This window comes from Scatophagus argus, chromosome 2, assembly GCF_020382885.2.
Source record: "Scatophagus argus isolate fScaArg1 chromosome 2, fScaArg1.pri, whole genome shotgun sequence".
Taxonomy (NCBI): Eukaryota; Metazoa; Chordata; class Actinopteri; family Scatophagidae; genus Scatophagus; species Scatophagus argus.
In genome coordinates this window covers 12730055-13278907 of record NC_058494.1, presented here as the reverse complement: position 1 = coordinate 13278907, position 548853 = coordinate 12730055, and the positions used below count along the sequence as shown (strand labels likewise).

The window sequence follows — 548853 nt, the reverse complement described above, 5'->3', positions numbered from 1 at the left end:
CCAGTACATATACAGCATATACATATATATCCAACTTTTACAAACAGTAATACATATAAAAAAAACCACACAAACAGAAAACATATTTGCAACCACTCCAGCCAAAATGATCCTAAATTGATAACATTAAAACCGGCTGCATTTCATTTAGGTGAGCCATCATTAAGGAAACCATTCTTTCGCTTGGCAAGGGTTTTGAGGTGGCTTGAGTGAAAAATACCAAACCAACTGTGAAGCCCATGATAGATGAAAAATAAATCTGTTGAAGTATCTTTAAGGGAACAATTTCACTGAAATCAAAGGTTTTCATTTGTAACTGGAAAAAAATGTTCAATTTGACCTCAGTTGTATATCATCAGTTTAATGGAGTACTTCTAATAGACTCAGATTGCCAGTAAGAGCTTAAATTGCCATCAACTATTAGGGCTGAGCTGTTATCATCATATCATTTGATCATGAGCACGCAAGACTGGGAGAGCACCTTAATGAACACAGTGCTAGGCTTACTCACATCAAACACAATGTAAATCTCTCTTTCCCTGTCTCATTCTTGAACACGTGCACACACACACACACACACACACACACCACACTCTCACCCTCCAAATACCAGCAAACAGCTGACACTGCTCTCTGTTGACCCACTTCCGATGGTATCATCTTCAAAGAGAAAGAGAGGAAAAGAAAGAAAGGAGAAAAGGGGGTAGAAAGGATTAAATTGAGTAAAAGGAAGTAATTGACCAGTGTTTCTTTATCTGAGAAAGTGTGAGGTGGTGCTGCTGTGTAGGTAGGTATAGGTTTAGTTGCCCTGAGGCAGAAATACTCCCCGTTCATTTACAATTTACAGACTGCTGCTGTTTGAAGCCAGCCACTCGTCTTCATTTGGGATTCACACACGCCTGCCTGTGGCAGATGGCTATTTCATCATCATCACACACATGCTCATGCATGCACATGCACACACACACACACACACACACACACACACACACACAGAGAAATACAGAGTATCTGGCAAGCTGATGAAGTAAGGTGGCATCTGTGCATATATGTGTGTGTGTGCTGGTGGTTGGGGGATTCCAAAGTATCATTATTTCAGCATAATTGGCTGACAGGAGCATTTGGAGTTAATTGGTTGGCTGACACTGTAAACCATAGGGCTTATGGGTATTGTAGTATGGATAATGCAGACATTCTGCTTGGTTACACTGCCTGACTGAGACGATTATCTGAATGCCTGAACAAATTCATCTTTTTTATTTTCTTTCATTGTGAAAAAGTGAATTGGAAGTTGTTTTTAGTCCTTCAGATTTTAGAGCCTTGGGCTGAATTAGCATTTAATATCCCTTTGGTTCCATATAGTTACAGTTTATAGCAAGAGACTTTTGTGTTACTCTGTTCTTCATTCTGTTAAATTCACTTGGAGATTGAACACTGATTGAATTGAAAACTGGATGTTTCCCCCTTTTTGATCTATAAAAATACTTTTAATTATATTCAATTAAGTTAGAAGATACATTTAGAAGTTAGAAGATACATTTGCTAAATTCAGACTTTGTTTTTGTAAAGATGAGGATTACAGGATTGGTTGTGGCAGCCAGTGTGACAAATTAAAGTGTCATACTGTGCTTTTTCTTTGTGCAATCCCTCGATGGAGGATGTTTTTTTCAAGATATTTGTGATTGTGAGCTCAGTGGGTCTGGCTCAACAGCAGAGCAAATGTGCTATCAGAAATCAAAGTAAAGAAAGTCCTGAATTGAAGTGCGCCCCTGAGGCAAACTTCAACTTTGGCAAAGCAGAATGAAAGATACTGCCACCTACAGCAGAAATTCACCAAGCCTGCACTTGGTAATGAATTCAACTCAGTGCAGAGCAGCAGAGAAAGAGCCTCCGGCAAATATGAACATTGGTTCCCAAATCTGCTGCAATAAACTTCAATCATGCGCTACTTAGGCTGACTGACACACAGTCAAAACAGAGGCGTGGGTCACCAGATTAAAAGTGGAAACAGAGTTGAAGAAGGTGAAATTGAAAGAGTCACTTATTTATTGGGCTGTTCCACATAAAATCCTAACAACTGTAAAAATTCCCATGACCTAACATTTGTCCTGCAGGGTTCTGGCAGAAGGGGCTGATCTTCCTTGGAGCCTAATACAGTGGAGAAATATAAATAGGATGAACCTGAGCCCATGTTGTTCTTTGACCGTAGTGAAGAGAAACACTTTTTTACGTTTTTACGACTGACCACATAGAGGTTTGTCATGTTCACATTCCTAGGAGTGTGTTTATGTATCCTTGAGACAAAGTCAATGAGAGAAGGACAGACAAGAAAGAAGCAAAATGTATTTGTGATGGGTATTTTTGTGTGTGTGTGTGTGTGTGTGTGTGTGTGTGTGTGTGTGTGTGTGGCAGTAAATAAATCACCCAGCCCAAATGTGAGATATTACCTCGGGGCGAAACAAAAGGACAAAGCAGACACGGCGACCAGTAAAAAGGTCAAGGGGAAGCAAGGAGGAAAGACACTGGGAAAAGGTCGACTGGCACCAGTAAAAATGAGCTGGATGTGAACAAAATAAAGTGGTGGAGTCAGGAACAGCATGTTCTCTAATCTCAGCGGAAGGATTGGGAAAGGACGTTCACTGATGAAAAGATTGAGCCAGTTGGTGAGAGGCTGTAATACAAGTGCAAAACCATCATTTGGTTTCCAAGTATGCGTGTGTGTGTGTGTGTGAGAGAGTACTTGAGCTTCTGCTGTGCATTTCTGTGTCAGAGTCTGAAAAATGTTGAGAGAAGGAGCCTATTTTTATATGAAAATGATTAATGATAAGCAATAGATTGATAGGCAGATGATTCCAGATAACACAACTCCCACAACAAAGCAGTGTTACATAAATGATAATCCAATGGATTCACACAAGGCTCTAATGACATTAAATCATAAACACACCCTCAAATTAATCTATCGCCTTCATGTTATTCCGAACACACACATACGCACACACACAACGATTAAAGTGCTAACTCGGAACATGATTTACATCATTATGATTATGACTGTCATAATTACGAGCGGCGTTATCACTCTCATTATTAATAGCAATGACACTATTATTAGCCTGTCTGCTGGTGTGCTACTTAGTCTGCAGGCTAATTACTGTGTCTGACTGTCCAGGCATGGTGCCGGTCCACAGCTCCAAGGTCAGAAACCTTCTCCTCCTCTCACACTTACTTAATTCTGCCACTCATAATCTCTTTTAATCTCGTAAATGATAGCGAAAGCGCTAATTCTCCCTCTTGCAATTTATTACTGTGTGTTTGTGCTTCCGAGACCTAGTAGTGCATTACTGTCATGGCTAATCCAATTAGTGTGCATGTATCTAGCCGGGCCTGAGGGGGAAGATGAGGGGAAGGATGGGGAGCAGGTAAGGGAGGCGTGCAGGAAGACTATGCATCCTGCTGTGGGGAGAGCGCATTAGGAAGACTCCCTTCCTACGCTTGGTGTCTTTTTTATCACTGCAGTGATGGCCTGAAAATTGGCGTATCTCTCAGAACAGAGAGATAGTGCAAATATGGAGCATCACTGTGTTTGTGTATGTGTGTATTCTTGTTAACACAGCTGAGGTGGTGTGATGGTGAGATCATTATGGGGCATTTTGTTTTGGGCTTCACCTTCACCCACCTTGATTGTTTCAGTAATGACAAAAAATGACCCAGAGGACTGATACCTGAGATGGGATGTGAAGAAGTTTTTCAATTGACCTGTTCTGGTTGAACATCATGCTGAAGGATAAAAGTGTAGAGACAGAAGAGACAAGCTGCTCCCATCCTGCACATTAGACATATAGACAAGATAAAAATCTTTATCTTTAACTCTCTTTACTAACCCATTCAGTGTAAGTCCCTGAAAACTTTGATTGTACTACAAATTTCTTTTCACAGGGATTTAATTTCAAAACATTTAAAAGGAGACACTGAAGTTGCCTTGCTGTGCTCACTCTTCAGAAAATACATACATACAGAAAAATTTATATACAAATGGCACTAAACAGTGAATGCACACACAAGACATGATGATTATGATCATCTGTTTTAAAATGGTATGATCTTAATCATTGGGAAAAAAAAGGCTCCCTTGTGCATTATGATATTTGCAGAATAATTCACTGCATCCTGCAGAGGTAGTATGAAACTGCTTACTGATTACTAACACAAACACAGAGTGTTTCCAGCACTTGTGATACCAATTATAACTGAGGCTTTAATTAAAGAAGGCAGGAATCATCCACAGGGGACAAAAACAACAGGCTGTCTGACATTAAATACCACAATCATACGTCTCTCATTTCAGCAATTATCATGTGATGGCACACTGACAAATTGGTGCAATATGCTGAGTCTTGTTTTAGTGAATACAGAATTGACAGGCGTTTGTGTTTATGTTGTTAAATAGTTTTTGCATGTTAGAAAGATGCTGTAAGGGTAGGTAAAAAAAATAAAAATAAAAAAAATCCAGCTTTACTGAGAGCAAAGCTGCAGTAATTTACCTCATTCACTTCAGTTTCCTTTTCTTTCCCCTCAGGTACATTTTACTCATAACAACACATCGGGGTTCACAGGGGGTTCACACAAACACACACAAAACTCTTTAAAAGACAGAATTGCTCACTTGCCAGCTACCTATTTGTCCTCGTTACTAGTATTCTTGTCTTCCATCTTCCATTTGTAAAGGAGGGTAAACACAGCTCTTGAGAATGTGACGAGGCCGACAGAGGGATAGAAGAAGAGAATTCATTTAGTCAAAGATGTGGAATCCTCGTGAGCTCTTCACTGTCAGCTTCCAATTTTATTAATCAGTGCTATTGTTCCGCTCTCTTCACAAATATCAGGACAGGACATGCCCTGTGTGCTGGTGTGTCTAAGAGACAGACAGAGACTGTGTCTGTGCATGCACGGGCTCATGTGCACGTGTGCATTCAGTAGTGCTCCACAAACTTGCACTTTTTTCATCTTATTTTTAAATAACAACTACTGCGCATCCATGAAAAGATGATGAGAGTGACGTTTCAATTTTATGACACTTAAAACTATAAATTACAAAGAAATTAACAGTGGTGGTTTTTGGTTCCTGAGGCAGTCTCTCATTTAGTGCCCCTTAGTTACTGTATACAAAGGATTTTCTTTAAATGATGTATTGGCCACATTGGGGCAGAAGGAACAAGTTGTGAACAAAAGCTGACATGTTATGACCTCTTAAGTTGTTGTGGTGAATTTATGTGAAAACCATTGTTTACTTTGACATTTACATTGAGCGGTTACAGAGCAGCATTATTGTTCAATTGGAGTTGTTTTTCTGTCAGCCCAACAAATCCAATTTAAATATTCATTCTCTTTTAGCTCAGTTTTTCATACAAACTGGAAAATCTGGATCTGGATCAACTGTGGTAGGGTACAGAAGATTTGTAGATCTTGCTGCAGCTGAAAATAACACTATATCAGTGAACCAAAACCGTAAAAGCCCTAAAAAAAAAAACAACAAAAAAACAAGAGCTGAAACTTGCATAAAACTCATTGTCAATTATAGCCACTCTAAGTTGTAAGATCCACATGTTTCTATGATTTCTAACTTCTTACAGAGGTTTATCTGTTAGGGACAAAACAGGTACTGTTGTCTCTGTGAAGTGTAAGTCATGCAGCTTTTAGGAGTATGTGCATCATGCTTGTGTGTTCAGATTTTAATGTGCTGTGACTCAGAGATGAAGAGGTACGAGAGAAGATCTGTGCATTTGTTTCCTCCATGGTAAGACTTTTGTTGTGTATGCCACAAACGCTCCTTAAAATCACAGATCAGCTGCCACCATCCTCAAAAGACTTTAACCTCAAAATACAACTTTTCAATATTTTCCAACTAAATGTAAAATTCAGACTTCTTTCTCTGAATTCTTGGTGTAATCATCCCATTGACAGAGACAGTGTAGTCCTACGAGGGAAATGTGAAAGAATGCACCATGCACTTATCCTGTTTCCTTCCACTGATGATAAAAAGTACAATGCAAGAGGGGTCAAGCTGCATCTTGGCAGACAAGAGCTATTTTGAAAATCCATTAGCGACTCAGTGCAGCGTCATTATCTCCAGCTGCTTAAGCATACAATATACCGGCTTTGATTTTTTTTTTCTGTCTTCTTGGCATTTTCCTCTGAGGTGAGTCTCAAAATACCACATGAAATAAGAAAAGTTGAGTTAGGAGGGGTTTCTTTGATGCAGAAAGCACGGATGTGGTATTTTAAAAGCCATTTTTATGCTTCGGCTGAAATGACATGAAGTCCTTCCATTAGCAATCATGTCCTCTTTGTGGCAGGACATATTTTGGACCTTGTAGAGTGTTATGCAGCACGGATACGTCTGTTTCTGGTATGCTGTAATCAGAACCCCACAGAGGAAAATCAGATTTGACAAGTCTGAAATAGAGGAATACCAGAGAGATTGAGCATTCAGTAACAGTGAGAATCAGACATTTAGGAAGGACACAGAATACAGAATGGTATGCATGCAGACACACAAAAACCACACACACACACACACACACAAACAGACACACCACACACAGACTTCTTGAGTTTTGTCTGTGTTTTGCTTTTGTAGTTTGTTCTTTCTCCAGGTCTTAGCAAAGAGGAGGCTGTGTGGTACAGGATGTTCTATTGTCTGGTGACAAGGGGGAACTTTCCTGATGTCTTCCTGGATTCATATTCCTTATGTTCAAAATCCTCCACAGAGTTATTTTACTATTGCTATGACTGTCTCTCTGATGTCATCTGATGATTTGTAGTGTTTTTGAGCTGTTTGAATACAATTCTTTAAAAAAAAGAACAAAAAACAAAACATTGATGAAGGGACCTTTTCAGTAAAGTTTAGCGTTCTCTGCATGGTGCTAGAAAAAGTTTTTGTGCAATAATTATTTTTAAAGAGACTGGAACTGTTGCACACACGCACACACACACAGAACCGCATAAAGTCATACATGACTGGTCCGAGAAAGCACAGAGCCAGGCTGTGGGGGTTTGAACTGGTGTTCCTGTATAATGGCTCATGCTGGAGCTATTTGTTCTATGTGAGTAGAGGCTTATTAAAGGTGCACCCGGTTCCCTCAGGATCAAGTGAGATTGGTGTTGCAGGGGCTATCACACAAACAGAAGGTACCAGCTTCTGATTTCACGTACAAAGGCACCATATCAAACACACACACACACACACACACACACAAACACACATTTGTAGCACCCTGTGGCACTGTCTAATCACACAACCAGTATGTATTTCTGTGTAGTTGTCTCAAAGGAGTCTCCATGCTGGGCTTACAGTTCCCCGGTGAATGCCAACCCAGTGTGTGCATGTGTCTTGATCATGTCTTGATCACAGCGGTGAGTTCTGTCACACAGAGGGATAGTTAGTGATCAAGAAACTATAGGACAGGTCAGGTGGGAAGAAATAACTGTAGAGAGAAGAGAAATGACAAAACGCGGGCGATGAAAGTGAAGAGAAAGAAGAGAAGGAGAGAATAAAGCTGAAATAAGCAGCTTTGTTCAATACAGAAACAGAAACAGAGAGAAACAATCCACCAGGTCAGCATCTTGTCGTGAAAACAAAAAAGTGGAGGTGGTCAGTCACTTACTTCAGGTGATAGAGGAAAAATAACACAAACTCTTTCAATAAAATATTGTGAAAGGATGAACAATAGGAGAGTCATACAAGAGTTTCACACAAGCAGACACACTTCTATCACACAACCCCAGACACACCAAAACACACACACACAGACACACACCGAGACACAACCTCATTTCACTGCCCCGTGACACAAAATGGGATTTCTGTGTTTGAGCAGAGGGGGTCCGATGGCTACAGAGGGACACATCAAGAGGTGACGGCTTTATAATCACTGATGCCAGATTGGATGTCAGCTGCAGCATAAGTGACCATCTATCACCAGCACGCTGCATGTGAAGAGGCCTCTTTATAGACAGCTAGACTTCAGACAGCACAAACAACCCTTCTCCCTCCAGCCCACTCCACTGCCCTGCAGGGGGGATTGCCACAAATGCACACAGAGGCCAGCACTCATGCATACATGCACGAGGCACATACACACAATATTCATCCGTGCAGCTGTAAACACACATATAGACATGCGCACACTCATTTGTTTTGCAATCCACATGGCTCCTTCAGAAAACACATACGAAGCCTTGGGCCTCCTCTTCACACTCACACACTTTTTCATTTTCTGCTGTTGCATAGCAGCTCGCTGTGTTGTTCTCATCCAGAGCAGCAGCAGGACTGCCAATGGCCATCAGTTTAGACTTCAGGATACGTGTTTAACATCTCAGTGAAAAGAAAAGTGAGTTTTACATCCAATGCAGAAACTGGGTATTCTGTATGTGTGTGTATTTTTGTCATTTCTTTGATCCACCATTTTAGATATAGTTGAAAATTTACCTTTACCTGAGATGAAGGGATGTTGTGGAGTCGATGGATGTGCTAAATGTGATAAGTTCCGGTGAAATGACAAAGAAACCAAGAAAAGAAAGGGGGAGAATGCTTCAACAGAAAGGCAGAGAGAAACCGTGCTTGTTTTCATCTCTGCGATCCTTTGCTAAATCATGCACGTAATTTGCTCTACAGCCTCCATTTGTGCATTTGTGTCACTCGTTCTGTGTAGGGGCCTATGTGTGATTATGTCCTAATGCATAGTCTCTGTCCACAAGGATCCACATGTACAGTCTACATGTGTGTATGTGTATTTTCTAGCAGTGGCAGATGCTCATCTGTACTGAGAGTCATTATCTGTGTTTCCTGGGCCATTAGACTAATGCTAAGGGATAACACAGAGAAGTGGATGAGACCTGACGCTAACAGGGGCTAATCATCGGGACCACCTCGCATTGTGAGTTTAGCTATGACACTAAATACCCCTCAGAGGCAGGAACCTCAGGCACTGGCAATCAGATAATTACTGGAGTCTGGAGCATTTTATTAAAACAATTTCAATAAACTGTCTCTCAAATATTTGAACTAGCTGAGGTGTGTGTGCGATTTGATTTGACACTTGAATGGCCTCAGAAATGCTAACATCCCTTTTGTCACTGTTATTAATTATTAATTTTCTCAAATACAGATAATTTCATTGTGGAATAGTTTTCTGCTCCAATATGCAGTCTGATACCAATTCCTGACAAGTGAGCGATGCACAAATCCTTATCGAAGAGATACAGGTGTGTTTCTTACAGGTCTTAGTTCCCCTTACCCCCAAATTTCCCCTAGCAACAATCATCTCAGAATATTCCCAGCATGTGGTGTGGAGCTTTCTCTTTGCCACGCATTGGCACAGCAAGGCAGCTCTAATCTGCATATCACCTGATCTGACCAATGAATCGCTTCCTGTTTAATCATCCCGTTTGACCTAGCAACCAAAAGCACCCGGCGAGCTTTTGACTGGCAAACAGTAAAATACAAAATATCTGCGGGACTTCACAAGATCAAATGTTGAAGAAAGCGCTAACGAGGCAGGTTTCTGAGTCTTTCTTACTTTTTAATGAGCCGCAACCCAATGAGGGTGACCCCGCTGCTTCACACTGCAGCTGGGCTATTGAAAATCACCCCCACGGATTCATCAAGGCTACAACTCAATATTAAACAGTCACAGGTATGTATTTACTCGGGGTTAATTCACAGTCTTGCCCCCATGAGAAATAAACTAGATTGCATTGTAAAATAAAAAATATGGGGAGGGAGAGGAGACAGGAGGGGTGAATGCGTATCATCTAACTTATGACTGATAAAGAGAGCGCTCATCTCTGTTTGCATTTGTGTGCGCCACCTCCTGCTTCAAACAAATCTTTAAAAGTCAAGAAAATGGCACATCCTTGTTTTCTGTCATGACTGTGTAGCTGAGCTCTGGCTGCATTTCAAAGCAGACCTGACTGACTGAGGCCTGGCCACAGAGAAGGCAAAGGGAGGGCATGTGATTGAAGAGATGCTGAACAACAACAACAAAAAAAATACAGAACACACAGGCAAAAACACACACATGCAGACGTAGAGGAAGCAATACTAGGCTCCAGCACAGGGGTCTGGCTACAAAGACACCCCACTGAGGCTGAGCAGGCGAAAAGAGGTGGCCCTGGGCCCAAGGAGATGATTGAACCAGCCGACGAGGAAGAGAAACTTCAAACAACCTACAGGATGAAAAGATAAAGGAAAAAAGGAAAGAGGGATGAGGGGGAAGAGAAGGAGGAGAGGGAGTCCGGAGCTCCACTTTAGCATATGACTCCATTCATTAGACCTTGCAGGACAAACTAGGACTTATGGATGAAATAAAGGAAGACTGAACAATGTTAGGAAGGGAAGGAAAAGGAAAGGAGAGGTAGGAGGAACGGAAGAAGGAAAGGAGAGACCCCCTATTAGGGAGGTCCATCACCTTTTGGCCTGCCTGGATCACCTCATCTCCATAATAGGCTGACCCCCTGTGTTTCAGGCTCATTAGAAAGGCAGACAGCAGAGCCAGGCAGACACATGCTTGTCACCTCTCAGCTCCCATCGGAGACCTCGATGAGACGGAGATAAAAGAAAGATGAATGGAGAGATGGTCAGAGAGAAAGAGAGGGATGGGATGGAAGGTTGGGCCCCAGGTTTGATCAGGAGAACAAAAGAAAAGGGAAAGAGCTGAACTGCGTCTTTGGTGAAAAGGTGGAGAGAACAAAAAGAGTGGACGTGTCAAATAAATCTGCCTAGAAACAGTAATTTGATAGGAGTAGGGAGCGTGCAGGAAAGACGGTGTGCTGTGATTTGCCACTGTAAGCCAGGGATGTAGTTTCAGTTAGTGCATCCCTAAACACAATTCAGTATAAACCAGGAATCACTGATGTGTCTGTCAGCTGTGCACAGGGGCACAGTTTACACCGTCATGCTCCCCCCCCATCTTTTTCCACTCTTGGTTTTATTTGCATGATTAAATCTGTCTAAAGGGTGACATCTTATTGTGTACCCACAAAAATCCAAAATAAAAGTCATACACATCTTCCAGTATCAATAAAAATAAGCTTTGGCAGTAAAAGTGAGTTATTTGCAGAGTGGTCTGAGGTTTGTTCCCTTTCAGGCAACAGACAGACTGCCCTAACCTCTTGGTCGATTGTAAGCAGCCTGTGAGTTAGACTACAGCAGTTCAAACTCCTCTGCATGGCTTCTGGGTTAAAAAAAAAAAAAAAAATGAAATGAGTGTTTTTATTCACAGTTAATATTTTCTTAAAGGAATATCAGGATATTAAAGACCAGTGTCAGGTCTCTATTAGTGAAGCAAAATATGATTTTGTGGATCTTTGAACTGCAGTTTTTTTTGGTTATACTACAATTATTATCAACAGCATGATATCCAATGCCAACATCTTATGTTTTGCTATACTGAGTGTCCTCCCTACTTCTGAAACAAACCTATGCTCTTGGCTTTACAATTAACATCAGTAGAACCCTGGACAAAGAGAAGGTCCTAATCTAAAGATTACAAAATGATTAAATTTCTATATTTAGATCAAGATCAGCTGATGTACCTTCTTGAGGATAAAATGGCAGAAAGAGAAGAACATCTGATCTCAGTGCTGAGATTTGTGCTGAATCGAATTGTTCCATTCAGTTCAAATGCTGCCACTGCTGTCACTACTCATGAAAACAAACAAGCCTTTAAAAAAGCATGACGCAGTACACGACCAAAAGCGGTTGACGAGAAGCCTGGCCATTCAGAACACTTTCCCTGGAGAGCCCTTGTTCTATTTACATGCTGTCCTTGTTATTGATTTAATCTAGCGTCCCTATGCCAGACTCCTGCCGGACCAGACCCATGGGTCAGAGGACCAAGGTCAAGGGTGACAAGGTCGTTAACCTCATCTGGCTTTTTAACTATTGGATGACGATCAGTTACCTCACAGCTGACTAACCAGTGGGTTAAGTCGATGCCGCGTCTTGCCCACAGGGAAATCACGGCTGATGAAATCACAACTGTCCCAGATGGGGGAAAATTGAAGCTGATTGATCTTACAAGAAACCTGTATTATGAGTGTGATAACATATATAGATATTGGAAATTAAAAATGGAGTAGAAATTTCACCTGTTTAAATGGCTACTGTGGAAGAGTGAAAAAAATTTCTTTGGACCAAACAGTTCAGATCTTCTTCCGCATGTGATCGTCAGTGCAATTCAGTGAATAAAACAACTTTTATAAGAGTTCAGTTTAGATTAGTTTTTTATTGCTGGAGCAACAAAACTGAGATAGCTTCCAGACAGCATCTGATTCAATATTAAAGAAATTTATACTTATGTTACCCTACAGACATCGTTTCTTTTCTTTCTCTCAACACACATAGCTGCTCCGATCACTCCACCTGTGTCACAACAGCATGTACAATCTCCTGTCCTTTTTCTGTGCATCCCTTCTCGGCAGCCCTCTCACATCCCTGTCTGCTCATGAAACTTTCGTCACTTTCTTTTATTGTCTTTCACTTAACCATACCAAAACCAATAATCAATACAACCAACAAACACATATGTTTGCCCTCCACCAGCAGCCACATACGCGGTGTATACATACATACACACACACACACAGACACACACACAGGAGACTTCTCCTCAACCACCAATGTGCTTTATTTTAAACCTACATTTTATGTGAACAGTAATTCACTGTAATTCAGTAATTCAACATTAATAATACATTAGAAAGTAACATTTTAATGGATTTTTGCATAGGCAGCCAGGGTTACAAGCTTTCTAAACAGACAGAATGAAAAGGCTGCACATTCAACAAATCGACCAAAGTTAATTATGTTGTTTGCTACACCAAAACAAGCTAAATTAACTTTTTCTGACCTGGTTCCCCCAATTGGCTGGAAGACACAATGATTTATGTGACTGTATATTTTGGATACTGCACTTCTATGTTTAAGGTTTAGACAAGCATAATTTACAAATTCTTAAAGAGGTTTGTGTCAGGCAAACTTTGACACAGTATTAAAGTATGCTGGAATGGCTTGTATTTGCAATATCAATTCAATGTTTAAAGTTCAACTCTTTACTGTGGATTTATTCTCACTAACCCAAGAACCTCAAAGCAAAGTTACCAAAGCAGTAACTCCCAAATTTTTCTTATTAAGGACCCCATTTGGGGTCCATTGGTTCCAGGTTCCAATTACATGTTCTCCCTGTGCCTGCATGGGGTACTACAGCTTCCTCTCACAATCCCAAAAACATGCACATTAACTCATTACTCTACATTGCCCCTAGGTGTGAGTGTGTGGTTGTCTGTCTTTGTGTGTTGGCCCTGTGATTGACTGGCGACCAGTCCGGGTTGTACCCCTCCTCTCACCCATAATCAGCTGGGAAAGGCTCCAGCTGACTACAACAGTCCTTGCAGTGACGGCTGGTATGTTTCATGCCCCATGATTTACTTTTTATTTGGGCTGGTTTGATGTCCTATGAAGAAAAAAATTGTCAAAACGGTGCATGTGTGTGTACATACAAGTCTGCGTAGTAAATTAAGTATATATATATATACAGTATATAAATATACGTATATAAATGTAATATAAATATATATACTGAGAGAGAGAGAATGAGAATGTTACTTTTACTTTAACTTGCAATTTTATGGCTATAATTTATTTGTTAGCCCACCCAATCAATTTCAGCACCAGCCGCCACTGAGTCCTTGTATTTGTAATTATGTAATTTTGTCCCATCATTTATGAGCCTCCAAAAATGGGGTTGGGTGTATAAACATGGCTGTAATTCCTAAATGGTTAATGCCATACTTTTGTCAAACCCACTGGATTAAAGCTGAAAGTCTTCATTTCACGTACATCTTGAGTGTTTCATTTCCTTTCAATGTGGTGATGTACAGAGGCCAAATGTCAAAAAACTTATTCTTGTCCCAGTAAGGACCTAACTGTACATTCTGTCATTGTTTTATTTATGGATGGAATTATAGGGACGGATTTCACTGTGAATAAAAACACTGATCTGATGCATGATAAACACCAACCAACCAACAAACAAAACAAAACAAAACACAACAAAACAAAATAGGTAAAGTAGGCACATTTACTTATGTACTGTACTTATACAAATTTGTATTTGTATAAGTCAATTCAATTGAAACTCTTGATTATATGTTGCTTTATACCTCTATTTGTCTACATTTTAAAAGCAACTACAACATTCAAGCACTGTTTACATATTAATTCAGCAATGCATGTGATGCATTAATGCAATAATCTTTGAATTTCATGTTTTCATTTTCTACACTTTTACTTAAGTACAATTTTGAATGCAAGAACTTAAACACTACTATCTGAAATGGAGCATTTTACAGTGTCGTATTTTTACTTTTACATCAGTAAATGACGAATACTTGTTCCTCCTCTGGTGACAATGTCTATCAGTGCTGTAGAAATATGTATTTCTGGCAGGGAATCAAAGCATAAGGATGCCACTGTAGTGGACACCATGCTTGGTGAACAAGGGATCAGAAACACCACAGCAATGAGTATTTACAAACAGAAAAACAAAATGTTGTAAACCACCACTACCACTTTAATCAATACACACAGGCATCCCTTTTTCCCATTGCCAAGTGCAAAGACATGTTGACAGGAGCTTCATGTGTAATCAAAGCCAAACATATATGGATACAGAAATTGCAGTAACCAAATACAATATAGCCTTTCGGATAGAAAAACAGGCAGTCTTTATTGCACACATCAATTAAAATCTTCTCTTTCTCTCTCTCTCTCTCTCTCTCTCTCACACACACACACACACACACGTTCCTCGGCAATGCACGCACAGAACTAATTGAGTGGATTTCAGATTTCACTTCCTCACAAATGATACACTGGAGATCCTAAAACAAATTTATCCAGCCTTAACAGAAAGCTCTCCCTGGTGTCTCAGACCAATGGCACCCCCACCCCCCGACCCAAAGTGTCTCTCTGTTGGCTGAAAAACCCTGACTCCTGGGGACCTCAGTCATTTACACTATGGCTGGCCTCACCTGTCACAGAGCCATTGATGGAGACAGAGAAAGCTGAAGAAAAGAAGAGGAAGAGAGACATATGTGAGTATGTGTCCCCCTCCATGACGACCCCCCCCCCCACCTTTGCTCCTCTCCTCTTCCCTCTTCGCCTCCTCCTCCTCCTCTCACTTGGTCTGTTGTTTGCTTTAATTTGCCCTGCTGGCCGCGATCGTGGGCTCATAGTTTATTTTGACAAATTGAAGGGGAAGCCCCGTTAATAAATCAGGGCCATGATGAAGAAAAGCCTTAAATAGGATATTAAGATTTATATCAGAGACTCTGGTTGTACACTGACAACTACACAATTGCTTCCTCTTCTCCCCGTCTCTCTTTCTCTCAGACACACTCATTCCATCTTTTCTGCTCTCTCTCAAGTCAAATTGTCCTTGCTGCTTTCATGGCACCAACAGGAAGATTCCTTATCGTGGCTCTGGAATGTGGTGGGAGTGAGGACAGAAAAAATGAGAAGTAAAAGAGGAAACGGTGGTGTGGGGCGGGAAAGGGGAGCTGAAGAGCAGAGGGGGCTCTCTGCTGCAGCTTTTGTGTTATTGGCTCAGTGGCTGAGCGTGAATGCAACACACAGAGCTTCATTACTAGAATGCTAGGGCTATCTATGTGACAGGATGCGTGATGGGATGTGTATGTGCATGTACGTGTAAGCATGAGTGTGTGTGATTTGCATTTGTAGCAAGATGCAAGATTGAATTTGTGTGCCTGTGCCTGCTCCTGGGAGTATGTTCATTAGTGTGTCTATGTCTGCATGCATACGTATGTGTGTGTGTGTGCGTGCGCACTTGTGTGCGTACATGTGTGTGCCATCTAGATCTGTAACGTGAGCCCACACTCTCACAGTGACTTATTTACTCCAGAGGCAAGGCTCTAACCCCAGGTACAGAGCCCTGCGAGGAATAATTGCTTTTTTTTTTCATCTTCACGAATCATGTCACCTCTTTGTTCCTAAGTGCTCACATGCAAGAAGTGACAGCTATTTGTGAGCAAGAGTGTGTGAGTGAGTGTGTCTGAGACCCAGAAAGACTTTGTGTTTAGAAGAAGACATCATTTTTAGTTACCCATCTAAGAATTAGATTAGAGGATAATAATATTAATTGCATTGAATGCAGTTATGTGACATGTTAAACTACATTTAGCTACAAGATTGAGAGAAGAACAGCTAGCCTTAATCGATACATGGCAAGGAAACTGATTTCAATCTCTGTCTCTGTGAAGCATAAGAAACTAATTTGTTAAAATATTGCAATGCTCCTTTAAACTGTATCAGTCAGGTCTGTGTTTTCAAATATGCTCGCATCCACTTTGAAATGATGCAGCTATGCAAATCAGCAGCCACAACTGTGAGTAATTACCAGTTCAGCATTCGACCATCATTTCATTCAGTTTCAGAGAAAATGGCTCCAGTATCTGGTCTATTAGACTGTTGAGTAATGCTTTTAACTCTGTTCCCATAATTAAACCCAGTGTACAATTGAACACTCAAAGGCGGGTTACTTGCGTTGCGTAATGATTGCAATTAAGGGTCGCACACAAAGCTGGGACTGCTTTCGGAGTCGCTACGCATGACGCTGGCAATTAATTGAAAATGCAAATACACAAACTGATGAATGAGAAGAGTGCTGGGTCTGCACTGCGTGAAAAGACTATCCGCCACACTTCAGAAGGTTGGGGGTAGGTGGGGGGCATGCGCCTTGTATTCCTTCAGAGAGGAAATCAAACCAATTGGATATGAAGCATAGCTGTGCCGCTGGGGAGAGCGTGCTGTTTGCAGAGACGGTGAGATACTGTAGACCCCAGGCACAGACACAATAAGACGCTGATTAGACAACAATAAGGTCATAGGGGAAAAATGCACTTTGAGTTAACATTTGCAACTCATATGTTCTGCTTATATAAACAAGAGCGTAAGCCTCCAAATTTACCAGTTTATCAGTCAGGCGCAGCCTTTCTGAGATCAGTCATGCTGATGGCTGCTGCCAAATATTGCTCTCACTCTGCAAAGTACTTGGGTATCTGAAAAGTACCAGACAAATATAAATAGGCAGACAGACAAATGGACAGGCAGAGCCACCGTGTGCGGTTGTCTTGACAACAGAACAAGAACGGCACCCTGGACTCCGAGTGTGGATGGTGAGAAGGGGTGAAAAGAAAAAAAATGCCCTGTAAACCCCATTAAATCCATCCAGGGCTCAAAAGAAACAGCGCTATACAACATCAAGCTTTGTGGTATATTCAGCTCTGTTCTTTCCTACAGGAAGGGACACACCAGTGACATGAAGCAATGGAGAGGAGCTATTTTGCCTGAAAACTGTTCATGCAACCCATTATGTTATCTACACTGATTTATCCCCAGCTGCCTTCCCCAGAATGCTAAATGAGTACTGAGCAACAAAACAAAAAATTGCCCATTATACTCCATTGCTGTAATATCTTGGTCATCAGACTGCCAGCATCTTATGTGGTTACACTGAGTTTTATTATGCAGCAGACTGATTGTTGGTATTAATCTGGTGTTTGTGTGCCTAACTGAACATATCTAGACATATTCATCTCTGTGTAGCTGTGTCTGTGCCAGCTACCAGTGTTCTACATTATCTACTGCTTGTTAACCTTGGCGAGCCGTGGAGTGACACTGCTGGCACAACCTGGCAGGAAGAGCTGGCTGCAATGGCTAGAAATAGAAATTCTTGGAATATCATGGTGAACATGCTAGATGGCTTTTATTTTTGTTGGGAAACATTCATTGTTTTAGTTTGAGAATTTAGCTTCTGCTGCTGCTGCTACTGAATGTTTCATGTTCACATTTTGAACTGCTAATTCCTCTCACAGAGTTTACAGGCACCGACTCTTACATGATATTTCTCTGGTCATGTGAAAAAATTCAGGACCTTAAACTTAAACACTTCTTCCACTTGTTCTGCATCAACAAAAGTTTACCAGCCAAATGACTGGTGATTTGTTCCGCGTATTCAGGGTCTGTGGTGACTGGCAGCATTAAACTGGTCAAACTTGTCAGTTATCTGTGTGTGCTTCCTTTACCAATTACAAAATAAGAGAAAGGGATCTACACAGTGAGGAAGCTTTGAGCTTTCTGCGTCCACTGCAATGTTCTACTTGTTATTGAAGAAACAGTATAACTGGTGAAGAAAGAATCTGAGTTTTTAGTTCATTTATAACTTTTTAGTTGAAGGCTTTGTGTGTGCATCATCCAGACTTGGGTGAACCAGGTGAAACTATACAGTAGTTTGAACCTTTTGAATTTGAAATATATATTAATAATAATCAAATAAAATCTAATCCCCCCCAACATACCACACACACACACGCACACAAATTGCGCTTTGATCAAACCGAGCCAGAGACACACACTTCCAAAAAAAAGATCTGCCTCTACTCCTGTCCTCGCCGTGGCATAGCGCAGCATGGCAGGGCCTGGCATGGTGAGCCAAACCACCTGGCTGTTGCCAAGCCTGATGTATGGAGCTGCCTTGGCACAACGGCGCAGAGGCATCAAGGGGGTACCGCCAGACCCACGAACAAAAGGCACTTAACTTTGCCTCTTTCCATCAACATCTCTATTCACCTCCTGCGTACAGAAAGGGGTGGTCGTACAATGGGAAGCACACATACATATGCACACACACTCACAGGTGCATGTCTGTATGAATGCCTGGTGACAGATGGGGAATGAAGTTGTCAGATTCTCGCTTGGCGGTGCTGTAGGCCCTTGTCAGCAGGCTGCTGCTTGTTAACGTGTTAATTAGCCTACTTGTTCCTCCTGTTTGGTAATTACACTCAGCCTGGGCCAGGACACTCATCAGGGGCCACTGATTGCAAGCAGGCAGAGCTGAGGTGGTATATGATGCATACATCAAAAGAGTACAGAGTATTTGTAAAATGTCCAAGTAGAAATCCAAGAAGAGACAAAACTCTGGCATGTTTACGTTTTTTTTAAATCACTACAAATAATGTATACTGAATATTTTTTTCTAACCTTTAAGCTTCACAGACAGCAATGCTCTCTTAAACAGGATGGCCCCATTCAGAATCACACAGTTACCGACACTCAAGCTGAACAGTGAAACCACAATCTGATCTATTGGCTACTAAGCAGCTCCATTTGCACAACTGAGGGTTTAGGGCTGTACTCAAGGGCTTCTCACTGGTGCTAATGAATCGGGGCCAAACGACACTCTGTCACTTCCCATGCACAGATTTATCCTGCCTCTCTGCAGGTCACACTTGTGACTTTCCAGTCAAATGCATTAGATTCGCTAATGTATTTTTCTTGCAGGTGAAAAAAAAGCCATTGACTTTCATCAGTGCGAACATCAAGTCTATGTTAATTTATTCATTTGTGTGTTACATTATTATTATTGAGTGGTAAAGTAGTTTAAGCACAGATTATTTTCAAAATTCTGCACTGCATGACACCATGCAGGACAGACAACAGTGTATGGCTCAAGTTTTTACTGTATAGTCTCACGTTCTGCAAAACATTTAGCTTTGATGTAAAGTAGATTTGCTGAAAAATTAAACATGCAAAACCACTGAGATGATTTTTCGATGGATATGTGATTGTTACACTTAGGACAGAAATTTGGAATGTAAAAAAAATTATATAAACATAATGAGAGGTATATAAACATAGAATTTCTACACTTTCAAAATAGAAAGAATTTGACATGAAAGTTGTCCTTGGAACTATGAGAGCATTACTAGAAGGGAAAAGAATATTGATGTTTGCACTCACTGTTTACATTGAAGGAGGAAGACATGAATAAATGAGGTGAAAAAAGATAAAAAATAATAAAATATGTTGAAAAAAATGAGCAATGTCTAGGAGAACATGTATAAATTGAACACGCTGGACAAAAACAAAAAAAAAAAAATACAAGTGGACGTCAGATAAGTGCAATAGAAAAGGTGGAGTGGTGGTGATGGGATGTCTCCATCTTGCAGTTATCTTTCTCCCTCCTCCCAGCAGGAAGTGACCAGTTCATTTGCCTGTAAGTGTCTGACAGAGCCGATTAAGAGCAGTTTGTTTTATAGACGTGAGCTAACTGAGTTGGCTAGATTGTTGTCACTCGCTCCCTCCATATTGAAGATTGCATATTTCCTTTTCATATCTTGGCACTGCAGCTGTCTGCCCATCCATCTCCATTCCTCGTTTCTTCCGTTCCCCCTCTACTGCTATGAAAAGTGAGACGGGGCTTTGGTCCTACGTCTAATTAGTGTTCCTCTCCATCATTCTCCCTCTGCCTTGTTCACTACCATATCCTTACCCCAGAGACCTTGCTTCGCCGCTCCTCTCTGTGTCTCTGACCCCTCCTTCTCATTATGTCCTCCTCTTCCTCCTCGTCTTCCTCTTTGCACTACTCCATCTTTTCACCCTCTCCATCACTCTGTCATTATTCACCCACCCTGCGTCTGTCCCTCTCTTCCTCCTCACCCCCACTTCTCCTCCTCCTCCCACACCTCTCCCTTGCTCTCTCCTCAATGAGTTAATTAGGCTCATCTCTGGCACCCTCTTGCCAAAGCTTGTGCCCACAGGGCCAGCTGCAGCACTCCATCGATGATTGTGGGGGGGGGGCTCTATTTTTAGAAGACAACAGAAAAAGGAGAAGCAGAGTGAGGGAAAGAAAGACAGCTGAAGGTCATTTGGTACTTTCACTTTGAGCATATCTATATCAGAATATGTGAAAGTGAAAGACTGTGAAAAAGAGGGAGAAACAATAAAAGCCTTACATGTGAATTCCATAATTTGAGAAAAAATTTCTGGTCATGATGGTAAAGGACATTTTACAGAGGAAGTATATCAAAAGATTATGATTTTAGAGTGTACTTAAGTCTCTTTATAGTAGACGCCACATGTTGAAGCAACAACCCATTCTGTGTCACCATAGATGCAACTCCCTAATGAGCCAAGTCCTGTGAGAGCTCTGTATGCATACTACAACTCTGCAGACAATGTGGCACTGACACCATGGCTCATTCCCAGCTGAGCCATCCACGCTAAAAATGCATATCGTTGTGTGAGGTGCTTTGTTAATCTGCCTGAGCAACCCAAAGAAGCTCCATTTTTGTAGATACTATGACTATGAGGACGACAGAAGCATTTCACTGGTGCAGTTTCTGAAGACGTCTGCAAGCATATGACTGGTTTTATTTGTCAAATGCCGTGAACATTCACAACAAGGAGAGTTTACTTTCTTTTTATCATTCTACTTTTGTGCTGTGTACTATGATCTCCCACAGCACAATGAGTAATTTCTGACATGAAGGCTATGGAGACTGGAAGTATAGAAGGTCTTGCTTTTCCGTAAAGGAAAAATTCTTCAGGTCTGTAAGATACTGCGGTGAAAAAATATGGACAAACTAACTAAGAAACTAACCATATGTTGCTGCAATATTGTACAGGTGTGCCAGATGTTCAGCAAACACATTTGCAGGTATGTAATGCTATTACTGTGAAATAACAGTAAGATTCATTTGGTATCGATTGCAGCTGCACGTGCAATTCACTGGATTAGTATATTTTGTTTACCTCAAGTGGAAACTGAGAGAGTGAAATCTGACTGAAGGCCTATTGTACAACTGTACTTCATTTGATTCCACTATTACTTTAATTTCCATAACATCTTCGTATAACTGGAAACATACCTGAATTGACTTATTATGAGGCAATGACAGCACACCACAGAGTTAGAAATGTCCTCTACTTCGCCATACTCTGTCAAGCTGATTGAAACTGCATTTTATTACCATTTCACTAATGTACCAACCGTCTACTGTACCTTAACACACAGGACCACAATGCCCACACGCTTAATAACAAATACAGACACTAGGAATAGCAGAGATGGTGTATGAGTCAAACCACCAGGAGTTCATTTACTCCTTTCCTTCTAATAAACAAAGCAATCACTGACAGTCAGAGATACAATTATGTGGTAATTACATAAAATAACAGATTTTCCCTCTCCACCTTCCACGCTTGTTTCACACGGGTACCCCCACAGATTACAACAACCCCCATCAGCCACCTCCCTCTCCTGTGCAACTGTTTACCCCCTGCGCTCCCTAAACACACTCACACGTACTTATATATGGGGGCACACACACAGATAGACAAGCACAAAACGTACACAGATTTATGCAAAAGGTTATTCATGCAAGCGTGCGCTCACTCACACACACAGGAGTCATTCCACCCTCCCCTCCCTCCCAGAGCTCGTCTTATTTAGCAGCCAAGTCGTCTCATGGCAACACACTCGTCAATCTCCCCCTGTGTAGCCTCGTACTAATTAACCGATTTAAATGGAAGTGTGTAGCGGGGTGACACAGGACGTGGGTTCTCTTCTCTGAATCTCTGCATCCTTTTTTGTAGAAACCATCCAACCCTCCAGTTACCTTATTAAAACCATCTCTCATCTCACACTTCCTAACTTTTTTTCCCATTCATTCCTCAGTCCATCTCTCCTGTCCTCTGTCCTTCAAAACAACAACCACTGACTTATTTGATTACAGCTATGGGCCCAGGCAGCCCCTTCGCATTGCCAACTGGCAAGTCACAGAGCCCCGCATGCCCACATGGCTTGTTGGCATGGGCAGTGCCGCTCATTTCGCAACATGGTCATTATCATGGGCAGCTCTACAGGGAAGGATTACACTAAACATGTAAATGAAAGGAATGTTGAAAGTGTCAGAGCAAGAGGGGAAAGGGATTGTTGCAGGGCGAATTGCTGTCCTGATGTCAAAGCATGCTGGTAAAAGTGCAAAATAACAAATTGAGACAAAAGAGTCTGGGGAACATCTCAGAATCAAACTGAGCCAACAGCCACAAGATAATGGGAAATAGCAAAAATAAAAACCTTATTTTCATAAAATGAAATGTAACAAAATCTGTCTGAGTGACAGTTTTTCTTTCATAGACGGTCATGCCTCCAGCAGTTTCAGCCCCGGCAATTTCTTTTGTCTTCTGCAGAAAATGAATGAATCCCTTTTGGTTGCCATCTAGTTAAGGAAAAGTAGAATTCAAAATTTTGGCTGTCCCAGTCAGAGTACCGTCTTTACGTAGACAGAGGAACAATCCAGACGTGATGCTTCAGTCTCAGCAGAGATGGAATTTGAAGGATAAATGATGTCTAATTAATACGAGATGGGAAAGTAGATTCCCTGCAATTCCCTGTTTCAGTCTGTGAGACATCGTGGGAGGTCCTTGGTTGGAGCAGGAGTGTAGCTGCTGGCTCTAGCAAGCTGCCCTGAGGGCCTCTCTCTCTCCTACTGCTCAATAACAGCCCAGAATGATAAAGCACCTCGTAGTAGCCAGGCTACATATCTGCAGGCTCCATGTCAGGCCCTCATCAATATTTCAGATCCCTTCCTTTATACTGTATTTACCCTTATCTGGAAAATGATAGGCCTCCCTTCCCTCAGGCAGTGTTTCGTGTTAGGAAACGAGCGGTTTCACCTGAATGAGATCAACAGCAAAACGGCACAGATGGGGTTTCACTAAAGAGTGCAAGTGTTTGTGGTTTATGTGTTTAGGGAGAGGCCTCGCTGCACCGTCTCATACCGAGCTGAATTTAGCCACAGGTTTCAGTGTGTCCAATAAGTGAGGATGAAGTCCATCTCTGGGGACTTTGCTGCTGAGCAACAAAAACGCCCCTCAGACTGTTGTCTTGGGATTCTAACAGTCTGGCTTGTTTTACAAAACATCATTTTCATCTTCTTGTTTTTTTCTTGTTATTCTTCCCAGGTAAATAACAATTCGGATTTATAACAACTTAAGGCTAATTTTTGGAGGTTTAGGCCATCAAACCTGTCTTTAATAACATAATTATACTTATCAAGTTAATTGCTGAGAAGTGAGAATACTTCACTGGTAACAGCAATTTGGATGATCGTTAGATCATTGTTAGATCTCAGGCTCCCTCCAACAGTTTTCTTACAGATGTGTTTAAAAAAAGATATGTGGGAGGAAAAAGAATCACAAGAATGCAACAAAATCTAGTTAGAGTCTGAGACATAGGCTGTGGACAGGTTTACATATAAATATACTGTGCATACTGTGATGATGAATAGCTTATTACCATGTAGCAATGTTTATACTACTAAATATATATACTGTATAAATGGATGGTGAAAAGTAAATAACCAGGAAGAAAACTTTGATCTGTGGCTTCCAAAATTACTGTAGAAAAATAAAATTCAGTCTATGGTCCAACAACACTAAGGTTTGGTTAGCTTGGCACAAAAACAACTTGGTTAGGTCATGGAAGCAAATAAGTACTTAAGTACAGGCCGGGGAAACATTGTGGTTTGAGTTAAAAGGACTTCTCTGTTAATGTTAGAGGACCGTCGGCACCATGGTTGACGTACATGGTTAAGGTTATGTAATGACCGTCATCGTGGTTAAAGGAAACCAGTGGCACCATTGGCAGGAAAACTGTTCATGATCAACAGTCTCCTGTGTTAAAATCCAATGCAGATAATATTGTCCATATGGCAAGGCAAACAGAGCTGGAGAGCTATACACAAAGGAGCCATAACTGAAAAATAACGGGACGATGAAAATCAGAGCGCAGCAGTGAGGGTCAGTATCTGAGAGCCTATAGGAGGATAGGATGAAGGGATCTTGTGAGGCCATTTTTCTCACAGTGATCCAATATTATCAGAATCACCACCCGAACCCAACACACACATCCTGTAAAGCCCTGTACCCCCCCTCCCCACCTCCTGAAACCCCCTGGCTCTCCATCACGGCTTGCAGTGCCCGTTTTTCACAGCAGGTAGCTAATTCCGCTTTTATCCCCAAGTAATATTGGCCTTATCGCTCGCGCCACTGCATCCATGCTGAGACTCAGTGAGCCACAGGGTGGGAGGCAGTGAGGGAGGTGGAGGGGGTGAAGTGAGGCGAGGCAGGTGCTGGTGGAATGTCAGCTTGGTGGAACTGATTGCACTTTGCTGCCATAGAGCTGTTGCTCCATTACACACACAAATACACACACACACACACACACATACATACATATAAAGAGAGAGAGAGAGAGAGAGAGAGAGAGAGAGAGAGAGAGAGAGAGAGAGAGAGAGAGAGAGAGTCCTCAAGGTCCTGCTCACTAAAGCCCCTTCTTAGACAAACAGTGTTGCCACTGATATTGCTGGTGTTGCTTCGAGATTCAAACATGTACACACACAGCTTTGCATTCCCCTTGATGCAGCCACTGCTATTGCCATCCAGCCATCTCAAGGCACCCAGAACCTCTTAAACTCTTCTCCTGCCACTAGGCAACTTTCTAACACACACACAGACACGCAGACACACACACACATACGCACACACACACACGCAGACACACAAAGTACATTTCACATTTCACCCACCCCTCTCCCTCTCTGACTGTTTTCACTGTTCTTGTCCACATTTTCTCATTCCAACCCTCAATTACAAGCGAGACCTGGGGCTCCCCTTGTGTGCCCTACCTGCTCCCAATCCACAGCACTCACCTCGCTCAGGCCCCCCACCCCCACCCAGACGATGGGGTTCTCTCTCGCAGTAAACAAAGTGCATATGTCTGAGAAGGGAGCAGACTGGTAATGTGCTTCACTACTACACTGCACCATACATCACCATGTTAAGCCTTAGAAACAATTGCAAGCACACAGACACACACACACACACACACACACACACACACACACTCACAGACAGGCTGCAGACACACAACACTGCTAAATGCAACTAATGGGTTGATTCTGCACACACAATGAATTCAAATTGCCTGCTGTTCTTAACACACTACACTTGGGCATTCCCATCAAACTGGGGGCATTTCCCCTGATGCCCATCTATGCTGTGTTAATGAAGATGTATAGCGCAGGTACAGTGATGACATTTTCATGGGCAGTAGACAGCTTCCATCTGTCCTGTGGCAGCGGTTCATACCACGGCTGTCTGCTCAATGATTTGGCAAGTCCACGCTTTCGGACACCATGAGAAAAAGGTAGTGAATAGGTTAGGGAAATGAGCTCTCTGTGCTGTCAGATGGAAAACTCTGAAAGTTGTTTCCAGACGATGGTGGCTAGATGATTTTATGTTATTGTTTTCTGGCAGTGAAGGATTGCATAGCCCTGAATGATTGCAAGGCAGCTTGACTCAAATAAGACCCCCGTCAATAAGTTATTGAAGAAGAAGTATGTTTGTTAAAGCTTATTTTTTTATTTTCATAGTTTTGACTATCATGTTATTAGAACATTGCACAGGACCAACCTACAGCAATAAACAGGAAGATCAGTGTAAAGCTGTATGTGACTTGTTTTTGTTAAGCCTTTTACAGAGACTGTATGTCGCCATAGTATAGCGAGTGAGTTGTTTGCTGCTTACTTTCTAATACTCTTTGCCTTTATAAATATCTGATTAACGGCCTTTGAATGACATGGAAGAGGATATGACTGTGTCGGGGGTGTCACAGACTAACGGGTCACTCAACAATTACATAAGTTCCAAGGACTGGTGGCATAGGAACCATGCAAAAGACTTTACTTTACAAGAAAAATATGTGGTAAAATGTTGTTAATAACAAATCATTGTACTGAAAAACTGAGCATGATGACAAACCTATTTTTGGCTAGTATCTTCAAAATTTGGACAAGAACCCCTTCACCCCCCTTTTTTTTCTTCCAGGTTTGCATAACCTGCAGATTTCTTTAAAATTTTCCTATACCAATCTTCTTTCCCACTGCAACCAAAGATTACCTGACAAGTAAGAAACGGGAATAACTGACAATAAGAATGTTGGTCATAATTACAAAATTAAGACCAAACTGTTTGGTTGCTACCAAAATCTGATGTCTGTTTTTAAATCCTTTGTTACTCCAATGCCTTCCTATTTCTTCTTTCTCTCTCTTTTCACTCATTTCTTCCTTTCACTTCATCCCTCACAAGTCTCTCTCCAAGCGCATCTCTCTCTGGGTGGCTGTAGCGGTGAGGGTTGGGGCGCTGGCTGGCTAATGGATGACCCTGAGCATGTTGCCATGGTGCTACCTGGTGGGGAATGTTCTGCAATGGGAGGCCAAAGCCAGAAGCCTGCCAATGGGAGTACAGAGGGGAAGAGGAGGGTAGTGTTGGCAACGTGTGTGTTTCTGTATGGAGGAGGGGTTCTCTAATTTCACAAATACATGCACACACAAGCTCAAACAAAACCTTGCAGGCATGCATGCATCTAAGCAAATGCACAAAAACACACGCGCAGACATTCACACGCACACACTTTCCATTCAGTAGAATTAAATCTCTGCGCTTCCAGAGACGCTGCGGTTGAATTATTTATGGCTGCCCGTCTGCGGGCCGGGCCGTAATAAAGTTACGGCCGAGACTAATTTGCAGTTTGATGAGGTGGGCTTTTAGCGGTGGATCCTGGGCCAACATTAAGTACATATTGTTTTTACAGATTTGATTACCTTTTTATTGTTATTGTTATTAATGCACTGGGTGTGTGCATAGGCTACAATGGAGCACATGCCTCTGCTCTAGACAATACAAAAACCTGACCAGAGGAGAGAGCGGAAACTGAATAAGCAGTGTGTGGGGAACCATTAAGACATATACTGAATGTAATCTCCTCACTTTAAAAATCCAATAAAAGTGGCAGCTCAACACCTTTTATAGCAACCTGGAGGCAATCTGCTTCTAAATACATAAGCCTCAGCTGTGAATCAGCTGTGAATTGGACCTGAGCCATCTGCCTGCGTGTACATATTCAAACACACTCATAAACATGAACACATGCACGCATCCACAAAGGCCTATAGAAAAGTATCAGGGCTGGAAAGCTGATGTTGGCACTCAGAGATAGTACATTAAGGCTAAAGTGGTGAGCTTTACAATAATGGGATGATGGTGTTGGGAATAACACATTTTGATTTGCGATATACCCAGGCTAAACAAAATTCAATTTTACACAATTTTAAAAGAACCCCACTTTGCCTGGCGAAGGCGGCACACTGTAAACCTTGTGGATAATTTGATGGAGTGTTGTTGTGCTATAAAATAAGGACTTTCACAAGCTATTAAATGCTTAAAGCCTGTAAAAAATGTTACAGCGATTAAAATATGTGGAGAAAAGTAGGTTTATACAACACCTTGCAGACACTCTCTAACATCTCACACTGCTAAACAAGAGCAAGACACAGTGCAGTGGCCCTCCCCTGGATACATGATAATCCTTTGATTAATGACACCCAGCATATTCAATGCTTAATACGTAGAACGGGAGCTGACAAGCCAAACAATTAGGTCAATTACCGGATGACAACTATGTTGTGTTGGGTTAATTACTGGAATCTTCTACGGCAGTAGACATCCATTTGAGGGCCAGTGGCATGTAACAGAGCACACATGCAAATGAGCTAAGCTACAGTACAGGACATGGCCACGCTGGAATATGTGATCTGTGTTATGGATGAGGATCAGTATGTAGGTATGTATGGGCATGCTTTTGCATTTTTTTGTTCATAGTGATCGATAAAGGGATAGTTTCTTTCACGGTAATTTATTGCTCTTTCATAAGGGTACAGGTTCAGGTTGAATGAGTATATCAGGTTCGTGCTGTCCAAGTCTGAATATATTGCCTTAAACTAAATATTTATAGAGGGGAAAAAGAGAGCCAGAGAGATAATTTATGAGTGTATGTAATTTCAGTATTAGTTATGTTAGTGTATGGTGTGTAGTGGTGGTAGCTCCAACAGGAGGGGAGATGAGAGGAGAGTTAAGGTCCTGGTCATGCTCTCAGTCTGTCACAGGCTGCTGTCATTGGAGGCGTATTAATTAATCAAAACTGGGACACTTGAGCTGCTCACAACCACTCCTCAGGGCCCATCATGCTCTTCTCTCTGCCCTCCTCCCTCTGCATCTCACACACACACACACCTCCCTTGTGTGCTATGTCTTAACTAGAAACACACAGACACCCTTCTTTCACACTTTGACTCAAACGCATAAACAGACACAGGACATAGTCATCACACCGCTCTCTGTGTTTGGAGAGGTTGGTGTGGGAGCAAAGGAGGATGGCGGGGGTCATTTCCATATTCACTTAGCAGAGCGTTGCCTCTCTCCTTTCTGCACTGTAGCGCTTTAATCAAAGCGGGCGGCACTGCCACTGCTCCTAAATGGCCCTGGAGCGCCTTTGAAACACACTGACACTGGTGTCGCGCTGAAAAGGACATGCTTTTTATCCTCTTAAATAGCTTGTAAAAGGGCCCCATTGACTACACAAGCAGCCGACACTTCCATGCCTCCTCGCTTTTGCCTATTGTACAACCAAGTGAATATGTCAACGATACTGGACGAACACAGGCTCCCTGTATAACAATATCCTGTGGGGTTTTTTTTTAATAGACTTGGAGCAATAGTATGCGGCAAATATTTATATTGACATCTGTGAGTTGGGCTTTTATGCCACTTGTGGGGAAAAATGAGGCTGCTTTGATGCAGAAGAAAAATAAAATAAAAAACAGGAAGGCAAAAACCTTATTATGGGGATGTGAAATTCAAGGACATCACTTTCACAGTTTTCTTCACGAATGTTGACACAGACGATAATGGCATGCAGACACACTAACATGCACATGTACACTGAATCCCCCCCCACCACACACACCACATAAGCACTGCAGTGCAGTATGAAGGCTGTCATCCATCAAGAGGTATTGCCTGTCCTCGTTAGAAAGTCCTAATCCACTTGTTTCTGCAGTATATCTCCTGGTAGTTGCCTTGCACTACCACTCTAATGGGCCCAGAGAGCTCACTGCATGCACACACACTACACTTACTCACTCTCTCTGTCTCTGTCTCTCTCTCTCTCTCTCACCCCCCCCCCCCCACCAAAAATAAATAAATAAATAAATAAAAAAAATTGGGCCACTGCATGCAAACTGTATGTGTGAGAAAAGAAACATTTTTACTTAATTTGTTCTCCATACCAAATGTATGCAGTATGCTTGATATACTTACTTTAATTTCCATTGTTTTGTAGTCTGTCTGCAAGAATCTGCATTTTTTTTTTGTTTTACACAAGCAGCATATATAATTTGTTGATCTTATATATCCACGTATATGAAAAATGTAAAAATATAGACATATATCTGAATCTATTTTCACAAATTAACCTTGCTTATGCCGGATTCATTATGAATTACTGCGCATTTTGATGCTCTGATGCAATTATGGTGCAACTACAGTTTGCACATGACACAGTGAATCCCAGGATCTTGTAATCATCCCTGCGATGTGTATGTGAGTGTAATAGTGTCTTCTGGCTGGAGACTTCAGAGACATTTCAACAGAACACTGTATCGACTATTTGGTTTACCCTTGTGCTGCGTTGAGAGACTTCTTAGTGCTGCTAGAAGTGCAGCTGTCTCTTCATCAGATGTGATTGCTGTATGTGGCACACAGTGTGTGTGTTGATATAGATGATAGGGCATATACAGTGGCTCTGCAGTGGCTCTATTATGAGTTTGTAATGCTTTATACTTCTTCATGCCTCTACGTGTGTGTGAGTGCTGTTGTTTACTTGTGAGAGCATGGAAAATGTGTTGGTGGATGTGTGTGTGTGTGTAATTGAGCTGGTGTAAACTCGGCCCTATCACTTCTCTCTCTCTCTCTCTCTCTCTCTGTAGTCTCTCAATTAGACGGAGAGTGGGCCCATGGGGAGCCATTGTTTGAGCAGCAGTGGAAGACAAACAAGACTGCCACCACACGCAGGAGCTCCCTGGGCAACACTTGAGACTGCTGCAGTCATTCACTCACCGGCTCTTGAATGCACACATATGCAGTCCTACCTCTGAAATCTGCATATAATTACTAATGCATATAGACAAAAATAAATTCACATAAACAGACACGTACATACACGCTAGCGCTCACCACCAAATAATGACACTTGCATGGATGCTCATGTTTGGGAGCTGAAAATAAGAAGAGACAAATCCACACAAACACACATATTGCTGTAAAATTCCCGCAAAAAAACACATGCACAAACACACACAAACATGCACAAAGGATTATGGTGCAACCCAGCTCTTCTTGGTAAATGGACCAAAACCACAGATCTGGAGGGGAAAAAATGAGGGCACACATGTTTACACACAAATTACACCCTGTGGGATAACTTAGCCCCATTTCTACAATGAAAGGCCACATAGCGTTAGATGATAATGTGCATACAGATATTCCCTAATACCAGTTTACTTGTGCAATAGTAACAGCTGTTGGGAGGGACAAGAGGCAGAAAAGACCAAAAAAGAGGTTTTGTCTACAAATATGTGTCCATTTATATGAGAACTGGAGCAAGAGAGATGCTCATTTTATTTCTTTCCATCTGTCTTCATTTCTGCCTCATCCCTTCATCCCTTAATCTCAGTGTTTCTCTCCAGAGAGCGAAATAGAGGATTTTCAAGTCATAAAAGTTTTATAGGAGCCATAAAGGGTAAGCATGTACAGCCGGCCCTTCTGAACTCTCACTCCCTGCTCTTTATATTCATCTGAGACGAGAGATGGGCAGTCAGGTACCGAATCGCTCTGGAAACCGTTTAATACCAAAGATCGGTCCTTTTATTCAGCTTGCAGGCTGTCATGGTGTTTGGCCAGGGCTGTTTGAAAGCTTCTGATTTTGTGATGAACTTCAAGTTGATTCAAGTGCCAGGCGTTTGACTGGTCACCCGAAAGCATTCACACTCACGCATTGCCAATGAAAGCTTTGCTAAGGAGGCGAAATGCTCACTGTAAGATAACCAAAAGTTGAGCTCAGCCTCGAGGCGCAGACAGCACAGGTATTAGTTCATATTACAGTCTGAGGTGCCAAAGATGATGCTGCAAGGCTTTCAGTGTCACATTAAAGCACAGGTATATTTATTGTTATGTACTATAGGGATACACAGCACCATTTCTACTGTGGGTATCTCTGTCTTTTCACAAAATAAGGAAATGACTTCCACGTACAACATGGGTTCGCAAATGGGAGATGACAGTTATTCAGCTGAATGGGGTGGCAGCCGGCTCTTTCCCTCTAACCTATGCGGCAAGCTGTAAAATAGCAAGCGAGCGAACAACAAGAGAAATAAATGACTTTCTGGACAAAGGCAGCAGCAAAGCAGAAAGCATTTCTCCTGAGGCTAAGAGGGAGAACGAGAGAGCGATGGCGAGATGGAGAAGCAGAGGGAGGAGTGGGGAGGGGATACATCACCTTGTGCAGCACTCCATATCATTTGCATGGTTTATACTCTCCAAGGCCCCCACCATGCAAATGACTCATAAAGTAGAAATAGAGAGACTTTGGAGCTGGTGTCAGGAGTGAATTTATATATGATTGCCAGGCGGGCCCGGTGTTCTAAATCATTTTCAATTAGATGACACTTTCAATATCGAGCCGCTGATTTAGAGATATTAAAACTTCTTCTCCCTTATCCTCCACAGAGTTGAAAGCAAGCAAGCTTATCTGCCACCCTCACAACCCCCTCCACTCTGCTTCCTCTTCGTCTTTTAATCCAAATTTCTCATCTTCCTCTTCTTAAAGGTATATGTCAGAAAGATCTTTTACAGGATCGAGCCAGCTCTTCAAGGGAGGAGAGGCCCCCTGCATATAAAATGAGGGTAATTTGCAATTCATTTTAAATTTACCATGTCATTGTCTGGGTAGGCATATGCAATGCTGAAACAAATAGGAAAATTTTGCCATTTGTGAGCAATTGTCCTCAGAATTGTCAATTAGACCGGGGGGATGTAAGTCAAGGTGGCATCCATTTACAGGAGATGGGGGAAAAGAATACATTTTGGATTTATGATGACATTGCACCGAATTGCCTTTGCATTATTAACAGGAAAAGAAATACGTCTTTAAAGTGCTACCACCGAAAAGTTACCTCGTCGTGTTTGTGAGCTAAAACAACCAGCACATTTCTTGTTAAGCATATGAAACTTTCAATGTCTCAGCCTCACAAACAACCTTTATGTGCCTCCCTCTTCGCCTGCACATCATCAAGACAAGCATCGATCCTGAATCTCTTTAAATAGTCCGCCCTCATTCGCATTCTGCTCATGTGGCCCTCTCGACCTTTCTCAAGGCTGCCTTTCAGCCGTTCATTGTACCACACTTAACAACTCTCGCTGCATCTGCCTGCACTATGTTGTAACCCTCAGTCTGAAAGGCACCTACATTTAAAAAAATGCATCAGTGCGCCCCTGCTTCATCCAACCTTTCTTCAGGGCAATAAAGCTGACTTAAATTGATAGATATGGGTCCATATCAAAAGCTTCACTCACTAGCGCCATTGCCATCATGTTATCTCATCAACACTGCACTGCGCACACAGCAACCCCAACCTATTCTGAGGCAATAAAATCTATATCTTAATGGACATACTGTAAGAGAACATCTCAAAGTAATGCAACCAAATGGCATCTCCATCCCCCATCATTACAGCCAACCTCTTGCATTTTGCCTAACTTATGTCCCCTCCACCCTGAACCACTTCCACCTCCACCCTCTCAGGAACAATAAAACCAAGGTTTAGATGGACATCTCCCATTTCTACACTTCCCTCAACATGCTGCCCTCCACCTCATCTTCCTTTTCCTTCTCTCATCCTATCGCTTCTATCTCTCTTTCCTTCCCCCTCCCATCTCTGCCTACCACTTCTCTATCTCCTGCTTCATCCCAGCACCCCCTCATCCCACCCACCCCCCTACGCCTCCTATCTGTTGTACCCCACCTCTTCGATCTCTCGCTCTGTCCTATCAGCCCCCCCCCCTCCCTCGCTGCTCCTGGTGTGATTGTGTGCGTGGAGCAGGACTTGCTGACAGGCCTGGGCAGGGCCGATAACGCCGAGAGCTGAACAATGGGGTGAATATTGTAAAGCCTAATGGAAAGAAGCTGAAGGTGGAGGGGTTCAGGCACATAAATCAGCGTGCCTGGCACTGATGGAGCTTTTCAACAGCAATAAGGAAGGCAATACCTCTCAGAGCACCATGGCAGAGGATTGGAGAGGGGACATGCATACTCCCCTTGTCTCAGATAGAGAAAAAACACATATGAAATGACCTGACATGGTTACAAAGATGCATTTTCATGCATACACAAACACTCATACATACACAAAAGTCTCTCTTGAAAACATATATCCATGGACATTCGGACTAAAATGAATTCATGTACATACAAACATCGACTGCACACACAAACAGACACAATCTAAAAGCACTCTCTGAAGAACTATGTAAAGTAAGTGCTGTGTCAATCTGTGTGGGGATGGATGGGAGTGGCAGTAAAGGGGTGGGGGGTGGGGTTGGGGGGTTCGGCAGCTCACATAAGCCATTGAGAGTGATAACCGGTGGGGATGGATGAGTCACATTTTACCTTTATGGTGTTCTGCTATTCACTGTGTAAAGATAATGGACAGAGGCACTTAGTAATCAGGAGCAGAATTAAAGAGCTCTCATCTCCATTCTGACTCACTACAAAGCTTTTCTTATTCCATCACTTCTTATTCTCTCTCCTTTTTTCACTTGCCATCATTTCTAATTATCTGGAAATAAATGAATTGCTTCTGCATTTGAAAAAGGTGCTGTGTGTGCTGTTTTATCCAGCCAAAATGTGAGCGAGGGCAACTACAGTATGAGGAGCGATTATTTGTGGAGGGGGAAGAGAGGCCCAGTGAGGTATTTTAAGACAAGGGACTGTGCTTACTGTCAGGGTGGAGATACAAAAATACTGTTTACAGTTTTGGATTTTTGTCTTGTTCAAAGCAAGTTTTAGCAATTAAATACTCCCAGAGCAGCTAAAGACTCATTTGGTCTGTTATGACCATTAGCTTATGTTGGCTGATATTTGTCAATTAATTCAGTTACTTTATCACAACAGTCAAACAACACCTTACTTTACCAGGACACATGCTACTAACTAACTTACATCTTTACAATAGATTACCAGTAATATTACCAGGAATTTTGACCCACATTAGGAAAATCAAAAAAAAACTTGTTCATTTTTTAATCTTGCTAAAATGTGGCCATTTGTACCAAAATCAAAATAACACAAGGAACAGAAGTAGCCAGATTAATAATGTGACTGCAGTTAGTGACACTGAAAGAGCAATTGGTCATTCCTGTATTAATTCAATATTAACAGATTAGAGTACTGTATGCAAGAAAAGCTCATGTAAAAGCTCATGGGGGGCAGCTGTGGCCTAGAGGTTGGAGAAGCGGCTTGTGATCAGAGGGTCACCGGTGCGATTGCCCCACTGGACGGGAAGGAAAAATTTGGGTGTGGTAGAGTGATTATTGCGAAAAATGCTCCCCCCCTCCATTAGCCGACTGATGTGCCCTTGAGCAAGGCACTTGACCCCCCAATATGCTCCCCGGGCGCTTGATGCTGCCCACTGCTCCTGTGTGTGTTTCACTGCATGTAATTTGCCTTGTGTTGCGTGTGTGTTCAACTAAGGATGGATCAAATGCAGAAGACGAATTCAGTGTGTGTATGTAAAAATATATATACTGTCAATAAAGCTGATTCTTCTTCTTCTTCTTCTTTATAACAAGTGAACAGCTATCAAGGCAGGGTAATAAACAATTATTAATAAGTGTGTGGAAATATGACACACACACACACACACACACACACACTTTCTCTTTCATCTCACCTCTCATCTTACATTGTAAAATAAGTGTCATGGGCCACCTTTGAGCATTCATCACTGTAACTGGCTCCATAACAGCAGCTGTCCAGCCTGAAACTCAGTCTGCAGCAGTCAGTTTTGTTTAAGGAGCGAGAAAGAGAAGGAGGGATAGAGATAGATAGATAGATAGATAGATAGAGAGAGAGAGAGAGAGAGAGAGAGAGAGAGAGAGAGAGAGAGTGATTAGACATCCTTCATAGGTCTTAAATCTCCATTAATCATTCCCCCTCTATTCACATTCCCGACTCTGACACAGATAAGAGCTCAGTATAAAAGGAGAACTGGGAAAAACAGAAAGAGGGAGAAAAAGAGCAGAAGGGAAAAGGGGGAGATCACGGACTTGTTAAAAATAATAAGCTACTACACAGCCATGTGGAGAGGCCCTGGTGAGATGGGAATTGCTGATTAAATTAGAGGCTCATTAATCAGCCCTTGACCATGACTCCCCCATTTCTCTTGTTCAGCTTGCGCCACTGACTTCCCCCATTTTTTCCCCCTCTTCCTTTTTGTACCTCCCTCTTGCCAAGAGAGGAATCTCCTGCTGAAGGGTCAGGGTTAAGAGTCAGCGGGGTGTGGTGTGTGTGTGTGTGTGTGTGTGTGTGTGTGTGTGTGTGGTGGAGAACCTGGCAACCCACTTTAGCCCAATTAGCCTGGAAAAATAGCAATCTGGCACAATGCCTCTGTGAAGGCACCCCCCTGGTGAAAGCGACTACAGCCAAGGGGGATAGTTTGGCAACGCCAAAAGTCCACCTCACACAAACACACCCAAACTCATCTAAACAAAACTTTGATGGTGGCCTGCTGTGATTTGGCTGTAGATCCGGTAACAGTGTTGCTTATCTGTTTGGCTGACTTTGCTGCAAGAGGAGTGAGGAGTGAATGAGCGATGGCTGTAGGCATGAGCAGGCAACGCTCTGATGATGAAGTGGTCTTGAGAGCTGCCTGTTTCATAATGGCGGTGATTATGCTGAGGTCATTAGAACCTAAGCATTACATCATCACTGCTAGCAAAGGGAATCCCCCTCGCTGGTTCACCTTAATGGAGAAAAATGTGTTTTCCTCTCATTACAAAACCAATCAATTAGTCAGTCTAATCAATCAATCAGTAAATCCATCAGTTTGTCTAGGAGGAAAATGATCCCTGCTCCCTGTTAATATGGCACATGTATTATGGATGCCGTGTGTCCTCTGATGCTCTTAGTGGAGAAAAACATTGTCCTCATTATGACTCAGTCAATTAGTCAGTCAGATCACAGAGCCAATCCATCAATCAGTATTTGGGTGTTTACAGTATGAAATACATCCTTCAGTCTGCTAACAGAACCACCTGACATGATGTCATTTGAGCATTTCTGCTTGTTCTCATAGTAAGTAGTAAGTAGTAGTAGTTTCTCATAGTGAAGTAGTTTTTCATAGTAAAGTAATTTGCTTCATAATAATCCCGTGTACGTGTCTGTAACATTCATATTGACAGTGTTGAAAGAAGTACTGAGATTTTTCAATCTTTCTTTTAATTCTCCATTTTAAATAATAGTCCTGCTTTTTTCTACTTAAAAGTAAACAAGTACTCATGAAAGACCAGGTGCTTGGGTTTTATGGTAATTTTACTGTATTATTTACTGTGTGTTGTTCCGTTTTGTAGAAATGTTCTTGAGTTTTGTGCATTTAGTTAAAGGTCCTTATAGGGATGACACTTCCAAATTAGCTTAGGAAACGTGGTATCCTGTATCTTTAGCATAATTTGGAGTTGTGTTGGAATGGAAGATCGGGTCTGGTTGTTCACCAGGTGCTAAAGGTGCTAAATGCTCCACTATGTTCACCAACTAATTGCTACCTTTATTTGTTTGCTGTACTTTGGGTTTTTCAAAGCCTGTTTTCCCCAGATCATTTGCTGAAAACAGCTGCTTGCTGGAAACGAGAGAGTGATTTATTCTCAGAGAGCTATTTATTCTTAGTTTTTGAGGAACAACACTAAGGACAAACGGCCCACTGGAGACACCTTTACAACAGATATCTCTTCCATATATAAATCTCTTCTCAATTATTGCCAGGCAGACAAGTGGTAAGAGGGATGTAGCCATCCAAAAAACACAAGTCTACCTGTACTATATGCGCCTCGCCCTGTGAGGTCCCCCTCAGGATCACCAGATAAATTGAACAGGAGTCCTTGACATATCTGACAGCATCCTTTTCACTCCTAGGCTGCCCTATTCGTTGCTCACCCCGCCATCCCCTGCTTACTCCATCGCTACAGAGCAGGGAGTAATAGGATCCCTGGGCTACCTGACCCCCACGTACGAAAAGGGCCGACACACAAAGCAATGAGGGAGCGGCCACTTAAAAAGGAAATGGAATGAAGGTGGAGGAAGAGAATGGGAAGGAGGGGGGGTGAGCGAGAGAAAAGCAAAGGAGGGTGATGAGGTAGGTGCAGAAAGAAAAAAAACAAGTGCCCAGCCATGTGTGAAAGACATAATTGAAAATGTCAAAAGATGTAAGGAATGACAGCAATGAACTGGCTGAGCACGGCAGTGCAGTCTGTCAGTGAGCTACTACCGCTGTCCTGAATAGATTCAGCCTCTCTCTCCCCTTCTACATAAATTCTCTCTCTCTGTGGCACACACACACACACACACACACACACACAAAACACAGGCATAAGCACACCCTTAAATAATTTGCGATATTCTCCTTTACTCATTTGACTTTATCCATCTGCTTTTTGTGTCTGCGTGACTTAACCTCTCTCTGGCGGGTTTCCCAGCAGAGCATGTGGGCGTGCAGCTACACACGTGTAGTCCCCTAATGTGTGTGTGCATGTGAGCATATGCATATAGATGGATATGAAAGGGAAATGTGATGCCATATCAGCACTTGACCCCAATGTCAGCTTTACTACTTATCCTCACTTCGGTCCTTCATTCTCTCTTTCATGAGTTGTTCCCCCCTCTACTCATCTTCTTTTTCATCTGTGAAGATGAAGACAAGATTCGTCGCCCACATTGGCCATAGATGATGAGTTGAACGCATGGCTTGTAATTCAGCAAATCGGCTCACTGTCAGGTATGTTTCATGTTATATTAATAGTGCAGGGTGGGGGGTCTTTGTAGGTTTTTAGTTGTAGCTCACTGAAAAACATCACTTAACCATATAAGCATCATCATATAAAAGAAGAAGCTTTCTCTCATTAATAACATTCTTAAACATGCACATTTAACATATTTTAGTATGTTAGTCACAACTATAATATCATAATAGAAATTACTATAATAATATACTAAAAATTTGATTATGACCCCAAATTCATGGGAAATGTGCAAAACATACATTTACTATGAATGCAATTGTCATACTGAGCAAGCACTTTCCATATATGAAATACGAGTATTGTTGCAGTAGTTCGTTCACATACTGTGAACATTTTGAAACTTGTCAAATCATACTAGTCAATCAAGTAAAAATGTTTAGATATTGCGCAGATAAAAACATAATTCAGGTGGTGTTGTAACATATTTGCTGTTGGAAATCACTAGTATGTAAATGTAATGTTTAAGCAACAGGGTTAATAGAGTCCAATTTTGTCCTGACTTTAGACTGTCAATAAACACAACATGAATGAATGGGTTTAAATGAAATGTAATACATCTCTAACAATAGCACTATAAATGGATGAAAGTCTATCCAATTAGATTTCAATTTTGAATTTCCATCCTTGCACAGATAGAGATGTGACCATCTTGATGGCCAACGTATTCCCTTACAAGTCATCAAGTTAAAAAACAAGTCCAGAATGATCACTTCCATTAATATCTGCACCAATTCTGTCTTGAAGGAGCTAATTTTCCTTGGAAGAGAAAACATTTTCTCTGTGTCATTAATTAAGGAGAAAGAGGGGGCTGCGTGGCTGTATGGAGATGTGAGGATGTAATTTGCATAGCTTGATGACATGGGTGGAAATCACTATGATACATATAGGCTTTCTGCACATTCATGAATATTCATTTAATTCAGTGAGCCACCAACACAGCACATCAAAAATAGATGTGCAGGGTGGAAAAAACGATTGTATCAGAAAATCAATGGGTGACATCCACCATTCAGCTGCAGTCCTCCACATGGCAAATGTGCTCAGTGATTTTTAAGTTCACTGAGTTCAGGGTCTTGGTGTAAGCCGGTTTACACAGCCCTTTGATAAAAGAGCTAAACAGAAATGTCATGTAAGCCCTGTGTGAAAGATACCAGGGCCCCCTGCTGTAAAAATATGAAACTCTGAAAGACTCACTGCAGACCAACATACTGTAGCGTTCCCTGTCAGTGAAAAGGCAAATACCACTGTGGCTCTGAGCTGGGAGCAGACTATAACCTGGAGCGATGTCGAAGGTGAACAGGTTAGCTCATCCTCGAACACTAATAGGTGTTTCTTCTTTGTTCCCGGTGGGAATCAGTTTTACTTGTACTCTGTCTCCTCAAAAGAGAGGGAATGAGAAGGAGAAAGAGGAAGGTAGGGAGGAGAGCAAGAAAGAGGGAAGGAGGAGAGAGAGAGGGATACGAGGAGAGGGAGGGGGAAATGGCTGCAGGGTCCTGGAAGTTTATTTAAGACTGAAATTAAACATAGAGAGCAAAGGCGCCAACAAAAATTAAACCTTAAATGACAAATTATTACCCCCATATTAGCAACACAGAATACACAGAGAAAGAGGGTCGCTTGGGAGATCTTCAGCATGTGTGTATATAGAGGAGATAATGTGGTCTAATCAGCTTTATTGCTCATATGGCTCACATTAAGCTGAAGAAAGAAGAATACTGTACTAGTGATTATTTTCTTAAGTGATGAGCCTTTTGTGTTGGAGCTAAAATGAACATCATTTATTTCAGGAGTATTTACTGAAACAGAAGGGACCTCATGAAATAGAAATTCTAGTAAAATCATACATCATGCAGCTGTGCAGTCAAACATTCAACTTTTGCTTGTGATGATGATAATCAGATTTATTATTTCACTTAAAGTTAAGTTTTCACTTAAGATGCTTGAGAGAGAGAAGACTCAAAAGGGATTTTTTTGATGAGTTTTGTGAATTTAACCTTGTGCCATCTCTACCCATTAGCTAACTTTTCAAATTGTTCTTTTTACTGAACATTTTTAACAGACTTCCTCTTTGGTCTTGCTTTCATCAACAGGTATACACTGGAATATACAGCAGAGAATATATGTACTATATGTGTGTATGTCTGTGTATTGTTTGTAACAATGTGTCCTGGCATGTGTCCTGTGCACATGTTGCCTGTGAGCACAGTTTTGTCAGGTTCAGCTGCATCCAAGCAACCTGTGAGTGCCTGAACACACAACACGGTGGGAAATGAGCTGGCCAGCCTGCAAGAAAGAGTGCCGACACAGCAAACAATGCCACAACGGGGGGACAGCCGGTAATGGGATAAGTGGCGGGTTGCAAATGTGTCAACTGGAGTGTGAACGCCATGTTAGGTATGCAAATGAAGAGGAGAACCTATTGGCTTGGCATGCATGGCCCATGTATTCCACAGCAGCCTGCCACAGTGATGCAGAGGTGGCCTGTGGTGGTTGCAGCAGTTTGTGCTATAAATTACAGTTTATGGGTTATTGATTCCAACCTAAGGAAATTAATTCGATATATCTCTCACTGTAAACTAAGTGGTGAAAAAATGCCCTGCTTTCTGCATGAAAGCTCTACTGTTGCTCCACCCCCCTGGCAGAAGTTTCCACAAATCTTTGCAGCAATATTGCCAAATGCATGCAAGACAATACAACTGACAAAATGTCAACATAAGGCCAAAATGTATGTTTCTGTTGAGCAATCCTGTTTACACCTCAACGCCACACCAGTCTGTTCATTAGCAGGGCAAATGACTATGCTATGACCAACTAGTCAAACACTTACAATGCAGAATATCCAGATGGTGTTGTGATCCTCCTGAGGGCTACTGTAGTCCACACCTGGTATCTAAAGGCAACCTTGCATGATATTGCATCTCTGCTCACCTTTGATGTTTTATCTACTGCATGTTAAACTGCTGATTTTGATAAACATTAACAAACATCAAACAGACATCAAAAACATTGCCAACTTTCTTAATAATAGAAAAATAATTTTAAGTTTGTTATGCCATATGCACACTGACTGTGCACTACATTTCGTATATTGATGTATGTGGTTCTGACTGCCTCTAAATGTGACAAATCAGTGCATCCTGAACCACTTAATAGCCTGAGAGAGAAGTGTAACTTCAGTCTGACCTGATTATAAGACCGAATCATCATTTTTAATTTTACTTAAAAATCAGTGGTGTGGACAACGATTCAGACATCAGGAACTGGGTTCTCTCTTGTTCCTGCACGTCACGGCTAATGCTGGCACAGTGCTCCATGTTTGCATATCGGCATGCCTTTTCCCAAATGACATTGCTGTTGTTGTGTGAAGCTGCTGGTTGGTATCACAGAACAGATTAGTCATTTGTTGTGCCAATTCAAACACAAACATACAGACAAAACCTCCCTCTGCACCACTGCTCCTCCTCTGCCTCCTCTTCCAGCACCCTTATTTATCTTTTTGATTTGGTGCCCTTACAGCCAGAGATTTTTTCCCTCCTTCTCTGTACATAAACAAATGAGAAAAGGCCGGTGGTGGTATTAAGTGTGCAGAGGAGGGGCAGAATTTACGGTGAATCAAAAGGCAAGAAACAGAAAGCAAAGGAAAGTGAAAATGACCAACAGCAGTGTCCAGGTGCTTTGAAGAAAAGTCAGGAGCCCTTAAGGTTCAAACAGGAGAAAAACCTGATTTCTGTTCCTCTGCATTTTTCTTTGTCCTTCCAGTCCTCCCTCCTCCCTCAATGCCCCCCCTTCTTTTTCTAATTTTCCTGGGGACGGAGGTGCCTGCCTGCCTGGCACATGACATTGATTTCCATCAGCGCTTGGAAATAACCTCTGAGCCGTTGCCAGGGCAACCTCCATCTACCTTTTTTGCATTTTTGCATATTGCCACTGAGTTTCTCCTTTTCCCCCTGTTTTTCTTTTTTCATCATGTTGGCTGCTGCTCACGGAGCGATGGGATGACAAATGCTCTCAGGTAGAGAGGCGATGGCAGGGGATGGAGGGGGGTGATGGAAGAGGAGGAGAAAGCAGCGGTTGGGTGGGTGGTGGTGGTGGGGTAACACAACGAGATGGATAGCTATGCCAGGCAAGAGCAGGCAGGGCCATGGAAACTGTGCTATGTAGAATGTGTGTGTGTGTGTACTGTGGGGGAGGGTTATTGATGTCTCCCCATTGGGGGCCGGTGAGGGCAATACAGGGGAACAATAAAACACTGAAACACTGACACCAATGGACTCCTGACTCCTAATTAACTACATAAGGAGATGCAGCAAGACTGAGAGAAAGAGCAAAGATGCATGCAGAGTGATAAAAAGCAAAAGAAAGAGTGGTCTAGAGTGAGGAGAGAGAGGACAAACCAAACCGAATTTTAGTTAGTGGGTCACTACCACAGGACTACCACAGGACCACCACACACACATCGTCTGCGCAGCAGGCCAAAGCAACTCACAGTGTAAGGCCATGGGGAACATCAAGTTCCCTCACTGACAGTGACAGCACGTGTGTTTGTGTTTAAGTGCAGCTGTTGTGGTGGTCTGTTGTGAGTCTCACAAGTGGTCTTCTTGCTTTGTTCATTTAGTGGTACAGAGAAGGAGGCATCCTTGTTGTTGTGTGGGTCTCTGCAAATTTGTATGTGCACAGGAGCATGGGGTGTGTGAGTGGCTGTGTGAGAGGGGTGGCTATCGAATCACCGGAGTGTGTCATGAGAAATGTTGATGCACAGAGAGAGAAAGACAGAGGGAGAGAGAGAGAGAGAGAGAGAGAGTGAGAGAGGCTACCTAAAAGACATTCCCTCACCAACATTCATGATTTCTCTTCCCCTGGCCAGTATCAACACCCCAGTCAAAGTGCAGCCAGGGAGAAAATTAATTTCTTATTACCTGATTATATTATTAGGTTTTGCTTGGAGTGTCAGTTAAATATTCCACATCAGCATTTCATCAAGCAGGATATAACATGGTATATAGGAGTGTATTTTAAAGCAGGGCTATGGGTTGAGCAGGGCAGGCTAGCAGTGTGAGCCTGAATTGGGGGCTGTAATTGTCTGAGACGTGCCTCCCCATCCTGAGGAATAAAGACTGGCGCTGGCAATATGCTGGCAGAAAGCAATTTGCTCGAGTGCTATTCCCTCTCCGGCGTCCGGCCTGACACACACACATACACGCACGTGCACACACACCAAAGCAATGCAGTGCTCGGCCATTCGATTCACAATGGCTTCAGGAGTGTCATTCGGGTAAAGCACTCAGCTACATGCACGTTTTCTGTCTCTCCCACACTCACACATACCCATACACACAAACAAGACAGGGCTCTTTCAAATAAATTCAAGCTGACTGCATTCATACAGCCAGCCCTCAGATTTGCTTTTCATTCCCCCTCTGCTCCAACACAGAGGATTTAAAACGTGACCGATGCCTGGTGCACCCTGCAGAACCACCTTCCAGCATCTCACAAACACACAAACTGATAGTGGAATTTACAGGCCATCAGATGAAGAAAATGAAAAATAATATTCTGAGCACTGCTGGGGCAGCAACCAAGGGTATATGCACAGAAAAAAAAGAAATAAAGATAGACATCCTGGGTGTAAATCAATCTCATGTTATATATCCTCAGCTCCAAATGTCCTGATAAGTCTTGGAGGAGTTATGGTAAATAAAATTGATCATTACAAAATTCATGAGGTCCAGAAATTCTAACTTGGGTCTCTCTCCTCCTGGAGGGCAATGTTATTATTTTTTTTCTTCCATCCCTTGCAACAAATCTACACACTCAATGGCTAAGACTCGAGAAAAGGGCAAATTTGCATACCATCCATAAGGAAGAAAATCTGATCATATAAATGTAAATAAGGTGAGCTTAACTTATATTTTCCTTGAGAAAACAGTGAATTGATAACATGAGTGAGCAGCGGGCGGAGGACGAGGTGGTGGATGGAGTGGAGAGGGCTCCAAGGGGCTCGTGGATCACAATATGCATTAATGTCAGGCACTGACAGTGGGAAATTAGCTTTTTTTTCCTTTTTTTTTTTTGCACATGCTGGCACAGGCTTGAGATGTTACTGCTGTGGACAAACAGCAGGAGGCAGTGGTGCAGCATGAGTGGCACAGATGCAAATACGTGTTTCTCTTTCATAGTGTCTCTACATGTCAGCTACCCACCTTTATTTTGTGGTTGGTTTAAAACATGGTTCATGTTGAAATTTTCTCATTGAGACTTGGAGTAATACAACAGAGTCAAAATCTCTTCTACAGCCAGCGGGATAGATTCATATCATGCAAACTCCAGCTTCAACGCCCTACTCTCACTGGCAGAGTTTTGTGTTTCTGGCAATTAAGAAGAAGAAAGTGACATATTTTGTCATTGGAGGGAACTCACTCCAACGAAATTCATGCTCTGCATTTAACCCACCCAAGTGACGTGGACACACACAACAAACCCGGGGCAGTGGGCGACTGTGTGCAGCATCCGGGGAGCAGTGGGGGTTAGGTACCTTGCTCAAGGGTACCTCAACCATGGACACCGGTGCGGGGAATCGAACCAGCGACCCACCGGTTATGGGTCCGATACCCTAACTGTTGATCCACGACAATCCAGTAAGTCAAACACTTTTTTTGTATCTGATATTTGACTGAACAACGTACAAAAAACTTTCACAGCGGAATCACCCTGACACGTGTCTTCTGTGATGTCCTCACGGGCAGGATGTTGTCACTTTCCATTTCCTGAGAGCAAACACTCTCATAAACTCTCACATCTTCCCCTCTGGTTGTTCCTTCTTGATATCTACCTGGTCCATGTCCAGTAATTGAAGCACCAAAATAAAACTCAGTTTCACCCCATATTTTTTGTATGGGGTGAAACAAATTACTGAAATCTGTTTGACAGTTGGCTCCAGTATTTTGAGAGAACAGTACAGTACAATAGAAAAGCAGTGTAATCCACTTTGACCACCAAGGCTAACTCAGTACATCTGGGTTTCTCTGTCAAACACAGAATCTGGAAATGCTGCTCTGTGGATTTGACAAATGCACACAGCGTTTGGAGAACCATGATCTTCATTTGAAGATTGTGCAAAAGCAATCAAAAACAAAAACAAAAACAAACAAACAAAAAAAATCATCTTGTGTTCTGACAACTTGTTACCGTTTTCGAGAAACTCACGACACACCGCAAATTTTGCAGAGGACAGGACAACCTTAGAAGAAGAAGAATGAATGTCCTTGTCGAGTTCAACATAAGCATTTGACTACTTTACTTTAGCTAATATACTGTATTTGGCTGCAGGGCACACAGGCTTCCAGACTGAATGTAATTGTGACAGATAAAAAGTTCATGGCTGAGAAGATACAAGACAAGCATTCTATTAGCCCGCTCTGGGACATGCTGCTCTACCTACAGAGAAAATGAAAGGACAATCTCTCTGGCTGTATGCGCACTGCGGGCTCAAATATGATTACTTTCCCCACCTATTGTGACTCAGAATCTGATCTTTTTATTTCTGTCCAAACAAACACTCAATCTGATTTTCTCCTTGTATTGACATATAATACATCAGATATATGCGACAACTCGGAAGAGAAACAGAAGGGAAAAACATCAGGCTTGAGTGTGCCTTTTAATTCTTCCTCAGAGCAGCACAACCCACTGAGGAACAAAATGTGATTCACATTATCGTGACCTCGAAGGGGGGTTTCATCGCATTGTGACTGTGAGGATGCCAACTTGGTCAATGGTGCATGAAACTGCTTCCTTTTATTGGCATGGCATTCAATCAGTTCCTCCTGGGTATATGTCCTTGGCTTTGCAGTGGGGGCCACCCATTACAGCAGTCTCTGCACCTGCCTATGTCTTACTACCCAATCCCATTTAATGTTTTTCCCCCCTGGCTTCCATCCCTGCATAAATACAATCACTCCTGTCAAGAAAGGGAGAACCACTTGCTCTCTTCCTCTATTGTTTCTGATGGATTATGCAGAGCAACCATCGCTCCATCCCTCCCCGTGTCTTTGAATTCCACTGGAGTTGGTTCAATGCCAGGAGATCCTCCCCATCCTTCCTATTCCCACCCGCTGACCCCACAGCGTGTCCACCCACCTATACATCACACTCGTCTACCTCGTCTACACTCGTCTGCCAAAGTAGCCCTCGAAAAATAAAAGAGGAAGGAAGACAAAGTGGAAAAAAAGGATAAAGTTTTCCCATTCACAAATTTACAAAAACAAAACAAAACAGAAGTGTGAGTAATAAAACTGTGCCATTGCTCAGTCAGCACTCAAACACTGAAAAGTCACAACACAACCTTGGTGAAAACTTTAAGACAAGCTACTTATTTCACTGAAGAGGTGAAAAGGTATTGGAATTTTTTCTTTTTCACCCAGCCTCACAACGGAACAGCCTATCTGCCATAGAGTAAAAGACGGCCACATGAGGAACCGTTTGTCATTTTATTATTCAGAAACACTTTTTTTCCCTCAACAGCCTGGAAGTGGTTGGTAGCAATACAACTGCTTTTGCATGCCAAAGCACCTTGAAGGAGGATGAGGGTCTATATTTCATCGTCAATTGCTCCTGTTATGATGCAATGCACATTCACTCATGCTCTGCATCAGTGTGAGCTTTAACTGATGTGCCAGTCAGTCAGCCCCATTAAACCCCAAAGCAGTCCCTGGGCAGCCCTTTTGTCTTCACTATTTGTTCCCCTCTGCAGCACTAAACAGCAGCTCCCACAACATTCACTCCAACTAAACAACCTTTGCCTCCCTGGAGAGGTATGCCTTCTCCTTTCCCACCTCCACTGGTGACTTTAATGAAATATGCAGCTGTCTTTTAATCAAAACAAGGCCAATTTGCATATGGACAAGAAGGGGCGGCGATCCCCCCCCACCACCACCATGACTGCACCAGAGATGGCAGCAGTCCAGGCAGACGAGCGCCCTGACGTCGCAGCGGCAGGAAGGAGATGGAAAGGAGGCAGGAGGAGGAAGAGGAACAGGAGATGCAGGACGTGTGGATGGGGGCAAGGGGAGAGAACAGTGGAGTAGGAGGGGCGGGAACATGGCTAGAAACAAGCAAATACCAAATTGAGCAAACGAACAGATGGATGTGGCACATTAGCATACATCAACAACAAACGGGGCGCCATGCTTCGTGGCCAGGAGAGTGTTGAGAGTTGGCATGGTTCAAGGGTAAATCGGGCAGAGGATTAGAGAACACCAGTGATCTGTGTGTGCACATATTTATATTTGCGCAATTTTGAAAGATGCTGATCGTCCCAGAGACAATGAGATGACACAAAATATAATCGTCAGCATGCATGTTTTTCATAAATGCAAAGCCATTAACGAACAGCGATTAATTGCCAACAAATTACCTTGCGTCGAACATTTTGGAGATGCTGTGCAGCGAGGCAGGGGGTGTGGGAGCTGGGCAACGGGCAGCAATCTTTTGTTTTGGGTTCTTCTAGCGGCTGAGGACTGAAGAATAGGCAGACATAACAGTGTTCTCTGCTGTTCTGTGTGAGTCTAACTAGCGCTAAAGGAGACAGAGGCTGATGAAAGGTAAGTGTATGTGTGTGTGTGTGTGTGTGTGCGTGCGTTTGGGACTGAGATAAGGAAGACAACTAGTCACTGGTGCCACACCACCACAAACAGGCGTTGGTATGTGCCACGATAGGCTTTCCAGCCAGATGGTGAACTAGCTGACTCGAAGACTATCTGGTTGGCTTGCTGGCTGTCTGTCTGTCTGGTTGGCCCAGAGGCTCATTGGCTGTCTGGGTAGAAGAACTCTGCCTGGTAACGACGGAGCCAGTGAAGGAACAAGGAAAGCTGTGTTCTTTTTCTTTACTCTCTTTTTCTTAAATCTGACCCCAATCTTTCCTTCATTAATTTGCCAGATAAATAGTACAGCAACATGCATTTTTCATGATGATGAATAATCATTTCAAGCTAAGGCAGTTAGATTACAATGGTGGAAGAGGCAGTACGGCTTGCTGGCATTATTCCTGAATGAATTCAATATGATTCACCATTTTCCTGCCAGAAGACACTGGTAACATTCTGCATGGAGCAATATGGTGGTGAATGAAGTGTAATGATATATAAGGCAATATGATCCAGCTGAGACACACAATGTACCTGCCGTTAAATTTGGCATTGATTTCTTAATTTCCAAAGCAGTAGTCTGGTGAAGGGAAGAGTCGGGGCACCCTTTCCTTACAGAGAACTAATCAGTACAGAGTTATAGTTAAGCCATTTACATTTTTTCCTCATACCACTAAAAACAGTTATAATCCCCTGTGAATTATTAGCAAGCCCCATTGAACACGCGCATACACACACACACTCATACATTGCAAATCTCAAATTGCCCCACAAAAGCTGTCAATCCAGCAGACACGTCATCATAGAGCCCAGAGCCCAGGCAGCCACCTGCACACAGACTACTCACCATCTTAGAGAAAGTGATGAAACACATTTCATTAGCTGTCAAACTTAAAAGCTCGTCAGATCTACCTTGCACAGAATGATTTAACTTAAAATCATGCCATGTAGCTGGGTGTTGTTGAATGGCTAATTCATTCAGACCTCCTGTTGTTTCACAGTGTGCTACTACGTGTTGCATACAGTCAAATCTGCTAGTACCAGAGAACACTGCAAAACATGTTTAAAGCCTCCCAGGGGACGTTTCCTCTGTTCTTGTGACTTCTGTCTATCTGTTAAAACTCCTGTTTCTGAACTACAGAGCAGATCATTGCAAGCTCAGCCATCCCATTAACTTGGGTTGTTCAGATGATTAGAATAGGGAACAACCGTCGAGCACATGCTGAGTTGGAGATGTGCTGAATGAAGGAATGGATGGATGACTGAACTACTGACACCATGTTTGAAGGAGCCATTTTGGGGTGACCAGAGAGCATGTATATAATTTGTAACACAGAGGACATTTTGAACTTTAAGCTGGAAATGTGGAACAGCAACAGCAGCCAAGTTATAAGTCCTTAGTTGGAAATTGCATAATCACAGTTATCACTTCAAATTTCCCCAAAAGAAAATGCAATGCAAACACTCAGAATTCTGTAAATGTGGTGGTCTCATGGAGAAAGACACAGTACCCTGTATTTAACTGCTTGCTCGGTATCCCAATGTAACTAGTTCTTAAAGCTTTTGCCAGACTTTCTCATCTCAAATGATCAAAATATCCACGCAGGTAATAAACTAAATTATGGACAACTGCAGGAATGACTCTGGTAATGTTTCACATTAAAAGCAAATTTGTTTTAGTGAGAAACATTGTACCAGAGTCTCTACATAACACATGTTCATGAAATCGTGCTGTTGCCACTTCACCAGTCAACTTGCTGCTCACATGACAAGAAAAACAGATGCGAGAAAGAACATGACAGCATGACTTACTGAGTCTGCTGATGAAAGCAACACCTTGGCACTCATGTAGGCACCTTCATCAGAGTGTTTACAGAACAACTAAATGCACAGCCTATGTGAACACCACAAATGGCCAAATCTTTATCAATTATCCAATGAGGACTGGCCACACACAAAGCCCGCCTTTAGGGGATGCTGCACAATAAACTTTCAAAATAAAAGTTTTCAGAACTGCAAACATTTGCCTCTGGAGGATTGGATGACACTTTTAACATTATTAGTAATGAAGAAGTTTAAAGATTTTTATAGTATTTTTTAACAGTTACTCAAATTTTAAACTTCATAAGTTTCTGTTGTCTATGCTGTGCTTGAGTTTTCAAGGTCAGTTTTCAACTGACAGTGACATATCTGGCCTTCATTGCATCTATTCCTCATTGGATAATTGATAGCACTGTGATGTGGCACATACATGCCTTCATTAAAGTTATATAATGTTCAGTTTTTGTTGAAACTGTTGTAGAGAGGCATTGATAGCATGAAGCTGTGTGTGTGTGAAGGTTGCATTTTTTTTTTATTTAGAAAACCCAGATGAAGGCTATGTACTAAAATGGATTAACTGAATAAAGTACAAACTCTTCCACCAAGTCAGTTAGCATAACCAAGTTATCTTTCACATGTATAAACCGAATAAGACTGCAGAAGAGTTCATATCTGTAACATGTCTGTAACACCACTGGGAATAGTATCCGTGCCTGTCAAAATATAGACCACATTTCTCATAAGTCAAACACAATCTTTGCATCTTTGATCAAATGTTTTCTATTTGTCTTTTCTGAGGAGGTTACACATGTTGGAAACACCTCCCCCCTCCCCCAGTTATTTCAGTTTTTCCACAGTCTGCCATTTTGAGAATAAGCTCCAAAAGCTGTTTGGCTCAGACAGTTTCTCTCTGTGCCATAAGGTAATCCATTTGGTTTCTGAACAAATCTGTGCTGGTGTCATACAGTGTAACATTCTTTGTAGAATTTGGCAAAAAAAGGGAAATTCTTGATTACACTCACACAGCTATACAGCTTACAGCCTTCAGACTTTAAACATCAAACTTTATTGTCAGTGTATTTGCATAGTCAAAAATTCTTCTTTAGTAAGGCTGCCTGGGAAACTGTTTCAGTGTCAATGGTAGACGAGTGTTCAATAGATACTGAATTTTTTTGTAACTTTCATTGTCTCATTGTCTCACCTACACATTTGCTGGCGATGTCATCCTTGACACAGAACAGTTTCAATGACTCCACAGAGATGTCAGGAAAAGCCACAGCAGGCACTCCAATGTGTGAAAGAGTGACAATGACCTTTGACGAATAACACTGTCAACACGGAACAATCAGCAACATTGTCGAGAAAGAGTGTGACAGGAGGTGTAAATGAGAAGCTCTATTAAACTAGTACTGTGTGAGCGTGGTGAGATGCCATCGCAAAGCTGTGAATTCACATCTCCTCTCAGCTGTGTTTGTATTGTTGACAGTGGTGCATAGTTTCACACACACACAAACACATATATGTATATATATATATATATATAGCAAATAAAATGCAAACTATGAACTGAGCTCAAGAAAAATGAGTCTTTTCTTCCTGTAGGTAGGGTGCAGGTCTCATTATGAATGCTCTAAAATAAGACATTGGCCAAACTTTTCACTTACATTGTTTCACTTCTGTTCCATAACTATACACTCTGCCAGTAATCATTCATTTATTGAAGAAACATGTCCTAAATTTGTACTTTATTTCTTATGACATTTGTTATGCTAGTGTTAGTCTTCAATTTTAAAATGGTCACACCTTCTAAATTTGTTGTAGCTTATTCCTCAGTTAGAGGGATGATACTGCATTAACACTCAAAACATGAGTTTAAATGATTAAATGTTGATGAAAAAGACTCCATCAATCAGATCTGAGGTGAAACATTAAGAATATCTGAAAACAGGATATGCTGAAAATGTTCTGAACCAATTAAATGACACTGTTATTTGAAAATTAGCTACCAACTGATAAAATGCTGAGATGTTTTCATTGGTTTTAACACTTTGAGAATTACTGTAATCAATTAAACTCTTTATTGCCCCTCACTTCACTTTCTACGTTTTTGACAATCAAGACACTCAACTTTAAACAATAAAAATATCAATCTTTATTCTTTGAGATAGCATATCAAAGATAAAACCTTGATCTATAATACCATAACAAATTACACAAGAACTATACAACAGCAAAGAAAGTGTAACCCAATAACTTTATCTGGATAAAAGACAACAGCTCTCTTGGTTTTTAAAATTACTGCCCCTTCTCTCTGCATTTATGTAAATTAAGAGGCTGAAACTGGACTTCTGACTACTTGTGTTAGGAAATTATAAGAATGTTGCCTCTATAAAATATTTCTTGAGTTTGTATGAATGCACACATTTTTCACAAATATTAACAACAATTTTCAGTTGCATCATCTTGTTTGATAGGTACTGTTTAATGTTTATCAGCATAAATTTCTCCTCTCGGTGGTAATAAAACACTCCCCTCTGAAAAAAATGCTTCAAACTTGAAATGCTTACATTCTAATGTTAATGTTCTAACTCTTATCTACTGGCAGGATCAGTTAAAATCATTGTGAAAATATAGACCACGTTTGGACTTTACCATTAGGAAAAGGCCGTTGTTGCTAGTTATAGTGCAGCCATAGCCAAATGGGTACAACATACGGCATGAATGCAGGCAACAAAAAGACAAGCACCGTCTAAAGCTACGTGATCATCACCACTAAAGTGGTGGATCCTCTGGAAGCCAACAGCTGGAATGAAAGTTGAGTTAAACTGATTACATTTAACATACACATAAATACCTATTCATAAACCAACTCTATATACTGTATGTGCTTCTCTTTAGAACAGAAAAATCAAACTTTATTTGGTTTACAGTCAGAAAAAAATGGACAAAAAGGCTGCATGGGACATCAGCTGCACATCCTCTCATCTTATACAATAATATTAGAACATGAACAACAGCAATAAAAATACAATAATAAATGAGCAATGTAAAATGCAAGGTAGGACTGTAGTACACAACATCGGCATTATATGAGAAAGACACAGGGTGGTTTGGCAAAAAAGGGGTTTTAAAAACATCATAATAACAGAAAAATGACAAGACGACTCATTTTTCTGAACTGCTCCTACTGCCTTTTTTTTTTTTGCTTTTTTTTTTAAATTGTTTTGCAGTGCGGAGGTGTCAACGATATCATTACTTCCTCCATAATACTATAAACCTAATCTAAATATCCCTACTTAACCCTGGTATCTATACAAAACCATACACCACAACACAAAGCAGAGCAGGCCAGTTGCACTAACAGTTATTCCTAGTTTATAGCTAATCTAGTATCATCTGGTGTGCTGTACTTCATTGTTAATTTAAGTCAGTTTAACCTCACTGCCTGCCAACTCAAGGTCCAAGGTATTCTGCAAAGGTATTCTGTACACAACAGGCTTTCTTTCCCCATCATACTGTTTGAGTCTAACTAAAATCTTGTACAACGTTTCACTGATGATTTACATGCATGGCTCCACTGCAGTCATGATAGTCAGCCAATACTCTTAAAATAAACCCAGTAGCCAAAGCTCAGCAATGAGACATGTGCTTTATAGATCTACTTCTATCCATGACATGACGGCTATCATGGTTTACTGCAAGAAAAAACAAACAAACAACAACAAAAAAAAAAACAAACGAAAAAAAAACCTGAGTGCAGATTGCATTGGGCAGCTTAGCAGATGGGGGGACAAAATACAACAAAGGTTCTGTACAGTGTGAGGATCTGTAGGGAAGACATGATTTGTTTATCAGAACTGTAATGATGGGGAAAAAATACAGATAGAGAACATCCCATGTAGGAAAATATTAGGATTTACTCTGTATCCTGTATCTTGTAACTTCTTGATAAATTAAAAGCTGTGGTCAGGTAGGTTTTTGGCAAAAGAAGTCCTTCTATCATGAAAAGCATGAATGTGGGTTTGTGGACATGTTCATGTAAACAGACTTCATGTGCGAGTGTATGTTTTGCGCCTGGCTGTGTCCCAATATCATAAATTGGCAATTTGGCTCCTCAGAGGACTCTACATCTCGTGGGACAGGGCTTCATGTTGCACAGCCACTCCGTTAGCCTGCAGGGTGCTGGGCTGCTCCTCAGACTGACCATTGGCCTTTGGCTGATCAGCAGGATGGTCAGATGGATGGGAGCTGAAATGGGCGTTGGATTCATTTAAGCGGCGGACACGATACGTCTCATAGTGGATGTTGCCTGTGATGTCTTTGATGTTCTGCATATGTGTCCTGAAAGAAATGAGACAATATTACAACACCAATAAGTATTGCCTATAGAAATACATGACACCTCACGCACATCTTTAATCTTTTATGGCTAAAAATGTGATTTGTGTGGTCACAGTGACTTTGACTAAAATAATTTAATTAGTATTGATTTCAGTAGCAAGTGAACAGTTGTAGAATCTTGCGCTGTTTCCAATTCATTTCAACACCTCATCAAAATGTCACAAGATCCATTAGATAAAAACTTTGAAGTGTGAAGGAAGCTCACCTGATGAGGAGGTCTCGCAGGTAAGCAAACTCACAGTGTGCAATATTCTCCACTGCAGAGAGAGCAAAGGGAAAACAGGAGTTGAATTACTTAACTTAAGAGAGACTCACACAAATAATCTTGACTGTTACTGTTGTATTTATGCAGATGTTGAGACAAATTAGGACTTTACATACACAGGGAAAGATCCTCAGCACATAAAATGTAATGAGATAACTAAATATGATCTCTTCTATTGCAGCTCACCTGTCATACCTTAAATCACCACAGAGGGGCAGTGCTGCTCACAAGCCAACTGAAGGGCAATTTTCTTAAACCAAGATAACACACTGCTCCACTTCGAAGTAATCTAATACATCTCGGCTCTCCTCTATATTGGAGAACTTTAAGTGAGATGTTTTAACAAACCCAGTGACAAGCTGCTGGTGCCTCAAGTAGGGCTAACGTCTTTGAATTATAGATTATGTCAAGTGTGTAAATGAAAAAAAGGAGGGTGCTATTTATGTAAAGCTTTGAAATCCAGGGGCAGGAAATTAAATTCTCTTTGAAAGGAGGAGAGGGGAATAAGCGCTGATTAGTGGTGTCAAGGGGACACGCTACTAACTTGAAACAAGCTGAACTGCTGCTATCTCCACTCAAAGAGAAGTCCTTATATACACCGCAATATATACATTTAAATCCACGTGTCTGCTACTGTTTCTCCTCCCTCTGTCTCTAATTGTTCCCTCAACCACTGGAAATAAAGTTTCTTCTCCACTTGCGATATATGGAGACTTGACTGGCTTCTCCTCTGTGGCGTAAATTATGATGTTGGTGCCGACAAGTCCAGCAGCCCAGCAGCTTCCTCTCTGCTCCTTTTCCTTGTTGCACTTTCTTTCCCACTGCTTGACTTTACAAGAATTAAGCCATTGTTCTTTCAGCCAGACAAGATGGCGTTTGTCCCACAGTCCATGTACTTCACCTCCCTCACCCTGCCGTTCTGTGGAGTTCATTTCATAAAGCTTGTTGAGACTAGTAGTCACCTTTAAACTACGGTAAGACTTTCAACAGTACCTGAGAAATGTCATCTTTTTTAGAGAGTACAACGGCCTTGTTTTAGCTTGAACTAAATGTATCCATGAAGTTCATCTAGGAACAGTGTGAATCCTTCATAATAAGGATTCACACTTACAATAAAAACCTCTCGAATGTCACATTTATAGCGCAGCCAATAAACCAGAGCTCAGTATGCACTGCACAAGAGTGTGCTGAAGTGCATCCTGGGAAGGAGACAGTGTTTGTTTAACAGTGATAGTCCCTTGTCCAGACCTCCTTCAGTTGTCTTATTGTTGTCCTCCAATTATACTTTCACTCCTAGACAGACGTCCTCTCTCTCTCTCTCTCACATACACGCATGCACACACACACACACACACACACACATGGGTGAGGTGAGGACATTGACTTGCTGAGAACCTCCTTGGCAGTGTGAGCATGCAGCACAAGCCAACAAACGTTAACTGTATCAAAGTTACTGCAGGCTAGTATGTGTGTGTGTGTGTGTGTGTGTGTGTGTGTCTCTGTGTGTTTTATCTTCCTGCCTGTTATCCCAGTGGACTCAGAAAGTCCTTGTAAATCTCTTCCTCCTGTCTCATACATCTCCCTAGCTACAGACTCACAGAGACATATGTAAACAAAAGTCTGGTAGTCAAACAACAGACGGTTAACCAGCTGGCCAGATTTTTAGTTGTAGTTTGTGACTTTCCAAATCTTGAAAATACATCAAAAAGGAGAATCTGCCGTCTTCTTTGTGAAGCTGTTTAACCTTGTTGTTGTTGGTACATTGCATAAATGCCATGAATTGACCAGGTAGCGGTGCATGTGAGTGTATTATCTATGAAAGTGATTAGGTTAGATTGCTTGGGCTCTGTCAGTTGAACAGATGTGACCCAGGTGTGAATGATTTTACAGTTACCGGTTTTCATGTTTGGCCAATCTTGACTGTGTAGATTGTACCGTGCAGTCATAATATATTATTGAGTCAATCTGTAATATTACACTGTATATATTTACAATGAAAAAAAAAATAATTGGATTTTAGCTTTAACTGATGCTGGCTGCATGTGAACATGGCTGATCTGTGTTCAGACCATCAGGGAAAGTACATTACTCTTACTGGTTACTCATTATCTATTGTCTGTTTGGCAGGAGAAGTAACCAGCTGTTCAATTTTATGTGTGTGGATGCCTTATCGGGACTTGCGCATTACCCTCGATGGTGCCCCATTTTGTTTTCCGTCCCAGAATCCTCTTGCCGTTCACCTGGTACTCTTGGTCACTGCCCACAACAGCAAAAGGGATCATCTCCTGTTGAGTGCACACATGTAAACACACGCACAAATGCACAAAGTCACTGAAGTGTTATCAGTGATTTGCTTTCAGATCATGCTTTGGTTGTTTCTCTATGCTTGAACAAGATGCTGTAATTGACAATCATGGCTTTTTCCCAAATAAAAACCTAAAAGACTGGGAGACCAAAAAGAAGACATCTAATAAAGGCTTAATTTAAACCAGAAAAATACACTTTCGTGACTGTTTTATCAAGTGTTGAAACCACAGATGAATACCCTCTACTGTGGCTGTTGAAAACTGAACCTCACACTGTGAACTTACCCTGATTTTTTCATTGATCATCCTGTCCTCTGCATCCTCGTCAAACTCTTTCTGAGGGTAAACATCAATTCCGTTGGCTCGCAGCTCTTCTCTGATCTGCACAAAGCCAAGCACAATGACACACAGACACATTACATCAAACTGGCCAAGTACACATAGTGACAGTGTATAAAGTTAGCTTATGTAACTGATGAATTCAGTTCGGAAATAAATAAGTGACCACTCAAAATCAGTCTTTCAACAATATCCTGCGGGATAAATAAAGTTCTTATCTTTTCACGTCTTGGTGATCAAATTTCAGGGTGTTTTTTTTCTCACAATTGCTAAATTATAAACATCATTACACACAGTCACATGTTTCTTAACAAGAGCTGAAACAAATGCTGAAGAAAAGGGAAGACTGACTGGCAAGCAAAATCTGTCAAGCAGGCCCGGACTCTTCATCCATCATCTCACCATCCTGGCCTTGGCAACGCAGCCAACAGTGAAGCCAATCAGTCACCGTGACACACAAGCCCACTTAATGCTTGGACTGAATCCTGTTTACATACGGGTATTCAAGTTTAGCCCTGACACACGAGAGGACTTAAATAAACTCATGTTATACTGGCTGGTGCTGACACTAAATGGGTCCTAATATCCTCAACATGGAGGAGTTAACATGGAGGTTAACCGCTCTTAGGAAAACAAAATACATCCAGACAGAGGTAAGGCTTATAAAATGGCCACCTCTACTTTCTCTATGTCTTTATAATGACTGAAACTGGGACACAGATGCAGAAAAATAGACAGACAAGCTTCTGGGAGAAATGTCCTTTTAATGAATGACTTTTCACTCCGACAATTACTACTCTGACAATTTCCACTTGGTCCTTGATCAAACATTTCATTGTTTATCCTTGCAGGCTTTCTCGGGCTTACATTATAGGATGCATACCAAGCAAAATCCTACAAAAAAGCCACATCAACTGTTGGTTAGCAGAATACACACAGACATTCACAGCTGGACATGCCGAGGCCAAACATTTAATAGAAAATTCCCTCTTATTCTGTCTCCACGTCAAGTTGCTGCATGGAAAGTAGGGGAAAAAACATTTGGCATGAGATGCCTTTAGTCAATAATCATCAGGGTCATAGAGAGCATGTGCAGCCAACCAAAACAATCCAGCTACAAGCCCCACAGCTTCCATTCTGTACCAGGGACTGGTCCAATTCCTGCTTTGTTCTTATTGGACAGTGTCACAGGCATCAGGGGGAAAATGGTAGCCAAGACACCCAATGTGCCTCTCTAAAAGGGATAAAGCTGTTAAGTCTGTAGTCTTGGAAGGAGGGATGGAGAGATAAAGAAAATGATGGAGGACGGCAGGTGGCTGACTGCCTCAATTAGATTGAGAATAATCCAACAGAGACACACCGAGGAAGGGATGCATGGGATGGAATGACCATTTAAGACTCAAGCCAGGTGGAGCAAGGATCTGTTGTAGCAGGGAAAGTTGTGATAAGGAGGTGACATGCAGTGTAAGCCTGATGATTCTCATTCTGTGTTCGCTAGCTATGGATGTGACTGCTGAAACATGCCAAGCAAAAGCAAAGTAACAGCTCAGAGGAACAACTAAAGTGACTAAAGTGACTAAAAACTTGCCTTTTACATGAAAGCCTGCATATGTTCCTGATGTTTAGTGCGTGTACATTTGCTGACTTTGGCCAAATAGGTTTGTTTGAAGGTATTATGTCAAAACTTAACTACTGAAGCAAATATGAAAAACCAGGGAATCACCAAAATCACTAGGATTCATCTTATGGCCATTATAAATATTCAAACCAGATTTCATGGCAATGTATCTATTATCTGTCGAGAGATTTCACCAAAAACCAAAAATGCAAACCTCATGGTGGTGCAAGAGGAAAAGCCATGGGATCAGAAAAAAAAAAAAAAAAAAAAAAAATGACACAGAACATGAAGGTTTTTAGAAAATGTTGTGTTAATTAATAGCTATTGAGATATTTTAGTCTGCACCTTGAGAGGTGGACTGTCAGCAAATGAGCAGCATTTACAGATGAGAACACTGTAAAATGTACTTTAACTTTCACCATCAAAAACTAGGAAACCAACATGTATTATCTGTAGAAACTGACATATATTCATTGTTTCATAAAATGCTACTTTCTAGCTCTTTCAATTCTGGGCATCTTTGAGAGAGGTCATGTTTTTTTGGAAGCACCACACAGTGCAGACCTTGGCGTGAACTTGGCTGACTTGAATGATCACCCAGTAATTCACTGGTAATGAAGGTCCTGCCTGCTCAGCAGGCAACTGGGCAGAGGCTCCCCATGTAAAAAAGGGCCAGATTTCAGTTGTGGAACGCCGCTCAGCAGATACATGCTGCAAATAAATAGTTCTTAAATGTTTCCGTCTGGACTGAGCATGACTTTTCAAGTGTTACAGTTATGGAGATGGTACAGTATTTCCCAGCATGGGTACTACAGTACATGGGTTTGCCCACATGGCTTCTGTTTGTGGTGCCTGGGAGCTCTTCATATCTTACCGACCTGTGGTTGTGAATATACACATGCGTGTGTTTGTGGGGGAAGAGCTGCCAACTGTTTAACCTACTGATGTGCTCATCCATTTATTTTAAGCTTACTTCAAAGACCTGTTACGGGAGTGTGATTGAAGGAAATGTTATCTTTATATACTGAAGTGAAAACCGACTCACCCACAAGATATTTTCATGACATTTGTAAAATCACACCTGCCATCCAAACACTGACACACATTCACAAATAAACTAAAACACTCGTCTCACCGTCTGCTTGAAGGAGTCCCTCTCTTCCAGGGTGAGCGTGTCGGCCTTGGCGATGACAGGGACAATGTTGACCACTTTACTGAGGCGCCTCATGAACTCCACATCCAGAGGCCTCAGACTGGAGAAGGAAAGAGATAACATCTTACAAAAAATGCATGAAATTAACTGTATGTGCCTGTTGTTTGGATGCACTCCAAGTCTTAAGCTGCAGGTGGAGTCAACAAGTGACAAAGAATGGAAAACATTTCAACTCAAAGCATTACAATGCATCATGCAGGACGTAAACTTTATCCCATTGTATTTCTCAGTGGCTGAACTGTGAGATGCTAAAAGAAGTTCAGCTTGAGGTTGTTTTTTTTTTTTTTAAAGATCACAATATAGAAATCTGAACCAGGTAGCCTCGGTAATGGAACAGAGTAACCACAAGAGGGCAATAATGGTCTATTCCATTACATTCCGTTCATCTTGGATTCATGTTGATGTTCATGTTGGTTTCTTGTCCTGCCTGTTAATGTAGTCATTAACAATTTTTCTTTCCTGTACTCACTGAAATTGTTTCCCTGTTACTCTCTGATTTCAGTGAACTGTGGAGGAGCGTGCACATTCATTCTGAGAGTTAATGCATAAAACAGTCTGCTCGGTGCAGCTCCTAACGGTCCCCATCTGTCCTTAATATTCTGCTAACTCAAAGCAAATTTAGACAAAAGTATATTCTCAGCATTTTTGCATGATACCAGTTAGTTGTGAAGCACTGATTAGTGCTGTGTTTAAATCGCTTTACAATGCCGCATGCTGCTGTACTACTGCCTCATGTTTCTTATTTCTCTCGGCCCCTTATGGTTTTTTTTCTCTGTCTCAACATTTCCTCCAGTTTCTCCTCCAGGCAAAACCCCCCTCGTGCTGACTGCTCTGCCCTCCAATTAGCCCCAGCCTAGCCAAGTCAGCCTGGTTCAAAGACCCAGGGGCAACTGGAGAAGAGGCCTGTCTGGCTCTTCACAATGACTGACAAGCATGTCACCACGAACGCAAGATGAATCACAGCAGCATGTGTTACACAGAGAGATGAAGAGGCGTGGAGAAACACACACTGCACAAAGATAAAGACAGATGACACATTAAGTGTTGCAATTTTCATACTGAGGGGGCAACTGGCATGTGTCATATGCATGCAAGATCTCCGTTAATATTTATCAAATATAAATCATACATATGAGTACATAAACTGTCACTGTGTAGATGCAAGAACACACCAATGGGCATGTGAGCCACATCATATGCATGACCGGGCATACATGCACACCCGTGTACACATGTGCATAAACATATGCTGTATGGATAAATATGCATGTATGCACGCATGCACACAGGTCCATTTAAATGCCTGCTTGCATGCACACATTTGCCTGTATATCCTGGCCTGTAAATCAAGAATGATAAGTTCTATGGTGGATATAGAAAATGGAGGGATGGATGGAAGTTCTATGGTCAAATGAGTGGAGAAATCAACCAACCAGAGTGCAGACAGCTCTCCCTAACTTCCTTGTTTTTGTGCACAGATCAGAAACCAGTTCAGAGTTCATAAAAGTCAAAGTGCTGCCTTCTTTTTCTCACGAAGACATGCTAAATGAGGTAACAACAAGATTGTCCAGAGGGAAAGCAATGTGGCTGACTCTACCATTATCGGAAATGGCTGCTGATGCTGTTCTGGTTCTCTGAACACAGTTCATCTATCTGAAACCACAGAAGCAGCTTAAAAGCAAATCGCTGACATGTAAATTACATTAGAGCCTCAATAAATACAAACTGCTGCTTAAAACACTTCAGACAAAAAGTCTCTTGGAACAAAAAGCTCAACATATCTCCAATGACAGAGTTCTATGAAAGATAGCACAGAGCTTCTGTCATCATTTTCCTGTCTGTCATTGTTGGCAGAGGTATCCAAAAGGATTTTGGCACTGTGTCTGTGTAATTGGTAACAGGCCCTAATTTAAAACTTCAAGGGCATTACCGAGTGAAATGAAAAAAAAAAGAAAAAAGAAATAAAGAGAATAATAGGGAATGATTTTAGATTTGTTTTCCCCCCCATAAACCAGGCTAAAATCTGTGGGATGAAACTTGTCCAACTCAAACTAAAATGTTACTTACATTTATTTAAGCTTGAACCTTGACTGAAAAAATATGTACTGGATGTTGCATCCATATATAAGCATATGCACACGCACCTCTCTGTACCAGGCCACAGCAGCTGGCCCAACAGATTTGTTCTTTGTTCTCCTGCCTACAACTCCTTGTTGGCTCTAAGGAAGACACTATTTCCTGACAGACGTTTGCATTTCCACTTTCAAAATGAGTATTTTCATGTATTCATGAACATGTTTCAGTAAAGTGTCTTGGACGTTAATTAATGAATGTAGCCCAATTAGAGACAGCATTTGATGATACAGGAACAGACAAAGACACACGGATTCACACACAGATTCACAAAAGAGAAAGAGAGAGAGGAGAGAGGAGAGAGGACTGGCTGTTGCTGAAATGAGCAGCTGGAAGCAAGATGATACACGGACATGATCAGGGCATTCACATAAGTGTAGTTATACAAGTGCTAGCATGCCTACTGCCCATTTGAGTCCACTACGGCGCTTTACATGTGCAGGGAAATGCACAAACATCCATTCTCTAAAGCAGCAGCTGTGGCGACAAGAGCAGATGATGAGGGGGTCTGTCAAACAGCCGGACACACGGAAACACACATGTCATCCCCCCTGCTTGTGGAGAGAGTGTTTAAGTGGACAACTGTTGAGTTACTGGTGCGCAAAACTAAGAAGCAGCAGTGGATGGAGCCGTCATGGAGGTATGTGGTCAGATGGTTAGTGAATGAGTTGTGTGTTTACAGTTGGTGAGCATAGATGTTTTGTGTGCTTTTATTTGCATGTGCACAACACAAAATTACTATCAGGATTCTGGTGTGTTAAGCTGCATGTGTGTGCATGTGTGGCTGTACATCCTCATACACCCTCAGTGCACATGAGGACGCTCCACTCCTTGCTCGAGAAAAAGACTGCGATCAGCAACAAAACAGCAGGAGAAATGTGGTTTGTATTACACCATTTAAGCAGAGCAAAACAAAACCACCATCTACTTAATTAAAAAAACACATTTGACAAATCAAAAAAAAACAAACAAACAAACACTGTAAGCAGCGTGGGATCATGGGAGTTGTCCGTGCTATTGCAGATGGAAATCTATCTAACATGACAGAAGCATAACGCTTTCAAATTTTGTTCAAATTCAGTTGCGTTCACTGACGTCCTTCTTTGCCCTCGGATGCTCTCCTGAAGTTTTAGCAACAGGTGACGAAATGAAATGCATTACTTTGAATAAAACGATGGACTGGGACTAAACTTGGCTACAAATATTTGGGATAATGTAACACAACGTAACACAACTCATCAAAATACATAATGATTTAAGGCATAATAATGCAAAAATGCTACATATGTATTATTGCTTTAATAAATAATCTAATCCAGACCTCTGATGTTGCACTATTTCCCATGAAATTCAGCAGAAAAACATTTCCAGGAGTAGTGATAAACCCGTAAGGCTATAATCAGCATGCTCAGGTAAAAGGTTATCACATTTTAGAAATATTTGCATATTATTGCCCCAACCACTTTGTCTTACTCAAGATGAGGCACACTCTACATCCTAACAACTATTTCCCTGGCTCTTAACCTCCCTCAACTATGAGAACTGTAGAGTCCAATTTCTTAGTGAAATCTGACACTTCAAGTGATACTTCAGAGTCCCAGAAGAGACAATGAGTTCCACATGTGGTCAGAGAGAGAGAGAGAGAGAGGAAAAAGACAAGTGAGAGAGGGATGTGCTTAAAGAGCTGTGGACAGACAGTGGGTCAAGGGGAGATTCCCAGAAGGCCTGATTCATCTCGACAGCTGTGTGAGAAACTGGTGGAATGAGGAACAAAAAGTGGGACACGTATTATCACAATAGTGTGCGGATAATACTGCATGTCATCTTACCAGTGGCCTGTGGGAGGTATGAAGTATATGCAGCAGTGCACCCTGGAGTCTGGGATCCTCTTCTTCCTGTTGATGTTGATTTCCTCCTGCAGGTAGGCTTCATACTGGTCATTGATGAACTTCATAATGGGCTGCCAGCTGAGAGAGGAAACAGATCAGGATTGTGAGGAATGTGAGTTGCCAACTCTGCCAAACCAGCATTTTGTTATTATATACAATAATTATATATAATATTCAAGTCTGAGACACTTTATTTCTTAATTTACTTATTAAATTATTTACTAATTCATTCTTTCTGCTTAATCACAATCATGTTACTGTCACAAAATCAGAGAAATTGATCACATTTTCTTAAAGAGCTGCCAAGTGTAAAATTAAACTTGAAGCCTCACAGAAAAACACAGGTCATTTTACCTTCATACAACTACCGAAAATAAAAACTGCAACGTTATTTTGAACCGACCTTTGGTTTTAATAAGCAAGCCAGAGTAAATAAGTAACCACACAAATGCAATGATGGAAATCACCTTCAGACAAAGCAACCTGTACTCACCAGTTCTCATTGTTGATCTGATCCCCAAATCCTGGAGTGTCAATTACTGTCAGTTTCATCCTCACTCCTTTCTCCTCAATATCTAGACAAAGAAATGCTTTAAAATTAGTACTCATTTTAGACACACACACACACACTGTGCATGTCACATGATAGAGCAGCAGGAAACATATGGTAATGATAATACTGATGATTAATTCAGCTGCAGGCTACTAAACACGAACATTGACCAACCGTGACTGATGGACTTGATCTCGATGGTCTTGGGGATCCTCTCCTCCGGGTTGGGCTGCACTGACTTCCGGCTCACCTTGGATTTGAACAGGGTGTTCACCAGAGTGGACTTTCCCAGGCCGCTTTGCCCTGATCAGAAAAATCACAGACACAGTTAGACAAACTGGAACACGCTCACTCGTGGTTTAGACGAGTTACAAGGGTAAACTCACTGAAAACAAAAGGCTCATTCAACTGAATCACAAAAATCTCTTTAAGACATTTTTTCCCCTCTAAAATCTGAAGAAGACTGAATATGTCCATGACATCAGTGCTAATGTAAAGGTTGTACAGTAAGTGTGTGTATACATTCATATGTGTGTGAGACACTTGCAGGGTCAGACGGGCAAGCTGCAGAGGCCAAGAGGAAAGATGCGTAGACCACACACAAACACACACACCCTCATTTACAATCATGAGCCAACATTCGAAAGTCATTTTTAACCACTCTTTCACCACACGTCCACACTATGTTCATCACTACTCTCAAAGCACCATGGGATGAATTCCCTTGAGTTCATCAGTTGAGTTCAACAGAATATTTGTACCGTCATTTTGACGTATTGTAAAATAAACATGAATTCAATACGATATTGAGACACCTCAGGAGTATCCGTTAAATCCATTGTTTTCCTTTTGTTCCCAGCGAAGCAGACAGTTAAAAAGAACCAACTTAACTGTTGTTAACTGCTGTAACATGATATTTGCATTTTTTTCCTTATTGCAAATACAATGACGTACGTACAAGAGTAATTACAATATATTATGAAAACTGGATCTATGTTTTCATTCAGCCACAAACATATTTTAACATTTAACAATAATGCAATTGTTCCTTATATAATATATAGTTACCATAATGGTCGTCATTGTACTTAGTGGCATTTAGTAGATAATACAAGAATCAGGCCAATTATGCAAGAGTGTATTAGTACCTCCATTAAAAAAATGTGCTTGTTCAAAATGTATTTAAAATTTTGCACACAGATCAAGCCAACAAGACAAGTCTGCAGTGTGACTATGAAATAACCGGAAAAATGTAACTTTAAACATTCACGTCTGTTATTTACCTTGGTAACACATACTGAAATTTTAAAAAACTTTCAAAAATGTTTGTGACTGAATAATTCTTGTATAAAAGGGATACACACGTGTGTATATGCTGACACACACACCCTATTTTTCTTTCTCAATCTGTTCACAGCCCCTGTGGGCACCCACTGTGGCGTGTGGAGCGTTGCCAAGCTGCCAGGCCCTCTGTGACACCCAGAGCGGCCTTTTCCACCTCTCTCTCTCAGTCTCTTACAAACACACACATGCTCTTTCACTCGCACCACTTTCAGTCTGTTAAGTCGCCTGCATTCACCCACACAATCACACACACACACACACACACACACACACACATACTGAGACAGTCTTGCTGCCCTCTCTGAGTGGTGGAAATCAAAAGGTCAGGGTCTAGCTGAGGGCAGAGATTAGGCAAATGCATCTCACAGAGGAGACCACAGTGGACAGGGCCAAGACCACAGCTGCTCTGACCTTTCACGTCTCCACTAACCATACAAGTGACATTTCTTACTTTTATCCTGTGAGCTATCCTATCTGAGCAACTAAGAGTTTCACAAAGTTCAGGTAAAGAAGGCAGCAACAAACCTCGAGCGGAAAAAACAGGTAGCACACTGCACGAATGCATCATTAGCACCTCTACCCAGTGTGTGTGTGTGTGTGTGTGTGAAGAGTGACAAAGGTGAATCAGACATCTAGGTATTGAGACATGTTTTTTCTCAGAATTTCATTCTCCAAGTACAGAAGGCACGTCCTTGCTGGTGAGAAATAGGAGAAATAGGACTCATTACCTAGATGAACTTGACACCTCATAGAGTACCTGTGGTACGTTATATCAAAGCTCCCTCTAGCAATCAAGAATATATTCACACAAGTTAAAACTTGTCATTGTTTTTGTCTCTTGTAGGCTTTTGCTGTATGTTACATCAGTGTGCATAGAGCAACAGTATTATTTACAGCACAAGTGTGCGATCATCTCAAGACACAAGTTTTATTCGTCCTCGAGGCGTCGGAGCACTACAAGTTGATACATGTCAGCAGTATAGAAAAGTGTGAAGTTAGAAGGTGGTGTTTTACTGAGGTGTTGTTTATTTCTACAAATAAACTGGGTCACACTGAAATGCTCTCAGTCAAACTCTGCCTCAAGCTTTCAGTTCACTCCCTGTTGTGTATAAATCATCAGGCCTCAGAACAGCATCAGTCCATATGCAGCAAATCTATGTTTGTCATTCTGTGGTACGTCTCCCTGGAGTTGTGCCGACATGTCTCCTGGCTGTGTGCACAAAACACTGCTCAGCACAGCCCGAAATCAGTCTGACTGCACTCTACAACTACCACCATGCCAACACGAATCAAATATAAACAGCAACAGTAAAAAATACAGTTGGGAAGTAGCTCAGGCTTTTCAACATATTCTTAGCACACTTTTTCGTCATACACTTTGACATCCCTCTCTCTGGTAGATATGGGGCTGCATGCATGTATGGATGCAGGTGCACTGAAGGATTAACTGTGCACGTGCATGTAAGTGTACTCAGCCTTGACGGTGGGACCAAACCGGTGGTGTGTGGCTGCTCTCTAAGGAAGTGTGAGCTGCATGTTGTTTGAACTAATTACCATCATTATGCCACTTTGTTAGCCTGACAGCCTCCTTTCATCCACTCAAGTGTGTGTTTGTTACATCGTGGGCACACAAAGAAAGAACTTGTCGAGAAAGGCACCATGCTGGCTGACTCTTAACAGGACAACTGCAGTAGAACCACAAATACAAATACAAACAGTAGAGATGCTGTATTTCTTTGCTTTTTCTGACTGCATCAAAGGTGATGACAAATGCAATAGTATTTTCCAGGTCAGAGAATCTGCAAATCCCCTTTTTCTGTGACAATGAGAATAAATGTACACTCAGTTTGCATTTTATTGCTACTAATCTTGGCTTGAGGCTTACTGTAGCTTTGGTGAAGAGAATGCAACTTGCTGAGCTTTGTTCTGCATTTTCCGAAATTGAAAATGGTTACCATCTGATCTTTTTTTTTTTTTTTTTTTTTTGCTAAATTGAGTCAAGACACTGAGTCAAGAACTGTTGCATACATTTGGAAGCAATTATAGCCTCAGCTCCTCTCAGATACATGTGTGTCAGTTTAGATTTCAGCAGTTTTATCCACATCTAATATGAAGGCATAATCAAGCTCAGTGTCAAGCTCAAGGTCAGGATGGCTGGGAACAGCTAAGCTAACCTTCACATCGTACATACCTAGACCAACCTTTTCTCACTAAAAAATATCTTTTTACATGCAATTATTCAGCACTGGCAGCTGTTTTCAACCTTTTTCCAGAGTCATTCTTGCCCCACAATGCCTTCTCATGACAACTAAAGTATGATTACTTGTGGTTAAGTTTAGACCTGTAAAACCACATGGTTAAAGCAAGGGGAAGATGGTTGTTATGGTTAAAGATCCCCTCCAGACATGTTTTAAGATGTATATAAAACACAGTGCTTGGACTAATAATGTGCTTCTGATATGGTTCTTCCACAAAAAGGCTATGATCTTGTTTAAATCCTTGCCCCTAAAAAAAAAAAAAAAAAAAAAAAACCCTATCTATTGTTAGTGCTTCACTTCATGTTTCAGCAACACTTGTGTAACTTGAACACTGGACCAAGATTGGCTTCCAAACTCTAAATCATGTCCACCTCTTTAAAATCAGATTTTCAGTGACGAGGGAGAAACTTTCCACCTCAGCAGCTGAATGTGAAAACAGCCTTCTAGTGCCAAACCTGCACATACATCACCCAGCACAATGGAACTTGGAGCAAAAAACATATTTTTGAGTGCAGGGGGACTTGTGCCTCCGTGTTGGCATCCATGTTGCATATGAACGTAATTTGTGGGAGACGTCTATATCAGACTCACCCACAACCATAATGTTGAGCTCGAAGCCCTGCTTCATGGCCTTCCTCCTCATCTGCTCCAAGATGGCATCAATTCCCACGTAGCTGAAGTCGCTATTGTGGGACTTCTCCCCTTTCCCTTGTGGGGTGGGTTGCTGGGGCTTGGCGGACTCAGACATGTTGCTGTGGCTCAGATTGACCTCTGACCCTGAGGAACCCAAATGAAAGAGAAAGGACAAAGAAATAACAGTAATTAATTTATGTCTTAGATCACGATGTTATGATTTGAAGTTTTGTGCAGTTCAATGTACAAAGTGTACAAACTGCTAACAAAAATGTAGGCAGAGAATTAAAAAAGCAACTGCATCATTCATGAAGCAAATGCAAGAGAAATCATATTAACTGCAGATTGCAGTTGAGTTCAGTTTGAAGACCTTAAAAGATACTGATATGAGCAATTCACTTCCTGTGTGAAACCGGATACACCAGACTTATTCATACTTATGAGCACCTGCCTTTGTACAAGACAACACCGAAAAGGGATAATCTATCATTTAAACTCTGTCAAAAACCCAACAGGGAGATACGTGTGCATACATGTGGCATATGTACACTGCACTCATAAAAACAAAAAAAAGAAATGCAAACTGTTCGATAAAGAAGTTGTCCCAGTGGTCCTTAGCAGAGTGAGCAACTGTAAAACAGGTCCTTACTGCTCCTTACTATTGCATAAACATTTACTAGCAACATTCTCATGTAAGTTGCACAGCCTGCAAAAGAAATTCAGAGTACAGCTAGAGATTAGAGGTGAATTTCAGAAACATAAAAGTCTTAGGGAGACAAAATGGACAGACACTGCTGGAAGAAAGTGCTGTTCACTACAAATCACAGCTTACCTCACTTTAAGGAGGATCAGTTGCTTGAAGACAAAGGCTGTGTACCAAGGCAACGATGCAATGAGCTAAATAAAACACAGCTCAGGTCTGCGAAACGTGCTAGTATGTGCTTGCAGAAGCAGAGGCTCGTACTCTCCTTAATGTAGGAGGAGACAGCGTTTCCTGTGCTGTGACAGAAACATGTGGTATTGTCTGTTTGAGGTTTGTAGTCATAGACACTACAAACCACTCACATATATACCTGCAGCTTAATGCCAACAGTCGACCTGACTACCCAGCCTGGCTGCAGACAGCTACACTGCTGCTGTAATAGTTTGGTCCCTTTCTATGATATATTATTTTATCAAGTGATTAAAAAGTGAGAGATCAAAGCAGCAGCAGAGTTTTGAAGGGAAGGCCACAGAAGCCTTTGTGTGTTTGACATTTCTGTTTGACATGACTTAGCGTCAGTCTGTCCGCAGCACGTGTTTGCAACATTGTGCCTGTTGGTGATGAAGCACAAATAACAGGGGAACATTTTATGATATCTAACTTTCCTGCTTCAAGACTTGCCTTCCTGTGTCTTTAGAGAAGATGGAAACTGTGAGAGGGGCGTCCAGGAGACAGTGGGAGGAAAAAAAACAAAAAACAAAAACAAAACAAACAAAAAAAGAAAAAAAAAAAACAAACCATGTGATCTTGCTAAGAGTATCAATTTCCCAGTTTTTACTTACTACAAAGCACAGAATTTCCCCAAGATGAAAAAATCCCTTCTATGGCTTTCTGTGACTTTGTCCTCGGAAAAGTGCTACTAAAAACCACTTTAAGCAGGCCTAGTAATATTGTGGGTGCTTTTAATTTAAAGGCACAACTGGGACCTGTCTCTCAGAAAACACAAACACAGACAGAGCTTGAAAGTTGACGTTGTGTCTCAAAAGATTCAGGGAACGACCACAGCCTTTTCTTCACACGAGCAATTAAATCACACACTCCTGCACACATGAACAACCTAAAAATCCAAAGTCATGGGGTTATTGATGAGTTGGCTGAACATCTCTGAATGCCTCTATGCGGAAGGCTAGCACACCTTCACAGTCTCCACGCTGTCCTTCAGACTTTCCAACTTTCAGTTCTCAGACAATCTAATGTTAACTGATTGACTGTGCTGTGATACATGTGGCTTGGCTAAAACTCAATAAATCCATTGCCAAAATCTTGGAAAAATAAGAAAAGTCCATCCCCCTGTGTCTGTGATCAGTCAGCAAATCAATCGTATACAAGACTTTGTTTTTGCAGCACAGTTCAATCCATGCTGTAATGTGAACCTTCTGTAAATGCCTCATCACATGGCCTGGAGGTGATTTAGAGTTGCACTGCTGTCCTCACGAAACCCGACACAGAAATGCATCGTCTTACAAAAGATGCAGTAATTCAGAGGCATTTTGATCGAGTTATCTTTAGCCTGTGAGATGTGTTTGCAAATGACTGTATAGTGTCACAGAGCATCATTTGACTAACCACACACTGAACTCTATTATAGTGGGTCTGATTGCATCAGTAGTATCCTGAAAGACAGAATGCAGATTAGGTATAATGACATAGTCCAGGTCTGGCTGCCTTTTGGCCACTATGACCATGCCAGCCCTGAGCCATCTGCTAGCTTACATGGCTGCTGTCTAAGAATAGACAAACAGTCACACTCTAGCAGAGACAAGCACACAAGCGTAGAAAGAAGAACTTGCAAATGCGAAATATGCATGAACACAAGCAACGGAAAAAGGAAGAACACAACGGCTGTGCCAGCAGAGCAAAACACGTTGCCCAGCCTCACAATCACGATTCACTTCTCTTTTTCATAAGGTCCAACTGTGCACTTTCATTTTCATAAGCACTGCTTCCTAAGGACACCGCTTTCATTCTCAGGTCAAAGAATGAGCCAGCCCTTGGCAATTATCTCTCACTGCTTTTTCACATCGTTATTTATGTGACAGAGTGACAGCTTTACACCTTTCATCCACAACAGCCTCCTTGCGTGTTCCTTCATGAGTCAGATCTTCATTCGATGTTCCAAACAAAAGCATTAATGACCATTTTGGATGAGTAACCTCATTACAAATGAGCAGAGATGTACAGCATGACTCAGATCACGACTCAGCGGTCTCAACGGTTAAATCCGAACGACACTGACCCAACAGTGGCATCAAAATAGAAAAATGTAGCAGACATGTGAGACAGAGCCATGTTTTCTTTAACTGAAGCCAAAAAAAAAAAAGACACAGGAAGCCAGTGGGTGCACAGTTCATTTGAATGAAAAATATGGGAACTGGACAAGTGCAGAGGGCTAAACAGGTGCATCTGTGATCCTACACTGACCCCTCAATGAGAAAACACATCAAAATATTTGGCCTGCTATAATTTTCCTTCATCAATACAAATTCTCCAAATGATAACAGCTTTGTTTAAGTGCAAACAGATGTTATATGTGATGACTGCCTCCAATGAATACACTAAGCAGAGCAATTTTTTGGCCCTGTGACATGCAAAAGAAGCACTTTGGGAGTTGCTGATCCGAGAGGTTTGTTTAAAGCATGGAGACGAGCTCAGGCTTTTTATTTGCATGACTGGAGAGATCCCATCAAAGAGATAACTCTGGTCCTTTATTTTCCAATGAGGGCACTTAAAATTGACTTTCATTGGTACTGATGTATGTATCTTTACATTTCTGAAGATGAAAACATTCTGTTTGTTCCAGTCTGCAGTGTATAAGATCATTTCTGCTGGTGAAAAGTTGCTGTATTTTCAAGTGCTTTCACTTCACTCCTTTATTACTCTATAAAAAGTTTCTATTGTGCGTTTTTATCTGCATTACTTTTGGTTTCCTTTTTGTCACTGAAGAGCGTTACAGCAGATAAAACCACAGCATTTATATCTGCAACAGAACAGTTTATAAGCAAAGGGGTACTTCACCAATTTTAAGCATAAATGTCTTGTTTCAAGGAGTACTACTCAACATGAGAAAACATTTGTATGATGATTTCTGTGGCTCTGAAGGGAACTTCGTCAAGTCTGAGAAATTAACCTTGATGATGTACCTTGAGCTTAAATCAACAAAGAGCCTACATCACAAAGTTAGGTCATGGAGTTTGTAAGACATGGACATTCACCAGGAAGGGACGATATACACCATAGGGGCAAAAGTATTGGAATGCAGCTGCTTTTCAGGTGTTGGGCTGGGCCACTTGCATCCACTGAAGGGAAATCTTAATACTTCAGCATACCAAGACATTTTGGACAATGCTACAAAAGCAAAAAAATGCACAAAGCAAAGTCCATAAAGACAAGGCTGGATGAGTTTGATGTGGAAGAACTCAACTGGCCAACGCAGAGTCCTGACCTCAACCTCATCCAACACCTTTGGGAAGAACTGTAACGGAGATTGCGAGTCACAGAGGCCTTTTCATATTTTTCAACCTTATGATGCCCTTTGTATTGCACAATACCAGTGCAATAAAGGGTAAAATAAATAATTAATAAGCATCAGTGCAATTATTGTGTCTGTGTATAAGCTTTTGAAAAACAGCACAAATCCAAGGACAATAAATCTCTCAGTTGTCACCATTACATTATTTTAAGTGGGACAAAAGCAATAAATTGTACATTCTTGAAGTTAGAAAGTTTTCTTGGAAAACATCTTCAGTGGAGACCAGAAAACTTGTTTCAGGTAGAATTCTTGGCTGGCCTCAACTTTGACAAGAAAGTAATGCATCATGCTTCTACTTTAAAAAGTATGTGACATTTAGCTGACATATCAACAACCATCATGAAGCTTTAAACCCACTTTGTTCCTTCCTTAAAACCAATGTTCTCCTTCCATCAGATACAATTCTATTTTGCTGTAGCAGAGAATCCCCTTCCCACTCTAGACGCAAGCATAACTCAACACTCCCCTCTCAAACCCTTCATTAAAATCCCATTAGACACATCACATCCAGCCCTACATTTAATATTCACTGAGTTAAACTTGAATGTGCCAGAAATGCCAGAAACAAAGCCGTCATTGTCTTCTTGAGGAGCCTCCTAAAAGCCAAAGATATTCAGTTTTCTGTGTTTAACAGTCCTGACAATATTGGTATGCTCTGCAGAAAGGGAAAGAAAACAGGTGGTGAAGGAGACAGAGAGTTAAAGAAATCAGTAAAATGGTATGCACAACATGTAATCAGTGCAGATGAGCCAGACTATTTAAACTGTGTGTGTGTGTGTGTTTGGGGGGGTTGGTTTAATACTGTACCATAGTTTATTTTCAGTTCTGGATTATACATTTACAATTCTTTTCGCAAATTTTGCATATTGTTTTAATGTGCATACTGATGTTTGTTTGGCTCCACTTCCATGATAAATGGGTTGGAAATTTGCACTGCCATCATGCAGGATAGAGTTGCGAGGAAATGCAACCTCGACATTAATTAACGGTTAACTAATGAAGAGATGTAACCTAATCTTTGAGGAAATCTACTAAACTGCAAATTATGTCCAAGTCTTCATCACATAGTGGGTCTGTACCAAAGACAAGAGTCTCCTGAATGTTATTTTGAGCTGAGTGGATAAAATGAAACCTTTTAACTTCTAGCAAACAATGCTAACTTTCAATGACAACGTTGATGGGGCACCCAACTTTTAACTATAGGAAACATTCTGTTTCATAATTGTATATTTCACCAAAATAACATCTTGCTCTTGCACAATATTTTCATGCTTGCAGGTGGACAAGGTACTTGCTTTTCTTCCCCTTGCTGCCACAGTTTGGAGTCAATTTTTAAGGGGTGTGCATCAGGAAAAGAAGGTAACATGTCTGTTGTTCCACTTATACACCATTACTGACAGCTCTTAAACACTGCCTGCAATTTGAAAGCTCGGCTAGTTTTTTTTTTTTTAAAAAAATGTGGTTCCCATGAGGCGAAACCCCTGAATCTCTGCCCTGGTGCCGTTCAGGTGCATACTTCCCCTTCCTGAGTGTGTCTGCATGAGTCTATGTGAGAATGTTTCTCAGTTACTGTCCTCTATTTTTCTTGTCTCAAATATTTTTTTAAACCGCTGATGACATTTCCACTGGTCCTTTGGTGGCTCCTTGAAAGAGGAAGAGATCATTAAGTTTTATGCCTGCTGCTGTCTAGATGAGAAGATGGATGGAAAATCGAGAAAGTAGAAGGAAGTACAAAAGTTTACAGGCAGTCGTAAGTGTGTCATATGAATACAGGATTAACATATGCATAATTTAATATGATCTAAAATGTTTATGGAGTAGTTTTACGAGCACTGTCAGGTAAAGAATGAGAGTCTCAAATGAGAAATATACCATCTCAACCTGGGACAAAAGCACATTAACACATGTCGCCTCTCATTTCAGTTTCAATTTAAACACATCACTGCTATTTCCAGTGCTAATCTAATTGCTTATTTTCCTGATAATGAGAAATGGCACTAACACATTTAGTGAGAGCAAAGTGCAACAGTGACTTACCCCAAACTGTGACACAAAGTCTGTTATGCAAAGCATGTACTGGAAATGGATGGCTTACCCACTCACAGTGCATTTGAGTGTAGGTGTGACCTGCTGTACTATAGAGAGACAAATGCTCTGATCATAGAAGCTTTAATGTGCTTAAAATACGGCTGGGCAAAAAAAAAACCTATGTCATGCCAGTACATAATTTGATAAAATGTTTTGTTTTTTTTTAAATACTTCAAATGGTTCCAGACAACAACAACTGCGCTGAACATAAACTTGGACGATCAGGGGAAGTGATAGTTACTGGTTAGCAGTGTTGGCTTGGAAGTAAAACAACAGCATTAGCTACAGAATACCGAGACTTGGAAATCGCCTTGAAGGAACCAAGACAAGACATTAAATCATTTGTGCTAACTTGCAGGGGCACTTGGTAAGTAAGTGTGAAAGTATTAACAATAAAAATAGTGGCAGCTTCAGCCGTCATCAGACACAGGAACAGCAGCCACAAGGTTAAACTGACAAGAAGGATATGAAACTATATTGTGGCAGTCCTCGCAGTCGTGATTTTCTGTGTCAGTTTAAAGGTTGGTTTTAGTTTAGTTTTTCCCTGGAGCGATGACTTCAGTATCAACCCAAGTGTCAGTGCATGTTTTTTTAAAGGAGCATGAGCAACTATCTTCGTGTTACGCTGCATTCTGTTTAAGGGAGATAACATGATGGTGTGTTTACAGTAGGTAGTGACAGAGTGAGGTCGACAGAAGGGAGCTGGGAGGACTGAGGAGATTCACACTGAGCAGTTATCTACATCCAAGAAGAAATCCCTCTCGGTCAATCCTTCATCCGTACTTTGATGCTGAAGGAACGTGGCAATTAAAAACCCTGATGCGTTTCTACACCATAACAACTATCTGTCATGTAAGACGATGAGGTTCTGTGAGGTTGGTGATGGCTACAGCTGACATGAACACACATCTTCACTTCAGAAAAGGTCTGAAGAATGCCACAGGCACACTTCATCTTTCCGCCTTGTCACTTGTTTCAGCCCACTGAGAATGCGACCCCTGGCCTTACACGGAGCAAAGCAGATGGTACCGATTGGTGTTGAAATACAGCTCTCCACAAGGAAACTTCTGGGAGAGCAGATAATGACCTGTGCCAGAACACCTCAAAAAGATTGTGGGGAAAGAGTGGAAGAGTGAGGAAAGAGGGAGAGAAAGAGCTGTAGATGCAAGGTCACTGAGGTAAAGTGCATGGCCAAGGAGAGATGACGTGAGATAAATGCTACAATAGCAGTGATGGGCTTAAAAAATGCCAAATGAGTGAACACAGTCTGGATCGATAGCTGTAAGCAGAGACTGAGAAACTGAGAAAGCAAAGCCCAGCAGGGCAGTCATTGTGGTGATTGTAAGAGCCTGCAGTTCTGTAAGCTAACTGACCACAACCCAAACATTTCTGAGAAATGTGGAAGGGGTACAAGGAAGGTCCAGCCACAGACCCTTCCACAGCTGCAACAGGGGAACTGGTATAGGCAAAAGGATAACAGAGCCCAAGCTGCAGACTACCAAGTATGAGGTGGGAAAGTGGCCAGCTGGTTTAAATATTTCAGTGCTGGATGCTGCAGAGCGCTTAATGAAAGGAGATGAGAAACACTGTGTAGTTTATCTTCTTAGTCACACCACTAATTTGTCCATAACATGTACCACTAATTGGTTCTCTTCTTCAGTTCACTGTTTTATTTCACTTTACAATAAAGTGTAAGAAACCAAGCAACTCAAGAGATACAAAAAAGAGGTGCATGACAACTGTGCTGCATGTCATCTAAAATGTTTACGTCTCTAAACTTCTGTGTAGAAACCAAATTATTTTTACAATTATTTGCACAAATAAATGTTGTGCACTAGTAGGAGCAATTTGGTTATTGGCAAAAGAGAGTCAATGATTATGGGGAATAATCATTAAAGCAAAATCAGTGTATCCTTTATACACATAAAAATCGGGGCACCACCCTGTCACAGCACGCACGGGGAAAAGGCTACAACTGAGGGTCGCAGTGAACTTTTATTACCTGAGTGACGTCACCTCGGACCCCCGTGGAGATGGCTGGACCACAGCCAATGTCTGTGCCGGTCCTGAGTTTGAATTCAGGATTTATGACTATGTGTGCGTCTCTAACGGTCAGTCACTCTAGTTCAGGTCTCTTGGGTTACATGTAGGCCTCTCTATTGTTCTCATGAGCACATGGCTAGAGATCCCAACATAAATATGTAGTGACAAGTATGACAATTATGTATTTAATAATTGCTTCTAAAGTTATAATAACCACACAGGGTTTGTGCGAGCCAGAGACCGAGTTCTGTACATTCTTATTATCATCCCAGAATCAGAAAACACTGTGATGGATGACCCATAATGCCTTGAGGCATAATACCGCCACAGCCTGTCAGCCCTAAGAAGATATGATATGTCTGACTTCCTCCCTTCTGTGGCGTACATGTAGAGCAGAAAACATCCTCCCACTGTGGGCAGCTAGAGTGATACAAAATGTGTTTGTAGGGCTGCACAGAATGTGTTTTTTGTTCCACATTCAAAGCTTCAGAGGAGGTTTTTGAATTAAGCTTTGAATGTCAGCTATCATATTTACAAGATCATCACCTTAAAAAAAAAATCCTCAAACGCAATCCCAGTTTGAATACAATAATTCTTAGATCAGTTAGACTTTTTTAAAAAATTAAATCAACTCTCTTTCATGAATGTAATTTGTCCAATACAGCCGCCTCTGTCTGTCTGTCTGTGGTTATCACTCTGTAGTGCCACTCAATGTCCTGCTCATCTGATTGGTTTAATGTACCAAATAATGGCCTATCAATAGGACTGAAGGATACTGTGCCACAGACAGGTAAAGAAGAAGGCATGCACAGACTGGAGCTGCACCAGTAAGCAAGTAGAGCTATGTTAAGGCAGTGGACGTTGTTGAAGTTGTAATAAACACCACAATCATATGAAATCTATGAAATATTCAGAATTAAAACGTCAGCATTCTGAATAAAGCTTCAAACTGTTTGTTACAGCCCTTTTGTGTTTGTTCCCCTCTGACTAACTAGCGTACTTGTGAAAGCCCGCTATAATTTTCTACTTCAGTGTGCTGATTAGGGAAACCAAAAAGCAACATAAGAACAACATTCTTCACTTGCTGATGGAAAAGGAATCGAAGGCCTTATGAGATTATACACACATGGATACAATTAGCTTGGAGACTATGAAGACATACTGTGATGAGGGACAAAATATTTTCAGACAAACAGTCTGCTTGTTTACTGTAAAACATGTTCATGCCTCTCCTACTCTCGGCTCTGCTGCCTTCAGGGCAAATTCTTTGGTCAAAGACATGAGCCAAAAGTGTACTAAAGTGTCCAACGTGATGGGAACAACAGGTTAATTCTGCACAGGGTTGGATTTCGCTTTGAAGAGTTAGATCTGAAACTTTTGTACCTGCAGCACAAAATATCTTCTGGCATTTAAGGTCTCTAGAAAATAAAAACTCTGAGAGGATAGGATTGCTAATGATATGTTATGACAACAAGACTGCAAAACAGTCTCAATGAAGTGTTGCTGATGTCTGTGGCTGATTGAGTTTTGTTGATTTGTCTTTGATTATCTGTGGTACTTATTATCAGCTAGCTAATGTGATTAGCAACAAGCAAACAATGGCTGAGTAGCTTCGACTGGTGCCTATTGTGAAGCATAATGGAATGATGCTTTATGTAAATCAGATATGAGGCAGCATTAGGGATTTGTTAAGCTCCAGCACACTGGCACCGCAGGCTGGCTACTGTGGGAAAATGCATCCAAATTAATTTCTTAATTCAATAATGCTCTTTAGTATTGAGATGCTGTTACAGTGACTTATTGGGAACCACCAAAGTGCATTTTATTTAGGCAGCAGTCTCAGTCTCTGGTATACTGTGGCTGGTATGCGCAAAGCAACGATATCTTACTTTACAAAAGACTTGACTGGGACCTCTGGGTGCAGCATCCAACAAAGCAACTATTCAGCCATCAGACTGCAAGTTGGGTAAAAGCAGACCATGCAATGCACTGAAAGCATGGAAGATAGTTGATGTTTCAAAGGTTTTGCAGGCCTCCAAGGCATACAATTACAGTTAAATAACTAACCACAACCTAATTTCTTCCCACCAGAAGCAACTGACAAGAGTTTGAGAAGAGAGGAGTTTTTACAATTCCCTGAGGAAGAGCAAAACTCAAAGCGAAAATCTGACCTGTTCCGACTCTTCAACTCTCCTTGAACTTGGCAACAAACTCTCTGGAGAGCGGACACAAGGGATTGTCAAAATTAAATCATGTCAAAACAGCTTGACTCCATCAGTGCCTGGCTAATCCACTGCACTGGATCAAAGTCAGGCTGCAAACTCTGCCTGATGTGACGAGAACTGAGGCTAAAGGAGAAAACATGACCAGAGAGAGCCTCAGACCCCTGAGACTTTAAGAGTAATAGAAGCTATCCCGATTGGCCAACACTTTGTCCCATTATGGCAGATTGATTATCCATGCATGCTCTGGAGCTGAAGACACAATGGGAAGGAAAGGGAGAAAGAAAAGGATAGGGGAGGAGGAGTGTGCATGAGAGGGAGGGGGGGAGTGGTGGTGCTCACCCTCCACACTCCCTGATGGCTGAACAATGGAGAAAAAAACAGAAAAAATATGAGAAATGTTAAAGTACAAGGGTACTTAAAGTTTTCCACAGATCTCCTGTCACAAAACACTGACCACATCTCAATCTTAAAAAAAAAAACATTTTCCATACAGCACACATGAGACACCTGGCCAACTAAGTTTGACACCAACTGCCTCAAAGCACCACCACATCTCCCCCCCCTTCTCTTTCTCTCCCCCCTCTCGTTTACCCCCCTTTTTCTCCTTTCTCCAAAATCATCAGCTCTCCTTGTAACACAGAAAAGCACACGGCAAACATAAAAAACAACAACTCACCCAACCCTTTCCTCTCCTTCTCTCCTCTCCCACTCTCTTCCTCTCTCAATCACCACTCCAGCTGGTGAGGCTTGACTACTGCTGTTGCTGCTCCTCTGGCCACGCCCACAGCTCAGTCATGTGACTGCCATCCCAAGTGGCTGGGAAGGCATTCGGGCAGTCACACCCCTCATTCAGAGAAAGTGAATGGAGAACATTGTGGATACAGCAGGCTATCTGAAACCACGTGTGGATCAAGTACACCGGAGGATCTCTGTGTGTTTGTGTGTGCAGTTTAATCAAAATGAAAGACAATGTTAACTGCAAAAAAATATTTATTTTCATTATAATGGCAGTGTGTCGTTTGTCTGAGTGTTGTGCACAAGACAAGAGGCAATAACCTTCTTAGTTCTCTGCCCCTGTGTGTGTCCATCTGCTCTCTCCCTCCCATGGCTTTGTTTCACCTAAGATGGTATTGGATGTGTGTGTGTGTGTGTGTGTGTGTGTGTCTCGTCTGATTAGACAAGAACAAACTTATTTAAAGGTAGAGGCCTAGGATGACATTTCTTGTTGAGAGTTAGATCAGAGGATTGAAACTATCCTCATATCTAAATATGAAGTTATGGCTAGGAGGTGATTAGCATAGTTAGCATAAAGACTGGGAATGTGGAGCATTTTTACAGAGGGTAGGTCCCGGACTAGTGTTTAGTTGGGTGTATAACTTCCTTGCTTGGTAACCTTATACAGATAAAAAGACTCCATGGATTTTACCTTTTTACGTTAAGCTAAGTAGCTTTGTAGCTTCATGTTTATGAGACAAACATGAGAGTGGTATCAATCTTTTACAGCAAATAATCACATAACAATATGAGCATATTTCCCAAGATGTCAAACTATTTGTGTTAAAGATAAAAGTTCCTGACTAAAATCCAAACATAGCCGATTGTCCACTATGATTTTAAATGCTATGTGCTGCAATTGTGATTTCACTGTCTTTGTTTTGCTGTGGCGACCTTCTTCCCCACAGTGTACAAAAATATAAGATATAAAATAAACCAACATCTTCAATGAATCAAGCTGCACTGAAGTCAGTATTGGCTGCAAAACAGATAAGAGTGGTTCCTAAATCTAAATGTTCTCTGGAAATATGTATGACTCTGGTGTGCTTCCTGTGTCCCAGTTGACCCACAACACAGCCAGCCCGCTGACTGCAAAAATAGTCAACATGATGTTTTCTGAGAATAGTCTTTAGGATTAAAGAAAGATTCTGCTCATAAAATGGATTTGATCTTGCCTGACTGGAAGGAGAGAGTGATTAATTTGTTCCTTTGTTGACATGGCTCAACTTTGTTTTTCCATCAGCATACAGGCTGAGCGAGGTTTTTTGTAACATTCAGCAGAATATGCTTCCTTCCTGCCGAAGCTGGAGCTGAACTCAACAGTTGGCTGTGGTTTCATTTCATTGTGAACGTAAATGTGTGTTCATATCACACTGTTGGAGCGTATTCAGTATTGTTATCAGTTTCCATTTTGAAGTGTTACACGTCTCATGTACTATTGGAAAATCATGTAGTTGATTTACCACTGAATAATTCTGCGTTTAGACAGGTTACTTAACTGACACGTAACATAACCTGCTCTGCTCAATATGCTTTAATATAATTTCTTTCTCTTTTTCTTCTTTCTTTCTTGTTGACTATGTATGAACAGCTATAGACATCTATAGCCTCTTGACTTGATGGCATTTTGATGGCTTTGATTCCACCATCACTGCTGTAGCAGTGGACTTTCCATCAGCAAAATCTTTTTTCCTCATATGAGGTTTCTAAATCTGTCATCTACAGTGTGGAAACAAAAAAAACTGTCCCTCAAGCCTATAGGAACAGCCATTTTTGGCAAAAAGTCTGACAATTCCTGCTGCAAATCCCTTTTCAGCAAAGAAAACATTTTCCATATATCTCTTACTAAACAATAAACAACGTTGCCAGTGTCTCAAGCTGCTATTTCCTCTTGTGGGAACCAAAGATCAAAGATCTCTGAGCAAAAAAATGAGGGCAAATAAATCAGAATCAAAGCTCAGTAACTGTGTAAGGCAGGGGTCTTATAGTATGTATGTTTATGTGTCTGCATGTCATATTGTAATCATAACAGAACAGGAACACGTTTCAGAAACCCTCGTAGCATTTACTTACAAAGGTTTGTCTGAGTCAGATTGTTTTGCTGTAAGTCATGTTCTTACTGCAGCTCTGCAAAGCTCAAATTAAGGGGATGTAGCTGTCTTTCATTATTTTTCTTCTGAAACACTGCAGCCATTTTGCCTCAAACATTTGACAGAGTCAAATCATGTGGACTGGCGGCACAATTTAAGACTAACGTGCAGTGATGATGACTGGCATGCTGTGAGGCCCATTTGGAGAGCTCTCTGATTGGCCCAGAAGTCAGGGCTCATTGCTGAAGGCCACCAAATCGGGACAGGGCACATATGAAGCTGATTTATAGAGTCACCTCCATGATTCAGCGGCCTGAGAGACTCAGTGACACAGTGTCCCCCAAGAGAAGGGGAAAGCTGAGGAAAGGGTAGAAAGGAAGAAGAAGTGGGGAAGTGAGTGAAAGAGGAGGCAAAAGAAAAACAGAAATGAGAGAGGAGGAGGGAGTGGGTCGCGGTGGTTGGAAGAGTAAGGAGCAAGAGCGAGAAGGGGAGAGAGAAGAACATCTGGCTTGGCCTGCATATCTACTGGGAAAGATGGGTCTGCTGGAGACTTCCTGTTGTGTTTTTCTGCTGTGGTCGCTCTGCTTCCCTCTGGTGCAAATGGAGACAGCATGTGTGGAGTGAGGATACTTTATCTCAACACCCCGAAGTGGCCTCCAAGGCTCAACCTCCCCCTTCTGGCTGAAATCACTGAACACACATTAACAGCACAGATGGATTAATCTGTGTATCTTGGGCTACTTCACACTTTGACAGTAAATACTTGACTCCTCCAGACCCTCAGCTTGCACATTTTATCTCAGGGTCACAATAACTCATGGTTGTGTTTGCCTTTCATCAGCTTTTTACTGCACTAAGAGAGGAAAAACTCTGTGCTGTTATTATAATGATGACCTCAAAGAACATAAACTGGCCAGATTTTTGTGGTCAGATCATTTGTTTATGGGCAAGTGTTTGCATTACACTGTCTTTTGGACTGTTTTAAACTGGCAAAGCTTTAACAGCTGGACTGCTTAACACTGCATCAAGGACTTAGAGAGACAGAAAGAACGAGTAGTATTTAAACTAACATACAAGCAATGTTTCTTTAAAATCTCGCAGTACAGAAATACTTAGGTGAAGACTTACGGTATTTATTCAGCTTGTAAGAAAGAAACAAGAGGAAGAGTGGAATAGCATCCAATAAGCAGATTTGTTTCAACTAAACACAAACAGAGGTTTGCAATAAAATTAAAAGAAAGAAATGGGGAAAATGTTCTGTGCATCAACGACAGGATACATCATGCCTCAGACTGATTAGCCTTAATGGAAACCAGTTGTCCCTCTTGCCTCTGCAGAGTCAACAGTCAAGCTCTCCCACAGACAGAAAAGACAACCAAACAAGTACTCACAAAGGGTTTCGATCTCGTGGTTGTTGTACATCTCACTGTGAGTAGAAGTTATCTCTCCTGCCATCCCTTTTCTGTCTCTCCCCTCTGTTGCTTCCAGGAGAATTTATCAGGAAAAAAAAAATATCTGATAAGGCAAGAAGGCCTCTGACTCTTTCCCAGCCTCTGTGTTTTGTCTATGTGGTAGCTACTATTCAAATTTTCACTATTCTGTAGTTGAGCTAAACTAACTTCCCAGTCCATGCACACCAAACATGCAGTCTCTATTTCTGATGTTCTGGAGTCAAAGCCGTCCCTGATGAACAATAAACACAGTGACTCCAGGGATCGGCCTTCTGGGGAATCCCTGGCCCTTTGCTAGATCTGCAGAGGCAAGGGACAGGGATGACTCAACTCCAAAAAAGAAGAGCGAGGATGGAGGGAGCTCTGTGATTAAACTCCTTGTGCGGTCACTGCATGTCTTCCAGAAACATCTAACCCAGTTATGAAGCTAATTATCTATAATACAAACCTTCCATGTGCAGATACGGAGAAGCAGATACAGAGACAGGGAGATTTTCTGTTTTTAGAGATGATAAACCATCATTTTAGAATTTCCTGGAGTGGAGAACACATTGGAAAAGTACTTCAGTCCTCCACCGAATAATGCATTATACTGTGCCAGTGTGTAAAACAGAACAGCTTATTCAAGGCAACTTGCCCTTTTCCCCAAATCTTCAGTTGTAAATAAGCTTCCTCGCTCTCCCTCCCGTGATGATGATGTGTGATGATGATGTCTGTAGTCTGCTGCGTAGCATCACAAAGCTCTTCATACCCGTCAAAACAGGAGGTGAAAGTTCACCTAAAGATCCTCCAGGCTCCATTGCCAAGGTTTTTTCTCAGCACATGAAGCAGCTAATTGCCCGTATACCCCAAAAGCTGCAGTCATATTCTCTAAATCCTTAAATTAACACTACGAATTTCAATTATGGCGTACGATCCTGTTTCAGATCAGCTCTGTTTCTAAGTGCTTTTAAAGGTCTGTGCCAATTATTGCAAAGCTAAGACCTGAGTAACATTATGATTCAATAAATCCGTATGGGTAAATTCCCAACTGAGGGACCAATCAGTCAGCTAAGCAGCACATCTGCACAAGCCTCACTTGGCTGATCTACAACATTTATCTACAAGGTGCGATAGGTGATGCTACTTACGTGCAAAAGAGGCAATGCGATTATTAACAGGAAAGGTACTTTACTTCCATTCTGCCTTGAACTGCTACACACTGCTATATTAAACAGTAAATGTTTTTTTTCTTTTCCTTTCGGTTTATCTTTACACTGTGCTGCTTATGTGCTGACAGGCTCCCTACTGGAATACAGAAGAGAGTTTGAATTTCACATCTACAGAGCTGACAGCCTGGAAACAGAGTAAATAGCACCAAAACTACACTTCAGCATCACCTCATCGCTGCCCAGTGGACCATGATGTTTACACAGTAACTTGGTAACACATCCTGCTGTTTTTGTGTCACTCATGTATCCGTAGACTCCGGACTGATTTTTTTTTATCTATGGAACAAAAATACTCGAACAGTGGATTTTTATATCCTTTATATCCTGCAGACAGCTTGCACTGTAGGTAACGCAGGTGCCAGGTTTTGACAAGGAAGAAGGAATGAAAAAAAGAATATATGGTTATGGTATATGGTTATATATATGGTTCTGTTGCATTGATATTGATTGTTTTTTAGTCCAACAGTGTGAGAGGAGTGGAGTGCAGGAGCTTTAATTCGATGTAAAATGGTCAAAAGCTACTATATCATCATTCAGTACAACACACAATTAAATGTGTTATCAGTTAAGTTACATAAAGAACATTATACATTACATTTATACACAACCTCACACAAGACTCCCTCTGCTCCCTCATCTACTCTCATCTACTTGTTTCAGCAGATGGCAGGACTGTGGCGCAAATGACCATCTGTCTGTCACACACACACACACACACACACACACACACACACACACACTCACAAAACAATTATTGTCCTTCCAGTATGCTCTCTATCAGCCAAGAAGTGGGTCAAACATCATTAGCAGAGAATGTGGAGAAAGAAACTGACCTCAAATGAACCTTTCTTTATTACAAACCAATATCAATGTAGATATAAGCAGTTAGCAGACTGGTCACTCAAATTCAGACATTTAACTGTGTGAATATGTTAAAGATAAAAAAGCATAAGCATAAGCCTATTTTTTTTATGATAGACATTTACATAGTAGTGCAGTTAGATAAAGCGTCATATAAAATATGCAGTTCCTCATTTTTTCAGTTCAACTATGCCTGATTGATGACACTAAGAAAAATGAAAAACACTCACTCGTGCTGGCATGGTGTTTTTTTTCCATTTCAAGACTCTACATCACTCTGGATTCATTTGCTCATTTCCATGGCCAAGATAAGGGACATGATTTTCTCATCAGTTTCTTGGACAAAGGAACCACAACCGAGGCTTATATCTGGGTAAAGAGGAGGGAGGATTCACCCAAAGATGACCAGTTAAATAAAGATAATGACAGCTGAGACTAAACGTTATCTGTGTTTGCTTCATCAAGCTCTGATGGCCCATATCCTCTATTTGTCTTTTATCTTACAGTGATGGAAGAGGTTGATAAAGGTTTTATGGGCGTGTACATGTGTGTGTGTGTGTGTGTCTGTGTGTAGAAGTCAAAGTTTGATAATTTTGTGAAATGTCACATCTCCAGTGTCATGACAGGAAGTGGGTTGGATCTCTCTCTCTCTCTCTCTCTTTGCGTGTGTGTGTGTGTGAATGTGTGTTTGTGTTTGAAACTGTATGTGCTTTTACATGTATGTAAAGAGAAACTTGTGAGTGTTTTAATAAAGACATTTGCCAAGATGACTGAAGAGGACAAAGGTCTTTGTGCAGTGGTGGGAAAGTTCTTTAACTCTTGACTTCCCCCAGCTGCTCAATGTAAACTTCAACTTCCGAAAGCCTTATCAGGGGAGAGGGGATATGTGTGTGTGTGTGTGTGTGTGTGTGTGGGGGGGGGGGGGGGTGTATTTTATCTGGGACAGAGGGGCTGATGCTTTCCCATTTCTGTCAGCTCCTCCCTTCTCCTGCAATGTATGACATTCATAAAAAGGAAAACCTTTCATGTCCAGTTCTCTTAGTGTCCACTCACTTCAAAGAGTTGCAAGACATTGTTTTGAATATGTGTCTGCCCATTGATTTACGGGAGTATTAAAAACCTTAATAAAATATAAACAGAAAAAGGATGACATCTGTGTGTTGGATGCATCTCTGCAGCAATACACCAGTGCGCTGCAAGCTTGTGAACCTGGAGATGTTAGAGACAGCTTTGTCAAATCCTGTCCTGTGAAAGAAAGTACTGAAGATAACATCTTTCATCTAAATAGTGCTATGTAAGTGAAAATGGCTTCATAAATCAGGAAATACAGTCAGGTTCTGTGTGTTAACAGATTCCACCTGTCACACACTGCCCCCTGGTGGATTGTTCAGAAAACACACACACGAAAAGTCACACAAGAACACACAAAAAAAAGTCATACTCAAGATAATAAGAGGTGACACTTGTCACTGTTTGCACTCTAGGGCATTTATCAGATAAAACAGTCAGACATACCGAAGGCTGAAAGACTTCTAGTGAGCAACATTATTTGGCAGCAAAGTCAAAGATGGTCAGGGACAATCTGTGCCTCAGTGTAAGAACACTATGCTGTGACCACCATACTGTGACTAAAAGGGCCTTCTATCTTTATATATTTTCACCTGCTACAGTGAACCATGAATTTTCAACATTTACATCTGGCTAAAAAAACAGGGTTGTGAATGAACGAATATATCACATCACATCATTAACGAGGATCCAAAGTAAGGACTTGTTTCACCGTTATGTGTAACAAAAGCTTCAGTAACAAACGTTCATTTAATTGCAACTTGCTCTGAATCATTAATTTGGAAAACCGAATTTGTAGACTCCACTGAGAACTCATAAAAGATAATGATGATTTACTTCCAAACCATGAGAGGAATGACTTTAGATTTGTTATCAGGCTTCCAACCTCACTTGCACATCCACTGATCCTCTGTTATTGCAGTCTTTTGCCTTTATTTGTTCACACAGTTACAGAGTGAGATACAGATAACACAGGAATACTAAAACCTTGAGATCATTTTGATCCCAAGGATCTTAACAGGTATGACCACTGCAGAGCCTCAGAGTTTTGCAGTCACCTATGCAGTACAGCAATGATGTTGCTCTCAGTCAGCAACAGTTCACAAGCACGTAGGCAAAAGCTCTCTTTCCTTTTCTTTGCCTCCCTTTTTTCTGGGCAATTAGCTGACAGGTCACATTGAGTAATGGTCTGGGATCAGTCCAGAGTAATTACACTGGGAGAGGATTGACCTCGGATATGCCTTCGCCTGAGGGTCCCTCTGTGTGTGTGTGTGTGTGTGTGTGTGTGTGTGTGTGTGCTCGTGTAGGTGTGTCAGCGAGAAACAACAAAAGTAAGACAAAAATATTTGAGATGAAGAAAGTGTGCTTGTGTGTGTGTGTGAGCCCTTTGTGACCTACGGACAGGCAGAGACAAATCACCTTTCGCCCGTCGCAGGCCCCTCCTCCCCGCTTTCAGAAAGTCAATCCAAATAAAAGACAAATGGCTTCACTTGCTCTTTATTCCATAATGACTCCATCTCAATTAGGAAAACAAATCATCCACAACATAATCTATTTATTTAGGCAATAGAAGGACAAATTCCAACTCCACCAGGTTGAAATCAGGAGATCTGTTTTGTTCCTCACCCTTAAACACACATTTCTTCCCTAAAGCAGAAAGCAGCACTGTCTATACCTCTTTTACACTCTCTTTAGTGCTGTGACTTGTGAAAAACAAATCTGTCTCTGGTGTTTGAGCATCCTCGTCCCGCCAATAACACAATAAAACACTAAAGGAGTTGTTAAATGAAGTTACTGGATGTGACCCCAATGATAACCTACCAGTCCCATCATCCCATTGATTAACCACACTGTTTATGGTCTCTAACACATGACCCTGCCGGCGCCCAGCTGCAGTAAGAGAGAAGATGTCCATTATAATGAGAGGGAATACTTATCTCAACAATGCACACAAGTCCAATTATTTTGTCAATTGTTTATATTAATTTGGAGTTGCAACAATTGATCAGTTAGTACAAAAAAAGTAGTAAAAAATATTGCTTTTTCATGCTTTTCTTGTCATATGTGTGGGTAAACTGAAAGTCATTGTGTTTTGAATTGTTCAAAACCACCATGGGCAGCATTTTCTGCCATTAAAGGTACATTAAACAATGCAGTGAACACAAATGTTAGATGCAGCCCTGCACTGACAAGCTTCCTGCATATGAGGAACAAAACAAATTTGGGCTACAAAAGGTCCAGCAGGTGAAACACAGTTCCTCCAATTCTGTCTAGAAGTCTTAGATAGAGGTCTTTCTTTCTGCAGTGTTTGGTGGACTGATGAACAGCAGTCCTGCCTGTCGAGATAAGGCTCCCTGTCTGCGGACCAGATACCAATCAGAACGAGTCTGGTGTCTTTAGCCTGAAGTGAACCTGATGGTCAGCTTTCTTGAAGTCACTTTCCTTGCATGTGCTGCAAACATCACTTATCACATATACTTGAAGGCATAACATATGGAGTCAGAACCTGCTTCTTCCAGCACTTGAAACTCTGTTGCTGTTAAACTGAGTGAAATATTAAATCTATTTTTACAGCTTCACATTTCAGCAAATGGAAAATGGAAATTGTACAAATACATTTCAAATTATTCTTTTCAATTGCACTGAACTTACAATTTATTATATTTATCAACCTTGTCACCTTGGCTAAAATTTAAATGATTTGGGAAATGCTTAAATAACATATGTCCATATAAGTTTACAATGATGGATCTACCCAACCATCTATTAAGTTAATGATGATAGCATACTATAGGAAAACTAACAATTGTATTAATTATTGATTAATCTGTCTGTTGTTCTCACTGATTAATCGATTACTTTTTTGGTCTACAAAATGTCTAAAAATAGCAAGGCCCAAGTTAACATCTTCAGATGTCGTTCTTTTATTTGACCAACAGTCCAAAAGGTTTAGCGTAAACTTTGAAAAGCAGCTACCGTAATCATCACACTGAAGGAGTGGGAACATTGTCCGCATGTTTGCTTGAAAAAATGACTTCATTAATCAATTATAAATGTGGTTTCTGATTCCTTTTTTTTCTCTGATCATCTCATCAGTTAGTCTGCTAATTGCTTCAGCTCTCGTTAAATGGTTAGTCTGTGTTTTTCTCTGACCTCCAGTGACTGAAGTTGTCAAAACACAACGCATTAACTTATCAGTGATTTTCCAACAACTGCAGTTCTTTCTATAGTGTGTATATGTGTGTGCATGTCCACAACCTTTCCCATGCTGACATTTTGCACAAACACCCCAGTGTATCTCACTCTCTGTGATGCTTAGATCAAAGTATGAAGGGATATTTGCAAGGAAGTTGCCTAACTTAGGTCACATGACCCCTTAGAGAGGAAACGCACAGCATCGAGGTCACACAGCATAGGAAACGATCACTCCGACAGAACACAGAGGGAAGCACAGGATACTCTACGAGCTTTTGTGTGTGTGGGTGCACACAAATGGTGTGTGATGTCATTTCCTCCAGGAAAAACTGAACTGGGCAGGAAGACAGCTTATCTAATAGACTCCAAAAACACAGCTGACAGTCATATGGAAAAATGAAAAAGGTAACGCCAAATAATCATTGCTTGTAGTGTTGCAAACAGCTTTTCCCATAGGACGCAGGGACAGTAAAATCTGTGACTGCTGTTGTGATGCGAAATGTGAGGTGTTGTGATTCTATTCTGTTTTATTCAGCTCTCTTGACAACAGAGGTATGGACTCGAATCACGACTTGGACTCAAGTCAAACTTGAGTTATACTTAAGTCTTTTACTTGTAGATACTTAATATCTTAAGAGAAGAATAAAGGTTAAAAAGTATCTTATTTAAAAAGTGTGCCACAAATCAGTTATTTTCCTTTATTTTTGGAATCAACTAACATTGATGTCATGGCTCCATAACATCTACCGAGCATCAAATTTCCCTTTTGGTGAGTAAATCTTAGAAGAAAGAAAATTTTTACCAAATAGTCAGAGAATAACAACTATGCTGAGTCTGAGTCCTGTGTTGTCAGAGTTTGTTACACACTTATGGACTTCATGGTGCACTGACGCACACCTCATTAACTCTGAAATCTACGACGTTTTGTTAAAATGGTGTTACAATTAGTGAAGAGACCTTTATGACTTCAGGGGTCGAGACTCAGTTTAGGGCTTGGGACTTGACTTCAGGCTTACTTGTGGCTTGCAAAACAATGATTTGATCCCAACTCTGCGTGCTAATGTGTTAAGAGCACAGCAAGGTGGGTGGGCCCAGTCACAGGCCCTGGTCCCTCCAGGCAGGTCACCCTTCATTTAGACCCCTATTAGGGCCTCTCTCTGTGGACACATAAATGGCTACCAACCCCATAGTGTAAAAGAGAACCGTGTAAAAACTTCAGCACAGACACAGACTAGAAATTTATAGTCATATGGAGCAGAAACTGTATGGATACAGCAGGATACAATGAAGCACAGACAGAGAGAGAGAGAGACTGTGACAGTAAATATACTGTGGGAAATCTGACTACAAAGCATCCGCCAAATATGCAGTGTTTCACCTTACAGGAAGTATAAATTACGAACCAAGAATATAACATAAACCGGCCTAAATCAAGAGGAAAGCAAACCCATCGTTATATTTCATAAAGAGCTAATTATAAAGTATCTGGCAAAGTGGTTAGTAGTGATATGTGGACAATGATTTATCCATCCCAATACAACACAGTTTTACCCTTATACCTTTAGCATTCGAATTTTGTGCATGTGACTAAGGGCACATAAATAACAGACAGAACAGCAATGGAAAAAGCAGCAATAATCACAATATTTTTTAGGATCAAATGATAATGTGATAATATGACAGCTTTAAGCTTTAAGCAAATTGAGACTCTACAATCAACTATGTTTCTTAATGGTGTCTATCTTGCTTAACGGTGTGTTTACAAACAGCAACCAACAAATTCTGAATTCCCCCATATTTACAGAACTCAAGTTGAGTAGTTGTGACGGAGCGTGATAGGCAGACCTACACAGAGTATATGGAAGACACATGTATCAGCACGTGTATGCAGTATCGTGAGGGCTGCTTTGTCCCTGATGTTTGTCTTATCACTTTAGCTCACAAAGTGAAAACTGATCAATTTGAATATTTCTTCATTCTGAATCAATTCTAATTCAGAATATAAAAACAATTACAAATTCTGGCGTATTGCTGTAACAAGCTGCATAAGAGAAACTAATGTAACTCCTGTTGCATACAGTTTTACTGCCACTGTGGCACTAATTACTTTATAACTGCCATACTACTGATGCTGTTCTGATGCTGCCACGGTTAGGCTTTCATCACGTACCAAAAACCACCGCGGCTCCAGTTCTGCATTAAGAACAGACATGGATTACCACAAATACAGATGTTCAGTCTGCTGTTTCTACTGACAGACAGACCTCCAAGGACATGGTCAGTTATAGTGTATAAGATAATCCTAAAATAAGATAAGATAATCCTTTATTAGTCCCATAACTGGGAAATTACAATCACTATCTGACGTGCACACGTCAGACTAATCAAACAAGCTGCTCCTCTTGCTGGCTTTGTTCTTAGTGAGACGTCTGACTCTTCTGTCTGTCACGAGTGGGGAAGTCACAAGAAGAAGTCCAAATGAATCAGAGTCCAGATGAAATGTTATCTGGAAAATGTGACATTTCTTAAGCAGTGGGATTTGAATGTAAACTAACTTGCAGCCAAAAGTGAAAAGCTGTCCTGTTGCCCTCACAGAAGGAAATGTAATTTGGTTTAATTTGAGTTTAAAACTTCTTATTACACTCACTTAAATATCTTTTCCACTGATGGAATCGTCACACCAAACTGGCACGTCTGTGCTAGAACAGTCAAACAGGCTGTACAACTAAATCATAACACCAAAGCACAGCGACTATATACCGAACAACAAAGGCATGTTAACATATTGGAGCAATGGGTCACATAGAAATTACAGAATCCTAATCCTAATCCTAATCCATTATCATCAGCTTCATGATCAGTGTTATACCTGTAGCACCTCTAACCATAAGTGATGTCATGGTGCACTAACTAAGATTAAGAGCCGGGTAGTAACAATGACCAACTATGAGTAACAAAGAGAAAACTCAAATTTCAAATTAGAGTTTTTTGGTAACTGTAATAATGCTATGGGCTGTTTTTTTCAAAGAGTGGGTTCCCATTTTGTCTATCTTAGTTATGAGGCACGAGGTATTAGAAAACGTGTATTAGAAAATGCCAAAGAGCACATTTAAGTTTCTCAATAAACAATTTCAGATTTCAGTATTTCAGCCATAGAGAGTGGAGGATGTGGGCTGGACTGACGGCAATGTTAAGAATAAAGAGACTTACTCTCAGGGTTGGGGGATTTTCGCCCACCATGACTGGGCGAGGAACAGCGGAAGGTGGTGACGATGGTGTTGTGGTGAGGGTTGGGGTGGTGTGGGTGGTGCACCGCTGAGTGGTGGCCGTTGTTTTCTGGCGGAGCTCTGGTGATGCTGATTTCAGGTTTACGGACATCTCCAGGACTCGGAGGCTCAAACTTACGAGCGTGGTTCTGCTCTGAGGTCCGGCTGGTGCCGTTGTTGTTATTGCTGCCCTCATTGCGACGTATCACTGGGGAATCAGTAGGTGTCTTGGCAAAAGTGACCTCCCTCTTGTGGCTCATCTCGGGGGTCTTGGAGTGGCCCAGGACTTCAGGGCGTTTCAGGGCGCTGTTGGTTGCAAAGCGCGTGGAAGCGGGGCTGGTGACATTATCAACCTGCTTGCTGGAGGAAGAGATATCAATGGAAAGTTCAGAACGCCGTGACACAGGCTCAGGTGTCTTGGAGCCTCCTCCACCCATGATGGAGCGAGGTTGGGTATAGTTGAGATTGTTGTTGTTGGTGGCCTGGGTGGCAGTGCCCAGGTCACGGTAGTAGATGCTGGTGGGAGACATGGCGTTTCGGTGAGGCGAGTTGGTTGTCCGACGAGAGCCGGGGGAAGAGTGAGATGAAGTGTCAACATCCTCCACCTCAAAGGACCTCTTCAGAGCTGCATGTAAGGGACAAAGAAAAATTGTCAATTTTAGGGTCATTTTACTGCTGAAATGATCAGTGTGAAAGCAAAATTACATCTGGCCCAAAGCAGACACTGCTTTTTTTCTTTTTATTGAAAATTGGGAACCACTTATCCAACTAATCCACATCAATATATTATATTTTATAAATATTTGAAAATGTTTTTTATGTAAAATATGAAGCTGACAAAGTAACTACTAAAGCTGTCAAATAAATGTAGTTACGGGTGCCCCCGAAGGTCAGAACACAACAACACTTCACAAAACAAAATAACATTTTAGAAAACTGAAAAGCATTTAAGAAAACACAACACATCTCAGATTTTAAAAAGGGATTGCTGCACTTTCTGAAATATTGTTTTGTACGACAATTTTTCCAAATAAGGAGATAAAAGGGTAGAAGCGCAAAGTGGCATAACAGAAACACTCATATAAACAAGTACAGCCCCTGAGCACACGTATTTAGTCACTTTCCACCAGTGCATAAAACAGAACAAAAAATATCGAAAGCACATTGACTCTGTTAAATGTTCTTAACCAAAACAAGTTCATCTTTCCCTTTTAAACAATTTATTAGTCAAGTTTGCTGTTTATTGGAAGTAGGAACAATATAATAAATATTCAAATAGGTCATACCAATTAACTGAGCAGTAAACAAAGTGATTTTTTTAAATCCAAGTTGTAAAGAGTCTGAGGTTTAAGTATGGGGTAGCTGGAGAAGCAATTGGTGGCAACACAAAGGAAACGGCATGCACAAGCAATTAAGCCTGACACATCTAATAACATTTCATCCCTCATCACCAGCACCAGATTTTTCACTATACTGTGTAACATATTCAAATCAATTCAAGAATTCTTTTGTTATGCTGCATTCTTTTGATGCAACACGCGTGGCACGCTATAAAATAAAATCCTAGGATTTTACACGGAGTCATTCGAAGCCTTTCACGACATGTTATAATGCATGCAATCAGCCAAGAACTGTTCGCTGCAAAGCATTTAGGCGAAAAAATCCCAAGTCTCCGTGTTTATTAGCAACATGGGCACAGAGATAGAGGCACATCCTTCCCCTTGGTTAGTTTGTGACGTGAGAAAATAACTGCACTGTCCAAGAAGAAGCGACTGAAGAGATGGAATCACCCCCTGGGAAGAGTGCCCTGGCCCAAAGTCAACTTGAATTTAACTTCCATCGTGGATTTGCTGTGCCAAGCCAAAGGCCAGGAGCTGGTATCATAATGACACACTAGTTAGACCAGCCCGCTCACGCACACCCTGAAGAACAACTCCTGTTTCCCACAATCCGAAAGGCAGTGCTGATTATTTGATCTGTTTGTGGCTTGTGGTGTGTCTGTCCATGCACGTGTCTTCATGTAATGTCATTTTGTTCAAAGTGCTCATAAAAACAAGCAAGTATGTGTTACGGGAATGTATATATGTTTATTTTTAAGCAACTACACCCACAGGGAGTGGACTGTGCCCCCGCCCCACTGCTGTGTATAGCCAAAATTCTGGATGGAGGATGGAGAGCTCAACATAATCACATCAAAGCTGTCTCCCCACACACATCAGCCAGCACCACTAATCTAATTTACTGCTATAAGTTGCTTCATTCCAACATGGTGGACACTTGATACAATACAATACCCCCTGACAAAAATCCAGACCAGAGCCAAAGTATTATTTTTTATTTCCTGTTAGTTGGACACAGCAAGAACGTTCTTGTACGCCACATGAATAAATGGATCCTCACTCATGGAGCTTATGATGATTTGTGTTACAGATCTCCTTTACCCCCACCCTCCCTTACCCACCATCACCCACCCTCACCCACCCTCACCACCAATACCACCACTTCCTGTAAACCTTTTATCTGTATAGACCCTAAAGCATGGTTACCTCTCCTCTTTGGTATTCTTGCACTATAGACACTGGTTTTATAAGTGTTCTTAAGGCTGCCTGTAGCCCATCCAGATAGCAGCGCAGTTAGTGTAGATCGTGCCTACATCATGTGCAGAAAGCATGAAATGCCCCTTAATAAGCACAAAAAAGGCCTCAGTGTTAGAAACACATTAAACAGCCATTCATGGTCATTTTCTCACACTCCTACTGCTTACTTTCTGTGTTAAAGTTCTGATGAGAACAGAGGTCATTATCCAGCACGGCACCATAAAACAGCTTTGAAATCCACCCTTTGATAGATGTACACATAAAAAAATTATACACAATTTGTTGGTGGTGTCCAAACCCGCACTGCCAGTGGACTGTGTCCTTCTTACCCCTGCTTTCCTCTGTCTTGTGTTTTATGATTACTGAGAGTGAGTCCAAGGTTGTGGCCACTTTCAACTCTGGCCAGAGAATAAACTGGTCTGCCAGAATTGGTCTGCAGAGTTCATAAGGAGCTGAAAGTCTACAATGCATGCTGTACTGTACTGAGTAGCGAGCGCAGCACTCATTTTAACCTCCTCCGAGAGCTCCAGCACTTTAGGCAACCGTGCACACTCTAACATGTCTTGACATTTGCTGTAGACTTAAGTTACATTTTGGAAAACATGTAAATGTGAGAACTAAAGCTGAACAAGAGAGGGAAATCAGAATCCATATTCACAAGTTTTGTCAAAATAAGAGAGCTGAACTAAGATGTTGTTTTGCCAGCGACCTGTTCAGTGACCTTAGATTAGTATTTCTGTTCTTGGCTGCTTTGTGATTACATCCCCTCAGGCACGAGACTACAGCAGAGGACTTGAGTGCTTTCCTCTCAAGCCATTTGTTTGTATTTAGAAACTGTGCAGTCAAGAGTACATGATTTAAGATTGAATTTGAATCTTTCTGTGCTTTAATGTTATCTGGGATTATAGAGAATGGAGGAAAGCATTCAAGGCTCAGATGATCACTTAACTCAATTTTTGCTTTGTCTCACTCCAGACTGCAGGGTCTTTCTTGTTCAGCTGAGGCAAATGGGGAAACAGGGTAGTCTCTGCATAATTACTCGTACAGGACCAGATCGTGGAGCATTGAGAAGATTATTTGTGCAAGAGTGTGGGACGGACAGATGGATACAGGAGTATCTTTCCCAGTGAAACAGCATTCCCAGACTATGAGCTAGAAACGAGAGGTCCAGTCTACCTCAGAGGAACCTCATTAACAGCCGCCAGGAGTCTTGTCTCCCTACGTCCCTGCACTACCTATCACCATCCAGTGTCCAGTATCCCACGGTGTCTCATGTGGAAAGATAATGCAGCACAGACAATATAGTACAGGATTACCGGAGCAACAAAAACAAAGATGGAGGCAGCTGTAGCCTCACTTTTGGGTCATGGTCAGTTGTCCTAATGCAGCCCAGGTGTTAGGCTAGGCTGCCTCTTTATCATCAGTGTCATCACCTTTCTCTCAAGGACATCCCAACCAATGAACACAAACATTTAGTATCATCTCAGCCCAGATGCACTATCAGGAGATAGTCGACAGTTAGAGAGAGCAAAACAACCAGAGAGACAGGAGGGAAAGGAGGAAAAGGAGACTAGCGATAGAGAGGTGGTAGGGTGAGAGGGGAAAGGTGGGGTTAAAACAGGCCAAGACAAAGCTGCCACTTATTGTGTTCACTATCACTGATATTAGGCGGGAATGACTGCAGTGAACATAGGTTAGCTGCACTAATGTCCCAATCCTGTTACAATTGGAGTTTACTCCATTACATTTGACAGACAGCCATAACTAATAGTTACTTTCAGATTACAATCTTACATCCTCTTCCTCTCCAGTGAAAACTATGTCCCTCCAAATGTAATTCTAACTTCTAACTCTTCTAATTCATTCTAACTCATTCTAACTCATATAACAGTAAAACACTGTACTTTTACTTTACAAACTTTAAGCGCATCTTGCTGATTATAATATTTACCATACTGCTTACAGTCAGACAAGCTCAGCTCAAAATCATTTCTAGAATGATATGTTTGTTATATTACATCTGTGATATCTAAAATAAAGGACAGAGGAAAGGAAACTCAGCTTTACCTACATTCACAGATAGTAACATGTGATACTCTGACATACTGTATATAACACAAAACACTGCTCATTGATTCATTCATTTTGATGAGTGATGTTAAGCTGCTGATAATGAATCACTTCCTAAAGAGGTATCACATTAGAAAGCTCCCAGGAAAGTTGAGTCCCTGAACTGTTGGAAGGCTTTAGATGTGAAAGAGATGTAAAAAGTGCTGATTTGATTTAACAGCATCAACATTAATTAACAAACAAACAAGAGCAGGTCAGAAATTATTACAATTTATCACTAGAACATTATAAAGCAGGGAAACTTAGTTCGAAATAAATCCCTGGTTGGACCACAATTTGTGAATTTTCTCAGCTCTACTTTGTATCTGTAAAGACAGATCATTTAATTGATTAGACAACTGAACCTCATATTTTTGTAACTGCTTGAAGGAGAACTCCACCCATAAAGAATCCAATTGTGCAGTAAAGTAACAACAGAGAACCCACTACACAATTATTTTAATTATCTAAATCATATATTGTACTCTACACAGCCTTGAACTTTTAATCTATCTCGTAATTGCAGCCTCAGGCAATAAATCAAGTGATCAAGACAGTTACTCTCTGTCAAACACTGGTTATACAAAACCATTTTGCATAGAGTGCAGTTCATCTGATGTCAGCAGCCGCAGAATACAAGTCAATGTGGTCAAACCAGGATAAACATCCTATTGGACAAGACAAGGCCAAATGATGATTGAATTTCACACTGTTACTTTGCTTGGTCAGACTAAACCTTAATGCTATACTGTCAAACACACACTCACTCTTACTGTCCACTGATGGTGTTGGGTTTACTAATGCTGACCAGCAGCAGCGCAGCTCACTGCGTCTGATTTAGTGTGTGGTTCTCTGCTAGACTGGCCGACACCTTGTGTCCAGCACAAAGGAATTCTGGGAGTATTAGAAGCACTTGGTTAAGAGGAGGGTAGAAGAGGAGGTAAGCTGGTGCAAATTTTGGGTCAAAATCTTTTATTTGTTTCAGTAAGGTTGAAGTGTTTAAAAGAAGGATCTGAATCCTAATCAGAACCGAAAACCAATTTCACCCCTGAATGGAGATTTTAGAGTGCAAACACACACACACCCACACAAACACACACACACACACACAGACACAGAGTCATTCAGGCAGCTGCTCAATAGCTGGCCTGGTGCTTAGCTTCAGGCTCTTTAAGGCTCAGCCTTTGACAGGTAAAGCCTTGTTCTACTCCTTTGATCAAGCACTGGTTAACCATCCACTTCATGAACAGATTGATTTACATCACTGACCAGTGACATTATAGAGGCAGTGGCAGCATTCCACTTAACACCTGTTAACACACAGGGTTTCAGTAAAGTTCTAATAAAAAGCGAGTGTGGGAGGAGAGAAAATGCTTGGCAACATGGACTGATGAGATTAAACAGGTGATTAATTAGAGAACAGTGACTTACCTCAAAACACAAATGAAAAGATTTGGATCGAGCAATTTGTGCTTCAGGTATCACAGAACTCAACAGGAAAAAACATGTTTCAGCCAAAAAAAAAAAAAAAAAAAAAACATTTTTCAAGGAGGCAGGACATTGAATCTGACAGCAAATTACTGGGTAGAGAACATGATGGCGCAGAGCTGAGCTCTCAGCTCTATCTTCAGCCTCTGGGTGCAGATAGAGTGTCTACATTTATGTGAGACTGACTGAACAAAAGAGTTGGTCTACTGGCTTGTATACATGAAAATTACACATAGTTCATAGAGAAATCCAGTTTTTATATAATTAAAAAGTCATATGCTTTACATTTACTCTTTGTGCCACCTGTGGTTTAACATACAAACAGGGCTGCTGAGAACCGTTAATAAAGTGTCATGTTTATGCACATGACCCATTTGAACCAATTTAATAACACACTGGCCTCTCTGCCAAGTTTGAAAATTTATACCCCACATATGTACTCTCTCTGTTTCAATGTTCATTTCCTCTCCATGTGCTGCCACACTGAAGCAACAACATGGCACCTTTAAGCAGATAATCAGTACAAAGCACCTTGGATTGGACTCAAAGCTCAGTTTAGGTTGGCAAACATGGCAGCTGTGCAACTACACAAAGTCTCTCAGTATACAAATATGGGCCTATTCTGGGCTTATTCTCTTGTGACTCATATGTTTAGATTTGGCAGACATTTTCTACCTTTTCTGAGGATCATAATATTGTTTGAGGGTGCAGTTGTTATGGTGGTTTCTATCATCCATTTTCCATAATAGTCCCACACAAGAGTCCACCCAGAAGGCATTATTACATCTTTAGTGTGGTCACCAATTACTTTCCCTCTTCGTGCTCATTTCCTCCTCAGTGTGAGATACAGCGCAGTGCAATGTACTGGAAAACATAATGATCTGGGATAAAATGGGGATTTACTCAGTCAAGTGTTTGCTGAGCACCTCTCTCTGCAGCTGTTTCTGTTCTGATGGAAACACTACAGAATGGTTGACCAGTATAACGTACTGGTGAGATAGATTATAATGAACACTATTATTAGTTACACACTAAAACTGATAATGTGTTACACACAGGGAAGAACCTCATATCGGGCTTAATTTAACTTTATAACTAACATGAACTTCCTGTCCAACTGTATATATTATAATATTTGTATGGAAAAACACAACTAAATCTGACTACTTTTATCTAATTAGCATGATTAAATGAAAGACAGCGGCACAGTGGTGCAGTGGTCAGCACTGTTGCCTCATAGCAAGAGGGTTCCAGGTTCGAATCCCGGTCTGGGCCCTTCTATGTGGAGTTTGCATGTTCTCCCTGTGCCTGCATGGGTTTTCTCCGGGTACTCCGGCTTCCTCCCACAATACTAAAAACATGCACATTAGGTTAATTGGCTACTCTAAATTGCCCCTAGGTGTGAGTGTGAAAGTGTGTGGTTGTCTGTCTTTGTGTGTTGGCCCTGCGATTGACTGGCGACCAGTCCAGGGTGAACCCTGCCTCTCGCCCGTAGTCAGCTGGGATAGGCTCCGGCCCCCGCGACCCTGACGGATAAGCGGTATAGAAAATGCATGGATGGATAGATGAAAGACTATAGTTGTGAAAAAAAATCTAGCACAAGTAAGTTGACATAGCTCAAATTCTTTTGGTTTTTCTTTCTACTAGCTAAACTTTACATGTTCATCAGACAGGGTACAGATGAATCCAATCAATAAACACGCAGTCTATTGACAATCAAATGAATGTATGCCATGTTTTTGGACAGAAGTTGCTCTATCCAAACTAGCTACCTGGAGTACTTCCAGTTATCTTGAAACTGTGGAGAATTTACACTTTTTCTGGCTTCTGCTGTCAGCATCTCACAGTGAGCATTAGGCCAAAGACCAGCTGGAGGGACCCAGTGTGTCTGGAGGAGGAACAGGAAAGAAGTGTGGAAGGAAGAAACACAGAATAGTAGAGGAAGAGGAGGACAAAAGGAATCAATGCCAGATCCACACTGGCTTAGCAAACAAAGGAGACACACAGTTGTGACTGTTATATGAGGGGTTGGACAGATGTTAGCTCTTAGTGCTGAGGATTTCACTGTCTCTCTCTTAGTGCTTTCAGCTGAAGGCTTTCCGGTGCTGGAATACTGTGGTGTCAGTGCTGCATTTGTTTCTATTATGGATGTAGCACAGGTATAATCAGTAACAGACTATAGGCTACAGGGACTAATATACCCACCGCCCTGTTTTTAACAAATAACAAACATACACTCACAAGCACAGCACACACATGTACATGTACTTTAAGGTAGTATACACGCACACAAAGAGCAATGATCAATATTAATACTATTCACACACAGCTGACAGATATCGCTGCTTGTCATGAACTTTCAACATGAACATTGTGAGTAAAAGAAAAGCACAAAGCAAAATTGACAAACCTTCAAAATCAGAAATAATTCCCTCCAAGTGTGGATTGACTCCAGAATCAGACATTTTTTCAGACGACCTCTTTTTCCTTTCAAATTTCAGCTGAGTCCCTGTTAATTCTAAGCAAGTTCCAAAATACAGTCAATAAGCAATAAGTCTACAGCACTCTTAAAGTGGCACCTTATTTTCTCTGACTTCCCACTAACTTCTCTGTATCGCTGCATTCAGACGTCAGAGCGACAAGGCAAGCCTCCTCCCTTCTCCTCCCTAGAAACACACTCCCCCCTCTCCCTCATGTCCTGTGTATGTGTCAGTGTGTATGACTGTGTGTGTGTGTGTGTTTCCCCTTCCCCCCAAACACTAATGCATGCATGCACAAGCATTCGCAAAATAGCAGACCCTGTCATTCCCTGAGACCCTTTTTTTCAGCCAAAGTGGCTCTCAGGTCTGATTTCCTCATTGAGCCTCTGAGCAGTGTTGACAGTGAAAGTGGGTAACATGTCACACAGTCACTTTAACCAAGCTAACCTGCAATCAGACAAGATCCTGTGTTACAGCTGTGGCTCTTCAAATGGCCCTCAGAAGGGCAGGCTAGTTTCACTCTGTCACAGCTGCAGAGAGAAACTACAGTTTAAGTGAGAGTTTGAGGCTTCAGTTTTCAATAAACAACCTCTAAAAAACTTGCCGGCATGTTAATTAAAGTGCAGTCACTTCTGCAGTTGCCGCTTTCCTGTGACAGCGAAAACCGAAAGGTTTCCTGGAGAAAGTTGATGTATAGGCACATAGAACAGTGCCTCTGGGGAATCAGAGGTTGATTCATGCACCAACCCGCCCTCTGTGACACAAGAACATGGGAATTTGAGCTTGGGAGACACATCTGACCAAGTAATCTAGAACTGCTGCATTTCTTTGGGGAGGGACACCGACGACAGGCCAGCTTTTGATGTGGTGTGTACAGTTACACTTCTTGTCCTTGAGGCTGCTGCAGGCAATTTGGAGACTGTTCTTTGGGGTAACAGAGAAACACTGTTGAAAATATGTTGACAAAATAATCCAAAGTGTTGAAATATTAAAGTTGTCCTTGCATTTACTTAACCGCATCCACTGTGTCCCTGTGGGATGTGTTGTATCAATCTCCCACAGAAACAAGCAACTAGTGATGCTATCGCTGTAAGTACTGATTGGTCATGAGTGAGTGGCTTTTCACAACTTCCTGTTCAGAGCCAGAAGTGACTGCAAATGAGATATGTTATAAACTGTCTCTGATTCTAGCTCAGTTCTACCACTTCCACACTAATTGTTAAGGTCATAACAGGGAATGTAGAAGCTGATCCGCAACCAGTGTTCAAAGGATACTAAAGTCACAGAATGCTGGCCACTTCCAGAGGAGACACTGTCGCACCTCAGATATTGCAGGCAGAAAGCTACAGCACCAGTGCCTGGTACGTTTATGACCTTGAAGTATTCAGGAAAACCCCATTTGAATGAAAAGCTCCATTCTAAGGGGCACTAATATGATGCCAAGCCCACCTAGTGGCCCCTAACCCTAACACCTGAAAGGTCGATGGTAACGCAGAATAACACTGTGTGTTTATGTGCAGTCTAGTTATTTCATACAACTCTTGCAAAGGTGTCTTAGGACATAAAACAGAGACCCTAAGACCCTTGTTTCATGTGTTGGACAATTAAGCTTTGAGTCCATCATATAAGAGTGCACATTATATGCATCACACATCCTGACAGCTGTGTATGAGCTGTTACATTTAATGTGCTCATTGGTTTGGGCATGTTTAAGGACATACTACACCTCAGGAAGCATGTGAAAATGTATCTGCATGAGCATGTGAACAAGTGTACTTTCACATGCTGTTTATATACATGGTAGACTTATATATACATGTATAGTGTACCATAGGCAACAAAGCGTGTGGCCTCTCAGTGCCCACACAGGCTTAAGTGGCCTGCACTATAAACCATATGTGTGTGTGTCTCTATCAATTAAACCAAAACACACGGTGTGTGACACCCCCCACCCAGGCAGTGTAGTGTGCATTTATCTAAACATGGATACACATTTTGGGCTGGCTGCAAGGCAAAGTTGAGCGACAGAATGAGGGAAAGCTCCAAAACAACATCTGGAGAAGTGTGCGTGTATGTGTGTGTTTGTGAGTGTTTGCACTTTGAATAGCATTACATGAATGTGTGTCTATGGATGCATGTGCTCATGTGGTTATGCCTGACTGTGACTGTGTTTGTGGGTGTGTTTGTGTGTCTCAGTGTGCCTGAAATAGCACTGTGAACACTGGGGCCTTAGCACAAACCTGCAAATCAAAGTAGTTGGGCCCCAATATCTCTGAGGTGTGTGTGTGTGTGTGTGTGTTGCACCCTGTTAATAACAACAATTATGGGTGCGAAAGTGTGTAATCCACATTGTGTTGTTTAAGTAATTGAATATTCTCATCAGTGAGGTTCAAATTTCATGATTCATGCAAAATCATCTTTGTAGGATTTGTTATTGACTTTGTAGCTTACTAAAACCTTCGCATTCAACTTATGTTTTTTTTTCTCTCTGCAACCACTCCTTTGCTAGTTACACATATTCCTAAGATACAGAAAATTATCCAAACCCTTGGAACAAAGTGATAAAGTGCAAAGTTTAGTTTTTGTTGCTTGGTCAGTTTAAGACAAACAGGAACCCAGCACAACCACAAAGATTTATTGGCAGGAAGTTGCACTGAACCAAACTCTCTATTTGAGTGTTACTTCTATTTGCCATACAAGCTAATGCATGCGGTTTCAGTGTTAGCTAAATGATGCCTTTTAAAGATGATCAGTTTGACCTACATGTCTGGCAAGTTTGACAAAATTACACATCTGACTGGTAGTGAAGTAAACTCATTTACTGTAGAAGAGTCTAAATAGCATGTTGTCACGATGCTGAAATATCATGCAATTAAACAGGGTAGTGAAACCGCCACGCAAATCCAAAGAAAGGATAAAGGGGAAATGGAAACAATAGATAGACATTGAGACTGAGGAAGGTATAGGGGTAGACAGAGTTCACTGAGAGTAGGCATCTGTAGCACACAAGGCCCTGCTTTCACCCAGTTAAAGCTCTGCCACTGTTCATATATTGTACACGTTTTTCATTAATATGACAGTTCTTCGGAAAAATTTTTTTATCCTTGACTCTTTCACAGTAAGATTTTTAAATTGTCCTAAAAGCTGTGTGGACAATTTATGCTGGCAGCAATATTGCGGCAGTGGTTTTTAAACTTGGATGTTGTTCCCTGAGCAGGGAAAAGTTATGCTGAGCCCAAATGTCATTTCATAACAAGGGATCTATGGAATGTGTGATATCCTGATGCAAGCAAACACACCAGTATTACTTCAAAGTTCAGCAGCATGCACCCCTGCAGTGGTGAAGACCGGAGCTTGCATATTTGGTTTCCTGTCTGTGTCTGATAGTGAGAATTAATAAAGGCATAGATGAAATTCTTCATATAGATGTATGTTTGTGTCAAGGGCTGCCATTTTGTTCCATGAAATGTTCATGAACATGCACAAGGCACATGCAGAAGAAAACAAATATGTGTATGAAATGTCTGTTGTAAATACTTACTTATGATGCCAAAGTCACAAATGTTTATTTGAAGTTGTTAATATATTGAAATTTTGAATAAAATATTATGACTATCATTATTAATATTATTATGTATTGTATTGTAAAGATCCATATATACGTGTCAAATACCCTGAGCTTGATTTTAGGCCAACAGTTTGGCCATTACCAACAGTTTGGCCATTAAAACATATAGAAAACTTAATGTGTGCCTAAAGTGCACGATATGAGTTAAATGTAGAAGTACTTTCATCATCAAAAAAGTGCATCTTTAACATGAAATTTTGTAAATGTGTTAAAATTGCAATTAATAAAAATGAAACAGATACTCTAACTATCAACAGAAATGTATCTTGTGGCATGAGACATAGACATATACATGAAATGCAAGTTCCCACGCTTTGCTTGTCTCAACATTAAATTTTTACACTGTGGTGGATTTCCTCTTTGCAGCTTGCTGACCACAAGTGCAGCTGCTTGTAAACAAAGTGAGTTTTCACTGAGGAGTTCATCCATCTCTGTAATATCACCCCTGGCTTGGCCTATGTTTCCATCATGTTGAAAAATTTCACCTGTCAGGGATCCTCCCCGAGGAGGACTGAAGGTGGGGCTTCCCAGTCAGTTTCCTGAACTCCCTGCGTTGGCTGTTTTCATTGCTCCCTCACTTATCATTGCTAAATAATAATCGGAGAAACAATATGAGGTGATGCTGGGAGGGTAGTGGGAGGAGACCCACGGGGCGTTCACTCATAGAGGATATCCTGTACACTTATTTTATGGAACATGGTGAGCTGGGAGATTTCCTTGAGTTCCTTTAACCCAGGTTCATGTGTGTTTGTGGAAGTGGGTGGAGATTTTGTGCACGTGCGTTTCAGGGTGAGGGCATGCAGGGATCTGGGAGGATAAATCGGTGCCTCTAAAACCATAGATTCACATACAAAAAAAAACCAAAACAAAAAAAAAAACCAGTAAGACACAAAAAGAGATAGACGTTACAGACTGTAAGCCTTCACGTGCCATTGAAGCTCACACACCATTTAATTAAAGGCCAATTTACGAATAACACTGAAGATTATGTGCTGCCCTTTTAAAAACAGCTTGTTTGCTCACATGTATGCTGGACAGGGAAACCAAGAGGAACCAAAATAAGTCAAATGTTAGCCCTTAGAATAAAGAGTAACACGTATTGATTAATAATATTATGTATATTAGAACGCAGACAAAAACATCTACTTGTACTCAACTCCAACTACCAAATCACTTTTATTGCTGTCAGTTTGTTGCTGAACAAGCTGCACAAATGTTGCAATTAGTGTCATCACAGACAACAGGACACTGATTTTTCTTCCTGTTTAACTGGCAGATCATCAAATAATATGACACAACTATTTCTCTCTTTTCCAGACTGAATCCTTCAACGGCAGCGTGTCACCAATTAGACTCTGAGTCAATGTGGTGACCATATGGGACAGGCAGGCAGATGTCATGTCATATTATGTTATTTTAATCCTGAACAGGCTCAGGAAAAGGAGAGTAGGGGACACTCCATGTTAAGATGGAGAAGTTGCAGATGTGCCCACAATCAAAAGGTTGAAAATGTCATCTATGCATCACAGCCTCAGCTCCTATCATTATCACAACAAAAAGTCTGAAGGGATCGGGGTGGATGGGATAGGGGCGACGGCTGTAGTCACGACAACAGGTCCAAACAGAACCACACAGTACAGGTTAAAAACCAGGAAGTAGCTCAGCCCATGTTGGACTTCCTCAGTTCAGAGGAGTGTGTGGAGGAGGATGCCAGCAGTGCTCTATTGGTAGAGAAATAAAGCTCCACCACCTCACCTCCCGGCTACACGGTCCTCACCTCCACTGAAGTCAGCCTTTACTAAATTCCTCCACCTCCCATGAAAAAAGTCCCTCCATCTGCAAAATATGAATCATCCACATGGAACATTTCACAGAACTTTGGGAAATGGTGGCTGCACTAAAGAGGACAAGACGACACTGCAACACTGCCACCAAGTGGTAATAAAAATGGGTGCACGGTGAGTCAGTTTGCATCATAACGGCTCGCTGAACTGAGCCACCTTATTAATGGTCGAATTAAAGACTAATTTGCAGTATGTGGCTCAGCTTGATGTCCAGCTTTAATCACTGTAAGATGCTAGATTAGCCTTATCATCCCTGTGCAGACATATGGGCCTTAATAGAAGTTTGAATGAAGCTCCATTAAACTCAGTAAAGAGGAAATGATTTAAGGAAATAGTAAGGGTCTCTGTTGAGATGCAGTCATGGTAGAAAATACTGAGGGGACAGAGTTGTAATGCCACAGACGCAGGTATATAGAGTACAGTATATAGACTATATATAGTCTATATAGATGAATGCTAAACTTTTCTCAAAATAGTCCTCTGTCTGTTGAAACCCGAATCATATTAGCTGACATATGAGCTCTGCCTCCACTCCCTGCTATCTTAAAATAAACCATCCGTGTCAGTCAGAATTAATCTGACAACTGAACTCCTCAGCTTAAAGTCCATTCATGCGATGATGGCATGGAGATGTAACTCTGTCCAGCTATTGTTGGATCCTAGTTGTGTATGTGGGTCAGCTGTAAGTGAGTATCCAACGCGAGGCTGCCAATTACAGCACAGCAGCCATTCGGTACTGGAAGATTATGTTTCCTGAATCTGGGAAGTCTTCTTTGACAGCACATCACACAAGGTTTACTCTCTGTATGCTCTGCATATGGTAGCTATTCAGAAATAGCGTGTGTGTGTGTGTGTGTTTGCGCTTCACAGTGAGCTTAGCTGCAAATATCCAGTCAATGAGAATAAGAGAAGAAATGTCTGAAAAGTCTGCTCAGACAGCATCCTTAAGTAATAAATCAGAGTTGACATACAGACACATAGTGGCACTCGGACAGACGGAGGTGTCTAAACGGCTGCTACAGCTGACAAACAGACGCAACCAGGGTGTCTTCTAGCTGCCTACTGCCACTGCCGAGAAGCTGCTTCCTCTGCTTTCTAACAAAGACAGTAAACAAAAGTCCCTCCCAAGGACAACCTTCTCATGGTTAAAGTTTGGAAATAAGTTTGGAAAAAGCCACGACTTACCGGCTATTCTGTCTCGCTCCATAACTGAAGGGCTACCTCAAATAGCCACATGTAACCTCTACTTTTTCTCTCCTCTCCCTCCTTCCCTTCCCTTTTTTCTTCATGAAGACTTCCCCTTTCTCCTGACTCAGTCACCCTGTCCCCCTCATTCAACCCTCCCTCTTCCCTCCCTCCTTTTCCTCCCTCCGTCTCCCTTGCTCTTACTGCCTCCAAGTTTTAATGTCTTCAGTCTGTCAGGATAACAAGTGAGCGGAGCAGACGTCCGCAGCCATGTGCTGGTCATATGGAGTCCTTCTCGCTCTCTCTCTCTGTCCCTTATAGCCCTGATACCCACAAGCTGACAGTATTTTTCTCCCTTCTCTTTCTCCAATGTTTTCTATTATTCCCTTGATACCAAAGCCAGTCTCCCTTTCTCTTCTCCACACTCCCCTGATATTGGAGCCTTATTGTGTCTTTGAAACAGATCCTTTGCGGTTTGACCAAAGGTCGTAATCTGAAAATAAACTCAGCCCATTTATTACATTAAACAACTCCAGCAGTACACCAGGACATCTTGCACTATGCCAACAACACACTGGCCTATCCTGCCATCAGCACCACTCTAGCACCACTATCAACTTATGACCAACTCTAAGTGGACTGGAGAGTGTTCTCAACAATCCTCAACTTCAGTCTATGGTCCTTGTGTATGACGTACTTCCCAATAAGGTTTGTTTACAACCAGCTAATAATGAGTGTTACATGATCTCAGCCAACAAGCTTGTTGACCTCCTGCATATCAGCTGGGTGTCTCTCATCCTCAGCTCTGTGCAGGAAATGACTGAACTTCTGATGGCTTCATCATCATGTTGCTCACAGTCTGAATGCATCATTATTCTGAAATTTATGTCTGCAGCAAAAAGCGCTGGTGTCACTGAAGCAGAGCAGACACACACACACGCCATGTTTGAACTTTGGCCTCTGACCACCAATTTGCAGCTCTACAATTCAGGGACCACTTAGCAAGTTGTCGTCTTGGTGAGAAACTCCCAAGAAAGTACAGCGCACACACTCAGTTGCACACACCCATCTCTGTTTTTGTGTCAGACAGAGAAGGAGAAGGCACAGCTCAACAGATCACTTCCTCTTCCCTTTTCTTAACAGGAACATTCCTCCTCAACCCCATGTCTTTCAGATTTACGCTTAGCAACAGCAAAAACTTCAGCGGGAAGCATGCATGCAAACATGGACAATGGAAAGAAACACATACAATTGGAAGCAATAAGAACATCTTTCCTGGCTGACGCGATTGCGATATGACACAAAGTTTCTCCAGGCTTGCAGTGATGATAAACATCTCTGTCTGACCTGCTCTGATACTGGGAACATTTGCTCTTTTAAGAGTTTGTTTGATTTCACTATATATTTATAATGAGGACAAGATTAGTGGAGCTCATCTAGAATTTGTGGATCCCAATCACACACACACACACAAATGCACAACTCCTACTCTCCTGCAGTCCTGGGGCTTTTTCTGACATCCGCAATACAGCAGTGAGGAGAAGCAGAGCAGAGCAGAGGAGGCAGATTAGGGATATTCAAGTGTAACTACACTGTGAGTAGATTTAGTCCCAGTAAGGCCTTCTGACTAATTCTACAGATCAGACTAAGAGCAGTGTTTGTATAAGCCTGTTCACTGTGGTTTAAACTATTTATTATGCAAAATATAATTGTATTCTATCTATATTCATATCTATCTATCTATCTATATATATACAGTATATATATGTAGAGAGAGAGAGAGAAAGAGAGAGAGAGAAAGAGAGAGAGAGAGAGAGAGAGAGAGAGAGAGATGGGACAGTTAGTGTCAGATTAGAGAGAGATTGCTACTACTAGTATTTTTCATTTGTCAAGTCAAGTCCTCTCTGTTCATATGATGGTCTGGTGCCTATACGCTGTATTTCTGAAAAATACAGTCAGATGCTTCCTTTTATATTAGTGCAAGAATGCAACTCAGCTGCAAACATGTGGACACAGAGGTCATAATCTTTGATTCTGATCAAGGTGATAAATCAGAAGAAAAGCAGAGTAGTTCTAAATGGGTCTTCTGGTGCTGAATTCACAAAAAAAGCAGGATGCTGGTGCTGTGACAAAAGTGTGGTTTCAAAAGAGACACGTCTCTTTTGGTCACGTTTTTCAGACTTAAAAAGCTGTAGTTAATCAAGGTCACAAAAACACATGAAACACACAAGATGTACTTTGCATGCATTTGTTAATTCACTTTCACATGCATGACACACAAACACATTACAACAGGCACACAAACATGTGCAAAATGTGTGCACGCATGTTGAGCTGCTACTGTTGCCTAAATAATTTATGTTGTTAAGTTGTTGGTTTCTAACTTTCTTCTCTCTCTCTCTCTGTTTTGGACAGAGCCACACAGAGAGGAAGTGGCGTGGGCCCAAATGAAGGCCTGCTCTCTTTCTCGCTCCATCTCACACACACACACACACACACACACACACACACACACACACACACACACACACGCTGTTGATAATTTGAATGAAGGACAGAGGACTTAAAGTTAAGGTGAAATAAAGTACTCAGTGAGTGAATCTGAAAAGCAAGAATGCGGGTATGTCTTGGTTTATTTCATCAAAACATTATAATGAATGCATTAATGAGTCATTATTTATTTTTTAAAAATGTTTCGGCCATTGTGCTAATATTTTAATTAATTTTCTTAATAATATCCCATAACCCTTTTTTGGGAAAATAAAAATCATCCGAGTAATCATCCCCAGCAGATTATTTGCTCCAGCGCTCTGAATCATTATCCAAAGTGACACTGACCTTTCGGTTTTATTTAAATATTTTTAATACACAACATATGTATAAATTAAAACCTAAAAAAAGACATCACGGACTCATGGGTGATTAGACTGCATATCGAACAGGAATTATTAGAATTTAGCCCTACAGCCTCCACAAGCCCTCGGCTTTCTTTGCTTTGTTTTGTTTTGCTTTTTATTTTATTTTATTTTTTTTTTTACAATTTAGTCATTCATTCATTTATTTGTTTTAGCCTAAAATGTCTATATATATACTACCATAGTTTTAATGACTACTTTTCACAGATTTTTCTTGTGCTCTCCTGGTGCAAGAAGAAAACGTTTTACAGTAACTGAAGTGGTTTGAGCTTGCAAAGGACATAATTCAGACAAACCCAATGTGGAGGGAGCAGACTGAGAGGGCCTCCCTCGCTCATACCTTTCACCACCTTGCCTCTCCATCATCTCAACCTGCTGGTGAGATACAGCCGGGCACTCCCACCACAAACACACTCACGCACACAAACATATACACACTCAAACTTACACAAGTGCATGAAAACTCAAACATCCACTTAAAACCAGGCGCACAGAAGCTCAGAGGGTTATCTGTGCAGATTCCTCTCGCATGACCGTACACCCTGTAAACACACCTAGAGAAAACACACACACACATGAGAAACTCAGCTTCTCTCTCTCTCTCTTTGATACACATATATCAAACATACAGCCTATATTTGCACTTGACAAAGCAGATGGTCATGAGGCACAGACGGGCACGTGTCCTTGTTCACTCATGCGAGACAAACTCACTCACATGCACACACACACACACACACACACCCAATAAAACTGTGTATCACACATTGACTAAGAGTGGATGGTGAGCCTTGGGGTGCGCATTAATGTAAGCCGTCACTTCAGAGCATGACCTATGGCCAAACGAGTGACTCAAACATGCTAAATTTAGTTATATAACAGTCGAGCAAAAAAACTCGCCAGCACGCCAGCCAGCACTAAAGGGATGCCTGCAGGGCAGCGATGCACAATGAAGGAGAAAGAACAGTGGGGAGAAGATAAAAGATGAAAGGAGAGGAGGAGGAGGAGGAAGAGGAGGTGGAGAAGGGGGAGAAGCGAACGGAGAAAGTGGTGAAAGAGGTAAATGGAGGGGAAGAAGAATGGAGAGAAGGTGAGCAGGGAGATGAGGAAGAGGAGCTGAAGCTACTGGTCATAAACAAATGTAAGAAGATCTGTATACAAACACACACACACACACACTCAAACTAGACTCTAAAGATGAAATAATTCACGTGTGCCATAAGTGCCATTGGTGTACTAACTCCAACACCAGATGAATGTGTTGCACATTATCAAGTACTGTGGCTTTAAAAGGTCTTTTCACAGAAAATACTTCAGTCTCAGGGTCCTGGTGCTGTGATGATGGCTCACTAGCCAGTCTTCAATCCAGTGTGTCAATGCAACTTTTAACAGAATTTTCAGAAAATCCGCACAAAAAAATGTGAATTTCTGTACATTTCTAACCAATACTGTTATGTGAATATTAGGAGTTGGCTCATTGAGTTAAGCAGTAGGTGGCGCTAATGTTTCAAAGGCCATTTAAGTCATTCGCGTTATGTACGTCAGTCAGCCTTTAGCTTGCTCTGTCCCTTTTAAAATTAACAGAAACACATACATGAAAACAAAAGCCGTCCAAGCTGGCCAATCACAGTCCTTGTCGCCTTGAGGAGGCGCATGCTGGCTACACCACAGCTGTAGCAGTTGTGAAGCCTATAGATGCAAAAACTCATCACTCTTTAAAAGACAAATGAAAATCTTGCTTCAGACTTGCACCCATCAAAACATACAAACAAACAAAAAACACTGTAACTCACATTGTAAGTTAGCATTACGAAGCAAACACTTTCCCATATATGATACATTTACAGGCATGCTTAACTACACACTCTCTTTACTTCCTCAAGCCCCGCCCCACCCAAAAAAAAAAACCCTTCTTTTTCCAATCATAAGAGCAGAAGTTTAAGAATCCTGTCTGCAAATAGGAGATGGTGGAGAATGAAAAAAGAAAACAGTGTGATGTGGTGCTGCAAGCCACAGTCTGACCTCACCAGAGCGCTACGCAGCACTCATCTTCCCCTTGCCTTGTTTCCATCATACCCACACACATGTACAGAGAGGGAGGGAGGGAGAGAGGAGAGGAGAGGAGAGGAGAGGAGAGGAGAGGAGAGGAGAGGAGAGGAGCTGTCCTCCTCATTTGTGTCCCCTGCTGCCGCTGCTGATCCAGCCTGCACATCCAACCTGGGGCATGTACAGGGACGACACAACTCTTCACATCACTCATCTTCACAAGCCAAATTTAAAACCAGACCCCCATGCTCTCATGCAAAAGTAAGGGAGGGCAATTTTTTTCCCTTCCAGAAAGATTTCATCTTCTAAGTGCTATCCTAGTAGGGAAATACCAACCCATTCTAAATAACACTGTTTTCCTACAATAACAGCTCTGAGGTGACATTTTGACAAGCAATCCTCTTAAACTCAATGTACCATCCACACATATTGAGACACTGTAAGTACACATCATTACAGCATTCTGGGAATAAGAGGGTCTGATTGTATCTCAATTTTCCAATTAGACTTCCCAGCCCGGCTTGATGGCAGCCACATGGTCAAACAAATGATTCCCACTGAATCTGACTGAGCATAGGAAAGAGAAATGGATGAAAGAGCTGTCCTGACGTTGTTCTTTAATATCAGCTCAAAGACTTCATGTGTCTTTTCTTTCTTTTGACATTGCATCAAATATGTCCATAACAACGCCTCTCAGGTAAAAATGAAAGCCACATCTGTCAGTCTGCTTCCCATTCACTCAAGTGGTATTTCCGTGCAGATGACTACTGACCTGCTGGGTTAAGTGAACAAACTGAGACTGGATACAATAAAAGGTATGACTGACTGTCTGAGAATTGTAAACATATCATGTATACATAATTTGGAAATCTTTGTCGGGGAAACTGCCTTATGAGATCCCCATGTACCCACTGGATATTTATGGTTTCTCCATAACTAGGGGAATTAAAAAAAAAAAAAGAACCTTGATAAGATTACGGAAAATCTGTGAAATCATCATTATAGACATATTAAAGATAATTGAGCTCTATCAGATTAAGGAATGATAGGAAACAAGACAAAGAGTCTCCATATGAAAAGTCAGGAGATTATCAAAATCAGAGGGATTCCTTTGGTGACCATGAATATTTGTAAAAAATAAATAAATAATTTCTGCTGTTTAAAGTGGTGAACTGACCAATGAATATTATCATCCCTTTAGGGCTAAAAATACAACAAAATCTGATTGAGGCAGAACCCAAATGTCCTCCAGCACTATGAATAACCCATGGAAAACTGAAAAATCCAAACAGAAACATTGACCTCTGTGACAAATTCTCAGCCGCTGAAGATGTTTCACAGCTTATAAAATCGGAAGGCAAAGCATAGCGCAAAACTCAAGGTCAAAGTCGTTACTGATGTCGAGTCAGCAACTGGCAAGACTTTCAGTCAGCACTGAGATGCATTCAACCAGTCGCCTGTGAGAACCAGCAAAAAATCGTGACCATAACCAATACATGACCCTGTTGCTCACGACACACAAAGTGCACACATGCACATATGCAAACTCACACAGTCCAGTCCAGTCAAATCCAGTTCACAGACCACCACCCCCTTTATTACATACACATATAACTCATATGGGCTGCTCTCTTCCAGTTGTCTGACAATTTAAATCCCACTTTCAGGTCATTTGGACTGTCAGAGGCTGTAAAAGTGCTAGTAGTGCAGTCTGTCCCTGCATGGCTGTGGTAACACTACTGGCTATTTCCTCCTCGCCATAAGGTAATCATTAGATGTGAGAGGGAGCTGGCAGCAGCTGCGTAAAAATGGGATATCCTCAAAAGTCCAGATCCCTTGCAGGAAAGAAGGGGTCTGTTGTAGCAATTGATAAGTTTGTGGACACCACGTGTCTCAGCACCTTTCATTCATTCTACAGGATTTTTGTAAAAACTAGGACGAATTCACGAATCCATATGAAATTAGTTAAGCCGGAACAATAACATTCTGTCATCAGTGTTTAATGTTTGCTACAGTGTGTGATATACCTCATTGTGCTTTGTGCCATGACACTCCACACTGCTTAACTGTGCATTAGGTAATTGAGTGAAGGTAAGTTGAGAAAAAGCATGGATGAGAGGAGTAAAGCATGTGATTTGGCTGATTATCATAAGGCACAGCACAGAACCCTGCAGCCACATCAGCCCGAAGCCTGCTGCGTTCACCTCCATCTCTGCAAATTAGCTTGAACTGAAGGAGGGATGATGCTGGAGAAGGAAAGAGAAGGAAGAACGAGAAGAGAGTTCCTGTGGTTCCCTGTGGCTTCAGACCTCTGTAATCAGCATGCCAAGCTTCTGATGTCTAAATCCGCAACTCGGGCCCAGACAGTCTACACATTCAATACACACACATACATGTACACACACACACACACACTGACACATGAGCTCAGCAGTGATCTCCACTCATGTGTAGCTCGGGGACGGCGCACGTTCCAAATAAATGCAAGACGACCGAGTGTGAATCTTCACACTGAGTCATTACACAATGCATTACCATCTGAATTTTATGATTTCCCATCTGGATTACTGAAAAAAAACACCTTGGTAGGGCTCGAAAGATTTTTTTTTTTGGTGAATGCCAATATTGATATTTGATCTGATATGAATATATTGCCAATACACATTTTTTTTTGACATAATCACATAACAGAGATGTTAATATGTTTGTGATGAACTTATATCAGCCACGTCTATCAGTGTAATTTACTGAAATTTTGTCTTACTGCAGGTTAGCAAGTTGAACATGACACTCCCTGACATGCGTTTAGATCCCCAGCTTTGGACCTGAACATTTTGTACAAGGGGAACTGAGCACAGCCAACGGAAGGTCTTGTCCACCAGTGTATTTGGGTTGATGGTCATTCAGTAAACTAAATAACTTGTCATTCATGTCTCACTTCTGCTTTCTCTCTCGTCTGTGTATCAGGAGCTTAATGTGTAAAAGGGGTCTTGTCCGATGGCCTGAAGAAAGCATTTGTAAGTGCAGAAATTTCAAATTAATTAATTGTTGGGTCTGTGGGGATCTTACAGTGAACTAATTTCTAATTTCTTTAGAAGTACAAGTGGTTTTTGTTAATCTGATTGAAATAAACAAATATTGCGCATATCGTCAGGTTTACCATCATAACAGAACGAGATTTCCTGTTTATTTTGTTCAAAGGCCACTTAATGTTTATGCACACGTACCTAAACCTCTCTCACCTCACAACAGAAAATGTTAACGTGAGATAATGTGATGCACTCACTATGATCAGCTCATGCTATATTGATGGCATCTGCTTGTAACATCAGGTGTTTCTTTAATGAACACGCGGCAGAATTATTCACGACTGACTGACTGCTCATTACGATAAGCAGCAGTGACATGGCCCCTTTTCATCCTTATGTTATTCGGGCGGGGGTGGGGGGCTTTGTTAAGCTGAAACGTCATCATCAACCATCTCTATTTATAGCCAAACTCTGACACAGAGGCAGATGATGTCATATTCACATTTGTGAGTGTATGTGCATGTGAATGCAAGGGCGCATTGGACTATTCAGCAGTGAGAGAGAGAGGTCGCCTTCATGTATGCATTCATTGTTGAAGCATGGCTCAGCATTTCAGAGCCCAAAGTTTAATCAGATAGGAATTACAGCTGTTAAAAAAATAAACTGAGTAAGAGAACCATGAGAGACAGAGCAAAAACCATGTGTCATTTCCTGCTGTGGGAGGCAGAGGATTAGGTTGATAGCTGAGGGAAAGTTTATCCAAGGGGAAACACGTTCAGTTCTTTTGATGAAAGAAACTTTTGTTGAATAGCTAGGAAAGTAGCCCTTAGGGGCTAAGACGGTGAGAATTTTGGCACTTATAAAAGAAGACTGATAATGATACTCATGGAAGCTTTCAAGAAGGGCTTTTAATGTGATAAGGATTAAATGAGCCAGAGAGCTTGGCAGCTTGACTCTCAGGTAGTGAATTAAATAGACTCTCACGGATGAAAAGCAAAGTCATGAAGATAGCTTTGTTATCACACCGAGTAGTGCTGAATGTATTGGCAGAGCAGGCCAATATATGACTCAGACTGAGGAGGATCTGGCTCAGCTGCCACTGAAGAGCTATTGTTGAAGTGAAAATAAAGAGACGTATTGACTCGCCTCATCTGCTAGTTCTCTCTGGGACTTACTGCTCTGGTTTAGTGGGAGGATGGATGACATGATGGATGCTGCAGTTTAAAGTGTCATGGCACTTTCAAGACACTTACAGTAGTGTAGCTGCTCCCCCAGAATCAGCTGGACATTATGTGACCAGAAGAGGACTGACCGCCCGACTGACCTGAGGCCAGTTTGACATCGGTCTTTGTATTGTTGTAAGTTTTGAATGATGGGCAGTGAACAGTGTCTGTAAATTAGCATTGCTGTTGTTATGACTTGCATGAGTTAAGTGTTTAAAGAATTAATCCACGTTAAAAAAAAACAATTTCAGCAAACAATTATTGGTTCTCATGTAGTTAATCAAGCAGACAGACCAAACATTCAGTTTCTCAAATGTTGGAAATTATATAAAATGTAGTTAGTTTTATTACAGTTAGCCTAAAATCGCTCATTTGGATAAAGAGTTCTGTAAAACACTGCCATAATATGACCATATCATAATGATAGAAATTTGAATTGAAATTTACTGAAATTCAGTTAATGATAATACTGAAACATCCTAACCAGAACACTGTGAGTGGCCTAATCTCATTAGAAGAACATTACCAGTCTAATGTTCCATAACAAAATCTAGCTACATCAAATATTGTGGGCCAAAGTCTGTACATGTCGCCCACTCCATCTAATCTGTCAGGCTAAATCCTGGCCATCACCCCCTCGAGTCTGCCGCACAGCGTTGGGATGTTGAGTCATTGCAATAATTAATCATTTCCCTGTCAAAAGAAGAGACGTCAATGTTTCCGCAAGACATTCGTCATTGTGGTAGTCACTGAAAGATATGATTCGAACATGACAACCTACAAATGCTTGAGTGAAGAGATTTGTTGATGGAAAAAAAAAAACAAAAAACAACTTATACAATAATATGTCTACAGCCAAATTCATCTTCACTGGCACACCAGCACTATCACCATCTGTTAGTTCCAGTCACACATGTCAACATCAAGAACACTTCCCTGAGTTTTTAATCAACCCTTCTGTCAAAAGATGAGAAGTCCAAAACTATGCATGTAACCAGCCTCCAGCAAATGTTCACCACAAAGGGACTCTATTCAAGCTGAGGACGAGCCATGAGAATACATAGTACAGCTGACTGGGATCTCTCATGCGTAGGAAGATAGAAAGCGTGGGGGGGGGGTGCATTTACTCCACTGGGTCTCCCTGTTCATTCAGGGTCACATTACTCGAGACTACAGAACAACATGGGTACATCCAGTTCATTAAGCCCAACTAGCTCCGGGTCTCGCCGGACCTTCCTAAATTAGAGCCAACATATTTTTGTGAGTGATCAAAGGGACAACACAATGCAGTGAGTAAAATAAAGCATGAGAAAACATAGATCTAATATACCTGTCCCAAAAGTTGTTATTGGGCTCTGTTATTCACGTATTGTACTGCTATGGTTTAAGACTATGAGCTGACAGGGACTCAGGACAAAAGAGTTCTTCCCAAAAAGATTTGTGGTCTGTCCTGACTACTTTAGCAGATAGCTGATCTCAATCACACATCTGCGTAACTTCAAACATCTGCTTTCTCTGGCATTGCCACACTCTTGAGGCAGCCAACTCAAATGAGAACTTTTGCTTGGGATAAGTTGACAGACACGTAAAAGAAGACAGGCTGAAAGTGTTGCCTATTAAAAACATCTTTTTCGTACCGCTAATTGGGTTCTCTCTCAGTTCAGCCATGAAATGCTCCAGTCTGACAGATGATTTGACACCTTAAGGTCAAGATGCTGCATGGAGAAACTGCTGGAGCTCTGAGATGAGGAGGAGAGAGTGTGCATTAATTAAATTAAATTGCATTAAAATATTCCCTGTTATTCAGTTAGCAGTGATAGACTCTCTCTTCCAATCCTCCTGCACAATACATCTCATCTGGACTTCTCTGGAAAAAGTGTGAACACGACTCTTAAAAACTGCTACCATCACGCACCTAAAGTTGACTGTCGATGTCCACTGCCAGCCCCCTCTGCAGTCTGACCACCTACCAAGCTACCAATCCACCCCATGACTAAAGACAACAGTAAATAATTGGAGGGTGTTTGTATGGCAGTGCTGTGTCAGTGCAGGTGCAGTGTTGAGGATCTCCAGAGATACAAACTGACAGTTAGTGATAAGACTCCTTAAACAGGACCATTCCTCACCTCTAAGTAAGACCTTTCCCACATTTCTATTCCATAAAAGGTCAAGCACTGATTCCTTGTGGCTCCACACTGCTGCTGCGTTTGTGATAGTTGCTATGCACATGGTCAATACTTCGACAATCTGGACTTCCTGAGAATGTAGAGTAACATTGCAGAAAACTAAATGTAGGCCATGTGTAATGTAATAGCACTGACAAAAAAATCCAAACAGAGACTTGAAATTTGGATGTGAGTAAGAAAAAATGCTGACTCGATGGCTGTGAAACTTAACATACTATAATATAGACTTGAAAGCAAAAGCATTAAAATCTTGACCTGGTAATAATCATTAAGGTATAGGTCAAATGTCATGCAGCTGCACTGGTCATCAGTCAGAGACCCACAAACTTACAGCTTCATTGCAATTTGCTCATCAAAGCTTGACTTGGACTCTTCTCTCAATGACTTAATCCAGTGTGGACATTAGCTTTGCCATTTATATGGCATGAATTAACAGGACAAGTTAAATATGTGTCTGGCTGTTCAACACAAGTCTCTGCAGCATCGGTTTGTGCCGCATTTTGGCGTCTGTTTAATCTAGAGTGCTTTATTTCTGCCCCCAGAGCCCATCCTGTGTTCCTAACTGTTGGGAAAGGGTGGAACGCACAGATGGGGTCTGAGCAAAAATGTGTTGCATAACGAACACACACTCAAGCACACGCTACATTGTGCCATGCAGGTCCAATGCAGAAGTATACACGCAAAACCATGTAAACTGACATCACGAGTAACGAAATGTCTGAAAAGTCTCAGAAGGCCGACATAAAGCCGCAGACGCACAAACACACGTGCAGCGCGCAGCCTGAAGGGTCCAGTGCATCCGTACAGAAGGTCAGGCTGGGAAGAACACATGATGATGCACATCAGACCTTAATGGCCAAGGGGACCCTGAGGGGCTCCCCTGGGTGCTGTACACTCAACTGCAAAGCAAACTGGCCCAAAACAACACGACTAAGTGAAAGAGTTTGGCAAGTGGGAAAGAGATAAAAAGAGAAACTGAGATAAACAGAGATAAATAATAAAGAACATTCAGGAGTGTTTTGTTTTTCTTTTGATGGATAATATAGGTGAACATTAGGAATTCAGATAAACTATACATTTATTCATAAACAGTAAAGTCATACACAGCCCGTGCACGATCACTTTGACATGCATTTATTTATATTTTATAGATTAAATAGAAGGTAGGTCCGAAAGTAGGTCACTTTTTTATCCATAATTCATACTTTTCTGCAGAGTTTAGATAATGTGATATCTGAGTGAATGAGTTGAAATGATAATACAGTCTGCTCCCACAATAAAAAGTGTATTCAAGCATCATTTTTTGAAATATCTGTACCTGAATTGGGAGTCTTCTTCATGCTCTGGGTTTGCTGCTCGTCCACTTCTCTCAGTTGTAAATCAAAGCAGCGCCTTTGTCCTCAGAGGACACCTGGGACTGTCCGTCTCACGCGGTCCCGTCGTTCGAAAACCGGACTTTGTCGAGTTTCGTTGCACTTGTCCTTGTGCAGCTCGCTCCCACTGCGTGATGACGCGGTGACTGCTGGCAACGCAGATGCGAAAAGTGCCGTGTGATCCACGATGCTTGATGATGTACACTTCAGTGGCAATCTCGAGACCGCACGACCATGGTAAAACAAATGTGACGTGAGCGCACGAGGAGGAGGGGGGGCAGGATGGAGGAGGATGATGGGGGTCCACTGACCGTCTTTACGCACGGACGCACGGCTCCCACTTGCAGATAGCACAGTAGTTACTCCTCACTTAGAGAAATGAAACACTCAGATCGATGAGATGGACTTACATCAGAGAAAGACACGAGCTGATCACAGCGTCAAACCGTCACCATTTCTCTTTAAAGCTCAGTTCTTCTGATGTTTTGCATTAAGTATACCCTGCGTTACCCAGCGCCTGTCTGATACGAACTTGTTGGAGGGAAATCAACAACTAACTTTCCTTGTCTGGCTGATGAGGGGAGTCTCCATTCTCTGTATGCTGTGGAAACGTTACACACACTGCACAAGAAACGTGCGGAGTGTTAATGACTATCATTTAATCAATAGCACGCTGAGTTTGCGGCTGTGACCTGTCATGGAGTGTTCAGCCTCTTGTTTTGGAGAGAAACAGCAGCAGATTTCACTAAACAGCTCTCAGAGTAGGTTGCTTAGTCCCCCTGTCAACCGAACTCATTTCATGAGTCCAGACCTGGTCAGTGATTCTTCTAGAAGCTGTCTGCTGTCCACAACTGACACGTTGTAGCACACGTTGCGGTAAAACTGTCTGTCCAATGCTGCCCTCATGTGGTCAATGACTTTGCCTCAGTAGCTTCAGGATTTGGGATTAAAACAATCTTCATTGAGCAAATAAGAGTGACGAGAGAGCAGTCACGTTGAGCACATTACATCATTGGACTGAATCAATCATTTGAAAGTTTTTCAGAAATAATCCAAAGAATGAGATAGCTACGAGGTTTTTCAACTCCTCATACCTGTGTACGCCATGTGGTCAGAGTCATTTTGACGTCTGCTGCCACCTGCTGGCATGCACAACTATCACAACTCTAATACTAAAAAATGAGTTGCTAAAGAAAGAAAACACACTGCTTAGGGTAATTTTAACACTCTCTCTATGTCAGCATGTCACACTTGCCAATAACAGAAAACCCTTAACAGTTATATGTGGGTGTTGCTCACATATAATGCTATTTAAAAGTACTTTTGACCTAATAAGGACAGATCTCTTGAAAAAAAATCCAATTATATTGTTTTGCTGCAAACAATATAATCTTCAGGCAAGTGCAACATCGACCACATCAGAGAGCAAACTGGTTAAAAAGACTGCTTTGCTGCCTGTTTAATAACACGAAGAGAGCTTGGAAAATGTCAGCCTTAGTATGTAAAAGTGTTTGTTTGCTGTTATTGTGCTGCTTTGTGCATGCAGATCTTTAAAATGAGAAAGTGAAAATGTAAAGTTTTTTGTGTGTTTTCATTCTTAACGGCAAGAGTGCAATCATCATTGTATTTTATGTAGTGTATTTTAAAGAAACTATGAATTAAGATTAAGGCTGAATGGTAGTGATAATAATAATAAAAACAAAAAACCAGGCTGCTTAAAGGCAAAAATGGTGGTACTGAAATGAGGTTAACAATTGGGAAATAGGCTTTGGTGAATTACCGGTAGGTGTTGTTGAGCTGTGAATGCCTTTCATCTTGTTAATACCACAGAATGAACAACCATGTCACGTGAACCACATTATGTTCAGAGCTGCCTTGTGGTTAAGCTGGTGCTTCCTGTCTTCTATTGACAGTAAGTCACAAATCTAGTGTAGACATGAAGTTAAAGTGATTGTGTGATGTTTTTATTGAATATTTTTTTGAAAACTGAAAATCGAGTTGAAGACTTTTGAAAGTTTGAAGTTTCACTCCATAGTACGAAAGTTGCATCACATACAGTAGGCATCATAGCCAGTAGAAATATGAAAACATGTTATGCATTAGCTTTCTGATAGTGATATACTATTAGACAGTGATAGTAGTGATACACAATTAGAACTGATATTATCGTTATCATCAAACATCAACACTTTCACAACAAAGGGCAATGTAGAGTGGCCAATTAACCCTCCTGTTGTGATCATTTGTCAGGAACAGCAATGATGTTCCCGGGTCAGTTTGACCCAGTGCATAGTTTATTATCCAAAAGAAGTCTGAAAATAAAATTAAAAAAATTCCAATAAGAATTGTTAATATTTAATTACTAACGCCACTATTAACTACTCTGTCAAATTAGTGCAATTGTGTTCCTTACCGCTCACAGATATTGGTTCAATTAGGATAACTCAGTCGTTTATCATAAAAAAAAAAAAAAAAAAAATCAAAAAATACATGTTCAATGTTTTTTTTTTTTTTAATGTTTCACCTCTTTCAGTTTCACTTTTCTGACACCCTTTTACCCCCAGTTTGACTGCTGGACCAAACAGTATCTATGTGATATAAACATGCAGGGGGTGGTTGCAAATATGTGAGATGAACCATTTTCATGTTGATTACTCTATTTAAGGCAAGCAGAAGAAGTTTCATACTGAAAAAATACTTTACTATTTTTTTTTTTTGATCTTCAAACTTTAACACGGGTCAATTTGACCAGTAACGTAACAGGAGGGTTAAGCTAAAAGGCATGTTTTTGAGACTGTGGGAGGAAGCCAGAGTCAAGCCTCATTGCTCAGATTTATCCTTGAGAAAAGAGCCTTTTAATCAAATAAACAAACATTGATCACACGGCACTTTTGAATATTTATAATCAGCATTAATACTACTGAGAATGATTTTAATAAGGCTACACTTTCACAAGAATGACACTTTTTTTAAAAATCATTTTTACATTTTATCTCATGTGCGTTGATTAACAATTTTGAAAAAGCAACAAAAAGCCAAGCCAATAATATTTATTCTGCAATGCTAAGCAAAGCCATTCGCGCTTGGCGTTGAGTCCTCTGGAGCTGCTTGAGGTTTGACCTTGGTCATAACTTCATATATAAAATCACTGGGGACTGCCGAGACCCTCGTTTTTCTGCCACTAGTCCATTTTCTCACCTATTGATAATAAATTGTAGAGACGGCTGAATAGTATGAAGGTGTCAGATATCAGATATCAGAACATTACATTCAACAGTAGAAGTAGATTTCACAGACTGTAATCAGTTAAAAAGGGGCAACAGGGACCTCCAACACTACTTTTCCTCAAGAAGAAAAGGCAAAGAAATTGAAGGTGATTGGCATATGTAGTGCAATAAATCTAAGCAAGACTTCTTCACAGCTACTTTATGAGGATTTTCCAAAGAGATAAAGAGAGTACAAGGACTGGTTCAGTTCTCTTTGTAGATAAGGCAAGTGTGTAAAGATAAGAGGGGCTGTGTGCAGTCACATCAAGGACATTTCAGGAAACTTTTTATTGGATTTAATGACAATCAGTGTGATAGACTGATAGCGGTGCACGTGTAGAACAAAGAATATCTGCAGACATGGGAGGCAACTATTACTGAAGCTGACATAGCTACTTAAGAATTTTTATTTATTTACTAAGGGAAGTCTGAACTCACCTTCGGGAGGATCAGCAGGGTGAAGATCGCTGTTACCAGCGTGCAGATGATGCCAGTCACAATGATGACTAACACCAGAGGTGGGCTTTGATGCGGTTGCGTTGTTTTATGTAGTTGGGGATTTTCCTCTGTTTTATTCTCATAAGCAGGAGCACAATTAACTCTGTCATTAACTATGTGAAATGACAAAAAGGCAAAAATGGGTCACATAAAATAAAATGTACCATCTTTATACACATATCCCAGTAGCGTTCCATCAAGTGATACCATCAGTGGCACAACTTTAACTATATTTTATGGTATAAATTTGCTAAATAACAATGAATTCCCTCTAAAATTTAAATAAGACAGATATGATAGACAAGCACATAGGAAAGTGGTTGATTACTGAAGGTTCTTCAGTGTTAAGATCCTTTGTGTGGCAATGTGGAAATATCACAATGTTAAATGCTATATTACAAGTAAGTTGTGTGATAGTTGTGCAAAGAGTCTGTAAGTCTGTTTAGAGTTCTTGAACTGGGATTTGCTAACAATAAGAATGATAAACGGGAGTGTAACTGTCTTCAAACAAGTCAAGTCACAATATGTAGGACATCATGGAGCCAAGTAGATTTACGTGTTTCATCATCTTCAAACATGCAAGTTAACTTACCAATACTTTCAGTACTTTTGTACAGATCGAGTTTATGTAAGCGCAAAGGGGGAATATTAAGGGATTTTGCAAAGATTACCCTTTACACTAAAGCAGTAGTGTAAAATGTTAAATATCACAAGTGATACAACCACTCATGATGTTGAAAATATAGATCCTGGATTTACTGACATGTAGACAGCATTTTGATGCAGTACATTTAATACTGATAATAGAATACCCATTTTATTTTATTTCTATCATACGTTCATGCATTCACCATAGATTTTGTGTGTAAAATCTTAATAAATACTAAAAATCTTAATAAAATAACATTAAATTTGTGACTGAGAACTTCGCACTTGGTGCACTCTCCACCTCTCTGCTGCTACCTTCGAGCGAACGCTTTGTGCAGTTTTTGAAGAGCAAAAGGTAAGACGCACCTGTTACAGCAAGTATGTAGACATTACATGTGATGTCCTTGCTGCGAAGTTTCGTATACACACACTTATAGAGACCGGTGTCATCCACGGTCAGGTTGCTGATGATGATGGAGTGGTTCTTCAGAAGTCCTTTTTCCTCAATCCTGCCATTGTATCCCTCTCGCAGTATGATTCTTTCTGACCAATAGTAAACCTCCTCCAGTTTCACTAAGTCTTTATACAGGTACATCCCAGGATACCCTTCAATGCTGCTGGGACACCCTGCGTAGGAACACTCCAAGGTGACATTTTCACCAGACCCTCTGAATAGTATGTTCTCTGTCATAAAGAGACAAACTTTCTGATTAAAGTCAAGGCTAAACTCACTGACAGGATAACAGTATTTATGGAAGCAGAGAGAGAAACTATTTTGCACAATATAAAAATATTCCTCTCAGCTGGTCCAAAGAACATTGTGGCAGTCTATCAAAAATGTCATTAAAATGTTCTGAGAAGCAAAGCACCATACCTGCATTGGCAGAAAGACAGAGAAACAGTATGGACCTGCACAGCAGCATCATTTTGCAGCACTGACTGCCTGCTGTCGTCGTTTTTTCACATGCAGACATACTTCCTGTACGCTGTGGTGCTGTGGGCTGATTATGTGCCCTGCCCCTGTGCACCTGTGAAACAAAATCACTTTGGGAATATGCCCTTACAAATATTGCTGTGATACGAGTTATATGTATAAATTTAGATAACTGTGTTCTCTGTATATGATTATACTTCATGTATTAGGAGAGTACACCCTCTGATGGAGCATATTAAATACAATAAATGTAAAAACAAAGGTGAATTTCCATGGGTATTGCATCTCACTAGCTAATTGAATATGTGAAAATGCATAGAACACATCATATAAACCTGTGGATATAAATATAGATTTTTAATAAAAAAAATTGTACTCTAAGAAGCTAGGTGGGTTCCTTTCACACCAGTTTAGATAAACCCTTGGATTTTCAACTAGATCTGGCAGCTCGGACCCTTTAAACGGAGAGCTGGTCCAGTGGGCTCCGTATGGCGATTACTGATGCAGTGTGTGTCTGTGCCATATATAAGAAATGACTGCATGAGATCAGGCCCTGATAAACATTGTTAGACACAAAAAACAATACAATGAATCTCTGATGCTGCTGCATGTCACAATAAGAAATTCAGACACTTTGATCTGTCCTCTTTTGTTTTCAAATAAACTCCAATTATTTCTAAAGACATGCCAAATGCATTTCATCGAGTGTTGTTCTGATCATTGCATTCATCCATTCGTTTTATGTAAACTATTTAGAGGATTATTTTGACTGTGGGCCATAGATACAAAACAGACGTGTGCTTGTGGACACAGTGAAAGCAAAAACAACCAGGAACGTATTTCTAAGACTATTTACATTACAAAATAAAAACAACAACACAAACAAAAGTATTAGGAGTCAACATAGAGGGAGTGGGAAAAATAACAGCAACACCTTACAATGAAACAGAAAAATATCATCCCTGGACTTTGAAAATGTCATCTTGAAAAGGCACCAAATGTTCAAACTTTTTCTGAGCATCCACAGAAGGCCAGGAAGGATCCTGACATGGACAATTATGTATGTGTATACACAGAGACAAGAAGACAAGTGCTTGCTCATGGGGAATGTCGGGTCTCTGTATATTAAAGGGTACGGTCTACACCTGCACACGTGGGCCTGGATGCACTGAGATGGAGTGGACATAATCTGAACATCCATGCAATGCTGAGTGTTTGCTGTCAAATATGGACTGATGTCAGATCTTTAAAACCCATCACTGCTTGACAAATTGAAGGTGAAACTCAGCTTCTTGAGTCTGGGCACCCAGGCAAACAAAAGTAAACTTTCTTCCAGTCCTGATGTTATTTATACACATGCATGTCTCTAAAATCTCTAGCTGTTGAATCTTGACTTTTCATCTTACAGCACAGAAACTTATCAAGCTCTGACAGAATATTGGCTTCAGGTGCAGGCCGTAACAAGCTGAACTTGGAATGTCTTGTTTTAGAAACATTCCTCCCACCTCCAGTAGTTATTTATAACAGATTTTGAAACTTTAGAGAATAATACATCTAGTCTGCAAATGTTTACGTGTGGGCGGTGTTGTTTTTAAACTCCTTATTGAATCGTATTCAGTCGCTCTGAGTGTAAAAATGGATAGGATGAAGATTGCTGTTGATTAGATACAATAAGCTTAAAACGAAAACAGCCTAGAATTTACATCAGGGCTGCTGATTTAGACTGCATTGGTTTTGGCCTGGTGACCTAATAAAATGGTATTGGAGTGTAGTGTGTTTGTGACAGATGCTCATTTTTTTGTTGAGACTCTCAGAGTTATTGATTAAGCTCTTTTATCAGCTCTGAGAACACTGTTTCGTTTCGTGTCGAAAAAATATTCTGTAAACGTTTACGTTGGATCGGTACACTTTGCATCGTCTCAGTCATGCAGTTCACCATGTTGTAACACTATTTTCTCACTGGGTGGCAGGATTGTGCAAGATCTTAATTCTGCAAAATCTATCTTAAATCTTTTTCAACGTGATCTGATGTCTTGAATGATTTTATTTACCGATATGAAAAGGTGACAAGATCAGCCTGATGATGAATGGCGGAAATAGCGAGCAGATATGATCTCAATTCAAAGGCTTAAAAAAGGCAGACTGGACTGGTTTGAAAGTATCCCATTGCTCACCATTTATCAGTTGCACAGAATTTGTTGCAGATTTTGCAATTTCCATCAGCAGAGAGAATAAAAACATGTGTGCAAGCACTTTGATTTTCCTGCATGGTGGTGCAGTGGTTAGAGGTGTCACCTCATAGCAAGAGGGTTCCAGGTTCGTATCCCGGTCTGGGCCCCTCTGTGCCGAGTCTGCATGTACTCCCTGTGCCTGCATGGGTTTCCTCTGAGTACTCTGGCTTCCTTCCACAGCCCCAAAAACATGCACATTAGGTTTATTGGCTACTCTCCATTACATCAGCAAGATAAGAGCCCTGCGACTGACTGGGAAACCAGTGCAGGATGTACCCCTCCTCTTGCAAGTAATCAGCTGGTATAAGCTGTGTAAAAAAAATGCATGGATGGAAGAATTTTCTTGAAAGCGAAAATGAAGAGAAAAAAAAATTCTAATAGACTGAAAAGATCTTGTGTGGTTGAAACACTGTTCTGTCAGAGTTTCAGAGTCTCAACACTGAGTCTAGATAAGTTAATATGTTGCAAACAAAACTTCACAAATGTCACATCTCAGTTTAGCCAATGAAGCAAAGTAAAGACAAAAGTGAAAGTTTTTATCATGTGCAGACATGTGACCTACCAACATCCACTAACAACAACTGCCATCGGTGACATAATATGCAAGAGTGCGTGAGGAAAATAAAATTATAAAAATAATTCACACAGTTCCATTTTTCAGTAAAATACTTTATTTTATTGACACACAGATAAAGTTTACACCCTGCATGTTAATCACAATATAACAAACACACAGAATCAAAATGTTCACAGATTTACAAAAACAGTGCATAGAACTCAACGCTCACATGTTATTTTACAGGGTTTTTTCCTTTATGGACACGGTTTTTAAATTTGCGCAACAAACATCAAAAACCCAAGTTTTATATGGATGTTGTTTTTCTCTATCCACTGAGTCAATGATTAACCACGTTGCCGCCTAGCAACAGCGTTCAGATTAATCATACACCTCTGTGGATGCTCAGAAGTTGTTTTTCTTGAGCACACCTGTCTTTGTTTTGCTGGGGTCAAGACAAAGCTTTTAAGAACGGGATATTTTCTTCTTGCCAGGCAGGTCTCAGATAAAAAAATCATGCTGAAAATATTTTCAGAGCCGATATCAGATCAAGAAGAGAATGAAGCCAAACCCTGTCTGAGATAGTGAAGATAAGAGCTGATTTGACAATGAAGTGGCACACTGCTGAAAAGGTTTACAGTAATAAGGAAGACAGTCAGAGGAACACAAGTGTGCTTAGCAATTTTGCAAGTGAGTATCATGTGACACATAAACTCAACTTTTAGTGAAGTTGCTTGGTTAGAAAAAAGGATATGACATTTGTGGGGATTGGACTGGGCTATCCTAAAAAGTGCTCCGAGTTCTAAACTGCGTTGTTCGTCCTATATCCTATATTTTGGAACAGCCTATGAATTTTTCCACTGTCATCATTAAAACACAACATTTCTTTAAAGGTAGCTCTTTTTTCACACAAGGCCATCTGCCTCCATTTTGCGGGCTACCACTAACATTGCATCGTAGAGTACATGTACAATTTCTTGTATATGCCCCACCTCCCTCCCACACACAAACACACACACACACACACACACACACACACACACCCACACACACACAGCCCCTAAGAATGTGACTGAACCTTTTCCTTATTTCCTTATAACGTGCTGACATAATATGAGAAAAGGGAGGAAAAAGGAAGTCTACTCCTGCTGCCAAGCTGCCAAAAAGCTACAGTTGCTACGTGGGCTGGACAGAAACAAGAGGTCACAGGACCCATGACTTAAGACTCTGGCTTTAAGTGTCCATCATCGATTTAAAATCAGGAACAATCTTCTTTCTTAGACTTGGACTAAATCAAAAGAGTGTTAGCTTAGAAGTAATCCATGATAAATCACAGTGATACAAGTTATTCCTGGTTACATATGCAGGTGCTTAGTAGGAGAAATGCATTGACTGACTGTGGAATTTGGCAAACAAGGAAGTGTGGCTGAGGTTGCCAGTAACTTTGGGTAGTCATGTGGCATGCTATACCTCCTGCAGAGACAGAGTGAGAGAGATAGATCAAAGAGTGCCAGTTCACACAGAATGATATAGATGTCAATCTAATATTGTCAAATGTTTGCTGGAGCATTATAATTACCTCAGACCTGGTTGTCTCTGCAAATTTTATACATGTCCTGATGATCACCTGCAGAAAGATTTCATATTAAAGCCTGAATTAAATCTGATCTTATTAAACCTTACACAACAAAGAGTTCTATTAGTCAGACATGGTGAGAGTCAAAATACTGTAATCTAGTCATACCTTCTTCAACTTCTGAGTCACATGTCCGGACCCCCTGATGGCCAGCTGAAACAAATGAAAGGTTTTACTGTGGGTTGCAATGAGTAGGTATGAAACCATCATCATATAAAGGAAGGTCATGATATGCAAGCATAGGCAGATGCCCTGTGATTTCGCAAGTGCCACAAACATTGTTCAACTTATATTATGATTAAACAGTGGTGATTAGTAAACAAGCCCAGTCTTGCACATGCCTTGGAAAAATTTAAAAACTATGTCCTATGTAGCACATATCACTGTACTTCTTTAAAGTCAGAAGAAATCTAGTAAGCAGTTTAGATGATGTGATACCCAGTTAGAGAAGGGACAGCAAAATTTTTTAGTCGACCACCAACGTGTGCTCAAACTGAATATCTACAGTTCAAAGCACAACAGTAGGAGTACATGCTCAAACAGGCTCGGAATGATGAAACTGTGAGCAAGTTTGCTGTCATGTAGTAACGTCTCAAAAATATGCAGTCCAGGAGGCAAGTTACTGATACGTTCAGCTACTCAACAGGAAAAACTTGTTAAAAAAGTTATGAAAAACAAAGCAAAAATGTGTGTACAGCAGATGTGGCATTTCAGCCAACAAAGCCAGCTGATAGACAGAAAAATCAGTAGATATAGAACCTTTAACACCACATTATACCCAATTAGACAAGATGAAAGACAGCAGCAATATTATGTCCAAGGATGGACGTACCCATAAGGGGTGCTGTAGAGAGCCTCCGGGCTTCTGTAAAGAAAACGAATGAATGAATGAATGAAACTGATGTGTACAAGTGCTTACTTTGCCAGTGTTTGTGAGACATTTTGTACAGCGTATCGGAAAGTGTTTTCACGCTTGGGTTTTAGACTAACAAGAGGCTTGTCAGTGGCTACGGAGGTAAGCGCAACCTAAAAATAAACGCGAGCATCAGGTTTTTCCACCAGCAACTATTAAGTAAACCAACGACTGCCTTCCTGTTAGGGCTCTATTGTTCACAGAAACACAATGATAAAATCCCACACAACATTTCATGTCAGTCTTCAAATGTGACTTTACAAACAGAAATTCATTTCATGATAGTAATAGTTTTATTGCTGTAATTGCATACTGAATGTAAGTATTACTGGAGGTAACTACTTAATAATACTTTTACATTTTTTACATTTCAAAGGATACGTTCAGTTCAACAGTTGTGTTCCTGCTCTTTCCACGTTCATACGGGCACCTGACTATTGTTTTAAGACATACTTTAAAAATAGTGAAGCTATCGTTTAAATGGAATATTTGAGTGATTTTTCCCTGATGTTACATTAATTAATATACATAAGTTGCATTTGTTCAAAGCAACTCTATAATAAGTTAATTTAAGTCCATAGGTACAACAGCTAAATGTCATTAAAATCTGTGGGAGCATCCCAGCCAAACAAATAACTACAAGTTCAGGAGCTACAGCTCAAGAACTCACAATTTGTTTAGGTCATGAGTTGTTAGTAAATGTGACCATGTGGCCGGTGTCTCGTTCTGGTTGATTCATTAGGAAGAAAAGTCAAAGGAGGGCCCGTGTAGGTACTTACGTTGTGATCGCTTTTTATATATCAGCAGCGCCAGCAGCAATCCAGCAATCAGTGATCCGATGACCACCAGAGGAGCGACTATTTTGGAGGCTGAATCCAGCCCTTTTCCAGATTCCGAACCTGAAAAAATTAAATAATAAATTTAATAAGATCAAATGCTCTAATACTTCTAAGACATGAACAAAAAGAGTGAAAAAGAAAGATGATGTAAGCTTGTTAAAATGAGTTATGCGTGCGCTGGAAGGAAAATCCCCTTGTAATACTGTGAGCAGCATACATTCACTTTCTCTTTTACTCCCAGAGGGACAAACACAATGGCAGCCCTGAACAAATACAGCAGGAGAGGCGGGTGAACCTGCTGAGCTTTTCCATCACTGAGAATGATCAGTGGGTCAAATACTGCAGTTCTATGACTCGAGAACCATCATCTGGTTTTAAGGCATGGATTGTTTTGAAGTTTGATGTGGGGTTAGATTTCGACGATGTTGGATGTTGTTGGTTGTTCAGTGACCGTGTGTTTTGAAACAGCACAGATAAAATCTGCCAAGAGACCCAACTGAGATAAAACCTCCATGTTTTCTGGAATAGATTTATATGGAGGTCATGAGTTTGGTGGTTCAGTGGCAGTAACCTGCCATAATGAGTTTTTCCATGACAAACAAGCTCTGACAAGAAACACTGTCAGGTACTCATTTCACAATTGTAATCGCAGCTATGTAAGACTGAACAATTCAATGTTTGTAGATTATAGTTGGCAGACTTTCCGTTAAGGGGTGTGACATAAAATGGACAAATATATATTAATTTTATTTCTGAAATTCCATGAGTTTAATCTCTCAGACACTGAATGTTCTATGTTCAAGTAGTATCTTTCAGGGGTCAGCCCAGGGCCTTTGGAATGGTCGCAGCTCATCCCCATGACCACGTATAGCAGCTCTGTCTATCTCCCTTCAAATTTTAAATAAAGCATAATTGTGGCAGAAATCACTGTATGACATTGACATTGAGTCAAAAAGTTTAAAACAACATATACCTGTAGATTGTGATGCATCCAGTATTTCAAACGTGGACTCGTTCTCTTTGCCTCCACTGGCGTTGAACACTGCGCAGGTATACTTGGAGAAAATGGATCGTGGTCGCAAAGTCAGCTTGCTGGAGAGGTGAAACAGACCAGTTTCTGTCTTTTCCACCTTCATCTCAGCACTCCTTGTCCACTCATGGTTGTCTGCGTCAAACCAGCGAAGTTGACCTTGTGGGTAGCCATCATGAGATTCACACACCAGGACGCCTTCTGTATTTTTAATTATTTTCTCAGGTTTGGACATTACAGTTGGCATGCTGTATTTGGCTGCAAAGAGAAGATGGATGGCACCATGAATATTGCACTATGATGCCAATCAAATGACATCAGTAAAGTATGACATATCTATTTATACACTTGGCAAGCACTATGAAATATTTTCTATGGTGATAAAGACAATGAAGAAAATGACTGATTTTGAATGTGATTATTTGTCACAATGAAACAGAAAGTAAACGCAACAATGATGGACATCTGACACTACAGGAAATACCAATACCATCGGATAATCCAGGAAAGTCCCATTATCTCAAAACAATATTCACTGCATGCAAGTCACAGTCTTTTATCTTCTGAGATGGTTAGCAGCATAGTTAGCAAATTCTTGACAAAACGCCTCAGTGTTTAACTATGGCTGAAGAATCTCACCTGTTACTGTAAGGTGGGTGGCACTGGATTCACTACCGACATTTGTCATCACCACACATGTATAAATCCCCTCATCCTGTGGAGTAGTATTCCTGATAAGAAGGGATACATTCATGTTCCTGTCATTCCAGAGAGGCTGCGCAAATGAAAAGCCCGGCAAGAGAGTAGTTTCCCCTCTGTAAAAAACCAGTAAGGGCTCCTCAACTCCCTCTTTCTTCCAAGTGACCACGCGGATTTGTGGGTCTGCTTGTGCGGTTTTGACAACACACTCCAGCAGTGTTTCCTGGCCATGCTCTCCCGTGCTTTCTTTCTTGCATTGCACATTTACAAACGATGCTGTAGAATAAAACATTTTTATAACCGTTATTTTTTTTAAAGAAGGTAAGAGAGCTTAGATCAGCAGCAGGGAGCATTTTACACTTCATGCACTCAAATTGGCAGAACTTACCTCCATTTGTGATACAGTGAAAAGCGAAAATGTAGAGGAAGATACAGATGGGGGCCATGTTCACTTATCTGAAATAACAGATAACAAAAATCTTAATGCGTGAATCAGCTGAAATGTAACAAATGCATAAACATGGTTTAATACATATTTATTTGTTGAAACATATGCAGTGAAACAAAGGGCTGCCAAGTTCCTTGTGCAAGTGCTCCATTTTTGGTCACAGGTGCACAGCACCACCTGGGACTGCCTTGGATATGTCGTGGGATTAGGACAAATCTATTATCATGGATAAGAGGTCAAGGTATTGGGAGCCAGTGCAACTAATGGCCAGCCAATTATCCTCTCAGAAAGCAGCGCTGTCTACTTTCATTGCAGTTTCATTGCAGACCTTTTGGTATATGGTATGTTAGCAGGGGATGTAGGGTATGTGGAGTTACTGTCTGTAGCAGAGGCTTCCATCTGCTGTGGATGACAGATGCTGGTAAGAATTTCTAATGTCTGCTTGTTGAAGAAACTATGATAGTGAAAAGCATGACAATCTTGGCAGCAAAGCAATTGCGCTAACAAACTCCCAGTGGCAATGCTGCCTGCCATGGACAGTCAGGTTCGAGTATGAAACTAGCACAATTGAGGAAAGAACCTTAGAAAAACGGCATTTCAATGGTGTAGAACAGTAGATTAGTAGTTAAGTTAACAGCTGCGTGTTCAGTGAGTCAACTCCACTAACGTCATATAAAACATTTCAGTAAAATAGAAATTTCAAGGAGCAAAGACCAGAGGAGCCATTTCACACAGCATTATTATTATTATTATTAATGTCATTTACCAAACTGATCATAAGTCATCTGAGTTGCAGACCACTGTGGTTAAATGATTTCCTGGGGGAAATCCTGCACTCTATATGTCTGCATGAAAATAGAGCCTGAGTTAGAGCTTTACAAGGACAGACTTTCAAAAAGTTTCCAATCTTTTTTGAGACATTAATTTCCGGCTGCTTTTGACGTTAAGGTTAACTTAATTTGTTGTTTTTCAAACTATAAATACCCACTGCTAGAGAGGTGATTACTTATAGAATGACGACAAACCAAAGGAGGAAGTAAATCACCTGCGTTGGACCAAGTGAACACTCTTATGCGTGTTTGTTTGGCTGGTTTGTTTGAAAGCATACAAGCTTACAACTGGTAGCTCATATGTTAAGTCTGCTGAACCTCCAAGAACCGGACTCAAACGACGAATAAGAGAGAAAGGCTGAATGTCTGGAAGTCTTCTGTGGGCCGAATAAAAAGGGTTCAGTCCACAGAAGGTCAATAAGAGGAGGCAAACAAATCCAAGGCAAAGGCAGAGGGAGGGTGAAAATGGCAAGCACAAATCCAAAAATACGCTTTGGACAAGATGAAACCAACTGGGGCACAACAAACAATCAAAACTGGTGAGAAAACAAACAAAAGTGAGGAAACGCACTCTAAACCAAGGGGAAATTGTTTCTTTCTTTTAAAATAACTGCACGCCAGAGCTTGCCTGATGGAGAACGAAATAAAAATAAATAAATAAATAAATCGTTCAGACCATTGTGTTCTTTTTCACTTCCTTATACGCTTTAGCAACCGACAAGAATGTCAGAATCTGATCCCTTTCTCTAGGTCTGTTTTCAGGAACATGACTTTATCATGTCTATCAGGTGAAAAACATGTTGATAGTTCCGTCGTCCAAAAGAGGGTGAGTTACTCTCAGACTCAAAGAACAGAAAAAACCGAATCCGTGAAGCTTCTCAGTAAAAGGAGTTTAGATGCCCATAATGTTATCTTCTTGGTTTGAAAACTTCAGTTTTGTTTTGTTTTGTGTCATGGTCCAGATTACATTTGGATAAACTTGAAACTGAAGCTTTAAAAAAAACCAAAAAAAAACAACCACGCAGTTCTCACAGCTGTTACATTTTTTCAAAGTGTTTCCAAAGGCATATCTCTGTTCCCAGGGATCTGAGTTGCTAACGCTACATTCCACTGAGTAAACAGAAAAGTACAATGAAAGTCACTATTTGTCCATGGGAATCCATTCCCAGTTGATCGATGATTGAGGTCTTAACAAACATGTGGTACAGTTGCTTGTGAAGTTCAGAGACTTGCCATACAAGCAGATGCACTGGGAGGCATTCAGACTGAAAGTCAGGAACATGGACTTGGAAGTGTTGACTTCAGACTTGCTATGGATTGCAGGATATGTTATGCGCACCAATATTCTGTTAACAAACATCAGTCATCCTCTCCTCTGCTCTGCCAGGTCAAAGACTCAGTGAGTAGTTTATGTTTCACTGGTTTGCACTTGGATATACTGTAGTTATTATCCTTTTTTGCATATCCCCTCCTCGTCTCCAGAGAATACAATGTTCTGTGTGTGTTTCTTTCAGTTGCGTTTATATCACTAAGAATAGATATCACTGATAAACAAATTCCACATACCGTAGCTACAAAAAAACACAAAGCAGAATGAAAGCAGATGAAAGCCTAAGTTACATTATTACACATGACTTCCTTCAAATCTTCTTTCAACTTGGATTTGCGGCTATGCGCCACATAGTGATCACTTGAACAAATAAAACCATATCTGTTTTCTGAAAAGCTATGCATAAGAAACTGTTTTGTTGTTTTTTTTTGTCTGCATCCTTGAATTTTCCTGGGGATCAATAAAGTATCTATCTATCTATCTATTTATCTATCTATTTATCCATGCATGCATGGCTGCACCATTTTATGTGTGCAGGCACCCTGCTACTGGTTGTAAAACTGCTGCGAGACAACACCAGGCAATCATTCTCAAAGTGAAAGAAGTCAAGCACAATACCATAATCTTCACTCAAAGAGCTAAAGCAAAGCGTCTGCAAGCCTGGATGACTGAGAATCTCCACAGATAATACCATAATTACACACGTGCAGTCCCAATACGACAACACAGTCGCTGCAGCTGTGTGGCCGTAGAAAATCAGAAAATCTTGGACACAGTGGTGAAACATCTGCACTCATTTTACTTCTGCACCAGGATCACACTCATAAACATCCTGGTCTGTCAGTGAACTTCCTCTCTAGATAACGTCAGACAGACATAAAGACATGTCCCAACACTCATGGACTCACACAGACATACACATACTGATTTGCTGAGAGACATACAGACTGTACTGTTTAAAGAATTTACACGATTTACTTTATTCAAACATTTGTCATTATCTAAAGCCTATGTGTGGTTGCCCTCTTCTGCCATATACTTCACAGGCCAAATATGCACTTTATCACAAGTAAACTATAAAACGGCATTTTTGATTATGCTGCATTTTTAATATACTTCTGTTGCACTGCTGTGTGTCTGCAAGCCAATTAAACTTTAAGTTAGCTTCAGCTAAATCGTTAGTCATGGAAAAACTAATATTTAACATAGATAACAAATATTTGTGCAGCAATCCTTACCAGCAGCCCTTTCAGCACTGCTGTTTGTGGTCGTTCTTTCAGGGCAAAACCTTCCAGGCGCTTATCAGGGGATCTCAAAATTTCACTTTCACTTGCATGTTGAATTCGTGGATGTTGTCCTACAGACAACTGACTGTTATACAAACACACATCCACATCCTTCATCACTTTTGGTGTCAGAGAATTTAACAAAATCAAAATTTGTTCACCGCGTTGTACGTGTGCTGACGAAGCTGCCGGGGAGCTGGTGGTGTGCGTGAGTCAAGGCTGAGCCAATGTCAACATTTTAACGTCTCAAGCCAACGTTTTTGTTTAGTCTGACTGTGCCCACAAGAAGAACCATAGTGAAAACTTCAGAACGTGGTCGCTTTAAGATTTCCTTAAGAACCTTAAGTGTGGAAAAACAAGTGGATTAGAGGCAATGGTCAATATGTAAGCGGGGCTGCCGTAAAAGACCGCGGACTGCCTCTAATCATTTCCTCTAAACACCACAGTGACAAACACACACAGTCTACCTCTGCTGTCATTTCAGTAACACGAAAACACAACAGAAAAACGGCACTATACGATATACATTAACGTAATTATAATCATGGGTTTAGCTGTAGTGGTTCGTAACAGTCGGCTACCTCACCACTTAAGTCAGTGAACACGTCATACATCGCAACATGTAGCCCAGCTATGTTATATGGCAGACCTGAATGCTAAAAACAAAACAGTAATGTGTTCATGTTACTTACCGTACAAGCTCCTCCACAAAGAAAATGTTCTCTTGGCAGAGAAGTTGTTAAAGTGAGCGCTCTATATCGAGGGCTGCCGACTTGTAATTTACTTTCACTTTCAGTATGACGAGGTTCAAGCTACTGCGGTCAAACCTACAATTTGAGACGCTATTGGCTGTTCATGCAGTTTATTGTAAGTTTAAACAACAAAGGCATGAGACGGAAAAACCCTGGCTATTTGTTGCAATAATTAATATGAAAATAAATGACAAAATTACATACAATTTGTGAAATTAGAAAGCTGAGATGAGAAGACTCTACGTATGATCCTCCCCTATAGAATAAGAGTTGTTTTTTTTTTTATTTCCCTGAAATACTTCATGGGGACCTTCAGAATTTTTCAAGTTTGCTTTAACGCAGTAACTACAGCGGTTCATAACGGCCATTATGCCTTCCCAGTGCTCCATGGGGTTCCAAACTTTATCTGAGTGAATCATCAGTGTAGGTTCTCTTCATCCAGGTCATGGTCGTTGAAGTGCTAGAAGCGAAGGCAACAGGATATCTTTAGGTTGTTGAAGATGTTTCGAAAGGCTTCTTCAGCTCTGAGATTGAAGGTGAGATCCAGCTATTTAACCTCGAGTGGGGTTGTCACCTTGGGGGTCGTAGTTCTCAACACAACTGACTACCACACTCCTCACTCCTCAGTGACTGCAATACCTTTTCCAAACCAACTTGGAATCCTCAGAAGGATAACATCTCGACACACTTCAAACCCAGCAATACCCTCATACAAAGACTGGTCCACCCTAAAGACAAAGCACTTACAGATAAACTAAACAAAGTGATACATGCGGTGAGGACCGTGAAGAATTCTCAGACCTTCACATAGGGGAAATCAAACAACCACTCCACAGATGCATGGCACAGCACAGGAGAGTCAGCTCATCTGGACAAGACTCGGCTGTACATCTGCAGTCTCAAAGATAAGGGATACAACTTCGAGGACTCAAATGTTCACATTCTGGACAAAGAAGACCAATGGTTTGAGAGAGGTGTGAAAGAGGTCATCTATGTCCAGAGAGATCCATCTTTAAACAGAGGTGGTGGATTACGACACCAACTTTAAGCCACCTATAATGAGATCACTCCCCAGACAGTTTAACCGCCATTTGCACCATCCATCATGTTACCCTAACAACTCACATGATGACATCAAGTGTCAGCAACCCTCAAGACCACCCCCAAGGTGACAAGCCCACTACAGGTTAAATAGCTGAATCTCCCCTTCAATCTCAGAACTGGAGAAGCCTAAACCCTAAACATATCGGGCAGCCTTCGCTTCTAGCACTTCATCTGAGTGAATCAAGTTAATAAATTCCAAGGTTACCATCGTTACCATCTAGTCTTTAGGTATAAATAAAATTTCCTCCCTCTTCAGCTGCAAATACTCATGACTGCTCAAACATAACCATGCTAAGTCAAATAATACACACAGCAAATAAAACCCATGGTCAAAATTGGTTTTTAATGTTCATTTCCACTTGTGCCATTTCTTGTTTTCACATTTCTGCAGTGACCTACATCCAGCAACAGGAATTGGTATGGGATGCAAACAGACATGTCTTGCACCATAACACACATTAAAATAACAACACAGAGATTACATGAGATTTCATGTACCTGAAATGCAGGTCTTCTCACATGACAGTTGGCTGGCACAACAGTAATGTGACTCAATGAGACAGAAGCAAGAGGGTGTTTGAATTTTGGTTTAAATAATGTGATGTGAATCTTAGAAAATCCTTCTGTAGTTTCGGTGAGATGGCTGATTAACAAAGGAGGGTAAAAAGGAAAGAAAAAAGGCGGAGCTGTCATAAGGTCACTTTTCAAATCTAGGATGGAGTTACGAGAAACACTTTAAGTGGCAGGACCAACAACATTCCATTCATTCATAATTGGAAAACTAGATACAGGAAGGATGCAGTTAAGGAAACAGGCACACTTTATTTTAGAGTAGATTTTACCTATAAAAACAAAGGGCTCAAAACTGGCACTGGGGTTTCAATAATCTATGGTTTGTGACTACAGTATAAAAAAGGCTTATTCCAATTCTGTTACCTGACATGGGACCTACAGTAACCATCTAAATACAAATGTCTGCATCCTTCAGAGTTTGATGAGAAGTAATTTATGTGGCTCCTATTTGCCTGTAGAGAATAATAATATAATCAGTAGAAAGTTTCCAGTTTCATGCAACAACAATACAATAATTATTCACAAGAAATAAGTAACAAACAGGTTAAGTTAAAAAAAAAAAAAAAAACTTCACAGTTGTGTTTCTTGTCACATTCACACGTTACAGACCATACGTGCATGCAAGATGGGTCGGCTGAACTGTCCAAAAAAGACAGACTGCTTTCTTTGTTTGTGTTCTGGAAACTGCTTGTGTAATCACCTACAGTTTGTGCTGCAATAAAGTAAGGGGATATCTATCATCAGCAGATATAAAATGTGATCTTTGTACAGCAAGGTCAAATGTATTCCAGGGGAAAAGGCAGACTTATTACCATGTAATTAGACATACATAAAGTGCTTCTGTCAAACCAAACAAACAATAAAAACAGTACAAAAGTTTCAAAAGAGGTACCAAAACAATGCACTTGGGGATGTGGAGGAGACTGCTGTCTGTTGGATCCACTGACACACACAAAGACGGACCACATGTCTCCACTTCCTCCGACTGTTCAAAAGTGAAGCCAAAATATCCCATAGTGCTTCAATCTTGTGCTGTTGACAACATTCGGAGCTCGTGACTTTGCAGCAGTAATTGGGAGGTGGGGCCACAGTATCGAGTTCCCGCCCACACACCCATCTGAATCAACTGCGAGAGGCACTCAGCTGTCAATCATGACATTTCACCTCTTTTTAGCATCAAATAACTAACTAAAACTAAACTTATCAGGAAAATGAACACTTGAACATACATTAGTGTGATAAAATGACAGAAACCATCCTTCAGAAAACTTTATTTGATTTGTAATTTGAGTTTTTAGTTTGGTCAAAGTCCTCACAGTTAAGATGGAGGGGGCGGGGTTTATGACCTGTACTGTAGCCACCAAGGGGCTGTTTTGGCTTCACTTTTGGGGAGCTCTCATGTCATCCATCTTTATATACAGTCAGTTTATATATGAATGTCATCAGATAGGATTTCTGCAGTACAGACAAATGAGCTGGGGTTCCTTGTTTGGGAAAAAAAAAAAGTTCAGAGATGAGTGGATGTAAGGAGGTTGGGATTCAACCCAGGATGAGACTGGACTTGCCCCCAGGGGGATTCCTGCGGCCAGACGGTAGACCTGCAGTGGACTCCTCAGCTGGAGGGGCCTCTTCCTGCTGTCCTGAACCTGCTTCAGGCTCAGCAACACCATCTTCTGAACACAGGCAGAGAGGTGACTGTCAGTTACATCTGGTAACATTAACAAGGGAACAGTCTCAAGTAATTTCCCAAAGTTCCCTATACATTGACTAATATCCACAATATCAACACTGACCACCACATATTGAGGTTCTATTTTTTTTCTTTTTAACACTAAAAATGCAGCTGCATTTCCATGCCATGCACGCTCTATCTCTCTCTCTCTTGTGCTAGTGCATGGACCCATGCACACATACAGAGATGTCGATGATTAGCTTGTGAACAGTTCCTTTTCGCGCATACCATCTGTGAAAGCGTGAATGGCTGGTTTCCCATGAAAACGCATACACAATCACACGTGTTCAAAATGAAAGTTACCCCAGACAGGTTATTCTGTGTTCTGAATGCAATACTGTTTAGTGTTAATATCAGAGACTCCTTAAATAGGCTCAGCAAATAAACAACTAGAAACGCACCTAGCATAAGGATAATTAGCCATATTTACATCAAAATGCAGTTGAGTTGTCCAAAGGCCTGCTTCATATACTGGGAGGTCAAACAAAAACCAATAATTAACTGCTTCTCATGTTCGATACAGATAAGATAACCGACAATATCAATTTTCTGTATTCAGAACAAAATAAACAAACAAAAATTTGCTAAAATGCCATAGTGTACTGTATGGCTCAAACTCTATGCAAAGCCTACAAAAAAAAAATGATTCTGAAATGCTCTACTGCTTGCACTGGTTAAACCAGGAGGGCCCAGCAGAAGTCCTGCAGTGTGTTTGGCTAACAGCTGACGGAGCCAAGAGCTTACAGAGGAGTTTCAACACAACAGGATGGAGAGTTTCTGTTCAGACAACCATAAAGCGAAACACTAGACAGTCCACTGATGTTGAACGTAACAACATTCAAAATTGACAGTAAATACGTGCACTGAAATGCTTCAGCTGAGTAGAGTTTGAGCGTAAAAGTATCATGGCTTTAGAGTTACCACATCAGTGTACAGTTTTACCAAACTTATGTCAGGCAGTGGATTAGTCGCCTCAGGACAAAGACCTCAGGACAAAGACTGAGACAACTGAGGATGAGACGGTTTTTAATAAATTATGTTACTAAATTTTCTCAACATTTCACTGGTGTTTTGTTTTTGCTGTACAACTAATAAATACAGATGATAAAGTAAAAAAGCAGCAACCAGTGATGGGCTCCAAAAATCCTTGGAGCAGCTATAGCTCCAAACTAACCAAATCCTGTGATGACAGCTTCTAAGGTGACTTATAAGGTTTGTTGTGTTAAAACTCATAGACTTTTCACCTCCCCTCACAATCCCTGAAAAACATGTATTGCAAATCACACTCTTGTTATCTTCCTCTTGATGAAGTAAGTGACAGCAGAGGTTACTCACAACAGTCTGTCAAATTGCTAATGCACCAAATTAGATGATGGTTATATTCATTAAGAAATTCTTACCAAAAAAAAAAAAAAATCAACTGAAATTTATAATCTTTGAAATCTATTTCTGACTTGAACATGTGTGGCTGAATTACTCCAATAACCACTTGCAATTGTGTAGTGTGCAGTAGCTCCTAAAACAGACATCCCTTCACTGCTCACCTTCAACTCGAGTGGTGGAGGGATGGACAGAGATAGAGGCGGTCACTATGGAAACGTGTTAATACTATATGAAGGCAAAGGCGTAGAGAGGCATCCAAACCATTTTAAAGGCATAAGGGATTAGTTTTATTGACTTCTTAAACTTTTAAATTTGTCATTTTTGTGAACAGAGAGGGGAGTTTAATCAATGCCAGGAAAGGAACTTAAAAAAAAAATGATGAAAAAAAAACCCAAAAACGGTAGGCTACAGAGATGTGGCTACAAAAAAACAGGTGCTTACCAATATTACGTACAGAATTTTCTCCATCCTAAAAAACAAAACAGAACAAAAGCAGTGTTACACAGTTCATTGAAATGCACTTGAACGTCATTTAGTTGTGCCTCGTTTCCTTTGTAATTGATACATATGCTATCATTGTGATACCTTAAGGGAAGATGAACAGAAACAAAACACTAAAAATCATCTGGACTTGCTTCCCTATAGGTTTGTCTACTCTCAGATTTCACTTCATTTCTTTGCACCACAGCTCACGATCCAACACATGATCTTACTGTGGCTGCAGCGTCTGCGGAGTGGTTGGTGGGGGGGTTCCCTCCTCTCCTCAGGGGGGCTGATGGCTCACCACACAACACACCCATAGGTTTCCCACCTGGAAGAGAGAGGAGACATAATGATACTTCCTTCTTCACAGATGTTACACACCGTGGAATGATACAGAAACAACACTGGACCTCATAAAGGTGATGACCTGAAAGTATTACAATGATCTAAGTGCAAATATTACAACAGCAAACGGATATGTAACATTGACATTCAAGCTAAATCTTGTCCATCAGATGGCCACAGGAAATATACTTTTTATAAGCTCCAGGTTTCACTCAGAAGAAATATGAAGAGCACTCAGATTTCCTCCACAGTCTGTGTGGAATTTCACAGAAATGTAAATTTTAAATATAAATGGGTCTCAGTTATAACACTGAAATTGAAAGGCAACAAGGGAAAGTAAAGACCCACAAGGGGAAAACCCTGAAAATTTAGTCCGATGCCATACTGGCCTGACCTAATGATCCACAGTATGCTGGACTTTTCTTTGTAGGCAAGCCTCCACACATTTCCTATTAGTTTTCTATGAAGTGCTTGGGAAATCTCAGATACTGGAAATGTCACTTTCTTCGTAAATGTCATTCTCATAATGACTCTCTTCTTACTAATGTTAAATTCAAATACAAATGCAATAATGTGCTGCTGTGACACATTTCTCCTTTGAACCACAGGCCTGCATTGTTTTTGTTTTCAATATCCTGATTGTTACTACGCATTTTAACAAGGACAACCACTGTTATTTACATAGTGAAAATACAGATGTACAGGAGAGAAGCGGATTACACTGCAGGAGTGACTTGAGAAGTTTCCATGAATGTCAACATTAAAATAAAAGTTGTGCTGCCAAGATCACATGAAGCCCTTATTTCAGAGAGTTCAAGCATGTCAACTGACTTGTGATATCATGTAGTGAAAGTTGCCCACACACCGGCAAAGTATGGGTGGACAGCTACTTTTGTAAGCTGCAGTATCATCACATTTTGATGAGGAAGCATAGTGCAACAAAGTTCACACCTGAACATGTTTTGACATTCTACCTATTGAATATAAAATATCTAGATAAACTGAGTTCATTAAATCACTATTCAAAATGTCTAAGAACTAAAGGTCCATTTTAAGTACTGAATGCAAGAAGTAAAAGGAGGAAGCGGGAAATGGCAGAGAAAGAAGAGGAAGCTTTCATGTGCATTCAACCCATTACCACATAAAATTTCCTCCTTAAAAACTGTAGGTGTTATTGTGCTTGAACTCTGATGAACTCCTAAAATAGAAAGGTAAAACGTATTAGCTCATAAGCTGACAAGTTTGCTCCAAGAAATATGTTCTCAACAATCAACAATTAATAAACACTCATAGTAAAGTAAACTTCATTCAGACACGGCGGAAACAAATTAAATTCACCAAAACCATCATGACTGGTATTTCCACAATCGCCAACTCTGGTTTGGGTCTACATACTGTTTCCCCCACTGCTGATGCCCGACTCTCTCTCAATCTTCTCCAGCTTCACTTCTTTCCCACTTCTGGCAAAGTACGAGAGATATCTCTTGTAACAAATCTTTTTAGGTAAAACTGATGCATTTTTTTGTCTTTGTGTCTGCGTGTGTTGTGAAAGAAACAGTTCACTAGATTAAACATGCACTACTTGTACTGCCTACTAAGTTAAATTCCACTTCAGATGACATTTTCTTGAGTGTCATTGTACATTTAGAGAGTAACTGCAAGACTCAGCATGAGCGAGTACACAAACTAGAGTACCGTATCTGATTTCTCAGTCACTTACTATTGGTCTGAGAAATATACTGCTTAAATTCCACAATAAACACTGTGATCCAACAAGAACCTGGTGGAGCTCATATTTTAAATATCTTTTTAAATATTTTAGTTCTCAAAAATACCCTGACTTGTGGAGAAACACCAGTGATTCACTATCTAAAAGAAACAGAAACCGAAAGAGAAATCAATTCATCATTTGGGCACCCAAACGCATTCTGTTTTTTCAGGGAGCACCACTGGAAAAACTGCAGTTTGATCCTTGTATCTCCAATGGTTATGAGAAATGAACCTCTGAACTTTCACACTAAAGCAAAAAATGTTTGAAGATGAGGTAGACTGTACCAGGTGGGTTGTTCCTTCGATTAGCATAGGGGTCCTCTGGCTCAGCAAAAACACTGGAGGCCATCTTGTTTTTCCGGACGGGAGGCTTCTCCTCATCTGTACCAAGTGAAATGTTGGAGCCACCACCAGGAGGGCGCAAAACCCTGCAAAGAGAGAGAGGGACAGCACTGTTAATGCTGCTAATGAAAGCTGGATCATATTTGCTGTTTTTCCTGAAGTGTCTTTTGTCCATTCTAAGACTTCCATCCATCTGTCCATTTTCTATACCGTTTATCTGTCAGGGTTGCGGAGAGCCTATCCCCCCAGCTGACTACGGGCGAGAGGTGGGGTACAGTCTGGACTGGTCGCCAGTCAATCGTAGGGCTGACACACAAACACCGACAACCACACACACACCCCCTAGATTAGTAATGTAGAGTAGCCAAATAACCTAATGTGCATGTTTTTGGGATTGTGGGAGGAAGTATCTCAAGGGCCCAGACCAGGCTTTGAACCTGGAACCCTCTTGCAACAGTGCTAACCACTGAACCACCGTGCCACCCTCCGTTCTAAAACTATTTATTAAAAAAAAACACCAAAAAAAACTTAGGCATGTTCTAAATTAATTAGTAGGTATTAGTAGTAGTAGGAAATCATTGTTCGTTCTCACTTGTGTCTGTAAATTTCAACAATCAATTTCAACTCATCAGAGCAGTTGCAGAGTTTCTTTTTTTCAGATTCAAGTGGCAATACCAGTTGGTTTGAGCTGTAATGGAAATTCTCCAAATAGCATAATTTCTTCATGTGACAGAAAGGACAGGACGAACACAGAGGATCCCAAACCACCCTACTACCTCTTAAGACACGGTCTGGCTCACATGGGAAGGACAAAATGTAACCATGACAGATAACAGAGACGGTATAGAAACACTTGCATGCCTTTGTTCATTGCTCATTTGCTCACCTCACTCTGGAGAGAGCTGTGGGTACATTAGCACATGTATAAATTAAACTTACAGAAAGACAAGCGTTGACTATGTGTTTCATTCAACAGAAAATTGCCACTACAGAGCCAAGAAAAAAAGTCATGTCAGAAGTGTCTTTAATGTTTCACACTGAAACTTAAATTACTGAAGGATTAAAAAAAAGCATGATACAGTGTGCCTCTGTGGACTCTATATACAGGCTACTGCTTAAGTTATAACCGGTATTACCTGCAACAATGACATGTTATCATTACATGCATTAATGATATTTTGTCAACCCATTATATCAACAAGGGCAGACTAAATACTAAGAAGACCTCTCAGTATTATGACATACTATTCAACAGCACCACCAACTAGAGCAGGTCTGTTGGGTTAAGACTACACTATTTTATTTATTTTTTTTATTAATCTAGACGTGCACAATAAAATAGTAACTGCGCATTTAATCTTCGGGATACTTACGGTAGTAACTTATTTACACTTCTATATATCGATATGTTTTACGTCTGTATCTCTAAAACTGAAAGGTAACACTCGATGGTGCTTTCAAATTATGATAAATACGCTGGTCTAATGTATTTTGTATCGGGCAGTACTTGTCGCTCGTGCCTTACTGGAAACTCAATCGTTCATTAAAACATTGTGATCTTAAAAACGCATCATTACAATCATAATATCACGGGAATTAGTAGATGAAGATGCCTTTCAATGCATTTCTGTGTTGAAAGACATCCATATAGCTTACATAGGTTATTGTCAGGTGCAGCCAGCTGTAATATGGCCCTCGCCTCAATGAGGCCATAAACTGGGCAGACTAGAGGATGTCTTTGTACATCTCTGATAATCTCGATAACTGATCTGATATCTAAGGAGACCCCACCCAGCTGGACTGACAAATTGTATGATTGTTTCGCTGTCAGAAAATGAACGCAAAAGAAGTAATTAGGAAACATATACGCCAAAGAAAGGCCTAACGTTTAACACTAAAGCCCTTTGCCGACCCTCTCAGTCAGTTCTTGATAGCTAAGCAGCTTCTCTAGCTACAAAAGGGAGGGTACATGTGCGCTGTGTTGCTAGCTAACGACAAAAAATGGAAATGGTCCATCCCAACAGACAAAACAGAGGTGTGGTACCGAGCTTTAGCCTAGCATCGTCGCCCAATGCTAAGTCGCTATCATTTCCAGTCGTTTAAGCAACAATTATGGGCAGGGGTCAGTTGAAAATAAATCTGCATTAACCTTTGTTGCGTTGAGGTTAACGTCAGAGGATGCTTGGCTTGTGGTTTAGCAGTGGCTAACGGGTTACAGAACGCTCTGTACGACGTTTTTACCTGGAACTGCTTTTAGAACCGGGCTCCATCCCTTGATATGTCGTGGTCGTCGTCATTTTTGCACAAGAGTTCGTAAAATACCAATAAATCGAATAGGATACAAGCAAATTACACTTTCATCAGCAACAATTCACCGCCTCATCATTGTCTGCCCTCGCTGGTGGCTCCCAATAATCGACCCGCTTCCAATCTGAGTGGATTGCAGTCAAACTAACCAGAAGGAGCAGCCGCGCTTCCGGTCAAATTGCCAAAATAAAATATGTCAATTTCAGAAGCAAAGGTTGTGGCGATTTTTAAGATCATGTTAAGTTAAATCAAATCACATCTGAATATTTGCTAATTCTCTCACATCTGAATATTTGCTATTCCCACTTACTTAGACAGAAGTGACATATTTGGAGTGTAATTTGCAGCGGGGCATAAATACTGTATTTCCGGTCTTTCTCTGCTTAATTCTGGTTGATTTGACACAGAGGTGCGGATACAACATGAATGTATCATTTAGATCTGGATACGATGGTCGGCTCAGCCTTGCTTCCAGTTTTACCAAATGACCACTTGCAGTATTGCAGCGTAAAATTAAATTCAATTGCACTTTCTCCTTAGAGCAGCGGTCTGCTTTTTTGTACCTCGGTTCGGTTTAATGTAAGACAATTTCCCATGGCCCTGCCACGGCCATTCTAAGGACATCCTGTCTACTCCCTATTAAAACCCATTGTACAGAAAGTTGGCTGCAGTTCACCTAGGGGGCACTCGCGGGATGTCCTCAATGAACGGGAGTGAAGGGAGCAAAAAGGCAACGAAATTTTAATCTAATAGAGCTGTATCTATTGTCTGTACCGCTCAAAATTAACAGAAAAAAATTGCACCATGAAAGCTACATTTTGGGGTTACAACAAGCCCCCATTCATTTTGGAGTATTTCGCGAGCGCCCCCTACATAACCGGAAGTGGAAGAGAGTGGAAGGTCTTTTTATGTTGGAGTTTGCACTGCAGATTGGCTTGACCGCAGTAGTTCTTTTGGGCGCGGCCAGTGCACACGGATGCATTATAAAGCACAATAAAGTTCTTTATTCAGTTTACCACAATGCAGAATAGGTGGGAGCCCTGATGTTGTTTTTTTAATTCAAAATTTGGCTTGTCTTTTAACGCAGAGTGTCAAGTCTCTATATGTCGCTGGATAACCGGTCGCCTCATATACAGAGCGGTCTTGTATGTATGTAAATCACCTGTCGCGTAATTTAAATTGGCAGTCTTGGTGTCTTCTGCTGTCTCATCAGTGGGTCTTTACCCCTTTTCAAAGAAGCTCTCCAGACACCTTTATTTTCAACTCATTTAAGCTAGGGTTAGGGTTTATTGGGCGTCAAAACTGTGACAGAGACAACTGTAAAAAAGAAATAACTTATTAATGGCAAGAGAACTCCCACTCTTAGAACTTCCGGTTATGTAGTGAGCGCTCGTGAGGTAGTTCAGAATGAATGGGGGCATAATTGGTCTACGATCAATTTTCATCATGTGATAAAATATTTATTTAATGTTGGCTTATTTTAATTTAATCAAGTATACATTATCTAGAACTGAATCCACAAAGAACGTTATAGTGAAGCATGAGGCCAGATTTATTTTGTGTGTTGGGCCGAACTGCACTTTAACTGGAGCTGTTTTCATCTTATGTGGATATAACAGATAAAACAATCCCATCATGCCATTTGCTGCCATATCTGAGACATAACAGCACCTGCATTCAAGATACAAACACAACTTAGTGTATTACAAGCAAAACAAAATACAAATGGCAAACCGCAGCCTTAGTGTGTAGAATTCCCCATATCCTTTCATTTAAGGTCGGTCACTTTTGTAAACTTCAAGCACATTTTGTCAACAGACTCAAACAAATTGCATGCGAGGGATTATCGCAACAGAACATGTAACATTCAATCATGAGAGCAGAAATACTGAGATGTGGTTACATTGTACCTATTGTGAGGATGGTGAATTGCACACAATTGACCACTTATCAAAAGAAAACTATGACAAAAGAAAACTATGACACGCCCTCTTGTAAGTAGGAATGCCTTCCTGTCTGGCTTGTGGTTATAAGCAGTTTCTTTCTTACAATAAGCCTGATTCTGAGCAGACCGTGAGATTGCAAAATGCTGTCTTGCATGGCTATCACTTCAAGATTAAAGAAAACCACACTGTTGCACAAATGTAGTTTGTGCTCCGTGTTATTAAAGTACAAGGCTCTAACTTTTACGAAGATATTTAAAGAAATACATAAATTAAAACTCAAGGAAAACTATCACAGATTCTGATACCTGTTGGTTTAGTTTCTGAAGATATGCATAAAACAACAAAACAGTGTTTAAAAAAGACTCAATTTATTCCAATAATACATTTTCATAACAACAAATGTGAATTTAAAATGCAGGCTTACTTGACAACAATAACAAAATTCTTTCTGAACCAAAACCTCAATAACATAAGTATAAAAAGAAAAAAGGACCATGGAGTTTTCTACTAAAACCTCCAAAAGAAAAAAAAAAAGAACAAAAAATGATGACAAGCTTTTCTTCAGAACTTTAGACTCCCTGCAGCTCACAGGTTGTCTACACTGCACAGTTCAGACATGGTAATACACGTATAAATACGTATGACAGCAGGATTAAATCTGGGTATACCAACTGTGCTGCTGCTTTTGAGCATTTTTGTAAAAGTATCCCACTGGATGATATCAACACTCGTCATGAGTATTTGAAGTCTGGGCATGTTGAGGGATGAAAAGGGGAGGTAGGGAATTCGTAGGAAACAGTCTTTAAAGGGAGGAGCCTCCAGTTTGCTGTTGGAACACATCGATTGTATCTTCATCCTCCATTTCTAGCTGTAAGAAAAAGTGTAAATTTCAGAGTTCGTTACAAGAGCAGCTGTGTGAAAACACAAGACATTTGCATTATACCAGTGCTCATTCAGATATGCCTGAATTTTAACTTGCTTGGTAATCCCCTCAACATAATGCCTTATTTATCACCACCCAAACACTGTAACTCAAACTGAAGGTCAACAGCTGGCGATGGTGGCGATGCTGCTGTCAGAACACTGCCGCTTCTTGTTCTAGGTTATTTTTATTTCGCCATTCATTATGACTGACTCAATACACCCTGCATATATTTCACCATAGTTGCATTTTCATGTGAAAGTAGTGGTAAGCATTTACTGTGAAACCATTGAGGAAATGACCGTTGACCATTCCAGTGAGGTCAGCCAATGTAATCAAAGGTTGGCTCAATAGTTATCTTTAAATCAATCAATCTACGTATTTTACTTCTACTTTTCATCTGGAAGTAACTCTGAAACATAGGCAGAGGCAAAATGTATTTTATTGGAGGTCTTACAAAGCACAATCAAGTAGTTCAATCAAGGGAGCGATAACAAGAATGATGGTGTGGGTTTAAGAGGGACTTTGACCCGAATATTTCAATCCCGCTGATTCACCACACTGCATCTGATAAAGAATAAAATCTCCATCACGCACAGTGCCCAAAGCAGCAGTACTGTGAGGTAAACATCCAATCTCATTCCTGATACTGAAAAGTGATTCAGCAGTGGTCATATGTAGGCCAAACTAGGGAGTGTAGCCTTACCTGCGAGGGTGTGTCTGTTTCATTGATGGGCTGACCATCAAATCGAAATCGTATTTGCCTCATTGTCAGCCCCTGTGACAGACAGACAAATATGTTTAAAATACCAGAAATTTTATCTTCAATGACAATTTTGGGTTTCAGTCATTATGAAAACAGGCTAGTCAAGACAAACAATTATTGTGCTGTTTTCTATTTCGCTGTGATGTCCTTGTTGTGTCTTGTGTTCCAAATCCAGTCACCCCTTTCCTTTACATCAACATGCTTTCCCTGCTCTCTAAAAGCTCAGCCTCACTCTTGGTCAGGCAGTGGCATGTTAAGTTCAACTTGAACCAAAATAATGAAAAGACCAAAATGAAAGGTAAAACCAACTCAGCTGTTGCATAGAAATAGATCACATGGAGTGCAGGAGTGCACAGTTAGTCCATGTACAAATACAACCATACAATGAACTATTGTTGGATGAGAAGCAGGGATGTTTGTTACACACCGAGGTTATAAATTCAATCTGACCATTTGATCTCAGACCAGAGCAGGCTTGACTGTGTGCCACAGATTTTGCTCAGAATGTAAGTAAAACATGCATTATCATTCATTAAACTACCCAGCATTATGTAACATTTAAAAGTTTAACCATGAACAGATGTGTAGGAAGTGCAAGTAACAACCAGCTGGCTAATGCTAACCAAACAGGCAAAAAGACTTGTTGCTGAGTCAGTATCAAGTCTGGTGAAGTGCAACCACACTTTTTACTGTTTCTGTTTCTTCACCATTGTTATATATATATATATATATGTATTTCATAACAGTATTTCAGGATAGCATGATCAGACTGAATGGCAATTTGCATCCCTGCAGGCTACCAGCACTGCAGTGAAATAGAAGATGACTCCTTTTGAGCAGTAGTAGTAATTGTGTTGCAGCATCACCTGCCGTTCACAATAAGCTTTCATCAGTTTGCTGAGAGGAGTGTGCCTTTTGATCTTGAATTGCACCACTGAGCCATCCTGCCCTGCCACCTTCAGGTTGATGTGCTCATTATTCTCCGTCTTCACTCCCTCCTGAAAGAGAGGAAAAATAAAAGTTTGCAGAAAGCCGCTTCAAAAACAGTGATGTAAAAAAAACAAGTTGTTTGTTAAAGTGCGACTTGTCTCATATGCACTGTGCCCCAACCACCAAAACCCTTACGCCAGGGTGAGAAAGTTTAGAGGCTGAGGTATCAGGTTAGGTATGTACCTCAATGACAAAAGTATACCGCTAACTAAAAACTGGACTAATCGTATTGCGTGAGTGAGTTGGGTTTCATCACAGCTCGATTTGTCTGACATCTTCAGGTCAGAACGGAGGACTGGTGTGGGTACTGAGCACTAAAAGGGCCAATATTAAAACATGAACATTAGCGTTAGCATTAGCACTGAGCACGGCAACTGACAATGGCCTACAACTTATAATAATGTCCAATGGCCTGGCATGGGTGGAAACTGCAACTTGCACGAATCAGAGTCCTCCCTCATCCCGAGACAGTTTGATGTAGGGGTAATGAGCGCAAATAAACAATCTGATCTGAGATCAGTTAACAGTGAACGGTTTCTTCTCAAACGATTCATTTGGGCCCCTTGCTGTTAACTCTGCTCTCTCTAAACGTTAACGTTATTTAGTTTTCTTCTGTTTAAGCTAACGAAACCTGACTATTCAACAGCTAAGCTATACCGCTACATGTTGTATGTGCATCGCAAATACTGACAATAGCATTTGAGAGGCGCCAATTAAGTGCATATAAAAGACAAAATATTTCTTTCATACCGCCCGGGTATCGGAACGTTAGCCTCCTTAGCTTATTATGCTAACTCCATTGGCTAGCTTGTTAGCTAACGTGGTAGCTCTAATTTGTGCAACTACCCTTCGTAATACAGCGACCGCTGATGAATTAGTCACCCGGGCAGTTTATACGGTGTGATCTGTACAGTGACCAAAAACAGATGTTATAAATACTGTAGTGAGACTCCGCTTACAAAATCCGCTACTCACCTTGGGTTTTTCGTCTGCCATGGCTGCTGCTATGTCTGTCCGCGCCTGTTCTGCTGCGGCTGCGCTGTCTGGCGCGCCACTTTGCGTCGGCTGCGGCGCACACAGCTGCGCCAGATCAACCAGATGTAATTCATGCACACATACACACACTTCCAGAGTCATCTATTTGCACATAAACGGTGGAAGTACTCTGTCGTATTTTACATGTACTTTACTAGAGTACGTCCATTTTATATTACTTTAAACTTCAGCTCCACAACATTTCAAGAAAAAAGGCTGCACTTCCACTTCATTTATGTGTCATCTGTTAATTACTTTGCAGATTCAGCTTTTCCACACAAAAAGGTCAGTACCTATTGAACAGTGATAGCTTCAACCAGCTAAATTACTAAGCTGCTTAAATTTTAATAAAACAGCAATAACAATTTGGTATTTCTAATTTTCCTCAAATAATCTTACTATCATGGAATAAAAATACACATCAAGAACACTGTGGTTAATATGCTACTGAATTGACATTAGTCTTCGGACACTGAAAAATTAGGCAAAAATATGCAAAAACTGTATTAAAAACAGATAAGTCTCACTCTTTATTTTTGCATGCACCGAAATAGCTTTTCAAAAAATATGCAATGACAAGTTCATTTAACAATCTAAGACAAATAAATACATTTTATAAGAAATATGTTGAGAACCTCCTATATAGCACAAATAGCCTAAAAAAAAAAAAACACACAAAAATAAAGCCCGTTTTTTATGTAACCACATGGTAAAACTAATGCTGTTTTTTTAACTACTTAAACTGAAGAAATCTTTTCCTAGTTTGGTATCATTTGTTCATTTGACAGTCCTTTTAGAATCAAAAATCAGAAACTGGAAAAATGACTTGTTTTTCATTTTTTTTGTTTTTGAAAGTGATGAAAAAAAAAGTAAGTACAAGGAAAATGAAGCATCAAATTCAAATTTTTCAAATATTCTATATTTGACCTGAGCATAAAATCAAAAGTGGAAAAAATCAAGTGTCATTTTTCCATTTTTTTGATTTTTGATTCTGATAGGAATGCCAAATGAACGAATTAGAATAAGAATTTCCCTTCAGGGATAAATAAAGGTATTCTGATTCTGATTCTGATTCTGAATGATACATGGATTACATGGGAAACGCCCCTCATGCTAAACATTTACAGTTCACCCAGAGTGGAAAACCTTTTGCTCAGTTTCCACAACATGATCTTACTTCTGGAGAAAGGACAAAGCTATACATGGAATTTAATTAACTTAAGTATGCCTTTCTGTCTCCTGTCTTCCTTAAGTACATCCACTTAATGTATACATTTGGTCCTTGTCCTTAATAGTTTATGTTGTACCTGCCAAAGAAAAGGGGTAACAAGGCTGTTGTTAAAATACCATCTAGAGTGCACAGCCTGAACATCTATTCATTCATTCTATTCATCAGAATCCACCCTCTTGCTACATAATGTAACATATTATAAACTGTTTGTGTCATTATTTTGTAACGTTGGTCTGTGACAGACCACTACTGATTTGTGCTTTTCTTACCCCAATGTGGAAGGAAAACAGCTGTCAACTGCAATACAATACAGGAAGGATCTGATACCGTTCTCCCCAAACCCAAATAAATAACACGTTCATGACAATAAATACTGAAAGACTAAAAAGCATCTGAGCTGTGAGCTAGTATAGAACCCACAAAACAAACAGAAGTATTCAGCAGTGGTAATGCATCATGGAGGAAGTCAACTGGAAGTAACCAATTCTTAATGAGCCGAGTGTCTGGTATTTAGCCACAGAGGGGATCTTGTCTGCTCTGGTCCAGTGTCTCAAGCATAAAACAGTGTTATCATACATTGTTATCAGCAAATCATGTGAAATGCAGGTTGTAGTCATATGTTCATACTGATGTTTTTGCTGTAATTAAGACAGTCTGGCATCCAAATGTGCAAATATTTTCTAATTTGTTCTGATACAACTCAGAGACAGGAGGAACAGGATATGGACATTAAACTGACGGCAAAAAAGTATAATAATATTAACAACTTAATAATAACTTAGTGCTATTTAACATTACCAATGAATTCCCCAGATAACCGTAATCCACATTCAGACACTTCACATTATTTGCTACTGTATCACACTGACTAGCTGGCACCGTAGTAAAATTTAATTTGGATGTAAGCTACAGGACTTTGGCTACTTCAATGGGAAATCTCAAGCAGAAAAACTCCTTTAAAGTCCTTTAAAGTTTACATAATATTCTTCAAAATTTCCCTAAACCCCATACAATACTGCTCTTTCTCTTGACCTCTGAGCTGCACTGCCCCACTCACTTGTTAAAGAAGTGTCTGGTCAGTTTAAAGGCTATAGAGCCTCCCATCTGTCAGCAGGCGGAAACTCATTCACCTCACCCACTTCAGCGTGTGACTGCTCTCCCAGCGTGAACGTGAGCTTGTACCTCATCCGAACCTTTTCCTGTAAAACAGATACACATGCACACACACACACTCAGACTGCCACCTTTTATTAGCTTGCTGGAAATCATTCGATCTTGCAACTTCGATGTTGGTGATCCTAATATCCTCATAGTACACTGGTTGGCATGACTGTAAGATGAGGTAACTGGTACGACCTTGAACAAAGGTAAAAATACTGCAGAACTAATGCATTAATTAATGGTTGAACTCCAAAAAAGCTCTACCTTAAGAGGATTGGCAAGCAGTATGACCTGAGTGATGGAAGCAGGGGGAAGGATTGGGTTAAAAGGAGCCAGCTCTGTCCCTGAGGGTGGTTGCAGTCTCACTTTCATCATCTGAAGAATTAACAGAAGCAGCAACCCACATCAAATTCATCTTCAGTTTAAGAAGTTGAACGACTTCCAAAATGAATATTTTGAAATATAAATTCACACTGTGTAGTTTCCAGGGCAATGACAGTGATATCACAGCAGCACAGACTCTTTTACCTTGGGTACAGCAGCCTGGAGAACAATGTCCTTGACAGGCAGCGGGGCTGTGCTAAGCATGGACGCCACCATCACCAGTATATCAGGTCTACCCGCTGGACAGTCGGTGGCGAAATGCAGGAGAACACGCACTCCATTTTTGTCATACGCTGTCACTGGGCACGCTTGACCTTAAAAACATCACACGAAGGTGAAAAGCAAAATGTGAGACATTAAGAGGGCACATCAGCAATGGCTAGTTTTCTTTTTAAAAGTGTTGAGTGATCAAAATCAACAGCCTCTTATTGCTCCCAGTTTAATCGGTCCTGAAGGCATGCCTGTCCTTCATTTTGCACATGTTGGGATAATTATTAATGGGGAAAACATCAACCAGTGTCTTCTTTAGTTCTATTAAGTCTGTTAATATCACCACTGAGTGGCAATATTGTCTATAGTTCAAATTTCCAACCACGAATAAGCTTCAAATAAAAATACTAGAAAATAGTTGGCATTTACTTAATTGCCTGCAGTTTATACACATGATCACTCTGTTCCTTTAATCTCTCTCTCTCTCTGATTATCCTCTCTACAGGTTATTCTGACAAGGTTGTCTGATCAGGCGTGATTTTCCTTTTAGACTGCTGATGTTGAAATGGTGACCAATTCCTAGACTCACTGTAGCTGACTGAGGTATACAAAAATTTTTGAGGATGAAAGCCTATTTGGTAATAGAACTGTTATGAACACTGTAAAATGTGCACAACATCATATCTATATTTATCCATATTACTAAATTAGATTAAATGTCCTCTTGTCTGCCTTGTTCCAGTGCTCACTTAGAACTTTTGCAAATTCAATTGAAATAGTCCAAAAACCTAAAACCAAAAAATAAAGAATATTTCATGTAACTCACTGGGCTTGATGACATCCAAAGGGACGAAGATGTTGGCCAGGGAGACCTCTTGTTCCCTTCCTGGACTGGCCTGACTCAGAGGGAGGGTGGGGGAAGGGGAGTGTAACAGAGTGCTGTCATCCGCCTGACTCTTTGCACTTGGAGTGGACACTGCTTGGAGCAGAGAGGTGGATGTGGTGGATGTGGTGGAGGTGACACCAAGACAAGAAGACAGGGTGGTAGGAGTGAGCAGATCATCACTCTTGACCAGAAGCCTGCCAGAGTCCATCCCACTGAGCGCACTGTGTGTATAATAATAATATTATTAGATATAATATATATAATGCTTAAGCTTGTAAAGACAAACATCGATAACAACAAAATAAATGGGGGTAAGATGAAAGAAATGCTGTTGTAATCATTCGTGGAAATCGAAGGCCCTTGGGTTCACCCTACAAACAAAATCTCAACCATGTGACACTTAACATGATCCCCTTAACATAATTAGTCACAATCTTCACATATTTGGTAAAACTGAGAAATACAAAGCGCTCTTCAGTTTTTAAAAATCTAATCTAGATATTGCTCTCAAAAACATTTCAAGGAACTCTGCGGCTCAATCTGCCATATGGAAATTAGTATTTGAGATGTACTTGAAAAGTCAAATGGCAGAACAGAAACATCACTCAGTGGACAGAAGTACCTTTAAATGTACACACTTGCACATCCACTCAGGCCATTCAGTGCATTTCTTTAAAACATACAATATTTACTGAGAGTGTTTTAAAATGTAATCCAGCATCTAAGATACTATGTGTGACACACAGACAGGGTTGGAGCTGATCCAAAGCCACCCCACCAGTTTTATCTTGCAGCACAAGTATCACTCACCTTCTAGGACTGCCCAGATCCAGCACAGCAAGGTCTGCAAGGTCTTGCAAATTGTGACTGAGAGAAGCTGAAGTGGAGATCGGCCGTGAAGAGACAGGGTTGGCAGGGGGAGCAGGCGAGGCTGTGCCAAATGACTGTCGAAGATCAGCTGGGAAAGTGGTGGTAAATACTGAATTGAGGGGCTGTGGGAATGCAACTGATGTTGTTGAGACAGATTGTGGAAAAGCAGTAGGTGTGGACACCACAGGTAGAGAGAAATTCAAGACAGGGGCAGTTGTAGATGGACTAACTGGGGCTATAGAGAGGGCATCTGGAAAAAGTGTAGATGTAGAGAACGCAGGAACTGGAGATGAAGTGGTGTCAAAAAGAGCCAAATCTTGACTGGAATCCTGGAATACATGGTGATGAAAGCATTGTCATTGCTAAAGAGTAATAAACAATACTTGACATTATCATGAATTACTGAAGGTAATTTAAATACCTGTAAAGATGGCAAATGATTGCTCGGGTTTACATGTGTTGATTTACTTGGAACAGAAACAGTTTCGTTGAGGCCTAAACACAAAACATGTCGAGACAAGAAAACTTGTTAAACGACGGTTAATGTCCAACATGTCCAAGAAATTCATATTAACTGCATTATATTGTATGCTACCTAAAGATAGCAGCTCTTCATCCAGCAGAGAGAGTGCTGCAGTGGGTGTGCTGGGGCTGGGAGACTGAGGGTCAGTGGCAGCAGTCCCACACAAAAGGTCAGCAGGAATAGACACAGTGGAAGTCAGGGGTCTCTGCTGTGGGGGAGAGACGCTCTGGATGCCCAGACCCACCAGGTCAATCAGAATCTCAGACTGGTTTGTGTGGCTAGTGCCTTTCAGATAACAAAAACAAGTACAAGTCAAGCACAAAAACAAAACAGAGGGGTGATATTTTCCTGTTAAGATCTCTGCCACATCCCAAAATATTTGGCAAGGCAGGAGTTCTGTTCATTTCCAAGAACAATTTCCCATTTACTTGAAACAATAACAGACTTGGCTGTGAACAGCTATTTTCCAAAATTACAACAACTTAATCTTTGCATGTTTCTTCCAAGAAACGCTTCTCTCTTTTCTAATCAGACAAACACAACAGTAATAATAATAATACAACGCTCTGCTTACACTAAAATGTACCTTGTCTGACTGATGTTTTTATTTGTTGTGCTTCTTCAAACTCTCCATTGATGGTCTGTCCTTCCACAATCTTCTTATAGGAATTAATGACATGAGAGAGGTCATCACTGGCCTGTAGAATGTCTCCTGATAAGTGCATTTTAAAAGGTAGGACTCTGGTAAGGTTTATAAAATTCATGAGATGGCTGCAGTAAAAAACAGTCACATTTTTCCACAATGTTTGCAAAATTTGGCAACTGTATGAGCATTCTGGTCCAACAGGATGCTGGTCTTACATGAGCACAAGGCCTCCCAGAATCATGACTCAAGCGTTTGATACTTAAATTTGGATTCCAGGAGCAAGTCATAAGCATCAGGGACGAATTGCAGGGTTTCTTACCCAAGCTGCTGTCATTATCCTCGGTCTCAGTGGCAAGTTGAAACACTGTTTGCCTGAGCTTGTCACAGTCACCATACAGCTCCTGGAGAAAAAGGTTCAACAAAAGAAAAAAAAATATCACCGAATATTCATACCTTGAATTTCATTCATGAGAAAAGTGATACGCTTACATGATAAACATCACTTAAATACACATACTGTTACACATCTGCAAAGAATCCTATCATTACATAAAGAGTCTGTGTCTTCATTTTGAAAATAACTTAATTTGAGCTGCTCACAGAGTGTATTTCTTTACTTCAAGAGAAAAACTGATAAAAATAGTATTCACAGCTTCTTGCAAGGTTAAATCGAATACCAATAAATTACTTCACACTGCTTTGGGGCCGTATGGGTAAGGTTCGCCATACTCTTTCCAAAAAGGTCAATTAATGCCGAAGATTTATGGAAAGCTGTCTCAAAAGGTCAACTGAGCCTTAACTTGTGAAGAACGAACCCTAATGAGATCCTTGTCTCCGTCTGTGGAGTCTTCCGGGCTGAAGTGAGCAAGCATCTCGTTAAGGAGTTTGACACTATTGTTGACCGCCTCCAGTGTGCTCTTTTGCTTTGTCACTTTTTGTGTTCTCATCTCATCCTGAATAAAACAAACAAACAAACAAAAAACTCTGTTAACCACTGACTGTATATAAAGACAGAAGACATGGCAGCTGCCAAAAAGTGAGGTCAAAACATCTTGATCTCCCCTGGTGGATGGCTCCATAAACTCCATAAAGTAACTCCATAAAGTCCTTGCTGTCCGTGTTAGCAGGGATATCAGGGTTTTCTTTTCATTTTGACAGCTCTAATCACACTAATGTATGTTCAATTGTTCATTTTTCTGATGAGTTTGATTTGAATTATTTGATGCTATAAAAAGGGGATCCACATCATGAGCCACAGCTTAGTGGGTGTATGGGAGGGAACTCGCTCCCTCAGCTCCACCACCCGACCACTACTCCAAATGACATCACCAGTGCAAGATGGCAGCGCTTGTACCCAGGAAAATTCTTTGGTACAGTGGGAGAAACTGAAGACGCACAGTCCATCTTATACAATCTGTGGCATAAACACAAGCTTTGAGATGAAAACTGAGCATGCAGTAAGTTATTTTTAATTTCTCTAGAAGAAAGTCACCAGAACTAAGAATGAATTAAAATACAAACAATTAAAACATTTTCATTTTGGCACTCACACACCTCCTTGACCATGCTCTTAATGAGCCGATTTGCCTCCTGCAGATCTTCAGACTTTTTGCTCTTAAGAAGTTCTGCTAATCTCTGGAAGGGGATGAGAAAACCATGAGTGAATAAACATTCAAGCTCGTTTCCCACAGATTACCCAGAAATAAGCAGCAAAGCCATTCCAGCTCCCAGACTCTTAAAAAAACAAACCTCATCCATAGATCAACTGCACTCCACAAAAAGCAAACATGCAGTCACAACCCCTTTTGGTGTGCTGTGACCAGTAAGGTACTGGAGTGTGGCATTCTGTGGAAGGTTACCATGCAAAGCCCTTAGCAACTGATGCAAGAACGAGAGAACAGACGAAAGAGAGGAAGAGGGAGAGCTTCTTTCTCCTTGGATCCTTTAAAACTTCCCACTCTACAATATGTAGACTGGTTTAACCAATTATTGATATCATTTCACTTCAGGTTTTAATTTCTACTGAAAATGGGATGTATATATATACAGAAAAAAATACAGGAATAATTCAACATTTAGGGCAATATGATTATTTGCTGCACGAGTATGCACGAGTTAGAAGAGAAGATTGAGACCTTGTCTGTAACATGTGATGCTACAGACAGGAAATAGTTTAGCTTAACTCAACAGAAAGACTGAAACTGAAAGTGTGTATCTGTAATAAAGATAAAACAAGCATAAAGAGTGTGCATTGTGTGCATAATCTTGCAATGTTCGCAAAAACATCCAAAAATAACTCTTCTCACCTTGCTCTTCTTCTCATCATCAAACACAGGATTCTTTGGTCGTGGAGAAGGTGATGGTATTAATGTGGCATCAAGAGAGATGTCTGGGTCAGCTAACACAATGCCTAAAATAGAAATCAGAAGAAACAGATAGTCTACTCTTGAAATGACAGTTTTGGCACATCAAGGTGACAAAATTATTTTAAAAGACTACAAACCAGACATCAACCGTTTTGGATGACACCTTTACACATTCACATTTTTATTTACTGTGTTATTATATGTTATTAGTGTAGTTTAACAGTTTAAAAGTGGCTGGTTTCTCACTTTGTGACTTCAGCATCTGATACGCTTCACAGATTTTTGCTTCATCTGGTAGAGACACGGTCCAACTGTACAGCATCTCAATCACTTTTGTCTTCACTCTCTCTGACACTTTGTCTCCCAGATACTAAAAAATAACAAATGTTCAGCTTAGATTGACACCAAACATCAAGTAAACATATCATAATTAGATTATTATGTTACTTACTTTGGGTGAAATCACTTTAATTAATTCATTTAAAAACCTAAATTTCCCAACTTCGTTGTGAAACCTTCGCCCACAGTTCTTCATACAAGCCTCGAGAACCTACACAAAGAAAACAAACCAAGATAAATATTTACTAACTGTAACACTTAAGGCTGAGGAAAGTCAAGGTGCAACGCACAGTGAAATGATAACACTACAGACCGTTAACGCTTGTATCGCCTCCCATTCCTGAGGGGACTGAATCTTGTGAGCCAACAGTCTAACAGATATCTGTGGGCTGAAAAAATATAATGGAAAGAAAAAAAAATCCAATACAAACTCATGAACAAAAGCAACCCAGAGTCCAGGCATCATAATAACCTCCACATGTTTATCACAATGAGGACACACATGAGCAACGTTAGCAAAATCGTGAGTGAAACTGAGTTTATTGAAAGAATGTGACCATACCCTTCAAGTTCCTTATTAATTTGGTCACAGAATCCCATTATATACTCCCAGTCTTCCTGTCTGTTGGAAGGGTTGGTGGCTTTGTCTGAAAAGAGAAAGATATAATCTGCCAGTAGATAAACCTAAAACAGTCTATCCTGTCAATGGAAAGCTAATGAAGGCTGGACATTTGTGACACATCTACCTTTAACAAGATTTAAGTCAACTCTCGAGCATCAAGCTCGATCCCTTCCAAGACCAGCTTACAAGGACCAGATCAGCAATAGTACACATCAATGGACAAGAATGCCACTGGTTAAGGGGTAAATAAATTAATCAAAAAGAAAACAAACAGAAAGGGCCAGCATTTAAAACAAATAAACAATTAACACATATTAGGGGTTTTTTTGAGGCTTTGAGATTTGCAAAATGCTGAATAATTTTTCTGTTGTTGCATTCCTTTTATTGAAAAAAATTAAATGAGGGTTTTCTATCACAAAATTTTGTTTCGTGAATGTGAAATTTTGCAAAGGTAATAAAAACATTAGCAATACAGCACTGTTTTTCCTATGAACTGCAGCCATCATAAAAGCCAAACACAAGGTCTTTGTACAGGAATTCCAGGCAGTTGATTCTCTCCTTGACAGCCCGCAGACACATCTCTGATCCCGTTTATTTTTTCTGTTGCATGTCCCTCATAAACTTGATCAAGTTAACCCATCAGGGTGTTTACAACAGCCGTCGTAAAACACAGGGAGCACATGCAAAAGCGTAGTGCTGGTCACCAGTGGAAGAGAATAATCACATTCTAGCGAGCATTTCAATATGCCAACTACAAGCTCAATTCAGGACACAAATAAACCAAAAATCAAAACTGATTTTGGCTAGCTACAACCATCAGTTGCCAGCAGCTGTCTGTAGACACTTCCTGACAACACAGACGAATTAGCGCGATAGTTTTCAGATTCGGCACTGTCATGTGTGTCCGAGTAACGTTTTGGACATCTACAATTATCCAGCACATTAGCTCATGCCTCTAATGTGAGAAAATACGCTAAAAAAGAGTTTAAATAAGAACTTACTAAGCCAGGATTCCAACGACTCTCCATCATCCGCCATATTTGCACTGAGAAGCAAACAACGCGTGACTCCTGCTGCATTCACGTGCTGTCAGACAAATGGGAGTTGTTGAATGCTAGTTCGCAACCCACTGACAGGTTTTGTATGAATTTTCATTGCAGAGATGCGACAATATGAACAACGTCATACTTTTTATGCTAATTTTATAGTTCTGTGTTGTTTCTTTGCTATCTATTCAATGTCCTTTTTTTCCCTTTTTAATTTCTGGGGGTTAGACACACAATTACAAGCATAATGTACATTCCTCCTTCTCTTTCTGCCGCTGTTGTACTTCAAAGCTAAGGACCAATATATTTTTCTTAAAAGTTGATTCAGAAGAACTCAGACAGTAAATACAACATGATGACATTATAAACAGTGAGTGGTACAAAGGATCACGGCCACACAGCCTTCTTCGAGCCAACCTTAATTTATTTTTTATGTTTATGTTTTGGGTTGTCCTTCCGTCCCATTCCCTTGAACGTGATACCTAAGGCAGATATACAGACTCTTAAGACAGTCTGTTTACATTTAGATAGTCAGAGGTCAAGGTCATTTAAAAAAATGGAAATCACTTAAGGTAAATGACACTCTCCCCAGCTGGACAATGTACCCCGTCACATTTCAAGAGTTCAGGAATGGCCTGAGGACCACAATAATGGCCTGCAGACCCCCCAGATCCCAACCTGATCGAGAATCTGTGTGATGTACCCCAAAGAAGCTGAGTCCACCCTCCACCACCGAGTGGGGCCAAAGAGAAGGACCCAAAAGACCCAACATAGCACAAATAGCACATAGCACAACACAAAATAGCCCCAGAGTTCCTGTTTCTCCTCCCCTGACAGTCAGGGCTGAGTCAGGATGCCAGCCAGCAGTCTGACTAACTGATACGACCCTGATGTTACAATTTCCAGCACTACTAGGAAAAAAACAAGGATCCTCACGATGAATGAAAACTGATGGAATTTCTGTTCAAATGTGAACATTTCCTCTTCAAAAGGTGAAAGCTTTGTGTTACACCCTCGACACTCGACTAAACGAAGTGTCATCAGAGAAACAAAACTACTCTGGCTCAGCGACTTTGCTGCCAGCCTGTCCGCACTTGATCTAAATGGTGATGTACTTATTTCAAACCTGTCTTACGCCTCCTTCTACTATACGGCCATGTGGTGGTGCTAACAGCTCAGAGAGGATCTACGGTTTCATTCAAATGTAATATTTGTTGTCACATTTAGCGGTGAAATAAAGCAGCACTGTGTGTGTGTGTGTGTGTGTGTGTTTCACAGCTTCCTCAGAGGTCATCAACACTCTTTATCTTTTGAATTGTATGGTTTGTGTAGTGAGTAGTGACACATGGATGGAGTTTATTAAATTCATTAATTGAGACAGATAAATGAGAAGCATAATCAGGCTGATAAGATTCTTATTTTCTTATTTTTTATGACAACCACAGATATTTTCTGTCTCTCTCATCACAGCTGAGAAACTGCTGATTCATACTATGAAACCAGCTACAGGTATACTAATTTTATGTGTCACCTAGAAATGATAAAGTTGAAAAAAGGGTTACCGGAAAAGGTCATAAAGTCTGGATTGGGAGTAATGCCATGGAAATCATAAGTCAGATTTATAGCATGGATTTACTTTCTCAGCCCCTTTTTTCATGTGAGGTAATTTCTAATTTGTTTTGTTTTGTTTTGTTCTTCACAGGGAATTTGGTTCCCAGTCAGTAAAAGCTATGAGGGAATCAGCAGTTCCAGCAAATATTTGTCATACTGTGAAAGATATGTTTGACCACTGTTTGTAAATGGACATGAGGGAAGACGTATGATGCAACAGTTCTTCATCCCTGTCACAAAAACACAGAACCTATTCAGTTTTTTTGCAGATAAAGCTCAAGATCACAGCAGTGAAAAGGGCCTTTCAAACACATTTTATTGTTTCTACTTTAGCACCCTTCCCACAATTAGACACATGTTGATTTTACATACAAACATGTACTATGGACTTTACATAAACATCCATACAAGGTCTATAAAGCTCAAGTTACCTATCTGGAAGTTCTCAATTTATTCACTGCAGTGAAATAAGATATTTGTACAAAAGACTGGCTCAAAATATCACCTATATGAGAATGAAAGACACTATTTCATGCTATTATTTGATTTGAAGAATTAATAGAAACAGTCACCTCTGACGGAGGCAAGACTTCAGCACCTCGTCTGTTCATTCAACTGTTCTCTCTTTCTTTCCCCCAGCCATTCTCCAACATGGCTTTATAAAATCACACCTCTGCATGCTTCAACAGATCCTTTCTTTGTTGAATGTTAAAGTGAGACACTTCATTATTAATTATTTTCCTGATCACTCTCTGAGTTTGTGTACTTTTTTACTACTTGATAAAAAAAAGTGCATTTTAGTAACACATAAAAAAACCCATTTGATCAAAAAAATATGCATGTATTTCTCAAGTATCTCTGAATCAATACACTTTCCACTGCACAAATAGTAATTTAAAATGGCATAAAATCTTACTATTTGCTGCATACAAGATGTAATTAAACCCTTCCATGATTTACTGAATGCAGTCTAATTCTCCCTGAATATTGCAACATTTCATAACTCAAAAAGGATTCATAAAGATGGATTTTCAAGGAAAGGCTTCAAGTTTGTTCTTTGAGGCAATAAAGAAACAAGATGCATTGGCACTGGTATCCTCAAGAGACATCTTGTCATTGCTTTGTTTTTAATAAATGTGCTCAGTGGAAGGTTTTTTCAAGATGATAAACACAAATTAATAGCGCATCTATACTATAAATGACTGCTACCAAATTCAGTCACCAATATGATTAATCCACACAAATGACCCTCATTTAACCCTCCTGACTTCATGTTCTATCTGCCAAATAATGTTCTGCTGTGCCCTGCTTGCCATGCAGTGGGGCAGCAGTCTTGAATCAACATTCAAGACATCTTCCTTTTGCTTTTCATTTCATCAGGTTTGGCTACTCTGCATAGTTGACCGGTGTCACATGATTCTGGGAGAAAATGCCGGTCTGTCCATTATACATTCCTTTCCACCAGTTATTATCAGACATATCCAGGACCTCAATGATCTCCACTCCACACTCCATCTCTTAAAATTCAGCTCACCTCCCTCCTGAGCCTCAAAGTCAAAGAGTGCCTTGAAATGGATACCCCAGAGAAAAAAAGATATAAGAGAAACAAGAGTTACAGTTTAATCTAATCAAATAAGAGTTATCTACATACATTAATGATTTTCTAAATGTCACATCACAAGGAATTAAACTGTGAAATAGCTGTCTGATATCTTCAAATGTAATGGAAAATGGTTGTCAAATCTCCTCAGGTCATAATAAAATCACTGTCATAATTAAAAAGAATTCATCTTTCCAAGAATTTACATTTGAATATGACATTTGTATATTGGGTGTCTCATTTCTGCTCAGCAAGAGACAGTTAAAAAGGATCACATCCACAAGATGACTTCTGATCAGGCATGGCATTGTTTTCTCCATCAACATGACAGTACCTAAATGCACCATCTCAGTAGCCATATCAACCAGTAAAAATTAATAAATACAAACAAATCTTTTAAGATGCGGATAAGAATCTTTTGGTGGGCTGACAAAAAAACCCCCAAAAAGCAAGTATTAATTAAACAAATGGACACAATAAATGAAAAAAAAAAATTCATTTTTAGGGAACAGAAGAGAGACTATGTACGTGATGTCAAAAGGTGGATGTTATTCGTTTTACACCTTTTCTTGCAGTTTTGCCTTCTAAATGCAGCGATGTTGACAGATGTTGGGGGAAAATTCTGTTTGGAACGTGATATCAGTGCATAACTTCCATTTATTACCATTTAAATCCAGGAGACAACTTTTCAAACTCTGGCTGCATGACAAGGAAGAGGGTGAAAATAAGGCCCTGGCAGCTGAGTGTTTGTGTTTCATCATGTTACATCATAACTGAGAGGGAGACCCAGACAGGTCGGAGCTCAAATGAAATGTCTTTTTCATATCTTTTCACGACATGCACGCCGGAGAAAGTGACAGCTACCTCTGTCAAAACAATGAAAGATCAATGATTAAGCTGTCATACTGACAATTGACATGTTTTCACAAAGAAGTCACCTTGGACAAGGCAGGCCTGATTTTTTGTTTTTTGACAACTGAATTTCTTCCATTGTTACTTGATTAATAAATTAATGGTATTGACTGTTTTTTAGGAAACCATTCCATACATAAATCTGACATGACAAAATATGTAAACTACATATAGCGTCAGCATACGTCTGTCTCACAAAAGACATTAAATTGACTAATTTGGGGACAGCAAATCTGCACATTTGTCTAATTTCTCTAATATCAGCTTGCATGTATAAAATGGAAACACACAGATAGTGGAAGATAATACTTTTGTTTAAGTGAAATCAAAATGTTGTTTAATTTAATTTTATCTAATTTAATAATGGTCTTGATGCCCTTGGCCTTTGCGTCCTCAAAACCTGCCCCGCTACAGGACAAGTAACTCCAGGCCTGCTGTATGGTCCTGATCAGATGCTTGCTGAACAGGTTCCTCACTCTTCTCAACCAGATTTCACGTGGTGAAATTTACTTTGAGGTCTGATGAAAAACAGCCAGGACAGGAAACATAGGTAGAACAGTAACCATTAACTGTGGGAGTTGTAAATTGTTTATTTACAATGACATAAACAATAATTTTAGCAGTCGGGTATTTCCCGAAAGAGAGGTCACTCCCACACATAATCTTATCATGAGTGGATAATGGAGAGCCTCACAATTTCAACTTACCAATGTTCAGACTTGTTGCACCCTGGTGCCATAAAGGCAATTGCGGTGTCTGCCAGTTCAGTCCCAGTATTATTACTTGTGACTGAAACCACCCGTGTTGGTTTGCGGACTGGAAATCCTCCCATGACATAGCAGCAGGTCGTTCCAAAAATCCCCAAGACCAAGGCTGAATGAGAGAAATGCTGTTCCCGGCAACAAAGAACTGAAAGCCTAAGCTGAACTTGCTATTCTGTTAAGCTCAGCATGATAGTCCATGTTGTTGTCCACGCTTTCTGAAAACCACTGCATGTGTGCCTATCTCCCTGTCTCCCTTGTTTCTCCTCCTCGTCCTTCATCCATTGGGACCACTTTGTCTCCCCTGGCTGTCGGTACTCCATTCCAGATGTTTTGAATTGGCATCTTCATCCTCCAGGCGATTCAGCCTCTCCTCTTGTCTTTCCTTTGTTGCTGTTCTCTCCCTCTGTGCTACTTGTACACCTGTGTAAATGGTAACCTTGGATCTCTGAGCCTTGTGAGTCTGAGAAACCTGTCCTCACTACAGGTCTTGCTGACAGCTGACAGTGTAATTCTTAACTTCATAGCTTCCACTTTTCTCCACAACGTGTTTCCTGAACAATACTTTAAAGGTAAATGCTATACAGAAGCTTACAATAATGCCTTTACTTCACTTCACAATAAACTCTTTTAACAACGTTACAATGAAGATTTCCTTACATGAGTGGTCACAAAATTATATCCCGCAGGAAGTGGCTGCCAATTAAATGTTCCACCCCAATGCACCATAGAAAAAATACCATGGAAAAACCCAAGATGAACAAATAAACCAAAAAATTGTATGTCCAATCTATTAAAGTAACTGATGACAGTTATATATCTAATGTTTCTGTTTGGACTGGGTAGAGATGCAGTGCTCCCTCAAACTCCCAAACTTAATCACATTTTTGACTGAAAGCTTAACTAGCAGCAGGCTGACTTGATGGCTTTGTTAAAGTGGGGCAGGCCTGATTTTTATGCATTTAAAAAGCCTCTTTTCTTCAAACTGGACTTGGAAATTAGATTGGATTTTAGAAAGTGATGTCTGTAGGGCTGAAGCTGCAGAACCAAAACAGATTAAAAGACTGTTTTGAAAAAAAAAATCTTTTCATTATTTTCTTTTTTGTCTGTCTCTCACTCAGCTTTGGGTGAGAGACAGAAAAAAAGCATTCAGGATCTCATCCACGAATGGACAGCATTCTCTCCTTTATCATTCTGAGGCGTAGATGTTATTTTCTTTTGAAGATAAGCTGAAAATGTATTCTTCACTTTGCTCATTGCGTTTGTCTAATTCTGCTTTTTTGTCTTACAGAACAGGGATAACAAGTGTTATCCCCTTATCCATTTAGAACACAATTAATCATGTTATTTTCAGAATACAATAACAGTTTAATCAGTATAAGTGATAACAGTATAGGGAGTACGGTATTGGCATCAATTGAATTGTTTTTCACGGGCACGTCCAAACCATTATACCTAATATATCCAAATTCAGGCCTCTATGGAATTAGTTTTGCGATGTGGCACTGGGGAAAAAAAAAGAAAAACATCAGCTAAGACAAGTGTGTGTGCTACAGCCAACAGAAAATGAAATTCAGACTTCAGGAAATGAAATGACTGCTGACTTGACAGAGAGGGTGAAGTCCCCTGGAGTGCTCTCACTGTCTCTGATGACGAAAGCTCCATCCACTCTCTGTTTGTTCAGCAATTCTTCAGCTTCGACTTGACGCATTTTCCCATGAAACCAGCCGAAAAACTCAGCAGCACAAAAAGCTCAGAGCCTTGACATGATGTGTATATATAATAAATCACAGGACAAGAAACTAGATATACAGAACTACATTTGAGAGTCTTACTGGTTAAAAGTCAACCACAAACAAACAGCAAAATAAACAAATAAAATGCAGCATCTATAGCCCTTGCTTGCAATTAATTATGTTAGCATGAAAATAATTGGTTTTCACACATCTATTTTTTTTGCTGCTGTCTTTGCTTAAGGTGACACACTATAAAATGACCACAGGTGACAGGAAATATATCCATCAAAGCTACCAGGATATAAACACTACAGGAGAGTTTTTAATTAATCCTACAGTAGACTTTAATTAATTGAGCAATGTGACAAGTCTGATGCGCATGTAATACTGACATGTGTGCTGCTTCTCAGGGAGTTTTTGGCTACATAAGTCCAGTGACATCATCAAGAACCGAATGAACTTAAAAACTTTTGGGCCACTGCAAAATAGACAGCCTTGGCAAAAGAAAACTCTCTTTTGAAGAACCACAGACACCATACCTGTGAAGATGCCACTCCATGGCCCCTGCTGCAGTTTGAATTATTGTTGGGACTCGAGGTGTTGTTCTGGTTAGCATGTCTGTGAGACAAAAAAGCAAAGTGAGGCAGACAGTCTGGGCTCTCTGCGGCCATCAGAAAGTCAGACAACCCGAACGGTTTCATCTGGAGTCTTCAAACACCCACCCACCCACCCACAGTGTTTATATGAGTGTCTGCAGCTATCATCATGCTCACACCAAGACACTCGAGGTTTTCTGTTGCAGGTAGTAATGAAATAGAGGACATTTTTCACTTCAAATCAATACAGAAATACAGGCACAGCTACATAAATTTCAGGACTCCTCCCCTAAGAAACAACACATATAGACAACCTAATATTTTTAGGATTTCTGAGACAGACTTTAATAAGTTTAGCTCTATTATACTATTACAGAACTGTAGAATTATAGTCTATGTTGTATATCAACACTCCATGTCAGATTTCTTTTCCCCCAGACATGCTAATTTTAGAACACCCATTTATCCAAATTAATACTTTTCAATGCATGCAGACTTGACAGAGAGTCTCTTACACCAGATGAGTGATCTGCCTCCACCCATGATGCAAATTAAAGCCATTAATTTGGCGGATCAATCTGGACAAGTTGCACTCCGCATAAAAATTCAACAGTGGCAGCAAAATGATCATGCATCATAATGCATTATGAATAGTTTATGAAGGCTATCTGACTTTTAATGGCTCTTACGGGAAAGATACAGCCTCACTCTCCTGCAGGATTATTCCCTTGAGTGGTTTCCAAACAACAACACTCAGAAAATCTTTGCCCCATGCTCACTGATGTGTGACTCAGTCATTAAGTCTTGCAGTCAAACAAGAGATATAAATTGTATTGACTGCAAGAAGCACTAAACTATACTGACCCCTGAATGTAGCTTTTACCGACTTAAGTAAATAAAACTTTTGCTCTACCATGTCACTGTCTCCAAGTGGTACAGCTTGGTAAATAGGCACAGCTGAAACATTTGGGTGAGGTGGATTATACACATCATCCAAGAAGAAGTAGAAGTAGTTCTATTTAGGCGAGTCTGAATATGGATTATGTGTATTATATAATGATAATACACATCCTCCCTGCCATTCGTTTTCCAAATCACGTGTTAACTTATTCCTGTATTTAAAAACAGAAATGCCTGGGGCTTAAATAAATAAATAAGTGCATATGCGGTGCACAGTGTCACCCAGTTTCTGTTTTCTTTCAACAACGCCCCTGAGAGAGAGACAGAGAGATTTTTTAAAAGGTGCTCCACATGAAAGAAAGAATCAGAATACGCATAAGTCACCTGGAAAATGTTTTACTTACTTACTGAAATTTATTTCTCAAAATTACACATACCTGCTAATTTTCCTAGTAATTGTTGCTTTCTGTGTGGTAGTGACTGATGGAGTTTATAGCCTGCCTACTATTGTCTAAGCGAGTTGTGTGGGTGTGCATTTAAATGTGTGATTTGTGCATGTTATTTGAATGAGTACATCTGTTCCTGCGAGCATGTGGGTACATCTGCTGCTACATCCTGTATGTGTATTCGTTACTCCCCAGCTTGGCCTCAGTCTGTCTTCTCGGAGTGTAAATAACAGAGCCTGAAAAATGACTGCCATCCACTTAGACAAATATTATTTATGACTGTGATCCCAAAAGGATGACTGGCCCTGGTTGGAAAGACTGGCTCCGTGAAATGATTAATAAATGTCTTAAAGTGGGTCAAGTCCTTTGGGTTTTTATAATGATGTGGGCTCGAATTAATGAATACTTAACTGTGTCCATGAGTGTTTGTGTGCCGCCAACTTCCTCTAAGTGACTGAGTAGAATGCTGAACGCACTTTGAAACATACAGCATTCCATTTAAATGTGAGTATACTCAAATGACTTATGAGGCAGGACACACACACACACACACACAAAACCATCACCCACACAGCCAAATTACCTATGAATGATACAACAACTGGCAAAGGAAGACATAAACATATGAACTACTGAAAAATGGAGATGGATAGTCACCCAGTCAGTTTCTCCAATGGGAGCTCTAATGAGCTGATTGTGATATTTGAAGAGGTGAGACCCCACATCAGAGACACCAGGGGTTTAAACTAGTGATGAAATACGAAGGTCCTTTGTCTGATACACACGTCTCAATCAGAGCCTGAGCACCAGAGTTGGATATGAGTTGGATATCATGCTGCAGGGCCATGACTGCTCAGATATTGCCATGAATTAATCTGTGCTTATATGTGTGTCTATGGCATTTTGACACGTTTGTGGTGGAGAGGAAATGAGAGAAAATAATGGCTGAGCTCAGACTCCAACTCCCAATGTTTTCAAGACAAGACAGAAATCTTAAAGAGTTGGATCCAGTTATGAATTTTTAAAAATCAGTAATTTATTCATGAAACATGATCTTTAATTCCTGGCAGCAATATCAAACTTGCTGTGCCTTTCTTTATATAGGACTGTAGGTAAAAACTGCAGGTAAGTGTTGCCAGTGATGACAGTGAGAAATCACTAAGCACCATCAGTCACTGTTTTTTGTTTTTGTTCATAATGATACAGACTGATAAAAAAACATTAATTTGTAAGAAAGAGAAAATATTAAACAATAATAAGCTTATCTAAATCAGTGCTAAATTATTGTTGTTATTATTATCAGTAATAATAGTAAAAATAGAAACAATGTTTAAAATGGAGGAACTATTAAGTAACCTGAAAAGAATCCACGGGTGGATTCAAAATGAAACACAAAACTACACTTTAAAATGGACACACATATAAATAAATAATAAATAAATTAAAGAAATACTGTGCACCCCTGTTACTACCTCTACAAAACTGTTGTTTTATAATTCAGAAAAATATTTTTCACTGAACAGTCCCCTCAAATTAAGAATCAAGTTCAAACTAAATTAATAAACCAACAATATTAGAATTAAAAAGAAAAGCTGTAAAAACAGACAGAAGTCCAGTAAAATAGACTATGAATACAAACACCAAATATCTGAGTAACATGCCTCTGCTCTGCTGAGACACAAAAGACATACAGTAATGTTGGCCTGTTATTCATGTTTGCATTAAATCAGTCAATACTGATCAAAGAAAATGAAGTGACAGGGTCGTCAGTCTGGAATATATTTTCAGACTTAACCTTACTTTTAAACAACCAAAGTGACTCTGTTAAAACTTTGTACAAGCCACATACCGCAGCCAAGAACAGCAGCAACAACATGGAGCAGCAGAGGAGAAGGCTCCATGATGTGGCAGAAGAAGAAGATCAATGATTTCGAGTACAGGTACTTATTTCCAGTGAAGCGTGTTGGAAAGTCATAGCCCTGATTATGTTGCAGAGGTCAAGCTAACTGGAGGACCAAAGGCAGATTTAAATTGCTGGTTACATGTGCATGAGATCTCGCTTAAATCAAAAACAAAAGACTCGACTAATATTCTTTTAAAATTGAAGCTTAAAGGGTCCAAATGGGAAAAACCAATAATAATAATGATAATAGTAATAATAATGCAGTTACAGGTTTTAAGGTTAAGAGGTGACAATAAATACTAGATTGACTTCAGTCAGTTCACAATATAAACACAAATCAGAGGTGCATGACCACTATGAACTGTCGCATTCACATTTGTAAAAATGCAGTAAACAGTCCTGATACCCAAATCAAGATATCATGTATGGTCATATTACCATACCCTAATTGCTGTGGACAGAGCTGTCTGAACTGATTTGCTCAGCCAGACTGCAACTTGACTCCACATAAGTGTTGAAAAATATATTGTTGGTATATGAATGGTGGTTGTAGCTAGAATGCCACAGAATGAGCCAAAACTACTATATCCAATTCAAGTAAGCAGGGTAAACAGTCACAATAGCAACCTTATGAGGCTGCATGCTATGCTAACATGCTCACAATGAAATGTTAACATGCCAATACTTTGCAGGTGTTATGTTTCACCATGTTCATCATGTTGGTTTAGCATCCTGATGTTAATTAGCACTGAACACAGAGCACAGATGAGGCTGGTATTTGATCATAAAACAAAGTATTGAACAAATTAAAGCTCTAACCCAATTATGGTACAAGATGAAAAGTCAGAACGTCACTAAAGTTATTAGACTTGATCCTGAGGGCAGTGTGGATGTATGAACCAATTTTTACAGTAATCAATAAGTTAGTGGTCAAGACATTTCACTCTGTAACATAAATGTCATCTCTTGGTGGCTCTAGGGAAAAGCCATAGGATTTCCATATTAGTTAGGACACATTGTTAGGACACATTGTCAGGTCCGCTGTCTATCTGAGAGACTTTGCATTGCAATCCACAGAGCCACACAGCTCGCATGGCTAAAATAGTGACAAGAATATCTCTTTATTTATGACAAAAAGACCTTTGATGCAAGCCTAAAAACTGCTGAATATAAAGGTGATTTTTACTTCAAACATTTTCGGGTTCCTTTCTTTTTTTACTCTTAATATGGCAAGAATTGGACCCAGAGCTCAGTAAGACCTACAATCAATAAGTGAAATTGGGATCAGAAGCTCCTGACTGCATACAACCTCCCAGGAAAACAGTGGAGATAGGAGTAAAAACTGCAGCACGGAGGGAATTGGGCTTTCTCAGACTGTGAGAAAATGAGGCTTATCATCAGAAACTAGCCTCACAGTTGTTTGCCTCTGCCAACCAATAAAGCTGTTTATATCCATGTCTGCCCACAATCATACAACATATTGAAGACTTTGAGTGAATTTAGTAAAAGGTATGAAGGTTATTTTTTGCCAGAATGACATATATGATTCCAAAGAATCATTTACAGTGAGACTACTTCAACAGAGGAGTACAGAGGACTGTAATGACTGTAATGGACTACAATTTTTCAAATACGTAAGTTGCTGCAAAGAAGCTACAAATTCTAAAACATGGAAGCTTCACACACATCTTCAACCCAGCAGCATAGAAGATCTACACAATCAGCACAGTTTCAAGGTAGACACCCATGATTCACCAATTCAGTATGCGACAATATGTGAAATATGCTCACAATCTCAACTTCTGTTCCTGAGTTATGGTGTTAAATAATGGCTGGAAATCAGTGCATTGTTGAGTCCAAGTGGACGCTTGTGACAAAATTGAGGAAATACCCTAAAGGTGTTCCTGTGATATCACACGAACAGGATGGACAGATGACGACAAGAAAACGTAATGCCTCTGGCCATAATGTGTCCGGCGCAGAGAAAAATGGCCATGAATTTTAAAGACAGGATTGGGGCTGCTTGGTCATTTAGTATGTATCGGAATCTGCCAACACAAACATTCACCTTTAAACAGCAGTTGTGGAGGTAATGCAGCAAAAAGAATGAGAAATCTTCATTCTATTATATATGAAAACACAATGCCTGTCAGAGGGCTCTAATGGAATGTGATCTTACACATTACATTCATGGTAAAAGATATTTCACCTAAATATAGGTCACACATAATTATTCATGCCTGTTCCCCTTTAATAAAACTACCTATTTTACCTGAACAAAGAGGGAGTGAAGATGAGTGGAGAGGCGGATGAAAATAGGTAGAGGAGAATCAGAGCAGCAAAAAACGGGATTTGATACGGGTCGAAAGGGTTGTTTAAAACCACTGAACATAAAAACGTTAAGGAATGGATTATAGACATGAATTACTGAGCAGAAAATACCAGACAGACAGTAAAAGACTCTGAGGTAGCATCCTTAATGCTGCTGCCTTATAATTTGGTTGGAAAGGTTGAGAAACTATTTTCACAGTCACACACTGTGTTACCTGAATGTTATAATAAGTCTACAAAAAGCACTTAATGACTGTCTGGCAAAAGTTCATTTGTACGGTACATTAGTTATGGGCTCCACTTGGGATTCACCAGAGCTCTTAAAAACTGACTCAGTTCATGGTCCTTACATTTATGGCTTATGAAAAAAGCAATTTTAAAAACAGGGGAGGCAAATAATGCATGCAATGAATATAAATGAATGCAATAAACTTGTATTTACTCACTGCTCCAGGTCACTATATTATTATTATTATTATTATTATTATTATTATTATTATGTCAGATCAGAAAACACTTACATGAGTCACTCAAGAGGGCCTCGTCAAATTTTTTTTTGTCTCCAATTCAACAAGTTTTGCGTAAATGTTTCAGAATCAGAATCAGAATTGTCTTTATTATAAAGACATATAAACGTAAGAGTGAGTAACAAATAATAATAGAACAAAATCAAATAAGATAAAATAGAATGAAATAAAACAAAATAAGCTAAAGTAAAATCTCCTCCTCCAAGTCCTCTTCCATTTTCCAGAACACATCAGAATAATCACTATCACAAACATAACCTTTCCTGTTTGAACTTTCATTGGCTCGACTTCCATTGTATAGAAAAGTATATTTACAATGTAAAAAGGAAAAAAAAATTATTGATTGGTACTTGGTACTGGCATAAAGTATCACTCTCAGTATAAGGAGAGAAAAAGTGTAATCGAGTATTATTATTATAATGCACATAAATTCTTTTGTGCCCTGGAGATTTGGTTAGTTCCATTTAAAGCTGTCTGGTGCCTAAAGTTACATGCATCAGCAAGTGAATATTTGAGTGGTGTCACCCGCATTGATTTAGATATAAAAACATTTAACTTTGTCAAAAAAAAAAAAAAAAAAAAAAAAAAGGGAGAATAGAGGCTTCCCTTTGAAATCCATGTTGGAAAATGGAACCAGTGAATATTAAGCCCTTCGCTTGGGAAGTTATTTCTGTGATACTCAACACAAAGCTTTACGTCAGTGTTTCAGAACTAATTGATTATTCAAGCTGCAAGGATAAACAATCACTGAACCGCAAATCAAATGGTCAGCAGCATGAGTATACAACAACAATGCCCTTCTTTGGGGTCCCTCACTGACGTCCAACTCACGACGACTCAGCAGTGCACAACAGTTTGTTTATATCTAAATTGGAATATAATAGAGATTTTACACAGAAATCTGTCTTTTACATGAACATCTATTTAGTATCTATGTAACTTAACACAGCACAGTTCTGAGTGAGGAAAAATGGTTATTTAAGGGTAATTTAATCTCTGATGGAAGAACTAATTGTTAAAGCTTGCATGCCACCAAATACACAAAGAAAGTAACAACTCAGTGATTACAGTGCTCAGAAGGATGAGTCACAACAGATGTGGGTGTATATAACTTGGGCAAATCCACACATAATTTGAGTTCTGGTAATAGAATGGAAGAGTAGAATGATCATGATTACAATCCCCATTAAGAAAGGTTTTGTTCTTGGAAATTTCTTGTCCTTTCATAACTTGAAAGCCAGCAATTGCAGAGCAGGGGGCTCGATTTCACACAAACACTGCCTTGATATCTCATTCAAAGTATTGTTTGTGAAGACAGCAAAGAAATCAAATGCTACACTAAGTGAAAGGATAATGCCCTGAAAGACCGAGGGCCACAAAAAGAGAACTGGCAGAAGAAAATGGTTCCAATTTTCCTTTGAACCAAACACTGTTTCTAAAACAATCACGCACTTTCTGATGCGAAAGGTTGACAAGTGTATTTTTTTCTTCTTTAAAGAGATACTGAGAAAAAAAAAATATTTTTCTCCCTTTTTTTTTACTTTTTATTGAAAAGATCATAATAAAACATTCTTTGTTTTGGAAAAGAACCTTGATTTGAACATGGTGTAACAAACAGAGTGGCAGTGTTGCACCATTTAGTAGTTTCTGTGGTTTGGTTTGCTTAACAGGGCACTTATGAAAGGACAAGTCAGTGGTTATTGTCACACCAGAAAGGAACTTGCAGACCAGCTTTCAACCCAGCATGATGTACTTTCAAAAGCATTACTCACAAAATAACAGTACTGGCTGTATTGGATTGTTATCTGTGTCCAATTTGTGTGCTCTTTCAAAACATTTCTTCTCAAAATGTTTTCAGGACAAAAGCCAACAGCCCTGAGCTGTGGTGAACATACTGTGGTCACATCACACACTGCCTCACCTCTTTCCAATTGTCAGATTCATAAAAGAAAATATACAATGCCAAAGAGATAACCACTCATTTTTTTTTACTTTTGTATTTTATTCTAAGAAGTTCATAATCTGTAGTTTATGCACACCTGAGTGCAGTGCTGTAGTCAAGTCACCAAACGAGTCCGAGTCCAGTTTCGAGTTCCCAGTGTTCCAGTCTGAGTCAAGTTCAATTCATTAAAGAGAAATCTGAGTTGAGTCAATAGTGCTCAAGCCTGAGTCAAGTCACAAGTCCTTAAAATTAGGGCTCAAGTCAGACTTGAGTCTGAGTTCTGGACTCGAGTACTACAAGCCTGTCTGAGAGTAGTTGTAAGAAAGACTAGGGTGGATGATTTAATATTCCACAGCACTAATAACATTTGTTGTGTTAAATCTTGTAGACTGTTTCTCTGCTCTTTAAGCATTGTGGAACACGTACTGCAAACTGCAATGATGATGTCTTTCTATGAAACTGTAAAAAACATCCACAATGTCATGTTTGACTCTCTAGTCTACACTCTGTTGCTATACCAGGTGTAGCAGTTTGGCATCATAAACAATGTGCTGCATTTGTTCTTCTTCTACTTCTTCCGTGCTTCATATCAGCTCTATTTATCAGATATAAAATCGGCTACTGTGCATGCCTCAAAACCAAACGAAACTATGAACTGTAGTTCCTACGGAGCACTACTTAGGATGTTCAATCAGTCCAGTGTTAAGACCCACTCTCCTTCAGAGCACTCTATCAACGATAATAACGATATTGATAATATAATGAAATCTACTTCACCAAACCTACAAAATGTAAATGCTTCAGCACACCAAGACATTTTGGACAACGTTATGCTTCCAACTTTGTGGCAACAGTTTGGAGAAGGCCCTTTGCTGTTTCTGCATGACTGTGCCCCAGTGCACAAAGCAAAATCCATAGAGACATGGCTGGATGAGTTTGGTGTGGAAGAACTTGAGTGGTCCACACAGAGTCCTGACATGAACCCCATCAAACACCTTTGGTATGAACTGGAACAGAGATTGCGAAACAGGCCTTTTTGTCCAGCATCAGTGTCTGACCTCACAAATGCTCTTCTGAATGACTGGGCAAAAATTCCCACAGAAGCACTCCAAAGTCTTGTGAAAAGCCCTCTGAAAATGCCCAATCTGATGTATATACGTTACCAAATAATTTGCATTTTTGCTTATACAGACCAATCATAAGATCACTTCCTGTACAGATTTAATAATAGTAATAATAATAATAATCAACTTTAATTGACAGTAAATATATTTTTACATACAATGAATTGCAACTCTGTATTTAACCCATCCTTGGTTGAACACGCAGGCAAAACCCAAATTACATGCAGTGAACTCAAGAGCACATCAGCTGGCTAATGGGGGCAGGGGGGTTGGGGAGCATTCTCTCATCAGCATCATTTTCCAAATTTTTCCTACCAGTCCGGTGGGGGGAATCAAACTGGTCACAAGCCGCTTCTCCAACTTTTAGGCTACAGCTGCTCTCATTTAATGAACATTTAATGACTTTGCCCAGTTATACTGCCAGAGCTGAAAAGTCACAACACAGCTGACGTGGATCAATTTTTTGTCAACATGTCAAACATGTTGACTTGATTGAAGTTTAATAAGAGCTACTGATTTTGCCAGCACTGTGAGAAGAATGATTAACTCAATTGGTATTAATGCTGTGACTGAACTGGACTGTCCAGCTCAATCAGCTCATCCAGCTCATTGCTTTGCTCATTTGTGCTGTGTAAAATATAGTGGACTCAAAATAGCGGAAGTCAGAGATAAGCAGTCAAGAGAATAACGAATTGTTTTCATCTCATCAACATCAATTAGTCCACTTATTTTTAAAATACCTTCACTGTTTTTCATTAGTTTTTGCATATTTGGTTGCATTGGTTTTCCATATTGGTGTACTTAATAATGATCACTGTTTGAGGGTACTTAAGGATACAAAAGCCACTTTCAAAAGGGTCTACAGCTCTGTAAAGGCAAAATCAACAACATGAGAAATTTCACATTCATGAAACAAAATGGAGGCGAATGTATCGTTCCAGAACTAAAGTGAGCATGTGTGGGTGTGTTCTGTGCATGCAGACAAAAAGGTGAACAGAATGTGAGTTAAATATTTTCAGGAAGAAAGTCACAGAGTCACATAATTTGACACAACTTGATCAACAAACTGGCAGATGAATGCAGATGCCTTTTTCACTTTGTCTGAGGGAAAGAAGGCGCAGGTGTGGCTGAGAGTGTGGATGTCAGAGAGAAAGAGCTAAATTGATTATTATCTCGTCACGTCTTCTGCTTATCCAGGTTTAGGTCACGGGGCAGCAGTCTCAGCAGGGAAGCCCAGATCATGCTCTCATCGGTCACTTCTACCAGCTTGACCAGGGGGGGGGGGGAAATCAAGGTGTTCCCAGGCCAGACGACAGATAATAAATTTGTCTATTGTGTCCTGGATCTGCCCCAAGGCCTCCTTCCAGATGGACCTGCATGAAACAACTCCCCAAGGAGACGTCCTGGAGCATCCTGGGCAGATGCACGAACCATCTCAACTGGTTCCCCTGCCGTTATATGGTTTCCTGTGCTGCGCTGATGGGAGGCGCCAGAGGTGACAGTATTTGTTCCCAGTTTGTTTCTGTGTTTGACTGGCTTGGAGTAAATTGGGACTGGAGACTAACTGAATCTGGTTGCTACTGCCATACTAGGTACTGTATATAATGAGGTTCTGTTCAGTTAAACTGTGCCAGTGATTGATTTTTTTTTCTTGGTAATCTCATCTAACCTACATCCAGACACAGCACAAAAATTGTAAGAAAATGGTGCAGAGTTTCTGTCTCTTCTATGGCTGAATTACATTAACAGTGATCACAATCACAGAGCAACAAAAAATTGTATGAAGCATTTTTTTCATTATTTCGCTGCATCTTTCTCCCTCTGTCTCTCTCAAGCTTGTGTTTATTGACATTTCGGAAGAAATTTAACTTAAGAGAGTCTCCTTCTCTAATAGTTTCAGAAACCTTGTCTAATGAGTTATAAAGAAATATTGATGTAGCAACGCAATTTATATTAACTTCCAGAGAGAATCGAGGAGGGACAACCAAACAACCCACTCCTGTGGATTACTGAATTTCCCTCGGGATCAATAAAGTGTCTTTCTATCTATCTGATGCTGCTCGAATAATTTCTTTATACTCTCTCATCGTCCGGCCTTCCTGGCGGCTTGAAACAAATTTGTACTAAGAAGCCAACAGACACAACTCAAGACTCTGAGTGGAGCTCTCAGATCTAGGCCACAGTCGGTAAACCTATTAAAAGCCAACTGTTGCCCCCACTCCACACAGTGATACATATTTTGAAGTTGTATTTATTCTTGCATATCTGCATTTGTGTGTTTTGACATCAACCGTGACAGAGACGACTTCACTGAGAGAAAAGCAGCGCGATGATGCTGTCTTGACATAACCGCTAAGCTAATAAAGTTTCAAGTTGAACCTGTTCTAATGGTGACGTCAAAACTGCAATACACAATTTTCTGCTGGATACTCTGACTAGAAAATGAATTATGAACACAATTACCACATAAGAACATACAATATACATTAATAGTCTTCTTACTTATTATTAGTGCAAAAAATAAGTGTTCTGTATGTTTGGAATTATCACCCAGGTCTACAGGCACACGTAACTAACACGGTTTACAGGGTTTAACACTGTACACCAATTTTGAAGGACATTTGTTTTGAAATACCAGCAGCACAGCACAAAGAACTGTTAGCTACTTTATTCGTGAACCACAGATAAAATATGCTGTCTTAAACAGAAATCTCATGCAATAGCAACAGCATATCCCATTACTGATATTTCAGCAGTCGTGGATCAGCGGTTAGGGTGTCGGACCCGTAACAGGTGGATCGCTGGTTGGATTCCCCGTACCGGTGTCCACGCCTGAGGTACCCTTGAGCAAGGTACCTAACCCCCACTGCTCCCCGGGCGCTGCACGCGGTCGCCCACTGCCCCAGGATTGCTGTGTGTGTGTGCACGTCACTTGGGTGGGTTAAATGCAGAGCACAAATTTCGTTGGAGTGAGTTCCCTCCAATGACAAAATATGTCACTTTCATCTATCTTTCATCATTTATTTCCAAGAAAGTCACAACATAAGATTTCTGGCTTTCAATTTTCTGTGATGTGGTTCTGTAGAATTTTTCTAACAGTTCTGAATTTGTAACTGCTTTTTTAACAATCACTGAAAGAAATATTAGCTTACATACCCAAAATGAAAAGTGCCCAGTAGCTTTCCGAGTCTTTCTGTTGTAACTCATGTGCGTTGAAAGAGTAGTTCTGACTCACAAACCCAGTACTTTTATTCAGTGAAACAATTAGAATAAAGCTGGAAGATAAAAGAGACTTTCAGTTCCTCTATCATTAAAAAACATTCTGCAGACTAGTGAAAGCTCAGCAGCACCACAGAGGAGTTTCAATGGACTTTCTCCTTTAAACAATGCCCAATGTAAATTCATGGATAGCTGGTCAACAAATGACAAATGACTTACCTTTAACATTGTCCCATGCTTAAAACTAATATCATCGTCAGTTGTCGCATTAAAGTCGACATTGGCTCGAACCTCCCTGGAGGAAAAACCAGAAAAAGAGTAACCGTGCAAGCCACTAATGTTACAAGGAGCTGGATGGTTGTTTAGCAATGGAGATGTTTAGATGACAACCATTCTTATCAACTCCAACATGAATTCAAACAAAATGAAAAATAATGATGCTGATCATTTTCTTTCTTTTTATTCATTTTCATGTTGAAATCTAACATCAGTACCGTATATGAAAGACAAAGACAGGGACGAACAAAGTGCAGAGACTTTTCATCCCTCCAAGGAAGCTACGCAGACATCTTGTGAATCCTGAGAAACATTTGCAGTTTCCTGTTATTTCTCCATTTGTGTCCAATTCAGTGATTATAGAAACAGATGATTTCCTAAACTGTAACTCTGACAGAAGACAAACTGCATACCTTATAAAGTGCACCTTGATGTCTGACTGCACAAGATACACCTCAGGTTTTCAGAATGTGAAAGGGTCACCTTTACCCCCCCAAATCCCAAAACATTTACTAGGGCACTAGACATTTTTAATAGCTGATTCAAGTAAAGGACAGGTTTTCACAGGCTTACACTAGATTCCAGGGACTGATGGCACAGATGAAAGGCAGACTAATGACCGATGTTGTTTACCTCCCCGGCGCTATAAAAACAAGTCTGCAATGGCAAACAAGAAGCAATGCTATGTTGTTTTGTCACATTTAATTAGTAATTTCAGTTCATAATGTTTTTGGTAACCATGTACAGTAATTTCACTGTGAGCTGGTAGAGTGACAGAAAACAAGCATGAATGCAGCCCAGTCAGGTCATAATCATTCCTGTAGTGTCACTGTTAGAGTTTATTCAGCGTTTCATAGCAACTGTACCATTTTTGTTATTGTCCTTTTACCACTGCAGAAGGCGTAGAAAGACATAAGTCCACTGTAAAAGAGTTAACATTTTACCACCAAAATGCAAAGTATTTTTTAACCAACCTCTGATGTTTGAAAGTTTTAAGCTTGTTGAATCTTTGAGTATACCCACAATCACTAGAAACTAGACTCACAAAAGTGGGAAAACTTTCTGTTGTGACATCATGATTCAAAGTAAGAAACAAAGTATATCACCAGAGAAAGAATAGCATTAAAAACTTAAAGTGTGTTTTTTGCAGTGATTTTTCTTTTCCGAGCAGCAACAAACAGAATTTAATTCTCCTCCATTATATTGGATCGCAGCAGATGTCTCAAACCTATCCAGAGCTATCTGGAAAACTGGATGCCACTGGGGGAACTTTAGTGTGATTTTAGTAAATCAGCCTTTTAAAAACTGGCAGTATTACTGTATCAAACTATATGTGCATTTTGATCTTGGTATTCAAGCTATGTATTCTCTGAGATCTCAAATTATCAGAAAATTTTATAAACACAATTTATGATTTTATCCCACTGAATGGTAATAAGATAGGACTTAGATACATTCAAGGATTCAACGATTCAAGGAACTTTTATTATCATACCAGCTCACATTTACATGTTTGTGGTATGATTTTAATAAAAATAGAAATATAAGCTAAATAAAAATAGAATATAAACTAAACATTTAAATAAAGAAACCAGTTTAGCATAGGCATGCATGTGCAAGTATGAGGTAGTCCAAGAAAGTAGTCTTTAATATTGCACTTGTATGGATACATACAGACACCTGTTGTTACATTTTTCCTTTTACATTATTTTTTTATTTATTTTTTAATGTCCCTAGCTCTCAAGAGTCAAAAGCTTCCACTATTTTTATCAAAAACAGCTTACTGAGAAATATGGCTGCTTTGTCACACGATGTTCAATCACAAAATTCTGTTTGCCAATGTAAAAGCAAAGCAGAACAAAAATGAAAACTAAATGCTGTCATGTCATGATTTTGTTTACAGTATAGTAAGACAGTTTTTTTAAAGATATAACAGAAGATATAACAGAAGATGAAATATTCTGTGGGAGTCTAGGCTATTATGAGTCACTGCAGCTGAAGAATCAATTAACACTGATACAACCTTTCATTATATACCGTAAAGGTTTACTACATCGATAAAACAGCTTGAGTGAGGGTAAGAATATTTAGTTCTAACAGCTTTCGAATGTGAAGCAAATTACAAACTGCACATTACAGGGTGCAGAGTGTTATTAGCTCTATGTTGTTTACGATTTCAGTTTCAGTGGCAGGAGGGTTCGGCGTCCTATTTGCTGATAGGGCCATATGTAAACAGAGCAGGAATATTTAATTTACCTTGAAGCAAATCCTAACAGTAACTGGTTAGTGGCAAATATGTGATTAATATGATATTCCAAATCAGCCAGGTTGGTGCGAGTATCTTTCCATTAAATCAGCATTTTCTGTTTTTTGGATGGATGCAGTGGTCTTATGGTGGGGTATAAGGAATAGGAACCAACAAAGATTCTGGGCCCTGCTACATTATTGCAGGAAGGCGTGCTAGCTGTGTCAGGCTCTGCCAGTACTCACCCTATATTTCTTTTTTTGCTCTTTTGTTCCCCCACTTTTGTGTTTTGGTTTGTGCCTGTTTGTTCGTCTGTCTTGTCTGTGTGTGTGTGTGTGAGAGAGAGAATGAGCTGGGTGTGATCAACTACTTTATTTTCTGCCTTCCAACCTCAACACCTGCTGTGCATTATGTTAATCAACTCCATCTCTTACCTGCTGCATAAAAAAGCCGGTTCATCCGCTCCATCTCCACCAGATCATTCTGTCGTTGTTTGTGGTAAAGACACTTCAGGCCAAGTGCACTTTGTGGTTTGTCATTTGCTGTTCTCCTACGACATACTGTGAAATTCTGTGTTTGAATCTCTTTCACCGTATCGGTTTTTGTGTTAGTTCTTTGTGACAGTTACAATAAGCAATCAGCAGATGGCCCTCTTACCCTTGTAAGTGCAGTTATGGCAAGACCCTGAGTGATCATTTCACTCATCATCAGTCATTTTCTGCAGATGCTTTAACACTCAACATGTTAGAAAAGACGTGACATGTCTCGTTTTAACTACATACCCACATTATACATCTCCATATTATCCAATAGTGGGACAGTCTTAAAACTGCAGTCACACTTTTTTTTCTGTCTGTCCGTAAGTGCTGCATTTTCAGCTTTGTTTTTACTGTTGGTTGTGAAAGCGGCTATTACAGCCCACTATACAACAGACATTGCTGATGGCTGTCACAGACATGCTAATAGTCTGGTGAGGGTGTACCACTGAGATAAACAAAAGTGGTCTTCATGCCTTTACTTTCTCTCAACCTACAACAGTGAAGCCAAAATATCCTGGATACGAGTGCTGCCATCTTGTGCTCATTTGGAGTCTGAGACTGTGCAGTAGTGATTCACGGTGGAGCAGCTCTCAGCGGTCAATCATGATCTCTTGTAACATCAAATTACTAATTAAACCAAACCTATCAGAAAAATGAAGACTTGTACATACACCAGCTTAATATGAACTACCTAAAATGACAGACACCACCTTTGGGACTCTTCTGCTAACACGGAGCTGGCGGGATTTATGACCTGTACTGGAGCCAGCCTCCAGAGGGCTACTGAGATATTTTGTCTGAGCTCTTATGTTGTCCATCTTCATATACAGTCAATGGCTGACACTGCCAAGCTAATTGGTAGTACAAGTGCTGGCTTGTAACCTGTTGGTGACGTCACACTCCCACAGCGTTTGGACGCACACGCACACAAACCTTGTTTCCTCCACCAAACAATGAATGCCGCGTCTTTTATTTAGACCTACGATTAACTCAGAATTATACTCACTCTGTCACTGTACTAACTGACCTGTGTTCTAATCACCAGGCTACCGAAGGTTTCTTCATAAGCCTTGTTATGACCCATGCACCATCCATGTCTTTGTTACATCCAATTATCATGACGGAAATGCGTGAGGACTCCAAATAAGGGGCGTTAAGGCCATCTAGTGGTTCAAAGCGGAAACCGTCTGTTTGGGGCTGCTGTAAACGGTTCAAACCCCATCAGTAGCAGAATATGCAAGTGATTCATTTGTCACTAAACAGAAACACCTGTTGCTCATTATCTTCTTATCTGTCTTTGAGGAAGCAAACCGCCGATGGCTACTGCCTGTCGAGATGGGAGCCGTAAACGCATTATGTCATGTCAAAAAAAGACAAACACTTCAAAATTTATTTGTGAAGTGCAAACAAATAAAAAAATATCTTCGTTTGGGCTTTTAATCTGTGTTCTTTACGTTGTATTGTATTGTACACTTTGTGTATATTAATTTTTGTGTATTTTTTCAGATTTAACCACATTTTAAAATTCGAGTGCTATAATTTTCTTCATTTTCTCTCTGTGTGTGTGTTTCATAACGTGTGTTTCAAGTCTTCCACCTTACAAATTCCCCTGTTTTGAGACAGCGCAGTTAAAAAAGAATGCATTTGGATCAAAAGTCTCAAAGGAAACACTTTTATGCAAACACACACAATGATGAGTCTATTGCCTGGAGATAATATCAGCCGTCACTTGTGTCTGATTTGATTCCAGCTTGACTGACACCTGCAGCGCCGTCGCAACTCCTCTAATCTGCACAGACTCCGAGAGAAGCAGAGCGGTTTTATTATGACTGGTGGCACAGAGCGCGCTGCTCACAGGCTGGGACCAAAATGCCCTTGCTGTAGAGGATTAAACTATCTGAAATAGGATATATGGGATCAATCAAACTGTGAGAAGAAATTTCGGTTTCCAGGCTGATTCAAATGCATTTTATTTGGGAAGCAGACACTTGGTGATACTTCCTAACTTGGATGTACTTTGGATTTTTCTAATGGATTATTTAAACGATTCAAATTTTTCTCTCGGAGACACTAATTCAACAATAACAACATCAGCAACAACAACAACAGGTAAATTAAGAATATAATCAACCGACCACCTTGCTTGCTAAACATCAATATTGCGTTGAAACGTGTTTTTAAACAGCAAACATGACATGCATACAGTTCTTTTCCTTTATGCTTTTCTATATTCTTCTATCTCCCTAAATTATCTTACATCCGTTTTAATCACGCAGTCATACACAGTTAATATCCAACAGCGCAAATGTGGGGTGCTGTGAATTCCCCTCACAGTAAGCTTTGATGAGAAACAATGAGATATGGCTACCTTCATCAGGTACAAACTTTACCATTGCTAAAAGCTATTCTATTTTTAATTATAATAATACACATAATTTATCTTAAAAATATACAAAGTCACTGACTGGGTGTGGTAAGATATTTTTAATTTCTGTTTTTAAAATGGACACATCTCCATAGCTACCTATGTTGAGGTTTATTCTTGTAGCATATGAATTATTGCGAAGGTCTTTTGCCTCCATTGTATATTATTGTCTTCATTTTGTTCTGCCCTGAAAGAGTCAGCACATCCACATGCACACACAAGAGCATGATGGGGGAAATATGTTGTCTGGTCTGGTAGCGGATTTGCTTTCCTAGTAATCCCCTGACAAAAAAAAAAATAAAAATAAATAAATATCATTGCTCTCTGTAGTCTATACTTGAAGTATCAGAAATAAAATAAGTCATTCTGTAGTAAAATGGACAGTTTTTTACTATTAGAGCTGATGTTTTTGAATTTATATTATGGCTGCATAAGTGTATATGTTGTATTTTATGGTTGTAAATTGTACAACTGTACTTATATATTGTTGGGCAGCTAACTCTACAACAATGCATCATAATCTATAAGATTGCCATATGTTTGGACTATTAATGTCCTATGAGAATCATGTAGCTCAGACAAACAGTCTGTTATCAGCTTTAAAACAATATAATTTCAGCTTATCCATGAGAATATTTAAAGAGTTTATGTATTTAATTGAAGAATCTTTCAAAACTACAGATGAACACTTAATCCTTCAATTTAGCAGAGGCGTTCAAATTCAGCAAATTTGGAGATACATGATTTTTGCTGGACTTTAAGAAAAACCTGTAATCTGAAAGTTAGTAAAGCAGTAAATGTAGTAGAGTAAAAAGTACAGTATTTGTCTCTGAGATGTAGTGGAGTAGTTTAAGTTTAAAGCTGCATAAAGAACGAATTTGTAGGTAAAGTACAAATACCTTGGATGTATACTTAAGTACAATACTCGAGTAAATGTGTTTAGTGCTTACATTTCACCAGTGTTCATATCTCACAACATGAATAATACATTAAATACAACATACAATACAGTACAGTTTCCCTAAATATTTTTGCTTCCTGTCCAGTTGCAGATGGGCCTCTTCACTGTAGTGCCATCCTCCGTGTCCTCTACGGCATCATCTGCTTTCTGGGTATCATTGGGAACTGTATTGTCATCTACACAATCATGAAGAAGACCAAGTGCCGTGCAAAGCAAACTGTTCCAGACATCTTCATCTTAAATTTGTCCATTGTTGATCTCCTGTTTCTCCTTGGGATGCCATTCCTAATCCACCAGTTGCTGGGCAACGGAACATGGCACTTTGGAGCTGCGATGTGTACAGTCATCACTGCTCTTGACTCCAACAGCCAGATTGTCAGTACTTACATCCTGACTGCCATGACACTCGACCGTTACTTGGCTACAGTCCATCCCATCCGCTTCAACTACATTCGCACACCTTGTGTGGCAGCACTAGTGATTGGCCTGGTGTGGGTTCTGTCCCTGCTCACCATCATCCCTGTGTGGATGTACACGGGCCTGATGCCTCTCCCAGATGGCTTGGTGGCCTGTGCAATCCTTCTGCCTGACCCAGTCACTGATACATACTGGTTTACACTTTACCAGTTCTTCTTGGCGTTTGCTATACCTCTGACCATCATCTGCCTTGTGTTTTTCAAGATCCTCCAGCACATGTCCACCAGTGTGGCACCACTGCCCCCACGGAGTTTAAGAGTGCGTACCAGGAAGGTGACCCGAATGGCTGTGGCTATCTGCCTGGCTTTCTTCATTTGCTGGGCCCCTTATTACATCCTTCAGCTGGCCCACCTCGGGGTCCAGAGGCCAAGCTTAGCTTTCTCCTATGCTTACAACGTGGCCATTAGCATGGGCTACGCTAACAGCTGTATCAACCCTTTCCTTTATATAATCCTAAGTGAGACCTTCAAGAGGCAGTTTATCAGGGCTGTACATCCAATCAATCTAAGGTTTCGTGTGAACCAGAGCACCACCGATGCTGCCAGTGTGAGTGTGAGAATGGTGCCTGAAGGGCCTCAGCAGGAGACAGCCTCTGGGGAGATGATACCAGCCAGCGTGGCCCCACAGTGAATAAGCATCAGTGAATAAAAATCAAAATGACTTTATCACTGTGTAACAGCTGAGAAACACTATGGATGGGACATGAGCACAAGAACACACAGCTACTGTTTCAGAACAGTAATGCGTGCACATCAACTCCAATCTGCCATTTTATTTAAGCAACACATTCACTGACTTGTAGATTAGAGTCATTAAAACCCTGTTTTGTTGAGTTGAAAATATTCACAAGTGTGACAGTCCTGGTAAACTTTAAGTTCACGATTGGACTGTGTTTGAGACCGATTAGAGGGTGAGGCAGATTGGGTATTTTCTCCCTGCAAGTGGGTTCAGCCTGAAAGCAAAGCAAGAGTCATCTTTTCGTCAACCTATGTGGACATGTCTTGACCTGAAGTCATGCCAGCTGGAGTGAATCCACTCACCTCTTTCCACTGACTTTTTAAAATCTGCTTTATGGTCAGACTGAGCACAATTTAACACTGATCCACCACTGTAAATTACTGTTCTAGATTGAAAAACGGTGAATCCTTTCACAATTCTAGTCTGGATCACAGCATCATAAAAATAAGAACAGCACCTAAACACCTAAAGGATCCCTGCTGATATGTTATTATCTGCTGCCAAGTGGACTAAGTGTCAGAATTATTTGAAAATGTAGCTATAGTAAATTCTATAATATGAATATAAACACATTGACACATACATAATGTTTAAAAAGACGATAATGAAAGACATAAAGTACTGTGCGCCAGGTGACGCATGTCACCACACACGTTTAAAATAACATCACTGAGTGGAACAAACATGGACAGAAATGTACAATGACTGTCATAATAATAATAATGGAAAGAGATGTATTCAATGAGTTAGGAGCTTTGGGAACATTTAGAGTTTGTGCATTAAGACCTGCAAAGACGCTATGAGGTTTTCACAAACACTCTTGTTTGTGTGTCCTGTGAATTTCTAATCTCTGAAGAGAATGGGAATGGAGATGTTGTCTAATTAATTATTGTCCAATATGTTAGATACGAGGATGCATCAGAGAGCACCCTCCTTATAAGAATGAATTTGAGTCTCTTATGTCTAATGCACCAACTTTCTACAGATGTGTTCTTGTCTGCTTATATGATTGCTTATTTATTCCTCAAAAACCACTGAGTAACAAGCAGTTCTGAGTCCAGTTCAGTCATGGACAAGTGGCTTAGTGTCATTTGGCAAATTACAAACCAGTCGCTCCAGGAATTTATGTTATGATGTCAATAATAAATAACAAATCCATCCATTTGATTTACTGCACTCAGCTTGTGTATATTAATGCAACTGAGAGCCATTTTTACAAGCCCAGAGAAGAAAGTAAATTAAATTGATTTTTACCTAGGATTTATATCCACAAACATCCAAAAGAGTTTCCTCCTGAGGAAATGTGAAATGTTTTTTGTCAGTCACTGAAAGTTGCTGCACCCTCAGTATTGATTCAATCTGAAATTAAAAGGCAAGAATATAACTGTAGTGGTGTATTCTGGATGAGCTCACATGTCAAATCTATAAAAGAGTGCCACGTTGTCAATGAGGTGTTGTTAATATTGTTGTACTGATGTTAAGTTCTGTTATATTTTAGTGTGTACAATAATGATGGTGAAACTATGTGCTCGGGATGCGTTATTCATGTAAATAATGAAATATCTTAATCCCTGGAAAATAAAACTCAGGGTTTCTCAACCTTTATTGGCCGGTGACCCAGTTTTTAGAGTCTCAAAATTGTCTGCCAGCAGGGTGAGGGTTGTCATCGCTGCTCTACCTTTATGTCTAGCCAGGAGTGAAGAGAACATTTTTGGATTTCCACGCTAAAAAATGAAACTGTTTTTTTTTTTAACCATTTTTGTTGTGAAAAATAAATCAGTCAATCTTAGAAGTCCTCAGTAACCCGACCTGTTTATCAAACCACATCTTACAGGGTCCTGAATCCAAGGATGAGAAACTCTGGTGTGTCTATTGTTCTTGTCCGTTATGAAGCCAAAAAAAAAACAAAAACAAAAAAAAAGCCCCATGTCAAATCATCACTTGCTGACAGAACAGTAAGTCATGGGCCACTCTGTATGATGCAAGCATTGACAGCTTAATAAACCAATGTGTTGTGACAGAAATATTTTAAAAATTGATATATGAATATTGTAATATGAAACTGTCCAACAACTACTTGTTTTTGTCAACCTTGTGATTTCACTCAAAGATCATTTCAACTTTCTCTGATATTTAAAAGGTGCAGTCAGCAATTCTAATGCAGTACATTTATTGTTCTTGTCAATTTCTGCGAATCTCACAATCACAATCACAAGCTGTCTGATATGTGTGTGCACTCTGGAGAAGAGAAAAATAAAAACAAACTCTAGTGTTCCACCACAGCTGTGTCTCTGTAAATGGGAAACAAAGTGACTCAAACTGAGCCACACAACACTATTCCAGTCAATCAGCAAGAGGAGAACCAGTTACGCTCTGACTTCTGCCTCTCCCTCTGCTTCTGCTGGCTATTCTCCTTCAAGCAAATCTTTGCCCACAAAGGACAGAGTTACGCCATAGTAGTCACAAATTTTAAGTAACATCGGAGATATCTGCATACCATATCTGCAGACAATCTCTCTCCAAAATTAGTTATTCCACCTTCAGAAAGAATTTTCAGTCCTCAAATACATATAGCTATAGTGTAAAGGAACTTTTCAGTGTAACAGGAAGATGAGGTTGGACCACTTTGCAGATACCAGAAGCAGAGCTGAAGTCATTCAGATTTATTCACAAAAAGTTAGAGTCACCAATTAACATATTGTCTTGGACTGTGGGAGGGAGGCAGAGCACCCAGTAGGACACCAGACACCAGTCTGTCGCTGCCACCTTTCTACACGGACACTGAGTAAGATATTGTTACAATCTGCATTTCTTGACAAAAGACCCCAAAATACTGAACTCTAAACTGAAGATAGTATAGACAACAGGGATGTCTATACTAGCTGGTGTGGTGGTGAAGCCAAGTGGTCAGAATAACCTTCCCAGAAAAACAAAGGAGAATCCAAGCAAAGACAGGATGCCAAAAACAGCAACAAACAGAGAGTGTCACCAGGTGAGGGAAATGGCTGAAGGAGGAAGATGCATCTTGGAGAGGGAGACAGAAAATGAGAAGAGCATCTCATCAACAAGAGCAAAAATTCACAAGGAGTTCAGTCCAAACAGCATTGTTACTACAAAGGGAGTCAAAAGATCCGGTGAAGGTAGAGCGGGAGAACTGCTCTTTTAAACTGCAGGCAGGAGGTGGAGTTGATTGGAGATGAATGAGATACAGGTGTACTGGTGGAGAGCTGGGAAAGAAAACCACTCCCAGTGCTGGACACAGACAAGCAAAGAGAAAGGACACAGGGAGAAACCAATACACCTGGGAGGGGAAAAACAGAAGAGCACAGGAGGGAGACAGGGAACAAACTAGCAGATCCTGACAGATGTATCAGAATGAGGGATTTGATCATCAACTGATGAGTGAGGAGTAGAGAGAAAAAGAGTGAGAGAGCCTCAGTAAGCCACTCCAGAACTCACTCATATTATTTGAATATATGTTCAAAATGGCCCAAAAGTCTTTTTGATTTGTCTATTTTGAGTCCAACAATGTCATGTCTAAGGATTTAATTAATGTAGTCACACCGTGTGAAGTGTAGTGCAGCACTCAAAACAATTGCAGTAAACCTCAGAATTACAGACTGAAATGAACAGATATAAACTGATATCCCCAAATCTAAAGAGAACTGTAATCTTTCTAGCTAGAGTCAACATGCCTTTCAGTTTATAAAGTTTTAAAAGTTAAACAAATAAAAGAAGGGAATGAATCTAAGAAGGAGATGAGGGAGTGAGATTAGATTATATGTGTGAGCCAGATAAACAATGTCAAGGAAATTGAAGTGAGTCCAGATAAGATGAGGCTGGATGTCAGCCATCACATTTAAATTGAGGCACAATATCAAAACCTAGAAGCCGCTACATTTTGGTAAGTGTGTCTTTATCACAAAGCAGACACAAGGTCATTTATCCAGATTACCTGTGAGGATAAAAGATCTGATTTCCAGTTTCCCAAGATATATTTGTTCTGCTGAGATCCATATCAAAAGCTAAATCAGAGACCCACAATATTCTCAAATATTTCTTATTCAGCATAACACGGTTATGGTGCTTATAAAGGCAATCCAATTACACCCTATGCATGTTGTACTCACTCAAACATCAGAGGCAGTTTTAGGGCATGAAAGTTTGACATAAACTTTTGGCAAATGAGATCATCATCACCAAGGTGGCCAATAACTCCTTTAACTAATCGGAGTATAATCAGTCAAGATTTTCTTACCCATAATTTTAATGCATTGAAACTTTAATTATGGCTTATCCTGTGACATTCAGAAATAAGCTCTACAATCTTGGATCTTTTATACTGTAAAGAGGGGTGTTCCAGAGAGGACGAGAATTGGACTAACTTGAGAGCATATATGGTGTTTGCAAATCTAGTGCAGCTTCAGGTCAACACTTAATTACTTACAATTACATTACAATTACACTTAATGTGAAAGTATCACCTCTGAGATGTACTTTTGGAATTGAAGAAGAAGGTTTCTCTTTGGGAGGTTTTTATTTTCTGGGAGTTTTCCTTATCTAAATCGTGGGACTAAAGAAAGAGAATCTTGTATACACAGAGCTTGGTTTATTAATTTGAAATGTACTCATTTACTGAAAACAAAATACATGTCTGTTTTTGTAGTAAGTAAAATAATCCATAGGACTACAAATGGATTATTTGGATTAATCTTGTACTCATCAGTACTGAGGACTGGCACTTCTAATTTTTGCCCCCACGAGTACCCGGACTTCTTATTGCAAACAGTGTTTTTTATGTTTGTTATTGTATGCTGCTGATGCAGCCAGTAGCTAACTGCAGGGTAAATAACTCAGATGTTTGTGGTACTAGTTGTGGCACCAACACCAACCTGCCAACAATCGTGGATGAATGAATGAATCTTGACAATATCACTGGACCCAAATACATGCAGTCTTGCCAATACATCACAGATTTTCTTTTGAAATTTCTTCTCATTACCCAGTTCAATGTATTATTTTTTATATATATATATATAATCCACTTTTACATCTCTAAAACATTTGCGATTCAAATGTGGAAAAACTTGTACTGCCATTCTGATTAAGACTGATGACTGAAGATCACATGGTTACTTATACTCTTTGGTTAAACTTTGAGTGAACAGCTCCTTGATGTGATTCAGAATGATTCAGTGATTCAGTAATTAATGTCTGAATTAATTCTGAATAGTGAGAAAACATTGCATTTAAGTCTAAAATCTGTACAGTGTTTAGTCACATGTAAATAAATAAATACACAAAACCTTCAGTTAAAAAGATAAATTTACCCAAATTACAGAGGATCACAAAGGATCTGACCATGCAGATAGCTGTTTTCACCTGCTGAGGTTCTGAGATACACTATATAGACAAAAGTATTGGGATGTGGCTGTTTTTCAGAGGTTGGACTTGGTCCCTTACTTCCAGTCATGGAAATCTTAATGCTTCAGCATGTCAAGATATTTTGGACAATGTTATGCTTCCAACTTTGTGGCAACAGTTTGGGGAAGGCCCTTTTCTATTCCAGCATGACTGTGTCCCAGTGCACAAAGCAAAGCCCATAAAGACATGGTTGGATGAGTTTGGTGTGGAAGAACTTGAGTGGTCCACACAGAGTCCTGACCTTAACCCCATCCAACACTTTTGGGATGAACTAGAACAGAGATCTTGAGCCAGCCCTTCAGTGCCAGACTTCACAAATGCTTTCTGCATGAATGGGCTAAAATCCCCACAGGAACACTCCAATATCTTGCGGAAAGCCTTCCCAGAAGAGTGGAAGCTGTTATAGCTGCTAAGTTGTCTATGTATTTATTATGAAATGTCATTAAGGTCCCCGTTGGGGTAATGGTTGGGTGTCCCAGTACTTTTGTCTATATGGTGTATGTCCCTTGTAATACCCCACAGTTTGGAAGCCTTATTTTGCAAACAACACTTCCAACAATGCTCCAAAATAACCACAGAAAAAGACACTTTTTAAATGGCCAAATCCATAGAATTTGTTAACATTAAGACAAAAACAACATAAAAGATACTAAATTGCTTGCTTGCTAGTTCCTTTTATAAACCCCTACCTCCCAGGCCAGGTGTGCCTCACCGAGCAATTAGGATGTAGAACACCTGGTCAGAGATAGAAAAGACAGAATGAGTGTTTTGCACTTAATATTGACTGCCACGCTCTGCCTAATTAGATAGCAGAGCACATTTGTGGGAGGGAGACCTTGTTAGTGTGTATACATACTGTTCATTTGATCAGCACGTTTCACTGAAACACTTTTGTAAGAAAGGAAATGTCTCACATCTGTGCATCTGGCAAGTATAGCTGCTGTTGTACTTTGACACTTGTCTGGTAACAGCGTAGCCTTTGAAGGTTGAACAGGATTGATCCAGTTGAGGTTTTAAAACTAACTGTATGTAATGAGAAAGTGTCCCCAGTCTTGAGGCAGAACATACAGTGTCAGGACTAGATGTTATTAGGTGGGAGGATGGTTTGATCAGTCAGATTCTGCAGAGATGTACCATGAAAATCCATTAGGTCTGTGGCGAATGCTCTGCTCCTCAAAGTCATCTGTGCAATTGTGATTAGCTCATCAGCCATAGCTATCACTAAAACTTCTACTAAATCTAGATGATTTGTGGAATGTTGTGCTTCAGTAGGATTTTGTATTTTTTAAACTGAGATTTGACAGAAGCTGTTTCATCACGTCAAAAACTGCATTTGTTTTAAAGTTGAACTACAATGATTAGTGTTTCCTGCAGTTCTTCTCATCAAAGTTTTACTCTCTGACAGTTGAAAACATACAGCAAACATAGACCATTAGGCTTGCTGAATTGTAATAAAGTGGTAGCAAATTCAAAAAGTACAGAGAGATAATGTTATGGTGTGCTTCATTCGGCCTTACCTGTTCATCCAAATGTACCAGAAAGGTAATAGAATGTGAGTGGTTTATCTTGTTGGTATTTACACATGTAGCCTTCAAAGATAGACCGAAGGCCATCTGAAAGGAGGCTAATCGAAGATCAGGATAAGGAGAAACAGCAGGTGAGACTCAACAGATGTTGCTGGTATCCCCCCTCCAAGACTACATCCCCAACATCATTACGTCCATCATCCCCAACAGCCACATCCTTTGTCATTGGCTTAATCTTCTGGTATTCCCAGCAGGAGAGAAAGAGGGTGTGATGCAACCGATTAGGTAATTTTCAAGCAATTCTGGGTTTAAAGGAGGAGAATGTTCCTTTTGCAGGTTGTTTTTTTTTCTTCTTTTAAAAAAAGCTGCTTAATGATTGTTCCTAAGCTATGTGCCTCATGAGTGAAGTCATTTAAGGCATCAGTGGTCTTCTTGGTCGAGAGGTTATAGTCAGGATGTTCATTAAATGGCAGAAATACAAATTTTGTATGATTTTGACAATAAAGTTGGACAGCAGCTGAGACAAGGTAGCTGGAGGAGGCAAGGCAGCTTTGCAATGCTGGGCTCAAAAGCAAGCTTCAAATTAACCTTCACAAAAACAAACCAACCAACCAACCAACAAACAACAAAACAACAAAAAAGCTACACACTCTCTTTTTGCTTTACTACTATTTGTCTCCAGCCCTAAATTGCTTCAGGGCTAAACTCTTATCAACCTTGCAAACCATAACACTAATTTTCACTTCTGTTGAATCAAACTGACAAACACCAGTTACAATAACAAACTGTTATGTGTGGGATCCCTGAGACCCTCTGAGTCCTAATTCTTTTAAGGCAACTAAAGACGGTAAATATTAAGAGATATTGAAGAAAGAACTTGTTTAATGGCTGCAGTCTCTTCTGGCAAAATCAAAGCCAAAGTAAACAGCTGCGTAGTTGCTGATAGCCTCCCCTTAAAGTTTGGCTTTCCTACGTTATGTAAATGCACCTTTCACCAGGAGTGAAAATGTATTAATTGTTACTGTTTGCAGCAAGTAATTATTTGAAGACATGGATTAATAATGGCTAACTAGTGTAAAAAGGGTCACTTAGTGATTATTCATTATAAAACTGAAACCCTAGATTTTGCAGCTGTGCACCTCATTGTTGAGGTGTTCGTTCTGTGCTGGTTCACTCTCATCATTTCCACAGTGTTGTTTTCAAATGCAGCACATAGCCATTTCACTGAAAACGCACTAAGGACAGTTGGCAACTAGCTAGAATATATAACCAACTGTTTACTACGAAGTTTACCATATCAACTTAACAGATGATAAGTCAGTGGTGTGTTCATGCTTTGTATCAGCTGCCCGCAAACCCCCACAGCCATAAAATGTTTGCATCACTTTGCAAAAAAAAATGTTGTGCTGATAATTCTCCATGAATTACATAAACATTTTTACTAACGCCTAAAGGCATTTTTAAAAATTGCTTGGCACAGACTATTTTACAGTCTAAACTCAAAGATATTCAGTTCATTTAAAAATGACTAAGAAAAACAGAAAACCCTCACATTTAAACAAGTTTGTAAAATGCTTGAAAAATGACCAGAATGATAATGACTTTTTCGTCCATCTAAAAAGTGATTCATCAACTATTTACTACTTTTTTTCTATGTAAGTACATATACTCAAATACAGTACTGCACTGCACACTGTACAATTTTGAGGTACTATATCTTTGTTGTATTCTCCTTAGATTCTTTTTGCTACATTTCAGAAACAAATGTACTTACTTCATTAAATTTAGTTATTAGTTACTTTGGAGATCGAAACTGTATTCAGCAAAACTCAGATAGTTTCCTTTTTTGTCTGTTTGTTTGCACAATGAACAAGCCCAAAATAAATGCCCTTTCACCCCTTTGATTTCCGTAAATGTATTTAAAATAGAAAGCAATAAATTGTTGCATTAATAACATTTTCATTTGCATATTATTTTAAAAAAATGCATAATCAAATAAGCAAGTGTTGACTGAAGGCCATAGTCATAAATAATTCATAAATATTACATTTTAATTTAGTGTATTAAAAAATAAAACATACCATCATGTACAGGAGACAATTTAGGCAGAAAATTGCTTTTACAGTGAAAGCAACTTGTTACACCCTTTTGCAAAACATAGAATACAATGCATGTGAGTTCAGTTGGACACCTTGGCATCTTATTCCCAAAACACTACACTCCAGAGGTCAAAGGTCAATGAAAATAAACTTGTTTATTTACTCTTTCTGCCTCTCTCACACACCCACACACAGTTCTGTGTGCATCCACAAATATATACAGACTGTTTTTTTAATAAAGTGTAGAAAATTGCATATAAAAACATTTCACAAAAATGTGATAACACTCAATAGCAGTGCTCTGTTTGGCACAGTAAACACTGTGTATAATCATGTGGCGCCTCAACTGTACGAGCCTTGCACAGAAAACCACAAAAGAAATTACAAATTTCTAATGCATACAGACCTTGTGTCCCTATTGAAAGCTTTTGTCCTATTGTAAAACAGCATTTATCTTTCAAATAAATTGTCCTTGTCTGGTTTTGTCCTCAGGAAAAAAAGAAAATACAATGGAATTTGTCAGTGATCACGTGCAACCTTTGAATGGCTGAGTGTGCTTTCACCTGGCAAGGAGAAAGTATCTCACTTTGTGGTTTAGTATCAATTTTGGAGAATAATATTTGGTGTGCTTGACTTCTTCAGTGTTCACCTTTTCATGTACCAGCTCAAAGAATGAGTTTCACAGCACTTCCCAATCAAAATTGAAAAAGGAAAAAGACCAACACCTATGAATTTTCATAAATTGTATACAGTAAAAGAAGTGCATGTAGTGATGGGATCTGAAAAGTTGTAATGGCCAGCAGTGGGCAACTCCACTGGCTGCAAAAAGAAGTCTGATGGTATGTAAGCTTATGAGAAATAAAACAGCTTCTTCTCAATTGATTTATTACCTTAGTTAACAGTTTCCTAATGAGTTTCCGGTCTTCTTCAGTACAGCATAACATCAATTTTGTAAATTATGGTCCCATTTAGAATAAAGCAGACTATAAAGAAAGTATGCTTTTATGCTGGCATGTCTCCCTTTGACTAACGATTCATTTGGACGCAGGTATAGATGGGTGTGTATTTGTCCTAGGGTCTTCAGAAAGTCAGACTCAGTCTCTCATCAAAATATGTCAAAAAGAAGAAGAAAGAAGAAAAAAAAAATGAATGCCAAAATGCCAAATGCAAGATTCAACTGGTTGCTTGTGGTTACATATGCCACTTTTATACAGTCCATGTGAGTAAGACATTCACGTATTATTGCTTAGACACTTGAAACAGACTCACACAATCACAGGTTACTGGAAGTGCTGCTAAAAATAGAGGAAATATGGAATGTGCTCTTGTATAGGTTGTGTGTTAGTCAACTTCCTTGACACTTCACTACTTTCAGTAGTTACATTTCCACTTGCACAAATTAGCCTAACTCATTCATTTGTAAATATAACAGATGTAAAGATTCTGAAAAAAAAAACCCAAAACACAACAAAATGCACCCTGAAAACACCTTTTCCAACAAAAGCTTACAAATCAGATTCATAGTGTACCAGTGTTCCATTAATAAAAGCATTACTAATGATCAATTATTTGTCAACATGACCTTTTTGGCTTTCAAAGAGTCATCATGGTCTACAAAGTGAGTCAAAGTGCACAGCCATTAAATGGTGAGGCTAGCTGTATGGACACAACTTTTGGGGAAATCTCAGGCATTTATGGTTATTGTTGATGGATTTTGTACAATTTTGAGGCTGAAACTTGTCAGAGGCAAGGGGGACCCAAACATTTAGAGAGTTATTTATAGGGAAAGTAGAAGCTATCCAAGACATCTCCTGATACATAAAAATTATGGTTGCACTATGTGATAGCAAAACCTCACCTCTAAAATAAAAAACTTCATGTGCCATAGGCTTGGAAGGAAAGTGTGCTACAATGACACTGTTGATAAGACATAGAAGCTTGTATCCTTGGCATAAATGTGTGAAAATGTTAATTTAAGTGTTCAAGATATAAATAATAATGAGCTACATAGTGATAATCCATTCATTCATTTTCTATATCCGCTTATCTGTGTAGGGTTGTGAAAGGCTGGAACCTATGGTAGCTGATAGTGGGTGACCAGTCCAGGCTGTACCCAGTCTTGTGGGGTACCCAAAAGGACAATCACAAAGGGGCACACAAAGACAGACAAACACACCTAGGGGCAATGTAGAGTAGCCAATTAACCGAAATACCTGGAGAAAGCCCAGGCACAGGGAGAACATGCAAACTACACAAAGAAGGGCCCAGACTGGGATTCAAACCCAGAACCCTCTTGCTGTGAGGTGACAGCGTTAACCACTGCACCACAATACTGATGATCTACATAGAAAACTGACTTCCATAATGCAGATGCTTCAATTTTAATCCTTACAGATTCCTTCCGAATAATAAAAAAAGACATGCTTGTTTATTGTATAACTGATATCTGAACTTATAACTCTATTATTGCAAATGTAATATTGAAGTGGGGCATTGTGAAAAGCTTTGAACAAAATGCTTTATTTGCAGCGAAATTCCATTTTTAATTCTGGTTTTGTGCAGTTAACATGAATAAACTTTTTTCCTATTCAAGTGGTTCTGAGTTTCTCTATTTATACAGCTGAAAGCTGCAAAACTCAGGAGGTGAATAAAAGATGCATATTCAGTGTGATTCCCCATACAAAGAAGAGAATATACAAAAGGTGTGGGCCATGCAATGTCTTGTATATTCATCAAGTTAAATAACAAACTGAATTAGCTGTCACACCATCTTGACAGTTATACACTGCTATTTCTGAGGGCGAAGTATTTTCATTTATATTTCATTTTGCACCTAACAGTGAGGCATGACTGACTGACTGTATAACCACATTGCCATTCAATCTTTTTAAGCAGTAATGTTATTTAATTAAAAGCATTCCCTTATTATGTGCAAATTAAATCTCAGCACTGTGCAAATATCAACGTAGGGCCATACATGTGTAGAGCCTGAGAAGGCATCACTGGAAATATCTGTGCACATATAACTTGTGGCTGCAAGTCATGAAAATGAAATTAACACTCTTTTGTCCTCCACCAGTTATCTAAAAAACTTTCAGAGCAGTGCTTGTCTCCCAGTTGCTCTGGCTGAAGCTGCACTAGGGCCAAAAGTATAAGGGTAATAATTTAAATGTGAGGCAAGTTATTCTGTGAAAAGATACCTAAATGTTGGTTATTTTAATAAAAGATAGTAAAATTAAGCAAGCATAACATATTAAAGTACATGAAATATTCTTGCATGTTTCCCATAGCAAAATAAATCTTCCAGAGTGTATAAAGTAAGCTCACAGAACATAAACCCCATCATAATTTATAAAAATACTCTAAGCTGTGAAAGTTTCCTTTTTATGTTTGCATTTACTCTATCATACTAATGAAAACATTCGTTGAAGGGAACAGAGTCCCCAGTGTCACTGACTCTAGCTGAAGGAAGCCATGATGGAGTCTTTCACAGTAAAAGTTTATTGCAAGCTGTACGACTGGAGGGACCGCACTATAGACTGTAATTATACAGTAAATTTACTGATTGACTAAATGCAGTTTTAAGTGATAAATTGTGGTGGAAGAATATGTACAAACTTAAGTGCGATCTGTTCTGCAGAATTCTTAGTGAGTGTTGACCGCTAATAATGTTAACTTACAACAAATACACAGTAAATGCACGGAATGCATTCAATATTGTTAAATGATGTCACAGAAAAAGTGTACACGTTCTCTAAGTGAGGAGACTGCAACAATATTGAATATTCTGTGATGCTCAGCTTTATAACACTACTGGTCATTTGTTTTTGTCAAATATTGATTAATAAACCCAGGTCTCTGATCCACCAGAATACCACTCCCAGCGAGTAATTAGTTAGGATTCTAATATTTTCTAAGCAATTTTAACTCAAAATAAACCATGATTGCAGTCTGGTTCACATGGGGATAAATCAATACTTCATCAAAACACTTCTTTTGGTTTAAAGTGATCCAAATGGATGCTTACGAGAAACTGCTACCTCAAAGCACCAACGTCAATCAAGTGGACACATTACATTCTTATAAATGAACACAATCATTGTGTCTTGAGTGTAAGCAAACGACAGTAAGAATTCAAAATGCAGTGATGAATTCCAACTCTACTCTAAACTCAAACTACAGCAATAAGACACAAATGTGGATATCATGCTTGTAGCTATGTGTGTGTGTGTGTGTGTGTGTGTGTCTAAGGGATTTCGTGCTTCCAGTGCTACCCAGACAAACTCATTGGTCTAAACTGCATATTTGTTGCTCAGGCACTTGTTTTAAGTAATATAAAAAACAATAAAAATCATCACATCATTTCATTCTGCTCTTTATAACACAACATTGAAGGACCCTTAATTTGCTCCATGTGTCTCAACTCCATGGTGCGAGCCAGTTCATTTTCTGGCAACAAAAAGGCGTACCACTGTGAATTGAGCCCTATTGCTTTGATCTCAGAGGCTGTTCACACCTGGCATTAACATTCATCAAATGGACAGCTTCATGTATGTCAGTTCACACGTCATTAGAATACATTTCCAGTGACCACTTTGGGTTGGATCTCATTTCCCCAGATGCAATAGCACAAAGAGACACAAAAAACAAATAACTAATGTTGGTCTGAGAAGCGTCACGTGATATAAATTACAACACATGCAAGTGGTCTGACTTTCTTGCGCTGAAGGTGAATAGCTGTTAAATGTAAACAGGTAAGAAACTCTTTAGACATGGAGTAGCTGACACACTGATGCAGCGATGCCGCAACAAACTGATAATGTTATTCACAAGGAAATAAGCAACTTAATGTATTGTGATTCATGCAGATTTTCCAGGAAGGCATGAATGATTTGTTAATGAAGTAAAGTCGCAAAGTTTTTTAACTTTCTCCTCACCCAACAAGTCTCAAAAGGTTTTTCAGTCTGGGTATACTGAAGTTACTGTTTAAATGGTGAAATCAGGAGAAACAGTGTATTCACAAACACCTGCTGCTTATCTTGACAGATACGAGAGCCCAAACACTTTATATGCATTACAGCAAACCAAAGGGAGGTGATAGCGTGTGCATGTGACACCATTTTGCCTGCAGTTGTGTCTTCTTATGTTTTGTGGAAGATATCATTTGAGTCTTTCACTGTGGTGTAGGACACATTTGCATACACACTGGTAAAAGAATGTGGTCATATGTGACCAAGACGACCTCTGAATGTGGTGTGAGTGACTGGACCTCAGTGTGTGTTCAAAGCGTTTGAGTGCATTCACACCTGTACTTACAGCTGTCCATTTGTGATTAAATCCCCAAAGATACATTTAGTGCAAGGTGTAAACAGAGCCTCAGAGACTGGACGCCATTCACTTGCTAACAGCTAAAAGGCTTTGTGAGAGTGGAAGTGTTAAACATCTCTGTGTCAGAAGCTGGACTCGGGGACTGTCCTTTTGCGCCCAAGTGAGGTTGTGCTGTAACGGGTCTTTTGCAGGGTACCATAAGATGATTTGTCTGTTGTCAGGCTGCGTGATGGTCCCAGGGCTGTAGACATCCCATTACGACGCAAAGATGCTGTCCTGCGCATGCTCTGCTCTGCTTTGGTGGGGATGTTGGAGGAGCTCTGGGAGCGTTTGATGTCAGCCTTTCGTCCCACCTTCCCATTTGCCAGCTCATCACCCAGATGGCCTGAGCCATTGGACTTGTCTCCCTCCATCCGAGTTCCTCCTCCTGCTGCCCCATTGGACAATGACAGCCTAGAGAGGGTCCTCCTGCTTCCTTCTTCACTTGATCCTTTCCCTGATTCACCCTCCCTGGACTTCCTTGTGTCCTTTTCCTTCTTTATAAAGTTACTTTTGAAGAAGGAGAGCAGTCCCTCATGGTTTTTGAGAACTTCTCCTTTCTTGGTCTTAGAATTTCCTTCACATGTACCCTCACGTTCCCGATCAATCCTGTCCCCTTTTTGTCTTCTTAGAGTTCCATCATGAAGACTTGGAGTGCTGTAGCTGGACTGAACTCCAGCACTGGAACTCTTTTTTACCTCAGTATCCTGGGAAGGTTTGGAGGAGCTCTGTTTCCTGGCATCCTTACTCCTATTGAGGGTGTTACTGCTAGAGCTACTGCTGAAATTCATGGTGCTCTCATCTCTTGTCTGGTTTCCTTTGCTGCGTCTCAAACTGGCTGTCTTTTCTGATGGCCTCCTCTGCCCCTCTGGTACCTGTGGAGACTCATCTCCTGTCTTACCCACACAACTTATGCCCCCAACACTGGAAGAGCGGACATTGGTTGCAGCAGTTTCCTTTGTGCTGCGTGGTTCACTCATGAGTGTTACTATTGGATCCTTAGTGCACCGGGGCCGCCGGCCAGATTCCAAGTACTGTACCAACTCTACAGGGGCAGGATCTTGGAGAGCTGAAGGAACTGGGTCAGGTTTCCGTCTGTCTTTTGAACCAAAGGACCAGCGCAGAGGAAGCATTTTGTTCAGGGTGTCCTTGGTCTTGCTGGGGGCTCTCATGCTCACGCTGCGTCCCTGAAGACCCCTGATAAATGGCCTGCTCTCAAAACCCCCTAACAATGAAATATTGAGGACAATGTTTTAATGTTTACATTTAAATTCAAGACCTTTACATAGAATATACTATTCAGGATTCAGGATAAATACTGGGTAAGGTCCTTTACCTCTTTCCTCTTTAGAGCCATTGTCAAGGAAGACTGGAGACTCTGGTGAGTCAGGTATGGAAGATGGGCAGGTGGTGGAGGATCGAGAGACCAGACTACCTCGCTTACTGTCCCCTGTCAATCTGATAAGCCAGTGGTCTGACACTGATGAACTTGTGGATCCTGTAAGACACACAAAGGGAAGAGTAGGATCAGAGCAGATATAAACCATCAAAGACTACTTCACCAATGTAGCATTTGCACTCTTATAACATTGTTGGACTCATGATGGAAGATTTAAAATTTCAAGTTGTTGAAGTTCAATGAAGGACAGCAAAATATATAGTTTTTTTTTCTTATGCTTTGTCAAAACTGCTGTCTACATTAGCCACGACACAATTCAAATGCCAATAGTTCTGTCATAGATGTGTGTTATGCTAGTAACGGATAATTTAACCTTCCCTGCTGGCCTCAGTCAGTTGTCTACAAAGGCATTGTTAGCTCACTTTTGTCTAACTTCACACCCCCATGTTTTTTTGTTTTCATTTTCAAATTTGTAGTCTTCAGACCAAACTGATGCTGACTCAGGAGATATAATTTTAATTATTGCAACCACAGTTCTATTACACTAGAAGCAGTGGTGAAAAATTACTCAAATCAAAGCTACGAGGTGTGAATATGTAACTGTGTGAATGTGATTACAGTTTTCTCACAAAAGAGAGCACTGCTCTCAGTGAAAACTTCCCGATGTAAATAAAGATAAAAAAAAACATCCCTATGGAAAATTTTTGAGAAAATATATTTATAAAAAAACTGAATGATCTTAATGAATAAACCATTTTAGAAAAATGAGAGACTATTAACCCAGCTACAGATTCAATCAACATGGAATAATTATTCAACTGATTCAGAGACCGTTTATTGTGCATGTTTCTTTTTTTGATTTTCATTTTAGATATATATCATTTTACAGAGAAATCCAACATTCAAATTTGCTTTTGCTAATTCTTTGAAACAAACTTGGTTTATTTATTTTGTATTTTTGTAGAACATTAAAGATACATTAACTACACAACTAAATAAGCATTAATTGAAGTAAAAAATAAATAAATAAATAATAGTTATTAGTTAGTCTAATTTTAACACTTAAAAATTTGGTTTGATTAGATCTGACTGACAGTGCTCGCAACACAAGCAAGCAACCACACAGCTGTCATCACAGTTTGACTAAATTGTGACTAAACACTGTTTGATAATTTGAACTAAATTTAGTAATCACACAGAATACAGCACTTCCTAATGTAAAATAACAAAAATTTTGATATAAAAATTGATGATCCCACTGTTTATAGTAAGCGGCGGATGGAAAACGGTAATGGTAAATATCAACCAAACAACTGGGAAAAAGTGAGTGACAAATCCACAGATGGATCTGAAATGTGTGTTTGAATATGTATTTATTTGTGAAAAAAGGCTTCATTGGCTAACATCTCCTCTACATCTTTAGGCGTATGTAAATGGAAGGAACTGTGAGGAGAGACAAATAAATTGTGAAGAACTCATTATTTCAGTTTGAAATTTTACCGTGTAAATAGCAAAACATTTTCTTCCCAAAGAAATCTTGTCTTTTGCTGAGGAAGTAACTGCGAAACTCTTCTCAGCCTCCTCTGTCGTCAGTATCGGTCTCTTAAGAGTTTCAGTTTATAGGAAACACGTGGTGGCTTTGCATTGTTCCATTAATATTTCACACTTGGAAGCCTGTCATTTTTTTGGATTTTACAGAGCTGCAGTATGTTGAAGTGGGACCAGATGACTAAAACAAATAGGTTGGCATGTTATTATTATGACAGCGGAGAAAACATATTCTACCATACTTGACATTTTGAATGTGGACAAGATAGACAAACTGTAATAGAAGAAGTGAACTATGTGGAGAAAAGGTGTACAATTCCTGACAACAGTTAAAAATAGTGCCCGTTCTGACATTTATCGTTCAGTCACACACATTACACTCAGTGAATTAGTAATTGGAGTGTAGGAAAGGAAAAGGTTGAAAACTTAATGAAGACGTTTTGACATTTGCAGTATCTGTACTGGCATGCTGTCCACTGAGCAACCATGGCAAAATGTTTCAGGATCATAGCACACATGCATCAATTGGCATGGTATATCCAAGTTTTCCCTCTTTGCATAGCCTTTATAGTGGCAGTTTGCACCCAACCTCAAAGCAAAATATCTCTATCTGTATGTCTTCCTTTCATTCATCTGATCTACTTCACACTCGGACAGTTTATTGCTGGGGACTAACTGACTGAAACGGAATAATTTCATTTACTTTACTTGCCCAGCACTGATGCAAAAATACCTTTGCCAGTGATTCTCTTAACTGCATATTATAAATGTGAATGAGTGAGTGATGAAGTTATTTTGCGTCATAATCATTTTAAGTCAAGTACTTAAGTAAAAATACTGATTTGGTAGTTCAGGGTCATTATGACACTATACAGTAATTAAATTACTGGATCTGCATCAGCAAACTTTGAATTTGAGGTCAAGTATTTTTATGTAGACGCATGAAGCAAAGGAAGATTTTATGGCGTTGAGTGTGTTAATTCAAGACCTTTAGAAAGTCAATAATATTTGTTGACTTTCATGTATTGACTGACTACTGAATCTCAAAAATTCCATATTCTTCACACTACACTGTCCTTAATAACCTTTCACAGCTTTGTGGTGTCCTCTGTTATTTCTAACTTCCTTTTCACCTGGTGATTGAGGTTATTTTTGAATGAATTTATTGACTTTAGTTATATGCAGAGCAGTCAGTACACAGTAACAGGATGAAGGCCAGATTGGAAGCTTCAGCTCCCACATGTGACCCTGCGCACAAGACCATGTATGTATGTTGGCAGTGCTCTGAAACATTTTTGTCATACTAACAAGCACTGCCACAATGACTGCCTCATCATTGGATAGCATACCTCTGACGGAGCTACTGGCCGACCATGGAGGAATGGTGTTACGTCTCTGGTAGAAAAGGATGTAGGCTCCTCTGGTACATACTTCTTCCTCTGGCACCAAGTCAACACTGCTGTCATCGTAGCTATACCACTGTCCATCCACCGAGTTCATACAGTAAGCTGAATTAGAAAAAGACAAGATGTATCATGACTGGAACCGAGAACAGACAGTTACATAAAGTCTTGCAAAGCTTAAAGGATAAGGTTGATGTTGTTTTAGCATTTGATAATTATCATTTTATGAAAAGACTGAAGTCAGTGAAAAATGTCTGTGTAGTCTTGTGTCGCTCATGACTCTATGCTATAGAAAGCTACTACTGCCAAGAAATTGTTAGGAAACACAGGGAAGAGCTAGACCTGTGAATTTTTTGTGACACTTTCCTCCATTAAAATGAGTGTGGCCAGTTTTTATCAGCTTGCTGAACTAGCAAAGCCATGTTAACAAGGAACAGCTGCCCAACTCATGGATTCACTCACTGAGTTCTTTCAGAATAAACAGTGACAGCGAGTAAAGAAATACGTGGCTCAAGTACAAAGATATGGCTCTGTATGGGATGTCTAAGTGGCTTTGGACAACTGCTCCAAGGCATGGAGGGTTAAGCTCAAGCGTAAGAAGCTTTGGTTATGTAGGGAATACTTAGTATGACATATATATTTTTGTTTTCCATTTGTGATGGTTTTTGTTGTAAATTCAATCTACTTTACAACAAAAAAACAACAAACAATAAAAAGAGCTTGTCCTAAAAGGGCTTAGATATACCATATGCCTTAAAAGCAATGCAGACATATAGTACATTCATATGACACACAGAGAAGTCTCTAACAATCACACACAACTTTCAGGAGAGATTTCAGTACGGAGAATTGCTGTTTCCCATTTGTTAATTTGTCCATCTGTCGGGTGATAACAGATTGACATTGTAATTGTTAACATTTATTTTAAGTTCATGATGCATCACCCCCGCTGTGTCCATGTTATATGAGGATGCAACTCCCACCTCCACACCCCAAAAGAATCAGAGACTGCAGGATGTACGGATTAGACTCAGTGCAGTGTTTCTTCAGCAGCTCTCCACTGAAAGCATCTCTGTGCGAAACTTGTCACCTAAGCATTAAACAGAGTCAAATTTTCAGCTTTCCTCTTTGATTGATAATTTTAAGAAAGACCTTCCTCACAGAGGAAGTAAATCAAGTTATTTGAATTGGTTTTATTTCTCTAGCCCTCTGAATATGTTACACTGAAATATTTATTTTATTTTATTACTGGTTGATTGTACTTGTACATGGCTGTCCTTAAACTTTATGTGAGGTTGAGGGTTTATGTAAGTCTTTAACTGTGGCCCATATCTGGTCTGAAAATCCTACACATGCTGTCAGTCTTAATGGCTGCTAGGCAACTGCCTGCAATTACTGGAAATACATCACATGGACTCGACTGCTTGCAGTTACTGCTGGTGTGGGTGAGTGAATTTTCTGAGCCAATAACTGGATGTCACTAGAGACCCAAATTGTGTTCAAAGAGTTGTATCCAAACGAACACTTTTAAACTCTTCAAGCCATTTGTTCAGCTTAAAATACAACATGAGAGTGTGTTAAGCTGTAGGGCAGAATGATGTTTGTAAAAGAATGAAAAAAGGATGTGTCAGAAGATTCACCGTGTGTATGTGTGTGAAGGAGGGTTGTAATGTGAGAAACTATTACAGTAGTTGATGGTTTGTTATAAAACAGCAAGCCATTGTTTTCAACCCATAGTGAAAATAAAGCTTGACAATATATTTAGTCTTTCTCTTATTTGAATTACGACATATAGGTTTTAGAAATTAAGCACTCATTTTGGCATCTTACATACTAATAACTTATATTGTAGCATATATTATTTTAAATGCATTACACTTACTTACCACCAACAATGACAAGTTATGATGAAGTATTTATTACTATAGATGTAATACATCAGGTATAAAAACAGAAATAAATCCAAAACAGAATACCAAACTTCTACCAAAACCAGAATCAGAATTTTGTACCTTGTACCAGGTACCTTTATGAAAATCATATCACTTTACATGAAAAAGTAATGGAATAAAAGGACAATAATTCACATATGTTGGTGTAATGTGCACTATCCAGACTCCCCATCTTTTCAAAAACTTGTCCTGTTGCAGTCTAATGGACTAATGGACTCTTTCCATCTTAATGATATCTTTGAAAATATCAATCGAGTCATCCATTCTAGGTATTTATTGTTTGAACCGCTCTCTAGTTATTGCCTTCCTGCCAGTGGCAGGACGAGGGTTTCCAGGCACAGGGTCTCCATTTCAAATGGAATGTGCACCTTGAATACTTTTTGCAAAACTTAATGAACCTTGCTTGCACAAATTATAACATTCCTGTTCTGTTATACCTACATTTCAGGTCATACTGAGTATATTCACATTTTGATTTTGACTCTTCATGGACCCTTCATGCAGAAATGTACAGTACAGTATACTGTTAATCCTTGAGCCACCCAACCCCAACTTTACTTTATCACCTTGTGGCTGGGAAAATAAACTATGATACGATTTAAAACAACTTTGTACTTCTTTTATTGTGTATGAAGTTAGTCAAAGGGTTTCTAATTTTATGAACTGCATTCTCAGCCTACTGTTTTTTTTCCACCTATAGGCTAAACATTTACTTGATTTTACCCCCCCTTCATATTTTTTTCTACTTTGTAAAGATTTAGTTTTTTTGTATAACTTTGGTGTAGATCTGATTTTATTCTTTATTCGTATTTTATTATTTTTCCTCAGTAAATGTTTTTCTTCAGTAAATTTTTGGACATCTGTGTCTTTGATCTATTGTTCTGTTTCTGTTCTTATTGTAGAAGTAGCTTATCATTTTACCTGGAAGAAATACTTTTCACAGAACCCTATGTAGGCCTGTGCCAGAGATACAAAAAAAGTCTCTCCTTAATTGATATAATTCTCTTCAGACATCTATGAAGCCAATATTATTCAATTCAAATTACATTTCTTGTATATCTATATTTAGGCTTATGCATTGAGGAATCAAAAGGGATGCATAACCCTAAACAGGATGTAAGATTTCTGCTATTAACAAGTCAAATAGTCATCTAAAAAATTTCCATTCAGAGCTAAGGGAACCATAAACATTTTGTAAGTTTCCCAATGATCAACCCGATTTTCCTATTAGAACATATCTTATATCTTTAATTTTAAGATGAATTCAAAACTAATGAACGGGGGATATCGCCATCGCCATATTTAAGGTTAAACACTTCAAATCAATCAAATGAGTCTATTCCATGATGGCATAGTAAGTCCAGCAAACCTCCATGTCTGAGGCAAAAAGGAATCACCAATTTCTGTCCTATGGTCAGGAAAAGGATCCCTTGAACTCATCCTAAGCAGCTGCTCAAAGGCCCTTGCAGGAGGCCGCTACCACTGGTAAAAATGCTGAAAGCAGTTGCAGATGCAGTTATCTTAGCCATTACCACCAATAAACATCACAGCCCAAAGAGGATCATCACCTTTGTCAAGATTGGAACGAAGAGCACCACGCAGCAGAGAGCAGCTACTGATCTAATTTCCACAGCAGCTGACTGACAACTGAGAGCTGATCTTGGCGAGCAGCTGTAGTTTCCAGAACACATCACCTCAACAACCCTTCCACGGGACATATTCATCTTTTCTGATTCCACCAAACAAGTGATCTTGGTAGAGCTGACTGCATCCTGGGAGTAATGCAAGGGTGAAGCCCGAGAATATGAATGTGCCAAGTATCAGGAGCTGACAAAGCCAGGGCTGGTACACCCTGGATGCTGTAGAGAGAGCCCAAGGTGGCTCTGGCTGAAGAGGGAGGCTCTGTGGTCACCTGCTGCAATGCAAGCCCGAGACAGATCACATCCGGCTGGGTCACATGGGAAAGAGCGTCTAATGTTCAAAAAGATCTGAAACACCCAATGACCCCGGGATACATCACTGACAATGCATCCCAGTGCATCCACAGGATGTATTCTACAGGTTGGTCTGGAGTGGCCCTCCAAGTCTGCCTGTGTCATGTCTACTTGAATCTAAAGTTTCACAGCTGTAGCTCAGTTATATATTCCCCTAGCTTGTCTTCAGGAATTTGTCCCTTCAGTCTCCCCAATTCTCTTGTTAGTTTTATTTATTTCATCATGAGTTACTTTTGGTTTCTGACCATTATATTTCCTAAACTCTCTTAGCTCTTTTATTATGAGGACCAGTTTTGTGTTGTTTGTTTACTCCCACAGATGGAGGTCTATTTGCAGGCCATTATTCTCCAAAGCTGGAATAACTCGTACTGTGTTGACTTTTTGTTCCTCCTTTTATGCATCTGCGATACCCACATTGTTGTATCAGATTGTTACACAAGTGTTTTCAGATTTGAGCCAAAGTGGGCCATTTTTAACAAAATGTCTGAAACACATTTTCCTACACTGCCATCTCCATACCTTGCCAAATCTGAAAGTCGGATCTAGTTTGTAGCTATAGTCTAGAGCATCCTCAAGACCCTTGACTTATAATTCAGTCTCATCTATCATGTTTTATGACTGCTGATATACTGCATTTGAAGCTGAATAAAAGACTTGACACATTTAAAGGTGTCCCTATGGACACAACTTGAGTCTCTAATGACCCAGTAAACTCCAGTACTCATGCCAGCAGTAATTCCAAGTGGTCAAGTGAATCCCTACTTATTTCTAGTAACTGCCAACAGCGGCCAAGCAGCCATTAAAATTGCCAACATGTGGAGGATTTTCAGATCAGACACGGAACACACTCACAGAAAGTTTGAGGAAAATGCATTCAATGCATGCAATATATTATTGTTGTAAATTATTATGAATGCTTTAGAATTCCTCTGTACACTTACCAACACTAGATACTACTCTGAGACAGTGAAATTCTGCATGATCAATCTTAATGAAATGTATTTCAAAAGATATATTTCCACAAATTCAACAGGTAGGTCTAATAAATGTTAAGCTGGTAAGTTACACCCAATCAACTTTACTAGCTGAGTACATGCTCTGCTGGAGGAATCAGCAGTGACAAATGAACAGGAGGAATGTTTTCCACGGCTTCACATTGGTTCTATTGTTGATTCACATCTTGCGAGAACATAAAAACTCTGAGCTCAGCCCATCCACAACTTTAACTTGCACACAAATGTTGTCGGTATTACTGACTGTAAATTAACACTTCTGGACAGGGATGGAACAACATGTTTTGGTACCTGAATGCCATATTTTCTGTGTTCTTTGTGGCAAGGTGTTTTGTTATCCTCAAATGTGCTATTAAATTCGAATCACAATTCACAAGAAACTGGAAATGTCATATAATCAAAACTGATATTGCATGCAGCATTAAAGTGCAGCAGACTGTATGCTGTAAATCACTCTGCAAATTAACTGACAATAGATTGAAAGTGAAATTATCCATAACAACTAAGATTGGCTAAAAATAACATTAATGTTCCTTCTGAAATTATTTCAGGATCTGTTAAAATGCTGGTCTAATCAACAGACAAAAATATAGTCAGTGGCAAAGAAAACAGTCATATTTGTAAAGCTGTATTCACCAGCTCAACTAATTTGTTTTCTGTCAACTTCTCAACTAACCGATTAACACGTTCATTTGATAACGCTGTGGAGGAAACCCTGAACAGACTTAGTTATCATGTTGTAAATAATGAACTGTACACCATTCCTTACCAGTATAATGTCCTCCGTGCATTCCTCCGTGATGGTTACACACAGCATAGAGGTCGTACAGATAGTCGTGGGGAAGGATCATGTCAGCAGGTTGATGGTGCTGACCTGAGTGCTGCTTCCAGGAAGGTGGCCAAGCTCCTGAGTTCAGGTTTCTCATGCTCTGACTCCTCTTCACAACATGGGGGGCCATGTCCAGACCAGTCATGGGGAAACGCACCAGGGTTGACAGCTTGTTCCTCCGCTCGCCTACCTGTTGCAACATTTGTTATTCATACATGCAGTACAAATATGTGCTGACATGAAAAATAACACACCGTGTGTCAAAATCTGTGAGTGAGAATGACAAGAATAATTTAAAACTGAACTGATAAAACAGCCATTAAACTAATGTTGCAACAAATAAATTGCAAACAAAGAAGACTCAGAATTGGCATGTCACAATGATGGAAGGGTCTGCACACACACCCCCAGTCTGGCTGGGTTTTGATCCACAGGGCCTGACTGGGCTCAGAGCTGAGCATGGTGCCATCTGATTGTGAAGCCATGATCTGATAGAAGAGGGGGGACTTTACCCTGGATGCAAAAATGGCTGAAGTTATGTGTACTGTCACGCCACAAGTTGTATGGGAGGTGGTGTGGCCAGCTAAAGCTGGAATACTTTTGTGAACAGTACCAGATGTAAAAGAAACACCTTGATAGAAACTGGACTGTATCCTTTTCTGGACTTGACTAAGGTGAGCAGCGCTAACAGGCAGGGACGTGCAGAGACATTCTGATGGGCAGTGATTGAAAGAAGAAAAAGAAACCCCCCCACATTTGCATAAACTTAAATGACACACTTGTACATGGATCAAACACTGATCAAAAAGTATGGTATTGTTGAAATAAAGAAGATAACGTTCTGTTTTATAATGCAATGCATACTATTAAGCAGACATGTCCTTTGTTTTTTACGTGTGTCATGAAATTTGGGGTATTCAAAAGACTGCTGCTTCAAGGAGGTGGTTATGTCAGAAGGAAGGACACATTCTCTAACCCAACATGAGAAAGTTAAGCAGATAAGCACTTGGATGCTACAGGCCAGGCGTAAAGCATTGGAAACACTGCCATTGGAAAATTGCTTGTCACGGCTGTCCGCCTGAGAATGAGCTGAACAGTGACAGAATGTAGCGGCATCAAGGACTAAAGCAGTACGTCAGAGAAGCTGAACTATTTTCTGTAGAGACTGAGGTAGAAGACACTGCCCTGCAAGTGATGCAGATGTGTATTTAAGGGTAAATGAGAAAGTACTAAAACTGGAAGTGCCAGATACTATGCAACTGGATATCTTTAGGTTGTTGAAGACATTTCACCTCTCATCTGAAAGGCTTCTTCAGTTCTGTGATTGATGGGGAGTTCCAGGTATTTAACCTCTCGTGACATTGCCACCTTGGGAGTGGTCTTGAGGGTCATTGACACTTGTAAGTCATATGTAGGTTGTTATGGTCACATGAGCCGATCGATCCCATCAATCCCCATCAACTACCATGACCCGGATGACTGAGAACCTACATTGACATACTAAAACTGAAAGTAGACATAGGGATGCAACTTGAATAAAAAAGACATATAAATCAGAAGGTGGATGGAAAGAAAGAATGTTGCTCCAGGACAGACTGTAACAAACATTGAAGGAGATTGGGATTGCCACATTGATGCAGGAGGACTCTAGCTAGCTCAGAGGAGGCTGACAAAGCTCAAAGGGAACTGTGCACACTCCTTAACGTTTGGACTTACAATGGACTGACAGAAAGAGACTATGGATCAAGGTCTCACATTATAGACACATAGATATTATTTGTACACAGCTTTGTTGAAGTGAAAACTTTGTGTATGCTTGTTTAGAGCTCGTTAATTTATTATGACACCATGAGCCAGAACTTGCACCACAAGCAACAGCAAAATAATTCCAATAATATAACTGTGATAATAACAAAATGTATTTATTTGGTATAAAGAGGCAGTAAAACCGAACAGGACACACAGCAGTAGCCTGAGTCACTGCGGCCGCTGTGTGTGGATGTTCCTGGTGTCAGGCATGTGTGGAGATACTAATGAGTCCCCTGTGAATGCTACTGTTTGTCCCAGAGAACAAGAGGTTGGCCAGAACGTGACTTTATGTGACTGTGCGCTACAAACGCCGAGGGCTGGTTGTGGGAGCTTATGACTCACTGACTCTTTCACAGCCGACATGTTGACTTGTCAAGTTAGGAAAAGCACAGGGGTTACTAATGACGTTAATGATGGCACTATTCCAGTCAAGTGTCCCAGCAAGCTACGGCAGGGTGACAGTGAGCCCGGAGAACAACACCAGGACCCTGAAACTGAAGCACCCAATTTCAGTGTCATTCATTTTTTTTATTTTCTCCTGCTCTTTTCCTACTGTGATATTACAAAATGCCTTCGCTGAAAAAGATATTCCTTGGGACTCTGGGTGTGTCCCAATTTCAAATGCTGTTAGTCTACAGTATGTATTATTAAAAAAGTATAGTTGAGGCTGATGAGAATGATGTTAGGTCACAAAAACAAAATACTGGACAAAATAAATATTTGGTCTGAAGATGGCAGAAAAGGAAAAATCTTCACTTATCACTGAAGGATGTGAAAGTCTGTACCAACTTTTATGGCAATCTATTCAATAGCTGTTGAGGTCACTCAACACCTTTACTGTGAAAATTGTCTAGAGGAAGTCACCAAGGTCATGAGGTTTCATCCCACGGGAACCATTAACATCAGTACAAATATTTGTGCCAAGCCATATCTAACCAGATATATTTCACAGACTAAGTCAAACTTTGACCTCAACCACTGGCACAAGAGCAGTGATCGTCAACAGGATAGGGCCACATCTACCCCACAGGTCGCATCCAACCTGCAGAATATTAATGAATTCAGTAAATAAGGGCATCTGTGGAAGAAGGTCAGTCTATCCTGAGTGTGATCATTAATTAGCTTGCCAACCTGGGGCAACTAGCCAAAAAGTCTGTAATTCATAATTCACCCATTATACCTAATCATATTATTTTTCACCTCCACCCTCTAGTCTGTGAATTCACCATCAAACTGCCCATCTCCCAGGCTGACCCTTCCCTGGAGCTGACAGCAGAATGCTGGTCGGAAAACTGAAGACAACTTCAGAGTTGTCGAAGAATGACTACTGGTATTAGACATATTACTGATCACAATTACTGATACTGATAATAGACACGTCATTTGTAATGAATCTCAATGTATTTTTATTTGCGTCCTGACATGCTGTTATTATGGATTTCCCATGAATTTTTCATACTGTATTTGTCAAATAAAAATAACAAATTTCTTAAAATATGAAAATATTACACAACAATAGGCTTAATAAGCCTAACTAAATACAGATTGTTATAATTAGAAAGTTTGAACTCCACCCTATCTGCATAGAAACCTTTCTAGGCATTGCATAAATATAGCAAATGTTCCCCGCACTTGAGCAAAAGTCAGGGAATCACTTAAGTCATTTGGAGACATTGGGATCCATGAACATCCATGCCAGTGTTCATAGCAATCTGCAATAGTTCTCAAGACACTTCATGAAGTTGGCCACAGACTGACACTACAATCCCTTGGGCCATGATTGTGACATGGAGTGTGGTGTTTTGGCATCTGGTAAGTCCAGAACAATTAGATAAACACTAAATGGTTCTAATGTTCTAATGTTAATTTATCTTCCTGCAGTGTGGAAGGAGCTCTTTCTCCCTAAAGATGTACACCTGCAAAATGAATAATGAAATGAATGGAAATGAATAGTTTGTGCAACGCCCTCTCATTCATCTCACTTGTACTCAGCCGAATTCATCTATGTCTTCAATTAATAGAATGTCAGAATGCAAATATGGATTGGTTTGCTTGAGCATATGTAAACACAGCAATCGCACTTGAATGCAGGACAAGACAAGAGGGCCAAGATCAGCAAGAAAGGGTGGTCATGGCCCGCTTCCAATCGAACTGAGGAGCAGGACATTTGGGGTGTGAAAGGAAACAAATCAACCACCGGATTTTATGACAGCAGATATGTATGTTAAGCATGATTTCAAAGCTAAACTACAAATAGTTAACCTGCTGACAGTCACTGCACAATAATAAGCCCTGAATCATTACTGATAAAAATGCTTGGTTTTCTTCCTGTCTCTACATTGTTCATAATACGTGGTTGCAGTTTATAATTAATAATGCTTAATAATGACTTATTTTGGACAACAAGGAACATGAAAAAGGAAGAATTAAAGCCAGTCCACTCAATACACTGTCAGTCACATGGGTCAAGATAATGCACAGATGATGACAATCACTGAAACTGTCCAATCAATGAGTTAACTGTCAGTCCGTACAACTTCATGTTTGCTGCCCTCCCTCCGTTTGTTTGCAAAAAGCCAGTGTGAAAACTAGAACTAAAATATACAATATATATATATATATATATATATTATTTCCCCTCTTCCAAAACCACTGAAAAAAATTCAGATGAAAAAAACCCTTAGTGTGTGTGTGTATGTGTGTATACTCCCACATAATGCTCTTTCCCCATAACACAGAGCCTGTTGTACAAAAACACAGTATGTTTAAAGAAACTTTGTCCTCACTCTTCAGGCTAAGAAAAAAAAAAAAAGTTTATGCTGATTTAAGGAAAATGAAAATGCCTATTACTTACTTCTGTATTTTTCATTGTGACACAGGAGTAATACAGCAAAAATAAAGTGGCACAGCATCACCACAAACTGTCTGGCTAGTTGCAAATGTGTGCTGACCTCAATTAAGCCACGATGATCCTACTAATAATTTTGAACAGGTCTTAAAATTTGCGAACATACTTGATTTACGTGAGTGCTGACGTGTTTGCTCATTTATTACATGTCCATCTTAATAAAAGCTAATCTAAACAACTGCATAGGCTAATAGCCTTGACCATATTTTTACTGAGATAAAATAGCAGGTCCACATGGTTCAGATGAAGACGGGAGTGCAGTCTGTTTAAAGTAAGTCCTGTCATGGTCAAGAAGCTGCGGGCGCACACAACTATGCCCTTACTAATTTTCCTGGTTGGCAATATTTGCTTTAATTTGCTTGTCATCAGTCCATGGGATTGATGTGGAGGGGTGGGCGCTTGGCGAGACTGATTTAGTTCAGTAGATGTGTTTCTTGTTTCTATTTTGCAACCCTTGCCAAAGAGGACTGTGATGACAGTCACAGCATCACTTTTCTTTGGCCAACAGCTCAGTTTGATCTGATTCAACTCCTTCTTCCACGCCCTTGGAACTACTCCAGGGGCAACCACACAGCAGCTTTAGCTTCATTAGTTGGAAACGTCAGATGTGCCTCGGGAGGATGCGAGGTACACAACTTTTCCAGGGCTTTTGACATCTGCAGGTGCTCCAGTGAAGCAGAAACAGTGTACTTGAATTGAGACACTTGGGCAGACTCTCCCCGAGTGTCTCTGAGGTGTTTTGACAGAAGAGTTGTTGCAACTGAATAAACCATGATACTGAATACTCCAGATTCTCCACACAATGCAGCAGTGGAACACTTTAGCACATGAAGCACAGGTATGAGGTTGAGGGTTAGTGCATCTGAGACTCTGACAATACTGTTGATATAAAGCAGTTGCTGGAACATATCATGAATAGAATTCCATTTTGTGTGGCGGAACTGCACTAATTTGCTCTCATGCCAGCTCTATTAGTTGTTGCTTTTGTCTCAGTGCTTCTGTTGCAGTCGTACTGCGATGTGAATAATAGAGCAGATGACTGGCAAACGTAACCACACTGGGGAAACTTGAATTGTTTGTTTATTGCAAGTTGGAGTGAATAAACTCAACAAAGCTGAATCCCATTACAGGTGTTCAGTAGTATTGGAAATCACATTTGCCAGGTTTTAGAAATATGACGCACTAGCATTTCTTTCTCCAGCTTTGGGGGTAATGTTTTTTCTTTATGAGACCGTAAACTCTGGCTCAACAAATGCTATGAAATTTTGAAAAAAACTCACCTTTAACAAAGCTGGCAGGAAGTTCGACTTTAGCTGTCTTTGTGATGAGAGCAGTTGTTTTCTCTGCACGTCATCATGAAACCTACTTTGACTGGTGACACAGCTAGCCAATGATTACTGATCAGTTGAATCCTCATCCTCTACAGAATATTTGATGCAACAAATAATATGACATGCGTGTTTATTTGGACTTTTCTCTATGAAGACCATAAACCCTTGAATATAAAAAATACCAAAATCTAATCAGTTAATCCTTCAGTCCGAGAGGATGTTTGTGTCAAATTGGAAGAATTTCCCTCAAAGCTTTCCTGAGATATCGCATTTACAAGAATGTAACGAACAGATGGATGGAAAAATGGACGGATGGATGGATGGACAGACACATCTTAGTATGGAAGGACAGTCAATCCAGAATCATTATGCCTCTGGACACAGCTACCCCCAGTATAAAGAGCTCTGTAGAGAACTATATTTAGTTTTATTTTAGGACTAGATTTTTTATTGGGGCGGGGGTCATTATGGGTGAACTATTTCAAATTCGCAAAAAAATCTCAACCAGAGGCAACTTTGCAGTTCACCTACCTGTCGGAAGCGCTTGAGATGGAGGATCAGTATGTCAGGAAGAGTCCACAGGCTCATCTTCACCATGCCCTGCTGAAGCTGCTTGCAGTGGGGACACTTCCAGGCATCGTCTGGGGCAAGCTGCAATCAGTCAGTGAATCAATCAATTAAATGATTATACAAATCAACTAGAACTGTTATTATACATGCTATTTGCTATTTACTCATATTTATATTATATGGTATAATATCTACATTATATACTAAAAATACAGTAATATATTTATTACGTCACAAAAGAAAAAAAATAACCTGGTGAAGAACTACTGTTTTTCACCAGATGCATGAACCTATAGCTGTTGGTGTTGCTGTAGCTCAAACACGGAAAATGTCAGTGAGTTTGGTTTGCAGACATCAAAGTCACAGGTTGCAACAAAAGTAGGGTTTGATTATGATGCCATATCATGTAATAAAATGAAATCACTCTACGTGAGACCAGGCTTAATGCACACAATAGAAATCAGTTTTACCAGTTGAAATCGTTTGCTGTTCTATATTTCAATATGCATTTATGGATATTTTTAGCACTGATTTTTACAACTTGTTAATCTGAAACTGTTAGACAGTTTCATGTCAAAGCAAAAGCTTAACCACAGTAGATTCAAGGCTTTTTTGCAGAAATACCCAACTCCACAGTTAAGAGACATACAGGAAAGTACTGTATTCTGTCATTGCAAGATAATTAAAAAACTAGGTTGTTATAGTTTGGATCAGAATGTAATGTAAAGGCCTAGTTCACACATATTCACACCTTTACGCACAAAAGGTCACTGAAAATGGATCTTTTGGATAACTGCCAGACTGAAGGTAGTCAGGATTAAAGTCTGGACAGGCAGATATTGAAATTTTGAACAATGACCAAAGCACCTACAGTCGCTACATTTCCTTTCCTGATCCATCACACCCCTATGATGTGAAACTGATGATTTTGAGAAACAAAGACAGGAACTTCAACTGTTTGATTCACATGGATAACGAATGACTTGTGGTGCTGATCTCGTCTATGCTAGCACTGTGTTTCACATATTCTGCAGTTTATAATGCTACAACTACCTATGCACAGGAGGCAATCTATCCTCTGTCCCGCACTAACCTTAAGTGAAAAAATTGGCAAGAATCGGTTCTGATAAGTTTATCAATTAAGTTGTAGTTGCTGAGGAATGATGAGAAAACTTCCAAATGTCCAGGTCTGCCCTGATCAACTTAAATGAAAAACTACGTGTGCATATGAGACAGCACTTAATATTGCCAATGTGTAAACAGGTTTAAAGCCAACATAAAAAAGGAGACCTTTCACGACTTCCTCTGTTGCACATAACACCCACTGGAGTGAAGTCTATACAAAGGACTCAGGATGGAATGCAACATAAGCTAACATTAGTTCAGAATTGTCTATTTCATCAGCAAACATGATAAGTTTTTAAATTGTTGAATTTAATGGAAGTCTTTCTGGAAAATGACACACAAACATGTGGTCAGGGCCACTAATTTTCATCCTGCATATCTCAAGCCTGGAGGATGGTTTAAAAACTCTAAGGATTAATGTAAAATATTTTTCTGAAAGAACTGTAAGTGCCCCAATCCAGCTAAAGCTTAGGCCAAGTCTCGGTCCGGGTACAGACAAAATCTTTTGAGCTAAACCTTTGGACAGCATTCTTATGCATGAGATTTCTTGTGTGTGAAAAGAAGCATGAGGGACAAAAAGAGATAAAAGGCTAACACTTTTGTCCTCAGTGATCAAGGTCTGTTTGTATTATTGAAGGTACTTAATCGTTTTGCAGATATTTTTACTCTTACTGGTAACAATGTGGGAGGTACTGAAGCTAAGGAAGAAAAAAATCTGACACATTTACTGGACATTTTTCCTCAGCTCTCAACTATGATTGTAAATTCAAGGTTTTGTGGAGACTGGCTTATTCTTTTACAACAGAGGGCAGTGGACCCCAAGAAGATACAGAATTTAGATACAGCAGTATTCACCTGGCTTTCCTCATGCTTTTCTTTGAATTGAATTGTCATAAGCCTTTGCAGGTGTACAAATCTGTGTGGTCACAAGCTGTTGGGTGCTTTCAGAAACCTTCCTAACATTTGTCAAATGTCTGTCATATCCTACTAATCTAGTAAACAATCTAATCTAAATCATCCTATTGTGCTGGAATATCAAGAGACACTCATTATTATCCCTTTCTTCTCTAAGATTTTTTCCTTTCAAATACCAATAGCTGAGTAGGTGCATCTTCAGTGCGATAAACAGTGCCCCTGTCACCCTTCACTATTTCAGCATTCACATCATGTCATACTTTGTTTTTGAGAATAGCACAATACCAATCAATGACACCAAGCCTATATCTAACTTAAAGAAAGCTTATTATGCAAAATATGTTTATCTTAATTTTATTATTTAATCTTTGAGAGAAATTTTCCATCCAAGATTTTTAAAGAAGGACGGGGTGTCAAAGATCTAATATTTGGACAGCCATTTTTTTTTTTGGAATATTTTGTATGTTAAAAGAAGCAGGAGAACCAAGAAGAGATTAGAGATTCAAGGCTGACACTTTCGTCCTCAATGAATGAGGTCGGTTGGTGTCATCATAGGTACTTGACTGTCTTGTAGAGATTTTTACTCTAAATAAATTGTCTGCACTGGTGGCAGTGACCCAGTTCACTATTTTAACGTTTATATCATGTCATACTTTATTTGGGTGAAATTTTCCTTCTCTTTTTTTGTTTTCAGCAAATTCAATGACAAGTCCAAAACTAGCTAACTATGTTAACTAAGCTAACTAACTTTATATTACCAAAGAAACATTCAGATAATGTGATGTTTCACATTGTGAACTTAGGTTATATATTATGTCCTTTCATTCCAATTCACAATAAAGGTTATAGCGTGTATTTTATCAAAAGCAACATCAAATCCATAACTTCATCGACTTTTTATCATCTAAAAGACACTGCCAGAGTCAGAGGAATAATCTCAGCACAAGGCCTAAAAAGACCCCATGTATTCATTTCCAGCAGAATAGATTACTCTAACAGTCTGCCCACAGAGTTTTCAAAACAAGCTGTATGACAGCTTCAGCATATTCAGAATGCTGCTGCTCATGTCATGACTAAAACCAGAAGGTACGACCACATTACTCCAGTTCTAAAATATCTACTCACTCAGAGAACTGACTATAAAACACTCAAATGCATCTCAGAAGTGCTTGTGCCATGTGAAGAGGACATCTGTGATGGGCCTCCTGGTTTTTCCAAGAGTTAGAACTAAATATGGTGAAACGATATTTCATTTTCAGGAAGCAAAAAACTGGAATAACCTCCCAGATGATGTCAGACAATGCCAGAAGCTAACAAAGTTTAAGTGTAAGTTAAAAAATTTTCCATTTTCACATTGCCCACACACTACTGTAATTTTTGTTTGTAAAATGTTTGTATCATGTATCAATCTTTTATCCTTGTTTTGAAATTGTAAATCTCTGTAATTATGTCCCCTTTAATTCTGTAAAGCATGTTGAATTGCTCTGTCTGAATTGTTCTATACAAAAAATGCTGTCTTGTCTTAAAGGGTGATTCAATAAAACTGCAAAAATCTGCAGTCAATGTAATGACTGCAGAAATCATTACATTTTCTGCATTCACTGTTTCAGTCAGGTTTTCTTTTCATCAAATACATTTTAAATATGCCAAAAATAGTATTTGATAAGAGGAATACATGTTGAGTGATGAGCAGCTGCTTCTTAGATCTGACCAGCAGTCTGTTTACACTTTAGCTGATAAACTCATGCAGGACTTGAAGCAGCTGACGCATGGCACTTGAGCACTTGCTGCTGTGCAGCTGTTATTTATTTTACTGCAACTTCATCTCCTGCTGGCTCATTTCAGTCAGTAACTGAGGCGATAGAAGTGATGTTTTTACAGTCAATAAACTCGCTGTGAACAGGGCTGTATGCAGTCACTAAAACTCTGAATATTCATCACATTTTTGAGGGGTGCAAGAAAAATCTGTAGTCATACCAAAACATATCACACAGCTGCAGCTTCCTTCCCAGAACATCTTCAAGATAGCTGCTTATCTCCTACCCTCCAAGGTAATATCATCTTCTCTTGTTCTTATTGGTTTCCAGAATTAATTTTTTCTGTTATTTCCTGACACACTGTGTTACAAGTTATGGCCATGTTTGTGTTTTCTTTTCTCATAAAGTTGAGTTTTCTTTTTCTTATATAGCTCACAGCCTTTGGCCTGTTTTCCCCTTTTTTGCTTTTTTTTTTTTTTTTTTAGGTATGATTAATCACTGTTCTCTATGTTCTTTGAGTGTTGGCCAAGCTCTGTGTATTAACTTGGAGCTCTCCAAATTCCCAGGTCCCATCCTAACCAGTGCAGTTGGTTCTGTGCCTGCAAACATGGTAAACATCCATCCAGCATTTCATAGGCAGAGGATCAGTGACTTTCATAAACTACATCACTCATCACTTTGTACTTTTGGGCAGTTAAGTAACCTCCTATGCGGTGTACTTTGCCCTTGACCACACGTATACAGGTGTTTCTTAACGTCTCAATTCCACATAGTTCTATGTACACACGTGAGGTTCATCACTTTGTGAAAACACATGATTGTGTAAAGGACATTACTCCATAGGCTTGGGAGCACTTCATAAAACTGTTGTGGGTCCAAATACTTTGTACTGTAGTTCTGTAAAACTTGCAAAAATACAAAAAGACTGTGGTGTCACGTATCAATTTCTGTGAGAAGGAGGAGCAGTGTACACAGTCATGACAATGACAGAGCCTGGTTTACACCTACACACAGACTGCTAACATTTGAAAAGGAAGAAGCATTCAGGAGCAGAGACAGGTGTACAGAGGCAAAATAAAGGTTTAGCAAGGCAGCAAGAGAGGATAAACCACCGTACTTCAACAGATAGATCCCAGCTACCTGCTCCTGTCTGGAGGGGTCTCAGACTGATCATCAACAACAACAAAGCGAAATCCAGTTGATGACTCTCACCGGCTGTTGAACTGAATGAGTTCTGTTGCTCTGAAACTGTCAGTGCAGGCTACTTTGCTTTCAATAGCCTGACACCCATTAACTGGTAACTGACCAGTCATTTTCTCTGAAATCCATCAACTGATAAAGGAGTTTAGAGTACACTGAAACAGTGTTTCAGACTCTTTTAAATGGTGTGCAGGGTATATGTGCATGTGTTATTTGTGGTGGGAAACAGGTTCTGCTTTTTTTGTCAGTGTATTATCAAATGTATTAGTCCATGATTGGTAATGATTATTAATGCATGACTTAAGATGATTTCATGCATAAATAAATGCTGGATGTATCATGAATCCCTGTTACTCACCATTAACAAATGCGCGCGCGTTGCTATGATTAGTCCACAATGAATAGATCATTGGTGATGGAAAGTTACTTTCGTTACTGCATTTACTCCATTGGCTTGATTTCAGGCAGGTCTACATCAAAGTTTATTTATGTAATTTAAGCAGTATTTTCAGGTATTATCCACAGCTCTTGACATTAAGAACTAAATAAATAAACAAAGTGGCTCCAAGCTGAGTCATACAATGCAGAAAAAAGGTGGTATTTGACTCCAAGAGTGACTGCAGTTTGCCACTTTACAACCTTTATAAACACAACACACAACACAAGAAAGATCTCATTATCTCATCAGCGGGTGTATCTAGAATACTTCAGCTTGAACTCAGTTTGAAAGAAACACAAACCCCTAAAATGAAGGTAAAAGTAAATGTCAGTTTTGTAATTTAGAATACAAAGTGATTTTTGGACAAGAAACACGATTGCTTGGATGTACTAGTTCATAATAATGATTTATGTTCTTTACTTTGTTGCCATGTTGTCTCACCTGTTCCTCTTTGGTATACAGCTGGAAGCATTCATCCAAGGTACAGCTGTGCTGCTGCAGGTGCTGCTGCTGCTGATTCCTCACACTCTCCGCATCCTTCACGACCTCTTCCTGGATGTTGCCAAACAAACTGAAACACGGATGCACACACACACGCACACACACAGGTTTTATTGCTCCCATTCAGCTGCTGAAATGTGTTTACTTTATATGAATAGTGTGTTTTTTTTGTTCTCTTTTTCTTTTTCTTTTGACAGACATAAATCACTGCTCTGGGTCTCGAGTGTGTATAGAAGTTAAAACGTCTGTGCACACTGCGTACCATTCTTTAGTCTTGTGATCCCACTCAATGATAAGCTTCACATGGGGCGGCCCCCCAGGGCCACAGAACTTCAGAACTCTAAAAGACAAGAGAAAAACTGTGACATTCCATTTTAAATCTAAATGCACATCCTATGGTCTTAGTTTAGTCAATGTTAGTAAAAAGTAATGACTAAATTTGAAACCATCAAACCAGAAAACCAAGGGAGGCTCTGTGCTGCTGTCATGCAGAGAATAAATGAACCTGCTGAGGAGGCAGTGAACCTGAGACTTTATGTTTGTCTGAGACCAATGTTTATTAGTGCTTTTTTTCATTATTTCTCTGTATTTCACTCACACACTGGCAACAGGATTACTCAGAGTGGCACTGGGTACAGGTGGGATGCAAGTTAATATGCAAGTGCCTGATTTTGGGTCATAACGTAGTGAGGGCTGTTGTGCTTGTATTACAAGGCTTAGCTTCATGGCTTTGATCTCAGGAGGGAAGACAAAACAGCTTTAGTATTCAACAGCCAAACAGCACTGATACAAGGCTGAATGCTATGGGCACAAGTTATTGTCTTCTTCCGAGAACATGACAAATTACCAGAGGTAGATGTTTTGGAGTCATGTCAAAAAATCATTCTTTGATTTTGCAAAGTATCTGTATTATGGATGGAGACAGTTGGAGATTTCTAGCAGAGACAAATATTTGCTAATTCTGATTACGTAGTAGTTTCATTCTATCTTCACAGTAGAACTCAGGTTAGGTCATGTAATTGTTCTCTGTGAACATGGTTAATTCATGAACTTGAACCTATTGAGCATTAGTACAAGACTTCAGGCTTACAGATCATGTAAACACAGTCCAGGCAGGTTGAAGAAATCAATAAAGCAATATTACAAAAAGATGGTTACGAAATATAAACCAAATTTGGATATATTATTGGCTGATTTTCCAACTACTGTATTTCATGCTCTTCTCTCTTTCCACATGTGAATCTACTTATATTTTACATGGGAGCTGCAAATATAATTACATCTGGATGAATGAGAAACTTCATCTCTGGTGGTGTCACCACCACACTTTCCAGAGAGCCATCCCATGGAATAACTCACCCATTTTCAATTCACTCTTTTGCCTACTTTAAGATTCATTGAGTTGTTGAAGTGGATGTTTCCTGAGTCCTAAACTACAATAAATACTAGGGCAAGTGACAGAGACCTGGGTCTCCTGACCATTACACCAACAGGGACTTTGTTGACGACACATTCTAAATACACAGACAGCCTTGCAGTTATGACACCTATAAGCTCTATGAAGGCTTGCCACAAGGTTTTGCAGTGTTAATGTGGGAATTTTTTCCCATTCATACAGAACAGTATTTGTGAGGTTAGGCACTGATGCTGGGCAAAAAGTCCTGGCTCGCAATCTCCGTTTCAGTTCATCCCAAAGGTGTTTGATGAGGTCAGGACTCTGTGCGGGCCAGTCAAGTTCTTCTACACCAAACTCATCATTGCGTTCTGCATTGAGTCACAGTCATGCTGGAATAGAAAAGGACCTTCCACAAAGTGTTGCTACAAAGGTGGAAGTATAAGATTTTTAAAATATTTTAAGATTTCCTTTCACTAGAAGTAAGGGGCCAAGCCCAAACCCTGAATGAAGGCCCCATACTACACCTAAATTCAATAATAAAGAGGTGTGTCCCAATACCTTTGTCCATATATATTTTGTCCGCTTTTCCTTGCAGAGTTAAATTCAAAATATTGAGAGCGTTGAAAATATTAGACATGCATGGAAATCATGCACTGTGCCTTATAGTTTATCATTTTAATGCAGAAATAACTTGACCTCATCACACAGTTCAAGCAGGCAGGGATTTGCCAACTAGTTTGTACCTTGCACAGTGACAGCAGCAGAAATAAGAAATATAGTTGTATAGTTGATAGTATGTATAGAATAAAATCATTAAAATAGAAATGCAAAATGCTAAAATGCATAAAAAGGCTTCAGCCAAACTGCAGCAGCAAGCCCACACACAACTAGAAATAAAGTCCAAAGGCTAACAGGCCAACAAGCATCCATTCAGTATTATTGCTTTGGAGGTTCCATGATTGCCTTCGTTTTAATGACATATACATACAAATTATATGTTGTTACTTTTGTTTATTTCTTTTTACATATAGCTATTTTTTTAATGTTTTAACAGTAAGTCTATGTTTACTTTTACTTGTCTACTTTATCTTTCAGCTGTATGTCTATTTCTATCTTATGTGAGCTGGTTTCTATAGTTTCTGAATATTCGGCCACAAATCTCCCTGCTTGTGTGAGACTGATTAGCTAATCTCTTTTCTCATGATTGCTTTTTGTGTGATACCATCTATGACAATTTGATAAAATCTGGCACAGGAAACTACCAGCATGGCTATAGGATGCTACAGATATATGGGACAACATCTTTTTGTAATTTGAAAGAACTAATCCTTTAACAAACTGAAACCTTTTTTTTTAAAGTTGGCATACAAAAGCAAGAATAGAAAAGGCAGTACAAACACTATCATCCAAGGAAAAATCTCAATAAAACTGTGCCTTAACTAAAATAGGAGTGTGAACATGTATTCAGCATAAAGCAGCTTTACACATGCTGAGCTGACAAACCACCCACAAGTCATAATGATTGACAAAAGGCTAATGAATTATTAAGTCTCTGTCAAATAAAAGTGTGTTAACAAGTATGGAACCTCATAAGCTTTCATGATAGCTTGCTGAGTGAAGCTGAAAAAGTTTTTCACACAGTCGTGAATCATTTGGTGCTTGTCTTTAAGTTTTAATGTAATCTTATTGTATTGCTGTTTCTGTATCATTACATTTTCCTGCTGGGTTTTGCGCATGTTAAATGTCTATCCAGGGACGGGCTGTAAATAATTCAGTGCTACATACTTTATGCTGTACAAATAAACACTGAATAAAATAAAGCATTGACTGACAAGCATGTGGTTGCAGAAAAGGCAGGCACAGACATATGTTCACACAAAAGGCCCAACGCAAATGCCTGAAAGGAGACACACACACACACACACACCTACTGAGTATCTAATACAACCTAGAAGATCATCTAATTTCCTAGCTCCTTTGTGGAAGGTCTGACCTTCAATGCGGCTCAGCAGAACAACACCTGAGATTTATACTAAGCTCCTTGGCTGTATGGCCACACCTTGTTTCTCTTTACCACATACTGGTAAGTAATAAAGGCCGTATCATCACGCTATTAAACTGATATCATTATACTCACATCCCTGTAATCCTCTTAGAGCTCATTGTAGCTTTTTGTCTAATGAATTAGAAAACCTGTCTGCCATGGGCCTGAATGTGAGCTCAGGTAGACATTTCAATTTCAGCCTTAATAGTCTGATTTGTATGTGTGTTTACTGCTGTAGATGACTGTTCTTTCATTGGCAATGATTCATCAATATGGCATGGCCATTGAAATGGATTGTATGGGTTGTTATATCATTTATTGTTTTCTTCTTGGTGTTTTTACTAACCGCAAGACTGCAAGGCCATGTGGGCCATGTGGGACATGTAGAGATCAGTGTTTCAGCACATGTATGTATGTATGTACTGTATTATAGGGTAGGCATGCCATTATTAAAGACTGCAGCTGAAGACAAACACAACAAATTGTTGCACCATGTCAAGCAAAAGCACCCAGTTGAGTATGAACTATCTCACCAGGAGAGCTCAATACTGTGGTACTATTTGAGGACGAAATCGCCCACCCCTACTGCAATAAATATGTTACTGACCACACAGTATTAGCATGTTGACATGACTGTGTGACTGTGTAGGTGTACAGTACAACACACCATGTTGTTTTCTTTGAGTGAGTATACACATCAGTGTCTACTTACCTCTCAACTGCAGGGTGGTACAGTGGCCTGCTGTCCTGCGGGGACAGGTAACTGTACGCTGCCGATCCCCCCACAACTCTGATCTTAAACAGCAGCCCAGCATTCTGCAGGGACAAAGATACACATACACATAAGTACAGCTAAGTCCTGAGAAAGCTGCTACTCCAAAAACAAAGCCAACAGTCTCCTGAACAAGCTTATTTAGCTTTCCTTATTATGAAACTCAGTGGAGACGCTTGCGGTTTAGAACACTGATTTTTAACCAACATCCTCAAGCACCAAGCTAATGAGCAGCAGTGCGCAGTCAGGTGTGACTCATCCATCCAGCCATCCATTTTCTATACCCGCTTACCCATCAGGGTTGCGGGGGGCTACAGTCACTACAGCCGAGAAGCGGGGTACACCCTGGACTGGTCGCCAGTCAATCACAGGGCTGACAGACAATCACACACACAAACACACAGGGGAAATGCAGAGTAGCCGGTTAACCTAATGTGCATGTTTTGGGGAATTGTCTGGAACCCTCATGCTGTGAGGTGACAGCATGGGCGGTTGATCAATGTAGAAATGTCTTTACTGTAGCACGTTTAAATCACAATAAACCAGACTATAGTGCTCCCTCATAGTTATGCCCAACAGAAAATCTACTTTTGCTCTTTGTGTGTGTGCGTGTGTGTGTGTGAAGCTGTTCATAGTCTCTGCTGTAACAATTTAAAAAAACATTTCTTCCTTCAGCAAACAGCACACTGTAAGGGGCATGCATTTGAATCAAGGAAGCTACCCATTACTGTCAATACCACAGCAGTGTCTCTGAGGGCACAACAAGGTGAATGCAATCTTGCATAAATAACACTCCAGGATTCTGTCGGATAGTATCTTCACGTTTGAGAGTGAGACAGAGATGTAAGAAGTGTGATTACAGTGTCCTGATGGGAGATATAATACAGCTGGTATCTTCACAAAGCAACTGTGTGCTTTAGCCAGTTAACAGAATTACAATAATGGCAAAACTCAGGGTTTAAGATGAATTGACTTAATTATTAATAAATATTTTATTTAATTATTCACAATTAACACCAAAAAAACACCCCTATAAGTTTCAGAATTTGGACAACTCTTGAAATGAAGTGCTGTGAAAAGAGAACAGTTCTCGAACATGAGGCTGAATCTTGCAGGACTGATCCACATCATTACAGCAGCATAAAGCGCACAGCACCCCTCACTGGTCAAGTTGTCTTGCCGACTCCTCACTTAGATTGAAAAATTAAATTTACAGGTAGATAATAAGCCCTCTACTGATGCAGCAACAAGGACAAGAGGACAAGAGGACTGAGTTATTAGGGAGCGCAGAGCAGAATCAGGTTGCTAATGTGCTCATTCTGAGTGGGATGCCATTGGACTATAGGAACTGCAGCAGAGCATAAAGAGGAATAAATTAGTCAAAAAGTCAGAATCAAAAACAGAAAAAGACACCGTCTTTTTAGCAAGTTCAGGGGCCTGAGCAACCATACTTTCAGACGGCCTTATCTATCTACAGTATAATGAAGAAAAGCTGTGAAAACACTGTGGGGATGCTGGATGTTGGCATACCGTCCAAAACTCTGGGCATATGAAAATAAATCCAGAAGAAAGAGGTGAAGATACACCGTACTAATTCACACACACAGCTTGTTGTCATCTTTATCGTCTGTCAATCACTCTGGAATTTGGGGAGATTTTTCGGATCCAAAATTAAACCCAGGAGTCTTTTGGGTGAACTCTCACAGCTGATCAACAACAAAATCTTACAGAACTCAGATTGATTTGATATTGAACAGAATTCCTTCATTCTTTTGTTTACACCCGGGAGGTAAATTCTTCAAAGTTAAGTATCTGAGAAAATTTTAAATTTCACTTCTGGTTTGTTTAGCAAAATATCAATAATAACAAAATCAAAAACAAGCACAATCTTAAAATTCAAATATTTTCAACGGTGATATCAGAGAATGTAAAAGCTGAAGTGATAAAACACAAACATTCGTGCATATATAAATCCTGATGCACTGAATGGCCGATAATACAATGTTGTGCAACAACAGACAAGGTATATTACGTTAAGGATTAAGGTAGAAAATTAAAAAAAAGAGAATTAAATTATGAGGCTTGCAGTAGCTCATTCCATGGGGGTCGAGTCAGAGTGTGAACTGGTGGGTGGAGAAGTGCTGTTCACCTCCTGGGAACTGCTGAGGTGCACTTGAGCAACCCTTAACTGCTTATAATTCCTGCCTGAGTGTCCCCTCGCTCTGACCTCTACACAATTGTGTAATAGTCTTGTTTGTGCATGAGTGTTCAGGCCTGCGTATGTAAAATAAAAACAAAGACAAAAAAATGTAATTTATCCCCATAGATTAATTATTATTTCTTCCTCAAAGGCATTTGTTTTCATCATTGATTCAATATTTACTATGAAGAGCAAAAGGTACTTCTGACAAAATTCTGAAAAAGGAAAAAGCCACTGTAACTTCAGCATTAAACATTTGGTCCTTTACTTGAAAATCTAATTTCACCTAATCTGATATAAATTTTTCAACATTAGCCTCTGAAGCAGGAACGCTTTGGTTAAGGTAAAGCATTTCACCTCTTTGAGCTATTATAGCCATTGACTGGCCATGGCTTGGTGACAACGAGCACATATGGAAGTTGTCTAGCACATTAACAAAAAACTCTACCTTCCATCCAATTTACAAACCTTTCCTCTCACTCTCAAATCACCTCATCAGCTGGCCATCTGGCACAGACCATACACAGTACTCGGAACACAATCTAATGCATTAACGCTCATATTCCAATTTGAATATTCATCAGGGTTTTTGACACCAAAGTTAAGTCTTCTTTTTCCATACCCAGAGCTGAAAGTTGCATCGTGCTAAACAAACCTCTGGGTGGCGCCAAAACACCTCATAATGAAGAACCAAGGACAAGAAATTATTGGCTGCAAAGTACTCACACTCTTGCCGCCACTCAAAGGAATGAAGACTATAAACAGCATGGTTATGTTATTGTGTATTATTTGTTTCCTTACACACCAATAACAGCAAGCTCTTGCCCTTTTATTATTACAGTAGATCAAATTTCTCCTTTCAAAATTGCAACAACAAACTGCACTCTTTGGATATTAATGACCTTTTCAGCTACAAGTATCTGTACAATCTAAGACCAAAAGAGCATGTGGATTGTTTTAATTAAGAACAAAGAGTAAAGGGCAAGGGGAGGTTAAGTGAGTTTGCATCTGGCCAGATACGCTTTGAGGAGGCAACTAAGAAACTGAGACAGTGATCACTAAATAACAGACTGATATTTCTCCTTCTCCTCCTCTTCATTTTTTTGTCTCATAAAGCTGAAAGCTGAGAGCTCTGGACGAGGCTACCGCAAATATTGCCTGTCACCATGGCGTTGCCTATGGCAACTCAAAGACCAGCCACAGGGACAGTGTTTGTGTGTGTGTGTGCATGACTGTGTGTATATGTGTGTGTGTTTATTTGAGAGTGGAGCCTTGGTTTAGGGCTTAGGGTGTACAGATCACTTATGCATTTTCTGCCTGTGCATTTTAACATGCAACACTTCAGAAGCACAGGATGAATCACGTAACTCTTAATTCAGGAATGAAGCTGTGACGTCTACACTACAGCACCATTAGTACAGATTGCAAATGAAGACAATTTAAATATTCTTATTATTATTCAGTAGTAAATGGGGATTTGTGTTATTCATATTCTGGCAGAACTTTTGTCTCTATTTTTACAATAGGCTCAACTGCAAACAGACAAAGGATACTATTTAATTTAAATACAGAGAACCCAACTTCAATGATAACTGATCAGTTGAACTTGCAACTGATAATTCTCTGCTCCACACTGCTATTTTAATTTGCTCCACTGGAGTCAAGATGTCCAGGAACCCCTGAGTCAAAGGCTGCAGGACACAGAATGGAGTGGGTGACATGTTATTGGTTTGTTGGGGGTGTGGGGCTTTACCTGGGCCTGAGATCCATTCAGCATCAGATAATAGAGCTTGCTGAGGATGCTCTGCTGCAACTGGTCCCAGGAGATGCCCCTGTCCTCATGCATGAGAAATGGAGGTCCAAACCTGAGTGAGGAGAGAGGAGAGGAGAGGAGAGGGAAGGAGAGGAGAAGTATATGAAAGGGAAAGAATGACAAAGCGCAAGAAAAAAAATGCTATAGCTATAAAGTTTGTTTCTTTGCAAAGGAACCTTATTTGTATAAAAGTTCATTATTACATATTTCAGCTACATGAATCAGATCTTTGGCATTTTCTTCTGAGACTGATTAACTTGGCAAGTCTTCAAGACTACTAAAACACATCATAAATTAATTTCCAAGAAGGTCGGACTTAGTCAAAGTAGGGAAAGTGCTGCTTTCTTGAATTTCCCTCGGGATCAATAAAGTATCTATAAAGGTCTCTACAACTTATTGTGTCATCAACACAACTGTCAAGCTGTCAGGTGTGAAATGCATCAAGGCTTCACTGTCAGTGCCTGGCGTTGTGCGCTGACAGTTTGAAGTGGCATCATGTGGGATGAGGGGCCGTCTGTATATCATCGGTGCATCAGTGCCTCATAATGTGTTCTCTGTCTCTAGGTTAACTCAAGGCTTGTGCCTCACTGACCTCAGAGCAGTGACTGAATCAGAGGCTATTATACTGTGTGTGAAGTTCATGATGGAGGTTTTTGTCAAGTATGCAAGGATGTTTCACAGAATTTTTAAATATAAGCACATAAACATAAAAGTTCTAAAGGTTTTTTGTTATTAACATGAATGGGTGACTTACATAACACACACACACACACACTTCAGTGCAAGTTTATGAAGTACACCGAAGTCATTTATAGAAATCAATCCAATAACTTCATGACTGTTATGATGGTTCTGACTCAGTTTTATGGTCATTTTGGCAGTAGTTTGTGATGATGCTGTTTGTGGTCTCTGAGTACAATAATTACAATGTTTGGCTATCCACATGAGTTTCACTTAATGCAGAATGCACACTGGCTAAACTGAACTAAAAACACACAATAAAAGCTCACACTTAAAAACACAAATACTTGCAGCAAAACATGAACAGATGAGTGTTGATGTGTGAATCTACAGTATGTTACTAAACTATACCATTTAAATTCACCCACCGAAGGACACTTTTACAATTCTGATTCAATTATTCAGCTGTTTGCTAGACAAAAGGTTTTCTATGTAGCTGTAAAATGCAATCAAATATAATCCTGCTTCTAATAATCAAATGTTGTTCAAAGATGTGCCACCAATGTTTTCATTAATGTAAAGCTTTTCACTGGAATAACTGGAAGCTCATCTGGACTATCAGACATCTGCCCTGCTTTAGCTGCGATCCTTTGTAATCTAGTGATTAATCTTTAAAGTAGCTGTGAAATTAAAATGCATTAACTTGGACTGGGTGCTGAAGTCCTTTCTCACTTCTAAACAGACTCTACAATGTGTTATCGTATAAAAATCTGGATCCTTTTACAGTGTTGTAATATTGCGATGTTGCCTACAGTAACAATGTCATTACTGAGGAGGTAGACCTGATCTTAGTATTTTCTTTCCTGATATGCAAATTTATTCAGCTCTCGTGAGGCATTTCTTGTCAAACAGAACAAAGAGCCTTCATCCAGCTGAAGCAGAATTACTGTAACTTCCACTATTTGATTCGACTACTGTTGTTGTACATTAGATGCATTTAAGGTGTTAAGCAACTTAATGATGCTGCCTACCCTTGTTAGAATAACATATTGGGAATCACTAAAAAAAATCACAGGTTAGGTGCTTCATTTAGAGCACACTGTATGACTCAGGATTCCACACTGTCAGCTTCAGGTTGAATTGGATCTTAAGCTGCACAAGTTCAATAAAGCCGGTGTGGCATTCGTGTAACAAATACACAGGTCAAAGTCAAACAGAAATTGGATGCTGACATTGAGACAGCATTGGAGGACTAAAGGAGAAAAGAATAAAGGAGGTATGCTGTTTAAGGTGTCTCACAGCTGTACGTGATACAGTAAGATGTAAGACTGCATCTCAAATGCAATCTCATAAAAGAAATCTTAGATAACTGCTGCTGTGTACTGAACAGGACCTGTTCACAAGATGAAGTTTTAACTCTACAGCTGAGTAAAGTAAGCATACGAAATAAGCTCAACGAAAACAACAACAACAACAACCTGAAAATCAGTCAGCTTAGGGCTCACCTGACAGCCTGCTGGCCAGACCCTGCGGTGTTACAGATCAGGAGGAGGACCTTTGTGGAGCCGCCCTGGTTCAGGTATTCAGAGGAGAGGGTGCCAGATGGAGGTAACCTCTGACCATCAGGTCCAGCTGTAGAGTTGTAGGGGGAGGATGGGAGGCTGTGGTGATACCCTGAGCAGAACAAAGGAGTGGATCAATAAAGACTTTTGTACAATCAACAACCTTCAATCTGCTAGAGTCCAATCATTTTCAACGACAGCTATTATAAAGCAATCTGTTCTTGTCAACCTCGTGTTTACAGTTCTCATCTTTTTACCTAAGTAATAACAAGCCAAAAAAGCTACAACTCTTTAATACAATGTAATATGTATGCATACACTATAGAGACAAAAGTATTGGGACATATGGCCATTACACCTACAGGGATATTAATGACATTGCATTCTAAATACATACACAGCTTTGCAGCTACAACAGCTTCCACTCTTCTGGGAAGGCTTTCCCCGAAGTGTTGGAGTGTTTCTGTGGGAATTTTTTCTCATTCATACAGAAGAACATTTGTGAGGTCAGGCACTGAGCCACGAAAAGGCCTGGCTTGCAACTCATCCCACCATGTCTTTATGGACTTTGTTTTGTGCACTGGGGCACAGTCATGCTGGATTAGAAAAGGGCCTTCCCCAAACTGTTGCCACAGAGTTGGCCATAATTTTCTGTAGCTTGTTCACATTTCTCACACGGAATCATCTTGAAGAAAGTTAATGTGCAGGCATCCTGGTGCTGTGCTGATGTACTCGACAAATCCATCAGCTTTGTAAGAAGAATCTGTGTGTCTAACTTGAAAAGAGTGGTATTGGATGACATGAGCAAAAGTTGCTGCATGTTTTCAGTTTCTGGATAATTTTTTAATGCTAAAGTTCAAGTAAGGCTGTGTTATATACTTAAACAGACATTCACACAAATAAAACAAACAAATTTGCAGGCAGAGAGGCAGTAATGTCACACCTGATCGAGCACTTTTTCTATTAAAGTGTTACTCATATCAAAAGCTTTTTCTATCAAGCTGGGAGGCAGGACTGAAATGAACCAGGGTTACACAACAGCTCTGGGTGCCACAAAGAAAAAAATGCTTTGCAAGGAGCAACATCTGATGTGAAGTGAAACCATTTGAAGAATATTTCCATTATACGAAACTCGCCCTTTGATTCTTATTTAGCCTGAGGAGCTTTAAGAAGAATCAGACACAGACACTCTCACACCGACCCACACACACACACACACACACACACACACACTCACACTGTGATTAATAGGGGGTAATAGCTGAGGGGATAGAGAAGGCCCAACCTCTTGTCTCCCAGGGAACATAAACTGACATCATCAGAGGATTTAATTAAACAATGCTTGTTCGAACCCTGCTGTGCGATTAATCATTGCCTCCTTCTAAAATCACACACACATGCAAAATAAACCTAAACACACACATACAGTATACACACACACACACACACACACACACACACACACACACACACACAGGAAAGCAAGTTTGGCTGGATGTAAAGTTTAGATGCAACGCCTTCAAAAAAGCAAGCAGACAGATTAACACACACACAGGCAGTAAGCTTAGTTCAAGACACACCTCAGGATTTGTCGTGTGAAAGCAAAAGTGTGGACTACTGACTTTGGCTTTGACTAATGTTTGTCCAAACTGCAACTGAGTCACATGCTTTTTTATCATAGACAGGAGCCTCTCGATGTGACATTTTATGCATATCGTCTGCCCTTTAGATGGCCAATTCATCTCCTGTGTCTTTGTCTCAGTCACTCCCTCACTCTGTTTTCTCTGTCACCTTTAGCTCTGAAAACTTTTTCTCTTGGGAGGCTGAAAAGTAAAAGATCAGACATTTTGTAAACAGCACAGCAACTCCTGATGTTATCTTGCACGATTAACTCGTTCATTACTCAGTATTTCATATGCAAATTGTGACTACAGAACTTTCATTTCAGACACCAGATGAAACCTCTCATAAACACTGGAAGGAACAGAGAGGTCACGACATTAGGTAAAAAAATACACAAACACAGAATAGAGAATGAAAGGATTGAGGGTTGAACAACATTAAAACACGTCAGCCCTGTTTTAACAGCACAAGTATTTTAGTGGGTAGTTTCAGAACCAGAAAGTAATATTTCGTGCAAGGCGGATAGCGTGATCTCGCCCACATGTCCCGGGCGCACTGGGAGAACCTCCTGCCAGACTCTCATTCTCACCTCCTCTTCCTGAGATGGACAGAGCAGAGCCACAGACGGAGGGAGGTGTTAGTGGGGTGGAAAAAGACGGAGGGAGGAGAGAAAAAGAAAGGACACCAGAGTAGAGAGAAAAGTAGAGTGAGAAGAGATGAAAAAGGAAAGAGCAGCGGTTGCTAATTTGAAAAAATGTACAGAGACAACACGACTTCAACGAGGAGGAGGAGCGTTCGACATAAATGCATTGGTTTGATGATCAGTTAGCTTGGTATTCAACAGTTTGTTGTTCTTATGACAATGTCATGGCTGTGGAGGGAATCTGTTTGTAATCTCTTGTTTTTTAATTAAAAGATAAACATTGAGACTGAAGTGAATGCAAGTGAACTGAGGGGAGAAGGAGGCAGAGGTACAGAAAGGGTGTAGCAAGAGAGAGAGACAAGACGATAAACAGAAGCTGCTCTTGAGATTGGAGGTGGTGAGCGTGGCAGCGTTAATTAAACAGCTTAGCCCTGAAGAAGATACGCCGACAGCCTCACGGAAGCAGCGAGGAACTGACGGTGGAGCCAAGACTGCAATAACTGCCACAAAGGAAGATTGTGGGTGTGTTTCAAATTTGTGAGATGAGGGATTTAAAGTGCTTGAGAGGACAGACGGTGCTCTTATGTATATTCCAAAAACTTGTTCTTATATCTCAAAGCAGTTAGGAGTATAGTACCTTTTCACACAGACATAGAGTATATCTATCTCAGGGACTTTTATCACCTAAATGTGAGACGAAAACATCATTCTTGTGAGAAATATGAGGAAAGTATATGTGTTTCAGAATGACTTAGCGTTACTGATTAAGAACATTTTTAGGATGACAGAGTTTCAATAAATTCCTGCAGGGTCTCTGTTATATAATATCTCTGTTTCTCTGCATTGCTTACAACTGTTCTCTTGATGGGTCCATTACTCTGCAGAAATCCAATCACCAGAGGCAAAAGTCTCCTGACACTGATGTCTTATTTATTCCCCAAACATTTCTGTTTGTTCATTACTGATGCGTAAAAATAGAAAACGAGAAAAACAAAAAATAGAGGATTCTGGCATGCTGACTGGAAATGACACTCCTCCCAAGTGATTCAAGACCAAATGAGTGACTCCTGTCAGTACAAACCACACGCCTGACTAAAAATACCCAGGGGGCTGAGGGCTTGGACAAACCAGAGGTACTGGCAGTTAACAGCCATCTGACCACAAATGCCCCTGGTGACAGTAAAGCAGCTGAGCTTTCGGCCGACAGCGAAATGACAGATTAGGGAGGCAGCAGGGGAGGAACTAAAAACACCTGACGCCGTCCTCTTCTTCTCTTTCCTTTTACCTTTTTCTTCTGCCATCCGGCTCATCTTCCCACCGCTCTTTTGTTTTTGTCATTCTGTGCTGTTATCAGAAAGCACAATATTGTCTCAAGCCCTGGTGTCTGCTCATATGAAGGGAAAACAACACATGAGAGAAACAAAGTTGCAATTATAGGAATCGCTCTTGGCATTTTGCATTTACTTACATCATGTCTCAAACATTAGCTCAGCGACATGCCACGCTCAGTCCAAAACACCACGCTGAACATTTTAGTTGTTTATATCTGTGAATAACTAAGCTAAAAATGGTAAATATCGAGTCAAGAGTCAAGAGGCTTTTTTATAGTTATTTCAGCTGTTTACAGTAACAGTGAAACTAGACAGTGTTCCTCCAGGGACCAGGTGCTACACTAAAATTTAAATACACCTGTACATAGTGCAAACCAACTGAAGACTATATATAATGCATAATGCATACTGCACAGGACTATACATAGTGCAAAAAAAGAAAAAGAAAAAAGAAACAAGGAGCAGCACCGACCAGAACATGGTCCTGTTATGGAATGTTTGAGACAGCCATAAAGTGCAGACAGGGACAGTATTGTTAACATGCCTGTATCATGAGCAGAACCCCTCCTCATGAACTAATTTTGTTCCACTTATTCCACTTACTGAAAGAGAGGCTGAGGACAAAATGATCGATAACAAAGCGTGACTCTGAGGTCAGGGCAGTCATTAAGCGCAGTGTTCCTAACAAACTTCATCCTGTGCCTTCTGCCCTGCCAACTGGTTCATTTAAACACAATTAAGGTGTGTTGTGAGTTATACTGTAGGTTTCATCCTAACAGGCTTGTTGAAGCCCTCAAGCTGGCACTCAGATGGGCATCTGTAAACCAATTGTGTTGCTCTACAGAAGGCAGCGGAGTTGTGAGTAACTGTTATTTCCCAGATGATTTGAAAATTTGACTTCCAGAGGCAGTCGTGACGATCAGAGCACCATGTGTAGACACACCAAATTTCTTTCTGTCTTCATTCTCTTTGGGTTGTTTTAAATGATGAAATCTACTGGAGGGGCAAGAGTTCCCCTGTGAATGTTCCTGGAATATTTTTTGCTTTTCTGCACTGCACTTTGCTTTAGGCGACCTGTAATTGCCTTAATGTAACTGAACAGGAAGTGTACTTTGCAAGGTTGAATTAGCATGTGAGATGTCTCTGTCTCAGTATGAGTCAATTTATGTGCATGGCAGTATGTTTACATGTGTTAGTTGTTCCTTAGTTCGTTATATTACATTCCAAATTTTTTTTCTTTTCCAAAATTTAAAGGCCCAATTTTCACCCAGGGCTTCCTTGATATTTTTAATCTCAGAACATAGATGCTGTTGGTGTTAGTTGACTTGTGATAGATCTCCACTTAGAAATTCCTTTCTCTAACATCTTCCATTGCAAATTCTTTTTTAACATACAAACAACACATACACACACACACGCACACACATCTCCACACTTTTCTTTTGGTAAAGTTGGTCTCTCTCTGTGCAGGCAACCCTCAAATTCTACTCAAATCTTGACTGACATCTCCATTATTCTGAGACAGGTGGCTGAGCCTGGCCTTCACTTTTTAATTTCAAGGGCACCAAGTGAACATAGGACAAAGTTAGCACACTAAGCTTCCCTGCGCTCCTATTCAGTGGGAAGTACTTTTCTTCGTGCGGCATTACAGAGCTTTATCACTCTATTTATGTGCAAATTGCCTGGATTGTTGAGGGTGAAATAGGGTGCAATTGTGGCGCTTTGGACATAATTGATTTTTTAGCGTTTTCCATCATGAGACCTATTGCTGCCATTTCCTCTAAATGCAAAACCTCATTATTGTACCTGGGAGCAGTGCTGATTCAATATCCCCAAGAACGTTTGCTGATAAAGTCAGGGAAGTCCAGTTCTCAGGATCTAAAATATACAGTGGGTTATAACAACGTGCAGCAAACTGCCTCTAAAACATGGCAAACATACTTTACTCCATGTTTTAAGCCTTTTGTCAAGCTATTAAATGAGCCACTACTCATTATTCATACTGTAGGTCCACATCAATCCTCACCATGCACCCACGCAGAACACCCTGGGATCCCTAAGCATTACCCTCTTCCTACTCACCTTCCTAGTATCACATTTCCTCTACCAAGGGATGTGGAGGAGACACAAAAGGAAAGAAAAGGACAAACCAAGAATCAGGGTGCTAAGAAGAGATGATTTGGACGATTTATTTCACAAGAGCTAAATACGAATATCATGTTATTGCTACTTCCACAGCTAGAATGTTTAGTTACACAGTATCTTAGTTACACAGTTACAGTATCTTCAGTCCGGCAGCACTGAAGATCTAAAGATTCTAAAGTTTTCAGCAAAGTTTCAAGGTGGACACCCCAGATTAATGTCAGTAGAAAGAAGACATGACCATCGACTGACTACCAGCATGGCAAGGCAAGATGGCTAGATTTGCTCCTTCAATTTTTCAGCTAACAACACCCAAAAGCAATGCTGGGCTACAATCACACCAGGAGTAGATTGAAAATGACTTCAAGAAATGTGAGAATCCAGTCGCTCACTGAGAGTGTGTTTCTACCTCGTAGCCACCAATTTCTTGGCTAAAGTAAGGAATCAGCTGGGAGAACCAATAATTGCAGCCTTCTGGGAGTGCAATAAGTTCTATGAACAGGCGAATCAGTTGCTGGTCAAGTTTGGAGGGGCCAGCAGAGCATTAACCCAGACAGACCCAGTCAAAATAAAATCTAAAGCCACATAAAAATGTATATAACTCAAATCTCAAAACAAAGACATTGACTATGACTATGTCTGAAGAAAATAGGTTTTTAAAAGAAAAAGAAATCTACCTAACATTAGCTCTAATAAACCACTAGCATGGCTGTAGTCCTGTTTCCATTATGTTCTGACTGAAAATAGCACAGTAAATGCAAGGGAATGCGTTGGTGTGGGAATGGTACTTCCGGGTAGAACAACATGTGAAATGCAACCCAGAAGGTGCAGTTTGAGTAAAACATCCATGAGTTTGATGGCTTATTAGACAACAACACGCTGCACAGAGCTCTGCGATACATGAGACAGGATTTTCCAGCTCTGGTGTTGGTGGCTATTATTCAGGCTTTGCAATCAGGTCAGGCTTCTACACGTGTGTTTCAGCGGCAGCGTCTTCCGCAGCCTTCACTTCCGGAGCTGCAATATCATGGTGGCAAAAACATCATTTTCAGGATCACAGAGGATCAGGAGGCGGTAGGGCGAGCAAGGAAGTGTAATGATATCATATCACAGTGGAAAATCATCATCGGCACATGCTACTGCATGTCTGAGCTCTATTGTGTGGTAATTTGCCTTATTTCTGTTTCATCCTCACTACCATCTCCTGCTGTTGGAGCACATGTTCAGCCCGTACACCCTCGTCTCTCTCCCAGCCTGCAGAGGACAGTACATAAAGTGCATTTCTGAGCAGAGTTGAGCCAAGTAACTCCGTTAAACCTTTTTAAAGTCAATGTACAGCTGTCAAGTGACCTCAAATGGGAAGGCTGTGCTGGCTTTGAGATAAAAACAACCCTGGAGGACAGAGACGCTAGCATGTGGCTACTTTCAGACTGATGCTTTGCTACGTGCTGATCTAAACTCTCTGAGAACACATTAAGGCTAAATTCTCTGTTACGGTTGCCAGTTTATTACACATTGTCCACCAGACTACGGTTGAATCTGTGTGAATGTGTAAAGTGTATGTGGCTTGCGTAGAAGAATATGCCACTGCACTCCTGTGTTTTCTTTTATGATAAATGTATTTATTTATAGTTGATATTCATTTTATAATATATATTTTTAATATGTTCCCCTCTTCTGTCTTGGCTAATTAATTAGTCACTGCAGACTTTCTTTATTATGAGTTATGATTGATTATGAATTGATAAAAAAATTCTCTTGGGGTGTTGAAAACGAACAAACAAACGCAACACAAACATAAATGATCAGCCAACAGAATGAGACATGTGAAGGGTTGTTGAGCCAGCACACTGTTGGTTTCATGTTACATGTTTAATCATCTTGAGAAAAGTGTAATTCTCTGTGACAATTACAGCTGCCACACAAATCCAATTTTCTGAATATAATTTAATTTCCATAGGATTTTTGAAAAACACATCATTACCTGAGACAAATTAGCTATCTTTACATGTCATTCCACTTCATTCCAGTTACCATGTAAGGAAATTTAACTTCCTCTATAAGAGTGACATATTTATGTGGTGTATATTTCGCCATGTATGATTAACAGGTTAATATTGAGAGTTGATGATAGTAATAAGAGAAGTTAACATGATAAAAGATAACATATTCCCATATGATGCACACCTAATGCTGATAATCAATGAAAACTTGGGGTCTCCAGTGAGGACAAAGAAAAGAACATCATTGATTTTCTGGCTGGTTGCCTCCTGATGATATTTTCAACTGCGGCTACAGCTCAGTGAGAACAGATCACAGATTAACGGTGGTCAGATAATCACATCACTGCTCAATATATTCCCTACACACAAGTCTCTGATTGTAAATACTGAGAAATGAAAGCTGAAACTGTAGGTGCAAAACTGGAAACAAGTATACACATAGACATACACACAAAGACAAAATGAATCAAAAGTAATCAAACTTTAGTTCATAAATGTCTGCGTCTTCTGCAAACAAACGAACATCTCCTCTTAGGAACAACAAACTCTGGAGGTTGTCTTGTGAATTGTGTTTTTTTTTTATTCATTACATTTGGTCCATGCAGTCATCTGTCAAGGCGACAGTGGGCTTTATTTTTTTCACAGATGCTGCAAAAACAAAATACGTGATGGAGAGTAGCAGTACTGTAGCTGAAGGGCTGCTTAGTCTGAGGAAGAGACCTCTGCACTGCCTGACACAATATGAGGACAAAATCAAAAAGACTTTCCCTCAATACACAAAACAGTGTACACTGATCAGGCTTTTTTGAAAACACACTGGCTGTGTACACAATCACTCTATACTTCCAAATGAGCACACTATATTCAACATCTGCCACTCTGAATGTCCATGCCCAAATGTAAAACTTGTGGTATATATTACCCCTTAAAATTCCCACAACAAGGCACGCTCACACATAGCAAATGAAAAATCAAGTGAAGGTATAACAGCTATAACACTTCAAACCATGAAATGTAATTATGCTCAGTGTAGACCTGCCCTGTATTACACTGTCTACACACCAATACCAACACCCTCCCTCCTGAGGGGAAATTATGCAGAAAATACTACCATACATCATCTTTTATCTCCATAGTGACACACTGAGGCCTCATCACTAATGCTTGTATAAATTCATGCGCTACACAAATCCCATTGAATGGAGTTATGACATCCTGGAGTCTGGTCTGCTGCGATCTTATGAATTATTTCTGAGGTAAGGACTATTCATCATCATCATCATCCTCATCAGATTGCTCACAAGAATGGAAGTCACCTATACCAGTAAGCACTAAAGTGTGATTCATTACACGCGTGTATCTGTATGTATGGTGTGTCTCTGTGTGTGTGTGTGTGTGTGTGCGTACGTGCTTGCTTGTGTGTGTGTGTGTGCATGCTCAGCGAAAGGTTTCCTCTTGAGGGTCATGTATTTACGAGACTCTCCAGAGTAATTCTAATGGATTCATTACCTACTTCACTTGTGTGTGTATTGTGTGTGTGTGTTTGCTCATGCATGCATGTGTTAGCATGAATGTTTGTGAGCGAAAGCACACTGTGTGTGTCAGCTCACCCTCTCTGTACTGTGACACTGATTTTACTGTGTGAAGAGACAATAGAGACGCCTCCCATTGAGAAAGTGAAGAGTCTTCATTTTTCATGAGCACTTTGAGCTCTGTGTGTGAATTATTGATGTCAGTCTTCTTCGGGGGTAACAAAACCCCCATAAAGGTTTCATTCAGCAGTAGGTTGGTGGACGAAAGGCTAACCGCAACTTGCCTAACTGGCAACCCACAAAGATCGTTTTAATGACCTCACACCCACAGTGGTAATATGACTCAGTAAAGGCCCTTTCACACTTTGATACTGATATGTTAAAGTAATTGCTGTGTGGCTTTTAAACATCGCTCTCAGTTCAGGAGAAGTGACAGGACTGTTACAGATTGAAGGCTGTTGCTCACATGGTAAGACAGGTCTGCGGCCCTGTTTTCCTGCAGAAGCCCAGGAGCGGGAGGAGAGTAACACCATTAAGACAAAAGAGCGTTCACACATGCTGCCACAGTGAAGAAAAATAAAACAAATAAAACAACGACTGAATTTTTAACACCAAAGCTTGTCTGTCATCCATCTACTGTGAGATGAGGATGCTCATGCATGCTTCATTAATTTGAATAGAAGCTGTCTAAACATCTGTAGTTTTTCTCATAAACTCATTAGGAATGACAGGCATTTTTCTTATGCACGTTTTACACAATCCAATAACGTTCTGAAAAAAATTAGAACAATCAACTAAAAAGTTTATTCTCCATGTTTCTGACTTTGTAGGTAAAATGTTCTGCAGGATGTTCACCCTGTAAGTATAACTGACATAAATGAAAGTCGAACACGAATTCTGAATTTGAAAATATGCTCACCTGCCAGGGTCACTACAAGATTATCACTTTCATTAAAATTGATTCATTTACGGTGTTTCCTCTCTCACATGGCTGAACTGATGAACTGAACAGGGTTTCTGCAGGGTTCATTAAGTTAAATTTGAGACCTTTTTCATATCATGTAAAACACAGTTAAATCCATTTCCCCAGACACTGTCCACTTTGGTTATCTGTCAATCTAGTTATCTATTAATATGTCACATTTTTTTCAATACTTAATAGCTGTATATAAAAATAATCCCTGATGGAGCCAGACATGCAGCAGAACATGGATTAAAAATGATTAATCTACTGAAGTTCATTTAAGTGTTTGCCAAAATCAACACTTGCCAATTATAAGGAAATGAACAAGCAAGCTACCGCAGCCAATAATAACAGAGAGTGTATGTTGTATGTAGAATAGTCTAGTGTTTGCTACAGGCTTGAAAATTCCACAAAAAAAGACAGAGAGATAAAATGGAACAACCTCCTGTGTGTTTAATAAACTGTAGCAACCATGTGTTTCTGTGTGACGTCTGCCTGAGATCACCAACATTTACTGCTTACAGTAGGCAACATAAGATATAAAGATATCTGTAAATGTAATATGGGAGTTTTTAATCTTAAAATCTTTAAAGATTTTACTCTTTTACTCTTAAAGGGAAATGTATTCAACTTTTCAAGGCCTGCAGACACCCAGTGACAGAAACTCTTGGAGCATATGAAATCTCAATGAGGTCTACCTGTGACATGAGAAGTAGGCAGCACAAGACACACATTTAAAGGGCAACTACAGCAATTTAGTGCTGTACCTTCATAAACTCACAAGAGACAGAAAGCAGCAGAGCTCATGTTATTGTGACTTTTAGGTCCCAGTGCTTCCAACAACGCAACCATTAGTATCCTTTCCTTCAAGAGCGCCTGCCTGGTAAACACACCATGTAATTCAAAGTAGACACCCCTGCTCTGCACCTTCAGATAACCTTGATGCCACATGTATTTATGCTAGTTATGCTAATGTTTCATACAAAAATTAGCTGTCCTTTAAATAAACAAGATACAGTGATGTGGATACCTCAAAGGGCCTCAAGAGCAGATTCAGTGAGCCGGTTTGCTTGTGTGTCATTACAGGCCCACTTGTCCTCATTCTCACATCTGTAGTGCACTCTGCCGTGTCTCACACAGACAAAAAGGGTTTTAAAAGGCAGTGATGATGCAAGTCTGACTCAACCTCATACCTGTATGTCTCTATTTTATGAGTGTAATAAGACAGAGCTCATCTGTCACTGTTGACCCTACAAACAAAAGGAGAGACAACAAGAGAAGAGGAGCTGGAGAACATGCAAAAAGGATATTTTAACTGGACATGTGGCGTTATCTCTAGAGACAAGTGAAATGGTTCTTACTAGGCAATCTGGCAGCTTCTTCAGATAAATTAATCATTTGGAGCCACAGACATAACTCAAGCAGTCATTTAGTTTAGTGTGATGTGATGCACCAGGCTGGCATTCAGACATGACATTTAATTTAATTTGTCTGGGTGTTATCATGCATAAAGAAACAGAAAGAAAGGAAGATACAAAGCACCTTGCAAACATTGTCCCTCTGCTCACTAATGCGAAATATATTCCAGTGAAACCTGCAGGTTTCACAGGAGGAGAAACACAGCTAAAAATGTGAATCAGTGCAAATAAAAGGTCATCACAGGGACATGAGAAGGCTGGAAAAGAGGTAAGAACGACCTAATGGGTCGGAAGTCGGTGTCATTTTTGATGGACATCCTGTCGGAGTGGTTACCTGAGTGCGATGTGGTGGAGCCTCCACGGCTGTAGAGGGGTGGAGCCTGAAAGGCGTAGACAACGTCGCTATCAGCAATCGCCGTCAGGTCGTCGTCATCTGAAAAAGAGCGCTGGAAACCCGTGGAGTACAACTCTGACAGGATGACCTGGAGAGAAAGAGCAGGAGAGGCAGTGTGAACTCCCTCAAACAAGCCTCGCAGAGCTGGACTGGAGTTTTTTTTTTTTTATAGCACTGCAAACGAAAGTCCAACTGAACTTTGTAAATGAAAATGAAAAACACGGATAAATCTCTCTGTCTCTCTCTGTGCTAACTTGCATAGGCGCATGTGTCACAGGTACAGGTACTGTACACAGGCACACTTAGAGAGAAAACAAAACTATTGAAGGTATTTCTAACCACAGAATGTAAATGCTTAAGTTTGCTGCTTTAAATCTCTAGAAAAACATCGTATGAAACAGCTTGTAAAAAAACTCAAAGAAATTTCTCAAACAAGCAGAAAATCAGAGACGATGACTTGGCAACTGAAACACGTCCAGATGAAGATTCTGCAAAGGAAATTACATTACAGAATGTCTTTTTATCTATCAGAAATGCGTATTTCCTAGTTTTCATGTTTCAGTCAAAATCTTCAGACAGTTTAACAAAAACATCGTATTAAGTGAGGAGAGCCATGTAATTCACTGCTGAATATTTTGTGCTTGGAAGTATTTGAAGTGTAGCCTGAGAGGATTTCTTTATATTCATTTTTTGTTGTCTCTTACACCCTGACTGCAGAAAATACACATCTGTTGTCTGGCTAGCAGTTGTCCTGTTAAATGAAATATCGAAATGACGTGACAGGATTGTTAAACTGCCGGCAACAATATCAAACAACACTGTGATGAATTATGATTTAATTCTCACTGGTGAAACAGACTCCATCATTAACTCATGCATGAGTTAAACACTGTGGTAAGTGACCATAATATAATTTATATTATAATTATCTTATATATTATCTTATTTATAGGAACCTGATCCAGCATCATGGTGTTCCAGTACATGTGCACATGTCCAACACATGATGAAAATTAAGTCTTAAATAGTGAAAAAGATGAAAAGGATGGAAAGAGAATTTATGACACAACCAAACCAAAAACAGATTCAGGAGCTTCACGTCTTTATAAGAGGGAGACAAAGATGAATGTGGTACAATCACTCACTCACACACACACACACACATCCAAGTCACATATAATGGACAGGGTTGAATATATGGATACAGATAAAGGAAGAAACAGGCAGTGTGTTCCACAGCTTCCCGAAACGATTACAGATTCAGTAAATCTGTGTGCTTGTGTGTGTGTGTGTGTGTGTGTGTGTGTGTGTGTGTGTGTGTGTGTGGCTGGTTATTTCTCTATCCTCTATCCTATCCTCCTACATTTTGTCACAGGTAAAGGTAGGAATTAAAAGCAGAACCAGTTAAGGGTGACAAACGTTTAAGTTTTGCTGAAAAATTTAACAGAAGAGTGTGTGAGATGTTAATTAAGCACAGTCTACACCAGCACACAGACCCGAAAAGAGGTTTTATTTTTATCTGCTAAGTCAGTAAAAAACCCTGTGTGGGTAGACCACGGGTGTGCATGAGATGAATTAGGTGAACAAGAAAATCTCAAACTGTGTAGTAAAATGAATTTCCTCATCAGGGAACCCAAGAAATGGAAATTAATCTTCGGTCAGTTTATAAAACTATTCAGCAGGGAACTTAAATTGTACAAGAATGCCAAAAGCTTCCATTTCCAAAATAGGTTTTGTGACTGCACTGATTTAGAAAGATGTCTGCCCCTAAGACAATCACAGAAATCAAACAGAAGAATAAGACATAAGGAGACAACACAAGACATATAGTGCATCATTCATATCATGCTTCACTCAACTAGAAGCAAATATTGGGATGATTTACTACAGACTATTATTAATATTTCCTTTTATGGGCCTGGAATGGATGTATTTTCCATCCATCCATCCATCACACCATCCATTTTCTATACTACTTATCCAGTAAGGTTAAGGGGCGGCTGAAACCTATCCCAGCTGACAACGGGTGAGAGGCGGGCTACACCCTGGACTGGTCACCAGGCAATCGCACAACTGACACACGAAGACAGACAATCACACACACGCTCACACACTTACACTTAGTAGCCAATTAACCTTCTGGGATTGTGGGAGGAAGTAGCAGAGGAAACCCACACAGGCACAGGGAGAACATGGTCCCAGGTACCTTCTGTCTTTTGACCAACCCACTTGTTTGAAAGTGAAAACAAAGTTGGATATTAAATTATGATTGCGTAACCTGTCCATTGTAAACATCCACTACATGTAGATCTTGTAGAGTTACTTCCTGGTTGAACTTTGATCTGTTGCACTTGGCACAGTAAAGGGTGGATTCTGTTTTCAGTTTCAAGTAACTTCCACTAATGTGTGTGTGTGCATGTGTGTGTGTACGTGTGTGCACACACACACCTGGTCTGGGGGGATTTTGCCCTCCTCTGCCACCATGGCTCTCAGGCAGGACAAGGGACCAAACAGAGGTACAGCCAGCCCCACGCGCAGGTACCTCTGACCCTTCGTATTGAACACCAGCGTCACACACATTGACCTGTGGGGCAAAGAGAAGAGGAGATACAGTGTGAGGAAGTGTGTGTGTGTATTTATATCAGAGGATCATACACGATAAGCTTGCAGGAGCAAAGCAGTGAATTGTTTCACAATTCGGATTTTGCATGCTTACATGATTACAGATTCCATACGCGCATAATGCACAATGAGTAATTTACATATCTGGATGCAGATACACATACACACACACACACACACACACACACAGAGGTGTTACACACATAACATCTGCAGACACACGTCAACCAAAAAGAAAAGTGCTATTGTGCAGAATTCGGGACTGGCGGTGGCAATGAAAACCATGTTGTGAGTTTGTTTAAGAGAGTCTCAATGTATTTCAGCTGCTAACCTGCAAAACATTCAATAAAATAAGACTTTGAAATGCATTGCTGAGCTGTTTAATGGCTAATAAACTTGGGGACTTGGGTGGATTTCCTCTGATGATACTGTTGTACAAAATCTGATTCCGTGAGCACAAACACATCTGATTTGTTTGCGTCTGACTTAATATCTGAAGTGACTTGACTATTTTCAGATGTTTCCTTTTAGCTTTCCCTTTATCCCTTGTGCATGTGTTTGAGTATGTGTGTGTGTCTGGCTGGTTATGTGTAGATTAATGTGACTGGACTTGACAAGTTAAAGCAGTACATTGGTGCTGCAGTGTGCTGGGACATGTCTGATTTACAGCAATCTAAGCACCTGAAAAATTATGAGGACATCACAGAAAGAAATAATAAACAGCAGACTGGATCTGTAAGTAAGAATGACGACAAGATGAGAGGACGGAGAGTGAGTTAATGAGGAAAGATTATGAGTGTAGAATTGGGAAAAGACGAGGGAAATGACAGTAAGCTCACGCCTTCTTATTTGGGGTGAAGACTGTGTAATCGCTGACACCTCTACTTCCTGCTTTCCATCATGCATTATTCAGGGTAGTAGTGTGTTAGCAGTAGAGCGGCTGACAGGTCAGACGGTGGAGGATCTGAGCAGCTGTTTTATTTACGCTATTAGATGCTCTGAAATGAGACATGGAGATGTGAAATGGAACAGGATGAGAGGTGTGGGATGGCACTTGAGAGGAGAAGGAAATGGAGATGCCATCCTCTAAAGTCATCTTTTTGCAGCCTCCCAAGCCCGTGCGTGTTTGGAGCCGAGTAGGCTCGATTAAAACAGCAACCTCTCACATGTTTCCACATGAATCACGGAGTACATGATGCTCCTTAGGTCGCTTAAAAGATCGTGAAAAATCATGTTAGAGATGGGATTGTGCTCAAATTGCTTAGCAGTCCTTCCCTACAAGTGTTTGTGCATGTTTTAGATCATTCCTGCAAATCATGTTTACTTCACATGATACAATACCTTATACTTCATATTCATATTACTTCAGTGTTTGGAACAGCACATGCAGATGCAGCAAGCAAGTAAATCTACATTAATTTGCTGTTTTTTGCCTCTAAGACCACAGCACATATTCCTCGTAACAGAAATACTGTAATCAACATTGGAAAAGGAAGAGTGGAGTATCAGATTCGGTGCAATAGATCTTGAGACGATCTCTGCTAAAGGCATCTCCAGACCAGTCAATGAGACCAACATCAAACCTCACCGCAAGATCTGAGTTAAGGCAACCCAGGCTGGATCTAATGTTATTCCTCTATCCAGCCTACTTCTGGCCAATGCCAAGTCTTATGAAATAAGACTGAGACTCACTCACTAACATGAAATCAGACATTTTTTAATCAAAAGGACATCAGAACTGCTCACTGTTCAAATTCCAGCAGAACGTCCACAACTGCGTGCTCCACTGTGTGTTCCTCTTTCCCTTCTTTTTCTCTGTGTTCCTTGGCAGACTGCAAACCAAATTTTATGGTCCATACCACCAACTAATGTATTATTAACTCAAAGAAAACATTTTGGTTTTATTTGTTCTGTTGATCAGCTATAATTTCACTATTGGCCGATAGCCAGTAATATCAGTTTCCCATTGTTGGAACTATAATTTATTAGATTATATATTATATATATATTGTGCATCTCAGTAGTAATTATGCTAAGAATCACTGTGCAAGGTTAGTTCAGGAGAAAACACAGTTAGAAATAGTGCCACCCTCCTTTTTCTCTCTGCCATACAGACATTATCTACAGCACCCAGACCTGGACACCACACCGCCAGCCAGACCCTTCTGCGCCTCTGGGGGCCTCAGACTTTTGAGGCATTCTGCTGGGATACTGCTGCAGCAGGAGCATGCAATGAGGCCACTGTGCGTGTGTGTGTGTGTGTCAGGTCTGTGTGGGTCCAGCAGTGATTCCAAACTGAATCTGAATGAATTCCCCTGTGTGCTGGGCTCAGACAACTGCAGGACAGACCACACACTGCAGAGAAGTCGCGGTTTAAAGCTCAGTTTGAGGTTAGCACTGTGGAAGACATGCAGAGAGGATGCAGAGCAGCAGCGTCTGCATGCTTGAAGATAGGAAGAGTCATTGAACATTGTAGACAAATTGCTAAATTGTGTGACTGGAATTCAACTGATATTTTCTTTTTATGCACAACCGGATACATGGGCAGAAGGAGAAAGGTGATGATATGCGACAAAACCTACAATGCTGTGGTTGGCCAGTGTGCCTCATTCCACTGAATTTTAAGGCCTTACACACCCTCACAGGTGTGTTCAGTTATTCTGTAAAGCTGGGTGGCTGCAAAGGACACATTTCGCCTATTCACAGACAGGAAAAATACAGATGAACTTAATAACAGTAACAACAGCTGAGTTTCATAAAGTGTCCCTGTAACAGTGACAGTGACTCAGCACACACAATAGGACAGGACCTCCTCTAGGTAGAAAGCATGTCAACATGTCTGCTGTGCAGCAGTCCATTAGATCTCTGCCAGAAGTTGGATGGAGAATACTTCAGGTCACACTGAGAGTACCAAAAAGAACGATAAAGGTGTACTTTGTCTCACCCTAACAGGTGGAACTCAGCTAAAAGGAAGATGTCAATCAATTTCCCACAGTACCCACAGAGTTCTAACAAGAGGTTTAAAAATCAGGCAAAAATAGCTAAAATCACCTGTGTGTGTGTGTGTGTGTGTGTGACAGGTGTGTAAGGCCTTAAACTGGGACCCAGTGTCTGAGTGCTGATGCCAACAGTACATTCAAGTTAAAAACTCTAATACCTGTCTGTATTGTCAACACCAAAATAGTCCTTTGTGCATTTCCTCTCCCTCTCTTCTTCTCTTTCATCATATGTCAAAGTCATACAGCGGGACCTTGCTGACATGCAGCTTCTGGTACGGTTAAAAATGGAAACACAGAAAGTGTTTGCTCAGGGACTTTTGATGGCCAACATTCATCACTATGATATGACTGTGGCCAATAGCTGTTAGTGTGCAGACTATGTTTGTTCGAATGTGTGCATACCAGTGTGTTTTGTATTCATATTTGTCAAATTTCCTTTGGAAGTGCAGGCTTTTACAGCACATCTGCTGTGTGTTTTTTTCTACTTACCCGTGGAGGTAAATCATAATGCCGTATTAGACAGTCTAAATGATCATATTCATATCATTGATATCCAGTGACAACCTAATGCATCCAGGGTGTCAACTTCCCAGCAGCTCAGAAAAGCAAGTATGGTGGAATAAACTCAAAATATAAACTCAGCATAATGACTATAATGAGGCCAAAGTGAAAACATAAAAGATAAAAATGTACTTCTAACACTGACAACTAGACAGTGCAGACAACAATATCTTAGTATAGTGCTGAAATACATGCGCCAGCCCATAATCAAATGATACTTGCCAGTAAAAAGGTTCAAATAAGCTTGTCATATGTGTTATACATCACCTGGTTTGTCGTAGGGGAATCGGCAGGGAAATACATAAAAATGGGTCAAAGGTGTTGCTCTGCTTAAGGCAATGAGGGCACGTCAGAGAAGACCTGCAGACAGCAGAGAGAGAGAGAGAGAGACAAATTTAAACATTTTTATACATATGTACAGTATATGTGTATGTAACCTCAGGTCACCACATGCTCTGAAAGAACTACACTCATTACATGTTTTTAACTCGCCATAACTTCCTTTTCCTTTTCAAATTTCATCCTGCTTCACTCAATGTTGGTCCATTTTCACAAAGTTTATGTCCTTTAAATATTACTCTGTCCACTGGAGACCACTTTTCACCTTACATGACTTCATATACAGTGCTGGACAGATGGAGTGACAGATAAGAACAGGCCAAATGCTCTCATTTCCTCCTAACTAGAAGACTAATTTGAATACTGTATGTGGACAATGGTGAATACTAAGAACTGAAACAGGCCATCTGGACTCAATCTGATGCTGAGAAGAGGGCAGCAAAGCAACAGAGGTGCAATGCCGCTCCAAATTTTGAAAAAAGAAATAAATAGAGTGAGGTAAGTGAGGTATTACATTAAATATCCTAGAACATAATGGTGTGGTAAAAAGCAGCACTATGCAGAGAAAAAAGCAGAGAAGAAAGATAAAGGATGAAAGCTGTAGAGGGGTCCTTGGAGACAGAGAGGACAGTAAAGACAGAAATGGTTAAGGGAAGAGGAAACAAAAGTGGAGCACAAAGGGACAGAGATGAAGAGAAAGACAAAGCACAGGGCTCAGTCAGAGGACAGATTAAACATGAACAGAAGGTTGGCTGCAGGACAGTGAAGTCAACAGAAACTAGAAAGCAAAGCCGATGCAGAGAAAGAAAGGACACGACCCGTCAAGGACTTTGAGCCGGTGACAGTGATGCTGATCAGAGTGGGGGGACTGACATGAGAACAGATAAACTGTGGAATCCCAGCTCATGGGCTGGTATTGGCAAAAATCTGCAGCCAAACAAGAGACAGATCACTCAGAACACTCAGCGACCTCAAGACCAAAAATATCAATATCGCTCTCATGAAGGAGTCAGTGAGTTTTCTTGGGAAAACAGCTATCTAACTCCAAAACAACAACAAAAAAAATATGAGACATAGCGTGTTAATTCCTGAGCTTTGGAAGCGCTGGTAGGCTCATTTTGTTACTATTGAAGTGAACCAGGCTAGCTGTTTCAGGTCCAGTCAAGTTAAGGCAAGAGGCTCTTATTGCCATTTCAGCTGTTTACAGTAACAGTAAACAGTGAAACGAGGCAGTTCCTCCAGGTACCAGGTGCTGCATTAGAAGTTAAATACAACACTGTACATAGTGCAAACCAACGCAATACTATACATAATGCACAGGACTATACATAGTGCACAAGGACTGTGCAGACTATACACACAACACAGAGACTATACATACTGCACAAACTATAGATGCCAGCACCGACAGGACATGGTCCTATAATAGAACGTTTGAGACAGCCACAAAGTGCAGGCAGAGACAGTATTGTACACAGTGTGACTGGTATAAAGTGCAGGTAGAACAGTTGCTGTAAACATTACAAGGTCAGGTGACAATGTGCATGTTGTGTACTGAACTCTCAGAACTGAGGAGTCTTATGGCTTGGGGGAAAAAACTACTGCACAGTCTGGTTGTAAGAGCCTGAATGCTTCAGTAGCTTTTCCCAGATGGCAGAGGAGTGAACAGTTTGTGTGATGGGTGTGCAGGGTCATCCACAATGCGGAGGGCTTTGCGGACTTTGCAGCATGTGGTGTAGATGTTCTAGATGGGGGGGACCCCGATGATCTCTTCAGCTGTTCTCACTCCCTCCTGCAAGTCCTTGCGATCCGCTGCGATGCAGTTACCATTACCAGGCAGTGATGCAGCTGCACAGGATGCTCTCAATGGTCTCCCTGTAGAATGTGGTGAGGATGGAGGGGGGGGGGGCTTTCCTGGGCTTCCTCAGGAAGTGGAGTCACTGCTGGGCTGCAATGTTGCTGCATTATAATGTTTTATGTCTGACAGCTTTGTGTGTATGTGTGTGTGTGTGTGTTGCCAGATGCTCCTTTCATCTCCTGGTGTCTCACTATCATTTCTGCCAGTTGAGCTGTATCCAAGTTTGCGGAGATACAAACTTGTCAAATGTACAAATATGCTGGAAATAATACAACAGTTTTCAGGCATTCGGGCTTCCACATTTCCTCGCTGTCAGTGTTGTAACCAGTGCGCCGTTGCAGCCAGTCACAGGCTCGCTAATGATGACAGTTTGTAGTCAGTAAAGCAGACTGACAGGCCGTATTCACACACACACACACACATACTCACACAACACTGTGCACACCCAAAGCTCTAGCCTACAGACACTCAAATTCACACATGTGCAGGCAGGAACATTTACAGCATCACTTACAAAGTTTGTTGTGAGGCTGACAGTGTTTACATTCTGATGGAGAATATGAGAGCACTAGCGTTTAGCGTGCGTTCCAATGTCAGACCAAAAGACCACCGTCCTTCAGTTCAGAGCAGATACCTGGGCAAATACCTGAAGCTTCACCACATGTACCCACAAACACCCACATGAACCGCACAGCAGCAGATGCTCTCATTTATAAGAAAGAAAGTTGAGCTGCTCAGCATCCCTCCATTCTGCTCAGAGCTAAATAAATAACACTCCACCAGCAGCATCTCTACACATCACGCAGTAATGTGTTGCCTGATTCCAGCATTTTTAATACTCTTCTTCTAAACTGAGAGGCTTTGCAGCACAATACAGGGGATGATGCAGGCGATGTGGATGATGTAATGTATGCAGCATTTAGTATGTATATCCTCTCTGGTTAAAATTAACTGACACAAACTAGTGATCTAACAACGACATGAGATTTGATGGGGTAAAGGACTGTTTCTTTATTTACAATCCAATCAATCAACGGGATGTAAGCAAGATAAAGCTATGGGCATAAACAAACACACAGTGACTGTGACAGAAGATTTAATAACAGCTTTTGAGTCCCCACATTCACAGCTTTAAGATGTATTGTGAAATGAAAACAACAGTTTTTACTCAACAGATGTAATTTCATCTGTTCCTGTTTTCGTGAAGTTTTATTTTCATCCAAAATAATTCGAGGCAGAGCTTTGGTTCGGCAACACTTAAATGTTTTTGTCAAAGAAACTTGATTGTTCAGTCACTGCAGTCTTGACCTTATTTAAAGTGTAAACAGTGTCAGCTGACAGTGATGGATGGAGGCCTGGGCTCAGGTGGAGACGCAGCCAGACGAGAACAGAACATACTTTGTTGTTGGTTTTAGCTGGAGAACACAGAAGAAAACAAGTAAAATGATGAAATCATCCCTCTCATAAAGTTGGGGAGTTTCAATTTATTGGTTGCTAGTTAACTAATATTTCACACACTAAGCTATTTATTGAAGCCAGTCAGATTCGCCCATAACAGCCATTACTTCACACGATTCAGTTTCAAAAAAAAGAAAAAGCTCAACAAGATCTCTTACACTTCATGTTTCACTCAGTCAGATTTCTAGTTGCTGGTACCAAAAAGCACATCCTTGCACCACTGGGAATTCTTCACAAACCTATGGTGAAACACCTGTGTAAACATTTATATTGTGTGCAGAATACATAGTTGTTGCACTTGGCCAGACTGTTGAGAGCAAAGCATCCACATTTATGAGTCAACAAGCCTCGATCCTGTCCTGCATTGCATGCAAAAGTACATATCATGACCACCAGGGTGATACTTCACAAGGTTTAATGAATTAGTAAAACTCCTGCTCTGATGCAGTGATTCTTGGGCAAATAAAAAAAATAAAGTAAAGTAAAATATGACTTACAATTAGTGGCGTTCTAATCACCTGTTTCTGACAGACAATACAGGCAAGCGTGCATGTGTTTTAGCATACTGTAGGTTCAATAATATTTTCTCATGGCAGACATTTAGATGAGAAATAGAAGGAAAAGCCCAAGTATAACTAACAGGACTCTAACAGTGGCACACAACTTGTAATGCAGCCATTATTGTCATTAGTTACACATATCAAACTCTGAGCACCTCTGAGCCTAATATGTAGACTCACTCGGTCTTAAAACATTAGTGTTGGCAGCTAGTAGGGGCCACATCATTTAGGCACAATCACAGCAAACTCAAAGTTGCATTGTGTCATAGCCGTCTATAGTTCAGTGCTCCTCCGGGTACTGAAAGAGAGAGAGCTCAGAGAGTTAATTTTCTTCTGTTCGCCTGTCAGTCTGTCAGTCATGTGTCACTGGCTATGGATTGGAGGGCATTCATCTCCTTCTATACGAGTAGAGACCTCCTGTCAGGGGAAATTAACTCAGCTAAAGGGGCGGCTCAGACTTTCTCTCTCTCTCTCTCTCTCTCTCTCTCTCACACACACACACACACACACACACGTTAGGTCACATACAGACCTTCACTTTTATACATCTATTCTTCCTCTGGGGTTAGGAGACAATATTGCAATTGTCTCTTCTCAATGTCACACTCATACATTTGATTTTCCTCCTTACTGTTAAAAACTAACTGACCAAATAACTAGGTGATAAATGGATTTATACCAACTCATGTAATAAGTAACGGAAGACAACCGGGCACACATGACTGCACTTTCCAGCTTGCTCTTTTCTATGACTATGATCTTGTTTCATTGCATTTTATTTTTAGTCTTAATTGTTTAAAAAAAAAAAAAAAGTTCTCATCCACAAACGGCAACATTTCTAAAACAGGTGGCTTGATTCAAAGACGTTAACTAATCCAACTGTCTCTCTCTCTTTCTTTCTCTTTCTCTCTTTCTGTGTTCACTCTCCTACACTCTTGCTCAGCTGCTTCCTCACTGCATTGTGTGCGATGGTGAGAGAGATGTATCTACAAAGTATATGAAGAATTGGGTGTCATCCTGGAGCAGACACCAGGTTAGGTTAACCTTTTGAGCAGAAGCATCGCTTACCTCTCTCCCTCTCTCTCTCTCTCTCTCTCACTCACACACACACACACACACACACACACACACACACACACACACACACACATAGGACTGGGTGTCACAGGTGATTTTCTGGTGGGTAGTCAGGAGTGGAAAAGTACTGGGGTGTTTTAATGAGCCAAGAATCTGGAGGTCTGAAATTCAACACACACACACACACACACACACACACACAGAGTTTGAATCCCAGACAGGAAAAGTTTAAGAACATGAACTCTTGTATAAATGGTGTTTAAATGTGATTCAGACAATTCATAATCGCCAGGACATACACACACACACACAAGTCAGTCAGTCACAGAGTCAGATATTTTCATTGTTTCCCACAGTTGTGCGAGAAAATCAAGATATTTCTGCAAAAAATGATTACCATTATTTTACCTATTGCAACAGAATATAGCTAGTTAATAATACATCAATTATTGGATGCAGAGTTTGATAAAATAGTTACAAAGATTATCTTAAATTATCTTACAAGTGTCCAACACAGTTTCCCAGAGCCTGAAGTGATGCCGACAAATGTCTCATCTGATCAGTAGTCTATTAACAGTGAACATTTGAGAGGTTTAACAACATTTATCTTTGTTTGAAAAAGGACTTTAATGATTAATTGACTACTGAATTAGGGCGGCACGGTGGTGCAGTGGTTAGCACTGTCGCCTCATAGCAAGAGGGTTCCAGGTTCGAATCCCGGTCTGGGCCCTTCTATGTGGAGTTTGCATGTTCTCCCTGTGCCTGCGTGGGTTTTCTCCGGGTACTCCGGCTTCCTCCCACAATACCAAAAACATGCACATTAGGTTAATTGGCTACTCTAAATTGCCCCTAGGTGTGAGTGTGAGAGTGTGTGGTTGTTTGTCTTTGTGTGTTGGCCCTGCGATTGACTGGCGACCAGTCCAGGGTGTACCCCGCCTCTCGCCCGTAGTTAGCTGGGATAGGCTCCAGCTCCCCCGCGACCCTCACGGATAAGCGGTATAGAAAATGGATGGATGGATGGACTACTGAATTAAACAACAAATCATTCCAGCACTAAACCTCAATCCTGAGGAAGAAAATCACAGTGAATCCTACCCTAATTACTTGCCATGACACTTTGGAGATTGGAGTCCAATTTAATTGTGCTGCTGTGTGGTCAAAGGTCAGTTTAGGCTCCAGCGGTAAAGACTTACTGTTCATAATTACTGCATAACTTGGAGTGAGCTGGCAAATGAATCTGTGCAGAAGACTGTTGTTTTGCAAAACAAAAAGGCATAAAAAGATCAAAGAGTTACTGCCATTTGATAAGGCCCTGCACTAAGTGGCTCGCACTCACTTCAAAGTCTGGTGCTACAGGGAGCTGGGTGGTATCAACAGGAGGGAGAGTGGTGCGTGAGGCTGGGCTCCAAGAAAGCACCGTGGGTGGCGAAAGCGTCAAAATCAAAGTGGGGAAGGTCACCGTCTGGCCCTGTTTTCTGCAGCACACTCAGCTGTGTGCTGTGGAATGACCAGACGGGTTCCTCAGAAAGGTCAACGCAAGCACATCCCAGCCTGGGTGAAACGGGGGAGCCCCAGTGGATCATCTTTGAAGATGAGAGAAAGTTTACACTCTTTTCTGAAACATAAAGTCTTCAAAGGATCTGGCATGAAAATATATGACTGGTGGAGAGAACATCTCATTCTGGACTGCCATCAGTTGGCTTTGTTGCATACGTAGCTTTTAAAAGGTTTTGCTTTGTGGCACTTTAATTGTTTATGGCCCTCAGTTCGACTTTTCAGACGACGAAGACAAACTGTGGGATTTGCTCACTTGTATGCGTAGCTTAATAAATCTGGAAACAATAGGAACTGGAGTTTCTAACCGGCAACATTTATTACACACGCTGTATCATATTCCAAACATTTTCAGATCGAATCTGCATCCAAATAAAAGGCACCGTGATAGAAGAACAGAAACCATCCTCTACTATCTAGTTTGTTCAGACGGAGACGGAGGCTGGGGTTTTCCACACGTCTCCCAGGCCATTAAAAATAGATGCCACAAACTGAGAGTGACAAACAGAGGAGGAGGGAGGGAGGGAGGCTTTGACAAAGACTCATTTAAACATCGTGGCACAACGGAGTGACTTGAGCACCGACTCCCACACTGGCAGCCCAAACCACAAGACAGCCCCAGCTCTAATCGCAAACATTTATTCAGATCAGACAACTCCACTGAATGCCTCTAAGGGCCATCTCTGTGAGATATAAAAAGAATCAGGAAGGAAGATGAGGGGAAAAAAAGAGAGATCAGCCAAGTGATGTAGACGCAGAAGAGAGAGAGAGAGAAGGAAGGCCACAGAGAGACACACAGATAGACATGGAGACAAACAAGACACGGCCTAGAACAAAGATGCAAAAATAAGACACTGCATGATCGAGGGGGAATTATTGCTCTTTTGTTAGTCTGCATTTAGAGGCAAAGTGACTCCAGGTCCCCAGTAATTACACGAAATAAAGAGGAGGAGCAGAAGATGATAAAAGAGTGAAAAAGGAGAGATAAAGGAGGACTCAGCAGACTGAAACCCGTGCAGGCTGCGGCTGACTAATGAGACGAGAATACAAATGGATATGAAGCAAATATACACAGAAGAAGGCCTGGTGAAACCCAGAGTAGAAAACAAATTGCTGACCATCTGGGCATCCAAGTCTATAATTTATAAAATGAGACTACTTTGTCTAACTTATGTGATGTGTTGTGGTAGTTATCCACTGCTTCATTAAGGTCTTGGAGCGAGAAACTGGTAAGTAATATTACGAGGGGAAAATGCAAGAACACAATTTTCGATTTTATTTTTAAAAGAGTTCTGTTCTACGCCACAAAGATAAATGCTTTGAGAAGAGGACCACAAAATCCTAAGTGAGGAAATGAAGACCGACCAAGTTTGTTAAGTGCTTCACTTATTAGTGAAGTCACTGAGAAACAGGCGCATCAGTTTTCCATGATTGTTTTCAGGTTTTCTAATGAGCTTTAGATTTTGGCCCACAGAATCACATCTACATGCAAGACCACTAGGAGCAATGTGAAGATACCGCATGCGCAGAAAACAGAAATATTCCTGAAATGGGAGAATTTGCTCCTTTCTTTGGTTGTATATCATCATAAATGTAAATTTCAGGTCTTGTTTGGACAAAACAATCAAATTAAACACATCACCTTGATGTGTAGATACACTATGAAGACAAAAATATTTGGTCACACCTCATTATTGTTGAATTTAGGTGTGGTATGAGGCTGTTATCCAGGGCTTGGACTTTGCCCCTTACTTCCACTGAAGGGAAATCTTAATGCTTCAGCATACCAAGACGTTTTGGAAAATGCTATGCCTCCAACTTTGTGGCAACAGCCCTTATAATTGATAAATTGATTAATTAAAAAAACATTTAAAATAAGTTAATTGACCCAAAATGCTTTCCAGGTTAGAATCAGTCTCAGTACAAGTATACATGATATAAGGATTAGTAAAAAAGTACAAAAAAGACAATAATAGAAAACAGAATAATATACTAACATGACAAAATCAGAATCAAAGCGAAAGAAAAAAAAAAAAAACAAAAAACAAAAAAAGTTTGGAGAAATTGAATAACCTTACAAGTTGGGACTTGACTAAAACATGGAACAGGCTCAACTGTGGCAGCCTGAACTGAACAATGGGTCATTAAAATGGATTTAAAACTGTCCTGGGTGAAATTCATGAGACAACATTCACTCACATTACCTAACTGACAAAAACTGCAACTGCTATCAGTGATGCCATAACAGAAATGTGAAATGCTATAAACAGTCGGTCATATCTGCTGACACACAGCCACACTGAAAATATCACATCTGTTCTTAAATTCCAGCAGAGCACAGTGACCCACCCACACACACACACACACACACACACACTCCCTTAGGTCTACTGGCCAGTGATGATGCTTAGAAAGATTTAAAAGCCTGGCGATATGGCTGATGTGTCATAAAAGAAAACTAATTTGGCTGTTTTGATCCAGAAGAATTGCTTTGGACCAGTGGATGTAACTGAGGTGTGTGTCCATATTTCCTGGTCCTTTTTCACTGCCCCTCAAGCTGATAACGCTCAAGCTTATCTTTGGAACATGTAGGTGTACCCATGTTTGTTGGCAATGCTATTAGCACAGTTTGACTCCAGCATCACTGCCATCGGAAGTAAATGTCCCTGAGCGTTGTTTCTCTAATCAGCTAATGAACTGGCAGCTAAGCTGATAATGCCACACGAACCTGGGTGTGTGTGTGACTATTTTCAGAGAGAGAATGGGGAAAAGAATGGATAAAAGACAAGGAAAAAGAGATCTTCAACAAACATCTCCACCCCTGAGAGTTACATGTATTTTCTTCAACTGACTCAGCGGTTCAGTGTGGTTCAGTGCAAGATATTTTAAATTAGTCAGCCTGAGGGTATCATGGGAGACAAGGCTACACAGGGACAGAGTCTGACTCTAAGCGTGTAATCAATCATCCGCCAATGAGGCAATGGGATAATCCCACGACTGAATGGCTGGTTAACCTCGGGGTATGGTGGTCAATGCTGTACAAGTGTCAAAGGTTGACCTTTTATTGAATTGTACACTAATCTGATGAAGGTTCACTGTGTGCAGTGCACCAAACATGACAGGACTACTGTGCAGGGTGACTGTGATTCTGTGAAGTGAAACCTTTTATCAGCTGTCAACAGCTGTTGACAATAAAATATCTCAGATGTTATTCCCAGCTGATGGGAACAACATCTGATGAACAATAGTTCCACCAGAAAACAGTAAAATGGATCACATCTTGATCATAGCTGCCCAAAACATCCCAGGTAAACTTTCACAGATAATGTTGCAGATTAATGTGAATCTCAAACTGACATATGTTAAATCCACAGTTTGCAATTCACTCTGGCATCAGTAATTAGAATGTTTTCTGTTTATCTGCAATCTAAGGCGCTTAATCCTCTGCTGTTACCAATGTTTCAGATCATGCTTAAACAAAACCGAAAAATGACTTTGCCTCTCACCCTGTTTTACACAAGGTGTTAATGGATTTGGTGAATTATCCCTGTTCAGACAAAGAAACACTAAACATGAATGTTATCTATGTCAAGTCATGTTATAATTGATGTAACAGGTGTGTGTCCATATTTTCTGGTCCTTTTTCACCGCCCCTCATGTCATGTTATAATCCTGGATATGGAAACTAAGGCTACAGTCAATCCATTATCTATCACCAGTTGTCCTGTGCAGAGCCTATCCCAGCTGACGTTGGTCAAGAGGTGGTGCACACCCTGGAAGAGTCTACAGTTCATCACATAGAGACAAACAACCACTCACGCTCATATTCACACCTACAGGCATATTAGATTCGCCAATTAACCTGTGGGTGGAAACCGGAGTACCCGGAGGGAACCCAGGCAGACACAGGGAGAACATGCAAACTTCACACAGAAACCAAGAACTTTCTTGCTGTGAGGTGACAGTGCTAACCACTCCACCACAGACAAACAACAATTATTAATTGATTTTCAATAATAATGCAAGAAACAGTCAATAAAATGAAATTCAAATGTGAGAAGCTGGAACACATGACTTTAGAGCTGCAGAGTAACAAATAGCCCCACTCCCTCATTCCAACAAAACAGTCACCTCATTCTGATAGGGTATGGACTGACCTCCCCAATTAATAGGCAATCTGAAAGTCGTCCCACACAGAGCAAACATTAGTGACCTTTGATGCACAGTGACTGTTATACCCACCCTATACTTACTGGCACATGGGAAAGTCTAACCCAACATTATGACATACGTTTACAAGGGACAACTCAATAGTTTCACTTAATCAGTTTGGTAGCAGTTTGTTACTACCAAGGCTGGCCAACAAAGAGCTGAAACAATTCTTATCAAGACCAAATCCTGACATTATTTTCTTTTTATTGTTTCTCCCCTGCTATTCCAAAGTTAGCCATTTCAAAGCATCATCACTGTTCAATCACAACATTAAGGTCTGAAACAAGCCTGACATTTTCACAAAACTGTATCTCCATATTTACCATTGTGTATCATGTTTACATTTCTCTAGAGTCCAGTGAAAAATGAAGGCAGGAGGTGAAGTAAACATGCACTGTCAAGTGTACCGACAAAATGTCCAGAGTAAATCACATTAGAACTGCAGGTTTTGCCTTTCCATTGAGCGAAAGAGAGCCAGAAGCCAGCACTGAAGATGAGTCTGTCTTACCCACTTTCTCAACCTACTGATTCTTATCCACAGAAGAGAAAATACACTCTCACCTGTGCTGAATGCCTATTCTTTTTAATGGTACATGTACTGCAGTCTGTATATTCAAACACAACTTGAGGACAATCAATACAGTGCCTGGTGGAATTCACCTTGCCTACTACATAATTGATAAGGGACTCAGTAGTAGTTTCCAAAATAGATAGTTTCCAAAATCTTGTCCTCCTTACTAAGAGCTTTACTGATGAAAGCCCTAATAAATTCACTTCAGTTACCACCAGCTCTCTGAAGACATTAATAACTCTCACTCCAACTGCAGGTGGCTGTTAGCGCTGGTGTCTGTGAAGAGGAATTTCTAATGCAATGAGCCTGACTTGTACAGAGAGGGCCCTGATCAGAGGAGGTCAGAGGTAAATGCCTGCCCTTAACTTTTCCCCTTGGGGATCAATAAAGTCTCATCTCATCGCTTTCAAAGTCTTCAAGGGCCATGTTTATTGATCACCTCAGTGAATATGGACTATATCATGTATTAATTGGAACACATTTAACAGCATGTCAAATCAATAAACATGTCTGGGTTCATTCTCTTACACTGTCTAATTTTAATCAATTTTGGTGGTCATCTTCAACACACAGTAACCTACTGAGTGGTCCCCAAAGGAGTCTGACAAGAGAACAGCTTTTAAGTTATATTTGAATGTGAGACAATCAATCGGTCGGTCAATCAAAGACAGACAGGTGGGTATGGCTCTAGTGGGTTCACTACTTAGTTAAGTTAGGCCACATTAGAAAGAACAGAGGGGGTTAGTTCAGTATACAGGGATCAGATATGAAATGTGCCTCAAAGTTTAAAGTTTTTTCTACACTTCTCGGTCTTCAGCAGTCTTCAACTTCTCAGTTCAGTCATGCCACGACCCTCTTGAATTCCTAAAAAGTTTGAGTCTAAAAACATTAAATTTGACATAATCTCAAAGTTAAAGGCCAAGCAACACAGACAATCAGCCACATCAGAGTTAAAAAAATCTAAGTGCCTGTGCTTCTAACCTGTATTGAGCCTGAAAATGTTCCTGGACAAAACTGTGTCGATCTCGAGGCTGTTGTGTGCTGGCTGAACTGGGACTGGACGGATCCTCCGATGAACTGTGTCCCTGCAGACAAAGAGAAAGAGGGACAGAAAGGAGACAAATAATCCCTTAAGTGGATATGGTACATATTTACTTCTTTGCAGTGAGATTAAATAAGAAACATATTGAACACCAGTTTCCAACATGATGTCTTATAAACAAATGAAAGCTGCAGGAGGAAAGATTTTCTTTTCAAATGAGTCTGCATGCAAGAAGAGCATCCCCCTGTGACTGGCACAAGAACAGACAAAATTTTCTTCAACAGAAGCCAACTAGCACTTTGCCCTTCACCTGCAGTATTTATAGACAATATACTGTCCAAAAATGAAATCCAGAGTAATGAAGTGTGAATCAGCATTTTTGCTCACTAAAATTTATTACTTCCATAAACTAAGAGATGATCAAACAGAAACATATATAAACAGATGTAGAGAAAGAAACAGAAAGAGAAAAAAGAGAAATTTACACATCTCTTGCTCAGTATTTGTTCCACAAGGCAAAGTGAATCAGACAGCATAGACTGTGAGGTAATCAAACGTGGTTCACGTTCAAGTTAGAGCGGTCAGAGCTAAGTTCAAATGGTAAACAGCAGAACATCATAGTCGGTACAGACTGGAGTCCCAAAAATATTTGGGACATCAACCATCCTCCATGTCACGCTCATGTCTGCCCAAAAAACTAAAAGGCTGTGATGCCCTGCATGCTGTGCTGGACTCAGCAGGAGGGCAGAAAGACCTCAGAGCTAAATATAAGAACGAAGGAGATGAATAAAAGATGGACAACTACAACTCGAGGAGACAGAGCAACAGATTGCTTAATCGTTATCTCATATGGTTGACATAAAAGCTATCAGCGAACACTAGGTGGACTGATTCAACACACACACACACCAAACACACACGCATGCAAGCGCGCACACACACACACACACTTACACAGCTCAGTCCAAATCTGCTGCTACACGTAGTTCTGCCGTGGTGTGGACAACACAAATCACAGAGTCTGATCTGATTTAATGACAGATACACGTGTAATATTTTGTGTATTTTGAGTGTGTTACTGCGAGACTCTCCTGGAGAGGTGCTGACACCCTTGACATGCTTGTTGGGCCTTTCAGTGGACAATAGTTACAGACAGGGAGGCAATATATGCACATACAATTCAAATAATTAGTCACAGTTAAGGTCGCCGTAAAGTGACATGCTGAAATTATGGCTGAATTCTCTCTCTGGGGAACCAGTCACGTCACATCCCTCCTGGCTCAGACTCCACATCCACGCAAACACACACACCTACATACAAAAAAAAGGTTTGACTTTCATTTTTTATTTTATATAACAAAAGAACTAGAAAATACAAATGAAAAAAGGCCAGTATTTTCATGCTCTGAGACCAAATGTACTTATTTTACAAGACAACAGCACCAAAAGTAGGGTTGCCAGTGCCTCAGACAGTGTTAAAATGTCTTTTGAACTCTAATTTTATATGATTTTAGATATGGCAAAACAAGCATCCACAGAATATATAATTATGCAGTAAAAAAAAACTCAAGATTTCATATGGTTACGGTCAGGGTCGTCCTGAACAGGATTCCATTGAGAATTAGCAAACAGCCTAGAAAAAAAAATGTGAGAGTTCAAATAGGCTGTTAAGTCTTACATTGCAGGATTGTTTAAAGGCCCTACACACTGACATGGGTGTTTCCATTTACTCTAATTAGACTTGTAGCCAGCCTCCAATCAGGTGAGAGAAGTGAAAACACCTGTTGGGGTACTATGGATCCAGATCGCTCAAATATAAACATCAGTTCTAGTGGTATAAACCTTTTTCAAAGCATTTTGGCTTGTCACAGAAGGAAAAACACAAGTGAAACTACTTCATTAATAATGACTCCAGTCATTATCACAGTCACAGCTCACAGTGAGTTCCATTAAGTGTCCCAGTAAGCAGTAAGGCAACAAGCACAACAACATGCTCACCTGAATGGAATGAAGTCACATACAGTGTCATTAAGTACACCTGTGCTTTTGCTGCTTAGACAACCTAAGCTTTCCTCTGTCCAGCTGACACTTACTAAACAGAATGACTGAAACTTAAACAAGCATGCAGAGAATTAGTAACCATGATGTACTGAACAACATCAACAAGGAGGATAACTGCGAAGCTGTGGCCGTATAAATTACAAGTACATTCATTCACAGATGAAAGATGCAGTATTATATTTCTGTTTCTCTGGTAATCTCATTTGGACACAGGGTTTTTTAATCTTTATCTTTTATCTTTATTGCCATGTTTTGTAATTTTTAAATAATTTCTTATTGAAATTCAAGTTGTACATTGATAAATTATTATAAAAATTGCATTATATTTATTACGTTAAACAAACCAGAACTAATGGCTACTAGATTCCCATATAATACACTGGAGAATGTGTGTTCGGATGACAAAGGTAAAAACTACAAGGCCGTATCAAAGAGAAACCAGTGCTTACAGTCTGGAGACTGAAATTAGCCTACTGCTATGCTGCTTGGGTGTGTGAATGATGAACACTGGTAACTTGTTCTGTTCAGGATGAGGTTTCAAACTTTCACTTCTTCGAAACCATTAAGCGGTGTACACATAGTAGTTAGAATACATAATACTCAGGCTCAGACTCTTGAGCCCGACTCAGCAAACAAAGTCATAGTCCACTGAGATACCTCAGAGAGATACCTGGTCTCCTCACCTGCAGGGGGAAATGAGACTTTCTGCACAGGTCTCGCATCATGACTTCATGACAATCCAACTTTTGATGAAGCTTTGCTATTGTTCAAACAAAATCCAATCACTGCTGCATTCACTTTGAACAAAGAGCTACTTTTTGGCATCTCTGAAAACTTCTCCAAGGATGGCTCTCTACGGAATATATAATGAGGTAAAAACACAAAGCCCAAAAAGCATGTGTGACAGTTTTGTTTCCGAACTCCACCTCAGCCCACTTCCAAACTTGGCATTGTCTTCACTTTTGTTAATATAAAAGCTCATTATCCTTTAAATCACTGCAAAGCGACAGCCATTTGAATAGGTGAAAACAAAACAATTTTGGCAGGACTTCTCACTTAAGGTAAACAATAACTGATTGATGTGTAAATATAAAAAGAAGGAGGTGCCTCTGCCACAGACAGAGCAAAGACTTGACCAGCTTATCATTTGTAATGGATAGTTTAGAAGGCCTGAAAGTGAGATACAGAGATTGGAAAAGGGATTCACTGGCACCCGGGGACCAAGCGATGCAGCGGGGGCTATTTGCACTCGACTTCAATTTCCATGTTGTGCTGGTGAGCATCAGTTTCATTCAGTGTGGGTGGCAGAATGAACAAAGACAATGCAAAACTTATTCTGAATACTGCTTAGATGGACTGCATATGATTTTGGGCTGGATTATTTTATAAATCTTTGGCAATCTATGATTCTACAGGTCTACCGAGCAATAATTTCTAACACTGAATCAAATGACAGTCTTCTTTCATTTTTCTCTGCATGGATTTGTGTATGTCGCACAGACAAAAGAAACAAAAACGTGTTATTGTTATTTAAACCACAATGGCCTCATTTCACATGTGGATATCATTTCTCATTTGTACACCACAAGCCGAGCGGCGAGAATATCTCTCTCTCTCTTTCTCTCCATTTCGCCCTCCTTTCTCCATCTTTTCTCTGCAGGACAATGGAGAACAATCCCCAGACCCTCAGAGACAGAGGTTACAAGCATCACCATGGAAACCCTGGCCTCATTCCCCCCCAATCAACATGTGGGAACAGGGAACTTTTTCATCACTCACAGCTTGGCCTAAAAATGAACAGAGAAGATAATCACCAGAGCCATTCATGTTTGCCTGAAGCATTTGGCACAATGTCCCTTTGTCAGTGCCCAAGGCTCATGTATGTGTGCATTTTTCAGTGCATTCCTGAATACACTGAAGGTACATTCCAATGTTTTACCTTGCAGTTTAGCCATACTGTGATAGCTATTATGCATCCTTCCTCATATACATTCAATTTAGCCGAGGACAAAAAGTGCCAAGAAAGAAAGAAATCCATTTAAGATGGGTAAGTAAGAGTAGTAGGCTGACATTGATTGTGGGTGAAGAAGAGAGGAATATGAGCCGGACACGAAGACTTTGGCTTTGATATTTCATTCTCTTTGCATAATAAAATAAAATCAGGGCTTTTTTGCATGCATGAAAAGGCACATTGCACCATAAGCAGGTCAGCAAACTCTTAGCCAGACCTGAGAAAAGAGGACTCAACTGAGCAAGAATGAGAGAGAGAGAAAAAAAAAACCCAGAAACTGCACTGTGTGTATGTCTGACAAAGCCAGTCGCTGTATACATTCTGTGCAGGCCTATACTGGGGATACAGACAGTGAAAACACAGGGAGAGACGGAAAGAGCACTGAGTGCACCGTGCCTCTTTATTTAGCACCCAGGGAATAATGAATACCACCACACCGTTGTTCCAGCTATCGTCTGCCAAAAATAGAAGCGGAGGCCGGCCGCAGCAAAACAAGTGAATACTAATATTCAGAAGCACTAAGCTGTTCAATTGTCACACTGGGTGCAATTCAAAAAAACGAATGCCAACAGATCTAGGCCATATTCAACTGCCTCCTGTTGCTTGGGGACAAAATTACCGACAGCACCACACGCCCCTGGCAGTGTAATTGATTTCTAAGAATTACATAATGGTCCTGGTTTCAGAACTATGCCTGCTTCAGCATGAATAGCTGTATTTGCCTTGTTCTCTGAATTAAACACTGTAGTCTTAATTATAGATCAGATGCTTTCAGAGAAAGGTAGAAGGACAATGAACGGGTACATGGAGGTTGTGAAAAGTCCCAAATACAGCAAGAAAATGAGGAAAAGACTGAAGGAAATAATCAAGGACTTGAATTAAATGTTCTTTCTTTTGCCTTTTAAAATTAAGTTTACAAGTTTTATTTATTTTTTGTGTGAAGAGCCAGATGTTGGTGGTTCACAGGCACAAAGACTGAAATTTGCTATAGCCTATGAGCCAAATCCCAGAGGACTCACATGCCTTTGAGACTAAGAACTGAATTTTTTGTGGTGAGCATTCATAGTAACTTACACTGAGCCTGTTTCTATTATTACACCCTAAAATGAGCAACATTTCAGGTTTGGCAGTGAAGCTTTTTCCAGTGTACTGAGCAACTATTCTGGGTGTTTCTGAGGTGTAAAAACAGTGAAGGTCACTTTGAAAAGAATATGTTCTCCCTTTCCGTTTATTCCTGCTCTGAGAGGTCAAATGGGTACGTATCCCCACCATCAGCAGAGCTCGGCATCATCACATCACAAGAGCAGCAAATCCGTGGGTGTTTTGTCTCAATGAGACCGCCGCGCTTTCTGCGCTCAGTCAAACAAAGTCTCACCAGGGCCTGTGTGCGCACACACATAAACTTGGAGGGCAGTCAACGACAGCCACATTGTCAAATTAGAGATATTCATGGTGCTGACTGTATCGGTGATGTCACAGCCAACAACAAGACAGCTTGCTAGTCTTTCACAGTTTACTATAATTTATGATATGTGTGATGTGCGTGTGTGTGTGTGTGTGCATGTGTGTGGACAACACTATATGCACACGGCAAAGCCCGAGACAAGAACAGATTGCTTCTCTGACTGTCTTGGGATCCTGCATAGCTGCATTTCCCCTCCTACTGTACAACTTTCCTATGCTGCTGTCTTCCCATCCTCCCTGCCTGCCTCTACCTGCTGCACCACTGCAGGACATGAAACATGCAGGATGCTGTAAAGCCACCAAGACTCTCTCAAACAGTGTAAGCAATACAAGCTTCAAGCAAATCAGAGCCCAACAGGGCTCCCCTACATCCCAGTGTGAGACAGATTTATAATGCCTTTGTAAAGGCATGCTGCAACTGCAAAAAATATTCATCCAAGAGGTCAAAAAATCCCATTGCTGCTTACTGGCACCCAATATAAATTTTTTGTGTTGTATGTCATTTACCTTCCAGTGCTGGACATTTGGTTGACATGATGACAGGGACTTGTTTTCACTGCGACCTGAGATCCTCAGACATCTCTCCTCAGAGCCCTCACCTCAGTTTGGGACTCAGTGCTGTGTGATCAGTGAAACGTTTCTCCAGTGCAGCCACTGTAAATCTCTTTGGCTCCATGCCTCTGGCAGAGACACAGTTTCCCTCCAGAGATCTTTACACTCCACTCCCAACATGAAAACATATGTTGTTATCAAAGTGCTGCTGATTCCCCATGGCACGCATTCATGCAAGACCTTACTGAGGCGCTCCTGTACAGCTTGCTGGAGAGTGAGTGGGAGTTTGGCTTGCTGTGTGCGATTGTATATTTGTGGGTGTGTGTATATGTTTGTCCGCGCGTGTGTGTGTGTAGGTGGGGGGTTGTAGTTTTAAAGCAAGCAAAAGAATCTGAAATCACTATCACACTGGGAGAGAGTGGGTGCTGGTGTGTGGATGGACGAGCTGTTATAGCCGCAAAACATGAGAACAAAAAAGCAGGAGAGGCAGGCTGGCCTGGAGGTAGAGAGACTGACTAATAACCAAAAGGCTGCAGATTCCAACCATATCGCTGACACACTCTTTTATTTCTGCTCCAAAATAAATCACTGTGATCATAATTATTAGTCACAATCAGGAAAAAAAATGTTCTTATTGTAATTTAGATGAGACAAAACAACTACTGAAGGCTTGAGAGGTACCTCTAAAATGTTTGAAGCTTCGCCTTTGTTGAAGTGCCGGGAAATATTGTGCTGTGAAATGGCTTGAACTGACAAGGGTTACAAAGAATTCACACAGTGACCAATTTTCATGATGTTTGTGATTGTGAAGCTTTCAAACCCACAGGATAATTCCCCTGTCCACTGTCACCATATGCTCACTGCTGCTCATCCTTAAACTTTTGCAAAAACGTGGCTAAAACTGCCTTTTCTCAATCAAACTTAACAAGGAGGTGTGTGTTGGTTTGCAAGAATCCTCTGTAGAACCACTCTGGCATGGCTCATGCTTGTCTAACCAATCAACACCAGGCCAGCCACCAGGCTAGCCACTGAGACTGTGACCAGTACAAGAGTCATGTTAGTCCTTCCTTTCACCAAAACTGACCAGCACCAAGAGCCAAAAACAGGGTGTGATTTTCAGAATCAGAATCAGAATCAGAATTCCTTTATTTATCCCTGGAGGGAAATTCTTGTTCTTACAGAGCCAAAGCAGATAATGTATGAACACTGACCAGTGACATGTAAGTCTAAACAGTCTGTGACAGCAAAACTGCAGGCAGAAGTCTGGTTATGGGGTTACTTCACTAAGGTAACAGGCAAAATATGACTCCTCTGTTTGCAAAGACTGTGCAACAGTATGAACATCTGTATAGATCAAGTCTGATAAAACTGAACTCCCCTGCTCCCTTACAAGGTTATATAAGGCTCCCTTATAAGGTTGACCCTGAGTGTATTTAGCCTTAAGATGATGTCATTTTGGCTCATATGATTAGAACAGAATAGACGAACATTAGAGAGCTGAATCATGTTACTGGAATGATCACTTCTGGAATGTATTGTAGTGACCATTAATCCAAGCCTCTGAACTCTGTGATGAAGGAAGCTACAAACTTTTGACAATCACCTTTTAATTGGACAGCAGGCTTTCATTTCTTTATGTTTTCAGTCCTGTCAGTATGCTAACATTAGCAGCTACAAAGTGTTGTCACTCTTGCTGTCTTGCTGAACACTTAACACTCGCACACTTCATATATCAATGTCAGCTGGCATCTTTGGCTGACCCGAAGCCTGCAAAATGACCATCAACATGTCTAATTTTTAGTATGCCAGTGAGTCAGTGAACGAACTGACCTAAGCTGCAGTTGGAGAGACAAACACATCTCTAACTGAGACTAAAAATAATCTATACATAAATGCTGTCTGACTGAGAGGAGACGCTAATTCAGTTATCGTCTCAAACCACATTTCTAATCAGCTGGCTGGCTCAAGGGGCTACACACGTTCACATCAGCTGTTAGCAACTGCTCTGAGTCATGCCTACACGCACATACACAAACATTCACACAGACATGCAAATGCTCACATTTTCATATATCAACACACATGTATCAATGTAACTGCTGCTCCATGTCCCATTCACTTTTTCTTTCATGCACACAAACACAGTCATAGCAATGAATTTTTTTTTTTTTTTTTTTTTTTTTAAAAAAAGATGATTAAATGTTCTTTAGCTTGTGGACCCGAAACAAAACAAAATGCGACAGCAGCAGAGCAAGACAGAAACACGGATGGGTGGGAATGAATATTGAGCCACTGCCATGGATCTTCTCCCAACTCTCAGCACAGTGAGGCAAATGCATTGTTGATCCTGAAGCGCCAAATTCAGCCAGAGCTACCAGACATGATTTCACAGACAGCCATAACCCTGTCTCACATGATGAAGGTCTAGAGAAATTAATTTCAAGAGGAACACTGGTCTGTCTGTCTATCTGTTCCAAACCAACTTGGTTGACAACACCCGAAGGCACCTTTCAAGCATTTAGCGATGAGTTTTGAGATTAAAGTGTAAAGTTGAATGTTCATTGGTTTTAACAGTTTCAGCTGCATGGAGAAGCTGAACACTACAGTAAATGATGACCCAAACTCTCCTTGTTGCATTTAGTGCATTATAATCTGATAATTAGAACTGGTATCTGAAAATCAATGCACTTACAAAAATTATAAGATCAACCTATAAAACAACTAATGATAAATGAATAGCAGAGGTTTTGGTTATGGATAAAGACAATGTGAATTTGGCAGCTTCTCAAATTAAACACACATTCCAGCAGCACTGCACGCACCATCGACTTTTCCATACCAGAAAGTACACAGTCAGACTTTGGTAAACACTGTTATCACTCCTCCTTGTTATAAATATTGAAAGACTACAGAAGTATGGAAAAGGCAGAAAATGTATTTGGAATATAGCAGTTTGACCTGGTCCAAGTCCAACACACCAACACTGTAATAAAATATTCACATCTGTGTCTGCCTCAACTGCTGTGTGTATCTCTGAGCACAAACACCAGTACTAAAAACAAACAAATAAATAAAGTTTTGTGTAAAAACTAACTGAATTATCCCACCAGTCACGGCCATCTTTGCGATGTGTTTGTACTTTGTAGGGCACTCGGTTAAATTCAGCTGAAGCTATGATATCACAAGGTCTCCCAACAGCATCAATATCAAATGTTGATTTGAATTAAACAGCCGCAAACACTCACAGACACATTGTACGTAATTGCATAATTAATCAACAGGATTGTTACAAAATGTCTGTTTTCTGCTCACCTCCAGTTGATCCTTGAATGAATGCTGTTTGTGTTGTGGGGTTGTGGCTAGTTAGGGTTTGTTTGTCCTTTTGTGTGTGTGTCTATTAAGTGCGTTATGTGCCGAAGGAGTCCACACTTTAAGCGGCTGGTATCAGCTTGATATTTTAGGTCTCCTGCAGGAGGAGATGACGTCTCCCACTGAGTGTGCGAATTAGGCGAGCCAATGTTGACATAGCTGTTGGCTGCTTCAGCAGACAGCCAGATCCACTCTCGTCTTTTAGAGAAAGCCTGCCACCACAGCATTTGAACAGCAGTCATATCAGCACAGGCCAGGTTTTAAAAGTGAGCATGTGTGCGTCATACACCTGAGAGTTTGTCAGCACCATCTGAGGAGTGGAAATTTGTTAATTTCAGCTCACCTTTTGATTAAACAGCTCCAAAAAGTCACTCAAGCTGTGACAAAAATCTTTAGTCTTTTGTCAAAGGAACAGTGTGAGGATAGCAGCATAGCAGAGGATGAATGAGGTCAAACAGACAAGATGGTGGAAGAGAGAGACAGAAGAAACACAAAGGATAGATAAACCTGAAGACTAGAGAAGGAAGTACAGATAAGAAGAGAATTTAAAGGCCACAGTGTGACAGGAGGATGTTAAGAAAAATACTATATCTCATACAGTTATCATTCTCTATAATACTGATGGGGCAAAAAAATAAAGTCTGGACTGACAGTGGCACCAGCGAAAAGGTTATTTTTCAGTTAAAGGGTTTATACTCCATACAGTGGCCATTTTAACACATTTTGACTCATCTCATCAGGCTCAGCTCCAGGGTGGGCAAAAATCACCCTCAGGCACTGATATGATTAGTGTGATTTGTAGTCTTAAATATTACAAACCTAAAACTTTAAAAATAGTAAATAAAGCAACTTTATTTTGACTTAAACAATGCACAGGTTCAGCTTAGCATGACGAAATCTGAGACAAGCCTGACAGAGTTGATCTTGACATGCTGAGTATGAAAGGTCCCATGTTAAGCAATGTAAAGAAAACTAAAAGCTTCATCATTTTGATTACATAGCTATGGCTGCAATTAACAATTTCACAATTTCTGTCAGATTATCACATATTTTACAATCATGTAAGAAAGAAAAGCAAAAATTCTTAGATTTGAGAAGCTGGAAGAAGCAAAGATTTGACATTTGTGCTTAATTAATTACTTTTATGTCGATGGCCTGCTAATTTACAAGACAACTCCAGTAGCTGGTAAAAACAGTGGCAGCACTTTGCCTCTCTATGTTTTAGCTCAGACCTTACAGTAAAGGAGAGAGTGGGAGAGGAGAGAGAGGGAACGAGAAGATGAGACATTGTCAGAGCGACATGGAGACTGACTCAGAGGGACAACATAGCGGTCGAGAGGAGGGGAGGACTGAAAGAATCGCTGTCCGTGCAGTAACTAGGCTGACTCACCTCTATTCTTTCAGCTCCGGACGGCTGCTGTTAATACAGCCTTTTCAAAGCTGGCTTATGGTAACAAGGCAGCCCGGGAGATAACAGTGGAAACCACAGACATTTTAACCCCCTCCCCTTTTGCTTCTCATCCTCTGCTTCCCCGCACTGCACTCCATCAGCCATCATTTCCCCTCTCCAAAAGCTCTGCTTGGCGCATTAACTCTGACTCGTCTGTGCTTTGATTGCCCTCCCTGATATTTATTTGCTGTGCTAATTGCGAAGACTGAAAGCAAATAGCTTCACTGTACTTTACACTGATCTCAGGCCTAAACCTATCTGAAGGCCACTGCATGTAGTCACTCCATTTCATGCAGTGCCGAGTGCGGCCAGACCCGCCATGCTTTGGCTGTTACTATGGAGATGCCAGTCGGGCCAAAACAAAGGCAGAGCAGAAACTAAACAGCCTCAGAGAAGAGCCTCTGGCAGAGCTCTGACAGCCAAATCTGGATTGGCAGCAGAGGCCACAGTCATATCTCTCTCTCTCTCTCATCTACAGACTGAATGTGTGAGTTCCCAAACAAATATTGACTTGGAGAAATAAATGGATTTACATGACTAATCAAGATGAAAGGGAGAGAATTCATTAGCCTCTAAAGCAGGTGGGTTTTATGAGATTGTGTGCACTTATTTTGATAGGAGCTGAGCTTTGATATGGCCACTACCAGAGTCTGTGGTGCTAACACAAAAAGAAAAAACAAAAAGAATGTATTTTTGACTCTGTACTTGGCATTCTGAATAAGACAGGGAGAGACATCTGACCAAAGGACAGAAGCTGTTAAAAACTCTTCTAAACTCCTTGTGAGATGTGACAAAGGCACTCACAATTTAAGATAAATGTAGTAACAAAAACACAGCAGAAATTAACCATGAATGAAAAGGTGATCTTTTATTTCCCACTCTCTCTGTTTCACACAACCACTCTTCAAGCCTTAATGCCTGCTGTGTCTGTTTTTCTTAAACTCTTTATCTTCTACTGCAAAATCTGCCACACTGGCATATTAACACTTAAGCCTTGCTAAAAATAATGGGAAACACACATACACCTACGCAGAGTCGACCGCAATCTCAAATGTCACATTGCAAATAACAAGCTGATTAATCTAACACTCAAATCAGTCACAAACAAAACAAAAGTCTGTCTGGTTCTCTTACCAGCCCTTTTCACATGTCTTTTATCATCTCTGTTCACTGCATTATATGAGCAAATACGAAACTAAATCACTTGAGTGATATATAAATATGTTTTTTTGAAGTAAGGTCACTGAGGACAACAATGAACAATGGAGAGAAGGTGACAGGAACTGGTCAGACTGCATCACAGATACCAGTCATGTCCCACAGGCCTGCGGGCGCAAGGAAGATACGACCATATAAGGAACAAAAACTTGTAAAGGGTGTGGTGGAAGTTAGACTGAACAATGAACCTGCAGGATAGACTCTGTTTACTTGGAAAAAAAAACCCCAAAAAACAAAAAAGAGAGAGCAGATTCACATCTCCTTTCATTTTGCACCAGCAGGACCAGTTCTCAATGCTGATCACACCAGACAGACTTGAATTTCCCTCGGAATTAATAAAGTATCTATCTATCTATCTATCTATCTATCTATCTATCTACAGACCATAATGAGTATGAAAAACATTAACAAAATTCCTCTTTGGATTTGAGTCAAATTGGTTATTATTTTTTTTATTCCACGGTGACAATGTGAGGGAGGAATAGCCAACAGGTATCTTACATCCAATCTTCAGTAGGTCTCTCTCATCACAACCCTCACCAGACATCCACCCTACATGTTCACATTTTAGGTAGTTTTTCTCTGCTGTGTGTTCAAGTGTTCATTATTCAGATAAGTCTGGACAATTAGTGACCTGACACTGTAAAAAGGGGATGTGATGTCATGATTGACAGCTGAGGGCTACTCCTGATTAAGTGGTTGGGCATGTGAGTGTAAACTTGATAGAGCAGCTCCACTGGCTGATCCCTACTGTGCAGACTCTGGCTCCAAAACATCATCAGTCCAAGATTGCAGCACTCAGAGATGCAGTATTTTTTTGCAGAGTCACAGGAAGTGGAGACACATCACCCATCTTTATATATGTCAGTGGATCAGGCACAAACAAGATTGGGAAGTCAGAAACATACAGAGACTCAAACTAATGCAACATTGGTTTAGTAATTTTGTGAGATTGGTAGTTAATAACCAAAATATTGAATATTAAGCCTTATCCTTTACAGTTTACATGCTACCCTCATGTTTCAAAGTAGAAATTACCAAAAGATGACACTAGCTTGCTCCAATCAAGGCCACAGTATTAGCACACATATTCAGGTTAATTTAATATATGAGCCTGTGTGTTTGTATGAAACAGTGAGAGTGATTTTCTTTATTCCCAGGACCCCCAAACGCACCTTTTAATCCACTGGAGACCTAGAATTTACTTTCATCTCTTTAAAGGTGGGCCTAATAAAAAAGAATATCAAATTATGGAATATGAAAGTCATTAAATTCAACATTTGTGCAGAGCTCTTTCAGAAAGGCTTTTCTTTCATGCTCAGAACGTAGGAGCTAAACTCTGCAGCATTTATAGTCTAACTTCCATTGACTTCCCATAGTCCTCAATTCACCCTAATCTTCGTTAAAGGAACCTCTCTAAAAACTCCCCTCCACGCTTTCTCCCAATCTGACTTTCATTCCCTCGCTTTCACTTGGTACAGACAGAAGTTTATCTTTCAGATGTTCTTGAACTATTTAAAGAAGGACATCCTTTGAAACATTAATGTATTTAATTAAATGTTTCCCAAGAAATGCTCTGAATATTTCATTCACGTAGTAGGATCCATTAAAATCCTTTTACAGTGAATGTCCTGCACCTGCACGTTGGTGGCTGCATCTCTGATGCCTACCTTGAGCTACTGTACTCAGCTGCATGTGTGTGTGTGTGTGTGTGTGTGTGTGTGTGTACCGACTGGATCCTGATCTAAAAGAAGATGGCAAGTGAAGAAAAAGTAAAGAACAAGAAAGAAGGGCACCCCATCTACTCGTGTCAAACATGCAAGAGGGAGTTTTAAAAGCACGTCTTCCATCCACTGTCACACATGAACACGCACATGTGCATATAGAACGACACTGGGAGGGTGTGAAGGAGGTGTAGAGGACAGGAAGTAGTCAGTCAGATGTACAGGCTGCCATCTCCTGAGCATGAATCAATCGCCGGCTAATGTTGCTGCCACTTATGGATCTCCTCTGTGTGAAACTGTTTAGCCCCCTGAGAGGACATGTTTAATTTTTCATAACCTCCCACAGAATGGCATTTCAGTCACAGCGCTCCTCCACAGGGCTGCTCCACCGCTGGATAGGAGCTCTCTGTTTCAGACTTCTCTACTCACAAACTGGGGTTACTGCTTTCCTCTGTGTTACTTAATTCTCTGAACAGAAATGTCATTCATGGGATCTGTGAATTCTACTACAGGTCAAACAGGCCAAACACGTCTATAGAGATTTTTAGTAGTCAATCAACACCAGTCTTGCTAAAGATGTCCGTTTCAGTTGTGTGGTGGTTGTTTTAAAGCCAGGGTTACAGAACAGTAAGAATCAGACTAGTTTTGTGGATAAGCAGGGTGGGATTCCTCTAACAGGTACATTATATAGACAAAAATATTGGGACAACTGACCATTACACCAACGGGGACTTTAACGACACTACATTCAAAAAACATAGAAATTCATATGGAGTTGCAGTTATAACAGCTTCCACTCTTCTACTGCATGAATTTTTGCCCATTCATGCAGTAGAGCAATGGTGAAGTCAGGCACTGATGTTGGACGAAAAAGCGTGGCTCGATTGATTTCAGTCCAACTCTTTCCCACACCTGAATTCTTGTTTGCAGGGCCCAGAGTACTACAGATGCAGATGCAAAAAAATAGTTTTAAGTTTTTTGCATGAAATCTGACAAATGATCTCAAGTGAAGTTACTTGTGCCAGCTTCAGTTGGGTCTTAAGTTCATTTATTCACTCATTTTCTATACCGCTTATCTGTCAGGGTCGCAGGGGGGCTGGAGCCTATCCCAGCTGACTACAGGTGAGAGGCCGGGTTCACCCTGGACTAGTCACCAGTCAGTCGCAGGACTGAGTCTAAAGTTTGAAAATTAAAAAAAAAAATTGGAGTGTGGAGTTAGAAAGAAGTGAGCTTACTAGACCTCTGCAAACCGCCACCCAATTCCGCTTGAGGCTAGGGGCTTGAGGCTTTAATAGCTGGCAGTGTGAGCAGCGAGTGTGACACAGAACCTCTTACTTTTCATTTTGGTGCCCATGTTAACAGGTTAGAGAAGTCGCACAGCTTGCCTGAGCAGCACGGCTCCAGCAGCACCTCATCTGGAGATATTGGTTCTCGCCTTTTCTTATTCTTTTAGTCTTTTAGTTATCATGTGTGCAGTTCTCAGCAAAAACACACCTGAAAATGATCTGTGGTTGGCCATATTGTCATCACACTGGCCCTTCACTGCAGTTTCATTGTATTATAGTAGTATAGCTGTTACATAGCTGCAGAATATGCCACAAGCATGCAAAAAATTATCAGGTGAAGGGCAGTATTTTTTCAGTGTGCTTTCTCTTCCTCTCTCTCTGAATGAGGGTAAAGGCAAATCACATCATCATCATTATTTAGGCTCGAAGACAAACGCCACAGAGAGAAATAAGGCTGGCTGAAGCAGTGCCGCAGCAGGAAGGCTGTCTGTGTGGACACACACATGAGAGCTGCAGCAGTTCAGGGATGCAGCCATCACATTCTGCTCATGCAACCAGTATGTCCTGCAACACACCCAAATCTGTGACTGCTTTGACATGAAACAGAAATGCGTTTAGTAAAAAGGATGATATTTCCGGTTCTGCTTCGACTTGCCCCAACTCTATCCTATTTAAGAGTTGACGATGAGGTGAATGGTCAAAACCTTTTTTAGAAAAGTTACTAATACTTGTTAGTAACCCGAAATATGAAGTGAAACAAAGTTGAACGAAAATGACTGAAACAGACATATTGACAAATTGACACAGAGGAAATAAAAAGGAGCTTCCTGGTGCTCTCGTGCTGACCTTTATTTCACTAAAATTCTTGGATCATTTTTTATTAGTTGCTTCCCCTACAATTAATACCTGAAATTGTTGGGTGGGGTCGTGAACTTTTTCGGTTTCTGAAGTGGGGCATGACAGAAAAACTTTGCAAAGCTGCTCTATGCTATAGCGAGTATTTGACTGGATGTGCACTTACAAAACAACGAGCGTTTCTTTTTCCTCTATCCAGCACTTTATTTCATTTAACTTCGTCTTTCTTTTAATTTGCTTCAGGTAATTTTTTGAAGAGATGAGACAATGTGCCAGAGAGCAACTTGGAGACTTAAATCAACATTAAGCAGTGGCAAGGGTGTCTCAGTCTCCAACTTTTCAAGTAAGTCAGAGCTTTTTCACAAGTGCCACAGTATAGGCAGTGTGTAGATAGTATCAATTCAGAGATGACACACAGGAATACCAAAGAGCTGTCAGAGCTGAGCATCTTCATTCAAAGGGCAAAGGAAAATGCAAAGTCAACAACATTGTTTCATCTCAATACACAAAGAAGCACAAACCCCATCTCTGCAGAAGTCTGACAGAGTTGCAGCAGAGGGGGAGTGACAGGGGAAGAAAAGACATACTCAGTCATTCAACCCTCACTGGCTGATAGATCGAGACATTACATCAGGAAAGAGGCTAAAAAAAAGACACTTGAACAGGCTAAGTGAATTATGAATGAAGCCGTGGAAAGAAAGAGAAGGCCGAAATATATGTTGAGAAATATTTTCAAAAAGCAGAAGTCCCCCTCACCCTCCAATCCTCCTCCTCCAAATGTGTAAATCCTATTACTGGAGTGGGATAGCACAGGGGGATTAGCTGACCCCATCCACTCTGCCCAGACTGTTTCACAGTGATAAAAATATAGAAACTCTTAGAATTACTACTAAAATAGACATTGTGGGTCTTACTTAAATATGTAAGTCATGTAATAACTGCAGAGAGGACCGTGAGAATCGTGAAGGCCTTCACAATAGTCAGAAGCCATCACAGCAACAACATTCTTTTCCAACATCAAACATTTCCCTCCTTAGCACTATTTGAAAAATGGCGCACTCCCTTTCTGTCAGGAGGAATTTGTGGCATCTCAGAAATGTCACTTGCAGTCAGTATCAGGCTGCTGGCTGCGTGCAGGGTGGTGGCTGTGGCAGGAGCTGAACTGCTTTGATGTAACCTGTGTGAGGTTGAAAGCAGGGAGCTGAGCAGAACAGCTTCACCTGGATGTGACACAAACACTAGGGGGGAAGGCAGGCGGTGTTTTTGCAACCGCGAAAGCAATAGCGTTGACCCATCTTGCCACTAGCTATTGAATACTAAAACTAACGGATGCTAAATCAAACAAATCTCTAAAACACGCAAAGTTAAACTATGAGCTGAAGCTAGCCTGCTACCTATCAACTGTCTAAAATCATGAACTAATCCACTGAATACCATAAACACAAAACTAACCATAAAATTAACAACAAAGTATCTATGCTAACATTATGATGACACAAGTCAGTCACAATATTAAATCCACGTAATCAATCCGCTGATAACTCTCAACGGTCAGTAAAGTGCTGGTTTTATTGGAGGAGGGAGGGGTGGGGTGGCGGTAGAGGGGCATGGATGTGATATCAGAGCATTAGTGTGCCGATGACTGACACAGAAACAGACACCAGATCAAGGACCCATCAGCCTCTCCCTGTCACCCTACCTGTCAACCTATTCATCTCATTTGTCAGCATTTTATCTCCATCCCACCCCCGCGACGAGAGTTATCACGCTCACTTTTTCTGTCCCTGTCAATACGAGGGCTTGCTCACTTCCCATCATCTACTGACCTGATTTCAAAGTCTATGCAGCAGCCAGGGGATTTTTTTTTCTCCTTCCCTCCACAGTCAAGTCTCCTGGGGCAAAGAGGCAGACCACTATCGACATTTAAAATGGAATAATGCATGCATAATGCCTTGGCGCTGGTGTTACATTAACAAGCCTCGTGTCCCACTACTGTCCATAGGGTAAGATGAATGACTTTTTAAATGCACTTGCTCAAAATCCTACTCATGGAGGGCCTGAGGTAAAAATGTAGCTGTGCTCCAGGTGTTCACGCAATGAATACTGAGAATTTTATGCCTCTCTGTTAACATGAAGTTTGATTTTATTGGTTTGAGCCAGACAGATCAGAATAGTTTAGCCAGTCTTCCACATATTTTCACAACTGCTGAGGCCAAAGGGAGAATGCAATGTACCCGTTCAGAGTGTGATTCTGACCTTTAATATCATGTAATCTGCCATGGCTCATAGCCAGTGGCAGCTTATGTTCAGCACTGCAACACTGGGTCAAGAAAATGCCTCTCTCACTTGACGCTATTGTTCCCTCTACTCTAACACTTGCTGGAAGACAAAAGCTGCCAGTTTGGCAACATATGAGCCAACGGAGACGACAGTAATCTAATCTTTTCAGTGCTTTACTAAACAAAACAACACTGCTTTCTTATTTATTTCAATATCCTCTGTCAAACTTGTCTATCACTGACAAAAAGAAAAGAATGGTGATTATTGTGAACAAAGCTGCAACAACGTTGAGGTCTCCTCTTAGCCCTAAGGAATGCTGCTGATGTGGTGCCAGTGAGGCAAAAAGGAAACCAAACAAGTTTAGCGAGATCCCATTGAAGGAAGGATTAACATTTCTGAACTGCCTTCGTGTGTGTTCACAGTCTTATGTAACGTTACTTGGGTGAAGCTGTCGAACTAGTTACACTACTCGCACAGCAGGTGTGCTGCATAACACAAGAACAAGCAACATTATACGCAAATCTGATTCTTTCCAAGAGTATATTTGGTGGTACAAGGCTTGCAGTAAATCGTAGCTTTTGGACGTTTATTTGGTTTTGCTTACTACTGTGTCAGAGAAGTTACATTTTATGGCCATTTGAAGGCTTTATTTAGTGTCAGATTGTACTTTAGTGTCTTATTTTATTTCTAATGTTTAGTAAATCTTAATCTCGATCTCTTTGAAGGGGGCCTCAAAGAGTAGTTGTCTATTTGGGTCTAGCTAATGGAAATCCAAATAAATCAATGAAACATCATTACATTCACACTCACATGGGACAACTTTTTGTGTCCTTAGCATCTAACATTTATGTCTTTGAATGACGTACAGCAGCACCAACACTGACACGTTCTAAATCGGTACATAAAAGTCCAACTAAGTTCACAACCCTAAAAAACCTGAGGGGGTAAAGATGCACATCTGTCTTCATCAAATTTCAAGAATTTACCTTCAGGGATAAATAAAGGAATTCTGATTCTGATTCTGATCAGAAAACAACAGCACGTGTTTTGTTTTCCTGACAATCAGTGTAAATGCTTGAATCAACCAAGTATAAACACATTTGTTTCAAGAAAACTCGTCACACTTGTTTCTTGAGAACGTCAACAAATTTCCAGAGAATAATTCATGATGGAGTTGATGAGGTCATTAAAAAAATGTCACTACATCAAAAGGATGTCAAAAAGGTCTGTAATGTACAAGTCGAAAGGGTTAAAATGTAGATACCACTGTGTAAAGAGCTGTTCTGGTGTGCAACAGGAGAAGAGCTGAGCCAAGGTGCTATCCACTCACTGTCTGTGAAACTGACAGGGACAGTGTTGACACCATAAAGTTTCTGTCAGCTCAGCATGCCCTGTATCATCCTAGATAATCCTGTTTCCCAGGCTCCAGTGATGGACAAAGCAATCTAAATCACAGCCTCCCTCTTCCTTACTTTCTCAACTCAGCCACCAGTCCATCCTACTGTCTGTTTGTCTGTCTGTCTGTCCTTCTGCACTGTGACAGGACTTATTCAGTTATTCATCTCACCCATCTAAGTGTAAAAGCACATCTGCTGTATAAATGTGGCATAAAACACTTATCAGGTAGTCAGGAACTTTTTGTTCCTTGTTATATTTTCTGGCAGCAAAGCTTGATAATATAAACTAATCACAAAGGAGGAGATAAGATGAAGACACAGAGCAGTGAGATAACTAAGATGCTGTTTGTGTAAGAAAATGTGTGTTTTATACCCAGCTGTTTTGAAAACACTTTGTACACAAATGACATCAACAAATTTCCTAACCCCACAGAGCCACATGTAATCTCCAGCTGCAAGGTTTTCACATTACATCAGCAGTATGAGCATGCGCACGCTGTGCCACATTAATGAAATCAATTTACAGGAAGGCAGTCGACCATTTCATTTTAGAAAATCAGACATGTTCCCTCCTAGTGTGAAAAAGCCGACAATTTTCTTCTTCTCCGCCTCATAGCTGCAGTGGAGGAAAGCTGGCTTTATGATGCTGCGATTCACTGGCAGCCTAATGAGAGCCACAGCCCTAAGCTGTTTATGTGGCATAAAGGTTGACTCCACTGGCACTTCTCTCAGAGAGGGGGAGCTGGGCACTGGGTGGCAGCACGGCGACGGTGAGGCGCATAACAGTATTCATTCACTAACAGGACTGAAGGTCTTCAGCTGGCACCAAGGCCCAGAAACAACTTCATGTCGACTGGATGATGAAAATAATCACAGAGGGTGCGAATCACAGCTGGTCTTCTTATGCAATATTTAATGTGGTAATTACACATTCAATTACCCACCATGTTATTGTAAGTTTAACAGCCGTAGATTAATTGTAAAGTCCAAGAAATCTAATGCTTGGCAAGCATTAGCGTTCGATTCTAGTCATGATAAAGAGTCATCAACTCAGTCGTAATGTGTCTGCCCTTCATTCCCCCTCAGAGCATCACTTCCAGTCCTGGCTCCTCTCCAAGTGCAAGGTTGCAAGGTGAACGTCTAACACCAGAGACAGAGACAAACATGCAGAGAGAGAGAGAGAGATGGGGGACATCCACCTGCCACTTCAACAGCTTCTCCTTTTATATCTCACGGGAAAAGACTTCCAGAAGTTCAAGCTCATCTAAACTGCAGGTGGAAAAGCCACAAGGGCACTCAAAACCCTGCAATGCAGGCACTTCACAGAACCAGGTCCACTGGAAATGGTGCGGTTACTGGTTGTCCTCTTTTGTGGATGTGTGGAAGTGATTTCTTTAACTAGAACTAAACATGCCGTTGTAATCATTCCACATGCGAATGGACCAATGATGAGGTCTGCCATATTGAACTTCACCTTACAAGGTCGGCATTATTCTTGAGCACATCATCAGAAAGTGATGCTCTGATTTAAGAATAGCCTCGGTAAAGATGATTCTACACCTGAAGCTGTATCAGATTGGAAAGCTGCTCTCTACAAAATACTAATTTGATGGGAAGTGTGATAGGTTCAGTGTGGAGTGAATTTGCCAGAAGCAGCCTGACAAGGAGCATCAGCTTTCTGTATTTTGCAGCCTTTGAAAAGATGGACACAAAACTGAATCTGGAGACAGAAGATTCAAGTAAGTAGAAAATCAAGCATACTCCTCGAGGTTTGTTCTCTCATCCTTATTGGCTAAAGCTCATTTTACAAGTCATCTTTATACATCTCACAAAGAAAGTCAAACATGTTTGAAGTGACTGGGATGGCTTGAGGATTCATCAAACTGAGTCTGTGGAGCGACTGTCAACACTGACTTGGCTCCAACATGGTGGTGTGTGTGTGGGTATGTGTGTGTTGGGGGGTGGGGCGGGGTGGGGGTCTGGTCTGACAAACTTGTGAGGGAGACAGCAAAATCCTTCCTTTTGTTTAGAAATTGTCTAGTAGCAGGCAAGGATTAAGCCCTTTTAACATGATGAAATTAAGCTGAAAAGCACGTTAACTAAGAGTGAGTTACAGTGGCCATCTGGAAGCCAATAGCCTCACACGGTTTGATACTGCTGTTGACTTTTTAGGTGGGCTATTACACTGGTAGCCCTGCTGCTTATGATGCCACTTATTAAGCATAATGTGATAAAACTGTCACAGTTAATTAAATAACATAATGTATTCACTTGGTCCTTTTGGTGTGTGTTTGAGACACAAAGGGATGGACGGAAAGAAGAAGGGATGCATGGAACAGCAATCAAGCCAGCAGTCCCTGCATTTTCAGTAATACTTGAGCTTAATCATTGATCACTTTTCGTATTATAAGCCACATCATGATCGCAGCAGTAACAAAGACCCGCTTCCTATTGTAGAGTCTGCGGCTGCTGACTAACAATGTGGACTCACCTTGGCGCTGACTTTGGTCTTCCTGCTGCTGCTGTTACTGTTGTTGTTGGGGCTGGAATTAGCATCTTCATGAACTCTGTCCAAAAGCCAGAGGAGGAACTCGAGGGCATCATGCTGAGAGTTTCCTCGAAACTGAGAGGCGTACTTTGCCACTGTGCTCTACAAAGAGGAGAAACATCATAATTAACCTGTCACTTAGGGTCATTTATAAGTCATTAAATACTTACATCCTTCCTGACAAAGTGAGACCATGATGATAACATGTAACACAGGAACTTATCATTTGTAAGTGAGAGTTGGTTCAGCTTGGTGCACATAGTAGAGAGATGGACTAAGCAGGGAGATTTCTCTGATCACCACTTAGTACGTACTCCTTTAACCACATACTGTATATCAGACTGTGTATAATAAAATCATTCACAATTCTCAATTCACTTCTAATGATGTGTTCAGGAGAAAATGTAAAGAAGCAGAGGGTCCCAATGATGCATGCAGCAAGACAGCCTATCCCAAAAAAGAATTTCAGCTATGTTTTTTATACTCTCAGAAATGGCTGCAACTAACAGTAAGTCATTTTCTCAGGTAATTTATTCCTCATTTAGTATTTAAAATGGAAAAATGGCTAAAATAACTTCTCCCACCCCAAGAGGACAGCTTTACTTGTCTTGTTGTATCCGACCTACACCCCAAAACCCCAAAATATTTGATTTACAGTTATATATGACAAACAAATAACTGGATGAATCAACTTACTATAGCTCTGTTCAGATATAATTAACCAGTTCACAGCCTTGGCCATACTCATTCTGCTTGTCTCTTCAACCTGACTTAACTGACAAAATTTACAGTTGCATATTACCATAGTTTTATGTGTTATGTTTCTCCCGGTTAGTGAAGCTGAATGACTTGATTCAAGTTAAATATGTCTTGTTTACCAAGTGTGCATTCAGCAAAAGAAGTGAAAGAAAACAAAGTGTTTGAACCACAATGTCATCAAACAAGTGATATAATTCCACAGAGCCACAATCACATAGCTTTTTAATGATATTACAAGCTGTCGACTGACTGCAAGCTGCCAGTTGTCAAACAAACTATCAGGCCATGACAAGGCATTTATATGAGAGGTTAGAAAATTCCCCGTTTGCAAAAGACAATTTCAGTTGTGTAATAATAAATAAATAAAACAGGACACTTTCATCTTACTGTCATTGTCAGCATCAGTAAACAAATCAGACATGTCTGCACTCCGTTTGTAGTGACCGATAATATTATAAGAAATTGTTCTGACATTCATACACCGCACACCAAAGGATGACTCATAGAGAGGATATCGAAAACCTGACAGGTGTTACTAAAGGAAAAAAAAAACTGCCAGACTGTCAAACCTAATTATGAGAAAAGAGTTGTGAATTTATGAGTCAGATAAAGCAAATGACACACAAAACTTGCACTGACACTGGGTGGCTACTTCTCCGTCTCCCTGTCGCTCTCCGTCTCTGTGTGTGACTGACAGGCTCCAGGCTCTGCTCCACACCTCATTAAAAATCAGCACATTGTACCTGCAGTATCCCAGTATCTAAATATAAACACAGGAGGGAGCCCCCCCCACCCCCCAACCTGACGGAGACAGCCCGCTAATGAGCTTCATCACCATGAGGAAGCACTGACAGGGGATGGAGGGATGAGGGACAGATGGAGAGAGCAGTGGAATAAAGGGAGGAGAGGAGTGGAGTGGAGGGATGCTGGCAGAGTTTCAGCAGCCTTTTGTGAGTGGTTTTCTGTTTCCCTGTAAAAAAGGACGGCAGAGTTGAGGATGTCCCAAAGGTGAAAAGTGAGAGAACGGAGGCAGCACCTTTTCTCAAATCTACCCAAAAAATAAGAGGAACGAAAACAATAATGCAAAGAGAGGGAAGGGCAGTTTCCAAGGTTAAGATGAGTCTGCTCAGAGTAACCTGACGACACCAAGAGGTTATGATATCATTAAGATGAGAGGATGACTTCTCCACTGGACTCTTCTCTCCCCAGTGTGTGTGTGCGTGTGTGTGTGATAGCTGTTGATACAGTGTAGTCGGTCAGAAGTGTTTCAGTCAGCCTCAAATGTACTTAAAAAGGCTTGTTGGCACAGATGTATTCCCAAGAATCAGGTCCTTTTAAATTGAATTCTTGTGAAGGGAAAAATGAAAGGAAGTTAAAAAAAGAAAAGCAAATGATGGTGAGAAGGCGTGGAGAGACAAAGAAGAGAACTGCTGGCCAGTCAAAATGCCGAGTTTCTCTGCAAACACGAGCGGCGTTCAAAGCCGACCTGAGCATAGCTTTGGTGGTATCTGAAGTTTTTGTTGAGCAAACACTTGAGAGACAGTCAAGGGGAGGATAAAGGTGGGTGTAAGGATTGACTTGAGGGTGCTTTTTTGTAAAGGCCTATTGATCAGTCTAGACTAGGATCTGATTCTCAACCCATACCTAATTGGTCCTGACCCGATGCGGTGGATTCAGGGAGCATTTCTCTTTATTCTCTCTAACCTGATGCAAGCTTTGTTTCATTTATCGATTTTATCCAACAGTTTTTTTCATTAAATCAGAGCACGTGGAACAAAGCCATGGAGCCTCTATTTTTCCATACCATTGGGCTATTTACTTGTTTTCTCTGAAAATCTGAGAAAATTAAAGATTACTGTTGATACCGAACCCCCACCTCTAATTGTTGAGGTGGAGCTCCACTCCACCACAAGGCCAAATATGTTAGAAAGATGTGGTTACACAGACCTTTGGGAGCTTTAATTGAGTTTGTTCTCAGGACATATTAAAACAGAACCCTGCTTTTTCAGGTCCAATCAAAAGTCTAGTCCCACGCATGGGAATACAAGGTTTAACTCATGGAGCAAGCAGCTTCATTGGGCCCAGGCAGCTCCACTCAGTCCAGATAGTTCTGCTGATAGGTCCTCCTGTTGTTCTCATTTGTCTTCCTCCTCTTCCTTTTCTCATCCTCCTCCTCCTCTTCTTCTCCCCCCTTCTTCCTCTTCCTCTCCCACTCACTGCTGTGCAGCAGCTACAATTTTATCTGACTTTCTGTCTCAGTAATAGGAACAAGAGAAAAGAAAAGAATCAAAGGCTTACAGCTTTTACACAAGCAAAGAAAGCAACAAAGCTGCAGAGAGCACAAAAGAAAGATGGCCGTCACACTCGGGGGTCATGACCTCCCAGCGGTCAGCAGAGGCAGGGGCTACACTTAGACAACGTCCACATCTGTCCACACCTCTGTTTTGGTATCCTGTCTTGCAACCTTCGCTTCACCTCACAGCATTACCCTTCATGTCCTCCCCACATCCATCCTCTATCCATGTAAACAATGACGGATCAGAGTGCTGGCAAGCCAAGAATTTACTATAAACATACATCAAGCAAATGACCCTCCTCTCTTTCCCTAAAAACACATTCACACCACCTTACCTCATGGTTGTCTGGCCTGCCACACAGGCCTGGATGGATTCCTCTGTGACAGACCGAGAATGATACTGACAAATTATGACAGGGCACAACCTCAAGAGGAACGGCGCACACTTTTTTTTCTCACCGCACACTACCCATATCGCCCCACAGGTGTGGCTCGAATGAGGCTGAATAGAATCTGTCAAATACTGGCTGCTCCATTTGCAGTTTCATTTTTCAGGGGCCCAGTGTTGCCAGCTCACCTCTGCTGTCGGAACGGACAGGACGCAGGGCAGTCATCACTTACAGCCTCCACTTATTCCACTCTCTCGCCTCTCACGCTGTGTTTCATCTGTCCTCTTCCTGTTTCACACATACAACCACACAACCTCACTGTCTTCTTTCTTCCTCGCTTTCTATTAACTCTCTTTTTCTTTCTTCTCTATCGTGTGAGAACCATCCCCCGGCTAATCAGTCCCAGCTGAGCTCCAGTCAGCACAGCTAACTCAGGAAAACACACACACACAAACGCAATCATGTTTCCATCACTTCAGGGGACATTGCATTGACTTACACTAATTCCTTGGAGACTTGTAACCATAACCACTATTTGCTAACCCTAACTTTTACCTTTAAACCAAGTTGTCAACAATGTGACTGTATGTGAATGTAATTAGATTTATGAAAAAAAAATCGTATCCACACAAAAGCACACACACATGCACAGATAAGTGCCCTGCCTTCCCTGCCTGCTCCTGCAATCCTTCCAAATCTTAACCTAATTCAGCCTGCTGCTTCCTGTATTATCGCGGGCCGTACTGGATTCACCTCCACAACAATGGCGAACCAGGGGGGTATTTCTGATTACAAATCTAAAGGCTACATCTTGGAATCAGGCCCATACTATCTCTGTGATGCTGAGAAGCCTGGAAAAATCCTTCAATGATGGTGACAGCAAGTCAAGACTGAAAAAAAGCCTGCGTTTCTGCAGATGTCCCCAGTGTGGGATTTACAGGCGATCACTAAGAAATAAGAGGGGATGAAATGCGATAGAAATAATCGCCTCTGAATGGTTTACAGCCCAGAAGAGGAAGATCTCTCTGGGCTCTGCTGAAACTGAGAAATTGATACTCACAGCTGAGGCTGTAAACACGCTACTGTGTGCACAGCTGAGAGTGTAGGAAGCTGTGACTGTCACGGTATGGAGAGTTCATATGCCATTTTCATGTGCCTCCCGTCACTGAGATAAAGTGGGAAAGCCATCACAGACAGTCTTCCATGAGTTGGTGATCGCACTATCACGCCATAGAATAGTTAAGATTGATTTATTCCCATGGCTTCTTACACTGTCTTGTTCAGGCGCAGTACATAAATCATGGCAGATACCATAAACCTGGTGGAAAATGGTCTCATATTGTCATGCTTACACAGACACACCTCTACTTGTGTTTCTTTATTGCCTTTTGTCACAGCAGTGTAGGTATAAGGGAGTGCGCATCACTGAGTTGTGGGAATGCATGCTGCTTCCAGACAGCATATGGTATAAGTGGTCTAGCCCTTGTTTTAAGTAAACAGATGAGGTGTCGTCTGTGGTTAAATATAAAATACATAGATTTTATACTATGTAAAACCTCCAAACAAATAAATAAGTCACTGCTTGTAGAAAAACGGCCACAATCAAACAGACATGAGAGTCCATTCCACTGTGAAAATTCAGCAGCGTCCAGGTGGTGCATTTCCCCACTTCGACGTGTGTGTCTTTCTCCAAACACAGCATACATCTTCCGCTATGACAGTGAGAATGAGTGGTCCTTGACGGAGTACAGAGACAAGAAAAGACAAACAAACCATCAGTCTCACTGGGCTGCCTCACTGTCACACCCTGCCTGCGCTCCCGGAACAAACAAGACCACTTAAAACACCAGGCCTCATCTTCTCAGCTGAGCTTCACTGGCCTCACAGAGCCGCAGCTCCTGTCGAGCGTTAAAAAAAAAAAAAAAAATGAATCCATGCTCCTCTCTACGACTTTTAAATGTACCGGTAGTTACTGTGTTGTTAGATCCTTCAGGTCAGGAGAGTAATACTGCAGAAAAGAAAGAGCTCACTCTGTCATCAAGTTAAATTAATGCAGACAACTTTAAGACCAGCCAATAAAAGGACACTTCGTCCCTCCACATCGCATCAGCCATCACATGTGCAGCAGAGCGGTTACATCAACAGAAATTTTGACCTTTAAATACAGCAACATTATGCTGAACACTGTCACCTATGAGAGTGTCTACACAATTCATATCAGCTAAACTCATGGTGTAGGAATGTAATGAGGGAGTGCAGGTGAGCAATTTAACAACTGAGATAAGTGCTATGTTGCAGGAGTCCTTCCTGCCCTGCCTTGTGTGGGACTGGACCTGAAGGGAACAGTGTCACCATGAGTGTCCACAGAACACCCAGCACATCCTCACTTGTCCCAATCTAACAACAATTCCCACTCGCACCATCTTTTTTCTCATCATTTATTCTCTCCATTGAGGAATAAGATATCAGAAAAGAAAAAGATAAATTTGCATTAAATATAACCACAAACACCACTTGTTAAACCAGTCCGGTGATTTGCACAATCGAGCTGAAGCCATTCTGGTATCTTCTTTTAAGACATTATGACTTCTGCAGACAGGCTCATGTCTATAACTCACTCCTAATACCAATCCCAGAACAACAACAACAAAAAAGCTTGAAAAAGCACTGCAAGAGGCCTTATCGGCATGAGAAGTTTCTTTTTCCACTTCTTTGCCCACCAGTTACTCTCTTTGAGTCTAAAGAGATTTGGTAATAAGTTGTCAGATTTGTCTGTCCCTTGCTTCAATTACAGACTGGGGGGGGTCTTATGAGAATCACAGGAAGGGACGATAGTTTTGTTTACCAGAAGTGTCTCTCCCTCCCACTTTCTCTTTCTGACTCCCTCTGAGTGCACACCACAGGGTGCTTCTCAGCAGGGGGGGGGGGGGCATCCTACTTTTCCAGGCTGAATGCACTTTCTACAGTAAACATCCTCTCTCTCTCCTGCTTCACCCAGGGATGAGCAGTCAGACACAAATCACTGTGTCAATGCAAGAAAATAGTGTGTGATGAGAGGTACTTGAGCAAAATAAGAAAAAAAGCGTGAATGCCTCTATTTAAGCACAGGACAGCACATTCAGACAAAAAGTTCAAGGGATAATAGTTAGTATTTCCTTCTGGCTGCTGCCCTTAACAGTGACTGATATCAGCCAGCATGAAGATTTCCAATTAGATTATCTGTAAAGTCAGAGACAACATACTGCTAAAGATTACCTCAAAGTTAATACATGACATCAGGGAGACATCTGACCTGGAACCACACTATATGTTTTTCATACATTTGAGTCCTGAAATCAAGAGGAGTGACTCCCATCATGGGGTACACTGCAACCAAGAGCCAAAGAGGTCATATTACTGAAAATACATTCAGATTTCTGTATTTGAGGCCTGTAATCCTTTCCCACAAACCCTTCGGGACCTTGTGTTACTTGTTTTTTTCTCCCCAAGACAGGCTTTTTATTATTTTAAACAGAGGCTCAAGTTAGAAAAGCTGCATTTGATAAGAGTTTCAAATTTGCTCTTACACGCACGTAGGTACTGAGCATTAATGATCCACAACACAGTGACTCATTGCATTTTTCAGATCAAAACAACATCAGGTCCTTCTTCGGTATTACTCACCAACTTTCCTTAACAGCTTTGGACGAGACTGCACTCCCTGTCTTGTACATGTGTTATTCATTTATTACTAACTCATGGTTGTGGGTGAGGAGAGTTCCATTCAAAGCCACTGACATAACTATCAACCTTTCCCAGGCTAAACGCTGTCTCCCCATGTCTGTATGACTGTGTGCATTTGTGTTTTTGTACACATGATGCGTACCCTGCTTCCCCTGTAACATCCCTGCAGGCTGTTGATGCAACTGAGCAGTTACTCCTCAGCAAGTGTACGACCGGAGGATTGTCATCCAGTAAGCCCAGAGGGAAGGCTGGGGGGGCCTTGCAGCTCTGGCTCACAACAACCCTGAGTGACTGCAAGAGCAAGAAGCCTTCTGTGTGTAACAGTGTTACCACCTGTTGACTCAATATCCTTTGCAGTGTAATCAGTGCAGAACTACTGCATGCATTTAACGGTCTGTGTAAATAAGAAAGGAATACTTGACTCCCCCCAGCACTCCACATGACATCTGGGGAATGCAGACAAACCACCTGAAGTGCTGGATTGTTGAGGAAGGTGAGTCAAGTGGAGACACTGCCATGTAATCAGTAACTACAAAACTGCCACTAGCTCAACAAATGATAATAAAAAGTCGAAACTGTGAGCCTAACTGGTGGAGTGTTTCTATTATTACTGGTTCACATGACTAATGTTCGCCTCCCGGAACACTGAAACTCAACCTGTGCACCTTTATTCACTTACCGTCGAATCCCATTCAATCAAGGGCTCACCTGACATGTTCATTCCAGCATTTGTTTTGTCAATATGGCATGTGATAGCTGGTAATTCTGCTCACAAAGCCCACAAAATCCTCTTGACATATGCCCGCTGTGCTGCTAGGCTCACTGCATGAGGCAGGGCACGGGTTCCACTAAAGGGCACAGGTTACACTAAAGCAATTACAACTCAGTGCTGAGACAAATAAAATCTTTGTCTAATGTCTGGGGAGATTCCATGGTAGGAATGGGTATAAGTAAATCTAGCCTGAAGATCATGAAGTCTCTTGATTCATTGCTGGAGCAGCCTTGCATACAAATTTCCTGTTGACCTGCTCTTCCTCTCTCTCTCATTGCAATGTGTATCTTCTCAGTCTTCTCGGAGTACTCACTGAGTTCAACACACACAGCAGACAGCTGAGGGCAGCTTCATTATATTTTCGGTAGAGACCCAGAAACCCAGCAGCACTCCTGTCCTGAAACTACCTGGTCACAGGTTTGCTGCATATCAATTTGTTTGTGATGATTTGATTTAAAACGCCTTAAGGCCCCGAGGTTTTCTTTTTATTGTGCTGTGGCACAGCACATTCCCAGACAACTGTGCAGTTAATCAAATAATTACCAACTAATTGACACATGCTTTAACTTGAGGGTTGCTGGGCCCTCGGGGTCTTGGGCCCACGCATGCTTTGTTCCAGTAGGAATATAGCCTCATTATCTGGCTTGAATAAAATGAAAGGCGTACATTTCCAGGTAAAGACATTACTTTCCAAGTAATACCTGCCAAAACTGTAACACATTTTTTTAAATAAGACAAAATAAACATTTCATTTCTGATCATCTCCTCCATGTCGCGGCAGAAGCCAAAACAACAGACACACTAACAAAAAACAACAACAACAACAAAGCAGTGACATCAGCAGAAGCCTGGCAGATAAACACACGGTCGCCCTCACCTTGAACTCCACAGACAGCTGCGGTGTGTACTCCAGCGTCCACAGCGCTCGAACCAGCAACGCCAGCTGCTCGGTCACTTCTCCCCTGACGCCCTGCCGCTCGTCGCCTCTCACCTCCCCGTTCACCCTCCCGTGACAAACATCCGACTTGTACTGCTCCAGCCCGAGGTACTCGGCCAGCAGGTCCGTGTTGCTGAGGCACTGAACCACGGCGTTCATGAAACAGGTGTTGCCGTGGTTCTTCAGTCCCAGCACCCCCGGGGTCTTGTCGCCGTAACACCACGACAGCCTGTCTTTCACCGAGCCGTGAGCGGAGGACACCGTGGAGCTCTTCTTCACGGCCCCCTCCCTGGAGATCTGCGAACAGTCTTTGAAACCACCCGACGCGCTTTGCCCGAAGCCGCCGTCGTCGTCCTCCGCGTCCGGCGGTTCCACGTCGCCAAAGTGTGCCAAAGTGCCCAAAGTTTTTAAGATCCTTCCCATGAAATTCCCAAATGATCGCAGCGATTTCCTCCTGGTAAACCTCCCGGTTTTGTATTTCTTCTCTTTTCGCTTCGTCGTTTTGGGTTTCATTGCTTTTCTTACCTTGTTTTCCTTGCGGGTATCCATGGCTCTGTTACTTAATAGGACCGCGAGAAAATGAAACAGGCTGTGGAGTCGCACCTGTCTGCCAGACTGTCTACCCCTCCTCCTCCTGCTCTCTCCTTCTCTCCACTCACCGCTGAGATGGCACCGACTCGGTGCCAGTAAGGCACATTAGTCCTATTATTCCCTTGACATTCCGATAACTCCCAGTACGATCCGGTCACCAGTCCGCACGATTTGATGGGTGATCCAGGAACTACACGGGTGAGCTGCCTCCCTCCCTGCACACCGCAGGTTCAGTCACACTTCCTCATCGATGCTCTCAGCGCTGGATCGTGCACTGGCGGTCCTTGACTCTCTCACCAGCGCTATTCCACCCTCCCTTTCCTTCTGTCTGTGGGGCTACAATGAACAACTTGATATTCGGAGGATCCTGTCTCATGCCCGCCCCTCAGACATGAATTTAATTAACCTGGATTACATTACTTGCAGTTTATCACAACAGAAAGGATGATACAATGAGCAGGAAATCCTTTTTGTCCCCACAGTCCCACACTGTCACTGGATTAGCAAAGTGCATGAAGCTGAACTTGTTTGTCACAGAGGGAACAAGGAAGTTGTTGTCTTAAATGGGTGTCAAACACTGTAGCCTCAAACTGCCCCCTGTAGGACCAATTATAGCATCACCTGACTTAAACATCTTCAGAGGGAGCCAAAAGAAAATATCTCTGGCATTTGTTTGATGATTTCGTGGTTACATGAATCTAACTGACCCTTCCGACCCCAGCCCTAAAAATGAAGATGCACCAACCACTGAAAGACTTTTAGTATTTCATTATCATCACTCAACAATAAGACTATGGACTCATGAAATACAGAGTGACTAATGGCAGCAAAACTACTCCCTGGCCACCTGTAAAACAAGTTCCTGATGCATCTACCTATACAGTCCCAGTATAGGATTTTATGGTTCTGTGTTTTGGGCTAACATGATAATACAGCTGTGTGCAGTATGTTTCTATATTTGCTGTCTGACTGTCCTCTAAAGTGTCCTTTCTTAAACTGAGATGTGACATCACCTGCATTGAGGATCTGTTTGTGCTTCATCCTGCTATTCAAATATCTTTGTGTAGAACACATTAACATTTGCAGACATTTGTACAGAATTCTATAAATAGCCTGGCTAATGTGTTAATGTTAACAGCTCACCAGTACTAAAGATTGAATTTAGTAAGCGAGATGTGTGGATTTATTGAAATAGATAGCCCCATCCAAAATTTCCATAGTTTCCCTTATGCCCTTTTTCCAACATGGTATACCATCGCATAACACACATTGTGAATCAAGCCATGGCTTCCTCCAGAAATGCCTTTTTTTTTCTCTGATCCAGGGATGTTTTTGCTGACTTGGTTTATATTGTTTATTTTTGGGGGGAATGGGGCAGTGGTGAGCTATTAACTATTTCAATTAGCCATGTTGAACAACAATGAGAAGAATGGTTTCAGATCAGACACAGTCAGAGAGGCTTTCTGTTGCCTCCTCTATAACCAAAATTCTTCAGGGAATCGTGCTGATAGATTAGCCGACTGTGAGCTTAAGCAGCCAAGAATCTGGGCCTCCTGCTTGTCTCTGCAGCAGCAGACCTAAGAATCATACCTGGAAATTTAATCTACTGTATAATGTTTTTGTACATTCTTTCATCTGCACTGAGAAAGTCTGTTGTACACAATTAATTCTGTTGTTCTAAAAAAAAAGTCTAAAGAAGCATAATGCGGACACTTTGATGTGAACAATACGGTCTTCTTCCTTGAAGTGTAATTTTAAATTCAAGTAAAGTGTCACTTTGTGGATTCCCACCTATATTCAGATTCTGCGTGGAATTACCACATAAGAGACTAAGCTGCTCGAGAAATGTAATATTTTCAGTTCTGTAAAAACTGTCTGTTCTTTCTTTGCCGAAGAAAGGAAAAAATTTCATATAGTCGGTGAGGCTCAATCAAATTACATTTATTTCCTTTGGTCAGAGTGTCAATGCATTCTGCAATGTGACTGAAAGATTGCTGGATTCTCATAGGAACATTTGTTAAGAGGAAAGACTGAATGACAGATTTGGATAATTTGAGAATAGGGTGATAGTGGATTTAATGTTTCCGTTCCTTTCAGATGTCACATTAAGAGGTAGAGGGGTGAGGGAACCTCCAGCGGACGATGGCTCCATCTGCACCGGTGCTGATTAGGGTGCTGTTGTTGGAGCAGAGCTTGACACTGGTGATACTGCCACCGTGAGCTATTCCTATGTGGGTCACTATACCTTCCATGTAGTCCCACACCTTCAACAGCTTGTCATCTCCTCCTGTCATGAAAAATATGTCAATTACCTGAGAGATGTTTGAGTAAGAACATTGCAATGAGATATATGAGGTGGAGGGTGGCGGTGGGTTAGGGCGAGACAAGGGTTTGATGAGTGCTATGGGGGTAAGATAGGGAGATGAAAAGGGATAAAATGTGTGATATATAATGTTTTTTCTTTGTATTTTTTCAATGAAAAAAAGTGATGAGAAAAAAGCAATGAACCCGGACAAGCGCAATAGGATGACTATCTTCACTGCTCAGGTACGAGAGATATTTTATAGACTGAGACTCCTTTATCTGCAGCTGAATTACACTGATAGGAATCTTACTAAAGGGAGCACAGCAACAACATAACAAGCAGCAGGTGTGCAACGGGCCATTACCTGTCACAAAGTGTTTGCCTTCCTGTGAGATGTGCATGCCATTGATGGCCCCAGACTTCGAGCCCTCCAGTTCTCTGATGGCAGTGCCGTCATACACGTCCCAGTAGGCAATCTGCAGTAGGAAGTAAACACATGGAAACCCTGAAATGAAGTGTCGTACCTGACACATATTTGCTCATCACCGCCATTCTTTATGGAGGACCTGGAGTCCAAGAGGGGGAGAGATATAAATATATGCACAGACAAGTATGCACAGACTTAATGTACAGACATTGTGCAGTCTATTTTCTCAAGACATTCAGTAAGCATCATAAATATGCACAAACATTTGATCATATTTCCATAGTTTTGTCTGATTACACTACAGATGAGCAGATGGCAGCATCTCTATGTTGCTGTGTTGTGTTCTGTTACATCATCATTTACTGTATTATTTTCTGTTTTGGTAATATACCATATGTGACCTCAAAGTACCTTAAACTACCTTTACTGCTCTATTATTCTTATCAGGTATGGAAATGCAGAGTTCTATGGTTAAATTCCATCAGCCTCTCACCAGTAGTGGAGGTACTGGCAGTAAGATCCTTTACATAAAGGTACACTAATAATAAAAAAATTACTCATACAAAAGTTATTTCTTTCAGGCATCACTTTTGACCCTCAAAAAGTGTGTGGTGGTGTCTGTATCTGGTCCTGCCCTCTGCCTTTATTTCCGTATTTTCTTTGTTCTTTGCTGTGTCAGAACATTTCTGGGTGCCAGCCTTTGTGCAGCACAATGTAGCCCCCAGCCAATAACAGTGTGAGGTTGGGTCTCTATAAAAACATAGTAACTAGGTTACAGCTATCTCCGTTTCCCCGTGATCTCTCTCCCCTCTGCTCTCTATGTCTGTCATAAAGATCTGCAGGACGGTCTGTGTGAGCTGCACAAAGACAGGAGGAGAGAGGCAGGATGAGGGTTGTGCAGAGGTTTAAGTGTGTTCATTTGTTTATCTGTATTTTAGTATGTTGAAGCAGGGAAACAATCAAAAACTCAGGTTTTATTTCTAAATCCACTGCTCTGTTCACCCTCTCTCTTCATTTACTGCATAGATTACTCAGCCACCCATCCCTGGAGCCTATCCCAGCTGACTATGGGAGAGAGGCAGGGTACAGCCCGGACTGGTCGCCAGTCAATCACAGGGCTGACACACAAAGACAGACAGCCACACACTCACACCTAGGGGCAATGTAGAGTAACCCGTTAACCTAATGAGTATGTTTTTGTGACTAAGGGAGGAAGCTGGAGTACCCGGAGAAAAACTACACATGCAGGGAGAGAACAATTAAACTCTACACAGAACAGCCCAGACCCCTCAAACCTGGAACCCTCTTGCTTTGAGGCAACAGTGCTAACCGCTGCACCGCCATGCCGCCCCTATCAAGCCAAATTTACTTAAGGTGAAAGATTTATATAGAGAGATGGCTTTTCCTGGACAAGAAGGAAAAACTGTAATCTGAAAATTAACTGGAACAACATGGTACAATATGAGATGTAGTGGGTCAGAAGTACTAAGTTATATACATCGGAAACACTCAAGTGCACTTCAGTACAGTACTTCTGTTACATGTAGTTACCTTCCTCCACTGCCTCTTCCATACGCACCTACTGAAACCATCTCTGCTGATATAGATGAGATTTAATCATCCCTAGAGCTTTGTAGCTGTCAAAGTATCAAGTCACACAAAAGGCAATTGTTAGCTGAAGTTATTTATAGCACAGGCAGCAGACACATCACAGAACCACACACACCTCCAAGGGTCCTTTCTTGTTATTTATATGACCAGCCCGATTACATTTTAAAAGTTTAGGTACCATAAATGAAGGGCCAGGTTGATTTGATCATTAAAATCTATCTTCTCACTCATCCTGTGTGAACAAGTTTCTAATAGAAGGTTTGGTGGCACACGGCAGTACTGATCTCAGTCCCTGTAAGTGTTTAGCCCAGGAGCTGTTTCAAAGTTAGTAAAACATGGGCTGAACAGACTGCACTTCAAAGTCAGTCAAATGTTAAAAGCACCATAAATCAGAGAGCTAATTTCTGAAAACTGACTATATACTGACTGCAATGCTGCTAAAAATTTACTATCGGACTGAACTAAATGAAATTATGTCACAGACAGGATGTCTAATTGTAAAAAAAAAAGCTGCTCAGAATAAGTAACATTTGTAAGAACAGCCTTTGAGGCAGGATTTCATTTATCTCCACAAAACCAAGCATACAATGCTTTAAAGGAGGGGAAATGTAATCTAACACAGACTTATCAAATACTGTTGGTTACCATGGAACGAAAGAGGAAAACAAGGCTCAGTGAGAAAAATCTTATTTATATTTTTGGAACTGCAGAGTGATTCTCTCTGTCCCTGACCAGCCACAGTAACATTTCTGTGGAGCTGCTCTACAGTGTTCCTCTGACACCAATTGGCGTATTCGGACAAAATGGCTTGTTGATATGTTAGTTCCACCAAGTAAATTTGCAAAACATAATGTAGGAAAACACTGTCATTACCAGAGGGGAAAACAGTTCACTAAAAACATAACGTGCAAAATTCAGAAATCCTTCCTTATTCAACTCGGTATCAAATGACGTAAGGCTTGCAGCTGCACAGAACATGAACATTCATTCAACACGAAGGCACCATCTTTTCAACAAACAGCAAAGCAGTACCTATAAGAATACCACCAGTGTGCTATGGATATCTATATGTACAGTTTTATGTATATCCAGGTATGACCAAAGTAACACTCCTCCTTCTGCCCCATGTCATCTCTTCCTCCTTGCCACAGTCACGACCTCTTCCCTCTTCCTTGTCTCAGTTCAGCAGTTTATTAGAGACTCCCACCTGTTTGAGTTGTTTTGGCCCATCTGTGTTCCCTCCACCTCAGCCTGGGAAACTGGCCTATCGCCACAACACAGGCCACCAGGAAATTAATTACATGTGGAAAGCAACGCCGAGACAGGTCTGCTGTTGATACTGTTCATCGTATAATCAGGTGAAGACCCGAGTTCAGAGTATAGCCGATTCAGCTACAGATAAGATTAGCACCATTAAGTCCTGATGCCCAAGGCCTTAAGGCCCACTCAAAATGAGCAGCACAGAATTATAAGTATGTACATATGCCCATGTGACCCAGGTTTAAAGAGACAGTTTTTAGTTTTTATTCTAGCTGGAAAGCTTAGTCAAATGTAAAGCAAAAACAAAACACACCATGAACACATTAACTGCATTAAACTTCCTTTCAGCTACCTTTCCTGTCCTCCTAAAAAGACACACCTTAGCAAATGGAGAGAGAGTTACCACCTTCCATTCACCTTGTCTCTCAGCCACTCTCTTCCTTTTCATTACCTCGCTCAGTTCTATTAGTTAACTTTCTTTGAATTGACTCACAGAGGCATGCTGGGATGTGATGAAGGGTTGGAGTGAGGATGAGAGAGAGAGCGAGAGAGAGAGAAAGAAAGAGAGAGAGACAGCGCGTTGGTATATGTTCTCCCAGACAGAGCGCCTGTGTCCTGGGATGAGCAGATGGTGGATCTGGCTGGCACTCGGGTGGCACAGGCACATCCGCAGGAAGGCACGAACACTACAGCAATCCTCCCCCTGTCTATCTCCCCCACTGTCTCCCCTCCCCTGAATCCATCCCTCTCACTCTCTCTCCACTCACTCAGCATATCCACAGCGCCGTGTTAATCAGCACAACTTGTCCTCACCTCTCAGCATGCAGAGGAGGCAACAATATGGGCTCTCGTGTGTGGCTGGGTTCAGTGGGTGTGTGTGAAGTGCACAATCAAGGAAACAAGCATTTCATTTTGCCACTGTGAACTTCTGACCCTGTGCACATTGTTAATCAAAATCACTCACAAAATAACAGACTTAAAGAGCTGAGTGTTTTTTTTTGTCACAGTCACTAGCAGCCAACACAATGGCTTAATTACGTTGAGCTGAGAAACAAATTACAGGCTTTTCCACCTAATCTGTGGACATACAAGTGTGTGTGATTGTGTGAGTCTTCACTGTGCTCCTGTGTGCTGATCTTAGCAGAGCAGCAGGCTTTTCTCTCACACGCACTGAGTGGAGATTATAATAACAATAACAGAATAATGAGACATCTAGATTATGACTGTTGAATGTCATTCTGTGACAAACAAAACATTTTTTTAACTATCAGGCAAAACAGCTGAGTTTTATGCACACACGTAAGTTTGCATAGAACTCAGCCGTTTCCATTCTTCCGCAGTAAGTAATGAAAGAAAGTATTAACAGTCCCAAAACAAACCTTTCTGTCAGTGCCACTGGTGATGATCTGGTATTCCTCTGGGTGGTAGCACACCGTCCGGAAGAGTGTGTTGGCGATCACCATTTGAAGACTCACAAACCGCCTACAGCAGGAAATGCAGAAGAGAGGAAAGAGAAGGCGTTTCTCAGCAGTTGAAGAAATATTAGTGTAGCATTAGAACTGCCCAGAAAAGTTTAATGTGATATAACAACAAAATACACATAAGCCAACCTGTGTAAATACACATAAAAAATGTTAAATATTCCGCACACTAGTATGTAAGTAAGACATGGCTAAACCCCTGCAAAACTTCCTCTGTGGACGTAAAAATGATGCTGCTTAGACAGGGTGCTGATCTAGATTCATTAAAGGCTCTTGTCTTATATTGATTTCATCCACATGAATTTTGTATAGTTACAGCTTGCTAGTAAATATACAAAAAAAAAAAAGATATCTATGCTGCTATTGATGAATGCAGCCCGAAAGCCTTTAATCCACAGACTTGTACACTGAAGGGGAGAAACGGTGAAAAAACATGACCACCGTCAGAGTTTTTAACGGTTTTTATGCTCCTCACAGAGGAAGCCCGAGGATTAAAGGATTTTAAGCTTTCTTCATAAAGAATTCACTGGATTTCCTTTAATTCCTACTGTACCTGCCAGACACATGAACAGCTTCAGCCTTTCTCTCTCATTACATCTCAGACCTGAGGGCAGCACTCTCTAATTTGTGCCTATGTATATCATTAGCAATTGTGCACAGGATTTCATACCACTACTGAAACAAATGTGGAAACCCCAAAAGAGCCTTTAATGCACTGATTTAACAACAATACGCATGAGTGTATGTATGGATATGCAGACAGGTTCCTCACACTATGTCCCAGATGATGCAGGAGCCGTCAGAGCTGGCAGTGACACACTCTTTGTCATCACTCTTGATTTTGATACAAGTGACAGTGGCTTTGTGCTCTTTCATGGCCTCCAGCAGCTGATGGCCATGTGGACGTAGCTCCCAAACACGCACCTGCAAAAGGTAAATCCAAATTCACAGGGGATCCCTTTCACGTCAGATATTAGAGTACTGTCTCGAATTTTTTACAATTATTTGGACGCATGAATACAAAGCTCAATACATATTGAAAACAGTGTGCCGTGTTTCCTCAAGTAAATAAATCTGTCAAACTGCAAATAAAATGTATGCCTGACTGCTCTAACACTTAAAATGTTGAACATGTATTTGGAGGTGGATATAATGTGTGCAGTCTTGTTGATTTTTAATAGCTTTAATCTTGTGAGAATTACGTTAAGTATATTATCTTAAATTGTCCTCCATAATTCAGCATACAGAAAGCTATATGCAGTCATATGCTACAAGAGAGATAAATAAATAATAATGATAATTACAAATAATAAACAAGAAACACAGTTAAAGATGAATTTTACTGTTTGAATTTTTTCCAAACTTTCTATACATATGGCTTCTTTAAGCTCAGTGAAAGTTGCACATCCAACTGCTGTTCATCGACTACACATGTTGTCTGCTGGCAGAAAACTGAGGACATCTGGGAGAAATCAGTGGGCACTTCAGTTCTAAAATGTGAAGTTATCACAAATTCAGTCTGTTGTTTTGTTTTCATTTGATGAGAACACTGATCACTTCATTATTTTGTAACAATTAAAAACCTATGCTCACCTGCCCCTCTTCCCCTCCACTGACGATCCTCTTGCAGTTCCTGGTGCCAGCGATGGCCGTTACACCCATTCTGTGCGCGTTGTGAATGATGAGCATAAGCCGACCACTTTCCGGCGCAAACACGCGAATCTTACCGTCATTCCACGCTAAAAGACAGTGAAATTACTCATTACTAGTCAGTTATCAAGGGGATTAACTTGATGTAATATGTGACATGGTTTCATTTTTAGGGGAATAGGTCACTGAATTCTGAGAAACGTAACTAGAGAACATCTACTGATAGCTATGAATGAACCACAGCTCCTACTAGGAAGCCCAAAATGAGTATTCATTGTAGTAATAAGATCCAGTGTGTTAATTTCAGAGGTCTCTCCTCTTTCAGAGGTGTGTTAATTTCAGAGGTCTCTCCCTAAGTCCCACCACTGATGATGCTGTGTCCGTCAGCCATGAAGTCCAGGGAATTGCAGGTCATGTTGGGTACAGTGATGCGCAGCAGCTCTTTGGGCTTGTCTATATGCCACAACCTGATATCCTCCTCTGAGCAGGTTGCAAATAATTCAGATGTCCCACTAGTAGAAAAACAGAAAAAAAAGAGAGAAATGTGGAGTCTCTGTTAAGTGAATGTGGTTAGAACCATCTGTTACAGAAAGGTACTAATTGAGCAAAGGACATTTAAACAAGGATCCATCTAATAACTGACATAAAGTTGGCTTCAGTACAAAACCTAGGAGTACAATATGCATACTGTATATAAGGTTATAATACATGGATGTCTCATAATACATGGATGAAGCAAGCTTATGTCACCCTCTAGTGAGCAGAATGGGGTACTGAAGTCATGCATTACTGTGGTTTAAGTCTTGGCATGACAATATGCTGATTGGCTGATAACATAACAGTTGTTATGCAAATAGAAAAACAAGTTTTTCTCTGGTGTCTAAATGTAAGGCAGGTCAACACACACGTTAAGGTAAGCAGGTATGCAAGGTAAGCAGCACTTTTTGGTGTGTTGCTGTTGCCTGCAAACTTAACCTCATGTCAACCCCGGTGACTATTGAAACTGTTGGACAAATGTGACAACAGATTGAAATGTTTATTCAGACCCCACCTACTTATACAACCTCAAACAGTCCTAAAGAGATCTGAACACAGCCCAACACTGCTTCATGTTTGTTTCTTAGAGGTTTTTGGAAATTGTACAGGTATTGTACAAAAGGCTCTCATTATTTCAACTGAACGCTTATCTCGAAAGTGATTTTAAACAGTATATCATCAATACTTCTATCCTGTCAAACAAAGTTCTTTAACAGCATGGTGGAGTTTGAATGTACAGTATATTTCTCGCTATATTCAAAAGCTGAGATAAAAAAGAAATGTGAAATTTTATTCTCTCTGCTGGGTCTCAGATACAAAACATAAAACACGGACAGACTGGTGACTTTGACTGTTACTCCCTGAATTGTCAGTCGGCCACTTACAAACATATGGCTACGTCCTTAACACTGCTGTTGTGGCTGGTGGAAATGAGCTCAGCTTTGAAGTCCTCATAACTGAAGCGATACATCTGAGCAGCCTCTGTCCCAACAAAGAACTGCTGGCCCTCTCCTCTCAGAGCGATGGAGGTCACCCCCTTTTCCAGCTGGACTTCCCTAATGTGGGTGTTCAGGAAAAGCGGAATTGATAATGAGCCCCAAAAAACTTGGCGTCATAGATATCTATTGTCATCCAATGCTTTATCTCCAAATCTAAGTATTTTTTAACAGGAATGCTTCAAATGATACAGGTGCAGGGCTCACTTAAGACTTTTGAAGTTAGTCCTGGAGCACAGAGTGAAAGTGCCAGATCCAGAGCCTACAAGCAAGTTCCCAGACTTCAGCATCCTTAGGACATTGACACCCTGCACAGAAATGGCACAAGGACTGACTTGTAAGGTATAGTCCTAAAGAAAATATCGCTTTGCAAATTCTTAGCTCTGAAACGTTATAAATAAAGAAGACTCCAGATAGTAAAGGGAACAAAGCTACAAACAAGATGCATGTAAAGAACGACAAGGAAGAATATAGTGATTCATAAAAATGGAAAAGAAATTATAGTTGCAGTTCAAATAAAATACATGTCATGAGCCTCCACATATATTTCCACAGGAGCATTCCCAGGAGACCTGGCTATCATGCAGATAGCTGAAGTGACTTTCATCCATTAGTAATCTAATGACTCCTGCTGAGCTGACTTACCAGGTTGTATTTTGTTTTAACTGGACCATAGTCACTCAGAAGCCCAGTCTTCAAGTTGACTTTCATGATGTCTCCACTGGTGGTGCCACAGAATATTAACTGATCATCCTCTGAAATCTGTGTAATGATAGAGTGAAGCTAACATGAGCAACACAGTTATGAGACAATTCTCCCCACATGCACACTACAACTGTAATGCCAGTCATTTACTGATTTTTCTCAGTAGCCTTTAGTAAGACAAATATAACAACACAGTTTATCACATATGTAAGGCTATGGTCTATTTGAATTCATATAGAAATTAATGTCTTGTTCTGTGTTAAGATTATATTTTTATTTGCAATATGATGACATGAAATATTGCAGTTGAAGTTATTATGACTTGTTTACAGCATTGATAGTGCCGTATGATGTGACTGACATTGTATTGTTGAGAGTAATGTGCTGCTTTTTGATTAACAAGCCAGCTTGTACAGAGTGGAACACTATAAGAGTTTGAGCATGTGAAGAGCCATTTAAAGCGCCTGTGTTTAGGAGGTAAACCAGTTATGGATCAGACTGAGACATAAATGTGGATTTACTGCTGTAACTGAGGAACGATCAATAAATGTTTGTTCAAGATACCTGCACAGTTCCAAGTCTTTTGGAATCAATCACGACTACGGTGAGACACGTGTCAACGTTTACCATCGAACCAAACTAAGTGGTCTTAGACTGTGGAAGTAAGCAGCCACTACACCTTATTTTTTAATTTCAAAACTCAGATGGACCTCAAAATCATACCTCTATACATTTCACAATCCTTTTCAGCTTGCCTGTCTGACACTCTGTAGGCTTGATCTTTCTGTTGAGGAGGTCCAGTTCCCAGACTCGCAATGTTCCGCTGCCCAAAAAAAGATATTAAAACATTCAGAGAGAATAATAAAATTGGTACCTCAATTTAAAGGAACTCCACAAAGGGACATGAAGATTTGAAAAATGTATTTATTTATTTGAAGATTTAATGTGTTGATAATGCACTAAGCTGACCCTTGGTTTTCAGAATGCTAGGAGACACCATTCACTCACCTCCCAGCGGATACAAAGATATTGTTGTTTGTGTTCGAGTACTGCACAGTGAGGCAGTGGCCAGCACTGTGAGCTGAAGCTGGGCTCCCACAGATGGCCTGCTTGGTTTCAATATTCCACACCACGATGCTGGAATTACAAAATACCTCACATGCTCAACAAATAGAGAATATGTACAGCTGAGTGAATTTATATAAAGTATGTTTCTTTCTAAAGTCAAGAAGGGGTTGTTAAGTGTCAGCATTTGGAACTAAGGTGTGTCATTCTGTTAAATTTTCAGTAAAACAAAGATTTTTCTTATCTGCTTCCCTCTTCCTTTCACTGGAGAACTTATTTGTAGGTAATCAAGCTTTTCCTACAAGCGCAAACTTGTTCTGGGTACAGAACAGGGTCTCATAAGAGTGCATGAAGAAGGCCACTGCTGTTAACATGCTGTAAAAATGTTGTATACCTCACAGTGAAGACAGCTGGTCCTTAAATAAAAATATTTGGGTATCCTCTTAAACTTCTTACCATTGAAATCTTGTTATGATCAGGTAAGTAAGTAATATTTAAATCTACATGCAGAATATGTCATATTTTTTTCTTCTTCATTTTTTATCTTCAGTTTTCACTACTGCTGTCCTGCATTTGAACAGCTTGTGTTTCTTTTCCTGACTCATTTGAGACGCAATACAGTTATTTGGGAAGGAGTACAACTTCCTCTGGACTGCACCAGCCAAACTTGACGTTTACCTGCCATCATCCTGACCCCCGAGGGACACCAGGTACTTGTCATTGGGAGAAAAGGCCAGCGCCTCTACCTTTGCTTTGTGGAGCAGCAGCTGGGCATAGATTGTCCGCTGTGCATAGTTCCAGATAATTACTGCAGCCTAGAAACACATATGTATATGTATTAAAGTTTTTACAAGTGATGCATAAATGACAAATTTCTTTTGCCATTCCTTACTGTAAACGGGTCCGAGCCAAATTAAAGAGGTGGTATTGAAGACTTAGTTGGGTTAATCACAACACAAACTTTACTTAAGGAAATGTATTATATCTGCAGCTACCTTAAAGCCCATAAAGTTGACTTGTCCAGAGGCAATATATGATCCACTTTTGGACACTGAAATACAGGATACGTTGTTTGTGTGTCCGTGAAGGAACTCCTGCTTGCCATCTTTGATTCTCCTCAGAACGACTGTGTATCCCAGAGGGTAGACCAGGTGCTCTCTGTCTGGATGGACCCTCAGGCCAGAAAACACATGCCCTGATGAAACAACGTGTAGCACAACATAAGATCTAACACGTTTAAAGGTCGAAGTAGAAAAACAGTTTTTGACCACGATTTATGGTCTCTCGTTTTGAAAGGTGGATGAGCAGCCAGTAGTCATACTGTGCAGTCTTTTGCTGATTGACAGCTAAAACAAACACACCACAGGGTCTCTCTATAGCTTAACATAGTAAGCAAAAGTGTCTCTGCCACCCCCTTATATGATCATTTGCAAGCGCAAATATTAAAATATTAAAATATCACGAAAGCTATTATACCCCTAACAGCATTATACACAATGAACAGGCGTTTCACAGGGGAAAGTTAGTGTGCTAGCCAACAAAATACTTATCATTTCTAAGAGACGTTAAGTAACGAGCTAAGTTCACAGAAAGTTACCGTTGAACCCAATAACAGCCTCCAGTTCCAGTTGAGGCACACCGTGAGTGTCAAGAGCCATGGCTGAAAAACAAAATCTAGTATCTCCTTCTCCTGTTAAGTGTTAAGATTGTCCTTTCATAAATAAAGTCAAATTGTGGTAGAAAAACCAACCAAAACAAGAATTTGATTTCTCAAAAAGGCTTGATAGCTCATTTGTTAGCAAACAAACGTCACCTAGCAACAGCTGGGGTTCTGTTGACCGCTGTCATTGGTCGGTGAAACGCCGTTGCATTTACTTGCCGTTGGAAAATTCTTATCTTACCCTTACCCTTATCCTTAAGGGGTGGACATAAAAACCGAGAAGATATATTAGATCAGATAAATAGATATACCACTGTCACTTAGCTAATTAAGAGACACTAAAGAGCAAAACTAGACGGGAAAACAGAAATATGTTAGACAAGAACAACCATATTTGTATGATACGTTTTCACTGTGTCTTAGCTCACCTGTCCTTTTTACAGGTGAGGTAACATGCAGCAGAACTGCTTGGTAGCCTTCACAAAAACAGCTTAACACACAGTCAAAAAAGCAAAAATTATTAAATAAAAACTGTTTATTGGTGGTTGGAATTTCACTGAAACAACTTATCAGAGAGATTTATGTGGTTCACGACTCGATTCACATTCTCGTTAGCATAATTAGAAATACATCTGAGCACATTACCTCAATATGTTTTTAAATGAGCTACTGGGGCCATTGTGTTGTTCCTAGTACAGCACTAATCAGTGTGATGACAGCAATTTTACACGTATGTGGACAATGTCACAAAGAAAATCTGGATTACATAGTTAAACAATATATATGTTCTGCAATACAAAATAAAATGGAAATTAAAAAAATATAAAAATAGCTCATACCATAGGAAACCTGCTGCAATGCACTCTCTCTGGTTCAGACTATTATACACAGTCAATGGTTCAAACCACCAACACTGAAAGGAAGTTCACCCAAATATGAATATTTGCAGCTAGACACTGAAATCAGCGATCTCACAGTAGGTTGTTTCCCATTAGTGGTGAGAGGTAATACATTTGCACAGAGAATGGTGCAACTGCACTTCTCTGCACTAAGTCAGCATAGCATGAATTGTTAATTAATTCCGTGAAGGACTAATTATTTAAAAAAAAAAATCACTACATTCCACAAAAATGTCATCCAACTGTTTATGGTCGACAGATGCCAGCATAACTGAAAAGAAAATTACTTTCAAAAAGAAAAAAAATCCTGGTATGCTACTGGTATGGACTGAAATATGTGTGGATCTTGTGCTGGTTAAAATCCATTTTAGGGAGGTAGCAGATTATGTCAGATTAGGTCAATCACCACTGGAAAACAGACATTTAGTCAAGACTGTAATCTGGCATCTCCATTGATCATATAATTGAGGAGACTTAGTCAGTATTTGATTTAGTTTGGCTATGTCAAATAAGCTTTTCAGGCTTTCTGACAGGGAAACTCTAAAGAGGAAATCATTCCATTATATGAAATATTCTTCCACATTATCGAAAGCCAAGTCCATGTCTGTCCTATGGGAAGTAGTAAACAGAGTTACAGTGAGTTTAAACACCTCCGATAAGTAAAAATACTGGGAAAATAAAAAAAAGCTAATCTGGAGCCCTGACTGGTAGCCAGAGCAAGCAGCAAGGTGAGTCTTCACAAAAGCTTCCCAAATAGTTCTCTACAAATGACTACAAATGAGTAAATTTAAGTGTGACTATTGCTCCAGAGAAATTGCTTACAGGGGAAATTTCCTCTCTATAGGGCTCTCATTTCTATTTTCAACTGCTAGGATTCTCAGAGGGTCCTTCGAAACTTGATATGTCTTTGGATGTGTCCATAGTCATCTGTCTATGTGTGTGTGTCCTCCGGTGTCTGCTAAGAGAATGGCTCCATGAAAACCTGCGACCACAGGTGAGGCACAGATAGGGTCTTTCTCCTGTGTGAGTCCGCTGATGCTTTGTCAGTGACTTGTACCGCGTGAAGGTTGCCCCACATTCATTGCAAATATATTTCTCGGACTTAATGTGAACATTTTGTTCATGTTCTTTCATGTTACCCAACTGTGAGAAGCCTTTACCGCACACTGGGCAAAGATGTGGTTTCTCTCCAGAGTGGGTCAGTCCGTGAATGTTCAGATCCTGTCGAGAATAAAATCCCTTTCCACAGATAATGCACTTGTATGGTCTTTCCCCTGTGTGGCTCCTCATGTGTCTTTTAAGTCCCTCTGAGCGGGAGAAGCAGCTCTCGCACAGTGTGCATCTGAAAGGTTTCTCTCCCGTATGAGAGCGGAAGTGGCGACGGAGCTCTGAGGCCTTGAAGAAACACATCCCACAGTTGGCACAGCAGTGAGGTTTTTCTGGTTGATCCTCGTGCGTCTTTTCATGTGCTTTGCAGTGCCCTGACTCGGAGAATCCTTTTCCGCAGACCGAGCAGGTGAAAGGCTTCTCCCCGGTGTGCATTCGTTTGTGACGGACAAGTTTGTTAAGTTTACTGAATGTCTTCATGCAGTATGAACATTGATGAGGCACCTTTGGTTTTTTTGAGTGTGTGCGCTTATGTCTCTCTAACTTTGAAGGCCTGTTGAAAACCTTTCCACAGTCGGGGCAGGGGTGCTTGTTAGTCCTATTGTGGCAATTCTGGTGTCGGATCAGCTTCTCTTGTTGCGTGAAACTCTTATCACAATGCTGACACTGATGAAGAGTCTTAGGCTTCCTCGTGTGTACAGGTTTATGCCTCTCTAGCTTCGATGGTCTGTCAAATACCTTGCCACAGATGGAGCAAGGGTAACACTTGTCAGATACGTTGCCCTCTAGCCGTTTGGAGCTCCCGGGATCAGCGGTGGTTGAAGCATCATTGGAATCTGATTCTGAGATTACCTTAACGATCACTTCTCCAGGACCTGAGGAACAACCACATAACAGAATAGCCTGTGAATACTTAAATGACCAAATTGAATACTTTGATCTTATCAGTGACTGTTAGGTAATGATTAAAATACACTGAATACACAGAAGAAACACAAGTGAGTTCTGCGGGTGCCTTTGATTTCTATGGCGGATTTTAGAGGGGAAATCCAAACATTTCTAATCCCCTTTTAGGGTTGCTGGGTCATTTTACTGAACACACATAAAATTTTTGGCAATGTAACACTTTTGTAAAGTCTTAAATCTAGTGATGAGATGAGCTGTCATGCCAGCGAAGCTTAGTTATAAAGAACAATAAACAAATACTGAAATGTAAAGAAGCATCAACACTTACTTTCCTCAGAAGATTCTGTTTTGGGGACAGAGGCAGTGTCTGGACCCATTGCTGCAGCCTATTTGCAGTCTACAAATAGAAGAATTGGAAGATTACATTAGCATTGTAGAGCAATAATTCAGTGCTAATAATGCTGCCTGATCATTTTTTAAGGTTGAAACTGTTGTTTAAATATAATTAGTTATAAAACTGATGGTGAAATGTTTTAGTTTTAAAAAAATCTGTTAATGACATATTAGTGGATATACATTTCTTTTTTACATAAACAAACATAAATAATCTTGATACCGATGCCTTAGATTAGTTTATGTTATAGCTGTGACCAAATTAAATACTGAGCAGGACATATTGAAAAAAACACTTCGGCAGTGCTCTCTAGAAGACAAACTATGAGCTTTCTAAATGAGCCCATATCCATACTGTATTGACTTCTTATTCATGGGCCAACACAGACATCATTACAATACATCTACAATGAACTAACATTGGCTGATTTATTAGCCAGCTTTAATGTATAATGAATTGAACAGCTATAAACACAGTTAAGTGACTTAAAATATAGCCCATATTTGCGCTCACTCCCAAAGAATGAGTGCATCATGATTTAAATGTGTAAGATACATGATGATGTGGTGTGAAGAAATGGGTATGAAGTGTTTAAATTGGTTTCAACAAATTCCTGCTACGCTACAGTATCTTTTACATGACTGGGTTCAGTAATTTAGATCAAGTAGTGATTTTTATCTTTCATACATAGCATTGCTATCCAGAATATCAGACACAACCATATTCTTGCTGCAAGCTGACAACCATACATGTGGGGTGTTGGATAATGAGGATGCCACAGAGGAGCATGTGATGCACAACAAGCCAGCTCTTCTCTCATGCTCAGCCAACCTTTTCTGGACGTTTCATATTTCTTTGTTTAGCTAACTTATAGTACGGTGCGTTAAGGATATGAATGATAAATTTTCCTGCAAATACAGTACAAATAGAATGCATCATTAAACCAGAATGATGACATGCGGAGATATTCCTCTCACCACCAGGTGGCTTTCTTTAACAGGAAAATGTCCCTGAAGCAAAACAGTGAGAAACCCTCATTGTGTGTGTTTTTAGCACCATCGCCTCTGAAGACCGATACTTTTATTAAGATGTGCCATACGGCTTTTTAGCTTAACCTATGCATAGTGTTGAGTAAGAGACAAAATGTTAAGACTGAAAATGTAACAGACGATTCCTTCAGCTAACGTAACAGAATACACCACAAGCTGCAAAGTTCCTAGCGCCCGATCGGAAAAGACCATGCGCTGTTTGCCGTTATCTGGTGTATGCAACATCTGTAAAAGGGAAGGTAAAATGTTATGCAGAAATGTTTTGGAATTGAGTTTAGCACAACACCATCTCATGCTCGACTCCCCGACCGTCATATGGTTAACGCAAGCCACTTTATGGCTAAAGTGGTTTAAAATGACGATAGACGATTGTTTATCTAGGACACACATGCTATCAGAAAGAGCTGAATTGGGTTAGCTAGTTTAGCTAAAGCTAAGGTTGTTATTAGTTAACGTAACAAAGCCGTTTAAGACTAGGCAAGGTATATAAGATTGAGTCCCACCTTTCTACAAATCCTTAAAACCGAAGGCTGTCACATCTTTTGTCCACAGCGTTTTAAGTTCAACTTATTTCCCATCTAAAGATAGCAGTGGCAGCAGTTTGCTAATCTAGCTGCAGCAGTATAGCTCATGTCCGTTCCCTTGCACGATACCTTCAAATGCACCACGTAAGTTTGAAAATTAAAAGCTTGAGGAAAGTTGATTACTGTGATAATTTACTGTTCGTACCACACACACCTGCTTTGTGCCGTTGTACTAAAATGATGAGAAGAAATTACGCATTTCTTACCACGTTTTTTTTTATTGGAAAATGTGTTGATCAAGTTAAACAATGACCAGTATACAGTCGACGAGACATATCCAAATCATACACTGACTTAGGACTGAATCCAGACGTACAGATTTATTTGTTGCTGGCATCGTTTCTATTGTCCAAACTAAATGACTGTTTTTGTCTGTTATCACTGAAAACACACGAATTACAACAACAAACAAAATAAAATAAAATAAGGTAAAAAATAAAAAATCTTAACAACTTTAACATTTGGCTACCAAATTCCCAACAGCCCTAAAAACAGCAAAGGTTTTCAAAATTGGTAGAGGCCCAGACGGCTTGTCTATGCTGTTCGGTCTTATTTGGGTCAACTGCAAATGTGAAGTGGCCCTGCACAATACGCAGGCTACATGTGTATATGTATACTGTATATACGATATTGACTGTCAGATCAACAACAAACAAGCAAACATACCTGCGTACGTGTGCGATCTACACCTTATTAGTGCTATTACATGTGTTGACGGTTCTGAGATTTTGACCTCAGAGAAAGTTGAGTAAAATATTTTTTCAGTCTGAAACTCAACTCCTTTTGACCCTATTACATATCAAGTAAGAATATAACGTTCACAGTAGGTCACAACTGATTGTCACATCACAAAAATACATAAGGTTTAACTGGGCACCTATCAAATGCAGATAAGTTGAAAAATAATGAGAAAAAAACGATAGAGAAGTATGTTTATTCATTCTAGAAAAACATCGTTTTTCAGCAGATTGCATCTACATAAAGATGATCCTTTGCTCTTCAGTGATTGATATTAATTATGATGAATCTGGGAGGCTCAGTGTCCACAGAGCACCCTCACACTAATCAGTTACTGTAAATTTCATTGCACTACGTGCTTGTTCTCGTAGCTGGCATGTCTTTCTTTCAGTGAAAAAAAGATCCTTTTTTATGGAGGTTTTCCCTGTGACTGTAGAGAGCTTTCAAGAAATGGGAACATTTGTTTCTGTGGGCTTGTAAAGTCCAGACAGTGTATGTCATATAAGGCTATACAGATAGCCGCAGGGAGTCAGAGAACATTTCACTTAGTTGCTTCACAGTATAGTGTATGCATAAATGTGCATTGCACAAAATAAATGAGTGGAATTTGCATAAAAATCAAGTCCAATGAAACAACACTATGAAAAAGGCCTGGTTCTGTTTACCAAGAGATGCAAAGTTACCAGGCTGTTTTTCTACTGAGAAGGAAAACTGTGAGAAAAAGAAATACAGTTCTGGATGCCCCACACTTCCAGGGCCTGGATCTTGAAAGATCCCTTGCAGAGTGGGATGCTCTTGAATGTGTCACAAGGCCCTGAGAATCCTCCCACTAGGTCTCCCTGCAGGCAGAGTGCATGGCCCCCATCACCACCTAAGAGAGGACACACACGTCATACAACAACCCCGTCAGACATCACGGTGGACTTGACCTTTTTTTAAATACCCATTCTGTTCTGTTAATGATATGTTCAACTGACATACCAATAATGAGCTGACTGTCACTGCATGCTATGAACATAGAGGCTTCTTGTTCCTTGGGTCTCTTCGGCTCTTTTGCAGTCATGGGTTCCTGTGATGGGGCAGTGAAAGGGATCGTCAGATAACTGGGGTCCTGGGGGGTTCCAGAAGGGCAGGTTAGAGTTGAGGCTGAGGTGGAGGTAATGGTGGAGCAGTCACTATTGGATACCTCAGAGAAGGCATTGTTGCTCACTCGCACCTGCTGAGGGTGAGCTCTTCTGGTCATTATGTTGACCATAGCCTGCTGATAGCGCTCCATGTTGGGACGAAGCTGAAAGAGTCAGCAAATTTATGGTTTGACACTGGTTGTGGTTTAAGATGCATTCCACCTAATGGCTATAAAAATAATATATACAAAGTTGACCTGAAATCCGCTGGCTTGATAAACTTGAATATGACTTAACCAAATTTAATTCAAGAAAATTAAATTGGGAATATGTCTCACCGTAAAAACAAAACATTCCCCAGTTCCAAAATATGTCAGTCGCTCAGAGTCGTGCTTTTTTCTTTCAATCACATCTGTTGACAGGAAGGCACCAAAAACCTGGGAAATGAGAAATATTCATATTTCTGTGATATGAAAAAAAAGAAGTTCCATTAAAGCATTAAAACATCCCAGGTTCAAATCTCCAGTCCAATCAAAAGGAAAAGCACATACAGCAAAATTATTAGATTCAATCCAATAATCTTGTTACCTCTTCATCCACAGTTTTGATTATCAAAACCACTGGTTCATGTCCCTCCACTTGTGAATAGAATCTGTATGAGAGAAAAAAATAACCAAGTGTCGTTTTTAATATCCGGTAAACTTTTATGTTCACAACCACAGAGTCTCTGTTGACCAAACCTGGACTTTAAATGAGTTTGACAAAATCTTACAAAGCCTATCTGCAATGTAAATTATTTTTTATCTTATTATGTGACAAGATCACAACTTCGGCATTAAAAATATCATTCTATGTCAAACATAACCAAAGCTCACTTAAGAGCTTTGGTTAAGGTGGGATGAAGTCAGGGGAAATATAGACATTGGAATCACTAATTTACTTAGTGGTTGTTACACCCTCCGCTCTTGTGCTCTTTTCTCCTCTCTCATCTGATTGGTGGGTGGTCCACATATTTAAAGGAGGCCGGAAAAGAAAGAACTCTCTCCCACACCAAAGTAGCTCCTGACTAGTTTAGAGCTTTTTGCCCATTTTGCTTTTTGTTTTGTGTTTATTTCGTTTGAGGGTGGAGGTCTGGTAGTCTGCTTTTCATGGCTTTATGTGATCGTTCAGTTTATTCATATTTTGTTAGGTTTGTGGCCAGCCCAGACTTCCTTCAGCCTTTTGTTCATTTTGGCCAGGCCTCCAGGCTCCAGTAGTTTTGGGTAAATTTAGTATTATTTGTAAATAAAATCATTTGAATCACAAATTTGGGTATGGCATCCTTTTTGTAGGCTGGTAATGAGGTTCAGTCAACTGACTGTTTGTTGTGGCCATAACAGCGGTGGATATAAACTTAAGAAAATAATCAGATTTCTTTATATTATCAAAATGGCCACTTTCTATACAGAGTATCGCTTTTTTTTTTTTACCATGTTTTAGAAATTTAAAGTTAAACATTCAGGAATTTTCTGCTCAAAATATTTTTCTACATAAACAGCATTTGCCACCACTGAACTGTCAGCTGACTTTCATACTCAAAGCAAACATGTTGATGGTGTAAACACACTGCCTCTTTCTGTTATGCAACTAGACCTGAGAATCTGTTTTCCACCGCTGGAACATGCTGTTCAGGAGTTATTGATCCATAATGACCTGGCCTAGCACAAACACAAGTGAACAAAATTGAAAGATATGAAGGCTTTGGATGCAATAAAGAAACACTTCTATCTGTAATTAATGACTGTGAAGTAACAAGTCTTTCCGATGAAGCCTCATTGGTATTAAACAAGGGTCACTTACGAGGTAAGACTTTTTTCATGTTCAGCTGTATTAAACAGTCTAATGGGGCTGAAAAGGGCAAAGCGCTCAGGTATCCAGGCCCAGATGACTCTCATCCCAGTGCCTGTCACAACATCAGATGTGAAGTTGTTAAAGTCCACCATCTCAACCACCTGCCTTTAGGAACATAGAAATGGATATGATGAGTATATGAAATGAAAATAACATAAATGTGAACTGTTGTTATATGCTCTAAACTTTCCTTCTACTTCCAAAATGTTGCCTACAAATCTGCCTCTCGGTGGCTGTTCTGTTTCTGTTGTAACTCACCTTTTCTGGTGTATGCTGACACCTTTTTGCATGAGGGAGTCCTTATTAGCATTGAACAGGAGGTTGAGCTCCCTCCGTGTGGCCATAGGAATCATGAAGGCCCTTTCCAGAAGATTCTCAACGGTGCAGTGGCGAGCTACATTCTGCACAAAACTCTTCATATCCGTCCTGAAGTCCTCTACATCAGCCACTCGAGATGACACAGATACTTTGTAGAGACTGAGCAAAGCCAACGCCACCCTACAGAAGAGTGATTGTGAGAAACTTGTGTCATGAGAAATCACACGCTTAGATTGAAGATTTTTTTTGTTTGTTTGTTTTTTACATGTGATATCTCTACAGTGACAAACCTGTAGAGGACCTTGTAGCCCTCCAGTAAGTAGACATCCAGCACTCTGATGGCATATGTGAACGGAAGGTCAGCAAATATCCACATGATCCAGTCAGAGTAAAACTCAAAGAGGTTCTGATGAGAGCTGGCAATCAGCTTACGGATGCCTCTGCAACACCGGTTAGCAAGGTCTCCAAAGGTCATACAGGAGGCACGGTAGGTGAGGAAGGTCTGGTCGATGTAACGCTTATTGGGGTCATTGTAGCAGATAAGTCTGGACATGCTGTAGAAACATTCAGCCTCATCCTCGCTGAAGTGGAGGATTAGGGAGACCAATGCAGGCAGGATGGGGCAGAAGTTCATGTTCGGGAAGTATTTGCCAAGGCAAAGAAGAATCTTTTTCACAGAGTTCAGGCCTGCTTTGTTGAGACAGTATCTGGATAAGAGAACAAGCAACAACTCATTTGGTCATATTCCAGTGCAGTGCAACATATTCAAATTCAATACTATTCAAATAATTGTACTGGAATATATTGTCACATTTGCTGTAGGAGCAACAACTTTGAACCACATGTTTTTAGCATCCTGTACCTGGGTATTTCTCCTGCCTCCATGTATTCTGGAACTGGATGGGTGCTGATTTTCTGTTCTCCAAAGAGCTTCTTGGCCACTTCGTAGTACACATCTCTATCTGGACTGACAATCCCACTGCAGATATGATAACAATCTGCATTTAGAATTAATACATGTCAACCTACTTCTCATTCCCCCAAAATTCATGTATGCTTGTCTTCATGACAGAAAATACTTTAAAAATTGATTTATTAAATTTACTCAGACAATCTAACCTGGAATTGATGCTGTGGATGATGTGATAGTAAGCCTTTGCCCTTAGTGTGTGGGGCATGGACCAGAATCCTTCTCGGCCCATAACTTTCATCTGCTGGTGATTGCTCTTCAGGATCTGCTGGTATCTTTTTGCAGGTTCAGGATCAATCTTCTCCCAGTCTACAAACTGTCCATACTTCATCCCTGAACAGGAGCTGATTTCCCAGTTGTCCGACTCAGAGATGGTGATCATGGACAGTGACTTAAGATTGCCTTTACTGCCTGAGCAAAATATGCATTCATTTAATTGATAGTTTTTCTGAATTATGCAAAAATAATCTGCAATTTTTCAGATTTAAAAATTTGCTATGTTTTAGGGGTAGAATATAAGCTATGATTTATTAAAAAGCATTATTTCAGTACCATTAAGTTCTCTTGATGGTGAGCTTTTGCTTGGTTTAGATTTGGGCTTCTTCGAAGCTAGCCGAACACCAGCTCCATTCCCTTCTCTCTGTTCCTTTTTGTTTACTTGATCATGGACGAGGGAGCTGGCTCTCTGGCTCAGTGGACTGGAGTTTCCTGCTTCGTAGGCAGAGTAAAGCTCTGATGTCTCATAAGTGTAAAAAGACCTGGGGAGCAGGTAATTTTGCATTAATTCTGAACTGTCTCTTTCAGTCTTTTTTGTGTTGGACATGGTCTGTTATCCAATGTTGCCACAACATTAAAACACAAATCCACATACATGCGGGAAAAGATCTTGTCCTGTTGTGGAACCACTAGCATAATTTGGATTTTAAAAAAATAAATAAATAAAAAAACAAGGCCAAGTGTGAAAACATACCTGGAGCGAGGTCTTAGATAGGTTTCCTCTGTTTGCATCTGCAGACCATAGTTCTTACAATCCTCTGGACTGTAATACGAGTGAGACCTTGGCCTGCTTCTGCCTCCTGCCATAGAGCCCAGATCTTGATCAGATGATGTGCACATTGAGATCGAATTCATGTTTCCACAATTGGAGAACTCTGGTGTTCTTGAAACATGAATCATCTCAAATCTTCCTCTTAAAACAAATGCAAGTTGGAGGGTAATATGTCTCCTGTGACTACCTACAGGTTCTGAGGATCAGGGCTTTATATAAGCCTGTGGGTAGTGTCCATGTGACTTAAGCTATGGTGGTATGGTTTGTTTGTGGTGATTTCACTTGTTGAAAGTGAAAAAATCCAGTGATTTTCCTGTTTTAACTTTGGCAACATACAGTGTCTCATTCTGAGAAGTAATAAATCGCAAACAAGAAATATTTGTTTCCAGATCACGTGGCAAAACACAAGCACCCTCTTTTAAACATACATTTAATAAAGTGTCCTTCAAATAACCGCACTCACTGCAATGGATGAAATTTTATATGTTAAATACCAGCATATCCATGCACTTTCCATACAAATAGTTTATTCACATCGCAATTAGCAAATTATTTGAAACACATTTATTTTTATGAGGGCACCTATCAAAACATTGATTGTTCAGAATAAGGTCATCAGACAGAGGAGGGTGATCATGTACGTGTTGGTCTTTCTTTGAAAGAGCTTCATGCGTAGCATCAAAATACCAAATGAGTCTATTCCAAGAAGTCTTTCAACAGCTATTATTCTCCACAACAGATATATGTTTTGATCCAAACACAACTACTGTTTGGTTATGAAACATAAAACATCTACAACTTCTTATCTCATATGTGGGCTGAACATGTAATGGAGTTGAAAAACAAATTCTTTAGCATCGTGAGTGGAGAAAGCATGTCAAGTCCCATGAAGCCTTGGACAATATTTGATACACTGTTATCAGTTAACAGATGTATAATTTCATCTGCATACTATTTAGTTTATGGAGAATTTTTCCATAGTATTCTTACTTTCTGTATAACATGTCACATTTTTCCAAGGCTTTTAACAACAATTTGGACTTTTTAGGGCCTGTACTACTGACTAAAAATGCCTCTTTCTTGTCCCAGTATTTGCATTTCACTCACAGTATATTTCCATTTTCCTGATGAGGGGAAAATTTGGCTGTGTGCAGGTTGTATATATACCTACTTCCAGGACACATGCTAATTGTAATACTGATGTTTTGAAATATACCTCTTTTTATCTGTGTGAAAATGTTCAATTGTGTTGCAGACTTTTTATTTCCACTGACATGAGTCTTCAACTAACGTGTCTTACCACCACCAACCTGCACAAACATCACGTATATTTATGTAAAGAATAAAAATAAATAAATTAATTAAAATGAAGCCTACTGTTTTCAGTAACATCACATTGAGGTTGTGGCAACCGAACACCGCGGCCCGAGAGTCAACTGTTCCTCGCAGTGTGCCGTAGTGACGTGACACCCAAACAAGACACCGTTTGTTGCTGATTACTCACGGATGGTTTAGACAAAGTGGATTTTCTCTTAAGAGCCAACTTTTATCACAATGTCTCAGGATCTGTGGTAAGTAATGTGTTCGAAGGCTACGACAAGTTGGCTCAGCTGTATTATTATTTTCAACAAATGATGTTAATAACCCTGATAAGTTAGCTACTCTGTATTCTGCTAGCTAAAGATATAACGTTGGCTAGTTTAACATTAACGTTAACAACAACAGCTTCCATTATAAATAGTCAATTACAAAATAATATCGTTTCGTGGTGGGAAATATGGTATGGCATTCCTGCGAGAAAATTAGTTTTTAGCCATGTTATTCCTCTTCCGGTTGGAGCTTTGTAACGTTAGCAGAATCGAAAGAGGAAAGGCATTGCATAAAGTCACATGATAAAGGTAAAGCTTGTGCTCATTCTTTGACGTTTTACCTGAAGAAATAAACAAAACTATAGCATAACAAAAAGTCATACAACGCTTTATTAAACTTTTGAGGCTACCAGGGGCATTCATTCAGCTTTTTCAGACACTTAGTGGTATTTTTGTTTAAAATTATTAAACTCCTGCATCACACACGGCAAACGAGTCACATAAAGCTCTCTGGCTATCTGAACACTGAGCATTATGAGTTTACTGGCCAGGCTAGCTAGTACTCGTTGCATGTTATTGTAGCATATTCTTAAAATACAGTGTTTTGTTTGTGTAAGTTGCACAACATTAGTTAAAAGTGTTTGTGTTCTTCATTACTGCATTATTTACATTACACTACAGGAGTAATATGTCACTCTGTGTTGCTCCATAATATATCTGTGGTCACTGAGTCAGTAATGATTTACATGACATTGGTATCCCATTCATTGATCTATAGGTTACAGAATTATGATGCAACTTGCCGCTTGGCGCAAGAAATTGCAGAAAACATTAATGAACGAAACAGGCAGCAGAGAACAGGGGGGAACCCTGCAAAGGTAAGATGTAACATTCACAAGTTTAGTAACATTGTTTTCATTTTTTTCAGACTTTCTCTTCCTGTCAATTGGTGTGAATGTCTTTTGTTTTCTCAGATCAACATGACACTGCGGGCATCCCTGCAGAAGCTCAAACAGAATATTGGCCAGCTTAAAGACGGTTTGTTACGAGCATCATCTGCTCGACGCATGTATCCTTTCTTGTGAGATTGCACCAAACAGTGTAAGTCATGGGACAGAGATCATGAGCTGAAGGGTTTCATTTGCTTGCAATAGCAGTTGTCTTCCTATAGAGGGGACTAGAGTGTTTTGGAAAGGTCTGCCCAAACTATCAGAATCAGAATTCCTTTATTTATCCCCAAAGGGAAATTCTTGTAAAGTAGTAAAGTCTTTCTAATTAGAAAGTTTCTTGTTTTCATGGATTTGTTCCAAACTGACCCAAAGAAAATAAGCACCTTTCATCTACTATCACCTTAACCTTAACATGGTTTCATCAGAATGCAGTCAGAAGCTGACAGGAGGCAGAACCTTATTGATAATCTACTAACCAGAGAGAAGCAGCTCAATGCCACCTTCAGAGGAGACAACACAGAGCCAGAACCTTCCAGGTATTAAAATCTAGTCAAATTATCTTATAAATGAGAGGAAAAGCTAAGAAAAATCAGTGTGTAAAGCTCTCATGTAGGACTCTGTTTTAAGTTGACAATTGGATCACTAGATCCAAATTACAAAGATTTGGGTCAATCTGAAGGTGATCTGATGATCACTGTTGTGGTACTTAAATTCTTATAAGTAGTTCACTTACCCCCTCTTTGTATACCCTGCAGCTGATAGGGAGTTTTTCAGAGAAACAACAAGCTCATGCTTATGATCATCAGCACAGAACCTTCTTCTTATACATGAATAGGATTTTCTGAAACTAAGCTACACTGTTGGAAATATGCTGGAGCACCAAACTTGTTGCTGAAATAAGACTGTGGCAAGAAAATGGTTTCTGTTTCTCCACCCTGAGTGACCCTCTGTCACTGTCGCTCAGTGTTGTGATAGCCAGATCAGGCCATGATGCTTCAGGGAGCGTCCTGCTCAGAATATGCCACCTTTAATTTTTTTTTGAATAATATCTGCTGCTGGTTGCCCAATTAAAAATAATGAATCCTCATTCTCTTGTCTGTGTCCTTGACCAAAGAGGTCATAGGCTCTGTTCTGAGCTTTGATGATGTGTCACAAGTCACTAAGTTTCCGTGAAGGTCTTTATACATTGGGTGTGACCTGTGTGCTGTGACCTCTCCCTGTGCTAAGTCTGTCTGTCTGCCTTTTCGACAGGGTGCTTAACTTCATAATGAACTATTTTTCATTAGCAGATTTGTTTCATTTTGCACTGTTGATCACACATTTGGCACCTCCGGAAAAGGACACGCACACACACACACACACACTTTCATATGAATGTGTGTGTGTCTTTACAGTTTCTAACTCTTCACTGAGCATTTATTCTAGTGCTTGTGGAGCGAATCAAAGAGCTAGATGCCACAGCTTATATTCTCTTCATCATGTGATGCCATGTCAAAGTGACAGCTCTGAAAACCTTAGGCAACAGGCAGTCATTCCTTCTTGTAATGTTTGACCCACTCTGGCCCAGGTGTTACTTGTTTGGACTGGAAAAGGAAATGATGTCCTGTTGTTTACTTTCTTTAGTTTCTCATGGCTGCTTTATAAATGAGTGTTTTTTAGATGGCAGCTCCATGTTGTTTTTACATTGTTGAGGCTCAGCATTTATAATTATGGAAAACCCCAGTTCATTTACAGTGTAGAATGTCTAACTTGTGGCCATGGATATATTTTGAGGAGTAACTGAAATGACTGTATAGCGAACGCAAACATCAGTGCTTCATGAGATCAGTAGAATTTAGAGAATAACTTCTATTGATGACTTGATATGAGAGTGCCTTTCTCCAATATCTTTCACAAGCTTTGGTTTTAAGATTGATCTACTTAGCGGTGCTGTGCACAGGCTTTCATCTTTTTGCAGACCACACACCCAATTACATAAAAGGTTCTGTTAAAAAATCCCAAATGACTTTTGCTAATAAATTAACTTGGCGAACTGTAATCATGTGGTCGTATGGTTTCCTCGTTTGCTCAGTGAGACCTACTAGTGATATGTGGTGGGTAATTTGGATTTGTGGGTAGGACCCATTCCTACTGTGTGGTCTCTGAGGACAGACTGTGGGAGGGGGTGGATTGGCCATGCTTGGATAATCTAAGCCATTCTTTTTTTTTGTGAGAACTCTGGGGAGAAGAAAATGGCTAGAGGTTACAGAGGGGACTTTAATCTATCCCTGAAATAATACATTCTCTGCATCTCCATTTCAGACTAAGCAAAAGATGGACATGGCGCCTGCATTTGAAAGCTCAGTTCACCCCATGGCTGCTCAGACCCGCCTTTACTCCATTATTCGCTCACCTCCCCTTTGTGTTTGATTGCACGGGAAATAGTTGTAATTAGTTAAATCTTGTCTGTCCAATTCATTCAGTCAGAAACTGGATGCTCAGGCTCTGATGGCAACAGTCTAGTCCAAGAGATGCGCCTGACTGCTTTTGGTGCTCCCCACCAACTGATTAATTGGATCTTCTCACACGGGCACTTGCACGGAGGAAGTAGAGGACTGGCACACAGTCTCATAGTAATCAAACATGTCAGAGAGATTAGAGCAAATGCCTTGTCACACCTACTCCTCTGATGGTATCAGCTTCATCTAGCAGCACTGTGAGTGGTCTCACAATTCACTTCTTACTAAAAACAGCTTGAATCAGTCATCACACAAAGATGTGTGAGTTGTGGTGTGATTAAAGAAGTTTTGTGCATTGTTCATGCAAAAAAGGAGCTTTATCCAAATAAACTTTCACTTTTGAATTTGAAAGTTGAAATTTTAATGTATCCATGAAATTACATTAGCTAGACATCAAAACCATAGCAAAACGGTTTAGTTAAGTAGTGTTAATATTTCCCAGTCGCTGATAAGCCTACATGGGGCTCCATGTCACTTTTCCCGGGCTTGACCAGGGGACAACTTGCTCACAGCAGACTTGGTTAAATCCAACCTCACACAGAGATTCTGAACCCGTCACCACAAGGCAACCACGGGGGTGGTGGTGGAGTTCTGAAACACAGCTTTAAGCTATTAGCTGAAGAATAGCTTTTAAACCACACAGCAGTGTTTTGCACAGTACAGTGCAGAGAGCTCTCCGGTCTGTCACTTTGTCAGAACAAAAACCTCCCCAGCGGCCCAGAGTCCTGTGACAGATTAACATGCAGTGTTTACATACTGCAGAAGCTAACCTGGTATTTTTCAATCTTTCAAAACACTTAAAAGACAAAATGAGAAAATAAGTGCTTTTCTCTGTGATCTAAAGGGTTTTCTTGTCATAAAATGTTCAAAAGAGTATCGTATTGAAAAGGGAACATGCCTTGTACAGATGTGTTTGTTGTAAGAATTGTACAAATGTGCATTGTACCACTATGCACAGCCGAGACTGTGTTTACTTATATAGCTGAATCAATGATACTTGATGAGTGTTTTATACTTGTGTGATGGAATGTGATTGATGCCATCTACTTTCAGTTGTAATGCACTGTTGGCTGTTTTGTCTTTGATAGCTGCTGCTCTCCTTTTGGGAAGGAATAGCCATTTATTTTTTTTCACCTTTTTTGATGAAAACATTTTTTAAAATTACTTTTATGGTTATGTTTCACAGGTCGACACTGATGGCTGAAGCGGCAGGAGTGAGTCGAGGTGGTGCAGCGAACCCCTGGCTCATCAACGAAACGGAGGAGACCAGAGGGTTGACCATTGGAGAGATCAAACAGCAGCAACAACATATCATTGAAGGTAGTTACACATGATTGAATAAATTGTAAATTATATAACCCTTGTCTGCCTTGATGGGGAAAAAACACTTTACAGTTTGCCTCTCGTTCACTTGTGGTTCAGTTTCTTGTGCAAGAACCCTTGGACTTTTGAGCGGGAGAGTCCAGGGAAAAATGGTCAGTGTCTGAAATGACAGCATGTTGATTGCATGATCGAAGAAACATGTCTTCAAGTATGATGTTTTGTTTCTTGCCTGTCTTTTTTTCCTGTTTTGTTCAGTGTTATCATATAAACATATAACGTTAAGTGAAATTATTCACATTACCTTTTGCCTGTAGAGTACACAAAGAAAAATAGGCATTTGGGGCACAGAGTGGAAATGACAGAGGCACCTTAAAGTAAAATAGTTACATAATGGTGCGTTAAACTGGCCATACTGTATCCTAACATAAAAAAGGTTATCTTTATAATTAACATTTAAAAAGTAGATTGTAAGCCTGTGCCTGCTTTCACCCGATATTCAGAATGGCTGTGACATGACTCTGAACACCCAGACATTAGTTCACCTGACTCCATGTGCCACTTCAGTGCTGTGTCTCCGTTACAGCTCTGGTTGTTGTCAGTTTGGGATCAGAGACTCCTGTTAAGACAATGAGACCAAACCACATTGAGGTTTCTAGTCCCCCTGTGGGATTTCTGGTGGAGCTGGGTAATAGTGAGCGTATGAACTTGCAGTCATAAAAAATTCCAGTGGTAGAGAGTGTGTCAGAGTTGGAAACCTACATAGACCAAATTTTTTCTTTTCTCTTCTCTTCTTTTGAGTTCTCCCTCTCCACCTTGGCCTGCTGTAGATATAACAGGAGCTAGGCTGAGTGGGGTAATCTACTGAATTGCTCATGTGGCACTTTGAGCTGGACCCCAACAGCCTGTCTGCTTGTTACACAAGCTTTTTTATTGGTGATAGCAGCATTATTTTATTGTTCAGCGCCCACTGCTAAATTTGACAAAGATACCTGTGTGCATATCACAGATTTTGTTGTAATAGCTTGCAATAGTCTCCTCTCTATTCTCTGTAATGTTATCTGCCATTGCATAATCCTGGTGATCTTACTGTTAGTCTCTTGTCTTGTCAGACATACAAGTGTATTAAGCTTTTGATTTCTGTCCTTTCTCTCCACAGCCCAGGATGCTGGCCTAGATGCACTAGCAGCTGTCATCAGCCGACAGAAGATAATGGGCCAGGAGATTGGCAATGAGCTGGATGAACATAACGGTAAATTTTAACTCATGAATGCATTTGTACATATTTTTCCAGACACATTACACGTGGCAGTGTGAAAGCAATGAGACATACTTCTGCAATGCAGTGGGTTTCCTCATATAGAACAGTGATACTACCTCACACCAGCACAACACTGACATGCACCAGACACATACACCCAATTGACCTCAAAGTCAGGTTAGGACCAGGTCTACCAAGTTATTCTTTGTCATGCATCCCATAGTGCAAAGTGACCCCACTTTGTGTTTTGTATTCCGGAATTTGATCTGCTTGGAGATAATGGTGCTTTTGAGTTATTTCTAGCTAAATGCCTCTCATCACTGCAGAAATAGCTTCCATCACAGGTAGAATGTGCCATACAGACAGGCGTGCATTGCTCTAGACTGTTTCTAAGCTCAGACAGGCGGTACATGAGATGTAAGACTTTGGGATGATCATCTGTCAACCAGTGAACAATTAGATCCTTTAATGCATCGCTCTCAGAAGGCTGTAGCAGTTAATAGGCCAAGGCCTGAGGGTGTCCCCTTACAAAGAGGATGCACACATGTATTCCTATCATTTCTTTATTTAATAGTGAGTGCTATCTCTAGTGTTTGCACTGACAGTGAGCCTAGAACATGCATTAGTCTGTCAGCTTCTCTTCTGATAGGGGAAAGAAACTTAACAGTTCAGAAACTGCAGGTCGATAAAAGAGGAGAGTAGATTATATAGTTCACAGCAATAATAACAGTTACATTGTGGATAGAGGCCTCGTGTCTTTGTCATATACACTGTAGTAGAAGTGGATGGACTCTAGACTTAATATTTCTGTCCCCAACGCAAGCTGATCCAGACTTAAAATAATTGAAATGTGCAGTCTCAGGGCTTCAGTAATTCGTTAATACTGCTCTTCTGAGTTATACAATTTTGAAGAAACAAGCTATAAAGCCTAAATCCCAGCTGGGCGAATTGTTAAGCTTAGAAACCAATAGTAGCAACAATAGTCGAATCAACGTGATTGTTCTTTCAGTGCCTCGGACAAATGGGAGAAATTCTCATCAATCATGGGCACCACTGATGCTGTGCATCGCCAACACAAAGGGTTGGTATTTGACAAACAGTTACAAGTTTTTACTACTCGTTACTGTACATTAACTATTAGCTAGTGAGAGGCTGAAAAACGAAAATGAGGAAAAATCTAAACCAATCACAAAAGTTTAAAGCTCTCCTCCCACTGATAAACAGCTGCAAACAGGAGCAGAATATCATCGTTAATTCCTCCAGAAACCCAGCTCTACTGTCGGCTTTTTCATCCAGAGCTTACCTGGTCTCGGTAGCTGGGCAGCAGCTCTGTTCCTCCACTTTGCTTGGTCTCCCCCACGCAACACTGTGTCAAGCCCAGTGGCGCGCAACTTTTTCAGTCAAGTTGAATATTTTCAAATTGGAGTGATTTAAATATGTCACATTTCAACATATTTTCCGGGAAAGAAATGGCAGTTACTTTACAACGGAAACACTGATGTGGAGTTGTTCCACACACCTACAGTACATGCAGTTATTGTCTGTTTCTACCCTGATGACCAGTGTCCAGTTGGGAAAAGGAAGCGTTGTAATATCCTGTCTGAGCATTCATACCCAGACAAGTCCAGAGGTTGTATAACCGAGTGATCTAGGCATGGAAACAAATGGACATCCCTTCTGCTGGGAAAGAATGGCAGATGTTTGGTTGACAGCAATGGGTGAAGGGAAGTGAAAGAAAGGAATGCTGATTGTTTTAGGCCACTCTCCTATTACCGTTTTGACTAGAGATGGATCATTGCTCTGACTGACATGTTTTTCTTCTTGTTTTTTCAGCTTAATGTCATTGTTTCCAATAATATGAATGTGAATAGGTGATGAGAGAGCCATAGTGGTAAATTACGCCAGTTCCACTGCAAATAAGTGAGAAGGCAAGTGATTTTGGCCTTGGAAACGACAGCTTGTCATTACTCCCATGTTTCGACCCCATGTGACTCTTAAATATACATGTGATGGAAACTAAACTCTTTGTTTCAGTAATGACCAAAATATCTATGCCACCTGTGGGAATTGTAATTGGCTCTGTGTTGATATGAATCCAACTGATACAAATTTGTTAAAGCCTGTACATATTGCCACCTGTTTTTTTTCTTTTTTATGGAAAGCATGTCTTGGTTTTAGGATATTATGGTATAAAAACGTAAATATATACATGGCCTGTTGTTTATTATGAAAGATATTCATGGTGCATACAGTGTAACGGGTTCTTATGCTCATGCAGACGATTGATACTCCTCATGGACCAGTCTGAGTTCCTCACTGTCTCTCCTGGATCTCTCTCTCCACAATTTACGACCAAGTTTCAGGTTCATACAGCGTGCTGCTGACATGAAGCAATGATTCACAGGGCCTACAGGGTTCTGGTTTTCAAACAGCTTTTCTTTACCTACCTGTGTTTCTCTCCTTTGTGGGACCTTTTGCTGCCCCTCCATCTTTCATCTCACTCCCTACACTCCTTTGTCTCTTTTCACCAGGTCTGTATTTTATAACCTCTTTTCCAATTTCTTCCATATCTCTGTGTCTCTTCTGTATCCTCACATGCAGAGTTATGGGAGATATATTTGATCCTCCATATGTGACAAGGTGGAGAATAGGCGTATATAGTGCCTATAAAAAGTATTCACCCCCTTGGAATCATCGTCAAATAGTTTTTTTTTGTTTTTTTTGACAAAAATTTTCAAAAAAAACTCTTTAATGTCAAAGTATGTCAGTTAATTAAAAATACATCATGTAAAATGAGCATCGCGTAAATATTCACCCTCTTCAAGTTAGAATTTAGTAGATGCACCTTTGGCCACAATCACAGGATCGGGTGTGAATAGATCCTTTTATGTCCAGCCACAGATTCTGTATTTGATTGAGCTCTGGGTCTTGACTCCACCACTCCAGAACATTCACCTTGTATTTTATAAACCATTTCTATGTAGCTGTCACTGTATGCTGGCGGTCATTGTCTTGCTGGAAAATAAATCCTCTCCCAAGTTGTAGTTGCAGACTGAATCAGATTATCCTCCAGAAGTTCCCTATGTTTTGCTGAATTCACTTTCCCCATATACCTTTACAAGCCTTCCAGGGCCTGCTGCTGAGAAGCACCCTCACAGCATGATCTTGCCACCACCATGTCTCACGATGAGGATGGTGTGTTTATGGTGATGTGTAGTGTTTGGTGTCTGCCAAACAATCTGATAGCCAAAAAGCTGCATTTTGGTCTCAAGGCCTTTTTTTAGTTGACCTTGTAGTTGAGATTTAAAATGAGCAATGTCTTTTTCTTTTAAAAATTTGACTGGTGAAGAATCTGGGCAACAGCTGTTGCATGCAGAGTCTGTCCCATCTCAGCTGCTGAAGCTTTTAACTCCTTCATTGTGGTCATAGGTGTCTTGGTGGCATCCCTCACTAGTCTCCTTCTGGCATGGTCACTCAGTTTGTGAGGGCAGCCTGCTCTAGGCTCAGATTTGCAAATGTGTCATATTCCTTCCATGTCTTAATGGATTTAAAAGAACTCCAGGGGATGTTCAGTCACTTGGAATTTTTTTGTACCCATCCGCTGATTTATATGTTTCAGTCACCTTTTCTTGGAGTAGCTTGAAGTGTTCTTTTGTCTTCATGGCATAATTGTGGCCAGGAATACTGATTAACCAGTGACTGAACCTTCTAGACACTGGTGCCTTTATACTACAATCACCTGAGACACATTCATTACACCCAGGTGATCTCCATTTCACTAATGGGTGAGACTACTAGCACCAGTTGGCTGGAACAATGCTGAATTAGGGCGCTCACTTTAAAGGGGATGGATATTTATCACTTATTGTATGTTATGTTCTTAATTAACTAACGTTACTTTGTAGAAATTTGTTTTCAATTTAACATTTTTTTTGTCAAAAAACAGGCAAATTATATTGACTATGATTCCATTTATAAAAGCACTAAAAGAGGAAAACATTCAAGGGTGGCAAGCCTTTTTATAGACACTGTAGTTTGAAAAAAACCCAGTGACTGCTGGTGGAGAACCCATGTTCCCAAAAGCCTGACTTAGGGTTCATAGAGAAGTAATTTGATAAAGTAGAGTGACTGACTTAGTATTTATGCTTTTAGTGTTCAGTTTGGTGATGTTGTGTCAGCTCTGCACTTTAAATTTTGTTTCACCTGCTTTTAACAATCACGGTTTCAAGTGTATGAATGGTGAAGGTTGATTCTAGGGCCATTATCACTAAATTAAAAATATGGTTTTCCCCTTTCATCCTGGGTGTGCCCTGTAACAGTCTAATAGCACTGTTTCTATGGTATAGTTTTTTTTTATTATTTTTATTACAAAATATTTTGTAATTTTTATTACAAAATAAAAAAATTGTGTGATATAATTAAAGAATGCTTATGAAGAGAGTGCTGTTCCTTTTCCATTGTTTACCTTCTGGCGATGCCCCCCAATTTAAGTTAGAAAGCCAGGAAATGGCAAAGCTCCCTCTTGATCTTGACAGTTGGCGTGTAACCTTGGTGTCCAACTGTCTTTCTGTCTTCCAAGGTTCCTTTTACCCCTGATCACTGTACTGTAGCAGTGTTTTCCTATAAATAGATTAAGCTCTTTGTAGTTTGGCTGCTCAATTCTAGCTCATGACCCGAGTGCAGTGGAGGTTGCAGTCATTTCCTTTTCGGGAAACAAATCCGGCTGAGGTCAGCAAGGAAGATGTTCCTTTTCAGAGGTTTAGAGATGAACCCAAAGCCCTCCGTTACTACGCTCTCAGACTTAACTGGATCAAAATGAACTGAAATGTGGAAGTGAGCGTGTAGACAGATTACCTCAATTTCAGCCTCTGCTTTATGGCTCGTAACATTAATCTAGTGCATTCTGACGATTTTCCTATCTTACTCGCCAGTCATAACAGAATGAGAAATTCAATCATTATTGTTAGTGTGTTAAAATTAGTTAAATGATGTGCTGTCATCAAGTTTTTTTTTTCATATTTCTAATATGATGTTACCAGAGATTAGTATATTTTCATTTCCAAATTAAATGTTGCAGAAAATAGTCCGGCACATACCAGCTGAAATGGTTTGCATCAGCAGTAGACTCCCTTCCCACCAAGAAAGATCAACATTAATTTCACTTTATTGGTGTTGATTTTTCTCAGATTGTGGCCTGGAACAATGACACAGTCCACGTCTCATACTTGTGAGTGACAGACAGTGGCTTGCTCATTAAAATTTCTTGTCTGAAAGGGAACAGCATGAGTTTGAGAGTGTCTCATTTGACAGAATTTTAGGGGCAAATTGGATTTGACTGGTGGTGACATACTGCAGCTGTGACACTTGACACATACTGTAATGGCTTATGTCTATCATCAGTGTGTATGAGAAGTAGGGACACGATAACCCACAAACAAAGCAAAAATACGTTTTCAGGTGTATTTCTATTACAGCTTCATTGAGTACAGGCATTGTATATTTAGCCTGGACCAATTGAATTAATGAATGATGAGTTCATCTGTTTTCCACCATCTCACAGTTTGTTTGGTGTCCAACAGAGTTTCCAGCTAACCTAAATCTGTTCCAAAGACTCCATTCAAGTGAACTAAGTTACTGAAATGGCCTTCAGACAGCTCTAGCAGATGTATTCGCACATTAACTATCACATCCATGGCCCCTGCAGGTTCTGTCCTTGTTTTTCCCCTCTCTTTGATGATAATTCTTTGTACTGCTTAATATTGCTTAGATGACTCATCTTTACTGAGAACACAGTAATAACCACACTGTATACAGTAAATCAGTGACCGGGAGAGGAATAGACTCTTGTTTGAATTGAGACGAGATCTGGAACAAATTTTAGATAAATGTTTTAGAGATATTAACTGCACCAAGATTTACCACATGTGTACTCATGTCTGAAACTTGTCATTAAGTCTTCTTTTTTGCATGACACAGTAGCAGCTATGTAGAATTTGGTGTTGTCTAGCTCCAAGCCTTTGCTTATTTAACAAAATTTGCTTTCCACTCTCACTTCCTTTTCTCTATTATCCAGAGTAATTTACCATAGAATGATTATATACCATAAGTGGACCAAGTACTGTAGGTATCGTAATGAGGTCTAATTATTATGCACCGCTCTTCTCCTGAATTCTTGGACCTCAAACCTTTATTCACAGTAAATGCATACACTTAACATAGAGGCAAGGCAGATGTATTGATATATCAGGCTTCTGTATTTTGTTATATGAGAATGTAGTGTAGTGACAGTTTTGCAACCATATGTGACACCTGCAAAATGGCTTGGCATCCCTGTGTAAGCTAGTTAGCATTTGTCAATGGCATTGTAATACTTTTCACAGTTGCACATGAAAGTGGCAATTGGGAAAGGATGATATGCATACATTTGTGTCCATATTAAGCATCTGTGAAGACTTTCTCATTGTTTTACCAGTCAAGGTGTTGCTGATTGTAATGCCTTTGTGTAACAGCATGAGCAATGAAAACTGCTGGCTGTTCCCTCAAGATGAATTTAGTTTAGCAAAAAAAATGAAGTTCAGAGCAAGAGCTGTTTCTTCAGTAAGCTAAATTCTTTTGGCTATTTTTGTAACTCTGATTTTAGTACTTTTTAATTTTTTTAACTTTACATTTAGGCATTTAATGTGTGGGGACCCCTTTAGCAGTGACTCAGTCTGCAGCCTTTGGTAATGTGAGTGTTTTGAGAGCACTTTGTCAACCAGCCTGATTATTCTTTAGGTGTAAGTGTGTTACTTTCCAAGTGTTAGTAAGTTAGTAAGCCAGCCACTAAAGAAACAGAATAGGCTTTTCTCATATGATGGACTTCCGAGTAATAATTAAATCACTGATTTGATTTTGCGTCAGCAGAGGGCTTAAGTTGGACAGTACTAATGACTTCCAAATAAACAGCAGAGTGAGAGGGGAGAAGGTACTTAACTGCTGCAGCACAGTGACATCAGCTGCCACCCCAGAGAACTCAGGCCCCTGCTTGCTTCTGCTTGTAGAAACCGCATGGTGAGCAAATAAACCACACTAATGATGGCACTCGGCAGAAAGTCAGTGTGGTCAGAGCTGTAGATTGATTTATTGTTTGCTTGATTCGCTCCGTTTGAAACTGAGGCTGGCAGTAGTGAGTAGTGTTTTCCAGAAAGCATGGATATGCAGAAAGTCGTGATGTGATGTTCAAAAGAGTGTTGTCATCAAAGGAATGTCAAGCTTTCAATGAGCCGCATCATTTTGTGTGACCACCAGATTGGCTGCCTGGTGTTTGACATTGTGAATTACTGAGACTATAAATGATGGAGAGGTAATCCACCCACACTATAATATATATTCCTTGGTCTCTCAAAATAACTGACATAGATCTTTTTTCTCTTTTTTGCCTTAATCCTGTATCCTATATATGCCAAATCTCTCATTTTTATTTTATCTCTGTATGTTGTTAAAAGTTAACTGAAGTCCAGATAAAACATGATTTTAAGAGTATCTAAATTTTGTGATGTATTTCTGAGTAAAACAAGTGATTTTACAAAGGTTTAAATAAAGATTACCAAAAGGCATTGGTGGCAATGCAATGGAAAGACAAAAGATGGCCAAATGAAGATGTAACAGTCAAACTGCCATGCATCCTAACTGGGGTACGATCAGTGATGAGTTCTTTTGTCCTTATTTCTCGATCTATCCATCCCAGCATCCATCTCTGTCCTAAGGCCTGATAGAGTTGTGGAGAAGGGTGGGCTAACAATGACATGAGGGACTGGGGTCACATCAACCACTGCCAAGTGATGAATAATCCAGTTTAGGCACAGCAAGGAAATTAACATTTGGGCAAGGAAAGTTAAGGAAAGACATCTCAAGACATTTCATCAATCAAACCTTCTTTTGTTTCCCTCAGTGGATTGATGCTCCCTTTTATCACTCAGAAAGCGTTGATGTAGGCTTTAGTTTTTTTCATTTCTGTAAAGTGCAACCTGTTGTACTTCTTTCAGTAGTGTTTTTTGTTGTTGTTAACCCTGTGGTTAGTTTTATGTCTCTTTCTGGGGTCTCATGTGGATGTCAGGAAAGTGCACAGAACTGATTCTTAAGCTGTTTCACTGGTTTTGATTGTGGAGAATTTCTTCATGCTCATGTAATGGCCCCATAATGAGTGACTGATTTTAATGTGAAAATCTCGGGGAGTCCTCTGGACTCTGTGGTGGATTGAACAAAATATCCAGACATAAAAAGGTTGTCTGAATGTTTCCTTATGTGGGTTTTCTGACTGAGTGGCTGAGTGCCAGTAGCTGATTTCCCATCACGCCGCACTACTTATTTAAAAGAAATGATATTTTAAGTAGTCATGCCTGGCATTATTAAGGTACGCTCATACACAAAAGGGACTTTAGATATAATGGAGCTTTTGCCCAGGAAACAGCACTTTTTCGAGACCCTACTTAATCAAGTGAACATAAATTAGTTAAAGAAAGATAAATATAGGAATTTGATCTATAAGTCTATATTGTCTGGCAGTAAAAACAAAAACAACATTTGCTCATTCTTACATCATTCATTTTTACATAAATACAGATGCTTACAGGTAGATAGAGGGCTTTCTCCCCACAGGTTTCCATCCTTCATGCTTTCTGCCCTACAAGCTGCAAGCTTTGTTGCTAGATCATGGCTTCGATTTATCTTGATCCATCTGGAACAAATGTGCAGTGGTGACAGATGTTAGCAGGAAAGGCCCCCATATTAAAATGCCAGTGGCAGAAATTTTCAGTCTACAGGAAGAGAAAACTGACATGCTGCTGTAGTAGAGGTGAGTGATGGTGGACATACTGGTACAACTTTCAGGTCTGGTTTAGGCCAAGAAGTCTGATTCTGGGGCTGAGTTGCAGTAATCAAGGATACTGTTATATGTGTGGCGATGAAAGGTTCAAATCTTACTTATCAGTGCCACAATAAAGCGAATATTTACTGTTAGCAGATTTTTTGGTATAGTCCTGTGAAATGTGGACCTATGAAAAACTAAAGTCACAACAGAAATTTTAGGTAAAAGTGACTTTGCTGCCCTTAAAGGAATTATACAGGCTTAACAGCTTTGGCACCAGTTTTGTGCCCACATTACTTCAATGTCATACTATTGAGGCAAAGCTTTCTGGTATTTAAAAACAAAGCAAAAGTAAAGATTCTTGCAGCAGTCTGTCAAAACAGAAAATAAATTCTCATATACTGTGTGCATGTGTTATTTAATGGCACCAATAATGTCAACAGCAGTTTGACAAGCAGGCGATGGCACCTTGACATTTGAGTTTGAAAGTAAGATTTCTTTTTGTAAATCCTGCTTACTTGTTGCTCAGTACATGACAGATTATAGCATACTGTGCTGTAAATGTGCATAGAGTACGGTGGAATGCAGTCCGTGTTATTCTATTTGAATTTTGATCAGCTGATCAATTAATCCACCATTAGTGGCAGCGCTGATGTAATTTAAGTAAAACAAAATGGAGAGGCGCGTAATTGCTGGATGCTGCAACACATCAGCTAACTTAAACTAATTCTGCTGGTTGACATAGCAAAGTCTGAATTACACTACCTCTTTACTTTTTTAAGATCTATAATAGTTGATAAAATAACTTTTGCGTCTAGAAATATGGATTTCGAAAGAACCTGTTTCACTTACGGCAGGTGGTAGAAGACAGTAGGGGAAGGCTCTGCTGCTTGATGATTTTGTCTTGGGATATCAGCGACATGTGACTGTCAGGATGTTAAAGCATGTGGGCAGCTTACTTTACTGCCAGCTCTACGGTAACAACCCAATTTATGTTTTAAACGTATCAACAGAGATGAGAGATTTGTGAGACCCCCTTTAAACCTTGAAATCATCTTATAGTCTTAACTTCACACACACCACAGTCCTTCTTTATATAATGCAGACAGGCACTTAGAAAGGTCCAGTACATTCAGTACGACACAGGAGTGCGAGGTGTGGTAAGTCCTGCTCAGCTCATCTGCAGACCCGGATCACATCCAGATGTCCAGAAACTGGGCGAGGTTGTTTCCCTTCCACTCCCTACTCCATCCATCCTCCACAACACGCACAGCCACTATGCTGGCAGTCGCACGCTTTTTCACAAACTATCAATTGTGCATTCTCCCAGAAAACACATAATAAGGAAAGAAAAAAAAATCTAGGGAGGTATGATTTCACTGCTTCTTTCCCACAACCATCTTTAAAGCAGAGGATGACACAACACTTGGAAACTAACACTTATTGGGCTGTGTGTGTTCTTTGTAGGGTTTGGTCTTATTACCGTGTCTTTGAGTAATCCGACTTTCTAATACTGTCTTAGTGAACATTAGAAGAGGTTTAGCCATGCAGAATTTTTAAGTGTGAGGCTAGTACTTACCCATGTATAGCTATCTGTACAATCTGTTATTATATATTGCATTCATCTAATATATTGATTTATTAAACATTTTAAACATCAGCTAGTGGATTGGATCAGGACACATTATTTTAATCAGGGTTAGAAGTTAAGGTAGTCTATGAACAGTTAACATTCATTAACTTATTTAATAATTTTACGTACTATTTTGCTTATTATTCTACAATTTTTGTATTTCATATTTATTTATATTAGGGAGTGAGATGGTGGATACATGACATGTCAGTATGGGCAGACACTTTATTTATATATATATATATTGATTAAATACAGGTAAACAATAAAACTCATGACAATGTAACATCACATAAACTTGGACATAAAGGAAAAAGTAAATGCAAATATAAAAACCACACACAATATAAAATTAGTAGGATCACTTCAGTATTCAAATTTTTAGATTGACAAGTACATTTAGAACCTAATATATGCATATAACAGGTGGTGTATTTATAGTTTAAGATAATTCCACTCTTCAGCAGAGAATTTTTTTTCTCTCTATTTTATATAGTTATGCTACTCTGTAATGTTTTTGTAAGAATATTTTTTTTTTTTCAAAAGAAATTGTCTTTGCAATATCTATATATGGATATTGTCCTTAACAGAATGATGGATTTATTATAACAGTTTCAAACCATTAGTCCCAACATAGTGTTTAGGTGGGCTTACATAACTTTTTTAATTGACTATAATCAGCCTCAGTTCCTGTACCACCCAGTAATGTTGCAGCCGCTGGTCCTACTTTCTTACGTTGTCACTATATCATACCAAACACTTGGTTTGGGCAAGTTCAGAATATTTCCAATATACAAATCATATTTTTATGTTAAATGCATAAGAAGGCCTTATTTTTAAAATTGTGATTTTAATGTGTCATATTGACATTTATTGGGTAATTTGTTACGTTTTACCGTAGATCAAAGGAGGAGGACAGTCTAGTGAGGTAGTACAGATCACCATCAAATTTATGGCCAGCCCTGGCATTATAGTAAACTGATTTTTTTGTACATATGAAATGTAAAAAGAAATATCTGACGTGCTCATTTGTAACTGCATTCATTTAGGCTGTTGTACTGTCACTGCTGTCCTCTTAGGAATCACTTGTTAAAGCCATATTGAGACTCTACCATCATAGTGTAACACTGAATATGTGGAAATATATAAATTGTGAGGAATATGAATTATCAGGAATTATACGAATATTTCACAGTCCACTCAGCGTTACCTCACTGGATTACCTGTTTAAATTGAGGATGTTATATTTGACTGTGTTTTGCTTGCACAGTCCAGCCAGTTGTGTTTTTGGGGGGATGAATTGCCTAGTTCATGTGGTATGTGTACAATTTAACGGCAAACTTATGTTGATACTGTGCTGTAATTTCTCCCTGGAGAGCTCTTGCGGGCAGATTGTCCAGGGGAAGCACATTAGCTGTATGTGTTGGTGGTATTGGTGGTTGGGAAGCTCTGCAATTTCAGCTGCCAGTTCCTTTGGCTCTGGGCAAAGGATTCCCTGCCATTTAATGGTACCTTAGACTGACTCAGGCTTGGCCCGACAGGTTCTTTTTGGCTAACGCAAGTGACAGCGGGAACAAATCTCCTCCTCTGTTTATTTAATTGCTAACCGCTCCAGTTTGGAGGCCACGTTCAAAGGACCGACTAGCGGAGAGCTGCCTCGCGTTCCCCTCAGCCTCAGGGTAGCATGGGTCATCCCACATAATGAGTGGAAGGACTTACTTTACTAAGTCTGCCTCAACCCAAAGCCAGCACGTGGTTCCCATTTAAGCACAGGGGGAAGATTGCACCTTCATCTGTTGGGCATTTTTATGTGTTTATGTGTGTGCGCAAGTGCACATATATACATCTGTTCTTTAGCAGCCTGCACTCATTGTGTGTGCGTATGTTTGAGAGTGTAAGTGCCTTGTCTGAGTGTGAGATCATTGTGTTTGTACTGAAAGCCTACACCACATGTCCAGCACATGTTGTCAGGTTGTGACTGGCACACAGACCATATTTATATCTGCATGAGGAGCTCGGAGGCCACTGGCCAGCATGAGATGGGATGGAGTTTGAGGTAGACGTCAGTGCAAGACCTCACATGCACGCAGACACGAACACACTGAGGCACACATACACAGTGAGGTACAGAGCAGGGTGGGCTAATCTTACAGATGCAGTGTGCAAAGACAGGCGAGGCAAGGGGGCGAGACGGAAGGAGGGCGAGGTGAAGCAACAACTAAAGTCATGTAAGATACAAAGAGAGGTTATTCTCTCAATAATGGACTTGGCCAATTGAACTCACTCATTTGGGACTTAATTAAAGACGTTTATGACCACGGAAGATGGGAGTGAAAATGTTTGCTCTGTTGAAACTTTTTATGATGATTTATTAAAGGAATGATAGTAAAATGTGTAAGTTATTTGCACAAGGTAACTGCAGACATAACATACATATATGTTGTTATGGCACTGGAGAGATATTTGACAGGACCTGACCTTCAAAGTAATACTACACGTCTGTTCCATTAGGAACTGTTACAAGTCTTTAATAGTGCTGCAAAAATGTGTCACCTTTCTAGAACAAAACCTTTCAAGTGGGAAATGCTTCATATCCCATCCATTTCATGTGTTATCTGATAACCCTGCATGTTTGTTATCAGACACAATCTATGTGCCAAACCAAGGGTGAGAATCCCCCCTACTCAAAAGATTAACAATTTTCAAACCTAGGTGTGCGTCAAAATTTAAATAAAGGGCCCTTTTTTGGCCTCTTGTTTTGGTGTAAAATGTTGACGTCCGTGTTATGGGCACTGCACAGATCTGTGCTGCTCGAACGAACACATGCTTCTAAAAAGGCTTTTGATCTGTTATCTAATCATTCTCATCTGTTTTGTTCTTAACACCGGCCTCCTGTTCTGCTTTGTTTTGTTACAGACAGGCTGTAGAGAAAATATTAAACCTTTTATGAATCATGTAGACATGAAACTGATGTGGTTTTTGTTAACATAATATTTTGGTTTACATCTTTTTGGTTTTATTTAAAGGTTATCTACTAAAAGTAACAATCTCTTTAATGACCACACAATGCACGGTATATCCATTCATGATATGAATTCTTCAGCAGTAACCTTTTAGAGTGTTCATTCTGAATTTGTTGCGTCTTATTATTTTTTATATTATACACTACCGAAATACTTTTTGTTGGCCCAAATACGGGATTTAATTACCAGTTAAAATAATTATTTAAATAGTTGTGACACTGTACTTGCACTATCTAAGCATTCCATACAGGTGCATACAATTTCTTAATTACTACTAAATAAGGTGTACTCTGTTCTCTGACTACTTTTTGGTGCCAGTGGCAATTCAATTCATTTAATTCAGAAAAATACATAGATGTTCTGAAAGAGATCTCTTTTTATATTGAACGTAGATTGTGATGGTATGAAAAATGAAAACCTAAGTTGTTGCTCTTCCTCTAGTTAAGCATTTGGATCACTGACTTCCATGAAACTGAATTACCATGGGAAGAACCGTGTGTTAAAATCAAGAACCCCCCGTCTCTTCTCCCTCGTGCAACCCACAGATCAACCCACTAGTGGGCAGTAGAGGCAGCGGCGACACACCAGATACTCTCGGTGTTTACACCTACTAACTGTAATGATTCGTGGCTGTGTGTTTTCTCTTCCCGGGATGGATGTGTTATGGGGGTGCAGTGATCCAAGTTTAGGGCGGATGAAGATGGAGTCATGAGATTTCACACAGGATTTGTTAATTTGTTTAATTCCTGAGAAGATTTCTTCCTCTCCTCCAGTAATCAGCACCTTCTCTTTTTTGCTGGTCAGCAGGAGGAGCTGGGTAATTGCATGACAACTGAAGGTGCAGCTGTTTAAATGGCTGCAGCACTGTCACACTTTGGAGCTACAGCATGATGATGAGACTCATCCAGTAGTGTTGCTGTGTGTCCTTCGTTCATTGGGTCCTTTGTGTCTGTGTGTGAGAGAGTGTGCAGCTACTGGGACTGCACTCATGTGTTCACACTAATTTTTGTGTGCAACTGTGCTTATGCTTGTGGTTTTAGTCTAACTGTGTGTACATTGTGCCATGTTTTTTAGTGCATGTAACCCACAGTGGAGCCTATGTTTTTATTACGTCATATTTTTAGTGATCTGCATCACTCCTAGCTGTCCACAAGCTACGTGGGAAGTTGTTTTAGCCGCGCTGTTGGCCAAACATTTGTTCTAGCCTTCACAAGTAGAGAGAAATTACCCAAAATCTAACTCATACTCACAAAGATCTTCAGCACTTATGTGCATCTCATGTGCCACCTTGGTATGTCACCTTTGTCCTTGTTAATTTCAAAAGATTGTGCTGTTGGCATTTTTTTATTATTATTATTGTTATTAACAGAAGGAGAAACAAATTGAGCACTACAGATCTATGTCAATGTAATATTAATATGTAATCACTTAACAGTTAAGGCTTGGGTTTATATTTATCTTTGTCTTTGGGGTCTATCCTCGTGTGGGCACCGTCTCTGAAGAGGTATGGGGCATTGCCCTGAGGCGCTGAGGTCTGTTCTTCTCCTTAACCTTGTTGCATTTTGGGAAGGAGATTGTCAGTGCCCTGTGGATTGCCAGCATCTCTGATAAATGGTCTAGAATGATCTGCCACTCCCCCTTGTGCATGGTGCACCTGACTGTGAGCCCTTTTTCTTTCATCACCAAATGATGTACTTCCTCACACCTCCCACCAGACTCTGTTTCTGTCTGACACACTTGCAATATGAGAATAATTCTCATTCTCGCTTTCTCAAAGTTATATCTCATGTTTCTGTCAGCTCCAAATGTTGCATATGTCTTGTGAGGCTTCTGAAACAACACTCCGTTATCTCCATAAAATCATAGTGTTTCCGTAACTGAATATGATGATATTCAAAGACACCATAACACTTGCAATTTGTTTGCTTCAAGAAACTCACTTCACCTGCTCTTTTTTATGTTATTGTTCTCGACCTGCTGGTAGACTTCTTTATCAGAAGCACCTCTTATTAGGACTCTGATCTTAATAATCACGTTGAAAGAGTTTTAAATGAGACTCTTATGAACAGTGCATGATCCAAACTAAAGTCCACTGACAGCCACAAACCCAGATTTGATCCCACCTTATCGGAGGCCAAACAACAACTCTGTGATGTTTCATGTTCCCACTGCTCGCCAGCAGATAAATAACAGCTGGCCGTCAACTCTCTTTCTGGCAATAAACCATCTCTTATCAGCTGTGATATAACTCTGTGTTTCTTACTGATCCCAAATGTTGGTCGGAAGCGTGTCACATCCAGAAAGTGTGTGTGCCTATGTCTGTTTGCATGCCTGTTCGGGTGTTCCTGTCTCTTATGATGCTCATAGACCATAGTGTTTGTGTCAGCGTCTGTGCATGGGAGCATAAGTGTCTCCATGCGTGTGAGTGCATTATGAGTGAAACTGAGTCTGGCATGGAGATCAAAGTCCCTACATAACTCCTCAGTCAGTCAGTCAGTCGGCAATCCAGCCAGCGTATTGCCAGGAAGCTCCGCTCACCACGGGGGATGTTGAGTTATTAGACTCAGATCATTTCAATTAAAACACAGTTGTTCGGTTAGTGGGAAGTTCTGTTTCTCCTCTCTCTTCTCTCCATGTCTTTTTAATGCTTTTTTCAAAGACGTAATATTATTGAAAAACTCCTGTAGAATCTTTAATAGAAAAGCAGTAAATGTTATAGAGCAATGCATATTTAACGTAATGGTCACCATTACAAACTGTGTGCTACGTTGGCTTTTGTGCCACTTCCAAACCTGCCAAGCCTGCGTTGTGGACTGTGTGGGTGAAAAAGATTTTGTCACTGACATCTTTTCTCTTCTGATTTCCGTTACAAAATTACCCAAATGCCGTAGGCAACAAACTTAAGATATCTTGTAGTTGATCAAAACCATGCAACCCCTAAATAACCCACAGCTTGTCATTGTCTTAATATATAATCATTAAGTTTACTAGATTTAATGTATTCCAGTTGTTCAGCTGTGCATTTATTATAGTGGTGGAAATCTTCTGGTTGTTTAAGGAAATCCCTGTTCAAGGTATAATACATTGTAAATACTACACTATAATGTGCATTTGCAAACAAATAACCACTCACACAGTGATGAAATGAATTGTTTTAAAATTATCTTTTCCTATCAAACAAATGACTAAAATGACTTTTTGTGTACTTTGTGTTGTGTTATGGCTTAATGGCAGCCCAGTAACCAGATAGTGCAGTAGATAAATTGGTAACTGTTCCAGAATCCATTAATCATTTGATTGTTCTCATGTCCTACAATATGAATCTCATCAAATCAACCTTTTTTTCTTTCATTTTTTTTATATTAGCTTGTAGCCTATCTGTGTGTCACCCCCCTCCTGGGTGTCCTTGCTAATGAAGTGTGATGGTAGTGATGAAGTGTAACAGCAGCTGGTTTGAAGGTGCCTTGCCAGTGACAGGGTGGTCCCTGCATCATGCTGCTGCTGCTGTTGCTGCTGCTGGCACCCTCATGCTCATCACACACACATTGTTCGGTGGCACCTGGCCATAAGAGGGGTGATGGCGGAAAGCCTGGTTATAATCAGACTTCCCCTCTGCTGTTGGTCTCTGTGCTATGTTTTTATATGTTTAAATCCTTGTTTCCATTAATCCTAAAATGAATGTGCGACTTAATTGTATGTAATACGCTTCGAACTTCAGTTCGAGTTCACTGCAGTCACTCTTCAGTGATGCCTGGCCATTAGGGATGAGTTATGCTGGGGAATCTGACAGCCCCACACAGATACAGTTGCATTCTGTCTGAGAAGTGGATAAAGTGACAGAAGTTCTTAATTACGATTACTCTTTGTTGTTTTTATTTATCTGTTGATGACATGGTTTGATCTTCATTGTGTGCGTTATATCAGTGGTTTCTGGGTCTCTTGAACTGAACCAAATTCGTAATTATTAAAGCCTATTATGGTCTGCACATGTCCAGCAGTCTTGATGACTTCTTATCCTGCTTTTGAGGTTTCCTTTTTATTCAGTCGGTATCATAAGATGACAGCATGAGTTACTTGCACAGGGCTATTCATTTCCAGCCTTGGCAGACTCAAGCTACCCAGGTTGTTTCAAAAAGCTTGAGTGGTATTCTTGTCATGCAGTGCTCCTGAAAAGGCCCAGATTTCCTCTGTTCAAGAATAGATTAGATGATCCTGTCTGAGCCCAGTGATGCGTTGGCGCATCATCAGACGGGCACATAGAAGGAATATTGAAATAAATGAACAAGTGAACATAGGTAGCTAGTAGATATGTAAAGTGATAGAATATGTACAAGCATCGTGTCAGGTTGAAAGAACAATTGAGATGTTATCACCATGGCATGCGTAATCAGCCTGGTAACATGTTGAAATTTGTAGGAAATGCTGCTTAGCCTCTGTGTCGCAAAAGTTCCCAGGAATTTTTGAATTCATTGGTTTTTGTGCTATTTATAGCAATAATTTGTCTGCATTGGAGTTCGACCAATAGTGGATTTTTAAAGGCCGATACAATAATAATAGTTTGTAGCAAGAAAAAGTTTTTAGTTTTGAGATTTTCCTGGAATTTTGATCAAACTGGCTGTGCTACGACAGCATGTGTTTTTTCCCTTCTCTGTATTGATTGCTCGTGCTACCAGCTAAGGCTAATGACTCTTTTGGTGTGCTGGTGGAATAAAACAGACTCCAGTTGACATTTAATCAAGATATTAAGAGAGGAGGACTTATGAATGTTGCAACAGAGAATGGTACAATGGACACAAGTTTTGTTTCTTTATCCTCTGCTTCATGCTGGAATGCTGCTTGCGAACTTATTGCATGGGAAAGTTGTTGACACGTTACTGTACAACCTCAAAGTGGACTTCCCTAGCTCACCCAAACTTCAGGCTGTTGAGTTGCATATCCCTATTCTTAATTTTCATTCGTGCCTCTGCCAGTAATGTAACAATAATGATCAGTTTTAAAGGTAATGCTAAAAGTACCGACATTAGTTGGTAAAATGTCCTATTACTGCCGATTAACCAGCAAAACCAATAAATCAGATGTTGGATCTGCATGCATGTGTTTATGTGTGTATGGAACTTTGGTAGACATTTGGCATTCCCATAATTCACACGAACCCTGTCTTTGCAGTCTAGGGAGTATAAACCCAGTGGTCTGTACGTGCTGAAAACTGAACTAGTGTGGAGATTTTTCTCAATTTATGTTCCTCTCTTTGAAGTGTGTTCTCTCAAACGGAGCTTCAAGTTTGAGAAATTCATTCATCAGCTCGTCATACCTTCTTGTGGCCATCATGTACGATGATGGATCTGGGGGGTAAACGCAGCAGGGTTAGGGAGGTGAAACTGTCCATGGACACACAGCCGGTTTCAGTTTCACAAATGGTTAGGATTAAGCCTGGAAAAGCCACATAGTATGTAATGATACTCAAGGTCTTGGTCATTGTTGCTCCAGCTTTTTTTAATGTTTACACTCCTTAAAGTCGTCTTCAAGTTCAGTATCAATGATTTTCAAAATTAATATTCAGAGGTTGAAGGCTACTCTTCTCCTGCTAGAGTAGTAAAGTTAGATTTATTCCAAGGTTGACAAAGAATGAAGTTTTCATTGAAGGAGCATGATGCCCCACAATATGGATAAACAATATGCTATTTTGATTATTGGCATGTGTGGTCATATCATAAGCAGCATAAAGAAAGACATATATCATCACTCAGCTATCCTAGAGAAAGAAGCTGTTTAATGGTGCAACAAAGGATACCTTACCCCAACATGCTGACCGGGGGACCCTGTCAGTCTATTTGGAGGAACTTGGAGATTCATTGGGGCCAGGGGGGGCCGATAATGTCCAGCAGTGAGACTAATCTCTACACATGTGGCCGGCACTTCAGAAGGCCAGATGTTGGAAGGGTGAAATGTGTGTATGGTTGGTGATGCCCTCACACACCTTACCAGTATGTGTACACACATTTGGTCAGAAAGACACAATTACATTGTAGATTGTAAGATATCTTAATGCATGCTTGCTATAACTGTCGCATCTAAGCTGTCACTGAAGAATGTGATTCACAGGTTCAGCTGGCTGTTAAGGGCTCTTGTTTTTTTTTATTATTGTTTTTGGACAAAGTTTAACCTTATAGATTAAATTGTGCTGAGTTGTGATGTTTTTCTGAGTGTTTTCTTACTTTAAGACTAGTTGACTAGTCTGAGTTCATACTTATACACTTATACTTATACATATTTAACCATTAGGAACATCCCTGTTTGCAGCACAAATCAAGCAATTGACTATCCATCACCATATTTATACCATAATAGGAGCCCATTATAAATAAACTGACAATTCCATTGTTATACTAGGAGATTGTTAGGAAAAGAAAGTGGCTCTGTTTATGTGTCCTGGCTTCTGACATGTCAGTTTGGCCAAACACATTGTTAAGATTATTTCCATACAGAGGCACATCTTCTATAGACAGACATTGCACTTTTCTTTTTTCCCTCTCCATTTCTGTTCATGTTTGGCATTCATTCAAATGATTTGTTGGGTTTTGCACTCAGTTTAAACACTGGTAAAACTCTGAGGTTTCTAGTGAAACTCCCCCAATCCTCACTCTCCACAAACCCTCGGGTTGAGTTTGTTTACCGAGAGCAGAAAAAAATGAAAGACGTTGAAAGAAACTCTTCCAAGCCTGTGCAACTTCTTGTAAATACCATAATTACCCTGAGTTGTATCATCACGCTGAGTGCCTCTATGTGTGCCAAGTGAAGTTCCAGTTACATCCAGAGATATGTGTGTTTTGGTTGGCAACAAAGCACTGCCCTCTATACACAGTCAGTCACACTAGCGCCAATTGGTAACAGTTGTGGTAAGACCCCCCTGCGCTGTAACAGGGGGTACAATAGGAGAGTTGAGCGACTGTCTTTACTTCCCTCTTTCTCCACATCCTCAGGAGAAATCATCTCCTGTATAAGCACAACAGAATTAGCCCCACTGAGTCAGATTGCGTTTAAATTGTTGAGAGAAAACAAGCGCTTTCTCTATGTGCTGTGCCCACTCTGGGAATGAACCCTACAATAACACACAGAGTTAATATAGCACATCCTGGAGGCATGCTGGGGTGTCACTGTTTATGGCAGTACTTCCACCACATGCACACACACACATACACACAAACCAAAACCACCACTACCACTGCTATAACCTATGTGAGATGAGTCAGCCATTCCAAGGCTTGAGGCAGATATGGATCTGGGAGACAGGAATTGAATAATTAAAACAGAGAGAGTCTCCAAACTTTCTCACCTTGCTCCTGCATGTGATATCATATTTGGCCTGACATTTTTTTGTTTTTGTTATCCTTGTCTGACACTTGCCAATTGCTGAATGAAGTGGGTTATCATCATTATGTGTTCTGAAGAAGAAACTGGGTGGATGGGAGAAGGTGATCACCTGTGAGGGAGTTCAGGTGGTCAGCTCAGGCCATGGTACTCTCAGGAAAACAGCTAACTATTCCATTTGCAATAGAAGTGAGTTGCTGCCACATGTGAAAGTGTTCAAGTATCTTGAATCAAAGATGAAGCATGATATGAGCAGGCGGACTGGCACCATGTCAGCGGCAATGCATACATTGCACTGGATCGGGACAAAGGTGAAAATGTTCTTGATTCAATAGTAGATCTGAATTTATAGCCAGTATGAAGAAGCTCGATCAGAATGACATGGAAACATTGTAGAGCCTTCTTTCTTATCTCTGTCTCTAGCTATCTGGACTAGTTGTAACTGAGTGACGGTCTTTTCAAAAAGATTACAGCTCGTTGCAAGAGCTGAGCTAAGGGGAGATTGTGTTTGTGTGACACCTTGAATCCAGGTGGGTGGGTGTGTTGTAAACACCCAGAAATTAAGAAGGAATGCTGCATCTCTATGTGTACACCCTGGACTATTGATACTTAAGAAAAAAAACCCATTCAGTGGCCTTAAAGTGCTTTCTTCCAGTCTGTGCCTTGGCCATATAATAATAACTTAACCCAGACAAGCAGCAGTTAGCCCTGTGGATAGTAGGTGTCGTGGTTCCAGATGATGCTGACATCAGACCTGTTAACTAGTTAGCCCACAGAGAGCAGGATGGCCACAGCGAGAGAGGCTGTTTATATAAAAGCTGCAAAGTATTGGAACAGAGATGAAATGGCGTTGAGATTGCGCAGAGATTCAGCAGCATGAGGGAGTAGGTGACTTCATTTGAGAGCAACATCTGTCTCCTATTGGTGTGTGTGCTCCAGGGTCCTCGTGCTTCTACGCAGAAGGACCAGGTTTTACGTACATTGCTTTATTTTCTATGAATAACAGCCCCTGTTGGTAGCGGAGAAACAGAATAGAGATCTGGTATTTCTGTATTTACCTCTAAGTTAGCACAGGCTCGTGCTCTGGCAGCATCTGCTACTTTAGTATTCTACAGAACAGTCATAGATTCTTACATTTACAATATTATTTACATGGGTACTTTTCTCTGTGTTTATTGCTTTTTGCTGGCCTACTGAAAGTTGACTGAGTGTGTAGCAGAGAATCAATGTAAAACTGTTAAAGTAAGATGATCAAAAGTACTTTGATACCACGTATTCTAACAAAATCAATACAATAATAGAAAATCCACAGTTGAAAGTACTGAAAATACCGAAGCTACAAAAAAAAAACCAGAAAACAAAAATGGTTATCTTATAGTCTCTGACTGCAAGACTGCAAAATAATTAAATAATAATTAATAATTAAATAATTATTGTGTGTTTAGTTTGTTTTTTTATATACCTGCATTGTTTATAGGTTGTTAATTTTGAAAAAAAAAAAACAGTATCCTTTTTTATGTACCTTATGTATCAATTAGGTTAATAACTGAGGTATTACACTATCTTCTTTAAAAAAAATGTGTCTTCCATTTTGAACCTCTGCTCATATGAAAATGGCAGTCAGTCTATGTTGAATCTATATTCTAAGCCCAATTATTAGCAACAGCACCAACTGTCTTTAAGTATCGCTGAATGTCTCACTGATTTCAAAAGGCAGACAGTTTCTTCTGGAAACTATATGGAAAGTGATACCAGTAGCATTTATGGACAGAAGGACAATAGTTGTGATAGGTCTTATTTGCGTTTCAGCTGAATTTGTATTAGACTTCTGACCTCCTGAGCTGCTGAAGTGTTGCCAGTCATTGTATTGATAGCTCTGCCTCTTGGTTGACAAATAATTATTCCTGCTTTCACAATTTCCTTTCACAAAACCACTCAACAATTTTAATTAGGTTTTTCTTTTCTGTTGTGAAAAGAGCACAGCAGAGACTATGGTAACGAGTCCATGATCCCAAAGAAGGCTTGCTAATGGCTTTGTGTTGGACATAATTTTGCAGACATAATTTTGAAAAGGCATAGCCAAGCTCTTCCAGATATATATGTAGTCGCTGTCCACAGTACAGACAGAGCGCTGAGCAGACTTGAGAGCTTCTTTCTTAAAATCCTGAACACATCTTTACACTCCATAAAGTTGTTGCTCATTTACATTTAAGACTTGGAGATAATAGGTACTGAAGCAGTCATTTTATGGCATTTAATTTTTGTTTGTGGGTTTGTTAATGATGTTACATATTTGAACATCTTGTCTGTAGTGCATAGCATTTTACTTGTTCATTACAGGGAAATGCAGTCACATTCCTGACAGTGTGTTTTACATCCTGAGAGGAATGTCCTTAATAAGCTGCATAGTTTTTGGGATGTGTTACTGGTATTAAATGCAAACATTTAGCAACATGTAGTGCCAAAGCTTAATGCTGATTTCAGAATAATGTAAAGTACAGTCAGAGGGAAGGCACACGTTTTTGTTCTGCTATACAGGGCAAATAAACATAAATGGATGCAACTTAAAGCAACTGGCAGTGGAAAAATTGTGTTTATGTGTATATGTGTTTGTGCGCCATGCTCTACCACTCTGTGGCTTTGGATGTTTATCCAGTGTAATAGCATTTTAAACAAACAATCCTTGCCTGAAATAGGCCCTTCTTTGTGTTCTGGTAGATCCGAGCCAGGGCCAGCAGCTGTCATGGAAGTTACAAAAGGAAATTGAGAATTATGTTGTTAGAAACATGACTTAATAACAGGGTGAATTGAAGGACTATGCACAAGAAAAGCCGGTACCATGTTGGGCTACCATTCTGAAAATTTAATTCAGATTTTCATTGCTGTAGTTACGGGTCATGTGCTGCTATGTCTTGACATGGCTGAGAATCCATCAGTGAATTCAGATGTTATTGCTGGGCCAGGACTGAATCAAGAAACTTGGCACCCGGCAAACCAAAAACATCCTTTATGACTAGTTGGAGTGGCATGCGGCACAAATGGTTCGGTGTCTACACCCCCTCCCTGCCATTAAAGGAAGAGTTTCTTCCTTCTAAATTGTTGCCTGATGCTCAGATGATGATGTGGGAGTCTCCGGGGACGTTGTACATACGACGCTCTCACGTCTCCCATCTCCTCGTCCTTGCCCCTTCACACTCTGGCCCTCCAAGCTGACATGCTTAACTTTCCTCTCTCAAATTATTCGTGCAGCTTAATCATCTGATGTCAGCCGAAACAGACCCTCCTGTCAAGCAGTGATGGCTCCTATTTGAGGAAAAATGTTTTTTTTCACCAATCCAGTTTAAAGGCAGCTCGAGTTAAAGACAGTTGTGCTCACAAAGATAAATGCTGCAGATGACCTTGAGCACTCACCTGTGGGAATTCAGTCACATAGCCCAGTTTTTTTGAGAATGACAAAGGCTTAGATCATACTGACAGTACTATTTTACCACATAGCTGCAGCTGCAATAAAAGACTGTCTGTTTGACTTGGCACTGAGCTGTGGGTTGTGGATGAGTCTAGCTTCCCACTCCTGTAAAATGTCCATTCATCAGAGGCTGATTCAAGTCTGTGAAGAACTTTTTTTTTTTCCTTGTTTCGTCCTTGGTTTCTGTTTCACAGGCCTCTTTATTGTTCACCCGCTTCTTTTTGTTTTATCTTTTTCAATTCGGAAGGCTGCAGGACAGGACAAATCATCACTGCTCAAGTAGAAATACAGAACAGGCCACTAATCTAGATCTCCAAATACACGTGTTTAAGATAAAATGGCCAAGTTGAGTTTTGTAGTGTAATAAATCTCTCTGTAACAAGAGTAATGAGATATTTTTTGAATGATATCGCTCAAATATTTCTCTATTTATTCAGTGCATTGTGTCATTCTGGCCTTTACAATGTCATGAGATGTTGGCTGTTAATTTTGTTGTGTTGCTTTTACTGTGAGTTAGTCACGAGTTGCATTTGCAACTGATGATTGTTCTTTGACTCAAAACCACAACTCCAACTTGATATTGTCTTGAAGCAGTATCACATTTTAATGCCTAAACATAACAAATCAACAACAAGAATTTGGAGATATTTCAGCAGTTATCTGTTTTTGTTGTTGGGTCAGACGTCAGGAGATAACATGTCAACACAGTGGTTAGCTGTAACAAATCACATAGACTTCCATCTGGACGACCTTCAAGTCAGGAACTCCTACTGAAGGAACCTCGCCACAGAGCCAGACACGCACACACACTCTTCTTTCGGACGCCCGGCTATTCTCCCTGAAGCCTGGGCTTACGTCTTTAATACTTATGAACAATAAGGGTTTGATTAAATCCAGAATGGATTCAGGAAGTCGTGAAACCATTTGAAAGTGCAAAGATTGCTTTCACACACACCACCCACACCTCCGTCACCACCGCCAGTCAGGTCTGTGTGTTAGCAGCCTCTGTCTTTTGAAGCTGTTGACTGCTCTGATGTAATGTCTTGCACAACCTATCACTTTTTCATGTCTGGTAACTTCTTTTATCACCCAAAACATATCCAGAGATCTTTTATGTAATTGAATTAAAGAAAAAAACACTATGAAGTCTTAATGCTGGGCAGCAGCATAATACAAAGCAGAAAATAACTTTCTGACCTTCCCTACTTTCTTTTCTTCTCCTCTTTTCCTTTTTTTTCCTTTCTCTCAGAAATCATTGACGACCTTGCGCATCTCGTGGACAAGACAGACAGCAGAATTCGCAACGAGACACGAAGGGTGAAGTTGGTGGAGACCAAGTCAGCCTCCTGTGGTGAGTCTTCCTCATATTCCTTTCCTAAGGAACAACTTGGTCTAGGATCAGGGACCACAACAGAATTCATCACACTTCTCTTGCTGTTCTTTCTTCCTTTCTGCAGTTCACAGAGCTAACTAACTCTGGCCTGTATAAAACATAGAGTTGGACAAGAACAGTGGCACTTTCCTTCGACAATAATGTGAGGGGACATACAGGGCTCATTATGTTGTTTATTAATCTTTTGGGGTTTTTTTTAGCAATTAAAAGTTAGCATCTTTAGGACATCATCTCCAGAAAGAGTTCTGATTAATGAAGCAGAAGAAATTATGCTGATGGGAGCAGGCCCTCTTTGTGCAGAGGATGTGGGCGAACTGGATGTGACAGTCACACCTGCTAACATTGTATTGGGGGGCTTTTAAACAGGGTTTGTCATACTTTGGATCATCAAATATAAGGGTTGCAAATCAGACCTTGACAGTGGTCTACAAAGGAGGTGTTTCAGCAGTATTTTTCTGTAATAGTTTTAATTTTCAAGTTTAATCTCTGTTCGGTTTCATTCTTGTAACTACAGTGATTGAGGTCTGGGCTCCGAGTGCTGCCAAAAACACAACATACAAATCAATGCTGTTCCGAAACTTTCCCTGTGGGGACGCACTGAGATCTGCTCTGCTAATGTAGACACAGCACAAGTCATCAGCCTTTATTGTCTCAAATCCAGAGTTTAGTGAGTTGCTCACTGCAAGACATGGGCCTCCTTCGCCATTACTACCAATCTACTGCAGGTTGTTTAACTTCTGTTTGGTCACTTGCAGTCAGACATTCTCTTTCTCCCTTACTGGGCTATGACACAGATGACACGAGAGGTGTGTTAGCAGATTAAAGCTAGTCCGTGGAACGTTGGTGCTTGAGCCAGGCTCAGTTTGCCCACTGAAACACCAGACAGCATCGCTATGGCAAAGGGTGCATTGTTGTGCTCAGAGACCTGGCTAACAAGCGGTCACGGCCAGAAGCGGAGCAGGCAGCAGGAAGGTCAGACCTCGGAATGCTTCATTCTGTTGGTCGTGTCCCCATGGTATCCGAGCGCGAGTTTGTTTGAAGATCCCAGAGCTCAAATTGTGCTAGAATCAGGGCTCTTTCGTCCTGTCTTTCTTTTTGTTTAACTCAATCCCTTTGTCACCCCAGCTCCCTCCTCCCCTCCTCAGTTCCAGTCTGAAGAATATTTGTGGAGCATGTGTTTGCCTGTGTGCCCCTGCATGTCTGTATGCATCACGTGTACCTAAGTGCAAAAGTGTGTGCAGTAGTTATGAAGTATTTTCCTGTGCATGCGTGTATGAATTGGTGTGTGTGTGTGTGTGTGTGTGTCAGACTTCTTTGAATGGAAAATTCCCCTTTGGTCCTCTTCACTCTCACCTCAGTGCTCTCTGTCTTTTTTTTTTTTTTTTCCACTCCTCACTGTCATCCCCCTGCTCATCTCCTCAGTTGTTTGACACTTGTCTTTGTGTCAAGCAGAGAAAGAATTGAAAATACTACATGCCACAAATTGTTTAGAGGGCTTTCCTTTTTCTCCATGGCAGCATGTTTATAATTCCTTAGTTTTAAGGCTTTATTTATTTTTGAAACCACCTCTCATCCAAAGCTGGCGTTTGGTGTTATGTCTCAGTCGAGTCCTTTTAAAGCTGCAAATGTCTCGATTTGACAGGCGAGAGCATGCTTAACATAGCTATTGGGAGCTGCCTCGTTGTAAGAATAGCATATTAGTTTTAAAGACCAGAGTTGTGCTAAAAGATGGAAACATTTTCAGAAATTTGAATTTGAAAAGTGTGCGTCATTAGAGGATTACCAATATAAATCATCAGACATTTCAGGGTAAACAAGTTTGTGCGCTTGCATGCATCAGAGAAAGTTGAAAGCTGGAGAAGAGTAAGCTGAGCTATGGGAAGGGTCATCTCACCAAAAGGGAGGGACCCATGTACTGCTTGATCATGGCTCCTGTGGCTTACTGTGCATGACCGCTGCCTACAGAGTTATGAAACATCCATTGTGTTGAAACATACTACATTCCTGTACAGTGCAGGCTTGTGGAGCCATTTATATCCTAAATGAACACAAGCTTAAGAATTGATTTAACTGCATTTAAGTAGTTTCCAAGTTGAAATACTTCATTAAAATTTCATAATGGGAAGAGACATCATGGGAAGAAAAATGACAAAATGTAGACATGCATACATTAAACATATTTTTCTAAGAGAAGATTGTTTTTGAAAACTGTGAGATTACAAAAGCTGAGGATGCACAAGCATAATTAGCCACTTATACAGTATAAACTGGACCTTTTCAGCACTCATTGAGAACTGAAATGTGTCCATATCTCCTAATGTTAAAAAGTTAATGTGAAATTGGCTGGTCAGATTCTGTATTTGTTTACTTGTTCTTTAATCACATATTTACTCAATAAATTATGATTTGATAATAATTTTTTTATTGCTTTTTATTTTATGTTTTAGATACATTTGTATTAAAACTGAAACTTGTGTGGAAGCAAGTGGAAGCAAAAAGATTTTTAATAGATGATTTAATCACCGGTTCCTTTTCAACTGCTTCTCTGATGCTGTCACTGAAACAAACTAAGCCTGATTCACAAAGTCATTACTTTTTGTTGTAGATAATGGTGGTGGGAACTGAGCAGTAGAGGCTTTGAATTTGCTTGGATTAATGTGGCAGATTAGTCTTTGGGACCAAAGGGTCTCTTGGAGAGGGGTGTAAGTTCCTCGGAGCTTAGGCATCACTATCATGCAACATCAGCCCTTATCGACAGAGATAATCCTCAGTTTGTAGAGGACCACTTCTGTAACCCCGTGAATCAGGCAGGTGGCTCACATCTCAAGTAGCTTTGTACTGTTTGGACCAGAGGCACGTCTGAAGAGACTGTGGGTGAGGGGCAGCATTTGACTGCATTGGATGAAGAGCATGTGGGACTTGTACTACACTGAGACTTTAGCTTTGAGGAGTTGTCAAGGAAACTCTACTTTAGCTCAGGAAGTCTAACTCAAAACTCTCTATGCATTTAATCAGATCTTTCTCTCCGTTTTTAGTTTCACTTATTTCCCTGACATGGTATGCTGTTGGAAACCGGTAAATGCAAGTGAATATGTTTCATTTGTTTGATGAAAGGTTTGCCTAATATAATCCTGCTAATGATGTTTCCACATCTGAGATTCCTCTTGGTGACTGGCAGGTTGAATTAAACTCGCCTTAAGTAAGCTATAAATATTTGAAAAACTTTTTACGTCTCACCCCCAGGATTTCACTGAAAACTGTTTAATTCTAGTTATTGTACTCACACCTCAAAATTACACCATGGCACATATGGTTTTCTACTAGCTGAATATCTGACCTTCTTGATCTCATTTATTTCACCTCGACAAGGTAATTTGCTGGCAAACACGCAAATTAGGGCTGAGTATCATTTGAAATATACAATATCAATACCAGTATCCTTAAAATGATACAGGCACCCACTTAATTTGACATCTTGGCATGCTGAACTGTTAGCTGCATCAGTTGCACCATACTCGACTTCACCACACCGCAGACTGTGTTGATTGGCCCACTACTACAGTAAATCGAAAACTAAATAAAAGTTTGGCTGTGAGCAGTCTCATACATATTATCATTTCTTTCACAGATCTGAGTATGAAAAGAATCAAATGCTTACTAGAGACTGGAAAAGTTTAGACACTACTTTGTACTGGGTTATTTCATTTGACACTTCTGCGGTATCAATAGCCGACATCCAGGTAAATTACACTTCACTGAAATATCTCAGCTATTACAAATGTTCATAATACCAAGAAGATGACTCCTAATGACTTTGGTGACTTCCTGACTCTTCTGTCTCTGGTGACATTTTGTACAGGCATTTGTGTTCCCTGCAAAAAGAAGCATAATCACTTTGCTGATCCCCTGACTTTTCATCCAGCACTGTTATCAGTTCAGATTTTCATATTGGCCAATACTTTGCACTATAGTAAAATAGTTCCAAAATAATGAAATTCCCATCAGCCTCAGCTGTATTTTGTGTTTAGTGCTCATTAGAAAACATTAGCAATGCAAACAAAGCAAATTAAGATATCGATCATGGTAAACGTATATACTGACTTAACTTCACATTAGCATTTCATTTTGACTGTGTTAGCATTGTCGTCCTCAGTTGTGCTGTGAGAAAAATGATAAGCATCCCTCTAACTTTGGTAACATAAAATTTGTTTTTCTCTAAAGGTCATCTTCGCCTTTTGTACTCCAAAAAGATCTGTGAACCATAAGCAGGGGGGCACAGAGAGTTGTGAGGGAGGTCCAGGGCTCTCACCAATTATTCGTTTTCTCCATGATTTGTCTTACTGATGTGTCTGAAAATTGCTAAGATGGGCTGAATCCCAACTCTGGCCTCCGAAGCTCCTGGGTGGCCAGTCAGTCAGCAGACACCAGCTATCTCCCTCAGCATTGGTGTCACACCAGAGCCCTAATCTGTTTGGCAAGCAAACGACATTGTTGTTGTCATTAGTCTCTGGAGGCCTCCTGAGACTCCTGAGGGTCAGAAGTAGCTTGTTTAGTTACTGAGGCACACTGGTTTGGTCCAGGGAGAACAGAAGGGTGAGGGTCAGTGCAGGTGTCTAATGTGGCTTTCACTCATTTAACATGGAATAGAATACTCTAAAATTTTTTATTTTTGCTTTATTGTCATTGTAAGGACAGCAAACAACGGAATTGGAAGGGTGTGTGAGCCTTTCTCCACGCTACCATACTGTATGTGTGTGTTATACAGCTCAGCATTTACTGCTGTTGGTGCTATGGTGTTTTCAAGTGGAGCTGCTGGCAGATGTTGGACCACACTGAATGAAATTCCGTTGTCTGAACTGAACTGAATGTGGACTGGGTGTTGCTTTGGTATGGTTTACACCCAAACAATGATAATTGCCTGAAATTTGTGCGTGTGTATTTGCTTTAAGCATGAGGCTTTTAAAGAGCCATCACAAAAACTATCTGAGCGTGTGTTTGTACTTTTGACATTTCTATTATGCTCACATGTGTAAGTTATCAGGAGGAGTAGTCCTGTCTAGACCAGTGATAAGTTTTAACACGAATGTCCCATGGACCAATATATAAACACCTTCCCCTCTAGAACAACAAGACAGTACCTAAATTACAAAAACAATACAGATGCCTAAAAGACAAAAAAGAGATAAATGGCAAGAGTCAAACGTGGTGTAAAGACATCTGGACCCGTCACAGCTGTACCCGTATTCTGGCAAAGAAACCAGCACATTTCATCAGACCACCACACCACCACTACCGCCGCAAGCAATTAGTTCAGCATGGCTTATATCTCGACCCGTCTCTCTCCCTGTGGGAAGGATGACCAATTAGGCTTCGGAGGGGAATGCAGGGGGAGAGAGCCAAAGAATGAGAGAAATGTAAACCCAAAGTGAAAGGCTGGGGAAAATATCAGCCGCTTGCTAAATAACAATGGACAACTCGAGTCAGCGAGGGGACTATCGACAGCCCTCAGACCAGCCAGAGACACAGTTGTTTGAAATCGTCAGTCTTGTGCCATACTCGAAGGGGGTAAACAGTGGGTGGACGCGCCCTCTGAGAAAATTTTCACTAAGTCGTGTGTGTGGCATGGTTGGCAGTGTATGTTGTAGAATATATACACTATGTACACTACACTACTATCCTCAAGGCTGTCAAGTGTTGATCTCTGATCTCTTCTCTCTCTCCACTTCAGTTGTAGAATCACCGATACTGATTTTTTTTTTTTTTTTTTAGATTGGTCAGTATGCATTTCTGTGTGCGTTAACGTTTTTAGAAAGATCCCTTAAATTTGGTGATTTTTACAAGGTGCGGACTGAGCCGAACACTTAGCAGCTGAAAAATAAACTTTTCAGTGCTTTCTGGTAGGGACAATGTTCCTGAATAGCTGGCAGTTCTGCACTGTTGCTGCTTGCTGTTAGCCAACATAAATACTGATATATCTGTGATGAGCTAATATTGGCCAAATACCAACCCAGCAATTTATCAGCTCTTAATTGACCTGCAACTTTATTAAAATTAAATTAAATTTTTACTAATCTCTCATGTGATTTGTTATCCCCTCTGTTTGTTGATTTGCAGAAAGCTAAGGTTTAACATTAACAAACTGTTTTGTTCAAGTGACCCGGAAAGTCATGACAGTGAACATGTGAGTTTTGCTATTTTGAAAGTTGTTAATTTTTGGAAATACCCTGAGAATTAAAGGAATTGTTTGGGCTTTTTAGAGGTGTATTACTTGAAGTCTGTCAGACGCGTAGTTTCCCCAGTTTGGGGAAGCTGCAGAAGAACATATTGAGCCTAAAACAAAAAGTATCAATATCAGTTTAAGTGCATGTTGTTTTTGGAATATTTTCTACCTAGCCATAAGGCAGCACTATCCGAGCTGTTACAAGTTCTCCTCAAAGCCACTAATTTTATCTTGCAGAACAAAAGTTGCTAACACTTACTTTGATCTATTTTTTTGTGGTATTGTCTGACTCCAGTGTTTTAAAAGGTTAATTCTGAGTCATCACATTTCTTGGTGGCTTTTGTTAAAAAGCTACACCTAACAAGACTCATTAAGGTGTTCAAAATGTTTCAGATTCAATAAATAAGATTGTAAACTCTCCAAAAGACGTTTTGTCTTTTTTTTTTATTTACGAAGGATGAAAATTCCACCTGCATTGAATTTTACAACAGAGAGTTTTTCTTTCCCCTTGGGTGGTGACTATCATAAAAACTGTAATATTTTCAGGTCCTGGGGGTAAAGCACTTTGATGAAGTGTGAGTGAGCTTTTGCACATTTTTCTCTGCTTCCATAGTATCAGTGAAAAACAATGATTATCCTCTCAAGGCTGAATCAGAAACATATGCCTATCACAGTGTGCAATCTGTGGCAATAAAGCTTTTGTGGCTGTTGAACGCATGTAAATTGCATTAAGTCATCAAGAGAAAAATGGTGATATGCTGTGAGGGCATACGCACTTGGGACTTGTGTTAGATCAAGGACTTTGGAAATTAGTAGTGAGGTATGCAGGCTTCTTACCTCTTCCAAGTGTATTCCCGTGTGCCTGCTACACGCCCCTCCTCCTCTGTGAGTCTGTCTCAAATCAGGTTTGGAGTTCCTCAGCTGCTTGATGTTTAGATTTTCAACAGTTAAGTTACAGAGAATTTGTTGAACTGCAAAGTTTTTATCACAAAGGCAATAACTAATAAATAATACGAGACAAAACATTTTCACATCATTTAAAAAGTTAGACTGTCCAGCCAGAGTTGTCTTCTTTCTTCTCCAACTGTGTTACGTTCTTCCCTTTTTCCCTATTCTGCATAGCGAAATGCATCTCATTTTCACACACTTTTGCACACAGTTTGTGACCTAATACAGTTTCAGAAAGCATATGAAATACATACAAATAACACATGAAATGCATATCCTACATGCATATTTTTCTCCGAAACAGGCATTTAAATCAGAGATAGTCGGTTGTTAAAAGTTTGCAGATGGCTTGGCTTTGTCAGGATGACATGGTGTTATGCAGTAGAATATCTAACCAATGAGGTCCTTAAAGGATTGGTATATTTCTATATTTATCCTATTGTTAGCAAATCCCGTGGAAGGATTTGAAAAGACCAAAACCAACAACATGTTGTCCAAGTTTGTTCCAGCTGAAGACTTTTTTTTGTAAATATTCAGATATTCGATTAAATTTCTAAATTAACGCAAACGTTGCTCAAACAGAAGTAACCAGCATATTTGTTTGGGAACGATTTTCTGCTGTGGATTAATACACGTTTGTGTTGAATTGGTTTGTGTTTGCTAATTTTTTGGACATTAATGGTACTTGGTGGCAAAGAAAACTGAGCTGTAGCAGGTCTTGGACACACAGATTTATTAGGTTCATTTCATTGTTGCTTTTAGTCTTTTCATGGAGATTTGTTGACAGTAAAGCCATCTGATTTCATTTTTTCATTTTTCCTTCCTACAGGGATGCTGGTGGTGATCGTACTGCTTCTCATAGCCATCGTAGTGATTGGTGTGTGGCCTGTGTAGCAGGCGAGGACAACAGTGATCATGGACCTACACTGAACTACAATGGCAATACAGAATGCCAGTTTAAAACCTTTGCATCCACATGCTCACATTTACAGATGTAATTTAACACTGCCTATCGTCAGATTTTATTTTGTTATTCTTTCTTTTCACATTGAGACAAAGGTCACAAAGGTTACAAAGGTGCCAGTGGTGGCGGAGGCAGTGTAAAATGAAAACTTAACTCCTTCAACAGCACAGTTTCATTTTCCTATACAGAAAGTGGTTTAGTTGGGTGAGAGGAATTAGTGACCCTGCAGAAGACTTTCTTTTTTTAAATAGAATATATTGCTTAGGTGTAAATTGTTCTCTTAAACTGTTGTTCAAGTCTCTGACTCATTAAATGTATTAAATGGTTAAATTATTTGGAGGTTTCTAAACATTTAAAAAATATTTTTAGCCTGGACTTTGGCGAATGTTGACCCAACAGTAGGACCTCCCGCAGGTAGCAGGAGCTTTCCTCTCATAAGTCTGTCTGTGGTCTGGCCTGAGGTTCACACTGGCTACAGTAATTCCGCAAGCTTTGCAGTATTCACACTCACTTATATTTACCCATGCATTACTGTAGCAGCTGTAATGTTGTCATTTGTCTTGGGATTTTATAACGTTTATAGAATAGCTTTCAGCCAAAACAAACAGCTCGACTATGTTACTAACATGGCTGTTTTCCTTCCTTGTAAATCAATTCAGCTTGTAATTTCTAATAAATGACAGTTCCAGTTAATAGTCCCTGGACCCCACTCTGTCTGCGTTAATGCTCAAGGCTTACTCTACAGGACTGCAATGTTGTGTAACATGATATTTGGCTGGAGTCTGACAAAGTTTGAACACTTTTATACCACTTCCATACTTCCATAGTGAAATCTTTGGGGGGGTTAACCATTTGTGGCAAATGGAGATAAGCGTAACTATATTCCATAGTATTTACTTACTAACTTAGTAAAGCCAGTTATTAAAATGAACAGAGGCAAATGGTTTTTCAATGTAACAAGAGTTTATTTCAACTGAAGATCTGAATTAAGTTCTACCAGATTGGTGTGTTCAGTAGTTATTATTTCCTTCTTTAATGGCAACAATCTAAACAACCACAAACAAGTAAAAAAAAAATGAAAAAGACAATAAAATCCACAATGTCTTGTGTCATTAAATATATTCATATATAATAACCATAATATATTAGTACGCATCGTAAAACAACATTGCAAAAAGTCTTGGCAATGGTGACAATTAAACAACATTTACAATTCATAGTATGAACACAAAGCAATGCTTTGACAGGTATGTGTATAGCGTTTCATCGGGAAGCTTGTCAAACCATTGCTCATTAGACAGATGTAAAATTAACAGCAAGAGGCTACAGGAACTAAAGAAGTGTGATTACAGATTACATTGTGCCAAACAGAAAAACAATGACATTTTATGTTATGCTGTGGGATTAACAAAGGATGGCAGGAGCATGTAGAAATGCTGTATATGTGAATATGCTGGAGAAGCCAGCACGTAGCATCATGATGGACTGACATCACAATCATTTGACTGATTGTACAGTAAAGTAAAAATATGCTGCATCAAACCATAGATGTAAATATTGTGAAGTACCTCGGCGACAAAATCACTTGTTATCTTACAGCTGCACCCAGGTTATTTTTGATTTCTCATGGTTTGAAAAGCTCTCCTAATTTGTCATGATCTAGAAAGCAGTTCAGTCCATTTGGGAAAATGTGCAGGATGGGAATCAGAATTTTTTTACCATTCAAAGCAAAATTAGGTGAGAGTCCATTAGATTAACACTCTGTGTCCTGAAAAAACCTTAATAATCTTCCTCTCAGTTACTTGTGCTGAGGGACAGTTTAAAATATGCTAAATGTGATTTCGTGATACAAAAATAATATCAACATCAAACATGTTTTGGGATGCACTGAAAGCAACCCTAATGTATGATACACCAGATACACTGTGGGCTTTCACAAACCTGAGCTTTTACCACGCATTCCTTTCAGAAATCCCAACTGAACTGCATACAAATAAATGAGCTATGTGGTTTGAAATAAGCAGCGTCGAGTGATTGCAATTCACCCCGTTTCTCCCTGTGCGAGTGTTGAAGTGAAGAGAATTAATGTGACAGGTCAATGGGACACTGCAGCTTCTGACTGGTCGCACAGTCTCCTCTTAGTGAATGTACAGTCATGCATTGTGTTTGCTAAAGAGTGTATAGTGTAACGGTATTTAACTGTAATCTCACCGTACTGTAGGAACTATTCTAGATGCATACAAGCCAGTGTGAAGGGCATTTCAAAAAACACATTTAAGTAACTGATGAGCACATTTCAAGGCGCAGTTAGCAGTAAAGTTTTAATTTTTTGCATTCTGAATAATTTCTGCTCCGCATGAGGTAAGGACATTTTTCTTTTCATACAATACAGAACTGATCTTGCTCCACATAAAAAGCAGCTTTTCAGATTTAGTTATTTGTAGCTACCCACACTGTACTATTCTAGATGCAGAGAACATTTTTTTTAATCTTTTGTCTTATTCATGCAAATTTTTAAAGATATATTTGGACACATGTTACAAAGTTTTTTTTCACAACCTGGTGTGGAAGAATACATTTCTAAAGAGACATACATAAATCTGCGTTGCACTTGAGACATTACATGCACGTCTATGTCAGTATCCTCTGAGAACGTGATGCACTTGCAGCTGCATGACAATAATGTTGCATCCACTTGGACAATGACCTACCTTGGGTAACAGCACTGATAATTTTGTAGTGGAACAAGTAAATATTATTTCTAAGGGGTAGCTGAAATGAATTAAAACCAACATATGACAATTTATTTTACAGTCAACTTAAGAACCAATCTTTATTATTGTTATTTATTTCTATTAGCGCTACCCAAAGAACCATTCACAATTTTGTGAATATTTTCATAGCACCTTATAACCGTATAATATATTTGCCTGGCCTCTTGTCCTTTTGTAAGTCAGTTGTTAAACTCCTGTTGTGAAATTAACAATAATAATAATCACAGTAACTGCAAGTACAGAAAGTGAACTCAGTGATTTTCAATTCAGTTTGCCTTCCCTCCTCCCCAAAAAGCAGAATTTTAACATTAGTACCATGAGCAGCACCAGTTAGTGGAATGAACATTACAGTCTCACATGAGAAGCATACACATGCAGGTTTGTACAAATACTGAACAACCAAAATTTAACCAGGGAAGTCTGATGTCACAAATGGAAAGTGAAAATATGCTCAGGTCAAAAATACGTTAGTCAGAGTTGTGTCTTATCCTTGGTTCTTTTCTGTCACGTATTCTAAATGTCCTGACAGGTAAAAATGCTGGACAACGTTTCTTGTTTCTTGAGTTGCAGAATTTGTACAGTGAGGGAAATGAGTGGCAGCTCAGAGAAAACTAAATGTCTTTTGCATTTCTGTGGCTTCAAACAATAGTTTTTATGGCACAAGTCTTAATAAAGAAAATATTTCTGCCTCAATAAGATCAGTCAAGACAAGCTTGTTTCTTAGCTAAGAATACAATAAGAAAACCATGCAGAGGCAAAGTTGCAGTGGTAATTAAGTGGCTTTTTCTGTGACATTTTGCACCAGCAGAAACTGTCCATAAAATTAAAACATAAAATATAATGATTTCATACTGAGATAAAGAAAATGAACACAAATAACTTTATATGCTGGTAATAGGTGCAAATTCGGCAAATCCACAAGAGAGACAAAATCTCAAAGTAAAATAAACCATAAAACCAAATCTGCAATGTGAGCTCCTTCAACAAAAGTTCACTAGAAAAACAAATCATCCTAAATAATTCTCTTCATGCTTCTACAGAAAAAAGCAGCGACATAAACAGTCTCTTGTCTGTCTGTGGTCCTCTCTCTGCCTCTCATTCACTTTTATTATTATTATTTTTTAAATGACCCGCTCAGCTTTCTCTTGAATTGCTCTCCCATTTCCAGCATCATTTCCGTTTTTTTCTCCCTATGGTTTCTTGCACTTGCCTTTCTTCTCGCGCTGCTGGAACTTCCTGAGTCTGCGTGCCCATGTGTCCCTCCACTGGATGACCAGGCTTCCTTTGTCTGCCACCACTCCACTCTGCCCTGGGGAGTCCTCGTCGTTCCCCAGCAGCAGGTACTTCTTCCCAGGTTTGATCTTGGGACACTTGCAGGCCACATCTTTGGCACGGACCCACAGGAACTGGTCGCCACGGCGGATGCGGCTCTCGCCCTGCTTGTAGACGGAGATGATGTTGACTGTGAACTTCCACCACTCCCCGGCTTTGTCTGCCTTCAGGATGTGCACCTGGACAGCTGTAGAGTGAGGTTGGGGATCATAAGAGATGACACGTTGTTACTTAATGTCAGATTTCGTACATTCAGCTGTTATCTCAGCTGTAAACTCTGCATCCTCAACAAGACAAACAACTATGCTAGTAACTGTGTTAGGCTGTAATTAAGCGGCAGCAATTCCTTCAGCTAAATGCTAACAAAACAAAAAATGTAAACCTGCCGGTGCCGCTGGAGGACAAGTAAGTGGATCACTAAGAGCAATAGGGTTCACCTCATGAATGTCTGTACAACACTGCATGGCAATCCATCTTATAGTTGTTGACATATTTCGGCCTGGACCAAACCCTGAAGTACACTGGGTTTGCCCACAACTTCCTGCTTCATGCCGTGCATTTACCTTTTCTTTTCAACATTCTTTCCATGTCTTAAAGGGTAATACAATCCAGTCTGTCATCGGATATTTGTCATGACAGGAAAATAAGATATTGCATGAAGATATGCATCTGTTTTTATTATTTTAATGAGAACTTTCTCTTTGCTTTAGTTTGCTGCATCAGCTTCTCACCACCACATTCAAAGATCTCTGTCACAATCGAAGGATAGGCTCTTTTTTCTTCCAAGCACACTGGCTGTTTTTCCAACTGTGGTCATTATTCAAACATCAGCACACTGTGTCCTCAGCGACCATGAGCATAGAGTTGGCAGCTAAAATCCCATCAGTGAAACCCATGCTGTGGCATAGAGGGATCATGTCACAGTATCCAGACTTTGACACCCTCTGAGAGGATTTGGTCTTCATATCACCAAATTCCTCATTTACTTAAATTTCTTTAGTTTAACTGCATTAATGCTACAAAAAGTCAGTTTACTTCATACAAAATTCTTATTACGTGGTCCAACAGTTTCATAAACCTCCCATCTGAATTGGGAGTTGCATCCAACAATTTTTGTAAGTCCCAAAACTAACAAACTAACAAGCTTGCTTACTTCACATATCGATTTGTGTGGTGGTGTGGGATTTGTACTGCTTATTAACACAATACCAGTACCAGTACCAACAAAGTGGGCTGTAGCTGCTGTGGAAGGAGGCCAATCACAAGTTACAATAAATCAAAGCATCCTTGCAGTGACTGTCTGCAAGAAAAACCATGTAGGTTTGAAAACTACTTGGGACTGTGTTATTTCAGTGGATACTTTTAAAGTATCAACTTAATAGTCTATTGTGAAAGATAAAGTGTCAGATTAAGAAGGCTACAGCTGTCAGATACACATATAATCAACATCCAACATTTGGACTGGACAGGACCTTCCTGCAAGCTGGATATTTTCCTGATATTCAGTGGACTTTCACAGCACTTGCATCATGAAGCATAAAATATGGATGCTGTTATTAAAGAAAAAAATGTTTTGTTTTTTTTTTTGACAGCAATGAATACAGTAGGAATGTTTTAGAGAGCATCCAGCTCGATGTGGGCATCATCACTGGCTCAGTCCTCAGGTCATCAAATTAGCATCAGCTGCTAACAGCTGACAATATAAAATCCACATAATGATCACTGGTAAACATTTAATGAGCACCCATATGCTGTGAATCCCAATAAATTGCACTCGTGATGTAAATACTGTTTTTATCCTGTGGAAAAGGTTAGTCTAAGCACAAACTATGATATATAGCTCCCCATGCATTATGTCCATTACTACTGACAGCACAGTGTGATTTGTAATGTGATTAGGAGGCAGGGTAGGGCTATTAAAGACGTTAGCTGGAAAGACACTAAGTGATATCACATGATGAATCGACTCGTATGGCCCTGAGAGAGCGAGCAAAGAGAGGGTTGCCTCTCATGGATCCCAACCCTGCATGTATCAATATGTATTATATTGACCAGATCTCTATTAAGTTCCATTATACTTCGCCTGTGCTTACGGGACAGCTTTCGGAATGAACTGCTGCGTTACAGGGTCAACTGTTTCACCTTCAGCATTGGAGCTAATGGAGTTGAACATCATGGCAGTATGAAGATTATATCCTGTATTCAGGGCAGGTTTTCATCCATATCCGTATTGGACCACTGCCATGGAAGTCGCACTTTATGGATGGTGAAGATCTAAAGCTGACTCTAAAACTTCTTGACTTGAGAAATGGAAAACACATCTGTTTCTCGGTTATACTTCTAGTTTCCAGCACTGTTGATATTTTTGCCACATCAAGGGTCAGTTCAAAATCTGTTGAAGCTTCCTGAGGAACTGAGGTGTCCACCTTACCTTGCTTTTACAATTACAGTGTAAATGTGGGTATGGAGATGTGAAGTGTGAGAGACTACTGGTACTGGCAAAATTTTTGACCCACTCTGAGTTTCCATAAATGTTTTTTCTTTGAACAATATCCTCAATGTTGTTCCACAAAGACATCTGCCAAGCGTTAGAAAACAACCATACAGGTTTAGGTTTTCAATGATTGTTTCCAGTTTTAATGATTTCTGCTTTGTACCTGAGAAATCATGTTTGGCCATCTGATGGACAGCTCAGCTATGCAAACAATGATTCATTTCAGCTGCAGATAGTTTTGTCAATTTTTTTCTCAGCTGTTGTCCATCCAAGCTGTAAAGGTACTGTAGGTACTGTGAGTCATCTTCATCAGTGTAGAAAACAAATGGGACTTTCACTTCTGGGCCCAGGGACACTCAAAATACCTTCTACCACATTGCAACCCTTGTAGGCCATTGTTTGCTATGGGCTTTATCATCCTGCTCCTGCTACTGTTTGTAGATAATCTTCACCACAGTTGTACAGTATGTTCCCTGAGGTCCTGCGTCAACAGGGAGCCTGTAACTGAGCTGGTGTGGCCTGGTGGTCACCACCTCACATAGGCCAGTTGCCACTATGTGCTGTTCTCTCTCTGAGTTTAGTCAACAATCACCATACGCTGAAATGCCTTAAGTAGTTACACCAGGGACTGTTCTGAGATCAGACATTGCTAACCCCTCCCTGCACCCAGCTCCCTCCTGTGACTCTTTGTGAGTCTGTATATCTACCACAGAGGCTTGTAACATCGTTTCCCTACGCAGCATGGAGCCCAGCTCCCCTGCTGATCTTTTCAAAACAGTCCAAAGTGATGGCTCTCCATACTTCTGTAAATCTTGTAGATTTACATTGTGTTTGACTTTTCCGTCAGCTTTGTTGAGCTCATGTGTGGTAAACACTGTACAGGGATCTTGTCCTGGTCTGTTACGAATCTTGGATATGCTGTTTCAAACGAAGGATAGATATTACAAGTAATGCTCTCCCGTATGCTGGCAGTACAAAGCCCCCCTAGTGAAGGCAAGCCGAGGAGAAAATGGATTACACAGAGGATGATGTAGTACACAAAACTAGGAGTGGACAGATGAATTAAATAAAATGTCTCAACAATAACCTGATCATTGAAAAAAAAATCTTTAAACCTATTGGACAGTATACACTATTTAGACCAAAGTATCCAGACACACCTTTTTATGGGGCTGTTTTTCAGGGGTTGGGCTGGGCTCCTTACTTCCTTACTTAATGCTTCAGCATACCAAGACATTTTAGACAATGCTGTGCTTCCAACTTTGTGGCAACAATTTGGGGAAGGCCCTTTTTAATTCCAGCATAACTGAGCCCCAGTGCACAAAGCAAGGCCCATAAAGACATGGTTGGATGAGTTTGGTGACCTTAACAGAGCCCTTAACATCAACACCATCGAACACCTTTGGGATGAACTGGAATGGAAATTGTGAGCCAGGACTTTTCTTTTAGCATCAGTTCCTGACCTCACAAATGCTGTACTGTATGGATGGGCAAAAACTCCCACTGAAATGCTTCAAAATCTTGTGGAAAGCCTTCCCAGAAGAGTGGAAGCTGTTGTAGGTGCAAAGCTATGTATGTATTTAGAATGCAATGTCATTAATTTGTGTAATGGTCAAGGGTGCCAATACTTTTGTCTATATAGTGTATGTTTAAAATTTTACTTTGAGAGAGGGGTTAAATATTTGTTGTTATTTCATATATGAAGAAATTAAATCTGTGTATGTATATAATTACTGTCCATGTGTTGACCTGATCAGTTATACATAATTTTTAACAAGCAAATGAATACTTTCCTTGTTGTCTTATGATTAAATTCCACTGAGAAGCTTGTACAGTTTCTCGTCTCAAGAGCCTTTTCCCTTTATTACCCCTATACTCAGTCTCGATCTCTGCCCCCCACATAACAATATCCTGCATCTACCCATGAAAACACAGGCGCAAAAGAGAAACTTTGTCCTTTGCTGGGTGTTATCTTGACCATCAGGACCAGCAGATCTCCTTCACTTCACACACACTCACAACACATGCCAAATCAGTTGGTAGGCTCTCCTGGCTTCACTCTGGGAGATGTACATACATGAGGGTACTCAGTAATGTGTTGACTGATGGTTTCTCCAGCAGGACATCCTATTGTCTGTTTTTACCTCTCCACTCTCAGATGTTGCCTGCTGATATCAATCAGGTGTTACATAAATTTTGACTAGATTTAAAAAAAATTACTGAACCTGAAAGGTTAGAAACACTGTCTGCTTTTTGGCCAAACCAAAGAAAGAACCAAAAAAATGAACACAGTCATGTAGCTGACACATTCACATATGAACTGATACATATTTCAGAGGGAGGGCTCTTCTCACGACGTCATCAGTAAGGTAGGCATTGGTGGAAGAGGAGGTGTCTATAACCCCCCCACAAAAAATCCCTACAGAACAAAGCCCAGGCCTGTCAATCAAGCTCCTGAGGTATGCTGCAGGACGCCACTGCTTGGTTGACCGGTTTAGCAGCCTGACTTCAATTAGGGGAGGGGATGGAGGGAAGGGAAGAGGGGAGAGGTCATACGTCTTATCCACACCTTGAATGGCGTGGTGGACGGACGGTCACAGGAATGCAGCGAGAAGCATTTCTGTAGTGGGGGAAGTGGGATGCTTTAATGAGGATCTCTTAAGAGAGCACTGACTGTCCGTCACACTGTCTTTGCTTTATCCGCCCGGTTCTTAAATGCCTGCTCGGAGACAACCCTCCCCGCACACACAGCTCTGCCTAATTCTTTATCCTGCCTCTCCAGCACCCTTGTTCTCCTTCTGTTTGTCTCCTTCTCTCTTCCTCCTTGAAGATCTGCTGTCTTCTGTTTGATCCTTTGTCTCTGTCCTCAGAGAACTGGAGTAAGCCATCAGTAAAATGCCTCCCCTGTAAACTGTAGCAGCTCCCCAGCAACGTGGTCCACAATGCAAACACACCACAATGCAAAATATATGCATATCCCAAACAAAAACAAATGGCAGACTAGATTCTATCCATACTATTTACACAAATAGACACACACTATTTGTTCCTGCAAAATAAGAAACTTGTTTTTTCAGTCTATGTAAATGGAAATGTCGTGATTCTTCCATCAGGCCACATGTTTTAATGCTTTCCTGAAGTGAATGTCAATCCAAGTCATTAAATGGACTGTGTGATGTCTGTTGACTCACCGTAATCTTTCTTGCAGTATTTCTTCATGTTGATCTTCAGCTTGCCTTTAGATGCTTTACAGTAAGAGTCACAGTCTGCAAGATTAAGAAGGGAGAAAACTAATTACTTTTTATTAATGGGGAGAAAAGGGGTTTGTGAATTTGTTCAAAAATCACTGCTTTGCTCACATAATTTTCAGAACATAAAAACAAAGATGGGCCTTAAACAAGCATTTATAGCTCTTAAAAAAACTGTAAAATCTGTAAAATTATTTCCAGAATTTTTAGTGAATTTTTGTAAATAAATAATGTAAAAAAAGTAAAGCAAAAAATAAAAAAACTAAATAATAATTGTAAACACTGTAAACTGCTTATTTCAAAATCAAAAGGGAAAAAATAAAAAAAAATTGAAAACTATTTCAATTTAAAGTGTTTTGAAATTTCTTATTTATTTTGCATCCATACTAATTGATCAGGCAATTAATAAAAATAATTACCATTGTTATTATTATACACGCATAAATAAAGTACAAACCTACAAAAATAAATCAGGAAAATATTTACAGAAATACAGTACAAATATATGTTTATTTATGTTTTTTCCATTTAAAAGATGGTCTTAAAATTTACACACACACACATAATATCCATTATGAACTTAACTTTCTACGAAACTGAAGAGGGCAAAACATTTTTGTCTTTTGAGCCCACATTAGCACAAAGTTTTAAAATTTCTTAAAATTTCTTTAAAGTTCAGAAGTTGGCTGGTTAGTTGGCTGCTTTAGCACCACTTTTAGGAGAACTGCTCTCATTTTTTGTTTCTGTTCCATCATGATGCATTTGTGGGACTGGCCCAGATTTCTGCTCTGTGCATTTACGTTCATTAAAAATGTTTCAACCAAGAAAAAAAAAAAAAAAAGACAAACGATACCAACAAAAACAGATGTCTGCCTTTTGAGTCCTGTCGCACTACTTTAGAGAACGCTAAAAATGACAAAACTTCTGGCAACAGTTCCTCTAGCTGACGCACATCTGCCTGCTTGTAATGGTGTTTGTGCAGGCAACTACCCCACAGCCATGTCTATTACAGACTCCATGTATGATGGTCAGGACCTCTGGATGGAGTTGATGGTAACAGCAGCAGCTTAGGAAAAATACAGATGACCACTGCCCTCTATCTAGTCACTGCCTGTCAAACTGTGGGAATGAGTCAGGCCTGTGCAGACCACCATCCACCCACTTCAACCCCCCACCCACCTTCCATCCAAATCTCACCTCAGCCCCCTGACCTCCAGAAAAAAATAACCCTAGGATCACTTCAAGGCTCCACCGAGGACCATGTCAAGCTTTTGCATTTATTGCAGTGCGGACGGGGGGAAACACTGAGGGCTTGAGGGAGTGGAAGGTGGGGGGTGTGAAGGGGGTCAATGCCACACAAAGGGAGGTCAGGAAGGGAAAATTAGCCATCCATGAAGCAGAGCACCCTTTTTTAGAGGAGGGGGGTCCTCTTTGGAAATGTGAACAAATAAATACCTCACGCACCCAAACTGCCTCACAGCTCTCTGCTGTGGGGAAGCTTATGTATGTATGTATGTATGTATGTATGGATGGATGGATGTATGTATGTATGTATGTATGGATGTATGTATGTATGTATGTATGTATGGATGGATGGATGGACACACTCATAGATGAGATGAGGTAGTACTAAAAAGGTGATTTACTGTACAGTAAATCCATTGGTCGTTGATTTTTTTACTCATCTGAAGTAAACTGTTGTGTTTGTTGAAAACTGACCACACATACATTGCAGATTAGAACTAACTGCTCTTTGTCCATATAGATCCATGAGGATACGCATATGCCTTCAGTTTCATGATAGATTACCAGGAGGTGAAGGAGGCAATAGTATATCCCTCCCTCTGCTTTGCTGGCCCCAGCAATCCAGAGAGTGTATAGCTTCAGTGATTGCCCCATGCTATGCTGTCAGGTTGCCAGACATTTACAATGCCGGCCAGCATAATGTGATGTGAGGCCATATCATCAAAAAAAAGTGTTTTCCCTTTTTTCTGCTCCTTCAGAGCTCTCCCAACTGGCATAAATTGGATCCAGAGTACTGATTTGGTTTACACTTCAGTGCTGCAAGTTGTAATGAGTATAGTAAAAGAAATGAGGGAAGGAAGGAGGGAGCAAGAGATGGATGAGCAGCTAGCAGTCGTGGAGGAGAGTGATGGGGTGGGTGAAGAAGGATTGGAGCTTTCAGGCAGCCTGAATATGAACAAACTTCATTGTTGTGACCAGATCTTTGCTCCATGCCTTTACTCTCCTTTATACTCTGTTTGAATGAGGTTGCCTGGGGAACACCACGACAAGAAAAAATGCAGGGAAAGAGGAGGGAGAATGGATACTGGTAGAGAGTGAAGGGGTGGAGAGGTTGACAAAAAAGAAGACAGGAGTGAAGTTTATGAGGGGGTGGGAAGAAGAAGAGGAGGACCAGGATTTTAAGTGAAACCCCCAAATCAGCAAAAGAAAACCCCCAGAGCTGGTAGCCTCACAAGCAAGGCCACAAAACTGGAGCTGGTAGTAGTAAATAGAGAGAGTAACAAAAATAGGCAAAGTAAATGAAACAGAAGAGTCTATATGAGCTGCACCTGATTACCATGTAAATGATCGAAGGGGGAGCTGTGGAAAGGGAGCTTTGTTTTCTCATAACCCCCCTTGATGCCATCGTGATACTTCCCTTTGATAGCCTTTCGTTCCCCATTAGTGTACCCCTGAGACACAGCTCCGGGCCCCGCTGAGAGCACCCCGAGATCCCCATTTAGGGCCAGGCAGTCCCCTACCGAGAGGACAAATGTTCTCTTTGTGTGCACGTTACAAGCTGGGGAAGTGGGAGCAGTCCTGTAGCACTGAGCTGAAATGTGCTTTGGGTGTTTGGGCAGATGTAGTTACTACAGCGCTTTGTTTCCTGCTTTTCAGTGCACTGAGAAGTGCGTAACTGAGAGGTGGACCTTTGCTCCTTCTATCATAGTGCTGTACAACCCTTTGAGCTAATCGTTTTCATTTGGGATGCTTCTTACTAAAGCTACTTCAAGGAAGAATACGGTACTGTACAGTTCTGTGTGTCTGAGCCAGACCTTTACAGAAAGTCAGAAGTCAAACTAAGCCTGAGTTAGGGTTTAGATAGGTAGAAGAGTAAAACATGTCCAATATAGAAAGATGTTGGTAGACAAGTTTGTGTATACTGTTGGTTTGGTTCCCCTAACAACATTTGAGCCACAGGTAACATATACTGTAATCTAACAGCTGAGATTAGAAATGTTTTAATTATATCACCAGACAAGAATGACCATTTTGAATGATTCCACAGAACGTGACTTCGTTCATCTGTGCTCAACAAGTATTGTTACGGTTACTAAAAAAGGTAGATAGACAGAGGAATGAAATATAAATAAACATATGGAAATAATTGCTGACCTCCTGCATGAAAGTCAGACTTGCAGACCTACACGCCCATCCACCCCTCTGTACTCAACACTTTTGCTGTCCACCCTTCACTACCTAAGGGACACGCTACTTCCTGCATTGTCAGTAAGCATTGCCACTGGGCGTAAATCGTGTGGAATCATCCAGCAGGGATGCCATCCCTAGAGATAAACTGTCTGGAATCAGATCATCCAGGGAACATTCAGAGCTTTTAAGAGAGGTGTGTGATTGCACATACATGCAATATGAAAAGAAAATAATAATAATAAAAAAAAACTCCCATAAGCCTCACTGAGGAACCCAAATGAACTTTGCAACATCAACATGACACAACACACCCCAGTTACAGTTGATGTGACCACTATGAAAAGGTGCTGAAGGTCCATGTTTCAAAATAACCACCACCGCCACTTTTGCAGTAGCATGGCTGAATAAAAATATGTATTGTTGTTTCCGCTCAACAGCTCTCATAGCTTCCACTAAGATAAATTCAAATATACCCACACAACTGAAACCTGATCACAAGTGGTCAAAGTTGTGCTGTGAACAGCCACCTATACCAGCTAGATCTGAACAAACTCTGGCCATATCTAGATACAAGATACTCAGTGTGAACACGGCCACAGAAGGAGGGTGGTATCAGAGGTACCAGGACAGCAAGACAAGGAGGTGTAAATGACGACCCAGGAGGAGGGCTTTCTCCCTCAACCAGACTGATTGAGAAACAAATTGCAGCAAATAAAGCATGTAATTAGATTATGCAGCCCAGTGTGCTGCCCTGCTCTCGCACCAGAGCTGTGAGTTTGGATCCTGTCCAGCAAAGACAGAGAGGGAAAGAAGGGAAAAAAAGACGAGTCCCCCACTGCCTCGCTCATTGTATTGTCAGCGAGTAAAAGGTGGTTTGTTTTCAGCAGACAACAGCCATTGAAGAAGCTGTTAAGAGTTCTTGACCTGATTTGAGATTTTACTTTTTGGGTGGCGTGCAATCAGCTCTGATGAGTTGGGTCGTCCTCTGTAACTGTAACTGATGAGACTCCTGTTGGTTGTCACCCAACACACACACACAGAAACAGAAAATATCTCTGCAGAAGGTTGTCATGTCATTAGAAATGACTTTGGGCACCAAAAAGTAAATTGCATGCAAAGGTTTTATATGGATAATGAGAATTTGATACTGTGCTGTTCTATTTTTGGCTCTGGTTATTGCAAAATGTCTTTTACAATTATTTCCTCTCTCACGCTCTCATAAAATCAAGTGGTGTAATAAGATCTCACGTTGATATGACTGTAAAACACGGTGGAGTCAGCGAGTGGAACTGGGCGTGTGAAGCAAGACTCATGTCCAAAAAATCCAAGGAGGGGTCCGCCACAGATTCTGATCACTTCCAGCCTCAGTCAAGACACACACACACACACACACACACACGTAAGACTGAACCTTGTTACCCTTATGAGCCTCATCATCGTCACTCCAATCCTCCTTCTCCTCATCATCATTAGTTACTTTCACATCCTGTGTACCCTGACAGGCCCGGGCGGCCATCACAGGTCATCAGCGGTTAATCTCCTCCACATTTTGTTGCTGTGCAGACGTCTCTGTCACGACCCATGGGAGTGGCGACTCACACCATCCGTGACCTACCAGCACAATGTGTGTTTTGTCTGGGCCACACCATCGGAGGTATTCTCCATGCATTCCAGCCCTCCGTGTGGTCGAGAGGGGGAGAGCCCTGCTGCAGGAGACAAATTAATATCCACTCCATTTTCCCCCCACGCCCTCAAAAATACCCCCCTGCCCCCCCAATGAGGCACCTGCCTCACAGCTGTCGGCCCAGCACCCGCTGGTGTCTCACACACACACACACACACAACCAAACACACAAACATACACACACACTCATGTTTTCTCTTTTTCACATTAATTTCTAAATTAACTAAGTATATCACTTCATCACTTCATTAATCCTCAAGTTCTTCCTAATTTCTTCAGCATCTTCATCCCCTTTTTCTTCTCTCTCTCCATCCACTCCTTCTTCTTGCTCTTCCCCTTTATTTTTCTTCTTTTGGTTCTCTGATCTTTCCTTTTCATCCTGCTCCTTTTCCACTTCCCCAAACTTTCATCTTCTCCTTCAATAAGCGTGTTCTATATTCTCTTACTACTTTACTTCTTTTACTTCTTCTGCTGCTCTACTAATAATAATAACAGTAATATTTTTTTTAAAAGAAAACTGCAGGTACTATCACAGTTTGATGCTCTGATAAAGTCACATCTGTTTGCAATCACATATTAGGTGATAACGTAGCTGCTCAAGCAAACTGCTCAGGCGCCGCAAGGCGTGTATTGGCTCTGCAACCTTCTGAGAAGGCTCAGAGGGTAATGTGTGCGTCCTCTGAGTCTCAAGTCCAGGTGGTCCAGTGGGACCGCGAGGTAGTCATGATTCTGATACAGCCGACACGGGACGTTCTTCAAGGTCTTCCACTTTCTGCTTGATTTCAGTCTCTCTGGGCTGAACAGTCTCGTGCCTATTATATGTATGTATGAGAGGGAATTCCCAGAACTCTCTGTTGTGATTAGATTATCTGTATGGCTACACGGTCCGAGTCATTACGCAGTCTCCTTCAGGCTGTGTTTACATTAGTTCAATGACACGGTTTAATCAATGAAATTATTAGCCTTATGCTAGGATGTGGCTACAGGCAAAAATTTCACAAACTGGAAGGAAAGGTAAAGGTATTATTTTCATCCACCAGCCCCCCCCCCCCCCCCCCCCCCCCCCCCCCCCCACACACACAAATGTCCAAACATCTTTTCTTTACTAAGACAGAAAACCAATAAATATGTTGATCAACTTAGCATTTATTCAAGTTGAAAAAGTAATATAGTCTTTCTCTCACTTATCCAGTAATCCCTCAGTGAGGTGAGGAAAATCTCCTACACCCCAAATGTGGACAGATTCCTGACAAGGGGGCCCAGAGAAACTCCAGATATTCTAGCTGGGCACCACCCACAGTGTTATGTGAAGACAAAGCGTGAAACAGAAAGAGACGAAGGAAGTAGAGGAGAGCGAAAACAAACTGAAAGAGAAAAGAAAAGTGTTGGAGTAGAGTTGGGGACCGGCAGTAACCTGAACTGTGTTGTCAATCGAAGCTGTCCAGAGGACCTTTGGGCCCTCAGAGGGCCCAACAGCAGCTGTAGGAGAATCTTACACACACTCACACACGCATACGTATATACACTGGGCCTCCTGCAAACTTAATGAGTGAGACAGCACAAACATGCAATGCCAGATGACTCGGTTTTTCCACCATGAGGCCAAACGATAAAATGAATGAAGGTTGGAGCTCATTCCAACAGGATTTGTGTAGGTAGGTTTATTAAGAACAAGATTTTGTTCTTGTGTTTATAGCATTTATGCCATGAATAGTGCTATAAGACACTTTGAAAAATAGCTACAACAACCACTAACGTAAAACCAGAAATTCAACCAACAAATAAGCTCACCGCCCAGTTCACAACTCTACAATCTCTAAGTGGTCATACTGCATTAAAAACATCTGATGTCATATCCTGCCATTAAAGACAGAAAAATCCACAATGTTACAGTATAATTACAAGATCCAAGTCCCATAATCAGTCCTTCCCTCACTGCACTGCATCAGACTGGGAAAGAGGGAGCTGAAAAAAATCATCAAATCAAACAAACTGCCAGGCCCCGTGCTGTGTGCTAGACCAACACCCTACTGTGCCGCAGTTAGACTGATTAATTGTGAAAGTGTGAGAGATTAAAGGAGGCACGTCCCAAGGCTGCCTCTAATGGATTTAATATTCATGAACCCCTTATGAGGAGGGGGGGGAAGACATGAGGGATCCAATTTAACCAGCAGTCTGTTTTTACACTTGTGGAAAAAGTACTGTGGCGAGGCGTGGAACCGCTTCTATCTCCCCGATATTCTCCTCATTTTTATTTTATCTTGTCTGGATGTGTAGCCACGTAAAAATAAATGTAAGAAAAAAATAAAACAAATGTCTGATTCTCAGCTGTACTCACCTGATGGCTCCTCCGTGCTGCTGGATGGGGTTGTAGGAGGTGCAACTGGAATCTCTACTCACAGAGAAACACAACATAGACACAAAGAAACATCAGTTTCATTATTATGTTAATTATACGTGTGTTTTTTTTTTCTCTTGTGTGCATATACGTTGGCAAAGTGTGTAATGGTGTGTTAACGGTGTGAATTGTTCAAAGTTCAGTGATTTTTTTTTCTTTTAGTGTGAATGTGCAATTGCTATAGTTAATGTGCAGTTTTCTTTACTCACACTAACCATGACATTGAAACATCTCTAATTCTTGTTGCTTTCTTTGTGTCTTTCCCCTAAGTTTGCTCTCTTCTGTCTACTGTCATTATAAAGGTATAATATGCTCACAAAATGCTTAGGACCATAATGTGTATGATGTAGGGGTCAAACTATGAAACGTGCACATGAATAAAGCCCCTGTGACGTTCAGTAAGAAAGTTTTCCTCTTATATCCTTTTATTTTCTTTAATATTGAATATTTCTCTCAGACGCTGTCCTCTGACCAATAAACTGCTGCTAAATGTCTCCTCCCCCAAATGTTTGTCTGCTGTTATTTTAGCAAGTTAACCTTTTTTAATGAATCTTTCACTACTGAGTTGTCAGTTCTTTGTTACTCCCTTATTCCCTGCTACAACAGAGCTGCAAGATTGTCCAAAGACTTGATTCTCTCAGCCCTCCTTCATACTCTGTTGTATTCACAAGTGGGTAGGAAGTTGACACTCAGAGAAGCCATGCATGAAGAACAGCCATCTTATCTCCAAAGGAGCAGGATGGCAACAGAGGATATAAAGCACACATAATGCCCTTTTGTTATTGTGGGCACGAGGGAGAGAAGAGGCCTCATCAAAAAGTCTGCACAGAGCAGTGAGGGGGAATACGAGGACAAAAAAAGCAAAACCGCGGAGATGTATTAAAGACACATACAAAGAAAGAGGCTGACACGCCGAGGACAGAGGTGCCCAACAGTGGTGGTTTCAGCTGCGCAAAGGTGAAGACTTTGTGTGTATGAGGGAAGAAAGAAAGAATCAAGTCTTTTGTTCGAGCAAAATCAGATTTTCTCTTCTGGGATCGAGCAAACCTGCCTTCTGTTTTCTGGATGTACACAACATTTACGTGTGTTGTGCGGCATGAATCAGAATCTGTGGAACGATGTGGCATGCCTGTTGTTGACTTCTGGACATAATGAGGCCTTCTCTCATGACGGATTGGTCTATATAATGACAAGAAAAACAATTGCTGCCAAAACAATGGCGCCTGAAGCCCAGAGGTCCCCTCACTGATGTCGTTGTTGATCAGCAATCTTCCATCAGTGTTCAGCTGCCACATGTGCCAGTTTAAATAATGAGCTCGTTTCTCCTAATCGACTCATGTAGATTCATGGCCGACAGCGCTGGAAAGTATACACAAAATCAAAGATGCGATATGACTCCCTATTAAAATAAAAGTTGGCAAGCGCAATTGCTGAATCTAAGAAGGCTGTTAAAGGTTAAACTAAGTTAGATGGCGATGATCAGAGAGGAACTTCATTTCCACCTCACAGGGATTGTTGCATGCTTGACACCTAAGATCGAACTTAACATTCCCAGGAATCAAAGATATGATAAGTTCATTTAATTTATTCCTTTATTATCCTCATGAGCATTTAATTCCTTGTATCTAATTGTGATGGCAAGAGCACCAGTTAACAAGTGTTTTCACAGTGAGCCAGGAGAGCCAATAAATTTTGACAAACTGTCATTCACTATGCAGCTTTGAAGCACAGGCCTTCCCTTGCGATGTAATATGTTTTCATCATTCTGACTGTAATACACAAGTTCATATTTTCTCTTATAAATTGTCATTGGATGCTGAGAACAAGATGGATTTTGTAATTTAACCCAAAGCTTTCTTTAATCTAAGACACTCCGGAGCTCGGAGATGCTGATGTTAACGGTTCTGGGTCTTTACTCAGATTTATGGAGACCAGCAAGCTGAGAAGGCTACACTGCTGTAACCTTGAGGTTCAGTTTAATGGTGTGTTTATTTAAGCTTACAGATTTACTGGTCAGAAAACCAACAGTGGGACACTAAGTACTTGTCTGAAGAAAAAGGATGAGAGCATTTAATTGTAAGAGTATCTGCTCTTACAGTGTTTGTATGTTTGTGTTGTCCACTGTGTTGTGTGTTGAGTGTGCACATGATTGTAGTGGTGGTATGTCCCTCCCTTTCAAATATGTGCAACAGACCTGAGGCCAGGCCATATTGCTCCTACAGTGAGGCAGATATGGTAAAGACTGGTTCCACGTACTTATGCAGGGGGCAATGGGCGAGCGGCTCTGCTGGTAGCCTTTAGCACAGCGGTTGCACGTGATACCAGTCACGCCGTCTTTACAGGGACATTGTCCTGTGGTTTGGTTACAGGTTTTGCCAGCAGCACCCACGGGATGGCAATCACATGCTGTGAGGAAACAGAGGAAGAAAGAGAGGCATAGTGAGTGGTGACACACAAACACACACACAATGTGGGGAGATACAAACATGTACTATCTATAGAGAGTGCAGGTGGGTACACAGCAGCAACAACAGCAGTGGTGCCAACAACAATAGAGCGGTGAGAGACAGGTGGAAGCGTGCACAGAGAGACAGAAGACGCCACAGTGCTCGCTAAGTGGCTCTTTAATAAGTCTGCAGACATTTTAGCACTGTGTTCTAATTTTCTAATTAGCATGTAACCATTACATCTATTGTAATTAAAAGCTGTAAAGACACAGCACCAGCATAATCTTGAATCACAAATATGCGTGTGTGTGCTCTGCATGAGGTTGTTTGGCCTTGGTGTGTACAGTGTGTGTGTGTGTGTGTGTGTGCGCTCTGTGGGAAGGCGGCTGTATGTGTGAGGCAAAGAGAAAGAGTTGTGCATGTTTACCAAATGATAAAATAATTGCGGATAATCCTAATTGCCTGTTTCTGATTTGTGCTGGGCTTTGAATGCCAGCCCAAAACGTCTGTCACACTTCCTCCCAAACTGGGGGGTCTATCGAACACATATGCTTCAGGAATGTAATCATTTTCCAATTGCTCTCCCAATGCAAGCCCTTAATTTAGTTCACAGCCAAACTCCTGTCAGGTTTGAAATCGGTTTTGAATAATAGTTGTCTTGCGATTTGTTTCTTTTCATCTATTTATGGATATGGATCGTAGTGACTCTGGTACAGAGAGGTGGTTGAATTAATGGTTTTCCATGCAGTCTGTACAGTAAATCCTGATGGTCTGATCCAGACCAGAACAAGTTTTGATAATCCATCACCGATTTCCACGTCTTTACTCAAAAACCAAACAAAGACGAAAAACCATGTTTGCCTCTGAACTCTCACCACTATAATCCTACCAAAAAGTGTTATATTTTTTGTTTATTTCCTATGGAAAACCAGTGATGCCGACTTTGAGCCCCAGGGCTGGGCTGGCTCTGCTTATGCGCTGCCCCTCCCTTGATATTTTTTTCTGCGTTGTGTCACTTGTCACTCTGAAAGCCTTCAAAGGCAAAGCTGAATTATGTATGTTGAGGTTTGTGGGGGTATTTAGCGGTTTGGCCTGTTTTGTTTTTAACCACACAGGCTGTTCAGCCCACAGTACAGCTCCAGAGCAATGTGTTCCTTTCGGCCCATTTCATTGGAATTAGTGTTTAATATGTATAAATGTCCAAACAAATATTGATTAATAGTGAAGCTTGTGCATTTAATCAAAATCACAGGTTTCTACTGTATATTGATTTAATAGATTAAATAATGTGACTGTGTGAGCAGATATTATTTGATTGTTTCCGTCTAAAGCGTCAGTTATAATATATTTTGTTCTTTATCTTCACTTCACTGTAATTCAAGCGCGCTGTATGAGAGACGTGTTCTCTCTGAGATCCAGATCACTGCGGGCCTCAGGGAAAAGACTTCTCTAAAGTGGTAATGTCACACTGAATCTGTTCTGTCCGTGACTGACCGCTTGAAAACAACTTAGCTGTTGTGAAATATTTTGACAAGTGAAGTACTACAAGACAGCTCTGTCCTGTAGGACAAGACCATAATTTTGGATTTCAGCATGCCACCTCCTCTCCCCTCACACCCACACACACACACACACTCTCTTTCTCTCTCTCACTTTTATCTCCATTGCCTGTTTCCTGTGATTCTGTGATTCTGCTTCTGTTGCTGCTCTTATCTGTCTTCTGTGTGTGTGTGTGAGTGAGTGTGAGTAATTCTTATCAGACTCAGAGACAGCCTCTTTAAAAGTGTGTGTATCTATTGGTCCCTTTATCAGACCAATCTGTCACTGCTTTCATTGCTTAGTTGTGTCTAGCTGAGTGAGGAGCAGACACACACAGACACACACACAAACACACACTCCTAGTAAACAGCGTGGAGGCCGGTGCAGCACGTCTTCAGGCCCGTAAATTTAGGAGCATGTCAGAGGAGTTTGAGGCACAGGGGGGCAAAGTGCGTTTCTGGTTGGAGCTTCAGAGAGCTCGGTTTTTATTTTTCAAGAGCTTCTGCCAGGTAACCGCAGCTCACAGCTTCACGTCTGCCAGTAAATCAAAGTGCACAGCACATGGTCTACAGGTGGGACACGCTCAGACTCCTTCTCCTCTGACTGACTGCCTGACCCGCCGTCCACTTTGCATGACAAACTGTCTGACTCCCTGTGCTGGATGACCCACCTGATGGCTGAAGGACGGGTTTGCAGTTCAGGTCTGAGTGAGAGTTTCAGGTTTAAGTGTTTGTCCACTTAACAGTTAAGTGGCTGTGTTCTCTGCTTCATGGCTACTACAGATGGCTCAGGGAGATATGGGGACAAGAGCGAATGAGGCCCTTTTTTTGTCTCAACACTTGGAGTGAGGAAAAGTAACAGAATTTAATGACAGTCCATGCAGATGTGTGCATACAGAACTGATCCTTCACTGGTCTTTTCCTAAAGACAGCACTGAACTGGATATGAGGAGATTCGTCCTGTATAACTGTCATGTTTCAAGATAAAGACAGAGTTCCTTAAAGAAGCACTCAGACACATAAAAGAATGAAAAACTTTCTTGGTTAATGGGCAGAGTGGAAGGCTTTTCTCAAAGGCAGGCCGTCGGGCCCCAAGTCTGAGATTGCACAATGTGAGAATTTTGAACTCTGCCAATCGTTTACCATAAAACTGGTGTTTGAAGTCTGAACTCCGCTCCCCCCATTTGGTTCGTGTGTTCTGTGCCAATGAGAATAATTTGTTGGCCCTGGAGTGAAGCCAAGCTACCCGAGTCTGTGTTCTATTATAATTAGGTTTCTGGTCCTCCGCAAGTGTCTTTGGAAAGCAGAAAGAGATAGTGTTATTGGGTTGTTGTACTATACATAAACAGCTCTCTTGTTTATCTCGCAGAGGGTGTGTCTTTCTTGTTGTGTTGTTTAGTGTTTTATTGATCAGAATAATAGGATGCAACAGCCAGAACAATCTTGCATTTGGCCGCTGAGCGAGCCTGAAATGTTGGACGTGAGCTTGTTTTTTGAATGATGTTTGATGCACATGTGCGTTTTTTTCTAAATTGAAAACACTCAGATGTCAGCACGACTGATGGAAATCCAAAGCTAAAAGTGAAGCCATGAAAAACAATATTTTTCAAATCCCATGCAAAAAACATTTTATATGTGGTCAATAAAAAAAAAAAAAAACCGTACTGTGTCAATGGAAGACATATGCTGAGGAGAGCGGAGCGGTTTTTTAACCTTGTTATTCTGATTGAAACAGACCATCCCTCAATCAAAGCCTAATTTCCCTCTGTATGCAAAATATGTTCCTCATCATCCCACCAATCAATGTAATTATAAGACGGCTGATGTTCGGATTCAAATGTGAAGGCCTGAATTCAATCCACTGGTCGCAGAACCAACGCCAGCCTGAGAAAGCTTGATTTTATTGGGTTTAGTTGGTCCTCGGAGGAGAACTAATCAAAAGCAGGGCTCATTATTTTACCAAAATCTCTCATATAGACTTGTCATTGCCGTTCAATGTCGGTCCTTAAGGAAATTACTAACTTTTACAACAGAGTTAAGACGGGATTTTAAAATCAGCACCAGGGTGACACACGAGGACAACACACAGCTGATTAAACTCTATGAGGAGTTATCACTGTAGAGTGACATTTTGTTATCTCAGTTACACATCAGACGTGTTCAAAGACCACCCAGAGCGCTGCATCTCTCAGCCTTTTCAAATCTCACTATTGCCATTTTAAGTTAAACTCCAACTGCTAGAAACATATTCGCTCTTATTCAATGACAAACGAAGTTGCAAATGCAGCCACTGAACACAGCACACTCTGCAGTGGATGAGCGGCTGCTCTCTCCTACTCGTAATGGCCTCCTATGGAAATGAGTTGCTTTCGGGGAGGATCTCATTACTCACATAAAAGCAAACTCTTGTGCTCCTCGACCTGCGCTCATTCTTTCCCAAAAGCCGCACAGCAAAGGGCTCTCTCTCTCTGAGTTCAGTAAATAACCAAACCTCTTAATTGCTGTCACTTCGGTGCAGCGCTCATGCTGCTTGAGGAGCGGACAGAAATTAGTTCTGCGGTTTGAGTTTCATTGAATTATCTTGAGTTATGATGTGGTAAACCTGAGAGAGTTTGGCAGGGTGAGGCTTTGACTGCTCATGTAGGTGTTTGACGTAGGGAAAAAAGCTGTGTGTGGTAACTTTAAGTTTAATAACAGAAAGAGAGACGGAGAGGTGGAGAGAAAGTGAGCATGTAATACAATGACACACGTCTTCATGTGTAACTTTCCAAATTTAGTTTGCAGAAATGTTTTAATTGGCAAAAGAAACAGTTCATGCTTCGTATCATTTGTCAGCTTGGGGTAATTACCACACATCCTTTATTGTAAGTCTGTTTTGATGTAACTGAATACCTCAGTAGAACTTTGACAGTGTTTGCTTATAATTATACAGGGCTGAGAGAGGTGGGAGGTGCATAAACTCTGGCAAATTTCATGGATTAAATTGAACAAAACCATTTGAGCTGACAATTTTATAAATGATGATGAAATGTGTTTATGTTTTAGTTCGGTGAGAGGCAGCACAGAATGTGTAGGAGTCCAAAGTGAGTTTCTTATGTGGGTGAGATGATTTAATATTTACTAGTTTGGAGACTCTGATGTAATGAGAATGTGACACGAATGTGCACTCCTGCCATGAGCCTATGGGACTATCATTATCTTCTAACAATAATACTATTATAGATCTGATTCAAATGTTGGGAGCCCACTGAGAGTGTATGAGACTGGTAAAGAACATAGACAATGTACGTTTGGGCTTGAAGTTGATGACCTTGAAACTGAACATAACAGAACTGATGCTGAGTGATGACAATGGCATTAATGATGTTCAGGATAATAATTTACTTCTATTTTAATCTTGTCAGAAAATAGTGAAAATGGGCATTTCAGCACTCTCAGGAGTCTTCAGATTGCGTGTTTTATCCAAAACACAAATGTGTGTAGACAGTAAAGCAGCAAATCGGAGAAGCTGAGAATATTTGGCAGTCTTACTTGCAAATCACACACAAACAAAATTGTTCTCAACTGACTAACTGTATGTTCAGTGTGAAAAAATGTAATTGAGGTATTTTTTATATATATTACTGTAGTATTTTGAGGAGACTAGACATTCCTTAGAAAACTGAAATGCACTCTTCAGTGTAATTATGGATGAATTAACGGTCACATTATCAGCATGTTTTCTTCAGCGAGCGCACCAGGCAGAAAAGATGAGAAAAGCAGCCTGCACAGAGACAGAATCCATGCATAGTGGACGTGTGAAGATGAAGCAGTTCCTGTCAGGCTCCAAAGTTATCAAGAAGTTTTACACACAGACTTAAAATACAGAGCACCACATACCCAGATGCACTATGTGCTATATGTACTATATGTGAGTTTTCTCCAGATGCCAGAGGTCCATACCAGGTGCATTTTTCACAGCCTTTGACTTGCTGTTTTGACTTTCACTTCATGACTCATTTATCCAAAGTTCCCCAACATCAAATTAGTCACCATCGTCCTATGAGAACAGATTTCCACATCAGTGGAAACTGATTTTTCTTAATGCGGGCAGGCTGTTTTCTAGTTATGGTATAAACATTTTATCGTTACATGAACTGAGGTTTTCACTCATGTTTTTTTGCTTTAATTTGGTTCCACGGCAAAACCAATCATGAATTTGTTCTTCTCTGGTGACTCAGACGTTGCCTGCGAGCTTCCAAGGTCTCTCATTTTAGTGGCTAGCAAACTCACCAGTGTAAGCAATAAAAAAGTAATGAAAAGCAGTCAGCAGTCTGTAATCATTGGAGATATGCTGGATTTGTTTGCTGATTAAAAATACAAAGTTCTCCACCATCTAAAATGTGTATGGCATTAGAGAATGTTGTGGTATAAAGATAAATAATTCGATCAATTACTAATTCAAATATGACAGAATTATTTACCAGACAAGAATTAAAAACCAAGATTAAAAAGAAATACTGTATTTTGGCACAGATCTGATTAATTTACAGTCATCCACTGTAAATTATGTATGTGTCATGCATAACAGAGTTAACAGTTCTTAATTCTATGGTGAAACACACTGCAGGACCTTGAGGCATCTGACTTTTTCTGTAGCAAGAAACAAATCCCCATGAAGTTGAGTTATGGGATGCTGAAAGAATCAAGTCTTGGACACATAAGAAGGGATGTAAAAACAACAACAAAAAAAGAGGTTAAATCTCCTCAATTAGCCAGCCTGAGAGACACAGCGGAGGATAGGGGTTAATGACACACAAAGTCCCGTTGTGATGAATGTGTGTTTGCATTCCTGCTCGACAGGAGAATGGGCCCAGAGCCACGGAGAGGTGTTAATGTCAGTCCAGAGATATCGCTCATGAGAGGCTGCAGGAGTGAATGAATGGTTGCATTTGTCAGAGAGCTTTTGTTATGAATTTATGTTCATGCAGATATTGAAAGGTTCTTCATATGCATGTCAGCAATTTAATGAGCCTAAATGCAATGTATTTGATGTCCTTTTGCATTAGTTTGATGAATGTTTTTGTTATGGCAGCATGAAGCATGCACTTTCTGCAAAAGGAAAAGGTGAACCTTAGGAGCCAAAAGATCACCATTATACCACAGGGGACAGATATTTCTTATTACTGGTGTCAGCTTTAGTCATGAGTACAGCTGAACACATTTTATAAACTTTCTTGAACGTTGATTCTTTTGTAGGCGCTTCACATTTCAGCCATGACTTCTGTCAAACTGAGTTATTGGTCAGTTTATTTTTATTTACTCCCTAGTGAACGGTGTGAGAAAAAACTCAAGCTTAAACTGTCAGTATGCAGCTAATCTTCTGTCATGGACTGCCTTTGGACATGAGCGCTCTGAAACCCTCATAAAGGTATGCATGTATCTATACAGAGCGACTCTGAGGTGTCTCTGGACTTGTTTGCACAGGGATTCAGCTCCTGTTATCTTTCCCTGCAGCTATAGGAAAGGTGAGAAAACATCCCCTCTCTCTTTTCAATCACTCCCCCTCCTCGTCCCCCTCCTCCTCCTCCTTGTCTCTTTCTTTGACCCTTATTAGCTATGGTGAGGGCTGATGGCAGGCGATTCATCCAGCACTTAGTAGTGAGCACACCTGCGTGGGGGCGTGTTCCTCTTGTCTTCCTCTCTTCCTCTTCTTCTTACCCTCCCTCCCTCCCTTCCATCTTTCATCCCTCTAAAAAAAGGAGTTTTGCCTCCTTCTCCTGTCCCTTTTCTCTCTGTCCTGCAGCCCTTTCACCCGTCTTCCTGGGTTCTCATTCGTCTTTGGCCTGCACTGGGGATCACTTCACACCTCAGCTCTGTTTGTTTTGCTTGTCCTGTCATCCCTTCTACCGCGCCCCCCTCCAAAGAAGCCAAATGACTCAACTGTCGATGAGGGAGCACCCAGCCCGACCCACCCATACCACCACAACCTCCGCAATCCCAACGGACCCTCAACTCATCTCTGCTGACAGAGAGACATGAGGGCGAGACAGGCTCAGGAATGAAAAGACTGCAGGCTTCCCCTGCTTCCTGTAATTCATCTAAAACTGTTTCTTATCAGGCCAAAACAGTGTAATGAGTATGTAAATGTAAGGTTTTTTTTCTCCATGAAAAGCAGCCTTGTTTTCTGTAAAAGCCAAATGACTGTTCACAAAAATGGATAGAGCCAAGTTTGGTGGCCAGATAAAAAAGAAGAGCGAGAGAAGAAGAGATTGTACCTTTGCAGGCTTTCCGGTGTGAGATTGGTTTGGACAGGTCCCTGTAGTAGCCCTCCTTGCAGTAGTGGCAGTGGCGTCCAGCAGTGTTGTGGCGACAGTTGAGGCAGACTCCTCCACTCTTCCTTCCTGACAGCTTGTACAGCTCCATGTTGAAACGACACCTTCGGGCGTGAAGGTTGCAGTTACAGGCTGTGGGGGAAATAAAAAGGTTGAATTAGTGAGAAACAAATATGTTTGGAAAACTAGATTGATGACTGGTAAATGGTTGGGAATCTGCATTGAATCTGCTAAATTGTAGTTCAGCTTGGCAGTTTACACTTAAAGAATGAAACAAGGATTGGGTAACTTTGTTGAGGTTGACCAGTAAGATGGCAGGTTTATTAACAATCATAAAGGGCAAAACAATTTGTGGTCAAACGTGTATCCTTCTTTTTTAAATTTAATTTACATTCAGTTATAACTGGGTTAGTTTTTCCTGTTAGTTTACTCATAGCAACTTTTCCCATGGTTACATTATTTTTTACTCACGCTACCCTGCACGATACTTCATAAAAGTAGTTGAACTACTGATACTAATATACAATCTTAATGGGCATCCGCCAGCCAATCAGACATGAGTATTTTTCTGTGAGCGTAGTGTTTTATTGTCATTTCCAGGATCTTCGGTTTGTCCGACTGAAACGTGACTTAACGCTGAGCCCGTGTTGATGCTGAGTGAAGGAGAACTAGTTTAAACTCCTCCTATAATAACGTTTCCACCTCTCTCCAGTTGTCCCTTTTTCTGTCTCTCACTCAAATACTTCTCCACTTCTCACTCCCGTTTTATTTCTCCAGATCTTTTCCTCAAGGTCCTCGCCTGCTCTCCAGAGTCAAAACTGCACTGAACAGAAAGTGAAGGCTTGGTATTACCATTCCTCCATTCCCTACAAATCCCTGTGAGCATGTGCGAGACCCCTCGCTGCTGCTTGTTTACTGATGAGTACAGTTGCCGGAGCTGAGTTTAATTAGCCGGCTGATGTTTATTCATGACTTTCTGGCAGCGGAGTGAGGCAGACACGCCCAACTTCATTAAGGCTGGCCGTCCGAGACACCGGTCCTCCTCCACCACCACAGACACATTCATGCATTATTAACAGGAGCACTTCTGATACAGTTTGTGGCTCCTCTGTGCGTGGGTACGTACTGTACTTTATGCATGTGTACGGTAGCAAATGGGGAGTTATCTGGGTCCAACAGGGGTCCCCTGTTTGGTCCATGTTTTTCTGCACCACCTCTTCACACAGATCTTTTCATCATCTGCCCTTCATAATGGAGGAAGGCGAGGGACAGCGCTCACTTCCCTCAACCTGGCTTCTCTCTGGTATGTGTGTATGAGTCCATTTGTGTGTTTAGTGTGTGAGTTTCTGTTTTTTGTTTTCTTTTTCTGTATGTGTCTGTTTAGGACCCCTGAGACTCCCTCTCTCCACTCCAAGGAGCTAATTACAATATCTTTTATAAAATACACATGCAGTCCTAAAACACACACACACACACACATTTGCAGGGTTTTAATTAGTGATGTGTATCTTCTTGTTCTCCCACCCTGCTTCACACGGCCTCAGTATGCAACAACTGCAATGCAAGAAAGACCTTTAAGGCCACAAGGTGACACGATGATATTTCCGTTATATTTTCTATGAAATAAGAGTAAATTCAGGTTAAAATGATCCTCTCCTTAAAGTGACACTGAGCTGATGTTTTCATTGTTGCCTTAAGATAGATTTACACCTGTGCATGACTCACGTCGTCGGCCATTCACACAGCAGAGCAGATTCTTTGCTTCCTGGCTCCCCTGGAAAACCCCTTAGACCACTGATAGCCGCAAGCCCTCTGTGTATATGTGTGTGTGTGAATGTGTGTGTTTTTACAAAACTGTTTTTTTATTTTGATATTTTGGGACTAAATTGGATTTTTTTTCCCCCACAGAGATCTATTGATAACACAGCGGATTACATTGTCAGACAGCTCTGAAATGAAATGTGTCACTGTGTTAAAAAAAAAAAAAAGAAAAAACTGAGTCGACTGTCAATCCAGCCTGTAAACGCCAACAGGCAGGTTCAGGCTCTCAGTCGGTGACAGCTATCGCTGAGCCCGCCTGCGGGCAACAGGGATCACTGTAGAGAGGTGTACAGCAGACCTCAGACCTGCAGACCTGCAGACACGTCTCCGTTACACTACAAAGACAGTTTCACACCCTCTCTTAATGAAGACGGGGGAATTCTAGCCTGCCGGACCACAACGCCCCAGTGAGAATAACGCTGTTGTCCTGGGAGGCATGTTGGACATAGAAGCAGTGACAGCACACAAAGCTGGATGTGAAGGTGTGGGGCAGGAGGCCACATTGTGTCTGACTGTATCATGCTTCAGAAGGTATTATGTCAGATAATGGGGATGAGTGAGAAGCACTTTATCTAAACTCGTTGACACTGAGACTGATGTGATCTTGTTCACACAATATCCCTTACACTATCTACACTGAAAAAACCATGTAGCAAACAATGTTATCGTTGGCATAATTCCAAGTGTTTCCCTGCTGTTTTTTAAAAAAATTACATCACCCCAGCCTTGTCCAAATTAGGGCACATTTAATTAAAAGCGTTGAGATTTGTAAGCCAATGTGTGCTTTGTCAGGTGTTATCTTATCAGGTGTCCTGCGGCGTAATAAAACACATGCTTGTCATTCAGATGTCTCAGTGTTATCCATCTGTGCGGAGTTACCTGCTCCCTTTCATTAATCTCTGTCAAATAATCAACTTAAAGACAGCATTACCGGTCATGATCAAATACCCCAGTGACAAGTGTGATGAGTGAGGAACTGCTGTTTATTCAGCACACAGTGTTGCATATGTTGCATTCAGTGATTCTCATAAAGCAAATACAAATTAATAAGAGTCTTATCTCATTTTAATGTACGCTGACATAAAACATGTCTGTCACAAGCAACCAGTGAGATCATTACTGCCACCCTCTGAAGGCTCAAAGGATAAAAAATAAAGTGGAGAGTTTAGTTAAAATAAGAAAAAAATGTGAGTTGCATGATCTGAGATAGAGCTGGAAGTTTGTTCTGTGTCTCACCTCAGGAAACGCTGCTCTGCTGCAGCTGGAATACCTGCCATCTCCTTTCAGGAGGACCGCTGTGACAACAGAGCCAAATAATGGCAAAGAACCATTGCTGCACACACACACACACACACACACACACACACACACACACACACACACACACCACACACAAACATTCCTCAAGCCTGCTCTATACAACCAGCAGAATTCAAGGTTTCTGCCCTTCAATGGAGACACAAAAGCTGAGCTGTAGTCTGTTTCAGCCAAGCAATCGGCTCACACACCTTTATGATGAACAAAAGCTACTGCTGCTATTCACACCAAAACACACACAAACATGCACACATGTCGAGCAGGTGGGTGCAGCAGGTGGCCTTTAAAGACAAGTTTGCTCCTGGCTTCCTGTGTTTCACATAGGAATGCATGGAACATATCTGGCAATGAAATATGAACTTGATAATGGCAAATTTCTTCTATTTAATGGAATTATCAGGAACAAGCACAGCATACTGTTGCTTCAGTCGTGATGTCGAACTGCTACACCTGGGAAGAGCCACACAGTGGAGTCAAACATGTCGCCACGGGTGTGGAAGACAACACGACTGCAGTTTGCAAGACATGATGCCCAAGTGTTCAGAGAGGAGGGGAAAAGTCTGCATGTTTTAGCACAACAAATCTCATTAGAGCTGTGAACCATTAAATCCTCCGTCGTTGCTCACTACATCTTCTTTCTCACTCTCAGGTATGCATAAACTACAGGTTGTGAGCTTCTTTTTTAAACGCAAAAAGGATACATTATCAGTTATGTAGATAAAAAAAAAACCATTTCACCTATGTGTTAATTTGAGAACAATAAACAACATTGCATAAGAATGTCAAAAAAGAAACTATAAATAGCTGAAAAATGTAAAACTTAGAGAAAATTATATTTTAATATCCTCACAACATGAGTAACTCTGTAATTCATAATGTGCTAAAATGTCGTTTTCATAGTTCTTGTTAACAGAGACTACATTTGCCTTATAGGTCTCTCCAAACCCTTTGGCCTGCTTTCAGTCAACATAACTGCTTCAGGCTGGATTAGTGTGTCAGTGTCGAGCTGTAACCGCCCCCAGGTGAGCAGTAAAAAGAGGTGTGAACTGATACCTTTAAAACAAGAGTAACTGAATTAGCTGGATAAAGCTAAGCTTACCCAAAGCTTTTCAGCACCTCCTGTAATGTAACAAGTAAAAAAAAAAAAGCTTCTGAGTCCTGCAGCTATTTTAACCCACAACTGCAGAATTAAACCTGAAACTGGCTTGTTTGTTGAGCTTTGCTTTTCCCTGCACATCCCAGTAAACACAGGAGCCTCAGTGTGGTGTCTGAGTGTGTTTTGGAAAGTTGGCTAATTAGTTTCTTTGAGTGATTCCCAGCCTCTATCAACTGACCTCAGTCTCGTAGGCAGCACAGAGGCAGACTCCCCTCCTCTAATTAGAGGGAAAATTCAAGCAACAGAGCAGGAGGTTGAGGTTAAGCTCGCCGTACTTACGATAAGCCCGGTAATTGAGTGATGTCACTGCGGTCTTGATTCGTTCTATAGAGACACTCAAGCAACTGATCTCTGCCACTTTCAGACTAAATTAACATGCTGCATTGAGCTTGTTGTTATGGCTGCTCACTATCCTGAAGTAAATAAAAAAAAGTAAAAAAAAAAAAAAGCTACACCAAGTATCAGACACTCCAAAAGGGATGACTGATAGATCAGTGTTAAAATCTACCAAGTAGCCACACTTGGACACTCTGGTCCTCTCTGTCTGTCAAATAGAAAAGTCTTTCTATGAGGTCTGGGTAGGTCACAGGCTCTGACAAAGATCCCACCATCACGAACTCACCATTGGCAGAAGCTCTGTTATTCTGTCCCCCACTTTTAAACAAACACCAAGGAAAGTCTGCACATGAACAGTTTGCTTTTAATGCTACGGGCACTCCCAAAAGAAATCAGATTAACTTCTAAGCCCCCTACAAGAGCAAATGAAAAAAAAATATATGGTGTCCTCTGCCTCTGCCATGCTTGGTCTAAGGGAAGGTCTAAGAGATATTTTAAAGTGCTGTAAATTCAATATGACTTATTTTTGTATGTGTTTTTAGAAAGAACCCCAAAATATCTGGAACAACTTGATACCCCCCCATACTGTGCTGAGCATTAAATTAAATCATAGCAGTCTGTAAGGCATCTCCTGTTTCTATACTCCTCACACACGCACACGCACACACACACACACACACACACACACACACACACACACACACACACACACACACACACAACCTCATGCCTGCTCTCTCTCTCTCTCTCTCTCTCTCTCTCTCTCTCTCTGGGGGTCGATGGTGAAACATTACACACATGCCGGGAAAGTTTGAGAGGTTTGCTGCTTGACACGGACAAACACAGGATCAGATGTGTCAAACACAAACCCGACAGTAAGAAACTGATGTGTGTGTGTGTACGCACACACACACACACACACGGAAGAAGACATTTCATGAAATGCCATGAAGACAATACAAGAAAATTAATGTGTATAATCTTAAGTCAAACATTTTTCTAAATTTTTTTTCATTAAATGTTTTAATTGACTGATTTTTTTACACTAATTTTTTTAAAGAAAGGCTTTTTTATTTGTATGGCACCTTTCAAAAGACAAGGCAATTCCAAGATGTAAAATGGCATTAAATATCTGACTGCTGTGCATAGTTTTCTGAAATAAAAAGGCCTAAATCTGAATGAAAGCTTTGTAAACAGTTGTAGAGGATTGTGTCTTGGCAGAGTGTCTCGCTCATTTCTTCCAATATATGTCAAGTAACTACACAGCAACAGCAGTAGTACTACACTGTAAAAATAATCCATAACAGGTGAAAGTACTTAAGTATTATCAGAAGAACGTACTTAGCATCTGTCTTCACATTATTTTTAAGCAGTGTTTTATTGTTGTGAATTTCACATATTTTTGGGTAGTTTAATCTATAACAGTGAATCGTATTTAAAAGCTCATCACGTTTTATATGTAAAAGCTTAATTTGTAAGTAAGAACAGCCGTCAAAAGAAAAAAGTGCAACGATGTCCTGTAAATTGTGGTAGAGTAGAAATATAGGTAAAGTTGTAACGAAGTGGAAAAGTACCTCTAATCTGTACTGCTTTACAGTACTTGAGTACATGTAGTTGTTTGCTGACAGGAGACAATGTAATCCAGCACCAATGGAAAAAAAATCCTGATACACAGGTAGGAAAAAGCCATATCTGGTTTCATGTTTGCTGTAAAAATATATATATTTCTGTTATTGTACTGGCGGTAAATGAGCCCAGACATTTATGTAACAGTGCTGACTGTAAACACACAGCAGCCAGAGAAAAAAATGTTACTGTGAGTATAGTTGGACAGCATTTCAACAATTGGCACAAAGTGACATGAAACAACATCGGCATAGCCTTTCATGTCTGGGATTTCTTCTTGAGCGCAGACATCACAAACAATCATTTTGTGGCCAGATTAATTCTGTGTTGATATTTTCTCAAGGAAGAATTTAAAAAACACTATAATGGTGACAAGTAACTCCAACGCGTCTGACGTCGGACCACACGAATGAAGAAAACGCGAATCACCGTCGATGGAATTTCACTATGAAGAAATAATCGCTGATAATGACTGTTTCTCCTAAAACAACTGAATAATTCTTTTTTTAAAGCCTCCATAATAACTGTTGAACGCAAACGTAGAATGATGTGAAATTGCATAAATATTTATATTCACTCTGAAACTAAGAGGTATGACTCTTCAACTTAAAAATCCTGGCAACTGTTTATTTATCCTCTTGTAAAATAAAACAATAGTACTTTTTATCTTGTGTTTGTTGACTCAGTCAGTGGCATGATGGGAAGGTGGGAATTTCCAAATAAAATGTGACCTAATTTAGGGCATTTGAGGGATTGAGATGAGAGACAAAGTGTTCAACTCAGTGTTTTGTGTTTGTCGTTCGCTTTAGATGCAATTACGGCTTTATACGAATGCCATCTACTATTACCAGCTCAATTAATCTTTTTAAACAAGCAAACCGTTTCATTATATGTTGCCACAATACATTTAATTTCTGTGCGGAATAATAAAATAAAGTCTGTAATTTATCTTTATACAGACAATGGAAATCTGTACAATAGCTTACTGTTTTTACTTTCAGTGAAAAAAAAAATCATATAACACTACCAACAATGACAATAAATTTTTCCTGAATTTTCCAAGATCCATAAATATTTGAAATTAGGATCAATTGGAAATCACACCCCTGCAACCGCTGACAAATCTGCTGGGTGGGTAAAAAGTCAAAACGCCTTTCACAAACGGACCCTCAGGACATTTCAGCAACAGTGGGCCAACAGTTACAAAGTGCACAGAGCAACATCCAGAGAGCAGGCAAAGAAAAAATCGGCAAAGAACACTGACATCATGGAGTATGTATGAAGTGTGTGGGGAGTTTGAGGTCAACACGTCTGGGTGTGTGGATCTGGTCAGAGCACCCTGGGAACGCCATCAAAACTACGAGATGGTGGAGCGAGGGTGAGGGTGAGTGGGAAGACGGAAGAGAAAGGAGACGAGGCGCTCGCTGCAGAGATTACATCAGGATAATTTCATTCCTTTATTGCAGCCAATTAGCTGCAGCACTTCAGCCCCCTGTGAGCCCTCTACCCCTCTTCTCTCAGTCTCTAATGACCCCCAACTCAACTCTGCATCTCAGCTGCTCCCAAAGAAGGCCATGTTTCACAGCTGCTGTACTTTTAATAAGCAGTCAGACTCGCAGAGACTGTAGCGAGGATGTGAGAACGTACACGGAGAATACAGAGGGAGATAAGGAAAAAAAAAATAAGGGAGGAAAAAAAAAAGTTGGGAAAAGAAAATATGAAGTGGATAAAGGAATGGGAAGAGCTCAGCCTGCTGCTTGTTAAATCCCAGGCCTTACTCGAGGAGGCTCGGCTAATTGAGATCAAGTCACAGAATATTCATCAGGCCTGCAGGGTTATCAAAGGCACATTAAATATGTGGTGAGGACTGATTTCAAGTGGACAGATTCCATTTGCCGTCAGACAGTCTTTACGCGCTTATTTGACCTTTTTTTTTTCACATCAGTCAAACTGTTTATTTATTTCTCCTTTCTCTGTTTCATAATTTAACACTCAGATGTTTTCTCATATTTGTCCAAATTAGCCAGTTCCCAGTGCAGACAGTCTGCAGATCACCTTCTTTCCGTGGGTGATAAAATGTATTCTGATTATCCGACTGGTGCAATTAAAGAGCTGTGAGAACCGCCTCAGTGCGAGCGGGGATCCTTCCTGAAGCTATTAGCAGTGGAGCGAAGGTTAATGTTAAGCAATGGATTTACAGTAGACTGTTAAGTAAATACCAGAAGGGCAGAGGACGGCCTTTTATCTATGCAATCAAACCCGTCAAACCTTGAGTTTTTTTTCCCAGGATTCTACCATATTTTAAACTTCTCTCCCGCTGCCCCCAAATCCCTCTGTCAGATATAAGCACTGTACTTAAAGTATTATAATCATACAGATATAATGCACTGAGCGCATTACAAAGAAAAATGATGAAACTTGACATCCTCTTTTACAAAGTACACGCAGCAAACATTTTCTGCAGTTAGACTAAATAAACTACTGAACCAGCTCTAATCTAATATGAGTGATTGCACACATTTTTTTTTTAAAAAAATCGTATTGATGTTTAATTATTTATTGCAATTATGATGCCTTTGTATACCTTTTATATTTTTTCTTCTATTTCTCATTGTTTTAATGCTTGTTCTCTTACCCTATAGTCATTGTAATGATAATTTACAATCATTGATTTTATTTTACTGTGTGAGTGGCAATTAGCAAAGCAACTTTCACTCTAAGAGCAGCAGGCTTCATGAAAATCCCTAATGCAAATCCATCTGCAAAGAAATCCCTTTAGGCCCTGGATCTCACGTCAAAATGTTATATTTTATATTATATTTGGCGTGAGATGGGAGAGTTTTTCTGAAAAACAAAACAAATGTGTTTGAAGAGGCATAAAACTGGCTGAAGCGACTTATCGATGCCCACTAGAAGAGACTAAACAAAAAGTGATCGGAAATGAGCTGAGCAGTGTTTTACAGTACTGTCCCGCTAACCTGCAAACAGAAAGCACAAATGTGTTTACAAAGCCTTGGACACATTAGCACCAGTTTAAAATGCACTTTACATTTGTGCACGCGGCTTTCCAAACTGCAGCAGCCTCCAGCAGCAGGCTGACCTGTTCCATGCCGAGCTAAATAGCCCATATATTCACTCTCTGTCTTCATGTGGGGGCTAATAAGGCCTTTCCTTTTTCAAGAGTCTAACTAGCCACACAGAGGCACAGCAACAAAGAAAGGCCTAATGGCCTCCAATTTCCCGCATTAGTGCCCATTTAATGGCTGACCTGCCCTCTCGTTAGGCAGCGCAGCATGGGAGCACTTCTCAGCTTTAGTGCGTGCACACACACACACACACGCACTCACTCAGTCTTCATCCCTCCACTGCCACACTGCCTCAGGCCCATGCAACACTTCCACCCCACGCTGAGACCGCATAATAGGCTAGTTTGTAAAAGGGCTGGCCTGTGATCAGTGGTGCATCCATTTGCTGAGTAATCAAGGGTCTTTTGTCTGAGTGGTGTGTATAGTGCAGTGTGAGTGTGTGTATGTGGGATTGTGCGTGTGCGTGGAAGTGTGTGCGCCTGCATGAGAGGGAGAGAGAGAAAAAGAGATGGTGAGAGATTCTCTTTGCCCATCTGTCTTTATTTGTGCATCCATCGCTCTTAAGAGTGCGTGTCTCTCTGTGTGAGTGTTTGCGTGAGTAATTTCAAGATAAAGTGGCGCTGCCTGGAAAAGATCTCCTCCGATTCATGTCTATGGGAAAACACCAGCTGACATACAGTGCAGGAATAAAGCGAGTCCTGCTAGAGCGACGGAGGGGCTGACGAGAGTGCGTTGTGTGTATGTCAGCTATGCCATAAAAATGCCATGGCTGGAGGATGACGTTGGCAGGTCCTATTCAGGGCTATAGCAGTGAAAGGGTCTTTAGGGTGAAAAAAAAATTCCTTAGGCCTGTCAGGTCCACATAGCTCCCCGCTGAACAATACCCACTAAGAGCAGCTGTCTTAATAGCGTGAGGGACTGACAGCTTTAGGAGCGATGTGGTGCTCAGAGCAGCATCCCCGCAAACTTTGGTGGAGTCCAAACAACGCTCCGCTGTGTGACAACATAATACGGTCTAACAGGATAGCATGCTGTTTGCCAGATAGTTCAGACAGTGAATGCATCCTGTACATTTCTTTTTCCACGTATGTCTTTAAAGAACCTGAGCTGACAGTGCTGGCAGGGACGTATCACCTCGACGTTCACGAGCCTCATGTGTGAACGGATGCAGTGGCACGATAGCAAAAGATCTTTCCTGAGTGTGATGAAGATTGGAACTAAGTGGATTTACAATTTCCTTTGCAGGGAAACCAAAAATCTCTGCTTTCACTTATAGGAGAGCGCTTGTGGTTTTAAGTGAAGGGCTATGAGTGGGAACGGTGTGTTAATGCATGTTTCGCTGATGGAGCAATGTTTCCTTTTCAAAGTGAAGGCGGATTACTGAAACAAGCGACTGACATATCTTTCTGGCATCAGTGTCTGATCTGATAATCACAGTGTGAACTATATATAAGACTTCATCTTCTCAAGCCTTTGCTGTAAATCAACGGTGCAACGGATCTCAATTTTTTTTTCGCAAGGTTTGTCTATAGTCTTTGCTCTGTATTGTTTTACATCCAGCCATTACCTAACCCTGTCTCCTCTGCCTAGACACTCACAGATTCGCAAAACACCTCTCAGGCTTCCAGGAGGACGAGCATCGGAAACATGCGAGACTGATCTCCAAATCTTCCCTAAACAAGAGCTCTCTCTGCTCATGTCAAACATCACCTCCAGTCTATTTACTCTGTGAGTTTGGTTTCTATGGGACCAGCAGATCCGTAGTGTTTAGGGTTCACATAACTCCTGGCAGGTCGTCTTGTGCTTTGCTGGCCCTGAGGCTGACAGGGATGGGCCGACGTTGTCAGTGCGAGACAATGAGACAGAGCTTACAATGGGCTAACTCACGCTCCTCCATAACTGTGATTCATACTAATCCCAAAGCCTCTGCAATTAAGGCAGTCACTCTGCTCCAACAGTGTTCACTAAAGATTTTAAATCAGCTGCTTTATAACAGAATGTAGTCGGCCAACACTGATTGGCAGCTGTGAGCTGAGAAAATAAACAGTGTTTGAAGATTAGATGATTAGAAGATTAGATGAGTTAATTTGGCCCTTCAGGCAGGAAAAGGCAGAGAGCATTTATTCCTTCATGATTCTGACACTGGATATCTTCATCAACCATCATAATTCTTCATGCTTTTTTCCTACATCGTGTAAAGAGGAGCCCTGTGGGAGAAGGTGCTCCCTACCTTGCGTTGGAAAGTTTTCCCATAATGAACTGACTCAGCCTTAAGGATAAGCTGACGAATCTTTGGATTTCTTTCTACTGAGTAAACGTTTATGGTTTCCACTCCTTAGTAAAATGTACTCAGCGTAAAGCTGAATAGAGAAATTGTTTATACAGGTAGTTTTCTGGAAATGTCTCCTTTTCAACACTTTTTGTTGAAGTTCACACTTGACCTTGGAAACAGCAGTTGAAAGAAACATCACTAAAAGGTCCACCATGTAGCCAATCTTCCTCTGCAAATTTACATTTTATCTGAGAACTTTATTAACTTGATTCTATTGAAACACCAAAACGGTGCTCAGAAAAGAGATAAAATAGATAAAAATAAAATAAAAAAAATGGATTTGAACATTTACATTACACAAATCAATCCCCTGGAACAGATCACTTAAAAAGTTCTCTGGAAAAGCTACTGAGTGGACCCTGTGGGGGGATTATTTTGTCAGCTTCACTTTCTGCATTCAAAAACCAACTTTTTCAACCTCTATGATTAAATACCACACAATCCAAAACATATTGAACTGACTGAATGAATATTTGTTGTCTGATATAGTGTCGTTAGCCCAGACAGTTCTCCACAGTGGACAGAAGAGCGATACTTTGGGATGCTCTGGGCAGCAAACGCTGAATTTAAGCTCTGCTCAACACTATTTTATTGTAGGCTCATTAGCAACCACAGCACCGTGGCCATGCTAAGCAGGTGGGAAACCTCTGACCTTCATGCACACACCCTACATTCCTTTGTCAAGTCCCCATTACTAAGTTACCACTCCTCCGAAATGGGCCGTGACCCTCCTCCTCCTCCTGCTCCGGCTTTCCTTTTTCCTCTGGGGAAGCGCGGGCCTTCCCTGCTGCAGATGTCATTAGCGAGTAGCTCTCTGACTGCTGGGACAAATTTCTCTATAAAATTTATAAGCCATGAAAAGCTTCAGCTTCAGTTGGGCAGTCAAACAGAGAGGAGAGGAGTTGAATTATTTGAAACACAAGTTCATCTAGTGACAAAGGGGGGGGTGGAGGAGTGGCGAAATGCAACAGAAAAGAAATAAATCTCAACTGGATCTTCTAGACCTACCTCCTCCTCCTCCTATCTTCCTCCTTCTATTTATCCCTCCTGGTGAAAATCGCTTTATATTGAAGTTTCACTACTCTGACCTTTTGTAGCTGTTTTGCAATTTGCCAATTTCCATTAACACTCATCAGGGGGCAGGTTGCAATGAAAACAGCCCTATCTGATTACTATAAGTACACAAGTGCATCATGGAAATATCTGCTTTAATGTTAGTACGGAATAGTGGCTCTACACGTGCTTGCCTGTGCATCACTTTGCAGGATTATGATCTGTTGACCCGCTCCCATACAAATTAAAACCAAGAGATTGTTTGAATCCGCACGCTGCCTGACAAAATCTCTGTTAGCACTCAGCAACTTTAGTGGGAGGCAAACTATACTGTGCAGTATAGATATGAGATACAGATTTAAGAAAAACAAAAGTTATGTTTGAGGTAAAAACACATCGTGTCCTATAGGAGTTTGTGATTATCCTGCAAGAGAGCAAACAGACAGTGAAGCTGGGAGAGTACAATCAGAGGGACATTTTAACTGTCTCAGCCAGGATAAATCAGAACCTGGGATCACTACTCATCTTGATACATATTGCACTTCTTCAGTGAATCTGGCCATAAAAGTAGACTTCAGCCAGCAGCATGCAGGGGAATGTTGAGGGAATTGTAGCTGAAGAGGCCAGTACGTGTGTGTGTGTGCGCGCTGTACATTTTTGACTTCTTGCCACCTATCCAGAGGAGGGAGTGAGTGGGAAGCCGCTGAAAGCCATAAATCTCAAACCCCACAGCACAGTTCCTTCACTTGTGTGACACGTTTATTGTCCTCTTTTCATTTTCCCCTTCTCCTTATATTGTCCTCACCTCTCATCCATTTTTTGAAAATGGTACACTCTTAAATTTTAACCTGAATTCCTCAACATCTTGCACCTTTTTTTTTTAAACCCCTCAGTGCATGTACCTTTAAGTGTGTGTGGGCAGGGGAAAATTTGCTGCTGTACCAGCCTGTGCTTTCTCCACCCGTGTTGTAGGCTTTAAAGTCCGCTTTGTCTAGATGCTTCGGTCACAAATGGAGTGCGAAGCCAACAGCAGGCGTTGCATCTGTCACAGCTCAGGCATTTTTCTTGGAAGAGGCAGCAGAGAGGGGAGCTGCATGTGGAGAGATGAGCTCACAAAGAAACAAAACTTTGCCAGGCTGTGGCAGAAAAAGCTGATACTACAGGACAGAGAACCAAGATGACCTCTGCACATTACTGGGCCGCAAGAAGCGTGAGCAACAGCTTGTGGCTTAGTGCGAATCTGTGATGGACAGGGAACACCAGTGAGCGACAAGATGAAATCCAGGCTGCAGGATGTGATTAATGATGAGTCACTGAGCAATGATCAACACTTTTGTGGCTTAATTATAATCTCTCACACTCACTGAAACAGTTCACTTTAATCATGAGCTTAATAAAAATATGTTTTGTGCATGCAGAGCTACAGTAAGTGCCAGAGAGCAAAGAGGCCAAATAGTGCTGCACATTTCAAAGAGAAGGAGAGAGGATCAAAAGGATCAAAATGTGGCAAGAGGGTGCACATGCATATGCATCACTGTTATGGCACATGTTGTCTTTGGGCTCTAAAAAGATGTCTTTGCTGTGTTTCAGCCTCAGCTATCATGAGTCATAATCCAAGACCATCAGAAACTTGATGCTATAAATGTGAATCCAACACATCTAGTTTTATTTTTGTTCAGAGAAGCTTATTTTAGATCGTTCTGCTCAGTGAGTTGATCTTTAAGACCAGTAAGAAGTGGACGGTCCAGGCTCATCTTTTTATTGTTAATCCAGATCACATTTTGCAGACACGGCTGCAGTAATGGCATCCCGACAGTTGGCAGAATACACTATGATCTGCTGCAAGCAAGGGGACATTTGCTCTCTTCCAGCACTCTTAAATATTACTGGACCTGGTGTTAATTTAATGTTAACATTTTCTTTTATATTCATACATCATTAAAGATGTGAAGATAAAGTTCAACTCTGATGTTATCAAGTCGTTTCAGGTCTGACTGAATATATTACAACTGATTAATTGTTTAAAATCAGCTAATTTCAAATTTTGTTGTTGTTGTTCATATTAATTAGAGAAACTAGCATTTCATCCAGTTAAGGATTATGCCTATGAGTACAAATTAATTCAATATCCGTTTAATCTGTTTACATCTATATGCAACAATCAGGAAAAAAAATTAGACCAACAAAAATGCACATCATGTGTTTCAGTTGTTCTACTTTTTGGAAGATTTTTTGTTTAATTGTCTAATTTTTTCATTATTTTCTCAACTGTATTTACTAAAACGTATCCACTTCAGAACATTTCATTAATTAAGAAGCTCCTTTTCAGAATAAGAGTGTGCCAAGTCTGTAAATGGGCCTCATTCTGAATGCAAAAACAGGAGAGTGCTGCCATCCTGCAGCAGCTACAGCAGACTGGTTTCTGTGGATTAAGGTGGTGCGGCAGCTGGTTTGGTCCATGCAGATTGTTTCTGACACTGATGGAGCAGATATGTTTTTACTGTACTGGCTCCAGAACCACATTTACTGCACTCGTCTGCTGTGGCATAGTGCCTACTGCTCAGTGTGAATTAGGCCCTCTTGTGCACGAGCAAGCATGCACACTGATGCACAGACACACACTTACCTACATCTAATGCTCGAATTGCAATTTTTGCAGCAGTAGCCAATTTTTTTTTTCTTTTTCTTTTTCAGGGGAAACAAAAATCGGAGCACTTTCATATCTTCTTTGACCGAATGTGACACTTTGGACTCAGGCAGGAAGGATACAGTTGGGAAAGTGGAGACAGAGGAAAAGAGACCCCTCTGATCCAGAAACCCAAAACCTCATTGTAATTTAGTCATCGGTAGAAGGCAATTAGTGAGGAAAGGACTGGTCTTTGCCAGGGCAAGCAAACGGCTGACACAAGCTGAGAGTAAACTCTGCGTTTTGCAATGAAAGCACAATTCTGCTGCGTTAATAATACGACAACAATGGTTGTTATTTGAAAAATAATAGCAAGTGCAAGTTGAAACTTTGGATAGAAAGGGCAAAGAAAGTTTTGTCTTGGTGGAAAGGAAAGCAAACATGAGGTTAGCAGCATTTTCTGAACAGAAAGTCTCACATGGAGGGAAACGAACTGAGGATTCATAGATGCTCGCCTTCACATCATAGACGATTAAAATGAGGAGGCTGGGTCAGAAGTTCAAAGCTTTTGGAAAAGACAGAACTGACTACATGTGCTAGAACAGCAATACAACCTCACACACTGTTTAAAAAGACTAATTTCAAGAAGAGACATTCAAAAATAACAGCTGCCTGGCACACAAAATATATTTGTTAGTGTATTACTGTACTGAAAACAACAAAAGAGTTTATGGCATTGTTAGGAAGAGGTTGCCAAATCACTATAAAACAAGGCTAGATTTAGACGATTCCGCAAGACCACAGATAACATTTGAAGATAATCTTTAAGCTAACATTTTTAAATTCTAAACTTCTATGGTGTGGTTAATGTTAAGTAGGGATTGGGCTTACGGCAAATCCATACCTCCACAACTTTTATCTTTTGCCTCACGATATAAAGTGCACACTGTGTGGTACTGAATAAAGTGTGAACTGCAGATTATCCATTTAAGGGTACTGGGGAAAAAGAGGCTATGACTATTTCCTGCATCAGCTCACAGGCCTCCAACCAAATACTACGACTATTGTGAGGGGACAGGCTGAGAACGCACTGCTTTGCACTGAAATGTAAGTGGTTGTGTATTTTATGTCAGGAATAATATTACCCCCAATGTGTAATTGATTTTGTAGATATTTCTTTATATTTGTTCTGGCAGGAGGTTGACTCTCAGCTACAGGATGATTGCATTGCTCAGTGGGCCTGGAAAATTGACTATAATTATCAAATAGGCCACTTAATCTAATGAAAATGACTTCAGAAAATAGTTTGACCCCTTACTGCAGTGTTCTAACATCTTGCAGCTGATAAATGAGTGAAGCCTAACAGAGGTCTGTTCTATGGCACTTGATATGAATCAGCTTGATCAAATTGTCAAAATGTATCAGCTTTTTTATTGTTGCATATTTCTGAAAACACTTGTTTCAAGTATCTTTTTTCCCTTCTGTGCAAATACCCCTCTGTCATCACTTTCACAACATGCCCACTGTACAGTAATCTACACTGTTGTGTCTAAAATATGAAATCCTTTGTGCTGGCAAGAGAGGTGTGAGCTGCAGCAACCCAAACACAAGCCACTGTTTTTCTTTTCCTTAAATCTCCTCTCCTGTTTTTTGTCTCTCTATCTTTGTTTGTCATCGCCTCATTCTTTATTTTTTCACTGACCTTGTTTGTTATTGGGGCTCTGAGTTAATTTCATTTCCCGTTCAATGCTATGGAAACCTCTCACAGAAACCCAATACTGCCTTTCTCTCTAAAAGTGGAAACTGTGCTGCTCGATGTTTCCTGGATGACAGTGGCTGTTGCAGCAGCCGTGACAAAAGCCGCAGGCTTTAAAGGCTGATTTTACATCTGACAGACATATTGTCAACTATTTTGATGTGAAGAGATAGAAGAAAAAAAATAAAATGTCTAATAATGTCCTCTGAAGGATCTTTGAGGGAAAAAATAAGTCAAGTGTTTACATGTTGATGCACAAAGTGTAGAGTCCGAACTAAAATTACGTCGCTAAAAACTGCGAAAAGCTACATTATAATTAGATTGAAACAATATCAGATGTTTGACCCTTTGTTAGGGCTCTCTGTATGTTTTATTTTGCATTCAAGTCAAAAAACTGCAAAAAGCATTCAATTATTAAATCCCTTACTAATGTGTGGCTTGTTTAGAAAACATTTTAGAAACATTTAGAAACGTGCTGCTTCCTTTTAGTGATTTGTCTTAACTTTGTTTCTGGCCAGCGCATGTGTGTTTTTTGTAAGGCACTGAAATACAGTCAACCCTGTCTTCTAGATATAACCTTTATATCTTCATAATCTGCCTCAGTAAATATGTTTTCTTTTGTTCTTTTGATTGTTATGTTAAGACACCTGCAGCACTTGGTTAAGGTCAGGGGAAGATGGTGGCCTTGGTAACATTAGTGACTTGAAGCACAAGACAGGATGTATTTACTTTGACATTAACATTTAACTGAACATCTTTCCCTAACCTACAGCAAAGTGATTTTGCTGCCTCAGCCCGACTTCTTGCAGTACTAAGGTTGTACAAAATGACTACCCTCCTCCACCTCTTCCAGACCGGTGTGCACAACATGCAGTGAGTGCTTCCTGCCCAAGAAAAAAAAAAACCTTGCCATGAAAGATAATCCAGACAGAAATGTTGCTTCCACTTAAAAGACAACTGATGAAACTTATTTATTTGTATCTAATTGCAATTTCTAGGAGACAGGGGTTTAGAGAATAAGAATGAGCTTGATATAAAACTGACAGACTGACACAAACTACAGACAGGAAAAGGATTTGCATCAGCTACTGTCCCACAGCACCCTGCCTGACCAGGGAAAAGATGAAGTCGAGGAGGAGAGTGTTGGGAGCAAGCTAGCCCCTCCATTTATCTACCTTTTTCTTCACTCTTCCTGACTTCCTCAGAGACCCTGAAAGACAGGGGAATCATCCCCTGTTGGTTATCCCTCATGTTCCAACTCAGCTTTCATCTCCAGCCAACGACCTGTCCTGGCTGCACAGGAGAAAATACGAGAAGAAAAACACAACCAAACCGAGGGCGGGGATCTCCAGGGGAAGGTGAAATGCATTCTCCAGGTTCTTTTTTTATCTTCAGAGGGACATCTGGATATCTGCAGAGACCTATAGTGCGTAATCATTTCAATATCTGTGAGTGTCTCTTGAGGTTTGAGAGCGAGAGATAGACAGAGAGAGCAAAACTGAGGCCAAGTTTTTCTGTGTCATACGGGTCCAGGTCTTAGCTTCAGAGAAAACACACAGGGGCCCCATTTGGAAATGAATTTTCGCCATGAGCTATCATCTCATAACACAAATATTACCATTAATGACTCAATTTCCTTATAATTTCCTTATCGACCCCCCTCTAATTAGGCCCATTTGTTTGCTTTGTCATCCCCCAGTGATATGGGCCTTTTGTAATTAGAAGCATATAGGGGACTTGCGCGGGAACCCGATGACTTCTTTTGCCCCCACAGCTGCTGAGTAGCCCCTGAAACACACACACATGCACTTGCACACACACATGCCACATTGTGACTATGGAGACAGTTTTCATCCTGCAACACCGAGACCCAGCAGCAGCAGTGGAAGCTATTTAAATAGCACTTACAAGTAGCGTGATGAGTCAAGAGCCTCTCTCTGACTTTATCTCCCTCATCCTCCCTCACTCCCTCACTGTGCCTCTTAGGTCTCTCTCTGCCGCGTCAAGTCACCCCTCTTTCTCCGTCCTCTCCGTCTATAATGGGCCTTCTGCAGAGGAGGAAAATCAGCTAAGGCCAGTGCTTTTCTCTCTGCTCTCGGCCGGACACTGAGCCTAATTAATTGGCTGCACTGTCCCAGAGGGAGTAGGGCCAGCAAGGGGAAGAGGTTAACGAGGAAGAGAAAGTATCAGGCAAAGGAGGAGAGGGTATGGCTTTTATTCAGTCATCAGATGTTCTACATTTCTTGTCTTTTCCAAAAGACAGAGGCAGGACATTGTGTGTTCTCATGTAAGGCAACTGAGGGAGAAAGTGTGGATTCTCAGCCCCTCACCCCTCACTTATCTGTGAGAGCTAATGAGTGATGGATTAACCTGGGATCACCCCTGGCAAATTGAGATGACCCCGCAAACTTAGCCTTAGCACCCTGTTGGAAGTCTGCATTCCACTTCGCACGACCAAACAAATACACACACACATACACCAGCCTTTGGTGTTATTTTCTCTCAGGAAAATGTCATCCTCCCGAAAGGTCAGGGTCTGTGTTTTCATGTAGGCTTTATGCCGTGAAAAAAATGCATATAAAAGACCAATTTTTCTACTTATCCTGTCTCACTGGGTTGGAAACGTCATGGCATATGTGGATGCATCAGATGCAGAAATACATTTGAGAACATGTTGGAAAGCTTAATTTTGTTCACATTTATCTTATGCAAACATGAAAAATCTGATTTCCAACAACCAGCTATGATCTTCTTGCCTTTAGTTAGAACATCATGCGCATCAGTACAAGAGAAAGCATTGACTGCTAAGTATCCTTTCCTCAAGCTTATTGTAAATCTGTCTACTTTGTACTGACCTCTGCTGACTGAGACCACTTCATGCAGCAGAGTCAACCTACTCCTTGCAAATCCAGCTTGAATTACTAGCTTGTTTTGGTCCAACAGGGTGCCATCTCTAAAACAAAGATAAAAAGCAAGAGAATGACTCTTTGCTGTTGGTTCTATAGACAATCACAGGCCCACACACACACAAACACAAACACAAGACTTGAAGACATCCAAGATAAACCTGTGCTGAAAGCCTCTGGTGACCTGCTGGCTGCCACTCACTCTCACACACACACACACACACACACACACACACACAGCCTGTGCCATGACTTATATGGGAAAGACAAAGAGGTTGGTGATAAATCACTGTCTACTATTCAGCAGCACACACACACACACACACACACACACACACAAAAGGAATTCCTGGGACGTTTTTTTCTGGCAGCGTGTGAGCATGTCTGATGCAAAATTAAACTGTCTGACTGCTTGATCTGTCACAGGTGCTTTCTACGACTCTGTGCGTGTTTGTGTGTTTGAGAGACAGAGAGGGTAAGACAGTGAGCACCAGAGATACATAAAAAAGCTAAAAGAATGGATTAGCCCATGCATGTTGAGTTCACTAAAATAAATTATCACACATTTGCAACTTAATCTGCATCTGCAGCCTAAACATTTACAACATGATTAACCACCGCAGACACTTAATTCCTCAGAGGCAGGTTCCAGCTGGTTGCATTTCACTCAGATGACATTCAGATGAGCAGTGTGCTGCAGAAACAGCGGGGGGCGCTCTGATCTACTCAGCAGGCTGCCGTGTCAGGGTGTAACTTCGTCCAGCTATTAATCATCGATGGCTGTGAGTGTTAAGGACCCATGATTCGATGCGTTCATGTTCGTGCTAGGTGGTCCTGTCGGCGAGCTGCGCCACCAATGCCAGAGAAGAGTTTTTGCCAGGACTTTCACCTTGAATCAAACGCTGAGCTGCTTCAAATACAAAAGCCTCCTTCTCTTTCATTTCTCTCTCTCTCTCTCTCACACACACACTCACATACACACACTAAATGAGTGTCTGTTTCTTATTGTTGTTGTTGATGCTGTTATAGCGCTATCAGCTACAGGGAGATTTTGGAGGAGCAGTAACAAGCTGTGCCAAGGCTTTCATTTTTAAGTGTGAACAGACTTGGATAATTGTAGCGTAATGCAGCAACACATGCTGCACCAGCTTCAGTGCTTGTTGTGATGTGTTTCTCCTACCTGAAAGTGGGAAGGAAGGAATGTAGCGTGCAAAGATTTTACCTTTAATCTCATTAATATTGCATTAACTAATCACTGCAAGGCGCAGCCAAGGCAACGAAGCAGGAGAATGACGTTCTTTGCTTCGCGTAAAATAACTTTTTCTCTTTTTTTTACTTCCCATCTCGCTCTCTCTGTCATTGCCTCCTGTCTGTTATATATTTGCTTTGGCCGCCAACACTTGCCCTCCTCTTGGTAACTGCAGTAACCCACTGCCACACAGAGCTGCTGAGGTCATCTGCCTGATCCTGTGCAGCACCGCTGGCCCCCGGCCTCGGTCTCAGGAGCAGGTCTCATATATACGTGCACAAACATACACACACACACACACATACCAGGATGTTTCAGACCTAATGATTGCATGAATGAGTAACATTGGCCAAGGCAACTAATGGGCTCCTACAGGAACTCTGTTCACAGGTGTTTTGGGGTACTAAAGTACTTTTCTTTTGTCTTTTGAGGCTCCAGATAGAGCTGCAAGAAATCTGATAAACAGCCTCAAGTGATGTCATTTGAGTCAGTGTCAGTAATTGCAGAAGACTGTAAGTTGATGATAAAAAGATATATATGTGTGTGATGCTAAATATTATGAAGACGTCAAACAGCTGCAGTCAGAGTCAGTGTAGCAGTCGTTCATTAAAATGCTAAAAGCAATGGAGCTAAAGGTTGTTCTTCATAATCAGTCAATTTCTGAAACATTTTTTGTGAATTAAATGTAACACAATATTTGAATTTTATATGAACAATTCACTGGGGGTGAAGCTTCAGTGCCACACAAACTCTGTACTGTGTGGAGTAAAGCATTTAGCTTTCTCACATTTCTCTCTTTTCATGTACAGATTGTGTCCAGCTGCTGTATTCAAAAGGAACACGTACACAATTAAAGAAAAAATAAATAAATACAAGAAAGAAAGAAAAAAAAATCATATATCCCAAAATCAGACAGGAAGCTTTTTCTACTGTTCATTTCTGGTAAAATGGCCTAATTAGCCTCAGTCTGACTGTATGACAGCATTTACTCTGTGGTGTAAATGTGGCTGTTTGTTATATATGTGAGAGACAGGCAGGCTGTGATTCATAGAGCTGATGAGTGAAACACTGCAGCTTCTTGCGTCTAATGTGTGAACACATGCTGATGTTGTCTGGCCTGCGTTCTGATTACCCCTAATCATCTGGTATTCGCTCGAACAAAACCTTTCCATTACACACAAACACCTCTGTCGCTATCCTCCTCTCTCTCACTCTCTCACGCACACATACACCCACACATGCACATACAAACTTATCCCATGTTTCATGCCCAACCCACAGCACGGAGATCCTCCCTCAGCTTTCACTCTGGCATCAAGTCACCAATTAATTCATTAACAGATGTCTCCGCGGGCGCTGAATGGCTCCTCACATCATGAACAGAATTACTGTTTGCATAAAAACCCACTGGCAGACAGCGCAGATTAAGAGACACGCTCACACACACTTGCACAATCTCTCGCCCTCTCTCACGCACAATCATGAGCTCTAGAGCAGAAATAAATATGCTGTACAGTGTCAAGGCCTACTGGCGATGAAGAAAGACACTCACATAATCACACACACACACACAAATATCAACAGACGGCACAGGCAGGTATCAACAGAGACGGAGAAGAACATTTATTGTAGGTCTGTTGCTGGAGGACCTAAACACGAGGAGTGACCTGTTGAGTATGTATACCAGAGTGTGTGGGTGTGTGTGTGTGTGTGTGTGTGTGTGTGTGTGTGTGAAAATCTCGCCTGTATCCAACATGTCCTTCAAACACCTTTTGTGCAACAGCTAGCAACTCTTTTGCAGATGTTTGGGAGCAATCCTAGTCAGATTTGAACACTGTTTTGGTAAATTTGTAATGCATTTAACTTTTTGCACCTAAGGCGACCAGCTATGATTAAGCTCACGGAGCGCTGTCAAAGAGTGTGCCCGCCAAAAAAAATAATGAAACAGCTGTCATCGCTGTAAAGAAAGCCCACTTCACGGGTGTGATTTGAAGAAAGATTAATCAGACTGATGAAAATTTTTAGAGTGCAGAACGTCAAGCGTTCTCCAAGAGCATACCTGACAGCGTAAAACCATAGTACTAGAGTGAGTGAGTGTGTGTGTGTGTGTGACTTGCTTCTGAAGCTAATATTGAGCAAGAGGAGTACTGTGTTTGAAGGACAGAAAAAAGAAAAGAAAAAATATGCTTGGATCTCATGGACAAAACCAATTATCACCAGCTGCACCGAGAGTGCACCACACACACAGACAAACACACACACAGGACGTTTTCATCCAGAAGTACACAGTAATATTTCTGATCAGAACAAAAAGAAGAATAATTACAGAACTGACGACGACAGTCTGAGTTCCTGGCCTGGCTGGATGTTGTGATAAACCAGTGACAGTCCACGTTGAGTTCAAGCACCAGTGAGGGTGACAAGAGGAAGTGAGTGCAGGCCAGGAGCCAACAGAGCAACGCAATATGGCTTTCATTCAGAGGCAATATGGCTTCCGACCAAACCGTTTCTCAAAAACAAGGCAGGAGGTTCCATCTCTGGTGCGAGCATGCGCGCAGAGACCTGCATGCACACACTCACACATGCACACAGACACTGGCTAAACTACAGACTCACACTGTGAGCGGGATCTGTGTTGCATTATGTGTTTTAGCCAAAGCAATGAAACAAAACCACAGCAGCAGAAATGTTCACTTTGCCCAGAGGACCCTGAATTCAACAACAGTCATGCAGACTGTGAAATTTCATAACAGATTTTGTCTTTTCTGACAAGGGAACACATTCCATCACTCCAAGCTGTAAGACTGTAATGAAAATGATCTTTTTCCACTGAGACAAGACAACATGCACATATAGGTCTAGTAAAACTTTCAGATGTATTTTGGATTTATGTTTCAGTTTTATGAATGGCAGCAGCCTTTCTTGTACTTCTCTCAGCGCAAACACAGACACGTACACTTTGTTAATTACTGTTTTGCATGTTAACTACCCGTCTTATCTGCAAATTACCCTCAGATGTTCTTTAATATAAACTCATTTTTACTCTTCAAAGTCTTGACAAAATTTATTATCTGTCAAAAACTGGAATTTGATCAAAAATTAATTATTTCTTTAACAGGCCTCATGACAAGAAACAACTAGCTCCAAAATTCCAACTCAGAACTGCTGCTGCCAAGCGCTGACATTAATAGCTTCAAGATCTTCCATGCTTCAACATACTCAAAGGTATCTGCATTATTTGTCACATCTATTGCTTCCATTTGAGGCTACAACATTCTTTTAATTTAGGCTTTAACACAAAGTCTTTTAATTGTAATGGTTTTATTTAATCATAATTATTGTTTACTTTGATATCCTCCAGGAGCCACGCGTCAAAACTATCATACCTAAAGAAAAAATGGATCTACTCCATCTTATTTTGACCCCGGCCTGGTGACTATATTTGCTCCAAGACTGTGGTTCAAGGACCAGGGACAGAATTTACCTACTGTCACTAGTCAAGTTGCTAAATCTAGAGTCAGTTCACAAGGCAGAAAACAAAGACAACACAACATCAACACAACATGAGCAGATCCACAACAGGGCCACAGCAGAATTGGCCCCAGCTGAAATCTGATTGGCCCTTGAAGTGCCCCTATTAATTTCAGGTCTCTTAACTGGATGAATTTTGAAGCAACATATATAAATAAAAAATGTTGTTAATTGAATGAATTTTGTGTTCCATGGTGGTTTGCCGTTAAGTATGTTTTGTGTTATTTACATGCATAAAAGTCAGAGAATGAAGGATATAAATATTTAGTACTCAAATTGTCCTGAGGGAAGTACATGTCCATAATCAGACAGAGCTGCAACACTTTCTCTCATATCATATCCCTGAAGTTTCAGCAATTAATCAAACCAACTATGTTATTAGAGTCGACGCAAACGTACCTTTGGGCTCTAGCACTCAACAGCTGTAAATACTGATCAAGCCTGCAAGTTCAAATGTCCAATTCTTACATTTCAAAGGCAAAGATTCAAACTATCTTAAAAATACCTGGCATATATTCTCAGCAAAAATAGCAACAGGCGGCTCACAAAACTGGCAACAGACGTTTCAACACTCACATGGAGAACTACAGAGTCTCCTGTGATCCCAATCATGCAGCAGAAGATTTGTCATTATTACTGCTTTCTACGTGTGTGTGTGTCCATGTGTGTGTATGAGTCTTTTCTGGCTGTCTTTCCTTGTGTTTGGTTACGGCTCTTGATATACCGTACCGTCAGCCTTGCTTACAGTATGTGCTGGCTCAGTGGCCATGTTTCTGTCTGTTTGAGAGATATAACAGGTCTCAAAATCTAAAACCGAGGGCTGAGCGAGTCGTCTGGACCATGAGCGACTTATTTTTGCGGCGGTTTACAAAACGTGTCATAAACACTGATAAGAGCTCAGGCGAAAGAGATTCCTGAAGTGAGAGAGGCCATTTCCCCGTCTGAACCAGCGGCTAAAGACTTGAAGAAGAAACTTTGTCTGAGTGCGTGCGTGCGTGCATGCGCACTTATGTGCAGGCTTACAGGTGTGTGTAGAGAGATGAGTGCTGACTGAAGAAGTAGTGAAGGTGAGGAATGGTGAGAGAGTGCAAAGTGCAAAGCCACTCAGTCAGTTTATTCCCAGCTTTGTTTGCACGTGGTCAGGGACTAACAACGCATCCGGCCGGCACCTTTGAAGATGAAGGATGCCGGTTTGTGAAGTTGCTCAAACATTAACTAGAGCTTCAGTCATGTCTGAAAGGTACCAAATGGGCACTAAAACAAGGAGACATCTGGAGAGAGACCTGTGGAACATCTTTTTTCCTCAGTTGACCTGTTGAAGTTCAAAGGAAAAGCATCACTTCTATGTGTGATCACGTCTGGCTAGTGGGATCTTACATACGCAGATGATTCTGTCCTGTGTTTTAAAGACTTGATTACAATTTGTTGTTATTCGACAGGTGTAGGATGACTGCAAACACCTCACCTAAGTAATGACCAACTATAAACCCTCCCCATTATATTTTAACACTGTTGAATATCATTAGTCTGTGATATTTGATATCTATTATTTCTTACGCTGAAATGTTTGGCAGCATCTAACAGACAGACGTTGAATACTAACCTGCTCTCAGTGAGTTTGTTGAATAAAAAATTAACCTGGCAGCTTTTGACCGATCACACACCTTGGCATCTCTATGTTTACGGCAACTGTTGCGTGTCTGATGCCTTTTGGTCGATTTAGAAAACACTTTACATTTCTGCACTTTCTATGTTAGATTTCTCCTTGTATGATAGTTGATGCACTGTGGTTAGCAAGAAACTCCAATATCTAATTCTCTCACTGGATTGCACAAAATCCTGAAATTGATCATTGCTGGAAAATGTTATGTTTTCAAACTCCACTGTAGTTGGTCTGGAATTATCTTGAACATCATTAAAGTTTTGGCAGAACACCAGGAAAACAAGAAAAATACACCAACAAATATCAGTAGGAGCACAGCTGTTTTTAAGTGATTCCGTATGTTCGCTTGGACATTTTGTTTATGGTAATATTCAGCTCTAGTCAATGCACTAAGAAATTTTTTTGTTGGAAATGTACCCACATAAAACAACTTAAATTATTTTATGTGTCTATCCAAGTGGTTGTGGTTTTAAAACTCGTTTATTTTAATTGGTATCAAGTCAACCATGTCAATTTTTTCGACAGAGCATTGTTTGCTCCTGTCGGTCAGATGCTTCTGAACAGCACCTGTGTACATGAAATTGTGAAAATCCTGATTTTGTCAAATCATCCAGCTGATACCGGGCTTTAGGAATGGGGGACTCCTTGTGTGCAAACAGGCATAAAAGAGTAACAGCAGCAATGCTGGGAAGAAGGTGACAGCGACTCTCTTTCAAGTCACTGATACATTACAGCATAACCGACAAAACCCTGAATCTCTAAGTGGAAGAGAGCGAGAAAAGTTTCTTCCTGTCCTCGCAGCCTTTACATTCACACTGGCCCAATTAGAGACCAAAAAAGGCAATTATCAAAATACTCTGCTGGTCCACAGGCCATGGAAATGTCACTCTCTCTCTCCATTCCTCTGCCTCACACATTTTCTTTATCATACACCCTTTCTTTCGCTTACGTCCATCTCTTTCATTTTCACTATTGTCATCCAGCTCCATCTCCAGCCCCTCCCTCCGTCCCTGCTTCTCGCAGTGGTGCAGTGCTGGTCCCCCCATTCTGCATGCCTTCAAGCTGTCTTTGTAATCTTCCTGAATTATTCAAGACACTTTCACCTCCTCCTCCTCCTCTTCTTCTTCTCTTTTTTTAGTCAACACATCAAGTCAACAGCAGAAACCTGAAAACAGGCTAGCTGGAGACACAAATTACATCTACAGTTTAGCCGATGAAGATTATAGGAGGCTTGACGGCGCTTCTATAATTTTCTCACAGTGAAGCTTCTAGCATTTTCTTCTACGTTTACTACAAGCTTAACACCTTGAAACTGAAACTGAAATACGTCTCTGTCATGTCTGTGGTATTGGCTGCTGACCTCTTTGCATTATAAGATTTTGGGTCTCTCAATAACCCAAATGGATCGAGGTGCACATTCAGGAGCACAAGCATCCTTTAAGGTTTGAATGTAAATAATTAGCAAAGTGCACTTCAAGAGAAACATGGAGACAGACCTCTGTGCTCAAATGTGTTTTGTGATTTCTTTTTTTTTTTTTTAGTTATCATTATTATTATTATTACTATTGGTGCCCTTGTTGTGGTGGGAAGTGAAGATCAGTGATAATCAAAGAAGTTAGTATGTTTCATCAGTTCTGAGCCCACACAGTACCAGACCTCAGACCTTTAACATCACTTCTGTGATAACTACATCCCTACGAGAATCAAGTGACTCTCACAGCGCTGTCATTAATGGGAGAGCAATGACAAACTCTTGGATTTCAATGCAATTGAGTTGTTTGTCATTAGACACATCTAACACACTTCCTTCTATTGTTCACTGTCCTGACAGAAGTGTGATTTCTTCTTCTCACAGAGGTTTGGTGTTTGATTTAGATTATACACATAATCACATTTCCATAACCTGCAAAATATCTAAAACTAAATACCTTGCTGCCGGCAACATGATGGATACAGTAGGTGGTAGTCTTTTACGGCATTACTGTGAAATGTATTATACCTGTGCTGGCCCAGTAAGGAATAACATGTCACCCAAGGAAACAGTTCATTGGTATGAGTTTAGGGATTGTGCGTCAACTGTTGCTTGCTTGTCCACACATGTGTCAGGGTAGGTAATGTTTTAAATTTTGGTAATAAATATAACACTGAAATATTTGTATATTTTCAGAATTTTCTTTTATTGAGAGCACCTAATCTTGGCCAAATCAGAATTTAAAGTTCATTCTGTAGTTTTTTTTTTCTTGATAAAATTCTTAAATGCACCATGAAAACATGAAGACTGGGCAACTTTATCAGTGCTTACAAATTTATATATGTATTACTTTCTGACTGCTTTTTGTGATTAAGTCCCACATATGTAAAAATGTATCGATTTTACAATCGGTCAGAGAAGTTATGACTGAGATCAAACTGGAGGCTCGATGATGTGAAGATGAAATCAGTCAGTATTGTGAGTTGGCCTCTATATTTAAAAAAAATTCTGGTGACCTAAGGGTAAAATTTAAAGAGTGAAAACACATCTTTCATTGCTTTCTTTAACACATTGTGATTGTCTCAAGAGTCAGCATAGACTGTGGATATTTCCATGAAAGTGTGCGTTGGTTTAGCAACACCTTCACATCTGCCAGTGAAAATATGTCCGAACTTTAGAAACAAACGACATCAGCACACAGAAAGCTTCTGAACAGCTGCTATGTGTCGAAGTGGCTGACATGTGCTGTGACTGTCAGATAATATGGAGCCTCTTCTCTCTGCATACCTGCAGCAGAATGGGAAGTAAAAAGGGTTCGAATTTGTGCTGTCTGTGTCTTCTGTGACTGCATGGAGTCGCACACAGGTTTTAGTCTGTGCCATAAACATCCTCCTCCTCGCTGTACGCCCCCTCAGCAGGAGCTGGACATCAAATCACTGTAAGTCTTTGTTATTCTCCAGTCTTCACGATTCAAATGCTTTCCTGTCCAGTAATTAAAATAAAATCAAAACAGAAACCTTGCCAGTGAGGAATTTGATGAAAAGTGAGATATGACATTAGGCCTAAGAGCGGATGGTGAATACAGATGAAGGCAAAGCACATTTCGGGGAACTGAACAGCTCTGAATATGTCTGATATTTTGTGAGACATAGTCCACTTGGAACACAGCAACATGATTCAGTCAGTGATCCTGGCTTTTGCAGGACCTGTAATGTACACGTTTGTATGTCTGCTCCAGGTTATAACAGAATACAACTACTGAAACTCCCTTAACTTTGATCACTTTGATCTCCCTGCAGCTGATGAAAAATGTTGGCTCTCAGACACAAAGAGCAGCAGCTCAGATATAAGCACTGATTTGCTTCTTTCTTTTTGCTTGTTACACCTGCTTTCTTTTTAGGAAAGAAAATACTCCACTAGTCATAAATTCAAATGTATGACTCCCCATTTTCTCAGCTTTGTTTTCCAGGTTTGATAATAAGTGTGATTGAATCATGTTAGCGATAATTATGAAAATATCTGAATAAAGTAATTTAAAATGTTGTTATTTTTAAAATTAGATTTAAAACTAAATGAATGCAACAAAACTAGAGCAAACGAGAATTGTTCAAATACATGAAAACGATTTGATCATAATGTTTTTGAATACAAAAGTAAACAAATAATTTATACATTTTAATGATAAACTTAGGTTATTATTTTTAACCAAAATACCTGACATTTTTTAGGCCTCCATCCTAGACTGATTTTGAAAATAATTATGTTACAGGCTAATAAAAAAATATGAGTTCAATTAGCACCGCAGTGGGTTGGTTGCAGGATTCTTCAAATAAATGAGAAGGCATCGCTTTATTGCAGCGGTAAAGTCGAGCTCAGAGAAATGTTCCTGTGGATGATTAGGCTCTGTGGTCCCGTTTGAGGTGGTTTTAAAGCCTCCATTATGGCCTGCAGCAAGCTAAATGAACTGTCAAATTGCGTTTTCATGTTGCATGTGACTGAAACACAATTTTACGCTGGTGGACCTGCGCCACAATATCAGCAAAAAGTGAGGCTTTGCTGTGGTTTTGTTTCAAAGGAATTGTTCAAGTTTGGGATAAATGAACTGAAGATATAGAATAAGTCTTAGATTAGTCGTAATATATAACGTTATTATTACTATTATTATTACTATTTCTATTATCATTATTATTATGTGTTTTACATTCAGAGAACCATCAAACACATAATTCTGTATGAACGAATTCCACTGGCCTACATCTATCATCTAACTAAGCCAACCTTTTTTTTTTCTTTAATTATGAAATATTTTCACAGTAGCTGACAGTCTGTCTTAAATCATACACCATTGCGTCCAACAACCACAAATAAAATGCGCCCTTCATGTAAAGCAGCTCCGCTCAGCATCAGAGACGGCCTCTCCGGGATGGAGGACAGCAGATGGACTTACCGACACACTCGTTGGCCTCCCTGGCTGTGGCTCTCTGCCACGGTCTGTCGTAGTGGAAAGGTTTGCACCTGTCGCACTCCGGCCCGGCGGTGTTGTGCTTGCACTCACACACCAGACTGCCATCCCGGTCCTTTACGCACCGAGATGCGTGCCCGTTGCATTTGCATCTCCCTCCGACCTGCAGGTCCGACACGGCGTAGAAGTACGAGTCCCGGGCCAGCTCCGAGTCGTCCTCGTTCTCGTCGCCAAAAGTGTGCAACCGGCTGAAGATGACCTTAATGTCTGTGGCCGTTACCCAGTCCTGTAGCACCGGAGAGTTGTCAAAGTCGTGAGCCGACGGTCTGCCATCCAGCGTGCTGAAGGCGATGAGCCCGCCGGTCAGAGGGTACATGTCGGTGTGGGAGTCCGTGCACACGGCCTCCTGCTCGTTCTGCTTCGTGATAACGGCCCTGTTTGGCTTGTTGTACATCTTCCTGCACTGAGTCGAGTAAAACTGAAAGGGTACCCAAGTTTTACCGTAGTCCATTGACTTGAAAATGGCCATGGATTCAGGTCGAGGCGAGCAGAACTGCAGGCTCACGTAAGTGACCTCAAACTTCTTTCCGAGGGACAGAGTCAGGGTGACATTCTGTGGGTACTGGATGAAGTTCTCGGACTGCCAGCAGGTGAGGTTGTGTGGGTTGTTGAGGTCCGTCAGGTACGCCGGGGGGTGGTACTTCTTGGGGTCCGAGGCGTCGCACGTGAGACAGTTCCTGGTCCTCTCGTCTCCTTTCTCCGCCGATGTCACCACGCAGTAGCGGCTGGGCGTCTTGCCGCAAGTGCTCGACACCTTCACTTCCTTCCCGAAGGCGGAGTTGACGAAGTCCGGGATGCAGCGGCGCGGGTTGCCGTGCTCATCGTAGCAGGGGTCCGGGGGAGAGGTCTGCGCCGCGAACAGGCTCATCCCGTAGCCGCCGAGGGCGCTCCGGCACGACAGGGACGCGGCAAGCAGAGCAGTGAGCACAATATCTACAGCCCTTGTCATGGTAGGTCCCTCGGTCCCCAAGTGTCTCTGCCGCTGGAGGAGAAAGTGGAGAGCATGTGGGAAGAGAGAGAGACAGGGTGAGAGAGAGAGAGAGAGCGAGAGAGAGAGAGTGTGTTAAGTTTCGTGATGGCATACATGTAGGCTGTCTGCAAACATTTTCCAAACATTGGCGCAAAAATTAGCGCTTGACACCGATATAAAAGTAGCACTCAGTGACGCCGCATGCAGGTCAGGTTTTATGAAATTTTTATAAAGCTCAATTTACCTGCGGATAGTATAGAAAGATGTCAAAAACCGGAACGTTAGGATACTTTTCCTAATCGGGCTTCAATCACAGCTGCTCCTGTTTTGTTGTTTGTTTCTTCAAATCTCCTGCGTAAAAATAGAGGAGCGGCTGGATTTTAGGAGTCGCTAGTGTCCTTATAGCAAGTCCCACTCCTCCTGCCCGTCTTTTCGCAATCTCCCCCTGTCTCTCTCTCTCTCTCTCTCTCTCTCTCTCTCCCTCTCCCTCTCTCTCCCCCCTCCCTCTCTCCCTATCGGATCGGATCTTGGCACCGCTTTAGGTCAGTTCATCTTGTGACACCATGCAAGTGGAACAACGACATCCACTGGTGGTCCATTAGAGGTTCGACGCGCGGCGGGACTTCAGATCACCGCAGGAGAAAGAGAAAAGGACTGGAACGAAGACACATTCATGAATTCAGAATTCAGTGCTGGTTACACCTTCAGGGACACCTGATACGATCAAGTAGTTTAATCACCGGGGTGTGCTCTGAAGCGCACAAGTCAAAATTACCGCAAGCAAATTAGGCTACAGTAAAACGATAATTATTACTGTTTACATAATAAAAGCTGTGTTCATAACTATAAAATACTACTTATTATTTACTGCTTATCATTTTCTCTGTTTTCTTCTTTCCCGATTCAGCTGACTTGTATTTATCACTATTGCTTTATCTTGGTGATGAAAATTTGAAAAAGTAAATCAAGCCTGTCCTGTCTCAACAAGTTCATTCGTATATCTAAGGAATATTATTTTGATGGTGTTACTAGAAAAAAATAAAAATAAAAAAAATAAAAAGTCTCTTTGCAGTCCATAAACACAACGCAGCTGATTAGGAACATGTAGGAAGAGTCGAGTGAGTTGTTTACAGTCACCTAAATGCTCGTGTGAATGGATTCGTTCAAAATTAAAGATCCTATTCACTTAAACGTGAAATGCACCGAATGTGGGAGTTTTCTCTTTTTAAATGCAACAAATGAAAAGGTCCCTTTGTATCGTGCTGTGCTGTTTTTCACTCCAGCGAGAGGTAACTGACTGAAAATCAACCCCCCACATGGCCGCTGATCACCTCGGTGCCATTGGGTATCCATTAAGACATGAAATGGTGCTAAAAAGCTTCTACTTACAAGCAGCGAAACATTTGCTGACCAGATATAACCGCACTGTCACTGTTCTGCTGGGGACATCCCTCCCGTACTGTGGCTCTCCAAGCTGGTGCACCTTCAGCCTCACGGGACCTGTTGAATGTTAGCAATAAAAGTAACAACGCCATCTTGTGTGCATAGGAAGACACAGCAGTCTGGACTGAACAGTGAGTGGCGAGTCCTCTAGGTTCACCAGACTGTGGAGGTATAACACTGTTTATTTAATAAGCATGAGGATGATTGGCTGCTGCACGTCTGAATGGTAGATGCTATAGGCCCTGTCATATAGTTGGATCCTGCAGAATACTGAGTTAAATTCTCAAGTAGGCTAGGTTACTCGAGCAATTATAAATAGCATAATGTATTTTAAAGGTAATGAACCTTTATAGTGAGGTTCAAATCGTATGCTTAAAAGTTTATTTATGGAACTCAATGTACGTATTAATGCTTATCCTCTCAATGTTTGTATCTCACAACCCATTTGATTTAAAAAGAAAAAAAACAGTTCTGCTTTCAGAGAGACTGAGTATGTATGTGTACGTTTCAGATAAAGTGTTCTTTCTAACTGGCATCCATCTGATTTGGTTAGTCAATGTGTGAAGTAACAGTGAATTATAATTTCTTAACTGCTAATCTATTAACTATGAACTGATCAGATGAAGTCATAGTGACTTGATCTTTTATCTTTGGTGAGCAACAGGATTTCACGATGCATCCTGCATTGATCAATGCATTAAATCATCATGTGTCGTAGATAATTTTACACATTTCTTAGGATTTGGAGCCTTATTAGAAAGTGTGAACGACTGCCTCAGTAGGCCTTTGTTACTCATTATCAGGGCTTAAAGAGGTCCAGTTGTCTGGGACACTTTTAATGAAACTGATCTGAGCGATCAATGGATTGTTATTCATATTACTGAAGTGAAATAAAGAATGTACATTAAGGATCACATCGAGTGAGATTATAATGCTGTCTCATAGTTTTACACTTCTGTCAGCAATATGAGCCAAAGGCGTACAAAAGTTACACAGGGTTTTACGGTGTTATAAAATTTGCAGCTGTGAGGACTGGGTCCAGCGAGGAGGCGGTCCAATTCAAACAACACCGGATAATCATATTTCTCATCAGGTTCAAACAAAAGCATTCCAATCAGTGCCTTTTTTAATGGCAATATTCCTAATTTCAGGTCTCCCTCCTCCCATATTCATGTATGACGGAGAATTATCAGTCCTGCAGCTGTTGATCTGTCTTAACTTCTCTGTTTCACTGCCATAGCTGATCTCTCCTGGAAAGAAGAATAAAAACTTTTTTATCTGATCTCGGTCACGTCAGATCTGCTGTGCAGACACACTGCCTGCTTGTGATCACACAGCAACAGAAAAAAAATGGCTAGATGTTGGCCACTGCGGTGAAGAAAGCAAAACAACAACAACAAAAACAACAAGGAGGAGGAAACAAAGAAATGAATCTATAAATAATAAAAAAAACAAAAACAAATGTGACCCACAGCACTTAGCTTCTGTAATTCTGGACATAATATCAGATTGTCTTGGTTCAAGATCATGCTCTTTGTTAATTCTTCCCTAACTTTTTGCTCACTTTTTGTATGTTTTACCTTTTTTTGCACTCTCAACCAGGTTCTTTAATGATTATCAGTTTTGCTTCATATGCTTCATTACATGTTTACATTGCTGTGTTATTCATTCATATAAAGATATGCCGCAAATGAGCTTTGAACTCAGCTGTTACTCCCAAGTCGACAACTGTGCAAAGCCACGTAATTAAGTGTTTACTGTCACTGTTTTGAATGCCTTGTAACCGTATTTCCCTCTCTCCCCTCTCTTAAGAGAAGGGGAATTCACACTCATACTAATACATGAAATGTAAATGACAGTCAAATCAGCAGTGGGGAAGTAAGGCCAGTGTTTCCCTGATTGAGGGAGTTGCAGAGACAAAGAGAGACAGCAGGATAATGGACCTCACAAACTTTATTCTCAGTTATTATCCACCATTTGATACATATAAAAACAATATTCTGTTCATGTAATTACATGGATCAAAGTTGAAGCCACTATGTCATTTATTATCACATATCACATATATTTATTAGCTACAGTCTGTAAAGACCTGACTTTTTATCTGAATTTAAAACATTAAAAGATAATTATTCATGTTGTTTGTTGATTTCTGTACTAATTTTTAAATGTCTATTGGTCAATATAAAAAAAGCTAAATCTTCTTTAGTATTTATTGTGTTAAGATAATTAAGTTCAGTGCTATACTAACTAAGCCTTGCCTATAGCTTAAGAAAATAATGAACATAGCTCACTAAACACCCAAACAAAGACACTTAACTCACAAGTGTGAAAATAGCATGAAAGCAAACACGTCAAACTGATGACTTCCTTTTAGGGGCCAACATCCCTTCAAAATCCACATGCAACCTCTCAAACACGCATGTAGAAACACTTCCCACCTATACACACACCAGCAGCCTCCCTCATTGTGCACCTCTCTCATACACTTCCTGTTTGTGCTGTTTGTGAGCCGCAGTGTGTCTGTGTGAAGAGCAGAAGTGTTTGAGCGCAGCACAGAACTACAACCAGATACTAGCGGCTGATTTCGCCCTGTTTCACTGCGCTGCTCCGCCGTGCCCAGGATGTGGGTTTTTCTGTTAAACCGTGATGTGCGTAGTGAATGAATGGAAGCAGCACTGAGCTGGAGACACCTTGCCTTGGACTCTTTGGACTTTTTAAACACATACAGAGTCTATGGATGTTGGACAGTAAACGGCAGGTAAGACAAGTGAAGCAGTAATGGGTATGTTTTATTTTGAAGGGCATCTGCTCCCTGCTCCGATGGCTCAGATGGGGACAGCAGTGACAGAATGTCAGCCTGACTAGCTGGGTACAGAACTCATTGACTCCATGACTGACACCAGGCTATTGATTTGGAAGCATTTAACTGTTTGTCTCTAAATATGCTCGCTAAAGAGCTGAGAATGTGACGGTTTGTGACAGTACATATTTTCATGTCTATCCAACATGACGCAGTATTGACATCTTTGGGACTCTTGTATTTAAAACTGGCTTGGTCCCAGTCAGCTCTCTGTGTCATTTTGTTTTGACTCATGTAAATGTGTTTCATGATATCAGAGTTCATTTCTCTGCAATGTGAAATCCTCTGGTGTCTTGTTTTCCGTCAAGGTGATGGGAAAAGCAGGGCTGTGATGTTGATAGTGATGTTCTCTCCCCTCTGTGAGCTCACAGACCCCCTGCTGTGACACCATTTTTGGAACTTCTGCTTTTTCAGAAACCCTATATGATTCATGCTTTTAATAAATGCTGAGGAAGTAGAGAGGCAGACGCACGTGTCACCTGAATGTTATCTCACTTTAAATGTCTGTGCTGGTATCTGTATATGGAAACACATGTTTTTAACCCTGCGTGACCTGTTAATCTCACACATCTGTGCCAGCATATAATAAGTGTATAATACAGTGACACGGATTTATGGAGTAATTTCATGGGGGCTGGTTTAACAGAGCAGGTGAAATGTAAATGATTTAAACATTTCTATAATGCTTATAATTTGTATCTTTAGATGGGTAAAACTAAACTGACAACCAGAGATGCAAGCAAAGTGTTCTTTTAACTGTCACTGAAGTCTAAGTTCAGCCTGACATGACACAGGCTGTCAGTAATCTTTGAGGACTCCACCCCATTGAAACTGTCCTGAGCCACCGCCTGAACATCAACATCCTTCTTACTGCATAAACCAATCACATGTCAGCCACAAAAGGATTAAAGGTACAGTATAGATAACTGCTGCAATGATGCTAACATTTAGTTCAGGTCATCATTGGTAAAGACTGAAGAGGGCAGGTTTTGATGTCAGTGATATTAAAAACACAACATAAAATAAAAATGTTTTTCCAGTTTATTTCTCTATTTCAGTAATTTAGAGTTGCACTCTGTCAGACTCACAATGGACAATTCTGAGAAAAGGATCAAAATTGCTAGAGTAATATATTGTTTGTTATTACCCACAATGCAACTAGACCACTTCAACTGGAGATTCAGGTGCGTTACGCTAGATCTGTTATACCCATTTCGTTCAACAAATCAGCGGAGTTCCCTTTAAGTCCCAAGTCAGTCAAGTCAAATATCACATTTCAAGGTTCAAGTGCAGTCTTCACATGTAAACAGCATATGAACTGCAGGGCTTTCAGGTCAGAATGCAAACTATTAAATTTTTGTTAACCCAATATTTGAACATTTTCTTTTCAAAGCTATTTTTTAATATAAAGGTCAAACAATATTACACCCCAGCTGAGTGGCTTTACAGGATTTTATCAAGTCTTTGGGTAGTAAAGTCTTTAATAAGTCCACTGTTGCAGCATTCAGATGTAAGTCAAGTCTCAAACCCTTATTTTTGTGATTGTGACTCAAACCCAAGTCTCAAGTTTTACACCTATGAGGCACTGCTCTTGAGGGCAGACTTGATTCAGCATGTAATCAAGTGATATGCTGCCTTGTATTGAATGGCTCACTTTCTCTCTCGGTACTGGCCCACTATGTAATATAACTGAAATTAATAGCATGTAAACTAATAAATACCCTGACCATAAAATTTTCTCTTGAAAAACATCCTAAGCGCTAAATGAACTCCTTGTTGTCTGCATCCTGTTTGCCATATGACGACAGATTCTCCCTGTATAATCAATGGAGGGCATCATCTAATCTTCTCAGAAATTGTTCAATTACACAATCAGTTTGAGTACAATCATCACTCATCCTGTTGAGAAATAAAAACTGCCAGAGAAGGTCATGTGTCATGCTTGAAACTACAGAAAAAGAGAAAAAGGCAACACAGATTGATGACGTTGATTGTATTGCAGATACTGATATCCTTTGTTGTTCACCACAGATCTCAGATACGAATAGTGAAGGCTGTCACAGTGTGTTGTGCTGTGCGTTCTCTTTTTAATTTCACATTTAGCAGAGGCTGATTACAGAATCCCAGTGCAGCTCTGAATGTTATCCGCAACAATGCTTCCTGTTTGTCTCTTTATGGTTGTGGTATCAGTAAAATCTTTTTCACCTTTACGGCACATACTTTGAGGTCAACACCCCCGTGTGTGTAAACATATGCATCTGTGCTCATGCACAACACACCTGTCGTTGCAAGGGGAAAAAAGGGACAGAGACTCAAATTACTCAAATTACTCCAAATGTTTATTGCATGTATGTTATTTTTATCTTATTTTTCTGCATCCTCATCAAAACCTGATGTTGAATATGAAGCAGAACTCACGCAGTCCTGTTTGTGTACACTCACCACTGGCTCCCTGTTGTTTGGAGTTACGAGTCATAACCCAATATTACAGCACCTGATATTTGCATTCATGATAGTTTCATCATGTGTTCATCTGTCTTTATTGAGGAAGTGAAGACCGAAGGTTAAATAGCATGGCTCTCTGTTCTCTGAGGGACAGAATAACCTCTACTGTCTGCTCCTAGATGTGTTAGAAGACATTGTTGTGTCCCAGTTTATTTTTAAAGCTAATACATCCAACTTAATACAATTCTATACAGTGCCACATTCTGTTTGAATACATTTAACATGAAGAGGCAGAGCAAGATAATACAGCAAAAGACAGCTATGCTGATTAGATATCACTTTAAATATTAGATTTTTTTAAATCTCCTTGTTAAAACAAGCTTAGAGGTTGGCCTTCAAAGTTTATCCTTGACCTCTGAAGAAGCATTTCACAATTTCACCTTATGGCCAAAGTGATGAAGTACTAGTAGACAACATGTCAAAAGTTTAAGAAAAACATTGAAATTTCACCATCTGTAATGAGAACTGGCACACTCTGGTGGCTGATGAAGATCATGTCATGTGATCGAAAGATGCAGATGATGTGAGATTGTTGTCAACTGATGTAACCTAGGCCAAGCATAAACTTTAACGCTCATCTGTAAAATTCACTGTGCAAAGGCAAAACCAAAAACTGTTTATGGTCCACCTTTTGCCCCAGCTTTAGTTTATCAGATTGCTGAGTTCTCACCGGAAGCGGTTGTTTGAAGTAAAGGGAAACACTTAATTACAGTGGAGCTTTGGAGTCCGACTGCTGTTGTTTCCTAAAGCCATAAGAAACCAGTTCACATCCAGCAGGTCAGTGGAGAGAAGGGCCAACAGAGGAAGACTGGATGTGAATATCAGACTCTATCAATCAAATGACAGACACGCATACTGTACACAAACATACATGCACAGAAAAGCTCTCCTCCCTGGTCTGTGGGAGTATATCTCAGAGTCAGATCACACCACAACAATGGGGAGGCACCTGCTTCCTTAGCTGAGCAGGGAAGCTCTCTTCCTGTTAGGAAGCAGTTGGTAATGGGATCAGTGGGAGAGCTGGGAAGCAGCCTGTGAGGAGGTGGAAGGAGAGGAAAAGAGGACGGCATGAGAAAGATGCAGAAAGCCACAGGTGGAGGAGCAGTGCTGGCACAGAACGGTTTATCTGGGAAATGTTCGTACCTGTAATGCTAGACAGTTACATCATGGACCAATGTACACTGTGTTCGGACAAGTGGGCAAAAGATGGGGTGGAGTAAATCTTTGGGATGCTATTGTGGATGATGTGTAGACCATGAGAGAGAGAGACAAAAGCTAAGATGAAAGGATGAATGAAGGAATGTTCTTGTCAGGATCATTTGTTTTTCTCTTTGGTGGCAGTTAGCTGACAAGGCAATAGGCCTTTTTAGTGTTTGATGACAGACTGCATTTTACATCATGTGATGTCCAGAGTTTTGGGAACTATAGCCTGCTTGTTACTCACGTGGATGTTTGACTCACTGAAACTTTTAAGTTCAAAACAATCCACCATTGAAATATTCAGTGTATGGACAACTTCTCTAAGCTCACAAGAGTATCTCTGTGTCTCTCACACATTCACACATCTCCTTTGCTTTTGGAGAGTGTGTGAACGCAGCGTATTATTGTTTGACTTGTGAGTTGCAACCAGTGAAAAAGTGGAAGTGACCTTGTTGACTCTTTGGGATGTGCTACTTACATCCTCTTATGAAACACCACAGACTCATACATTTGCAACACCACTAGCAACGCACACGTAAACAACTATGGTGACACTCTGGAATGGGGATTGAATTTCTCTGTTAAAATCCCACTGTAGCACTACTCACAGTGTCATGGTATATTTCTAATGATATGGTGAGATGTTTTATCACTCAAAAAGCTTGTGTAGTTACTTAACTTTTCTTTAAAAATGGAATGATTTAAACAAATATACAACAACATTCCTGCTGTGATCACACCCACACAGGAACTACAACCCTGCCTGATGTCGTCAGCAAAACTATGACTACTATACATGCTGATATATTTGAGAACAACACTTTCACTACATCTTTTCGCCTCATATAAGGTCCTCACCACTTTTATTACCTTTCCATGTCTCCATTGAACTCCATCCTGGATGCAGGAGTCATCACAGCTCTGACTTATTAGTTCCTTCCACTCTCACCGGGCTTTTATCCAGCTCTGTCCAACTCTGACAATGACCGGAGCCCTTTGGACAAGTGTCCAACACGCTCAGCTCTATACCCTAGCTCAATGCCACCCGGGACACCTCTTAGACACAATACCTCTCTGGGGAGGAGGGACCTCTGAGAAAAAAGGACTTGTATGGATGTGTTTATGTCTCGAGATGTTAGTATTGTTGTTGAATGGTGACTGTAGGAAAAGGAGTGAAGTGGTGGGGGGGATAATTGAGTTTCAATCCCCTGGCCTCCTAAACTTGGGTTTGCATGAGCTTCCTGCCCCACTGTTTTACCAGTGTCAGTGATGAGGTTTGTGGGTCGGATGTTTGTACAGTGTGTGCGTATGACAGTACTGTATGTGTGCACAAGCATGCATGTTTGCAAATATATGGACAATTGTTTGTGTAGCACATGCGATAACACACGTTTCCATATGTGCGTTTGTGCGCTGTGTTATTTGACTTTTTATGCTGGCTGTTGAGTTCGCATATCTTTAAAGGAACAATTCGACAGTCACTTTTTACCTTTTTTGTCAAGTGTTAAATGGGAACTTTGTTGGAAGGTGCTTAGCTTAGCTAGCACAGCTTACCATAAAGCCTGGAAACTTGGACAAATGACTGTCCTGGCTTTCTGCAAGGTTAACACAATCCAGCTGTAAAGGTCACTATGAACACATTACATTTTGTTTTTCGATTCATTTACAAAAGGCACAACAAAAACAACAGCTTGTGGTCTTACAGGATAATAAGTCAGACTATTTCTTAGCTTGACTTTAAAAAGTTCAGAAAATAATGTTTGTACGCTTTGTGTGGATTATCAATAGATCAGATTTTGCTGAGACTTAGAAGTGTTGGAAGATGGATTGTTAATCTTTGGACAGAACCAGGCAAGGTGCTTCCTTCTGTTTTCAGTCTTGTAGCTAAATTAACTGCCTGCTGGCCATAACTAATGGTAGTTAGCTTAACTCACAGAAAGAGACAAATAAGAATATTTTTCAGAATATACTGACAGTGTGTACATTGTGTATGTGTACACCTATTCCCATAGTTGTGGGGACAAAAATCTGTTTACACAGTCACACAGTCATAAATCATTAAGGTTAGGGTGAAGACTTGCTTTAAGTTTAGGTTAAGGTGAGGGTTAGGATTAGGGAAGTTATGTTTATTGTTATGGTGTGGTGGTGGTTATGCCTTCAGGAAAAGAATGTTAGTCTATGTAATGTCCCCAGAAGTGATGGAAACACAGCTGTGTATGTATGTGTGTGCAGTTGTGTGTGTGTCAGGAAGAAATAAGAGCAAGTGAGTCATTCATTAACACTGCCAGCCCTCATTTATTTCTGGCTTTCATTTGAAATGGGGAATTTGTCACACACTCAGGGGAAATTTTGACAAGATGTAATCTCAGGAAAAAAGATCTGACTTCAATCTGTGAAGACATAACAACAACCCAGAATGTTTTTTTTTTTCAAGCTAATGAATCATATGTGCACATTTAGCTCTAACTGACGTAAAAAAACGATTTGGTGGTTTATCATAAACAAAAGAAATTGCTGAGCTGCTCAAGTTCTTAAATAGGAAATCTTAAAAAAGCATTGCCTCTTTTTTTGGGGGGGGGGAAGTATGGTTTTTCTGTTTCTTAAATTTGGATGTTTCCCAGTACTTCTTCATAGACCACAATTCAATGAATATTCACTGTATGTTGCAGATTTGATCAATTTTAAATATTTAGTGTTAACATACTCTGACAAAATACGTGTGTTTGTTTTTCTATATTCCATTCACTCAGTTGATATCTCTGGCCTTTGTGGCTTAATTCATATCTCTGTCCAGACAGATGTTTTTAAAAGATATGTCATGGCAGACCAACTTTGGCTCACAGGCACCAATCTGGTTAGCCCTGAACTAGATACCCCATTCTCGCCTGAAGTGTAAATAGTTTCAAGATAGTTTAAAAGTATGGAAAGTAACTGACGTAACCAAAATACTTCCGCTGCCATACCTGCCTACACATAACAGCCCACACACCAACTGAGTGATAAACTAATTAAAAATGCCATCAGAGAAACACCTTTTTTTTCCATTTTAGGCTTATCAAGTTAAAAAATCAATGGATGACCTTACATTTATGTTGATGTCAGTTAGTGCTGATTTAGTCCAGCTGGACTGTATTTCAAAAAACCAAAAATAGAATAGAGAAATAGAATAAAATACACTAAAGGAAACTTATGTGAAAATAAATAATAGTAAAACAGTATCGGTATATACATTTTTTTCGGAGTGCAAAAAGGTGACAGGTAGATATAGTCCAGGTGTGTAATCGTGGCTCTGACAGAGGTAGATGAGTTGAAAGTCTGATGGCAGTGGGTAGGAACGATTTCCTGTATTATTCCTTAGAGCAGTAGGGTTTAATGAGTCTGTTGCTGAAGCAGCTCTTTAGCTTGTCCAGTGCTTTGTGAAAGGGGTGAGAGGGATTGTCCATGATTGCCATGCTTAATGATCCCACATGATCACTAAGATGAGATAATATCACATTAGCTCAATATAAAGCTCAGGAAATAAGTGAAATGACCCTCCACAAGAAACCATAAACAGCAGTAACCTGTAATGGAACCAAAATGACATTTTTCAAAGAATAAATAGCACAGATGAAAAGGTTCCAAAACAGGGTTTTCCTGAGAAATGGCAATGGGGCAGCACCACACTGTATGTGCACTTCCTGCTGTCCATCACATGCTTTTTTTTACAGATGTTATTTTGTGACAGAATGCATTGAGTGCAAGCAACCCACCACCCCCCCCCCCCCCCCCCAGTGCAGTGTTGCAGTTACCTGTGAAGAAGAACACTTTGCCTGGCTTGGATCGTGGTCTTGTTTGACTTTTAGTTTTGGTTGGTGGGTGCTGAAGCCTCTAAATTGTGTGATTAAACTCTGGTTGCTGTGAATGTTGTTTATCTGTATATCATAAAGATAGCCGGGATTTGTGAATCTGTTAGTTATAACTCTTTTAAGTCGCTGGTGGGACTTCCCTGGCATCTTATTATGCATATACTGATTGGATGTGTTCATAACAGAACTGAAACGACTTGCCACACCTGGGTTGTCTTCAGATGCTGCATAGAAAACAGCCAAATGCAATAACAAAATGAGAGTTATGAAAGTGAAGTTCAGCATGCACCGATGAGTCAGTGGTGATGATACGATGTACTTACAATGTTGTGGTCATACTGGGAAATGCTCGTACTTTGTCTCTTCAATCTACAGCATCATTTCACAACTGATGTGATACTGATTTTAAATAACTGAACTCAAAAAGGGTTGTTTTTCTGTTTTTACCTTTCACAAAAGTCATATGGCGAAAACTGGGGGCTTCTTTTGATTGGCCTAAATGTTGCTGTCAAAGCTTGTTAAGTAATGTTGAAATGTCAAGACGGTTTTATATCCACAACTGTCTGTTATGCATTTCACACTAATTATTCATGTGAGGTTTAATAAGGCTCTTGCTAAAACTCGTTAAACTGTTAATCCTTCCTCCACCTACTTTGACATGAAGTAGAGCTCGTTGGTGTTGTGTGATTTAACATTTTGAATATTCCGGAACAGCTGACAGTTGATGTGGCTCCTGTCAGTATTTTTCAAGACCTTTCATGAAACTGTCTGATAGCTGATCAGGGGTCCAAGTACATGTGTCGTACTGAAGGTGACATTTTAGTAGCTATGGTAACAAAACAGCAATACAAGCAACCCTGTGTCTGTTTTTTCTTCCCTTCCCTTTATGGTTTGTGTATCTAACCTTTTAGCCAAATTTTCATACATAGCGGGTGATCTGACCTTATGCAAAACAGACATGATAGCATATACAGTCTGTGAAAAGAGAGGGGCATGTTTGTGAATATTATAACATTCATACAAATGAATCTGAAGATAATATTCCGCAGAATTCATAAATGAAAATGGAGTTATATAAGGTAACTTGATCTTTAATGTCAGCTCTACCTCTTGTCCCTCCACAGAACCTGAGCGGTGAAGATGCAGCACACTTCGTGCACAGAGGACAGGATCCAGCACGCTCTGGACAGGTGTCTGGACGGGCTGAGGCAAAGCCCCACAGCAGCACACCACTGGAACGGTAACACTCTAGGACAATCAAAAAGAGCTTTACAGCTAATGGTGTTTCTGTTTTGCCACAGTGAGGATCATTGAATTACTGTGGGAATTAAGATGCATATTTTGAGATTAAATGTTGCATTTTAGAAATAGGAATTTAACACGGAAAAAGACTTTGTTCTTTTCTAGCACGACTGCAGTATATTTCTGTGTGTCATATTTTTAAGCTCAGTTGGTGAGGGATTTTTTTTTTATCATGCACTATTCTCTAAATTAATTTTATTAACGACAGAATTTTTTCCCTTCAATATTAATTCTTTAAATGAAGGTCATTGATGTGCTTTTATATCTGAAGCCAAACCAAATTCATATCACTAGTTCTTGTGTGCACGGCCTTTTTAGATGACAAGCAAACAGTTACTAACAATCACTTCTTGATTTCTTGTGTTGAGTGTTTGCAGCTCATGTGGTAGCTCATGTGGTACAGCAGCTTAGATGAGATTCTTGATGTAAATGAATGTAAAATGAATTAAAACCTTTTGTCATGTTTTTGGAATCTAAAAAGCCTCTTGCCATGATTGAGCACTCTTACTCAAGGCCTTGCGGCTATAATGTGGTGTTAAAGCTGCAAACTTCTATTTCTGAGAAGGTAAAAGCGGACACGTTCTCAGAAATATAATCACCAGTACGCACATTTTGATGTGATGTGCTGTTTACTGCGCTGACTCGAACAGAAGGCAGATGTTTGTTCTCACTTTCTCAACACAAGTGCAGCGTGCGATAGACAGACTGTCAGCACACAGAGCACATGAGTGTATAAGTGTATGAGTTTGTTGTTGGTGACACTGTGGCAGTAAGATCATCCGGGGAACATGTTATTGGGTGCTAGAGGAAGTGTGTATGAATAGACAGCTGGGAGGAAGTGGTGGCATGGACCGCAGTGTGTGAGGGAGGCAAGAGCCACTGTGGCACGAGGTGTTAAAACAGGCTGGATGAAAATTGACATCAGCCTCCCGAATGTCAACCAGCAACAGTGAGTGACGCATTCATACATTATATAACCTGTGATGAGGTTCTTTGAGATTTATGACAAGTTGTCGTGTTTCCTTCTCCGCTTCACTGCTTTTTTAATGGCACAAGTCTTCATGACTCCTGTGTCTGTACAGAAAATCTCCACATATGTCCATTGTCCGTAAGTGTAATCACATTCAGGTGAACTTGTTTTCCAGTGGTTTCCGTAAGAACTGGGATGATCAAATTTAAACCTTTAAAAGATCATCTGAAGTCTGCAGCTTCAATTCCAGAATTGGCATGTCATCAAAACAAAGCTGTCCAGTAAATACTCATGATGCATGCAAAGGACTAAAGATAAATACAGCAGCTGACAAGTTTCTTGGAAAACATTTGTATGTAACCAAAACAACCGCTAAAGTTTTACTTACTTGGAAACTGAGCCTTAGAGATGCCACTGGAGTCGTTGAGACCAAATGGTTAAATGGCGAGTGTGGTGTTTGTGAGGAGTCAGCAGTCACTCTCAGTTGTTTTTTTCTGAGCTTGATAGAGAGATTTGAGATCTCAGAGTTGAGATATGCCCAGCTTTATCTCATATTTCCATTTTACACTGTTAAAGAAAACTTACAATCAGAGCCTGATCTCCTTTTCGTTGCGCCCCAAAGCCTTTATATTTAAATGAAAGGCTTCCAGTGGACTTTTGAAAAAATAAAGATTCTAAAGATAAAGATTTAAAATCCCTATTTTTGCAAACTGTCCAATAATGATCTGTGAGTCTAAATAAGACTCATTTTGAAAATTTCACTTTAACTCCTCATGACCTCCTTTAGTGCCAAAACACGTTGTGGGGAGGATACCTTAATTCTGTTTTCTTGCAACAGGAAATCTGCTCTGTCAGTGTACAAACATCCTAACTGAAACATTGAACAAAAGGTGATAAAACACACCCTTGAAGTTCACCATCACTGACAGTGGCTTTGAAGTCCTGCTGCGAGTCAATGCAAACCTCCATCTGGTTCATGCAAGTGTAAGACCCAAGGGAAAGACTGTCTGATACCCACCATGTAAACAAGGTGTTGTATATATGATGGTGTAAGGTGTCCTCCCATTGCTATAGGCTGTGATTTGTAGGATTTCACAACGGAAATGAAATGCTTTGTGTGAACCAAACCTTCGGGTTGCTATAGATTATTAACGTTTGTCTTACTGGTGTTTCTCATTTGTTGGGATAATTTGCAGAAAACTGCTGCTTTAACTGAATGGCCTCACAAATAGATAGAATGGACGCACAGTACACACTGTATGTGAGGTGTGCGGTCAAGTTAAGGTTAATGAAGGCTGATCTTGCAAGGCATTTGTGGAAAAACATTTATATCAGCAGAATCTGTGCTGGTGGCCTAGTGTATATAATCTATTGAAACTTCACCTATTCTTTGCAGCATAATCAGAGTTTGCATTGCCAGTAAGGCTCTAAGTTGTTAATCTTGAACAACAGCCCATGTTAGCAGCGTGTATTCACCTGCCTATGAATACTGGATACTGTATATGGCTGTGTTCTATGCTTTATCACTTGTACGCCATTGTATCCTTGAAATGAGCCACCATCACTGCACGTGCATAGATTCAAACCCACTAGGTGTCTTTGCTTCAGAAATATCAGCTTGGCCTGATTCCTCTTGTATACATACGCCCAGAAACGTTTATTATCCGCATCAAACAAAAGCAGGACAAGCAGAAATTGTATGATTAGTGGTGCTCATGGTTGATTCAAGGCAGTGTTAAAGGATTAGAAATCAGCACTCAGTCCTTTTGCATGTAGTCTTTTTGGAAAACTCGAGAAGTTTTTGTGGTGTGTGTGCTACAGTTTATTAGCTTGCTTTTGTTGTGTGTTTGTATTGTATTTCTTGTCACAACACGTGTTTTATGATTTTTCATGAAAAGGGGATTCTAAACACAATGACTAAACAAGCTAATCAAACTGAGTGTGCATTTTTGCTGCGGTCAGAATATACACCAACCACATTTAAAATGAACCAACATATGCTGCCTTTCAGTCCTGATGTGCTCGGCGGGTCAGTCGATGAACCGCTGGAGCCTGGAGGAGCTGGTGAAGAGGGACCCCGAGAACTTCCTCATCCTCTTACAGCAGATCATCAGGAAGACCAAAGAGGTGAGAAGACCAAGGTCAAAAGTGATGGTCAAAGAGAATATATCGTCCACTGTATGTGTTGTGAGGTCACGTCTCACTGCTGTCTTTCTGTCTGTCTGTCTGTCCTTCTCAATCTCTCAATGTGTGTGTGCGCGCGTGTGTGTGTGTGTGTGTGTGTGTGTGTGTTCAGGTTCAAGAGCAGTGTCAGTATGAGCTGGTGGCTCCCCTCGCTATCATGTTCTCCTCCACGCTGCTGCAGGTACAAACCTTCTCAATCATCCAGATGTCAAAAAAAACCTGTGACCTTTGGTTACCTCTCTGTACCCTTTAGGCTCCTCAGTTTAAACCACTGTAAGAGTTCTTGAGGTGCAACTGTGAGAAGTTGGCTCAATTCAAAGAAAAATACTTTAACACAACACATTTACTGGCTTTATCAACGTGGCAAGATCTATTTGGTCAACTGCTTCTCTTTTTCGCTCAGACTGATTTGTATTCGCACTCCCTAAAAGCAGGTGGTTCACAAATGTCATGTCATGTCAAATCTAAACAACTGAATTCTTGTGGGTTAGACAACAAGCTAGTGAAGAGAAACATATTGTGTTGTCAGAGCCACCACTGCTTGATTGCGTCATTAGGTTAATAAGATTCTATACAATTGCTTTCACACTAATTACTTTGACAAGAGTTAAAGTCACGTTTTGCAGTTGTTTTGACTGTGTGCTTTCAGCAGGAACAGGGAACTCCAATGTTCAGTTTGAGCTGTGCAGGAACTGATAATGTTACAGCATTGAGGTTTTAACAACTGTACCCTTGGTTGTCATTAAGCCTGTAGTATGGTAAAACAGTGGATGATGCAATAATATCACATTTTCACAGTAAACTAGGTTAATTACATCATCAAGTATGAGACCTGTTTTTTTGTTCATGGTATAATAATAGATAAGAATAAAAAGAATGTCACATTAACCAGTATTGTGATTACATTTTCTGTTCAAGCTATGTTACACCCTGTGTGAAGTCATGAAATCAGTCAGCCAGATAATGGGCTAAATTAGCCAGGAGGTTCATTTAAACAAAATATTTTGATACTATCAGGCAAACATCCTCTCTGCAGGGTTGAGGGTTAAGATTTATCTCATTCAGCCAGTTGACGAGCTATGCTACTTTTGCTATTATGCTACTTTAATGCTACTTTTCTCTCTATTTCATGTTAAACTGAATAGCATTTGGGTAATTTTTATTGGATGCTTTGCTCACCAAAGATAACACAAAATAATAACCTACGAACCTACTTACCAAACCTAACCTACTTCAGACAGGTCTTGCTGCACCTGATCAAAGCCCTATTAAAACACCATAATGTTTGTGCTTTGGCTGCAGACACCATACTGCCCTGCAGACACAGAGCTGCTGGAGGAAGCTATCGAGGTGTTTCGCTGCTTCCTCACGTGGCCTGAGCCTTACAGCAGTGTGTGTAGATCCCTCCTCTCCACTCTACAGCTGGAGATCAAGGCCCCAGGTAAATCTAAATGGCATCACTTTGTTTAAGGGTGTGTGCCTGTCTGTGTCTCTGCGTGTGCATGTTGTGTCTATTTCTCTACTAGTCCGCAGTGAGTCTTTAAATCACTTACAAGCTATTGTCTCCCAACCCTTGTAATTGTCTTCCCCCTAGTGACAAGATAAAGAAATGCATTTAGGGTGACATTCACTCAAAAGGACCCTGCTTACACCAGTATGTCAACAGCAATGACAGGAAGATGATAAGGCTTCAGGCTGAACTGGTCACTTCTGCATGCTAATCTGAAATCATCTGAAAACAGCTTAAGCTTCAGCATTTACAAAACTGAAAAAAGAGAAGCTGACAGAAACGGTGAAATTCACAGGAAGGGTCAAAGGAAGTGCAAGAAACACAGCAACAGACATGAATGAATAAACCTGTCTTGACTGACTGACTGACTGACTGAATGAATGTTAAATGGTAATTTCGTGTGTTAATCAGGAAGATTTTCTGAATGCATCTCTGTGTGTACTTGTTAGGAGCCCTCAGACGTAAAGACACGGCAAGGAGAGCTTTGGTGCTTTTGTTTTAAAAGACAAATAAGTTTCAGTTTATTTACATTGCAACAAAAGTTATCTTGTAAGACTTTTCAACTAAATCAGGTTTAGACCAAACTTTTCAATATACAGAGATCCAATGTTCACCCATGAGCAAGCATGTTGTGACATGGCTAGGAAACACTGCCTTCAGTTCACCTCATCAAAAATACACCTTTTTCCTTTTAACTATCACGCTGTTCATTGTTTTGCTGATATCATAGAGAGGTTTGCCTCCTCTCAAATGTAATGGACCAAACATACTACATACATACATCTGAAAAACTCAATGCCAATGTCTCTTTCCAGAAATCAACATACCTCACCTATTTTCTTTCTACTGTTTCACCATGCAGAAGGAAGTGTATCTTTACTCATTTGTGCTGTCTATCACAAACTTCATTTAACCACAGGCCCAGGATGTTTTTTACACTTTTATGCACCACTGACTTTTGCACCACTTTTTGACAGATATCAGTGGATAATAGTACCCTAAGAGTTACATAGGTAATCACTTCTGAACATGGAAGCCACTTCAAAAACTGCTTTGAATGCAGTCTTTCAACAAATAAAACATTGACTCCTTCAGTGCTGCAGCTGAGTGGCCAACATCATAATATGATGTACAAAATAATTTCATTTGTCCATTCCACTAAGAAACTGCCATGATTTACATTGTGTTCTTCTCGAGTAGTTTTGTTAAGGAAAATCAACAGATCAGATAGATTATTCTATTTTCCTCACAGGGATTTCCTTTCAGAGACTGGTGAGAGAAGAACAGGGTCTTACAACCTCCAGCCAGTGTTCCAAGACCATGTAAGTCCACGCAATAAAGCAAAATGTACTTTCTATAAAGTAATTATATATATTGTATGCACTGTTTACACAATGCAAGATGTATAGCAGAATGAGAAGCTCTCTAGTTTCTCATGACTCATCTGTGACTTACTGAGGGAGTTTAAGTTTAATAAGAGCTGATCATATTCAGACATTTGTATTTGCACAGAACCTATTCTTCATGAGTACACACACAAAATTTGTTTATTTCTCTGAACCGCTGCTTGTTTGAGACAATCTATTTTCAGTCCAGTTCAGACTGTGTATGATCTTTGCACTCTTGCACCTTCTGCTTTAATGTTGAATACCCATATATTTCAGTGGTTCACAGAAAGCTGCAACTGTACCTTTAAAGTGAAAAAAAAAAAAAATACTACTCATTTTTCTTTTAAATATACCACATAGGTGGTTAGCGCTTACAGTAGGAAAGTCCCCCTCCATTGTCTTCCCCACCCACCACTACTTACCTACCACCACCACAACAACCACTATAGCATCCTGTCTGCATCATCTCCCATGTGAATTTGTGTACATGTTTATACATTACAACTAGTGACACCATTTGTCTACTGCCTGCAGGACTGTGCTGCTGATGAACCCAAGCGAGGTGCCCGCTGACTTTCTGTCAGTGGCTGAGCAGCTCAGTTGCATTCAGCATTCGCAGAAAGAGACCTACATCACCCTGATCAAACACGCCTTCCAGTCCACACTAGGCACCAAGTACCCTCTGCATCACATCCACAAAGTCCTGCAGGTATGTGCTCAGAGTGTTGGTTCTGTTGGACTATGTACTACAATCTAGAGATGTTTCTCAGAGACAATAACATTTATATAGTTTGAACAAAATTTGTGTTTAAAATCAACTGTCAATTTACAGACTTTAGCTGGGTTTAAAATGAAACCTGAACCATCAGTAAAAACTTAATTTCCCTTGAAACCCTGCTTGTATGTATTTAGTGCATTTTACGTTTCATAGTATTTTAAGATACTGTATAAGCAATAACAAGGAAATGTGTAGCATTTCTTGTACTGTCTATACATTTGAAGTGTATGTTATCAAAAACCAACAGAAATTGTAAGATTATTTAACATGTTAATGATACAGGAATGTGTCAAGATATCATGAACCCTATTTGCAGGCAAAATCTGTGAATGAATTGGGGGAGATATTCTCTGCAGTAAGTGATGTCTTGGAGACAGCCACTGCCATGAGTGACCCTCTGAAAGGGCGTAGTCATGTGGTCCAGGAACTTGAACGACTAAGGGAGAGGATAAAAATCCCAGCATCCAATGGAAGGAAGTCTGATGGTAAGAGTGCACATTTCATGAAGTGGGGGATATATATACACAGTGCATCACATGATATTTCTGTTAATGTTGCTCTTTTTTCTGTTGTCCTTTTCAGGAATGCTACAAACTCTACCACTGCCTACAGCCAAGTGTTACATGTTTCACTGGGAAAAAGACAACTTTGGTACAGTATATTGCATGATACTTTATTAATTCATATGTAGGAATTATTTTTCTGATTTGAGCTGATGGAGATTCACTAAATCCATCTGAGTACATCTTTATTCCTTCTTTCAGCCTCATGGAATCCATTCCCAATTTTAATGTACCAGAAATACGAAACACATTTGGGTATGTTTTGCTTGCCATCTGTGATTTGCATTCATATATTTTCATTCATACAGATGTCCTAAACACCCTTTTGGAGCATGATCTTGATGAGCTGGCCACTAATGGGCAGGCTGAGGATGAAGAGGAGGTAAACACTGATGATGATGACGACGAGGATGTGACTGAGATTGATGAAGAAGAAGAAAAACATGGAGTAGAATTGCCTTCAATGTCTATCATCCCTATTTGCTGCAGTGCAACCCATCGTGCCTCCACCTTCTCCACCATCTCTTCCCTGTCCACCGCTTCCAAAGACTCCATGTTCTCCACCTTGTCTGTAGCCTCAGAGTCCTCCGCTCCGTCCCTCTTCTCTGTCACTTCTGGAGCCGATAGTGACTTCTTTGAAGATTCTGATGATTATATTTGCTCCTCTCCCATCACTGAAAAGTATTCGCCAAAGTCTGCCAACAAAACTTCAGCTCGACTCAGCCAGCACTTCTACCGGCTCTTCATCAAACCAAAGAGCCCACTGTCCCGGGCCAAAAGCTTAGGAAATCCAGAATCAAAAGACCTTTTGGTGGTGCGAGAGAAGCGTTCCAACTCTCTGCCACAGCAAGTCAAGTTACGTAGTCCTGAGCCTCTACTCCACCCAAGTCAAACTCTCAGACATGTCTGTTTTCGAAGGAGGCCTATTCTCAGCAGTGATGAAGACAGTAAGAACACTACGCTAAGGGTGGTGGTCTTTGGTGCAGATCATGTAGCAGGGAAGGTGGCCCGGGCCTACAATAGCCTAAGGAGGAAGGAGAGTGCATGTCCTCATCTCAGCAGGGCCTTTAACCTTCAGTTCTACTTTGTGCCTGTAAAGAGAGACTCAGCAGCAGGGCCAGGGAATCTTCGGTCTCCTAGTCCTGTGGTTCAACCTGGAACTCTAAAGGGAGGAGTCCTGCTTAACGTATGTTGAAAAATACTCCAACCAAATGTCATACATTCAACACAAAGATTTTTTCATGTTTGGTAAATCGCAGAAGAGCTGAATTGTACCATACAAAGTAAAGACATGCAAATTTTGATCTACTTGAGAGTTCTTTTGTTTGGTTGTAATTGTTGCCTTTGCTCAAACAGGATCTTCACCTCATGGACAAAGGGGACAGTACTAATGACATTGCCCATCTCCTTGGTATGTTAGACCCTTGGTACGAAAGAAACACCCTCAGCCTGCTTAAGTTGCCAGCCAACGTCGTCTGCCAGGTAAATTTGGAACTTTTGCAGTGCCCAACCAAAGTTAGTCTAACTACTTTAATCCAACTAAGAACACGACTAATCTCAAATGAAGTCTACTTGACCAATATGCATTACAGAGAACTGTTATCCAGAGAGTTAAAGCCTATCTATTAGTGAATAGATAAAGCCTGGATCACAAATACTTATAACAATGTCCAATGCGTTGTTTAGACTGCACCGACATAAATCATTCTGCCGTATATACTTGAATATTTTATTAACTGAGTCCTGAGTACTACATTTTGTTCTGTTCATGTTCCTATGTTGAGAATGACAATAAAATATCCTTGACCCTGGTAAACACATAATTATTTTGCATTGTTCTGTAGCAAACCTCAAAGACGGAGTCAGAGTCATATGATAGTTCATATGAGCAGCGTCTGCCCATCCTGGCCGACTTGGTCCTGTACTACTGCCGCTATGCTGCCCGGCCAGCTCTGATCCAGCTCTATCAGGCAGAGGTTAGACACACTTTTACACAAAAACGCGCCCACACACTGACAGTACATTATATGCAAATCTTCCATGCAGCCCTTCTTTTGGACTGTCTTCTCCCCTGGAATCTGGGAGCTCCGGTATCCAGACTTTCTTACCCTTGTGAACAGAAATAAGACCATGATGTCCTCTAGGTCATAGTGGTAACTAATGAAACACTGTTGTGTTCAGTGACTGATTGTGGATCTTTCCTGTTTTAGTTGACATTAGCTTGCGGAGAGAGGAGGACTGAGGTGTTTGTCCACTCCCTAGAGTTGGGTCACACTGCAGGGACACGAGCCATCAAGGCCATGGGTGAGTGTGACATGCATGATCCAGACGCATGCACATATACCAGTAACCATGCCACAGTTAATAAAGTCCTCCATATTTTCAGTGCAGTAAAATGCATCATCAGTTTTTATGAGGTCAAGACTGGACTAAATTTATGGTAGAGGAACATGTGTTATTTCCATATCGTGAGCCAGTGTACTTCTACTTTTTTGGTTTCACTTGTTGCCAACACTTGCACTTCTGATTTTTTATTTCCTATGAGAAGTAAACATTCACAAAAAGCTGTCTTGTCCAGCAGTTTCTGTGGTAATTAATTCATTCAATTACTCAGAATACACTATTCACACAAAAATGATCTAGTATTGTATTGCAGTACTGTAGTATTATTTTGCATTAACTTGAACTACAGAACTGAAACATTGCTCTCACATTTCTCTTTATATAGGGGCTGCCAGTAAGCGGTTCGGTATTGATGGTGACCGAGAAGCAGTGCCTCTAATGCTGGACATGGTTTACAACAGGGTAAGATGCTATTTGACTCACTATGTAAATTTGTATTGTTGCCACACTAAAATAAACCATTTTATCAGCATGAAAACATCCCATCACCCCTTTAGCGACAGTGTTCTCAATATTTGCCCTAATTCAAATCTATTACTGTTCCTTTTCTTTCATTTAGTAAAAATGTTGTTCCCAATTCAAAAATTGTACAGTAGTTAGATGGGCTACACTTATTATTTATTAGTACTAGATGTTTTTTCAGAACAGAAGTAATCATATTCTCCCTTCTCTTTCAATTCAGGTGGTGATTAGCGGGAGAAGCCAGTGGAAAAGAGAAACCAAAGTCTGTACTTCAGTAAACTTGACCAAAGCATGCAAGAATCCCGAGGAACTCGGTATGTTACAGTTCCTGACAACTGTAATGCAAGTTACTGAACTGTGACACATTAGCTGCAGAGAGAGTCAGCAAAACATATTAGTTATTGTTTATGAAAAAGATTATTTTTCATCAGAATGTCAAAATGTCAACAAAGAAGATTAGTCATTAATCTTATTGGAACTACGCACTGTTGCTACAGCTAATGGTAAATGGAAATTCCTTTTGATACCTGCATTATGTGACAAGGGTGCAAGTTCTATCGAGTGTGGAAGTGTGTTCATAGTTTGAAACAATCTTTGTCAGACTCAAAGATGGAGTGCCTGCAGCTCACCATGACTGAGGTCCTGAAGAGACAGAATGGTAAAAGCAAGAAGGGCTACAACCAGGTGAGCTATATGGGACATCAGTCTGTCTAAGTGGTTTGTGGTCAAAACAGTATTGTGGCAACACGTTTTCACAAACAACTCTGTAACTCATTCTCTAGTTAAAGACAGGGACCTCAGATGAATCTTGATAGCACATAACTTACCGCAAGTAAATCTCTCATCTCGCGTATGCTGAGAACAAAGTTATTCGAACAGCTTAACAGCTTAATGGGGCAAAATGCCACAACAAAGGCAAGACTCGTCTGTTTTGCTTGTACGTGTTTTGGCAATAATATTATTTTCTCAACACTGTAGCTCAAGCTCTTGACCTGGTTTAGATTTGGAGCTTTTATTTGCAATAGTAATTACACACCTCAGCAGAATGTAGACCTATTTAAATGACTGATTTTTAGCTCAAGGCTCACTTCACAACTCAGAGACAAAAGCAAGTCCTTCAAAAGCAAAAAATATAAAAACAATCCAGACAAGCAATAGCACTGAATATCATATTAAATGACATAGAAATGTGGAAACATACTGACACACTTTAAAAGGAATTTTTCATCATCTATTTGTTTTCCTCCAGTATATATGAGGTGCAGTGAATTTAGTGTTGCTATGTTCCTTTCCTTTGTAGCAGCTGAGCACGACAGAGGTGAAGGTGGACAAGGTGCAAGTCAGCGGTGCTGGAGACACAACCTTCGCTGTTTGTTTGGATCAGGATGAGAAAAAAATACTGCAGAGTGTCACCAGGTGTGAAGACACACATGTGCGCACACACACACACTCATAGTACACTATGTATTAGAATAGCACTGAAATAGAAATAATAATTATTAATAATAATTAATAATAATACAATATATCACATACACTAATAGAAATTTGCAGTAAAATTTCAGAGCAATTGCACAGATGAATAATTAAATATTTGTGCAGATTGCACAGATACAACAGTAAAATAATTGAGAAAAACTGTGTGTAGCACATTCCTGCCACCATCTGGCAGTAATGGGCCACACACATTTGGATCTATTCTGCTAATACAATAGTTACCAGCACTGGCTTATTATTGGTCAGATCGGTTGCTGGCTTCAGCAAGGATAAAGCCCCCTCAGACTCCTCAGTACTCACATTTTTGTTCTTTTCTCTGTGCAATACATTTTCACGCCATCCACTTATGACTCAATTCACAATCCTTGCAAGTCTTGTTCATCTAACCTTCGTGTCTCCCTCCATCCTATATAGATGTGACATCTCAGTGTGCTACAAACCTGACAGCAACACTGACTGGAGGCTAAGAAAATCCCAGACCTCAGCCCAAATTCAGCCTCTTAACCCCACCTTCTGTTCCCTCCTCTGCCTTCCCATAGTCACTTTCAGCGGGGCTCTTCCCTAAGACTGCTGACCACTGATTTGGGTGGTTTGAAAGGAGAGCTTCTGTTATTTATATGCTCTGAATAACAAACACTGACTGCAGGAAGGGAGTGTACACAGGAAATATATATTTTTTTCATTTCCCTCTGGCGTCTTGAAGCTACTGGGGTTAAGTTCACATGATGGTGGCCGCAAGCAACAGTGAGATGCAACTGCTGGAAACCTGGAATGCGCAGAAGGGATAATTCAAAACCTGCAGATCTGGCTAGCCTGTGATTCTTACTACCAACGTGCCCCATAAAACCTGAGACATAAAGATAAAAGAGACAAAATACTTCTTATGATCGAAAGTCCAGCTTTCTCTGTACAAGGCAACCATTTACTGTTACTCAGGAAACTGTTCAAGTTTCATTGTGTAGGTTTCAGTTCATCTTTTTCTTCTTCCGTAGAAGTGGCCTTTTCCAATGTAGTTTGGTCAAACAGAGTGAATAATACAGGATCCCAAGTGAGAAGGCACCTTAACTGGCAGCACCAATATGCTGTAATATATAGGTTTGGGTCTTACTGAGAGATGAAATGAATCAGTTATTGAACTTTTCTCTGGATCGACCTACATGGACTCATAGGATGCCTGAGAATTCTTACACCAGTTGACCAGACTGTACCATGTAATGCCTCCACTGGGGTGATAACGGGGCTATGTGCCTATATTTGAGAATGGACACTATGGACTTACACAATATGTAAATGTAATGTTTGTAAATTATTGTATTACATGCTATAACTTGAATGTTGCACTGTAATTTTTTTTATGTCTGTTATATATATTTTTTTATTGATAACATTTCTTCGACAGTTCCAATGAAATCACTGATTTAACTTAAATTATAAATAAGACCAGCAGGGGGCTCTGTCAATCTTTTTACTTCAGTTGCAGTACAGATTACTTTAACAACAGAGTTGGCACACTTGTAGTAAAGGCTCACTTTGTGATAGCTGTAATGGAACATACATATGGACAATATTTTTGCTCTGGCAAATTTATAACTTTAATCTCATGAAAGGCACAAATGTAAAATATAAATTTGAAATTATGGTGCTAAAAATATATTCTGATGCACGTCTTCCTTTACAAAAAAGTAACTGATTCATTGCACTATGCATACAAACTATGACATTTTCAAAGAAAATCTTATTGTTTTGTTGCTGTACAAGGATAATATCCTGATCACCTGACTGAGACTGATAGCACTGCACATAAATGAATTGAAGTACTTGCTGAATTAGGTACTTTTATGTTTAGATTCCCGCCTCTCTCTTCACACACCTTCTTAGATTAAAACATTTCAATTGCGATATTGACTTCATAATTGTGTTTGTATCACCTATGCACTGGATACATCTCAAATTCAATCTTCATTAAAATATATGTCTTCAACTGAAGCTTGATTTAAATCTTGATTCTTTACTTTTATTTGAACACATGTTTCTGTATGATGACATACTGTATTGCGTACATACTGTATATAGCAAGTATAGGTATGAAACTTCTATAGGCAAGGATTTTACTTTTCATTACATTTATCTGACAGCTAGGCTAGTTACTATACTTTTCAGGTGCAGAAACTCATCAACAGCAGATAGAAGTTAGGGATCCGCATATATCTTCCACTACTGTATATTTAAGCCTAAATTTGAACAATATATGAGCAAAGTAGTTATAGTAGTATGGTATAGTATAGCTAGCTATGTTTGAATGAAAGTTTAAACACTTGTCGTGTCGTAAATGTAGTTTATATAGATAACTGCTCTGATTGGTTACCCTAGCAAGCCCTTAGTGGCACACCATTGGTTGTTTGTTGGTGTGGGCGGGGCCAGATGAGTAGCCCCGCTGTCAAGTGGTTGGAGTTGAGATGAAATGTCACCGACAGAGAAGTGATACAGTAGGCGAATTGGGACGACTGACCGGACAACCTAACTGCTGGTACGTTTTCCAAAAGGCTGAAATATTTGATGTTTCAACAACTGCAGACATCTCGACAGCTCTGCTTTGTATTTTAAGTTAATGTCGACGACTATAAATTGTTGCTAGCTCTTACTGCCGATTATAAATTTAGGCTGGACTGATGCATGTGCGTACATTTAGCTAATTCCGTTTAACATGAAGTTAGCAACTTCTCTTCTCCTCTGCGCCCATCTGTTTTTAATTTGCAACTTTTGTTTGCTTCTTCATGACTCATAATGATGTTTTCGTTCTGCAGTGATGAGTCGTAAAGTTAGGCTGGTATCTGATTCTGTCAGTCGCATACGTCGTGCCACTTGCTGTACTGTGAAGAGTGACTCACCCCCCCGTTTTTTTTATGAATGGGTTCTTTTACATGAGAGCCAGGCTATAAAAAAAACTTCCACCATGCCCCATGACACGGGAAGACACGAGTGACGGGGGTATATTTTTTCCCCTGACTGAGACAATAATAACAAGGGTTTAATAACAGTGGCTGATCTGATTGAAGCCCTGGCTCTGTTTTGTCTGTCGGGGGTCTAAGAGCGCAGCTGCATTTCCTCCAGCTTCCTTGTTTTAGATCCGAACTTCCTCGTACCGCTTTGGGGTTCCGAGCATTCAGAGTTGCTCCAGTCTATGCGTGCGTTTGGGTTTGTGTGTTTGTAAGTGCTATTTTTGTTCTTAAAATGTGCCAATAATAATTTCATTTTATGAACAGCAACCCCTAGTATGGGCACTTTGTCCTTAGTGGTAAGATGTACATTTAATCTTTATACAAATATGACAGATTACACAGTGTTGAAGCATCTGACAACGCCCTGTCAAAAATCACCTATCTAATCTCACTGAGCATCAGATTGGTGATGTCAACAAGTTGGGTCAGGCGTGAGAAAACACTGACATAAGATGCACGGGAAGCTAATCTTATAATACATTATTGTAAAGGAAGTAACTTGAAGCAACACACCATTGAACTATAACAAACACTTATCATATTTCTGCACAAAATGAACAAACACAGCTAGAGGCAGTTGTTGACTTAATCATCAGGTTGTGCGATCATGATGTTATAATATCTTATGACCACACAGTGAATCACTCAGATATAATTTCTGGTATGATACAAACAGAGTGACAATGCAGTAAAACTACATATTTTGAAAAGTTGTTTTGGTGAGGTGATTATTGGAGCAGGTGTACCATGAAGAGCAGTAAAGCATTTAAACTGCAACTTAGCATCAGCGGAAAAACAAAATGTTTTAAATGATATCTATTGTCCGTTTTTCCTCGTATTTTACCTTCTTAAAAGAAAAATAGACAACAGAAGGTTTGCAGCAAGCACACACACTGTTAAAAACACACTAATGTGTCAAGATAACAAGAGGTTAATCCAGCTGGAATTTGATTTACCTGCTGCTACTGTCTTGTCAGTTGGGTGGAACTAAAAAAACAAAATTTGTGTAACTGGATTGAGCCTCAGGGGATTAAGAACAAGCGATAAATCTTCCACCACCATATCAAGTGACGTTGACAGGATGTAATTGCTGTCAATTAAGCAAACACAAATCTCACAAAGCTATGACGTTTTCCTAATGTATTAGTCATTTTCTGGCAAGACATGAAAAAACGGGACCACCGAGAAGTGAAAATGGTTGACGTTTATTAACTACTGTACAATATGAATGTTAGAGAAAAGTTGGGGTTTTCTCAGTTACATTTTGCATTACTTGTATCTGGCAGCCATTCTGTACCTTAAGGCAAGGCTGCAACATTCAGCCAATGGGATTGTCATTTTGTAGCAAATATCTTGAAATCTCAATCATATATGGGAGTTCATTGTCTCGTTCGTGTTTCGTTGAAATTAAATCCGTGGACTGATGGACGTGAATATAATCTGTGTTTGCTTGTTGATCAGTAGATCAAAAACCGATGCTGGGAAATCTGCCCATGTGAAGCCAGTGGTTTCTGAGGAACAGATAAAGTTAAACTTGTGCACTACAAGGAAGTGTTTGGCCTTTGTTGGAATGCCAAAGAGAGAGGCAGGTTGGTAAACATGAACAGCCAACAAACAGGCCAGTGTATGAGTTAGCAATGTGAAAACCCGTTTCTCTTGCCAACCTGACCGTGACCTTAACTAACTTTGCATGTAGGTCGTTGTTAATTGTGAAGAAAAGTGATCAGACCTGTTCTGTGCTTTTCATTTATTATGCTGCAAACACTTAATAGGTGCTGCAGGAGAAAACAACTCAGTAAACCCTTTTGTTTTCCCTTTTCTCTCTGGGGTATAAAAGGGACAGTATTTAAGGCAGCTGGATCATGTCTGTAGGCTGTGTTTACACAAGACTCATATGCCTCAGCTGAGGCTTTGACCATTTCAGCTCAGTCAGATGACTTGATTAATTAAAGCTATCACTTGGTCTCTTGACACTAAGCCTTATTAACACAGTGCTTAGCAGGAACTTTCAAACAGTGTTTACAGTCATGCACAAACTGCATACAGTGTTTTTCCGTGCACTCTATATCAGTCAGTATTTTTGTCAACAGTTGTCCTGGGGAGCTTCATAGTACTGAAACAATAAGTCAATTAATTGATCACTAAACACTAAACAATTAGTTGATTAATTATTAGTTCCAGCCTAAATACTTTGTTTTGAAACTGGTAGTGTAGACTACTTACTACATTTGCCTCTTTAAGGTAGATGTTGCCTCGGTGTGCTGGGCCCTTGTCAGTCCATGCATTTGTTGCATTTTCCATTTTAAATTACAACTTTTCTCCAAATTACCCTGGTTTCCACATACTGCAGCTCCCAAAATGCAGACAGCCGCAGGCTCTCTTTAGTTTGAGACGCCACCCTTTAGTTTGTCCTGTGAGGAATATGAAAACAAATGGCAGCGATCCTTGGCATATGCGGGCTTCTTGAAAAGCAGTTTGTGTGTGTGTGTGTGTGTGTGTGTGTGTGTGTGTGTGTACACATCCTGTGCTTGTAGCAGTTGGATCACTTTACACTCATTGACCTCCTGTAAAGGTTTGCTGCTATGTTACTGCTTTTCCTCGTTATGCAGCAGCTAAATAAAGCCTGCTGTGTGGTCAGACGGATGATTCAGAGGTATTCTCACATTTGTCACACACTTTTTCCTCTTTCCTCAGCATGTCCTGAAAGAATGTTTGTACTTCCACAAACATCAGTTCCAGAATATCCAGAACATTTGGTGAGAGAATGTCTCACATTTTTGCAGTCAGCTAAAATTTACTGGGTGCTGACTGAAATAACAAGTGACTTACAGTTTGTATAAAACTTAAAAGGCAGCAGCACAGTCCACAAGGCAACTGTACCACAGCAGTTTCTTAAAAAAAACATTGGAGGGAGTCTGTAGATTTTTGACTAAACATGTGTTTCAACAAAATATTTGAAACAATCAGAAATTCACTGCCCGAGTTTGGCTTTTTATTCATTCTGTCTTTGAGTGAAAAATAAATCATTCATCCTCAGCATCCTCTTACTGCCTATCTACAGACCTTCTGCCTGAGGCATCGGCTGTATTTATGGTAAGAATGCTGTCTTTGTTTGTTGTTTTTACTCCTCTATAAGAAAGGATTTCGTAGTACTCAGTGCAGAAATAACGGATGTAATCACTATTCTAAAACATACCTGCGGTCACATGCAAAAGATTCACTATAATAGGAAGGATAGAGAAAAACTTTTGACCAATAAAGGTTTTGAGGCTGCAGAAAAGCTACTGATGTTTTGTTTGTCCTAAGATTCAGTAGAGTATAAGTCAGTGGATGTTGCATGGCCACTAAATGGTACACAACTCACACATGATTATAAATGTGCTCATGTGTGACCGTGCAATAGTATGTGTGTGAGTCTATTTCCATCTACATTCGTGTTCCGACATAGGGTTTCTACAAAACTCCTAAACTGATGTACAATATGTTGACTAATCCAGCCTGAATGGCTTGACACATCCTCAGCTGACCCATAATGGACCTCCTGACCCAATTCTCACCATCATATGTCCCACAGAAGGGAACACACACACACACCTTCTCAGGAAACTGCTTTGTATCTCTACCTCTTCCTATCAGTCTTCCTCTGGCCTGATGCATTTAGCACACTAACCCCAGCGGCATAAATCTTCCTCCTGTCCATTCAAAACTGATTGGATTTTGTGTTTACACCAACTCCTCCAATAAAAATGCCTGTTTGCCTGTGTGCACTAACACCAAAAAATATGCAATGATCTTTGCAGGCCTTGAAGCAGAAATATGTCTTGATCATTCAGGCCAGACAGGTTTACAGACCCCCCCCCCCCCCCACACACACACACACACACGTTCACCGGTCAAAGTGGACTTCCTCATATTGTCCAGAATGTTGATGCAGGATATCGCTTTGATTGATACCCCCCCCGTTACTTGCACTGAATTAAACTTTTAAAAGTGTTTCTGCATGTGTGCTCCTCACAGCACTGAGTCGTCTTAGCGTGATTAGAATCAAACATAACAATGTATGTTGGCTATACAGCAAGATGAACTGTTCTCCATCAGCACTTCCTGAGAAGGATGCAGCAGTGCTCTCAGCTACGTCTGTCTCTCCACTTTAGCACACGCTGTCACGTTTGTTACCTTGTTGACGAAAAGAAACAACTTGAGGAATTTCATGATGCTGCTTTTACCAGAAGTCCCCAAAACAATTTGTGCACATGGTTTGTGCTGTCACTCTATTTGTTTCTACATGTGAGAGATGATGAGGCCCATCTATGTCATGCGACCCATCCTTTCCTAGGCTGGGGATTTCCAATCAAACACAAACACACACAGATACAGCCCCCAGCTCCCACTGCAGCACCCGAGCACCACCTCTCTTATACTCTCTGAATGCACTTCCACATGTCGCCGTCAGGTCCTTCCTGTTTTCTGAGATATTTCCTGAGCGGAAAACGAGTGCTCCTGTTTTCTGTTTGGACGCATTGTTTGAGACTTCAGCTGACCCACTGCGACATGTGGTGGCAGGTGCCTGCATACCGAATGTGTTGATAGGTGTGTTTCATAGCTGAATCTTAGCCCAGGAACTGATTCACATTAACAGTAAATTGTCAACAGTCAAAGAGGAAGTTTGTTTTACGGGCATGTGTCCTTGGTACCTGTACCCGCATTTTACACACATATGTGTTGTTCACACTTTTCTGAGTTATCTGACAGATGTTATTGGCTGCTAATGGAAGATGAAACAATGCATACTAAACAAGGAATATTTTGCATTGATGAAAAAAATGTAGCGATTGAGAACAGACCAATTGTCAGCCTGGCTAACTATCAGGTGCAATATTCAACATTTTGTGATTATTGAAATCAGTGGATTTTTTGGATTTTTTTTTTTTTTCAAATTTAAAAATGTGCCACTTTGGTTCTGATTCAGCATCCTCCCTCTCTCTCTTAATATCCTGGCTACAGCACTATCTAGCAAATGGTTATAATCACAAGTCATAGATTCAACACTGAATAATATGAATCTGTAAAGTTACTAGTAGCTTAAGTTCAAATACATGTAGTGTAAAAATGAACATTTTTATTGCAAATGTTACCAAATATCTGTATCTGTTCTGAATAGAAGATATCATTCTATTCCCGTTAGTGATGTTTTCATCCACGCTGACCACTGATGTGGTTTGATAAAATGATAGAAGAAGAAGTTGCTAAAAAAATTAATTAAGAAAAGGTCAAAAGGTTGACTTAGATTAGTAACATTTGGAACTTTTGATCTCACATTTTATGCAATGTACTGCAGTTATCGCAACACTGTGTCACTGCATTCTTTTGTGTGTTTTTGTACATATAGACACTTTACATTGTCTCTCTCTGATTCTGTGTGCAGTTGACACATGAAGCGTTCAGCGATGCAGGAAATTGCATCACTGTCCCCTCAGTATACACGTGTGGATACACGCCAGTTTAATTTGGTTTCGACTTAAATAGTTTAAACAGTTAAAGTTCTAATTTATTTTCTGCTTATTTTATTTGGGATTAGATTTATACACAGAAAAAGAAATATGTAGATAAACATATGGATGTGATTGGAGCAAAATAAAAACAAGTTATGTTTTATGGCATATATAATATATGAAATATATTATATATTCTGGACATATGAGCAAAAGATTTATTTTATTTAAGAAACTCACCTTAATTGAAAACTTCCATGCTGTGGGTTTTTCAGGGGATTTATTTGGAAAGTTGTGAATGATGTGGTGCATCTATTTTTAAACTTTTTAAACTTTTGGTTACTTTTGTCTCATGTTCTTTCAGGATCTCTCTCTCTCCTTTTCATTTTTGTTGTTTAAATTTTATTATATATATGCATACACACACAAATACCAGTTTCATACAGTTTAACTTAATACTATAAAAATCCGTATTTTTCACACAGTGATTCCCTCAAGCTGTGGCTGGCAGATACATTTTTAACTACCAGATGAGCTGCTGTGCCTTCATCAAGGAGAACTGCTAGTTTCTCTTCAGGGGTTAATATGAGGAAGTTTGTTATTTTCTTGACTATTTCTCTGACATGCAGACTTTTCACTGCAGAGAACAGCGAAGGAGGAAGTGTATTGTCTGTGTTTACCTCCCCTGATGTGCAGTGACCGCAAACACACTTCTTTCTGGGCAGCCATATCTGTCTGTGTCTTTGTATTTCTACCACCAGTTTGTGGCCCCAGAGCCTCTGCTTGATCAGGAATTGTCTCTGTTTCATATATCTGACAGAGAGCAGATACTTCAGAGAAGTAAATTCTCTGTTTAAAATGGACTAGCAATTTAGTCTGCTTAGTTTTTAATTTCTCCAGTGTTCTAAATAAGGGGGCTCTGACTGATTTGCCACTGATTATTATTGGCCAATATTTGTTATCAGTAATTTGACCAGTGTTCTCTATATTGGCTGATTATCGCTTAGCAAATGGCAAGTGGTTACCACAGTGAAAAGCTTCTCGTCCGGTTACAATACTTAATTGGCTGGCTGCTCTGTGTAAGGCCTACAAAATATATTTGTAATCAGTGATCGGGACCCAAAAAATCTTGATTGGCGCCCCCTTAGTTCTAAATGTCGATATTTTGATTGATGCATTATTTTTCGTTTTGGATCAGTGTTGATAGGAGCCTGGTTGGTTAGCTTCATCATCAGCCTGAATGAGGAGGTTGTTTACAGGGTTCAGCTTTTGGGGGTTTAGGGCATTAATTTGAAGTGTGCCTTTTGGGCTTGAATTTGTATCTGTTGATGTCCCAATTCTGCTTGGCTGGCATTGAGAATCTCCACTGGGTGTTCCAGTGGAGATCCTGGAACATCCAGTGATCCTAACTTTTCATGAAAATTTTTGGAAGATAAGGTTAATGTCATTTGTTGCTGTATTAATGCATGAGTTGTATCGGTAGTGTGAATTAAATGTATAAACATGTCAATTGTGTGTTTTATTTCCTTTGAATTCAGAGTTTTCTAATAATCGTTCAGCGTTGTTTGCAGCCTGTCTGCATGAGTGGTTTAGGTCATACAGCTTACTGGGTTGTTTTTGTAATAATATCTGTGTTTTCTTAAGTAAATATAAATCTAGTTGTGATCTGAAAGTGTGATTTGCGCTCAGTGAAAGCACCTAACTGTGTAGAGGTTCACATCCCTCTCTCTCGCTGCCTTTGTCTTTCTCTGGGTCTAAATATAGACTGGCGTCTGCCCACTCATTCTGTGGAGGAAATGCTGCGTATGTGTCAGCTCCTACACTATATTAATAGTTTCTGTTTGAGCAGTGTAAGTTTGCGCATCTGTGTGAGAGAGAGCAAGTGTCAGTGTGTGCACACGAATGCTTTTTGCATGTATGTGAACAATACGTGCATGCATAGTGAGTTCTGTATATCACCACAGTCCAGCATGTTGCTGACCCTCAGTTTGTATGCATGAAAGAATGAGGCAAAGGGGAAAAAAAGAAACAATCTCGAGGCATCATGCACATCTCATATTCAGATAAAAGACTTAAGATGTAAACAGACTGATGGAGAAATAGCGAGGAGAGAATGAAAGACCAAAAGAGAGACAGCTGAGTGAAAACACTACAGGCAACCGGAAACTTGTGGTCAAACAGGCAGCATTTAGCTGCTGAACTCGCTGTTTTTGAATATACTGCTTTTTTAGAGGGATCAAGGCTAAATCACATCACACAAATTCCTTTCATTGTGCACAGACGGGAATGACACCCAGTACTGTGTGTGTGTGTGTGTGTGTGTGTGTGTGTGTGTGTGTGTGAGAGAGAGAGAGAGAGAGAGAGAGAAGGGGGGGGGGATGAGAGAAACTGACATGCAAAGTGTCGTGAGAAGAAGTTGAGAAAAGCGAGGGGGCCTGTCGTGAGTTAAGTCCAAAAATAGAAAGTAATCCAAATTTATTCAGCCTTGAATCAACGGCTCAAACAGGTTATGACTCTTTCACACATTTCAACACCTGCACATATTAACACTCCAGCCCCCTCTTTTTTTTTCACCTCCCCCTTCGACCCACACACACACACACACACAGTGCTTATTCCATGTCATTGCAACGTACCCTCTCACAAGAGGAAATGCACTCAGCAATGAGTTGCTGTCCTCACTTAACTGTGACTCTCTCTCTCTCTCTCTCTGTCGCTCGCGCTCTCTCTCGCTCTCTCTTGCTCTTTCTCTCTCTCTGTTGCTCGCTCTCTCTCTTTCTCTCCCTGTGTCACACACTTGTTAGTTTCAGTGCAGAATGCGTAGTGTGTGGATGTGAAAGACTCACAGCACCGCTTGGTCCGTGTCTGTTCAGAAACGGGTAAGTTTATGTAATATAATGTCTTGTTTACACCTGTTGTACTTTTACATTTAGACGTTTGGATGTTGATTGGTGGCTAAGAAATAAATTCACGAGTTCCTGTGAGTGTGAACATCTGGTTTCATGCAGACCAGGTTCACGATGTCTCCATTTGTGCAAAAGAGGTCATATAAGAATTAGTTATGGTCAGTATGTTGAGGGCAGAGTAGTAAAGTTCTTTTAATAACTTCCCCAAAAAGGAATAAAGCATAAAATGAACAACATTTTCCTTCGTATCTCTAACAAGCAGCTGTCTATGGGTGTGTAAATGCTGCAGGAAATACAATTCCTATTGCAATCAGTAGTTTGTGTTTGTTGTGGTTTTGATAGTCTCGCATTTAATTTACATTGGATATATTAATACCCCAAAGGTGATTGTTGTTTTTTGTGGCTTTTAAGCAGATTTCACTGTGAATTTAGTGTTGTGGAGGTTTGAGAGATGACTCACAAACCTGCGTGGGACCTGGAATAAAGTTAGGTTGTTGTACTTATTTGTGCAAAAACTTTTTAGAGAGGTGTGGGACCGCTGTCATTTGTTAACCATCAGTGTGTGTATGTAGGTGTTTGTGTGGATGGACCTTGAACTACACTGAAAACTGCACCGGCACAAAAGTTAAACAGAGACACTACATGTCAGACAAATATAAAAAGACTCTCAAAGGAAACTCCTATACACAGGCATGTAGCGAGCCTGTGAAAAAACTTTAAAATAGTATTCAGTGCAACAGTGTCATTTTACACTAAGCTGTCAGCAAGCAGACAGGAAAAAGGTCATCATTTACCCACAGTTACCGTCAGCCTGTCACAAGTCTGGAAGTGTGAGAGGCAGTCCACCTACTTAATGTCTGACTGTAGACTTGACTGGCACCTGACACTTCCTGTCCATGTCTTCTTTCCGATTACAGTTGATAGATCCACAATGCAAGTGAGACATGACCAACAAGGCCCACTGGGATAGTTCAAGCAGTATGTGCAGTATGGAGCCTACAGGTACACACAGAACACACACACCGTACATCAAACCTCTTCTTATTCAGTTTTGAACATCCAAATGTCTTATTTACTTTTCTGTCAGCCGGCTGCTCCCCCACAGTTCCAGAGCCAGAGCTCTACCGTAGCGTCCAGGCTGTGCTTCCCAGGGAAACGGACAAGCAGCAGCACCCAGATTGTTTCAATAAAGGTACAATATTGTCTAGTACAACACACTGAATGGCAAGTGTGAAGATCTTTCTTCTGAGCTTTGATGTGGTTTTATCTCTTTGATATTATATACTGTATACATGGAATTTTGCGGACAACATTATCTGATTATACCACTGTGTCTTAACTTTGTCTTCATAGGGAAGACTATTCATAAAGTGGCAACAGCAAAAGACCGACTTTATAATGCTCATGATTTACGTTCACATTGTCAGTGGCTTACTATAAGTAAACAGATGGATTAAATGTAGAAAACTGCTGAGGATTTCATTTGTGTCTGTGTTTTTCTGCCCTGTAAAACTTTTCCACTCCGAGTAGATATTTAATGATGTCAGCCCAGTGTGTGTTAATCAAACTGTGCAATAAATAGCTGTGCCAGCTATTTGAGAGCTGTTCGGTTGTTAGTCATCAGATGTATTCTGGTTTAGTTTGTGTCAGTCCTGTTGAAATCTCACATATGTTAACGGCTCATGTGTTCATCTGTGTGTGTGTGTGCAGGCATGCTGAGATGGACGCTTCATAAGAAGGTCCAAAACAATCCTGACAACAGCTTATCCTTGGTGTGGGTGCTGATAAAAGAGCTGGAGAAGGTACTTGACCTCGCTCGACTTTTGAAGGAATAATATTCACTTCTTGTTAGACTTGAAAAGTGGTGCTGTGAGTTTTCTGACTGGTTTGCTTTATCTGAATGATTTAACATTTAATGATTGCACTTGAATTTACAGACCATTACCAGGAAAATATGATTTCAGTTAATCAACATATTGTTTGATTTATGAATTATGATTAAAAACAAACAAAAGCACAGAATCTTTGCTTTTAAGAAGCTTATGTTTCCGTTACTTGGCACATTGTTTCAGCTGGCGAAGCCATGTATGGTCCTTAGTCTGTCATCAGTCAAGTGGAACCCTGACATGGTGTGTGTGTGTGTGTGTTTTGTGTGCAGGCTGAGAGATGGGACTCTCGTAAATGCATCATCCCTCTGCTCCACACACTGATGTACACCATCATTCAGGTACAGTGTTCCTGCTACATTGTCGCAGTGTGAAAAGCTGCCTCAGACTCACCTTTTCATGCTTTTTTACTTTCATCAGTGAACCCATACATGTCAGAACTGTCACTGAATCAGTTTCCAGACCTGTACTGAACAGATCATTTCTGTGATATTAATGGTTCCAGTTCTTCTAGGCCTTTTATGGTGCATAACAGTTAGTCTATCTATATATCTATGACCACACTGCCTTGTAAAATACTTTTCAGAATCCACTAGAAGGAAATGTTTCCTTCATTTCTTGTGCGTTATTTTGTTTTTAATTAGGGAGTTTCTGCATTGTTACTAGAATTTATGCCAAACAAGAGGAATAATGTGATTTCATTCCAGGAAGAGTGTCAACAAGGAACTGACATTCTTCTCATTCCGGCCTTTAGAGCTGTGAATGTAATTTTTCCTCATAACTGAGCAGCAGATGATTATGAACTGTTAGGCATAAAGGAAAATGGTTATTCTTTTCCTTACCGGTATGAGTTTTAACATGTTTGTGGTGTTTGCATGGTTATTGATATTCCAGACAGCCTACATTCCAGATGAGTTGTACAAGCGGATTTACGACTTTTGCAAGAGACTCCTGACCTACCCTCATCCCTACTGCACCGTAGGCTTCAGCTACACGAGACAGATAAAAACTGAACGCAGCCTTCCAGGTATTATTCAACTCTTTTTCAAGGCTTCAAAACAATCTGCTTGAACACAACACACAATTTGGATAGGGTTCAACAAGCAGAAGACAAAGAACAAGAAGAAGATGATGATGATGATTATGACTGAAATATTTATTCATAGGCCTTTTGTCATGATGTTGTGATTGCAGGCTGTCATTTCCTACATAAACCAATAGCTCAGACAGGTCAAGCAGAACTTTGACATTGGAATTACACACTATATAGACAGAAGTAATGGAACACCTGACAATTACACAAACAGAGACTTTAATGACATAGCATTTTAAAATACACAGAGAACTTTGCAGCTCTTACAGCAGCCACTCTCCCAGGAAGACTTTTCACAAGATTTTGGAGTGTTTCTGTTGGAATTTTCCTGCAGCAGAGCATTTGTGAGGTCAGACACTGATGTTGGAGGAAAAGGCCTGTCTCACAACCCCCGTTCCAGCTCATCCCAAAGGTGTTGGATGGGGTTGAGGTCAGGACTCTGTGTGGACCAGTCAAGTTCTTCCAAATGCATCCAGCCATGTCTTTATGGACTTTGCTTTGTGCACTGGGGCACAGTCATGCTGGAATAGAAAAGGGATTTTCCCAAGCTGTTGCCACAAAGTTGGAAGCATAGCATTGTCCGAACTGTCTTGGTGTGCTGAAGCATGAAGATTAGAAGTAAGGGACCCAATACTGTTGTCTATATGTTGTATCTTATATCTTAACCCAGTTTTAAGAAAGGTAAAAAAACCAAAAAAAAAAACAGTCTACTCATGTTTTTGTTTTGTACTCATTAATTGTTAACTAATACAAAGAAAAAAAAACTAAATTATACCAAACAATGAAAGAAGACAGCAAACCTGAAACACAGTAGATGCTGGAGGTATTGAAAACGTGACTGACACAGACTTATACTGTAGACCTGTCAGACCACATAACAAACAGAAGGCCATCACTCATGAACTGTACATTCATGTATGCTTCACCCAAACTGTATGACCGTTTACAGTCACATATTGTCATTAAATGCCAGTTTGATTAACAGGTCTGATGTACCAGAGGATGGTCACAGCAGAACAGAGACTAAAAAATGAGCACTATCCCTTCCAGGAGAGGTGAGTCATAAGTAATTAATACATCACGTGTGGTGGTACAGAAAAGTCTCAGGGAACTGGAAATTTACAAAGGCTGATTGTATTTCCTCATACTGCTGCATGCAATCAGGCTGCCTTCCCTGTCCACCACATCAAGTGTGTTGTGTAAATTCCTGCAGGGTCTTTATTCTGGCCGACCCAGAAATCTTCTCTGGCTCTTTGGGACAAGTCCTGTCGGGTGATATTGAGGCTTTTGCCTCAGGTCAATCTCCAAGTCCTCTAGATCACATGCGCTCTGTGGTCCAGCACTCCATACAGGCTGCTTTAGGAGCAGAGCAGTGCCACGGGCTGAAACTGGCTCAAGCTCTGAAGGTCAGTGGGACTGTGCATTGCTGTTCGGATTTTGCACTTGAATTTACTAATCTCACTAAAACTGTTGCTTCTAGATGAGTTTCCTCAAAAAAATAACTTTTTTGGACATGTTTGTGAAATATTAACTATTTCATTGCAGATTTGATTCATATTGGTGAGTTAACATTGTATAGATTTTTAGAAAATATCATCAGTAATCGCCAGCCTGTGGAAAAGTTTGAATCTGTGTATTCTGTATCAATATTCAAAATATTCCATATTTTTCACATGTGAATCCACAATTGCACATGCTGACTGGGAGGAAGTAAATGATGTGTATATCCTTTATGGTCACTACATGTAGAGCATGTTGGGAGATTTTAAGGGATTTGAAGTATTTACTGGAATTACTCCTGAGCAGTAAACCTTTTCAAAGTTTTTGCTTCTGGATTAAAAAAAATGTTTAAGAGTTTTTGCTGCATTTGTACGTGTCAAGTTAAACATCCTGAATGAAGGTCTGTTGTCTCTGAGCTGCGTAGTGGAAATGTCTTCTGGCACTGATCCTAAAGTAACACCTCAACGGACACACGGGGCGGCAGACACCCACGTGTGCACGACTGACCCCTCACCCATTTGCTATTAATACAGACTCTGTATGTGTTTATTTTCCTGTGTGCATGTGTGCTGGCCCACATGTGTTTGTATGTGTTGGAACAGGACATGGGCCAAGACGTTGAGCCGTACTTTCAGGAAGTGTTGGCGACTCTAGAGCAGAGTGCAGAGGAGGGTGGCAGAGGGCAGGGGGGAGCGCTGAGGAGCCGTCTTCAGCAGCTCTACAACGAGATTGTCGCCGGCAGAGACTCAGGTAGGAGCTCTTTGAAAATGAAATACAGCAAAAAGCCATTCAAGTTTCTCTGAGGCATGGGAGAACCACACGAAGCACGGTCACATCTCATGATGTAACAGTCAAATGGAGAAGGCACAAGGAGACGAGACAATGAGGGTACTGTGTCAGACAAAGTTCCAGCTATCTCTATATCAGATGATTAAAACTTTCTAAATATAAGTTGACGTGGATTGCTTGGTCTCTCATACATTTATTGTGGCAGCCCAGCACAATCTCAGCATTGCCCATCACATTTTCTTTTTCTGTTTGAGCAGCTGTGTGCCCACATCATGTGTTTCCAACACATACGCTTAACTTGGGCAGGCTGCCCAGGGGCTATAAACGGGTGCCAGAGTGTATTTGGCAACTCATTTTATCATTTTGAAATGTGTTTTTTCTATGAGTTATAAGAATGACTGCAGTTATTTCGATTAGTGTCAAAATGAATGAATGAATCTCCATATTTATTTGAGCTCATATTTATTCTTACTGAGCTTGTTCACTATAAGCGGGTGCACTAGTGTTCACTGTACTGTTAAAGTTGTCACATTGTCTATGATGGACAGGTACTCTCCAGCTGTAGCTGAGATCAAATGTTTGACTTTGCCTCAATTTTAGCGGTTTCTCCATGGCCAAATCAGTCAAGTCAGTTGTCTCTATTTTTATAATTTTCCGGATATCTATTTCCATGACATCCACTGCTTTTCACACTATTATCATGTCAGTGACCCATCTAATGAACCTGCTCTTCCTTCAGCCCAGCTGGGAGACTGAAGGATAGACAGTGGTGTTCACAGAGAGGAAGTTGTGGGGTTGTTTTGTTGTCATTGTGACAGTTTTGGTCTTTTCCTATCTGTCTTCCTCCATTTGTACTGCAGACCCATTGTCCACTGGTCCACTGTGTGACTGCCCTCTTCCTAATCCAGAGATGAGCTTCCACCTGTGGACGGAGGATCTGGATATTTGTAAGTGGCTTTGGTCACTGTGGGGGGGTCAAGAGGAAGTTGGTAGTAGTAAACTGAAATTGTTACCTCAAAACAGAATTGAAAAAACTGAAGAAAATGGAAATAAAGGGGAAAAGTACCTTAAAGTACTGTTGAAACATCATCGAATTCCTCTAATCTTCATATCATATTTTTGCCAAATTATCCCCTGTAGGTATTGTACTGGCATTTGAAATTCATACAGTGGGAAATCTTTCATAACAGTTAAAGTTAGAAAAACAATACAAAACAGTGGCATTATTAGTCAGATCTGCTGAGTTAAATTCAGTCTTGCTTCATGGTGTCACAGAGCTTTTAAAAGCCATTCTAAAATATGTCAGAAATGTCTAAATCAAAATCAGAAACAGAATAGTCTTTATTGCCATGTGAGTGACGAAGTTTCACATTACTAGTAATTTGCCTTAGTGATTGATGCATACATAAAACATAAAAACTAAAATAAGCTAAAATAGAATACAGTAAAATTAGAAAAAATTAATGAATTAAATTGGAAGTATGTGTGAGCATCATTAAAAAGCTAATTATAACATATATAGCACTTGGTCAGAATATAAGTAGATTGTTCTCCGTAGTTGAGTGCGGTTTAACAGAGCTTGACTGATTTGAAGTGAATAAATGGAACTGTAAAACTGTGACTGAGACTGTGTGTGTGAAGGTACAGAACGGTCTTCATATTTTCAGTAAAGGGTGTCATACACTGGAGGTGTAAATCGTCATTGTCATGCATCCTGTGAAAAGCTTCATGTGATGTTTAAATGAAGAGGATATGTCCTGTCCTGGATTTTATCTTAGGGCTACTGTCCAAAATCACACACTGTTTCCTGCCTGTGTTTAGTGCCTGAGTACTGACATATAATGCAGTGATGCATTAACAAGCATTAAATGCTGGGGGATCACAAGGCAGGTGCTCAACAAATGTGTGCACTGTGTTTGTATTCATTCCTCAGATAGAAAGCGCAGAAAAGCACAGAAATTTCCCTATATACTTTTCTGTAGCCACTGTGCCCTTATACAAACATAATTCAGATGATGCCACACATTAAACAGTTGCTAGTAACTTTGACAGTATTTTCACTTTCAGAACTCATGGCATCTGGCCTAGTTTTGTCATTCTCAAACTCCAGTTCTGATTTTTTTTAAATGCTCTGGTTCATTGATTCACAAAAGCTAATTCCTCATCATCATTCTTCATCATTGTCATTTCCCAGTTATGGGACTAATAAAGGATTATCTTATCTCATCTTATCTTATCATATAAGTGGCCTCAGGTAGATTTTCATGCACTAAACCTGAATACCCACACGCTGCAATATGAACAGACCTTTTCACCATTTTGTCTGAATTTACTCACAACAGCGGCGTCATAGAGCCAAATACAAAATTCCAACACTACCTGCTATCAGTTGTATGCAGCTTACTGTGAATAAATAACATAACACACTGTAAAGACCAGCAGTTTGAGGAATAGTGAGTTGACTTGTTCAGCCTCGCTCCATGCGAGTGCTGACCTCTGAATCACATGTAGGTGATGAATGTTGAAATCTTGACAGGGCGAGAACTGGCCAGGTGGTTTCGATCCAGCTCTGCGTCAGAGCAGTTTTGCCTCAGCCAGGAGCAGGAGGACTTTGAGCTGGGTGAGTCTCCCAGCGACCTGATGCCGCCTGACATGACCCGCTTCTCCATCATGTCCAATGACAGCGGTATTGAAAGAGACCTGCCGCCCAGTGCTGATCCCTCCCTGCTGGAAACTGTCAGCATGAGTGCACCATGGGAACACTGCAAAAGGTAAATCTAATACCTGTTGTTTTGCATTAAATAAAAGCCCACTGCTAGTTTTGTGTGGGATTCCTAAATTGTTATCTTTGTAGTAAAATAAGCAGTATAAGCGTGCCTGTTTCCAAAGCATACCTTGATTTTCTGAGCCATTGCTTCCCAGAGACTTAATCCACCGACGGGCCGGCGCGTCGTTATCACTTGTCCAATTTAAGATGATGTAGCTGCAAGATGCAGCCTCACTGGGTCTCTGTTTTAATTTGTGTCAAATGTGGGGACTTCAAACTATATACAAGTTTTTAAATTTGTCCAATAAAACCCGAGTTATGATATACAATATACGCGATGCTTTTTCCTGAACAGTGTCGTCACGTTTGCTGCATGTTTGGTGCAAGTCTTAGAAATAATATCAATAAATAATATAAATTAAGTTTTATGTTTTATAAATGATTTGTAGTGCATTTCATTGTGACACCTGATTGTGTTGTAAATAGTTGTAAATAGCTGTACAAAAAACACCTGAGGCGTTTACTGCATTTTAGGTAAATAGTTTTTCTGAAATTCACAATTTGTATTTGCATTTTAAGTTATGAAAATGGTTTGTTAAATTGGTCATACGATAAAGATGCGCCGGTGCGTCCCTCAACTCCAATGGGTTAAAAAGCAGGTCATGTTATTTTCAAGGAAACCGTTTGACAAAGATTTTAAGACTTGTTTGCTTAACTGCATCAACGACAGTCATCATGGGATCATTTCCATTCCTTCTCTTGGTTTCCAAGTCTTGTGTCATTTTAAAATGATTCAGACTTGGAGTATGACAGTGAACCTTCTCCTTCTCCCAGAGAGCAAGATCCATCAAAGCTGTCACGGCGTGGAGGCTTTAAGATGAAACCATCTGCGAAGGACAGTATGGCGCTGATGCAGCAGACCCTGGAGGACCATGCAAGCATCACAGGGGGAGGACGAAATGAAGCAAAGGGAGGAAGGAGAGGGGCGACTCTGCAGAGGCGGGCAGGATGCAGTGCGATGCAGAACCCCTTCCCCAAGCAGCAGAGACAGTTTACTGCCAGGATCGTCGCCATGGGGGACGACAGGGTACTGGGCCGCATGGCCAAGGCGTATTACTTCTTCAGGTGAGGGACTCATCATGTCACAACATGATGAAGCTTCTATGACAGCAGCTGGAGATTTGTGTGTAACTGAGCTGATGGAATACATTACTCTCAGTTGTATGATTTGTATCGGTTTATTACACTGTGCTGTAGTAGCTTTAGTGAGATCTACATGTTAACACATATGGTGGTCATTCTCATAAGCTCAAAAGCTCAACACAATGAAGAGTGAAATAATTGAAACTTGTGATGTTAGAGCAAGTTGCTGCTGTTATTTATTTAAGTAAATACAAGATATACATGTACTATAGATTAAACATATTTTGGGATAAAAATAATAAATAATAATTATTATTTCAAAAATGATTATTATATGTAATTTTGATTATTGATTATTATTTTTCTCATGGTAATAGGAATCTGGATGCGGCATTTTCATACCGAATGTTAAATTTCCTTGTATAGTCTTTGTAGGCTTAAACCTTTTGCTGGCATTGTCAAACTGCGCAGTCAGGCGTGCACATACTGTGTGTTTCTCACGTATCTTTGGTTTGTCTTTGCAGGAAAAGGGAAGCACGGAGGCTTTTTCTTACAATGAAAGTCAACCTCCAGTTTTACTACATCCCTGTTTGCGTGGCGACAACTCCCATCACCTCTGTCAAGGTAAGCCAGCTTCCTCTTGTCAACACACCACCACATTGTGTGAAGGTCACCTGACCTCAGGGATAACAAGACAAATGGCCTCTGTTGTAACAAAAAAATCAGTAAATCAAAATGCTCATTAAAATGTCGTCATTAATTGTTTACTTGAAACTGGGGTGAGTGATTCTGGAGAGATAGCTGAGTCTCATTCCCAGGTCCTCAAATACCGATGACCCAGGAATGAGTGATAATTGTTTATTTGATTAATACGAACAAACTTTGAAATGGTACGATAATGCATGAGATTTGCAAAACATACATTTGTGTCAGATTCTGGGAAATTTTTTATCACTCACTTTTTCTTTCTAAAAATCTGTTTTAGGTTATGAGATGTTCTTTTTGTCAGATGTGATTGGCATTACTCTAAAATAATTTCAAATATCTTTTCTGCACTAAGCACCTTCCTTTTAATAGTCCTGAGTTGTTTTCTCCTCTTTGATGCTCACAAATTCTGTGAGATAAATGCAGCAGGATTCACATTCTTTCATTGCTTGCTGTGCTTCAACAAATGCATAAAGTCAGAGGCACCGCTTATTGCTGATGCACAAACTGTACCTCATATGAGTCAAATAATGTGCTCATAATGCTTTTCCCTAAACATGTACAACTCCAAGTACAGAATACATTAAAAACAAAGCAGCAGTAGTGTACTTTTGGAGACAGAACTAATAACAGACTTAGCTTGTTTCTTGACTGCTTGTCATTTTAGGTTTCAATTTCATGTTCCTTTTTTCTAGGAAAGCCTCCATCGATCCAAGGGGAATCCCTGCACTCTTGGTTCCTACTTGAGCATGGTGGACCCGTGGTACAACTCTAACATCAAGAGTTTAGGCTGCATGATCCCCAAACTGGCTGAGTTGGTATGTTCACATTTTTTTCACAGCAAGACTCTGTTACATGTTGTGTTAGAGTGACTTGTGAGACAGAAGAACTATGAACACTTAATCCTCTTCCAGTTTTTTGTAGCTTTTTTTGTCTGAATCATTCACAGACAAAATGTCATCACATTACAGCATCCCATTTAGTCAACGTGGTGGCTGTTCTCTACACAGGAAGCTGCACAACATAGTTTACTGTGAGGAAAACAAATACTTTGTTCTCACTAAAACCACAGCTACAGTGCGCTGAACTCATCAAGGCACCTCGACACGTTTTCTTGGTGAGTTCAGCTCACGAGCGGTTCTTATGCTGTGAGCACATTTTTGTATACATTTACATTTCTATCTATTTCCTGTTAAAGGCTTCCAACGTGAACACAACTGTGGTGAGCTGAACTCATCAAAACAGGTTGACACTGGGCTCATGTTGCAAGCCTTTAACAGGAAATACAATTACAATGAAAATAGAAAATGTATACTTTGAAAATAAATTTCAGCTGAAGTTAATGTAAATGAACAGTTTCAGAGAAATTTCATTGCTTGAGGTTACTTCTCTTTCTAAGAATTCAGAATATTTGCTTCAGTTTAGAAAATTCTGAGCAAGTGCTTCAGTGCCTTCTTTTCCTCTAAATACTCAGCATACCTAAAACTTACCTAATGTAGATCAGACATTTTTTGCCATATTAAAAACACCGAAATGGAACTTTTTTGAAATGTTTTCTTCCTCACTGAAGATTCCAAAATACATGAATAACATGCCAATAGTTTTCATCTAACAAGTCTAACTGCTGGGCACCAGATCCTGTATATCTTACTTCACTGTAAAGTCCAGTCTCAGTGGATGTGCTCTGAAGGCTTCGGATTTCCATATGACACTTTTGTGTATGCTGAATATTGGACCAGGATCATCTCCCAAACTATTTATGATGTCAGAAATCATGCTTGTAGGCTTCGCCTCTTAAAATCACATTTTCAGTAAGCACAGAGACAATGCACACTTTCACCGGGCAAATGTGAATGTGTCAGATTCTGTACATACCGCACATCGTTCTACACAGTGAAGCTCAAACATTCAACTACAGGAACTGCTGGCGTGCCAAAATGTTTTTCTCTCACTCCTGCATCCTCCTCTTTTTCATGTCACTGTAAACTTACAGCAGAGTGACCTCTGTTACTGAAGTGATTCTGGGCTGGTTATTGAACATGTGCACATTACCACTGTTGTATTACCTGAGAAGCAGTTGACCTTTTGATGACTTGTTGCTTCCTCTGGAGATAGCTAAATGCATTTGTGGTCTCCCCATCTTGCAAGCAGGCGGGTTATTTTCATGTCTTCTGTTTTTTTTTTTTTAGCAACAGGCTAACCCAGGGAGGCCAAAAGACCCTTTTGTGTCTGATGTTATTTCCTACTACATTCGTACCGGCCAACAGCCTGTCTACTTTACCATCTACTTTGTCAAGGTACTATGATACATTTTATGTAAGGTTTTTGTTTCTGAGTGTTAAGAGCACAGTGTTATGTCCTGTTTGAAGCATTAACTAAGCTTCATACCCTGTTGACACAAAAATATTCACATTTTTCAACCAAGTTATTTGTCTTCCATCAGATCACGTTCACCAGAGTGACAAAGGATCCTGTGGAGGATGTGTTTCTCACCCATCTAGCAATGGATTTTCCTGAATTCAGACAGATCTCACAATCAGTTAGAGGTGAATTGGACATACATTACCTACATGAATTACAAATAACGTATATTCTTTTTCCAACTCGTTTATATTACGCATGTGGGTGCACAAACCAAATGTAACAGCATACTTTTTGCTCAAACAGATAAACAGAGGAAGAGCTCAGGAGAGGCATGCGGAGCTGTGATCTCACTGAATTACAGAAGGGTAAGTTGCCTTTTTTAAAAGTCATTACTGCCCTGTTAGATTCTCAAGTACTGCAAGAATTGCTCAGAAATGTACGTTTCAGATTGTGTTCCTCTGACACTTGCATGGTTTGTGTGTGTCTGTGTGTGTGCGCCTGCTTGTGTGTTCAGGTGACATTAAGTGGCCGAGACACTGAAAAAGGAATCTCAGTCAGGACGTCAGGAGCTCAGATTGATGCTATTCCATCCAATGAAGCAGAAGGTTCATTGTTATCTTTTACACACTCAGTATTTCACTTTTACAGTCAAAAGTTGCAAGACCTTCTTGTGTTTTTTTTTTTTTGTTATACTTCATCAGTGTGGCTTTCTCTTATGCTACCTTTTATTTCTCTCATAGATCTGAATTGTCTGACACTGACTTTAAATGAATCTCCAACAAAAGCTAAAAACAGCATTTTGGTGAGTCGAGGCAACAGCTCTGCAGCGAATTGTCCTCACAGTGACTGTTTGTGTTAAAACAACTCATAGAACAAAAATAAATTCTTTTGTCATCTTACCTTGTAATTCTTAGGAGTCAAAGATTCGTACCAGCAGCATTAAGATTCGCACTTTGGAGAGACGAGCCTTCACTGTTAAGCTGGACAGAGATTGTCGCAGGACCTACAGAGATGTGCAGAGGTAAGAGAGTCTGGACTAATTAAAGGTCATGTGAAGGTTTCATTGGTTTGAAAAAATGTCATTGATAGCCATCATTGTGACCAAGCACTCTAGCTTGATATGCATTACTTTCTCAGTTTGAGTTTTTTCTCTTTGAAATTAAAGAGGTCTACACATTTAGAACATATTTCTCTAACTTTTTAAATCGTAAAACTGGTGCTTTTGAAAAAAAAAGAATTGGTGAATTTGAACCCAGTGTCTGTGTGACCCAAAAGCAATAGCACTACTTTGAATCTCTTTGTGTTGCAGCATTGAGATCTCCCCGTGTCTTGATCCTGGGTACTGCGTCCAGAAAACCATGAGGTCCAAATTCAAGTTGGGAGAGGACAAAGATGCTGGACTGAGCAAATACATGAGCAAAGGTCTTCCTCTACCAATAAACACATTTGCTGGCATCATCACCTGACATGATGGAGCTACATCACAGAGAAACTTTTAAGACCAGTCTTGCTGAGGTTTTGATGGCAGGAATGGTTTGTTGCTTCTAAGAAGACAGAAGTCCAGTCTGACACATGGAAAGACATAAGGTTTCACCTTGGATTCATACTGAGCTGCTCCTGAAACCAAAATCTTTCAGGTCTTGCATGTCAGCACTGAATACCTTGTGTGGAAAAATGCTATAAATCTAAAGCCACTTGAGGCTAAATGCAGCACATACAGTACCAGTATGACTTCTTGCAGTTGATACAATAACCAGTTGGCTTCTATTACAGTAAGAGGAACAAAATTTCATTACCAAGAGAAGAGTAAGTTAGAACTACTGACGGTGTTGTGCTCTTCACAAATGAACTACAGTACATACTTTAAGACATTCAAAATTTCTGCATATTGGACTGGTGCCAAAGAACAATATTGCCTGTGACACTGGAGAGACTGGCTGGGATAAACAAATAAGCAAATTTATGTCCCTGTAATCATGAAGGACCACTGACAGTTTGATCACTAGCCATGTCACATTATCATAAACACCTCATGCACAAATCTGGAAAATCTGATTTGAAATGGTCGATTGATACAATTCTACTTCATAGACAACACTACCTTTTTCCTGCCTCCTTGACACACACACACTCAAGGCACACACACTCTCCTGACCTGTCAGCTATTGGAATGTGCATATTGTTGAAACACTGGTACGATGAGAGCTGACAGTTAACTGTTGCCTTTATCTCCGGTGAATCATTCAAGTAACTTGTTATGGTTTTGGGAAAAGTTCTGGAAGGTTTCTGGAACCACACTATGTTCGGTGTAGAAGCTAAAGCCACAGACAATGTCAGGAATTACTACAGAACAGAAGCAACGTTTGTGTTGCATGACCACATGTACAAATTTCCGTGTTGCATGCGACAAGACATAGAGCTGGACTTAGGTACACTCAAAGTGAAACTTGCACACATTCAAGTGTATCATCTCTGACACTGTTATTTGTTACAGTAGGAAATGATAAACTGGATCTATTTGCACTAAAGTTGTGTTATTGGGGTTTATTTTATTTTGTCTTTAACTTCTCCTTGTGGGAGTGGAGTAACAGTGCAGAAACTGTGTGTAAAACTTAATATGACATTTGTAAGACTATGATATTGTCTAAATTAGAGAGGGCCATTCAAGATATATCGCAACTATAGCTTGAGTTGTTAACAAGATACAGAGGCACACACTCAAGAATAGCTGTTTTCTGATGCACTCTCGCAGGTATGATCTCATGCAGTAAAGGTCAACAGCCTCAGGAAATGAAAGTGATGCTGTTGAGTGCACAACAAAAAAATCATGTGAGCGTGCATATGCGCCTGCTGCCCTGGCAGTGTAAAATCATGAGTTTGAAATTCATGAGAAATTTTTGCACATTATTTTCATTTTTTGTCGTTTATAAGAGCCATTAAGAGCAAAATGTAATTCTGTAAATAAATGATTTTGTTTTGTAAAACGACTGCTCGTGTTTTTTAATACCTGCGGTGCTGATCTGCTCGACTCTCAAGACTTTCTTTCTAAGTAAAAAAGCAGGACCCTACCTGATGAATAAAACAACGTGTTTTTCAGTAGCTTTGCCCTGACACACCATGAAGGCAGCTCTCCAGTGACCATTAGATGGCGCTCTTTAGTTACTATGTAACAAGGTTGAGAGTTGGTTGACACAGGGAGCTTCTTGTGCGGTGCACACACACTGGCACCTGCCAGAGCTGGTGAGGAACACACCTCGCTCTCCATGATTACTGGCGATGACTCAATGAAAAACAGCAGCAGGCTGAGAGTAGAAGACCCTCCCCTGTAACTGTTTCCCAGCCACTGCCAACTGGAAGCGCAAGGAGAAGAGCAGCTGCTGCACCGATGGAGAAGAAGCAAGGATCTCCTCATCATTATGGTTCGCTGGGGCGCACAGAATGGACCAGAGACACCAGCAAACCAGGTCACTGTAGTGTCATTGCTTCTGCATCTGTTGGCTGAGTTTAAAAAATATCACTCAGTTCTTCTTATGTGCCTAATGTTCTCATTACCATAACATTGCTATGGAGGGATGCAGTGTCTTTGTGACAGTGTGTAGTGAATTTATAATGGAATTATGTGCTTAATTTTATAATTTATGGCTTCACCTTACCCATGTAAGGCTTTAAAGGTTCCACCAAATGAATAACAGGAAAGTTTATAGATTTAGGTCATTTATATCTTATAGAACCAATCAATGTATTTTTCTAGTTGCAGCGCAGGCAGCAGCTCTGAAAATGTCAAGAATCCACAGGTGTCTGTTCTACTGTGTGTGTGTGTGTGTGTGTGTGTGTATGCACATGTGTGTCCGTATGTAAAAGAAAAGCAAAGGTCCATTACTCAATGGCCAGCATCTTTAATGAATAATAACATTGTGACCAGGCAGGACATCTCAGGGTTCGACAGACTATTGGGTCAGAAGTCACTGAAGTTGTTTATTGCCTTTTGCAGTGCTCCATACAGTAATGATGTTCCTCGAGGGCCTGCAACTTATAACTTTTCATTATTAATAAAAGCTTAGTTTTCTCAATGAATCATTTGATCTATATTATGTTGAACATGAAAGAAAATTGTCTATCACAACTTCCTAGAGACGACTGGAGAAAACCAGCAAATCCTCACACTGGAGAAGCCGGAACCAATTTGACATTTATTTAACACAAAACAATGAGTTAAATGATGATCACTTATAAAACTGGTGGTTAATATTATTCACTTGACTAATTCTGCAGTGCTGATTGATTTATAAATGTGTGAATGTTGCTTTTAATAGCATTGTGTTGTCGAGGTTTGCGTGATGTGATCAGTCAGGTGGGAAGATTAGAACGTTGTGCAGACTCTGTTGATACTCCATCTACACTGGAAGATTTCACTCTTCTTTTATTCATCTCACCCCTTCTCTCCATCCCCCCTCCTCCTCTTTCTTCATCCACGTCCCTAATCTGGCCGCTCTGTCTGTCAGTACGCTCTTCTGCTTCATTAGGCGAAAAGCACATCGTGGCAGCGTAAAAAAAGAGAGGGATAAAGTCAGAGGAAGGACTGTAAACTGAGCTCTTGATTAATTCACATCTTGAGGGGTTTGGGACAAAGACAAGGCGGCAGGGCTGGGTGGGGAGATTTAGGGGTATAGGGTGAAATGAGGAAAAGCAAAGGGAGATGGTGCATAGCTGTGAGAGAGTGAGAAAGGGAAGAAAGTGTGAAGGAGGGGACATTTCAGAGAAGTCTAGTGATGAGTCATAACTGCTCAGTGGTATAATAACCTGTCCTTGAGAGCCTCTGCAGCGGAACATGTTGTCTCTAAAGATGTAAGAAGACACTAAACAACATCCTTTGTAACAACAGATGTGAACCCAGAAACCACAGTTCAGTGTTTCAGTCAGCCACTGAAACTTGTCTTAGTTTTTAGCTGGGTTATGAACAGTCAGCCACAACATTAAAATCACTGACAGGTGAAGCAAATAAAATTAAGCACCTGTTTACATTGCAACGTTCTGTGGGGAAACCTTGGGTTCAGGCAATTCTCGATTGGGTTGGGATCTGGGGAGTCCACAGGACTTTGTTGTTGTACTTGAGACTTTCCTGAGCTGTTTTCCAAATGTGACAGGGTACATTGTTCAGCTGGGGTGGACAGCTGACGGGAAGAGACGTTGCCATGGAGGACGGGTTGTATTAGGTCTGCAATGTTAAGGTGGGTGGTGTGGGTCAAAAAACATCCACATGACTGCCATAACCCAAGGTTTCCCCGCAGAACATTGCATTGTAAACAGATGATTAATGTATTCACTTCAACCGTCCTGTGCTTTCAATGTTGTGGCTGATTTCTCAGCATTCTCACACCTGTAATATGGTATGCAGTGTGATACAGCGCTATTTGAGATGGCAAAGCAAAGAGTGAGTAGCTCTGTCTGTCTTACTTTCAGTCTTACTCTCAGGTACACGCATGAATTCTCTTTCTCTCTCTCTCTCACTCACTCACTCTCTGCATTAGCTTATCAAGTCTCATAAAAGTCTCATATTCGGTTTTGGACAAGTATTATGACACGTACATGTTCCTCGACCACATGACAGCAAAAGCCTCTGTGAATGAATCCCCACTATGTCGTAAAGAGACTCGTCCCAGCAGAAAAGCACAGAGCACAGATCTGAAAAGAGCCACATATTTATGATGTAAGCATTTTTTAAATAAAAAGAATGCATGCATAGAAATTGATATTAGTTCACTATAATTAACACTTTCCAAAAATATTGGAAGGTTTAGATATTTCTGTGTTCAAAATACCTTTTTATTCTTATAATCTCATGAACAATTCAGTGCTAGCTACACCAGTTCATTCACCTGACACTACACTGACGTCAGCCATATCTGTCATAGTAACAGAGTACAGAGTGTCTGTGTGAAGATGTCTGTCTGTACATCTGGATCCCTTTTATGTCTGTCACACAAAGCAGACTACAGTTGCAAGCCTCCAAACAAAGCTTTAAAGCCAGCAGGGATACGAGTCCTCCTAGACCAGAAATCATCACCAAGCCCGGTGCTACTACCATGACCCCGAAATCATCCAATCCCAGTTCGAGTTATTGTGATGCTCTTCTATTCCGCCTCTTTTCATGATTGGACAGAAGATGCCTCTTCACATTGCTTTGAACAAAGTCAGCTCCTACCTTCCCCGGGGCTAATTGTGACAACAATAGAGATATTACATATTAGAGCTCTACTAAGTAATGGTGTGTTTATATAAAGAGCCTTTAAGAGCCCCAGGAGGACTGTAGGACTGTCTGTCAGTGGTGGTATTTGTATCTTCCTGGGTATGTCCGTCTTAGCCCCCATGTTGTGCAGCTCTCTGTGGGGAGGGGACAGTTATCCAAGACTGTTAATGGAACTATTCCAGAGCAGGCAGTAGTGATTTCCTTCAGATGCAGAATTGCGACTGTCACTACAGGTCTTTGACTGTCTATCTTCAAGAAGTTCAACCATATCTGGATCTTTAGGTAAATTCAATCTATTGCATGTATTTTAATGTGCGTAGATGAAGCAATTACTCTTTTAGAAGGTGGATTGTAGTGAAATGTTTGATATGATGGAGTGTCCGATTGTCATCCAGCTGCCCACAGTGAATAATTCAGCCACTAACTACATACGCCACGTGAAATGCTTTGGTGTTCTTTTTTTTTTTACCTCATAAAAGTTTGGAGTGGAGCCCATATATTGTTGTAATGAGACATAGTTAACCACAGCTTTGTGTCCAGTGTTACTGTTTACCAATCAGCCATCAAGTCATCCTCTGTTCAGTAAATGTGTGTGAGAGAGGACGTTTCTACAGGAGTTACTTACTACTATCTCATTGTTCAGTGTTTGTACAGACTTTTTTCTAATTTGATTTCATTCTTATGTTGTAACTGCAAGATTGTTTTTGCTCATGCTGACACACTGTTAAGCCTTAAATATTAACACTAACTTATCCATTATCCTGCTTTGGTAGGACTTCCACTGATTAATAGCATCATTAGCATTAACTTCTCAATTTTTTCAATTAATTGATTGATTTTTTGATTGTAAACTGTCAGAACATAGTAAAAAAATGTCCACCAAAAGTTCTCCAGAACACAAAGTAATGCCTTCATAGGTCTTGTTTGGTCAGACCAACAGTCCAAAACCCAGTGTGATTTAATTTACATTACACTGGAGAAGCTGCAACAAGAAACAAGGAATGGCTAAAACATTTAAATCGAGTATCAGAATTGTTGCCAATTAATTTTCTGTCAGCTGATATATTGGTGATTCGACCAACCACTTCAGCTCTAGTTATTTTAAAATTAGACTCTGTATGTGCTGTGTGAGGATTATTTTTTGCAGAAAGACTGACGCTGGGCTGAACTGTGAACTGTCCCCCTACAGCAGGGTGAGGCACTGGGCAGGACTGCAGTGTATCTGACAGCCATACTGAGAGGAGTTTAATGTCCTGGGCTGCCACCACCAACCAGGGTTTAAGGCATTAATCATTTTGTGTGTGTATGTGTGTGTGAAAGAGAGGGAGAGACACATTACACATTGCAATTTGGCTGTGACGCTCTGCTCTGCTGAGTACATCGGCTGCAGCTGTTTATACAGTTTAGAATGCAGATTCATATGCAGTTGTTGTTCTCCAGTGGTTAATTGGATGATTTTAAAAAGCTCATGAGTGTGAAGTCTCTGAGTCTCTGTAGTATTTGTCAGTTGATGTCCTTGAGCCCTGTATATTCTCTTTAATAAAGAAAAGAATCTAAACATACTTTGTTTTTGTGTCAGGCATGTTACATTTTCTCCCTCTTTCTCTCTCCCTCTCTTTCTCCCTCTTAGAAGACGATGTGGTGTCCATGGCGGACTCCACCATCACTGTGGACGACATTGAGGGGGAACTTTTTAAGATTGAGAGGATCAGGGACATCCTGGTCAGGAGGGAGTCAGAGCTCCGATACATGTGAGTTGCTTAACAACACTGATGTCCTGATCGATGAGTCCACAAAGGTCAGTGCCAATCAGAAAATAGTTGTAAGGTGAAACGTGTGGATGTGGAATTTCCACCCCATCCCAGATCTGGTTTGCTTTTATACCTTAATTATAATCTTTGTCATCATCCGTGGCTGTGCAGAATGGATTGATGTCAAAGTTCTTGATGGCGATGAGGTTATTTAAGACACTTTGGTTTCACATTCATCATCAATTTAAGCTGTACTAAGCCTCAGGTGTTCTTTAAGCTTAATGTTAACATTTGCATATGAGCATGCTGATGTTATCATGTTCACATGGTAAGATTAATGTGCTGGACAAGAGGAAATTTTCTCTTGTTGGTGGTCCTGGATTAAAAGTCACTGGAGTCGTCTGAGTCATCTGGTGACTATGAATATTTGTGCAAAATTTCATCCCAGATTGTCACAGTGTATCACTCTGGACCAAAGTGATGAGTCAACAGACTGCCATCCCTAAAACAACAATATACTGATTGATGAAATAGTCAGAAATTATCCAAAAAGTTTCATTTCCCGAATCTATAGATTCAGTAAAATCAAACCATAACACAGAAGCTAACCTCACTGAAGAAGTGCATCCAGCTTCAAGCTTTGGCTTTTCCCAAAGTAGTTCAAGTCATTTCTGTTTCATTTCAAACCAGTTTTACATTCAAGAGCCCCCATTTGTATCAGAGACACACTATTGCCCTCTATTCTCTCCCCTCATTTCTCTCCATCACATCCCAAGCTTATTAAAATTTCAATGGCGTTACCTTTGGTTCTGAGAAGCAGGCTAATGCATGGATATTTATTCATCTTCTCCTCTGAGAGACAGGCAGTAACACTGCTCAGATAGCAGGGGAAATGTAAGGAGTGGCGTGCGAGGAGTAGAAAGCACGAGTCAAGCAGATAAGAAGAGGGGGAATGAAGAGGAGAAGAGGAAGAGGAGGGGACGGAGATAAAGAGTCACCCCCCCCCCCAGCAGTCAATAAATAACTGAACAAATTGTGTTCTCTTCTAGTAAGTAAAGTAAAACCAATACTTTGTATTCCTGACCTCATGGCCATTTCTCCACCTACAGCACATGTCTTTGGGGAGCGTCTTTCCACGACAGGTAGACGAGGCCCGAAGCCTTCGCTCTGCTGACATTGATTAATCTGTGTAACATGTGGGTGATTTTGTGTCTGACCTGTGAATGCCTTTATGTGTGTGTCTCTAACAAAGGCTCAGTTGCTGTGATACTGGCGTCACGTGAGGGCCTCTAACTGTCAGCTGAGGAAGGCACAGAGACTCTTCCACCCCCACCTCAGTGTCAGCAATGATCCACTGACTTGAAGGGTCATTGAGAGAGAAAGAGCGTGATAAAGACAGACGCGGATTAAAAGCTATCGCGGACGTCACAGGGATTTCTGCTCAGAAAAGATCCTGTCATCTCCTGTGTGAAATAGCTTATAAGATCAAAATCAAGCTTCCTTTGTGTGAATTTCATTTTCTCAAACAATGGAGTCAAGATTGCACTCCTCACTACCCTTTAAAGTAGAAAGTGAGGTGAAATGTGCAGTGATAATAAGTGTTTGCATGCTGCTTTTGTCCCCGTACAGGATGGATGACATTCAGCTCTGTAAGGAAATCACTCGTTTGAAGAAAGAGCTGCACAAATTAGTGTCTATACCAGGTAGGAACCTTATTGCTGATGATTTTTTTTTTGATGGGAGGTAAGTTTAATGGCTTTCTTACTCAAAATTTGCTGAGGATATTGATGCCACTGTCATGACTGTACGCTAAATATGAAACTAGAACCAGCGGATGGTTACACTTAGCTTCATGCTAGCTTAGATTATCATAAAGACTGAAAAAAAGTAACTAGTTTGCCTATCTTCAAGCTTAAAAAAAATCTGCTTACCTCCACCTCCAATGCTCCTTAATTGACATGTTGTGTCTCATGTGTTTAATTCTCACACAAACAGAAATGTAAAATCAGAACCGTGAAAAATCATAATCAACAGGTTATCTGTCCGACAGCACCTTTCAAAAGATGCAGCGTGTTTTGGAGGTGATGGTACGTGTGTTTTTGAATTCTGCACAGAGACAGCAGTTTTCCCCAGCCTCCAGTCTTCATGTTGATGCTGAAGCTAAGCTGATCACCTTCTGGGCTCCAGGTTCATATTGAATGCTCAGAGCACGAGTGGTATCGATTTTCTCCTCTAACTCTCACAAAGAAAACTAATCATCATATTTACCAAACAAACACTATATACGGATGTTTCGTGCTGCAGATAATGACAAGTCCAGTGAAGACCGGCAGAAGGAAGAAGAGCTGCTGCAGCAGATCCACAAGCTGGTCGAGACCAGAGATTTCCTGGTGGACGATGTGGAGTTTGAACGACTGAGGTGCGTTTCCGCCTCTGTGGTTTCATTACAGCTTGGTAGGAGTCCTTTGGTGTCTGTCACTATAGGCTGTGAATGAATAATTGAAAATGAGAAAAATGAAATCCTACTGAGCGTACAAATCTAGCAGAAAGAGATGCAGTGCACCCATAGTACTCGTGCACTCTCCCGGAAAAGGCTTCAGGGAATTCTTCACCCAAGTACAAGATCGCAGATCTTTGATGATGCCACTTCATGAGCATCGTTCATTAAGGGCTCAGTTTGGAGCGAAGCTTATAGTGTCTATTGCTGGGAATGTTGTGTCTCAGTTCAGTATCATCCACAAAGCTGCCCCATTGTGCTCTATTAAAACACTGGAACATTTCATAAGACACAGTGCTGTGAGGGAAGATCCCGCAGAGCGCGCAGCAGAGAGCCATTTCAATTAAAGATGTGTCAGCGTGTGTCAGTGAGTGCTGCAAGATGAGCTGCCATTGGTTAAAACAAACAAACAAGCAAAAAAAACAACACCTGTTCAGCAGTTTGCAGGTGCGCCGAGCCTCGCAGGTCTGAAGGTCTGCTGGATGTTGCTGTTTTGTTCATGCTGGAGAAGAGAAAGGGAGGCTCTCCAAATCCTGTCCAAACCCTCCAGCCACAGCAGGTCCATCTGACGCTACTCCTTCATCACACTTATTATACGCTGCAGGGCACTTTACAATATATTAGAGGAAAAGCAGGTTATCTTGCACATTTCATAAAAATAGGGATGTCATTTAATGTACTCCTTCTGCATTATGGAGGACTCCAACAATGGATGTAGCTGCTCTCTCTGAGTTGTTTTTGAGACGTTTACGAAAAAGACGAAAGATAATTATTTCCTTGTCATGTTTCACTACTGTTTCCTATGTTTAATTTCTAATTTTATTTTATTTAATTGTTTCATTGATGGTTGTTATTCTTACTGTTTCTTTGTTTTTAAACTTTCACAGCTCCTGTTGTTTGTTTTAACCAAATAAAGCACTTAGTAAACCTGTTTTGGGATGCTGCTGTATTAATAAACAAACTCTCAGGCAGAATCAAACCCTGTTAGTTTATGGGATCAACACTTTGTGTTAGCAGCTGACAGCATGCTGTGAAAAGGCTGCTGGGAAGGTGAGAGGCAGGAAGCAGGAGACCAACAGTGTGCTAATGGATCACACAGAGGAGAGGCTCCGACAGAGCTTAAGGCCATGCTGTCTATGCTCATAAATATAGAGCACAAGTCTCTTTATTTTTTCCTTTTTTTCAAGTCTCTTTATTTTTTCTTGTCCTTCACCAGAAAATTCTTCCAGGAGTTTTTACATTTTAGTTTTCATTTTCAAAGTAATATATTATTTTTAGTGGTATAGAACCTTGCAAGGGAATACAAGTAATTATCAGATTGGAAGACTTTAAGTTATGGTCCAAGTGCTTTATGAATTCATGTATTTGCATGTGCTTTATATAAGTCTTTCTCAATTTCTACAGGGAGAACGAAGAAGATAAAGAAATGGCAGATTTTCTGAAGTCCAAATTCCCAAGAAATATGAAGAAGACAGGTAATTAAGCGGAACAGGAGCTGTAAAGCCATACCCCATCAGAGTATCAACAAATAATAGTGAGATTTTAGAACTGAGGAGGAAACAGGCAGTAGTAAATATGTTTCCCCTTCCAAATATTTTTATTATTCGAGGTGATTTCCACCTGAGGGCTTTGATGAAGCTTAACAGCTATTGATTCACTGTAAAATCAAATAGAGAGTACTGAGGCTGTGCATTAGATCTGTCTGAAAAGAAAACAAAAAAAAGCTGGGTTGAAGAAGCATCCACGTTTTAGAATTTGTAGCCTCTTTGCAGCAACATCCATATTTGAAGCACTGTAGTCTCCTAGCTCTTCAGGTGACTGTGGTTGTACCATGTGATAAAGCTCTCTGCGAGTCATTCCAGATGCTATATGAGTCTTTGACAGACTGTAGTGACTAATATATGTCAAGTAACGTGCAACTTGATTAGCGTTTGGAGGCCATGAGGCGGTAATTCCAGTTTTCTGTGTTTCAGGTGTACCAAGCAGACGGGTTCCCTCCAGGGCTCAGCAGACCTCGTCTCCCCTCACCAAGACAGGCCTCACCCTGCTGAAGGAGTGCTGTGGCTTCACGTGCTCCATCATGTAGCCTGCAGCCTGAATGGGGCACAAGGGCCACAAACCTAAATGGCCATTTCCAAGGGAGTTATTTTTTCCAGTTTCAGCTTTTCAGTCCGAGAAAGACTTTGAAGCAAGGATGGAGCACTTTGGTTGAGAATTTCTCAAAGGGAGAACAAAGGATGTTGCAAAGATCGTGTGGTGTTTTCCATGCCAAGACTCAAATTTGTCTAGCGTTGGATCAATTTTGTCTCTTTGATGTCTGTCCTCTCCTGTTTTCATTTTTAATCGTCACTGCTCAACCAAATTCATCTGATGTACAGTTTCCTAAGGGAACTACCAAATGTGGTACATTTATTTCTCTTTTCAGACAGACAGCACAGCATTTGAAGGACAGAAACAGCAAAGCACAAGCCAGGCATGTATAGTGTTCACGTTAACTGGACTGACACGCCTACAGATTTATATTTTAAAAACTTAACTGAACTATGATAGCTGGGATCTCACTTATTAAAAAGAAAGTAGCTATTTGCAGGAGTCAGCAGGGTTGGTCTAGACGCACTGCAGGAACTTAATAATCAGCATTAAGGAGATAATGCTAATGAAACTGACATTAATCAGGAGCTCTGCAAGGATGAAGTTGACTCCAGATCCAAACTAGTATGACCTTTTGAAAAGTGCTGGTTGGAAAATTTGGTGGTTTTTGAAGAAAGAATGGACGTCTCATCATGCTCAATTCATCTTTAACAATAGTTAACTGACTTAATTGCTTTTTTGTTTGTTTCAGTGTTTCTCCATCAGTGATGATATAAAACGTACATATCGTGCATTGCGGTTTACGGTGCTCTTTCTGTTTGTCTTAATTGCAAAGAAACACTGAGGAACATCTCACAAATTTTGAGGGTTTTTTTTCTCTCTGCTAATCCTCACCAGTCGCAGTGTTTCACTTTTTGACAAGACTGAGCAGTCACCCTGCTTCAGTATTTCATTATGCATTTCCTATGAGAACAGATCGTACAGCAAGGAGTTGACAGCAGTATGAAAAGACAGTGACTGCAGAGCTGTGTGGGGACACGTACAGTACATGAGCGTACATGTGGTACTGTGTGTGCACAGGATCATACTGAAGTGCAGTATCAGTACATACAGGCTGCTTGCACCTGAATGAGTCATTGTTAATCCACTGGTATCAGTTATATACAAGTTAAGTCAGTCAGCACAAAGGTCACACTGCAGATCACTAAAGACAGTCATCACACATCACTGAGGTACACTTGAAAGGATTTGAGTGGGTACTTTATCTTTCATATAAAACCTCTTCAGCCCACTAACAGTAGGAATAAACACCACTGTTTATTTTATCATATACTATGGTATGTAGCGTACCTATAGAGGGTGATTCCATGTCCTTTACATTGGCCACAGGGATGGCCAATCACACTACTGAGCACATCTCTGTGTTGCCAAGAAGAACTGTCACCATAGCAACCTTGTATAGCCCATATCTTTACAATGAGATGGCGAGGTGAGACTTCACGGATGTGACAAAAGCAAATACTGTAGATATCATGGTTACTGAATGAAAGGTAAACAGGAGACAGAGTAATGGTGCTGTTGTAATTGTGGTTATTTTTTCAGACTGGAGATAATAGTCTACTTAGTATTGAAAAAAAAGCAAACATATATAAGCAACTGAGTCCCTTTAGTGGCCTTTTAGATAAACTAACAATTGCTTGGGGATTAACTAAAACACAAGGCTGTCGTGCCTGACTGGAAAGTAGACACGCTGGAGATACACAGCTTTTAGATAAATCTTTCTTCTAAGTCTCTTTTAATCATTACATATTATACATTATCCTCATTGTCTCATTAACACTTCCCCCCAACTAGCCCTTGGGATTGACACAGCTGTCTCTTTTGCTCAGTATCTGGATCTGTTGATATTCAGTCTCAACACTGTTATAGAGCCTTTTGGTCACACATCACCCAGCAACCAAGTCTGCTGCTGTCATATGAAGCTCACGGGGGAATTAAATGTGAACCAGTAAGGCTTGAAAGGCTGTATGTAAGAAACATGGGGGAAAAAAGGGAAAAAAATCACATTATTTTTTTTTAATGTGATGAATTTTCCATAACATAACTGCTGTACTAATGATTAGATTAAAAGGTGCTAACTTACAAATACTTTGGAATGACAAAATCTATCATCTGAGGCCAAATAATCAGTTCACAGTGAGTAAATACAACTCTTTGCCTCGATAAAATCCTTCATCTAAACCACTAATTATTTTTGAGTTGGAACTTTGAGTGTGTGGCATGTTTCTCTTTTACATTTCACATTTCTTCACATTTTGACATAAGACCAGCTGTTCACTCCATCCATCCTCTAGCTGTGCTCTGCTAGAGAATGGATGGAGTTCTTGAATTCTCAAGAGAGGATTCAAGAACTTCCTGAGGAAGACTCTTAAGTGACTTGGAGGAGGCCACATAGCCTCTTAGGAGAGACACAGTGTCACAGGAGAGGGAGAGAAAAGGCTGAAGAGGCTGAAGCAGGGGAGATGAAGAGAAAGCGAGAAGGAGCGTGGGGGAGTGTGTGGAGGGCAGTGGTTCCTAATCTGTCAGTATGAGTCATCCTTAGTGAAAACATTGTGAGTTCCTGCGAGGGCAGCTCACTGTGCATAGGACTGGACAGCATAAATGGGGTTGCACATATGTGGGAGAAATGAATGAGAAAGAAAATGTGTGTGTATGCATGCAGTAAGTGTACCTGTGCATGTATGCTTGCCTGGGAACATGAGGGCGATAACGAGAAGTACGTTGGCTGTCACTGCTTTGTGTCTCTAGTCGCTTCTTGTTTCGTTCGGTTTTGCTCGCTAATAAGTCCTGCTGAATTCTAATGCGAGTCTGCATGTGTTGTAAAACTGCTGGAGAAAGACTATAAAGAGCTGTTTCCCATGTTCAGCGTGCAGGTTTCCTGAAAATGTAATAAATGAAATCTTATGTCAACACTGAGCCTCTTTATTACAGTTATGCATATTCTTATTCTTCTCACATGTGGGCAGTCAAATGTGTTTAAATCAGTGCTCTTGTTTTTAGACACAAAATTTGAAAGTTAGTTGCACACTTATGTATTTTAAAGTGAAAAAAAATGTTATCGCGTAGTGCTGAGAGTTAGATAGGTGATCAATATGTGGCAACAAAATGGGTGGGCAACACAACATACAAGCAAACCCAGAAGCTAGAAGAAAACCTTTCAAGTGGATCTAGTATCCAGTCCTTCTAATACATCTTCGGCTGTTGCTGCTTTTTTGGAAGAAATATTTCCAGCATATTTTACATTTGTGTTTGTGTCACGGGTTATGATCAGATGCAACATATTACAAGCTTTAAAAGTGCTGGAAGGCAAACAGGATTGTTGTTTCCCCCTGTTTCCTGTCTTGATGCTATGCTAAACAAATCACCTGCTGGTACTAGCCATTGTGCCTTTAATGTAGATTTTTTGTGATCTTTTGCTGAAATGACAGATTTTTGATTTTTCCCATCCTTCTCCTATAATTTGGACATGATATATCAATACACAAGCCTCAAAACTTTTGTGAATGTGTTCTCAGCTTGTAGTGAGAAAGCTGTCAGTTGTCAGCTTTCAGGGATATTAACAAAGTAACTGATGCAAGTTTCTGGCCATACAGATAAGAGAAAGAACAGAAATGGTTGTTTTATTTTTTTCAAAACTGAATTTAAAGCTCACATTTTATCTTTGATGTTGAATTTAACTGAGACTTCTCAGGAGCAGCAGGGTGCTTTAATGGTTTGAAAGGATTATTTTTCTAACTGGATGTAATAAGAGGAAGCTGCATGTGAGAAAACATCCTCTTCGTCTGCTGAACTGTCCTTCAAGGAGACACTTGCTGAATGCAAAATTGGAAACCCAGCCCTGAGACTATAGTTTTACGTAAGACTGTCTAAAATAATCAGTATGTCTGTGTGACTTTTCAAGAGCAACACTGAATAAGAAGGGCAAATAAACACCTTCTCACGCCTCTCATTGCCATGGATACTGCAAGCTCAAAATATGAATCAAGAACCAGAAACTGTACACATGATCACACAATAACCACATTATTATTTGTCACCTACTCACGTAGCAGTTGAGGCTCAGGAACAAACGATTTGATATGTCATCCATTGTCACTAGAAATACTTCTAATTTTTTATCTGTTTTCTAATACTGTTTTCTAATGTTCTTACACTTAGGAAGAAGTGGTGCAAGTTTGTGCTTGCAGTATCCAAGGCAAGATGAGAAAGCATAACATGTATTGTGTTATGTTTTGCTGCCTGATAACAGACTGAACTGTCAACTCGTTACACTCTGTTTCCATCAACTGGGTAGAGTGTGCTGATTCGAACATCCGGAATAAAAAAAGAAAAAGAAATTGCATCTAAATACACACTGCTTAAGACAGATCAAACTGTAAAATTAGGCAATGCTGATCAAATATGTCTTATACTACATACTATACTACATAACATGTGTCTTGCTTAAAATGTTTCATATTTAAACATATAACCATATTTTAGTGTATTGTTTAGCTCTAAATTGAAAGTTTACGAGGAGTCGGCCGCCATTTTGTGTCCTGCTTTGAAACTGAGCCTCATAAAACTCAGATCAAACTGTAAAATCAGGCGGTTCTGATCAAAGATTTTGTTGCATGGCCTAGTTTTCACTTGTTTTCCAAACCATACACACCATAAACCTTTAATAAACTTAAATCAACGTCTCTCTAAATCACTTTCAACCAAAACAGAACATTATGACCTACATGGAGGGAGGATTTATTGCACGACTGTTGTTTTAGGCAGCAATAGTTTTAGCTACACCTAATAAACTGGAAACTGACTGTAAATCACCAAAAAAAAAAAAAAAACAACAACAACAAAACAAGTGAGTATGCCACAGTGTAGTTTTCTCTTCAACAAACTACAACTGAGCGACATCAACAACTGAGTGGATACAGCACACAGAAATCAGCAGGGGCAGAAATGTGCTTTTTCCAACTCTGCAAAAGAGTGGGGAAGGGGCCATTTGATGCCTTCAGATTGCTGAGGAAAAACTCCTCATGTTGATCTTGAGGAGGTCGATCCGTTTCGAAGCACTTACTGGAAAACCTCTTTGATCCTAGCAGGACCAGGACTGTGTGTCCTGGCTAATTAACAATCCAGTGACATCTGAGCACTGAGGAGACCGGCTGCTGGTGTGTAGGCAGCTGGAGCCCGCCCGCTCTCTATTCTTGCATGCACACATCCACAGTGATGATTTGTGCTCTCAAGTGCGCAGCAGCTGCTGCTGCTGATGATCGCATTCAATAAAAGGGATTTGATCCACCTTCCACATTTTTTCTTGCCACTTTCCATCTCTCGTGTGGTTCTGTTTTAAATCAACAAACTACATTTCCTGCTGTCTCTCATTCACATCCTGTGTCTCTCTCTTCAGTCAAGGGGTTTCTAAATAACAGCAACTCTCAACATAACAGTCACCGGTAATGAGAGCGTGGGCAGTACTAGTGCCTGTACTTGGAAGGTTGCCACGTTCCATTAACTCTGCCCCAAAGTCACCAATTCAGGAAACAAAACTGATTTCCTCCCTCTTAACCCCCCAACAAAAACTCTCTGACTCATCCCTGACGTTCATCCCTCCATGCTCTCTCTCTCTCTCTCTCTCTCTGTTTCCATTCCTGTCCTCCATCCCAATGTATCCTTAAAAGACTCCTGCAGCATTTTAAACCAAATAATCAAATGATTACCATGCAGCTAGTTGCCAGGTCCTGGGTCTGCTTCCCTGCTTATCTCCCTCTCATTATGTCAGCAGCAACGTCAGGAAAATGTGGGTCTGCTCAGAAAAATGCCAAAGTAGCAAAGACAGAGTGTGAGTGTGTGAGCACCTGAAGGCCTCTGTGCTTTGTTTCATGACCAGAGTGCTATCATCATTAGAAACATTGGCACATCATCTTTGCTTATGTGTTTCTCCTTGCGCTTCTTTATAAATTAAATAAAGAAATAATCTGACTCCCGATTTTGCAGCCTTCACTTACGATTGCCTGCTGTAAGAACTGAAGGTTATTTTGTATTGCCATTCATCACATCTTATGTTGCTTTGGTGCGTTTGACATTACATGGCCGCAGAATCACCAACAATTAATGCAGCGCAGAATGTAAGGATGCAGCATGTCACGTTCAGCCACGGCAGAAGACACATTATGGATGTGGTACACGTTATGAATGAAAAAAATAATAAGCTAAATACAATGAAGTGTTTTTTTTATTTTGTTGCATCATCACATTGCACAAAAGCAAAGTCAGTACAGTTTTGTGAACATGAAGGTGCTAAGAAGCTTTTCAGTCATTACTATTACACACCTCTGCAGCATTTATTAGCCTACAAGCCATTTACAACAGGCAGAGTCTGTTCATTGATAATGCTTGTTCCCTTTCTTCTGAGCTGCATATACTGTGCTGCATATACTGTATAGTGCATGAGCAGTATATTCCACAACAAAACAAACAGCCCAAATAACACACCCCATATCCACACCTCAGCCCTCCGCAGCAATCGGAGCACAGCATTTCATTAACACCTTGGCAAGTGCATGAAAGATGGGGAGCTGAAAGTAACTCCTCGTTGGCTTGAGAAGATCAATAGGTGCAGAAAGCAGAGGATGTCAATGGCATTCCAGGCATTTAACACGAGTCTTTTTCAGTGTGAAGCTGAGAAGTTTATCACACAAATGAGGTTTTTAGGGAACACATAATGCTCACTTACAAACTTCTAACACTGCTCACAAGTGTCTTTGAAGCCAGTTTGAACCACATAGTGATAAATATAAAGGAAATACTGGCAGTTCAGATGTGATTTTTCTATTAGATACAAACTCTAAAGGTTGCATTTATGCTGCTCATTTTCAAAAACACAGGTAGCAAAAATTATTAGACTGATTTCCTCACTTCCAGTAACTGTAGCCTTTGGTTTAACCGTTCACTGCCACCTGGCATGTAACACATCTGGCTGCATTACACTTCCTCTTTAAATGCAGTCCCATGAAAGGTAACTGCCACCCAGTGTGCAAAAAGTGTACAACAGCAAACATAGACACAGAGACAAATGGATATCTGGCTCTTACATGTACAAATATTAGAAATTGTTATGAAGTTTTTAGCCATGTCAGGGTTATCAGTCATCTTTATCTCACCAAGTAACTGATGTCAATGTTATTCTCTATGTTTTTTTCCCTTTGGTTGTATGTAGCCCAGCCATTTGACCACACCATTGGGAATAATGCAGTTTGCAAGACACCACACACACAATAAGAAAAGTGCATCCCTGTCATAGCTTTGGATAAACAACCAAAGTTTTATCTGAGGTGCTGTAAGGGGAGTCAAAGCTTGACTTGTTACTGATGGCTGTGGCTTGTGATGACAGTCACAAATCATTTGTGCTGGTTATGCATTTTCACTTATAACAAAAAGCACAATGGTGGAATTAACTCAAATTTCTTTGTTTGGAGGACTGGAGAAAAAAATAATTAAGAACTAGATGCTACTAACAGTGGTGGAGGTATGCAATACTAACACCACACTAAAAATAAGCTTTTGGAAGTGATAGGACTATACTGAAATTGTCACTTACAAGTATGCTGTAAAATCAGGACAATGGACCATGGTAACAATCCTTGTTACTACTTATGCATTCATATGAAAGCACTTTTCCCAATGATTGTTTGTTTCATTTTATAAATATTCGGAAAATAAAGAGAAATGCTATCAATGTCCAAGGTTAGATTTTCACAGTGATTGTTGAAACCTTAAAATTATTCAAATACTTTAAAGGAAAAACAAGAAATGATCACATTTAAGAAGCTGCAACCACGAAATATTATATCATGAAAAATGAAACATAAAAGATCAAATTAATTTGCTGTAAACTTCCCAGTAAAAACATTTTCCTCTGAAATGTAGCGGATGGACCAGAATTGCAGCGTGCTTTGGAAAGACTGCTTTGTGATTGTGTCCCTGCTATAGTGGCTGTGGGCTGTGAGCGCTCTGAGCAGCAATATTAAATAGAAGTTCTCTGGCTCCCTCTTGTGGTCATTTAAAGCAAGCGCAATTAAAAGTGTAGCGTGTACCTCCGCTTTGCCAGATTCTGACTCTCCGCCAAGTTGAGTTACACGTCAGTTGGGAACCTGTACTGGTGAGTGGACGTGTACAGCGCGCGTCATGCGGTTCCCGGATGCACCAAACAGAAACATGGACCGGGTGGTGGTGGAAGTACCGATCAACAACGGTGAGATACATTACCACCTGCACGTCTAAGGCGCCTTTTAACCACTCATGTTAATATCTCCTAAACGGCTTTTTGGTGCTCTTCTCGATCCGTGCTCCTCCTCCTCCTCCTCATCTGACGCATAGATTCGTCTTTGAACGTGCTGCAGCCTCTGTTGGTTCTACCAGTGCTTTACAGGCTATTTGTCTCGTTTCTGTGCGGGTTAGTAGCTGCGGGCTACCGACTGCTTGCTCTTGGACCGCTGTGACAGAGCTGCTGTCACCTGTCAAACAGCAGTTCTGCTTCTGTCATCTCCTCGCATCAAAAACACGCCACCCATCATTTCTTTTTAGTTTCATGCATAATGATAACACGTAATTACAGTAGACAGTGATTGTAAAAGAAGCCACTGAGTAAAAGTATTTGCGACTACAATCATAAAAGACCCCAAACTCATCTAACACAGAGATCAGTTTAATACTTGTAGACTTTGCTCCAGGACATGTAATGGTTTTGGTCCAATAAAGACACCGGGTTTCCTAGGTTACATTGGGGGTTAGCCTTGAAATGTCCAAGTTGGACTTGAATTTCAAATGCTAGTCATGATAATGATTACTATTTTAATGCATTTATGGGATATGTATTTATTTGCTTTTCATGAAGGTCACAGGTCAGAGCAATACTGAGACACATCGTCCTGCCTCACTTCACTATCTTTTAACATATTTCTAGGCTGTATCAGTTCCATTCTGTTCCCAACTTCAGGTTTTTCCATCGCTGGTCCTTCCACAACCCCACGGAAGCGTCAGGTGCGTTTTTCAGCGCGGCATGACATCATCCTTCTGCGGGAAGTTATCGCCCAGAACCCCTTCGCCTCCAAAGAGCCAGGTTAGTTCTGCTTTTAAACGCAGAGAGCTGCAGCTCCTGCATGTCAGATAAAGAGCAATAATTGTCAGAATATGTGCAGTGGAGCTACTGTACAATCATGTTTAATCCAAGAAAAACTAAACCCAAAAAAACAACTTTGCAGTCTGCTGTTGTATCACAAAGTAAGGGTATTCTTTGTAGATCAAATCAGTAAATCTTAAAGGAAAAAGAAGAGTCCTGTGATGAAAGGGAAAACATGATGTGCTTTGAAAAAGAGACATGTCCTCTCCACGTGGACATCCCTGTGTTTTCACGAGCGTGACTACAGAATTTACAATGCAAACGTGAGTGAACTCATTCATCATTATCAGGGCGAATCTGGGCCCGCGTAGGGGAGATCATCACCGCAGCCCTCCAAGATGAAAACTTTGAGGTGGATGCCAGGAGGTGCAGGGAGAGGACCATGCTGCTGCTGGACTACTACAAGAAACAAGACTTTCCCAGTTTGCGAAGGTTGGTTCATTGGCTAGGAAGCACATTTCAGGAGAAATTAAAGGCTGACTGTACTGTTCCCTGAGTTTAATATGTTGTTTTGTTTGCTCAGATTCGGAACAGAGAGGTTGTATGCCCAAAAGGAGGATCTGCTCCATGAGGTTTTGGAGCTGGAGGCTGAGAAGGGGCTCCTGGCTGGTGGGGAAAACACAAAGTACCAGGTGGGGGTCTGCGGTGTTGAATTAGCAGAGGAGAGCAGGTGATATCAGGAAAAGATATGTATTTTCACAGATTTAGTACTGTTGTGCTGGTTTAGAGGGTCAGATTGACTGTATAAGTTACAGCTTCTGCCACACAGCTCCAACCTACAATACATTGTCAACAGCAGCACATCAGACTAACACAAACTCTTGTTGGTCATGGATTAAAGTGTGTGATTTCTCACATTTAAGCTAAACAGTTAATGTTAAAAATTATATGAATATGAAAACCATAGATTATTGTATAGTTCCAAACTTTTTAAGGACCAGCCATTGTTATTATTAGTATTGTTATTATTAGTAGTCGCAGTAGCAGTAGTAGTAGTACTAGTTTTAGTATTTCTGTTGGCCCAACTGAGCAGAAATGTGCAGAGCTGGCAGGAATTATGAAGCCCATCATTCTGTTTTGCTCAGAAACTGTGAAACCGATTAAACCTTCTCCCACAGTTTTTTTTTTTGCGACTTACAGAATAACACGTTTCAGTACAATAGAATTAGACTAAAGCAATGAGAGCTAAAACATACATGAGGTCATCTGGCAGGTAGCTTAGCAACTTGTGAATTTTAGCCCTGGTTGATAACGTGGTTGAATGAACATTTCGTGGTTCTTGGACACCCTGGTTGGGTATCAATGATGTGGTCAGCATTCAAAATTGAAATTAATTTCACATGTAGTTATTATTGTGAGTATGCCCACAATCTCACACGGCACTCGATACAGCACTTTCTTTTATCTCACTCAACAATGGTTTATGAGAAGACAAACTGGATGTCCAAGTCCGCATCCATGCTTTAGTGTTCTCTCCAGCTACTTTGTCACTTCGCCCTTCTCCCTCATGGTGGCATTCATTCACAAGTAAACCTGCTGTCTTGCTGCTGCTGCGACTGCTGTTCCTGTTACTACTCTCACTATTACTATAACAACTTCTACTGCCACTGTTGGTCGCAGTTACGAAAATAGTTACTCTTCTCATTTTCTTTGTTCTTAAGGTTGTAAGCATGATAACTATTCTCGCCCTCATTTTTCCAGGAGGATGACCTGAGAAAGCGAGCTATCGAAGAAATAAATCTACCAGAGCAGGACAAACCCAACATCAACATCACACTAACACCCACTGCAGGTAAAAACACATCCAGATACCCACAGCACATAGTCAGCAGAAAATATAGTCATGAGTCAACCTGGGTCATTCCTTCTCAGTCACTGCAGTCTGTGACAGGCGAGTTTGATTGATTATGGAATATAACTCAGTGTATAATGTGGTTGTTCTAAAAGACACTTCCAAGAATTTAGGGTGTGGTACAAACTGGTTTTACACACACTGCATGATTTATTAACACCTCATGTTTCAAGACACTGATAATGCAGTCCAACTAGCAGCATGGATAATATCTCTTTTACTATAAGCTGAGATTTGAAGAGATTTGATCATTTCCATTAATTCATCCATTTTGCCCCACTGTCTTTGGGTTGCCATGGCAGCAGGCCAACATTAAAATGATGGCAACTTTGTTAGTTCAAAGTTTAACCTTTGTTTATTGCACATTTAACATAAATTCACTTCTTATCATCTTTTGCAGTTATTACAATTGAAGTGTCTGATCAGAAGAAATGAATCAGCTAATAAAACGAACTTTGAGAATTCAAAATCTTTTCAATGTCAAACATTAACCCACTGCGGTCTTGAAATGTAGCTGGTATTTTGTTTTGCTATTCTGGAGAACAAAGGCTGTACTCGGCTTGGATTTGCAGCAGTTTCTGCCCTTTGAAGTCAAGAGTCAAGATTACTTTATTCTTCCCCGGGCGAGAGCTTTTAATTTGGCATAAACACTGTCACATAGAAATGCATACAACATAAAATGCATAGCACAGACGAGCGCAGACATGAGTAGATTCAAATACACGCAGCACCGCAACCTCATTTCACACCCTCCTGATGTTCTAATTTCAGGAAATTCACTGATTGAGGGATAAAGAAGTTTTCTTTTTTCTATTCCTATTTTCTATTCAGGTAGAACCTTGTGATGTCTGTCTACCTGCTGGAAGCAGTTTGTGTTCTGAATACAGGAAATGGGAGAGGTCAGAGATATTTTTGCAAGCCTTTGTAACTATAGTCCTCTCAAAGAGCATTTGGAGGGAGGAATGCTCTATCACGCCCATTGCCAGTCTGTTGTTTTGTGATTTTAACTTGAACGCACCGTATACACTTTTTGAAATGAAAACAAAGGAAGTAGTTTGATGAGGTAGTGGAATAGTGTGGGATCATGGAAGTCATTGATTTCATTCTTAAACAACCACCATTGCCAAAGAGGATCTATATGATGTGACTCAGGCAGAAATGATCACAGATGAGGTTATGATGAAGTTTTACTCTCCAAGAATTCATAGCGACAGGCGACCAAATGCCACTCACCGTTACCTTGATTAAAATTATGTGTTTCTGGTTCTCTTGGACCTGCTGAGTCCCTTTGGTCAGAAATGAGTGATACCTCCTGAGAGATAGCAGTTTACATAGAAGTGAGTCTTTCCGACTCGATATAGAGACTTTGGTGGGGCATAATCCCTCAACTCCAATCCTGCCTCAGTTTCAAACTGCAGTGCCTGTGTAAGCAAGTATTTACTCTAGTGTGTAGCTGACTTTTCCCTTCAAATCTGCACATTTTTACATGATTTCTGTCACAGCAGACCCAGAAGAGGACCATGAAGGGATGGCAGAGATTTCAGCAGCGCCTATGGCCAAGCGGCCATGCCAGTGCTGCTGCCAGACCTACTCTGAAATTCTCAGTTTCCTGGAGAAACGCTCAGAGGCAGAGCAAAGACTGCGAGAGGAGGAGCTCGCTCTGCGCCGGGAGGAGCTCGAGGTTCAGAGGAGTAAGTTTTTCAGAGATTTGAAATTCAACCAATTAAGGGGATAAAAACATTAAACCTAACCTACATTGTAAGTGTCATTTTGTGTGGATGTTTCTGCCTTGCAAAGTGGATTTTCAACAGTTTCAGAACCACAGTTTGTCGCTGGTGTTAGCTGTTGCAGATCAAGTCATCAGAACATTAACTGTCTCTAACATGGGCATTGAGTCCTGACAGATTTTTGATTTTAAGGGTGCAACCGTTCATCATCTATTCATTCATCCTACACAAAATTCTCACATAGTTTGAATTGGAGTTAGAATGATAATCACCTGAATTTCATTTGAAAAATCTGACATATGGGCAGCAATTCAGAGCTCTGGAACCAGGCTAAATAAAAACAACACAAGGAAATAGAAGGCCTTATGCTAAGAATGAACATGGCACATATCAGTCTTTTATGAAAATACAAGAGACTTGACGTGCTGTTGTAAATGTCAGTTAAAAACTTTAAACCAATCTCAAAATAAGTGAGGGAATAATGACTGCATGTGCCAACTGCTATCAATGCTGCTGCTATCAATAAATTATAGATTTCATTTCTGTTTTTTAAATCTTAGGTAAGATCGCTCTGGAGAGGGAACGTCTGGGAGCTGAGAGAAAAGAGAGGGAACGGAGATTTGAGCTGGAGAGCCAAGAGAGGCAGGTCATTTTGGACCTGCTAAAAGAGAAGGTGCTGAAAGGCTGACAGAGAAGAACAGTATCACCTGCATCATCTTCAAAAACGAAAAGTTAAAGCATGAAATATGAGGGGGAAACGTGGTTAGCGCCTCTAAAAATAGGAAGGAAACCAAGGTAACAGGAAGTGAAAAGATCAGTGATTGTTGGTTGATTACATGCATGTCATTGATCTGGCAAAATAACCAAGCAAAAGCCGATCCAGGAGATGAACACTGAGGGCCTGAAATGGACTGAAGTAGTGCAGGGCTTGCAGTTACTTTTTGCCGACCTTTTGCCGAGTAAGTACCAAGTAAGGCGTAGAACTGCTGACGGTACTTAAAAGTTGCGATATTTACCTATATCAGCTGCACAAAACTGACCCCTACTGCTGCTAACACAGATCCTGCAGTCTACATGGGGATTTGCTAGCGCTGTTAGTAATTAGTGGAGTGTCACCTCTGCAGTGAAATGCCGAAAAGGCTGCGGCGTCTTCATTTCTTGGTATGGTGACGCATGAAGCCAAAACTGGCTGGCAGTAGACAGGTGTGCCGTGCTGGTCTGTTGCATGAGAGAAAATAAATGCATTTCCTCATGCAACACCAACAGCAGTGTGTGCTCATGAGCTCCCTTCCCTGGGTAAGAGACGCCATTCATTGTGGTTCAAGGATGCAAAGAACTGTGTATTTAAGTTGAGGTGCAGTTTTATGAAAAGTTTTATGAAAACAAGAAAACTGTAGAAAACACATTGATGACATGCTTTTTTTCAGCCACTTTATTTTTGACATTTTGATTCAGATATGAGTACATTTTCCTGACTGTGAATCCACTGTACACTGGCCACTAATACGGGCCATAAAGTGAGTGTCCGTATTTCATAGATTATACGGAAACAATTATGGCGATTAAGTGTCACTCCTACGTTGTGCTGCTTTTCTTTTTCTATAAGACAATTATTAGTCAAAATTTTGTTGACACCCTCAGTTTAAACCGTAACTTAACTGTCATTGGTAAAATAACCATATTACATTACATGCAATAAAGATTTAGAATTTATGAAAGGAGCGCTTGAATTAAACATTCCCATGATTTGCAGGGCCTTTTTTCTGCCCACGAATGATTAAATTATATGTCTTTTATTACATGGCAGTTGCTACTCCTGTATATAGTTGTTTTGAATTAAAATGCTATTTTTCCTATTAAGTCCCACAGCATAGCCTACATATAGAAAATGAAGCATGTAAAACATATTTGTTTACCCAAAAAGTTGATAAATTCTATTCTCAAAATAAAACAATTGTAAGCAAGTTTGTGTGGATTCATAGTGATCATCACCATCTACATTCAGCTTACTGCAGGATGTGACTTCACATGACTCCAGTTTGCTTTCAGCACTGTCTGTGCTCTAGAAATGGCTTTACTGTTTGGTGAATCTTTTATTAATAGTCATGACTACTTTGTTCCAATAACGTGATAGCTGCAGTATGTAATAGGCCTATTTAGTATATAGGCTAATAATAAATAATAAACATTTCACTTTTGTTATTTTGCTGATAATACTTATATATTTTGTCTGAGATAGAGCTGAAAGCAGGATTTACTTGTAACGCAGTATTTACACTATTATTTCCACTTTAGTAAAAAAATGAGCGTCTTTAAAAAATACTTTAGAACCACATTTTTTGGACGTTGCGCTTTAAATTTAGGTCACACGAATCTCACATAGAGATTGGTCGGAAGTCATATTTTACACGCCCTCCGTTGTTTCGATCTAACCTCTGATTGGTTGTCCCGACGTCACTCTCTCTTTTCATCCACCCAATGAACGTGTGCTCGTTGCGTTTTTTTCCTCTGCTGCGAGCCCATTGCTACAAAGTTTACAGCAGCTACATTTGAATGCTACCGGTGGAGTTTTGAATTTTTCACATTGTAGCAGCGCGCAACAAGTTTTCGTTACATTTCACATGGTCTTCATGTGAACACAACCCGCTGTGTGCGCTCCGGACACGAAGCCTCATGAAGACTCAGTGACCCGCATGGAAACAGAGCTTTCCATCTGCTGTCGATTTATTGGTCGACCGGGGTTTCACAGTGGTGCTGGTCGATGTGAGGCTGGTTGTTGACTCGCTATCAGCAGCACGAGTGTGAAGCATGTGGCCTTGGTGATTTTAATTTTCAAACAGTGTTGCGTTACACAACTTCCGTGAGTTTTGTGTTGTGGAAGTCCACCAAGAGTTTAGATTTTGTGTGCAAACTGCTCCACAAGTAGGTTAATAAGCTGACGGGCGATTTTGGGCGAAACGTAACCAAATATCGCACTGACTTCAGAGAAACATGCCTATTAGGCGTTTTGGGGGTCACAGGTCTCTGGTGTCTCATTCTCCAAAGCTTTCGTATGGTTATACCAAAATGAATATTTCAAGAAGTGGCTACAGTGTTTTTTCTGCCAACTCCACTACCGCCTGCACCGAACTAGCCAAGAAGATTACAGAGTAAGTGAGCTTCAGTTGTACAACACCATCATGATTAATGTCTGGTCATGTGCATATTTTTTGAGGGTTTACCCGACTTTAACTGCCATGTGCCCTGGCACAGCATCTGGGACTCCTAGCTTCTGATCACTTGAGGGCGGGGTGGGTATGTGTTGTTTTGAACTACAGCAGTCCTGCAGATCAGGGAAGCTACTCTGTGTAGGGTGTCTGCTGCAGGGTAGTTCATGACCTTAACACCGCATGTTGACCTTAAGATGATGGCACAACACATTGTGATACTTAAAACATTGTATAATCTGTGTAGGCGACATTCTCCTAAAAATTGGAAATATACTAAAAGTCATGAATCAAATGACACCGTGTACATGTATTTGTATGTAAGTTTTTGTTGAAATTGCAAAAGTCTGAACTTCAAACAGTAGTAAAGTTATCTTTTAAGGGGAGAATAAACTTGTACTTCAGAATTACATGCACCATACTACACCTCATAGTGTTACAAACAAGGGGTAGCACCAGTACTTCATGGGTGATTAGTTTGCAGGCACAATTTTCTTGAGCTAGTCTTATGTTGCTAAATGCTGTATATTGCCCGTATAGATGCTTTGCGGGCAGGTGTTAACTTCTTTCTGTTTAAAAACATGAAGTTAAACCTGCTACAAAACAACCTTTAGCAGTTAGTGGCCCTTGATTTTCAAACTGTTGTTTCAGTGGATTGACTGAATCTTTGTACCAGCACACATCGAAAGCATCTTTTGATTAATTCTGTGAATTTTTTTTTTCTCCTTAATCCCTTGACAGTCCAGTCGTGGATTAACAACACACTAAGCACATGTGCTACACCGATGAGATGAAAGATCTTTTTTATTAGATTATGACTGATTTGGGGTTTAATCTTGGTGTGCTGTGGGAGATTGAGAGGAACTGTTGATGGGAATAATTGTGATGAAAGGAGCGTACTGTGCAGACACTGCTCTACCAAGGGAGGAAGCAGGGCACAGATACTGTGTGCTTGATGTTAGTGTGGCTGTTAGTTATTAGTTGGCAATGATTCATGGTTCATTTAAATTGGTACTGACTCATTAGGAAAAACAAGTGAAACCAGGTAAGATACAATAAAATCAAGGTGAGGACAAACCAGGTAAGATACAATAAAATCAAGGTGAGGACATATCCGTAGTACTTATGAAGACAATGACTGAGTCTGATCTCTGCCAACATCAGTATGTCTTCTTGGCCAGCTGAAGCCAGGGTGCAGCCATGTTTTTTTCCAGTCCTGCAGACTTGTCAGACAGCCAAGCAGATGTTGCATTGCTCGCACTGTGAAAAACAGCTTAGCTTTCTCAGTTTTCATTGTATGGCAGCACTGCCGAACTTTAAAAGAGCGATTATACTTTCACTCTGGAGCCAAGGTTAAGTAATGACATGAAGGCACTGAAAATGTCATTGATTGCTGAATGTTTACTCTGAGGTGCACATGGGAACTCGACTGTGTGTAAACATCCCTGGACCTAAAGTCCTTCTTTTAAAACCATGTGCTTCTTCACTGAATGTGACTGACAGAAAGCAATTTAAAAGACTACAAAGTGGGTCTATCGCCTGTTAGAAAAACAGATATGTAGACTGAAATGCATGTGATTGTTTTATTTATGTCTATTTCCATACTTTAGTCCTAATTGATGATGGCATATTGGAGCAAGGCTGTGGTCACAGAGAGGTCTGTCTTGCCTTGTGGGATTCCTGCTGAATGTACAGGCAGATCTTCCCACTGTCATCAAACGCTTACTCATCCGACATATGCTTGAAAGGGCCATCGAGTTCAGTATTAATTATTGGCGCTTTTGCGTGGCAGTTTGATTGTAAAATTGTGAGCAAAACTTTTTGCCCAAGGCACATTTGTGTTCATTATGCTTGGGTGTGTTAGGAGTTCTGTAATCTGGAATGTTCTGCACTAAATGTTGATATCACTGTCAGCTTAGTTCATGTTTGTGCCAAGTGCTTTTTGTGGATGTTTTGATGTTTTCTTCTTTGAAGCTGCTAACAGATTTAGAATCTTATTGCAATTACAGATGTGAACTAAACAGAACCCTAAATTTATAGGCTTCTGTATGGCTGCCGGATCTTCTACCATATTATTGCAGCAATAAATCATTTAAGTTCACTGCTTTTTGGTTTGTGGGGATGCATATGAGAAGGTGTAGCAGCATCTAAAGTTTGTATGTCATGGCTTGCAAAGTTATATAACATATAATAACACAGGTGATCTTTTTCTTCAGTTGATTGACTTCTTGTCTGATCTATTAGATGTCCAAAAAGTGAAAAATTCACGTTGCATCATCTCAGTTTCAATTAATGGAATGGAGAAAGGTGTGTGTGTGTGTTTTTTTTTTAACATTGTGGTCTGCTTCCCCCAGACGTTTGGGTATTGAATTGGGCAAGTCGGTTGTTTATCAAGAGCCAAATAGAGGTAAGACTCATAAATGCCGTCAGGTCCTTCACTTGCACAACAAATGTCTTAGATTAATGATTTGTGGTCTGGTGTTCTCACACTTATCTTTTGCATTTGAAACCACAATGACTGTAATTTTTTGGTTTTGTTTTCAGAGACTAGAGTGGATGTGAAAGAGTCTGTTCGTGGACAAGACATCTTCATCATTCAGACCATTCCCAGGTGACACTTACGTTTGTTCTTGATGCCTTCATTTTTTTAAATTAGCAAAGAACTAGAGACCCTCTTGTGATGGGGTGACAACATGTCAACATGCTGACGTTCCTGACCCATGAGCACTCAGTAATCATTGCTACATTATTTTATGAGTACTCACTGTTCATGAGTCAGATTAAAACTGTCTTTGAAATTGGCCTTTTTGATGTCCACTAGACATCTATAAACTTTAATGACTGTATCCTGCACGGTTGTCATGCTAACACATTGACAAAGTCTGTTTACAGACAGACGGGCAGTAAACATCTGTCATAGCACTGAAAGTGGTAGTTAGTGGTAGTGCTACGGGAGTTGTCCAGGACCATATTTTGCCACGATGACAAACAGATATGCTTACGAAGTGAAAACAATAACAGCTATGCTGGAGTGGATGGGATACAGTGAGACGCAACTTAAAACCACAGTGGCCCTTCCTTCTTCCTGCCCCCCCCCCCCGCTTGGACCACACTCCTTTTTCGAACTTGGTCTTCATTTTGATCTCAGGTACACACTGATTAAGTTTCATGACTGCATCTTGCACTGTCTTTACAGTATTGCATTGACAAAACCTGCCCACAGACACATAGTAAAGTATTGTAAATCACCTCTGCGGCAGTTCCCACTGTAAAAGATATCTCCAGATCACATCTTTCCGTGATGACACACACAAAGTTGGGCTCATAGAGTGAAATTAATACCTGGCACGCTGTGGCAGCTAGTAATCGTGGTACTATGTGTAATACGATGAACCCTCAGAGGAGTGTCAACTCTGCAGCTCTGAGTTGTTTAACTGCTTTTGCCTTATTGTTGTGATTTCACAGCCCATAGATTAAACAATTAGTTTAGTCTCATCAGCCTTGTTTTCAACAGGCAGCTGTTTTCAGAAACAAACCTCACTGTACCTGTCTGACATGAAAAAGCAGACTCTATATGACAAAATGACTGAACATTTTTAGTCAGGTTGTATCATAAGTATCTTCTTATGATCTCATTCATGACTGAAAGATTGTGACAAAAAAGTCAAGAATTATAACATATCCATTTGCATGGGAGGTCTGGGTGTCTTTGGTTTTGTCCCTGTTAATCGGTTAGTTATTATCAAAAGGCTCGCTCAGATTCATAACCAGAGATCACAGGAAGGGACATCCCATTTTTGGAGCTTCCTGTAGTGAAGTGTGTGCAAGTCCAGCAGGTCACTGACCTGCCTGTTTGGGATCTCTGGTTTCAGCAAACTGTCAAGGCCAAAATGGCCATATGCAGTGTCCTGTTACACCAACAGCTCTTTGCTTTTCCAATGTAGTCAAACTGTTGTAGTCATCATGAAAACGTATCACAATCTCACCACAATAACAGACTTTTGAAATCTAGCTAATGGGGATAAGTGATTTCGTGGCAGAGCAGAGCTTTGCATCCGGGACATGTTCAGGTATGCAGGTAGTCACACGTTTCTTTTGTTGCAACTAGATGAATATTATTACACAGCCACTAACTTCCCAGGTTTTTTGTTTTTTTGGCTTGTGGTTCAGAGGAGAAGCTGGTTAATTTGGAGTCCAGTAACAGGCCATGTGAGAAAAAACGTGGGGTAATAACATGACACTGTTCACTTGATTGACAGTAGTTTATTTGATGATGATTGTGTGAACAAACATTATGATGCTGACTCATCAACGCCCATCAGCGCATCCTTCTGTGTCAGTTTGGATTGTCTTTGTGGACAGTCATAAGCTCAGGGTAGTCTCACATCGGCACTGTGCTTTTGCAGGGTTGTGATATCTGATCTTATGTCTGAAATCTTGTTTCTCAGAGATGTCAACACAGCCATCATGGAGCTGCTGATTATGGCTTACGCCCTGAAGACATCCTGTGCCAACAACATCATCGGGGTCATTCCCTACTTTCCTTACAGCAAGCAGTGCAAGATGAGGAAGAGAGGATCCATTGTCTGCAAGCTGCTAGCGTCCATGTTAGCTAAAGCTGGTATGGTCTGTGTGTTGTACTTTTCTTTGTCATTATTGCGTTGTTGTTTATACACACTGAATGAAAGCTCAGATTAACTCATATATACAGTCTTGTAAAAGAACTGTCTTGGTGGCTGATCCAGGCCAAGTTGGACCAAGTCACTTGGGTGTTGACAGGCAGCGGGTAAAATTATATAATATGATTTGATGTGTAAACATTCTAAATTAGGCTTCAGATTACTGTCACTTGTTCTCAGAAATATTATTTTTTGTTCAGTAAACAGCTTTAGTAGAAATTGAGGTCACCCACAGTTGTCCTGAGCTAGTTAATTACCGCTTGCCTGAGGAGGAGGCCAGTGAAATTAACACCTCCCACCTTGTCAACAGCTCCATCCTCTTGTTCATGAGTGGATGCGCTTTTCCTTCTTATGGTGTAGTTTGGTAGAAAGAAAAGCTTAAGCTTTTGCTGCACATAACAAAGTTACAATCAGCCACTTACAACTGGGTACAAATCGTGTGCAAGTGTGGTTGCATGATTTATACATTAGGCCAGGAAAGATATTTAAAAGTGCACCACAATTACTTGTAACATTTTTTTTTTACTTACTCAAGCTCAGTTTAATATTCTGTTGCTTTAAAATATTTTATTACTTTACTATTAGTTTATTTTGCCCTGCTTACATGCATGTGCTAAAATGCCCATTGTGTATTTTTGTGCTGTATGACACCAGGGAGTGTTGTAACTTTGTGCTTCATACGCAGCAGAGATCTGTTCTGGAGCCATGCCAACTTTGCCGCATGTGTCTTTGGTATTGCAGGGCTAACTCACATCATCACCATGGACCTCCACCAGAAAGAAATCCAGGGCTTCTTCAGCTTCCCTGTAGACAACCTGAGAGCTTCCCCCTTCCTCATTCAGTACATCCAGGAGGAGGTGAGGCTAAATTACTGGACAGTGGAAAGGGCTGCGCCACAGTGTCACAACACTGATGGTGTTCTTCTGTACATCAAAGAATGAGTTTTGGAACTTATTTATGGTTCAATAATATTAATTTTTATATAAGATCAAAGGTCAGTGTACTTATGGGACTCAAAACGAATATTTCTTTCCTCAGATCCCAGACTACAGGAATGCCATCATTGTCGCAAAGTCCCCTTCAGCTGCCAAAAGGTAACAGTGAGCCTGGGGCACTCAGAATTTAAGTTCTCGAGTTTGCAGTCTCTGTTTTGCACATTCTTATCATGCCTTGGCATTTTAAATTACCACTTTATGTGTTTGTAGGTGTGTTCAGGCTTCTCAGCAAATGTCTTAATGCTCTCGTCTTTTGCAAATGTATTTGTTTGTATGTGTTGTCCGTTTTGCTTTGACACTTATGTGTCTGCGTGTCTGTCTGTCTCAGAGCTCAGTCCTACGCCGAGAGGCTGCGCCTTGGGCTGGCAGTGATGCACGGGGAGGCCAATCAGTTTGATTCAGACATGGCCGACGGTCCCCAGTCTCCTCCCGTGTGCCGCACCACCACAGGACACACCGGCCTGGAGCTGCCATGTAAGATGCACAATGCGGCCACATGCCTGCTCCTTGTGTGACTCGCTTACAGATATTTGTTAAAACTCCACTGAAAAATCAGTGTTCCATGTGTTCCATTACTGGTTTCATCACTTTCTTTCTGTGTTTATGCTGACTCCCGTCTATAACAACTTTATAACACAGGGCATACAGCTGTATTATCTGCAGGAATGTTGCAAATTATTAATGGATTTAAATGATAGATTGTTTCCACTGCAGATGGGAAATTTTGCTTTGAAATGACCTTCACAGTGTCCAGGATTTTGGAAACTGCCCATCAGTCCAGCTCTTTTGCTGTGTGATGTGGGAAGCTAAGTTTCCAACAATGACTTTCAAGCTGTGTGGTCATCAGACTAGAATGAGTAGAAGAATGAATGCCAACGCACGTTGCCATCAGCAGCTCATAATACCCCAAAGTGTTAAAGACTCGCAGACATCTAGGGATGGCTTTTATACTTACTGCCTTGTTCTTTGTAAGATCCAAACATGTTTGAGTAAGGACCAGCGGCAGAGCTCACCTTCAGCTTCAGTTTCACTCTTCTCTTAAAGTTTCCTAAAATGGACAGCTTTAGACAAAAGTAATGACCACGCTGACCCTGTGTATATACACACACACAGAGTTTTCTCAGCATGTCTCTCAGGTCAGCCCTGCCCCAGGCGTTGTTGTAGCCAGCTGTGAAATGCCACGGGCAGTGACTGACTTTGCTTCCCTTTTCTTCCTCAGACAGATTGATTTCCCTTCCCTCCTCATCTCATCTTGTCTCGTCTGCTCTCTTTTCAGCTGAATTTATCATCCTCTTACGCCTCCCCCTCGATTCGGCAATGTGCTTTATGTTGGCCATCTCTGTCTTCTCTGCAGCAGGAGCTAAATCACCCCATCACGTTTCTCTGTCTCTGTCTCTGTCTCTCTCTCTCTCTCTCTCTCTCTCTCTCTCTCTCTCTCTGTGTCTCTATCTCTGTGTGTGTGTGTGTCTCTCTCTCTTTCATTTAGAACCTCCTCCTCAGAAAATCAGTGCGATTTGGATGTTTTGGATATAACGAAGTGCTCTGTAATGTTTTATGTGTTTGTCATATGTCTTATGCATTAACATTTTCTGTACCATCTTATGTTTTTGCCAACACAGCCACCAGACATCATGTCCCTTTCCCTGGGATAGAGCTCCCAAGTATGACCAGAATGCTTGTGCTTCCTGTTGATTGTTTATTCTTCAATGCATGAAGCGACAGAATGAGCTACTGAGGGCTTCCACTTTATTTCACATCTGGATATTGAAGAATCAAAGTCACAGTGATGCCATAATTGGTGTTAATTATATCGCTATGCCACTGTAGTGGACAAAAACCCTTGCTAACAGTGACATAAACTGCTAAGGCAACATCCATGGATAAGGCACGAAAAACCTACTTTTCACCTACCATTATCAAAATATGGCATTATCATTGCATTGTAAATGTGCGTCTGTCTGTGTCCATCTGAATGTCCCTCTGAATAGATGGAGAACAGTTCATCCAAACTACTTAACTCTCGGCGAATGTATTGCTGGAGTCCTATCGACCTACAGTGTTGAAATCTGTTGTAATGTGGACACTCAGAATTTTTGATATTAATTAATTATAAATAAACTATTTGAGTTTGAATGTTAATATTATTGTTATGATAACGCAGTCAGTGTCAAGTGTGAAGTCATTCGATGAGCTCTTCTCAGGAAAGCTGTAAGCAGCGGAGGCCAGGCGGTCGATCCGTCTAACGAGCACGTTCGAATCAGACACTGCATTAGTGAAGTCAGTTTAGATAAAGGAGCGCCATCACCCCCACACCCCATAGAATCTAAATATAAAGTCTACCGGTGTTTTACTGCAAAGCGAGTTCAGGTCTGTGCATATCTCCTCCCAGTGCAACAACACTGTCAGCACATATTATTTTGGCTTCTTCCCAGAGCTGAATCAAAACAGCTGTGATTGCTAATGGCCTCCCCATTGATGCAAGGCATTTCGCAGATCAACCCCAGCTTACCTCTGAATTTACAACATGCATGCTTTCCCCAGCTGTGTTCTCTCAACCAGCTCTTTGTCTTTTTAACTACAGATCACTTCCAACTGAATTGCAAGCAGTATGAAGAACTCATAATATGAGTTTACACTTGGGTCAAGCAGGAGATTAGGTTAAACACTACGAACACGTCTGATGCAGGTTTGTCCTCCCTACATGCGAGTGTGTGGGAACAGCAGACATGCATTTTTAAGCCAACCAGGTGTTTTGATGACCCAGTGTCTGTCTGTTTATGCTTTGCTTTTGGCAAGGGAAAATCAAAGAGCTTCACTGTCCTGATACAGTGAAGCAGAAATGGATCATAAGATTCTTCTACGTGTCAATTATAGATTTTTTTTTTTGGAAGCCCTCAGTCTCATGGCCTCTCAGCTGAAATGGAATTTGGTTCTTAGGAATCTTTCTTAGGAATCTTTCTTAGGAATATAAGAGTTGTGACTGTGACATGAGTGGTGTGTTATTAAGTTAATTTCACCACAAATCTGAATCCCTCAGCCTGTCAAATATTGAGAAGTGGAGAAAAAGAGCATAAAGACACAATCAAAACATGAAACTGTGTAACTGAATATCATTAATGATTTATATTTAACTCAAATTTATATAATGAAATTGCATATAACTTGGCAGATTATCAGTTTTGAACCTGAGATTGTATCATTCATTAGTTGCTTATCATGAGCATAATCACGCCAGGTAATAATAGTAATAATGTCTTTGACATTTTTTGAAACTCTGCTTGTTATACATTTGCATCTTGTTGCTTGATACTCGTACCTTTTAACTTCTGTGCTTCATAACTGCTTGATTTTCTTTTGTTTAGGTAAACTTTTTTTAGATCTTGTGTCTTGGCTTCCTTTCCAACCCAGAAATCCTTGACCATGCAAACATTTTGCACACAGGCCTTGCTGAATGATCTTTTGATGGATCTGGGACTTCTCAGTGTGCTTTGCTGTTGTTTGGAAGAAGTTAACTGATATCATCAGTGCCTCAGTCTGGGGTGGGGGTTGGGGGTGGGGTGGGGTCCTACAAGTCAAGTGTGGTGGCTTCCAGACCTAGATCGATTATTACTTGAAATTCCAAGTATTTCAGACATTAGAACATTCCTGTCAGAGCTGAACGACTTCAACTGAGGATAAGCTCCAAGATAAGTTGCTGTATTCCTATCAGTTCTTATGTAATCTGTTTTAAAAAAGTGTTTGGTAGATTCAGAATAATGATCGATCCTGGTCTGAGGTTTCTGAAAGAGACTCAGTTCTACACCCACATGTTCATCTACCACTACACCAAAAGTAGTCACATGCAGTCGCACCACGTAGGAATGTACCTGTCACTGGCCTGCAGTTAACAGGTTGGTGCTGTGGTAGCTGTGAGCTTGTTGGGTAAGAGCTGCCTTGCATGGTGTTTGCAGGTTTTTGTTTTTTTTTTTTAACAAAATCCCTTCTCTCCAAATCTCTGTTAACTTTTCCTGACCTCAAGAATCCGTTCCTGATTGGGTTCCTAGGATAGACCTCAGTTATTTTCTGGAAAGTGATGTTCCTTCATCTGTGTCTTTCAGTAATGATGGCAAAGGAGAAGCCACCCATCACTGTTGTTGGAGATGTAGGAGGCAGAATCGCCATCATTGTTGTAAGACTTTAAGATTTTATGTGACTTACTGTGACTCAGCAAATTAGCAATTCATTCCTCATGTTGAACCTCAGGATTGTGTTAATGTCTGTTTTGGCAAAGTGCAGCGTGTTGAATGACTTTAATGTTTTTAGGGTTTTCACATATAAACCAAGTTCATTTTGTTGGTGGGTTTCTTATATACATAATTGTCTGACAGATTCTTTTCCATTCGGTAAATTCACCGCTGATGTTTCTCAGAAGGCTCAGACTAGCACAGCGAAACCAACTATCTGGTGATCTGATGAATGATGAATGAATGAATGTCACAGATCGACACAAACTCAGAAACCTAAATGTTGACATTCAGTTTTCCAGCAATAGAAATTTGTATGGTTAATGTATTTCTATTTTTCCTTTTCCCCATCTGCTGTGTGACGCCAATCCCTGCCATCACTTTGTCAGGATGACATGATAGATGATGTGGGGGACTTTGTTGCAGCGGCAGAAATCTTGAAGGAGAGGGGAGCTTACAAGATCTACATCATGGCTACACATGGCCTCCTGTCTGGAGACGCGCCAAGACTAATAGAGGAGTCCGCTATCGATGAGGTAAAACCCCGTGTGGATGGCACTGTAGTTAACATTCAGAGTTGCTTGGAACACATTTGTCAGCTGTGTTTTAATATGTGAGATAAGTTTTTGAATCTGATTGATTCATTTTGTAAAATAAATATCAGCTGAAGTTAATGTAAACCAGTCCCAACTCGGCACACATACATACTGTACATGAGCCTTCTTACTTAAAAAATGACTAGAATTAATTACTCCTACAAATATCTTTGACTGTGTTGACTCTTGTTCGCCTTTCTGAAGTTTCTGAAACAAAGAATGGGGTTGATTTTGTCATGTATCCCTCCATATTTATTTTTGCTCCATTTGTAAGACTTTTGCACATGTCGTCTGTGGTTATTGAGGGTGTTTATTGATGTCTCAGGAGGGGTGACGACAGAGGAAGTATCTGAAAAGTTTCTCATAACAAAAATTCCATATTTAATAACATTATTGTTTTTAGGCAGACTTGAACTCAAACAGTGTGATTATCCTGTATACTCAGGCCTTGTATTTTGTCAGCGTTGATTTCTTATGCTCTTATGCTCTTTTCAAAAAGGTTTAGAGGACTTTTTCTGCTGAATTCAGCCTCAGCATGAGGAGTGGCTTTAATTATATGAAAATGCCGTTATGAGTGTGAGGTTCTGATGTGAAATACGTAATTATACTGACATGGTTTGGGGTTTGTTTGCATGCATGCACGCACAGCAATGCAGTGATATCATTTCCAGATGGCATTTGTCATGCATTGATTATTCCAAGGCCAAGGACTTCCCCGCTCAGCTCCGCCTTGTATTTAAATGTACAGATTTCCAAAGCTGCAGAGTGTCAGTTTGAGAATAATCCCCCAAGGTTTGTTTTAACTTGAAAAGACATTGTGGTGCTACCTGAGAACCTAAACTGAGGGAACCAAAGGTCCCCATAGTTATGGAAACAGGCTGAAACAAATGTTGTTGTATTGAACCTGCAGGTGGTGGTGACCAACACTGTGCCTCATGATGTGCAGAAGCTGCAGTGTTCAAAAATCAAAACGGTGGATGTCAGTATGATCCTGGCTGAGGCCATCCGGCGCATCCACAACGGAGAGTCCATGGCCTATCTGTTCCGCAACATTGCTGTGGATGACTGAGGCAACACACACTCACATTTACATTCCTACACACACACTCACACACACACACACACACACACACACACACCAGTGACCAAGAACCAAGTTTACTGCACTATCTGCTTTACCCCATTGTTCCTGTTTGTTTTGATGATAAATATCATTAGAGAAATTGACTTTATTGGCTTATTCCTTTCTCATGTTACATAGAGAGACTGTACCCACACTACAAGCTGTTTCACTGAAAATAAATAAATATAATAATAATAATAATAATAATGATAATAATAATAAATATATATACATGTGCTTCCTACCATCTGAAAACATAATGTATCACTTGCGGCCTCTGTGTATCCTGCAGAATTTAAAAAATAAAAATTCTTCTTGGGCGAGTAACGTTCTTCTTGTTGTTTTTCTTTTGTTTGTTTTTTTTTTGTCAATGTAGACTTAAAGTGACAAAATGCTTGGACATACATGAATAACTGGATAAATGCAACAGGGGATCACAGCTGTGAGTGTGAGTCTAGAAGTGTTAGTGGCTTCGCACCTGAAGCTAAACTTTCAGTCACAGTTTCAGTCATAGCTGAGGCGGCTTGTCTTATGAAGCATGGAAAAGTATGAAATGTCAAACTGAGTACTGTGTTCAGACACAGTGCCAAAAGGTTCTCCTTTGCGTGTAGAGTCATTTTATAGCCACAGTATATTTTAAAGCACAGCACTTGGCAGGACAATACAGTACAGTGTAGAATAAAATGATGTAATATAGGCAGGGTGCTGGGATCTTTTTATTTAATTTATCCTAATAAATCCTGCCGCATGCGTGACATTCAACACAGATAGAATTGCCATTTCATTACATTTCAGCACGATAATTTCCAGTCATAATCTCAGTTGTAAATGTATTGACTCTCATTTTTTAATTCATGATTTGAATATGTGACGAATTCACAAGTGCATCTCACCCAGTGACCCATGACCTATAAAGGCTAGGAACAAATATATACATGTGACACATTCAACAGTTATTTTTACTACACAGGAAGGAAAAAAAAGCACCATAAAACCTACACTATGTTGTTCTGAATAGACTGAAATATAACTTTTAGTTTATAAGCAAGCGTTTATAAGCATTCTGGTGACATTTCATTACTCTTCATTTCATGATCTTGTTGTTTCCTGCCCAAGACCCTGAACTTGTTCTAAACGCCTCAGAGTCACTTTAAACTGCTGAGGAGCTTTGACCAAGTCCAGGGGCGAAGACATCTGATGAGTGGCCTGCTGCAATAGAACTACAATCTGATCATTGCATGCTAATAAAAATAATGCTAAAACAATAGTGAACATAAAAATCCTCCAATATCACAGAGCTAAACAGATTTCTACATTTCATGCGTAAAGTAAAGTAGAACCCTGTGTTACGAGATGACAAATCCACACACCTGCGTGACAGTGAAGCTGCTAGGCCTCCCTCCCTTCGCAAATGAACAACACTGAAGTGCGGAAGAATGTTTAAATGTGGACCGAAAGAGGAACTACCCGCAAACGTTTACTCGGCCACTTCCTCAAAGTAAAACAGGAAACTTGGTTCGGTCTAATCTGATGGAGTGGAGTGTGAGGGTGTGAGTTTGTGTGTGTGTGTGTGTGTGTGTGTGTGTGTGTGTGGCGGGGGGCGGGGGGTCTGGACCTGTGCACTTCAACTGTCTCCGCTCAGCAGGTTGCTTTTAGGGGAACCGTGCACAGCTATTTCAGGAACTGTACAGTGCTCCTTATTATAAACTGGTTAAACAGGAGTTTAGTATTCAAATTTGTGCAGCTCAGGGGTAGTTCAGGTTATTTTGTTTAAATTTGACTGCTATCCCCTCAGGCCTGGAGGCAGCTAGCAGACTTTTCCAACAAGCGGGATGTCATCTTGATGTGGAATCATTTTATGATGTGATGGGAACAGTTTTTTTTCAGTTGTTTGCTGTAAGCTAAGTGTGTTTGTGGTTCCGAAAGGCCAGTTCTTATGGACAACAACTGTGTACAACAATTCACTGTGTACTGCAAGTCCATCCAGAAATTTCAGACTGGTGATGGTCAATAACGCTACATAAAAACACAATGCCATAAAGCTTGTGTCAGGATACCTGAATATTGCAAGCCAAAGAAATTCAAAGCTGAGATTTAAATCAAAGTCACCTGACTCTTCTCCCTGATGTGTCATTTCAAGGTTTAAGGTTGAAACCTGTACTGAGAGTGTAATGTGTGCTTTTCATCAACAGATGGCAACAGAGATCTTAAGCTACTGTAAGGGTGTCAGCTGGAAGTAGAACAACAGGGGGGATTCTTGTTGTTTTCCCTTGTTGGTTGATTTTGTCATATTTTGGATGAATTGGAGTCTTCGCTGTAAAACCACAGAGTGAACATGCTTAGACCCCAACTAAAACAAGTAAGTATTGATAATACTATTGCAGATGTCAGTGCATTTTACTGTTCTGTATTTCACAGTGTTGCCTTCCTGTTTCTGCCTGAAATCTGGACATTCAGAATACCTGTGACCTGGAGACATCTGTTTGCTCTTACAAGAATTATACCGATTGTGTCAGATCTTAGTGCTGCCCTCTTTGGATGGGTATCATGACCCCACGAAGAATGCGGTGCTCAAACCAGCTGGGGAAAAAAACAAATCACTGTTCTTTTTACCTCTTCCAGCTTTTTTTGGGGGGGGGTCGATTTGTTGATTTATTTCTATATGTGACATGATTTCCTTATTCATGAGAATTAATGAGTTTGTGTTTACCTAATTATTGACTTAAAAGTGAACTTGCTTCTCAGCAATTAATGTGTAATCTACACATCTAAATTAACAAATACTTTCACACGAGTCACTTCTTTGTGCTTCTATCTTTTATTACACATTTCAGTCCACATCCCACTTACATTTGTCAAATACACAGTAGAATAACATTTATGAGAAAATGGTATAATAAAAAAATCTAATGTATAAAAAAAAACAACCAAAAAGAATGGTCATTTCAAAATGAAAAGTGCATTTGCAGTTTAAATTTGCATTTCACTGCTTTTTGAAACATAACAAGGATGTCATGTTGGAATTGAATACAAAAAAAATTGTAAACATGAGGTGCTACAGATGAATTATTAAATTAAAACAGTTTATATGGGACATACAACTATTGCACATACCACAATATATATGCTCTTTTAATCAGTAAGCAAACTGTTGGCAACAGTTTTTAAGTCTTGATGCAAGTAAACATTTTCATTTAAAAGCCAAAAACTATACATTGATCTAAACACCAGCAGCATGTCACCAAATAAGCAGCAACAACATTACATCAAGTAAACAACTGAGTTATTAATGCATCTTCCTTCTTTCGTTCCACTGGCAGTCTGTTTAAGTTCTCTCTCATTGCATTTCTCTGTAGTTTCTGTTCCTCTCAGTTGTGAAACCTGAAGTGTCCAGAATCACTTATCTCAGTCAGGCAGCTCTTCACTTCACACCCCCACTGACTGAAGTCAGCCAGGCTCTTCTCTTTACTCTCTCTGTGTCCAGCAGCACAACATGTCCTCCATTCTTTCATCTCTGGTCACAAAACATCTCTCCTCTTCCTTTGTCTCCCATTATGACAGAATACAGCTGTTGGTCTTGTTCATGGGTGGCCGGAAGTTGGTGTCTTTCGGAAAGGTCTCCCTCCGCCTGCGGAGCGCGGGGCTGAGCCGACTGGGGAGGTTCGCCTGCTGCAGGAGCTCCTTGAACACCTCCACCACGTTGGCGTTCTCCTTCGCCGAAGCTTCCAGGTAACTGTTGTTCCAATCCAGCTCTACAGTTGACAGGACATCCTCGCTGGACACCTGACGCTCCTCGTCCCGGTCCACCTTGTTCCCCACCACCACGATCGGCGTGTACTTGTCCTCCTTTATCTCCAGAATCTCATCTCGAAGGCTCTTGACAGCCTCCAGTGACTCTGGGTCATTTACGGCGTACACCAGCGCGAAGGCATCGCTGTTTTGGATGGAGAGCTTGCGCATGGCCGGGAAGGAGTAGCTGCCACTGGTGTCCAGGATCTCAACTGTGATCTTGACCCCACCAATGTCATACTCCCGGCTGTGCAGCTCCTCCACTGTGCGCCGGTGTTTGGGCTCAAACTTGTCTTGGAGGAAACGTTGGATCAGGGCTGTCTTGCCCACTCCTGCTGCTCCAAGAAACACTAGACGCACCTGGGTCTTCTCCTTCACCTCCAGAGACATGTTTGGTTTTTTGTGTTTGTTTGTTTGCCACAATCAACACAAATGTCCCAAAAACTGCCTCGGTTGCTGTAAAAGTGATAGCAAATTTCACCTGTCACTGACTTCTACCTGTTTAGTTTTCCTTTTCCTTTGGCAGCTTCTTGTGTCTTCTTGAGCCTCTTTCCTTGCCTTTTTCCCCCCAGTTTGATTAAGATGGCAGTGGCTCTCTGTCAAAGCTCTGCAGAGTTGGTTACTGGATACTCCTCTGTGTCTGATCCTGTACGCACTGCCTTTTATGCCTGTTTTGGTGAGAGAGCTGCCATTCCCCCCCTACAATAACAACCAATCAGCAGAAAGCAGCCTGTTGAAGTGTAAAATCCAGGCAACCAATGATGGCAGAGTATGCAAATCAGTGTTCCAGGAGGAAGGAGGTGATGTCTAAAAGTGAATCAACAGCAAGCAGACATTGGAAAATGTTTGAGCTTGGACCTGATTATAATGTCAGGCAGTCACTGAGTGCCTCGGAGGAAAGACATCATCTGCTCATGAGTGTTTTGACAATATAAGGACATGGAGATAACCAGTTCCATCTAGATCTTTCTTGCAGCAAAGTGTTCAGTACAGAGTGTTTTACACATAGTGTTTTTCCACAACGGTAGATGACAGAGTGGAATCTGACCTGCTCTTGTGTTAGTTCTGGTTCTCCTTTATGAGACCGGATTGTCCTATAAATAAACACACCTTTTGTTAAAGTACAATATGTCATTGATTGTGATAATTTTGTTACCGGACATCATTTTGTGTGAATATGCTTGGCATGTTCTGCAGCCAATTATTAGACTGCAGTGGAGAATCTGATGGTGAGGGGAATGCTAACTCGCATATCAGGTGAGCAATGAATATGTTTTGTTTATTGTTTACTTCCTCTTTTATAGTCTGAATAATGAAAAGTTACTTAACGCTCCGGTCATATTTACAGAGAGATGATGATATTCCATTAAATAGACAGTGAACTCGTCGCTTTGTAACTGTGTTTGGGTTGTTTTGAAGGTTTTGAAAATGGGATCGCACATTCCTATAATCTTGTTTGTATTTCTGATCACTGCACAACATGAGACAATTCTAACAGCATTACCGTCAATTTTGATCACGTAAGGAAAGGCACGTTTACTTCCATAACACCTTTCCAAAGAGTTCCACATAAGACATACAAAGACATTAAAACAGTGTTTAAATAATATACTGTTCATAAAATTGTCAGATATGCGGCATGTAAAATAGTGAAAGCTGATGCTTCATGTTTTGTCCAGGATGATCTGAGAAGATGGCTAGTATCAGAAATGTGTTAATGCAGTAAACCATTTAGTCCTTTATAAACCAGTAGCAGTATCTTAGCAGCTATTATTCCTCTGACACACATGAAGTGGGTGCAAAAATGTAAGACCTCCAGTGATATGCTCAATAGATTTTGGATGACCAAAAAACTTTGGTACATGTGGCAGTGATTTGTGGTCTGAAAATCAGCAAGAAATACTTTTTGACTTATTCACACTAGTGTTTCTCCACTGTCAGTTTCTTGTTTCATTTCTTAAGTAAATAACGCAAAGTCAGTTCAGAGCCTGAACTGTAATCACATCCTGATGTTTTCCTTACGTAAATTTTAAGGAGAGCAGCTTGTAGATAGCTCAGTTACGCATGACGGCGCATGACTGTGTGAATCACCTTCAGTTGTCCTTGGTGTCCAATTAGATATGATGCATTGCCTGTAACTGTCTGAGAATAAATCCTGGCTGTCTGCGGTTCCTCAGAGTTTGTTCTGGCGGAGTGAGCCTGACTAGTGATCCTCCTAAATTTCCCCTGAGACCAGCGTCATCTCACAGGCTGTGACTCTTCCTATCTTGTTAGGTTAGGCAACAGCATGGAACCGTGATAAACTGCAGGGAACACTGTAACCCCTGTCCCAGCGAAACACACTGTTAATATGCGCCCATGCGCTGCCGCCCCAGGGGGCTGCAGCACCTGATGGGTAGTGGAGCAGAGCTAAGCATTGTGGAAATATTAGCTGCCAACTTCACTGTCCTGACACACAGTGTGAGGATCCTAAACTGCTGCAGTCCCTGCCAGGCAATTTAAATCAGGGTTTTTGAGCTCTTGACACTTCTAGTGGGATTGTCCTGACGCTTAGAGAAACACATCTTTATACCTCAGTGCTTTGTAGCGTTAGTAAAATTTTGGAGAACACATTTCAGCATAGTTACGGTTTATGTCTTTGTGGGTCTGTTGCAGAGTACATACTGTTAATTTTATACTACCTGAGGCTTCACCATATTTCAGAGCGAAGAATTGCATTCCACTACATGTATCTGACAGTCATCGTTAGAGCAATAACACCTGATAACACTAACACAAAACAATTAAATTTTTAAAGAATTAATAAAAAACCCTATGTTTACATATTTTGCTGTGCAAAGGATTCATACGTACCAAAGATTTTGAAAATGATCCACTAGATCGCCTGAAGTAAAATGTTGAATGTAATACTTTTACTTCTGCATTAACTTGAATTTACTTGCATGGGGTGTATTTCCACTTAAGTAAATGATCTGTGATTCTCAAATAAAACCTTTTGAATAAAATGACTCACGCAATGTTATGATTAAAATAAGTTTTCTTTAGTTAATCATTCATTTCAAGGAAAGACAGGAACCACAGGTCACAAAAGGAAAAAACAGAGATAAAGATTTAAAAAAATTAATGATTGAATTCCATTTAGCTGCTTTGGTTTGAGTGAGGTAGGTCCATTGTGCACGCTGTCTTTTTCTTGTTTTTCTCTTTACGGTCAAGCTGCCCTGTGGTGATGGTCATGACCAGATGGCAAGAGAGAGACGCTGTCTTACACCATCACACATTATAAGAATGTCACAGCCATTCAATTCAATGCATTCGTTTAGAAATAAAGATCTTTATTTACAGGCTGTGTTTATTTCTGGTCAAAGCTTATGAGACACATGTTGTCTGTTTTTTAAAAAAGTTGTTTTTTAATGCACCCTTCATTTATGTGCTTAACTGTCCAGTTTTCAGTGACTATTCAGCAGGTTGCTGTGCTTGCGTGGCTGCAGGACCTGTGTCGTGACACTATTGTACCTAATGTGCCGTTCTGCTGTGTGTGTGTGTGTGTGTGTGTGTCTCCTTTTGTAAGCACAGGGGACCTTTTCTTTAATAATTGCCCACGTGCTTTAGTGTTGCTAGTGTTTCCTGTTCAGTCTATAGTCATGTTTATTCTTTGAGAAATCACATGATCACCTTGATATTTAAAAAAAATAAAAGAAAAAGAACTTCAAACCATTCTTAGGAACTGATTTCTTTTTTCTTTCACTAGTCCCAGATCTGTTTTTCAAACAGAGAAAGTCTGGTATTATTAGTTTTTGTGCTTGCTTCTTTGAAATAGATTTTCTTGTGGCTATGAGCCCCTTGTGTTTTGTGGAGGAGGAAGGGCTCCAGCTCTGCCTGTATCTTGGCCCCCAGGCCTGAACGTCTGCATCTACACTCCTGCGAAAAACGTGCACTTCACTGTCATCCTGTCAAGATGACGGAGTTTAAATCTGACAGATGCCAAATATAAATGTTCCCCTACGTGTGAATTAACCTTCACTGCTGCTGGAGTTTTTTTTTTTCCCTACATCTGTTCTTATAGGAAGGGGCAGAGGAGAGCGGTTTATGTTTGATGTGAGTACAAAGGGATCATTGTCACAGAACCAAAAAACACTCAAACTTCACATGCTTTGTATGATTAGCTTGGTTAGGCTAATGTTATTCTGCGTTTGTTTGTTTTACTGTTAATTCTTAATCTTAATCGAAGCAAATCAATCTAATGGCTTTTGGACACCAAAGCTCTGTGGCTCAGAGGTGTTGGATACACAGGCACTACTTAGAAGGACCAATTCATTGTTCCTTTTGCTGATAGTTAAACAGTATTAAAGATTTCCATCTTAACTCTTTAAATAAACCTGTGGTGAAACATTTTATCCTCCACGGCGTCTAGAGAAGTTAATCGTACACACGTCATTTGTCCTCTGGCTGTTGTTTCACAAAAGGCTCTGCCCTGTTGCATACCAGCAGGTGTTCAGTACTAATAGATTGCTGCTTATGCTGCCTGGCCATTGTAGACTAAAGGCTCTGGAAAAGACTGCAGGATTTACCTTTTGGGATTGTCACTGTGATGATGCTGTATTGCTGGGTAAATACGACTGACCTGGAGAAAGTTTCAGCAAACATTCCCACTAATCTAACTTTTACTGCAACAGTGTGATCTAGTGGGAATCTAGCAGTGAAATGATTTAACACCCGTTACTCAGCTTCCACTGACCATAATTTCTTATTTCAAAATGCAATAGTTTTTATATTCTTCCAAAAATCTCCATATTTGTTATTTTCTCACCCTGATGCATGTCATGACGACTGCCAGTCATCACTGTGAGCTTTTCTCCTCTGCAGCTGTGACCAGTCTGCAAGCGTTGCTTCACAGTCTCGCCTTGTTGAAGCAAACTGAGATGTACATGTGCACTTGGGTGAGTAAATAGTGAGTAGTAAATGTTAATGGGTAAAATGATCCCATCTTTATGGTTGTGTTTTGACTTTATGGTTGCACAGCTGGCTTTTGTACCTGTGTCATTTATTTCATGACATTGTTTAAGTAGAAAAATCATCAGTTGTCTTTCCCCTTTCATAGGAACAGAGACACTTCATTTGGAAAGTAAAATCATAATTCCAAGTAATCAATTAAACAAACATATTTGCCGTTGTTATATTTGGGAATGAAGCTTGCAGGCTCTTCTGGCATACTGTGGTGCAGGTCTTACTGATGGGCTGACCGGATGTCTGTCAGGATATTGTACGTTATATCACACGTCTGACTGAGCAACCACTATCAGTGTCCTCATATCTTTATCAGTGTGCAGATAGACATGCAGTGATAATGGTTACTATTATCGCTGCATGTCCTGTTAAATGCATCAATACTGCACATTATGTGACATTATTATGTCCTTTATTTGATCATACTTATTTTTTTTATTTGGCTTGCTCAATCATGATCTTAAGAAGAAAAACCTCCAATAGGATGTACATTAAATGAACTTCTTTTTTGCAGATCAACTACAGTTTTTCTCCTGATGAGCTCAATTGTAGATGATTTTTTAACTGTCCACAAAGCCCACACAGTGAAAGAACTAACTAAACTAACACTGAATTGATTCTACTAATTATTACTATTATTGTTGTTGTTATTATAATTACTACTTATTATTTTATTCCCCTTTATTGCCATAAAGCTCAGTTTTTTAAAAAACATCAGTGATCCAGCTGTTGCGCTGGGAAATATAAGTTAATATGACAAACATGGACACCGTATTTCTTGTGAGTCAATCCCACGCAAACCATTCTGCTGTCGTTATTATTCACTTGAGCACTAAATGTCGTAATCTACAGTTTAAAATAGTGTCCAACTGATATACCATAACGTTTACTAATAAACACACTCTCCAGCTGTTTTAGGAAATTTCATAACCTTTTTTACAAAATGAAAGTATACTTTTGTGACCTATTTATCAAGATTTACGTCCTTATGGTCTTTTGTTTTCAAGGGACTTTTTGACCACTGACAAATTACAGAAGTATGAAATATTCACTGTGGAAAAACACTGTAGCCTCAATGCACAAGATTGTGTGGATTTATTACCTGTCTGCTAATACTGTCTGTCAGTTTCATTAATAATCAGTTAAGCAAAATACAAATATAAGTAAATGTAAATACTTTGATTACATTTCAACACACTTGTTTATATGTACACACACATTCAGAATAAGCAAGATTAACTAACATCAGAACTGAGTTGTTTGGTTTAGTTATGTCAAATATATGTATATATGTTAAATCTGACCTGAAGTCAAAAGCAACTGATGTTTACACCATCTGCTTTGTCTCTTCTTGTATGACTGAACCAAATCAACTCAAGATACAAAAAAAGACTGGAGAAGTAGGCGCTTACTTTTCTTGTCCATCGTGTGTCCTGCAGATTGCGCAGATGCATGCATGGGCTTCATTTTTGCCTGACTCTTGATTTCATTGTGATTCATGGCAGAAAAGCACAATATCACCTGATTTTTCCTTTTTATTGACACTTTTACTAATGGATTGGGGTTGTTTCCTGATGTCACACTTCTTCAGCCTCAGTTGCTCATTTCTATATTTGGGACATTTAAACATTGAAAGTGTTTGTGGTGTAAAAACATGTAATTTATGCTTTTAAGGTCAAAAATATCTTACCAAAAGCAGTTCTTGCATTAAAATTGTTTTTAGTACAATTTCAACACACACAAGGATTATTTTTCCTGCATCCTGCACAATCCAGGCTGAGATACTCACGGCACCATAATTAACTGGTCCTTCTTGATCAGCATCTCAGCAGAAGATTCAAAGAGGCTTAAAACAAATCACAGGAGAGTTTTATTAGACAAACATCCCTCTGTCCTGCAGGCAGGTCTTCCTCTCTACATCACACAAATCTCTTTGGGTGTAATGACCAACATGCAACACCATCGCACAGTAACCGCATCCCCCCTCGATCTATGAGAAAATCCCCAAATGATGGGCCTGAATTATGTATTTCAGTGCTGGATGTGAGCTGCACGTGTGGATGTTGGCCTACACTATGTAAGCCTCCATGCCTGGAAAATGACTCATGGGCATTATGGTAATATCTGGTTTTTACAACTTCAGAATACTGATTCTCAGTGAAACGTGCTCAGGTGATAAGTAGAGGTTGATTATGGAGGATGGGAGTTAAGACAAAAACGGGAAATGCTGCAGGAATTGCTGAAAGAAGTTGCTGAATTATTCAAACTATTTATGACTCTTTATGACTAACTGATGATGCTGGAACATTTGTGTTGATGTGAGAATCACTGAGGCAAAGCTTTTCAGTGTTTTGAGTGACACTTTCTGGGGGGCACTGAGTATCTGAATTAAAAACGACTCATTAGTCGTATGAGTGAGGGCTAATCACGGCATTACTGATGAGAACCATTTCCTTAGTGAGTAAATCATTTTAATACTTTTGCAAGCCAAATGGGCTTTCACAGGAATTAAAATGGATCACAGCAATACACCTAGAAATGTTCGGAAATAAGCAATTTACATCCCACACAATGAAATTAGCTACACATTTATGGTGAAATACTCCTATAATCATTCTTACCATAAAATGAACTTTGATGTTGTCCTTATTAACTGTGATAGTTGATTATCATTTAATTATTTAATACTTGTAACATTTGGAGGGGAGTCACACTCATTTTTTTCTATTTGGAGCAAAGGTGTCACGTCCTGTTACTACGGAGAGCTTCCTGTGAAATGAAGCTGTATTAAATTTTAGTAGAACAATCAATTTATTATCACTCAAACCTCATTGGCATATATCAGTCCAAAGCATAAATAAGTAATCAAATACTGAAGTATTTAATCTTCATTTAAAATTTGAATGCACTGGAATGAAGAGTCAACAGGAAGCAAGCGCATGAAAAGCACTCAGCCAGGCAGCTCTGCACTGTGACTCACAGTGTGGATTAATGTAACCTTCTCTATAATCAATCTGTTGGTATAACTGTGACTCAGTGCAGAGATGCTGCTGGAGTGTGTGTCGCTGTCAGAGAGGGTGGAAAAAAGGTGAAAGCAGGCAAAGCATATCACAGACGCACTATGCAGTTTCACACTTTGGTAGGACAGAACAGCGGTGAAATGTACTATTAAATGTTTCCCGAAAATCACGTTTAGTGACAGCAAGCACCAGATAAATAAAGAATATAAATAAATACATGATGGAAAAAAATCGTGTTTATAAAGAGCGAGAACGCACGGACTTCATTGATACTTCCCACTGTGTGTGCATAATTTCTTTGAGGGTGAACGTTTTTGTCACTGAACTGAGACACCGCTGATGATAGTTTACTTCAAACTTGAAACGATTTTTTCCTTTAAATGTTTCATTACATAAAGTGTAACCCATGACCACAACAGTCATGCATTTCGCCAGTGTGTTACCTATGGATGCCAGTTATTGTTGGGGACCTTGTGGAATGCCTCCCCGGGAGTGTCCTGGGGGTCCACTGACCCCACTTTGAGAACTACTGTACTACTTAAAGGGGAACTATATCAGTTTTTACACATCAAACCTTTGATGGGACAGAAGGCTGAGTTTTAGTTTTGAATGAAAGTTTTATGTATTTAATCCACATAAACTTAAGAATCTCTGACCTAAATAATTTGCTGTTATCTGCTGTTATTCTCTCAAGAAGATGAACAGCTTTTCATTTGCAGGAGGTTCTGCTTTTTACCACTTTCTGAGAGTCTATATGCATGTGTGCATGTGTGAGTCAGCAGCTGTCAGATGGCTTGTCAGTCTGCATTGGGCTCAACAGTGTGACAGTTGGGTGATCAGTCATGCCACATCCTGTCGGCTTCATCGCGGCAGCAGTTCCAAGGAGCCAAAGCGCAGCGTGATGAAGATGAAAACGTGGAGGAAAGACGCTTTTAGATAAATTCTAAATTTAAATTCAGTGATTCTTCCTGTGTAAATATATTGTATGAGTGTGTGTGTGGTGTTTGAGTGTTGCATGTTGTATATTTATCTGCAGGTGCAAACTTAGTCACAGCTGATGTTATAACTGATGATGATTAACCTTAAATCTGTCTCTCAATCTGGAAGTCTGTCATGCTTTTGTGGATTTAAAGCAACCAGTGCCAGATTCACCCATCTGGCTCATACAACACAGATAGGGAAGGACAACTAAATCACATGGAAACAAGGTTTGGGCAGAGAAGAAGAATCTTATGTGTAACTGTAAGTGATACACTTTCAGTGACTTTGCTTTTTCAGTCTGTGCCACATTGGCTGAGGCTCACACAGAGTTCAACAGGAGATAAGACAGATATAGTGACATCAATCAAATTTCAAATTAAGATTAGATTTTGGCACACATATTTGGATTAGTTAAGGAGGATGAAAACCAGGAAAGGACACCAAATGTACAGTAACTCCCCTTGGCCATCGTGACTCTGACAGCGGATGGAGCGGCTAATTGGATTAATAAAGGCCATGATGATTAGTAATTCTCTCCCATGTGGGTAAAGCGAGAGGACATTTTACTTAATTGGATGGAGGGAACAAATAAGCAGTTGTCTTTCAAATTTTTAAACTGATAGAACAATAGAAGGAAGCAGGAAGATATATGGATATGAGAGGTATTATTTGAGTAAAATTGAACAAAGAGGAGAAGCAGTGGTGAAGGAATAATCTTCCTGATTAAATGCTAAAGCTCCATCTAAAACCCAACATTTCATCCCAGGCTGTCAGATATAAATATCATTTTGCAATGCTACTCAGTGTCTCATTCAGAGACACAAGGTACCTTTAACAGTCGATGTGTCGTGACAAGCCTTCCTGCCATAAAGCCTTTCTAGTATGCTGGTAATAAGAAACTTCAGTGTGGTTTAGTTTCAGCACAAAAACTAACGATTCTAATGAATCATCTGCAAAACACTTGTGACATCTACAGTTAACAGCACTCCATATTGAATTGTGATGTCTGTTTGATCCGTCCATGACAAACTGTAATATTAATAATAGTAGATTGTAACTACTCACTTATCCAGAGCATTACATCTTTATGAAAGGAGTCCTCCTGTAGTGTAAGTTTGTGTGACGCTGTTCATCGCTGAGTAGGAACATGTTGTACAACCACGGATCATTGTCTTGCACATCATGCCTCTCTGATACCCATTTTATTACCTTATTTTCAAATATCACACCAGGCTAAACTGAAACACAAGCACATTTTGTTCAGCATGCAAATGTATAACTTTATCACTCGCACCACTAGACACTAAAATCATACACTAAGCATTCCTAAATGTTACTTTTTTTTTTATTAATGCTTCTTGTCAGATGCCACTGAAAGTGCACTGAGGGCAAGGCATGTTGAACACTGAAAGAGGAGCTGGTGGGTATGCCACTGGCATAGGGCTAATGAGCCACTCAGGGTAGCATATTGCCAGATCACCTTTTAAATAAAACTATGTGCTTCCAGTTTTGATTTAATTCAGGGCCTGGCCATACAGATGAGTTTCTCCTCTCAGCCTGTCTGCAAGGCTAACTGTTGCCATCCACTCTAGTTTCGATGTAACTGTGGGATTTTTGGTCTGAAGCAGCAATGCTAACATCTGTAAATGAGGCCAGCAATTCATATCCTTTGCACTTCATTTTCTACACTCGTTTACATTCCTGCTGCCTGTTCACATTTTGGTATTATTGGTAGAGTGTTTTGAGTAGAATAAACATCCAGCTGCCGCTTTGCTAGCAGCAGTCCAGCTATAAATCCTCCCTTCATTAAGGTGATGATGCAATGTGTTTGTTTAAATTGTTTTAAGAGTTAATGGTTCAGTTTTATTAGGTTGGGGTGCTTTTGAATTGTATTGCATTATACTGACAAGTGTTTCTATTGATTAAATAACAGGAACACCTTTTTGTATGATGTAATACAGGTCAGAAGACATTCATAGTTTGCCATTGTGTTTTACATGTGTTTCCCGCAGTCTTGAATCCACTGTCCTGCTTAACTGGTGATCCTTTGTACCAAAATTAGAAGGCTGAGGTTGAGAAGCTGTTGAGGTTTTGGATGACATGGGGAAGAGCAGCAAGTGATATTTGGATATGAAGCACTGAAATGTGACGTGATACATTGATACACAGAGCCTTACTTTGTGTCCAAGACATACTTTAGATTATTGTTTCAAGTTCCTTGTGCATGTGAAACTTCTCCACACAGTTCATAATTTATTTTTCAGTCTGAAGTCTGAATGTCAGATGGTCATGCTTTTGCATTTGCAAGCCAGCACTAACAATTATCAGTAAGCCATATATTTCAACCCTCAAGTGGATGGCCAATTAAAATCATATGCACACAGCTCTGAAGATGTGACAGAGAAAAACGAGTCATTGTAGAGTCCTTATCAGACTCTATTTTCCACATCTGAGCGAGTTTTATCTTTTACAACCTATTATTGAGGCACTGGAGTTCAGTGCCTTGATATTATGCTATAATAGTGTTAATTGTGGCTGATTGCTTGTAAATTATGCCTGAGTGTCATTTAGTGGACTCAATAACGGAGACATAGCTAGGACACTGTGTCACTACAGTAGTTATGGTTTGGTCATCAGCTGTGAGCTAATGATAATAAAAACTTAACCTAAATAAAGATTAATACAAAATTTCCTTTGTTGGTCATTTATCAGTTTAAAATTTATAAAATTATATATATTAAAATTCATACATACAAGATAAATTTCAGTTTGAAGCTGCTTATTGTGTTTGAATGTGTGTATTTTTGAGTTTGAGACTTTCTGTGGTGGATCGAAGGCAAAATTTGAACTCCTTTTCTTGATTATGGACTTCAAAGATGTGCAGTAGTTTTCAGATGCTTCAAAACAAAAGATGTCCCTTTGTATTCCCCTTGACTGCAAGGACAGCCAAATTTTGCTGTTCAGCTAGATTTTATTAATGAACTGTGAACTAAAATAGATTGTCATTTAGGATTAATGAAAATATACATCAACAAAGTTGGACAACACAGCAAGCCTCCATCCGTCATCTTGGACTGTAATCCGAGCTTCCTTCCACCTGTCTGGATCCTCCCTGAGTCATTCAATGACCCATTTTTTCTGCGCTGTCGTTAGAGAACATCAAAGTCCTTTCCTCGCTGTTTTTCATCTATTTCTCTCCATCACCGTCACACATCTCCTGCCTCTGTTTATTTAGGCAAGAGACAAAATGACTCAATGTCGTATCACTTTATGCCGTATGTGATAATTTGTCCTACTTGTACCTACATTTTTTTCCAATGTGTTTCTTAAGCTCCTATTGATTTTGTTTTGTTTTGGGTTTTTTACAATTATAATAATGTAGTCATACTAATAAAGCATAAAACGTCCTGACTATCCATGGCTTTTAAGTCATAATAAATTTAAAAAAAAAATCTTAAAAATACAATACAATATATCTATGGTCCAACACTAGGTTTCAGTTTTGGCCCTCCAAGGGATCAAGTTTGGGCACCCCTTCTCTAGAAGAATAGAACAACCCTGATGATCCATGGCTGTGGTTTCATAAATAATTCTGTTGAAACTACAGAATTTCAGACAGTCTAATAAGAGGCTCTCTTGTTCTTTATGTATGGGGCATCAGCTCTGCTCATACAGTTCAATGGAAATAATAATACTGCAGATGACAACCTCCTCTACAAGTACATCATTTTGTGGCTTGCAGGCTTGTATTTCATGCTCACTGCATGACTCAGAGGGTTTACTTTCCCCCTGTCTGTCTCACTGTCCTTCATTTAGCCCCTTAGCCCGAGCTGTGCCTGCGACCCAGACTCAGCAGGACTCCCACACACGCAGAACTGCCTCTGCATGCTTGTCAGAGATATTTTTCTAAGTTCATTATGAGTCAAAACTTATAATAATAATTAATAATAATAAATAGGCATAATGAGAGCTGTGAATAGCTCCTTTTAATCAGCATGAATGAGGAACTCTCACCCTCTCTTGTCACACTTCCTCTTGTCTCATTACGTGACAGATCAATCTAACAGCTGTGCATGAGTTCACACACGTGTGTGTTTCAGTCTGCAGGAAAGTCCCGTTTGAATGCAGGTCTGTGGAGTAGTGATCTAGTGAGCTCTAATGGCTGTGTGGCACAATGGGTGAGAGATTTAATCACTAACCAGGTACACTGTGTATTTCTCTTAATGGCTATAATGTACGGCATTATTGTGGACCTTTCTAGAAAAGCTGATTCCACAAAGTGGAATTCCCTTTATCCCTGTTGGGAAAGTCCATTTTGACTAATTAAAATGCCTCTGTTGGACAGCAACATCAATCATGGACTGTTATTGTGCTGAAGTGTTGTTAGCATGCAAGTCGTGACAAAGCTTTGACGATGGAAGTCTAATTATCCACAAAGACAGACATGACAGGACAGACATTGTAGCTGTGTGCAAAATGTGTGCATCTGAGTGTGGCAGTGTGGCAGTGACTCCATGCTCCACCTCGGTGGATTTTGGATCAGCCAAGAGATCAGTTGAACCAGGCAAAATCAAGATGGTGTTGGTCACAGCTACCTATATTGAGCTATGAATGGGTGAATGCTGGCTTGTTTTTTAAAGTCCATTTACCATTAACTTTAGTAATTTAATAATTTTAGTACTTCTTCCACCACTTCAGATCCTATATGATTATACAAATATGATAAAGCCGGAGGAACACCAATCTCTTCATGACGTTGACGATGTGCCGCCTAATCATCTGATGTGGTCGGATGTTAGGGGTTGTTAAGTGTATTTTTATTTTTATTTTACAATGTAACCCTATTAAAAGGCCGTACAAGTGCATGTGGTAATAAGAAAAGTGTCAAAGAATTCATTCTCATTTCAAATATTTTTTTAAAAAAATGTATTTGGGTTGACAAGCGCTCATTGAAAATGAATCAGCTTGGTTTTTTCAAGAACACTGAGCAGAAAAGAATTAAAAGGAATAAGAAAAACAGTGAGACTTGGTGTCTTTTCATTGTTGAAATTACATCACCTTTTCAGCTCATCAAAACCTGCTCAGCTATGTCCATGCAGTGACAGAACTGGGTTAGAGAACAGGGGCTGTACTTTCCTGTCAGTGATAATAAAATGTTAAACAAATCGCATTAATCACATTACACTTAGGAAACACAGAATTAGACCTAACTGCAGACGAGGAAGGCAGCAGGATGATTTCAGTGATTTATACCGTTAAGGCTAACTGGTGGAATAAGGTAAGTAAGCAGACATATTAACAGACAGACAGGTGCAGCTAAACATGAACACAAAAAGTGCAAGGCAAGAGTCTAATGAAGCAACAAAGATGATCTGACAGAGAAACAAAGGATCTGCATAGACTGAATTACTGATGAGGGTAATAAGGTCCCGGTGTGGACCTGAAGCTCAGGTAAGGGGAATGAGGTGATTGCAGGGCAAATGAGTGTGGTGTTATCAGGAATGGAAGTAGAATAGTCTAGGGACCTCTAGTGGACAGGTAAAGAAGAATGATGAAGAACCCTGGGAAGGTGGACATGCTGTTAAAGAGAGGGACAGAGAGGCAGACACTGTGAATGTTTCTGCCTGTGTTTGCATACATACTGTCTGTCCATCTTGAGATGAGTGTTGTTTTCGTCTTGTATTAGTCCCTTTACATGGCACAGTGTGCTGACAGGTAAGCTGTCTGTGGCAGCAGAGGGAAACAGCCTGCAGGGCATCCACGTGCTAACAAGTCACATTTGGTTGTGTAACACTGTCAGCTAATCAAGTCCCTCTTCATGTCTCTTTTACAGCTACATGCTGCCTGGGGACATTCACAGGCAAAAGAAGATGGGCAGCATGTGCCAAAAACATTAAATACATCTATTTTCAAATTTTGTAATGCTGAATAAACCACATAACATTCCAGTTTCTCTTTTACTGCATTAAACTCCTTGTGTGTGGATTTTTTGAGGAGAGACAAAATATATGTTGATCTTCATTCTAAAACAAAAAAATACATATGATTTTAAGTCATTGGGCCCACTGTACATGATTTATCTGTCTTGGTTCAGTCTCATATCTCTTATCATCATTGTTTCCAGACACAAAGATGATGAAATGGTGAAAAAGCTATAAAAACTCACAGTATTCTGTCTGCCCCCACACTTAATGACCGACAAACAATAAGGATCCAGCAAGTGAATTAAGTGGAGTATCTGGCGGAGTGGAGTATTCCCCTCAGGAGCTGGTAGAACTGAAAGAAAGTGGATATTGGACTATTGGATACATAATCTCAAATGCCTCTTGGACTGTTTCTATTTTATTATATCTTGTTATATCTTAAATAATAGTGCTTTTTATGTTTACTGTCAAATCCTTATATGGTATGTGTATATATATATATTAGGGGTGGGACGTGATTAAAAAAAGTAATCTAATTAATTAGGTTTTGTAATTAATTAACCTCCATTTTAGAAGCCGTTAACCATACCGTGATGTGTGCATCAGTGTAAAGATTAAAGTGACATATTTTGTCATTGGAGGGAACTCACTCCAACGAAATTTGTTCTCTGCATTTAACCCACCCAAGTGACATGCACACACACACAGCAAACCCGGGGCAGTGGGCGACCGCGTGCAGCGCCCGGGGAGCAGTGGGGGTTAGGTACCTTGCTCAAGGGTACCTCAGCCATGGACACCGGGATGGGGAATCGAACCAGCGATCCACCGGTTACGGGTCCGACACCCTAACCGCTGATCCACGACTGCCCCAATCGTAATCGTAATCGATGTATCAGGAAATCATGCACCGACAAATGGTCCGCGTTGTTTGCAAACAATGCAAAATAAGTTAATTTTTTTAACTTGTTCATTTTTTTGTAATTAATTAAACGTAGTTAACGCGTTAAAGTCCCACCTTGCAACCTCTTGCAACCTCCGCGTATAAGACCCAGTAACCCTCACAATGGCAGATATCCAACAAAGGATGCCAGGTAGAAAGCTGGGCGGTGCCAGCAGCGCAAATGAACCAGCTGCTGATGCATGGGAACTGACACAACTGACCTCCTATCCTTAGTTTAAACATGTCTTTAAAAAATCTATCTGTAATAGATGCCCGATGGGAGCTTTGAAATGCAATTTAAATCTTTGTCCAGGGGGTCATTGTTAGCCACAGAGTTCAAGAATGTTGTAACGGTCCGTTAAAAACTATTTGTGATTAAGTGCTTTGATGTATGAAGCACACAGCTGATAATCAGCCAGAGGGAACATTACTGTCTGGGGGAGAACACTGCCTATTATTATCAGTGTATACACTCTGCAAACATTTCATTAGTGAAATGCGAGGTTGGGAATTTTGGATGGGTCAGTAAATTGCTAATTTCCACAGCCTCTTCAGGGTTTGTTCCTTTTCGTGTTTTTGGCTCATGTTTTGCCTAAAGCTGCTGGCTGACCCTGGCCACATAACATCTTTGGAGAGGAATGGCTGTGAGACAGTGTTTCTTGATTCATACAATCCACTCCTATCCAGATTTGACAAAGCTAACTCTAAAGCCCTTCCATCAGTTTATGCATGGGAGTGTAGAGGCTAGAAATCTTGACAATGAATTCTCATAAGAACTTGATACTGACTGGAAGCCCTTTTGTGTTTACTACTCCAGTATGCTTTGACAAATAACAGACTTTGCTCTGCAGCTGATAAATACTTAAAAAGCAAATCACACAGATAAGAGATAATCTTCTTCTTCTTCTTATTATTATTATTATTGTTTTACCTTGAACTAAGGTTTGATCTGTATTCAAAGCTTTATTGTTCCATTTTAACTTTATCTACTCAAATGCCACATTGCATTATGCATATCCCTTTGGCTTATGTATAAATGCATATTTTGAACTTTTATGGGATACAAAATTGCTAAAGCTATGTTTTGGTTTTTGTTTGTTTGCTTTGTTTTGTTGTTTTTCTGTCTTTTGGAGATTCAGTTTGGATTGTTGTGTTAAACTGTCAGAGCTGAACAGAGCAGCATTTTTTTTGTGTTTGTGTCATGAACAATTTACTGTATCATTTGTAAGTCGTTATACTGGGATGCATAAAGCTTTCATGAGCAATCTGGCACTAAAAGAAATGGAATGGAACTCTTTTTTTTTCAAAAGATTTTTGATCTTTTAAACTTACTTTTTAGGAGCACTTCGAAGGGCATATTGCAAAAATATGGCATCCTTTTTGATGGTGTCTATAGATGTAAGAAATTAATTTTTGTGATGTATTATGATCAAGTATATGTATATACATATACATATGTATATGTATATGTATATAATCAAGTTTTAGCCCTGTGTTGGAAAATGGTACTAATTCAGTCTTGAATAACACCTATTATAAAAAAATAATGACTCTTCTAAATGCCCATAATCCAGGTTCAGGTTTTAGGTGAAGAGAACACCTGTGAAGCTCAGCATTGTTGTTAAGACAGCATATGTTTATATGCACAGCAGCACTCAAAGTGTTGAAGCAGACAACAAAATGTCATATTGAAACACAGCAGATGGAGGTAAATCCCATAAATGCTTTGCCTCTTTCAACACTTTTACAACAGTGAGTTTGCCATCAGCTTTAATGGCAGAGTGTTATGTTGTCCTTGACAACGAGCTGCTCTGCAGGGCCTCTTTACACCTTGATCAATGAAAGATTACCGACCCACTGATATTGTGAAACCCCCACAGACTGAACAACCAGTGTGCTGCTGTCTGCACAAGGTAGAGGATACTAAAAATCTGAAGAAATCCAGCTCTCTTATACACACACAGTGTTATCACATGTACCAGCACACACCTTGTCCACCTTAATCCTGATTTTTGCTTTCTCCTTCACTCTGCCCCCACCTCGTCTTCTCATTTCTCCTTCTGCCTTTCCCCATTTTGTAATCACTGTGTCTTCCCCTCTATCATCATACACATTGAGGCTCCATCCATCTCATGCATAACACACTGAACACTTGCAAAAGATGGGGAGGTAGGCAGCAGTTGACAGCTCTATCCTGCCCTTCGTACACCATCTCTAAGGTTATTACACTCTATTGAAGTGTTCTGGTATTCAGTCATCTATCTGGGTATATGGGTGCTCCCACATACCAAAAAACAGAGGTTCTTGCCAAAACAAAGAGTTGAATTACACCATGCAATTTTAACTCTGTCATCTGAACTATGTGATGAAAAGCTTCTCTACTTCTGTGACTGGGTAAAGGCTACACCATATTACAGTGCAAGTGAAATTTTCCTTAATTGGCCCCAAAGGCAAAAAGAAGCAATCAAGTGTGTGTGACATTTCACAGGATATAAATGACACTCAGTCTCTTTAAGATGAACCATTTACTCCAGCTGGTGAGATGCTGGCTTTGGAATTGCCTTTTCCTGTTTCTGAGTGGAATAGAAATGGGGGTCTTTGTTGGAAATTGAGGTCATTCTTGTGAGGAGGGGGAGCTAACTAAACCTGCTGCATTAATTAACTTTAAATTGCTTTCTACAGGTTTGCCCTGGAAATGTGAAATTTCATCTCATGGATAAATAACAGTGAATGAAATTCACAAGAGGATGATGATATTGTGTGAGAATATAGTATTAAATTAATGTCATTTGTTATGTCAGTGCGAACAAGGCTTCCAGATGCAAATGACCAATCCAGGCAGATTAAAGCTGCTCTTGATGATCACAGTGTCTCTTAGTTCACCATTAACAATTTTAAGACCACCTCAAGGATAGTTTGGGCCATACTACAACTCCCAAACAAGCTGACAAGACAAATTATGGCTAAAACCTAACTGTACATACACACAGCTTGCATTAAACATCAAACTGTGCAAGATGGGTCTTCGTTGCAATCTATGTCAGAATATTGGATATGAAAGTGTAGAGAAGAGCTCTGGGCCAAAGTTGGTCAGAGAATGGTGCCAGCTCTTAGAGGGTTGTGCCTATAGTTATAGAACCTGGGGTTATGATATGTAACCAACATTCTTGGTCATAATGCTAGAATTTCCATACATCAAAAAAGTCAAGCATAAAGGAGAGATTGTGATGCTTTAGGTATGTATTTATAACAACGCATTATGTAGCTTGCTAGTGCATTTAATGGGCCATGACAGCAGACCCACTGTAGCACTGTGAGCCCTGAATATCTGATCTTAAACCACTCATCTCTTATGACTGCCAACTTTAGCCTGGACATTCCCAAATCACAAAGTTGTAAGTGGTACATTGAGACAACAGCTGACAACCGTAGACACCTTCCCAAAAAACTAAAAAGCTATGTGCCAGATCAGTGGAAAATGATTGGTCGCTGCAAGTGATCTCTTTCATCATGCAAAGTCATTTAATTCAAAGTTAATATGATAATGCAAAGAAGCTCAACATTAAATTAGTTTTATGAAGCAATATGGAGTACTAGAGGTATAGTGATAAAAGAGGGCAGAAAATCTATAGTAAAGAAAGTGCTATTATTATCATATTGCAATGTTTTTTGTTTTTTTTTTCCAAGCACATAACAGCAGTGTACTGCACTGCAGGTTCCCTAATCAATAGTCCAACTTCTACCTCATGAATAAATCTTTTTCCATAAATGATAAGGCTATCTCTCCTACAGCTGCACCCACTGATTCTCCATACAGCATGACACAGAGATGAATCATTTCTCCCCTGTAAAAAACTCATTATAGCCTCCACATCTGATAGTGTGCCGTGTCTTACTGAAAGAATATTGATCACATCACACTCCCTCACTCCCCTTTCTCTTAACTTTTTTCTATCTTTATTTTTTTCTTCCCTCTACATTTTCACCCCACCTCTTGTTGTAACCAGCCCCCACCACCCTTCGTCTCCATCTTTGTAGTGAGACAGATAATTAGCCCCACAGAGCAGCCACTGGTTTCCATGGCATTTCTAGAGGAGTTCCTGCTCATTCACATACAGACCCTTTTGCATTTCTTTGTAGCTGTCCCTAGAGAGGGAGATTTCCCACCATCGTGTGTATTCAATCACGGAAAATCTTTTTGTTTCATTTTTCAGTGTTTTTCAATTCAGAACTTTCTTTGAATGGGCATGAATGGACATCTTAATGTAGTCTTATTTCAAGGACTTTCCACATTCAGGAGCTGTTACAATACAAAACTTAATATATGTTTTCGATAATTGGTTTAACTTGGAAAAAATATTAAAATCAAAGGGTATTTTGTCCATGTCAGGACAAGAACTGCGGATTTTGTCTCATATTACTTACATTGAAATTGCTGTAAGAATGAAATTTGTGCAGCCAGTAGGCACATGAGAAACTATCACAGCAAACTCTAAATTAGTAAATGGTTTGATGTGGTTTGTTAAGATTAAGCATTATTAGAGTTACCCAACTCATAATGTGTGACAGTCAGAAAAAGTTCTCCAAAAAGTTGTTAATAAGGAGAAATTCTTACTCAACTTATTACTTTCTACAAATTCCAGTTTCCGCCTAATGTTCGTAGAGCTGTACTAGATGTATCTGAATGCTGTATTTATGCACAGGTTAATATACTGCAGTGCATGTAAAGAGCAAACTGGTGAATTCTTCAAACATTTATTTAAGGTATTGTGGACTTTTTGACTTTAATGTTCACATGTTTGTCTTTTTAAGTGTTGCTTGAGTTTGGTCTGTATTTCTCTCTGTGGAAATAATTTTACCACTGCAAAGATCAACCTAAAAGGGAAAAACAGTGTTATATGATGCCATATCAACAGCTCAGGAGTACTTTTAACAGTGAAGACAAAATGCGTGTCTGTGTACAGGAGAGGAATAGAAACTAAATGACCGACTGTCCATCTGACTCACAGGTAGGAACTTTCAGGCTGGACATCAAACACAGCTTTGTTCTTTTTCATGATCGCCCCACTGTAGAAAAGCATAGTGGCCTTGATGAGGTTCTCACGACTCCAGCCCACTGACAGTCTTCAATGAGAAAAACACACAAATTGCTCAGAGGTATAGAATACACACACGTTTGCATGAACCTGCACACACAAATAAAACGTTTACAGTACCACCTTTATACAACCACAACAACAATCTCTACGCCCACTGTTACCGTATGACTTATCGATTTAACCATGCACTAGGACGATCTGCTGTGTTAATGTAAAGAATATCCAGGGGATTGTTGTGTAACTGAAATGAAATGCCTGACGCATCCTTGATCTGGTGAAAATACAGTACAGTACATTTGAAGTACCCACTTTGGAATTGCTAATGTGGGCATATATGATGCAGTAGACAGAGAAGTAGTGCTTTGGAGGCTCATTTTAAGATAATGTAGAATCAGTAAATGGACGCTGCCTTCAAACTCACCCACTGAACTCAAAATGCAAATGTATGTTGATATGCATCTCGCTGCTGTGTGCAACTGTGTGCACAGCATGCTTTCACAGTCTTCGGTAAAGGTAATCATCTCCTGTTTTGAAAGAACAGTCTGCATGTAAAATGCACTTTCACAGTGGCACACATGCACACATGCAGGCATGACTGGCATTACTAATAATTCAACTACAGCACAGGAGTGAATTCTTGACTACTAATCATGCAGTTTCCAACAAATGACCTGTTTCTCCTTCAGTGAAAAGCATTGCGTGACATTTGATATGTGTTACAGATGAAGGTATGAACATTAAAGTTAACTCTGATCAGTGATTCAAACTAGCATTCATGGGAGATATCATGTGAGGGTCACACATGCCAAGGGAAAAGGACATCCACATAGATAAGGAACACAGCATGAGCGCATTTTAATGCTTATCACACACCTCTCACATTTTCTCTGGGAGCTGCTGGTTTCACAGAAGCTGTGACACTTGGACAAACAAAGTCATCCTCTCTTGTATGCTGGCACAATTATCTGCATGGTTGATCAGCTAGAATTGCAAGGCTTTTCTGTGTTACAGTTTATGTTTGAATAAACGTATCAGTCTTGAAGGTCACACCTCTTTTTCAACACACTGGATTGAATGCTCAACAAACTGCTGTCAATCATGATAACATTTATGAAAGGATCTGAAGTAAATACCAAGACCCGGGTCTGCGGACTCAAAGGAAAGCCAATTTGATCACGTAGTTTTCCACTATAATATTTTGATGATGAAACTCTCAGTAAGCCCCAACCTCTTCCAGCTGTTACAAAGCTAGATGGACGCTCCAAACATCAGCTACACACCTTCAGTTTTTTTTTTAATGGAGTGTGCACATCTGTGGTTGTTCAGCATATCTTTTTGATTTATTTTTTGTCATCTTTCACCTTTCTTGCCGTCTCTCTCCCTCACACTCTTTGTTTGTATCTTTCATCCAGGTTTGTGTGCACAGGTGTTCCTGTAAACAAAATTCACATGGACTCACAAGGTGTAATTTTTGCTTGTTAATTTGTTTTATTTAGTTTTTGGAACTTGCCATTTCAAAGAGTTTGGCAGTCAGAGAGGTTATTGCATCAAAGTAAATCTGATTCTCTGTCTCTGTCTGCCCCTCTTTGCTCTAGGATATCCGCTATGCAGCCATGACAGTTAACATCACATGAAGAAACAGATCAGTATAAAAATCAATCAGTGTTTGTTTGTTGTGTACACTGTGTGATGTTACTGCCTCTGACACGTTGCCTCTACAGTTTATTAACAATATATTTGTTGTGACATGTGTGAGTGACATCTATGCTTTGCAGTTAAGTCACAGCATAGAAACCAGTTGGCTCTCTCGCCCTTTTCAACTGTGTCCAGCTGTCGTGCACATTTTTTTGTGCTGGGAGGCATACTATACACGTCTTTAGCAAAAGTCATTAAAATAATATTAAAATATGGACTCTTTAAGGAAAGTGTGTGAGAGTGTTGAAGTGTGAGAGATGGAGAAACCTAAATAAAAAGTGAAAACACCACCTTAAACACTCATTCATCCTCTTCCGCTATCGGTCTGTCTTTAAACATCAATCAAACATATCAAATGTTAAACAAACAGAAATCCTCTTGTGAATTTGGACTGAGCCTTTTGGTTTTTGACAGCAGCATCCACTCACAGGTTGTGTGTGTGTGCCTCCATGCATGTGTGTGAGACGATGACCTACAGTTCCGAAGTCTTAATCCATCTGGAAAGCTCTGCAGAGCTTCTCCAAAGAGACATGGGCCTGATTGATTGTGGCTCAGAAATTTCTCTTTGGAGAGAGGTCAGAATAACCTAGATGGACCTCTGTACTCCTCTTCAGCCTCATTTACCCTGCTGCTGCACAGTCTCTAGCTGGGCATTTACTTTAGATGCGTTGTGTTTGTGTTGTTCAGAAAGGTTATACTGACACTGGGCTGTTTTTCTCTGCCCAAGTGTCTGCAGATCTTTAACTATAACTCAGTCACACAAAATTCAATTCACAAGATCAATGAATCTGCATCTTTTTTGTTTTCCTATAATCCTTGAAACGGTACAATACGTCAATGCAAACCGAGCAATGGGGCCAAAATGACGCTCCAAAAGAAGGGCATTATTTTTTTCCAGTGTAGCTAAAGTAAATAGTTTTTGGTCTCTAGAATCCCACTGAATCACAAGTTTGAAAGTGACGTTTGATTGGACACCTTCAGAAAACCGGCCACAGATATCCCCTAACAAACCCTTAAATGGATCCATCAAGGAATAAGGAAAAGAAGCTGTCATAGGAAAAGGTAGAGAAGAGAAAGAAGAAATATCTAAAGACCTGAATATGAAGACCTGCCAAAATGTGAGGAAGGTGAGGGCTTTTGTCAATGGCCTGTGCATCCTGTGGAGGAAAAGAGCAAAGGGACAGTCCTGACATGACTTTATAATAAAATCCGATATGTTGCTGACCTTTAAAGTTATATGTTATCAGCATGCAGATATCTAGTTAGACTGTCAGACAAAATGATAATGCAGATTTTTTTCAATTCCATTGCTAACACTAAACTGTGGAGTCCTTGTTTCAGGTGAAGTGTTGTTGATAATTTTGACAGTAATTCTGAAAATCAGTTTTACATTATTTATGTACACAATTTTTGTAACATTTTGTAACAACTGCTTTATTTGTCAAATGCACAACAAACACAGGCACATCAGTCATTGCTGGAAATTAAATGCTTGGACTTCAAATGCTTACAACTCATAGAGCTTTGGGTGACCTCTAAACATGGCAGCCTTCCACAGTGCTAGCGTCCATCTGTAACTGGTGATGGCTATAAAATATGCACATATATATTTTTTTCGTAAAATTATTTATTATTGTTGTTGTGTTGTTTCTCGTGTCCGCACATTTGCTCTCCTTCTCACATTTCTGTTTTTTGGACAGACATTTTCACACAATACTGCAGCACTACACAGTGTTGCCAAAACCAACAAGAAAAATGAAATGTATCAGATGATGTTGTGCAAGGATATCCTGTGACAGATATGATACATAAAACAAGCTGACTGCTATAAATCAATACTTGTCTGTCTGTCTAGTAGACAGATATGTGTGTAAATGGGTGCAGGTGTGCATTTGCATTTTCTGTGCGTGTAGGTGAGATCTATGCAGAAATAAAATAAATATGAGGTCTATTATTTGTCTGTTGTATTGTGTAAAAATAGGACATATGAATGAAATCAGACTTTGATGTTTGCTGATCGTGAAACACAGATGCACATTTCCTCCTGCTACAGCAATGTCAACAGAAACATAACGTCCGGTGGAAGTGTTAAATATGTGTTGGTTTGTCTGGGTGTTTTTATGCCGTGGGCGTCTGTGCAATTTAGTGACTGTCTGTCTGCTTGTATGCTTGATCATACCATGCGTGAGTGTGGGCGCGCACTGTGTGTTTGCCTTGTGTATTTGTTTGCAAAGAACATTTTGTCTGACCTGCTGTCTTTGCTCTCGTGTCTTTTGCATCCGATGGATTCCTGTTGACTTTTCCATAACACAAAGAAGGCTTCTCTGAGGATGTGATTTGTGATGTGTATGATCGTGTTCGGCATCGCTATTTACTTCAGCATGTAATTAACACATTTGCTGGCTTCCGCATCTGTAATGGGACTTGTGAACATTGTGGAAATCAGGAAGCAATTCAACTAATTGCACTGCAACTAATTACGTTTACTAGTACTAGTTTAAAACACTTCTTTTGGTATTGGATCAGATTCACACATGTCATATATCAACACATAATCCTGAACAAGAGTGATTTCACTACAGGTGTTAAGACCACCTGTGAAAGATCCACACGGATGGCATGTGATTTTTCTCGTATCATAACCATGATCTTTCACTAATTAGGCATTTTTCATTTGCAGAAATGAAATGTTCAGATCAGAACATGGGATGATAATGTGGGAAATGAAAAATGAGATGAGATGGGAGAAAATCACAATTGCTGAATCTGACTTTCATAAATTCATCTCCAATACTAGCTTTTGAAGTTGCACACAGAAAATGAGTCATCCACCAGATGAAAGCGGAAAATACAGTATGATCACAGTAGCTCCCAAGAAATCTATTCCATACTGTGAAATAAAGCATAATCATTTCAGACTGACCTTTAAATTGGTTCTGTCATCTTTGGACGATGATCCCCTTTGAAGAGTAAACCACCTCCATTTAAGGTTTCTTACTCTTCAAAGGGGACCACTTTTTTTGGTCCCATTTTTCACCATAATTGGAAACCGCATTAGACCCTGTCGCCAAACAGCTCCACCTCTCTTTCCTCCTACGCCCTCAGTCACTTCAGAGTCACCTGGTGTACTTGAAAAACACAAGCATACAGCACTCAGGTCTAATAGATAGTGCAGTCTCCTTGCAAATACCAAAAAGCCATGTATACTCCCCTAGCTTTCAAGCAATTACTGGAATAAGTGAAGATTCTCAGTGCTTGGTGGTCAGGGTTGCCAGGTGTTACATAAATCCAAGCTTACATAACTATATAGACACACCAACAGTGGCAGGAGACTGAAGCAGTGGAACGTATTGTAAAGGTGCTGGTGTCTAAGTGTAATGAGAACCATCTGAGCCTTATTCTCTGAGCCATGTCAGCCAGATACCGTCCACCGATATGGAGAATGGATGGTGGGCAGTGAGACCTGTAAATTGGAAGGAAAACTGAGAATGAGCACAAATTACAGTGAATTTTTTCCTTTCTTCCTGGGCCTGAGATAAATGGGAAGGTAATACACATGGGGAAAAGACAGAGATGACTTTTTGACATGAGCTAATCAGCATCCTATTCATGCGAAACCTCAAGGGGATTGCAATCTTCAAGAGATGGTGTGTTATGTAACGAGTAAGGTAGATGTAGCCGAATTGATCCACATGTGATTCAAAAGCGCTTGATTTAAGTCTGGCTCAGTCTGTTATTGGATTGACAGACTCCTCAAACTTGGTTCTTTAATCAATATATATGGTCAGAGACTCACCATTTGTTTGCTTGGTTTGTAGATGCTCAGATGCAATTACTCAGAAAGATAGATGAGATATTGATCCTGCATTACCATAGAATGGTTCGATAAGATATTCATAGATGGTGTCCTGGAAATACCAATATCCACTCCAAGTAGAGGAGATACAGCCAATTTTAAGACTGATAATTGGTTTGAAGAACAGTGAGCACAACAATATCTAGACAGTTTCTCAGTATTGCTACTCTATTTGAACTTTCATCAGAGAAATGGACCAGTTTTTCTTTGATGATGTGACTAAGGACCAGAAAGAAGAAGAATCAACTTTATTGGCAGAATATATATTTTTACATACACACACTGAATTCGTCTTCTGCATTTGACCCATCCTTAGTTGAACACACACATGCAAATTACATGCAGTGAAACACACACAGGAGCAGTGGGCAGCATCAAGCGCCCGGGAAGCATATTGAGGGGTTAAGTGCCTTGCTCATCATCCGGCTAATGAGGGGGGGGGGGGGGGGGGGGGGGGCATTTTTTTCACATTAATCACTCCACCAAATTTTTCCTGCCCATCCGGTGGGGGAATCGAACCAGTGACCCTCCGATCACAAGCCGCTTCGCCAACCTCTAGGCCACGGCTGCACCAGAGAATCAGAGCCAACGCAAACAGATTCCTGCATCATGTTTCGACATTGAATTTGTAATGTGACTTAAG

General features: G+C 40.4%; 19 protein-coding genes and 1 long non-coding RNA gene across 40 annotated transcripts; 7 read left to right on the top strand and 13 right to left on the bottom strand.

Moving 5' to 3' along the window:
* Positions 1–52543: 52543 nt before the first annotated feature.
* Positions 52544–122817, bottom strand: sept9b (septin 9b). Of its 5 annotated transcripts, none has more exons than XM_046410730.1 (11): positions 121980–122817; positions 93876–94556; positions 69326–69511; positions 65307–65435; positions 65073–65154; positions 64520–64657; positions 60480–60597; positions 57673–57768; positions 57270–57366; positions 55022–55073; positions 52544–54756 (listed from the first exon to the last, which is right to left on the bottom strand). In XM_046410730.1, the coding sequence occupies exons 1-11, from the start codon at positions 121999–122001 to the stop codon at positions 54540–54542; spliced, it is 1818 nt and encodes a 605-aa protein (XP_046266686.1). In that variant the 5' UTR covers positions 122002–122817; the 3' UTR covers positions 52544–54539. The 5 variants fall into 5 exon arrangements, with proteins under 5 accessions (XP_046266686.1, XP_046266678.1, XP_046266669.1 ...); XM_046410722.1 differs by lacking the exon at positions 121980–122817 and adding an exon at positions 109263–109396; XM_046410713.1 differs by lacking the exon at positions 121980–122817 and adding an exon at positions 102536–102742.
* Positions 122818–124861: 2044 nt separating this feature from the next.
* On the bottom strand, positions 124862–127475 carry LOC124070623. The gene is made up of 4 exons (XM_046410701.1): positions 127321–127475; positions 126813–127130; positions 125739–125911; positions 124862–125232 (listed from the first exon to the last, which is right to left on the bottom strand). Exons 1-4 carry the CDS (start codon positions 127418–127420, stop codon positions 125098–125100), a joined length of 726 nt encoding a protein of 241 aa, XP_046266657.1. The 5' UTR covers positions 127421–127475; the 3' UTR covers positions 124862–125097.
* A 2787-nt stretch (positions 127476–130262) lies between these two features.
* zgc:174863 (uncharacterized protein LOC100136852 homolog) lies at positions 130263–140009 on the bottom strand. Of its 3 annotated transcripts, none has more exons than XM_046410666.1 (9): positions 139871–140009; positions 135673–135740; positions 135225–135560; positions 134529–134843; positions 133496–133615; positions 132636–132668; positions 131912–131956; positions 131747–131794; positions 130263–131640 (listed from the first exon to the last, which is right to left on the bottom strand). In XM_046410666.1, exons 2-8 carry the CDS (start codon positions 135728–135730, stop codon positions 131748–131750), a joined length of 954 nt encoding a protein of 317 aa, XP_046266622.1. In that variant the 5' UTR covers positions 135731–135740; positions 139871–140009; the 3' UTR covers positions 130263–131640; position 131747. The 3 variants fall into 3 exon arrangements, with proteins under 3 accessions (XP_046266622.1, XP_046266630.1, XP_046266641.1); XM_046410674.1 differs by lacking the exon at positions 139871–140009 and adding an exon at positions 139131–139518; XM_046410685.1 differs by lacking the exon at positions 132636–132668.
* A 1349-nt stretch (positions 140010–141358) lies between these two features.
* On the bottom strand, positions 141359–150129 carry jpt1a (Jupiter microtubule associated homolog 1a). 2 transcript variants are annotated; one of them, XM_046410653.1, is made up of 5 exons: positions 149904–150129; positions 147606–147748; positions 145436–145533; positions 145164–145191; positions 141359–143277 (listed from the first exon to the last, which is right to left on the bottom strand). In XM_046410653.1, exons 1-5 carry the CDS (start codon positions 149957–149959, stop codon positions 143147–143149), a joined length of 456 nt encoding a protein of 151 aa, XP_046266609.1. In that variant the 5' UTR covers positions 149960–150129; the 3' UTR covers positions 141359–143146. The 2 variants fall into 2 exon arrangements, with proteins under 2 accessions (XP_046266609.1, XP_046266600.1); XM_046410644.1 differs by having other exon boundaries at positions 141359–143280; positions 149904–150128.
* A 2140-nt stretch (positions 150130–152269) lies between these two features.
* On the bottom strand, positions 152270–155725 carry sumo2a (small ubiquitin like modifier 2a). The gene is made up of 4 exons (XM_046410632.1): positions 155569–155725; positions 154470–154601; positions 153544–153615; positions 152270–152783 (listed from the first exon to the last, which is right to left on the bottom strand). The coding sequence occupies exons 1-4, from the start codon at positions 155587–155589 to the stop codon at positions 152718–152720; spliced, it is 291 nt and encodes a 96-aa protein (XP_046266588.1). The 5' UTR covers positions 155590–155725; the 3' UTR covers positions 152270–152717.
* A 405-nt stretch (positions 155726–156130) lies between these two features.
* On the bottom strand, positions 156131–165972 carry gga3a (golgi associated, gamma adaptin ear containing, ARF binding protein 3a). 2 transcript variants are annotated; one of them, XM_046410618.1, is made up of 18 exons: positions 165868–165972; positions 164807–164891; positions 164558–164633; positions 164357–164455; positions 164152–164275; positions 163846–163949; positions 163094–163174; positions 162355–162492; positions 161859–161940; positions 161480–161605; positions 160966–161178; positions 160792–160865; positions 160311–160699; positions 159441–159721; positions 158549–158718; positions 158285–158395; positions 157917–158058; positions 156131–156935 (listed from the first exon to the last, which is right to left on the bottom strand). In XM_046410618.1, exons 1-17 carry the CDS (start codon positions 165902–165904, stop codon positions 157948–157950), a joined length of 2301 nt encoding a protein of 766 aa, XP_046266574.1. In that variant the 5' UTR covers positions 165905–165972; the 3' UTR covers positions 156131–156935; positions 157917–157947. The 2 variants fall into 2 exon arrangements, with proteins under 2 accessions (XP_046266574.1, XP_046266564.1); XM_046410608.1 differs by having other exon boundaries at positions 156131–158058.
* A 5412-nt stretch (positions 165973–171384) lies between these two features.
* LOC124070591 lies at positions 171385–172572 on the bottom strand. Its single transcript, XR_006845212.1, has 2 exons — positions 172401–172572; positions 171385–172301 (listed from the first exon to the last, which is right to left on the bottom strand). It is a non-coding gene; the product is annotated as an uncharacterized LOC124070591 (long non-coding RNA).
* A 17731-nt stretch (positions 172573–190303) lies between these two features.
* On the top strand, positions 190304–193291 carry mchr1a (melanin-concentrating hormone receptor 1a). Its single transcript, XM_046379121.1, has 2 exons — positions 190304–190689; positions 192058–193291. Exons 1-2 carry the CDS (start codon positions 190611–190613, stop codon positions 193071–193073), a joined length of 1095 nt encoding a protein of 364 aa, XP_046235077.1. The 5' UTR covers positions 190304–190610; the 3' UTR covers positions 193074–193291.
* Positions 193292–202161: 8870 nt separating this feature from the next.
* Positions 202162–304430, bottom strand: usp43a (ubiquitin specific peptidase 43a). Its single transcript, XM_046410587.1, has 16 exons — positions 302693–304430; positions 293820–293978; positions 271601–271704; positions 259258–259350; positions 255257–255392; positions 252749–252896; positions 240702–240870; positions 238456–238567; positions 234443–234546; positions 230553–230630; positions 230231–230360; positions 224315–224434; positions 217676–217925; positions 211894–212052; positions 208934–209095; positions 202162–208822 (listed from the first exon to the last, which is right to left on the bottom strand). Exons 1-16 carry the CDS (start codon positions 303299–303301, stop codon positions 207681–207683), a joined length of 3675 nt encoding a protein of 1224 aa, XP_046266543.1. The 5' UTR covers positions 303302–304430; the 3' UTR covers positions 202162–207680.
* An 834-nt stretch (positions 304431–305264) lies between these two features.
* On the bottom strand, positions 305265–317210 carry cfap52 (cilia and flagella associated protein 52). The gene is made up of 14 exons (XM_046410580.1): positions 316977–317210; positions 316375–316574; positions 316058–316194; positions 315323–315451; positions 315038–315137; positions 314255–314371; positions 313817–313917; positions 313499–313669; positions 312441–312589; positions 312021–312166; positions 311200–311351; positions 310326–310428; positions 306013–306124; positions 305265–305630 (listed from the first exon to the last, which is right to left on the bottom strand). The coding sequence occupies exons 1-14, from the start codon at positions 317035–317037 to the stop codon at positions 305449–305451; spliced, it is 1860 nt and encodes a 619-aa protein (XP_046266536.1). The 5' UTR covers positions 317038–317210; the 3' UTR covers positions 305265–305448.
* A 346-nt stretch (positions 317211–317556) lies between these two features.
* LOC124070562 (zinc finger protein 501-like) lies at positions 317557–322065 on the bottom strand. Its single transcript, XM_046410568.1, has 3 exons — positions 321898–322065; positions 320280–320348; positions 317557–319920 (listed from the first exon to the last, which is right to left on the bottom strand). Exons 2-3 carry the CDS (start codon positions 320326–320328, stop codon positions 318800–318802), a joined length of 1170 nt encoding a protein of 389 aa, XP_046266524.1. The 5' UTR covers positions 320329–320348; positions 321898–322065; the 3' UTR covers positions 317557–318799.
* Positions 322066–322283: 218 nt separating this feature from the next.
* LOC124070536 (TBC1 domain family member 24-like) lies at positions 322284–328612 on the bottom strand. Of its 5 annotated transcripts, none has more exons than XM_046410530.1 (12): positions 327989–328612; positions 327571–327776; positions 327168–327429; positions 326911–327027; positions 326339–326755; positions 325989–326228; positions 325680–325835; positions 324429–324492; positions 324179–324277; positions 323903–324004; positions 323698–323827; positions 322284–323587 (listed from the first exon to the last, which is right to left on the bottom strand). In XM_046410530.1, the coding sequence occupies exons 1-12, from the start codon at positions 328192–328194 to the stop codon at positions 323412–323414; spliced, it is 2175 nt and encodes a 724-aa protein (XP_046266486.1). In that variant the 5' UTR covers positions 328195–328612; the 3' UTR covers positions 322284–323411. The 5 variants fall into 5 exon arrangements, with proteins under 5 accessions (XP_046266486.1, XP_046266505.1, XP_046266495.1 ...); XM_046410549.1 differs by having other exon boundaries at positions 323698–323785; XM_046410539.1 differs by having other exon boundaries at positions 323933–324004.
* Positions 328613–329481: 869 nt separating this feature from the next.
* Positions 329482–370237, top strand: stx8 (syntaxin 8). The gene is made up of 8 exons (XM_046410510.1): positions 329482–329637; positions 330434–330533; positions 330630–330724; positions 331031–331141; positions 334290–334423; positions 335583–335675; positions 361269–361370; positions 369410–370237. Exons 1-8 carry the CDS (start codon positions 329621–329623, stop codon positions 369472–369474), a joined length of 717 nt encoding a protein of 238 aa, XP_046266466.1. The 5' UTR covers positions 329482–329620; the 3' UTR covers positions 369475–370237.
* Positions 370238–370488: 251 nt separating this feature from the next.
* Positions 370489–430600, bottom strand: ntn1a (netrin 1a). Of its 2 annotated transcripts, none has more exons than XM_046410497.1 (7): positions 430519–430600; positions 428085–429141; positions 397152–397340; positions 389166–389315; positions 386850–386903; positions 379336–379410; positions 370489–373837 (listed from the first exon to the last, which is right to left on the bottom strand). In XM_046410497.1, exons 2-7 carry the CDS (start codon positions 429106–429108, stop codon positions 373509–373511), a joined length of 1821 nt encoding a protein of 606 aa, XP_046266453.1. In that variant the 5' UTR covers positions 429109–429141; positions 430519–430600; the 3' UTR covers positions 370489–373508. The 2 variants fall into 2 exon arrangements, with proteins under 2 accessions (XP_046266453.1, XP_046266444.1); XM_046410488.1 differs by lacking the exon at positions 430519–430600 and adding an exon at positions 429374–429613.
* A 2445-nt stretch (positions 430601–433045) lies between these two features.
* pik3r5 (phosphoinositide-3-kinase, regulatory subunit 5) lies at positions 433046–456031 on the top strand. 2 transcript variants are annotated; one of them, XM_046410425.1, is made up of 18 exons: positions 433046–433333; positions 442113–442228; positions 445272–445387; positions 445557–445625; positions 446747–446885; positions 448207–448276; positions 448877–449051; positions 449437–449605; positions 449703–449771; positions 449992–450869; positions 451040–451165; positions 451528–451659; positions 451894–451987; positions 452412–452488; positions 452769–452862; positions 453150–453232; positions 453852–453964; positions 454460–456031. In XM_046410425.1, the coding sequence occupies exons 2-18, from the start codon at positions 442129–442131 to the stop codon at positions 454608–454610; spliced, it is 2655 nt and encodes an 884-aa protein (XP_046266381.1). In that variant the 5' UTR covers positions 433046–433333; positions 442113–442128; the 3' UTR covers positions 454611–456031. The 2 variants fall into 2 exon arrangements, with proteins under 2 accessions (XP_046266381.1, XP_046266372.1); XM_046410416.1 differs by having other exon boundaries at positions 433048–433333; positions 453849–453964.
* Positions 456032–456419: 388 nt separating this feature from the next.
* LOC124070491 (phosphoinositide 3-kinase regulatory subunit 6) lies at positions 456420–480673 on the top strand. Of its 3 annotated transcripts, XM_046410438.1 has the most exons (22): positions 456420–456572; positions 465341–465415; positions 466360–466444; positions 466530–466634; positions 467153–467244; positions 467601–467669; positions 468223–468355; positions 469407–469476; positions 469635–469827; positions 470524–470671; positions 471571–471657; positions 473247–473481; positions 474312–474602; positions 475145–475244; positions 476021–476143; positions 477515–477622; positions 477769–477871; positions 477993–478054; positions 478204–478294; positions 478430–478491; positions 478604–478710; positions 478999–480673. In XM_046410438.1, exons 3-22 carry the CDS (start codon positions 466387–466389, stop codon positions 479153–479155), a joined length of 2394 nt encoding a protein of 797 aa, XP_046266394.1. In that variant the 5' UTR covers positions 456420–456572; positions 465341–465415; positions 466360–466386; the 3' UTR covers positions 479156–480673. The 3 variants fall into 3 exon arrangements, with proteins under 3 accessions (XP_046266394.1, XP_046266401.1, XP_046266410.1); XM_046410445.1 differs by lacking the exon at positions 465341–465415; XM_046410454.1 differs by lacking the exons at positions 456420–456572; positions 465341–465415 and having other exon boundaries at positions 465433–466444.
* Positions 480674–480805: 132 nt separating this feature from the next.
* Positions 480806–493216, top strand: LOC124070505 (bMERB domain-containing protein 1-like). 2 transcript variants are annotated; one of them, XM_046410466.1, is made up of 6 exons: positions 480806–481153; positions 485567–485687; positions 487317–487390; positions 487992–488106; positions 489589–489659; positions 490158–493216. In XM_046410466.1, the coding sequence occupies exons 1-6, from the start codon at positions 481075–481077 to the stop codon at positions 490268–490270; spliced, it is 573 nt and encodes a 190-aa protein (XP_046266422.1). In that variant the 5' UTR covers positions 480806–481074; the 3' UTR covers positions 490271–493216. The 2 variants fall into 2 exon arrangements, with proteins under 2 accessions (XP_046266422.1, XP_046266431.1); XM_046410475.1 differs by lacking the exon at positions 480806–481153 and adding an exon at positions 483393–484218.
* Positions 493217–498401: 5185 nt separating this feature from the next.
* Positions 498402–504689, top strand: si:dkey-45d16.4. Of its 2 annotated transcripts, none has more exons than XM_046410404.1 (7): positions 498402–498574; positions 499319–499441; positions 499792–499933; positions 500025–500133; positions 501203–501293; positions 502859–503044; positions 503641–504689. In XM_046410404.1, exons 1-7 carry the CDS (start codon positions 498508–498510, stop codon positions 503766–503768), a joined length of 846 nt encoding a protein of 281 aa, XP_046266360.1. In that variant the 5' UTR covers positions 498402–498507; the 3' UTR covers positions 503769–504689. The 2 variants fall into 2 exon arrangements, with proteins under 2 accessions (XP_046266360.1, XP_046266352.1); XM_046410396.1 differs by having other exon boundaries at positions 502856–503044.
* An 854-nt stretch (positions 504690–505543) lies between these two features.
* LOC124070448 (phosphoribosyl pyrophosphate synthase-associated protein 1-like) lies at positions 505544–518233 on the top strand. Of its 3 annotated transcripts, XM_046410370.1 has the most exons (11): positions 505544–506229; positions 508641–508693; positions 508831–508897; positions 510735–510907; positions 511707–511822; positions 512004–512059; positions 512289–512434; positions 513580–513621; positions 516058–516128; positions 516573–516719; positions 517690–518233. In XM_046410370.1, exons 1-11 carry the CDS (start codon positions 506072–506074, stop codon positions 517846–517848), a joined length of 1188 nt encoding a protein of 395 aa, XP_046266326.1. In that variant the 5' UTR covers positions 505544–506071; the 3' UTR covers positions 517849–518233. The 3 variants fall into 3 exon arrangements, with proteins under 3 accessions (XP_046266326.1, XP_046266333.1, XP_046266341.1); XM_046410377.1 differs by lacking the exon at positions 513580–513621 and having other exon boundaries at positions 505545–506229; XM_046410385.1 differs by lacking the exons at positions 505544–506229; positions 508641–508693; positions 508831–508897 and adding an exon at positions 510263–510356.
* Positions 518234–520613: 2380 nt separating this feature from the next.
* Positions 520614–522409, bottom strand: LOC124070441 (GTP-binding protein Rhes-like). Its single transcript, XM_046410357.1, has one exon. It carries the CDS (start codon positions 522079–522081, stop codon positions 521455–521457), a length of 627 nt encoding a protein of 208 aa, XP_046266313.1. The 5' UTR covers positions 522082–522409; the 3' UTR covers positions 520614–521454.
* Between the last annotated feature and the right edge of the window lie 26444 nt (positions 522410–548853).

Bases quoted from the DNA above. Each gene is read 5' to 3' on its own strand.
- si:dkey-45d16.4 (XM_046410396.1), top strand. From the start codon at position 498,508: ATGCGGTTCCCGGATGCACCAAACAGAAACATGGACCGGGTGGTGGTG. The intron at 498,575-499,318 runs GTGAGATACATT...TCCCAACTTCAG, and splicing joins GGAAGTACCGATCAACAACG to GTTTTTCCATCGCTGGTCCT. The intron at 501,294-502,855 runs GTAAAAACACAT...TTTCTGTCACAG, and splicing joins CACACTAACACCCACTGCAG to CAGACCCAGAAGAGGACCAT.
- pik3r5 (XM_046410416.1), top strand. From the start codon at position 442,129: ATGCAGCACACTTCGTGCACAGAGGACAGGATCCAGCACGCTCTGGAC. The intron at 446,886-448,206 runs GTAAATCTAAAT...TTTTCCTCACAG, and splicing joins GCTGGAGATCAAGGCCCCAG to GGATTTCCTTTCAGAGACTG. The intron at 449,606-449,702 runs GTAAGAGTGCAC...TGTCCTTTTCAG, and splicing joins CAATGGAAGGAAGTCTGATG to GAATGCTACAAACTCTACCA.
- gga3a (XM_046410608.1), bottom strand. From the start codon at position 165,904: ATGGCGGATGATGGAGAGTCGTTGGAATCCTGGCTTA. The intron at 164,276-164,356 runs GTAAGTAACATA...GTTATTTTTTAG, and splicing joins TTAAAGTGATTTCACCCAAA to TATCTGGGAGACAAAGTGTC. The intron at 161,179-161,479 runs GTACATTTTAGT...GTTATCTGAAAG, and splicing joins AAAAACATCAGTCAGACAAG to GCACTAGCCACACAAACCAG.
- sept9b (XM_046410713.1), bottom strand. From the start codon at position 102,590: ATGTCTGATTCTGGAGTCAATCCACACTTGGAGGGAATTATTTCTGAT. The intron at 94,557-102,535 runs GTTTGTCAATTT...CCTTACATGCAG, and splicing joins AATTATTTCTGATTTTGAAG to CTCTGAAGAGGTCCTTTGAG. The intron at 65,155-65,306 runs GTTGGTCAATGT...TTCTTTGTCTAG, and splicing joins GATCAAGTCCATCAGTCACG to ATATTGAGGAGAAAGGAGTG.
- ntn1a (XM_046410497.1), bottom strand. From the start codon at position 429,108: ATGACAAGGGCTGTAGATATTGTGCTCACTGCTCTGCTTGCCGCGTCC. The intron at 389,316-397,151 runs GTACAATCTCTT...GTTTCCTCACAG, and splicing joins ACACCGGAAAGCCTGCAAAG to CATGTGATTGCCATCCCGTG. The intron at 386,904-389,165 runs GTACGTGGAACC...CTCTGTGAGTAG, and splicing joins GCCCATTGCCCCCTGCATAA to AGATTCCAGTTGCACCTCCT.
- usp43a (XM_046410587.1), bottom strand. From the start codon at position 303,301: ATGGATACCCGCAAGGAAAACAAGGTAAGAAAAGCAATGAAACCCAAA. The intron at 293,979-302,692 runs GTGAGGGCGACC...TCCTCTTTGTAG, and splicing joins AGCTGTCTGTGGAGTTCAAG to AGCACAGTGGCAAAGTACGC. The intron at 240,871-252,748 runs GTAACCACTCCG...TGTTCTGCTCAG, and splicing joins CTCCACCACATCGCACTCAG to GGTATCACCACAGCCTCCCA.
- zgc:174863 (XM_046410666.1), bottom strand. From the start codon at position 135,730: ATGGCCCCCATCTGTATCTTCCTCTACATTTTCGCTTTTCACTGTATC. The intron at 135,561-135,672 runs GTAAGTTCTGCC...TTTATTCTACAG, and splicing joins TCACTGTATCACAAATGGAG to CATCGTTTGTAAATGTGCAA. The intron at 131,795-131,911 runs GTATGACTAGAT...ATCTTTCTGCAG, and splicing joins TGACTCAGAAGTTGAAGAAG to GTGATCATCAGGACATGTAT.
- LOC124070491 (XM_046410445.1), top strand. From the start codon at position 466,387: ATGACCAACAAGGCCCACTGGGATAGTTCAAGCAGTATGTGCAGTATG. The intron at 466,445-466,529 runs GTACACACAGAA...CTTTTCTGTCAG, and splicing joins GTGCAGTATGGAGCCTACAG to CCGGCTGCTCCCCCACAGTT. The intron at 473,482-474,311 runs GTAAATCTAATA...TCCTTCTCCCAG, and splicing joins CCATGGGAACACTGCAAAAG to AGAGCAAGATCCATCAAAGC.
- mchr1a (XM_046379121.1), top strand. From the start codon at position 190,611: ATGGATTATTTAAACGATTCAAATTTTTCTCTCGGAGACACTAATTCA. The intron at 190,690-192,057 runs GTAAATTAAGAA...GTCCAGTTGCAG, and splicing joins ATCAGCAACAACAACAACAG to ATGGGCCTCTTCACTGTAGT.
- sumo2a (XM_046410632.1), bottom strand. From the start codon at position 155,589: ATGGCAGACGAAAAACCCAAG. The intron at 154,602-155,568 runs GTGAGTAGCGGA...CCTCTCTTTCAG, and splicing joins TGGCAGACGAAAAACCCAAG to GAGGGAGTGAAGACGGAGAA. The intron at 153,616-154,469 runs GTGATGCTGCAA...TGTCTGTCACAG, and splicing joins AAGCTTATTGTGAACGGCAG to GGGCTGACAATGAGGCAAAT.
- stx8 (XM_046410510.1), top strand. The intron at 334,424-335,582 runs GTAGTTACACAT...TTCTCTCCACAG, and splicing joins GCAACAACATATCATTGAAG to CCCAGGATGCTGGCCTAGAT. The intron at 335,676-361,268 runs GTAAATTTTAAC...CCTTTCTCTCAG, and splicing joins TGAGCTGGATGAACATAACG to AAATCATTGACGACCTTGCG.
- cfap52 (XM_046410580.1), bottom strand. From the start codon at position 317,037: ATGGCTCTTGACACTCACGGTGTGCCTCAACTGGAACTGGAGGCTGTT. The intron at 310,429-311,199 runs GTGAGGAACCTG...TTCCTGCTGTAG, and splicing joins TGCATCATCTGGGACATAGT to GCGGTTTGTGAGTCTTCAAA. The intron at 306,125-310,325 runs GTTTGTTTTGGG...TTCCTACTGCAG, and splicing joins CCAGTGGCACTGACAGAAAG to ATTGCCTACTGGGACGTGTA.
- LOC124070623 (XM_046410701.1), bottom strand. From the start codon at position 127,420: ATGTCTGCATGTGAAAAAACGACGACAGCAGGCAGTCAGTGCTGCAAA. The intron at 125,912-126,812 runs GTGCGTCTTACC...CATTTCACATAG, and splicing joins CTACATACTTGCTGTAACAG to TTAATGACAGAGTTAATTGT. The intron at 125,233-125,738 runs GTGAGTTCAGAC...TATTATCAATAG, and splicing joins CCCTGCTGATCCTCCCGAAG to GTGAGAAAATGGACTAGTGG.
- LOC124070441 (XM_046410357.1), bottom strand. From the start codon at position 522,081: ATGTCTCTGGAGGTGAAGGAGAAGACCCAGGTGCGTCTAGTGTTTCTT.
- jpt1a (XM_046410644.1), bottom strand. From the start codon at position 149,959: ATGACGACGACCACGACATATCAAGGGATGGAGCCCGGTTCTAAAAGC. The intron at 145,534-147,605 runs GTACAGTCTACC...TCTCTCTTCCAG, and splicing joins TCGAAGGAACAACCCACCTG to GTGGGAAACCTATGGGTGTG. The intron at 145,192-145,435 runs GTAAGATCATGT...TTTGTTTTTTAG, and splicing joins CCGCAGACGCTGCAGCCACA to GATGGAGAAAATTCTGTACG.
- LOC124070505 (XM_046410466.1), top strand. From the start codon at position 481,075: ATGGAGAAGAAGCAAGGATCTCCTCATCATTATGGTTCGCTGGGGCGC. The intron at 485,688-487,316 runs GTGAGTTGCTTA...GTCCCCGTACAG, and splicing joins GAGTCAGAGCTCCGATACAT to GATGGATGACATTCAGCTCT. The intron at 488,107-489,588 runs GTGCGTTTCCGC...CAATTTCTACAG, and splicing joins GTGGAGTTTGAACGACTGAG to GGAGAACGAAGAAGATAAAG.
- LOC124070562 (XM_046410568.1), bottom strand. From the start codon at position 320,328: ATGGGTCCAGACACTGCCTCTGTCCCCAAAACAGAATCTTCTGAGGAA. The intron at 319,921-320,279 runs GTAAGTGTTGAT...GTTGTTCCTCAG, and splicing joins AACAGAATCTTCTGAGGAAA to GTCCTGGAGAAGTGATCGTT.
- LOC124070448 (XM_046410370.1), top strand. From the start codon at position 506,072: ATGCCTATTAGGCGTTTTGGGGGTCACAGGTCTCTGGTGTCTCATTCT. The intron at 512,435-513,579 runs GTAAGATGCACA...TTGCCAACACAG, and splicing joins CACCGGCCTGGAGCTGCCAT to CCACCAGACATCATGTCCCT. The intron at 513,622-516,057 runs GTATGACCAGAA...TGTGTCTTTCAG, and splicing joins CCCTGGGATAGAGCTCCCAA to TAATGATGGCAAAGGAGAAG.
- LOC124070536 (XM_046410522.1), bottom strand. From the start codon at position 328,194: ATGATTCATGTTTCAAGAACACCAGAGTTCTCCAATTGTGGAAACATG. The intron at 327,430-327,570 runs GTACTGAAATAA...TATTTTGCTCAG, and splicing joins ACCATCAAGAGAACTTAATG to GCAGTAAAGGCAATCTTAAG. The intron at 326,756-326,910 runs GTACAGGATGCT...TCTCTTATCCAG, and splicing joins GAGGCAGGAGAAATACCCAG to ATACTGTCTCAACAAAGCAG.